At 37.9% G+C, this 576,716-nt stretch overlaps 2 protein-coding genes, 1 non-coding gene and 1 pseudogene across 10 annotated transcripts; all 4 read right to left on the minus strand.

The window, feature by feature from the left end:
* Nucleotides 1-5,423: 5,423 nt before the first annotated feature.
* On the minus strand, nt 5,424-75,224 carry AEBP2 (AE binding protein 2). Its single transcript, XM_039249017.1, has 9 exons — nt 74,172-75,224; nt 53,151-53,358; nt 44,682-44,789; nt 23,851-24,037; nt 19,768-19,892; nt 14,186-14,253; nt 11,132-11,245; nt 8,529-8,555; nt 5,424-7,978 (listed from the first exon to the last, which is right to left on the minus strand). The coding sequence occupies exons 1-9, from the start codon at nt 74,840-74,842 to the stop codon at nt 7,933-7,935; spliced, it is 1,554 nt and encodes a 517-aa protein (XP_039104948.1). The 5' UTR covers nt 74,843-75,224; the 3' UTR covers nt 5,424-7,932.
* Nucleotides 75,225-123,328: 48,104 nt separating this feature from the next.
* On the minus strand, nt 123,329-123,518 carry LOC120243019. The gene has a single exon (XR_005531202.1). It is a non-coding gene; the product is annotated as a U2 spliceosomal RNA (small nuclear RNA).
* Nucleotides 123,519-126,454: 2,936 nt separating this feature from the next.
* On the minus strand, nt 126,455-366,251 carry PLEKHA5 (pleckstrin homology domain containing A5). Of its 8 annotated transcripts, XM_039249011.1 has the most exons (31): nt 366,057-366,251; nt 365,824-365,903; nt 363,484-363,541; nt 221,393-221,476; nt 220,365-220,485; nt 217,147-217,251; nt 213,678-213,750; nt 207,677-207,777; nt 203,453-203,568; nt 199,245-199,712; nt 192,891-193,356; nt 189,141-189,224; nt 186,065-186,184; nt 185,203-185,256; nt 168,785-168,865; nt 163,063-163,098; nt 162,492-162,554; nt 160,972-161,052; nt 160,690-160,839; nt 150,754-150,855; nt 148,250-148,361; nt 146,425-146,471; nt 145,432-145,620; nt 144,518-144,635; nt 138,649-138,767; nt 135,280-135,489; nt 134,231-134,371; nt 133,386-133,510; nt 131,419-131,564; nt 129,397-129,502; nt 126,455-127,330 (listed from the first exon to the last, which is right to left on the minus strand). In XM_039249011.1, exons 1-30 carry the CDS (start codon nt 366,146-366,148, stop codon nt 129,408-129,410), a joined length of 3,837 nt encoding a protein of 1,278 aa, XP_039104942.1. In that variant the 5' UTR covers nt 366,149-366,251; the 3' UTR covers nt 126,455-127,330; nt 129,397-129,407. The 8 variants fall into 8 exon arrangements, with proteins under 8 accessions (XP_039104942.1, XP_039104935.1, XP_039104937.1 ...); XM_039249004.1 differs by lacking the exons at nt 163,063-163,098; nt 168,785-168,865; nt 185,203-185,256; nt 186,065-186,184; XM_039249006.1 differs by lacking the exons at nt 145,432-145,620; nt 163,063-163,098; nt 168,785-168,865; nt 185,203-185,256; nt 186,065-186,184.
* Nucleotides 366,252-437,060: 70,809 nt separating this feature from the next.
* On the minus strand, nt 437,061-437,767 carry LOC120243016 (annotated as a pseudogene).
* Between the last annotated feature and the right edge of the window lie 138,949 nt (nt 437,768-576,716).

Genomic DNA, 576,716 nt, shown 5'->3' on the forward strand with positions numbered 1-576,716 from the left:
TCCATATATATTACTTACCTGCATACTGCCTGTCATCGCCCATCCCCACACTTTTCAGTTCCATGAGATCAAGAATATTTTGTTCACTGCTGAACCCCTAGCATCTAGGCAGCACCTTGCACTTTGCAAATGCTCTAAGCATTTACATTCCATTAACCTTTTATTAAATTTGAAGGCTAACAGTTAACTTCATGACATCCCTAATATAACAGCAACAAATTTCTTTGCTAGAAATGCTTGCTCAAACATCTACAGTATAAAGAAATACCTAGACTTCTATCTTAAGCCACAGAAGTAATTTAAGAACTGACATAAACTATGATTAAAAGAGAACTCATTCAACACTGCCTAATCACATCCCAGAAGTCGTCTGTATTTATTTAGTAAATCTGTAATGATCTGAAGTCAGAAGAGTTCAGATAATTTTGTGCCCCCACTACCTGCTTAAAATGTGAACAGAAAATTTTTAAAAAGTTCAGTACCACTAGATCAGCAGAAAATGTAAATACATTTACAGTATTTATTGATTTCAAGATTATGCTGAGTGAAAGTCAAACACAACAGAGTATATACTGTATGGTTCTGTTTAAATTTTAGAAAATGCAAACCAATCTACATTGAGACTCAAGCTCAGCAGTTGCCTCGGCTGGGCTGTAAGAGGACAGAATACAATCATGCATGAGGAAACTTACGGGAGGTGATGGAAATGTTCTGTGTCTTAATTATTGATTTCAAGGTTAGGTGCGCATCTGCCAAGACTCACCTAATTGTACAATTAAGATTGATTGAAGGATAAAATACTTTTTGAAGTTAGTAAGATGAAAATGAGAGCTTTTTATTCCCCAAGAATAATCAGAAAGATGAAGGAACCTACGTAGATTTCTTTCAATGAGAAGACCATGTATCTCAAGTGGGTTTGAAAGGATAAGACATATAAATTGAGACTGTACTCTTCAAACCATGCTCATCAAAACAAGGACTATATAAATCCTCTCAAGTAATAATGGCATGTCATTTTATAAGTGAAAAAAAAAAACAAAAACAGGTATAGGGGGTTCAACTTCCCCCAAACCACAGTTTTCAGTTGAACTAAGAATCAAACACAGGCAATTTTCTTAACCCACTTTTCCACCTTAGACTAAATTTTTTTTTTTAATTTCTAGGAGAGAGAGAGAGAGACAGCGTGAGCAGGGGAGAGTCAGAGAGAGAGGGAGACACAGACTGTGAAATAGGCTCCAGGCTCTGAGCTGGCAGTCAGCACAGAGCCTGACGCGGGGCTCGAACCCATGAACCGCGAGATGATGACCTAAGCGAAAGTCGGACGTTTAACCGACTAAGCCACCCAGGCGCCCCATACCTTAGACTAAATTTAAAGGTTGATAATATCTAAGTATTAGTACAGTGCAAGGAAAAAAGCATTCACATCCAGTTTGTTGGCACCACCCTTTCAGAAAAACATTTCAGTAATAACAAAACTTAACAAGGATGCTGCTGTACTAACTACCTGACAATAAAACTGTAAGCAGTTTTAATCTCGATGTCAACCAATAAGAAATGACTAGGTTTTAGTGTGTCACACCTGACTGTAAAAAAGAGTAAGACCTATACAGATGTCTTGAGTAAAAGCCAAATCCTAGAACTGAGTGTATAACAATTTAAGAAGGAAACACAGAAGTTTGGGAAAGAATCATCAAAATATTTATCTGGAGACAAGGAAAAGTGAGGACTTTCACTTTTATCCTTACTTCCCATATTGTTAATTTCTTCATTTTGGCAAATATAATAACAGAAACTAAGATATATGTTTTAAAGACTATCAATGCTGAAGACAAACTGTGAATGAACTTTGACTGTTCTGAATTACATTTAATAAGAAAAGTAGATATTTTGGTTGATTTAGGGAAGAACATACAGTGGAAGAGACTCACAGAAACCTAACTAAGCTTTCTTACCTTCTATAAAGAATGACATTTACTACAATCTTTTAAGGGCCTTAATGTAGGTATTAAAAAGATATTCAGCTAACAAGAAAACAACCAATTAGCTTTCTTAATTTCTGAAATTCAAGAAGACATACCTGGGGATCTCCTGACCCAATCTTCGATAGTGCTGCAGAAGACGTTAATACAAAACTATCCACACTGGGTCCAGCTATTAAGAGTAAATATACTCATGTTTTACAATCTATTATTATTCCTTTGCTACATATTCTCCAAAAAAATTTTTAGAAAGAGGCCCAAAATGTAATAATCACATGCAAGAGCTATTAGGCATAAATAGATTCCTGAAATGGTTGTAATAAACATGTAAATCCTTGGCAATTCCATAATAAATGTGTAAGATATATCTTATAAGACATATGAATTCATAAGATTTTTCCTGAGCAGAAGCATATACATATTGAAGAGAAAAAAAGTTCCTGGGGCTGAGGGAGGGGCGCAAGGGGGTGGGTGCAGACAATGCTCTGGGACCACAACAAAACATTGAAATGAAGAAATTAAATGCTGGGTAACTCCTTCAAAATAGTGTTAACACTTAAATGTATTACTTATATCATAAATATAATTGAGGTCTTACTGTAATAAAAAAAATGGGGCTCCGCCAAAAACTAAATTGAGCATTTTTAACAAAATTAAATAAACCAAAAATGCTTACAACTAAATATGTGAAAATATAGCATCAGTAATCCTTCAATTGAGAATGTTTAGACAAAGTAGAATTCCCTTTATAGGTTTATAAATAAAAGTACATAGCATTAGCATAGCATGGTTTACACTGCTTCAACCCTACTGATGTTTTAAGGACATCATTCTCCACAAAGTATCTTACTATAACAAAGTATCTTACTATTACTCACCTATAATACTCTTTGAACAAATCCTTTATAGACTATTTTGTGCCAAGTATCATGCTAGGGACTGACTACGGCAGAAACACTGAAAACGACTTTACAATGGTATTGCAATTGTACATTTATTTCCTCTCTTACAATGTGAAAAAGTGTGGTGTAGTGAAAATACTGATGTAGAAAAATGTGGGTTGCCAACGGAATGGGAAAAGATAGTTGCAATGACATATCAGATAAAGGGTTGATATCCAGAATCTATAAGGAACTCACCAAACTCCACACCCGAAAAACAAACAACCCAGTGAAGAAATGGGCAGAAGATGTGAACAGACACTTCTCCAAAGAGGACATCCAGATGGCCAACAGACACATGAAACGATGCTCAGCATCCCTCATCAGGGAAATACAAATCAAAACCACACTGAGATACCACCTCACGCCAGTCAGAGTGGTTAAAATGAGCAAATCAGAGAACTCTAGATGCTGGCGAGGATGTGGAGAAACGGGCACCCTCCTACACTGTTGGTGGGAATGTAAACTGGTACAGCCCCTCTGGAAAACAGTGTGGAGGTTCCTCAGGAAATTAACACTAGAACTCCCCTATGACCCAGCAATAGCACTGCTAGGAATTTACCCAAGGGATACAGGAGTGCTGAGGCATAGGAGCACATGTACCCCAATGTTCATAGCAGCACTCTCCACGATAGCTAAAACATGGAAAGAGCCTAAGTGCCCATCCACGGACGAATGGATCAAGAAGATGTGGTTTATCTATACCACGGAATACGACATGGCAATGAGCAACAATGAAATCTGGCCATGTGTAGCAACACGGATGGACCTTGAGGGTGTTATGCTGAGTGAAATAAGTCAGGCAGAGAAGGACAAATATCATATGTTTGCATGTAGAGGAGGATTAGGAGGAACTTAACTGAGGAACAAGGGGGAAAAGAAGGGGGGAAATGGTGGGGGAAAGGGAGAGGCAAACCGTGAGAGACTCTTGAATGCTGACAAAAACTGAGGACTGATGGATGTGGGGGGGGAGGGGAGATGGGCATGGAGGAGGGCACTTATGGGGATGAGCATTGGGTATTATATGGAAACCAAATTGACAATAAACTATTTGTAAAAAAAAAAGAATAAAAAATATAAAAAATAAATGTTTAGAACTCCTAAAAAAAAAAGAAAAATGTGGGTTGCAATTCATGCCAATAAACACTTATGACTCCTTTTTATTTTCAGTGTAATAGAACTATGCGTTAATGTACCATGCAAAACGGATTCTGAAAAAACTGATTGGAGTATGTAAATACTAAAAAAACTTTACTTAAAAATAAGAATATAGCATTTCATAACATTTTTAAGGCTCTGAGGCTCATCAGAAATGACAAAATACTCTAACCTAAAAAGAAAAAAGAACTCTGCAGGCTGTTATTTATATTAAAGTTGTAGTGCTGGAATTATAAAACCTTCTACTGGGTCACAGATTTTTTAAGAATTAAAATAGAAAAACATGTAAGAAATTTTCTAACAAATTTTATCCTTTTAAGAAATAGTCTCTGGGGCGCCTGGGTGGCTTAGTCGGTTGAGCGTCCGACTTTCACTTAGGTCATGATCTCGCGGTTCGTGGGTTCGAGCCCCGCGTCGGGCTCTGTGCTGACTGCCAGCTCAGAGCCTGGAGCCTATTTCAGAGTCTGTGTCTCCCTCTCTCTCTGACCCTCCCCTGCTCACGCTGTCTCTCTCTCTCTCCTAGAAATAAATAAAAATATTTAAAAAAAAAAAAAAAAAAAAAGAAATAGTCTCTGATTTTCTTGAAAAATATTTTTAATTTTTAAAATGTACCATTTCCTCTCTCAAAAACCCAAAACATTCAGGGTGCGTGGCTGGCTCAGTCAGTGGAGCCAGCAACTCTTGATCTTGGGGTTGGGAGTTCAAGCTCCATATTGGCCATTACTTAAAAACAAAATCTTAAAAAAAAAAAAACCCAAAACATTCAAATAACATATATGCTTTAACTACCTTTCTAAAAGACTATTTATGTATGTTAACTTCTCCTTCTACGTCTACAACCCTAGGCTTTGTTTACAGGTAACTACCAGTTTTTCATACTGAGAATCTATCTAAACTAAAATTTGTGTCTACCTTTTAGAGAACTATGCAGAGGTATTAAAGGCTTAAAAAAACAAACAAACAAAACAAACTTTAACTATACAGAAAATAGTCTCCCAACTATTTTACAGACTCCAACCATGTTTTTCCATTTTAAATTTTGTCCGAATATCTAACACTTCTGTTGATCATATATTATTAAAACAGGAATTCAAATAGCAAACAAATAACAGATGTTTTAAATAACTGTGGCAAATTCTATCCTTTTAAAAGTACTTGCATATTTAAAACATTTTATTAAGGTGTTGAAAGGGAAAAAAAAGTTTTACAGTCAAAGATTTACTGACATGATTATCAATGCTTTCAATCAGAGTCAAACAAATCTTAAAATATGCATTGAGACTTCATTATTGTCCATCTTAATCTCCTTTCATCTGAAATTCAGAAGTCATGTGTCCACTTTAGGGAAGATTTATATATGAAAAAGTTTATTAGAAAAATAAACAACTTTAAATTTTACAATATTTTCCACTTCCAAAATTCTTATATATAAAGCAGATGTGCCTTACGGTTTAAACATAATCTGATTTACAAAATCTCATTTAGTCCTAAAGATACAAAAACACAAATGGTGAATGTTGGTAACTATTAGGAAGTTCAATGTATAATTTTGTTAAAAACACCATTTGTTGCAGGTACCTAATGCAGCAATATTTACTGAAAAGTATAAATGACTTTCACTGAAATTTACTGTACTTGATAATTACCCAAATTAACATTATCAAATCAAAACGTAGATTAAGTTGTGTGGTTTAGGTAAAATTTTTCCAAAACTTTTATCAGCCATACCAGGAACTGACAAATTTTTCCTTAAAAGGTCAGAAAGTAAATATTTGAGGTTTCCAGGCTGTAAGTTCACACTACTCAACTGTGCTACTACAGGGAGAAAGCAGGCAGAGACAATACGCACGTGAGTGGCTATCCCTGTGGGCTGCAGTTTGCCTGCTGCTGAACTGGACAACGGATTTTGAATAAGAGACTGATTATTTCAGGTGCCGTATTACAAATATGTCATATATGGGGGTTAGGAGGAACAATATAAATGAGTAAACATCACTAAATAAACTATTATGAGTTAAAAATTTCACTTATTTCCCAATCTTAATTGCATGTGTGTATATATACAAGTTATAAAACTACTTCAATTCTGTACTCTTTTTGGTGTGTTAATATCAGACCAAAGTCAGATAAGCAGCAAAGTACCATGAGTGATTGAGTACTCACAGGCTAGCTAGCTAATCAATAACCATGAAATTAGGTTTTGAAAATATTTCCACACAATGAAAAAAAAAATTTATTTGCTGTGCCCCTAAAGAAAATGAGATGTATACTTCAGATGTCGTTTTAAAAATTCAACTGAATTGTTACAATTTTGAAGCTAAATGTGATTTGCTTTGTTTTATTAGAAAAAATACTCAGGCAAGGTCTACAATCATCGGTCAATTAAGAATGACTTACAAGAACATGAGGCAATAAAATAAAAAATACAGGTACAAACTATATATCTGAAACACTTCTATTTGGCAATTTTATAACAAATCAAACTTTTAAAAGAACAAAGGAGATCGCAGATTACTTTGTAGATACAGAATAAAGCAATTGATGAAGTGCTTAAGCAAAAGAAAACAAAAAAACACACTGCTTTTCTTTTTAAAAAATAAAATCACATTTGCTACAGATCAAATGGATAATACCCTTATTAAACAACCATTCCAGAATGTCTTATAGTAGCAGTGCTTTTATTTGCACTTCATTTAATTTTATATGACTCATTTCATGTATATAGCTCTTTACCCCACTGTTAACGAATAAAGTCTCCCATAATTTTTATTATTTTTAAAATTTTTTAAAGTAAATGAGAAATGATTTATGTATCATGGAACCTTTCCCATTTTGGAACCAAAGGCTTAATTCTATATTTTTGTCTATTCTTTTCTTTAAAAAATTTAGTGTAAAAACTGCTGGTTTTTATATCACTGTAGTATAGTGAAAACTCCTCAATCAGGAGTATTTTCTGCAGTTTGACTGCATATAACCACATATACTTTACAATATGTCCTTCCAACAGTAAGGAAATAATTGATTTCACGGTCACTGTCAGAAATGAGTGCCATAATTCTATTATGGGTATAGGTCCTCCCTCAAAGACTTTCTGGAAGGATGTTCAATGTGTTTTGTTCTTATAGATATTAACAGTAGTACATAGTCCCTTAAGTCTGCAAAGACATTTATTGTTAAAGAAGGTGCTTTATTAACAATTCCTCTGGCAGCACTAGTGAATTACAATATCCTTCAATATTATTTCTACCCATAATATATACATTTAACTTTCATGCCTCTAGAAAAACATCTACAGTACATTTCATAATATAAAAATATATTACAAATCTGCTGAATTATTTACAAGCAATGTTCTATTATCTCTATGCAACATTTGTTTGATACAATACTAACAAGTTACACATATTTCCATTTCTGTAAGGTAAAAAAAATCCATATGGCTTCTTGCTTACCAAGCAAGAAAGTGATTTTATTTTCCTTTTCAAAACCAACTTTGGTGCATAAAGGATTCAGTTTGAAGATACTTTAAAAAAAAAAAAAAAAAAAAAAAATTTTTTTTTTTTTTATGTTAAGAAAAAACACCTCATAAACCAAAGGCGAAATTTCCTCAGAAAAAAAAAATTAGAGGCTTATATAGGTTAAAATGAAAATATGAGGATTATTCAAATAATTTGAAATAGAGGTTTTTCAAAAACCGTTAACAGATTAGTTATATAGGTAAATATTAACATACTGTACTCCATGAGAAAACCCTAGTCCTGAAAAGGGAGCCACCAGACATACTGCAACACTCTTTAACAGAAATTTTCAGCCCTAATTCGATAGACGAATTTTTAGTTGATTGCAAATGTCGTTCACTGTTTGCTTAAATACAAATTGAACACTTTTCTTATCAGAGTTCTGCAAAAGAACACAAATGGCAACCAATCACATCTATTTATCATAATTGAAAGGTAAATTATCTCTTGATAATTTTCATTGGCTAAATATTTCCTAATATGACTTCAAATCAATAGACACTGTCAAGACAAATATCCTTACAGTGCTTTTGGTATTTTTAAGGGCACATGTTGTAATTGTTTTTCTTTCCAATATAAACTACTGTAATTGCTAAAGGGGGAAAAAAAAAGCAGCTTAAAGCAGCAAGCATGCAAAGCCTTTAAGAAGCTGTTCCACTAAGTTGCCAGAAGAGTGTTTGCTCAGTCTCCCACAGTACCATTCCATGAAAATGTGGATATACAGTAATATATTAATATATTCCACAGAAGAGCCTACTTCATTCACAGAATGTTTACACTAAGCATAAATATTATTCTAAATACCGGATTTAAGAAAAAAAAAGGAAGGGGGTTATGACTCTAATGTGCAACTTTTACTAAACCCATTGTCAGTGACTAAGACTGCAGGTGTCCCCGCTTGTTTGCTTTTTATGTATTTATTTATTTTTTACCTCTTCAACCTCTTCTGCGGCATTGTTCTAGAAAAAAAGAGGGAATATTCTTTTATTCAACTGAATAAAAAATACATTAAATATTTCAAAAGAAACATTACAAACATTAATAAGATATAGGCAGTGTGATAATTACTGATCATTAAAATTTATTTCCAAAGCATTCATACATTAATGGATGCAAACTGTTATATAATATAGCTTTTTAATAATTCCTTTTTATGTCAGCTAATGTGATTCGAAAAAAGAATATCATGCCTAACACATGCATGTTAGCCAACTAGGACTTTCTTTAAAACTGATGTTTAAATCTTGAATAAACAGGTTTAGTTTCATTTTGAATATATATATAGAAGGTCTGTCATGCTTTCATTTTGAGATGTGTATAAGCTACAAAATATTTCTCTTAAAACAGGTTAGAATAATCGCTGTATTGTTTTTACCTAATTTCACAAGTTCTCCAAATCAAAATCCAGCCCTCGCTCACAGGTTTACACCACAGGAAATGTAGCCAGTTCTATTAATCTGTACCACTTTAAGAAAGATTCCATTCTAATTCCAGAATAGCAGAAGCACGAAGATTTAAACTCAAAATGAAATGTTAAGACTGGAGCGGGGGGGCAGTAATAAAGTTAAAGAAAATTAATTCCACAGGTGCATTTAATATCTTAAGAACATCTTCATTACCCAAGAATTAAATCAACTCAGAACTGCAGACTTAACACTTTCCGAAGCATACAATGCAATTCCTACACTCTTTTGGACAGTAGTTCTGCACCTCAATGGTTTTTTTTTTTTTTTTAAGTTATTTTCACAAAAATATATCTAAATTGCTTCCTATATACACAAAATAGCAAAAATAAGCTGGTCTGTGAAAAAGACCCTTAGAGTGGGGGAAGTAGAATGCAGGGCAGAAACACAAAAGTTAGTCTGAATCTTATAATTAAGATTCATGCCCCTTTGTCAACTCTCTGCCTAAAGGATGTTTACAACCAATTCTAATAGCAGGGTGGCTCTCCCCAAATATCACTCTTTTAGAATGCTAATTTTAATTACTCCCTTCAAAGAGTAAGCAGAAATAAACCCTAAATTAAGTACCAGTAAATAAAGAATATTCAATTATTTTTCTTATAAAGAAAAAGGTAAATCATGATTTTCCCACATTTTTGATAGTGGATGTCCCTCAATCTTCTCCCTTACAGTAATTTCACCATTTTTTATGCTACTTAATTTCTTGATAACACAGTTCCATCCCACAAAAAACAAGTTTTTGTTGTACTTATTATTAGCATCTGTACTAGAAGATGTTTAAAACAATTTGGGGAGTTGGGGCGCCTGGGTGGCTCAGTCAGTTAAGCATCTAACTCTTGATTTCAGCTCAGGTCATGATCTCATGGTCACTGGATAGAGCTCAGAGGTGAGCTCTGTGCTGGCAGTGTGGAGCCTGTTTGGGATTCTCTCTCCCTCTCTCTGCCCTCTCCTTCCTCTCAAGTTTAATAAACTTAAAAAATAGTAATTTGGGGAGAATAGGGAAAACTTAAGAATCTTGGTACTTCCACAGGGCAAGGTTCATTCATTATGTGAGAATTTCATTCTCAGAAGGTATTTTAAATTATAGAAATCCTATTATACTAAATAACCTTCCAAAAAGTTGAGTCATAGAATGAACAGAAATTTCAGATGTTTAACTGCTTCAGAATTTGGCACAGGACAGAATCTCTTTATGATAGCTAAAATTCACACTTGGGTATCAATTATTGTATCTTATTCAACCTATTCCTATGCAAAATACATATCAAGTTTTAAAACATAGAAAATTTGCTCATAAAGAGTGCCTTTTAAGTATTTTCCCCACTTTCTGAATCACCCTAGTATACATCATTTGGATGGAGGCAGTGTGGAGTTCAGTCATATCCTATCTGTGTAACTTTAGACAAGCTATTTAAATTCTTGCCTCAGTTTTCCAATCTGTAAAACAGAGATAGTAACACCTACTTCACAGGCTGCTGTGAGGATGAAGTGTATGTAAAGCACCTAGCAAAGTGACTCAGCACATAGTCAGAAATGTTGGTCTCTTCTCCTTCCCCCCCTATACCTTCATAAGCACAGCACACTAAAACAAAGGTCAGATCAGAAAATTATTAGCAATATGAATACTGAACTACCTCTTAAAAACAAACACAACAATATTTAAACTGCTCTAAAAAGTCTGGGTAGAGTAGAAGTTTAAAAAATTCATCATTTATGGTTATTTTAGGGCATTTGCAGCATACTTCCAGGTCCACAAAAGTCTGTTATTATAAAAAGAATTACATACTTAAACAAAAGGCACTTATTTTCAAAATAGTATGTACATTTCAATCTAAGCTATATAAAATACATCTGGAATTAAGTTGGCATACAAACTTTACTAGAATAATTATCCTTCTGGGTTCTACAATTTATAAACCTTTGTGATATAATTTTTATATACAAAGCTCTAGAAAGAAACTATGTTCATCCTGAAATTCAGGTCAAAATAAGTCCTAACCTTACATCTAAAATTTAAGGAAATTTAAGACTACGATTCAAAAATTAAAACATCAAATCAAGAATTAAATTACCTGTATATGTTTGGATCCAAAAGCAAGGCAGTATCTTTGGGTAGCTTTGATAAATGAACTACTTTAGTTTTTAATTGATGTCGTTCACTTTCATTCACCCACACGTCAGGCAGACTATGAATTAAAAAACAAGTCATCAATGAAATAGCATTAATTTTAAACTTACTCTATCATAGAACTTCACATTACCCAGACTTTTCTGCTAGTGTGACTGAGCCACAGAAGTTAACAAGTTTCTCAGAAGCCAAAGAAATAGCAATGAGATGCAGAGTCCCAGCTAAAAAAAGACAGTGAAATTTCAGGCATGAATTTGGGAATGAACTGGGAATTTTGGTGGCAAAGCTATATCCAAACTTAGAAACATATTATAAAACACTGCCTTGTCTTTTAGTTCACTGAATAAAAGTCATACTTGAGCATGACTTGATGGATAATTTGACAATGAATTTTTTTTTTATTGAGGTATAGCTGACATCCAACGTATATTAGTTTCAGGTATACAACATAGTAGCTCGACAATTCTAGACATTATTCTTTCACCATATCAAATTATTATAGTACTATTGACTATATTCCTTATAGCTAACACCAAGAAATAAGTAGACATTCCAGGAGATTAAACTCTACTTTAAAAATGGATGTGACCAAAATCCTGAATTCAAAGAAATTTAATTCTACTGAAAAATTCAAACAGAAGCAATTAGATTGATATCTGTACTGATCAACATCCAAAATACTAGAAATACAAAGATATTTGATACTTTAAACTATGTTTATAACCTTAATATAAAAAGAGCTCTTACAAATCAGTATGAAACAGCTGAATATTCACCAGGGAAGACAAAGGATACAAGCCAACAATTCATTAATGATAAAAACAGTTTAAAAATTATCTTATTTGTAATCAAAGAAATATAAAATGTAAGAATGATAACAGTCAGTGTTAATAACAAACCAGAGAGTAAGTTCTCTAATGTAGTAGGTAGGATTATTATTGGCACAAACTTTTAGGAAGACAATGCATATTGAAGCCCATTAACATTTTGCATAGTTTGTGTACTGATTGATCTTAATATCTCTTTAAGCGTAGAGAAAAATGGGAGGGCCTGGGGGGCTCAGTTGGTTAAGCATCCAACTTTGGCTCAGGTCATGATCTCTCCGTTTATGGGTTCGAGCCCCGCATCAGGTTCTGTGCTGACAGCTCAGAGCCTGAAGCCTGTTTCCAATTCTGTGTCTCCCTCTCCCTCTGCCCCTCCCTAGCTCACACTCTGCCTCTCTCTTCTCAAAAATAAAGAAACCGTTAAAAAAATTTTTTTTTTAAAAACAGTAGAGAAAAATGGGTAACTTTAGTGTTTTAGCAAAAAAGGGAGTTCATGAAATAAATTTTACACAGCCCATTTCAAAATATTTTACAGTAGCATTTCCACAAAATCTGGATGGGGGCATGTGAAAAATATGTTCTATATTAATGGAAGTTTGATAGTCACAGGATTTAAAAAAAGGCTAGATTTCTTTACCAATATACTGTGTATTGTAAACTCCCAAATCCCTTAATTCAGATCACATTAACATCTCCTTAAAATGAAATCTAAGAAACAATATTGTAGAAAAATATTAAGTAACAACGACAAATGTTAATCACATAGTATTACTTTCTGAAAACCTCAAGTATATACAATGAGGGTCCATTTATTTATTTATTCTATTCTTGGTATTTATTGATTTTATCCCAAACTTCTATGATATACTTTTATTACCTTTTCTAAATAGAAAAAATTTTTAATAAAAAGATAAAAGGAGGGGCACCTGGGTGGCTCAGTTGGATTAGCATCCAACTCTTGATTTTGGCTCAGATCATGATCTCACAGTGGGTGGGTTCGCGCCCCACATCGGGCTCTGCACTGCCAGTATGGAGCCTGCTTAGGACTCTTTCTCTCTCTCCCTCACTCTATGCTCTCTCCCCAAAATAAATAAATCAACATTTAAAAAAAAAAGATAAGAGGAAAATTAGACATGAAAAATCTAATTAAGGAAAATCAAGGCCATAAAAATATAATGCTTTTGGAAAACTAGCTAAATGATTTTTTTTTAATCCCTGTGAACTAGACAACGTTCAGAAACTTTTTAAACAAGTGATTCAAACAAAGGCATGGCTAAAGCTACTTGCATACTGCATGAGCATCATTTAAAAATCGTAAAAGCCACCTGGGTGGCTCAGTGGGTTAAGCGTCCAACTTCAGCTCAGGTCATGATCTCACAGTTCATGGGTTTAAGCCCTGCACTGGGCTCTGTGCTGACAGCTTAGAGCCTACCTAGAGCCTGCTTCAGATTCTGTGTCTCCCTCTCTCTCTAACCCTCCCCTGCTTGCTCGCTCTCACACACACACTCTCTCTCTCTCCCAAAAATAACAAACATTAAAAATTTTTTTTTAAAATATCATAAAAATAGAGGTGCCTGGGTGGCTCAGTCAGTTAAGTGTCCGACTTTGGGTCAGGTCATGATCTCAGGGTTCATGGGTTCGAGCCACATATGTGGAATCTATGCTGTCAGTACAGAGCCACTTCAGATCTTCTGTCCCCCTCTCTATCTGCCCCTTCTCCACACAAGTACACGTATACTCTCTGTCAAAAATAACATTAAAAAGAAAATAGGAGAACAAACTAAGGGTGGATGGGGGGGTGCGGGGGGATAGGTGATGGACACTGAGAGGGCACTTGTTTGGATGAGCACTGGGTGTTGTATGTAAGCTAATTTGACAATATATTATATTCTTGAAAAAAAAAAGAAAAGGAAAGGAAAAGAAGAGAGGCTCCTGAGTGGCTCAGTCAGTTAAGCATCTGACTTTGGCTCAGGTCATAATTTCACAGTTCAGGAGTTTGAGCCCGATGCCAGGTTCTGTGCTAAGAGCTCAGAACCTGAAGCCTGCTTTGGATTCTGTGTCTTCTCTCTCTGCCCTCTCCTGCTCACACTCTGTCTCTCTCAAAATTAAACATTAAAAAAATTTTTTTAAGAAATAAGAGAATCTATCAATTATACAGTATTTCAAATACTTACATGTCTTCAGGCATCCAATGAAGCAAAAGCTTTATCTTTCCAGAATCCTCTTTTCTCTTAGCTATTACCTAGTAATGATATAAAAGAGATCATAAAAATGATTTGTAAACATTATTTTAATGCATCAATAAAACCACTTTTGATTCTAATTAAGAATTTTTAAGTGTTCATATCCTGGAGCAGATATTACCACAATATTTTGTTCTGACCTGCTTTATAGTAGCTTCACCTTTGATCATATATTTTCACAGAGAAAAAAGGAGTTGAAGAAACTCTGTATGCCCAAATACTAATAACCATATTACCTTTATTAAGGGACTAAAAATGCTATTTATTCTACTATTAAAGTCTGAAGATTAGCTAGATTACCAATCAACAATCCATTATTAGTTTAAATATTTTTAAAGAATAAAACAATAAAGAAAAAATAACTGCAGAGATGGGAGAAGTCTGTAATTTATATCTAAGATATTTGTTGTCTGCTGGTTGGTTTGTGTTATTTTAAATGACAGACATATCAGCAGTTAGGTTCAATTGTAAGGAATCTACAGATCTAAGTTAAACAGTAGATCAATCTAAATAAAAAGACCTATATAACAGAAAGTGTAAAAAAGGCAATACACTGGTCATTCATTACTAGATTCTGAAAATTAATGTTTAAATAAACTAAAATGGTATTTTGTAACTCTTACAACTTCTATATTAGCAAAATTAGCACTTTAGTGTTCCCATAATCTAAATCTCAGTATTTTTAGCAACTTCAAGCTGCAAACAACTACCTCAAAATATATTGAAGTATATTAAAGTAAAAACAGCACTTTATACAAAAATAAAACAATAATTCCCATTATTTAAAAACCAATAGTTAAGTACTCTAATTCTGGACTTGATAATGAGATTAATTTCAAAGCCCAAAGACAAACCTGAGGATGCTGAAACAAAATACCTCTACAAAAAACATAAGATATAAAAACAATGGAAACCAACCAAGCACACCAAGTCTACTGACTAGTAACTAGGATTCTGCTGACCTCTTCTGGAGAAGGTCCGGAAGAAAATGTTTCAATTAAAGAAGTGAAAACAAATTAGGCAAACTGCATAACATAGTCCCACCTCACACATATATTTTTCTACAAACTGTTTCCTTATCTGTATGGCTAGTTCCTGTAACTGCTTATTTGTTTACTAGGATACTTAAAATTGTGGTAAGTATTGGCTATCGGACTGCTAAAAGAAGCAATTCTGTTAACACATATTGCCTCCATCAAAATCTTTCTAGTCATGGAACGGGGGAGAACCCGTCCACCTAATTCCTTTCTTTTCTATTATGTTCAATGAAGACCTTTTCCCAGACTGATGTCTCTTCCGTCCACTTTCCTCAGGAAAAAGCATTCCTCAAGATTACACTCTTATTTTTGTGGCTCTTCCTCGGTCAATGTACTCATGCCTTCCCAAGGTCTTCTGAGATGCAAATCATCCCTATTCCTTAGTTTTTATGGAAAAAAACCCTTGTCATACCTTGTATGACAAACATAGCTATATGTTCTTAAAATCCCTCAAATGTTTTCTACAGCTAAAAAACCTATTTTCATTTTCATAGATGAAAATAAATTAAAAATTTTCCAGACTCCTAATATCATCACCTTCACTTTTTGATCATGACTCTTCCTCCCATGGTGAACCTAAGGATTTCATCACAAGGAGCTGCTCTAATGAAAGCATGTGAATGTTGGTCCTTCATTTTTTAAAATACAACTGTACTCATCATTGTCACCACTATTCCCTAATATGTAGAGATACTTGCTAGTTACCAAGCCATTATTTCATCAGATTTATTGCCCTTTAAAATCAGTGAGAAGCCCCAAATCTCACTCCTCAGACTTCCTTATTTATACTTGGTTCCAATCTGATTCCTTTAAATACCACTAATATGATGAAAGCTTCCATATTTGTTATCTGTAGCCATACTTCTCTGGGCTCAAACTCTTACATCCATCTGCCTAAGTTAAAGAGGTAGGAGATTCTCTACTGAATGTATCAAAATTACAACTCTTGATACTCCCCTCTCCCCCAATCTGCTTTCCCCAAAGCCTCTATTAAATAGCCCAACTTCATTATTTTGCCCAGTTGCCTAGGCCAGAAACACTGTGGTCATCCCTTACTTTCAATACCAAACCTGACACCTGATCCATCCATAATGCTGGTCAGTACTCCTTTAAAAAGATATCCAGAGTCTAACCCTTCTCCACATCTAACCATTCTAAGCATCTCCACAGTTAAGTATTCTGGCCTTTTCTCACATGAGATTAAAAGGTTTGATCTCCCTTTCCCCCATCCTGACCTACATTCTGCTCTCAACAAAGAAACCCAAGTGAGCACATTAAAATCCACATGAGAGAAGAGTTCACCAGAGTAGGGGATGGAGGCAGAGATGGAACTACAAAATTACACTAGAAAACCTTTGACAGATGGGAATGTTCTGTATCTTAACTGTGGCGGTGGTAGAGGTTTCATAGGTAAGTACCATTGTCAAAATTCATAGAACTGTTTACTTTCAATGGGTAAAGTTTATATTTATTATACTTCAATAAAAATTATTATGAAAAAAATCACATCAGATCATGGCTACTCACATTTCTTCAATGGCTTCCCATCACACAAAGAATAAAAGCCATGGTTTTGGTCAAACAAGGTTCTCCCTGCTCCATGACTTAACGTTTACTTTCTCTGCCTTCCTGCATACTTGGCATATTTTCAAACATACTTGGTATATTCCCACTTTGCAATTTTATACTTGATTTTCCCTCTAGCGATGATGTTCATTCCCCTAATAACAATGTTCATACCCTCACTTTCTAAGGTTTTACAATTTTACTATTTCATTTTATTTATTATGTCTCTTCCACTAGACACATTTTATTGTTCTGATTTAACCAGTTTTGTTCCCTGCTATATCATTAGTACAAAGTAGGTACTCAGTATTTGAGTGAATGGACAAATGAGTACTAATACCACACTATGGGTCTGGTGACCACATCTTACTTATTGACATTTGAAAAAAAAAAAACAAACAATTATAGACCAAATCATAAACCTAACTTCAAGGAGGACTTCAACCATCAATGCTGAACAAGCCCCTGATCTGCTGAATGAACCCCAACAAAATTCTCAGTACAGCCACTTTAACTTTGGTCTTCACAAACTCTATTTTTCCTTTCAATCCCTTCATTCTTATTTAGGTAACTATATTTCCACCTTTTTTAATGTTTATTTTTGAGAGAGAGACAGAGTGAGCAGGGGAGGGTCAGAGAGAGAAGGAGACACAGGCTCCAGGCTCTAAGCTGTCAGCACAGAGCACAATGTGGGGCTTAAATCACGAACCATGAGATCATGACCTGAGCCAAAGTCAGATACTTAACGGCCAGAGACACTCAGCTGCCCCTCCAATGTTGGTTTTTTTTTTTTAATTCCATTTTCTTTAAAAGAGAATATGGTTCACCATTCCTCAAACCCATACTCACACGTCTCATGTGCTCCAATCTCAGGACTCTGGTTCCCTTGTTTTGTGTCTAATCTTCTACCTTTCTTGCCTTTAATTCTGGCAATCATAATCAAAATTGGGAATTTTTCATGGGAAATATACATAAAAGAAAAAGTAAAAATGCAATGCAACAAAACCTCAAGGTTATAGGAGATGCAAAAAATAGATACTCAAACCAGTAGAGAAATTGGTATCAGTACTGATCTTTTTGTATTTTATTCTTATGCATTCTGTTTGACCTAAAAACTAAAACCTAAATTTAGTAGATTTTATATTTCAACAGTCAAAATTAAACAATCTCTTTCTTCAGGGATTCAAACAAGGTCTGATCTAAAATTTACCTTGGGTGCCTGGGGGTCTCAATCGGTTAAGCCTCTGACTCTTGATTATGGCTCAGGTCATGATCTCATGGTTCATGAGATCAAGCCCTGCGCTTGATCTCCGTAAGGGCTCCACATTGTATGTGGGACCTGCTTGGGATTCTTTTTCTCCCTTTGTCTCTGTTCCTCTCTTCCCCACTCTCTCTCTCAAATAAATAAAATTTTTAAAAGCCACTTAAAAAAAATAAAGATGACTGCATAATAAAATGGCAAAGGGTATGGGAAAAAGAACAACTCTGTTACCTCCTAGCTAACCAAAAACAAAGTATTTATTGCTTTTTCAAATTTGGTTCTTTTCCTATATTGATAACAACATAGTTATTCAGCAAATAAATGGACTGTATACTATGTATCAGGAACAATTACAGAAATTTGGGATATGTCAGAGGTGCCTGGGTGGCTCAGTCAGTTAAGTGTCCGACTTTAGCTCAGGTCATGATCTCATGGTTCTTGGGTTCGAGCCCCACGTCAGGCTCTGTGCTGACAGCTAGCTCAGAGCCTGGACCCTGCTTCAGATTCTGTGTCTCCCTCTCTCTGATCCTCCCCTGCTCACACTGTCTCTCTCTCTTTCAGAAATAAATAAATGAACATTAAAAAGAAATTTGGGATATATCAGTAGAATAAATAAATAAAAATTCCATCCTTCAGAGCGCCTGGATGGCTCAGTTGGTTAAGACCCAATTCTTGGTTTGGCTCAGGTTGATCTCAATTTCCTGACTGCAAGCGCCATGTTGGGCTCTGTGCTGGCAGCATGAAGCCTGCTTGGGATTCTAGCTCCCTGCCCCTCCCCCACTCATGATATCTCTGTCTCTCTCAAAATAAATAAACTTAAAAATTAGTGGAAACTAATTTGACAATAAACTATTTGTAAAAAAAAAAAAAAAAAAAAAAAATTAAATTCTCTCCTTCACAAATCTTTAATTTGATGGCCATTATATTATTTCTGTTTAATATCATCTGTTTATGGGGCTGAGGGAAAAGCATGTAAGCACTCAGGATAGGAGTTAAAAGAAGTCTAATATTCTAATTTTACAAATGAGGAAACCAGAAAAGACACCTAATTATAAGATCAAAGCCTGATCTCCAAATACCTACAAGCCCAAATGTCACCCTAATATTCCTAAATAGCTCAAAGTAAAGGCTACAATATTCAACTGAACCATCAAAATGTTGAACTGTGGGAAAAATACAGTTGACTCCTGAGCAAACCAGAGGTTAGGGCCACCAACCACTCACCCAGTTGAAAACCCACATATAACTTTTGATTCCCCCAAAACTTAATAGCCTACTGTTGACCAGAAACCTTACCAATAACATAAACAGTTGATTAACACATGTTTTGTGCATTATATATATCATATACTACATTCTCCTAGTAAAATATTAAAATCATAAGAAAAAATAATTTACAGTACTTTACACTATGTTTACCAGAAAAAAATCTATATATAAGTTTAAACCCATGTTGCTTAAGAGTTAACTGTATTTGCTTTATAACCAACAATACAAGTAATTTTTAAAATACTGATAAAGCAGAGCTTTGAGATTTTGTTAAAATATATTTTCTTAGATTTTGAGTTTAGAAATATGATTGGTAAAGTCAAAATACATGTTCTTGCAAACCTACATAGATAATTTAAAAAACAACAACAAATACTTACAGTACTATGAAAAACAACACTGTGTCCCTTCCCTAAACTTTCTATATGAGCTGAGAGGTTAAAGCATATGGCTCGATGTCTTATCGCATCCAGTGTTTGTGCATCGAAGAAATCATGTGGTCGTGCTAAAAGTCAACACAAAAGAAGTAAAGAATATTTAGAATTTAGAAAAATGTAACAATCTGCCAAACAGCCAAATAGTCCATTTTCTATAAAAAATGTAGTAAGTAAGGATTAAGACAATTAGCAAGTAACTATCTGATGGTTAAATAAAAAATTTACTTTGCATTCAGAACATGGGGTCTAGCTGACAAGAATACACAAAAGCTAATGCGTGAATGTGGCTTAATTGTGCCGTTTGGTGTGTGAGGTTCTACTCTCAGACTTCATGATTCCACATTTCAGTTATCTTTTCCATATAATTTCATATTTTACTCCAGCATCTCGCCTGATCACTAGTTCTGCATTTTCAACAATCTGATGAGTGTCTCCAAATATCACCACACTGAGATCTAATTCACCACAGCCAAACAAATAAAATATGTCATGAATATTCTATATTAACATGTAATCAAAAATTTTCCAAATTTGGGGCACCTGGCTGGCTCAGTTGGAGGAACATATGACTCTTGATATCAAGGTCATGAGTTCAAGACCCACACTGGGTGTAGAGATTACCTTAATATAAATATACTTTAAAAAAACTGCAAATTTGACAAACTGGTTAATATTTTTTTGGAGTTTTTGACAATTATTTTCTTGACTGTAAATAACTCTTCCAACAACAATCTAAGAAAATTATGAACACATCCTTGAATGCCAAGGAGTCCCCCAAAATTCTTTTTAATTCCCAATTCTACCCGTTATTTGCTGTGCAATTAGGCAAACTGCTTAATCTACTTAGCCTGCTTCCTTATTTGTGAAATGAAGATAACAACAATTATAGTTTAGGAAAAAGAAATGCATGTGAAAAAATGCCTTCATAAGTCACAGTTTATATTAACAAAGTTTTATTACTTTTAAAAACAAACTCACAAACCTAGAGTAAGCAATCTTTTAGTGTAATCACAAAACTATACACTAAAGATTTACTTTGGGGGAGCCAGGGTGGCTCAGTAGGTTAAGCGTCCGACTTCGGCTCAGGTCATGATCTCACAGTTCATGGGTTCGAGCCCCACATCGGCTCTGTGCTGACAGCTAGCTCAGAGCCTGGTGCCTGCCTCAGATTCTGCATCTCCTTCTCTCTGACCCTCCCTTGCTCACGCTGTCTCTCTCTCTCTCTCTCACACAAATAAATAAAACATAAAAAATAAAAAGATTGAATTTGGTAAGAACATTTTTTTAATTTCTATTTTCATCCTGCTAGTGTTATTATAAACTGTGCTATTTTTATTCCTAATAAGAACATTGCTCACAAAAAGGAAAATGAATTTCTTATTTTGCAATTGTGGAGCTTACTAATACATGTAATTTTTCAAGATCATCTATAATAAGAATTACATTTTATTGACAATACAAGAAATGGCTTGATTTCCTGGTACAGCATATTCTGAATTACACGTATGCTGATTTCCCACACTATTCTGATTTACTACTATGTGAAGTGGATTTTTCCTCTACTAATCACGGAGTTCTCATCTATACAAACCCACCAGAGCTTATGTGAGTAAATGTTTTCACCAGTTGGCATACTCAATACAACAACCTTTTTTTTTTTTTTAAACTGGCTCTTTCATCAAAAGAAAATAAACAAAACAACATCAAGTAAGAAACCAGTAGAACCCACAAGACTGGGAATGCAACAGGAAAAAAACAGTAAGAAGAAAAATCTGACATTTATGAAATTAAAAAGTCATGATTTTACTTAACATTGAGAAACAAATCCCCTTCCTATTAGATTTGTGGCTACTGGGAGGAAAATAAAGTATACTCTATTATATCCATGCTCTCCAAATACGCTTTTTCCTGAGCAGGATAAGCACTTAGGAAAAACAGAAACTAAAATAATAGTCTCCAAAGCAGGTCTTGTCATGATCCATTAGGGTAAGGGAAGAACATAATATCACTACTTTTTTTCTTTCTATCTCAGTGTTTTTTTAATATACCCTTCTTGGTAACTGTTTCATAATGTGCATCAGCAGCATTACCTGTGTGTCCTGTGTAATAAGTACACATTGGGACTCGGTGCCCAAGTATTTTTTTTTTTTAACTGATGAGCTGTACAATCAAAAACCTCTAGAGACCACAAAAATAGAGATTCTATTTTCCTGTGGTTCAAAACTAAAGCTATTATCTGATTTATTTTTGCCTTTTAGGTATTATGGGTAGCCTCCCCAAGAACAGTGCTATAGTTATGTAAAAGAGTATCTTTATTCTTAGTAGATGCATTCGTAGAATACATGGTAATCAGGACAAACAAAGGATGTATATATAAGGAGATAAAGCAAACATGGCAGATTCTCTAAATGCAGGCTATACAAGTCTTTATTTGTACTCTTCTTTCCACTGTACTTTGAAGTATGTCAAAACAGAAAAGCTTTAAAATACATTTAAAAAATTGTATCAAACAGAAAATGACTTAAGCTGCAGTTCTACTGTTCATTACTGTACTTCTCTCCCAGTTAAGTGAAAATGACCTTTCTCAATTGCCTGAGGAAGGTACTAGCAAACTGATGATTTTCGTGCACTGCTATAGCTGAGCACATTTTAAAAGAAGGAAAGGACTGCAACAGCTAGCAACCCTGCCATTCAAATCTTAATAGTGACTGCTCACAATGAAAGCTCCTGAATCTTTTAAAGTTCATATACTCAGGATTATCCTTATTCTCCCCTCATAAGACAGGAAATGAAAAGATTTTTTTTCACCCACCACTTCTCTCCCCACCACTCTCCCTACACAGCCTGTTTACTAGTTAATACTGGAAATAACACTCTCAAGAGGCCATAAACTTAAGCAGGCACTAGTCCCTCCTTTGCTAAGAAAGAACTACATATTTAACTGACCATTCTCTTTAAAAGAACTAGCAAATTCCATAGATACTACAAAATAATATGAAAAAGTCAGCAAGTTTAAATGATTACTATGTATACATAAGATGAAAATAATAATGAAGCTTTTGAGTCAAACAGGTGGGAAAGTTATTCTCAATTTTGAATACCAGAATATATATTTAGTAATTTTCTGTGTGTGATTGTAAGTACATCACTATTCAAGTAAAAAAAAAACAGATGTCACTTATGTTTTTCTAAAAGGCAGTCAAAAGGAAAATGGATCCATAACCTAAATTCAATAGCAAACTTTGAAAAATAAACATTTATTTCAACAATAAGATACCTAAAAGAGAGTTTAGAAAAGTTTGTCACCCTTGGTTTGTTCATTTGTCCACTGTATCTTTGTATTAACAAAAAAAAATTTAACATTTTAGAGACAAGCCTTCTAGTCTGGATTAATGTCTTGAGTCTCTTCTATTCTCATCAAATCCCAGGAGAAAAGGTAAGGCACAATCTACTGTTTTCTTTCTAGTTCACACTTGTGGTGGACTCCCTTTCCAATAATAGCTTCCTTCACTCAATCCTATCTCTTCATTAAGGATGTACTGAATCAGGCAGCTGACACCATGAACCAGGCATCATGCCAGGCTCTGGAGTTTCAATGTCAATTCCTGCTCTGCGCATGTATAAGCCTTATTACCTAGGTTATATCCTAAATATTGAGGACACATTTAACATTCAAGTACATAGACACACACTACCAATAGTTTTGCTATTCATACATACCACTTTGGAGCAGATTGGTTACTTTTATTTCATTATTGCATTTAACATGTTCAAATTTTCTAAAATACCAACACTGTCATATTTTAAATTTTCTTATTTTAGAACAGAATCAAAGAAACCCTCAAAGTCTAACTACTAACACAAAACATACACGACTGAACTCTCACACTTAAACCCAAAGGTGTTTATTACTGTAACAAAAATACACAAGCAGAGTTAAAGAACAGTAAAATGTAAATCTGCATGAAAGCCCAAGATAGAAGCAAAAGCTATCTAATACATACAGATTTTTAGTAAGAAACTTACGTAATGAACGTCGTCTTTTGTTCTTTAATTTTCTCCTTTTGTTCATTCCAGCTTTAGATGGAGATTCTTCTTTGGCCTTTGGCTGGCTAGAAACTTTTGAGGAGTTCTGCTGACTGAAGTGTGTGGGTACATGGCGAGCGAGCCCTCCCTGAGAAGCAAAGCTGGCATTGCAGCCGCCAACCACACACTAAATAAAAATAAAAAAGGATGTCAGGGATGAGGTGCAGGGCACAAGTATAATGTGAATGAGTATTTTGTTATTTTCAGAAGTAAATCGGTAACACTATAGAACCATTCCAGATAGGAACTATGAGAGATTACTACATCCTTTCTTTTTATAAGGTACCCCAAAGAATATACATTAGGCAGTAGCAGAGCCGGAAAATAAAACTCTAGCGTCACGAATCTCATTTACTGCTCTTCCCACTATACGCAAGACAAAAATAGTGAGATCTTCTCCCCAGAAAAATCAGGTTTTGAACTAATCACTTCACTAAGAAAAACAACTAACTTGCTTTAAAAAAAATTTTTTTTAATGTATTTTGGGAGACAGAGAGCAAGAAGGGGAGGGGCAGAGAAAGAGGGAGACACAATTCGAAGTAGGCTCCAAGCTCTGAGCTGTCAGCACAGAGCCTGACGCAGGGCTCGAACCCACAGACTGTGAGATCATGACCTGAGCTGAAGTTGGATGCTTAACTGACTGAGCAACCCAGGCGCCTCCAATTAACTTGTTTTTAAATCAGAGAATTACATATCCTGACAATTACTTGGGACTCATAGATTTCTTTTTTAAGGTTTATTTATTTCAGAGAGAGACAGAGGGAGCAAGTGAGCATGAGCAGGGGAAGGGCAGAGAGGAAGAGAAAAGAATCCTAAGCAGGCTCTGTGCTGACAGATAGAGGTGCTCAAACTCATGGTGAGATCACGACCTCAGCTCAAATCTAGAGTTGGATGCTTAACTGACTGAGCCACCCAGGCACCCAGGGACTCCTAGATCTCTAAAATTATTTTTATCTTAACCATATATACTACTTCAATATCTTCAAGCGGCTTCCCTACTGTTCTACACTGTTCTAACAGGGAAGAAATACAGTGATAATGACTTTTAAATGATTAGATCCAGCTGGTTAGAGAAGACTTATGCTCAGGGTTGATCTTATCCAACTCTCTGTAAGTTCCATTAAATACTGCCTCTTTAGCCTTCTGCACTTGCAAGACTGAGAAAACTACCCAAGTCATCTGGCAGATCTGCTACTCCAAAAGCAAATGCAGAATGTTTAGATATCACCAAAATTATAATACACAAATTAGCTACAGTACAAAGTGTGTGACATCTAACAAATGAATGTTACTAATTAAAACAAAAGCCATTTTCAAAATGACCCCACAGCGTTCGAGCCCCGCGTCGGGCTCTGTGCTGACTGCCAGCTCAGAGCCTGGAGCCTGTTTCAATCTGTGACTCCCTCTCTCTCTGACCCTCCCCTGCTCACGCTGTCTCTCTCTCTCCTAGAAATAAATAAAACATTAAAAAAAAAAAAAAAAAACAAAATGACCCCACAGCAAAATCCATAACTAGATTTCCAGGGGATCTTCTATTAGTAACTAATCCAATTTACTTAGATTCTGACTTGACAACCAAACTCCAACCACACATATTCGTCATGTCAAAGACCAGATAAATCCATCATGTAATTCCTAGGTGGTTTAACGTACGTACAATAGAATTTATCTAGATAATACCACATAAAAACGTACATTATCTCCAGGCTCTTTCTTTTAATCGAGGCAACTTTACAATTTTAAACTTCTAAAAACACAATACAACTCTCTACTAGAGATCATTTCTTTAGTCACAAAGTCTCTCTAAATCCACCCAACTTAAGAAAAGCTCATCCCTTTGCAACTACGTGGAAGGAACTAGAGGGTATTACGCTAAGCAAAATTAGTTAGAGAAAGACAAATATCATATGACTTCACTCACGAGCAATTTAAGAAACTAAACAGATGAACATAAGGAAAGGGAAGCAAAAATAATATAACAACAGGGAAGGGGACAAAACATAAGATACTCTTAAATACAGAGAACAGGGTTGCTGGAGGGGTTGTCAGAGGGGGGATGGGCTAAAAGGGTAAGAGGCACTGAGGAATCTACTCCTGAAATCATTGTTGCACGATACGCTAACTAGCCTGGATGTAAAAAATAAATTAATTAAAAAAAAAAAGCTCATCCTCTTTTGAAGATACCCTCACACATTCAGACTGCTTATCTATACACTGTAATTAATCCTTTCTCCATGTATTTTAAAGGCAAGATCATACTTTTATGAACATATATACATATACATATATGTGTGTACATATATATATATCCAGAAACACCTTGTAAATCATGGCTATTTCTAAATATATCTGAAGAACTATTTTAAAGATTCTGATAAAACTGATGCTGGCTGAAACATTTCACAGCAAGCTCCTTAGGCAGTGCCATTCATAATTATTCTATTTATTCTAATACACAACACATCTTTTATGGGCTTAATGGCATCCAGCATTGCTAATAAAAATCTTTGCCCATTCTAAGGTGCACACTAAGAGGCAGAGGAATGATTCGAGGTTTTAGTTCAAATACTTATCTATTAAAAAAAAATTTTTTTTAAGGGTGAAGGGGGTGGTGTGGGGACCAGACTGGCTCAGTCAGTGGAGCGTCTGACTCTTGGTATTAGCTCAGGTCATGATCTCAGGGTCGTGAGATCAGCTGTGTCAGGCTCAAGCGTGGAGCCTACTTGGGGATTTTCTCTCTCTCCCCGTCCCCCATTTGCACACAGGAGCTCTCTCCCTCAAAATAAAATAAAAAATACTTACTCTATGTTCTATGTACTATGCAAGATGCCAGAGTATAAAGATGAATTAAGATACAGTTCCCACTCTGAAAGAGCTTACAATATGGTCAGTAAACATTTACTAAGACAATTTCAAAGAACTACAGTTAGGGTTAGAGACCAAGTGCTTTAGGAACCCTGAAGCAATTAGCCATATCCAGTGCTTGAAAATATTTCACTCAATTCTTTTAATAACTTTTTAAATATTTTTTCTTTTTTTTTTTAAGGTTTATTTATTTTTGAGAAAGACAGAGCATGAGCATGAGCATGGGGAGAGGCAGAGAGAGATGGAAACACAGAATCCAAAGTAGGCTCCAGGCTCTGAGCTGTCAGCACAGAGCCCAAGGCAGGGATTTAACTCATGAACTGTGACATGACCTGAGCTGACTGAGCCACCCAGGTGCCCCTTAAATGTTTATTTCTGAGAGAAAGAGAGAGAGAGAGAGAGAGACAGAGAGAGGGAGAGAGAGAGAGAGAAAGTTTGACAGAGTGCTCACAGGAGAGGGTCAGAGAGAGGGGGCCAGTGGATCCAAGGCAGGTTCTGTGCTGACAGCAGACAGCCCGAAGTGGGGCTCGAACTCAAGAACGTGAGAAGACGTCAGACAACCTACTGAGCCACCTAGGTGCTCCTTATTCAATTCTTATAATGATCTTATCAATAGTGTTGTCCTCAACCTGCATCAAGAAAGTTCAAGTACAGATTTTGACGATGAAAAGTTTATCAACTAATGGCTACTGAATTCTCAGAATTTAAATATCTTCTAGGGGGGCGCCTGGGTGGCTTAGTCGGTTAAGCGTCCGACTTTCGCTTAGGTCATGATCTCGTGGTTCGTGGGTTCGAGCCCCGCGTCGGGCTCTGTGCTGACTGCCAGCTCAGAGCCTGGAGCCTGTTTCAGTCTTGTGTCTCCCTCTCTCTCTGACCCTCCCCTGTTCACGCTGTCTCTCTCTCTCTCTCTCCTAGAAATAAATAAAACATTAAAAAAAATTTAAAAAAAAAAATATCTTCTAGGTATATTTTGAGTGCCAAGAAAAAATAATCTTTCCATCTCCTACTGATTATACCACACTGCCATAGGAGAACACTGTCCACCACAAAAGCCACTGGTCAAATGTTGCTACTTAATACTTTAAGATTACTATAACTAAGAAACAAAATTTTATTTAAATTAATTTTTATTAATTGAAGTCAAATTCATGTAACACACCACTTTAAAGTGTACAATGCAGGGGTTTTTAGTACATTCACAACACTGTATAACCATCAGCTGGCTCCGCATCCTTGCCAACACTTGTTATTTTCAGTTTATTTTATTAAAATCATCCCAGTATTAATAACTCACTGTGATTTTTATTTGCATTTCTGTAATAACTTTAATTTTTCTAAAAAGTAGTATCTTTTATTATTAACCATAAGACCAGCTTTTCCATTTTATTTTTCAATACCTGATAGTCAATTTCACTACTGAAAGACTTAACTATATCTGCAACAGCTTGCTATGTGATCTACCTCTCCAACTATAAATTTTGTGAACTCTAGATAAAGATCAAGTATTTAGCATCTTATCCAAGAGAAAGCTTATACGTAAAATTACCCTAATGGATTAGTTTTACACTGCCCAATACATTTTAAACATTAGACACCTATAGTTACTAAGCAGTTCAAATGTGGCTCTTCTTAAAAAATATCATAAGTATAAAATATACACTGAACTCTGAAGATTTAGTACCCAAAAAAGCAAAAACTTTCATTAATTTTGTATACTGCTAAGATTTGAAATATAAGAAGCTAAGCCAACGATACTGTTTATATTATTTTCACCTATTATTCAATTATTTTAATGAAGCACTGGAGAACTTAAAATAATATATTTGGTTCACACATATTTGTGTTATACAGTACTGCCACAGAATAAAGCCATACAGTATTTTTCTTTTCAATTTTAGAAGATTTCCTGTATTTCCTAACATCTACTTAAAAAAAATTAATGTTTATTTTTGAGACAGACAGAGCACAAGTGGGGAAGGGGCAGAGAGAGGGAGACACAGAATCAGAAGCAGGCTCCAGGCTCCGACCCATCAGCACAGAGCCCGATGCAGGGCTTGAACCCACGAACCACAGGATCATGAACTGAGCCAAAGTCAGCTGCTTAACTGACTGAGCCACTCAAGCACCCCTAACATCTATCTACTTTAAAAATATACATTAATTGTCTTTGGTGGCCCATGTGTCAGATACTTTAAGGAGTACAATATATGTAAGATAGCCTTTGTCTTGAAATTTCCAGTTTAATACTGGTTATTCAAACAAATTTGTTGGAAAAACTTCACATTTCGAATTTTAGAATAGCTACTTGAGTACAATTAAGGCAGAGATGACTGTAACAGTTTCAGATCCAAGTCCTCAGGTTTACATTCAGAAGGATCTTGTAATATAACTCCATTCAGGATAACCCTTAATTATAAGGGTACCAATATGGTAGCAGATTTATTTCGTCCCAGAATTGTTCAAGACTGCAACGAATAAGCCCTGAAAGTATCTAGAACTGAGTAAATATCACAAGTGTATTTTAATCAGTGGTGATTCATTGCTCTGGAAATGAATAATGAGAATTCTAGGAGAAAGTAGTTTTATCTTTGCTTTTAATCACTTATCAACAAAGAATCATAGCAAATCTAAAAAAGAAAACAAAAGTACAATGAGAGTTTAGAATGACAGAGTCCTTTATCAGAAATAAAGAAAAGAATCACACATTTTACTGAAACGCAAATTCTTTTACCCTAGAAGAAAAAATAATTTTAAGCATCTAATGAAAATCCCACTCATTATGTATATATGACAGAAAACTAGGTAAGAGACAAATCAGTTATTGCCTCAAATGGCCTTTCATTCTTCTCAACAAGAGCAATTCATGAAAGTGGTTTTAATGTTCAAATATTCATTTTTTTCCCCAACACATACAATGACCCTTGAATTCAAGCCATCACATTGATGTTCTGATTTCAACAATCAGGGGAAAATCTGGTTGTTGGATACCAAATGTTTTAAATGATCTATCTCCCAAAATCCACTGAAATACTCTATATATATTGACTACTACTGTGGTCAAGTAGCTGTTCTAAAATTTGACACATGGAATCACTGTTTTTGTTTTTCACCCCAAACATGTTCAAATGAAGCAATATTAATACTGTCTTATTCATATATTCCCAGAAGTGCTATGAAAATCTACCAGGGACTACTAAAACACCGAGGAGAAAACATCAGTTTCACAGAAGATATGGCAGTATTTATTAATAAAATAGGTAATCTAAAGGAAAATAAAAATTCCAGGTAGAAATGCTGGTTTCTTAGTTGTGACAAATGTACCACAGTAATATGAATGAGGTAAGCCTAAGGGAAAAAAACTAAGTGAAGGCAAGGCACATGGATACTCTGGACAATCTTTGCAACTTAACTTTTCTGTAAATCTAAAATATTTCCAAAATAAAAAGCTTTAAAAAATTCCAAATAGAAGGGCGCCTGGGTGGCTCAGTCAGTTAAGCATCCAGATTTGGCTCGGGTCATGATCTAGCGGTTCATGGGTTCCAACCCTGCATCCAGCTCTGTGCTGACGGCTCAAAGCCTGGAGCCTGCTTGGATTCTGTGTCTCCCTCTCTCTGCCCCTTCCCTGCTTGTGCTCTGGGGTCTGTCTCTCTCTCTCCCAAAAATAAATAAATATTAAAAAAAATTTTTTTAAAATACACTGAGGGTCAAATTGACAGGATTTGCTAATGCATTTATAGGAGTACCGGAAAAGTTAAGAGAGGTATATTAAACCCAGAGCCCTTGATGATCTTAATGTTTACCTAGTCTAGAAGAGAACCATGTTTGAAATGAAAAATCACAAGATTTTGTACATGTTTAGTTCAAAATAGGGGCACCCGGGTGGCTCATTTGGTTAAGTGTCCAACTTCAGCTCAGCTCATGATCTCATAGTTTGTGGGTTCGAGCCCCACGTCGGGCTCTGTGCTGAGAGCTCAGAGCCTGGAGCCTGCTTCGGATTCTATGTCTCCCTCTCTCTCTGTCCCTCCCCTGCTCTATCTCTCAGAAATAAATAAACGTTAAAAAAAGAATTTTTTTTTAATACTCTATTAGGGTTTCCTGGGTGGCTCAGTCGGTTGAGCATCCGACTTCAGCTCAGGTCTGGCTCAGGTCATGACCTCACGGTTCGTGGGTTCGAGCCCCATATCTGGCTCTGTGCTGACAGCTAGCTCAGAGCCTAGAGCCTGTTTCAGATTCTGTGTCTCCCTCTTTCTCTGATTTTCCCCTGCTCATGCTGTTTCTCTCTTTCAAAAATAAATAAAAACATTAAAAAAAATTTTTTTTAAATAATTCAATACTCTATTAGACATCCATGCCAAATATTCTATTCTGAAATCGAAGAGGAAATATTGTTAGAGCTAGAGATAAACATCTCTGAGTAATCAGAATATAAAAAGTATTTAATAGTATTTAAAACCAAAAGACGCCTAGGGTGCGAACTTTAAGAGAGCACTCTCCAACATTTAGAAGTCAGGTAAAGCAGAGATCAGCAAAGCTGATTAGACAGGAGCAACAATCAATAGCTTTGCAAATAGAGGTTGGAGGGATGAAGAATAGGCAAGTGTGGTATAAAAGAGGCCTAGAAAAGAAAGTTTACATTAATAAAAATAATATCCCAAATGCGACATGCACACAGTACACACAGCATAGCTTTTTCCCTCAAAGCTTTTTTCCCCCCTTCCAAAGACCACTAAACTGGCAGTCACATTTACCATAGAAATGTTGCTTAGTATACAGTACCCGATAAGGGAAATATCTTGTAGAGCTGTGTTCCTGAGGCCTAGGCAAACATCCAATCATCTGATTTAAATTTTTTTTTTTTAATGGGGTGCCTGGGTGGCTCAGTCAGTTAAGTGTCCAACTTCGGCTTACTTAGGTCATGGTCTCAAGGTTCGTAGGTTCGAGCCTCGTATCGGGCTCTGTGCTGACAGTGAGTTCAGAGCCTGGAGCCGGTTTCAGATTCAGTATCTCCCTCTCTGTCTGACCCTCCTCTGTTCATGCTGTCTCTCTCTCTCTCTCTCTCTCTCAGAAATTTAAAAAAAAAAAAAAAAAAAAAAACATTAAAAAATGAAAATTTATTTTTTTATTTTTTGAAAGAGAGGCAGAGCAAGCAGGAAGGGGCAGAGAGAAAGGGAGAGAGAAAATCCCAACCAGGCTCCACACTGTCAGCACAGAGCCCAATATGGGGCTTGAACTCACGATCCATGAGATGATGCCCTGAGCTGAAACCGAGTGATCCACCCAGGTGTCCCTCAATTTTTTAAAATACAGTAAAATGCCTGGCTGCGTGCCCCAGATTCTAATTTAATTGGTCACGAATGCAACTTTAGCACTAAGATTTGGACACCCAGTAGCACAGTTCATACAATAAAGGAAGAACTACTTGATTCTTACCCGCTTTCCAAATAATGAGATCCCTATCATTGTCCAATGGTGACCAACTAATTTTTCTTTTTGGGTTAAGAAAGGTAATCATTTTTTGTCTTCTGGCATCATGATGACCAATGCATTTATTATTCTTATTTATAGTCAAATAACTCCATGTTTGGTCAGCGGGAGCCTCCTAAAAGCACTGGCTGCCAAGGCTAGGGAGCTTCACATACACAGACATACAAAATGTCAAAGAAGAATTAAAGAGAGCAGAACAGGGTATTTAAAGCTTCATATTATTATAGAGAATATCTCTTAAAAATCAATCAAAAGATTCTTACAAATATATATATTTATGTTAAATATATATGAGGTGATAGATGAGTTAATTAACTAGATGGAGCGAATCCTTTCACAACTATATACACATATTAAATCACCATGGTGTATATAAATTTCTTACAATTTTATTTGCCAATTACACCTCAAAAAGCTGGGGGGTGAAAAAGCAACCAATTTAAAATTATCAGCATCGACTACCAATACAAAACAGGTCATAAAAGAACAAAAGAAGAAAATTATTTCATCATCCACCATAGTGAATACCAGTATCATTCACTATGTAACAAATTGCCTGAAACTGCCTGAATGCATAACTATGAGGATATCATAGGTTAAATCTGGTTTGATAAAAATGTTTTTATCACCAATACAGGCTAGGGTTTTGATTTCAAAACACCTAAAAAGAATGGCTATTTTATGCATCAAGCTTGAAAGAAAGTCTGAGTTTTTCAAGCACTACTCTAACACAAAGAGAAGTTATTCAAATATGTCAATATTACAAATGAAGTCAATCATGTTGAGCTACAGGAGACTATCTGCTGAGGAAAAGTTAAAACAAAGAAATTAACCCAAGATAAGTAAGTAACTATACTCTGTTCAAAGTAAACAGAAATACTGGAGTAGGGAAGAATTGTGTAAGGGAAGTAAAACTACATATCAAGCTTATCTCATAAGAAGTACAACTACACTGAGAAACAAACTGAGGACTGATGGATGGGGGGGGGAGATGGGCATGGAGGAGGGCACTTGTGAGGATGAACACTGGGTGTTATATGGAAACCAATTTGACAATAAATTATTTGTAAAAAAAAAAAATAAATGAAGTACAACTACATAATTTTGAACATATACAAATCTATCAAGACAAACCACTGCCCCATTAACAATAAAGGAAATCAAAACAATCACCAAACATGCTGTGTATAACTACTTTTTCTTTTCTTCAGTTAAGTAAAATAATGTATTTCTATATGTGGTGGCATTGAAGCCATTTAGCTATGATAAGCTTAACACCAGATAACTAACAAGAATCAAATGTAAATTGTAAAGAAAAAAAAAAAAGACAAAGAGAATAGTTTAAAATATTGCCATATTCTACTACTATAAACACATGTCATATTTTGTTTGCTTTTAAAGATTTTAAGTAATCTCTACACCCAACACGGGGCTTTAATTTACAACCTCAAGATCAAGCGTCCCACGCTCTACCAACTGAACCAGCCAGGCACCCCAACACATGTAATGTTTTCCAAACCTTTAAATGAAATGTTTCACTACATTTAACAAAATGGCAGCAGCAGGTCCCCTTCCCACAAAGTCTAAATGTATATATAAAGCAGAGGTATATATAACTGATAAAGTGAATGTGGGGGTGGGGGAATTTTATCTAGGAACAATAACTGTACTTTAATGATCAAAGATAAATATCATCAAACCCTTGCCAAAAAACCTGTTTTTGCATTTTAAAGGGTATGTTGATTTTACAAAACTAAAGTTTCATAAGCTAACACTAATATTTTCATATGATACTATTTTCTTGTCAGACATAAATAAGTTTAAGAAACATAAAACTAGGCTTAAACGGGGGCGGTGGAGGGCTCAGTCAGTTAAGTGTCTGACATTGGTTCAGGTCATAATCTCATGGTTCATGAGTTCGAGCCCCGCACTGGGCTCTGGGCTAACAGCTCAGAGCCTGGAGCCTGCTTCAGCTTCTGAGTCGCCTTCTCTCTCTCTGCCCCTCCCTCCCTCGCACCGTGCGAGCACTCTCTCTCAAAAATAAACATTTAAAAATAATAATAGTAATAAAAAAGTCCAGCCTTAAACCTAATGACACACCCACAACTTTCTTTTCTCATAACAAGTTGCGTAGGTCTTAATGACTTTTTTTAAATTTTTTTTATACTTTATTTATTTTTGAGACAGAGAGAGACAAAGCATGAGTGGAGGATGGGCAGAGAGAGAGAGGGGGAGACAAAGGTATCTGAAACAGGCTCCAAGCTCTTAGCTGTCCACACAGAACCTGATGCAGGGCTCAAAACCACAAGCAGTAAGATCATGACCTGAGCTGAAGTGGGATGCTTAACCGACTGAGCCACCCAGGCGACCCAATGACTTTCAGTTTCAAGCCTCTGCCACTACCAACACTACAATGGAGACCATTACCACTCAAATATTTAGAAAGTGGCCCCAGGAACCACATGAGCAAAAACAGATATATTCAATATTTAAAAATCTGTATTAGATGAGCATCAAAATAATAATAGTCACAATATACAAGCCAAGGAATAAAATAAGTACACAAGTCCAGGGGCACCTGGGCGACTCAGTCCGTTGGGCGTCCGACTTTGGCTCAGGTCATGATCTCACAGTTCATAGGTTCGAGCCCCATGTCACGCTCTGTGCTGCCAGCTTAGAGCCTGGAGCCTACTGCAAATCTGTGTCTCCCTCTCTCTCTGCCCCTCTCCCACTCATGCTCCATCTGTCTCTCTCAAAAATAAATACTGAAAAATTAAAAAAAAAAAAAAAAAGAACACAAGTCCATTCCTAAATAAACAGACATATAAAATAAAGAACAAAGAAAGCTCTATAAGTAGAATACTTATCAATAAATTTAGATTGGAAAACAAAACATACTCATTTTGTAACCCTTATATTAATAATTGATTCGGCTAAGGATCAATGGAAACTAAAACTAATTCCTTTTTTTTTTAATTTTTTTTTTAATGTTTTATTTATTTCTAGGAGAGAGAGACAGCGTGAGCAGGGGAGGGTCAGAGAGAGAGGGAGTCACAGACTGAAACAAGCTCCAGGCTCTGAGCTGGCAGTCAGCACAGAGCCCGACGCGGGGCTCGAACCCACGAACCGCAATATCACCTAAGCGAAAGTCGGACGCTTAACCAACTGAGCCACCCAGGTGCCCCAACTAAAACTAATTCCAATGGTTAGGTTGAAAGTCTCTCTACAAAATCACTTGTAAAGGGACAAAGAATAAGTTAACAGTGGAGAACTCGGCAATTTCCACTTTAATCAAGTGATCTAGGTAACATTACCTATGATGGAACAAACTGTCATCAAGTATCTTTTGAAGTGACAGTGAGAATTTTCTTGTATTTTCTCCAAAAATTTATAAACCCAATCTCATCATTACCAAAACACCAAACAACCCCAAACAGGGAATATACTGCAAAATAACAGGTTTATACTCTTCAAAAATGCAATACAGGATCCTCAACTGGATTCTAAGCAGAGGCNGGGGGACTGCTACAAAAGACATTACTAGGACAATTAGTAAACTTCAACAGCTAATAGCATCAATGTTAAATTTCTGGGTCTTAACAACTATTCTAAGTTCATGTAAAAGAATATCCTTGTTCTTAGGAAATATACACACTGAAGTTTTAGAGATTCTGCTCCTGTCAAATGTTTTATAAAAAAATGTGTGTGAGGGTAGGTAAGGAAGGAGAAATAAGGAGAGACGGGGGGAGGAAGGTAGACAGATGAAGAATGGATAATGGATAAATATAGGACAAAGGTAGTAAAAAGGTAAATGGTGAATCTTGAGTAAGGATATACATGAATTTATACATTCATGTGTGAGAGAGAAAACATTATGGAGGCTTTTCATCTTCTCTGCAAGTTGAAATTACTTCAAAACTAAGTTTTAAGGGGCACCTGGGTGGCTTAGTCGGTTAAGCGTCCGACTTTCACTTAGGCCATGATCTCGCGGTTTGTGGGTTCGAGCCCCGCGTCGGGCTCTGTGCTGACTGCCAGCTCAGAGCCTGGAGCCTGTTTCAGAGTCTGTGACTCCCTCTCCCTCTGACCCTCCCCTGCTCACGCTGTCTCTCTCTCTCTCTCCTAGAAATAAATTAAAAAATATATTAAAAAATAAAAAAATTAAAAAAACTTAAAAAAACTAAGTTTTAAAACTCTGCATTTTAGAAAAAAACACCATAGGGGCACCTGGATGGCTCAGTCGGCTAAGCGTCCAACTTCGGCTCAGGTCACGATCTCATGGTTCGTGGGTTAGAGCCCCACGTCGGGCTCTGTGCTGACAGCTAGCTCAGAGCCTGGAGCCTGCTTTGGATTCTGTGTCTCCCTCTCTCTCTGACCCTCCCCTGATCACGCTGTCTCTCTCTCAGAAATAAATTTTTTAAAAAAGTTAGAAAAAGCATCATAAAAAGTCAAGGAAAAAAGTCAAAATGAGAGAAATATTTAAACTCCTATCACAGCAAGGAAATGTTTTTCCTATTTTTAAGCAGGTTAACAAGATTTCCAACCTAAAAATACAAAAATAATACAAGAAAAATGGTAATGAAAATATACAGAAGCATATTTACATTGTATTCACATGTGTTTACATTTATATTGTGTATATTCTACATGTATATATGTAGAAATGTATGGTAATATCAATACACAGAAGCTTCCAGATGGTAGAACAATCGTTTATGATAAATGACAAGCTAGACCAAAATATCTGTTACATACAGCAAACATGTATATTTAATATTAAGCTTGGTATTTTTTTTTTATGAGAGACAGAGAGAGAACACAAGTGAGCAAGGGGCTGAGAGAGAGAGAAAAGCGAAAGAAGGCTTGAGTTTCACCCGACATGGGACTCAAACTCACAAACTGAGATCATGACCTGAGCCACAGTCAGATGCTTAATGACTGAGCCCAATATTAAGGTTTTTATAAATCAGAAAGAAAAAATCCATGGATGCCTGCAGTTGGCTAAGTGCCCGACTCTTGATTTCAGCTCAAGTCATGCCCCTCCCCCATTCATGCAAGCTCTATCTCTAAATAAATCAAAAATAGACAGACAGAGAGAAAGACAGAGACAGAGAAAGAGAGAGATAGATGGCCTGGGTGGCTCAGTCAGTTAAGCACGTGACTTCAGCTCAGGTCATGATCTCATGGTTGGTAGGTTCGAGCCCCGCATTGGGCCCTGTGCTGACAGTTCAGAGCCTGGAGCCTACTTCAGAATCTGTATCTCTTGCCCCTCCCCCTGCTCGCTCGCTCCCTCTCTCTCTCTCTCAAAAATAACCATTAAAATAAATAAATAAATAAATAAATAAATTGTAAGCTTATACATAGGTTCTGATCTAGTAACATAGCTTTTAGGATTTATATTAGCTTCCAAAAGCAGTTTATAGAAATATGTTAATTAATTACAGTTATTTATATTGGGGATAACCGTACAAAAAAGATCAAGAAAGAACTATTAAATATAATAAACTATCACATAGGAATATATAACCATTAAAAAGTAATAAATTTTTATTAATGTGAAACAATGTCCAATATAGAAGTGAAGAAGTAAGTTACATCTAAGTGCAAAATGATTCCATTTATTTCTTCACTTTGTACATGTTAAGAAACCAAACAGGTGCTAAAAAACAAACAGTGGTTTTCTATAGATGTTAAAGTTCTACTATCTTCTTCCTGAAGCTTTTCAGTATTAAAATTCTTTAATAGTACCAAGTATTACATTTATAACATGTGACAGAGTGGAAGAGCAAGCCACTACTAGGAATTCAGAAAAAACTTTGTTGGCTATGAAGTTCCAAAGTCTGTTATAGTCAGGCAAATTTGTGCTATACTAAGCCCTTCCTTTCCCTATTCTCCATCCCTTTTCTTTATTCAGATTTCATCCTAAAGAATTAAATATTTTTCGAAAAAACAGTACACATTCTAAAAAATTACTCATCAAGATGATTTTATCCATGTTAAAAACATTTTTTATTTTTATTCATTTTTTAAAATGTTTATTTTTGAGAGAGAGAAAAAGAGAGAGGGAGGACCTGGCTTTCAATTTTGGCTAAGGTCATGATCTCACAATTTGTAACATCGAAACCCAAGTGCGGCTGCTTAAAAATAACAGTGTGGAGAGCCTGCTTGGGATTCTCTCTCTCTCTGCCCTTCCCTTGCTTGCTCTCTCATAATAAATAAACTTTAAAAAAATAAAATAAGGGGTGTCTTGGTGGATCAGTTGATGAAGCTTCCAACTTCAGCTCAGGTCATGCATGATTTCACAGTTCATGGGTTCCAGCCCTGCATTGGGTTCTATGCTGACAGCTCAGAGTATGGAGCCTGCTTTGGATTTTGTGTCTCCCTTTCTCTGCCCCTCACTCACTCACACACTCAGTCTCAAATAAATAAATAAATAGTAAATATATAAATAGATAAAATGAGGGCAACAGCAATAATTCAGAGAATTATTTTAAGAATTAATTAAAATAGATAATGCAATAAAATATGTAGGTAATGTGCAAGGCACAAAATAGCATTATTAAAGCCTTTGCTAATCATGATTATTTCTGATTCTTACCTTCACCTTGTTCATTATACAACAAACACTAAAACATTCAATATAAAAAACTTTTTTTCTAATGTTTATTTTTGAGAGAGAGACACCGCACGAGCAAGGGAGGGTGAGAGAGAGAGGGAGACACAGAATCTTAAGCAGGCTCCAGGCTCTGTCTGAGCTGTCAGCACAGAGCTCGATGTGGGGCTTCAGCCTACCAAGCCACAAGATCATGACCTGAGCCAAAGTTGGACTCTCAAGTGATTGAGCCACCCAGGCATCCCAAAATGAAAAACTTTTGAAACCAATTGCTTATACATTTAATTTCTAGTAGTCCAGGCCCACCAGTCTACAGAAATAGTTCTAAAAACATTTCAGGTGTGCCTGGGTGTCTCAGTTGGTTAAGCATCCGACTTTTTTTTTTTTAATGTTTGTTTATTTTTGAGAGAGAAAGAGAATGCAAGCCAAAACAGGTGAAGGGCTGAGAGGAGACAGATTCCAAAGAGGGCTCCACGCTGACAGCAGGGAGCCTGATGTGGAGGGTGTGGGGCTCAAACTCATAAACTGAGATCAAGGTATCCAATTCTGGATTGCAGCTCAGGTCATGATCTCATGATTTGTGAGATCAAGCCCCATGTCAAGCTCTGCACTGACAGGGTGGAGCCTGCTTGGAATTCTCTCTCTCAAAACTAATAACTAAACTTCAAAAAAAATTTTTTTTGTAAGAAGCACTTGGGTGGCTCAGTCAGTTAGGTGTCCACCTTCGGCTAGGGTCATGATTTCGCAGTTGGTAGGTTCAGGCTTCACGCAGGGCTCTGTACTGACAGCTCAGAGCCTAAAGCCTACTGTATCGGATTCTGCCCCTCCCCTGCTTGTGCACTCTCTCTCTCTCCCACTCTCCCAAAATAAACTTAAAAAAATGTTTTAATATTTCAAATTCCCACAATAAAGTATATCACCTATATACATGAAACATATTACTCTCCCTAAATAGTCCACTCATTCTTTTATGCTTCCTTTTCTTTCTCCCAAAGGCACTTACTTCTGTAAGTAAATAGTGGTGATGGTTGCAGAACACTATATGAATACACTTTAAAAAAAACTATTGAACTTGGTAAACTTTATAGTATGGAAGTTTATTTAAATATATACCTGAAATGATCTCCCTATAACCATAAAACTCAGCTTTTCTGTAAGAGCTTCCTCATCTTCACATACTAAGGGTAGGCAAAAATTTTTTAAACAATACAAAAAGCACTAACTAGGGGCGCCTGGGTGGCTCAGTCACTTGGCGTCCAACTTCGGCTCAGGTCATGATCTCACAGCTCATGGGTTCGAGCCCCGCGTCGGGCTCTGTGCTGACAGCTCAGAGCCTGGAGCCTGCTTCAGAGTCTGTATCTCCCTCTCTCTCTGTCTCTCAGAAATAAATAAAACATTAAAAAAAATTTTTTTTAATCAAAAAGCACTAACTACAAAAAAAGTTCATAAATTAGGTTTCAACTGAAATTAACAACTATTTTTCAAAAGATCCCATTAGGAAACCAAACACAGACTGGAAGAAGGTATTCGTATATATCTGACAAAGAACTTATATTCAAACTATGTTAAAAATTTGTATAATCGGGGCGACTGGGCGGCTCAGTCGGGTAAGCCATCCAACTTTGGCTCAGGTCATGATCCCATGGTTTATGGGTTCAAATAGATACTTCCCCAAAATAGGAAAGTCAAATAGCCATAAGCACATGAAAATGTGCTCAACATCAATATTCATTAGGGAAATAAAAATCAAAGCCAAAGTGAAATACCATTTACATATCCACCAGAATGGCCAGAATTGAAAGAATGATAATATATGAGAGAAAGCAACTAAAAACTCTAAGTCACTGCTGGTGGAAATGTAAATGATATGATCAATTTGGAGAAGAGTTTGTTATTTCCAAAGCTTGAAATGCCCTATTCTGGGGTGCCTGTGTGGCTCAGTCACTTGAGCATCCTTTTCCTGATTTCAGCTTAGGTCATGATCTTGTGGTTCATGGGATCAAGCCTTGTGTTGGGCTCCTCACTGGCAGTGTAGTGCCTGCTTGGGATTCCTCATCTCCCTCTGTCTCTTAAAAATAAATAACCATTTAAAATGAAAAATAAATAAAGTGCTATGGCCAGAACTAAACCAGGATGGCAGAAATCACAATATGGCCTAGGGGGAAGAACAGAGGACAGGAGAATAGATTGAAAAGAACGTTAAGAAATTCTATTTTACTGAAAATATCACAGGTGCATACACACATATGAAACAAATCTTTAAACTATTGAATACTTAAGTGTACTTTAAACACTTTATTATACATTATAATTAAAAAGCATTTTTTGGAAGAAAAAGAAAGACTCACCTGAAACATCATCACCTCCTCCTGACCTTCTTTCTACAGCTGAGTCCCACTTACCTTTTACTACTCCTTCCCAATCCCTATTATAGTATATTTAATTCATGCCTAATCTATGTTTACATAGAACCTTTCATAGGTCACTATTAAAGCACATAAAACAGTTCATTACTTGAATCTATTTAGATCTTAGTCACCTCGCTTCTAAAGTGCCTTGCACATTGCCATGTACTATAGATATCAAAAAAATGCTTTCTGGATTTAAATGATTCCTATGAATTATAAACAATGCCTCACTAATCATACCTCTTAACTTTTGTCTTTTTTTTTTCAATTTCTTTTTTATTTTTTTTAAACATTATTTATTTTGAGGGAGAGAAAGACAGAGGAGGGGAGGGGCAGAGAGAGAGAGAGAGAGACAGACAGACAGACAGAACCTGACGCAGATCCAGGCTCTGAGCTGTCAGCACAGAGCCCGATGTGGGGCTTGAACTCACAAACTGCAAGATCATGACCTGAGCCGAAGTTGGACATTTAACCAACTGAGCTACCCAGGTGCCCCAACTTTTATCTTTTAAGGACAACTTCATTCCCTCTCTCCAATGAGAATCTTGTAAAAGGAGAATCAGGGAGAAAAATGCATTTGACAGGCTTTGAAATTAATCTGCACATCATAATCAACTAGGAGGATTACTGACTTAAAGAAAAACATATGGGGGCGCCTGGGTGGCTCAGTCGGTTAAGCATCCGACTTTGGCTCAGGTCATGATCTCACGGTTCGTGGGTTCGAGCCCCACGTTGGGCTCTGTGCTGACAGCCAGTTCAGAGCCTGGAGCCTGCTCCAGATTCTGTATCTCCCTCTCTCTCTCTGACCATCCCCTGCTCATGCGGTCTCTCTCACTCTCTCAGAAATAAATAAAACATTAAAAATTTAAAAAAAAAAAAAAGAAAAGAAAAACATATGGAGATACACACAGGGAGAAAGTACATGATTCTTTTGCTTTAACAACAATAATCTCTTATGTTTATTGGATACATACTGTATGGCTCTATGAGGTAACTATTCTTACCAGCTACATCTTAGGTAAGAAGTTTTAAACTGTCCCAGGTCATACACGTCCAGAACAGACCAGGGCCATGATCTATAGTATGACCACAGGAAAGACTAATATGTTAAAGTTATAAAACTCACATGCCAACAAAAAGCTCAATGAGACATTTATTTAAAAAGAATAAAAGAGGGGCTCTTGGCTGCCTCAGTCAGTAGAGCATAGGACTCTTGACCTCAGTGTCATGAGTTCAAGCCCCATGCTGGGCAGAGAGCTTGCTTAATATAAATAAATAAAATTTTAAAAATAAATAAAACTAAAAAGAAAGAAAAATAAACCCAAATACTTAAACATAAGAAAAGATGCCCAGGGGCACCAGGGTGGCTCAGTCGGTTAAGCGTCCGACTTTCGCTCAGGTCATGATCTCACAGCTTATGGGTTCAAGGGCCCCATCGGGCTCTGTGCCGACAGCTCAGAGCCTGGAGCCTGCTTTGGATTCTGTGTCTCCCTCTCTCTCTGCCCTTACCCTGCTCATGCTCTTTCTCTCAAAAATAAATAAACATAAAAAAATTAAAAAAAAAAAAAAAAAAGATGCCCAAACTTCCTCATAATGAAAGAGACACAAATTAAAACTACATTAGGATGGGCAAGAAAAAAAACTACACTAGGATGCAATTTCTCATCTATCAGACCAGCAAAATTCAAAAGTTAGAGAACACGTCCTTAGCATAGCTACTGAGAAGGCAGACGTTCTAACGATGATGAGGACACAAACCCTAAGGAGGGCAATTTGGCAAGATTTATCAAAATCACCAATGCTTATATAGCCTTTGATCCACCATTCATGTCATTTTGGGGAATTCTTCCTACATATATAATTATACATGTAGAAAATGACACATATGATACAAGATTTATCACTGCAGCACTATTTATAATAGCCAAAGACTAGAAATAACCCAGTTTGGTTAAATAAACGGAAAGAATATTCTCTTAAGAACAAATATAGAAAGATCTCTAGAATACAGGAAGCTTAAAAAGCAAGGTTTACATACATGCAACAAAGATGTTAACAGTGGGGGAAACCTGGCATAGGGTAAAAGGGAACTTTATAATCTTTATAAAACTATTGTAAATCTAAAACTGCTCTAAAATAGGGGCGCCTGGGTGGCTCAGTCGGTTAAGTGTCCAACTTCAGCTCAGGTCATGATCTCACGGTTCGTGGGTTCAAGCCCCACACTGGGCTCTGTGATGACAGGTAGCTCAGAGCCTGGAGCCTATATCAGATTCTGTATCTCCCTCTCTGTCACCCTCCCCTGCTCACACTGTCTGTCTCTGTCTCTCTCTCAGAAATAAATAAACCATTTAAAAAATTTTTAATAAAAAAATAAAAATAAATAAAACTGCTCTATAATAAAAACCTCATTAAAAAAAAATAAGGTACACGGGGCACCTGACTGCCACAGTCTGTAGAACATGCGACTTGTGACCTCACAGTTTTGAATACCACGCTGGGGTATAGAGATGACTTAAAAATAAAATCATTAAAAAAGACAAAAAAAACAAAAGAGATGCTTGGGTAGCTCAGTCGGTTAAGTATCCAACTTAATTTCAGCTCATGTCATGATCTCACAATTCGTGAGTTTGAGCGCTGCATACAACTCTACACTGACAGTGCAGAGACTGCTTGGGAATCTCTCTCTGATCCTCCCCGGCTTGTGCACGTGCATGTGTGCATACATAAGCTCTCCCCCCATGAATAAATAAATAAATAACTACATAAGTAATATTTTAAATAAAGAATTACTTAAAGTGCAGACAGTATATAATTTACTGGATTTTGTGTAAGAAAAAAGAATGAAACTACATATATTGGTTCATAAAAAAATACTAGAGGAATTCACTAGAAACTAGTAATAGTGGTTACATATTTGAGGAAGAGAGAATACGGAAAAAAAAAAGGGAGCAGGATTTTTCAATGTAAAATTACTTCCTTAAAAATTTTTTTTAACTTGGGGTGCCTGGGTAGCTCAGTCAGTTGAGTGTCCAACTTCAGCTCAGGTCAAGATCTCATTATTCGTGAGTTCCAGCCCCGTGTCAGCCTCTGTGCTGACAGCTCAGAGCCTGGAGCCTGCTATGGATTCTGTATCTCCTTCTCTCTCTGCCCCCTCCGCCTGCACAATTTTAAAAACATGCATTCAAACAGGTCTGCCCATTAGCTACGCTCAATCCACCCTCCACAGTGACTTTTTTCTGTTCTCCAAATTTTAAAAATTTGATTAAATTATCTTTACCTCCACTGATTTTTAAAATTCCATGTATCTACAGGAACATTTTTAAACATTGCTAGATGGGCAAAAGTATGCGCATTAAGAAATACATCAACTAAAAGTTAAACACAATTCACATGTACTTACTTACCTTAAAAGGTTTGTCTCCACTATGTGTCAGCATATGCCTCTGTAACCAACTCTGACTGGTTGACGGAGTGTTATATACTTTACAACCTTTCCATAAGCAAACAAATACCTGTTAAAAGAAGAGCCATAATAATTTTCATCACTTATTTCAACAGTTTTATTCTTTGTAAGTTTAAATAAACATGTTGCAAGACTTTAACTGACAAAAAGAGCCATTAATGTATGAGTCAATCAAAATGCTTAATGTTTAAGTTAAACTTCTGAACTACCAGTATAAAAGGCACAGTGTTAACTCTTTCCTCTTAAGGCTGCTGTCCAATTCCCTCAATGGGGACTGACAAACCAATCCCTAAGTGTCACTCAAAAGGAAATATACAAAATATCAACAATATACCCTTGGAACCAGAGCTACAGACCATTATTTTTATATTTACTACATGAGGGAACAAGCATTATTTATAGCAGAAAAATATAAAGGTATAAAGTAAAAATGAAAATAAGATAATCAAATATTAATTTCTGAAGATGAATGTCAAAAAATGAGTAAAGCAATTAAATTACCAAAGTAACTTTTCCTACTCTTGACTCCATATTCTCACATGTATACTAATTTATTTTTATAGTGTTCTAGTCATTAAAAACCATTTCCCATTATCTTGATTACGAAGCAAAATCTAATACAAAATGTTAAATTAATACAGTTGTAAAAGCAGTGGGCATAAGCTGCTTAACATCATGACAGATCCACATTCTTGGATTCAGGTAATTGAGTATGACTGGGTTTGAAAAATACCAATCTAACAACTAACAATCTAATCTTCATAAATTTCTTACTAGTGACATATCAAGTTTCTGACTTCCTTTCCATCAAACTGAACGTTTAAAATTGTTTACCAACATCAGTAAATGAAGTATGAATCTACTCTAGTTATAACCTTCAAAGAACCATTTATATAAAGGCTCTATTCTTTTTTAAGGGAAGAGCAATTGTAAACAGAGCCATACTCTTAAGACTAACATACTACATGTAGAACAGAATGAAGATACACGCAGAAATGAAGCATCAATCATTAAACAGTTTAAAATAAACTTTCTTAAAGCCTAAAAAAACTCAACAGCCTAAAATGACTGAATTTTTACTCAAAACCAAAGCCATTTTATATCAGATAGGTCTAACAAGGCAATACTCCTATTGCTGTTTGAGATGACTGTTTACAGAGTTCTCACATATCCTGATTCCACCAAAGACTGGTGGAATTTCTTTTAATTAAACAGACATAGAAATCAAATCATTTCCTCCCTGACCCTAGGGTATGTTTATAAAATGATTCTGGAAGTTCTCAGAATTAAAAGCTACTTTTTAAAATGAATCCCCCAAAAAAAGGAAAAAGTGGGGCGCCCGGGTGGCTTAGTCGGTTAAGCGTCCGACTTTCGCTCAGGTCATGATTATACAGTTCGTGGGTTCGAGCCCCGTGTTGGGCTCAGTGCTGAATGTCAGCTCAGAGCCTGGAGCCTGTTTCAGAGTCTGTGACTCTCTCTCTCTCTGACCCTCCCCTGCTCACGCTGTCTCTCTCTCTCCTAGAAATAAATAAAACATTAAAAAAAATTTTTTTTTTAAAAAAAGGAAAAAGTGTTTTTTAAACTACATTAATTATATTGTAGAAATTAATTCAATAATGTTTAATAATCACATACAGATGATCAGTAATGCTATCTATCAACTTCCTGACAACTTTGAGTCTTAAATATTCAAGCAATAAACAGGAATCAGAGATTGGTTTAAAACTATCTCACAAGCCATGTCACATAAAGAGAATGCCTTTAAGCAAGTAACTGGAAACAAAACTAACATCATTTATGTAATAATTTTTATAACAGTGAAGAATACTGTTGTCTTAACTCTCAAGTAACCTCTGTGCTGAGTTACTCTCAAACAAATTAAGATAAATATTCAAACACTGCCCCTAACATTAGCCAACCATTACATCTGAAAGAAACAATAATCTCTGACTTGCAGGGTTATTTCCTAGGAATAAACATAAATATGGAGACAATGGCAGACTGTAATTCCACCAGTTAATAGCTGTCATGATGAGTAGTTATGATCTAGACTCTAGATGGAATAATGTCTAGTAACACTATCAGGGCAACATCTTCAGGTTCAAAGAAAAACCATAACCTTTAACCTAATGAATTTTATAGAAAATGAAGTGTAAAAAGACCTAAGCTAACTATATTTAGCTATATTGGGGTGAATTATTTGGAAAATAATTCCTGGGGGTTGGAGGGAGGGGGAGAGAAAGCACAAAACTTGCACAAGGACAAAACAGGCACTAAAACTCCACAAGGATCCAGAAAAACCACAAAACTGTTTGTTAAAAGCAGAATTTCTTTCATTTATCTCGTAGGAGACCCTTTGATAAAAAGAGTTTGAAATCTGACAAAAGAGTCTTTCTTCAAACTTCAGAGTTTTTAGATGAACATTTGAAAAACATTCTCATAACTAATTTTTAGAAACTTTTTCATTGTAAAAATTATCCTTGAAAACCAAACACCATAGGCATCAAATCTAAAGAGAAAGAAATTATTCAAATATAAAATCTGCCGTGCTTCCTCTATACTACCTTAAAACGAATTAAGATCTAAAAACAAACCAAAAAAAAATGAATGAAGATCTAGCTATATTAATCAGAATACTGAGGCACATAGGTACATAGTGTAGTCTCTCCTGATAGGCAGACTTATATTAGGTTATTAGCTATAACAAAAAATAGCACAAAGTAAATGACCTGAATTCTATACAGAGCTTTCATTGCAGCTATGTAATCTTGGAAGAATCACTTCTTTAAGCCTCTATTTCCTTTTTCATCAAATAGACACTATGAGCACACATTTGCTAACTCCAAAATACAATGAAAATGCAAGATGATATATACACTCTAAGAAGAACTATTTAACAGAAAAATTGAGCTTCTTTAGACACTGGAGGTCCCTTTTCAAAATAACTGCCAACAAATAAATTTTTCTGCTAGGCTGTCAGGAAGGAAGGAAGGAAGGAAGGAAGGAAGGAAGGAAGGAAGGAAGGAAGGAAAGAAGGAAGGAAGGAAGGAAGGAAGGAAAGAAAGAGGGAGGGAGGGAGGGAGGGAGGGAGGGAGGGAGGGAGGGAGGGAGCGAGAGAGAGAAAGAAAGAAAGACAGACAGACAGACAGACAGACAGACAACACAGTTATTAAAAGAATATTTGTAGAGGTGGCTGGATGGCTTGGTCAGTTAAGCAATCAACTCTTGATTTCACCTCAGGGAACCCCACATCAAGTTCCATGCTGGGCATGTAGTCTGCTTCAGATTTTCTTGCACGCGCTCTCTCTCTCTCTCTCTCTCTCTCTCTCTCTCGCTCGCTCTCGCTCTCTCCCTCTCTCTCTCACACACACACAACCTCCCCCATCCCTCCCTGACTTATGCTCTCCCTCTCTCTCTCAAAAAAAAAAAAAAAAAAGAAATAAGAGTATTTTTGCATTACCAAAGATTCTTCAAATTTATGATAACCTAACTAAAGACAGAGAGGTCTAAAAATTTCGATTTTATAGGTTTGGGCTTTCTGTTGAGAAATCATTTAGAAATCCTTACTCATTTGGGGCACCTAGGTGACTCTGTTGGTTAAGTGTCCAACTTCAGCTCAGGTCATGATCTCGCAGTTCATGAGTTCAAGCCCCGCAAGGGCTCTGTGCTGACTGCTCAGAGCCTGGAGCCTGCTTCAGATTCTCTGTCTCCCTCTCTCTCTCTGCCCACCACCCCCCCCAACCAAAAATAAAAGAACATTAAATTAAAAAAAAAGAAATCCTTATTCGTGCAAACTGTCAATTTAAGGCAACTCCTCCAAAATGCCCAAAATGAAAAAGAGTGGTACAAACCTGGGAGCCAAGGGTAGTGTTAAATGTCCTTCACTTTCATTAATTTCTTTGACCAACTGTAGCAGTCTATTTTTCTGAATGTATTCAAGGCCTACACCTTTGACAGCTTGTGTGACAGTATAAAGATACATGCACTTACACTTATCTGGTCACTAACATTTCACACTAAACTGTGCAAATGATCCATCAAAATTTTCTGTAAGTAAACTATAAAATCTACTGCAAAAGAATACAATGTAACTTTGACAGAATTTAAGTATGCATAAGGAAAATTCAGTTAGTAGTTAGGGAAATTAAAACCAGCCAAATATATTCTAAATAGAGCCAGAAGGTAATGTAATTTACATGCAGGATTGGGAGAAGGGGCTGGTTTTACTAAGTAATTAGATTCCTTTTGCAGTAAAATGATACAAAAAGATTTTATAATAAAGCAAGAGATACACCATCTAAACTCAGGAACGGACTAGAGGACTTCATGGATCCCTTAAACTTTAATATTTCTCTTTTTTTAATGTTTTATTTTATTTTGGGGGGTAGAGGGGCAGAGACAGAGAGGGAAACACAGAATCTGAAGAGGGTCCAGGATCCGAGCTGTCAGCACAGAACCCAACATGAGGCTGGAACCCATGAATCGTGAAGTCATGACCTGGGTCAGTCAGATGCTTAACCGACTGAGCCACCCAGGCACCCCAAGCTTTAATATTTCTTAGAAAAAAACCAAGCTCACTCTTTTACAAAATGTGAACAGAAGAGAAATAAAACTATTTCTTACATGTATTTTACCTCTCATCAGTTTGCTCTTCCAAGATTTAAAATGACAGCTATCATTTTGTATCCTATTATTTTCAGCCACATTAAATCAACATTTTCAATTTTCTTTGTTAAAACATACTTAACAAAATAGGCAACAAAAATATTTAATATAGCACTCAAATTATAAGAATTAAACATTTTTCCTTTATTATAAAAGCTATGACCAATTTCATGTTGTGTTTAGGAGATATTAGATAGGCAATCAAAAACAAAGTGGCCTCCTAAGATGGACTTCAATTCCTAGTCGCATTCTAATTTAACCCTAAGTGTCTACTCATGTCATTTTATGTAACATATAAAGGTAACTGACCTTATTCAAGTCTTTGAATAATACCTTATCGTCCCTTCTCCCAAATCTCCCTTGGGCCCTCTCCCCTCAAACACACCAAAGGACATACACAAAACTGAACTTAATAAAATGACACATATAAAATAACTCGTGCATCAAGAAACACAAACAGATTTCTTCCTGGCAAATCTGTTTTTCTCAAGCAAGAAATAGCTAAGACACAAAGAACACAACACTAATGGATGTTATTAAACGACAGAAATCCTAGAAGACAAAGTTCTCTGCTTACCAAGACTTCAGTGTATATGAAGAGGACACTGGGATTTGAAATTTCATTAGTAAAATACCTCACTCTAGTTTCCAAAGTCCAATCACGCATGGAAGTATGGACCCACGAACACAATTCTATTATACCTAACAAAAAAAGGTTAATAATATTTTTTGCTTTTTAATATTTTAAATAGGAAAAAGTACTTTCACCTTCTTTAAAAGGTATATTCACTCACGCATGCTCTCAAAAATAAACATTTAAAAAAAAGAAAGAACATTGGGGCGCCTGGGTGGCTCAGTCGGTTAAGCAACTGACTTCACCTCAGGTCACAATCTTGCAGTTTTCTGAGTTTGAACCCTGCATCAGGCTCTGTGCTGACAGCTAGGACTCTAGAGCCTGCTTCGGATTCTGTCTCCCTCTCTCTCTGCTCCTCCTCCACTCGTACTGTCTCTCTCTCAAAAATATTTTTTTTAAAAGGTACTTTTTAAAAATTAAAGAAAAAAGGTACACTCACAATTTGGTTGAAGTGGTTAGCTTAACTTTTGAAATAGAAGAATTTACCCACTTTGATATATGAAAAAGTCAATGAAGACCCAAACTCTATTCTAATTTCAGCCTCCAAATATAATTACAGTCCATGTGACATGGAAATATAAAAAGCTTAGGGGAGGGGAAAGAAGTTCCTAGCTATTATATGATGGTTTTGTTTTCCCAGGGTGAAGATTAGACTGGGATGAGAAAAAGAACAGGAATTAATACAATATAGTATTCAGATCTTGGTAACATACTGCTCCAATAAAACTGTTATCTTTTAATAATTAGAAGCATAAAGTTCTCTAGAGTTACCAATTTTTTCCTCACTTGCTTCTGTTCCATTAAGACAGTCTAACACTTGAGGTAGAAAGAAGAAATCTAAACAAAAATTATGTTATGAAAATCAGCTTTTTTACACATATATGAGGTACCTAGAACAAAGTTACGAAGACAGAAAGTGGAACTGGGGTGCTGAGGAAAGGAAGGATTAGGGAGTTACTGTTGAATGGATACAGATTTCAGTTTGAGATATTGAAACAATTTTGTAGACACTGATGATGGTTGTACAACAGTGTGAATATACTCAACGCCAATGAACTGTACACTTAAAAACACTTAATTTTTTTAAAGTTCCCTTCAAAGGGGCCATAAAAAAAAAATGTTCCAACCAACATCCGCTCTATTTTAAACACAAAACCAGATCAAGATTTCCTATTATATAGTTGTACACAGTTTTCAAAATTTCATTCATACTTACATCGGTTTATAGACGAAAAGCTTAATCTATATACCAATGACTGGTAAGTAAAAATAATTTGAGCGTACTTTCTCTATTTTCTAACCTATGTAGTTTAGCTACTAATGTCCTTCAAAAATCAGGCCTTTCTGTGGTCAAAACCGCATTAAGCTTAAAATTAGCCAGAGAATGCTACTATTTGTAACAAAGTAATTTTATGAATAAGCATCTGAAAGATGACTGGATGGGGGGTGGGCGGGGGAGTTCATTTCAACAAGTTTATACTTATTGTAGAAATACCAAGACTTCATGCCTTGCTCTATGGTATCAGTAAGGTAAATACAGCTGCAGTGACTACATGACAAATTCAGTCTGCGCCTCCATTTTTTCTGCAGATCTTTAAAAGAGCTGAAAACATTCGTCATAAGGCTGTGTACAAACTCCTCAATGTGTAAGATCTAAGACTCAGAAATGTGAAATTCTCCCACACCTACTACAAGACACCCAGTAACCTTCTATACAGTTCATGATCCTATTATAGTTACTAAATCAAGTGACTAAAAAACACCATGCCATGGCTCAAAAAACTATTTTAGTGATATATACCAATGTCATCAAGCACTGGCTCACAAAAAAACCTCTATAATAACCAGGAAACCAACTTGATTAGGATAGTTCACACTAAAAATCTGATACATGTAAGAAGGGAGAATGACTATTACAAAAGTAACCTAACCACTGAGCTGGGTTGGGTTAGGTGATGAAAATACCATATGATGGGTATATTTCTGTAATACACTATCTGTTGTTTACCTAGACATCACAAAAATCAAATCTAGTAAGATAAATCTTTACTTATCAAATTTCAGTAATCAAAAAAATTGATGATACATTACAATATACTGTGACAATGGCAATTTCTTAAAAGATTTCAATGCACAAATACCACTGGTTAAAATCTAAGAGGTGCTTACGTGGTTGCATGTTTTTTAAAAAGATCAAAAATGCAATCTAACTATCAGTGCAGTCTTGGAAATAGCTTAAACCAAAATGATCCTAACCATTTTAGTATCAGTATATCCCAACAATGATGGCAAGCTAATAGGAAATATGTGGCCTAAGATTATCTGTACTTAACAAGGTGACATTCATTTCTGAAAAATGTGCTAAGTGTGGTAACTACTTAAGACAAACCTAGAAAAATACTGAAAAAATTGTAGCTTTATAATATTTGATCCATTACACTTTGAACTTTGAGTCACCTAATTTACTTAGCTCTTAAATCACTATCCAATAAAAACTGTATATACTGACACAATTAAATTTACTCCTAAAAAGGTACAGGTCAATACTCACTAACCAGTACTTCCTATCTAAGCCAGCCCTGTTAAGACTTGGGAAAAGATGATCAATTCTCATTCACAAATAATGACTGCAAGCTGTCATTTAACAGAACTGTTTATACTAATCCTGGTACCAATAGTATCTCCAGTTAACTTCAGCATCAGGGATAACTTAGGACCACTCTAACAAAAGAAATCCTAAGCAGTGCCAACTCTAAATGTCCTCAACTCAAAACATCAGAAAATTGGAAAACACTATATTAATTTATAATATTCCCACTATATTGTAGAAAGTCTAACATTATCACTGTATTTTGGAAAACTGAATTTCTTCTGATTATATTTAAGAAAGTCTAATCTCTTCTCAGAGCAAATTAAAATCCAACACATAGTATGTTCATTTGATTCTATCAAGTTATGTGGGAAATAAATGAAAGAAAAAAATTGGAAAAATAAAGCCAGTGTAAAAACGATCCGAAATTACTTTGAAAGAAAAAAAAAACCTAACTAGCAATTATAAATTAATAAAACTAATGAAAACAGGGAGTGAAAAAAAGAAATGACAAAACCAACCCCTCCTCGCTGACCATCTACATGTATGGAACGGATGTGATCTGCCAGATCTGGACTAGAGTTGAAGCAAGCCTGGCACTGGTCCCAACAACAATTATAGGCAATATTTTTGCTTGAAGAAGTAGTGCTTCCTTGTCCATTCATCATTGCTGGTGTTGAACGCCCACTGGAAATTGTGCTGTCTACATCCATTATAGTACTGCTTATGCTACAAAAGAAGAAAAAAGGCTGTGTTATTCCTAGAAATTCACTAACATGAATATGATCTTATACTTAAGATTACTACTTGACATTCTGCTCCATACAAAGTATACTAACCATATTTTCTGTTAGAAAATAACACTGCTTTGAAATTATTTAGTTGGCAATAAAGTGCAAATCAAGGCAAAAAAAAAAAAATGCTAGTACTTCAAAACCAGGTATGGGATAATTTAAGAAACTTTTGGCAGACATGAACTCAATACTATAACCTACAGAAGCAAACCAGACACACACACACAAACATACATACAGCTCACCACAATTCATACCTTCCAAAGCTCTAAGAAGCACAATAAAGTAACAGAGTACTAAGTTTCCAGCTATAAATAATTCAGAATCAAGAGTATCTTTACAGTTCTGCAAATCACTTGTTAATCAATAATCATTTCCTCTATTCACTAATCTGAGAATTACTCCTGTCATATCCTACTTCTCTCCATCTCAAAATAATTGGGAAATTGTGCAGTATTTTCCCTTCTAAATAAATAAGCAGGAGAAAACTGGGTGCAAAAGAAGTTTCTGTGATTTTACCAAAGTCCAAATAAAATGTCTTTTCCTGGCCCTCAATTTTTTGCTAATCTCTAGCCACAAAAAAGGACTGAAAAAGCCAATCTCTTTTACCTTTTATTCACTAAACAAAGTATAAAATATTAGTGATCCTTTTATTTACTAAGAAAATTACATACTAGCAGAAATAAAAGTAACAGAAGTAATTTTGAAAGCTCAAAATTTCTCATCTTAATAAACTGTAACACACTTTTGCCTTCCTTTCAAAAGCAATTCATTTAAGGGGACACCTGGCTGGCATAGTCAGTAAAGCATCTGACTCTTGATCTCGGGATGACAGGTTCAAGCCCCACACTGCATGTAGATATTACTTAAAAATAAAATCTTTTTTAAAAAACTGAAAGCAATTCATTAAAAAATTTTTTTCAATATCTTCCCAACAAAGAAACTACAGGGAAGTAACTTCAACCAGAGGGGTCAACAGTAAGAATGTCTGCACACTAAATTCATTGAAAGCTATTTATCTGCCTGCAATCTAAGTACGAATAAATTATGAAAATTATATTAACTTTTAAGGAGTCTGCTTCCCTACTCCCAAGTTTTTACTACAGAAAATTTCAAAGACACAGAAAAGTTATATAAGTCTGAACTTAATTTACATTTTGGGGACACCTGGCTGGCTCAGTCAGTAGAGCATGCCACTCTTGGTCTCACAGTCGTGAGTTCGAGCAGTAAATAAAATATTTTTTAAAAATTGTATCTTGTCCTATTCGCTATATGCAATTTGTTTTTCTCAATTATTTGCAAGTTGCAAACAGGATACTTCAACCGCAATCACTTCAGCGCATACCATCTAAAAATAAGAACACGCACCCATAATCACAACCTTATTTGCTCATACGTAAAAGTCAAACTAAATTTTAACTTATTAAAGTAAACTTAAAAATGGTTTGTGTCTGGGGTGCCTAGGTGGCTCAAACAGCTAAGTGTTTGACTCTCGATTTCAGTTCAGGTTGTGATCCCAGAGTTATGGGACTGAGCCCTCCATCAGGCTGCAAGCTGAGTGTGGAGCTTACTTGAGATTCTCCATCTCCCTCTGCCCCTCTCCTGCTCATGCTCTCTCTTGAAATAAACTTTAAGAAAGAAATGTGTGTGCCTAATATCCAATGCATCCATTTAAAAAAAAAAAAAAAGCTAGCAAAAATGTTTTTTAATAGGATGCTTCAGATATGAAAAATGTCTCAGATTTCCCTTTAAAGAATATTCACATACTTAAATTCATCTATCTACCAGCCAATATACATTCTAAATTTAAACTTTAAAACTTCATTCTAAACTGTAATCTCTGGGCACCTGGACAGTTCAATCCATACAGCATCCGACTCTTTACCTCAGGGTTGTGAGTGTGAGCCCCATTTTGGGTGCATATATGTAAGAAAATTTTTTTTGTAATCTCTATTAAACTCTCAAATGCAAATCAGCTTGATCATCTGAGTATTTATTCATACTTTTTTGCAGGAATAAATTTGAGTATGGCTTTTTTTCTATACAGAAACACGTATTTTTATCTGGGCCCTAGAAATTTCAAGTTTCATGAGGTCCTTAACCAAACAGTCACCTAATTTTCCTAGATTTCATAGATTTTAAAACATTTTAACTGTAAAGCTCATACTTTTATAAACCATACTAATTAACACCAAAGGCAAATAAAATATTAATAGTTTTAAGTGGACAACCAACCATACTCAAATTATAAACAATCTTAGGAAAAGAGATAAATCTCCGTGCCCTACTGCAATGCAAACTGTAAGGCATAGCAAAGTGTAACACACGCATGCACACACACATGAGAGTAATGCTCCAATTTCCACATCCATACTTAGGTTGGGGAGGGAGACAGACATAGACATGGCTATTCTCTCAAGACAAAACTTCTTTTGAAGGATACACAAAACACCATCCATGCTTTTTAGGAGGGGCAAACAGAGGGTCAGTAGGAGAGAAACTTTCACTATAAATACCATTTTGTATCATTTTTAACCACATATCTATACTGCTTTTACGGAAAAGTCCAAACTTAGTTGAAAATAAAACCAATTTTCCTTAAATTGAACAAAGAAAAGCCAAGAGACTCATAATAAATCCAACTAGCAACATATAGGCTATCTACATACTGCTTAATCTATTTTTGCTTACTAATTTGACTATAAAAGGGGAACCCTGTAAGTTCAAACATCCATAAACACTAAGCATGTAATCAGCCTATGTGCGATATCATTAAAACACAGTACTTCGTGTGATTACAGATCCTCATAAAAAGCCAGTAATACTGCTGATGTTAAAAGAACATGTACTGTGTCTATCACTGGCAACTGAGCTGCAAATGCAGAGGAGTGAAGAGGTGGTGAGGGACAGGTCCCATGCCCCAGAAGACTCAAGGGACCTTCACACGTGTGCAGCATACCAGAGCGCCTCCTGAAGCCTAGGAGGTCCAACTGGAGTCCTGCTGCATGGCCCCTCTTAGGCTCCCGCAGCTTCTAGGAAGTGTCCAAATCCTAAGCCTCCAGGCTCCCTTCTGGCCCTAGATCCACGCTGGAATCTGTGGTTTTCTCCACTCCTCAGACTGATAAAGGCAACAGTCCTGATGCAGGAGATCACCAGAGACAAGTCATAGTTAATTTTTTATTTTGAAAGAACACTGAGCTAGATACAGATCCCAGATAAAAGTGTCCTTCCTCCTATAATTGTAAGATACCAAGATGATCTGAACTAGAAGAGGACATTCCACCTGATCCTGTAATGTTCCTAGGACCCTACATATTAACATTTTTCACTCATTTAGTTCTCCTTCCCAATGAACACCTACTGATTCTGTAAAATGTGAACAAAAGCAGCCTAGTATTTGGAAGAAAACCTAAGCCAGGAAAAAGCACTCCTATTATTCAGATAGTTACAATAATCTAAAGCAGTGCTTCTCAAATTAATGTTATTAACGATCACCTGGGATCTTATTAAGTGCAGATCCGATTTAGTAGATTTTGAGGTAGGACCTGAAATATTTTATTTTCTTTTGAGACACTACTTGTTGATGCTACTGCTACAACATTTTAAGTAGCAAGCCTCTAAAAGATCTTATGGTATTATTTCCCAAGTAACACTGATCAGACTATCTAATGAAGTGTCTAATACTGCAGAATGATATTAACTAAAGCATACACAAAAACACAAACACATACACACACACACACCCTGTGACAACAAATAATCCCTAAGTTTCCAAAAAAAAAAAAAAAAAACCTACATATTGTTAGAAATTCAAATGCAATATTTAGGGAAGGACAGGAGGGATTTTCAACACAACAGCATTCCCTTTTCTCTCTCCCAGCACACCAGACATTTCTACTATACCATCTAGAGTAAACTTCATTGTTCTTATGAAAATTATTTCCTCTGGGAATTCAAGCACCAACTCATATGTATAAGAATAGACCCTTCTTTTGAGAACTCAAATTACTATTAAGCAAAACATCTGTGTGGTAGACATGACCACAGCCACAGGGCAGCCAAAGGACAGATTGCAAAATGACAAAATACAGGGAATAGAAGAAGCAATACATGGATGTTACATTATCAAAATGGAGGACAAGACCATGGTCTTAATGCAACAGAATAAGAAAAATTCACTTGCCCCATCTGCAAGTCAAATTTTCAAGACTAAGCAGCCAAAACAGAACAAGGAAAGTCCATATGAATATTGACATATATTTGTAAGATTCACAAACCCTACTTTGAATTTAAATTTACTTAAAATGTTATACTGTTCTTATTTTTATAAACTAATGTAAAGTTCTTGCAAAAAATAAATACTAATAAAATACCATTTTAATATGTGTCAGGCATTGGAATTCCACACAAAAACTCATTTGGGGAAAAAACTTCATCCACTACTCAATCTGTAAATTGTTTTTACACTGTTTATGTCCTCAACAACAGTCCTCAAAACTGTCAAACTACTAACTATGAAACGAATGATACTTTTAAATTAAAAAGTGAGAAAACAGGGGCGGCTGGCTGGCTCGGTCAGTAGAGCATGTAACTCATAATCTCAGGGTCCTGGTGGTGTGGGATCTACTTTAAAAAAAGGCTGGGGAACCTAGGTGGCTCAGTCGATTAGGTGTCGACTTTGGCTCAGGTCATGATCTCACGGTTCGTGGGTTAGAGGCCCGCGTCGGGCTCTGTGCTGACAGCTCAGAGACTGGAGCCTGCTTCAGATTCTGTGTCTCCCTCTGTCTCTCTCACCCTCCCCTGCTCACACTCTCTCTCTCTCAGAAATAAATAAAACATTAAAAAAATTTTTTAAGGTTAAAAAAGAAACAAAAAGTTAGAAAACATGGAGCCGTATTATATACAGATTAAGTGACATCAAGGATAAAAGGTATCATAAACTTAAACAATGTAGTAGGAAGGGGCACCTGGCTGGCTGAGGCAGTGGAGCCTGTGACTCTTGATCTGGGGATTATGAGTTCAAGCCCCACGCTAGGTATAGAGATTACGTTAAAAATAAAATATTAAAAAAAAAAGAATGTAGTAGGAAAAAAGGATGATCAAGGTATCTAACCACTTCTTTCAGGATCTGGAAGTTCGTGACTGAGGTTCCACGAAAGATCCTCCCTAACCTCTAAAGAAACAAAGACTGTTTTATTTTTATTATCTGATGAAAACTATAATGATCTTCACAAAGTCTTAGGTTCATAGCTTCTATATGAATTATTATATTCTATAATTCTCATTTTTAAAGAATGGAATATGGTCCTCCACAGGGACTGAAAAAAGTGGCATGAGATAAAAGGAAACAAAAATTCCACAGGTTTATAAGTTACAGTTAACAAGGCCAAATCAAGCATTATAAACTTAGCTTAACTTTGTAGTTGGTAATAAGCCTTGTGGAAAAAAGGATGCTGTACAGAGTTTCAAAGTATTTATCAAATTGTAGGTAAACATATCCACACATCAGGGATTCCTAATTCAATCATAGCTCAGGGTAAATTGTTATTTGTCTAACAGGTGAGTGATATTCCTTTCATCTATGAAATTGCCACTTACTACTAGAATGATTATGTCTCTTCCATACTTATAATCAAAATTATTAAAAGCTAAAATTCAAGAGTGCCAAGCACTTAAGTCTTCTTTAAAAGTATGAAGTTACATACCTAATATTATATGAATATTATATTAATAAAACACAACTTTAAGAGTGAAATTCTACTATTCCTTGCCTCCATTTGTTGTAACGGAAAATAATTTTGTGCCCTGCTCCTCATTCTAGGTACTGACAATGAGATCAAAAGCCAAAACTAAACCAGTTAAAAGAGACAGGCACTTCAAGAGGTATCTGGCTCCCTGAGTCAGAGGAATGTGTCACTCTTGGTCTCAGAGTCGTGATTTCGAATTCCACATTGGGTGCAGAGATTACTTAAATAAAAAAATCAAACAAACAAACAAAAAAGACAGAAACAGGCAATTCAAGAAAATTATGGAGGGGGCGCCTGGGTGGCTCAATCGGTTAGGCGTCTGACTTCGGCTCAGATCATCATCCTACAATTCGTGGGTTTGAGCCCCGCGTCGGGCTCTGTGCTGACAGCTAGCTCAGAGCCTGGAACCTGCTTCGGATTCTGTATCTCCCTCTCTCTGACCCTCCCCTGCTCATGCTGTCTTTTTCTCTCTCTCAGAAATAACTGAAACATAAGAGAAGAGAAGAGAAGAGAAGAGAAGAGAAGAGAAGAGAAGAGAAGAGAAGAGAAGAGAAGAGAAGAGAAGAGAAAAAGGAAAAGAAAGGAAAAGAAAGGAAAAGAAAGGAAAAGAAAAGAAAAGAAAAGAAAAGAAAGGAAAAGAAAGGAAAAGAAAAGAAAGGAAAAGAAAAGAAAGGAAAAGAAAAGAAAAGAGAAAAGAAAAGAAAAGAAAAGAAAAGAAAAGAAAAGAAAAGAAAAGAAAAGAAAAGAAAAGAAAGGAAAGGAAAAAATTATGGGAGCGCCTGAATGGCTCAGTCTTTTAAGCATCCGACTCTTGGTTTTGGATCAGGTCATGATCTCATGGTTCACGGGATCCAGCGTCACATCAGGCTCTGCCCTGCTTGGTATTCTTTCTCTCCCTCTCTACCCCTCTCCCCCTCACTCTCTCTCAAAATAAATAAACATTTTTTAAAAATTAAGAACTTCCTGCCTGTTACATTTTATGACTTTCTGTTAAGGAAAAAAGGGGATCACATAACTTACTATATTGAAATTTGTATCACAAAAATAAGGTAGTCTATTTAAATCTGACTTCCTATACTTAATCATAACTGCCAACACTTACCGAGTCTATTTCCCAAAGATAGCCATACCAAATAAAATTTCCACATCCTCTTCTTACAATATGGCATGGGGTGGGGATCAAGATTACCTCCCTTTGAATCTGAACAAGCCTGAGACTACTGCCAAAGTGACACTGCAAGACTTCCAGGACAAGGTCATAAAAGGTAATACTATAGCTTCCAGCTGACTCTCAGCACACACAGCTTGGAAGCCCAGAGCTACGGTGTTACTAAAAAAAAAAAAAAAAAATCTGGTTCCCCTGAAGCTGCCATGCAGAAGCGCTCTTATGAAAAATGTACAGAGAGCTAGAGACAGATACCAGGGAGTCCCCAGCACAGTTGTTTCAGTCTTAGCCCAGGCACTTCATGTGTGACAGATAATGTCAGTGGGTGAGTGAGTTTTCCGGTGACTGCAGTCCCCAGCCTTTATGCTGCTCTAAGCTGACCTCAAGTAGAGCAGGAATGATCTAACCATACCCAGCCCTGCTCAGATTTTAGATTTGTATGCAAAATGACTGTTTTAAGCCATTAAATGTTGGCATGCAGCCATAGTAACTAGAAGAATGCTGACATGTAGTAACTCATTTAATGTTTACAACAACCATATCAGGTAGGTGCCATAAGTAGTATCCTCATCTTAACAGATAAAACAGACTGAGGCACAGAATTATGTGACTTGCCCAAAGTCAGAAAATACAAAACACTAATGCCAAACTTAATTGCCAGACAAAGGAAAAATCTGAGTAAATCACTGATTTGAGAAATACTGAAATACAACCCATATATCAAAATAACTGACACTTGGTTTCACTTGGTGTATACACATAAGAAGTTGTTTCTCTGCTTTTGTACACCTACAGCACACACAAAAGATATTTAACAATTACATATAAGTTGGGGCGCCTGGGTGGCTTAGTCGGTTAAGCGTCCGACTTTCGCTTAGGTCATGATCTCGCGGTTCGTGGGTTCGAGCCCCGCGTCGGGCTCTGTGCTGACTGCCAGCTCAGAGCCTGGAGCCTGTTTCAGTCTGTGACTCCCTCTCTCTCTGACCCTCCCCTGCTCACGCTGTCTCTCTCTCTCTTCTCTCCTAGAAATAAATAAAACATTAAAAAAAAAAAAATTTTTAAAAAACAATTACATATAAGTTGACTCATTCAGGCAGGTAGATAGCTTTGCTAACAAGATAAACTATTAAATTTGATTCCTACAACTCAATTTGGTTCATTAAAAAAAAAAAAAAAGTAATTCAAGGTCACAGAAAGCAACCCTATCCTCAGGTAGAACCTGCCCCAAACTTAGCCCACTAAAACAGGAGCCTAACAATGTCAACATAAAATCCAACTCCAAATATTAACTTGTCTAGAGACAAAGGGAGGTCACTTTCATTTTCCTTTATCAAGAACAAGTAATAGACGCACCTGGGTGGCTCAGTCGGTTAAGCGTAAGACTTCGGCTCAGGTCATCATCTCATAGTTTCTGGGTTTGAGCCCCGCATCGGGCTCTTTGCTGACAGCTCAGAGCCTGGAGCCTGTTTCTGATTCTGTGTCTCCCTCTCTCTCTGCCCCTCCCCCCTCTGCACTCCGTCTTTCTCTCTCAAAAATAAACAGTAAAAAAATGTTTTTCAAAGAATAACAGATTATGAAACAGATTGTAAATGGGATTAAGGAATTTAGATCACATCAGATTTCTGTAAGGCTGCCTAGTTCTGTCTTCCAAACTGCTATGGTACCACAGCCTTTTAGATCTTTAAACTCAGAAGCAATTAGAAAAAACAAATTAGAAAAAAACAGCAATTAGATAAAAAAGAAAAGAAAAGAAAAAAGAAGTAAACACAAGTGCTTATTTTATTACATGTATTACATATGCTCAAGTCACATTTCCCTAAGGCCCTCCCTACCACCTAAGGTGGAAAGAATTCTGCTTCCGTATGATCTGGTTGATTTGTATTATGAATCACCTATAAGCCTATCAATTTTGAGTAAACTCCTAAATCTAGGCAGTATAGCGCCTTGCACACAGTAAATGCTCACATACTTTTACTGACAAATTTAAGTAGGATTTTTAAGGCAAGCAAAATATATGGCTTTGTCACACTGGGATAATCATAAAAATTAATTGGAGGCACACTAAAAATCATTAGCCAAAACCAAGATATTATTATTACTATTGTTACTGTAATTACAAGCTATTATCACTGTAATTTAAAAAGCTAAAATGGGTTTTTCTAATCAAGAAAAAGACTACTCTCCATCCCTACAATTATTTCTCTGAATAAAAACAAAAGATTTTTTCCCCAAGACCCAGCAGCATTCACTAAATTGGTCAAAAGGGACTTTATGCAACAGTGATGAAATATAGCCTATGGAAAACAAGTAGGTTGCATTCTTATATCACTACTGTGCACTGTACATGTAATTTTAAATTTCCTTCTCATTTCTAGTCTATTGCTCTTAAAGATTACTCCACCCACATTTTTCACACAGTTCAAAATCAGCAAGAAATTATCTTCAAAAACACAGTAATACTAGAAACATTCTATTTCAATTTCTATTACATTGTAAGGAGTTATCTTTTACTTTTTTTTATTTTACCTTCTTAAAAAGATTCCCAGGAAAATGTCTATATGCAAAGACAGTATATGTAAAAAAAAAAAAAAAAAAAAAATCTGCTATGAAGCAATCATTACTTGGTATGTTTTTTTGAAGTTAGTTTTAAATCATAAAAATTTTATCAGATGATTGAGTACACACATTTCTGACAAAAATGCCTACAGTAGTCCTCAACACCTCAAAAGACATGTTCCAATGACTGTCAACATGAATTTAAAGCACTAAAAAAATCCACAACTGATTCATCCACTCCCAGAACTTTAACATATTTATAAGTAATGACAAAAATTTTATAATTGAGAAATGAACTAGTAAATATATTTACTGAGAAATACAAATACCCTTTTAAAATCCCTGTTTTCTCTAACTAGTAACACTTCATATTTCTAGAATTTTGAAACATAAATGAAAACTTGAAAGACAGAGACTTTGAAAAGCTTAAAATTAAAGAAAATGCCAGTAAAGACTCTCTATTCCCTTAAAGACTGAATAACTGTAACACTTGAAAATCAACTTTTATATTTCCTAGTCTTAAAAGAGATACAGGCTAGGTATATAATAATTACAGATGAAAATGAGGCCCAGAAATGTAAATGAATTCAAGCACTTAAGTTATTCTTTGCAAAAGACAGAGGTTGAAATTTAGAACAGCCACTGACTTAATACTATTTTAATTAAACCTCCCTAGCCCAGGTTGGTTATGAGAGTCACTTAGGCAGTATAGTAGCTAAGACCACATCCAGAGCCAGGACAGCCTGCATTCTCAAGGAGCTGTGTAACTCTGGGCAAGTTATAATGCCGGTGCTTTCTCGCCTCATTAGCGGTTTGTGAGGATGCAGTGAACTGAACTTCATAAAATCCTTTCAATAAGCTCAAGAGTCTCAGTTTTGTAAGCTAAGTCGACAATCACAGTTTTCTCCTAAAATAATATATACATTTATTTTTTGTTGTTGTTGGGAAACAAAATATGGGAAGTCTACTTTCTAAATAATTCAAAAATCAAAAAATAAATAACTCAAAACTCATAGTTTTTCTCAAATACTGTTTCTACATATGCTGTTAAAAAGAATTGGGAGAAAGGATGCCTGGTGCCTCAGTAAGAAGCACATGCGACTTAATCTCGGAGTCATGAGTTCAAGCCCCACACTGGGTTTAGAGATCACTTAAATTAAAAAAATAAAAAGATTTGGGGGAAGACATAAGGCACAAAACAGTTCTCCTTCTTATCTCTTGCAATCATGATAGTGAGAAAAAAGAAATGTGTATCAAGTACATCCACATTCAGTTAAATTCAACCAATCATTGAGTTCTGAATATAGGCAGTGCAATAGGTGAATGAGTGCAGCTGGTAAGCAAAGAAGTATTAGAATAAATAGAACCAGATTTTAATTCTTAAAAAATGTTACAGCCTAGGCAAGACAAACACAAATGGGTATTTCAATACAACACCATAAATTACGGTGATTTTTGAACTCAGAAGAACCTATTTAAAGTATCTTTGAGATCCTGGATAAAGCAAAACCATGTTTGCAATATTTTGGGTTTGTCTAAAGGATAAAATAAGAGTATTGTGCCAAGTCTACATCTGAATCATCACATTTGAGCTCCAAATTATTTTATGTTGTTTAAACCCTCACTTTTAAGAAAAAGAATCAATCTGAAGTTCAAAGAAATGAAATAATTACAAGCAGTCTCTAGTGAAGCCAGTACTATAATTTCAATTCCTTATGTTCACCAGAGTTTTCTTTCCACATCTGTATGCATGAGAAAGGGAAGGATAAATGATTCTCTGAATTAAATAGAGCCCTAGGCCCTTTACATATTCCATCTCATTTAATCACAACACTAACATACTCTATTTTACAGGCAAGGAAACAACTTCTAAGACGTTAAATCATAATTCCTTCTAACTTAAGGTTCATGCTCTTTCACTACCCAATCATTCCTTTAGTTATTTTTAGTGCTGGGTATGTCTGGAAAAATAAGCAAGCTATTGTTCCAATAAAATCCTCAAGAAAAAAGCTTTTTACTCAGAAATAATAACAATATTTTTCTTACAGGCCACTCAGGAAATTAGTTTTTCTTTCCTTTGATTTAGTTTCCCAAGCATGAGTTTTCCAACTTCTACTCCAGCTCAAACCTCTTTAGTTCACACCTGTACTATTCCTACTACTTCCTAATTGGTCTCCCAGCTCCCAAAATTTCCTACCTTTGCCACATTTTCCTGTAACACAGGAGGTTTCATCATTCATCCAAAATCCATTTAAGAATACTTAAGGGGTACCTGGCTGCCTCAGTCAGTAGAGCATGTGACTCCTGATCTCAGGGTTATATACATTTGATCCAAGCTAGGTATAGAGATTACTTAAAAATAAAATCTTAGGGCACCTGGGTGACTCAATCAGTTGGGCATCTAACTCTTGATTTTGGCTCAGGTCATGATCCCAGGGTCAGGGGAACTGTTCAGGGTAGAGCCTACTTGGGATTCTCTCTCTCCCCCTCTGCTCCTCCCCCTAATCCCACCTCCCTCACACTCTCTCTCTAAAATAAAGTAAAATAGAAATATTTTTAATAAATAAAATCTTTTTAAAAATACCTAAAATAAACATCAGGCACTGTGCCAGGTGCTGTGAATAGAACTGATCAAGAGACACGATTCCTATTTTCTCAGGGAGCACACACTCTAGCAGGAGAGATAAATGGTAAATAATACCCAAATTGTTAACAAGGTCAATGAAAAACTTGGGAATGCTAGCAGTGTGTCTAACATAGAATCAGGAATAGTTTGCCTGAGAAAATGTTTGAGATAAGATCTGAATGCGACTAGGACAGACAAAGAATTTGGGGAGAGGAAAAAGAATCTGACTGACAAACCTATACTGACAAAATGCCCACATCTGCGTTTGGCATGCAAAATCCCACTTTAGCCATTCTTATTTCTTAGCTCCAGTGTGAATCCTCTGATCTAGGCAGAAAGCCTCCTGAACATGGTGGGCTCTTTCCTTTCTGTGTTTCATTTAGGCTTCCTAAAAATTTCTCATCACTCACCTAAAACTCAGCTCCCTCCCCACCAAAACTTTAATCATTGACTACAATACTCTCCAAATTTTATTTTAATGTACTGTGTCACAAACAATTTGCAGAAAAACTAGAAAACAATGGAATCATCTTTTTAGTCTTCTCATTAAAAACTAAATTTCTGGGGGCAACTGGCTGGCTCAGTCTGTAGAGCATGGGACTCTTAATCTCAAGGTAATGAATTCAAGCCCCACATTGGGCGCCGAAGGAAAGGAAGGGGAAGGGGAAGGGGAAGGGAAGAAAAAGAAAAAGAAAAAGAAGAGGGAAAAGAAAAAGAAAAAAAAAAAGAAAAAGAAAAAGAAAAAGAAAAAGAAAAAGAAAAAGAAAAAGAAAAAGAAAAAGAAAAAGAAAAAGGAGGTATCTGGGGAAGCACCATCACATTTCTTTCTTATCACTAAACAGAGCACCATGCTAACTACCAGAGTAAACGCTCAAAGTGCAATTTTGTTTAAAACACCCATCCATCCCTGTGATCCAGTCCCAAAATTGTCCATTTAGTTCTAAGGCAAAAATAACCACTATTTTCACAAATGCAAACTATTAGTCATAAAAATGAACTCAACCTGTGGTTAGATCACTGCAAATCCATTACCATTACTAGAAAGACTTTTACTAATAGGTCAGTAGCTTGTCTTACATATTAAAACCCATTAAAAAGTATTGAGGCCTTTTAGGTCAACCACTGAAAATATACATGTTAAAGAAAGCTGATTAAAATGCAGATTTTGTAATGAAATATTTGACCTGGCATATCCTTTTGCAAGTTTCTGCAGCACTCATTTACAGATACTTGCCACACATTTAACAGCTGGTCTAGCACTTTTTGGCATTCAGATCTTATACTGCTTCATAACAGATCATTACTAGCTATTTCCAGTTCATTTGTGCAGTCTGTCTCCCCCCCTCATGAGGTCAGGAGCTTTGTTTTACTCAGTGCTATGCACCCTGCAACAAAAATACTATCTGGCACATAATGGGGGGGTTCTATGTACACCTGTGGAATAAATGCCTATCATGCAATAAACAGTAAATTGTGTGCCAAATACTCTACATGTAATCCCCATAGCAATCTTACAGAAGAGTTAACCATCATTGTCCCCCTTTTGCAGATGAGAAACCTGGAGTAATAGTTAACTGTTAAATAACTTAAATAACTATCTCATAGTCACCAGTTTACGTGAGAGCCAGAATTCAAACCATACATTCTGACTCAAATCATAGACTTAAACCACTACTCCTCTTATACCTTCTCCCTCCTTAACTTTCAAAATTTCCGTTTAACTTTAATAAAATGTTAAGCATTTTTATACAATAAATCCTTCTTAACAATGATTTGGAAAAAACCGTCTGGTGACTATCCATTTCAGGTTTTCCATCCTCATATTCATTTATTTATAAAGTGCTTTTTATAAAATTCACAGTTTCCGAATTGTTCAATCACTCAATAAACCTTTATCATGAACCTCTGGACCTCCTCTAAACTGGCAGGGATTTTTTGTTTCTTTCTTTCTTTTTTTTTTTTTTTTTTTTTAAAGTAAACCCTACTCCCAACATGGGCCTTGAATTCACAACCCTGAGATCGAGTCATGTGTTCTACCAACTGAGTCAGCCAGGTGCCCCAAAATTCGTAGTTCTTAACTTAGACCAAACTATTTTTGAAAAGCTGATAGAAGTTGTTGACATTTTCTCAGAGACACGTAAAATTTTGCATATGACCTCAATGGCCTTACTGGAGTATTCTGACCCAAGAGCCTTAAATTTATCAATACCAAAATGCAATGATCCAACCAAAGGCACTAATTCCTAGTCCTCGGTTTATAGTCTCCTTTATTTATATAAATTCTATTGTTGCCATTTCAATTTAATTCTAATAACTGAATACTCACCACATCCAAGATACTGTGTTTAAACACCATAAAGATCTAAATGAGCTAAACCGTCCCAGCTCTCAAAAAATACCACTGTACAACAAAAAGGATGAAGCAAGCATTCAAATAGCATGGGTTCTTCAGAAAAGTTCACAAGACTCTACTATCTTCATGGTAAAACCTAAACTTTTTTCAGTTAAGAAACTAAGACTCAAGGATATTACTTTAAAAATCATAATATAGGTACTAATACAAAGATCTGAATTGTGTCGTTTAACTCAGATTACATGATCTTTATACTGAAGTATTCTACATCTCTCCACCTACAGAAGAGAACCATAAGCTGGGAGAGAAAAGAGAGACAAAAAAATACATTATGTGGGAACTAAAAGGAAAAAGAAATGAAAACCAGGAAAGGATTCATTGTGGCATTTTGATGGGTTTTAAAAAGTGGCCTTAGTGAAAAAATCTGGAAGAATTATTGTATAACAGGGTGTGAATGAAAAGAAAAATATGAAAAACTTATCTGCTAAATAAAAACACAGTAAGAATAAAACATAAGCAGGTATATTTAGGTCATAAAAAGACTTTGTGGTTTCTTCCTGCTCTCTCAGATCACCTACTCTGAGAGAAAATAGCTGCTGTCATGAGGACACACTAACAGATACGGGCTTGGTGAGTAACTGAAGCATCCTGCCTAGTGCTTCAATAAGTAAGCCATCTTGGAAACACATTTCTAGCCCCAGTCAAGCCTTCAGATGACCACAGTGCTGGCCAACATTTTCACTGCAACCTTATGAAACCTTGAGCCAGAAGCACCCAGTTAAGCCTATCCACTCTTCACTCCCAGAAACTACATGTGATAAGAAATTCTGTTCCTTCAAATATCATATGTTTGCACGTATAGGAGGATTAGGAGGAACTTGACGGAGGAACAAGGGGGAGAAGAAGGGGGGAAATGGTGGGGGAAAGGGAGAGGCAAACCATGAGAGACTCTTGAATGCTGACAAAAACTGAGGACTGATGGATGTGGGGGGAGGGGGGATGGGCATGGAGGAGGACACTTGTGGGGATGAGCACTGAGTGTTATGTGGTAACTAATTTGACAATAAACTATTTTAAAAAAAAAAAAAAAAGAAATTCTGTTCCTTGAAGTTGCTAAATTTGAGACAAATTTATTATACAGCAAGCAATGAACAGCTAATACAATTGGCAAGGTGTGAAATTTGACTTTGTTTACATTAGAGTCAATGAAATTTTGAGTTAGGAACTAGAGCAAAACCTACAACCTGGAATTAAAAGTCTCACAGCAATATGCAAGGTGGATAAAGTGAGAAGCATTTTTTCTTCCCATCTTCCACAATACACAGTAAAGAGTCCTGCACATAGTAAATGCCTGTTTCAGGTCAGTAAGTCAACTTACACACAGGATTCTCTAAATGACCCAACAGAATAGTCTTTATGTTTCTTAAAAGTAAAATGACCCCTTAGAATCTCTCCATAAATTCAATCCTGAAGTCTGTAGTTTTTGGCACAGAGCTACACCTTACCTTAACAGAGAGTTACAGGTTATCGATGAAAACTGAGAACTACTAAAAGCTCCTTTCCCTAAATTTAATCAAAATAAAAAGTAGCTTAAAGAATGACTGTAGAGCCTATAGAGAGCTACCTCAGAGTTGAAGAGGTAAATACTGAAAGGAGTTTACCATGGGGGCACCTGGGTAGCTCAGCTGGTTGAGCATCTGACTCTTGATTTTGGCTCAGGTCACAATCTCATGGTTCTTAAGATCAAGACCTTTGTGGGCCTCTGCACTGGCAGCATGGAGCCTACTTGAGATTCTCCTTCTCTGCCCCTCCCCCCCTCACATGCAACAAGCCCTCTCTCAAAACAAACATTTTTTTTTAAAAAGAGTCCATCATGAAGTATGAGTAAAAATTACATAAAAGTACTGTATTGCCTCAACCATACCGATTCTTAATAAATCTTGGTAATTTGGGGCACCTGGATAGCCCAGTCAGTTAAGCGTCCAACTTTGGCTCAGGTCATGATCTCACAGTTGGTGGGTTTGAGCCCCGCTTCGGGCTCTGTGCTGACAGCTCTGAGCCTGGAGCCTGCTTTGGATTCTGTCTCCTTCTCTCTCTCTCTCTCTCTCCCTCTCTGCCCCTCCCCCACTGGGTGCGCTCACTCTCACTCTCTCTCTCTTTCACAAATAAACACTAGGGGCACCTGGGTGGCTCAGTCGGCTGAGCGTCTGACTTTGGCTCACATCATAATCTCACAGTTTGTGGGTTTGAGCCCCACGTCAGGCTCTGTGCTGACAGCTCAGGGCCTGGACCCTGCTTCAGATTCTGTGTCTCCCTCTCTCTCTGCCCCTCCCCTGTTGCACTCTGTCTCTCTCTCTCTCTCTCCAAAATAAACATTAAAAATTTTTTTAAATAAATACTTGAAAATAAAAAAAAAAAAAACAAATCTTGGTAACTTTAGCAAGCAGTTTTCTGGCATAAACATGATTTGAAAGTTTAGCCTCAGAGCGCCCAGGTGGCTTAGTCGGTTAAGCGTCCGACTTTCGCTCAGGTCATGATCTCGCCGTTCGTGGGTTCGAGCCCCGCGTCGGGCTCTGTGCTGACTGCCAGCTCGGAGCCTGGAGCCTGTTTCGGTCTGTGACTCCCTCTCTCTCTGACCCTCCCCTGCTCACGCTGTCTCTCTCTCCTAGAAATAAATAAAACACTAAAAAAAATTATTAAAAAAAAAAGAAAGAAAGTTTAGCCTCTAGGGGTGCCTGGGTGGCTCAGTCAGTTAAGTGTCCAACTCTTAATTTCCGCTCAAGTCATGATATCATGGTTGGTCATGAGAGAGAGACAGAGAGAGCCACATCGGGCTCTGAGCTGACATTATGGAGCCTGCTTGGGATTCTCTCTTCCTCTCTTTTTGCCCCTCCCCACCGCATGCTCGGGCTATCTATTCAAAATAAATAAATGAATGAATGAATGACTGTTTAGCCTCTTAAATTATAAGAGCTTCCAAATCATACTACTGAGAAACTGGGCAATATAAGCCTATTTTGCCAGCATCGGAGCAATGTTAGTTAAACCTCAAAGTCTGCAACCCATAAGGTTGGGATTCCAAATTTTGACCTACAAAATGGTAAGGGCCTGGGGCCTTTCCTGATCACTAAGTTTCAAACTATATGCCCTTCCCTATCATCCCATCCTTACACATGCCCTTTCACTTGACATCTGGACTTACCCAGAAAGACTGATAAAAGTGGCCTAAAGTAGTCTTGGCTTTTTCAAAATAAGTCACGGCTTCTATTCTAGTTGAAAAATTCATATATAGAAATAAATACAAAAAGACAACCACAAAAAGTTATTATCAATTCACTTATACAGATAAGAAGGTAAGAATACTTTCAATGTATAATCTGATTCAATAACTAGAACTTGTCAAATAAAAAAACGTCAGAGACATTTTAAATTCTAAAATTCTATTTAATTAAACATTAATTAGCCTCTAAATTAACTTAAAAGGTGGTCAGTTTTTTAAGTGATAATTTTTTTAAAAGTACTTAAGCTTAGGTTCAAAGTAAAACTAGTTTTTAGTGGTCTTGCACAGTTCAATATTCCCCCTAAGAAAATAAATTACATTTCTTTTTCTAACTTTATCAAAATAAACACACTAATAATACACTTACTCTGGTTCTGAATAACTTTCTCTCAGGGAAAATAACCAGTTTTTGTACCAAGTGTCATTTATTCATTTTATAAATTAGTCACTTTTCACCACAACACTTACAGTACGTGTTTGTAGACTTACACCTTGAATCATAAGCTTTCATATCCAACTCTTTATACCTAAATGTTTCTTAAAAGAAGCACTTACAATTAAAAATACTTAAGATATTTCAACAAATTTTTAAGTATGCTAGATAAACTCAAAAGTATGACCTAATTTCAAAGTGAGAAAAAAACTGAATGGCATTCTAAAATAAACAGTAAATTCTAATGATAATAAAAGCATTTTGATAGGAATGCCTCAAGTTTTTTACAAGCACTCTAAACCACAATATCTTTCCATCAGTTACAAAAATATACACCTCCCACCATAAAATCAATTTATAAAATCCACACAGATTAGTGTAATCTGCAGGAGAGTTCATAAGAGCTATGATTCCTTCCCAAATTTAAAAGGACTCATAAAAAAAAAAAATTAAAGGCAACAAGGGGGCATTTCAGAATTAAGATTATCAAGACCACCATAACCAGCTTCACTAGTAAAGCTTTTTCATACAAGTGATAAATCTATTACCCTGAAACCGTAAAATGACTACGGAATTTTGTAGTCTCTTATGTTCAAGCATTAAGAAAAGCACGTATGTCTGATTATCAGGTGTGAACCTTATTTGGACTTGTGGCACTAGTATCTTACTCCTTACTCTGAAATATGATGTAAAAATCAGATATTCCAGTGAGTATCTTATAAATATGAAGTCAAAACTCCAATTCCTGAAATACTACTTGCCCAACCATCCAACCATCATCTCCTAAAGGAACGCAGTAGACAGATATTAAAATTTTTAAAAACTCCTGACACATTCACCTTGTTATTTAAGGTGAAGTATTTTAACTCTTGTGAAGTGGGAATAGCAGGGGACTTGAGAACCTTTATTCAGCTCCAGCTCTACCACTTCCATTCTATACTTACTGTTTTGAGTAAGACACTCAACTTGCTCCATCATCTGTTAAATGGAAATCAAAATAATACCTATCTTGCACCAGAGTTGCGTGAATGAGACGAATATTTAAACTGTGCAGTACTAAGCATGTGTGTGCGCCCGCACGCTACCTAAACGGAAGAACTACGGTAGATGCTAACTGTATAAACTGAGGTCAATTTTCAAATGTGTACTGGTACCAACGAAGGAGGATACAATAAAATGATAAATAACAGATACTTCATTGTGTGGTTCACATCAATTTTTAGTAGTCCTGAAGACATTCTCTCTCCTTCCTGCCATGCCTAGGTAGTTCGGTACAATTTCTGTAGTCTCTTTTAGCCCATCCAAGATGTTTTCTTCACTATATATGAAAGTAAATGTCAAACAGAGTCTAAAGCTGTATTTTCGTAATATTTAGAGCTTGGTATTCCTTATAACATTAAACATAAATCAAAACGGTCTTTTTATCAGTTACCACTCAGAATTCCTAGAGCTTTAGAATACCTATAACTTTTCAAGCCAAGTCAATATGGATTGTTAAAAATTCTGTTCATCAAAACATTAGTAGATGGTCAAAATACATGCTAATATACTTTAGAAGCAGAGCATACATGACATGGTTCTCTGTCTTTTAAAAAGTACATTAAAACCCAATTCGTTTCCAAGTGATCAAGAGTAATAACATTTCAAAGATACTAATACAATAAATTTTAATGTCTTCAAAAAGTGAAGCTTATTTTTGTTGGTATCTACGTTATTTCCAACAAGCTTTAAGAAAAGTTAACTTCTTCAGCGAACTCTCCAATACATGACTTTAAAAATTATCCTCTAAAATCATGGCATTCATGTTAAAGCATTACTATATAAAGATTATAAACCGCACACTTAATATTGTTACCTCCCAGACTGTATTTTATTACGATTCCAATAAATTTGATTCTGTAAAATTACTTGAAAGGACATCAATTCATTATTCCTTTTTACAGTAACGTATACTTGTTTTAAACTTCTCCCAGATTTGCTCACAAGTAGAAGTTACTAAAATCAGTTCGATCGTATTAAGGACTACACACGAGGAACTTTAGAAGCACTGACTTAATATTTAAAAATGACTAGCCTTTTCCCTATTAAGCAGCGAAAAGTGATAGTCGGGGTCTCCTGCCTGAACAAGGAAGTTCTGTTACATCCAGACGAGACCAGCCATGTTGGAAAACACTTGTCAATTATAGTTCTGACAAGTGTTCGCGAACACGGCTGGATGCAGCTAACCCTGTGCACGGAGGTGTGTACACCACGGCCCTCTGACGCCCTGCCAGCGGATCCGGGCCTGCTTTGAGGACTGTTTCCGAGTTAGAGCTGTCCTTAGGTTCGTCAAGAGTGCAGAGCCGAGGGGAAAGAGGGCGGGGCAAGGAGAGTTGGGGGGGAAACGGTTCGGGAGTTGGAAGCGGCTCTCCGCAGTGAGAGGGGCGCGGCGACCCGGACAGATTTCCGAGTTGAGAACCTGGGGGAGGGGCCGAAGATTTGGGGAACGGGGGGGGGGGGAATCTCAGCAGAAAGTCCCCTCGGCCCCCTCTGAGGGGCCCAGGAGGGCACAAGGAGGAAGGGAAGGGGAAACGGTGTGGCGCACTGACCTGTCCTCCGAGTCCATGCGGCTCAGGGGCTCCCCGTCCGACGACATCTCCAGGCTGCCTCGCCGGCCCCCGGAGGTCGCGCTGCTTCCGCCGCCCCCGGTCCCGTAACCCTCGTCGCCGCCGCTAGAGACGACGCTGCTGCTGCTGCTGCCGCCCCCGCCGCCGCCCTGGCTGCCCCGCGGTCCCTTGGGCTCCTCCAGGCCCTCCTTGCCGTCCCCATCCCCGCTGCTGCTGCTGGCGGCGCCGGGGCTCAGCGAGCGCGTCTCGTCGCTGCTGCTCCCGCCGCTGCTGCCCACCAGGCTCTCGGCGCTGCTCTCCTCCTCGGCCCCGCCGCTGCTGCTGCTCCCGTCCTCCTCCTCGTCGTCGTCGTCGTCGTCGTCCTCCCCGGCCTGGCTGGCGCTCTCGGGGCTCGGCTCCGACATCGTCTCCGCCTCGCCGCCCCCCACTCCGCCGCCGCCGCCGCCGCCGCCCCCACCGCCGCCGCCGCCGCCGTTCAGCAGCAGCACGGCCACCGCCTCGGCCTCGGCCTCCTCCTCCTCCTCCTCCTCTTCCTCCTCCTCCTCGGGGGGCTCAGCCCGGCCCCGCGCCGCCGGGCCAGGGCTGCCGGGGGGCAGAGGGCTCAGGCGAGAGAGCTCCTCCAGGTCGGCCATGTCGGTGATAGCGGCGGCCATGGCGGCGCCTGCTCCTCCTCCTCCTCCTCCTCCCCGCCGCCGCCGCCTCCCTCTCCCGACTCGAGCTCCCTCGCCCCCTCCCAAACGCCCCAAACTCCGCCGACGCCGCTGCAGAGCAGGAGGAGGGCCCGCGAGCTGCGTCAGCTTACACACGCGCTACGGAGCCCGCGCGGGGACAGGCGCGCGACTGCGCGCACTCACGCGGAGACGGCTGCGCGCCTGCGCGGCGGCACGAGGTAGCGCCTCCCCCGGGCCGCCGAGCCCGCGCCCGCGCCCGCGCCCCGCCCCGCCGAGTCCTCAAAGTTTCCTCGGGGCCTTCCCACGCCTTCCCCTTCCTCGCGGGCGCCGGGACACGCAGAACGAAAGCTTGAGTGCTAGCCGGGGATTTCAGCAGCCCTCTGAGTTCTCATGATAAAGTCATTCGTTCCGGGGATGTTTGGGGAGTGTCCCCTGTGTGCCGGCAATGAGCCAGGAATCGAACAAGTCCCTGGGCTTCTGAGAGGTGGCAATCTACGAGGTTTAAAATTTAAACGATTAAAATGAATAAAAATAAATAGTACAGTGCAAGGCGCTAAATCCAAACGCGCAGCAGAGAGCCACAGGTTTTAATCCAACCTTCGATGGAATACCCCCCCAAGAAATGGTGAAATCAGATTGAGAGCTAACGTGTCTTACGTTCAAGATCTTCAAACTTTTTAGCTCCTGAGTCTTGGAAAACAATTTTGTACGTCCTGAGTACAGTTTAAAAGTAAATCTGCATTTTTCTCCAGCTTGTTATAAATATTTTATAACCGTCACACTTTTAAATGTAGCCAGTGAACTCTAAACACTGCAGGGATTTAATACCCACCAATATCCACTTTTTAAAATCCAATTTCCTTTTATACTTTGGCAATTTCCATCCTTCCTTTATCTCTTTATCTTCTGGAACTCATAATTGCATTCTGCATCCCTTCCAGAATTTCATAATAATAAAAGATGTCATATTTGAACTGTTGTATTGATCATCTTATATTTGCTTGTAATAAAATGAAGTAAATTGACATTTAAGGGTTGTTTTTTAACTTCCTGTGATCATAAAACTCTGTCTTATTATTTCAACTGATCAAAACACATATTTTAAATACTTAAGTATTGAACAGAAAAGTTAAATTTTGTTGGAAATGCATCTTACAGAGATGGAACTCCTAGCACCAACTAGTCTGTTTTATTGGCGGATGAGTAATTACTAGAATGAGAACAAATTCAGCATCACTTCTATTCCAAGTTTTCAATTCCATGGATGCATGCATTGGGGAAACTTGTTTGCAAAAATGAGTAGATGAAAGTGAATGGAATTTTAGTAATGCCACTTGATTCTTTGCACCCTTTCAAGTTATATACCCAAAAAAAAAAACACATAAAGATCTAACAAAAAATACTTTTATATTTTATTAAATGTTTTATCTATTTTTGAGAGAGTACAAGCCGGGGAGGGGCAGAGAGAGGGGGACAGAGGATCTGAAATGGGCTTTGCTCTGAAATGGGCTCTAGCAGGGAACCTGATGTGGGGCTCGAACTCAGGAGCCTTGAGGCCATGACCTGAGCCAAAGTCAGATGCCTAAGGGACTGAGCCCCTCAGGTACCCCTAACAAAAAAATACTTTTAATGATCAGCTGACAGCTCTGATTAGTTTCTAAACGTCACTGAAAGCAAGTCACCAAAAACCACCCATTCTCATTTACCAGTCAATTGTTGCTTTTCTGATGTCCTGGAGATTTTTGTTCCCCCATCGCTCTCCCCCACCTGCGGGAGTATTGCACCTAGGTAAAATTTGGGATGGGGAAGAATTACGCCTTTCTTTTTTTAAAGTAGGGAAGCAGCAGCTGCGTTAAGGAAAGCTGGAAAGAACTTTATACTCTGACCCCAGGGGCATATTTTCAGGCAGATCACTTTTGGGGACAGCCACCTAAAGGAAGTGAGGATCTGAGAACTGATTGTGTTAAAAGAGTCTCCTGCTTATATGCATTTTGGAAAGTCTTCATAAATACCATGAGTACCCCAGTTTTGTATTGCTGCCTTAGGCCTTTGAACAGCTGTTATATGATCCCTATGTTACCTCAAGGGAAAGCAGAAGTTTTTAAAGTAATAGCACGGGGCATTATAGTTTACAAATACCTTTACACACATATACAATGCAAAATTGTATATGCAATGCAACCTTAAACATTTTAACCTCAAAGCCACTCTTTGAGACAGACAAGGAATATACTATCCTGCATTGTAAATTAAGTACTATCAGAGAGTTTAACTGAAAAGTGTATATTAAGTGTATGTGCCAGGCACTGTACTAAACCCTGGAAATTAGGGTTAACATTTAGCTGAGCTAATCAAGGAAAACTTCATGAAGGATGTAGGATTTGAACAAATCTGTATGGTAAGATATATAGCTACATGTAAGTTTAATTAATTTGAGCTGAATCTTGAAGAGTGACTAAAATAGAATTCTGTGTGAGGTGGAAATCTAGGACTGAGAAGTAATAACATGGAAATGCATAAAAATTTATTCATGACAGTGTTAATCAACCATGAGAAAGCAATCTAGAAAACTAAAAAAAAACTTAAAGATTAGATTGCATCAAATCTTGAATAAAAAAATTGACTTTGAAAGACAACTAGCATATACTGAGATTTGGTTTAAAAGGTGTGCTGATACAATTAAAGTTCTTTGGAAGCGTTGGCTAATGTATAGGAGATAGGAAGAAAAGTGTGAAGAGTGTGAAAGTGAATGGGAATTAAACACATGGAAATGGAAGTTATCAAAGCCACAAGTGAAGTCTTTAGCTATAGTATTTGTTGAACTTGTAGAAAACAATGAGCTATCTTGGAATTGGCTTTTTGGAGTAAAGTTCAGGTCCCACCCACTCCCAGAGAGGGGTTTTTTTGTTCTATATTTTTGCAAATTTTCTGAAAATTTAAAAGAATTGAATAATAAACCACTCTAGTGTATAGATTCATCAGTTGTTAACATTTTGCCACTTTTGCACAGGCTGTGTGTGCGCAGGCTGTGTCACAGTCCCTCCTCCTCTCTTTCTCTCTGTTTTAAAGTTTATATATTTATTTTAGAGAGAAAGTGAGGGACAGGGGAGGAGAGAGGGAGACAGAGTATCCCAAGCAAGCCCCATACTGTCAGCAGAGAGCCCAACGGAATTCAAACTCACAAACCATCAGATCATGACCTGAACCAAAATCAAGAGTTGGACACTTAACCAACTGAGCCACCCAGGTGCCCCTTCCTCTCTCTTCTTCACCCCTCCACTTTACCCCTCCGTCTCTCCTTCCCTCTACCTCCCTCTCTTCTCACCCCTACATCTACCCTCTCTCCCTTTCTCTCTCCATCCGGGTATAGCGGCAGACATCACTACTCTCCATGTATCTCCTTAAAACAAGGCCGCTCTCCTGCATAACTACAATGTCTAAGTGTCATTATCCCACTCACTGAGGTGTTTGGCTAGAGGCCAGACTTGTGGATGATGGAGTTCCTTCAGCTGGCATCAGGTGGGAGGCGGGATGGAACCCCCAGAAGCACTGTCTCCCACCCTGTGCACCTCCAGAAACTATTTGTTACTGCTCTGTAACTAGATAAGTACTGAAATTACCTTCTGGCAACTTTTATAACCACGTGACAGAGTAATTTTATGCCTACTGAATCTAATAATAAAAAATGGGCCTTATATCTTTGAGGTCATCAGTTTATTCTACTACTCTAGTAATTCACTTTTACTATATTTTGCAAAAGTATCAGTCCACTGAAAATTAAAAAAAAAAAAAATTGCTGGTCCTTGTGCAGATTGAAATCACTGTTCCACAGCTCCCTTCTTCCCGCCTGGAGAGTGTGTGGCTCTATGCATAATTAGAAGTTACCGAATAATACACCATTGCATAAGAACTATTTGGTTAGGAATAGTATTCAAACTCATCGACCACAGTACTAATGGGGTCAGGTTAGCAATAATTTGAATTTCCCCTGTTTTTCTACCTACCAAGCCTACTAACAAAGTGAGGACACTTTCTGGAGCCTCTGCGGTAGGAGATCTCTCCTATACTCACACACTCCTCTCTGGGTGACCTCTCCCCTGCTCTGCTCTTCCAGGCACTGCAGCCTCCATTCCAGGACCTGTGATTCAGGCAAAACAGCCAAAGCCACGGTGTAGCCTGCAGAAATGGAGATCACTGTGTCGACCTGCTTTAGGGGAACCCCGGAGCAGACTGCTTGTGCCCAATATCAGAGAAGGTTTTCATTGAAACAGCTCTTTATGTTTTTACTCACAGCTCTGTTTCTCTTAGGCACCGAGACATGCTTTCACAGGCCTTGGATTGGCGACAGATTTGAGTAACAGCTACCCCAAGCTGCATTTATTACTCCCCATCCAATGACTAAGTCTTTCTTATAGAGCTTCTCTGTCTCATTCTCTTCCATTAAATGAGTTCTGTTCTAGGAAGCAGTCTCAGCCCCCATGTCAGCAGGTTTCTTTCAGGCCTGCCTCACCACTTTGCCAGACATGCCCAGGCATGCTGGAACGCAGCGACAGACCCAGCTTAGAGTTAAGCTGAGATTCCTGCTACGCCACACGGGAGATACTTCTGAAAACGACAAACGACATTTCTCAAACACGCAGCTATCACACATTTCACACCTTTACAGGCTCCTCATTCTGCATGTAGATACTGCCATGGTGAGCAAGATCAATAGCAACATAATGACCTCATTCTCTGATTGACTTGGAGTCTAAAGAAAGTATACAAGGGGGTGCCTGGGTGCCCCAGTCAGTTAAGCATCACACTTCGGCTCAGGTCATGATCTCAAAGTTCATGGGTTCGTGTCCTGTGTTGAGCTCTGTGCTGACAGCTCAGAGCCTGGAGCCTGCTTTGGATTCTGTGTCTCTTTCTCGCTCTGTCCCTCCCCCAATCATTAAAAATTAAACATTAAACATTTTTTCAAAAAAAGAAAGTATACATGAAATGATAGAACGTCTTACAGAATGAAGGAATGATAGGATCGTAAAGCTGGAAAGAACTGGAAATCTGATAAAAATTTTTCCAACCTGTAGATTGTAATCCAACCAAAACACAAACCAAATAATGCTTATAGGTTTTCTATAGTCTTTTTTTTAAAGTTTATTTATTTTGAGAGAGAGAGAGAGAACTCACTCGGGGTGGTGGCAGAGAGAGAGGAAAACGAAGAACTCCAAGCAGGCTCTGTGCTGTCTGGAGTCCAACATGGGACTCAGTCTTACAAACCACAAGACCATGACCTGAGCCACATCAAGAGTCGGACACTTACCTACTGAGCCACCCAGGTGCCCTGTTGTTGCTGTTGATTTTTAAATTTTATAGTTACATATACATATACAGATTATAGTTAAAATTTGTCAGTGTATTTTGAGACATAACTGCTTTTGGCTGGCAAATTCTCACAATAAGGAGACCATATGCACGTCCGGTATTTTGAATAGCTCCTCATTTGGAATTTACTAAATACGCTTTCCTCTGAACTATCAGTGAATGGCTAGGTAACATGTGAAAGGTAAATAACGTAAACACCACATTTCTCATCCTTTTGTGTATTTTGCATCTGACTTGCTAACCAAACAAATTTTTTCAGTGTTCAAAATGCAAATTATTAAATTTGGATTTTCTGGGTTGGTTATCGTAGTATACAATTTACCAGACCATCTAATCTCTAAGAAGACAGGGAAAAATCTAAATTAAATATGTTGTGGGTAAAATATTTAAAAAAGCAAATCAGCAGTTTAGATAAATGACCTTGGCTTCAAGCCAAAACAAAAAAAAAAAGACATCCCACCCCTTCTTTTACTGAAGTCCATGGTATCTATTTTGACCACTAACCTTACTAATACACTTTTTTTCCCTTTGTTCTTCCCTTTCTCCCTTATTTTCTTACCTGCTTTGCTAGCTACTTTGTAGCCCTTTATACATCTTTTGGTAAATTATCTCAAATAATTTTGAGGCCAGCCAGTTGCCCCTCAAATTAATTTTTAAAAATTTTTTTTAATGTTTTATTTATTTTTAGGAGAGAGAGAGAGAGAGAGACAGCGTGAGCAGGGGAGGGTCAGAGAGAGAGGGAGTCACAGACTGAAACAAGCTCCAGGCTCTGAGCTGGCAGTCAGCACAGAGCCCGACGCGGGACTCGAACCCACGAACCGCAAGATCACAACCTAAGCGAAAGTCGGACGCTTAACCGACTAAGCCACTCAGGCGCCCCCCTCAAATTAATTTTTAAAGGTGTTTTGTAGGACCTGGGTGGTTCAGTCAGTTAAGCGTCCAACTCTTGATTTCTGCTCAGGTCATGATCTCGCGGTTCCTGAATTCGAGCCCCTAGTGCAGCTCCGTGCTGACAGCACAGCGCCTGCTTGGGATTCTCTCACACTCTCTCTCACTGCCCCTCTCCCACTAGTGCTCACATGCTCACTCTCCCTTTCAAAATAAATAAATAAACTTTAAGCAAATGAGTTTTGTGCAGTGTCTGGATGGCTCAGTCAGTTGAGCATCCAACTCTTGATTTGGGTTCAGTTCATGATCCCAGGGTCGTGGGACTGAGCCCTGCGTTGGTGTCGACTAAGTGTGGAGCCTGCTTGGGATTCTCTCTCTCTCTCCCTCTGTCACTCTCCTCTGTCCCACTCTCTTTGTCTAAAATGAAAACAAAAATAAGAAACTAACCTCCCAGCATCTCAAGATGCTGCAAGATTTGGCTCTGTGACGAAGTTCTGACTAATGAGCTGGAAGCAGAAGGATCACATCCTCCTACAGAAAGGTGTTTGCCCTCCCTTCTCTCACACTTTCTTGTGTCTTGTCCTTGGACAGGGGCATATACTTGAATAGGGGTGGGTGAGCCAGCCTCCACCATGCATACCAGAACCACACCCTAGGATAACAGAGCCACAAAAGAAGGGACCTGTGTCTCCAGGTGAGGATGAAGGAATCAGGGTATTATTTTACAATGCTATCCACTCCCATTGACTAATAACTCCGATTTTTTGTAGTGAGAAAGAAATCTTTTATAGTTTGCCTGTTCTAAACGAGCCAAATCAGGAGCACCCGGCTACATCAGTTGGTTAAGTGTCCGCCTCTTGATTTCGACTCAGGTCATGATCTCACAGTTTGTGAGATGAGTCCTGTGTCAAGCTCTGCGGTGACAACACAAGGACTCCTTGGGATTCTCTCTCTCCCTCTCTCTCTGCCCCTCCCCCTCCTTTCTCTCTTACTCTCTCAAAATGAATAAGTAAACGTCTTTTAAAAAATAAGGGGCACCTGGGTGACACAGTCAGTTAAACATCCTCTTGATCTCAGCTCAGGTCATGATCTCACAGTTTGTGAGTTCAAGCCCCATGTTGGGCTCTGCACTGAGGGTGCTAAGCCTGTTAGGGATTCTGTCTCTCCTTCTCTATGCCCCTCCCCTATCTATCCTTGCTCTCTCTAAATAAATAAATTAATAAATAAACATAATTTCTTTAGAAAATTAAAATTAAAAAAATTAAACCTTGCAACAATGTGGATGGAACTAGAGTGTATCATGCTAAACAAAATAAATCAGACAGAGAAAGACAAATATATGACTTCACTCATATGTGGAATTTAAGACACAAAACAGATGAACTTAAGGGAAGGGAAGCAAAAATAATATAAAAACAGGGAGGGGGACAAAACATGAGATTCTTAAGTACAGAGAACAAACTGAGGTGTGCTGGAGGGGTTATAGATGGAGGGGTGGGCAAAATGGGCCAGGGGCAATAAGGAGGACACTTGTTGGGATGAGCACTGGGTGTTGTATCTAGGGGATGAATCACTGGATTCTACTCCGGAAATCATTATTGCACTATATGCTAACTAACTTGGATGTAAATTAAAAATAAAAAAAATTAAACAAGCCAAACCAGTATCCTAATTAATGCAGGTGAAATGAACAAATAGATAGTGTTCTTAATTACTTCTAGTTTGGCACTGCCTAATGTTTGCTCATACAAACTCTTTAAAAATTAAACATTTAAAATTTTTAAAAATAATAGGGGTACCTGGCTGGCTCAATAGGTAGATCATTTAACTCTTTATCTCAGGTTGGTAAGTTCAAGCCCTATGTTGGATGTACAGATTACTAAAAAAAAAAAAAAGAGAGATATATACATACGTATGTATCATATATATATGTATATATGTATCATATATATATGTATATATACGTATGTATATATATATATATACATAATAAACAGTGGCACCTGAGTGGCTCAGTCAGTTATGCATCTGACTCTTTTTTTTTTTTTTTAATGTTTTATTTATTTCTAGGAGAGAGAGAGAGAGAGAGACAGCGCGAACAGGGGAGGGCCAGAGAGAGAGGGAGTCACAGACTGAAACAGGCTCCAGGCTCTGAGCTGGCAGTCAGCACAGAGCCCGACGCGGGGCTCGAACCCACGAACCGCGAGATCATGACCTAAGCGAAAATCGGACGCCTAACCGACTAAGCCACCCAGGCGCCCCAATGCATCTGACTCTTGATTTCAGGTCAGGTCATGCTCTCACAGTTTGTGAGTGTGAGTCCTATGTCAGGCTCTGTGCTGACAGTATGGAGCCCACCTGGGATTCTCTCTCTCTCTCTCTGCCCTTCACCCCTCTCAAAAAATAAAAATAAATCAATAAACAAACATTTAAGATAAACAAACAGGCAAAGAAACCATATTTCTTATTTCCCAGAAATCTGATATCCTCAAGAGTAAGGCCTTCCTTTTTCTGCACCTTCACCTATAAAATCATCTATATCTACACTCACTTTTCCTTCCCTGTGTAAGCTTAAGCACTCTACTGTGGCAAACTCTTAGGTGTCCTGAAAAAGGAGGGAAAATGACCATCCATATATATATGGTCTTTTTATCCCCTTCACCTTCTACCTGGCACTTGGCTCCTTGATGTTCCCTTACATTCAGTTATTTAACCTAATCAATATTTGGTTAACCCAAATAGTAGACTCTTTCGGGTAGAAAGCAGTAAATATAACAAAGAACTGTAAATATAACAAGTTGTGTAAGCAAGGTGAAATTGCAGCTTTCTTTGTCCTTGGAGGTGCTCTGATGACAGGTCGAATGAAAGATACACTCAAGACAAATACAAAAATAATTCAGGGGCAGGATTCTGTCCCCTATAGTTACCATCACAGAATCAGAAATCCCAATAGCTCAGTATAGGACAGCTTAGGACAACCATCATGAAGAATCCTTAAGATATCAGATAGCAAAACTTGCTATTCCTACAACATAAGGAAAGTCTCCTGACTATTGTAGACAATCCTTATACCTTGAGTGACTTTAATCTCACTGTCTTGAACATTCATCATGCTGTTTAACAAATCACTAGCTTCCCTAATATAAAACGCATTTCCAACATTCATTATGCCATTTACCAAGGCTTTATGGAGATCTTGGTAGTGAAAGAACACATTGGCAGCAATCACTGTAGTATGCCCCTTTCTGATGGAATGCTAGCTAAAGACTACTGACCTGAGATTTTTTTTTTTCTTAGCATACTAGTTGAGTCTATAGAATTAAACCTTACATTGTTGGCATATACTATCTGAAGTACAATATTTTGAACTGAATTATGGAAGCATTAACAGTTAATGTTAGTTCCATGACTGACTTCTCACCAAGAGAATGTGAACAGAGGTAATATGTACTACTTCCACCTAATTTGTTCTTGACTTCCTTTCCCATGTGCTAGAACAGGGTTGTACCATTGACCTAACTTCGACACGCAGTAATGGAAGCAATCCTATGGAAAGAATATGGGTCCCTGAGTAATTTCACCATCTAGAGCTGGCAGCCAGTCTACACGGACCAAACTACTACATGGTAGAGGAATAAACTTCTATTTTATTCAAGCTACTATATTTTAGAGTCTCCTTTTTTAAGTTTATTTATTTATTTTTTAGAGAGAGAGAGAACACAAGTGAGAGAGAGGGAGACACAGTGTCCGAAGCAGGCTCCAGGTTCCAGCAGTCAGCACAGAGCCCGACACACGGCTCGAACTCAGGAACTGTAAGATCATGACCTGAGCTGAAGTTGGACGCTTAACCAACTGAGCCATCCAGGCACCCTTTTTTCATCCAAATTTCTAAAAATATGAACTACACTTGCTTGTTCCACTTTCTTACCTCCCATATACTGTCTTTCTACTACAAAACGCTATCCATTCTCACATTTTTTAAGATGACTCCCAGTAAAACCATTAATTAAATCTAGAGGATACTCAGCTCTACACTTACAAACTTGCTATCACATTACAATGAAAATAAGTCTCAGGCCAGATTCCGCACTGTGCACATTGCTGCATTTTCTCCTCTGCTCCATCCTCCTTTTCCTTCCTCTCTTATTTCAACAATGCCACCCCTTCTAGATTGCTGGTATCTTTCATATTTTTCTCTTGATCTTCCTGTTTTTGAAATGTTAGTTCCCAAGTCTACATCCTTGACACATTCTCTTCTGGTTCTACAAAGTCTTCCTGTCAAATAACATCTGTCCTGCTGATCTGATCTCTGACAAGAACCTCCTGGATTCATTCATTCTTATTTTTGGAGAGCACTGATTCTTTCTTGAGGTAGAAGATCCTTGATTTATACTAACACCTATAAAACTGTATGCGCTTCTGTCTCAGTTTTCCCCAAGTATTCCAAATTGACTTCAGTCTATTTGGCCTTTCAGCAATTATCATGTTCTCCTAGTAAATGTCAATAGCATCCATTGATTGGACTAGATGATCTGAAGCTAGGCATGCCCTTCTCCCAACATTGATATCAGGTGATAGATTACAAGGAAAGCAAAACTTCATCACAATTATTCCAAATGCATAAACTTTTATTAGCAAGTGGGCAAAAAACTCATAAACATGTTCACATAAGGCTTCAGGAAATCCTCACTCTTTGTCCTCAGGCATGCCCACAAGCGTCTTGCGTGAGAGGCTCACTCTGAGGTGGCTGTAGCAATATCCAAAGAGCAGAGTCAGCCAACCTTCTATTCAGATCTGTCAGTTCATGCCTCCAGAAACTGAATAGAAGGCATTGGGCAGAGGTGGATAGCACACAATCAAATAGAACTTTGACCAAGAGGTAGTAGATTGCTGGGCTTCCCAGCAACCTCTTCACCATATATCGTATATGTTGAGTGTCTACTACATGTCAGGCACTGTTCTTAGCATTGAGTATATAGCTATGAATAAAGCCAATACATATCCCTGCTCTCATGAAACTTATGCTCTGGTCAGTTGCATTTTTGTGTCTCATTCACACAAGAGTGACAGGGCTGTGAAATCTTTCTAGCCAGCCATACATCTGGGGCATCATTTATTTCATCAATGAAAATGTATTTCTAAACTCCCTAATACTAATTAATGAACCTTTGGAAATAAATTTCAATACAGATCCTTGAAATGCTTAAATAGCCTCCTGGGGAGTATGGATCCCTGATTAGGGCACTTCAGATTATAACTAACCACCCCTAGAGTGTGAATTCCTAATAGGGCAACTCTAATGATAACTAACCTTCCCTAGAGTGTAGATAAAAGCTAATTTACACACAAGTACATTACACTGTTTATAATGAAGTATTTTAAAGTAAATTATAATAGAGGTAATATAACAACATGGCAAGAAGTATGGTTACACAGAGCTCCCAAGTTTCACATACAGCTTTTAAAATACTAAAAGATACCATCTCCCTTAGGACTTCTGGGTTCTCCTCGTGATCCAGCAACTACAGGCATATTGGACCATCCTAGAGTAACAGAGTTTACAATCACTCTGAACGGCCAGTTCCCATACCATTCCAACCATTGAATATGTTCAATACAGAATAGTATTCTTGCTCAAATCTTTAGCCATGAAGAAACTCACAGGACTCTCTGAATTTCAACTCCAAATACCTTGAGGAAAAAATAATAACTGTCCCAGTTTGGGCCCAAGATTCATGCCAAAATTGATTGGAATTGGTAAGGCCATAGGACCATTATACCTTGTTTGATGGGATGATGGAGATGTTTGCAGAAATTCTTAGGATATTATGACAAGTGTTTTGGATTGTTCCAGCATCAGGGTTTTGCCAGAAGAGTAAATCAAAAGGGGAAAGAACCAAAAGAGTTAAAGATATAAGCAGGAGAGTGAACAATGAAATTTAAGCTGGGAGAAAAGGAAGTAAAAACAGGATTTTATCAAGGTACCTGGCTGGATCAATTGGTAGAGCATGCAACTCTTGATCCCAGGGTTTTGAGTTTGAGCCTCATGTTGGGTGCATAGATTACTTAGAAAAGAACCAGAACTTTATTAAATTATTTGTAGTAGAGAATACCATTTATATCAGAAGAGATACTGGGGAGCCTGGGTGACTCAGCCGGTTAAGTGTCCAACTTCAGCTCAAGTCATGATCTCGCAGTTCATGAGTTTGAGCCCTGCATCAGGCTCTCCTGTCAGTGCTACAGAACCCACTTTGGATTCTCTGTCTCTCTCTGTCTCTGCCCCACTTGCACGTGCTCTCATTCTCTCTCTCTCAAAAAATAAACATTAAAAAAAAGAGAAAGATATCAATGTATACTTGATATGCTATCTGTTCTGGTCCAATTATATAAATATATATATGTAGTTCCACAGATGACCTGGTAGTGTTAATAACTGCTACTTTATTTTTTTTAAGTTTATTTATTGGGAAGGGGGGTTTCCCTGGGTAGCTCAGTTGTTCAAGCAGCTGACTCTTGATATTGGCTTAGGTCATGATCTCACAGTTCATGAGATCATGCCCAGTGTCAGGCTCTGTGCTGACTGTGTGGACCCTGCTTGGGATTCTCTCTCTCCCTCTTTCAGCCTCTCCCCTGCTCTAATGTGTTCATGCATGTGCTCTTTCTCTCTCAAAATAATTAAACAAAACTGAAGAGACAGCATATTTTCTCATATTACTTAAAATAGCGAATAGTTCAAAACTAGGAAACAGAAGCAATGAGCAAATATTGAAAACCTATTATGTGCAAGTTCTGTTCTTGCAAATTAATATGAGCAAATTTGGGTATGCACAACTTTTAGGTTCTTTTTGGTAGATACAAGTAGCCAAAAACTTTCTTTTCAAGTAAAAGCCAAGATTCTAGAGGGAAAATTGGGTCAGGCACTCAGATTCCTCCAATGTTTTTGACCAGAGACCCCTTGAAGGATTTAGCCTTGGGCATCATTGCTAAGGATATAGGCTATAAGACTCTTGGGATTTGTATACCCTACATAGCTAGGGCAGGGAGAGTCTCTGGAATATTTTTAGATAATCATACATCTTGAATATGTTTCATTTTGCCATTAAAAAAATTCTCATTTCCAACATTCATCATGTTGGTCAACAAGCCACAGTTTTTACCAGTAAAACCCATTTCTTACATTTAGCAGGCAAATTACAAAGAATCATTGTTGTTCAAGATACCAATAACAGAACCATTTGAAAAAACTACTGAATGCTAGAAAAACCACTACCCTGCACAGCAAATTCCTTTTTTTCTTTAGCTCTTCATTATTAACAGTTTTATACATATGAAAAGTACAGAGAATAGTATAATGAACACCCAAACACTCATCACCAAGATTTAATAACTCTTATAATTTCCTTATATTTGCTCAAGTACTAGATAGTTAATTATAGACATCATGACATTTCATCCTTAATTTCTTTAGTATGCACTTCTAACAACCTAAATACATTTCCCCATGATCACAGTTAATAAAATCAACAGTAATCCCCTAATATCCTCTAATGCTCAGTCTATACTCAGATTTCTACATTTGTCCCCAAAGTGTCTTTTACAGTTGATTTTTAAATACCAGGTCCAACGAGAATCTTGCCTTGCATTTGGTTCTTAGTGACTTGCGCCTTCTGGATCAGAATGCTGGCAGCCTCAGGTTATGGTTTAAGCCAAATGGTACACACATAACATCACAATGTACATGCTAAAATATCTAAAAATAATGACAGATCTCTCAATGACTTTACTGGATATTTTCATCAACATTATCTTATCTATTTCTTTCTTTTTAAATGTATATGTATTTTTAATGTTTTATTTATTTCTGAGAGAGAGAGAGAGAGACAGCGTGAGCAGGGGAAGGTCAGAGAGAGAGGGAGACACAGAATCTGAAGCAGGCTCCAGGCTCTGAGCTAGCTGTCAGCACAGAGCCCGACGCGGGGCTCAAACCCACAAACCGTGTGATCATGACCTGAGCTGAAGTCGGATGCCTAACCGACTGAGCCACCCAGGCACCCCATTGTATACATATTTTTAAGTAATCTCTACACCCAACGTGGGGCTCAAACTCAGGACCCCAAGATCAAGAGTCCCAGGCTCTATTGACTAAGCCATCCAGGCACTCCCTTATCTATCTTTTTCTCCGAAAGAGGAAGAAGGTTTCCAAGGGATTCAACCAGACTAACATGTATTCTCTATAGAAGAGACCTTTTTAATCAGTTTGGGAATTCTGAAGTTAAAAGCACAGAGGATTCCAACTCCACGCTTTGAGAAACTGACTCATAGTATAAATCACACGCTCTCAGGAATGACTCTAAAAGCACTCTGGAATCTGACCTCAAGCTACTTTTCTACAGTCTATTGCACCCATCAAGATCCCCTGAGCTCTTCAGTGTTTACTGACAAGGCCAGGATTAGGGTGAGGAGACATGCCTAAGACAGAAAACGGAAGGAGGAACTACTCCCATGTGCCACGCCTACACTTACATGACCTGAGAATAATATCTGATGAGATAGTAGTAGTAGTAATAATAATAACAATAATGATATTTATTAAGACTTCACTTGTGCCAGGCACTGTTCTAAGAACTTTACATGGATTAATTCATTTAATCCTCCCAACCCTATGAGGTTGGAATTTGTAAAATACCGCCTTAGAGATGCACAAAGCCCCTCTCATCAGAGCCCTGGGGCTAGTCTGGGTCTACAGGCAGAAGAGGAAATTCTCTCTTTATACACTCATCTTTCTTCCTAGTCCACGTGGCTATCTGGCTGCCTTGATGTTGTCTATCGGTGAGGCCATATACACTGTCTTGCCCAGAGGGTTTCCATGCTGAGATGGTGAGCTATATCCTCTCCCTTCACCAATCTCTAATACTGTGAATTCTTAGATTAGCTATACAGTTCTAAAATTTCTTCTTCTTTTAATGTTTATTTATTGGGGCACCTGGGTGGCTCAGTTAGTTACAGCTTGTGAGCACAAGCCCTGCATCAGGCTCTGTGCTTACAGCTCAGTGTGTCCCTCCCGGGTTTGCGCTCTGTCTCTCTCTCAAAAATAAAGTTAAAAAAAAATGTAATGTTTATTTTTGAGAGAGAGACAGACAGAGCATCAGCAGGGGAGGAGCAGAGAGACAGAGACAGAATCTGAAGCAGGCTCGAGGTTCTGAGCTGTCAGCACAGAGCCTGATTCAGGGCTCAAATTCACGAACCATGAGATCATGACCTGAGCCAAAGCTGGATGCTTAACCAACTGAGCCACCCAGGTGCCCCATCACACTGAAGCTAATAATGAACACTAGATCCTAAGATGATTTCCTTGTTTTGTGGCATATGAGAATAGATTTGTCTGTTTAGCAGACTTGAATACTTTCCCAAATCCAAAAGTCTAAGCTCCCCCCACAAAGATTTTTAATAGTTTGCTTCACCAGTTCTTTAGTTTATCTGTCAGCAAAATGGGTGTGTGTTTCACACTAATCTCTCTGGACGCTTTCAGGGAGCCTGCTAATTTGCTGCCATCCTGAGCTTCTTCTCTGCCATTGATATGGAAGTTAACTCTAGTTTAAGTAACAAAAGGTAGTTTACCCAAAACATACTATGCATTTTAGCAATTGTAAAGCCCTTAAATCTTCCCTCCCAGCCTGAAAAGCAGTTATCTGCATTTTTAGCTAGCTACATATTTTAGCATATCACTGACAGGTCTCTTCAAGCTCAAAGCCGTGACACATCTCACAGAAGCCTCCAGCCCCAGAATTCTTAGCTATCAAGATCCACATGGGCAGAAACACTACTGGAAATCTGGCAAACAGGTCACACGTTTGATAATTCAGTATTTTTATTTATTCAGCAAAATATGCACTGAACACCTACTATGTGCCAGGATTTGTAAGGTCTCTGGCAAAGAATTCAGAACTCTTGTTTTGGTTGGAGAAAGGGTAGATAAAGCCTAGAAACTGCAGAGCCGCAATTCCTAAAGGCACCAATAGGCTTTGGAGAGAGCAAGGCATCCTCATTGACTCTCTTGGCTAGAGAAAACCTCTGTAAAGGACCAGACACAAAGCAGGTTCTGTCTCAAATATTTGAATCTATTCCATCTATACCATTTGGCTGGCAGGAAGTCCCTGCTCTCTGTGGATTTACTAATGGGAGACACAAACCTCTGACATAATGAAGTGGCAGGAGGTGTGTTTTACTCCAGTTTCCCTTGAAGGGCAAGAATAGCAGCAAAAGTTTCCTCGGTTAATCCCATGGTGCACATTTCCGTGTGGGTGCACGTGCTGGTATGTGATCGTCTGTTAAATACAACAGGCTTCAGCTCAGCAAGAGAGAGTGAATTCATTCATTTATATTTTTAAACTCTGAAAAAAAAGGAGGCCTGAAGTTAGGACACTGGGCTTTATTTTATTTTATTTTATTTATTTTATTTTACTTTGGAGTGTGGGGCCCTATTTTAGAAAGAGACAGTCTGATCTCTTAGAAGAGGTATGCCTGTATTCTTTTCTTGCCCTGTTTGGCTCCATTCTTGCCCATAACTAACAACTACATGAACAGGCTACAGTCTGAAATCAGTTCCCTTGAGCACACTGAGCTACCTACGAATCTCAGGGGTGCTCTAGATTTTAGAAGGTTAAATCAGACAATGATTCAGAAAGTTTGCTTTTAAAGAGCAAGGCAATATAATTATTGCTGAGAAGAAAACTCTAATGTAGCCCAAAGATAATTAGCTACAAAACCTAAATTAGATGTAGTACTTGCTAAATTGACTTTCTGCAACTTAGGAAAAAAGATTCCTAAGCAAAGCTTACAATGTTCTAATGAAAAAAGCCGTCTACTAAGCCTGGTCTGATTGACTTGGTCAAATGGTATATAAATTAAATCCATCTGAAGAATCTGATCTCCAAATGGGATTTTCATTTCCATCAGACTGCAGTTTAAAAATGTACATGAAGTAAGAAAGTAAAATTATTTCCCCCCATGGCTGGTGAACTTGGCAAACCACGTGGAAAATGAGCCAGCTCTTCCCCTGCTGAACAAATCCATTCAAAATGATTTCATAGTTTTCCTTCCTCACCCTTTGGAATGTGGAAGCTATTTTCCAGTGGGTTTTTAAAAAAGAAAAAAGTCTGAATTTAACCCTTTGAAAGAAGATATTTATTCTCTTTTTGTTTTTGTTTTTCCAAGGGTATGTAGAATAAGGCAAGGGGGATTTTTTTTTTTTTTTTAGCACAAATGCTGTCGGCAGGAAGTTGACTCCATCTTATTTAATTAGGACCCATGGGAAATAGTTGTGTCTAATATAATGCAAAGTTCTATAATTGAACTAATGTGATTTTGCAGCCACCTGCCAGGGAAATACCAATGCAGGTAGATCAAATGATACAGGAAAAAGTTTTTTTGCTTTGGTGTTGCAAAATTAAATAAGCTAATTAAAAATCAGTAGTTGAAGATTGCTAGCTTTTGTAGTCAGGTTGGATTTGTTGTGGGGTATCTTTCTTCCTTGGCCTAATTTCCCCATATTTTATGCCAAACTCTGTTCCAGGCAAAAAAGATATATACATATTTGCTTATATACACAGAAAATACTTCTTTAGAAGAGAAATATGCAAAAAACCTTAATTTTTGCATTTTTTATATATTTTTTTTGTACTGCTAAAGTTAATTCACATTTTGGGACCCACAAAATGGAGGCTACACCACTTCCCAGATCATGTCACAAAATGAACCAAGTCAGGCTGCACTTACAGGAAACACCTGTCAAGAAATCCGAACATACACCACTCACGATCTTCTAGCTCAGTGTTAGCTAGCTTACCTTACTCTAGAAAATAGGACCTGCTAAACTTACAAGGAAATCCCAGACCTCTTAGCCCATCATACCCTGTCTCTGGGTTGCCTCTTCTAACACTTGCTTTATAAAACTTGCTCTTTCCCAAAATCCCTTGGGAAGAATGCTTCCCTGCTTGTGAGGCACTGTACTCCCACAATCCATAGATTATTTTCCCTTGAATAAAGCACATCAGATTTGGTACTAAATCGTTTATGTGTTGTCATTTGACACTATATACTCATTCACATTAATTCATTTGCATTAATCCAAATTGAAAAGGGTTTACGGTGCTGAGGAGCAAGAATATCCTGCCCCCTTCAAGGTCCTTCTGGCTGGACTAAGAATTAAATTGACCTGAGATAGATTAACACAAGAAAATCTAATTTAATAGCATACACGCGGGCACACACAAAGACAGAGAAATGAGGGATACGTGCTATCCTGAACTGAGGAGAAGAGGCGAGGGGTCTGGGACTTCCAAGGGAAGGAACGCAGTTCACGGGGCAATAAGAGGAACAGATGTCTGGTAATTAGATATTTGCCTTGCCATATAGATGGGTACTCAGAAGAATCTACCTTTGGTAATAATCATAATTCTGGGAAAGACCCCAGGTTTAGATTCTTCTGTGTAGTTAAAGGAGGGGCAAAATTTTCTGCTGAGTTCACAGGGTCTCAGTTACTCCAGCTCAGAATAGTCTTCATGTGAGGGGTGCCTGGGTGGCTCTGTTGGTTAAGCATCCAACTCTTGATTCCAGCTCAGGTCAGGATCTCACGGTTTGTGGGGTCAAGCCTCACATTGGGATTCTCTCTTTCCCCCTCTCTCTGCCCCTACTCTGCTCATGCTCTCTCTCAAAATAAGCAAATAAACTTAAAAACATTTTTTAAGAAAAAGAATAGTCTTCATGTCAAAATGGCCCATCTTAGGGCAGCCTGCCCTAGGCCCCTATAACAGGAAAAGTCTTTCCACCTCTCCCTCCTAGCTACCCAATTTTCCTTTTCAAAACCACCAATGTTGGGGCACCTGGGTGGCTTAGTTGGTAAAGCGTCTGACTTTCGCTTAGGTCATGATCTCGCGGTTCGTGGGTTCGAGCCCCGCGTCGGGCTCTGTGCTGACTGCCAGCTCAGACCCTGGAGCCTGTTTCGGTCTGTGACTCCCTCTCTCTCTGACCCTCCCCTGCTCACGCTGTCTCTCTCCTAGAAATAAATAAAACATTAAAAAAAAAAACCCGCCAAAGTTATAAGTTTGTTTTGACTTTGTTTTTGTTGCAGTGAGGTGTTTAACTCTTTCTGAGACATTTTATAGATATTTAAGTAGCTACACACACACACACACACACACACACACACACGCATTCCATAAACCCCAATCTTTATTTTTATACAGAGGCTAACATAGCAAAGTATTCATCTGTACCCTTTTTGTAACCCCCAACATGTATTTGACAAAGGAGCAAAGTCTGGAACAAGTGCATATCCATGTCTAAAAAATGAACCTAGATACAGACCTTACACCCTTCACAGAAATTAACTCAAAATGGACATACACAACTCAAAATGTAAACTGCAAAAGTATCACACTCTCAAAAGAGGATATAGGAGAAAAACTAGATGATCTTGGGTTTGACAATGACCTTTAGATACAGCACCAAAGGCTGGTCCATGAAAGAAATAGTTGCTAAGCTAGATTTCATTAAAATTAAAAACTCTGTTCTATAAAAGACATTGCCAAAAAGATAAGCCACAGACTGCAGAAAATATTTGCAAAGACACATCTGATAAATGACTGTTATCTAAAATATACAAAGAACTCTTAAAATCCAAGTGGCTATAATAAAAATATATTTGGTCTTTGTCCTCAGTTCCTTTTTTGTTTAAGTTTTATTTATATATTCAAGTAATCTCTACACCCAATGTGGGGCTCGAACTCATAACCCCAGGATCACGAGTTGCATGCTCCATCAATTGAGCCAGCCAGGCACCCCTCAATTTATACTCTTGTCCGCAAAATAAGAGTTTCTGTGTCTGTTTCTCACAACCTCACAACAGAGTGCTTATCAGATATTTGGATTTTTGCCAATCTGATGGGCTTAAAATGTTATCTCAGGTCAGTTTTTGAAACAATTTTTCTTCTGGGTAATTTATATTTCCTGCTCCTTTTTTTTAGATTTTAACTTTTTGGTGGTTAATCCATCTGGAATTAATTTTGGGGAGCAGTGTGAGAAAGAGATAACTATTTTTCCTTCCGAGGAAACATTGTCCACTCTTTCTTTATCCATTTGAAAGGCTCCTTCTTTCTGGATGCTGTTCTCTTTTGTGGCTCTATTTTATCATACCCAATACCGATATCTTTTTTTTAAGTTTATTTATTTATTTTCAGAGAGAAATATGGCGGGAGGGAGGAAGAGAGAGAGTGAGAGAGAGAGGGAAGGGTAGAAAGGGTGGAAGAGAGAGAATCACAAGCAGGTTCCGTGCTATAAGTGCAGAGCCCTATTCTGGGCTCGAACTCACAAACTGGGAGATTATGACCTGGGCCAAAACCTAGAGTCAGATGCAAAACCTAACCCAGGTGCCTCCCAATACCAATATGTTAATGGTTTTAACAACTATGGCACCAGACTATGCTTCTGTATCTAATAGGGCAAGACTTTACTTACTAATCTTTCTTCTCTAAAATTCTTTTTCTATTCCTCGTCATTTATTCTACCAAATGAATTTAAGAATCAGCTGGTCAATTTACATAAAGAATCTCTATGAGAAATGATTAGGATTTTCACTGAATTCATAGGCCGATTTCATGGGACAGCTGTATTTCAATTTAGGAATATGGCATATGTCTCCACGTACTTAAGCCTTCTTCTACTTCCTTCAGTAATGTTTTCTATTTCTTGTTTAATTTATTCCTAGGCACTTTTAGGGGTTTTGTTGCCATCATGGCAAAAGGGTTCTATCTATCTCATGAACCGTGAGATCATGACCTGAGATCATTTTTTTAAATTTAATTTTTTAAATGTAATCTCTACACCCAACGCAGAGCTTGAATTCAGAACCCTGAGATCATGAGTCACATGTCTTACTGACTGAGTCAGCCAGGAGCCCCTCAGATCTTTTTCTTACTACATTTTTTGAACTTTGGGGTGGTTATATCTATTGTGTAAGATAATCATTTTTTTAATATTAAAACTTTTTTTTTAATTTTTTAAAAATATTTTTATTTATTTCTAGGGGGAGAGAGAGAGAGACAGGATGAGCAGGGGAGAGTCAGAGACAGAGGGAGATACAAACTCTGAAATAGGCTCCAGGCTCTGAGCTGGCAGTCAGCACAGAGCCCGATGCGAGGCTTGAACCCACGAACCGCGAGATCATGACCTAAGCAAAAGTCAGACGCTTAACCAACTAAGCCACCCAGGCGCCCCTAATATTAAAACTTTTAATGAGATGTAGCATATATGTGGTGACTCTCTTTCAGAATGATTTATATTATTTTCCCTGAAGCAACACAAGATTTTTAAAAAATGTTTATTTATTTGGAGAGAGAGAGAGTGAGTGAGCTGGGGAGGAGTCAGAGAGAGAGAGAGTGAGAAAGAGTGTGCTGACAGCACAGAGCCTGAAGCAGGGCTCTATCTATCTCATGAACCATGAGATCATGACCTGAGTTGAAATCCAGAGTTGGAAGCTTAACTGGTTGAGCCACTCAGGCTCCCCAACACAAGATATTGAACAAGAATGGAACCTAACATTTATTAGGCAAGGAGAAGTACTATTTGCTGAATACCTACTATACTAGCAATAGCTAATATTTATTTAGTGCAACTATACGTCAGCCACTATTTCAAATGTTTTATATATTTTAATTCCTGACAACAATCTTGTGCAGGAGTTTTTATTATTTTTATTGTTTAGGTGTATAAACTAAGTCACAGACAAGTTAAGAAACCTGCTCAAAGTCACACAGCTAGAGAGTAGTGGAGCTAAGAAGAGTAAACACTTTGGCTTCAAAGGTCTTCTGCTTAATCATTAGGCCATACTCACCACTAGTTGCCAATTATTGAATTTTAAATGTATCATTTCATTTTTAATCTGTATAGCCCTATCAGATTAAAAACTATTAAACTCATTTTTACAGATGGGGCAATTTAAGCTAAGAGAAATTAAGGAACACATTCGGTCACATTGCAGTCCTGGGGTTACTGGTATTCCAAAGCCAACCTGCTTTTTGTCACTCTTTGCTACATCTCATTTTGTCTATAAAACTGCACTTTTATTTAGCCATTGATTTGATTTTTTAGTCAAAGGTAAATAAATCTTGCAATCAGAGCTTCAAATGGGGGCAGGGTAATCAGAGATACATATTAACACATATCATTTCAGTCAAAACAAATGACTTGATATTTTAGCTAGTCCATGAGGCTCTTCCACAGGTAAATTCATTTTTTTTCCTTGGACTTTTCGAAAATGGCACGGTGGGCCTTTCTCATTCTACAGTCTCAAAGAGCAGAGCTGGTACTCTCATGAAAAATAATTAGCCTTTTCTCTTCAGTATACTGTAAAATGCTATTAATTTAATAATTATCACTCATTTGGGCTAAAATGGCAAATAGTCATGATCTCTATACTTTCAGGAGCTTCTATTCTAATGGGGAGGCATATGTTAAGAAATAATCTATGAAGTGTGATCATTGCTCTGATGGGAAACACAAAGTGATTTGAGACCAACTTGTCTAGTCTTGGTGTGTGTTGGGGAAGGGTATCAAAGGCAATTCTTCAGGAAGAAAATTCGAGCCAAGATCTGAGGAATGGGTGATCAAGGAGGTATATTCAAGGAACTAAGAGGACTGGGTGGTGGGGGGGGGGCAGATCATTGATGAGCAAGAACAGCTCACATTAAGGTTGAAGAAGTAAGCGTGAATTACAGAGCATGAAGGGCTTTATGGCATTTTAAGGGATTTTGCATTATTGGTCCCAAATTAATGGGAACCCTTTGAAGAGTTTCATCAGTTTCTATTCACAACCCTTCTGACGACAAATGAGATTTTTTTTCTTCCTTTTTTTTTTTTTTTGATTTTTTTTCTTCCTGACACCAAATACGTGGTGTCTTTTCCAATACCACTTCAACTATCTGACACCAACTGAATATATAACAATTCATTTAGATTCTGACACTATCTACCTGGAGTTAGCATCAGATCCCACAGGCTAAAGGACTTCATCCCACAAGAGTGGGCTCCCACCTCAGACACCAATTACAAGTCTGCGCTACTCTTCCTTCTAACTGACCAGCTATAAACTGATGGTTCCCACAAACCCCTTCTCAGGCTTGGTAATTAGCTAGAATGACTCAGAGCTCAGGAAAAGGGTTTTGCTTATATTACTGGCTTCTTATAAAAGCTAGTACTCAGGGGTGCTGGCTGACTCTGTGGAGCATAAGACTCTTGATCTCGGGGTTGTGAGTTTGAGCCCCACACTGAGTGTAGGGATCACTAAAAAAAGTAAATAAAAACTTAAAAGAGTTAGAACCCAGACACAGCCAAATGGAAGAGATGCACAGGACAACATGCGGAAAGAACTTAAAGGTCCCCTACCCTCTGGGTGGGTGAGCCAAGCTTTTGGCACCTCCATGCGAGGTCATCAACCCAGGTTTCATTGTGCAGGCACAATTGATTAAATCACTTGGCATTGGTGACTGAACTCAATCTCTGGCCCATCTCCCCTCCCTCTCTTCCCTCCCTTCCCCATCGCCCCTCCCTGGAAGCTGAAGTGTGGAGCTGGAAGTTCCAACTCGAATCACAGGGTTTGGTCTTTCTGGTGAACAGCCTCCATCGTGGAGCTATCTAGGAGCCCCTGGCCACCAGTCACCTCAATAGCATACCAAACACGCTATCCTCACTCCAGAGATTCCAAGGGTTCTATGAGCTGTGTACTAGGAACTGGGGGCAAAGAGTAAACATGTATCTTTGATGGCACTGCAGGTTTTAAGTGGAAGGATATGCTCAGGTTTCCATTTTTGCAAATACCACTCTGCGGGTTGGAAAATGGATTGGGGGAGATAAATCAAAGTGAGTGTTGATGGAAGCTTGATCCAGGGGATGGAGGAAGAGATGGAGAGAAGAGCGTACACAAGGGATATGAAAGTGCAATAGCAGGATGGGGAGGTGGCTGGGATGTCAGAAGTGAAGCAGGAAGAGGCATGTCAGGGATAGCTCCTTGGGGTCTGTCTGTGCAGCTGGAAGGATCGTGACGAACGAATCATGAGGTAAGAGCTGAAGAACAACTATGTTTAGAGTGAAAGTGTGTCAATTCAGTGTTTAGCACAGTATATTAAAGGTCATTTTGAGATATTTGAGCGAAGATGTCAAACAAGCACCTCGAGATATTCATTTACAACAATGATATGCTTCCAGATAACTCTGGCTACAGATACTCATAATATCACCTAGGTACATAACATAAAGTGAGAAGAGCCAACGGCTGAAGCGTGGACTGATTACCTAGTTCGTGAATTTGACCGAACTGTCTTCTCTTCCAGGTTTATCATTTGGTCCCTGATAGGCACCGAATAAAATTTTTAAAATATTTTCTTTCTTTCTTTTTATTTTTAAAAAAGGTTTATTTTTTTTTTTATTTCGAGTGGTGATGGGGAGAGGAAGAGAGAGAGAGAATCTTAAGCATGCAGAGCTTGATCTCGTGACTCTGGGATCATGACCTGAGCCAAAATCAAGGTTCAACTAATTGAACCACCCAGACACCCCTTACAAATATTTTTTAATGTTTCTATTTTTGAGAGAAAGAGAGCATGAGTAGGGGAGGAGCAAAGAGAGAGAGACACACACACACACAGAACCCAAAGCAGGCTCCAGACCCTGAGCTATCAGCACAGAGCCTGATGCAGGGCTTGAACTCATGAACTGTAAATCATGACTTGAGCCAAAGTCAGACACTAAATGGACTGAGCCACCTAGGTGCCCCTAAAAATATTTTCAATGATTACTTGTACATCATCTAGGGCTGGTCATAAGAGCAAGTAAAATATCATTGACACACCTACCTCTCTTATTCATTCTCTGTTACACAATTTTTAGGCAGTGGAAAAGAAATGATGCTAGGAATCATTTATTTGGTGTTTAGTTGAAACACAGTAGTAGAAGAGAACCCTGACCTCTCTCTGACCACTAAATTTCAACGGACATTTCCTCTGGGAAAACCTTTCCTTGTCCTCTTCATCTCTTTTAAGGTTCCCAGCCCCCCCTCCCCCAGAGATGTTCCCAGGCCCAATTCCAGTGTGTGTGTGTGTGTGTGTGTGTGTGTGTGTGGCTTGACCCACCCCAACACCAAGCAATTCTTGGACAGCACCAAGGTACCCAAGAATTCAACTTAATTCTGACACTATCTACCTAGAAATAACATCAGATTCCACAGGTTAAGGGTTTACTCCTATGGGGTCCCCTGGCTGCCTCATTTGGTAGAGCATGCAACTCTTCTTGGGGCTATAAGTTCAAGCCCCATATTGGGTATGGAGATTACATAAAAATAAAATACTTAAAAAGGAAAAAAAAATTCAGTCCTACAAGACTGCCTTTCATCCCTACTTCAGTCACTACTCACAAACTCAAGACTGTTATCTGTACTTCTGAGAAACCAACTACAGACTGGGGGTTCTAACTACCTCCTCCTTAGGTTCAATTAACCTGCTAGAGCAGCTCACAGAACTCAGGGAAATACTTCAATTTACCAGTTTTTTAGAAAGGATATAATAAAGGATACAAATCAGTAGCCAGATGAGGGAAAGGCCCCTAACAAAGGAGCTCCCATCCTAGGGAGTCTGGGGCCCTACTTGGTGGCATGTTACAAGCATTCTGGTTCCCCAAGTATGGAAGCTCTCTGGGAAAAAAAAAAAAAAAAAGGAACCAAAACTGTCCTTTCATTTTTTTAGGAAGGCTTCATTCCACAGTCATGATTGACTAAGCCATTGGCCAATAGCAGTCTCTAGCCCTTCTCTCCCCAGAGCTCAGGGATAGGGTGGGACTGAAAGTTCCAACCCTCTAATCCTGGCAGCCCCCACACTTGGGTGGGATCCAAAAGTCACCTTGATTCATAAGAAGACGCTGATATTACCTTTATGGCTCTGGAGCATTTTCAGAAACTGTGGATGAAGACCAAATACAGCTGAGAACTATGTATTTGGTCATTTAAATCATTATATAATGCAACAACCTACAGAAGAAAATTCAATCTTTGGACCTCCTTATACTCAGGATATATTTCCACCATAGTGCCACCCATCATTCCAATAGAGCATTGAGCATTTCTTTGTTTATGGTCTGTCTCCCTATAAGACTGTGAGCTCCTTAAAGGCAGATACATTGTCTTAATCCATCTTTGTATTTACAGTACACTGTTAAGCATGCAGTAGGAAGTACTCAACACATTTTGAAATTAATACATTTTATCTTTAAAAAAAATTTTTTTTTAATGTTTTATTTATTTCTGAGAGAGAGAGAGAGACAGTGTGAGCAGGGGAGGGTCAGAGAAGGAGGGAGTCACAGACTCTGAAATAGTCTCCAGGCTCTGAGCTGGCTGTCAGCACAGAGCCCAATGCAGGGCTCGAACCCACAAGCTGTGAGATCACGACCTGAGCTGAAGTCGGATGCTTAACTGACTGAGCCACCCAGGTGCCTCATATTTTATCTTTTAGAGTAGTTTCAGGTTCACAGCAAAATGGAGCAGAAAGTATCAAATTCCCAGGTAATCCCTGCCCCCACACATGCAGCCTCCCACACTGTGGACGTCCTGCACCTGGGTGCTATACTTGGTATAACTGATGAAGCAACACTAACACATCATAATCATCCAAAGTCCATACTTCACATTAGAGTTCACTCATGGGAAATTGTAAGATTTTGGACAAATGTATAATGATATGTGCCCACCATTATACTGTCACACAGAATAGTTTCACTGCTCTGGAAATCCTCTGTGCTCTGTCTGTTCATCCCTCCCTTCTCCAACCCCTAGGAAACACTGATCTTTTAACTCTCTCCATACTTTTGCCGTTTCCAGAATGTCACGTGGTTGAAATCATACAATGTGTAGTCTTCTCACATTTGCTTCTTTCACTTAGTAATATGCATTTAAATTTCTTTCATATCTTCCCATAGCTCGATAGCTCACTTCTTTTTATCCTTAAGTGACACCCCATTGTTTAGATGTATCGCAGTTTATTTGTCCATCTAGCTACCGGGGGATATCTTGGTTGCTTACAAGTTTCGGCAATTATGAATAAAGCGACTACAAAAATCCATTTACAGCTTTTATGGACACAAGCTTTCAATGTATTCATGTAAATGTTGAGCAGTATGAGTGCTGGACTGTATGGTAAGAGTATGTTTAGTTTTGTAAGAAACTGACAAACTATCTTCCGAAGTGGCTGTACCACTTTGCATTCCTACTAACAATGAACGGGAACCCCTATTGCCCCACACCCTTGCCGGCACCATTACTCTTTGAATGACCAAAATACCTTAAAGGTATTTTTCCGTGTACATGGATGAATCGTATTTATTGGTAAGGTGATGTGAAGCAGCTCAGAGCTAATAATTACTTAGGGGTTCCCTTGTAAATGAACAGTAAATTCAAACTTCTAAAACTTTGTGAAATTAGATTTAGAAATAAAATATAGATTTATGTGGCTCCAATTAGTATGTAAAAATCCTCGTTATTATTTTTTTTAAAAGGTTTTATTTTTAGGGGTGACTGGGTGGCTCAGTCCGTTAAGCATCTGGCTTTGGTTCAGGTCATGGTCAAACTCATGGTGCATGAGTTTGAGCTCCGCATTGGGCTCTGCACTGATGATGCTGAGCCTGCTTGGAGTTCTCCCTCACTCTCGCTCCCGCTCTCGCTCTCGCTCTTGCTCTCTGCCCCTCCCCCACTCTCTCACTCAAAAAAAAAAAAAAGGATTTTATTTTTAAGTAATCCCTACACCCATTGCAGGGCTAAAACTCACAACCCTGAGATCACGAGTGATCACAAGTTGCCCGCTCTTCCTTCTGAGCCAGGCAGGTGCCCCAAAATACTCTTTATTCTTATAACAAGCATGACATTGGCAGATTAATAATAAGAAAGAACTAGGTTTTGAGTATACCTGCAGATTGATTAAAAAGTTAAAGGAACATTTTGGAAGTTTATTAATCATTGTTGATTAAAATAAATGACAGTGATTTGTTGCTCTATATCATTTGGGAAAAACAGGACATTAGGCCGCTAATCTTTGCCTATTTGTAAGATGAGCCCAAGCCATAAGTTATGTCTACAATGCTGTCCCTATTCACTTGAAATGCCCTTTAATATCCTACCAAGAAACCTCCTATTCAATTACTTAAGAACACTTAAACTTCATAAATTATGAGCTGTTTGAACAGGTTGATTCAATTAAGAGTATAGAAAAAACCCCATATAACTATTGTCATAAAATTCCTTAAAATTATGCAAAAGCCACATGATCTTCCCAAGGTAGGACTGAAACACAAACAGAGCTGTTTTCTTTCTACTGAGTGTTATTAAGCTTAATTGCTTCATTCTCGTGATTGCTTTTGAAAGAGAAGGAATCAATCAAGCTTTCACCAAAAGCGGATGCCATTGCATTATGTATGAGGTTGGCAAGGGAAGAGAGACCTGTGACCTAGAAGGAAATCAGGATCTAAAGCACTTACAAATGTGAGGCTCTCATGTGTCCAAGTCTCTTTTGTCAAGGGGCATGCTGTCTTTGAACATGAACTTCAACATTATTCACTGCATATAAGTTTCTCAAGTTTATTTTCTAAAATAGGGCAGTCCCTTGAATATGAAGATAATGCTACTGATACATTACAAAAATGTAAAGACACGTTTCCCCGGGAGTGTTGAAAAGGCCCTATCTACACTGCCTCTTCAAAGTCGCCTGGGAATTTACAGCATTCATTTTTGGGATGGCAAAGCGGGATTAGGAGTATTGATGCCGGAAGAAAATTATCCTCTGTTTTAATCTCCTGGCTCCTGGGGGCAAACCCTTGACCTCATTGGTACCATTGCACCCAAAAGGTGAGTGAATTGGCCTAGTTTCTTTTCTTTTTTTAAGTTTATTTGTTTGTTTGTTTTAAAGTTTATTTACTTAGCTTTGAGACAGAGACAGTGTGAGTGGGGCAGCACAGAGCCTGATGTGGGGCTTGAACTCAAGAAACCGAGAGATCACGACCTGAGCCGAAACCAAGAGTCAGATGCTTAACAGACTGAGCCACCCAGGCGCCCCTGTTTGTTCATTTTTAATTAATCTCTACACCCAACATGGGGCTCAAATTCACAATCCCAATATCAAGAGTTACATGCTGTACCAACTGAGCCAGCCAGGAGCCCCTGTATTCTTAATTTAAATGCGATTATTTCACATCTGAATGCTTTGAGATACTAGGGGTAGAAAAAAATCGTTGTCTTTTTCCCCTAACTTCTCAGTCTGTTTCCACATTAATTAGATGATTTCCTTGTTCCAAAAGCAAGTCACCCTGGAGCATTCACAGACATGGATTGACTGATTTAATTGAGATATACATAATATGTGTACATATATATTATATGCATAAAATATATATATCATTCACCGAAGTTTTTTTAATGCCTTTCTAAAAATAGTTTATTTTTGAGTAATCTCTATACCCAATGCGGGGCTCAAACTCACAACCCAAGATCAAGAGTTGCATGCTTTTCTGAATGAGCCAGCCAGGTGCACCTAACATCCACAGAGTTTTAAAATCAGGTTAGAACCCATTTACCAGCACACCTGGGTGACTCAGTCAGTTGCACATCCAACTCTTGATGTCAGTTCAAGTCATGATCTCATGGCTTGTGGGTTTTTTGTTTTGTTTTGTTTTGTTTGAATTAAAAAATTTTAAATGCTTATTAATTTTTGAAAGAGAGACAGAGTGCAAGTGGGGGAGGGGCAGACACACACACACACACACAGAAGCAGGCTCCAGGTTCTGCACTGTCAGCACAGAGCCCTATGTGGGGCTTGCACTCATGAGCTGTGAGATCATGACTCAAGCCGAAGTTGGACACTTAACGAACTGAGGGCTCATGGGTTTGAGCCTGCATCAGACTCTACGCTGACAGTGTGGAGCCTGCTTAAGATTCTCTCTCTCTCTCTCTCTCTCTCTCTCTCTCTCTCTCTCTCTCTTTCTCTGCCCTTCCCCCAGTTGTGTGCACTTTCTCTCCCTCAAATTCAATAAATAAGCTTTAAAAAAAATTAGCCCAAGTTACCTCCATCATAGTTCCAGAGCAGCTTCTTATTTTGAAAGCCTTCTCATTCAACCTGCCAGCAAGACCAGGATTCATTAACGTGTGAGTTGTTTGTCATGTTTGTTCAGCAGGCATCAGAAACAGCTGGCAAAGGTTTTTCTTAGGTGGAGATGAATCTCTGGAGGAAAAATTAGAATTTGGTGGAGAAAGCATCTTTTAATGGACTTTTCTCTAGAGAAATCACATTGTCTTCTTGCCTGACAGAGATTGGACTCTAATCATTATGGTTTCATTGAACCCTCCTATCATTAGCCAGCAACTTAAAATCCATTTTTCTATAAAAGAGGCATTTTTTCTTAGGCATCTAATTTCCCTTTTATTAAGAAAAATTTTAATGTACTAAATGGTTTTACGTGGAATGGACTTGCTGAATACATATCCCTTCTTTCCTAGCCTTGTTAGGGTAGAGAGGAGGCACAGGGAACTCACATTTTTCGAGAGCCTCCTTAGGGCCAGGCTCGGGAGCCGGTAATTTCCCAACTTCCTTTATACTTAGATGAGGAAACTCTGGGAGAAGCCAGCGTGTCTGAGTTCAGGCAGAGGATTGGGAAACCTCTAAACAGGGACTATAGTCTGGTTCGAGCTACTATCCTTGTTGAAGAACTGGTTCCTGGGGCGCCTGCATGGCTCAGTCTAAGTGTCCGACTTCAGCTCAGGTTATAATCTCATGGTTCGTGGGTTCGAGCCCTGCGTCAGGCTCTGTGCTGACTGCCAGCTCAGAGCCTGGAGCCTGTTTTCAGATTCTGTGTCTCCCTCTCTCTCTGACTCCCCTGCTCAAGCTGTCTCTCTCTCTCTCTCTCAGAAATAAAGACATTAAAAAAAAAGAAAGAACTGGACCCTGGTAGGAAAGGAGAAAAAGAGGCATCATTGTACAGCTAGAGCAGGTAGTATGGAAAAGTGATGCTGTTGTGGGTGTCCCCTTTGCTTGGGCAGCATTAAACAACACCTAGTACAGTTCCGGGAACATGGTGGGTCCACAGGGAGGTTTTTGGAACTAATTCTCATTAACATAATTTAAAGCATGTGTTTAATGTCAGCTGTCACCACTGCTGTAACAGATTTTGGTCATTTGAATCCATTAAAAAAAATTTTTTTTTAAAGTTTTATTTATTTCTAGGACAGAGAGAGAGAGAGAGAGAGGCAGGGGAGGGTCAGAGAGAGAGGGAGACACAGACTCTGAAACAGGCTCCAGGCTCTGAGCTGGCAGTCAGCACAGAGCCCGATGCGGGGCTCGAACCCACGAACCGCGAGATCATGACCTAAGCGAAAGTCGGACGCTTAACCGACTAAGCCACCCAGGCGCCCCCCATTAAAAAATTGTTAATGTTTATTCATTTTTGATAGAGAGAGATAGAGAACAAGCAGGGGAGGGGCAGGGAGAGAGGGAGACATGGAATCTGAAGCAGGCTCCAGGCTCCGAGCTGTCAGCACAGAGCCCGATGCGGAAATTGTGACCTGAGCCTTAAGTCTGAGGCTTAACCGACTAAGCCACCCAGGGGCCCCTCCGTGATTTTAAAGGGCTCTTTAGGGAGATTAGGTGCATCTGGATAATCTCTCTTTTCCATGTAATGTAACCTAATCACAGGTGGGAGGAGGCAGGTTTACCAGGGTTAAGGGGACCGTTGTTAGAATTCTGCCTCCCCAAAGTCTCAAAATATGTTCCTTTCTTAAAGGGTGGTAGAGAAGAGATCAGTTAGGCACACTTGAAGGGTGTCAGTTCCGTACTTCTTTTCAACCTTCCTGCTGTGAGGATTGGAAAAGGCAAGACTGATCACCCTGATGGCCTGGGTGCAATGCTCCAGCTGGGGCATGAAGAGGCTGGTGCACCCTACCCTCCCACCTGAATGCGTTGCTCTCTTAAAAGCAAGGGTCAGGCTTTCAGAGTGTGAATGTGTTTCTTGTTACTACTCTCTTTTCCTCTATCTGAGATCCCACATTTGTGCAGCCTTGGAGACAGGGAGATAATAACATTTGATTATTAAAAAGCCAGCAAACATTGGGGTGCCTGGGTGGCTCAGTCTGTTGAGTATCTGACTCTTAGTTTTGGCTCAGGTCATGGTCTCACAGTTCGTGGATTCGAGCCCTGCACTGAGCTCTGCACTGGCATTCTGGAACCTGCTTGGGATTGTCTCTGTCCCTCTCTCTTTCTCTGCCCCCCCATAAGTAAATAAACTTTATTTTTTTATTAAAAAATTTTTTTAATGTTTTTTATTTATTTCTGAGAGAGAGAGAGAGCATGAGCAGGGGAGGGTCAGAGAGAGGGAGACACAGAATCTGAAACAGGCTCCAGGCTCTGAGCTGGCAGTCAGCCAGAGCCTGATGTGGGCTCAAACCCACGAACTGCGAGATCATGACCTGAGCCGAAGTCAGACGCTTAGCTGACTGAGCCACCCAGGCACCCCCATTTTAACCATTTCAAAGTGTTCATTGCATGGCATTAAGCACATTTGTAACTTTCTAGTGTATAAACATCACCAGTATGAAGTTACAAATGTTTTCATCACCCAGATGGCAGTCCCTTACCAATTAAGTAGTCATTTCTTTTTTAAGTTTATTTGTTTATTGAGAGAGAGAGAGAATGTGAGGAGCCAGATGTGGGGCTCGAACTCACGAACTGTGAGATCACGATCTGAGTCAAAACGAAGAGTTGGACGCTTACCCGACTGAGCCACCCATGTGCCCCAAGTAGTCACTTCTTATATCCCCCCAGCCACTGGCAACAGCGTATCTGCTTTCAGTCTCTATGGGTTTGCCTACTGTGGACATCTCACACTGATGGAATCATATAATACATGGCCTTTTGTGTTTGACTTCTTTTGCTTCACATGTATATATATATATATATTTTTTTTTTTCCTAAGTAATCTCTACACCCAATGTGAGGCTTGAATTTACAATCCTGCGATCAAGACTCACATGCTCTACTGACTGAACCAGCCAGGTGCCCCACTCTGCATAAGCTGTGGTGAAGCAATAGTCTATTCCTTTTTATGGCTGAATAATATTCCATTGTAAGATATGCCACAGTTTGTTTATCCATCCATCCATTGATGGATATTTGGATTGTTTCAATCTTTTGGCTTTGTGAATAGTACCGCAATAAGCATTTGTGTACAGGTTTTTGTTTCAACATCTGTTCTCAATTCTTTGGATATATACCTGCAAATTAATTATTGGGGCACGTTTAACTTGTTGAGCAACTGCCAAACTCTTTTCCACAGAGGCTGCACCAGTTTATGTTCCCACCAACAATGTATGAGGGTTCCAATGGCTCCATAACTCTGTCTGGCTTTTGGTCCTGGCTATACCAGCTTACCAGTTGTTAAACCTTGGTAAGTCCTTAACTTCTCTGTGCCTCAGTTTTCTCTCCTCCATAAAGGATGCAAATCACAGTGCCTCCTTTACCAGGTGGTGTGAGGATTACACTCAAGTTAATAAGTAACATTTTGTTAATATATATGTAGGACAGTGTTTGGCACGAATTGATTGCACCATATGAAATTGCTGATTGTTAACTGGTGTACAGAAAAGGTAATTTTATATGATTCAACCTAGTAGCAAGCATTGTATAGCAGTTTGTTTTAATTAGGTAAGGGCCAGGTTAGCATAGTTCATCTTTTGTCTGAGACTACAGGCCCTCGTTAAGGGATTTCAAACAGAGCAGTGACATGATGACATATAGTAAATAGATTGAAAGTGAAAGGTTGTGACAAGGGGTGTGGGGAGAATTGAAGGAAAAAGAAAGAAATGAAAGGTAATTCTGCACGTGGTCAGTTTGGAGGCTGGTGCGGTAATCCAGGTAAGATACAACAGTGGCTGTGAGGATGAAATTAAGTAGGTGGAATCATGGGAGCTTTGGAAGGTAAAATGGACAGGAGGGTATACTGATCGGATGTGAGCATATGGTGCTTCTGTTGATTTGATCTCTTAAATGCAAACATTACTCAAACATCGTTAGTTTGCTCCATCTCTGTTATCACTCAGCAGTCCAAATTACCATCATCTCTCAAATGGCCGGCCGTAATGATCTCCTAATAGCCTTTCCATGTCAGTTATGATTTTCATTCCATGTTTTTCCTCCATTTCTTCCAATCCAATCTCCGTATTACAAAGTGGCACTAAGAAAGTACTTCGGGGGCACCTGGCTGGCTCAGTCAGTAGAGCATGTGACTCCAGATCTCAGGGTTGTAAGTTCAAGTCCCACTTTGGATGTAGAGATTACTCAAAAATAAAATCTTAAAAAAAAAAAAAAAAGAGGGGCACCTGGGTGGCTCAGTTGGTTAAGCGTCTGATTTCCGGTCAGGTCATGATCTCATGGTTCGTGGGTTCGAGTCCTGCGTTGGGCTCTGTGCTGACAACTCAGAGCCTGGAACTTGCTTTGGATTCTGCGTCTCCCTCTCTCTGCCTCTCCCCTGCTCACGCGTGCTCTCTCTGTCCCAAAAATGAATAAACTTAAAAGAAATTAGAAAAAAGAAAATACTTTAGATATAAAGGAAAAAGAATAATGTATATCCACATATCCAACTCATATATTTACAAAACAAAAATACATACGGCTGCATCCCTCTTGTAACCTTCCGCAGTCATATTTGCCTCCCCTCATTATGTCTGTAATTGAATGCTACAGATAGAGCTAACTGCTGGGAGCCGCACTGGCCTCTATGGATGGCAGTCACAGCAAGGAAATGGCAGTGTTTGCACAGCTACTGCCATGAGAAATGAAAACTGGTATCTCCTGCTACTACTGGCTCATGTTGTGCTGGTATTGACCAGGCCTCACAATATTCCATATCAGAACAATATTCTGAACACAGATACCTCATAAGGAAAAGCATATTCCTGCCTTTACAAGAGAGATTTTAGATGAAAGCTCTACGGATGATTGTCAAAAGGCTCTTCCTAAGGGCCTTGCAGATCCAAGACTTAGGGGGTTAAGAACACAAGAATTACAACTGAGCCTGGCCCCGAGACAAAGAGCCGATAAAGGCAGAACTTAAGTTAATACTTACACCTTCTCCTAATTGGTGATGTATGGCAGTCCCTTCCCAAAGGCCTACTTTCTGCAAACACCCTCCCTTACAGGTGGCTGGGATGAGGATAGATAAGAGTAGCTAAAGCATTACCCACAAACAAAAGGCTGACACTTTTAGGGCCTCCATGGTGTTCACACATTCAGCATCAAATAGGTTTCCACAAACAACTTATTAACCAACTCAAAAACATACATTTGAGAGTCAGACAGAATGACTCTTAGCCCATCTATACACTTAACCTATGACCTAACCTTAGCGTTATTAACTGAGAACAAATATGTATCCTGTCTTTTACTAAGAATACCCTAATTCTCTAGTTATAAGATTTACTTAACCTCACTATAATTGAAATAGTTCTGCAAGAATATATCTGTAAAACCTGCTTCTGTACACTTTCCAAAGCATCTTATCACAAAGAGCTATCCATTGTAAAAATTCCTTTTTCTGATGTCATGTTATCATTTAACCTATAAATAAAGACACCAAAACCGACAGGACAGAGATGCCTGCCTGGTGATCAGAAAGGATCTCGGGGCTCTCTCACTCTCTTTCGCCGACACCGTCCATCCTTCAGGAACCCCTGGACCTGTCGGAGCCGGTGCGGCCTCCGGCAGCTAACTATCAGGCTGATTTTAGTATTTACCATTTTCTCACCTCTTTATACTTTTACAACATTTACATGTGTCCATATATGTATGTGGATTTGTATACTTTTTGAATATTTTAATGCTTCCTGTGGAAGAAATCACATTGTATGTATTCTTCTGTCACTGCTCCCCACTCCCCTCCACACTTATCTCATTAGTGTGATGTTTTCATGCTGAAACATGCGTCCCGCCCAGTCCAGGGATTTTCAGTGTGGCGGAATCTTCATTGTACGAGTGCACCAAAATGACAGTTATCTATTCAAAAGGCAAATCCGATCATGTCAATCTTCTGCTTAAAATACCTCAGCAGTTTTCTATTGCTCTGAGGCTAAAGACTACAATCAGGCCTGGCTTCATTTCAAGCTCCTGAGCAACACCTCATCTTGGGCTCCTTGTCTTCTCCTAGTGACTAACTCCACTCATTCTTCAGACCTCAGCTCAAATTTACTTCCTTGAGAAAGTCTACGCCACCGTCTCCACCCCACCCGCCAGGTCACTTCTCTTATATGCTTTCATAACACAGCGATCTTTTCTTTACAGCACCTACCAGAACAATCACATGATTTTATGAACGCTTCCCAAACTGGAAGCTTGCAGAAGCCATATCTACTTCTGCTCATAATTACATCTGCAAGAGTCATGCAGAGTACTTGACTAAAACTTGAGATTTAGTAAGTGTTCAGTAAAACACTTACTAAATAGGGAAATAGGTATTGGAAGTCTTTTCCTGCCTAATGGGTGTGTTTATATCTATCTATCTATCTATCTATCTATTTTTTTTACAAATAGCTTATTGTCAAGTTGGTTTCCATATTACACCCAGTGCTCATCCTCACAAGTGCCCTCCTCCATGCCCATCTCCCCACTCCCCTTCCACACCCATCAGTCCTCAGTATATTTTTTAAATGTTTATTTAATTTTGAGTGAGAGGGAGTATGAGCAGGGAACGGCCAGAGACAGTATCCAAAGCAGGCTCCACGCTGTCAGCATAGAACCCAATACAGGGCTTGAACCTATGAACTGTGGGATCAGGAGCTGAACTGAAGTTGGATGCTTAACTGACTGAGCCACCCAGGAGCCCCTAGGAGGTATAGGTTTCCACTTCATTCTACTGAATTAAAACCTATTAAATGCTGTTAAAAGGAAAATTTCCACAATTTACTAATATATTAGGTTTTTATTCAGCAAGTCATAAATTTGGGCAGCATCCAATTTAGCAGATAGAAAGGGGGTCTTAAGAACCATAGAAGGTGATAGATTTTTATAGACCAAAGTTAGAAGAATAGGAAGTTACACTAGGCCCTAGTAGACTGGTTAAAGCAAGGCTACTTTTAGGGCCCCTGGCTGGTTCAGTCAGTGGAGCATGCGACTCTCAGGTTTTGAGTTCAAGCCTACCTCGGGTGTAGAGATTACCTAAAAATATAACCTTTAAAAAAAAAATCATGAATACTTTCCTTACCTGGTGTAAAGGAACCCTCAGCCCTGGGCTCAGTAACTGCCCAGCGGGCATGTGTTCCTTGGCTGACCCAGACCTTCCTCTCCTGGGAGAACTGAGCGGAGAAACTTAGTTAAATTTTGCTTTGCTGCTTTAGGGCTTAGCACGAGCAACTCCATCTTGGGCCTACTTAGTGTAGAATAACAAGTTAACAGTATGTAAATTAAGGATACACATACCAGAATTGAACTGAATTGAATGATGGGATATCTGGACTAGATACCCCCTCCCTCTGTAAACAACTAGAGAACTGGACAAAGTCTATGAAACAACTGTTTTCAGACATTGGACAACAAACAGTGCAGGCCTGTGATCCCTGAGAGAAGGGGAACAGATGAAGGCAGTCCTGCTCTGCCCTGGGGTGTTTTTCTGGCCGAGGTCACAGGGAGGGAGATCTTAAGCAGAGACAGCACTGGACTCAGAAGGAAAAAAGAAAACAGGACTAAAGAACAGATACGACAATAGGAAACCAACAGTAAAATGGTAGATTTAAATTCAACCATATTGATCATTATATTAAATGCTGGTAGTTAAAACATTCCAACCAGGATCCAGAGATTGTCACATCAAATATAAAAGCAAGGTCTGGGGTCCCCGGCTGGCTCTGTTGGTGAAGTGTGCAACTCTTGGTCTGGAAGTAGTGGGTTCCAGTCCCACGCTGGGTGGAGATTACTTAAAAATAAAATCTTAAAAACAAAAACGAAATAAGGTCCAACTATTGTGCTATCTATAAGAAATACACTTTATTTTTTATTCTTTTTTTTTTTTTAGAGAGAGAGAGCGTGAACCGGGGAGAGAGGCAAAGGGAAAGAGAATCTCAAGGAGGCTCCATGCTCAGCACAGAGCCTGATGTAGGGGTCATCCCATGACCTTGGGATCATGACCTGAGCTGAGATCAAGAGTCAGATACTCAACCAACTGAGCCACCCAGATGCCCATATTCATTTTTTAATGTAAGCTCTATGCCCCCAACATGGAGCTCAAACTCACAACTGTGATTTCAAGAGCCAGATGCTCCACTAGTTAAGCCAGGCAGGTGTCCCAAGAACTGTACTTTATTTATTTATTTGTTTATTTATTTATTTATTGTTTCATTTTGAGAGAGAGAGAGAGGAGGGGAGGGGCAGAGACAGAGGGAGACACAGAATCTGAAGTAGGTTCCAGGCTCTGTGCTGTCAGCACAGATCCCTACACAGGGCTCAGACTCAGGAGCTATGAGATCATGACCTGAGCCAAAGTCGGACACTTAACTGACTGAGCCACCCAGGCACTCAAAAATGCACTTTAAATATAAAGATATATAAAGGTCAAAAGTAAAAGGGTAGAGAATAAAAGCAGGCAAATATGAACTATAAAAAAAGGTGAAGTTGTTGTATTAATATCAGGCAAAGCTGACATCAGGACAAGAAATTTTACCAGAGTGAAAGAGTGATATTTCATAATGACAAAAAGTGATTTCATTGAAGGGCATCTGGCTGGCTCAGTTGGAAGAGCATGCAACTCTTGATCTTGGGGTCATGAGTTCAAGCCTCACATTAGGTGTGGAGATTATTAAAAAAAAAAAAAAAAACAACTTAAAAAAAGTGAATTCATTGAAAAGACACAGCAATTCTAAAATGCATGTGCCTAAAAACCAAAATTTCAAAATATGCTAAGCAAAACCTGACAGAGCCAAAAGGAGAAAGATCTAAAACCACAGTTTTAGTTGGAGATTTCAATATGGGTCTTCCAGGATTGATAAAACAAGAAGATAGAAAATCTCTAAAAACAAAGAAGATGTGAAACAATATTACCTCATCAAGTACACATGGAACAGTTACCAAGATAGATAGCAATCTAGACCATAAACTGAAGTCTCAATAAATCTAAAATGATTGGAAAACTACAGAATATTTTTTACTACAAGAGAATTAAGTTAGAAAGTAATCACAAAAGTTATACTGACCCCCTCCCCCACAAATATCTGGAACTTAAACAACATACTTTTTCATTTTCTCATTTTTATGTAAGCTCCATACCCACCATGGGGCTGGAGTCACATGTCTACTGACTGAGCCAGCCAAGTGCGCCAACAACACACTTTTTCATAACCATGGGTCAGAGAAGAAGTTGCAAAGGAAACGAGAGAATATTTTTAAATGAAAATGTATCAAACATACTCAATAAAATAAATAAACCTGTAATTAGATGGATTAAAAAAATAGTAATTTACAAATTATAAATATCAGGTATAAGATGGTCATCTCTAAACATGCTGAAGGTCTAACAAGTAAGTAGCATGAACAATTTCATGCCAATCAATGAAATGAGCAAATCCATTGAGGACATAAGTTACCAAAATTATCTCAAGAAGAAATAAAAATTTGAGTAGTCTTATATCTATTAATGAGATGGAATTTATTATTTTATTATTAATTTAAAAAACATTTTTTTTATGTTTTATTTATTTCTGAGAGAGACAGAGAGCGTGAGCAGGGGAGGGTCAGAGAGAGAAGGAGATACAGAATCTGAAACAGGCTCCAGACTCTGAGCTAGCTGTCAGCACAGAGCCTGACGTGGGGCTCGAACCCACGAACTGTGAGATCATGACCTAAGCCGAAGTCGGACGCTTAACTGACTGAGCCACCCAGGTGCCCCTATTATTAATTTTTTTGATGTTTATTTGTTTTTGAGAGAGAGAGTGTCTGTGTGGGGGAGGAGTAGAGAAAAAGAGAGACATAGAATCTGAAGCAGGCTCCAAGCTCCGAGCTCTCTGTCAACAGACAGCACGACATGGGGCTTGAACCATTAACTGTGAGATCATGACCTGAGACAAAGTTGGATGCTTAACCGACTGAGCCACCCAGATGCCCCAGATGGAATTTATATTTAAATATTTTTCCATAAAGCAAACTTCAGTCTCATACGGATTCACTGGTGAATTCCATGAAGCATTTAAGGAAGAAATGATACATCAGGTCTCTCAGGAGATAGAAGAAAGAATCCTTCCAATTCATTTTATGAAATCATTAAGCAGCAACACTAGACAAAGTCATTTTAAGATTAATCTTTCTCATGAAGGATGGACATAAAAATCCTTAACATTAGCAAACTGAATCCTGAAACAAATGTAAAGGACCTAGACTAGCCAAAACAAACTTGAAAATAAAGAACAAAAATGGAGTTCTTGGAGTATCTGATTTCAAGACACATTATAGTAATCCAGACAATGTGAGCCTCAGGAATTTATATTAAAACAAAACAAAATCTCCAGCGATTCTGTTGATCAACTAGGTTTAAGAAATACAGACAGTTTAGGAAACACAGCCAGGCACATTTTAAAGTTTTTTTTTTTTAATTAAATTTTATTTTTTTAGTAATCTGTACACCCAACATGAGGTTGAACTCACCACCCCGAGATCAGGAGCCACATGTTCTTCCAACTAAGCTAGCCAGGCACCCCAGGACCATTTTAAAATTTGATTTTAAACAGTGTATTCTTTGGGTTTAACCACTTTATGAAGCTGCTGAGCTTTATACTTGAGTGCCCTTGACCTTCATTATTCAACTTAGCCCTCGACCTGATCTATCTTCTTCTGGTCCCTGCTCCCTTCTGCCTCCAGTCCTCGTATTTATATCCTTAATATTGTTTCCAGATTTTTACCTTCCTTTTTCTTTTAGATTTCTTCTATGTTTGTAAAAGGAGGTAAAGGGACCATAGTTCATCTATTGTTTCCATAAAGTGTTTGTGTCGATTCTCCTTTTGGTTCATCTGCTGGAATCTTATGACAGTCGGTTATTGTCACTTTGAAAACAATCACAGACCTCCTGTACGTTTTTCAGAACTCTCTCGCCCAGATACTGTTAAGGTCAAAGCCTAGTGCCTCTTCAGACCTTCGGATTTGGGGACAAGATAGATTTATGCTATTATTTTTAAAAATAATTAAAAATTATTTATTTATTTATGTATTTATTTATTGAGAGAGAGAGAGAGAGAGAGAGAAAGCAAGACAGGGAGGGTCAGAAAGAAAAGAGACAGAATCCCAAGCAGTCTCTGCCCTGTTAGGGAAGAGCCCTACAGAGGGATCAAACTCACAAACTATAAGACCTGAGCCAAAACCAAGAGTTGGACGCTAAACCAAGAGTTGGACGCTCAACCAACCGAGCCACCCAGGTGCCCCCAAATAGGGCTACTTTTGATTTAAAAATGTAACTCTGCACATTGTCTACACAATGTCTTATGAGCCATCCATCAGCAATCAAATAAACCAAATCACTTGAAACTCCAAGGACAGCTTATGCTTTATGTTGCTCATCCTGAGATTTCCTTGGAGATGATACACTCACTAACTGCAATGAATCCCACTGGACCAATTCACAAATAACTTTCTGCTTAGCGTCCTCAGCCATGACTTCTTGTTGGCATACCGATCAGCTTTCCTGCAGACTCTGGTTCTTGGCGATTTTGAACTGAGCTTATTTATTCCTGCAGTAATTATCACCTGGCTTCATGTACAGAGCTTTGGTCAGGCAATGGGGGGTGTGCGGGGGTTTGTCCTCTTACAAGTAAAGTGAAATGTAGCAGATTGCAAGTCACAGTATTTTCCAAAATGACTTATTTATGGTTTTCTCTTTGTACTTGGCTTTGAGTCAATCTCGAGAAAGTTTTATGGCTAAGATTTGGAGGTCACTTGGGGGCACGAGGCCTCATCAAGTTGATTTTAATGGACTAGCTTATCTCCGGTTTCAGGTCCAACGAGAACTCAAAACTGGAAATTTATGATCTGTTCTTTATTCTAAAACGAAGACATGATTGCTTGCCAAAAAAATTCAGAGAATGTAGGTTCCTTAAAGGAGATCCAGGATTAACAATACCACGCGTGTTAGGTTTTCCTGTGAGTGTGGAGTATCCATGCATTTTTAGCAAAAGTGGATCTTGTGAAACATAGTACAATTTACCCTTATTACTAAATACACAGTGAGCAGGATTAACCACCTAATACGTGGCTGCATAGTATGGGTATTCTCTATTTAATCAATTCCCTAACAAGAACAACGACTACAACAACAAAATCAATTTCCTAAAGGTGAACATGTACGTACTGGGGTGTTTTTTGCAACTTGGCTCGTTCAACACTCCCTTCAACTCCCTTTCGCTGACATCTTCTATTCTAGAAGCTGGAAAGATAGACACTTGCTTTCCCAGATACCCTACAGGTCGGGTCGCCATATCTTTGGTCCTGGCCGACGAGACAGAAACAGAGCTGCTGATGACACTTCCTGGACTCCCGCTGCCCACGTGGCACGCCCGAGGCCACGTGGTCACTGCTGGCCGCATCATAGGAAGAGAGGGGCCCGGCTCCCTCACAGCCATGGGCTCCCCGCCCTTTGTTTATGGCAAGAGAGAAATGATTTAAACCCTTTACAAAGCAAACTATAAATGCCTCTGGGTACTCATTAGACTATTTCTTTAAGATATATCCCCAGAAGTAGCATTGCTGGGTCGGAGAGTATGCGTTCTCAGTGCTTTTGAAAGGTTGTTATCAACTGACACTCTCACCAACCTTGTATGAGTATATCCTCTTCCCGCGCTCTGCTACCTGGGCATTATCGCTTTTTTTAAAAAAAATTTTAAATGTTTTTATTTATTTCTAGGAGAGAGAGAGAGAGACAGCATGAGCAGGGGAGGGTCAGAGAGAGAGGGAGTCACAGACTCTGAAACAGGCTCCAGGCTCTGAGCTGGCTGTCAGCACAGAGCCCGACGCGGGGCTCGAACCCACGANAAAAAATAAATAAATAAACACATATGTCGAAATTTGCCTGATGCAAATGCATCTCTGTTTTCTCTCCAGTTTGAAAGTATAAATGTTAATGGTAAATAAATGCCCATTTAGGCTTTTATTTTTTTTTTTTAATTTTTTTTTAATGTTTTATTTATTTTTAGGAGAGAGAGAGAGACAGCGTGAGCAGAGAGAGTCAGAGAGAGAGGGAGTCACAGACTCTGAAACAGGCTCCAGGCTCTGAGCTGGCTGTCAGCACAGAGCCCGACGCGGGGCTCGAACCCACGAACTGCGAGATCATGACCTAAGCGAAAGTCAGACGCTTAACCGACTAAGCCACCCAGGCGCCCCCCCCTTTTTTTTTTAAAGCACAGCTTCATTGAGGAATGACTGATACCCAAAGAACTGGATACATTTAATATGTACACTCTGATGACTTTGGACACATTAACACCTGTGAAACCAGTGCCACTAAGTAAGAAAGATATCCAACACCTCCCAGGGTGTCCTTGTGTCCTTCATGGGTATTTTTGTGTGCGTGGTAGGAACACCTAATGTGAGGCCTACCCTTGACAGATTTTTTTTCCAGCTTAATTTTTGAAATTAAAAACATTTAAAAAAAAATTAGAGAGTGCATGACTGATGGAGAGGGCAGAGAGAGAGAGAGAGAGAATCCAAAGCAGGCTCCATGCTCAGCAGAGCCTTGTGTGGGACTCAAACCCACAAACTGTGAGATTACGACCTGAGCCAAAACCAGAAGTGTGACCTGAGCCGAAACCAAGAGGGTGATGCTCAACAGACTGAACCACTTGGGCACCCCCACTTCATTTACCCATTAAAAAAAATGTTTATTTATATTTGAGAGGTAGTGGGGAAGGGCTGAGAGAGGACAGAGGATCTGAAGTAGGCTCTGTACTGTCAGTGCAGACCCTGATGCGGGGCTTGAACTAATGAACCATGAGATCATGACCCAAGCTGAAGGTGGACACTTAACTCACTGAGACATCCAGGTGCCCCTCATTTACCCATTTTTAACTTCTGTTTTTTGTAATCACCCAGAGCTAAAGAGAAGAAGGAAGTTTGAGCTGGGCATGAGAGCTAGATTCAAAATTCAAATATACTTGGCAGATGGGAGGCAGGGCCAAAGGTGTGCATTGAAGCTGACACACAAGAAAAGGGAGCCTCAGCCTTTCTAGACCTTTGTATGTCTGAATGCTGCCTTTCCAAATCACTTGTCATGAATGATTGAGCCTGCAGGGCCCAAGAGGGACCTAAAAGCTCTGGATGGCACTCACAGACATTGGGGCTTTCAGTGCAAGGAGCAGATGGCAATGAATTGAGCAGTAACAGCAAGCATCTTCCTTGGGAAGATGGGCTCATACCTTCTATTTGCCTGCTGGATCTCACATGTTCAGCTGTGCCCTCGGGGTGGCTGACCTATATGGACGATACAGAGAGTTCTCAAACTTTTGGGTCTCATGATTTTCACATGCTTACTAACTACTGAGGACTCTAAATAGCTTGTTTTGTGGGTTATATCTATTCGTATTTACTGTAGTCATAATTAAAGCTAAGAAATGTTTAAAATATTTACTCATTCATCTATTTTTTTTCTTTTAAGTAGGCTCCACACCTAACGTGGGGCTCAGACTAATGACCCTGGAACTGTGGAACTGAGTAGCACAGCAGAAGCGTGCTGGGCCCACAATGACTCTGGGATCAAGAGTTGCACGCTCTATTGACTGAGCCAGCCAGATGCCCCTTTACTCATTCATCTAAAGTAATAGTAACAAGGGCGCCTGGATAGCTCAGTTGGTTAAGCGTACAACTTCAGCTCAAGTCATGATCTCGTGGTTTGTTAGAGCCCCACACTGGGATCCATGCTGACAATGTGGGAACCTGCTTGGGATTCTCTCGCTGTACCCCCCTCTCTCCGTCCCCCCTCCTGCTTTCTCTCTCTCTAAAATAAACTTAAAATAATGAATAACAGTAGTAATCTCACTGGGTGTTAACATAAATAACATCCTTTTTATCTTTTAAAATATTTATTTTATTTTTAAAACTTTTTTTGTGTTTTTAAGTAATCCCCACACCCAACATGGGACTCAAACCCACAACCCTGAGATCAAGAGTGATGTGCTTTACTGACTGAGATAGCCAGGCGCGACCAACATCCTTTTTAAATAAAAAAACATTGCCTTCCATTTTTGTAACTCTCCTCAAAATGTGGATTAACAGAAGACAGCTGGATTTTCACATCTCCTTCTGCATTCGATCAGTGGAAATATCACAGGTCAGACAGCCTTTGGGAAATTCCATTGTTCACTACTGAGAGAATAAAAGTGAAAAAGGCAAATAACATCTTAGTGCTATTGTGAAAATAGTTTCGACTTCAAGGATCCCCTGGAAAGGTCTTGAAAACCCCCAGGCATTCCCAGCTACACCCAATACAACTCTTGTGACCTCTGGATCTACTGGGTTCAGCCAATGGGAGCCCCAGGGAGAAACTGCAGTGATAAGTCGGTGCCCAGAACATTTATTCTCCTGGCTCTATCCCTGCAGGGTTGCCTACACCGAGGCTGGCTTTGTCTCTTGAAAAAAAAAAAAAAAAAAAAAAGAGTAAGGGCTTTTCTGACGTAACTCTCTTCTTTGGATTCCAGTTACTTCCCTCTCCCTTTGGGCCTTTGTGTGAAACGTCCAAGTTATTGCATTATTTTCCTTAGTTCTATGCTTTTACACACCTTTGTCAAAAAAAAAATCTCTTAATTTATTCCAATGCTCTATCACTACATATAAATGAAACAAAAATTCAATATACAACACAAAGACTTATTACATGTTAGTGGTTTTCCAAGGCTGGTCCCTGGAGCATAGCATTATCTGGGAACTTGCTGGAATTAGAATTCAAATTTTTGCACCACACCCTCAACTGACTAAATTCTAGGGATGGGGACCCAGCAATCTGTTTTCAGCAAGCCATTGGGGTGGGTTTAATATATGTAAATTGTGACCCAATCTGAAAACCCTGCTCAAACAAGAAAATTAGTAGTGCCCTGGTAAATTTAGAAACTATACAGTTAGATAAAGTTAGCCCTTGGATAATACAAGCTAATAGAAGCAAGCATTTAAATTGTCCCAGGAAGTGTTCTAAACACTTGACACATGTTAACTCATTTAGTCTTTATTTTATGTATTATTTATGTATTTATTGATTTATTTTTGAAAGAGAGTGAGAGAGAGAATGAGCTGGGAGGGGCAGAGAGAGAGGGAAAGAGAGAACCCCGAGCAGGATCAGTGCTGTTAGCACAAAGCCTGATGTGGGGCTTGAACCCACAAATTGTGAGATCGATCATGACCTGAGCCGAAACCAAGAGTCAGATGTTTAACCGACTGAGACACCCAGGCACTCCGCTCATTTACTCTTTATAACAATCTTAGTGTAATAATAACTATTAGACCAATTTTTGATTACGTGGAAAAAAACTAGGCATAGAGGGGATCAGTAGCTGGGCCAAAAGACACACAGTTAGTAAGCGAAAGAGCTAGGCTCCAATCCAGGCAATCCAGCGCCAGACTTTGTGCTCCCCTCTCCTACACAATGGGGCCTGCAGCAGTAAAAAGGGTCTGGAGGAACTCCAGTTTCCTAGCAACAGAGGTGGTGGAAGGTCCCTTCAGCCAACCCACCAATCTAGGGTCAACACGGTTTCCCAGCACTGGAGGAAAAGTGAGCCCCCTTTCTAGGAAGCTGCTGGAGTGAGTCTTCCCTCAAGTAGACTAGATAGGTTTCTCTGAACATAGCTAATAGAGAATGTAAGGGACTTGCCAGTAAGTTTGTGAGGCACTGAGCTTGTGAGAGACACAGCTCTGGGGTTCAATCCTATACTTAAATGTGTTGTCCCAGGCTTGAGTTACATGAAACTGTTGTGCTCTATTCCCTCACACCTCTGCCCCAGTCTTTCACCTTGTTTTAGCTTGCTTTTTCATTTTTATTTTAAAGTAAAAAAAAATTGATGTTACATTTAAAAGTTAAGCTAAAAAATTTAAAGTTTCTGGCTTTACGATACAAACCATATACTTCAAAGACTTATTTTCAACTTATGGATGAAGGATGTGATCCATTTTTCTGGAAGACTTCTGGGAAAACCTTCCAAATTGACCTAACAGAAAAATTTGTTTCTGCATTAAGTCAATTTGTTCCTCATACACATAGTTGTTCAAAATTGTTCAACAGTGAGTTTCTCTGCCATGTGCTAAATCTATATAAAGCCTTTAGATGGTTAAAGTGATCACGTATGCATGAATCAATACACTTAACAATATTTTAAATGGTCAGATAGTCTAGGACTGCCTTCTTCAAATCAGTACACAGAAACATTTCAAGGGTATGTGGGCAAGGATGCCTTCAATGGACTAGGTACCCAGAACATTCCCTTCCACATGAACTCCTGCCTCAAACATAACATCCCTCAGCCTCCTGAGATCAAGGCACTCCTTTCCAACATGTTAGCTCCATTCTCCCTTACGCATGAAAACCTTACTTCTCTGAATCTTACTTTTTACTCTTTAGGGTGTAAAATCCTCTAGGGTAGTGAAAAGTGAATGACAACAATATCCTAATTTGTTGTGATCAAGTATGTTCAAGGAAGTACAATGGAAATGGAAGTTCAAGGAGAAAAATGAATGATGTAACATCGCCTATTTAAACAAAAGTTTGTGGGGTTCCTGGCTGGCTCAGTGCATATAGCATGTGACTCTTGATCTCAGGGTGGTGAGTTTGAGCCCTATGTTGGGCATAGTGATTATTTAAAAAGAAATATTAAAAATAAATCTTGGGGCGCCTGGGTGGCTCAGTCGGTTGAACGTCCGACTTCGGCTCAGGTCATGGTCACACGGTTCATGGGTTCAAGCCCTGCATCGGACTCTGTGCTGACAGCTAGCTCAAGAGTCTGGAGCCTGCTTCGTATTCTGTATCTCCCTCTCTCTGACCCTCCCCTGCTCATGTGTCTCTCTCTCTCAGAAATAAATTAAAAAAAAATCTTGTTTGCATCTTTTATTTATTTATTGAATCTTTTTTTTTTTTTTTTTTTTAAGCCCCCTGAGGGAGCGCACCATGCCTAAAGTACTGCAATACCAGGTCGATGCCTGGGGTGGATAGGGCAAGCTCCTATTCCATCCCCCTGCTCCAAAAATCCACTTAATATATTGCTCTCGGATAGACGACGTCTCATATATTAAACTGATGTGAATAGATACTATGCTTGATCTTAACCAAAGGGCCAAGAAATGATTAATCTTTCTTTCTTTCTTTTTTTTTTTAAAGTAAGCTCTATGCCCAGGGTGGGACTCCAGTTCACGACCCCGAGATCAAGAGTCATGCTCTACTGAGTGAGCTCCGGGTGCTCCCTTGTTTGCATCTCTTAAAAATGAATAATGAGGGGTGCCTGGGTGGCTCAGTTGGTTAAGCATCCAACTTCGGCTCAGATCATGATTTCGTGGTTTTTGAGTTCAAGCCCCACATCGGGCTCTATGCTGACAGCTCAGAGCCGGGAGCCTGCTTCAGATTCTCTTTCCCTCTCTCTCTGTCCCTCCCCCACTCACTCTCTGTCTCTGTCTCTGAAAAATGAATAAACATTAAAAACAAATGGATGATGAAGGGTGCCTGGGTGGCTAGGTCAGTTGAGCATCCGCTCAGGTCATGATCCCAGGGTTGTGGGATCAAGTCCCGTTTCGGGCTCTGTGCTGAGGGGAGCCTGCTTGAGATTCTCTCTCCCCTTCTCCCCCCTCCCTTGCTTGCACTTGTTCTTTAAAATAAAAAAAAAAAAAAAAGGATGATGAAACTATCAAAAGTTATTTAGATTCTGTTGGACACATTTAAAAAACCAATTTAACAGTTTTTTATTTTACAAAGCCAAATTTACAGTATGCTAAAAATCCCATCCTCTTTTCAACTTCAACTTTGGAAAAGTTGAGTTTAAAATGTGCAAAGGGAAACATAATTTTTTAAAAATACTTTTGTGGATATGCAAATAAGTTTGTAGATTGCTTGTTTATGGCTGTTTAATTTCTGACCACCATGGAAGTAAGACTGTCAGCCTTCTGTATATTGGGGGGCAGGGGATGTGATATCTGAGTAACCATCCCAACCGGGCACACACTAAGCTTTGGAACTTGCTTCCATGCTGGAAAGGTGGTGCCCATGACGACTCCCCACTTGGAGTAGGGATTTTTCTGGCTTGTCTGTCCTCCTTACTGAGCCTATGTACCCCCTGGGCTCTCTGCACACCCCTCCAGTAAGACGCAGGAGTTGAGTAAGGTAGGCTTTAGGTGAGAAAGAAAGTGTTGATCTAGTTCATAGTTTTGGAGGAGAGTCCCTTTTGCTATTTCCTGTTACAAGTACCTTTGCTGACCTATTGTTTGCAAGTACCTGATTTTCATCTGGCTTTCTGAGATGTTACAAGAGTTACAAGTACGCTGCACTGCTTTTTCTAAACTCCCTCGGCTTCCTGGTACTCCAGTATGGGACATTTTTTTTCTTGAAACAGCTCAAAAAACGTGTTTCATAAAGCCAAAGGGACACCACACACACACCCCCCAATCAAACATAAAAAGCCTCACCAAAAATACCCCAAGGGAAAAACCAAGAATAACAGTAACTCAAGCCACTGACAAAAGATCTGGCGCCATAACCATTTCATGACTGGAGAGAAAAAATCATCTTTTGCCTATTTCCTTTGGAAGACTTTGGTGTGATGTCTTTCGATAAAGGTGGGATGTGTAAACATGTTTACATGGATACAGAGCTGAAAACACTTTCCTTCCATCTTAACTGCTCTTCTCATTCACCTTCTACAATACAGACTGTATCTATTTGCATTTCATTTCGTGTGTTTCTGTCTGGAGCGGGTGAATTTTTATACATCTGCATTTTGAATTAAATTTAAATCCTCTTTACCATAGCATGGGAAAAAAAAAAAAAAGACTGACCGGTGCCAATTTAGTTTCAGCCATTTCATATAGAAATCCAAAAGCATCAAATTTCCTTGTACTCTGGGAACAATATGTAGCATGAACAAAAGGTTATAGAGGGAAGAAAATGTAATTGATTCTGAAGAGCGTGAACATCTGCAAAGAATGTATTGTAAAGGAAAATGATCTCTGCGGGTCCTACTCCTGATGATGAAACAGTTTCTAGTTCCCCGTGTCAGAGGAATAACCCTCTGATATACACATGCCCCTCCAGGCCCGATGCACTGAGTGGAGGCTGCGGATGCTTGAAGCTAGTTTCCATAACACAGAAACAAATAGAAAGAAGTGTGCAAGACTTCAGGAAACGAAACCTGCCCGGTGGTGTTGAGCTGATGGCCTCAGAGGAAGAGTGAAAAAAGAAAACTATATTCTGGTCCAAATTCTGTCATTAAATATAATGGGATTGTGGCCAAGTCAATAATTTATCTCCCTGAGCCTCAAGGTCCTCAAACTCTCACATGGGAGAGCCAGACTGGGTGGCAGAAGTCTTTTTATGATGTTATCTACAGTGATAAGATTGATAGACTACTGTTTCATCCAGAAGTCCCTTTAGTCTCAGACTTTCCATTTTATTTATCTATTTATTTTTCATTCGTTTATATAATTAAAAAAAAATGGTTATTTATTTTTGAGACAGAGACAGACACAGAGAGGCACAGAATCTGAAACAGGCTCCAAGCTCCAAGCCATCAGCACAGAGCCTGACATGGGGCTCAAATCCATGAACCATGAGATCATGACCCGAGCCAAAGTTGATGCCCAACTCACTGAGCCACCCAGGTGCCCCTATATTTTTTTTTAAAAGATTTTATTTTTCTCAGGTAATCTCTACACCCAAGCCCACGTGGGGCTTGAACTCATGACCCCAAGATCAAGAGCTGCATGCTCCACTGATTGAGCCAGCCAGGTGCCTCCTAGACTTCCATTTTATTTTTTTTTTAGTTTTTTTAATGTTTGTTTATTTTTGAGACTGAGACACACACACACACACACACGCGGAGCATGAGCGGGGTAGGGGAAGAGACAGAGGGAAACACAGAAGTAGGCTCCAAGCTCTGAGCTGTCAGCACAGAGCCCAACATGGTCTCAAACTCATGAACCATGAAATCATGACCTGAGCCAAAATTGGACACTTAACCGACTGAGCCCCCCAGGCACTCCCATTTTAGATGGAGAGAGCAAAAAATTCTAACACGAGTGATTTAAGAACATCAACATTTATTTAACATGATAAAAAAGAAATGAGATATGAACATTTGCATTTAAACAATAGTAAGTAGCCTTTAATACTTACATGTGCTCATTGTATAATATATACACAATGAACATAATTACATTTGTACACAAACTAAGTACTGGATTTGAAAACCTGCTTATTGCTGTACACATCTATCTCAATGAAGTATAAGCCCAGTACTTCAAAATACCTACATTTTAAATCGTATCTTTAAGAAACAGGAAGCGTTAACATTTGTGTTTAAGCTGACAAGAGTGTGGCAGTAACTGCTGACATTGCAACCTGACTGGGAAATAATAGTAGCAGAAAACAGGACATTCTTCACTTAGCAATAATAAAATGGCACATTTTAAATATATATATAAAATTTTTACAAATCAAGTGTGAAACAAAGCATTGCAGTAGCCAAAAATGGGAAAGGAAAAAAAAAAAAGGAAAACAAATTTCTTCATTGGAAATAATAACTAAATTTACGTACTAAAAAGCAAAAAGAAATATAAATCCACCTAAATTTTAGAAACATCAAAATCTGGAAATCAGCAACTGAGTGAGCTCTGGCTGTAGACCGCACGTTAAGAAAGCACCTTTACTCATGTGCTCTGATATCATAGCAGCAAGCTGGTGTCAGAACAACAACCTTAGGATTATGGAGTGTACATATGAGCCATTAAAGCTGTTTGGAATAAACATTTTCCAGAAGTGATAAAATGATGCTCTGTGGACAAAAGCATCAGAACTATGAATTTCATAGATTTAAAATATACTGTACAATATCTTCTCACATTGCTGAAGGTCCACGTCCTTAGCTCTGAACAGTTTTGACAGAAGTCAGTATAGCTGAAAAATAAAGACAGGGAAAATAAAGACAGGGAAAATACTTTGACACCCGCGAAGTTAACGAGTCGCCACTTCCTAAAGTAACTGAGGCCAATGTTCTAGAATGACAGAGCTAAGAAGCATGGCCAGGAAAATCCTAAAATATAATACAACGGAAGGACGTTTTCTTGTCATTTCATAGGTTTAATTCACGAAGCAAAGGATGCAATTAAATAACAATTCGGAGTTTAAAACAGTACCCAAATTTGTGGCTGAATCCCAAAGATCAACAAAATGGGCAAAGACCTGCATAACTTTGCTAAAATATCTAACAATCTTTTAAGCTGTCTGCACAGCAGTGTCATTTGTAAACTTTCCCAAAGTCCTGCTAAAACTGCTAGGTCAGCAACATGACAGACACTCAATGAGAAGACATAAAATAATACAAGTCTGAGGGCTACTCGTCATTCTGGCCGCGTGTCGGAGGACGAGGAGACACCCGCAAAAAACTGGACCCCATTCCAGGCTACAATGCGCCTGGCTCTTAGAGTGAAAGTAAAACAAAACAAAATCCAATAATAATTTAAGAAACCTGGAAATGTACTTGAGTTTTAACTGTAAATATTCTTTATTGTCAGACAACATACTTTATTACCAATGGTCTGTGTACAAAGAACCGTAACCTGTTTATTGAACCAAAGATAATGAGAGTGGACTTTAATTTACATTTCTCCACGAGGATGGACAGAGGCCATCTATCAACTCTGTCACAGGAGGAATCACATGAGCATGCTGCTATCCCTATTCTGGTGGTATTCTGTCACTAGTGGCAACTGTCACTTCAGAACATACGAAGTTAAAACTTGAAACGCATGAATAGCAGAGGCAAGACGTAGGGAAGACCGGAAGATACAGGTGACAAGCAGGTTTGTCAGTCCAAAAAGGATGTGCATCCTGCATAAATACCAACTGACGGCAAACAAAGCCCTCTCTTAGGCTCTAGGGAGACATCGTCTCAAACAGAAGTTACAAATATGCCAAGACAGTAAGTCCTGGATGAAACAAAGGACAAAGATTATGCTGCTACAAAAAGGTATGAACAGAAGTGGATTCTATCTAGAAAATAAGCACCACTGGATGAACTTAGTCAAGTTGGTGTTTGAACTGATTTACTTTGAGAATCTAAAAGTCAAAGACTATGTTAGCAACAATGCCTGTACAGTCTGTGTGTTTCTGCTGGTAGACCTACTACACACAACGTTACTAGACCTGATAGCTACTGAGGAACAAATGCAGAGAAAGGCACACATAGCTCCGTATCTCAAAGCTTTTCTGAAAAGTCAAAAGAAAAAAAAAAAAAAAACCAAAAAACACACAACCCAAAGAATGTGTTTACAAGTACAAAAGGCAAGTAAAATTTAGCAATCGTTTATAAAAGTGTTACCAGTAGGACCTTCGGAAATTACTGCCACTTCCAAAACTGTGGTCGGGGGCACAATGTTTGAGCAAGGTTCCCTCCTTCCCCCCGCATCCACCCACAGCTTTTTTAGTAGCTACTTATCTTACTTAAACAAAGTTAATTATTTAGAAATAGTTTCTGATAGATCTTAAAGACTGTAATATTGCTTGTAGTTGGCTGTACCACAAACACTTCGTTGTCCTTTTAAAATAACGAAAAAACTCCCAATGCGATGGACAGGTCGCATGAACTGTAAAAAACATTACTTGATCAACACGTAATAGCTTCAACAGAACTCTCAGAGCCGACTACGGAAAGAAATGCCGAGTGGGAGCACAGTGCACAAGACTGCAGGCTTGTCTTGGCGCAGGCCATGCCTTCCCCGGTTGGCTGTTTTTATGGGCGATGAAATAAGAGACAGAGAAAATGCTGTCACACAGCAAATCAGTGGAAGGGCTGATGGAGATCTGAGTGAGTGGCCGTGGCTCAAATACACGGCCTCTTTGCTAACAATCTCTAATGCACGGCCCAGATTTAAGCTCAGTTTTGTTCACCAAACCAACAAATGAGTACAACTCAAGTTAAAAACTCTGGAGTGGAAGCACGGACGCAAACAGAACAGACGTACTTTTTCTGAGACTACACACACATGAAATGGGATCCTTCCGTGAGCTGCGGCTGGGAGGCCGGAACTGGCGATGCCGAGGACTCGGGAGACGGGGACGGACTTTTCACTAAAACACACCAAGAGAACGCAAGAAGGTACAGATGTTTAGGACACACTCGGAGAAGGAAATTCTGACCCTGTGATCCCGTAAAATAAGAACACGTTTCAGGAAGGAATTAATAGTTGTATTTGGGTTCTGCTGTTTTCTAAATTGGCAACTGCTTATTTAGCATGAACTATTTCTTGAAGATTGTTAAAAAGTTCTTTTTTCTTATATACCTTAGACATTGTATACAATGTTATATGTCAATTATGCCTCAATAAAATTAGAAAAAAATTGTGTGGTTTTTTTTTTTGCTTTGAGGTTAATTTTTAGGTATCTATCAGGGAATCACTCTGGTTGGGTTGGTCAGTCTATTTCTCTCTCTCTCTCTCTCCCCCTCTCTCATCTATCTACCTAAATACCTATCAAGTAAGCTCTGTGCCCAACGTGGGGCTTGAACTCATAACCCTGAGATCGAGGGTTGCATGCCCTACTGACTGAGCCAGCCAGGCACTCCTGGGTCTCATTAAGAGACTTTCCAGTTCCATGCAGCTAAAGACTATGAAGTTTATTTGTTCATTTGTTTATTTATTTCTGAGAGAGTGAGAGAGAGACAGCGTGAGCAGGGGAGGGTCAGAGAGAGAGGGAGACACAATTTGAACCAGGCTTCAGGCTCTGAGCTAGCTGTCAGCACAGAGCCCGACGTGGGGCTCGAACCCACAAACCGTGAGATTATGACCTGAGCTGAAGTCAAACGTTTAACTGACTGAGCCACCCAGACGCCCCAGAGTATGAACAGTTTAAATATTGTGATTTTAATACACCTACACACTTCATGCAGATGTGCCAAAATAGTAACAGGAAGTGGTCAGTGACAACTAAAAACAAACAAACAAAAAAAAGCCTTATAAGCGACAGAGGCTACAGACAGTGCTTAATATTGGTTACGAGGAAACATGACTCATAATATAAATTTGCATGTTACATGCATATAAGATACAGAAAATACTCTGTCAGAATCCAGTGCTCCTCCCAAGAACAGTCCCAAATAACTGAATGTTACTGTATTTGCCCTTCTGGAAAATGATGGGGGAGGAAGGTGAAGGGAGGGAGGATTCAGAATGCTTTTTTTCAGGGGCACCTGTGTGGGTCAGTCAGTTAAGCATCTTGATTTTGGGTCAGGTCACGATCTCACTGGTTTGGGAGTTTAAGCCCTGTGGGGGGTTCTGTGCTGACAGGAAGGACTCTGCTTGGGATTCTCTTTCTCTCTCTCTCTCTCTCTCTGCCCCTCCCTCCCTCACTCTCTCTCAAAACAGAGAAATAAACATTAAAAACCAAGAACGGATGTTTTGCTTATGGACTAGGAGAAGCAAGGCTGATAATATGCAGGAGCGGTATGATCCCTCCTCCACCCCTTGCCAAACATCATTAAGAAAAAAAAGAGAAAAACAAATCTGTGAAGATTCCAAAAAAAAAAAAAAATTAAACGTGGCACAGAAATTTTTATTTTTTGACATACTATGGATCACGATCTTCTCTCAAGGAAACTTCCAGCTATAGATTATAGCAGGCGCGGGAGGAAACAAGCTGATTTTACTGGTTTAGATATTAAATCTTGCACAGTTCCCAAAGTGGTAAGTTTGTGAATACTGAGAATCCAGCTTCAGAGAAACAGGTACATTTTCCATGTATTAAAAGATCTTATTAGAAAAAATTTGTAGTTTATGTGTTAAGGTTGAGATGAAGGGTGGGGGAGAGAGAGAGAAAGAGAGATTCCCAAGCCAGGACAGACCCTGTGGATCTAGCTGGGTAGGCAGGGATCCCCTTTCCTTCCTTTCCAGCGACTTCCTTCCTGAAGGTGCATTAAGGAAGGATAAGGTATGAACTGAGAAATTCACAGGAAGCACCAGTGAGAACAGTATGAAATATGTAACATCTACCTGTCGTCGTTTGATTTCCTCTAGAAGCCTCAGGAGTTTGTTCACAAGAAGCAATAGTTTCTTCCTGCTCATGAATGTCGTCCTTTGTATTTTCTTCAGGGTGGCTTTCCGCTTTATGATTTGGGATCTGGGTCTCATCCTGAGGGCTAATGAAAATAGATATTTTAAAGTTTGTTATTACAGAATGCAATTTACAAAATTCAGCAAATTTTCCAACTTACTGTTACGGAAAATTTTAACCATACATAAGAGATGTCATCATCTCCATCTTTAGTAACTGCTAACATTTTGCTTGTAATTAATCTCTTTTCTTCTCACCCCCTTATAGAAATTTTAAACATAAAAAAATTAGAGCAAATAATATATGAAACCTGTACACTCAGGTTCAGTGATGATCCATGTTTTATCAATCTTGTTGCATATATACTCCCAGCTTCCTACTCCCCAAATTATTTTAAAGTAGATTCCAGATAGATCATTCAATCTGTAAGCACTTTAGTTTGTATTTATAATACTTAAATGTCATCGCATATCTAGTCAGTGCTCAAATTTCCTTTATTGCCTCATTATATCAATTTTAGAGTTATCTGTTTCAAGACGATCCAAAGTCCACATTTGTATTTGCCTGACAACTCTCTTAAGCTTTAATCTGAAATACCCCACAACACACATCCTTTTTATTCTTTGCCACTTATCTGTGAAAGGATGTGCTTCATCCATTCTACAAAGTCTACCACATTCTGTATTTTGATTATTTTATTCCTCTTATTTTTTATAAACTGATATAATTTTGAGGCTCAATCAGATTTAGGTTTTGGGGAGGAAAGGGCAAATAGTAGATCAGCAGGTGGAGTTTGTGCCCTACTGCATTCCCAGGTGCTTTTCTTTACGTTAAAAATGATCAGTGAGTTCAAGGGTTATCAGCCAGACCCACTCACTATAAAGTTCCTGCTCAGATTTTCAGCTAACAGCTTTCCCAGCCATTAAGAAATATTATCTAAATCTCTTATTTCTTTAGGGTTAGCAAAGCAGTGATAGTCTAAGTGTCTCATTTCTTATTGAATAAAATTCTTCTAAAGAAAAATATTCCCTCAAAACTTTTTAGTTGCAATTTGTTTGGGAAAGGCAAAAAAAGACTTGATTCTTTGCCTTTATGTACCAGGTTCTGGAATAAGAAGTCCAGTCCCTAGTGTCTTCCAAAGTGGGCAATAAATTATTTTTTGTTGTTGCTGGATCATTATAAACTCATGAATTTTTATAATATACTACATGTGTTTTAATCTATGCCTATTAACAAAAGTTTTTCTTCTTATAATCTATAACCAACAGTTTTTCAAACTCAATCTTGTTACTCACTGAACAGATAAAGGCATTCCAAATAACATTAAATCACAGCATTTCTCGCTTCTAGCACTGGTAACTTTTCTAACTGATGGTAAGATTGAGGGTATGCACATAAGAGAGCTAGTTAACAAATGCAGCAAAAATATAAAAAGCAAATCACTATAATTTTTGGAACACATCAAATAACTTAGATATCTCTAAGTCTCTAGGCATGTTTTAAAAAGGTATTTATTGAATTCCTAGGTGTGAAGCATAGTGTTAAGTGCTATACTTGTATTTTCTTATTTAATCATTGTAACACATTTGTGAGATAGATGCTATTATCATCCTCATTTTTACAAGTAAGGAACCTGCAGTTTAGGAAGGTTATGTAAATTGCTCAAAAGAGTGTGAGTGCGGGAGAGGCAGAGAGACAGGGAGACACAGAATCCAAAAGCAGACTCCGAGCTGTCAGCACAGAGCCCAATGCAGGGCTTGAACCCACGGATGGCTAGATCATGACCTGAGCCGAAATCAGATGCCCAACTGACTGAGCCACCCAGGTGCTCCCAATGTTCACCATTCCTAAGTAGTTACAGAATTTTGGGAATGATTCCTTTGTTGTTTTCCCTATAACTTATTACCTGAATGACGCATCCTCAGACATCTTCTCTTTGTTTCTCTCTTTATCTATCACTTCCTCAGAATTTACTCCATTTGGTTCAGGTTTGAAAAGTGTTTTGGAAAAAATGTCCTCAGTTTTTTTCAACTATAGAAGAAGAAGAAAAATGATTGAAAAAAAATGTGTATTAAAAAATTAGACCTTGTCAAACAGTTACTGAAATACATATTCAGATTCAAGTATATTAAAAATCTTAACATTCTTTTTTTAAAAAAGTGTTTTATTTATTGATTTTGAGAATGAGAGGGAGAGAACACCAGCAGGGGAGGGGCAGAGAAGGGGAAAGAGAGAGAGAGAGAGAAAGAGAGAGAAGAGGAATCCCAAGCAGGCTTTGCCCTATGAAGCACAGAGACTGACAAGGAGTTTGAACTCAAGAACAAAGAGTTGGACATTTAACTGACTGAGCCACCCAGACATCTCTAAAAATATTAACACCCTTGGAAACCAACTTGACAATAAACTATTAAAAAAATAAAAATAAATATTAACACCCTTTACTACTGGAAGCAAAAAGTTATTTGCCTAAAGGGCTGATGCACATTGCTAATAGATAGCTGTTCTGCGATATAAGATTCCTTAATTGGGGTTAACAATAATTTATTCTAGCCTTGATTAAGTTTTAAATTTTCAATTAACCCATTTTTTGATCTGCTGAATACATCACTCAAATTAAACAAAACCTATCATTTCACTTAGATGTACCATCTCTGTGATAAAATGAAACATAACTATCTTCAACCTTACCACTTGATCTGATCTTCAAAAATCTACCCCTTTGGAATATCTGTTCGGAAGTAACCTCTTTACCTCTTTGCTGAAATCTGTATCTTGAGGTTCAGCTTCCTTTAGTCGAACAATTTCTGCTGCAGGAGTTTCATGGTTTGGCTTTATATCATTTTCACTAATGACAGTATCCAGTTCCTTCATGTTATCATCCCTTTTTCGAGTCTGTCCAAAAGACATATAGCAGAGATTCATACTATGTATAGTTTTTAGATACCATCTGTTATTTTGGAGAAAAAGAAAAGGCTGATCTTCACTAACAAGGAGGTTCTCTTATGAAAACCAATAGGAAAAAAAATATATACATATATATCAGTATTCCACACATTTTTTTTCTCATCTCTTTTAATCATCCATTTTGTAATTTGTAGAATGTGTAATTTCGACTGTTAATCTGCTGAGTCGTTACTAGCAATGCCTGGCTGCTCTTGATCAGATGGAATGGGGATTTCTAGAAGACAGGGAAACACCTTCAGCTGGTACACATTTACTAACAGGGACAGAGGCCCCTGAAAAGGTTCGCCCAGCTGCTGTCTCTGTATTTACGGATCAGGGTAACCAACAAATAATCAGCAATGAAACGGTGTCACTTTGCAAGGATGGAGTTGGGATGTGAGGAACAGTAGACTTACAACTTCTATTGAGAAACTCTCTCTTACTACAATTTAGGTCATGTTAAATTAGGACATAGAATTATGCACATTTTATTGGAGGGGGAACTGGGGACTATCTTGGTAACCTGCACGGCATTTTACATTTGCTGTAAACACTTTTATCTTAGTATCTCTGTGAAGCAGACAGGGTAGCTGTGTCATCTGAATTATGGCAGAGAAGAGAAGAGAAGGCCACAACTGGTACAAGGATGTCCAACAAGAGAGCTCTGGTTTTTTTGAACCCAGGGCCATTTCCATTTTACTGAGCTGTTTGGGCTTATTATTATGGGAATTAAGTAAGATCAAATAACTATCCATACTGCAACCTCATTTGAAAACCCATCCATAATGTAACTCCATGACCCTGATTCAAGTGATACTACATTTACACACAAGAGTGATTAAAGGAAATTGATGTACCTGAGTAATCCTGAATGGATTATCCCTTAAACCTGAGGGACTCTGTAAGGGTGACTGGTCTAAAGCACCAATAACATTTAATCCTTTTTTCTTTTCCCTCAAGCATGCTTGTTGATGTCTCCTTATTCTTTCCATCTGCTCTTCCACAGTCATCCTCGGTCGGGTACTTTCAGCCAAACACAGCTGTTCCACTGCACTTCTTGGTCTTTCCTTTAAATTAAAAATAGACACACGAATATATAAATACAGAATAACTTCTGAAAAGTATGTCGGGATGAACAATGTTCTAAAAGGCATTTGTTTTGTTCTCAAAATCAGAAGTAGAGATTTGAATGTTAATTTAGTTAACACCAGAAAGGCAAACTGTTCACTGGTAATTGGTGATGCATAGTCAACGAAACAGGAAACTGTATAAAACTCGAACCAGGAGAAAACATGGTGCACAGCTTCTAAATAGAAGATTTTATTTTTTTAAAGTTTATTTATTTATTTTGAGAGAGCAGGAGCAGGGGAGGGGCAGAGAGAGAGAGAGAAGCCCAAGCAGCTCTCTGCTGACAGACTGACAGTGTGGAGCCCAAAGTGGGGCTCCATCTCAGGAACCGTGAGATCATGACCTGAGCTGAAATCAAGAGTCAGATGCTTAACTCACTAAGCCATCCAGATGCTCCCCTCCTTTTAAAATTTTTTTTCTAAAGTTTTATTTTTTAGTAATCTCTATACCTAATGTGGGGCTCAAACTTATAACTCCAAGATCAAAAGTTGCATGCTCTACCAACTGAGACAGCCGGGTACCCCAAGATATATTTTAATGAAAATGTAATTTAAAAAAAAAAATTTTTTTTTTAAGTTTATTTATTTGTTTAGAGAGAGAGAGAGAGAAAACCAACGGGGGAGGTACAGACAGAGAGAGGGAGACAGAGAATCTGAAGCAGGCTCTGTGCTGCCACCAGTGAGCCCAATATGGGGCTAGCTCACAAACCATGAGATCATGACCTGAGTTGAAGGCGGATGCTTAACTAACTAAGCCATCCAGGTATTCCAAAATATAATGTTTTAAGTCACATATTTACTATGAAAAGGCTGAGCAGAGAAAACATCCTCAATTTATGATCAACAGGAGGATGTAAAAATATTCGTCACGTTAAACAACCTATTCTCACTTTCTTATAAAGATATAAAAAAATAATTAGCATTAAATGGCAAATAAGAACCTCAATTTTGGTCATAAGCAAATTTTAGCTTATTTTATGTAATAGAAAATTTAAAGATTGAACATATTCTAGAATCTGTGGCATAGAATCCATAGGTTTCTTTGTGTCCCATGGTTTGAGTTAGCGGGAACGGAAACACTGGTGAAGGTGCTTGCTTTTGAAAAAACCAAGGTCAAAGGTCAGAGATAAGCATTTCCGCGAGGAAGCAATATGTCAGGCAAACCCGATAAGATCCTTTTCTCTCTTAAGCAATCTGGAAAATGCCTGCAGGGCAGGAGGGACAGCTCTAGAACCATTTTCTATTGTACAGAATAAATACCTTAAAGAGCTCAAGAAAAAACTAAAAGAGGAAAAATGAAAAGCCTTAATGTGCAGAAGTGATGGTGATTCTCATTTATATGTAAGATAAAACACATTAGCTTTGGAAAGAAAAAAACAACAAAACACCAAACAAAAAAAAAAAAAACAAAAAAAACCCTGAAAAAAGTAAATTCTAAATACAGACTGGGAATTGGCTACTGTAGCCATCCCTTTCCTTTTATTTTTATTTTGGATTTTACTAAAGTTTCTTATTTTATCCTTTTATTTTTAGTAACAACAAACATATAGTCTCCCTGGCTTTGTACGTTTATGCAAAAATGTATGAAACATCCAAAAACACTGCAACTTTCTTCTCCAAATTGTCATACAGTAAAAACTTGTTTTTATTTCTTTATTTGTTAAGTTAAAAAAAATTTGTTTTGAAAGAGAGAGCAGGAGAAAGAGACGTGGGGGGGCGAGGGGGGGGAGGAGGGAAAATCAGTGGGGGAGGGGCAGAGGGAGACACAGAATCCAAAGCAGGCTTTAGGCTCTGAGCTGTCAGCACAGAGCCCAATGTGGGGCTCGAATCACAAACCGTGAGACCGTGACCTGAGCCAATGCTGAACCCTTAACTAACTCAACCATTCAGGTGCCCCTGTAAAAATCTGTTTTTCAAAGCCAGATATTGTTAATTTTTAGATTTTTTTCTCTAACGATAACTGGCATAGAGTATCTCATTACAGTTTTAGTTATTAGTATTTTAAAAATTATTATGGAGTGAACAATTATCATATATTTGTGACTTACTATTATATATTTTTCCATAGATAAACTCAAAAATAACTTACATATATTCATTCCTCATATATTAAGAAACTTGTCTATTATATTCCAAGTATTTTGACAAGTATTCTGACACTGATACTGCTTATAAAGGTCTTTCTTGTACCAATATTATATAGCTGTAGTCTTCTATACTCCCTCCCCTTGTAATTGGTGATGTAGAAGTCTTTCTTGTACTATTTAAGATAATTACATAGTAAAAGAAAAAGAAAATACACTTTCCATCTGTAAAAAATATCTCTGAACACAGAATAGTATTATACAACCATGACTACTAATAGCTATTCATTTATTTTTATTCTACAATAATTATCTTTCTAGGTCTTTATAATTTTGTACTCTTTAATCTTATCATTTGTAGTACTTTTCATTCTTTTCGTATAGTTTAAAATTCAAATTACCCATACCAAATACGTACAGAATTTATAAAGATGAAAAGTAAAAGTTCTTTTGCAGCCCAAATTTCTGAGACTACTTGGTGAAAATGGCTTAAGTACCCTGATAACCTTCCCAATATGACCAAGATTAGACTAGTTTATAGTCAGTTTGAATTAAATGGATCTCAGATAAATATGCAAAATATAGAAGCTATTTTCCCAGTCCCAATTCACATTCTCAGAGTTACTAGAAGAATGGCAAATTCCAAATCTACCAAACTTGAGGCTGGCTTGGAAACCTATTACCTTGGATGACCACAGGGCATGTCTATCACTCTCGTTAAGGAAGGAAATTCTTAGAAGTATCAAGAGATGTAATATGGGGCAGCTATCTGCAAACAGATTCCACAGACTGTGGACTAAGACCCCATGTCAAAGCTGACCAAAACAAACGTAGATTAGGTACTGAGTAGGTCTGACCTTTTAGACGCTAATTTTCTTAAAGGAATGAAAAAAAATAAGATTACTAAGTTTTCCTTAGAGTATGTAAACAAAATGTTGGTCAACACTAAAAAAGGAATTACAAACAATAAATAGGCCTTAAGAATTCTTTTAGAGATTAACTTTTAATTAAATACCGTTCTTGAATCCATCATCTTCTTAGTTTTCCTTAAAGTTACATAGGAGGCTATTGTTGAAGATTCAGGTGTTGGTGATTTGGTTCTTGGAGGAACTACTCCAACGGGAAAATGGGAACCTAAAAATAGAAACACTGGTAAGTTCTTCGAAACAGGTCTCACACAACATTGCTTTCTTTTGACATACTCAATTTCTAATTAAAATTTTTTTTTTTGTTTTGTTTTAGAGAGAGAGCAAGAGAATGTGTGTGTGCGGGGGAGAGGGGCAGAGGGAGAGGAATCTTAATGGGAGCCCAACTCAGGGCTTGATCCCATGACCCCGGAATCAGGACCTTAGTGAAATCAAGAGTTGGATGCTCAATCAACTGAGCCACCCAGGCGTCCCTAACACTCAATTTCTGCAGCTTTTAAAATTTATTTTCACTTGTTTATTGTTTTAAAGATTTTAATTTTAAGTAACCTCTACACCCAACATGGGGCTTGAACTTACAACCCCGAGATCAATAGTGGCATTCTCTACCGACTGAGCCACGTGCTCCAAAAGGCAAATTTATCATTTAAAAGGAGCTAGGGAAAATGTAGTAGCCTTCCATTAGGTACTCTATCTAAAGTTCTACATACCTTTTTAAATTAATAAATTTAATTATAAAATCAGTAATAAGCAATGGATCAGACATCTTCACAACAACCAACCTTCTAAAGAAAAGAAGGTAAATGAAGTGCATGTTTGCATTAATTTATTTCCTCAACTCTATATAGCTCATCGCCAGCGTGGCTGGGCCTTTTTCTGCTGTAGCCTTCTTTCCATTCACAGTATTTCCAGAGGTTAAAAAGGACCTTAATCCTCTCACATATTACAGATCAGGAAAGGCATGGCCCAGAAAGGTTAAGTGATCTACCTAAATGCCCTTAATTTCCATTTGGTCTGTTTTCAACCACACTCTACTATCTCAAGAGACTCCACTAACACTGTTAACAATAGTTAACTGAAGGGGCGCCTGAGTGGCTTAGTCGGTTAAGCGTCTGACTTTCGCTTAGGTCATGATCTCTTGGTTCGTGGGTTCGAGCCCCGCGTCGGGCTCTGTGCTGACTGCCAGCTCAGAGCCTGGAGCCTGTTTCAGTCTGTGTCTCCCTCTCTCTCTGACCCTCCCCTGCTCACGCTGTCTCTCTCTCTCTCTCCTAGAAATAAATAAAACATAAAAAAAATTAAAAAAAAAAAACAAAAGTTAACTGAAGGTAATCACCGTCACTTTCTCTTGTATTTTCAAAAATTTCGAAAATGAACACACACCATAGAAAGCAAAACATACAACATAAAATCACTGACCCAATAACAATAAAAGCTAAAAGTAAGTTAACACATAAAATGTATACAGTTATACCACATTCATTTTGTTTAAGTAAAATATACATTCACTATTACCCACTGCAGACACTAGTAAAAGAACAAATTATTAAAATCTCAATGGCTTACTTAAAAAACACAAAACAAAACAAAAACATACCACCCTCTTTGAGCTCACTTAAAGTTACATCAACTAAGTAGAAAAAAGAAGTCTAGTTTCTCCCCCAGACACAAATGTACATCATTCACTTGTCATTCAGAGCCCCTTTGATTCATACACCAGACAACCTGTAGCTTAGGTTTTAATACTGTGTACGAACTGTGTGAGTACTGTAAGGCTGTATATTTCAGAATGTGAAGTGCTGAGCTGATACACAATATAGGTAATATTGCAGTTCAAACTAAGAGAAAGCCTCTATTATCCCAGTTAGTGATCCAGTTTTAAAAGTTCTACTTTAAGTCATGTGGCACAGATTACACCATAATTGAGCTGTGTATTTCAGACAGTTTATTCAGGTGAGAGTTTATGATTGATCATAAGTTAAAAAAGAAAACAAAACAAAACTCCTAGGGATGCCTAGCTGACTTAGTCAGTAGAGCATATAACTCTTGATCTCAGGGTCATGAGTTCAAGCCCCACTAAGTGATCTCTTTAGAGATCGCTAAAAATAAAAATAAAAATCAGGGGCACCTTGGTGGCTCAATCGCTTAAGTGTCCCACTTTGGCTCAGGTCATGATCTCACAGTTCATGAGTTGGAGCCCTGCATTGGGGTCTCTGCTGTCAGCACAGAGCCCACTTTGGATCCTCTGTCCCCTCCTCTCTCAAAAATAAACATTAAAAAAAAAAACAACAACCACACAATAGAATTATTGAAAAAAATTAAAAAACAAACTACAAAACTGTTGTTCTATCTTATACCACCATCAGAATTGAGTGAGAGATCCAACTGTTCTATGTCCTGACAAACCCTTGGTAATTAGCCTTAAATTTAGCGATTCCAGAAGGTGTGAATTTTGATTTTAATTTGCATCAACACTACATTTATGCTTGATCAGTTATAAACTTTTTCATATACTTGTAGACCTTATTTGTTAAGTGTCTAAGTCTTTTGCCTACTTTTTTACTGGGTTGTGTTTATTACTGATTTGTATGAGTTGTTTATATATTCTGAATACAAAGCCTTTGTCAGGTATATATACTGATGGTATTTTATCATATACTAATGGACTGAAGTTTTCAATTTTGTTGAAATCCAATTAATCTCAGTGTTCACTGAGAGTACAGCCTTCGGTGGGTTCCAGCTTTCCTTGAGGAGGTGTCCTATCAGATTCTTAATCTGCTCAGGTTCTGAGCCTGGTCCTGTCACAATGCACTTTAGTGCTCCACTTAACCTACTGGATCCCTCCTGTTATAAACTGAATTACGACTTTCTAAAATTCATGTGAAGTCCTAACCTGTGATGTGACTATATCTGGAGATAGAGCATGTAAGTAGGTAATTAAGGTTAAATGAGATCATAAAGGCAGGCCCCTTATCCGACAGGATTAGTAACCTCCTAAAAAGAGACATCAGAGAGCTTGCATGTGCATTCTCTTTGCTTGTACTGAGAGGAAAGGCCTGGGGGCGGTGCAGCAAGAGGCAGTGTCTGCAAGCCAGGAATAAAGTCCTTCCCTGAAACCAAACCCAGCTGGACCCTGATCTTGGACTTCTAGCCTCCAGAACTGTGAAAAAAAATTTCTGTTGTTTAAGCCAGGCTATGATATTTTGTTATAGCAGCCTGAGCAAACTAATACACTACTCTTCACATAAGGTGAGTGCCTCTTTCTTCACTTTTCCTCAACTTGTTGAAGATTCTCAAAAAAATTCAAAATGGCATCACTCAGCAATTAGAATCACTTTCTAGAGAAACAGGAGGATGGGGCAGGGCATCTAGTTAGCTCTATTGCCAAAACATTTGTTTTAGGTTAGTATTTCCTGTGTATTTATAATAATATGCACCACTGGGGCACCCGGGTGGCTAGGTTGATTAAGCATCAGACTCTTGAATTTGGCTCAGGCCATGATCTCACGGTTCATGATCTGGCCTTGCATCAGGCTCCACACGGACAGCATGGAGCCTGCTTCAGATTTTCTCTCTCCCTTGCTATCTGCCCTTCCCCTGCATGTGCTCTCTCTCTCTCTCAAAATAGATAAATAGAAACATTTAAAAAAAAAATGCACCACTATGATAAAGGGTAAGACAATGACTGTTTAACTTACATCTGTATATGAAAAGGTAAAGTTGATAAAGACTTTCAATAAGGAAAAGTAATCATTTGGATGAGAATAAGAAAGAAATATAAATATTATGTTCTCGGGATGCCTGGAGGGCTCAGTCAGTTGAGTGTCCAACTTTGGCTGAGGTCATGATCTCACTGGTTCGTGGGTTTGAGCCCCGTGGTGGACTTTGTGCTGACAGTGTGGAGTCTGTTTTGGATTCTTTATCCACCCCCACTCCCCACCCCTTTCCCACTCGCATTCTCTCTCTCTCTCTCTCTCAAAAATACACATTAAAAAACAAAAAAATATTCCCTAAATCCTGACATTGGAAAACTTAAAAAATATTCCAATTATGGAAATAGCTAAGTGAACATTACCACTTAGTGTTTTCTTTAAAAGATTAAAAAAAATCAGTCTGGTGGGTAATGATCAGTAATAATTTTTCTGAAAAATTTACATTTACAGAGATATCTGCTTTATATCTGTGTAGGTACAGTTGATGTTTGAACAACATGGGGGTTACAGACGCTGACCCTCTGTGCAGCTGAAAATCTGCATGTAATTTTTTTGTTGTTAAGTACTCTCTAAGCCCAAAGTGGGGCTTGAACTCACGACTCCAAGATTAAGAGTCACATACTCTACACACTGAGCCAGCCTGGTATCCCTATATATAATTTTTGATTCCTCAAAATGTTAGCTACTAACAGCCTACTATTGACCAGACAATTAACACATTATTTTGTATGGCTATTACATATATTTTGTACGGTATTATTTTGTGTTATATACTGTATCCTTACAATAATGTAAGCTAGAAAAAAGAAAACTGTATTAAGGAAACCATATGGAAAATGCATTTATAGAACTGTACTGCATTTATTGAAAAAACAATCTACATTTAAGTAGACCCTCATAGTTCAAATCTATGTTGTTCAGGTCAACTGTATGTGAACACACACACACACATACACACTTTTTGGTGAACTGTTTACACATTCTCCTATATAACCATAATTTCACTTACTGTTGATAATTTCCAGAACATTTTTAATTTCCACAATTGTCACAAGAATGTCTTTAGAGACTTAAAGTTCTATTATTATTATTATTAAGAAAGAATATATATATATTTATATATATATTTATATATTTATATATTTATATATATATATATATATTTATATATTTATATATATATTTATATATATACTTATATATATATACTTATATATATACTTATATATATTTATATATATATTTATATATATATATATTTATATATATATTTTAGAGGGAGAGAGAGTGTAAGCTAGGTGTGGTGGGTGGGGAAGGCGGGGGAACAGGCTCAAACAACTGAGCCACCCAGGCGCCCTGATTGAGACTTTTTTTAAACAACAATCCAATCAAGGTTGAAGTATTACACTGTATCTGGCCTTTTCTATCTTTTTAATCTTGAATAGTGCCCCCTCTATCCTTTTTCTTTACAACAGTGAATAATAACCAGTACTAAAAAAAAAAATCAGGGGTGCCTGACTGGCTCAGTTGGGAGAGTGTGCAACTCTTGATCTCAGGGTTGAACTCACAACTCCAACGCTGGGTGTTGAGATTACTAATAAATAAATAAATAAAATAAACATAAAATAAATACATAATACATAAATATATACAAAATAATACAAAATATATACAAAAATAAATAGTTTCTGGTAAAAATACAATGAAAAACTCGAATACACCCAGTAAGAGTAGTAAGTATTATTTTGTGGAATTTGTTTGTTGGTTTATTTCTTTGTTAAGTAAACTCTAGGCCCAACTCAGGGCTCCAACTCACGACCCCCAGATCAAATGTCACATGTCCTAGTGACTGAGTCAGCCAGATGTCTCTAAGCACTTAATCTTTTATGTACAATTTTGAAACAGAAACACTTAAAACCTCCCTCTCCCCAAATCTCCGGAAATGGAAAACTTTTCAAAAGTTTGGCATATGAAGCTTTTTAGTCTTTATCCCACTTAGAATGAATATTCCAGAAATAAAAGAGGATGCTGCCTCATGCCGAACTGAAATGACACGTTATGTATGGTTTATGTATGGGTCAGTTACCTTCCTAATACCGGAAGCCTCTGAATTCAGAATATCATCAGACTCCAAAGGTTTCAGATAAGGGATTGTGGATTTGTCTACGTATTGGGCCAACATGTAAACTGAGTTTATAGCTAAAATGTCTGGAAAACACAGGAGATAAGATATATCCTGAATGCTGACCTTTAACAGAAGTTTCCATTTCTGAAACAGGTTCTGATTTTTCTTCTCCATTAGACTCATCAACTTCTGCCACTGTTGTTAATTCTGGTTCACTCTTGTAGAGTCTATAATCCGGACCCTTGAAAAGATGATGTGCAATTAAAAAAAAAAAATTGCTACAAGTTTCTTTTAAAATGCTTACCTCTAAAGACTCAGATCAAACCCTGAAAGCTAAAAGTCTCAGCCAGCTATCTTGGGGACAGAGCACAACTGACATAGAGGTTATAACTGATATGGTCTTCAAATTAAGAATATTCCTCTTAGGGACAAAGTCATTAGAACATTTTTTATCATAGTAAACCTGAGGTCTGAAAATAATTATATCATATTAACTCAATTAGTCCTATTCCTTACCCTCCTACTTGTCTTCTAGCTTACCACATTTTACATTTCTTTAACCCCAAACCTCTTATTTTCAGCCTCCATGGGTAATGAATATTTCTCCTTGGCAATGTCCACATCCTCTAAGTTTTCTTAAATGGAACGCCCACATCCTAACCCTTTTATCATGCCTAGTAACAATCTTTTTCATTCTTGCTTCTTTCTGATTTAAATATATAATTGTACCTTTAATATCCTGAAATGGTATATTTAAAATAAGACTTCTTAGACAAATGCAAAGTAAGCACTTTACAAAAACATTAGAAATACAAAATTATGAAGTATTAAATTGTAAAATTAAGAAATGAGAATGGTAAAACCAAAACAGGAAAAACACAGATAATAAGTTTACATATAAATAAAAAAAAAAACAAAAAAAGCACTGGCTCAAAGTGGGGTTATAATAAAAAAGAAAGACTGAGTGTAAAATAAGTTATCAAAAATGAGAGGGCATGTACATGATTGATTATTCTGTGGCTATTGAAGCCACTTACACAGTGAGATCCATTTCTTGGATATCCTTGAACTTGATGAATCTTCTTTTCTTCAGGCAGATGGACTGGGCCCCTGCTATAACAGAGCAAGGAGCTGCTATCACTGGGCAGAGGGGGGGTAATGGGAGGCTGCTCTGTAAAGTCATAGGACCGAGGAAGTGGAGGCCGAGGTGGGACTACTTCCTCTTCCTAAAGATTGTAGAATAGTCACCTTATTTAGATAAGCATATTGAATTAAGTATATCTAAATTCTTTGCAATGGTAAGTTAACTTAAAAAAATCACTTTAAGATAATTAAAGGGACACTGCCAAGCCAAAAGTCAGTTTCATATTGAAAAGTAAAATAATGTTTATGATAGCCAGTAACTGGGTCTTAAATATGGTTTTATCTAACTTTTTTCCCTGTAATATTCAGGTTAGCTTTAGTTGAAGCTCAGAATCAAAACAGATGTATGACTCCTGTGTTTCACTTTAAAAATAAAAGAAAATAATTTAAAAATCTTACTGCCTATTTGTTTTTGCAATTTTTAAGAAAAAAATAAAGAAATATTTCTTTTTGATTGGTTTTAATATAAAATTCAAAACCACAAATGCTTTCAATTAGGTTGACAGTATCTCTTTGTAGTTGTAATTTCTTTATGGTATACATGACACACAGAGAACTTATCCATCAATCATCTTATAAATTTTACCAAGAATAAGAAACAATGATAAATATTCAAATTACTTATATTAGAAAAAGTATGACAATGTTAAAGTTCTAACATAAATGCAAAGTAGTGATTCTATTAGTTTATTTATTTTTGCATTGAGGGAAGAAAAATTGTATCTGTTAGAAGTACCAAATTACTGAATCAGTGAAATTTCAAGATTAAAACAGCAACTTAAATATATTTAGGAAACATTTTTGTTATGAAGAGAAGACAATAAAATTCCAATTCATGATTCATACATTTAAAATAATTTAGAGTTAGACAAACAATCCAAACTTACCTCGTTTTTGTACTTAACTGTTGAGAAAGGCTTTGATCCTGCCATACCTATTAAAAAAATTATAAAATGTGACTACTTACTCTCAACATATCTTTTAAGTCTACATAAAAAAGGAATAATTTCATTTATTTTATTTATTTATTTTTTAAAGTTCTTATTTTTAAGTAGTCTCTATAGCAGACATAGGGCTTGAGCTAACAAATCCCACAATCAAGAGTCACATACTCTACAGACTCAGCCAGCCAGGCGCCCCCATTTCACTTATTTTAAAAAGCCTTCAGTTCTAATCCCTCATTTATTAATGTTTTCAGAATTTGAAGCCAGTTACATTAAAAAAATACAAGTTAAAATATCTAGTTTATTTTTATTTTTTGTTTATTAAGTATTTGCTTTTGTTTTTTTATTTTTGAAAGACAGAGAGCATGAGCGGGGAAGGACAGAAGATCCAAAATGGGCTCCAGGCTGACAGTAGTAAGTCTGATGTGGGGACTGAACTCATGAATGTGGGGCTTGAATTCATGGACTATGGGATCATGACCTGAACTGAAGGTCATATTCATTCGACTAAGCCACCCATGTGCCCTTAAGTTTATTTTTGAGAGAGAGGGAGAAGGAAGTGGTGGAGGGGCAGATAGAAAGAGGGAAAGAATCCCAAGCAGTCTCCTTGCTGTCAACGTGGAGCCTGATGCAGGGCTGGAGCCCACAAACTATGAGATCATAAGTCAAACCTGAGCCAAAATCAAGAGTCAGACACTTAACTGACTGAGCCATCCAGGTGCCCCTAAATCTAATTTATTTTTATTTATTTATTTATTTTTTTATTTCTAGGAGAGAGAGACAGCATGAACAGGGGAGGGTCAGAGAGAGAGGGAGTCACAGACTGAAACAGGCTCCAGGCTCCGAGCTGGCAGTCAGCACAGAGCCCGATGCGGGGCTCGAACCCACAAACCGCGAGATCATGACCTAAGCGAAAGTCTGAAAGTCGGACGCTTAACTGACTAAGCCACCCAGGCGCCCCCCCTAAATCTAGTTTAAATAAGGGTATAGGGAAAAGAGTTTTCTGAAGTACTACTGATGTAAATATAATCCAGTACAATTTTTTAAGAGGGCAATCTGGCAGTTCCTATCAAGTATCGAAGATGTGTGCTCATTTCCCACTTCTTCTAATCCCTAAGCACTAGCATGTATGTTTAGTCATATACAGAAGAATGCTCATTACAGCAAGGCTTATGAAAGAAAAAAAAAACCAACTCAAAAACTGGAAACAAACTACATGTCCATCAACACAGAAATAATATTATAATACATTATAATAATAATTATACATTATAATTCATCTATACAATGAATTCTTACACAGCTATTACTGCATTCTACCATTAAGGAGAAACAAACCAAATTGTTGAAAGATAAGTATAGTATGATTCCATTTTTTGTTGTGGGGGAAAAATTCCTAAAAGCAAAACATTTTGTATATAATTAAACACATAAAACAGTAATTTATTTTTGTTGTCGGTGAGGTTGACAGAACTTTTGCTTTTTACTTTCCAAACTTGTGTAATGATTCAATGTTGTAAGAGTGCCTATTTTCTGATGTGAAAAATCCATTAACAAAGAAACCTAATTCTATGTTTCATTCCATTTATTTAAGAAAAAATTTATTTATTTTAAAGAAATCTCTACAACCGAGGGGCTCAAACTCGCAACCCTGAGATCAAGAGTTGTATGCTCTTCCGAATGAGCCAGCCAGATGGCTCTGTGTCACTCCATTTAGAATTAATATTTATGGTCAATTGCTGCGGAATAAAATATAAAGCTACTTTACCTGTTTCTGTAGTGCCCCTTTGCTGTTTGTGTTTACTCAGTCCTTCCATGACATCCTGAATTCTCCAAAGTTCTTTCTGAATCTGTGCACGCTGAATTCCGGCTGATTCGGTCTATCAGTAAAAAGAGACCACATACAGGAAAAAATAAAGTTGTAAACTACAATAATTATATATTTTTTAAAAATGAGAATTACAGTAGATTAAGTTTTGAGGATACTTAATATGATCTATGTGACTCTTCCAATTTTGTGACTTCTGTGGCAAAGATAATAAAACCGAGAAAAAAATTCAATTTCTCAGACTTAAGTGCATTATTTCACATCTCTTCAATAAGCTTTGCCTTGCATTACTGCTGATCACGAGGGACTAAAAAATGGAAAACAAAAACCAATATAGAAACTCACTAAACCCAAATTTAAAAAAATATATTTTTAAGGGAGAAGAAAAAAGAAATGGTAAGTATACTAATTTCTTAAGTTCTAGAAATTCTAGAAAATAAGATCATATTGGTCTTATCATTAGTCTTACTGAAATAAGATTCTAACAGAATGCTATGACTTTTATTGATACTTTGGATACAAAGAATTATGATTTTTGGAATGTAAATTTATTTTTTTTAAAAAAGGGCAATGAAGTACAAACTGTCACATTAACCAATAACATTTTTATTCACTGAATATCAGTTTTTGACAAATGTAGATATTAGAATGAAATCAATATATTTTATCAGTAAGCTAAAAAAGTCCTCCGAGGGGTGAAAACATGCTTTCAAAATCTATAAACATGAAGACTATGTACTAATGCTACTTCAAAAAGGCACTACATAACCTTCGTTATCCAGTTTTCTAAGCTACATGGCTGGAAGCATCCAAGTAAAATAAGGAAATATTCACACAAGACCCAAACACCATGATAACTCAGAGATGTGAATACTGACATAGACTTCTAGGGAATGAATTTCAGTTATAAAAACTAGATGTGTGCACATGTTCTATATAGAATATATATAGATTTTTGCAATAATTAAAAAAATATATAGAAAAAGTATACAATGAAAGTCTCATTTTTGTATTATTTCTCACTTATCTGATTACTGGTGTAAACAATATTCAAACACTTGTTACAATCTGAGTTTTACTTTCTATAGATTAAAGCTAGTCATATTTTCCATCCATTTTTCTAATGAATTGCTTCTCCAAACCAAAAAGAAAATTCCTTGCAGATGTAAATAGTAACTTTTGTTGAGTTAGTGGTCAACAATACTTCTCCCCGGTATGTCATCTTTTTAAGTTTTTGTTGCCTTCATTGTTTTCTTACTTATTACTTTAAAAAAACATAAGTTCTATGCTCAACGTGGGGCTTGAACTCACAACCTTGAGATCAAGAGTTACTTACTCTACTGACTGAGCTAGGCGGGTGCTCCGCTTACTTACTTATCAGTATGTTTTATGTGTCTGATGCTATTTTAAGTGCTTCAAAAATATCAACATACTTAGCCATTACAATAACCCAGTAAAGGTAGGCACTATTATGACCAATTTACATAGGGTTACAAGCATGAAGTGACTTTTACTGCCTTCTTAAACATATATTATCTCCACTTCTTAGTGTTCTTTGAGACAGGTATTATTGTTCCATTTTATAGGCAAGAAAATTAACACTTGGAACTTGATTCCAGATCTGACTGTTCATGCTAAATGGTGATGCATCTTCCCCTATTCAATAATGTATCAAAAGTCTATAGGCTAATTACAATTTGATAAGAAAGAGAAATTTATTTTTTATTATTATTTTTAATATTTTATTTATTTCTGAGAGAGAGACAGCATGAGCAGGGGAGGGTCAGAGGGAGAGGGAGATACAGAATCTGAAACAGGCTCTAGGCTCTGAGCTTGCTGTCAGCACAGAGCCCGACGCGGAGCTCGAACCCACAAACTGAGATCATGACCTGAGCCGAAGTCAGAAGCTTAACCAACTGAGCCACCCAGGCGCCCCAAGAAAGAGAAATTTAATATAGAATGGATTAGAATACATTTTTATTTTTTGATTTTTGAGTAATCTCTACACCCAATATTGGGGCTTGAATTTATAACCCTGAGATCAAGAGTTGTATGCTCTTCTGACTGAACCAGCCAGGTGCCCCAGCTTAAATTTTATATAATATAAATTACCCTTTATTGAATAAGTCCACGTAATTCAACACTTTATTTATTTATTTATTTATTTTAATTCAACACTTTAATACTAACTTCCATATAGTTAGCTAGGAACACAAAATATGACAGTGATCACACCATGTACCCAACAGAATAAAGAACTTTTAAACAATGAGAGATGGGCTACTGTGTGGGATAATAAGAATCCTATTATTAGAAATATTAAAACCTAGGTCTTAGGTGGCCAGTAGTGTAAAAACTGTTCAGGGCATGCATGAATCTCACAAGGTGTTTTGGGGTGAGTCAAAACCAGTTGAGACAATGCAAAAAACCATTCACTTCTGTACCTGAACTTCACCAAGGCGATCTAGCTGTTCTTGCATCTGGTTCCTGGTAACAGTCACATCATATTCTAACTTATCATACTCTCTCCATGCTCGTTCCAGTTCCTAAAATCAAAGAGCTGTCATTACTTTAAAGGGGAAAATGTGCTCTTATATTGTTATCACTGCAATGACACGCTTTCTAGATTTTAGAAAATTGTGTAAGTTTATACTGGGTGAATAAAAACTTTCGTAATTCATTTTCCTTTCCTATAATTCATTTTCCCTTTACTTTCCTGTTTTAAAGCACTTTCTTAACTGCCCTGACTAAAATTTCTCCATAAGTAAAAATACTACATAGGTTGTATTTTAGCATGTTGGATTTTCACTAATACCAGAAGCCTAACAAAACTTTACCTGGAATAAATTTACAGTAATGTAATTAGGTTAGCTGAATTAGAAAACTAATTAGAAACCTAATTCACTAAACAACTCAGTGAATTCTGCCCTCAGAGACTCAATATATATGCTACCCACCTCTTCTTTTCTCCTTTGGAAAAAAAAAATCACCCCAACTCTAAAATCACAGAGAGGTTTTTCATATTTGGTCTTTAACCACTCGTCATCTAATGAATATGGAATGATTCTACAAATGGTCAAAAATACACCATCATTTCACTGTTTCAGAACTCTATTCTATGGGAGTACACGTATTCTTCTACGAGCTGTAATTACTCCTCAGACATTTCAGAGTGGTATGAAGTCAACAAATTGATAAAGTAAGACAGGGGCTTTGATCAGTTTTATCATTAGTGTCGAGTGTGATGTTAGCAAATGTAACACAACCAACAAATACATGCTGAATGCTGTTGTGCAATGAATTAATAACTCTGCTCTAAGAACCGTTCATTAACAGAGATTTCTTGCCCTGAACTGTGCTGAATGAAGCCGCCCTGAGAAATGTCAGTTTAACAACAGGAAAGATCTTGGGATAAGGCAAGAGGAGGCTGAGTGTGGAGGAAAAGGTACTTAAAATAATCTTAACAGTTTTTCTTAAATGTTTATTTGAGTGAGAGTGTGCGCATGAATGGGAGAGGGGCAGAGAGAGAAGAAGACAGAGAATCCCAAGCAGGCTCCATGCTCAGCATAGAACCCAATGAGGGACTTGATCTCACAACTGAGAGATCACGACCTGAGCCAAAATCAAGAGTCGAGAGCTTAACCGACTGAGCCACTCAGGTGTCCCAACAGGACTTTTTAAATTGAAGAATAGTTGACACATGATACACAATAATCTTAACAGTTTGTTTTTTTTGTTTAAAAATTTTTATGTCTTTATTTTGAGAGAGAGACAGAGAGTGAGTGGGGGAGGGGCAGAGAGAGAGGGAGACACAGAATCTGAAGCAGGTTCCAGGCTCTGAGCTGTTAGCACAGAGCCCGATGCGAGGCTCAAACCCATGGAGATCGTGACCTGAAGAGATCATGAAATCATGAGCTGAAGTCGGACGCTTAACCGACTGAGCCATCCAGGCGCTCCTAATCTTAACAGCTTGTTTGTAAAGGTTCTCTTAAAGAGTTATTTTACTTTTCATTCTGTGCAACTAGCTTAAAATTACTTTTTAAAACATAGGTAATGGAAAGTTATTCAAGGTATACATTTCTAAAAATTAAAATGAGTGTTAAAATATGGCCATTTGGAATAATTGCTTCTTGAATATAAGATTTTCCTTAAGCAGGTTTTACAATGAATTATATTTTTTTAAAACGTAAAGATAAACCACTGGAGATTTTCTTTTAAAGGTTTATTTTGAGAGAGAGAGAGTAACTGTGCAAGCAGGGAAGGAATATATATAGAGAGAACCCCAAGCAGGCTCTGTGCTGACAGCACAGAGCCTGATGTGGGGCTCGATCTCATGAACTGTGAGATCATGACCTGAGTTGAAATCAAGAGTTAGATGCTTAACCAATTGAGCCACCCAAGTGGCCCACCACTGGAGATTTTTTATCATCTCTTTTAACTGACTTCACAATTAATAAAAATTTTAAAAGGCAAAGTGATAAAGGACTAACAATTTTTATGTCATCTACATTGTGTAAAGATTAGTCTCCTTACTTGGCTTCAACATTTACTTGAATAAATAAGGATATTATTCTTCTTTAATAAAATTTGCCTCTAACATCTTCTAATTTGTGTACATCACAAAAATTACAAATTTAAATGGTGGGCTTTAAAGGCTTTAGGGAGGGTAAAATGAAGATGACAGACCCAATAGCCGACCAGTAATTAAGTACAGATGGCACTGCCAGGCTAACACCTGACCTCTCTTGTAGAAAAGCCAGTTTCAGGGTGGATCCAAAGGCTATAGAGGCATCTACATGTCAGAAGATTTTAGGATGGTAAGAATCCTTGTCTTTCTCATGGAAACACATAATCTAGAGCTAGGGAATGAGAACCAGAAATTATTTTCAGGGTAAAGAAACACAATATACTTTCAATTTTTCTAGGCTGGAAAGTGCACTCTAACATATGGCCAAGTCCCATAATCCTCCTGGGCTTATCTGCTTCCACCTTCACCTCTGGGCTCCTCAAACATGATTATACATGGGCAGAACACAAATCAGTAGGGAACGGCAAAGAAAGGGGCAGCATTGGCAAAACATCAGTTTCTCCCAATACCTGGCTGAGCATTTCATTAAAGAATTAAAAAAAATTTTTTTTATGTCTTTATTTTGAGAGACAGAGAGAGAGAGTGGGGGAGGGGCAGAGAGAGAGGGAGACACAGAATCTGAAGCAGGCTCCAGGCTCTGAGCTGTCAGCACAGAGCCCAACGCAGGGCTCAAATCCACGGATTGTGAGATCATGACCTGAGTCGAAGTCGGACACCTAACTGACTGAGCCACCCAGGCGCCCCTTCATTAAAGAATTTAATGGATTACACAAGTACCATGTTGAAAATCTTTAAACATGACCTTACAGGTTTTTTTGATCAAGAAGATAATATACAAGTATGACAAGGCAATTAAAAGGGGTAATGACTTTTAAATATACAATTATCTAAAAATCACAAGCATTTAAGTCAGGAAAAAGTGCTTTTGATAAAAATGTGGAGAGTTTCATGCTATATACAGTTAAAAGAATGAATGAAATTTTGCAATCTACAAACCATATGGATGACTCTCACCATGTTAAAAGAAGCCAAAGAGTATATACTATATGATTTCATCCGTTTAGAGTTCAAACATAAGCAAAAAGCTAACATACAGTTTAAAAGTCAGGTAGTGGTGTTCCAGGGAAGAGTCACTGGTCACGGAGCTTCTGGAATGCTAGTAAAATTCAGTGTCTTGATATGGATGTCAGCCAAATCTATGCACATGGATTGTGTACATGGATTATATGTCTGATAATATGTTATACTCTAACAAAGGCAAAAAGGAAAAAAGTATGTGCATATGTAAGATTGTTACAGGGATGGCAGAAGACGTCTCAAGAATTTGACTTGGTCTAACTTCAGGATGGGGAACAGAGTAACTTTTAATCGTGGTGACTTCTTTATACTGAGATGAGACCTGGCCATTATGGGGGGAAAAAACCTTCAAGTAGGTCTGTAACACTGAGATGCAATGAAATGTCAGGCTACCAAAAATGAGGATTTTAATATTTAAAATGGAACTATAGTGATTACATATTTTGATCTTTATTAAGAAAGTGATAGGACCAATGATTCATTTCCAAGTTTTTAATGTAATTAGATCTTTCTTTTTTCTTTTTTTTTTTTTAAGATTTGATTTTTAAGTAATCTCTCTACACCCAACATGGGGCTTGGATCAAACTCCTAACCCCGAGATCAAGAGTCGCATGCCCTACTGACTGAGCCAGCCAGGCACCCCACCTTTTCTTTTCTAGAATCAACCATAACTTATAACCAAATCCACCTGTGGGAACAGTTACACAATATGCTATTACAAATAAATGTGTTATCTTTATTTATAACCTTTAACTTGTACCTGTAGTTTCTCTTCTAATCTCCTTGAAATAAAACTATACTCCATCTGAAAGAATTAGTTATTGTTTACTGTACAAATTTGAGATGTAATATATTTATATAATTATAAATGTAGAAAAGCTAGTATGTAGGGCAAGAAAAAGAAAGAAATACCTATTATTGTGCTACACTTTTGTTAGCATTTTCATGGATTTTATTTTAACCTTTTTCAGACATACACAATGTTCAAATACACACCAAAGTAGGGCCCACTCCAAATTCAACAGTTATGGGTACAGAGCCCATCTGGTTTCATCTATAGTACTCATATTCTACTATCTTTGTGGGCTTATTTGATTTTATTTAAATTTTTTTTAATGTTTAGTTTTGAGAGAGAGAGAGAGAGGGAGAGAGAGAGAGAGAGACAGGGTGCAAGTTGGGAAGGGGCAGAGAGAGAGGGAGACACAGAATCCAAAGCAGGGTCCAGGCTCTGAACTGTCAGCAGAGTCCAATGTGGGGATTGAACTCACAAACTGTGAGATCATGATCTCAGCTGAAATTGGACACTTAACCAACTCAGCCACCCAGGCGCCCCTGTGGGATTATTTTAAAGCAAACACCAAGCATCATATCATCTATAAATACTTCAGCATGTATTTCTAAAGAAAAGAAAGCAAAATGGAAAAAAAAAAAAACACCATGGAAATTCTTACTTTTAAAATCATTAATATGCATTCCTTAGAAAATTTTCCCCTGTTCTCCTCTCTATTCCCTTACTACTTATTTAAAAGCACTTTTTAAAATGTTTATTTATTTTTGAGAAACAGAGAGAGTGCAAGTGGGGGAGCAACAGAGAGAGATTAAGACACAGAATCTGAAGCAGGCTCCAGGCTCTGAGCTGTCAGCACAGAGCCTTACGTGGGGCTTGAACCCATGAACTGTGAGATCATGACCTGAGCCAAAGTCAGACTGAGCCACCCAGGATCCTCTCTATTCCCTTGCTACTTATATGGGGACGAGATTGGGTCACTTACTCTGCAGAATTTCTTGTATTCTACTTTTTGCTAACTGAATTCCTGTGGGATTCCTTTGCATGCTTTTCCATTTGCTTTATTTCTTATAAACTTGTAGTTCTGAGGCTTGCTGACATTTGGATATGATTTTTTATTAAAAATAGCTTGCAATTGTTGTTGGGCACTGTCTTCTGTACTAAATCAGGAGGTATATCACATCTGCCTACCTCTTTTAGGGGGGATGTTGTAATTATAAAATAGCCAAGTATTTAGAAATTATTTCAAAATCTTTCAAAATGTATTCCATGCCAATTCATAGATATTGATGAAACTACTGCAAAAAATTACATTTTACTATAGCCATGATTCTCAGAAACTCTTTATTACATTGAGAATGAGTATATTAAGATATTTAATGTGTAACCTTCTCCCCAAGGCAGTTCATTTGTCCGGCTTTCTTGCCCCTGTAAGTTTATGATCCTAAACTCTAGCATATCCACTGGAGTCCAGTATATCCACTGGAGTCTAAAATCTGTTTACTCAAGGTCCTCTTGCTAGAATCCAGCTTAGAATACAAATCAGTTCAAATGGAGTCTATACGTATTGTTTATTCACTGTAATCCTGGGCAATCTGTCTCAGTTTTCCATTTTTAACATAGTAATAGTACCATTTCAAGGGATAATGGGGATTAAGTACATGTAAAGCCCTTAGTCTGGCACCTAATAATTGTTCCAAAAATATTCATGATTATTATTATTACTTCATATAATGGTATGATTTCATAGTGGGTAAATGCATAAACCACCAGCATTATTTAGCATAAATGGGGAGGCCTCTATACCTCTCTTATGATGTCTGAAATTCCAATTTTAGAGTTTTGAGTAAGATGATCTAAATTTGATCCCAAGTACCAGAAACTACAAGTTATGTGACTACATAGGTAGTGAGGTAGATTAGAAGGTACAGAAGCCCTAGAATTAAAAAGTCCTTGATTTAGGTGTTGTTTCTTTCCTTATTAGTTATATCATCTATGCCAAGTCATTTAGCCTCCATGGGCCTCAGTTTATCTGTACAGTGAAGATAATGAAAATGAAAATAAACTGAGATAATAATTATATTTATTTTGCATATGATTTTCTTAAAGATCAAACCAGATAACAGGTGGGAAACACAGAATAACAAATATATTTTGCTGCCATTATTGGATGATTACAAAATATTTGGTTCCTTGAACTGCTAGGTAGAGTAATTGAAGCACCTGTTGAACTGATAAAACCTAAGAATATTTCTCTTCCATTTGGAGGCCTAATGTAAATTCTTCAAGAGAGGTGACTGCAGTGGATGTTTATGGAACTCCACACCATATCCCTTCTGTCCACTTAATTTCAAGGAACCGCATTAAGTTCCATGCCTGCTAGTGTCCATGGCAAGCAAGCTAAGGCAGTTTGGAAGTATGGGTGAATGAGGGACACTGGGGCAACTTCAGCCAGTGAGTGATACACACCCTGGCCTCCCAGACTTGGGTAGAAAATTCTGAGGCATTCTGCTCATTTCTTCAAATAGTCCCCAGTGGCCTACAATGGGAACCAGCTTGGTAGTGAAACCTCCATAGGGCTGTCTCCCTCTGTCTCATTCTGTACACTCTCTCACTTCTGCTTCCAGCAAAGATCCCAAAAGAAGATGGTGATGGTGACACATTGCAAGATTTCAAGTGTACCTGATTGCTATAACAACCTTTGCTACTAATCAGGCTTAGGTAAAAAGAAGTAGAACCAAGGTGAGAACACAGAGGCACTAGGTGCTTACAGTACGTAAGTTTGTTGGATGGGGCTTACGGAAAGAAGATACGATATCAAGAATTTAATGAAACACCACAAGAACACCGCTTTACATGCTTGCCTTGTGTTAATCCTAGTTTTATTTACCCAAATGGCCAACCAGGTGAGGAGAAGACGTTCTCAGAATCAAAGCTTTCATCTCTGGAGGCATTAATTTTATACCTCTTGTATCTTTTATATATCATGGCTTGGATTTGAACCAATGACCTCAATCAACTGCAAAAGAATCAGAAGAATCCTTTGGGATTCTGCTAGCACAAATGTAATTCAATTTTAAATCTAATCAACATCCACCCAGTGTCAACCATATGCCCAATATGATGTCAGGCATCATTTGTAGTCTTGAGCTGTAAGTATGAACAAGTTTACCAAGATAGAACTAACATTGATTGTATTCTGTGTAGTAAGACATGTCTTGGAAGAACATATTGAGGGTTTGTAATGACCAACGAATAATGCTAAAGACAAAGAAAAAGAAACCTGGAAAGTGATTACATGGCATAACAACCAAAAAAAAAAAAAAAGGGATAATCAAACATAATAATTTTCTATTAAAACACTTTTAACAAAACTTCCATCAGAGTTAGAGTTAATCTTGGGATAAAGCAAACTGTGAGCCTCTGATCAAATTTAAGTTACTTAACCCATTTGTTAAGGAGGAAAAAAAAAGAACAATTCAATTGAATACTATACATCCTCAAAATTTTCTAAAACAGATACCAAATCATGAAACAGTTCCTAACTACATTTTGATTCAACTCAGGTTGCCATAGAGATAGTGAGTTTTTCATTCGGTTGGCATTGACAGCTTAGCCCCATTCCCCCTTTCTAATGTCATATTCTTGATCCTCTATTCCAGTCAGTTACTTGTATTTCTTGTAGAAGAACATGTCTCCTACATTCTTATCTTGGTGTCATGGTTCAAGGTGTTTCATCCTGTATGGACCTCTCGTTACTGCCCTTCCTACGCAATCCTACCCACCATGGGTTAACTAAGGGACTACTTCCTAGTAGACCGCATTTAGGTGCCACTATTTCCTTTGTGACTATGTTATAAAAGTCTATGTAGATTTAAGTCTTCAGAGATTCTGCTTAGAAGACCTGGGACTGAGTTCTAGGCACAGCATTGATTAGCTCTGTAACACTGGGTAAGTCATCTGGTTCAATCATCAAAATGTTAACACACATCCTACAGTGCTGGATGCTAGTGCTACACAGATGAATGAGCTAGAGTCTGATATCAAGGAGTTCACAACTGAAAGGATATTAAATTCTTTTTCATTTCTTCTTGAGAGTGTGTATGAAAGAGGGGAGGGGCAGAGAAATAATCTCAACCAGGCTCCTGCACTGTCAGCACGGAGCCTGATGAGGGGCTTGATCACACGACCTGTGAGACCATGACGTGAGCTGAAACGAAGATTCGGATGCTTAACCGACTGAGCACCCAGGTGCCCTGAAAGGGTCTATGAACCTTACAGTGTAATAGAATCAAATGAAATAATGGAAACAACAGTATTTAAAAATAGGAATGGTATATTAAATATAAGGCATTTAAGAATCACAAAAAGTATGCTTTGATTTATTTCCAATCATGGTAGATTCCTTTAAAACTTGCTCATGTTTGGAATATGAATTCAGTGTTTAGAACTGAAGCCATGTTGAAATTCTGGTATCTTGTCAGTTTGGAAAGACCTCTCTTAGTTAAGCTATAACTGTTTAACTGTTTGTGGACCTTTTTTTTTTTTTTTAATGTTTATTTTATTTTTGAGAGAGAGAGAGCATGAGTGGGGGTGGAGAGGTACGGAGAAAGAAGGAGACAGGGAATCCAGAGCAGGTGCTATGCTGATACAGAGAGCCCAGTGTGGGGCTTGAATTCACCAACCATGAAATCATGACCTGAGCTGAAGTCAGACACTTAACAGACTGAGTCATACAGGTGTCCCTGTCTGTGGACCTTCTTAAAAGGTAGCGGCTCCCTGCCTGAAGTTATAGACAAGGGTATATTAGCAGTTTTCTATAACTGGTAGCTTCTGCTAGGATTTTTCTTTCAAAAGGCTGCTTGGGTAGGAGTTCTTACTAGGTTTACAGATAACTATCAGAAGATCTAACACAAACTGTTTAAACTCAAAATAGTCCATTTATAAACTCTAAAATTTTAGATTTGATAATTCCAAGAGATTCTTTATAAACTGACACGACTATGGGTTAAAAGGTCCTAATTATATTTCCTACTCAAATCTATTATCAAAGCTGAGACCACACCGTAGCTATGATAGTGTCAATGGCTTCCTGGAAGCATTTCTCAGGGGCCTTTTATTGACATGGTTGGTTAAAGGAATCCAATTACCATCTTCCCAAATTATTCTAACTCCCTAAAATCTATGAATTATTTTTTTTTTAAAGATTTTATTTTTAATTAATCTCTACATCCAACATGGGGCTCAAACTCACAACCCTAAGATCAAGAGTCACATGCTCTATTGACTCAGCTACTCAGGTGCCCTGAAATACTTATTTTCTTAATGTAATAAATATTAACATATTTAAGGGTTTTCATTTGAATAATACACAAATAGGAGTATTTATCTCCCTTGTAAAACAACTATTTCACAAGGAAGAGAATGCTCACTCTAAGAGAAAGAATTACATTTATTTTGCATCAGAAAACAAATCACCCTTTTATTACTAATAACAAATTAATTTCTTGTTATAGTAAAGAACAATCCTAAAGACAGTCTAATTACACAGAAACATAAACAGAAGTCAGGCAGAGAAGGACAAATATCCTATGTTTGCACGTATAGGAGGATTAGGAGGAACTTAACTGAGGACCATGGGGGAGAAGAAGGAGGGAAATGGTGGGGGAGAGGGAGAGAGGCAAACCATGAGAGACTCTTGAATGCTGAGAAACAAACTGAAGACTGATGGGTGTGGGGGGGAGAGGGGTGATGGGCATGGAGGAGGGCACTTGTGGGGATGAGCACTGGGTGTTATATGGAAACCAATTTGACAATAAACTATCTGTAAAAACAAAACAAAAAAAAACAACAACAGAAAAACAGAAAAAAAAAAAAAGAACTGCATAAAATGTCAGTGACCCTTACTAGAAGAAATCTGTTACTTACAGCAGTGGCTCGAGAGAGTTCTCTACACGTACTAAGCAGTCCATTTTGTAAATCGTCCCTCTGTAACACCACGGTCTGAATGGCTGCCGGGTTATCTGCATTCATTTCTATCTCTTGGCTGGCTGATAGCAAAGCTTGCTCAAGCGTGTACTATTATAATAAAAAGAATTATACTTAATGTTCTGCATCATCGAATTAATTCTTTTTACTTTAGTTATCAGTGTCCTGATGATAACTACATAAGGTAACATCAATTGTAGATAATAAACATAATTGTCCTACTTTCTCCTTGTGCAGTTGCTGAAGTTTCTCTTCTAGAGCATGTACCACTTTATCTTGTTCACATAACCGGCTTAACTTGGCCTAGGTTAGAAGAGAAAATCCACTGTTAGCAAATTTTTATTTTTCCTGTAGTTGGAGGTAGGTGTAATAAGAAAACACATTTAAAACAGCCATAGAATACCTAATTAGGCCAATCTTTATTTCAATCAATAAAATAAAAATTAAAATAGCTTTTAAAGGCACAATGCTTAACAAACATGCATATGAAGTGAAGAAGCATTTCAACCATACTATTTAACCTACACAATTCAAAATATTCATAGTAATCAAGCAGTCTCATAACTTTAAACAAAAGATTGCTTCTAATGCAATAATACAAATAAAAATTTGCTAAATGGAGGAAAAAAATCACTTGTGATAGTTTAAATGTTTTGAATTCTTGGTATTACCCCAATTCCTAATTATGAAAATATCAGAGGGTACTCCATTAAAATTTCAATACTAAAATAAACCAGTTCTCCAGATGTCTGAGATAAACTGCAAATATGCCTCAAACCTTATTATATAATGACAAGCAAGTAATTGGAGATTTCAGTTTCTCTGCCATGGATCTGTTAAAGTAACTACCTTATCTTTATTAGATGACAAAACTCAAGCTATACCAAATGCCATATATTGAAATGAGAAGGTATAACTCAATGGAATAAAACCAGGGGACATGAGGGAAGAATGAGATACTGTAAAAGTAAATAAAGAATGAATGGCAGGTCAGCCAATCTAATTATTAACTGTATTAATTGTATTTTAGATACAATTAAAAAAGAAGACTAAAATTTAAAAAGAAGCAGTTACAGAATTTCTAGAGACTGATAACCTTCTCTAGAAGACAAAGACAATTTTACTTTGTCTCCAGTTCTCCATACATTTTTTTTGGATCAGCAATAGTCTTTTACTTAAGAAAATTTTTTTATTTTAGAGATAGAGAACATGTACATGCTCAAGAGGGAGGGAGGGAGGGAGGGGAGAGGGAGAGGGAGAGAGGGGGAGAGAGAGGGGGGGGAGAGAGGGGGGGAGAGAGAGAGAGAGGGGGGAGAGAGAGGGTGGGGGGAGAGAGAGAGAGAGAGAGAGAGAGAGAGAGAGAGAGAGAGAGAGAGAGAATATCCCAAATAGGCTCTACACTCACTGTGGAGCCTGACCTGGGCTTGATCCCATGACCCCGGGACCACACCTGAACCCAAATCAAGAGGTTCTCAACCAACTGAGGCACCCAGGTGCCCACAGTCTTTTACTTTCATTTAAGTTATTTTTCCTAAATTCAATTATGGGGAGGGGGGATAGTTACGAATAGAGGAGTGATGATATAATTTAATCTAAGTATAAAAGAAAAAATGCTAATTTATTTGATGTCATTTTGGTGGGCAAGGGAGAAAGAGTAAGTTTTTTGTCATGCTTATTTCCAATGTTTTGGCAGAGAATATAACAGAATACTCATAATACATATAGAGCATACTAACACTTACATCAATATCCACTTCTTCAGGTCTGTATTTGTATAATGTGCCTCTACATTCATCTTGTGACAGCTATAGGGGAAAATGTCAGGTAGCAAGTTTAAAAATAATATTTAAAAAACATATTTAGCCTATAGTTAACATTTTAGATTTATATAATAACAAAAATGGGATTTTAATGATTCTTATACTTTAAGAAGTTTAATTCAAACACAGATCATTACAAAAGCAGAAAAATATTTAACAGTGATACAATATGTAAGATACATAAAAATGATGTTAACTTAAGCTTGTCAAACAAAATAATAAGTTGGTCAAATAAATTATACAGAACCTTACATTTTCCATTTGCAAGACACACATTATTTTAATGTAAAATTGACAAATACAATCATAGCAACTGTATTGAATCAAATATTCAAACTAGGCATATTTCAGCAGCCAGAACCATCCTTCACGGTATACACATAATCACACAACTGTGTATGTGTACACTCAATGCCAACACACCTCAGTACAACTTTATTAACAAAACCTGTAACATACTGTATACATATACATAATATATAAACACACATACACAATATAGACTTATCTTGTTCTTCTGTCTTAAGAACTAAAAGATAATGGGGGAAAAGGATGGGTTTAATTGAAAAAAGGAAACTCATTCAAAACCTCATAAAACTGAAAGCCTATGTTATAAACTATGAATAGTCAAACTGCATAAAAAGTTTATATGTGTTCTTTGATACCGTTTTTTTTTTTATTACACTATTAAGAAATGATTGTTCAGTACACTTAAACATCCTTTCTTCAAGCTCCTTCCCAATATCTTTTGGTTAAACAAATCTTCATTTTTGCTTGTATTGTATCAAGATTTCAAAAGCCATCCTAGTCAGTTATACCACAGATCACATCAGAGCCTCTGCAAGCGATATTTCACTCTCTCCCTGGTCTTTTGCCTTTATATTGACTGCTAGACAGTAACAAAAATATAATTGGGAAAACTTACTTGGGCTCATCACATATTTACTAACTGGCACACTTTTTCTCAAAGTGGGGACGGGAATAATGTATCCCCACTATATTCCAGATTGGAAAATTAAACTTCATCTAAACACATACAAATGCATAAAAATGTGTAAGTTTTAAATATATATGTCCACTTGGTAAAAAACTGCTTGCCAGTTACATCTTTAGAAGGAAACTTAATTTAAAAGCAGGTAACTTTGAATGGATCTAGAAGTGTAGTATTAGGAGGTTAAAATTTTAAGCATTACAAACATACAATAATAAATCCTGGATTGATGTGTTTCATTTCAAGACATTACTTTCACATCCTCATGCAAATGAATCTGTGACTATTTAAGGGTATGCAGTGATTACTAAACAACAAAACTTTCATAGAAATGAGTTATCACATGAAAAATGAATTTAATGAGAAAAGTCAGAATACTTGTGCAGTATTTTCAAATAAAGATAATTGAATATGTCATAAGAAGTATCAATTTTTATTCTAAATTAAAGCACCTAGATTCAAGAAAATAATTTGTACTTTTACCTGAAAAAAAGTAATGCAAAGAAAGTTTTAAAATGATAAAAAAAAATGTAGGACAATGCCAAAATTAAATTCTCCCATTTATAAGAAATTACAGAGATGCAAAGCCTTGTCACTAAATGTCCAAATATACTTTACTTAATATTTAAAGTTAAATGCAAAACAGCTTTACTAAACCATGGAATGTAAAGTTTGAATGTAACTAGTACATAGTGTGACATCTAGATTAAAATATGAAAATTGTATCCTATATCCCAGGGTCAATAGAAGGACTAATATTTTTAAATGGAAATTTAGCAATCTAGAATAAAAATTTAGGGTATTGGTATACTATTTTTATTTATGGACTCTTACTGCTTCTTCATTTTCACATCAGTTGGCAAAGTAAAAAATGTGTACTGTGTTGTTAAGAGTTCAAGAGTGATATATCCTTTTTTTTCCAAACATTTTTAAAAAATGCTTATTTATTTTTGAGAGAGAAAGACAGTGTGCACACAGGGGAGGGACAGAGAGAGGGAGAAACACAGAATCTGAAGCAGGATCCAGGTTCTGAGCTGTCAGCACAGAGCCTGATGTGGGGTTCGAAATCACAGACAGTGATATCATGACCTGAGCTGAGGTCGAGCACCTACCTGACTGAGCACCCAGGTGCCGCAAGACTGATTATCTTTAGAGCCATATAAATATATTACATAAGTTAGATTTACTTTATCATTATTTTTAGTACCACTGAAAAATTCATTAAAACCTTTTATCAAGTTATTCAATAAAAATGCTTATTATTAGACACTAACAAAATTTTAAAATAATCAGTCTTGTACTATACATTGCTTTTACGTATTAGAAAAATAAGAAAATATGATTATTCTTTAAAACATTAACTTTTAAGCATGGCTTATTTTCCATTACTGAGAATAATTACTGAGGCTTTTCTTAAGAAAAGATGGATATAGTTTATTGAAAGTACTTCTACCTGGAATTAAAGGAGTTTGCTAGTTAGTCCTCACTGTGAAAATCTTACTAAAGAAAAAAGTAATTTCATGAATATTCTCATTAAGTTCTCTATAAAATCATGTTTCACTTTTTATCATTTTTCAAATGCGTCTTTAGCTTAAGAAAAAAGTGTTATAGATTTGAATACCTTTTTTCTGAAGTACCTGAGCAATACTAGAAAAGCACATGAAAAGAGGTTATAGAGAATTTATAAGGGTTAGCAGTGCTCAAGCTTCAATCTGAGAAGTGTATTATACAGACATATATATCTATAAAGATGTGCTATATTTAGAAAGTGAGAATTTTCATAATAAAATATCTAATAATCTTTTAAAAACCTGGCTTGGCATTAAGTTAATACAAAATTACTTTTGTTAATCAAAATTCAATTTCTATGGTATTCCTTTTAAGTAAGTGACTATATATATTTTATTATTTTAAAACAATTTTATAGTGTATTTATTTTTGAGACAGAGACAGAGCGTGAGTTGGAGGAGGGGCAGAGAGAGAGAGAGGGAGAGGGAGACACAGAATCTGAAGCAGACCCCAGGCTCTGAGCTGTCCGCACAGAACCTGATGCAGGGCTCGAACCCACAAGCTGCGAGATCATGACCTGAGCCGAAACTTGGATGCTTAACTGACTGAGCCACTCAGGTGCCCCCATATATATATATTTTTTTAAAGCTAATGAATATATATAAATCCCGAAAGGGTTTTTTGGAGAAATATTTGATAGAACTTGACATTTTTTAAGGGCTCAAAAATAGTCACAGGACTGTAGGTATTTATTTGCTAATATTAGTCTGTACTTTTCAAAACCATTATTTATCAGGTGCTTAATTTCATGGATGTTAATTTTTATAAAAACTCTAGTACAAAAATTAGTTGTGAAAGGCAGGAGAATGCAGGAGATTCATAAATGCAGACGATTTTTCAACACCATGAGCACTGATTTAGCATCTTTTAAATTCAGTTTTAGATCCTTTTTATATTACCAATTTTAAGAAAATTACTTAATAGGTAATTTTTCAGGTGTCTCCTTTCTTCTAAGAAAATGTGAACTTAAAGGTTCTCCTAAGAGAAAATCTAAATGGCTATGATTTAGAATAATCGGTCACAAAACATCATATTGCCAATATATTTTCAGTTGTATTTCAGGAAACTATTAACACAGCATTGTGATGCAATGTCAGGGAAGCACATTGTTAGAGTATACAATAGACACTTTCATAAAGATTTCCTATGGGTAGTAACACAGTAAGGGAAATCTGGAGAAAAATTAAGGTTTAATATCAATTTATGCAAATTAATAAACAATTTTAGAAACGTGTCTGAAAGTCACTTTCTTTTTTTTCCATTTTTTAAGAAAATGCTTATTTTGAGAGAGAGAGAAAGAACGAGCTGGGTAGGAGCAGAGAGAGAGGGACAGAGAATCCCAAGCAGGCTCTGTGCTGACCTGGGGCTTGATTCTACAAACTGTGAGATCATGACCTGGGCTGAAATTAAGAGTTGGATGTTCAACTGACTGAGCCATCCAGGTGTCCCTCTTTCATATTTTTAAATATATATATATATTTTTGAAAGACAGACCATGTGCATGCACACACACAGGGTCGGGGGCAGAGAGACAGAGAGAGAGAGAGAATCCCAAGCAGGCTCTGTGCTTGGGCTTGATCTCATGAGCTGTGAGATCATGACCTGAGCTGAAATCAAGAGCTAGATGCTGAATTGACTGAGTCACCCAGGTGCCCCTGAAGGTCATTTTCATCCACCAGTGGTGCCCTATAACAATTAAGTATTTCATTAGTGGTTTAAAAAAAAAAAAAAAGAACTCTATAAAGATACCCGCAACTTGATAGGACTGAGTCAACACTGATTCCCTGGTAAGCAGCAGCCTATCTCATGCCTAGGAATGGCTGCGGATGGTAGATATTCAGATCTTTCAGTTTTATACAAATTTAGTTTTTTCTTTCAAGTATTAATACATTTATACAAGTGTATTGTTCTGGTCAGTGATGCTAGTATATAAAACCACTCTCACATACCTCTACACTTTTGAAAAACTCCCAATTAGAACGTTTAGTGCAACTGAGTAATTTCAATCAGCAATGATTTCTGCATCATCAACCCTGATTACTGATCAATATAAAAAAGAAAACCCCCAACCAAATCAAGCTAAAAACATGCAAAACATGAAAATATAACTTAATAGCTTTGATTCTTACCAATATAAATATGATAAAGTGACAGCGTCAGACACTGAAAAAGGTATTAATTCCAGAACAAAGGGTAAGGTTCTGAGCAGTGGCATTTTGAAATGAAGTGTCAAGGTTCTTTAATCTGGTTACTTTAAAAAAATCAAATATTTTTTCTTTTTTTTAACTTTTATTTTTCATTAAAAATTTTAAGTTTATTTATTCATTTCAAGAGAGAGAGTGAGTGAGTTGAGGAGGGGCAGAGAGAGAGAGAGAGAGAGAGAGAGTCCTAAGCAGGCTTTGTACTGTCAGCACAGAGCCTGATGCAGGGCTCGAACTAATGAAATCTCAAATCATGACCTGAGCGGAAACCAAGAGTCAGACACTTAACCTACTGCGCCACCCAGGTGCCCCAGAAAGATTTTATTTTCTTTTGAGAAGTAAAGCTGCTTAACTTTAAATATTTAATACGTTGTTTCTTTATTGACAGAACTAATAAAAACTGTGTAACATTAAATGTTTTGAAAACTGCTCAGAAACAGGAGTCACCCTCCTACCAACTTTCAGTCTCCCAGCTACCAGGCCCATGGATGCTGATCCCTCGGTGACTGAAGCAAACCAGAAGCCTTTAAGGCCAGTGAGCTCAAGGTGCTTCTTTTCACTAGGTGCTTTTTACATATTTTAATCAAAATACATTCATTTTTCATGTTTGTTAATTTTATTCTTCTGTATGAATTTTAAAGTATTATAACAGGTCAGAGGCCACAGTAATTTGAAGGTGTTGAAGTGGAAGAAGCTGATGTTGCAAAACACAGAGCTAAGAACATTTAGACCATGAGACACAAAAAAATTGGATAGGAATGTATAAAATGACTTCTTTTGCAGATCTGCAGATTACCAAGGTCCTAAATTAAAGCCAGCCAGCTCCACGGCACATATTTTGAGTTAGGGAAAAGAATGAGGTAAGATGAGGCATATGATGGCATAAGAATGGCAAGAATACAGGGAGAAGATATCCATCCCCAGTACGTTAGGAAGTGGCTATCTTTAGGTCTTACTACACCACACTACAGAGACTAGATTTAAATAACTCTCATACAAATACAATCTATTCCTGAAACAGTGGGGGGTGGGGTCAGGGTGGATTGGGGGGGGGCCCTAAAGGAAAAAAAAAAACAAACTTTTTAAAGTTTTCCCTAGGAATCAGTTATAATGCTTTTAGAGTAAATCGAAATTAATGGCAGTCTAGTAACAAATTTGCAAATGTACTGCAGACCTCCAAGTATGTATCAATCAAATACTCTGCACAACAACTTCAGGAATATGGCACACTTAATATCCAACAGCAAAATGTTCAGCAAAGCCATGCTAAGAATACTGCAGCGTCTTAAAAAGCATGGATGAATTGCGTATTTCCAAAGAGACATAAACAAAAACAAAAAAAAAATGAAGTAAGAAAACACTAATGTTATGAGTAACTCTGAGGATAAACCAAAACTGTCACTGAGGGATTTTGCAGATGATAAAGCAGTATCATTCACTGTCCAAGACCTTACTTGCTGGTACAGTTGGGGTCTTAGCGCCGAGTTCTCAATCATTGTGTGAACCATGGTGATAATAGGTTCATTTTCTTTCATCTATTTCAAATCAGGAGGAGCATACAGCAAACATCAGTTTACAGCACAGCTAGATTTGAAAGACGACACTGTAAATATAGCCTCTACTTTAATATCTTCCTAATAGTGCAGTTGTTTACATTTTATCCCAAGGTTGCACAGATTTAACTTACATAAACCATTTCAAGCAAGTTATTAATGCTGTTAAGATACTTCCAAATCTATAAAAAAGCTTAGTAATTGCAATATTGCTACAACGAGGTTTTACTTTATGAATACAATCATACAGTCAATGCATATTCTTACATATACTAGAAGAGGTGATAAAGCAGCATGTCTTATTCAAAGAATAAACTAAAGGGTGACAACCTACTTAAAGGGAGAAATGGCATGATTTGATAGATTATTTAGTAAAAAAGCTTAAAACCTTATTCAGCTCTTTGTAATGTTAATTGGAAAAATATTAGTTCTCTACAAATATTAAAGTCTTATAATAATCAGCATATCTTATCATTTAGATAATCACATATTACATTAATGTTAATTTCCAAAGACATCTGTAATACACCGTTTTGGATTTTCTCACAGTACAACATCACATGTAGAATTATTTCAAGGACATGCAACCTGAAATCTATTTGGCAAAGATTCAAAGTATCTCCTTAGCTCCTAAAAAGGCTGAAACAGTATTTCACATTTCCAGCTATGTGGTACTTAATTACTGCCTGCAGAAAAATATTTGTTTTAGTATGCTCTGGACTCAATAGCTAAAGCACTCAAAAGAGAATCGTCATGACAGAGAGATGAAGTTTGTACGTTTGCAAACAGCCAAGTCTGTTTATAATTGTAATTTGTAATGTACAGTTTACATACTTTTCATCCTGCATATTATAGAAAATAAGCATTTTTATCATGGTTCACAAATGCTACTTTACTGGCTTAAATCTACATAAAGGTTTACTAATCTTAAGATTAATACATAGTGTAAATAAAAATATAAAGCCTGAAAACTGTGTATCTAGACAATTTTATTTTCAGCCTAGTTACCAATGTTTCACGTCAATAAAATCTGTTTTGTCAAATAAGAAACTAGTGACTGGTTTAACTTTTTTTTCTAAAGATTTATTCAAGCTAAATAATTCAAGCTAAATAGATTTTTAAAAATCTAAATTTTTAGATCTAAAAATCTAAATTTTTAAACATCTGTATTATCAGTTAGACTCAAGCTTCTTTTTCTTCCCTGCAATGCTATCCCAGAGGGATGTGTTGATATGCAGTTTAGAACAAATCTTTTACATTGTTGGAAAGTAACTTATAAACAAGTACAGATATATATTTTTTCTTCAGGAGAAAAATATTTTTATTATAGAAATTTAAGACCTTTATGTGTTTTCAAGTGCCGTCTATATTTTATAGGAATGTTAATTATTTTATCTTAATCAAATGTTGATCTTGGAATAAATTGTTACTGCTTTTTGTTTTGGCTTACATTTGATTGTATGGATACGTATTCATATAACACAAGTAAGCTTAAGTCTCTATTTCTAATTTTAATGTTGAAAGCAATCTCATCATTACTATTTTTCAACAGCATGCCTGGAAATTAGTCAAAAGAATACTAGATTCAGATTTTTGTGTGTGTGTGTGGTGGGTGGAGGTCAGGACCATGAATGGTTTAAGAAATAATGGAGATCAGATAGTACCCAAATGTAAAAGATACTCAAGGTCAAACTGAAATTGCCCACTGAGTCTTAGAAACCTGGCACGATAAATGGGCCTCTGTGTCCAATGAGTAGGTCAACAGGGCTCACATGTTGAGCTTCAATATAGTACAGATGACTGATAATGTTCATATTTTAAGCCTGGCAAATTTACTTGAAGGGACAAAATGGTTTCTGTAGAAGGATAATCAAGTCTGATTTATTGAGTGCATTACTTTGAGAGGGTAAATATGTATGTATATACAGGGAGGCCATATCTGTGATTTAAAAATGTCTGTTTAACTTATATGTCAAAGCTTATTAAATGTTGAGTCACTGAGAAGGGTGCTTTGCAAGAAGAAACTAGCTTAGGAACAAAAAAACTAAAGGTAAGAATAATACTTAAAACATACAAACTGCAGAGTGTTTCAGAGATCATTTCTGAAACTATTTTTCATTATGAAAAATGTCAAACATACATATCAAATCCTAGAATATTAAAATTAGAAGTCATTTCTAGAAACTGACAATTAAAAAAAAATTTTTTTTTAAAAATATTATTTATTTATTTCTAGGAGAGAGAGAGACAGTGTGAGCAGGGGAGGGTCAGAGAGAGAGGGAGACACAGACTCTGAAATAGGCTCCAGGCAGTCAGCACAGAGCCCGACGCGGGGCTCAAACCCATGAACCGCGAGATCATGACCTAAGCGAAAGTCGGACGCTCAACCGACTAAGCCACCCAGGCGCCCCTAGAAACTGACAATTTAGTACAACAAAGGTATAAAAATGTTAGCAGCAATTATTTTGTTTGTTAATTTCAGAGAGAGAGAGCAGGAGCAAGGGAGGGGGGAGAGGAGAAGAGCGAGAGAGAGAGAATCTCAAAGCAGGCTGTATGCTCAGCACAGTGCCTGGTGTGGAGCCTGATCCCATAACCCTGGGATCATGATCTGAGCCGAAATCAAGAGTTGGACACTCAACTGCATGAGTTACCCAGGAGCCCCAGCTGCAATGATTTTGAATTGTGGGGTTGTGGATGATTATCCTTTTCTTTCTTCGTACTTTCTTTTAATGTTTATTTATTTTATTTAAGAGGGGTTGGAGGGGCAGAGAGAGAATCCCAAGCAGGCTCCTCACTGTCAGCGCAGAGCCTGACATGAGGCTTGATCCCACGAACTGTGAGATCAGGACCTGAGCCGAAACCAAGAGTCGGACACTCAACTGACTGAGCTCTTCAGGCACCCTTTTCCTTTCTCTATACTTCTCTGCATTTCCCAAGTTTCCTTCAGAGTAGATACTGCTTTTCTTTCTTTCTTTTTTAATTTTTTTTTAACATTTATTTATTTTTGAGAGAGAGAAAGACAAAGTGCGAGCCAAGGAGAGACAGAGTGAGAGGGAGACATAGAATCTGAAGCAGAGCTCGAACTCATGAACTGTGAGATCGTGACCTGAGATGAAGTCGGATGCTTAGATGACTGAGCCACACAGGCAACCCTGATATTGTTTTTCTGATTAAAAAGGATATTAAAGAGTCAAGGATAAATATATATAAAGGTGAAATAAACAAAATTAATGGGACAACCATATCCTCTGGCAAATACCCTTTGGTAATACAAGGAAACTAAGAAAAATTTTAGCACCATGTGTTCATATCATGTTCAAGGCTGAGAGTTAAGGTGGAAGAAACTGATTGGAGTCATCGAGTGTAGTGAGGTCCTGATCTAGAAAAGTATTCTTATAAATGTTTAGTCTATTTTAGCAATCTGTATCCACAGCAGAAATTAGGAAAAATGTTAACTAATTAAAAAAAGTAAGCTACTCAATATATTTGTAAATACATGTAACTAACTACCTTGTAATACCTCCCCCCTCTTTTTATTACTACTTCAGAAATCAAAATTCAGGTTTAGGCCAGGGGTTTTTAACCCACACTCAAACCACTTGCAGAACTTGAAAAGAATATAGACACTTTGATTCCCAGATAATTTTAATGGGCAACTTCAGAAACTCTGATAGAGACAATATCATTAAAACATAATGGTTACAGATTGGTCTAAAGATTATGTTGGCAGAAATACCTATGTTGCTCTCAAAGAATTAAAGTAAAATATAACTTGGTAACATAGAATGTCCTTCAGCTCACATACTCCTTGGGATCCCATTTTACTAACAGTAATCCCATAATTACCCAAGAGATGGGATAAGACTATTTATGGAAAGGCAGAAGAAGCAGGATCATTTCAGAATTCCCTAGGGCACCACACCTACCTAATCAAGAGCTGTTTGGATGGCTGAGTTAAAAATGATCCTCAAAGGTGAGTGGTCCTACATGTGGTGGCTCTACCCCTGCATGTGACGTGGTGTGTGACAGATGAAGACAATTGAACTCAATAATCAGGATCCAATATGGTGAGAGTTTGGTCCTTATGAAACAATTTCAGTGATCTGACTGAACTTTCACTGTTTCCAGATTTACTGAATTGGAAATATTCGATCTGCTTTATCTCCAAATATATCCTAAAAATAGGCTAGTGGTTCCTTTCACTAAAACACTTCCGAAATACTCTATATTTTAATACTTAGAAGACTTGTTTCCGTGACTTACACTGAAATAGCACATTCTATCTGGCTTTGGCCATGTAAATTTTATAACAGCTTTTCAATTAAAGTAGTAAATTATGACCTAAAAAAGTACCTAATGTTCCACGAGTAAGTTGGAATTTCACGCTCAAGTTCTTAAAAAAAAAAAAAAAAAAATCCACCAATTCTTTTTTGTTTCAAGTACAAGGATCTTGGACACTATTAGGATAGTGGTGTTAATAGCTGATGTATTTTGTTTTAAAGAAGCAGAGCAAGATAGAGACTGGTACGTGGAAGATGTTTAATGATTCACTTGAAAATGAGTTAGATAAACACTCTGCTTCTAAGTATTTTAATTCCTTGAAGTAACAGGTAATGTAAGTTTATGTTTCAGCTAATTGATAAATTATAAAGCTATTAATAATGAGACACATTATTTTACAATAATAAAAATGAGAATACTTAATCCAGACATTATACTATTTTTATATCTTCAGCAATAAATAAGAAAACAAACGTGGAATTTCTTGGAAATACATTTAGGTATATATTGCCAATGTATTTCTGTTTACAACAATAACACAAGTTTTTACTTGACATTTTAAAGTCCAAATGTTTAGAAAAACTACCTGGAAAGTCTGGTACTTAATTCCAGCCTGTTTCTCAGTTTTGAGGTCTGCTGAGCAAATAGTATCCTTTGATGTTACTCTCAGAAATAACTTAAAAACCCATCACCAAAAAGCTTCTTCAACACCATTCTGTGTATCTGTATGATACTTACTAGGCTCTTGAGCAGAACGTGCCACCTGACACCTGTGGGCCGGGACTGGAATACAGGTGTGTGGAGACAAGGGCCGCCACAGTCCTCCCCGGGCCTCCCCTGCTGCCGATGGTGCCTCACCCAGTTCCCACCAAGGCGCTGTACAAGCACCATCACTTTCTATGTGTGCCATATATAAAAAAGGTTAGAAAGCACTATGAGAGTGTTTTTATTTCAGAAAAAACCGGACTTTACTTCTTTCTTTGGTGTCTCCTGTGATTATTTATCTCAATAGTTCTCAAACTTGACTGAAAAATAAAATTATCTATGGACATTTAAAAACATATGAAGGGCTGGGTGCTGGCAATTCTGACTGGGGACTAGGGCAAAGAGGGCCCTGAGTATTGTACTTTTTTTCTTTCTAAAGATCCACTGGTAGTTCTGACAGGAGATCAGGCTTGAGAACTATCTTGGCACTAATTCAAGTAATTAAGGACTAATTCAACTGTCCCCAATAAGGATTTTTTCAAGGTCCTGATGAGATGGTATTAAATGTTAATCAAGATATATATGCAAATATCAAAAGATGAAAAATTCCAAACTAATTATCTGAATAAAGTGCTGCAACTGCATTAAAATATTATCTTTTCTTTGTATGAGATACAGCATTAACATATACACCTCCCTTAAAAAATCCAACGAGTCCCATGCTTGTAACACTGGTGGACTCAGCATAATCATGGAGGACCTGGGGTGTCAGGAGTCCAATTTCCAATTGCATTCTTCTATTTGTCTAGCAACTCCTAACTATCTCTTTCAAAGTCTCTATCTGTATAGAGATTAGACCAGCATATTAGAATATGCAGAATAGGATATTCTAAATCATGAGATGAATGCTCCTGAATAATTCCGGGGGTAAGCAGCAAGAAAGAGAAAGAGAAAGATTAATTCTTGAATCCTCCTGTAAGTTTTAAGTAGTGGCTTAATTGGTCTTTAAAAAATGTATATCATAAATCATCCAGAATAGTGTTGTCCAATAGGCCTTTCTGTGATGATGAAAATGTTCTATATTAGTATAGTCCAATAATACTGTAGACATGTAGCTCTTCAGCTCTTTAAATGAGGCTAGTATGACAATTTTACTTTTATAAAAAAGTAACTAACTTAAATGTAAACTTAAATAGTCACATATGGCTAGTGGCTATTATATTAGACAGTCAGTTTAGAAATTCTAGACAAGTAAATTTAGTATAATTTTTCCCCCCTGATCTAGGTCTTATTTCCAGAAGGGGAAAACATCTGCTCAAGCTCTGGCTTGTAATTGAGTTTGAGTCTAAATGCTGTGCCAACAGCTTCCTCCTTTTTTGGATGATTCCTATCTACCCACAGAGCTTTTGTCCGGATATCCAATAAGAAGACCCATTTCAGCTGTCATTTTCCATTTAAATGGAAAATGGACTTTTCCCGAGTTCTTAATGACTTCTTAGGAAAAGAATTTTTAAGTTGAGAATCTGTCTTAACAATAGCAAAAACCCCTGATGGCCTAATCACTGAAGAATTCATTTCTCAAGAATGTCCTCCTGCGTCTAGATCAATAAACTCTTAAGAAGTGTGGCAAGACTAAAACGGTAAAGAATTTGACATGCCTAGGGTGAAGCTTTGAGGAATGCAGGCAGTCTTTGTAAACAGGTCATTTAGATAATGACAATGTAAATGCCCTCCACTCTCATTCTAGCAACATCTGAAAGTCCAAGAACCTGAGATTGAAGGGTATGACTACCTATTGAAACTACTCTTTGTTTAACAGGGAGCAGGGAAATTTGAAGTGACTTTTTAAATAGAGGAATGTAAATAAGTCTCTTTAGAACTGATGGGGCAAAGTACTGAGGTCTGTTACTGTGAAAATTTTAAAGCAATCTGAATAAACTGTCTATGCTATATATGTTTTCTAAAAGTAAAACTTGGGAAAAATATTACTATTATATTCAGAAGAATCAATGGTTCTTTGAAAGATGCAGCTAGACAATATACTATTTTCTCTTTTTCTTCAAGGGAGAAAGATTAAAAACAAAAGGAATAACGAATGGGGACACCAACATAGGAGTCAAACGTATCTGACATTCCCTTAAAAGAAAGAGCACACGCATTTCTAAACTGGCTGATGCAGTAAGTACTGGCTTCCGGGTTATTGATAAGGTCCATTTATTGAGGAACATTATAAAAATACCCTGAGCCCAGCAGAATGAAAGGAGAGTAATCTCTACACTCACAACCTTACTTAAATTGCTAAATTTTCAGAGCCCTCATTTTGAGATATATACACCTCTGGAATATTTTGAAGAAAACTTTGAAGAAAGTCTCAGCTAATGTCTTTCCAAATAATTGATTTATATAATTTACTCACATTGAGTTTCAACTCTTTATACCTAAGGTCTTTTAAGTTTTTATTTAACTAAAATCCTTTTGCCTACAGGATCTTTACAGATCTGACTTTTACATCAGTGGCTTAAACTATTTCCCTTGTTTAACTATGCTTAATCACTGTTCCTTTGGCTTCAAGGAATATACTATTATCTGATGCTACCATCTTTATTCCCGGCATTCAAAGGCAACCAGAGATATTAAAAGAACTCAAAATCAATCTTGCAAAAATGCCTTTATTGTGGATATAATGTTTGATATGGTTATATTTTTCTTTTCTTTGCATGCATTTTAAAACCATTTTAAAGGGACAAACATTCCAAAAATGAAAATGCAATACCTCTGTTAGTAAAAAAGGTATTTGTTTTGGCTGTGGGTAAATCTACTCCAAAATATATTTGAGCTTTAAATCAAAGTTAAAATATCTTCTGGATACAAGGATCTGGATTTTATTAATAGCAATTGTATATTCTGGGTTGCAATTGGTGCTGAGTAGCAGATTTCCTACCATTAATTTAAAGATTTATCAGCTTATGTTTTAACTGCATAATCATACTGTTAGGTCAATCTTAAAAATGTTTTTGGCATTTATGCTCAACTTTATTTCCTTCCTGGGCTTTGAAAATAATTAAAGAATCTACTTTGTAAGCACTAACTTCCTGCCTTACACTGACTGAGGTCGATAAATCTCTGCTGAAGGAATGTTCCGAAAAAAGGAATAAAAATAAGAAGCAAAAGCTATAGTCACTGGGCTACAAAAATATTTGCTTTTATAAATACAGAAGCAAACTGTATGTAAATAGTTCACATTTTAGGGGGGTGGGGAAATTGTTTTCATTTTCCTATTTAGGAAAATAAAAGAACAACTCCACTAATTTTCAAGGAAGTCAAATAGATTTAAAAAAAAAAAAGGAAAGAAAAGAAAATTCATTAATACAATGTATTCATCCTAGCTTTGTGATTTTGGACAAGTCATCAAAGCTGGCTTATGGGGACAAAGGTAAATGGCCCACATGCTACAGAGGCTTACATAGAAGAAGTCAAGTGGGATAGCGTATGTGCCAGTGCTCTGGAAGCTGTGGAGTGTTACTTAGGCTGTTAGGATGGACAGGTACTGGACAGGTACACAGTGTAGAGAATGGGACTGCTTTTAAAGTATTTGAGAAACAGTAAGTTGCTGGCAGAAAAAAAAAGGGATGATAGGGTAGGAAGGATTTCACAGTTTGAGGAGGTGGTGAAGATAGGGCTTGAATGATAAACCAAAAGGAGACCCTCATTTTGTGGCAAAAATTTTGTGAAATTTCTGGAATGAGCCAAAGACATAATGTGATAGGTGTATTTATTACTGGCAAGATTTTGTGATTAAATGGTAACCAGGAGCTTAATATATACAGGGTCTTAATGATGGCCTCTATAATCCTGACTAAATACCATGAAGATATTATGTATTCAGTTAAGTAATCTACAGAAGTTCGTGATTTTCCTGTTTTCAGTAAAACTGTTCTTAAAATACTTTAAATTCGAGTTTCAAAGTATTTTAAACTTTAATATGTGGTGGTGTTGGACAGATGAAATATGAGGAGAATGTAATATAACTCCAGGAAGCTGTCTGACTTAATTTTTCCCTTTTTGTAGATCTGTGTAATTTCCACCCTTGGAGTGGTGGATTCACTCCTTGGATCCTTCTAGGTAGGCTGCCACTTGTTTTTCTTTTCATCCACCAGGCAATCAGACTGCCATAGGCTGGTGTCATGCTCTCCTAGCCACAGCTGGAGGAGGAGACTGGCTCTCACTTTTTCTTTTCCCTTGAGGGTTCAAACCAGTTCTGGGTCTAAGCAAACAGCTAAAGTAAAGGTCCTGATACTTCTCAAAGTCCAATGATCTCTTTCCCAAGGATGATGTGCTCAATAAATATTACATCATTGACGTTAAAGGTGAGCAGTATTTTGAATTAACTTTGCTTTTAGCTTTTTGATCAGAGAACTGTGGGATAAAATGACAATCCCAAATTTGGACATGTTGGGCATGTAATGAACTAAAGGCAGAATGTCCAAGTGCAGATTTTCATAAGCAACTACAAACACATAACTGGAACCGTAGAGAGGCAACCCTTGGTCAGAGGAGGATGGAAGCCAGTACAAATGCTTCCTTCTGCTGGTCAGCTGGGCAATTGTGCAGGTTTCTTTCATCAACAAGTAGCATTTCGAGGGGGCCCCGCTTGCCTATGGCAGTGATAATATACTCCCTCCTTCCTTGCTCAGCTCTTTACCTTGGTATCACTGCTCAAAGTTAACTTCCTGAGAACAAGCCCACATCAAGGGCACATCACAATATCTGTTTCCTGAGAGAAACCCCAGGGCTAGAGATGAAGAACAACTAAGAGACAACTAGTAAAATGATGTGTGGATGAATGCTCAGTTGAGAGAACACTAAAAATCAGAGAACTTCCCCTATAAAGGTTGAGATGAATGAAAACAGCAAAAAGGGATAGATTAATTACTAGTAAGAAATTGGAAAATCATGATAAAAATGTGTAGGCGGTGAATAGGCCAAGAGATCAGAGTTATCACCTATAAAATAAGTCCTTCCAAATTTTTAATGATAATCTACCCACTCTCTATTTATTTTAGCCTTCTTACAGTTCTGCCATTATGATGTCAAATACTGCCTCAGAACTTCTGGGTATCATCCCCCTCTCCCCACTATTTCTGTGATTAAATATGCAGAGGAAGGGAGAGAGAGAAAAAGAATGAGGTGTGATGGAGAGAAAGGATCACTCTTATTTTATTTTTATTTTTTAAATGTTTTTTATTTATTTCTAGGAGAGAGAGAGAGAGAGACAGCGTGAGCAGGGGAGGGTCAGAGAGAGAGGGAGACACAGAATCTGAAACAGGCTCCAGGCTCTGAGCTGGCAGTCAGCACAGAGCCCAACGCGGGGCTCGAACCCACGAACCGCGAGATCAAGACCAAAGCGAAAGTCGGACGCTTAACCGACTAAGCCACCCAGGCGCCCCAAGAAAGGATCACTCTTAATAATAGCAAGGCATTAAAAAAAACACAGATATTCTAAACCATGTAACTAGTTACTAAATATTAAAGTAACATACTTTCAATTTCCTAGTTTCCTTAGTTTGCTTTTGCCAGATGCCTATTCTACATCCCCTAGAAACATTATCTCAATCATCCCTAAAAATAGAAGCTCCAGGACCCCTTAAAATATTAGAGAAAATGGGATCTTTGCTTAATAGCTCCACAGACCAGAAGTTGCTGAATTGACAAGAACAATGAAAGCCATCAAGAATCTCTTCAATCACCTTGTTAGCATTTCTTCCCTTCTAGGGAAGCTGCCTTTCAAGAACACACAAAGAACAGAATGCAAAAAAAGTTCTCTTGGATTTTTACCTTGAATGGTTTTGGTACCAATTACATACATTCAGTTAATTGTTTCTTTTTACATTTCCCTTGGCATAAGCATGTTTAAAAGTGGTCAGAGTCTGTGTCTGTATAGTTTTGTTCACTATTGTTTGTTGAAAGGATATATAAAGCATACTGATAAGGAACGTCCACAGCAGCCAATGGGAATATCGGACTTCTTCCAAACATCATTAGTTTTAGTGCACAGTCCATAAAATATTCATATTTATAAAAAGAATTATATCATGAAATCTCAGAGCTACTACAAAATCTTTGCAAAAATTAGAAGATTTAGCTTACTCTTCAAGATGTTTTAAAAGTTAGCATTCAAACAAAATGATTTTGTCTTCCCCACTAGCATTTGATAATAGTAAAAAAAAAATGTACGAGAAGACATAGGATGTGGCTATTGACTGTTGCAACTCTTAAACATTTTTTAACAAATGTTTACTTATTAAAATTTTTAAAAAAAGTTTATTCATTTTTGAGAGACAGAGCATGAGCAGGAGAGGGGCAGACAGAGAGAGGGAGACAGAATCGAAAGCAGGCTCCAGGCTCTGAGCTATCAGTCAGCACAGCGCCCTATGTGGGGCTCGAACCCGTGAACCGCGAGATTGAATTTGCATGCTTAACCCAGTGAACCACCCAGGCGACCCCAAAAAATGCTTACTTATTTTTGAGAGAGACAGAAAGAGTGCACTCAAGCACATGTGAGCGGTGGGGAAGAACAGAGAGAGAGAATCTCAAGGAGGCTCTGTGCTGTCAACACGGAGCCTGACGTAGGGCTGGATGTAATAAACTGTGAAATCATAACCTGAGCTGAATTCAAGAGTTGGATGCTTAACCAACTGAGCCACCCAGGCGTCCCTTAAACATTTCCATACAACCAAGAACACCATAGGTATGCTTGGGCTGTATTTTTCTTTTATTATACTATGGCAAACTGGTTTGTCAGGAGAGATTTCCAGTTTTTCCAAAAGAATTTGAGTATAATAAGATCCTTTAGCTATCTGATGTTAAAGTACATACTATTTGATGTTATATTCAGAAACAATTTAAGTATGTTCTAGCAGTAGGGAGACAGCTCTAACTGGGTAAATCAACTTCATTAATTACTGGAACAGAGGCATATTCTTTTCACAAAAAACTTTTGCGTACATGGGAAAGAGGCAGTCTGCAACCTAAGCGTGGCTGAGATATGTCTCTTCTTTTCCCGTTCTCAAGGAAATGTTTCTGATGCAATTAACTATGATGACTCTTGGAGAGGGTTAAAGGCAGAATGTCATAATCTTTTTTTTTTTAATATTTTTATTTATTTCTAGGAGAGAGAGAGAGAGAGAGAGAGAGGGAGCGCGTGAGCAGGGGAGGGTCAGAGAGAGAGGGAGACACAAACTCTGAAATAGGCTCCAGGCTCTGAGCTGGCAGTCAGCACAGAGCCCGACGTGGGGCTCGAACCCATGAACCGCGAGATCATGACCTAAGTGAAAGTCGGACGCTTAACTGACTAAGCCACCCAGGCACCCCCAAAATGTCATAATCTTAAGGGCATTCAATGGTACAATTTTTATATTTAGAAGATGAAAAAATAAAATAACTGCTGCAGTACCTGTGCAAGTAGAGCTTAGATGTTTAAAAGTCAAACTCCATTTACTATAGCAAGTTTTTTTTTTTTTAAACTGTAGCTAGTATTCTTAAAGAAGGAGGTTAGCTACTGGAGTGCTAGAATAAAATCAGGGAGTGATGAGCAGTGGTTGTGGAAAGGGTAGGTATATGCTTCGTTTACCCACAAGAGGGCAGCACACTGACAAAGGCTTGTGAAACATGGCTCCAAGTTTCTTGAACCTTCTATCCATGTCCTCTTACTTATTTCCTAGTCCCAGTGCCTAGCATCTCATTTTCTGTTATCATTGCCTACATGGAAAGCTGGCAGAGGGTTTTAGGAAGAAAGGAAAGGGAGCATCATCTAAATTTTCTTGTAATTGCTTTTTACTCACTAATAGGTAAAGTTACAAAAAGCAGGTAAGGAAGAAACAAATGGAGGGAGGAGCTAAAACAGAGGAGGGGCATATGGATAAAGGGATGGAAACGCTCTCATTTCCCCATTCCTATTAATCTTCCCTTCATGACTGACCAAAAAAAGTTAGGTATTCATTCATTTTCTAAATAGAACCTGGACGAGGTAAGGAAGTACATCCAGTTAGGATTAATGTACATTCACAGGTTACCTTAAAATTCACAAATTTAGGTGAATTTTAAGTGGAAATTAAAATTAAAGTGAGAAATCTAGGTGAGTCTTAATAAACATGGCCTGTGAACAGTCTACTAATTGGGCTGTAAAAGCACAAGCAAATGATAACAGTGTACTTCAAAATGAAACAAAAAGCAGAAGAAAACTCTACCATATAATTAGAATGGCTTTTGCTATTTTTAAAAACACTTCAGGGCAGAACTCATCCTCAAAATGTGGCTGCTTCGAAGCCAAATTATACTGCTCAAGCTATGGGGACCAGAAGTCGAATTTTTGGACTGACTGTATAATATGTAGGTCTTCAGAATTTCAGGATAAAAACTTCATTTTTATTTTTCATTTGTAATAAGCATTCTGATATCAGAAATCAATTTACCTCTGAAACTCAGAGACCACACCTGGTTCTCTTTTCATGGACAGTGATAGCAATTAAGAGAATTTCAATCAGTTAAGAACTTTCATTTGACTAATGCAGGAGACAGGCTGCATTTTGTTGCTGGCCTTAAGTTATTCTAATGACGTATTTGAGCTAGGAGAATACATGTTGAAAGTGAGTATTAATTAGGATGTTCATTTGATAGGATACACAGTATAAAATGTGACCAGAGCCTTTTCTTTTGACTTTCAGATTTTAAAATCTAGCTTCCAATTTGTAGTTTTAAAAAACTGGTCAATCAATTTATATATCAGGCAACTAATAATGCCTATAAAAACAGACTTGGTAATCTAAAATAAGTTACTGGCAGTATCAAGCTTAAAAGCTGGAAATGTGTGTGTGTGTGTTTTTTTTTTTTAAAGCTAGAAGTGTTTGAGCTTAACACAAAAACATTCATTAAAACTGAAAATGATCAAGATTTCTTTTTCTGTAACTTAGTAACTTTACTGCTGATATAAACTATAGAACAGTGTAAAAGTAAATTTTTCATTTACATTAAATATAATTATTTGGAAACATAAGGAATTTTGATTTATTTAAAAAGGGATTTTTCTTTAGGAAACCTTAAGGATCTATACATTTAGGCATATCTGAATTTCTGGGCAAAGCTTCCATCTTGTTTCTTTGCTTCTATATATTGTCTATTTATTGTCTAAAAATGGCCCTGTTTTTTTCCATCAAAAATTGTTTTATTTTGATCATGCGAATGAGCATTCAAACAATTACGGAAATTCTTTACATTACCAAGATTTTAAAATTGGACTAATATAATTTTATTTCAAGATCTAATGTAAGAAAAAGGCAATTACTAGAAAACCTCTGCTGACATGTAGAGGGAACAGAGAGCATCAATTAAAAGCTGAGATTTTTGGAGGCTACCTAAAGGACACCACCAGCCTGGTCCTTTCTAATAGCAAAGGCTCAGTGGCGTGCACTTCAAGAGTACCAAGGGGAACAGAAACTTCAATCGGATCTGGGTCACTGCAGTAAAGGGAAGAAACAGAGCTCAACCTGGGAAAGGGAGTTGAGGAGAAGCATCAACTTTGAAACATTGTGGTGTTTTCAGTATATTTACCTGTCTTTTCCTAGGATTTCTTTTTTTAAGTCTGTCTATTTATTTTGAGAGAGGGAGAGCATGCATGTGTGAGCAGGGGAGGGGCAGAGAGGGGGTCAGAGAATTCCAAGCAGGCTCCGTGCCCACAGTGCTGAAGCTCAGTGGGGAACCGTAAGATCATGACCTGAGGTGAAGTCAAAAGCTGGATTCTTAACTAACTGAGGTACCCAGGCACCCCCCTGCTAGGGTTTTCCTCCCCCAATTTTATTTATTTATTTAAGTAACCTCTATCCTCAAAGTGGGGCTTGAACTCTCAACCCAAGAGTTGCATGCTCTGCCCACTGAGCCAGCCAGCAAGCCCCGGGATTTTTCTAAAACTCTAAGTCTCTGTAATTCTAGTTTTGATTTACTGAGGTAAGTAATAAATTACAGTGAACCGCTAGGTTTATTTCCAGAGTTACTATATGACTTTAGATTCACATTTATATCATTGTTTTTTAAACCTAATTTTTATAATATCCCATTATTTTGCAGAACTATTGCTAGCTTTATGGACAAAAGAGATTTATGAAAGTTATTTACCAGTGCATCTTAGAAACTTTGTTGGCAGTGTGGCATTTTGAGGTAAGACTTCGGGTCTTTATTAGATTACTTTCCAAGTGTAAATGTACACCGTGGTTAAATTTCAATAGCATCAGTCTCTGGAGTGAAGACTGGAATTTGAACTTATGAAATGCTGATTTCTAAAGCATTCCAACTGGCAAAATTATAATGAAAACATGTTGTGGGAAAATATATATATTAAAAAAAGTAAATTTCTTTTAAAAATTAAAAAAAAATGATTGAACAGCTTTCAAAGGGTTATCCTAATGCAAAATCCCTCTTTAAAAAGAACTAATTTTAAAGCTGTACCTCATTATTTTGTTTTAAGCAGGCAAATATAAATACGTAAGCATTTGTCTTACGACATTATCCACAGTAACGTCTTTCATTTGGTAAAATGCTCAAGTCTGAATTATTTTGAAACAGCTAAACAAGTTATAGCTTAATTTATATAGATAAAAAATGCATTCACTGGAAGAAATCCAATGTTCAAGAACATATCAAAAGTTTGCATCAAATTAAAATTAAATATTAATAGAGAATTTCATAAAAACTAAAATATGGAAATATCAGTCCCTGTTCATGAACTGGCATTCACCGTAACCATCCACACTCACTACTACCGCTGAGGAAATGGCAGCAACTATAGGCCACTGTAAAAATGATTCTACAGAGCTTAGCAAAGACCAACACCAGGAGGAGGTGGCTGAACAAGGACTGGAGCTATAGCATTAAAAACGATCACCATACTTTACACCCATAGTGAAATTACCTCCTGAGAGCACACCACACCGCCCCCTCTTGGTCTTCCAACAAGGTATTCACAGCTAGGTACCTAGTTCTTTAATTAGGTCAACCCCAAGCAGAGATAAACCTTACTGAGTGGGAGTTTTCTTGGGATAAGAAAAGGGAAGTCTGGAGGATTCAGGCTCCCAATTTTCCAGCGACCCAGCATTTGCATTGCTCCTAACAGTCATGACTGTCCTTTCTACTGGTTTATTTTGGCATTACTGAATTCACCCTGTTAGGAATTCCTTATTCTGTCACTTATAAAAGTCATGCTATTAGCTCTAAATAACTTGGAAAACTGTGCTATATTTCAAAAGTTTTATTAGGTACTGTAATAAAAATTCTACAAATCCCACCTGATGATCCAAATATATGGTGTTCCTTTGAAGATGATGTGAAAGAATTTCATTCTAGTAGGCACCAATCAAGAAACAAAGGAATAGAGAAAGAGGGTGTAGAATTCATGAAAAGGTCAATTTTGAAATAAGAAAAACAGGTAGTTTATCATAACCCACTATATCACAGTACACAACTTTCATATACATGCTTCCCTATAAACTGTACAGATGACATATTAAATTATTAAAAATTACACTTAGTTTTGTAAGAAATTAAGTAGACATGCACAGAAGCTAAAATATTAAGCAGAAAAATCCTTCCAACAGCTTTAGCAGATTCAATATTAGAAGTTTTACAGGTTAATACTTTTCTGTGACATAGTACTACTACTTCTTTGGATGTTTGTCATATAACCAGAGGCTATTAAACCCTTTGAGAAATGTTTGCATGGGTTCATTCTTTTAGTCAAGAACAAAAGAAATATCTTAATCTCTGACATTTATAAGGCAGTATTATTAGTTATAACCAATTTTCAACTTAGTACTTTCTAGGAAATTATAGGACTTTTCAATGATCTGTTTTATCAGCCATGGAAGCTACAGTATATGGTAAATGAAGTCTGTATGCGTTTCCTTCCTCACGACCAAAAGTTGGTGAGTGAGCGGGTTGGAAAGCCAAGAAGAAATTCATCCTATCCATATTTCCCTTTAGTAACATAAAAATAAGTGAATTCTCAAAGGGTCAATAGGAGATTATAATGTCGCAGCAATGACTGTATGGGCTCATGCTCGACACCAACGACACCGATCAAACTGATTAACGAATGGCTCCAGGTGAGTGGTAATGGCAGACGACACATAAAGAGTCTTCATAGCTGACCTTTGGGCTGTGGGCCTCAAGTTTCAGCTGCATGAGCTGTGCTAACGTGTGCTCCCGGACACTACTCAGTTCGGCCTGCTGCCGTCTCAGCTTTATTAGCAGCAGCGTAAGCTCCTCTGGCTGAAGGAGTACAATTTAAGAATCCAAACAGTGGAAAACAGATTAATTGTTGTCTTAAGTGACAGATATTAAACCAAGATTTCTTGGCAAGTTTCCTCTTATGGTTGACATCAAACATAGTGCCTAGGCACTATGATGATAGGTCCTACATAAATGCATAGATATCTAGAGAAATAGAAGGAACAGTGTTACTTTAAAAGATACAGCAAAACAACAGTATATTAAGGCATTTTCTCAGAATTCATGAGAGAATACTTAAATGTTAAATATAAAAAAGTACAATGCCAAAAAAACCACTGTAAGGTTTGTACATAAGAGCTATTAAAAAATAATCATTAAAAGACATTTTTAAGTGATGCCTAAGATTTTACAGCAATAGAACAATACCTGCATGTCCAACATTCTATTTTAGAGAATAGAAAGTAAAAAAAAACATTAAAACTCATGTAGAACTTGGATGATACTTTCATATCATTAAACTCAGTACCCGGGATCTATTAATTGCTTCCCAGTTATATTTTTAAATGTCACTGCTACTGCGTTCACAGGATATTTTAAATGACAAAAAAATCAGTTTTTATTTTTTAAGGGGGGTAAAAGAAAAAAAAAAAAGACTGTATTTAGTACCAACAGAGAGGTTCCATGAGTACATAAACCCTGCTCCCACACTCTGGCTCCTGACTGGTTACTATGATCAACAAGAGGAAGCAATTTTCAATGGTAGATATAATTCCTTAAGAGGCCAATCTGACATATTGTTCTTCGTTAGAAATACAGTAAGGTATGGTTATTGGCAGTCTCATAGGCCATAAAATATTATTTGGTATTTCTATGAGCTTTGTTACGATTAAAAACTACAGATGGGCTAGAGGGAGATTCTCATCACTTCAGAGCTACACTATGGTCTTAAGACTTCCAGGCCAGACAATGTCCCTGAGATGGATTTATCTTGCCTATAACACAGTATTACACCAGCTCTCTTCTGTTCTATTCATCTGCCATCTGTCTTTACATTCTATACAATTTTTTAAGGGACAGAAATAATCTTTAACTGTAATTTGAAATTATATGAAAATTTATTGCCTTTAGGCTTACTTAGAAGGGAGCCAGAGTTACTATGGGATTAAAGAGTAAAAGAATGTGTGTGTGTGTGATGTAAAGAAGACATTTCCCCACAGGCGGAGAATCGCCGCTTTTGCTCTGATGCCAGCCACGCCTGGTGACCGCATGACTATGGGAGAGTCATGTATTATGACCACCATATGAAGTTCTTGAGGTCTTGCCAAGTAGAGGGTAGGGTGGTGTAAGGGATTCAGATAGTCTAAGACCCAGAATGATATTTTTAAGAAATATCAAAATAAGGAATCTTGAAACTCTGGTTTATCATTTACTGAGTTAAAAAGATAGAGATTTTTCAAAAGGATGATAGATTCCAGGAAGTTTGCTACATATTTAAATTTTGAGGCAAAATAGAAAGAGGCACATTTTTGACCCACACAAAAGGTGGTTAAGTATATTTTATCTCAACTATCCACTAGAGGGAGCAAGGCAGAAGATAAAAATTCCTAAAACGATTCTTAGCATTATCTTATGATAAATGTCTGTTTCTTGGCAGATTACCAATCTAATATTTACAAATTACAACATTTAAAAGTTTTCAGCTTTACTCAAGCAATATTTATAACCTTTAATGAGTAAGCCGGAAATAGTTTAAAGCCAGGACACCTTTCTCATAACTTAGCATGTAAAAGATCCAGAAATGAAATAAAATGTCTGCAAAACACTTAAGATGAATTTGTTTTGATTCCTGCAGGAAGAGAATTTTAAGTGAACAAATACACAGATCCTCAAATCACATCTTCACAGGAACTGAGACTACCTACTGATATTAATGCAAAGATAAAACAATGCCATTAAAATAAAATGAAGTAGTGAAAGTCATCTTTTCTATTTAATGTGAAGAAAAATAGTGTCCTGGTAATAGAACTCCTTCCCAATTTGAACATAATACTGACAATGAAATGGTAATGGTAAGTACGTGCCTGCACCTAGTATTTATAGTCTCTGCATAAATATGTAAATCATTTTTCCCATCTAAAGTAGTTACTCTATGCAAAAATTCATGGGAGAAACTGCTTTTTTTATTTTTTAAAGTTTACTTATTAGAGAGAGAGACAGCACGCACAGGAGAGTCACGGAGAGAGGGAGAGAGAGAATCTCAAGCAGGCTCCACGCTGTCAGCACAGAGCCTGATGTGGGGCTCGATCTCACAAACCACGAGATCAGGACCTTAGCAGAAATCAAGAGTTGGATGCTTAACTGACTGAGTCACCCAAGTGCCCCCCAGGAGGGACTATTCTTAATAGGACCATGGTGTGACTACACACGGTTGCTTGCTGGATTTGTTCCACTAGACAACTACTCCAACTTCTGTTTTAAGAATTAGGGAATCGGGACACATGGGTGGCTCAGTTGGTTGAGCATCCAACTCTTTAATTTCGGCTTGGGTCATGATCTCATGGTTCATGGGTTTGAGGACCTGTATGGGACTCTGCCTTGACAGCACGGGGCCTTCTTGGGATTCTCTCTCTCTGCCTCTTCCCCACTTGTGCACTCTCTCTCTTTTTCTCTCTCAAAATAAATAAACCTAACGAAAAAAAATGAGGGAATCAACATCCAATGAAGTAAAGAAACTCACGTAGGTTATACAATAAACCCTGAAAATATAATCTTATATTCAGGCAATCAGACATTTAGGGAGATGTCTCCAGTCAGATGGTGGAATGGCTTCATGATCCCAAATTCTTCTGATGAGCTCTCTTCCACAAAAGTAGCAACAGTTTTTCTTTTGGAGGAACCTCTCTGAAATTCAAACTTAAAAGCTATGTCAGATATGTGCTATCAGGTGTAGCACATAAATAAAACATGACAGGATAAATAAAAATACTGAACTCACCGTTTTGCCTTGGAGGCTCTGGGGACTAACAGACTGTAAAGTCAGGCCAGCTGGCATTGACCTCCTGTCAGGCACATAGACATGCTAGGAAAATGAAAGTACAATTCTGTCGTCAATGTCAATGATGAGAAATCTTAAATTTACATTATAAAATATCACTTAAATTTGTTATTAGTGCTAATGAAAGTAGATATTAAAAGTTGGTTGCAAAGTGTTACCTGAAACTGTATCAATGAACTTTTCATACTGTTACATTAACAACTATTAGTTCATAGGCATACCTAGAAGACACTGTGAGTTCAGTTCCTGACTACTACAATTAAGTGAATTATGCAATAAAGTGAGCCAAATAAACTTTTTGGTTTCCAAGTGCATGTTCAAGTTACATTTGCACTATGCTGCTATTAAGTGTGCAATAACATTATGTCTTAAAAAAAGTACCTTAATTAAAAGGTACTTTACTGCAAAAAAATTCTTTTTTTTAAAAATTTTTTTAGCATTTATTCAGTTTTGAGAGACAGAGAATGAGTGGGAATGGGGCAGAGAGAGACACACAGAATCTGAAACAGGCTGAGCCATCAGCACAGAGCCTGATGTGGGGCTTGAACCCACAAACTGTGAGATCATGACCTGAGCTGAAGTCGGATGCTTAACCGACTGAGCCACCCAGGCGTCCCCCAAAAATTCTAATCATCATCTGAGCCTTCAGTGAATTGTAATCACTGATCACAGATCTCCGTAACAAATAGAACAGTAAAAGAATGGTTTGAAATAATGTGAGAATTACCAAAATGTGACAGAGACATAAGTGAGCAAATCCAGTGGAAAAAATGGTGCCGACAGACTTCCATGACACAGAGTAGGTGCAAACCTTAACTTTGTAAAAAATGAGGTATGTACAGAGTGCAATAAACCGAAGCACCTGAGAATGAGGTATGCCAGTGTTTATGCTTTCAATGAATTTTTTACCCATCTCTGATTTTGGAATATCAAACACTGGTCATGTGGAAAGTGCTGGTTCAATGAGTTCTGCAGATGTTGACACATATCCGTCAGTGTACAATACAGTAACACACATTTGTTAATACTACCACTGATCTTTAAGCACCAGAAAGCTATCAAGCTCACAGTGGCAGACAGAAGATTTCCAAAATTCTAATTTTTGCTTGAAAGCTCACATTTGTCATCAGTGACAAATACTGTTGGTTGTTTTCCTGGAAGTGACAGGATAACATTTCACTGTGAGAAGTGTCTGTCAGATACCGAGTGTGAACAACCGTAGTTTGTCTGTCATTCATTCTTTCAAGTAAAAATGGTGTTTCAGGAAAAAAAGAGCTAGTTCAGCTTGCAACTCAATCACACAAATCTTCTTTTCTGAGTCAACCCTGATATTAGCAGTTTGATACGCAAGAGAAATGCTTTAAGCACATTTCTCATTTCATCACACCCACACACGAAAATGATATATAATGAAAGGTCAAAATTGAATAAAATTATCTTTCATTGCTTCATCAAAGGGATTTTTAAGCGAAACTGCTTCCTTTATTTTTGTTGCCATTATGTGGCAGGGAAGCATCACAATGACCACGGTAGAGTTGGAGCTGCCTCCAATTCATGCTAACATGCCAGTACCCACGCTGCTTTTGCACTCTTAGAAAATGGTAACACAATGAATAATGTCTCATTATTGCCATTATAAAAATGGTTTTGAGCTTACAGACTCCCTGAAAGGGACATGGGAACTCCTCAGGGGTCCATGGACATACTTGGGGAACCAATGATCACATCGAGGAAAATGGCAGAACAGTTTGAAAGAAAATTGTGGCAATGTTAAAGAAGTTTTCTGGGAAGAGGAGTAGACAACTAGTTGATTAGGAATTAGAGAGCATACATTCATTTTATATTTGTTGTAGAAACAGATGATAGGGGCGCCTGGGTGGCTCAGTCGGTTGGGTGTCCAGCTTTGGCTTAGGTCATGATCTCACAGTTTATGGGTTCAAACCCTGCATGGGCTCTCTGCTGACAGCCTGGAGCCTGCTTTGGGTTCTGTGTCTCCCCCTCTCTCTGTCCCTCCCCTATCTGTGCTCTACTCTGTCTCTCTCTCTCAAAAATAAACATTTAAAAAAAAAAAACAGATACAGATGATAAATTTAGGCTAAAAATGATAAAAGTACTAATTACCAGGAGAACACTTTTCAAACAACCACACACTAATGATCAGATCAGATTTCTCTTAAATATTGTTACTATTTTCCAAAGATGATTTATTCATTGGATGTACAAAGTGACAAAATACTGAACTTTGTTATGACAGAATTCAAAGTGAGCCTTTTTTGGTGAGGCAAACTAAAGCTTCCTCCAAGAAGGAAAATTTCTGATAGACTTATTCATTTCTAACCAATGCTTATTTATGGAAAGCATATATTTTATTTATATCAAATATATACTTTATACGATGTTATAACTGAAGGAGTCAGTTTGTCAGAAGGATAAGGAAAAGTACATTTTAAAGTGGTATAAAGTAAGAAATTCTTTAGAATTAAAAAGAAAATGACAGAAAAATTCCTCTTCATTTTACTTCACTAAACACTGCCTGCATACAGGCTGAATGATCAAAGCATGTGCTTTGGTATGATAAAAAGCTACCCAACACAAAACACTCTCAATTAACTCCAAATAATCTACTAAGCAATGCTTAAGCCAACTTCATGTACAAATTAAAACATGATCTCTATGTAAATCTTAAAAGTATATATGCTAGTAGGCACTCTTATTCTAATATTAACTCAGGTACATAAGGAGGTATTTCAATAAGCCATATATGCAGCTGGTCAGAAGAAGAGACTAGCATTTTTCTTAAAAAAATTTATTTTGAGAGAGAGCAAGAGCAAGAATGAGTGAGCGAGTGGGGAGAGGGGTAAAGAGAGGGAGAGAGAATCCCAAGCAGGCTCTGCACTGTCAGTGGAGAGTCTGATGTGGGGTTCGATCTCATGATCTCATGACCCACAAAATCATGACCTAAGCTGATATCAAGAGTCAGACACCTAACCAACTGAGCTACCCAGGTGCCCTGAGGTTAGCACTTTTATCTTAGCAAAGAGCTGGATGAATCTCACGCAAGAATAAAGGTATACTGGAAGAGGACAGGTATAGAATTTTCAAGTGTGTGAAGAGCCAATCAAAATGCAAGTGGTCTTAACCTACATGGAAATTTGATGACACAGGCTATGGAGCACAGAAGAATGCATAACACATCGGCTCAAAATAACTATTCCTGTGCTCTTAAAAGACGACATGTTGCCAGCGTAGGCTTTTATATGTGAGACTCTGGTACTGCAGATTATTCTTTTTAAATTTTGATTTAAAAAAAAGACATTTATGGTTTTTTAAAAAGTTCATTTATTTTTTGAGAGAGAATGAATGCATGGGGGAGGGACAGAGAGAGAGAGAGAGAGAGAGAGAGAGAGAGAGAGAGAGAGAATCCCAAGTAGGCTCCTCACTCTCACCACAGAGATCGATGTGGGGCTCAGACTCCCAAACTGGGAGATCATGACCTGAGCTGAAACCAAGAACTGGATGCTTAAATAACTGAGCCACCCAGGTGTCCCATATTCTTAATTTTTAAAGCAAAGGAGCTGCCTTGCCTACCTATTTTCTTGTCTCTCCCAGTAAGAAAAAAGAACAGGTGGACAGAAATAAAACACAACATCCAGAAAGTAGTAGTTAACACAAGATTAGTGGGCATGTTACCTTAGGGTGATGGGCCCTGTGCCTGCGGTCTACAGTCACATCTCCTCTCTGAATTGGTGAAGACACTTCCGATCTGTATGTTCGTTGAGGGGAGTATCCCTGATAAGCAGCTATGGACCCATGGGAAGGTGATGTGGGAATAGAGTGCATTGTCTGATCAGAAATATTAACCATGGTCTTAGGACTGGTCAAAGCCGCGTGACGAGGGAGGGTGCTCTGCTTATTATAGAACTGACGCTGCTGCCACTCATAAAGCTGCCACATCGTGTCATCTCTCATTGATCTCCGTTTCTCCTCTGCTCCAAGTGCTACTGGTTTGTCCCGAGTGGAAGGGGTTACACTGCAGATACTTTCCGGCCGGGTCTTGCTATTTCTGGGGAGTGTTCTATAACCTTCTGGATAGCGGGCCATAACCGGGGCTCTGTGGCTTGGCATATTTCTTGGTAATGTTTGGTATGAAATTACTCTAAAATAAAAAAAAATTGAAATGTAAAAATGAAGAAGAGAGTTGTTTTCCAGATTCTAAATTAGAGTAATTTTTTTCCTTCTGGTAAGTAAAATATATCTTGAGACTTACTTTTAAAAGCTGATCAAAATATTACACAGGGTATAAAATATTAATGAACAGATTTTAACTTTTTTATGAAATTCAATGTGACGACTTTACTACATTAAGTAAAAAGCATCTTTGTGATTTACATAAAAGACTGTTAATTCCACACAATGTACAGTTTGGTTAAAAAAAAAGGAAAAATACTTATTTGTAAGACTATCTATGATCTAATCTTAAGTGTGTCTCCATATCTTATTTGTTTTTATGCAACACACTCCTAGACTCTTTTCATACAGGTAAGTCGTATTTCTGTGTAGGATGGAATACTGAAGGATTTGAGTTGTCCTACAGAGCATGAAGACAGGAAATGACACTGCAGGTGTCTGTGACTCCTCTATTATATCGTTTCCTTCAAAAAGCGGGACTATTTCTGGGAAGAAGTGCATCAGTACATTTGTGGTTTGAAAACCCCCCTTGATATCTTTTCTTAGTTTGAAAAATAAAAATGACTTGAAGCTAAAGCTCAAAATTTAACTAAAGGCAAAATACTTAAACCTGATAATATTCAGATATACAACTGCAAATCTCAGGAGTTTTACATGTTTCTAGCTTGGAAATGAATATTCCACCTTGGTATAAGCTTTGTGGGAGGCTTTTTAAAGCAATCTAAAAATTCCTCTTGTATATTAAGCATCTAAAATAAAGTTCTTCTAAAATGCTATATTTTTGGATATGGATACATAAGACATATTACTAAGCACAATTTATTTCAGTTTCCTAAAATTAAGAGAATAAAGTAGAATTTTAGTTTACAATTTTGAAAAAAGACTGTGGTAAAAACACTGTTTTAACTATCCTTTGCTAACCTCATGCTAGGTTGGATACATTAGGAAAAAGTTTCTTAAAAAGTTACCATTTGTGTTCCCCCATTATCTTCAGAGGTAGGAATAAGGTGTAATTACAATTCAAATTCTAAATGTGAACACAACCTTTTTAGTAACAATAACCACAATAAAATCTAGATTTAAAAGATCAATATTAATCATAAGTATTCATGTTGGTAGCATCTACACTGGGCATAAATCTATATTCTAATATAAAATGTAATTGAATAAACTAAATGTGGGGAAGTTGGGACCTCATACACCCAGGTTTTCTGACCTCTTCTTTCAACATTAACACGTTTCTTCTGTGCACTGTTATTTGCAACATAAAGTACAGTTTGGAACTGTGCATGCATGATTGCACACTATTTTGCTGCCTCCTACTGGGTGTTAAAATGTCAAAAGAAGTGGTGATCACATAGAACAGAAAGGGCAGAAGACTTAATGTATAAGTGACCTGACCACACTCTTTCACCATCTGGGAATCTGATAAGCTGGATGTCAGAGCTGTCTGACCTAAAGACTACTATCAGTGACAATGTGTAAACACTACTGTATTGTAGTAATTTCATTGTGATTAGGTGTAATGAATTGGGTGCATTTGAGCTAAGAGGGATGGTGATAATAAAAATCCCTGCATAATCTGTGCCTACTAGGGCAGTAAAATTATGTTACCTACCAGAGGAAGTCTCAAGTTAAATATCCTTTTTTTGTGGCTTAAAGCACCCATAGATGTGATAAAGCTGTGAAAAATATGACAAAACAGTAAAGTGGGAAAAAGCAGTTGATCACAAGTCAGGAAGGCCAAGATTCTTGCTCTCCTACTTATGTGCAAGGAGACCTTGGATGAACTACATTTTCTGGGACTCAGAGAATGTTAGAGAGTGGTGTTTTTTGGGTTTTTTTGGTGGTGGTGTGTGTTTTGAGGACAGGATAGGAAAAACCCAAGAGCTCATACTCCTTTTAATTTTTTTTTTCTTTTTTAAAGTGATCACTGTATCCAATGTGAGGCTCATACTCATGACCCCAAGCTCAAGAATCACAGGCTCTTCCAACAGAGTCAGCCAGGTGCTCCTCTTGAGTCTTTCAACATGTGGGTTAAAGGTAAGAGTTAGTGAGCCTGCTAGGAATGGCATGTAGTCTCTTACTTCCTTAAGTAGGCCTTTTTCATTATGCCAATGATTCCCAGACTTCTGGATTGAATAAAAAAGTAAAATAATCCTTCTGTTAAAAAAATGTTTCCCTAAACCATGAAAATTATTTTAAAACCTTTACTCTTTAGTTGTAATAATTTAATTAAAAATAAAGATACACCCCATATCAGAAAGGACATAATCTTAAAATGCTACTAGAGTCTTTCATATGCTATACCCAAATCTGGCAAACTGCAACTTTTGGAGATTTGGTTTTCTCATCAATGATACGATGTGATCATAAAGCCATCGTACAGTTCTAAACTCCGTGTCTTATTATATATTTGAAATATTTCCAGTTTCTTCAACCACCCCCCCTAAACTAAATTTCCTTCATCATTCATGCTGGTTGTTCTTCAGCTTTTCAATGTCTTTACTTACAACAAGCTTGCGTACAACCGAACATGCCCCCCCTCCCCCAGCAGGAACTACTGCAGGGGGTTACCCACCTGATGCCTTTGGATCTGGGGTGAAGGAGAAAGGTACTCAGTACTCTGATATAACCAGTATAAAGGTTGTTCTATTCTTTGCTGCTTTCTTGCCACAAATACTTCCTTTTTTCCCCCCCTGCTGGGTCTCCCTTCCAACCCTACCTTCTCTGTTAACAACAAAGGTAGGAACTGGAACAAGTCCAGAGTTGGCAACCCCACAGCTATCTGCTAGGAAGAAAGTCAGTCACAGAAATAGATACTATCCTAGAACTTCTGTCCTACTACTAAAGCAATTTACCCCAATACACCCTGATTTCATCATTCACAAATTCAAGAACTATTATAGAGACCTTAATATGCAAAAGGCTCTGTACTAAGCAATGAACTATATATCACAGAAGCATATACTGAAAATATAAATGTTAACTTTATATCTAGTTTGAAAATATGGGAAAAAAACTATTTCTAAACATATAAGGAACGGACATATGTTGTTACTCTAAAACACAATAAAAACTGCCCATAAACTAGTATTTACGTTCCAGCTCAGAAAATCTATTGCACCAAAAACCTCCATCAGCACTCTGAAGCATTCACAATATGTAAGCTGGACCCTCCTGTGGACATGTATATTAAACATGAGCCGTTAACCTATCATATGATCATTCACAGTATGCTATTTCCCTACTGAGCTTGGCTAATTAATGACTACAATGTTTAAAAGGCTCTTCTGCCATCTTTGGAAGCACTTTTGAAGAATTTTAATAAAAAGTTAGGTTATTTTCAAGTAAATTTATTTTTACCGCATATACTTTCTAGCATTTTGAGACCTGTTTTTCAAAAACTAGTTTCCTTCAGTGGTTTCCCCAAAGAAATTCAAATTAAGCAAAGTGTGATTTACTTTTAAGTGAAAGCTTAAGAAATGAACACTGTAAGCTCCTTCATCAGGTTTGGTGCTCCATTCACTAGCAGCTGCCTGTCAAACACCATGAAAACCCTGTTCCTGTGATTCTGCCATGCAGAACAATGGATTAAGGCACCATGCATCTTAACAGTGCCTGCCACTCAAAAGAAACTTTTAAGTTCTGTTCACAGATGCGGGGATCTACTATTTGACTAAATATTAAGCCCCTTTTCTTTCTAACAGAACTTTAATAATAAAAGCAAGCGTTTCATAAAGTTTTACAAAATGAATTGTACTACGAATAACCCTTATGTTTCTTTCCACCAATAAAAATTATTTCATTATAAAACATCCCAACTATTTTTTAAATATGAAGTTCATATTATAATGTAGGTGATATATCTCAGTGACTCAAAGTAGACTCTAGCCAGTGAATCCAAAGTTGGAGGGGCAAGGTGGAGAAAATCCTAGCTCAAAATAACCGTCAGAAGCTGGAGGTCTGCATTCAAAAGAAAAAAGTCACACAGAAAGCCTTTATGTGTGCTAATTATATCCATCAAGAGACCCAAAAGTTCTTGGAAACTATTATTTATGCTCAACAATTTAAAAAAAATCCTAACTTCCAGATGTTTGTCAAACGACTGTAATTATACAGTTTCAACTGTAAGAAAGTATAGAATCATTGAGGAAAAGTGATTTCACTAAGAAGCGAGGTTTAATTTGCTGGGTGGAGATTCAGCAAATTTTCTGGCTGGGATTTTTATTATCGTTTCCCTGAAAATGGTTACCTTAGGTACTACCAAACATCCTTTCATTTTTTTCCCCCCAGAACTAACTCTGGCTTTCCTTCTGTCTAATCAAACTTTATTTTTGAAATGGGAAATCTTCTCACAATTCTCCCTTGGGAAAATCAGAAAAGTGAGTAGTCAGGGTGGGGAAGAAAATGGAAGTGAACACATTGCAGGAGTGTTCTGTAGTTGCTGGCTGAGATAACAAAAGATGAGGCCAAGTGTACCCAGGCCTTTGAGCTGCTCCTGAAAGGAGACAGACTTTGGCGGACAGCTGCAGACATCAGCTGTGACAACTGAGCAAAATGGAAGAACATTCCTATACCTCGGAAGTTTCACAGTGAAGTTACTCTTCACTTAGCCAAAACATCATTAAAGTCATTGTTTTTTGGTTTTCTACTTACTAAGAGTCACAATAACTCTTCAGGTAATTTTTCTGTCCACAAGCATGTTCAAGTCTTTTTTAAGTTCTGCATCACCATGTTCTGGTCTAATGACATAACAGTTTCTCATTGGTAGGTGCTTGCTTTTCTTCCATCTCCTCTGGCCTTTATTTTTCATCTCCTTTGCTGGCCCCCCAATTCTTTCTCCCTTAAATGTAAATGTTCTTTCAGGTTTTCCTGTGGAATCTTTATCTAGCTTCCAGCTGAATGAATTTATCTATTTTCATCCTTACCTTTAAGTGCTTTTGATATAATGATGATGCCCCAAAACTTATTTCAAGTCCAGATTTCTCTTTGGAGCTACAGACTACATACAGGCCACCTCAAAGTAAGCCTGTCCAATCAGTCATTACTTTCTCTCTTCCCAAATCCTTTCAAAGTGGTAAAAGGCATCAGGCAATCCTTGACGACCAGAGTCCTAAAAGCAGGTGTCACTCTTGATTTTCCCCTATCACTCAAACTAGACTGAGGGAGACTAGTTTGCAATCAAGCACATCCAAGCACTCAACTAGTCTTGTCAATCATACCTTAAATACATCCCCTCCCTCTCATCATTTCACTTAGTCCAATAGCTTTTGAGCTTTCTCTAATCTGTTCTCCCGATTCTGCAGCAGATCTTTCTGAAATACCAAATCTGAAAACATCTCTTCTGGCTTATGTCTCCAGCCTTGGTTCTCATGCATCATCACAGAGGTTGTACGTAAGCCATACTGGACGTCTCTGGATTCCTGTTTCAGCCCCATCAACTCTGCAGTTTTGTGTATCTAAGCCACGATCAGCCTGCCACCCTTAACAACTCAGCTTGTATTTCCTTTCCTGCAGAACAGTTTTCCTAAGAACACTTAGGCTGTGTTGACTGTCCCTGAAACCTGTTCTTATAGGCACCCTGTTCGTCCTTCATTTTGTCACAGTGTATTGCACTAGTTTATCTAACTTTCCCCTCTACTAGTCAAGGACTTCTGTGAGAAATGTGGACAGAACAATGGGAGATGGAGAAAAAACACTTATGTCTGATTACCATGAAGAAAAAACAAATGTTTATAATGTCTAAAACACAATTTGAACTAATACTTTTCAATAGGTGTCTCAGAAACCAATCTTTACCAACATAGTATGAAAAAAATCTGGTTTCAGGACACGCTATGACAAGACACTTACCCCCTGGTTTCTTCTTCATGACCTCTCCCTTTCTGGATTTTAATCCACTGTTCCAACTGTTGCATGGAGTTTGTCCTCTGCATGACTCGATCAGCCTCTGTATGTAAGGGCCCGGTATTTGGGTGATTTCCACCACGAAGATCTGCCAAGCTGACATTGATGGTTTTGTTCTCAGAACCATTCACATTGACTGGCCTATAGTGTCCAGCCTGAGCTGGGCATGTCAACCCGGTCTCATATTCAGATGGCAGAGAATTCAACTTCACGCTGTTAATTTTTGTTAAAGGTCTATCTTGACCATCCTTCTGAAATCCATATTTTTCAGCTTCCAATGCCTTTTTTTCTTCATTTTTGCTTATTTCCTTGTTTTTCTGGTTATTTTGGACCTCTGGTTTAATAAGCACTCTGTGGTTGGGAAAGATATTGATTTCCTTAGTTGGTGCGTTTTCAGATGTAACCTTGTCCACTCTGAAATCAGAGAAGAAAAACATAGTAAATCAGATGAAATAATCCACGTGTTATTTCTTGGACTCAGTCTAGGAAAAATGTAAAATTACCTTTGACTTTATGGAAAAACCTGAAAGGGTCACAGAAAACAAGTCTGTACAAATCCTCAATGTTGTGATATGAAAATTCAAGCACAACACCAAAATGCATAAATAGAAATGTGGGAGGGGAAGAAAACCTATGTTGTATATAGCACTGGAGGATAAAAAGTGATGAGTGTCCCCATTAGAAATCTGGAAATAAAGCAAATTAAGATTGCCCTTTGACAGTAAAATCACAAACCCCACACACGTAAAGGACCGCGGCAGCTGGTCATCTGAAACAGACAATGTGGCTTGCAGCCAAGGAGGGTTAACTCATCTTGAGACAAAAAGAAATCTGGTTTGCGGAAATGGCTGCACCAAGAAATTACGGTCTGATGCTGTCGAAGATCTGAACCATATGAATGACTAACTCTCTGTTTGTACTCAAGAGGACCTGACTTTTGGTGAACAGCTCTCAGAGTCAGCCTGCTGTAGCTCTACGGCTTACTAGCTGTGTTTCTGGACAAGATGCAGAAATTCACTGTGGGGATAACTGTAGCACCAAGGCTGTGAGATTGTGTGAGGATCAGATGAATATTTCAGCGGCTGCCACAGACTTGATTGCTATTACCATTCTATCTCACCAAGAAATTTTCGATTAGAATCTGACATCCCATGTCCATCTCCCCACTGGAAGAATATGCTGCTTAACAGTATATGGCTGGGGCACCGGACAGTTTTATTGCTCACCATTCCAGTTGTTATATCTAGGTCTTTCTGAAGAGAGTCAGCTTCTCTGAAACCAATCACTTCCAGACTCTGACAAGACCAAGTTGAGTGTCTGAACCTGCATGAAATTGCCAAGATCATGCCATGCTAGGAGGCCTTTCAGGAACTGGCCAACCTTCTACATTTCAATATATAATAATGTTCCTATCAGATCCCAACTGTGGTATTGCGGCCAGTTTTGGTGATGAGTAGGAAATACATAACCCATACATATACGGCTATAGACAGAGTTTAGAATATGATTAGAGAGGGTAAAAAAGAAAAGAAATGTGACTGGCTACTTTTCCTAGAGTAAATTTATGAACTATCCAAATATGCAGGTTGGATATAATTCAGAGCTTCTAGATTGGAAGCAATATTAGACCCCGGGAAAGTTTACTAAGATACGCCATGGAGCTTGTTTCTCTTAAAAGATAAAACTGTGAGAAGACTCACACTAAAAGCACACTGACCCTTACTAAATTCTAGGGGTGACAGGATGAGTTTAACATTGAATATTAAAAGCTGAGAATAATTTTTAGACTCAGGTACCTCTACTTTATCTAAAGCTATTATTTTAAATTAGAAGAGCATTGCCTTTTTTTGTATTCATTTTTCCGAAGACTTTTCATTTAAGACATGTAACAAAAAAGAACTATATATATTGACTTCTCAAATAGAACAAATGAATTTAGAAGAAATGAACTATCTAGTTAAAAGCTGACTGTTTCATCTCTTAGGTGATATGCTCTTATAAATATTTGTAAGTATTCTGGCCATACAGGAAAGAGAGCCCATTACCTTAACACCAAGCACACAAAATCTCCCTCTACTTATGAAATATTTTAATAATTAGGTCCTTCAGTTTGAAATATTAAGGCCAATGAGGCAGGACAAAAATGCCCACAGCTAGCATTAGAATAAAGAATATAATCTCTACAGGATAATGGTGGTTGATGTCAGGCTGGGCACAAAGGTGGTCTTCAATAATGTCTGGCTTGGGGTGCCTGTGTGGTTCAGTTGGTTAGGTATCAGAGTTTGACTCAGGTTGTGATCTTGTGGTTTCTGGGTATGAGCCCTGCTTTGGGCTCTCTGCTGTCAGCACAGAGCCTGCTTGGGATTCTCTGCCCTTCCCTGCTCATGCTCTCTCTCAAAAATAAGCATTAAAAAAAATAATTTCTGGCTGAGTAAATTATATCAATACAACCTGCTAAACATTGTTACAGGCACATAATCAACTAATAGGTTGCCAGAAGTCCAATCAAAATATTAACTATTATTTTTATCACCCTAAATTATGAGTAATTATCAGTTTTTAGAGCGGAAAATACAAGAAAAGAAACGGAAGTTGACATTCTGAGATAAGGACAACATACTTTATGAGATTATCTGGAAATCAAATATGTAAATTGTGATTTCTTTATTGTAAGTAATTCCTTGAAAATTTTTCTCTGAGGTTAGAATTATCTTAATATTTTTAATTAATTCTTTTCACCTATACATTTTCCCCACCTATCAGTACTAAGCACCTCATTTTTATGTTCATTTGGGTAATTTTTTTTAAGTGAGTGCTACACCATTCCTGGGGCTTGAACTCACAACACTGGGATCAAGAGTCCCACGCTTCGCTGATGGAGCCAGCCAGGCAACCCCCAATCAGGAAATTTTTAGACAAGAGATTCCAAGAGCAAATTTTCCTTTTATTAGCTTAAAATGTATAATATGCAAATGGTTGAATTTTTTTTTTAAATAGGTGTCCTAGAATTTAATACTGGGCCTTCCTTTCTTTTCTCTTCTGTTTCCTAGCTGTCACTATTAGTGATTGGTTAAGTTGATTTGGACTTGATATTAAAAAAAAAACAAAAAAACACCACAAATATATATATAACATCAACTTCAGTCTTTTAACCAACAAATCAAAAGACTTCACTAATGTGTTCACTAACCCTCCCCCATCACCAAAACTAAAGATTTATATTATAACAGTTCCCTAATTCTCTGAGAAGAGAGAAAAAGAGAATAAACTTCCAAGTAAGCATCTTCCTTGTATGAGATATATGCTCAATTGTAACTGACTGGAAAAAACTTAATTGTGTCACAGATCCTTCTTCAAATTATAGGGATATAATTTTTTTTAAAGCACATTATTCAACTGCTATTTAAGTAGTTTTACAAAGAGATTTCCTCTCACTACTTTTTCATATAGTTGATTATTAAAACAATTCAGATGTTCAAAAAGAAAAATAATCACAGATCAATTTTAACAGTACATATTTATACTCTCAAGGATTCTGAATACTGAAGTTTCAAAGGAAAGAAGTTTCAAAAGAAAGAAGATGGTAGACAGATTTAGAAATGCTCTAAATGTTTGCTGCGTTATTTTCTGGAGATATTCATCATAAAACCATCAGAATTAACCAGGAAATGCTGAAGAAATGAAACTCATCAAAATTTTTTATTTCTATTTATTAAACTTCAAATACATACAACAGTATAAAAACACAATAAAATTAGCTTCATGAATATAAATTCTCTTCTAAGATTCAGGCTTTGAAACAGTCTTGTGTAGTTTGAAGATAACAATTAAAAATGTACTTACCGGAAATTAAAGGTAATTCTGTAAGAAGAAAGAATATTCAGTTTGAATATTAGGATTCTGGATTCACCTCAGTACACTGATAGGTGAAAATGAATAAAGAAGAAATGTGGAATAATAATGCAGGTGGTATCTCAAATTAACTAAAGGTGTATTAATTTAAGACAGAACATGAATTAATCCTTGCTTTCTGAGGAAGAAATGATTTCATATCATGACTAATAAAATGATATGCACTATGATAACAATATACTTGCAGGGCATGGAATAAAATGTAAGTGGAAATCACCGTTATTTTCCCTACAAGCCTTTACCTTTTCACAGGTTCTGTCTGTACTAGGGCAGCATCTAACATGGCTTTCATCCACAACTCCATTTCCTTTCCTGTATCAGTGCAGAAATAATAGGTCCGCATGTTTGGATGGGCTGCCTGATTGAAAATGATAGGATCATTTTAAAGAGATACATGGGATCTGTAAAGGAAAAAGAAAGAAAGTTAAGTAGTTCCTACATAGATCATTACTATCAACTTTCAAAGACAGCAAGACATGTCTTACACACAGTTACAGAAATGAGGGACTTAAGAAAAACAGAATTCAATCTTGCACCTTGTCATGCCTCTTTGCTGTCCGTGTTCCATGCACACTTCCCTAGCAATTTCCATTTACTAATTCATACCTTTTATTCAAGAATGTTCCATAAAAATAGAACTACCAAACAAAAGAGCAAATCCACTTCTTATTTAAAGAAGAAAACACTACTTCAAAGAGATATATGCACTCCCGCTGCAGCATTATTTATAATAGCCAAATACGGAAGCACCCTAAGTGTCCAGTGACAGATGAATAGATAAAGCAGATGTAGTAGACAAAGAAAGACAGACAGACACACACTGGACTATAAGCTATAAAAAAGAAAATGAAATCTTGTGACAATGAAATCATGGAGAGACCTGGAGGCTATTATGTCAAGTGTTAGAAGTCTGACAGAGAAAGGCAAATAATTGTATGATTATGCTTATATGTGGAGCCTCAAAAACAAAACAAATGGACAAATGTAACAAAAAAGAAAGAGATTCAAAGATATAAGCAACAAACTTCTGGTTACCAGAGGCAGGAGGGATTAGAGGGTAGGTGAGATAGTTGAAGAGGACTAAGAGGTATCAAATTCCAGGTACAAAATAAGTCAGTCATGGGGATATAACATACAGCAAAGGGAATACAGCCAGTAATACTTGTAATAGCTTTGTATGTGACATATGGTAACTAGTCTTATGGGGATCATTTCACAATGCCAAAAATATCAAATCACTATGATATACACCTGAAAGTACTGTATGTCGATTATACTTTGAATAAAAAAAGAATGTTCCAGAACAACCAGCAACAGAATTAATATAAATATACATGTCCTAGCATTTCCCCTTTGTGTTAGCAATTCCTTTATTCTTCAAAAGGTGCTGCTGTTAAGGCATTTTGCTTAATTCTTACAGACACCTACACACAAACATAAAAGGTTTACAAATGATTCAAAATACTATTTCCCTTTAGCTTTTCACCTCAAGGCTCAGAGTTAAAATGTAAATGTTTGAGCTGAGAAAGACGTATGTAACTAGTAAGTGGGTTATTATTTCTTTTTAATGTTTATTTATCTATTTTGAGCGACACAGAGGGAGGGCATGGGGGGGAGGGGCAGAGAGAGGGAGAGAGAATCCCAAGCAGGCTCTGCACTGTCAGCACAAAGCCCGGTGGAAGGCTTGATCTCATCAACTGTGAGATCATGACCCGAGCTGAAATCAAGAGTCAGAAGTTTAGCCGACTGAGCTACCTAGGTACTCGGCTGTTTTTTTTTTTTTTTTTTAAGTTTCCTTATTTATTTTGTGAGAGTGTGAGTGAGTCAGGGAGGGGAAGAGAGAATCCTAAGCAGGCTCCACTGTCAGCACTCGGAGACTGACAGGGGGCTCAAACTCACTAATCATGAGATCATGACCTGAGCGATAATCAAGAGTCGGATGCTTAACTGACTAAGCCACCCAGGTGCTTTTATTTTTATAGCGGTTCAATCTGCCTGTTTTTGAGAAATGAAGTAAAGGAGTCAATCAGGAATTTGTATCCAACATATGAGCACTGAGTGCTCAGCTTAATGCGCGGGCTGACAAAACAAAGAAGGACCGCAGCAGTAGCTATATCAAAGTAGAAAAAAGGCTGAGGCAGAGAATTCTGTGGAGGAAACATTCTTAATTTCCATGTAAAAAAATGCCTGTGACAGTTTCTTATCACATACTGAAGAATAAAGAAAAACAAAGACTATTTCAGCATACAGTTAGGAAAAAGAAAGAGAACTAAGTATGTAGTTAGTCTGCTAATAAATATTAAATATTAATATTAAATAAATATTAAAAAATGAGAGGAATAAATCTGGAGCCACACACTTTACTCCAAATCTCGACTATCTGCTTTATTTAACAATATTAGCTTCCTCAAAAATTTTTTCAGAGGGGCGCCCGGGTGGCTCAGTCGGGTAGGCGTCCGACTTCAGCTCCGGTCATGATCTCGTGGTTTGTGAGTTCAAGCCCTGCGTTGGGCTCTGTGCTGACAACTCAGAGCTTGGAGCCTGTTTCAGATTCTATGTCTCCCTCTCTCTCTGCTCCTACCCCACTCTCATTCTGTCTCTCACTCTCTCAAAAAAATTTTTTTTCAGGAAGAATCAAGAAGAGAGAAATAAATTCAATGAACACAGTAATCCAAAGAACTACAACCACCAAATCTGGACTGGTGAGAGATATAAAACTAGCCACAGAAACAATTTAAAAGAAATAGCTCAAATGGTACATGTTGTTAAAATGATTAAAGCTACCACATAGTGTCACTGCACTGCTTTAGCAGAGTGTTGGAGAAATGAATGAAAAAACACTGTCCATATTTGTGATCAATGGAAGGAAGACTGGGCCAGTGCTAAGAAGATCCAGGTACAGCCATGATTCTTATGCTAACAAATCACACCCACGCTTGCCAACTGTCAAATGGAAAAATTTACTAGGTGACCATCAAGTTTGCTACCTAGCTTTAAGTCCCACAATTGTCCATGAAGTTTCTACTCACCACTGTCACAAGCAGTAGCCTCAATGTCCAAAGGTGCTCATAAATTCAAAGGAAACAACATTGCAAAAAAGAGAATTTGAGAAATTACTATCCTTGTAACAGATAAAATAATTAATATCAAATCAAGTAATTATAGAGAAAATATACTTAACATACATGGTCACTGTTATTGCTATTTTAACATTCTAATATATAAGAGTCCAAGAACCCAGCAACAAGTCCTACAAAGAGTACAAATTCAATGAACTTTTGCCAAATTGATGAGCAAATAAGAAAATTGAATTCATGATCCAATAAGAGTATCATGTGGTTTTCCATGTGAAAGTAACTTTATAAAGTTATTATTTTAAGTTACCAGAATTTGTTATAGCATCTTAAAATATTTGTTTTTCTGGTTCACACTTAATAAAATTTACTGAAATTCATGCCATTCCCGTCTTACCACAGTGTTTGCTCAGACATTACCTTCTCATTAAGGCCATCCACCCACCCCCAATACACTATTAACTTTCCCGTTCTTTTTTTTCATAGCTAATAATGCAACATATCAATTAACAAAAGTTGTGAATCAACCACAGTCCTGGGCACTCTTTAAAAGAATGGATGGGAATGAAAAATGGAATAAATTCTATAATGGTGTGAACATTTTCATGGTTAATGTGTTACACTTATTTTTCCCCTTTCCCTTAAAACAAAATGTTTACATCAAAACCTTTGGAGTTCTTAATTTAAGACTGGCTTAAAAAACAGGTGACCTCTGAAATTTCAGACCTCTGAATTTTTATAAAGCAAGAAATGCAGTATGGTTTCTGAAAACAAAAATAACCAAATTATCATTAAAGTAGCATTTTAGTTAGGTATTTCACAAACCAGCATATGGTTATTATTAGTCAGAGGAGGTGGGCTCAAGTCTGCTTGGATTTAAAAACAGTTTTTAATGTCTCAACTTCGATATTACCTCAAATGTACCTGATGCTCATGATGTACTCAGACCCAAGGACATCTTTGCAAATATTCTCTAAGATCATAAATGTACATACATTATGTTAAACAAAAACCAGTTGTTATCCCTTATAGTACTCTTCCTCCAGGCTTATGAAACATTTCAAACATACAGTAACCTTTAAAGAATTGTACAGTGACCACCAGGACATCTACAGCTGTAATTACCAATTATCAGCTTTTTCATATATTTGCTTTATCTAGAACCATTCTGAAGTCTAAAGACACTCGGCCCTTGGATATTTGAGAATATGCTTCCTAATTAAAGGGGACATTCCTCCTACTCAACCCTAAGACTATTAACTAACATATTTTAAATATAAAAATGACCATCACGAAAATACGTTTTTGTAATAATGTATGGGCGAATATCAATTTTTTTCTATCAGTGCAAGATTCAAATACAGAATCAAAAAAGTAGGACTATTTCCTTACCTTAAAAGCATATTTGCGGTTAATGTGATCCTCAGAGGTAAGCATGGCTATCTGAAAACTAGGTAATAGAATGCTTCCCAGGATACCCTCTTCTTTCTCATCTAAGACACAATTGAATGTGTGATTAGAATTTTAAATGTTCTCATGAAGCAGAATAACTTTTCTCAAAATTTATTGACCAAATCAAAAGGTTCTTACATATAAATGAACTGTATTCATGTGCTGTTTAGATAGTTCTTTGTAACGTTTCAAAGACAATATTAAATAGTGGAAGCATATATACTTCTTCATCTTCAATAAGCTTCCCTATCCTAACCAAATCAGAAATGGGTCTCACACATCAGACAAATGTCAATTAGACATAAAAACAGCATACATTTGTTTAGTATATATCCCATATTCTACAAAACCCTTTGACATGTGATTCATTGAAAATATTTTAGCACATAGGTAACGACATGGAAGCTTTACAAAATTAATTCAACCACATTTCTGGTAGGATTTAAATCCCCAAAGCTGACTTGCTCACTCTTCAATGTGGCTCAAATGTGTCATTATAAAGCCTTCCTCGACTGCCTTATTTTTTAGCTGCTTCCCGTCCAAACCCATCCCAGAGCCCTCTTCTCTTTCTGCAACTTCATCCATCCCCCCCCAAACCTTTGACACACTGTTTTATTATTTATTTATCAACTCTCCCCTCACTAGAATGTCAACTCCAGGAAGACATTTAGAATGACAGGAGGAGATACTAAAAAAGTTTGAGTAAATGAGTATATATATAAGTACATATTTTGAACTATGCTGTAAAAATTATATGATTTTTAAAACATATAATCATGGTCAGCTTTTACCAGTCATTCTGATACACCACAAACTTATGGAAATAAATTACAGGCCTACAAGGCAGGTGCATAAAATATACCCAGGAAAAAAACAAAATATTAACCTTGGCACACTACAGATTCACATTATTAGCTTGCTGCTTGTGGGCAGAGATGTTTATAAAACTCGAAATATATATATATATATAGTTCATTGTCAGAAATCCATAAGGCAAGTTAATAAAGCTGTACATTAGGCTGATGAACTCAGCAATGAGAAAAACCAGAAACAAGAAATAAGCCTTTTTATTATGCTTGTCATGCTTTTTATTATCCTAAACTTAACAAGGAATTTTATTTATTTTCCCCTCATTTCTAAAATATAGGTAAACTTCCACAGGGAAGAAAGTTGCATTAAACTGAGATTATTTCTGTAGCTTTTTTAATAACACAACAATCCTGCTCTTACTATACTTGCTCATTCATGTTCAGTTCACTAATACAAGAAAGAACACAAGTGCAGATTTAGTCTAAAAGGTTAAAAAGAGGCAGAGAGCAGTCATCAATTACAGAGAATATGACAATTTAAAACAATGAGTCACATTCCAATTTAAAATCCAATTTTGTTTATATAAAGCATACAATCAGAAAAAGCTCATGAAGCCATCTTTATTAAAATCATCTTTACCAAATAATAAATTCTCTTATGTTGCATTACTGGAAACTGTGACTTTCCCTGAAGTTATTTCAGAATATGCACAGGCACTATAGCTCAGGGCAGCTTTTCTGGGTCGTCATGAACGGTTTCCCAGATGGACACTAAGCAGCTACGAGGGCAAGTTATCGATGCAGGGCGTTTCAGCTTCATGAGCTACAAATCTGAGAACACAGGGCTTAGCGCAAAGGATTATTGTGAGGGTTACATGAGCTAACACATGAAGAACTCAATAATGCACTCACCCCATTTTAAGTGTTCAATAAATACTGGCCTTATCATATTATTGCATATATAAAAATCTTGATCTTCTGTCAAACGACTGTCCTAAGAGTTCTTTACATGTTCCCAATCACGGCAGTCTTCTGTTTGGTTCTGTCAACACTGACCTACTGTGTTTTACCCAGAGGGCTTCCTATACTGGCAAGCAAAGGTTGGGTACTGAGTGATATCTGTAGAATAAATGAACTCTCTGGGAAGGTTCAGCTGGGCCTTTTTTAAGTAGCAGCCCAACTTTCTCTGTTCCATTTTAGTCCCTTCCCTTCTCTGACACAGGTAATGTCCCTTCTCTGGTCCCAAGAACACTCCCCAAAAAACCTCTTGCACATTAATCTCCGTCTCAGAGCTTACTGCTTGGGGAATAAAACCTGGTACGGGTATCACAAGAGTCTCAACACTGACTGCATTCAAGTAACATTTTAAACATTTATTCATTGTTTTTTTAAAGACAGTACAAGTTGGGGAGAGACAGAGAGAGAGAGGGAGACACAGAATCTGAAGCAGGCTCCAGGTTCTGAGCTGTCAGCACAGAACCCAATGCGGGGTTCGAACCCATGGACCACCTGAGCCGAAGTTGGACGCTTAACTGACTGAGTCACCCAGGTGCCCCTCAAGTAACATTTTAGAGTCCTCACTTCTACTTCAGCTTTAAAGACATTTGGGTTAAAGACAAAAAATACATGTAATTACAACTGGGTATGTAACTTACAGACTGGAATATTATTACTAATTATCATTACCTAGAATAATTCAATACTTTGTTAACTGGTCTCTTGGCTTCTCGTTCAAGTGCTAGGGTCATTTTTCTAAAATGTACATTTGATCCTGTTGTTATTTTCACATTAAAGATAAAGTTAAAACTCATTAGGATGGCAAACAGATGCCTTTTGTGCCTTGAAACACTTGTTAGCCTTTGCTCCTGCCATGCCATTAGGCATAACCTTCATTCCAGCAACACAAGTCCCATGTGTCATTTTACAAATACGTCATGCTCACTCATGCTTTAAACATGCTAAGTTCATCCTTCTTTCCCAATTCTTTCCTTGTACTCCTGGTCAACACTCATTCAACATAACTGGACACTATGACATTCTTTCTTAGACTCCTTTAGCTAATCTGTGAGCTCCATGAAGAGGTAAGTTTATATTGTTCATTTCTGTATCCTACTACCTAATAATATATCTGGTGCATCAAAAGTGCTCCCTGCTATCATCTTAGTCTAAGCCACCATCACTTCTACCTAATAATTCCTAACTAGTCCCCGCTTCTTTCCTTTCCTTCCCTTCCTTCCTTCCTTCCCTTCCTTCCCTTCCTTTCCTTCCTTCCTTTCCTCCTTCCCTCATAATCCATTCTCTGATAGCAGCTTGAGTAAGCTTTCCATAGGGTAAGTCAAAGCATATCACCCTTACACTTAAAAACATCCAATTGTTTCCTAATGGCTTTTACAGTAGAACTGAAATTTTAGTAGGGTCTGACACTGGTGCAATCTCCCTTCCTCCCACCTCCCTCCCTGCTGCTGGCCTTCCAGCTGGGGAAGCTGGTTTCCTTGGGCTTTCCTACCTTCTTCGAGCCTTTGCACTCTTGCTACTCCTGCCTACAAAACACTGCTCACTCTGGCTCTTTATTATTTAGAGCTTGCTATCTAAAATGTCTGCGGAGAGGACAGATCCAGAGAAACTTTCATCCATGCCTGTCTTTCATACAGTGATCTTATTTTCCTAAAAGTACTTGTCATGATACTGTTTATTTATTTGAATTTACTGTCTCCTTGACTTTTCTAGAATGTAAGCTTCATGAGAACTTTCTTCTATTATTTTGACAGGACCTGCTCAATAAATATTTGTTGAATGAATTAAGTTCCAAGATAAGTCCTTTCTGTAGACTGACTATAAATAGAGAAATCTAAGTCCTCTTTCATAATATGCCTGATACTTTGCAAAGAACAGTGGGAAATTGAGCTTCCATCTGGTACTGGCTGCTAACCTGTTGAAAAAAATACTAAATCACCTATTTTCCATCTTACTTTCCGTATTGTGAAATGTGGACTGATTTGTCAAAAACTTCTGACAGTGCACTGTGTATGTCAGTATACCAGACACTTGGAAGGATGCAGAAGAAATGAGTGGGGATGCTGCGTCCAGCACATCAGAGATTCATGAAAGGAAAAATCCTGTGGTTAAGAGAAGTAATCCTGGTTATGACACGTGCCAGTTGTGAGGCCTCAAGCAAACAGTATGACCTCTCTGCCCCAAGATTTCCCACCTTGGAAGGGATGAAAGAGATCACCTATGCTACATGCTCAGCATATTGTAAATGCTCAAAAAAAAAAAACGCCAGGTATTACGACCATCTTACTAAAATCTGGTTATTTCTACTTCAAATCTGACATTTCCTATTGATAAAATAGTGGAAGTGTATAATATCATAATACTCATTTCCAACTATCTGAAGAGCAGAAGTGAGTAAATGATACTTCTTTCTCTTCTATATTTTCTTCTTTTTTTTACATCATTTCTGTCTAGGGAACCATACTAAAATTAACAAGTGTATTGAATGTAAAATGCATATAGTTAATAATAATATGTAATCTCATATTCAACATGGCTTCTGAAGTCAACATTTACACTTTTAAAATCAGATTAGAAGTTTTTCTCTTTTAATAAAAGTGGTAGGCAGCACCTTTCCATGAGTAACAACAGCAAATTACAAGGAACTCTGTGTTCTTTTTGTTGTAAATTAACATAAAGGAATTTTGTATGTATGAGAAGTGGTAATAAACATTTTCTTATTCTCATTTAAAGCTCTAAAAACACCATAAATAAACTGAAAAGAAGAGGGAAGTACAAACTATAAGTTAAGAAATAATGCCTAACTTATTTATATATAACTCTTGACTTTCTGAAAGACTAGGAAAGCCTTTAAGAAAATTATAGAGTAAGGTTGGCACTAAAACTAAAGATAATACCACAATTGCTGCCTGACCAACATCTCTATGACAAAATGAAATTTTATTGGTTTTGTTAATTCTGACTCAGCAGTACTTCGCAACCACAGTTTGCAGTGAGGGAAAAACAGACGAATATAATTCTAGTAATTTCTAATTTTGAAGGTTAATATGCATTATATTGCTTCAATAGATGACCACAGAATTTTGTCACACTTTTGTTCACGTAATCACAAAGTAAATTTTAAAATTGTTAATCAGTTCTAAAATCCTGTTTTGTCTTGTGATATACTTATCTAGAAAAGATATAAATTATTCAACATGCTTTGGCAATCTAATTCTTTAATGACTGATTCCAACCAGACTTTAAAGTAGGAAAGAAAGAGCTGCTGTTCACATTCATGATTTTATACTATAGTTGAAGTAAATTTCTATGGAGAGCGCACCCTATATAAACTTTTCATGGTTGGGTACCAACTGTGTGGTATCTAACAGATCCACATGGCACACGAGGAGAGACTTCTCTGGACTTTGTGCTAAAAATGTACTAATCAGTAACTTACTAAAAAGAAAACATGTTTAAAAAAGGAGCTTATGGCACCTACATAGGAGAAATGAAGACCTCCATACCTAACATAATACCTTTGTTTCTTCTCCATCAACATTAACAGATGGGTATGTATCATTTCCACAACTTTCTCCATGTTTCAGGGAGTCTGTCATAGTCTTAAAAAAGGGGGGTGTGGTGGGTGGGATATAAATAAATATATTTTTTGTATTAAAAAAAAAAATCACCAATACAGCAGAGTAGTCTCTGATACTCTAAAGACATGTGCCGGGGAGAACTGAGCATTCAACGATTCAATAGCCAGATCTAACAAAGCTGACACATAAAAACCTTATCAGACTAATGACTTTTATCTATTAGCTAATGAATTCAAGGTTAACATTACAGAGTGAAGAGTCATACACTTTTTACATAAAACAAATCAGATTAACACAAACTACAGGGATTGGACCAAACTCAGACTAATCTGCACGAAGCACTATATTGTCTTCAGTCATAATGTCGATTACTCAGTATTACATATCAATGAAGAAAAGGTGTTCTTGATACTGTTTGTTGATAATAAAACAGCCAAAAGATTGTATTGTTTTTTTCTTTCAAAAAGTATCCGCTACTTAAACATATCTTATTGCCATTATGAAATAATATACTAAGACAGTTTATAGTAAACTCACCTCTATAATAAAAAAGGCAGAGGTCAGAAAGCACGAACCAGCGTTTCTTCCACAGCTTCATGCCGGTACTGTCCTATATTAAATCAGCAGATTAAAGGATTTTTTTTTTCACTTCAGAAAATTCAAATTCATTTCTGATATATTTATTTAAAATAAGCTTTTATTTATTTATTAAAAAAATTTTTTAATGTTTGAGAGAGAGAGAGAGAGAGAGAGAGAGAGTGAGTGTGTGTGTGAGTAGGGGCAGATACAGAATCTGAGTCAGGCTCCAGGCTCTGAGCTGTCAGCACAAAGTATAATGTGGGGCTCAAACTCACCAGCCATAAGATTATGACCTGAGCTGAAGTCGAACGCTTAACTGACTAAGCCATCCCAGCACCCCTAAAATAAGCTTTTAAAAAAAAATGTAGAAATCTAATTACAAAGCAAAAATATGAAGGTAGTTTTCAAGGGACTTGTATCACCTTAAGATATTCCCAAGTACACAGGTGTCTGAAGAGGAATACCATCACATAAAATATACTGTTGAAGCAAGTTGATTTAGCTTCATATTTGTAAGCATTCTGAAATTACTTTTTTGAACATACATGTCTGCTAACATGAGGATAATGTAACCATGCAGCATTGTGTGCATTCTGGTAGACTAGATTTAATAAATATGTTAATCTCCAACAGGAAGAAAAATATGTGATTTGAAATTATCCCAAAGGTAATGCGACCTAAAATGATTGTGAATGAAGGAAACTTAGCATACAAATACATTTCATAAACACTTTTTTCTTACATATACAACTGGGGTTTCACTCATCTTGCAAAAAAGAGTGCTTCTTTGGCAGCTTTTTCTTAGTAATTCAGTTAATAAAAATACCAAGCTCAAACAAAATTACAATTTTAATAAAAATTACCTCCCTACATGCAATAAAGCAAAACTGCAAGAGTAAATGAAACACACACACTGCAAGAGTAAATGAAACACACACACACAGAGGCAAAAAAGAGGTCATTTTGGATGTGCATTAACATTCTTTATTTTTAGTCGTAACCATCTAAAAATGACTTTAGAACTAAAGAAATTATATAGATAAAAATCTTAAAGGATTTGTCCTTAAAATTGACAGCTACATCAAAGAACCAAAAAAAATTTTTTAATGGTATATGGTATTTTCAATGTCCTAATAATATCCTATAATACAAATAATTTAAAAGTTTAGACTTTTATGTATTTTTTTATTTTAGAGAGAGCGAGTATGCATGCACGCATGTGTCAGCGTGGGAGGGGGCAGAGGAAAAGAGAGAGAGAGAATTTTAAGCAGGCTCCATGCTCAGCAAGGAGCCCAATGCGAGGCATGATCCCACGAAGCTGGGATCCAAGAGCCAAAATCAAGAGTCGAATGTTCAACCAACAGAGCCAACCAGGAGTCCCCAAAAGTTTAGACTTACTCTGCAAACAAACACTCTGTATAAGTCACACAGCTATTAAAAAATACACACTCATGGTAGAGCAACTGGTTGTTAACACTTCTGCAATACAAATCAACCCAGGGATCAAGGAATAAGAACAAGTGGGGCGCCTGGGTGGCTTAGTCGGTTAAGCGTCCGACTTTCGCTTAGGTCATGATCTCGCAGTTCGTGGGTTTGAGCCCCGCATCAGGCTCTCTGCTGACTGCCAGTTCAGAGCCTGGAGCCTGTTTCAGAGTCTGTATCTCCCTCTCTCTCTGACCCTCCCCTGCTCACGGTGTCTGTCTCTCTCTCTCCTAGAAATAAATAAAAAAATATTAAAAAAAAAAAAAAAGAAAAGAAATAAGAACAAGTATCATTTAAAAGAAATTCCGTATTGTCTATTAGGCTCAATGTTACACTCAGCTATTTGAATATAATTTGGGCTTCTCAGTAAGACTAGTTAAAGAAATCTTTCAGCATGGATAAGTTTAAATGCCAGATGGTTAAAATATAGATGATTTTTTTTTAATGTTTGAGAGTGAGAACGCATGTGTGCAAGTGAGCCGGGGAAGGGCAGAGGGAAAGGGAGGGAGGGAGGACAAGAGTGACAGAGAGAGAGAGAGAGAGAGAGAGAGAGAGAGAATCCCAAGCAGGCTCCACGCTGTCAGCGCAGAGGCTGATGTGGGGCTCAACCTCATGAATTGTGAGATCATGGCCTGAGACGAAATCAAGAAATCAAGAGGTGGATATTCAACTGACTGAGCCACTCAGGTGTCCCTAGGTTTGTTTTTGTTTTTTTTTTAGTAGATGATTTTTAAATAAAAATTAAAAGTTGGCATTCAAGGTACATACTCAATCAACTCAGCTAGACACTGGCAAAACTAATTTGCTTGAATGATTGGGAATTCGTGGGATTTTAAGATGGCCCTCTCTCAATAACATATTTAGTTGCCACCTTAACTTTCAGATGGAACAATGTCTAATGAATGTATCATGTATATACATGTATAATCAGAGACAGAATAAGGTAGATGAAGGTTGAATGTATCATCTCAGTTATCTGGTGGTCACTTGGAAACCCAGCTGCAAACCAGAAAGTAAAAAAAAGAAAACTGCCTATAAGCAGTGAAAAGAGACGTCAGAAAGTCCAATTACATGCGTCCTTACTAATTCCCAAAGTAACGGTAAGGTTCCAAAAAGGCTTAGTTATCAAGTTTTCCAAACAATAAACAATATACACCCCAACTTATCAGAGTGTCTGAGAGAGAGCCATACTTAAGCAAACAAACAAGAAAAAAGAAAGAAAAAGAAAAAAAGAGGGGCGCCTTAGTTAAGCGTCTGTCTTTGGCTCAGGTCATAATCTCACAGCTCAAGGGTTCGAGCGCTGCACTGGGGTCTGTGCTGACAGCTAGCTCAGAGCCTGGAGCCTGCTTCGGATTCTGTGTCTCCCTCTCTCTCTGACCCTCCCCTGCTCACGCGGTCTCTCTCTCAGAAATAAATAAATAAATAAATAAATAAATAAATAAATAAAGAGGAAGAAGGAAAAAAGAAAAAGAATAAATACACAAGAGAGTAGTCTTGAGAACCTAAAAGCAAAAATCTGAGAAAATTAGAAAAATCTCAATTCTGATCAGATTTCTCTAAGTGGAGAAGTATATAATTGTACATTTCTCTAATGATCTTTAAATGAATAGAAAAATGAGTACCTCTGTATGTTTTTTTCTCATTTAAACAAATATTTCTGCTGTGATAATTTTAGTATAGTATTCCTAACATTTTCATATAGCATATATTTAATTTCAAATCTAGAAATATCTATAACAAACACACACAATCTGTGTTCTAAGTAACATCCATTACTTTTTCTTTCTTTACTGTTCTCATAACATTCTTCAGTGGGAATAAAAAGAATCTGGATGACTAATTCTACAGTTCCTTCTCCATTTTATATAATTGTCCTATGTACATTGAGCTGAAAAGGTCTTCTGATTCCATCTTTCTTTCACATCAAATAGAACACAAAAAATACCTGTTTATATAGCCAACCTCGCCTGACCACAGGTGCATTAGGATTTCTTTTAATTGAATTTGATCTCTTTCCAAAATTGTGAACTTTTTTTGAAGACCGTGAAGTCTAAAGAGAAAAAAGAAAAACAGAACATATGTTAATAATGCGTAGGTATTTCTATTTCTTTTTCATAATTTTATATCTCCAGATTTCTCTGAAACATGCAGGACTTAAATCTTTTCAGATGAATTATAACAATTCTGCTTTTGAGGATTTACTTGTTTCCAGTGTAGGAATTCTACTCAAAGAAATTTTCCTCAGGATTACAAAGAATCACAAGTTTTACAATCTGTCCTTTAAAACTGGGATATACAATTTTTAAAAAGGCATAATGTGTGGCACTGTTTTGTCCTAGCTGCTATGTAAATTGAACAAACCTTGGGTAAAAATGAACAAATCGTTAAGAATAAATGAAATATAGAACTTTTTGCTTTATATCTGATTTAACGATGTTTCAATTACAAGTGTCAAGTGTCAAGAGAAATACTTGGATATAAAATATAAAACATACCACATCAAGTCAACAGAAGACTAGAAGGATATGCTTAATGTCATGTACTGTTTTCTCCTTTTATGGGCAACTCTGAACTTGAATGATACCAGATAGATGGTGTTTACTGTATTTTTAAAAGTATACATAAAAGATATGTAATATCTGAATATCATAAAAGATATTCAAAAGATACAATCTTTTGAAATACTGCTATATTTAGTATGAAGATTTATTTTGGCAGGAATGGTAGTGGTAACCAACAAACAAAAACAAGCTGAATCTGAGTTCTCTATAAAGGTAAGTAATATCAAATTATCTCTTATTTTTTAACCTCTCTAGAATCTAGCACATTTCATTAGAATTTTGTTTTTTGAAGCTTATATTAGTACATAACAGAATGTTAAGACCCAATATCAACCACATTTTCCCCAAAGTATGTTTTATTAATAAATTTCAATTTACTTTTGAATAGGTAATGTTTAAAGACCGTACAAAACTCAAATGGCCCAAAAAGATACCCTGGGACTGGCTGTCTACTTCCTGCCTCTGGGCTCCAGCATCCAAACAAATCCGTGAGGCAACCAATGTCAACTGTGTGTATATGTGCACTTACTCATCTAAGATAACTGTTTTCATAAGTATGGAATATCTTCTTTTCCTCAAATGATGACATATACAATACCTACTCTTCTGTTCCACTATTTCTTAGAGCTTACTACATAAAGAAAATGCCACATTGTTGTCGATGTACTGTGCAAATACTTTTTAATCTTTGCAAATTAGATATGTGAAAAATGGTGTCCTTTATTGTTTTCATTAGCATTTTTAATATTATAAATGAGTTTGAACATCGTTTTCACATATTTAACAGTAAAATTCCATTTTATGGGAAGAGATTTTTACATTATTTGCCCATTTAAAAAGTAGGTTGTAAGCCTTTTCCTTATTAATTCATAAAACTTCTTTGATTATAAAGGAATTATTCTGAATTATTATATGAATTGCAGAGATTATGCATTCATGATAATTATCTAAGGTTCAATCTCTCCCTTATTTTCTACTTTGATTTCTGGGTTTTATGTCATGTTTAGAAAGCCCATCTGCATTCTGAGTTTTGTTTTTTTTTAAACCTTCCATTGTTCTTCGTGGTGCTTTTTATAGTTTTGTTTTTAACATTTCAACACCCAACCCATCTGGAAAATTTTCAGTGTAAAGATCCAACTTTCTTTCCAAATAATGACTTGATGGCCCTCAGTCTACATATCATTTCTTCGGATTTTGATTAAAATATATTAATGAGGCATGACAACGCTCAGTTATCTTACTAGCATTTTATTTTGTACAAGAATTAGAAAATATTTACATTTAGAAATTTACATTAACTTGTAATACTCTACAAAATTTCATTTTAAAATCAAAATCAAAAATGTTACAACAGGGAATTTAAAATAGATAATTACCTATTATCCATTTCTTTATAATAATCCTAATTTACTATTATCACTGTTCTATTATAAGATACATTATTTTTTAATAAAGATTATTCTTTTATTATCTCTTGATTTTTCTTTCTATCGATTAATTTAGGAACTGAGAAGCAACCTTAAGGCAAACTATTTATTCAGATTTAGTAGCGTATTTTCCAAGAGTTTGATAAACTTTTCATATTAAAATTCTAAGTTTAAAATATTAACACTGTAGTTTAAAGTATAAGAAACAATACCCCAAGTGGTTTGCTCAGACGAGCATAAAAAAGACTCTTTATCTCAGGTCATGAGTTCCAGCCCCATGAGTTCCAGCCCCATGTGGGGTGTAGAGATTGCTTAAATAACTTAAAAAAAAAAAAAAATAAGAGTAGTAACTACAAATTTTTATAGACACAAAGTATGGGACCCTAGATTAAATGATTAACATTTTTCTTTGTGAGTATAAAGAAAATCCATCCTCCTCTATTTCCATATGACTATGGCACTTTTTATATAATAGATTCTAAATATGTTAGAATCATCCAGCACACTGGCATCGGGTTTGCCTTTAGCAGAACAGGGTTCTACATTTCTTTTTAAAAAGTTTGTCTGCTCAATCTAGGCATATGTAACCATCAGAAAATGGGATTTCTCTGTCATTATAACCTTCATTTTTAAAACTTCACTTGAGGGGCACCTGGGTGGCTCAGTCGGCTAAGCGTCCGACTTCAGCTCAGGTCACGATCTCATGGTTTGTGGGTTCGAGCCCCGCACCAGGCTCTGTGCTGACAGCTAGCTCAGAGCCTGGAGCCTGTTTCGGATCCTGTGTCGCCCTCTCTCTCTGACCCTCCCCTGCTCATGCTGTCTCTCTCTCAGAAATAAATAAAACATTAAAAAAAATTTAAACAAATTTAAAAAATTAAACTTCACTTGACTCAATAAATTGCCATTTTCTCATATAAACATCCATTATATTTGTAATATTATTCAAAACTGAGCCCTATAATATTTTTTAAAAACTCATTAAATTATTAAAATATAATCTTAATATTTTATATTCCACATCATTGCGTAAGTCAATTATTACAAATGTAATTAGGCTCATGCAATAATAAAAATGAAATAATTATTCTATAATTCTAAGTCCATTAAGACTAATAGTAATAGATGCTACCAATTATACCAGGTATCAGTAATTAACAGGAAGCAAAATAACTTACTCTGCCCACAGGGCTCATTGGATGCACCGCATAATCTGAAGTCATATTATAGTTAGAAGCTTCATTTATCATGCTTATAGGTCGTTCCTTCTTTTCTTCAGATGTCATGGTTGCAACGGTCCTGAAAATATGTCAGAATGCTAAAACTTGCTGTGTATGTTAACTGCTTTACAATAAAGTTTCCCTAGAGATTACAGTGTGTGCCACTTTTTCAAAACAGTTGGATACTAGTTAGAGCTTAATAAACTCTAGAGTCAGAGCTTAATGTTTATAACTGTTTTAAATATAATTAGCATTTCTAAGCACAGAATAGGCTGAAATCATGTTTATTTTAAGGAGCATTATTAGAGATATGCTACTTGGTCATCTAACTGGAAAATTAAAACTTCAGTTAAAAGATGAGCTATTCTATTTGAAAACAATAATAATTATATCAAAAGCTATTTTTTGTGAACAGATTTATAGCACATAAAATACTTTCACAAATATCTCATTTGATGCTTACAATAATCCTAAGAAATGGTAATTACCACTATCTCTGATATAAGGATGAGAAAACTGAGCTCAAATTAGTTTAATAATCTGATGAAGTTTATAGTTTCTCTGACCTTAAATTCTGGACTCTTGAGCTTACTATCTGTGTTTGTACTAACAACTTCTGAGATCACTTACATTTTTCATCAAAGAAAGTTTTAAGTTATGTTCCTATACCATCTATAGTAAATAGATGGGTTTCCATTATACCTGACTGCAAATATCCAGACAAGAAACTGTTAAATCATAATATATTAAAATGTGGATAAGTGCAGGGGTTCCTGGGTGGCTGGTTAAGTGTCCCAGTCTTAACTGTTGATTTTGACTTAAGTCATGATAGTGTAAAGCCTGCTTAGGATTCTGTCTCTCTCCTTTCTCTGCCCCTCCTCTTGCTCACAGTCGCTCTCAAAATAAACTTATAAAAATATATATGGTTAACAGCAATCTTAATGCTAACGCCATTTAAAAAGAAGGCATTCCATGAAACTACTTACTGTTCATTCACTACAAAAATACAATTGTCCTGTGATGGCTGTCCTGTGACTGGATGTTTACACGTTACTTTCCTTTCATTATGGCTAAAAGAAAAGAGAAGAAGAGAAAATGCATGTACTTCTATTATCACAAATGTTCTTCTAATATTCTGGTAGCAAAATAGTGATTTCTTTATTATAACATTAGTGAATAAAAGAGATGAAATTCAAACTCCCAGGTGATGAAATTTCCAAATACACCCTTTCTCCTACCTACCATGTGCACATACACATATACATGTGAATGCTACTACAGTTTTACTGTATAGTTAAATGCACCTCCCACCTCCCAAGCCTGACCTCAATTCTCTCTTCTCACTGTTTTATAAAAAAGTTAAGTTGATTTGGCTCCACAATCACTGCACTTTACATTTGATAGATGTGACACAAAGAATGAGTATCTGCCTATTTCCATTGTTTTGTATCCTTATTTAGGCACATTATACAGAAGTAACGCCAAATTCATATATGGAAAAAATTTAACAGTACTACTAATGAGTACTATTAAAAAACAGTACCATAGGAAGAGCAATATTTTATGATGTCTTTGTTTTACTAAAGAATCTTCATATAAGTAATGAGATTGATTTTTATGATACTTGAAGAAAGTATGTAATAGAAAAATGGAATCTGAAGGAGAAAACAAAAACCTCAGATGTACAAACAATAAACAGAAAAAAAGAAAAATCTACTTGTTATGTTTGCTGAGAAAAAAATTGCTTTGAATTAAGGACGGCTATTTCTTGGACACTAAAGACCTTTGCCTAAGAAATACTATTCTTTTTAGGCTGAATGATAAAATTAGGTCTCCTGCTGTCTTCTTGAAATGAGAAGAAAAAAAATTCCTAACCTATTTATCTAAACGAAAAATACTGGATGCCAAAAAAAGAGTATTTTAAACTAATAAATAACATATATTATCATTCGTAAATTAATTTTTTCCCCTTTGGGTCACATACTATAAGGCAAGATCTATAAGGAAAATCTATCATTTACTTTTCTTACAGAGAAAAATTTCAAGATGCTGTAACTGAATACTGCTTTGTTAATCTTATAAGATTATTAAATGTGCTCTGTATTTTGGGAAGTCTATAATCACAAGCCACAAACTTTCTGGCAAATTTTAGGTATTTAAATTCCTTTTCCATATCCTAACTTTTATTAATATTGCTTTTATTGGTAATGTAGTACTTGAAACAATATCCATTAAATAAAACTAAAACCACAAGAAAAAGGTATAGATACATATCGACTATTGTGGGGGTAGAATGATTGATTGAATACAATGTGTTCCTATTATTCCTTTAGATAACTGGTCTAACAAGCACATCGGACTACTAAATCAGCAGCTTTTTGTGCTGGTTTTGTTTTTATACAATAGAGATTAAGATTTGGTGGGTTTAAATATTTATTTGGAGGGATATTTTCACTACATAAAAAGTATGTGAGTAGGGTGTCTTGACTCAGTCAGTTAAGTGTCTAACTCTGGCTACAGTCATGATCTTACAGTTCATGAGTCTGAGCCCCACATCGGTATATGTGCTGATGGCTCAGAGCCTGGAGCCTGCTTCAGATTCTGTGTCTTCCTCTCTGCCCCTCCCCTGCTCGTACTTTCTCTCTCTCAAAAATAAATAAACAATAAAAAAAAATTTTAAAGTACATGAGTTCAGTGGTAGAAACTTAAGGTCTCATGTGGGATAGCAGTTTATGTAATAGCAGTAAACTGGTAACAGAATAACTAAGAAAGTATAGCCTCTGCAGGTAAGTGGAAAATTCTGAAGTACTCAGATGTGATGAGCACCATGAATGCGTCGAGGTATATAAATTGTAATGTTTAACAGAATAAAATAAGTGTGGAGGAAAAGGGTGGGGGGAAAGTAATCAAGGATAGGGATTAGGATACCTTAATGATAAAAAAAAAAAATGGAGGATAGCATCTTTTGTTTTCTTAAACCTTTTTTTGGAAGCATTAAAATGCCAGAGGTGGTTGAGTGGTAGATAGAACAGAAATGTACAAATCTTTTCCATAAAAACCCAATACTGCAAAAAGAAAGCAAACAAGCCCTGATATATTGCATTATTTCCCCAGGCTATGTCATCTGGCCCAGGAGGAATACAGCGGACTCCAATCCCAAAATTCTGAAAGCTCTAAATTGTAACAACATGTCTCTGCAACAGTTATCTGGCTGAGAGACTACTGTGACACCCTGAGTACTGAACGGATGTGGGTACCCATCAGACAAAGACAGAAAGAAATGGGGACACCTAAATAACAAATGGTTAAAAAAGAGCACACTCTTTTCCCTAGAAGTGGATGCTGTTTTGAATGAAATTGATGTTTTTATTATCCAAGTACTTTTCAAAGAGCACAATGTCTTAAACAGTAAAACTAAATAAAAATCTTACTGTTCTAGCTTAAAAGACCAGTGACTAAAATCAATATGAAATACGAATATATTTATGTTCTTCTTTTATTTCTTCAAAGCATCCAATGTATTTTTTTAACTTAATGTTGATATTATATGGACACAAAATTCCTAAGTCTACAAGAACACTAACACAAAAGTCTTTTACAGGCATATTTTAGAGATACTGAAGGTTTCATTCCAGATCACTGAAATAAGGTGAATTTTGCCATAAAGTGAGAAATGAGTTTTCTGGTTTCCTAGTGCATATAAAAGTTATGTTTACATTAAGTATACAAAAACATTATGTCTAAAAAAACAATGTACATATCTTAACTTAAAATGCTTTACTGCTAAAAGATGCTATTTATCATCTAAGCTTTTAATGAGTCACAGTCACTGATCACAGATCACCGTAAGAAATGAATAATGAAAAAGTTTGAAATAATTGCAAGAATTACCAAAATGTGATAGAGATGGGAAGTGGGCAACTGCTGTTGGAAAAACAGTAACAGATTAATACAACCAGGGTTACCACAAACCTTCATTTGTGGAAAACTCACTATATGCGAAGTGCAATACAGAAATGCAATAAAATGATAGGACCATAATATTTTTTAATGAAAGAAATAACCTTTCTCATTACATAAGCATAACTGTAATATAAAATAAATAAGTCCTCTCAACTATTGGGACCTCATCAAAATAAAAAGCTTCTGCACAGCAAAGGAAACAATCAGCAAAACTAGAAGGCAACCAATGGAATGGGAGAAGATATTTGCAAATGACATATCAGATAAAGGGTTAGTATCCAAATTCTATAAAGAACTTATCAAACTCAACACCCAAAAAACAAATAATCTAGTAAAGAAATGAGCAAAAGACATGAATTGACACTTCTCTAAAGAAGACATCCAGATGGCTAACAGACACATGAAAAAATGCTCAACATCACTCAACAGGGAAATACAAATCAAAACCACAATGAGATACCACCTCACATCAGTGAGAATGGCTAACATTAAAAACTGAAGCAACAATAAATGTTGGCAAGGATGTGGAGAAAGGGGATCTCTTTTGCACTGCTGGTGGGAATGCAAACTGGTGTAGCCACTCTGGAGTACGGAGGTTCCTCAAAAAATTAAAAAAAAAAACTATCCTATGACCCAGCAACTGCACTACTAGGTATTTATCCAAGGGATACAGGTGTGCTGTTTCAAAGGGGACACATGCAGCCCAATGTTTATAGCAGTGCTATCTCGACAATCGCCAAAGTATGGAAAGAGCCCAAATGTCCATCGACAGATGAATGGATAAAGAAGGTGTGGCATATATATATACAATGAAGTATTACCCGGCAATTAAAAAGAATGAAATCTTGCCATTTGCAACAACATGGACGGAACTGGAGAGTATTATGCTAAGTGAAATTAGTCAGAAAAAGACAAATATCATATGACTTAACTTATATGAAGAATTTAAGATACAAAACAGATGAACATAAGGGAAGGGAACCAAAAATAATATAAAAACAGGGAGGGGGACAAAACATAAGAGACTCAAAGAGAACAAATTGAGAGTTGCTGAAGGGGTTGTGGGTGAGGGGTAGGTAGGGGGTGGGTTACATGGGTAAGGGGCATTAAGGAAAACACTTGTTGGGATAAGCACTGTACATAGGGAATGAATCACTGGAATCTAGTCCTGAAATCATTATTGCATTATAAGCTAACTAACTTGGATATAAATTTAAAAAACAAATAAATGAATTAATTAATTTTAAAAAGTCCTCTCAAATGCTTATTCATTTGTTCTGTCTTATACAATATTCCTAAAATCTGACTCCTGAAAACTAATTTAAACAGCATAATTATCAAACAGAAAAATCAGTAACATTTTCTAATTATTTCATTAAAAACAAATTATAATTGGGGTGCCTGGATGACTCAGTCAGTTAAGCATCTGACTTCGGCTCAGGTCATGATCTTACGGTTAGTAAATTCAAGCCCCATGTTGGGCTCTGTGCTGACAGCATGGATCCTAAAGTCTGCTTAAAGTTCTGTGTCTCCCTCTTTTCTCTCTCTGTCCCCCCCGCCACTCACACTCTGTCTTTCTCTCAAAAATAAATAAACATTAAAAAAAAATTTTTAAATCTTAACTGTTCAAATGTGTTAATTTCCTATCACCTGACAGGACTGTCAATCCTTTCTGCTCCTGGGCAAATATGTTTTTATATACATTTTTATATATTTAAAATTTTATTTTAAATTTCAAAAGCATTCTTTATTTTGGCAGTTACACTTTGTATACTAATATTGCATTTTAAGGCATTTGTAGTGGAAAGGGTACACATAATTTTGAAATTATACACAGAAACTAAAAATACGAGTTAAATGAATACTGAGTGCCAGTAAGTGAAAGCACTGTAAACTAAATCCAAATGGGTCTTTAAAAATCTCCACCATTCTGTTAATGTGTAGAATTCAGACAGTAATCCGTATATACCAACTGGGCACTGTGGGAGGTGGCTGGCCCGCTGTTTCAGTATGAAGTCAGGCCACGGTCTGCTTAGGACCAGGAAGGACGGAAGGGAAGACAGTGATTCTCAGCCTTTCCTCAATTCTACTAAAGTCTGTCCCTTGCATTGTTTACAAAGCGTATGTTTTCATCCTACATCTGCTATCCTTTTGTTGCCCACAAGTTGTTTTCTTTTATGGAAGGGCCTCAAAATTCGGATCAGGAATACTATCCGTTCTGTTGTAACACTGGAGAAGTGGATTCTCCAATGTGATTCATATGTTAGGGAACACTCTGAATATCAGTCACAAAAATTCCACAATTGTGTCTGCATGCTCTTGTCTGTGATCCTGTCCTGTCTGTGTGCACAAGAGCACATCAATCATACGACTGCACAACCTCAAACATCTGCCAACCACTTTAGTTCACTGCCTAGTGTATGCAACACGCTCATTCACATGTAGTGATACAACTTTCTAATTTCTGATTCCCCTACTTCCAAAACTTCCCAAAACTCACAAGTTAAAACTGCCCCAGTGTCCACTTCCACACACAAACTGTGGGTCTTTTTCAAGGCAAGTTGTATCTGTAGTATTTTTGTGTTTCTTAACCATTTAACAGTAAAATTGTGCAACCACTTTTACTAGTTTTATATCGTTGTTTTAGTGTCATTAATGGAAGCTTTTGAGTGGTCTTCTAATAAAGTCCTTTTCCACAAAAGCCCCATTTTCATTAGCTGATTTTGCACAGTGAGGTGATTTTTAGGAACATACATGTTGTGTTACAGTAAAATTGACTGTATCACTTAGTTCCAAACTAACATGCACCTGTGCTGCTAAAAACACATTCTGATGCTTTAATAGATAAGATGCCATTTTAAAAATCCTTGCCAGAGATTTTATGCTCTTCATGAATGAAAAGGAAGTACTGGAAAGGTATGATGTTACATAAATTTGTGTTTCTAGAGGGATCCTTATAAAAAAGGGATAAAATTCAGGTCTTCATATAAAATATTCTTAAGATCACAGAACAAACTAATTCCCATCTTGTCTTTGAACTCTTTGTGGCATAGCTTAAGTCCTAACCTTAAAACATGTGACACCCAGTATTTACCTACTCATACTTTTTGGATTCTGTGATGTTTTATTTTTTAAGACTTATTTTATTTTTTAAAATAAATTATTTATTTATTTTGAGAGAGAGAAAGAGAGAGATAGAGAGAGAAAGAGAAGGAATCCCAAGGAGGCGCTGCACTGTCAGCACGGAGCCCAAAGCAGGGCTCAATTTCACGAACCGTGAGATCATGACCTAAGTTGAAATCAAGAACTGGACGCTTAAGCACTTGAGCAACCCATGCACCCCTTAAAGGTTTTATTTTTTAGTAATCTCTACACTCAACATAGGGGCTCTAACCCACAACTCCAATATCAAGAGTCAGCATGCTGCATCCACACCGACTGAGCCACCAGCAGTCCCTGTCTGTGATGTTTTAATGCCTAAGTCTAGACCAGTGGATCTCAGCTGGGAGTAATTTTATTTCCCAGGGGACATGTGGAAATGTCTGGTAATATTTCTGTCACAACTGTAATATCCCAGTCACAACTGGGACTGGTATCTAGTGGGTAGAGGCCAGGATGCTGCTAAATGTCTTACAATGCAGAGGAAAGATTTCCACAGGAAAAAAGCATGGAGCCCAAAATGTCAATAGTGTGAGGTTATATAAGCCTATGCTAGAACACCATAGCCCTCTAACAATTAACTCTGCTGAATAAGCCACATTTATTTTTTCCTTTGTGTTTCTGTAATTCTTTAGAGACAACAGAGGCAGCAGGAAATAATGGCAATAGAGAGCACAGGTTCTGTTACCAGACCACCTAGGCTTGAATCCCAGCTCCCCAACTCATTAGCTAGATCTAAATTACTTTAACTTTCTATGCCTCAGTTTCCTTTACTTAGTACCAGTAGCTGTATCACAGGTTGGTTATTTTTTCAGAGCTGCTCTAGGCATCGGGGACAGCAGTGAACAAAACAAAAAATCTTTGCCCTCGTGACACTTACGTTCTAGTGGAGATGATTATGAGGATTAAAAGGGTGAGCAGTATCAACATGGCCTGGGACAGAGTAAGTCCTCCATAGCTGCTGGCTTGTATTTATTGTGAACAGCAGGATTTTCAGCATGTCGTTGTCATTAAATTACCAGTCAGTCAACTGTTTATGTTAAAAGTTTAAAACAGTACCCACCTAGTGGTCCCCCTCACCCAGTTTTCCGCTTTCTGTGTTTCTGTTACCCATGGGTCAACTGCAGTGATGATCGTTCTGAACTATCCCCAGAAGGTCACTGGTACCCTAATGCTGTGTCATAATACCTGTGTTAATCGCTTCACTTCATCTCATCACACAGGCATTGTATCATCTCACATCATCAAAAGAACAAGCGTGAGTACAGTATGAAATATTTTAGAGATCATATTCATGTAACTTTTACTACAGTAGACTCTAATTGTTCTATTTTATTATTAGTTATTGTTGTTGAGCTCTGACTGTGTGTAATTTATAAATTAAGCTTTACCATAGGTATGCATGTGTAGGAAAAAACATAGTATTATATAGGATTTGGTACTATTTGTGCTTTCAGGCATCCACTGGGGGATCTTAGAATGTATCCTCTGCAGATAAGGGGCTACTATACTCAGTATTTATTGTAAAAGAATAAAGTTGTAATCTCTCTTGGTTTTCATGCTTCTGGTAAAGATACCTACCCCTAATACGTCAAAAAGACAGAAGAGAAAAGTAATTCTAATATACAAGTTCCAAAGAAAGATTAGCTGTGTTTTTACACTAGCAAAGGCAGGATGTGAGAAGATTCTTAAATAGTGACAAGCAACACTTAAAAAAGAAAAAAATTGACTCAGCGATTCTGGAGAGTTCAGGATCAAAGAAAATAGGGCATATTCACTAGCTCAATCTGAAGATCATGCTCTATCAGGAGCCCAGATAAAAAGGCTGAATCAATTCCATTTTCAGGAAAATATCAAGAAATCGACAAGCAGCAACATAAATTACTTGCTTTTTGGCATTATACCTTCTTCACTGTTTATTACCAGACATGTAATCATTTACTAACCTAGAAGAATAATGCAAGACCTGCTTATTTAGAGCCTCTACAGAACTACTTCCTTCAATAATAATTTAGTTTTAAAAGATCTTAAGGTGAATAAATCAGTGTGTATAAAATGTTATGTTTCTATCAAATTATATAAATAACAAATTAAAAATGACATGTCTGCTGGAGATGGAATATACTTATTACTCTACATTATTCCTTTTCAAATCTTGTATTTATGAACCAAATAATGCATCATGTAGGTAACTGTAGTAGAAAATCTGGGTGAAGCTGTATCATTGTAAGCAGTACTGAGCTTTCTAGCAGCCTGCACGAACAGGAACAAGAAAAGCTGATAAACTACATTACTTCTTATAGCCTCGTTGTGGAAACAGAGCAATTCACTGGGATTGAGTCAAATCTCAGTGACAGGTGCTTTTTATATGAAGAATAATTTAAATTATACGGCAGCACACTGAAGACAAAAGAGGCTGGTATTTGTGTCCCTTTCCAGGGTCATTGGAGCAAGGCATTTTTGTGTTGAGTTCACATTGCTCGTCTTCCCTCAGCAGAAGACTTATAAGGGAAGATGCCAATGACATTGCTGAAGAAACACCTCCCTTCATACACTTAGTAGATGCATAAAATGCACAAAATTGCACATTTCATATACATTTCATAAAATTATGGGTTTAGAAAGAGAGGAAAAAAAGATTTACAAATTGGATTGTCTGTGTTGCTATTAGGTTATAAAAGTTCTTTATATATTTGGGGTATTAACTCCTTAGCATATATATGATTTGCAAATATTTCCTCCCACCTGGTAGACTGTCATTTTTTTTTTTAAAAAGTTTATTTATTTATTTATTTTTGAGATAGAGAGTGAGCAAGGGAGGGTGAGGGAGGGAGACAGAGAGAGAGAAGGAGAGAGGGAATCCCAAGCAGGCTTGGCATCATCAGTGCAGAACCCGACGCGGGGCTCAAACCCATAAACTGTGAGATTGTGACCTGAGTCGAAACCAAAAGTCAAACACTCAACTGACTGAGCCACTCAAGCACCCCATTAGATTGCCTTTTCATTTTGTTGTGCAAAACCTTTTCAGTTTGATTTAGTCCCACTATTTTTGCTGTTGTTCCCAGAATTTTTTTTTTAATGTTTTGGCCAACTAATAGCAATGTTCTGGATATTTCTTAGTATTGCAATTTTCTCCTATGGGAATACTTGTGTGTGTGTGTGTGTGTGTGTGTGTGTGTTTTAATGCTTTTGTTTCATGCGTAATTTCAATGACTGCTTAATACATAAAATCCATTGTTTTTCAATTTAAGAAATATCAAAATTGCTATTAACATTGTCAATAGCAACCAATATAATTCTTGAGTAATGATATATTAGACAAAGCAAGCTTGAGTAGTGTTTTATGTGTGAAGATTTATCCACTGTGCACAAAAAGTATGTGGTTTTAAAAAAACCGTTCCAGAGAAGAGATCTTAGTTGTCTCTTACTAAACTCAGATGCAAACCTGTTTGTGTGATTTGCTCTGAATCATGTGTTTCCCTTATGGGGAAGAAAGAAGGATTTAATTTAGTATAAGAAAAATAGGATACCATAGTGGTTTGGCAGCGAAACCAGTATCATGACTTGGACATTTACAAGGGCCCAACCCATAAAAGGTGCCACATATTCACAATGTTGTTAGAAGGGAGCAGGGTGGAAGAGGTGTGGGAACTATGGAGGCGATTTATTTCTCAAATTAGGCTGAAAACTATAGAGCAAACAGCTCATGTGTATCTTTATGACTTTTTAGTATCCTTCCACTTAACACAAAACAGAGTATTGTACATTCTCAATTTGTCCTTGGTTTCGGTACCCTATCAGACAATACCACTCTCCAGATTATTTTAAAATTGAAGAACCTTTATCACTACAAATCATATAGCCTTATCACTTTGAGATACAAACAGTCACATATTAGGTTCTGAAAACATGTTTGCAGCTGTGACTTAGTTACTAAATCAACTGGTCCTATGGTAGCGCAGAGTAATTTTTAAAATACGGTTCCATGTTAAGTTTGTTAATGTTTTATACAGATAACTATTTTAATTTCTTTTTCTTTTAATAAAAAGGAGAAAATGCTATGTTGAAATCTGACTACCACAATGACTATGTCTGCAATTTTTAAACTGAAAATATGCTGGCGTGGAAAACTGTGCCCACAGTTAAAGGCAATGTTAGAAGAACAAAAGAAAAACACTAGAAGTGCCCTGCTTTTTCTTGAGAGACTCAATTCCTGAACCGTATGTGAAGAAATAACCACTGAGTTAGCAGTCTAAAAGATTGTAATTTTTTTTTTTTTTGCAAAACATGAAAAGTATATGTTTCCTTTCCCCGCATTTCATTCTAAATGCCATTTGCCTTTAACTTAAGAACTAACTGCTTCCAGACATCCTGCTCAAACCTCAGTGATTCATTTACCCACCATCTCCTTAAGGTCTTAACCCTTTATCTTCCGCTCTCCTTTCTCCTCTCATCATTTAGAAAGTGGATCATCTCCTATTTCTTGGGGGTTAAAAAGAAAGGATTTCTTAGGTGTGACTACCTCGCTGATCCTCACTCCCAGCAGTAAGTACTAAAATCAGCAAGGGGACCATCGCTACCACTTGGGCAGGACAGTGAGTGCTGCTCACACATTCAGCTGTCACACCCACGCTTAAAACATGACAATCGATCCTCACATAAACCCTCTGAGGTATGACTGTCTTCATAATGCATAAACTGAGGCTCAGAGCATTCACAAAGCTGTCATGAGTCACACAGCGACAAGGTAGGGAAGAGGCGGCCCCAAGGCCAGAGCTGTGTCCTTTTCAGATCCCCAACTTTATTTTTTGTTTATTTATTTTTAAAATTTTTTTTATTTATTATTTCTAGGAGAGAGAAAGAGTGAGCAGGGGAGGGTCAGAGAGAGAGGGAGTCACAGACTGAAACAGGCTCCAGGCTCTGAGCTGGCAGTCAGTACAGAGCCCGACGCGGGGCTCGAACCCACGAACCGCGAGATCATGACCTAAGCGAAAGTTGGACACTTCACCGACAGAGTCACCCAGGCGCCCCACAGATCCCCAACTTTAAACAGCTACCACTGCCTGGACTCTTATCCAGCCAATGAGACTTTTCAGTTCTGCCCTGTATCTTCTCCATTTCTGTCCAGTGGTACTAAAACACAACACAACACTGTACTTTCATCAGAGGTCCTTCCCTTCTTCCACAGACCAGGGACACACAGCCTCCCTCACCACTCCTCGTCTCATCTCCTTCTGCCTTACTGCCTAGCATCACCCCAAGACTACATCTATCTGAAGCACAATAATGAAACCTTTCCCAGTTCCAATTTAATTTTAGACTTCCTATCTCTTTTCATCTTCCTATTCTCTTAAGGCTTCACAATCATTTTCCACTCTTGGATGCTCAGACAAAATTATCACAGCATAATCATAAACATTGCCGCACATTTTCTCATTACAGGTACCAAAAAATTTAAGTGCAAATAACTGTAAAGCATGGGTTTTACAAAAATACCCTATAGGAACTGAGTATCTTATTTTTCCCAGTAGGAAAATAGGAACATGATGCAATGCTGCACAAGTACAAAGGTGAAAGCATTATTATCAACTAGGAACAATAAAGAAAAAAATTAAAAATTAAAAATATTAGGCTCACGTACAAATTCATCTGTTTGGTTCTGGGTTATTTGCAGATAATTTCTAATCTACCTTTTCAACAAAACCTTAAATAAAACCAACATGTTCATTTACAATCTATAAATACTTTTGAATAGATTTAAATAATTTTGGAAGTAATGCCAAGAATGATTCAATTAACTCCGTGCCAGTTATAAACAAAATGTGCCTATTACATTAATAATTGCCACATATCTGAGTGTTATTGAACGGTTACATTTTAGATCACTTGATAAAATACATTATAAGCAAAATTATACCTAAAATAATTGATAATTCTTTCACTTGTAAGTCATCTGAGTGACTTTAAATGGCAAGGTTAAATGGCACTTAATGGTTAGAACAGAAATAGGATTCTTCGAATGTATGCACTAACCCACCAAAGTAATTTCCTGTCAAACATTCAAGAATCAGGTGACATTTCTGGTTGTCACCCAGAAATCACCCCAGAGAAAACACAACTAAAGACATCTCCATCACTGCCCTTGTTTACACCTTTATCTCCCCAAGACTCTGTTAACAGAATTCAAATTCACCTCATTTTAACTAGGTTCTCTCCCATTTAGATCACCCTCCTCACTGAGCCTGAAATTCTTTTTGTAAAATGGGAACCAAAACTCAAACAACAATAATAAACCCTATTAAATAGGGCTTTTGAAAGAATAAAGTACTTGGTAGCACAAATATACATTACCTGGACCTGATGAAGTTCTCACTAGATAGTAGCCAAACTTGAAATGTGCTAGGAGGGAGTTCTTGAAAAGTAAAATGATGTCACTTCCTTGCTTTACAAAGTTGCTAGCTCTCTGCTCTTTTTTTCTTTTTTTGAAAAATGTTTATTTCTGAGAGATAGGCAGAGACAGAGAGACAGAGAGAGACAGTGCATGCGTGCACTTGAATGCATGCAGGGGAGGAGCAGGGAGACAGTATCTGAAGCAGGCTTTGTACTGACAGCAGAGAGCCCTATATAGGGCTTGAACCCAGAACCACAAGATCATGACCTGCACTGAAGCCAGATGCTTAACTGAGCCACCCAAGATCTCTTCTCTACTCTGTCTTAAATGCGAAGTACAATGGTTTATATAGGACCATAATTCAATGAATGAGGAACCTGATAATTTGACTTAAGGTTAAAGTTTACTGTTGAATGATCTATACAAAAAGCAACTGTAAAACCACATATGGGAACAAAAATGATCACAGGTTATATTATAGTAGTTTAAAAGAATACTTATATGAAAAATTAGAGCCACTTGTATAAAAAAGTTTTATTTACAGAAGTCTAATGGAGTTTTAAAATAAAACTAAGCAAAGCTCCAACTCAGAAACATCACAGTAGTCAGAATATTCTTGGGGCGCCTGAATGGCTCAGTCAGTTAGGCATCTAACTCTAAATCTTGGCTTAGGTCATAATCTCCCGGTTATGAGATTGAGCCCCATGTTGGGCTCAGTGCTGACAGTGCAGAGCCTGCCTGGGTATTTTCTCTCTCTTTCTCTGCTCCTCCCCAACTCCTGTGTGTTCTCTCTCAAAATAAATGAATAAACTATTTTAAAAAATTTTTTAATGTTTTATTTTTTTGACAGAGTGCGAGTGGGGAAGGGGCAGAGAGAGAGAGGGAGACACAGAATCCAAAGCAGGTTCCAGGCTCCAAGCTGTCAGCACAAAGCCCAACTCTGCTGAGATCTCACGAACTGTGAGATCATGACCTGAGCCGAAGTTGGACGTTTAACTGACTGAGTCACCGAGGTGCCCCAATAAACTTAATAAAAAAAAAAAAAGAATGAATATTCTTAGCATTTAAATGTAATGTGGCATTCAATGCCATACTCAATATATATAAACACAGAATTGCATTAATTCAGACAACTCTACTACTCGCTAACGAATGCTAGTTACTAATGTCTTATTGTAACATGCATTATGTAGAAGTTTTACTATCATTGGTAAGGAAGCAAACAACAAATTAGAAAAAGTTGAATTTAAGCACTAGCTCTTCTGTGTGTGGTTATATACCACTTTAAAAAGTTAACCTAATTCTAGGGTCACATGGGTGGCTCACTTGGTTGAGCGTGAGACTTTGTCTCAGGTCATGATCTCGTGGTTGATGACTTCAAGCTCTGCTTCGGGCTCTGTGCTAACAGCTCAGAGCCTGGAGCCTGCTTCGGATTCTGTGTCTCACTCTCTCTCTGCCCCTCTGCAACTCATGTTCTCTTTCTCTCTGTCTCAAAAAGAAATATAAACATTAAAAAAAAGAAGTTAACCTAATTCTAACCTGCAAATAAAGAACCACATGATTTCAAAAAAGATTCAGTTATTTTACTGGAGGTGAAACATTTTTCCCAATAGTCAAACTGACAGAATAGCTCAATTCAAACAGGAAAAAAAAAAAAATCAGTAGTCACTGAATTTTACTCTTCTTCACTGTACAGTGTTTCATCATTTTAATACTGCAAGAGCTTTATCTGAAAAATCACCTCACAAACAAAAAGGTAGTTACTACTATGAAGGCAAATGATACTTCTATGAAACAAATTTTATAAACAAACACACAAAAAAGATAGCTTTTCTTTCAAAACAGCTATATTTTTGTGTAACTTAAATATGTCATTCAATACGACACAGGCACTAGTGACATACCTTTAATGATACTATAAATAAACAAACAGGAAGAGTAATATAACCATAATTAAAATACAAAGGGGAGGCCAGTTAGGGATTGATCTTGCTTAGGAAGGGGAAGAGCAGGGAAGATGTCACAGAAGTGGCTGCCGTTTGAATTGAACCTCAGGATCAAGCAAGAGTAGTTAGTCAGATGTGGTGAGAGTGTAGCACAGACTGAAAAGGGGGATACAGCAATGGGGCAGAAAATCTAGTATTTGAGTAACAACATACTTACACATAAAACATTTACTATATAAGTTTTGAAGCAATGTATTTCCTCCACTCCTAGGAGCAAATATATTTTATATAACTCTGAAAAGGTTCAATGCACTTGTGATGCACACAGCACTTAATTAGGCTCCCTTTAGTCAACAAATCATTATCCCTGAGTACTGAGAATTTTCTCACGTACAGATGAGGTGGGATAGAAATCTGACCCAGAATATCAGGGTAAGGCCCACTTCCTACAGCAGACATGGATAAACTGGAGCCACCAATGAAATCCAGTGACCACTGCTGGCCATGGACACAGCAGGTACTATACTCCAGAGATTCAGTTCCTTCTAACAAAGTACAGGTCACAGTACCCTACTAGTTGGTTTGCTAATGAGTAGGTTTTCATTATCACAGTGAAAATGAAATCTCTCCAATACAAAGATCATGGGAGTCTCCTCATTCATTTAACATGCTTAATCAATTCACTTGCTCATGGTCAAATATTTATTAGGCATCGATTATGTGCAAGATTTTGTACTGTATGCCCCTAGAAAACAAATATACAGTTTAAGACTATTAGTAACTTAAAGAATATGATTTCATCTGAGTTTTACTAAGCTAAATTTCAAATTTAAAGAATGGCACAATTATATTTTCTATCAGGCTTCAATACTGGTTGAAAGAGTTCCTTAAAGTATACCTATTCATTAGAAAACAGACAAGTGCTTTATTCTCTACTGCTTTGGACTTCAGTAAAACTTTTTAGTCAATTTCAGGTTACTTGCCCCTGCAGCTCAGCTCATCTTCCCCAGCCCCGCTTCTTTTTGGCCAGAGTTAATTTCCTGTTAATACAAAGAAGTTCAAGTAACTTCCCTTCACTTCAACTTTAGCAGCTTTTAGGCCAATGACCTCTGATGTCATAACGCCTCAAAAACATCTTTGTTTAACATGTATACTGAATATATTACAATTCATTGTGACTACAGTAACTTTATGATTAAGTTTAAAATACAGGCTCTTTTAAAACTATGTTAAAATATTTTACATGGATTCAAGATAAAACTTCAAAGAGAATAAAAATATTCATGAGTTCTCCATATACTTAAATTTTCTGGTTTGGGAAAAAGCCAACTCAAGGGAAAAACTGTGAATCTTGAATTAAGGCCGTCAAGTCAAATAAAATGAACATGAGCCCCTACTTCCATATTTCTATGCTTCAAAATATAGAAGTATAATGTACTAGGAGTCATACATGAGGTAGTTATTGCAAATTCCTCAAATCTGATATTTCTGCACATTCACATATAAAAAGATGACTTAGATAATTTCCTTTCAATACTTATGTAATTCACACAAAAAATGTGTATGAGGCGCCTTACTGTTTCAGAAAATTGATGTGAAAATATTTAAAATGTTAAGAATTTCCATATTGCCCTTGCTTCAACTAGACTTAAAAACAGACAGTGCCTGTTCTTTAAGAGTAAATTTTGAGAATTCTAAAAAACCTTGAAATCACAAGGCTGCTAATAAACCCACATAAAAAGAATTATACCAAAAACGGCAAGATATAAAAGACTTTAAAGGCTTCAGGCTGTACTATATAAATAGTATGAAATTAAAATAACATTATTTATCTCCTCACAGTGGAGAAGAAAGTTATAAGCAAAGTAGCTACAAACAAAAAAGTCTTGCTCAGTCTAATCTACTCCTTAAATTAATGGTTTCAAAACAACTAAATCAAAATACATAGTGAAATGCAAAGAAACATGAATACTGTTAGTAAGAAATAAATCTTTAGAGGCATGTTGCCCAGCCTTTAAAGCCAATTGCAGTAGTAACTTTATTTCTTTAAATGCCATATTGTCTATAATAATCTCCTACCATTATATTGCTTTCAAATTTTAGGTTAATGAAGATTCCTGTTTTGAATCACATTACTGAAACAGCCCAAATAATCGAAAACTTAAATAAATATAAGCAGCTTCAACAAGCTGTTATTAGTTAAGTTAGTATTAAAATACATTCTAATAGAAACATTATGTAATGAATATTGTTAACATCTCTACAGGAATTTCTGAGAATTATTCATTTAGTTCTCTTTAAGGGGGAAAATATATATATACTTCTCTTCCAAGTAAGTTAAAAAATAGACAAGATAAATTTAAAAATTTTAATGAAAATCATAGGGCTTTAAAGCAATATGCAACTACTATACATTTATGTGGCTTAAAGTTAAGGAGAGACTAAGGAAGATTACATTTTAAAATGCCCAAGACATTTGAAAATCTAATCATGTACAGTATTCACATTTTTACAAAAACACAACACTTTGGTTATAGAAATATTTATAATATGTCAATTTTTTGCACTGAGCACCGTGCCTGGCACTAAGGCTACAAAGATTATTTACCACAGTAAACTGAGAAAAAAGTCCTAATGCTCATTTAGCCATAACTTATTTATTATTCATACATAGACGTAACAAGAATTACTCACCAGTCTTCATCAAAATCACATTTGTGAACAGACATTCAACTACAGGCAAAAAAGGATACTAGAATAAAAATCAGACTCAACTCCTTTTGTCTTTGAGCTGCTCCCAAATGAGCACTGTGGGGACTAAGCACTAAAGAAATGCACTGTGGCTGTCAGGCTGGTCTGCCACTCTGCAAGTCTGACACCAGACTGACGTCACACACCAACATGTCATTGCAGCCACAAATTCAGGCAGCTTCTCCAGGAAGATCTGTTGTGATTATGCATGCCTTCCAGCCATAAGAGTGAAATATGATTTCAATTCTCTTTAAAGTTGGCATACAGCATAGCGTAAAGTATCAGCATATATGGTTGCAAACAGCTCTTGAAGAAAACATTCCGTGAGTAATTTTAAATAACCTTAGCTCAAAATAAATAGACATTTCCTGTTAAAACTGTAAGCATACCAATTTAAACGACTCCTCTAAAACCATTTTTTGTTGTTTCCAAAGTTGATACATACTTATTTCAAAAATCCAAGCAATAAAAGGCATAAAGAAAGCTAAAATTACCTGGTGTTCCACTACCCAGAAATGATAATAGCTGCTTAGATTTATTGATCATTTACTGTGTCAATCACTTTACAAACTCATCTGGGCCTCATAACCCAACAATAGAAGTTCTTCATTTTACTAAAGAATGTTGAGACCCAGACTAGCTATGGAATAGTGCTATTAAGCGACAGAGCAGGATTCAAACCCAGATAAGGGTGTCTCTATTGCTTTTGTATTTGATCACTAAATTATATTGTCTAGCAGCCAGGATACCAGTTGTTTACATTCTGGTAGACCAGAGTTTGTCTATGTATACATGTTTCAACAAAAGAAAATCAAACTATGTGTTGTCTGCAACCTGCTTTTTTCATCCAAAAATATGCCGTGGACAGTTTCCCATGTCATTAAATATACTCTTAACTTTTCCTTTTTTGATGGTCATCCATCATAATTATGTAAACCTGATTCCTACTGAACACTTTATTATTAATTATTATTATACACAGTTCTGTAACTGTCCAGACATCTTCGTGTTTAGCTGCACAGGATAATTCTTAGAAGTGGGTAAACAGGTCAAATCATGTGCATACTTCCAACATATACATGCTTTGTCCTCCAAAAAGGGGTATCAATTTGTATTTGTATCTCAATGCATTTGGTTTCTCCTTTCCCCACAAACTGGGTATTGACAATTACTTTTCTTTTTTACAAACCTAATAGAAAATACATGCCATCCCAAAGCTCTAATTATGTGTGAGTGCCTGTGTTTTAACTACAAGTGAGGTCAAGTCTTTGTATGTCCATCCTCACAGGAAGTGGTCCAGCTTCATGGCCATTAGCACCTGGCCCTGGAGTCAGAGACAGTAGTCAAGCTCTTTTCCCTCAACAGTTCTCTGGGCACAGGCAAATTACTTCTCCACACCTCCATTTGCTTATATAGAAATACAGGTAACAATTTAATCTTCATGGGATTTTTATGAGAAATGTCTGAGGAAAATCGTTCTAAGAATTGAAATGGTGCTTACCATAAAGTTAAGTGTTTAATTAAGTGTTATCTCATATTTAAGGGCCAATCACATTTGTTCTGCATTTCATACCCTTTGCCCAAAATGGGGATTTCTTAATGGAGTACATGAACAAACCATTTTATAAAACATGTTGTAAATACCGTGTTAGAATGGTAATGACATAAAAACATTCAGTGACCTCAGTGTGAGTTGTCTTACAACTAAATCTAGCATGTAACGTAACTGGTGCTGAAAACACTCCTTTCATATGAAACTGCTACAGCAAAAATTAAAAATAGCATCTCAAGTTGAGAAAACAAAATTGTTTCATCATGTAGCTTGAAATATAGACAAGCAAGCCAACACAGTTTGCTATAACCAGAAGGGTTTGCATATGTTTTAGAAAAGTAGTGATTCATGATCTTTCCCATTTTTTCAAAGTGAAGGTTTTGCTGGTCTCAATTAAATTTAAACTTTTCACACAAAGAAAGAAAACAAAACCCATTCTTGAAAACATCAAAGCCAACCACTTTTCTCACAGTTCTAAAAGTTCCAGAGCCCCTTTTAAATAGTAACAACCTACAAACAAAATATATGGAGATTGAAATATATTAAACTTATTACAGCTCTATTCCCAAACCAAACTGACCTTCCATTATATAACGAAGTCTTCAGCTATTCTCATTATCAGGCTACTTGTTAACAAATGATCTCTAGAAATACTAAGAAGGAAATTTTATATTATTCTAGCAGATTTGGTTTAGGTGTATTCATGGTTGTGTATGCTATAAAATTGTCGTACAAAATGGCAGACATTTCTGTAATATGTTTGTAGAATCACAGTGGCATGGTGGTTCTGCATATGGCTGCCAGGGAGAAAACGCTAACAGTGCAGCAGCAGAGATCTGTCAAGATTCTGGAAGATTAACAAGAATACTGAGAGCTACCAAATCGACCAAGTGTTTGGTTTATGAAGTTACCATCACCCTGCGCAACTTCTCTAGAACCTGGGAGGCTCAGGCCTCCCCCTCACCCCCTCACAGCTTACAGAAGGACTTCCACAGGGATAAAGAGGGAATAAGGTCCCTCCTCTTAAGGCCATTACAGCTTGGAACTGACAGTTTAATAGGGAAAAAGAGAGCTGTAAACAGATCATTATAACATAACCTGATTTGCAGAGCACAGAAGAGGAAGTGGCTGAATGCCTGGGGGAATCTAGAAAAGGCTTAACAAAGTAAATGACAGCCGGCCGAACTATTTCAAGAGATTTCAGTTAGCGGTAGCAGTAGTTGTAAAAGTACAAATTTAAGATTAATCTAAATTTTACACTGGTGCCTAATTAACAGAGAAACTATTCATTTAAGGGGAAAAAAATGCATACCAAAAAGGCAATTCTCCCAAATGCCTTATAAGATTCTGTCCTGCTTTTCCTAAATGTCATTGATAGCTAGTTTAGCTTTCTCATTTGTGCTCAAACCACATTTCAGAAAAGGAAGCTGAAGCAGACTGTGGATATATGCCCACTACTATGTCAGAGCTAATAAACTTTAAATCAGTAGGAAATCTTACATCTCAATTAATTCTGATTCCCATTTCATGCGTCTCTATGTTATACGGCCTGGTTCATAAAAAGCTACAGAAGAAAGTCCAATGAGGGCTTTGAAAACATTCAGCCCCAAATAATGTGTTTCAGTGTATTCTTTAGGGATGTTTGTGAGAGCAACTAAAGATTCAATTGTGATGACTCTAATTTTTCATTTCTTTTAACTTTACTTCTCAGTGGCATTTAAAACTCTTGACTACTCAGTTCTTGGAAATGCCACCCTTGATCTTAACTTATGTAACCTGGTTCCCAGCTGATGTGAGAACAAAGGCAAAAGAAAAAAATTAAATTTCCTTACAATTTACAGCTTATTGACAAGTCCTTGACACAGGCAGAATGACCTTCCTCTAGGAGCTCAACTGCATTGATGTTAATACTTTGCTAAGGGCAAAAGGTAACCTTAGCTTAACATTAGCCCAACCTCCAGGATCCTGTAAGTCTCCTTTAACATATAGAATTTCTTTGGAAACTTCTTTTATCTCTACCATCACCCCCCCCCCCCCCCCCCCCCCCGCCCCAAGATAATGTTAGCAATCATCCTCTAAGCAAAAGGCCCATTTATACACATCTAAGAGTCTCATGACTAAGGTCTTATTAGACAGTAGCAAATGACAATTTCCTAACAGCTAGCCCCTTAAGGTACCGGAAAACTTACTTTCAAATTCCTTAGGGACTTAATACTATCCCTAACCCCCTCCCAACATGAAAGTATATAATCAGTCACTGCTCACAACCCCAGTGCACCTCTTTCTGCCCATGCGTCCTGTCCCCATGCTTCAAAAAACCCATGCTTTTTGCAAAGACGCCTCAAGAATTCTTTCTTGACCATCCACTCTTGAACGCTAACATTTTCACATCACCAGCCTTCACTTTGCAAAACAAGCTTAATTTCAAACCACTCAAACCAGCACACAACTGTCTCCATAATCTGGCACCAATTTACTCATCACAAACACCCAAAGGAGAAGTCCTCTTAATGGGTGAGAAACAATTCAACTAATCTCTTTTTCCATACACTGTCCAATAGTGCTAAGTAACAGCAAGCACTAAAATGTTCCATCAGTTGACTACTGATTTTATCTCTTCGGTCAATAATGCAAATCTTTCAAATCAGAACAATACTAGGACAATGAGAAGACCACAAGTGCTTGTTTCTGATATGTGTTTTTTCCAACACCACTAAGCATTTAACTCAATTCTGACACCATGTACATGGAGACGTGTTAGAACCGACAGGTTAAGGGCTCTGTCACACAAGACTGCCTTCACTTTAGGTAACGATCTTTATTTTGTTTGTTTATTTATTTACTTTGAGAGAAAGAGAGAACATGACTGGGGAGAGGGGCTGAAGAAGAGGGAGAGACAATCTTAAGCAGGCTGCACAGAGCTCAACACGAAGCTGGATCTCATGACCTGAGCCAAAATCAAGAGTCAGATGCTTAACTAACTGAGCCACCTAGGTGCCCCTAGATAACCATCTTTTTTTTTTTTTCAAGTTTTTTAAAAATTTATTTAGAGAGAGATAGAGAGCAAGTGGGGGAGGGGCAGAGAGATAGAGACAGAATCCCAAGCAGGCTCCAAGCTGTCAGCACAGAGCCCAATGTGGAGCTCAAACTGACAAACTGTGAGATCATGACCTGAGTTGAAGTGGGATGCTTACCTGAGTGAACACCCCCCAAATATATTTCTTACATATATCACAATATTCAAACAGTTACAAAAAGGTAAAGTAAGAATACCAACAACCTCCTTTTTCTTTCTCCCAAATTTGCCAATTCATTTACCTTGGCACCATGCCATATCTTCATGACCTACAGAGAAACACCAAAGTAGCACTAATTACAAAAGTAGATTAAAATTCGCAAACACAGAGGATCTCTCTCAAATATCCTTATAAGCTTCTGTTAAAAGGTAGTTGTAACCAGGTAGAGAGTGAATCAACTCACAGAAATTAAACACTCACACCCACAGATAGCCTGAGAGATAACCCGGGCCCACAACTTCTTGTAAACACTAACTTATCATCATTGAACACTGAAAATTAGTAATGGGAATCCTCACTAAAATGGAGTCAGGAGGTTTTGGCACTGGGCACCGTGTCCTACTGTTACTAAACCATCTATCATAGCCGCTAACTCAGGATTTGAAAGGGTGAGCCCTTGTGCACTGTGTGGCTAACTGCTCTGTTCCGGGGATCCTGAGGAGGCTGAACAAATTGAAAGCATGGCTCCTGGGTTTGCCAACACTGTTGCTGAACAAACTCGAACAAAGCCACTGCAAGAGAAGGCAATAGTTCACAAGATGAGTGCTTGAAAAAGAGAAAGGGAGAAATTTGTTTTAGGTTCTGGCAGCCAGGGAACATGGCAGGCTCAAGCCTTAACAACCAACCTCTGCTGGCAAGACGGACACCTAGAGTTTTATAAGGAAAAGGGTGGGGGCAAGAGTACATGCAAGACAGTAGGCAGGGGACCTGTGATCATGGGGCGGGGGGGAGTGGTGTCGGTGTGTGTTCAGCCTGTGATCAAGGGCAGGGAAAGGGATGTGCTGAGTGTGGTCTTCTAGGCATTCTGTTGCTATCAGAACTTTTCTGGTCTGTTGGCTGTAATGTTACGGTCATTGCAATATGTCTTCGTCAATGCAGCAAGAAATGTGTGACCAAAAAAACAGAACAATAAGAAAAAAGGGTTTCAGTTAGAGCATATGTTAAGTGGTCTTGTCTATTTCTGGTTTTATCTGTTAGAGTCTACAGTTGGAGCAAGATGGCTCACTGACACAACCACTGTTGGGAGCTGTTTCTGAACTCACTAAGTTGAGAAAAACTTCCTGTGAGGTTAAGGCAAGTTGCACGGACTCTTATGGTCAGATGGCGAATATCCACCCCCCACTCAATTGTTTCTGCTTGTGCATCGCCCCCCAAGGCACCTTGCTGATTGGTATTCTGAGTGAAAGACCTGTTTTTCTTAATACCTCCCATTAAACAGTAAACAGGCTATTGACTCCTGCTCACAAAGAACTAACTTTTGCCTTTACTATATGCTAATGCCACTTCTGGGCTGTTCTCCATACACCTATGCATGTCAGGGTTCTGGAAAGTTTTTACTGATAAAAGAATTTATCATCAGAATGCCACTTCTGTGCCGTCCCTCAAACACTAAATCATAAAATAAAGTTGAGTCTCAGACAGTGCGTAGAAGCCTGGCTGGTGACCAGAAAGAATCTAGTGCCTCTCTCATCCCTCCCTCGCTGACACCGTCCATCCTTCAGGGACCCCTGGACCCTGCCGGAGCAGGGCTCAGGCAACCACTCCTGGTCAACTTCATACCCAACAGAAATAGATGGAGTTGACCTTGCAAGTAAACACTACTCTACTATTCCAGTTGAGAAAGAGAGGCTTTCTTTATTTCCCTCCACTAACTCCAACAGCTCAAACAATGAAAAGCCACTATGCTTCCAACTCCTAGGTTGTTCCAATTGATTTTAGTTTATAACACCCTTCCTAACAAAGCATACCTCTCCTTTGTTGCCCGGTTTTTCTGTAGCTTGTTTGTCCTAGATTGCAATTTTCTTTTATTCCGAAATAAACCCAGGTTTTACTGGTAAAATAACTGGCAGTTTTTTTTTAATATTAACAGCACTGACATTAGTATTCCCAAATTACTACCTAAGAAATGGTCAAGGGCTGCTCTATGTTATCTTGGTTTTCTATTAGAACTAAAATTTCACAACACTGCAAATTCTTGGAAAAATTGGAAGAGCTGAGTGATTTAAGAATCAAATTAATCCATAAACACCTGCTTAGGAAGGGACCAATTATCCTTTTTACCACTAGGATCTTCTTCCCCACGGAGTGGTAGCTACTGAAATATACTTGCTAACAGGACTCAGAGCCTTCTAATTGGAAAATATCCAGTTTTTAGGTCATTGATTAACAAGTTTGGTCCTTGAAAGTCAGTTTAATAAGGTGATGACTTAGCCATTTTATACTCTCTTTTGTTTATTCCTTCTAATCTTTTCTAATTTCTTTCCACTTTTTGTGTAGGATTGATAGCCACAGCTTCCCCCTTCTGAACTGTCATAACTTGTATATCTCATCAATTTATAGGATTTAGGTCCAGCTCAAATGTTGCATCCTTAGAGAGGTTTCCCTGAATCTCCCTCATTAAGGTAGTGCCAGTAATACGTATCTGAAACAATTAGCATAACCAATAAAATATGCAATCATGCATATTTACATCTCAAAAAGTCTGCCAATAGGGATGTACATAAACTATTTTCCACAATAAACAGAAAGTATATACCCATGGAGAGTGGACAAACTCTAGTTAGTTCATTTATACAGGCAAATACAAACTAAAGCTAAAGAATTTAAAAGGCAACAATGATATGGCCATTAAAACTGATCATCTTTATTCTCTTTTCCTATTATCACGTGACATACCAACTTCTCAGCTAAAAGTGAGATTTCTGGTTATATTTATTTATTTATTTAAAAAAATTTTTTTAAGGTTTTTTTTTTTTTTATTTATTTCTAGGAGAGAGAGAGACAGCGTGAGCAGGGGAGGGTCAGAAAGAGAGGGAGTCACAGACTGAAACAGGCTCCAGGCTCTGAGCCGGCAGTCAGCACAGAGCCCGACACGGGGCCCGAACCCACGAACCGCGAGATCACGACCTAAGCGAAAGTCAGACGGATGCTTAACCGACTAAGCCACCCAGGCGCCCCTTCTGGTTATATTTATATGTCCTTTGATATCTGAACTCATCTCTGGGTGCTTGAAGACAATTTCACTTCATAGGAAAAAAAATCGGATTTTGAGTGGTGAATCTTTTAATGGGCTCTGGAATCTTTAACTATGTTTTCACCTTAACCATTACAACCTGGAAAAATTCCAAATCAAAGTATATGTGTGTAGGAAACAAATAATGCAAACTTTCAATTTACTAATTTTGTACTTAAGTGTGCAATGGTAACTAGCAGGAAATTTGATTTGGAAGTACTTGTGGTTTATGAAAGATAATTTGAAATTCTAGCACAATAAAGAAATTCAGACTTAAGAACATGTTGATGATTATGAAATAATAAATCAACAACCAAGTTATAAAAGCAAGAAAATAAATATAAATTTAGCTAACCTTTAGTGTCATTGCCTAGGTTCTACCTTCCACTTTGGATGAATATACATTTTTTGAATGGTAGTTTGTAACTTATATTCTATCTACATACCTATTGATTTTCATTCTGAAATTGTGAATTCTAACTGGTTTTCTACAGAGCCTGATTTACTAACAAAGCATCTAGTATGCAAGTAACTAAGTCAATTCTACACTTGTACCATCTGCCTGGAAGACACATAGTCTGTTTTTGATGCAAGAATAAAATCAAACATATGACAGTGTTACCAGTTTCATCATCATCAAAAAATAGCCTCAAAGAAACTATTATTAGGGTTTTTGTGAAAATAGAGGAAATCTCATTTAAAACGTCAGAAAGCCCTGAAGGGGGAGCTCTCACGCACAACCACTCACATCCCTAACAGGAGAAGCTTACTTAAAAAAATGTTTTTACTGTTTTATTTATTTTTGAGAGAGACAGAGTATGAGTGGGGGAGGGGCAGAGAGAGAGAGAGGGAGACACAGACTCTGAAGCAGTTTCCAGGCTCTCAGCTGTCAGCACAGAGCCTGATGTGGGGCTTGAACCCACCTACAGTGAGATCATGACCCCGAACCCATCTGATGCTTAACTGACTGAGCCATTCAGGCACCCTAGAGGCAGCATACTTTACATACTCCAGCAGGAGGAAGAATTTCTCCTTGCCCAACAACTGCTCAGCCAATGAGGAACTGCCACACTCAGCCAGTAGAAGCTGTCACCCCCGGGAACTCTTTGAAACAGCCCCTCCTGGATGTCTCCTTTCTTTCATACAAGCAAGTCCTTCTTTGTTCTCCACACTTGCTTGTTTGCCATAGTCAGCTTGTCTCAAATTACAATCTTTCCCCAAATAAACTCATTTTGCTGGTAAAATAGCAGGTTTTGTTTTTTTTTTTAATAGTCCACAAATGCTTTCTGTGTTAGTTTGACTTACCCAGTAAGAAACTCCTGTTTACTCTCTTGACAGAAGGCAAGAAAACATGCACGTTTTTTAAGTTTTACTACTGTGGAACAGGACAGAATACATCATGGAGACTCAGCCAGACATGAGATACTAAGAAATACTTTATATCTACAACTAACTCAATGAAAGTAAGTGACTTCCTGGGTTGTCCCTTTGTCATCATGAGATTGATTACACTGAAAAAGGACTTTACCTCCATTTTTACCTCAGTCAGTACTTTCTAACTGATTAAGTTTTCTTATCTTTGAACTCCAGCAAAAGACCGGATGTCCAAAGCATCTTGTGATAGGAAATGAAATTACCCCCTCAAGTAATAACTCCCCAGACAGCCAACAAGACCCCACATGACTGATCTGAAGACCATGATCGACCTGACCTTTACTGCCCGGCTCTGTACCCACTGACCTTTGTTCCATACTTTCCATACTTATATAAACCAGTAAGTATTTTCAGTACTTCAGAGGCAGTTTGAGACATTAGTGCCCTGTCTTCCTGGTGTTGGCCTCACTGAAATAAATTCCTCTCATGTTTCTCCACTACACTACAGGTCTCTGGGCCTTTGGATTTTGTCAGCAGCAATGGCCAAACCTGCTATATTTGAAGACAGGTGCTCTTCTTGCACCTGTGAGCCCCAGTTACAACATAACAAACACAATCAGGTGGTCTTATGGCAATAATCCCTACCAAGACCATTTGCTTATCAAGGCCAAGTTTTATTGAGGTGTGAGCATGTTCCCTTAAGACCAAAAACAAAACTGGTTTTAACTTGCCAAACTTCTACACTTACATTTTTGGCACAGGCGAGAGAATTTCCCTCTCTCTCTCTCTCTCTCTCTCTCATTTATCTATCTTAAGAAAGAGAGAGTGTGCACACATGCAGAAGAAAGAGAGAGGGGCAGATGGGGAGAGAGAATCTTAAGCACGCTCCAACATGGAGCCCAACATAGGGTTCAATCCCATAACCGTTGGGATCGTGACTTGAGCTGAAATCAAGAGCCAGACACTCAACTGTCTGAGGCACCCAGATGCCCCAATTTCTGTTTTAAATCTCATTTGTACAAATTCGTTGGTCCACAAGATTTTTCTTTTAAATCAAAACACTTTATTTTGCAAGTTTACTAGAAATGTTACATGTTTGCTGTTCAGTGTTAAAAAGAAAAATCAAGCAAACAAACCTGGGTTGAGATCTAATTTCCTTGCCATCTGTTAATACATTTTTTAATTCAGTCAACAAATATTTATTGAGGATAGTGTTTCTTCTGTAGAAACACTAGCTCCTGTGGAAAATGAACAAAAGAAATGTCCAAACTAGTTATTGGTAAATAAGTACATAATTAAAATACAATTAAGAATATGAGATGCTACAGCATAAATGAATTCTGAAACCAGAAAGCCTAAGTCAGAATCTTGGATCAGGCCTTAGGAAAACTTCTGTACCTCTATGTGCCTCAGTTATTTCTAAAATGGGTAAGACAACAGTATCTTCCTCATAGAATTTTTATGAGGATTAAATGAATTCAAATGTTTTTTTTTTTTTTATTTATTTCTAGGAGAGAGAGAGACAGCATGAGCAGGGGAGGGTCAGAGAGAGAGGGAGTCACAGACTGAAACAGGCTCCAGGCTCTGAGCTGGCAGTCAGCACAGAGCCCGACGCGGGGCTCGAACCCACGAAGCACGAGATCATGACCTAAGCGAAAGTCGGATGCTTAACCGACTAAGCCACCCAGGCGCCCCGAGGATTAAATGAATTCAAACATTAAACCCTTACAACAGTATTTGACATATAGTTAGAGTTCATTAAATAATAACTGTTATTGTTCTGAAAGACATGTAGACCAAAATATCTGAGGTAAGTGTAAATAGCCTGTGAGCATGAACCCCCAAAGAATGGATAGGATCTGGACAATATAAAATAGGAAGATCATGATGAAAAAATATTATGGTAAAAATGAGATGACTGTTTGACTTCGTTATAATGCAGTGGTTTACAAAGGTAGGTAGGGAGCAGGGGTGAAGGTTGTGAACATTGACAAAGGAGCTTGGGTGTTACCTGACAGGCCATGGAGAGCTACCAGAGAGAAGGGTCATGATCAACGGAGATTAACCAGCAAAGTTTTATAAGTGACATAGAGGGCTAATGAGTTTTCACAAATGCTGTCGAGAAACTTGATTTTCCCTCATAGCAGTTTTGCTTACTACAAAACAGGACTTCTACTAACAACCTCATCATTACAAATAAAAGCACTAAAGCTGGGATCTAAACAGATTTCCACTGTCTGGAAATGAACTGAATGAGTAAGCAAATGAATATGAAAGAAAATAAGATTTGATTCTAACTTGAAAACAGGCTTGACTCAGTTCATATTACTGTTTAGATTTTTTAAAAAATACTTTTTGAGAGAGAGACAGAGAGAGAGAAGGAGGGAGGAAGGGAGGGAGAGAGAAAGAGCGTGTGTGCGCAGGGGAATAGATAAAGGGAGAAAGAGAATCCCAAGCAGGCTTTGTGCTGTCAGCATGAGCCTGATGTGGGGCTCCATCTCATGAACTGTGAGATCATGACTTGAATTGAATTTAAGAGTTGGATGCTTAACCAACTGAGCCACCCAGACACCCCTAGATTATGAATGAAAACTTGGCAAGGAACACTCAATATGGCCAACCTTTGCCAACTGCTGATGTGAGACACTGGCCACTGCCACACACACTGCCCACTCTCCCCTTCCTGCTCAGTCCTGCTCAGGATAGCAATGCCTCCAACTAAAGAACTCTGTTTCCAGGCTTCTCTTGCAACTAGGTGTTAATGAGGTGTGCCCAGAGAGATATAAAGAAGAATGTCTTGTGGGGCCCCTGGAAAGGATGCTTAGAGGAAGTTGACTCAGCTAGGAAATACATGCTCTTGCTCTTCTGATCTTATTTCTTTTGGACAGAAGGACAGCCAGTGTGGTCCATGAAGTAGTCCTGACAAAAGAAGTCTCATGTTAGGATGGTACAACAGGAAGATAGATCTCGGGCCCCGATTCTAATCTTAGAAGGCCTATCTCTCAGACTGTTCTACTTGAGAAGATGAAGTACTCTGTGTTTAAACCACTCTCTGGTCACTCTCGTTAGAGCCCAACATATTTTCCAACTAAACAGTGCTGGTTACTAGATGCTCTTAGTCCAACTAACTACAAGTAGTTAGTATAACCACAATGTCTCTAAATTCAGGGGTGTATGTCACTCATTCACACTTACTAGATAATACTATAAGCAGTCATTCAAGAAAGGGTCCTCCAGGGTGAAAAAGCTGCGGGGATGGGGTCTGAGACCTGCTGGCACCCACTGTCCTCGCTCTGGGGAGGAAGCAGGTCTGAGATCATGAGGCCAAAGAGCAGTGAGAGGCAGCAAACATCCTGCCCAGTTAAGGGTCATTGCTTCTCAACCTGACTGCCACTCCCCAGCCCAACTGCACCCAGGCTTTCCATAGAGTTTTGATATATAAGCCATTTAATCTCTCCTTTTGCCTAAAAGTTTGAGTTTGATGTATATAACCAAAGAGTCCCGAGTAAGACAATGTATTTAGGTACACAAAATAAAAAAGGAATAAAACAAAAAAAATCCCTTTTCTCTAAATATAAACTATTATAAATTATATATCTACTTAAAGCTGCTAAATGAATAGTGCAGAGAACAAAGAACAAATTGAAGAACAGTACTTTCACATATACTGCATGTCCTTGATGGTCAACATTTTAGTATTAATTTAGCTGCTGAAATGTGAAATTCAAGCACTTTCTTACTACCAGCAAATAAAAGTAACAGTACTCAGAGTTCCAAAGCACTGAGAAATTTAGACATTTGCCCTAGGGTCAGTGGTTACTAAACTCACAAACTGGTTGTCTCAGAATCATGCGAGAACTGGCTGAAAATACACATTACTGAGCCAAACCTCAGGAGGTTCTGATTCAGCAGGTTTGGTTTGGGCATTGTGTTCTAAGCCACAAAACTACTTTCAGGCGAAAAGAGGCCCTGAGGAGCTGATAGGTATATGTGAACAAAACTAGTGAATATTTCTACCTGTTTCTTCCCTCAGACAAGCCACATCTTTAGTTAACATTTACATGATGAACTACGTAATTACCTCAAATGTAAAGAGTTTAAATGTCTTAGCTTTTTTCTACCTCCAAAGTCTACAGTTTCACATGTAAAAACTATGAAGTATATTAGCAGGTTTTTTTCACATTTTAATCACAATACTTCTCATCTTTCTTGGGTTGGAGTCAGGATGCTTTCAGTAACAGAATGCCCAATTTAAAAAAAATGGCTCAGATAATGAAGACTTTAGCATCTCACAAGACAAAAGGGCAGTCTCTGGTCTAATTCAGAAACTCAATAATGCCTCCACAATTCTCTTACTTCTCCCTGTCGTGGGCCCACAACCGCCACTGTAGCTCCAAGCATCATGTTCTTACAGTAAAGGAGGAAACAACTTCCTATCTTAGATGCCTTTTTTTTTCCTTAAGAAAATGAAGAAAACTTTCACAGAATTTCTTCAGCCTAAACCAATCACTGGCATAGAGAATAGGATTAACTCCCTAAGAAGAATAATCATTTCTACTCTAAGGCTTAGGAGGCTAACCTTTCCAAAGCACATGGAAGAAAAAACCATTAGAACAAAATCTGGACTCTTCCCAATAGGAAGAAAGTTGGGGGGAAGCGTGGAGAGCAACAGCACTTTGTTAGGCACAACAGTGATCCGCCACATTCGGTGACATAACTAATAAACCGTATTTAAAATGATCAAAATGTAATTCAGCATGGAGATACCAGCTCAGTGCATTAAGTGACTGGAAAATATGACAATGAGCAACAAAAGGAAGATTAAGCTGCCCAAACTTTGAATCCTGCACAACAGAAAAAGAAACAAAAGATGTACCTCACTGGAAACCGGAAGGATATAACCCACTTCCTTATGCAGTATAACTGCTGTCAGTCAAAGGGCGCCTGGGTGGCTCAGTAAGCCGAGCATCTGACTTCGAGCATCTGACTCCGGCTCAGGTCATGATCTCACTGTTCACGAGTTCGAGCCCCGTGTGAGGCTCTGTGCTGACGGCTCAGAGCCTGGAGCCTGCTTTGCATTCTGTGTCCCCCTCTCTCTCTCTGCCTGCCCCCTGCTTGTGCTCATGCTAGCGCTCTCTCTCTCTCAAAAAGAAATATTTAAAAAAATTACTGTCAATTAAAAAAGCATCTTGAAAATTACTATTCAGGAATGTCCTCCTACACTAATCTGTGTATCCATTACTCTCTGATTTCTAAATCAGAGAAATATTTCAAAATGTTACATATTAGATTTAAAAGACAAAACAAAAAATAGGTACTTTAATTTAAATAACAGCATATGCAGTTTTTAAACACTGTTCTTAAAAATTCTGTTCAGATGCCAGATGATCAATGGCATAACAAAATAACACCAGCTTTAGAGATGGACCATTTTCATAGACTTCCTTTGAAAATCTTCACGAAACCATATACACTAATGTTATCCAAAAATAAAAAATCTTGATTGTTCAGAATTTAGTCTGGAAGCCCCGGAGTCAGTTCAGGATCCCAGCATAAATATTCAGTGTTGGCAATAACGTAAAATAGCACAGCCGCTATAAAAAATAGTTTAGAGATTCCTCATAAAGTTAAACACAGAATTACCACGTGACCTAGCAACTAAACTCTTAGGTATATATCCCCAAAGAACTGAAGATAGGTATTCAAACAAATACCTGTAGACAAATATTGCTAGGAGCACTGTTCACAATAGCCAAAAGGTGGAAACACCCAGAAGTGCACCAATGAGTGAATGAGTGAACAAAATGCAGCATGTACGTACAATTTATTCAGCCATTAAAAAAAGCGTTGATAGATGTTACCAACACAGATGAACCTCAAAACCATTATGCTTAAGTGGAAGAAGGCAAACACAAAAGTTCATATACTATATGACTCCTTTTAGAAGAAATACTCAAAACAGGTAAATCCACAGTAACAGCAGATTAGCGGCTGCCAGGAGCTGAGGGGAAAGGGGGAAACGGGGAGCGAGAGCTTAATGGACACAGGGTTTGCTTTTGTGATGATGAAACTATTTTGGATCTAGGCAGTGGTTGCCCAACCACTGCAAATGTATTAAATGCCACTGAACTGTATGCCTTAAAATGGCTAATTTTATGCTATATGAGCTTTATAGCAATTAAAAAAATAACTGATGCATCTGTAATATGAATTATGTACAGATCTGAAGACGTGCATTGGAATTTGTTCCATTCTGGTCGACAGTATTCCGACTTGCTGTAATACAGTATAGTCTTCTACAATTCTTCTGAGTGGACATAATCTGGGATCTTCTTCATTCCACCCGCATTCTAATATTTAAAATGGAAGTCTACATCCTGAAGCTCAGATTAATTCCCACACTACATATGGAACTGCCCACATAGCTAGTTCAGGAGAAGGATAAGTCAAAGGGCATTCTGATCTGGTTCACGGTTATAGGGATCTTGAGGGAGTTCCTTGGTAGTTTACAGTTTAGGACCCTCTGACATCACCTTATAAGACTGTTTTTGCTTCTCACAAGAAGAATGGGGTAAACAAATGGTTTACCACTGCTGTTGTTTTAAATTAAGGGTCTACAAGGATCAGAGGGTCCTTCCCAGAAGGCAGACCATATAGTTTAATGTAACAACAGAAAAGAACAAGCAACCCTTGCAATTTCATTTTAAAGCTCCACAAATTCCATTATTAAAACTCCATTTTTATCTACAAATTTTATTTGTTTACGAATGTTTTGGAGGTGATAAGGAAGGTGTGCACTGGCCAGAATTTCTGCTCTGAGAAAAGGAACAAAAGGAGAGCATACTTCCAAGGGGGCTGGCTGGAGCTGTGGGAAACGCACCAGGCACCTCTGCATCATCTTTCCACAAAGGTGGAGCAAACACATGTAGTTCTGGGGCCCTGAGGTATTTAGATATTGCAATCCTCACTCTTAGGAAAGCAGACTGGAATTGGTAGTACAGGCAAGTGCCAGGTAGTAGCTTGGCATTTCATATTGTGTGGATGAAGGGATTACAAACACTTTTATCAGTGGTCCCTTACGGTCTTTAAATTGCCGTAGCATTGTAGTTGATGGAGAAGAAACCTCAATTTTGACAGATCCTAATACATTTATAAAGATAAAACATACACAGTTCACAAGGTAATGGCATAAATTTTACTCTCAGAATGTGTGTATTTTAAAGCCATATACTTTTGAAGGATTATCATATTTAGTTTGTTAGAATACTCACTGATAATTATGAAAATGCTTTAAGTGGAAACAGTTACTGAGGTATTGTCTACAACTCCATAAGTCAGTCATATTTCCTTAGGAGTATTTCATAAAACTATAAATCTAAAGAGCATGTAAGTTTAAATTTCTGCAATGAATTCTTTAAAAAGAATTCATATGGTATTATCCTGTTATAAAGGTAGGCATTTTCCTTGGGATGATATTTTACCAAGAAATCAGTTTAAATATAGACAACTGGCTTGTCTACCAAATAAGAGCACCACCATCCACTGACAACATAGCCAAGTGAGGAAGGAGCTAATAGTAGAATTTTGTTCAGAAAAGCCTTTCCATTAAATGTTCTGTCTACTTCTGGCAGAGAAGGACAAATATCGTATGTTTGCACGTATAGGAGGATTAGGAGGAACTTAACTGAGGAACAAGGGGGAGAAGAAGGGGGGAAATGGTNTATCGTATGTTTGCACGTATAGGAGGATTAGGAGGAACTTAACTGAGGAACAAGGGGGAGAAGAAGGGGGGAAATGGTGGGGGAAAGGGAGAGAGGCAAACCATGAGAGACTCTTGAATGCTGACAAAAACTGAGGCCTGATGGATGTGGGGGGGGAGGGGGGACGGGCATGGAGGAGGGCACTTGTTGGGTAGAGCACTGAGTGTTATGTGGAAACTAATTTGACAATAAACTATTTGTAAAAAAATAAATAAATAAATAAAAATTAAAAAATAAATAAATAAAAAATAAATGTTCTGTCTACTTCTGCCATGTCAAAATATCACATGTACTAGTAACAGTATTTACTTTATATTAAAAAAGCAACTTAAGTAGCTTCATCCTAAACAGTATATGCAAAGTTACAGGTTTTATCCACTAGATGTATTTTCCAACATTCAACATATAATAAAATGTGAAAATATTCATTCACATATTACCTGGTTACACTGTAAACAACTTTAAAATTCTTCAATATAAAGAACAGAAAAGGACAGTTGGTTAATATTTTAAATACCCTATCAGCTATCCACATTCAAGGCAACTAAGACCATCACACAAACACTTCAAATGTCACTATCTAAATCTGGATCAGAGGGTTTATTAGGGTAAGGGAAGTTGGACCTATTTTCTCATGGTGAAATGAGTGATATTCAAAGTATGTGGGCTGCTAGAAGGTCCTTACATAAACAGGAAACACAAATTTGGCTAACCTATAGCCAAACACTTTTGGACTAGTGCCCCATTATAAAATTTCATTTGGTTCTTTGTTTCTCTCAGTGAAGGGCACAGCTTGCTGAATTCATTAAGTTGGGTGATCTTTCTGTCAGAATATTGTTATATTTGGAGTAAACCTTTCAAGTTAAGGTGTTTGTTGGAACACTTAAAAAGGACACAGAGTAGGGGCGCCTGGGTGGCTTAGTTGGTTAGGCGTCCGACTTTCACTTAGGTCATGAGGTTCGAGGGTTCGAGCCCCGCGTCGGGCTCTGTGCTGACTGCCAGCTCGGAGCCTGGAGCCTATTTCAGAGTCTGTATCTCCCTCTCTCTCTGGCCCTCCCCTGCTCACGCTGTCCCTCTGTCTCTCTGTCTCTCCTAGAAATAAATAAAAATATTAAAAAAAAAAAAAGGACACAGAGTAGAGACTTTACTATTCTTAGAGAAAGACTTGTGTGTATGTATGTGCATATATAATGTTTTATTTATTTTTGAGAGAGAGGGAGGGAGGCAGAATGGGAGAGGGGCAGAGAGAGGGGGACAGAGGATCCAAAGCAGGCTCCAAGCTGCCAGCAGAGAGCCCGATGTGGGGCTTGATGAAATCAAGACCTGAGCCGAACTTGGACGCTCAACCGACTGAGCCACTCAGGCACCATGGGACTATACTATTCTTACCGGAATAGGTTAAATAATTGTTTTTATATCTACTTGCTAACAGTGTGTGTGGCAGAATTCAGTGCAGGACTTGTTTTCATCACTAACATATCTGGGAGTGAGGCTGTGGGCAAAGAAACATACATGGGTCAGATCTACCTGCAGCTGTCAGAGGCTTACTTACCAAAAGAATTAGAAAAGGCAAACACCTGAACTGGCTTATCTCAGCTCCCAATATGCCTAAAAATTATTTTATATACTACCAATGACACAGGTACCAAGCTTTGAGAAATGAGAAATTAAACATTAGGTAAAAAAAAAAAAAAAAAGCAACTATTAACTCTAACAAAACAAACAACTATGGCTGTAGATTGAAAGTTTCCAATTTCCTAGATGAGTTGCTGGTATTCCAAAGTAGTAGTATATCACCTCACAAGAAGAACTACTATACCTTGAGCACCCTCTTTCATTTATTCTAAGAAGCACTTAAAACATTGTTTCAATAGTCCTGAAATTGGGAGCTTGTCACATCTCATGGCATTTTAGGATCACCGTCCAGTTGTAATACTCGCATTACCTGTATGCTCAAATGCTGGAACCACAGTGTGTCCATCAACACCTTGAAATAAAGTCCAAGAGACAAAAAGTGGAACACACTTTTACCCCTAGGGTCCGATGGTTGTGGGGCGGGGGCACTCAGCAACAGTTTGGATGCAGGAATCAAAACTAGGTTTGGGCCACCTAACTGACAAGCTATCTACATAGCATCATAGATGTGATAGACTAATTGAAGAAAAAAAATTAAAGAAAAAACTTCAATCACATCGTTTCCCCAGTAAACAAACAAATATTTATCTAATAACGTCATTTGGATTATATGAACTGATCCACTGAACTAAAATTTAGGCCAAAGCAATCTGGCAGCTATGCCCCCAAACCATGGTGTTTGATCAAGTGCATGGCATTGGAGGGTAAGCAGAGGCTTCCCTGACCCTGCCATATTACACTTGACCCAACTGTACATATTTATAGTATCTGCTTGGCTTGGTTCCGGTAGGCAATGGAGCTTGTCATTCCCTAGAATTAAAGTTACTAAAAGAAAACCTAAGGTGCTTATATTTCAAAAATATTTACATATACTTCTGGGTCTGAATCAAACATATATTCTCTCCGGAACTGATTACCACACCTCCCTTATTTATGTATTATTAATTCATTGTCTTTTTGTTAGAAGCCATTTCAAATTCTTCAAGGGAAGAGAGTCTGGTTATGAATAAATGGAAGTTTCTAGGACCCGAGCCATTTCTTCACTCATTCACTGTCTCAATCAACAATTACTAAGTGTGCCCAGCAACCAAGAGCAGGTGGAGTGTGTAAGGTGTGTGCATGTATAAATGTACTAGGTACTACAGCTGGGAATAAAATAATCAAATAGGCACTGTGTTCATTATCAAGACATTTCTATCAAAATTTTTATAAAGTATAAAAATATTGGTGTACATAACAAATAAACTATAGGCACTAGTTAGGAAATGAACACAAATATGCCTAAACCCAGTTCATCTGTAACTCTGAAGGATAAAAAAAAAAAAAAATGTAGCTTTGAGCATGTTTGTACATTATAATCTCATAGAAAGCTGAACAGATTAAAAATATTTTTTCCTGGGGCACCTGGGTGGCTTAAGTCGGTTAAGCGTCCGACTTTCGCTTAGGTCATGATCTCGCGGTTCGTGGGTTCGAGCCCCGCGTCGGGCTCTGTGCTGACTGCCAGCTTGGAGCCTGGAGCCTATTTCGGAGTCTGTGACTCCCTCTCTCTCTGACCCTCCCCTGCTCACGCTGTCTCTCTCTCTCTCCTAGAAATAAATAAAAATTAAAAAAAATATATTTTTTCCTAACTAAAGTCCATAGTTTATATGTATTCTCTTAGTTTTTACCTAATGTCCTTTTTCTGTTTCAGGATCTCAACCTGGGTACCACATTATATTAGTCATCTTGCCTTTAGGCAGGCTCCTCTTGGCTGTGACAGTTTTTCAGAGTTCCTGTGTTTTTGATGACCTCACTAGAATGAAGTATTTACACACACACGGTCTTCTGTCTTCAGTCTTATAGACTCCACTCATTTCCAAAGTTATGTAGTTCATTATCTTTTTTGCCCCATCCCCTCCGAGTAAGGTTGTATCATACATGTATAGATTCTTTTGTCACAGTCTGCATTCTATACTGGGGTCCTCTGATCTCCTAAATGATTTCTTAAATTTACATACAGTCTGGTTTCACTTGTTCTATAAAGTCCAGTTCTGACAAATGCATAGTGCCATATAACCACAATTATAGTACCACACAGAATAGCTTCATCAGCCTAAAAATCCCCCATGCCTCACCTCTTCAACTCTTCTTTTCCCCCAAGTCCCTTATCTTTATATTGACTCTGCAGTTTTACCTTTTCCAGAGTGTCCATGAGAATCATAGACTACGTAGAATTTTCAGACTGCCTTCTTTCATAGTCACTTAAGATTCACCTCTTTTTGTGGCTTGACCATTTCTTTTTACTGCTGAAAATTATTCCATTACATGGATGTACTACAGTTTGTTTATCATTCATCTATTAAAGGATATCATCTTAGCTGCCTCCAGTTTGAGCAATTATGAAAAAAGCTGCAGTAAACATTCATGTGCGGGTTTTTGTGTGGACATAAGTTTTCAACTCATTTGAGTAAATACCATGGAGCATGATTACAGGATCATATGGCAAGACTACGTTTAGCTTTATAATAATAGACTGCCATAACTATCTTCCAATTTTGCATTCCCACAGGCAGTGCATGAGACTTCCTGTTGCTCCACAACACTGCAAGCAAAAAGTATTGTCAGTTATCTGGATTTTAGCTATTCTAATAAGTGCATCATAGTATCTCACTGTTAATTTAATTTGCAATTCCCCAATGACAAATGCTTTCAAGTGTCTTCTCATATGCTTATCGGCCATCTGTGTATTTTCTTCAGTAAGGTGTCTGTTCAGATCTTTTGCTCCTATTTTAATTGGGTTGTTTTCTTGTTGAGTAAAGACATTTTAAATGAAGGAATTATGTTTTTGTTCAGATTTACATAATTTACTAGAGAATAGTTTATAAATCAATCTCATCATCTCATCTAGGACAGCAAAAGTGGAATCAATAGCAAACTACTTTAGTCTTTGATTTTCTTTTTAAAAGCAACATACAGAAATGAATCAGCCCAAGTGTCACAATCTCATATGGAGAAACAATTAAAGAAATTAAGGCACATTCACAGAAACAGCACATTAAAAAGCTTCTAATGTACTCACTATAAATTTTGACCACATTTCGGCTTTACTGAAGATTGAGTGGTACTGTTTTTTGTTTTTGTTTTCGAGATAGCAAGAGAGACCAAGTGCAAGCAGGGGAGAGGGAGAAAGAGAGAGGTAGAGAGAGAAGGGGGAGAGTGGGAGAGGAAGGGAGGAAGAAAGAGAGAGAGAGAGAGAGAGAGACAGGAGAGAGAATAGAGAATATGAGAGAATCTTGAGCCTATGGTGGGGCTGGGTCCCATAACCCTGAAGTCATGACCTGAGCCAAAATCAAGAGCCAGACATTCAACAACAGCATCCCAAGTTGTACTGTTTAAAATATGAGCCATGTAAATGACACAGAGTATTCCACTGTCAGTGCTGTGGCAAACATCTATGTTTCATTTTCATACTTTAGTCAAACCTAATGATATAGACTGCAAGTCAGTTAACTGATAACTTTCCTCAACTAATTTTGGGCATTTTATTTGGAGATGTGGCTAATAATAATTTAAAGGAAACTGATTTCTTATTTTCTGTAGAAATTATAACTGCATTCAATGAGTAGATGTGATGGAAACATTCAACCAAAGGTTTTAAAAAAAAATCAACTTGGGGTGCCTGGGTGGCTCAGTCGGTTGAGTGTCTGACTTCCGCTCAGGTCATGATCTCATGGTTCGTGGGTTGAAGCCCTGCATTGGTCTCTGTGCTGACAGCTCAGAGCTGGAGCCTGCTTCAGATTCCATATCTCTCTCTTTCTCTGACCCTCCCCTGCTCACTCTCTCTCTCTCACTCAGAAATAAATAAAAACATTAAAAAAATCAACTGGAGTTTCTTTGACTTTCTCTGGGTGAATTTTGTTTTTAAGAGGAAAAAACTCCACAAACTTTGGCAAATGTATGCATTAACTGATACTCTACAGTGTGTCTGACACAACCAGAAAGAAAAGTGCTTCCACGAGTCCCATTTTTTAAATGACTCCTCCTTTCATTTCCACCAAAACCTATTACATAAAGTCTTGTATCAAACACCTTTCCTCCTGAAAAATCCATAAGGAAAAAATTCAATTAAAGTCTAAAATAAAAACAATCTAACTGTATTTTTAAAATAAAGGGATATGTAAAATGTTACAGTAGTAACTAGTACCTAGCTTTTTAAATAATAGGTAAAGCATTCATTATATAGTAAATTAGTCTTTCCTTCTAAATTATGATCCCCAATTCATAGTAGGAAATTTAAAAGGAGAAACAGAAGTAATCTGTAGCAACACATATCCAAATGATTCACAAATCCTTTATAGTTGTTTCTAATAACAAAACAAAGCATGTGTACACACCTGCCCCCAATCAACAACAAAGTATAAAAATAAATGTGGCCCTACAGGATTAAAAATAGAAGTATAACTGACAGATCCGTTGTTAAGAGGAGTGACTGGATTAACTGTGAAAATACAATTATATTTTGAAGTATTTTGTATTATAGCTCACTACACAGATAGTGTAGTTTCTTTTAAAATGAGTATTTATCAGTGCTTTTTAAAAGTATTTCTTCTATATAGAAGAAAACAGAACAAAGGAGGCCAATGATTCCAATGCCTAGGATAACCTGTTGACATACAAAAACAAGTAAATTTGATAGTTCAAAAGCTCAGTTAGGCAGAGTGTGAAAAGTGAAATGCATTTAAACCCTGACCAATCGAAGCAACCTCTGTTATCAATCTGCTTCAGATATACAAATTACTGATATCCCTTCCTCCCTTTCACTATAGCAAAATCAATCATACAACTTTAGACTTATTTTTTTACAGAGAAAATAGTTTATTTTACACTGAAACATTTCTATTCTATAGCATTTTTGGACAGTGCTGCTAACATCATGAATTTTTAAATATAAAAGAATAGATTCTCTCTTGTTCTTGTTGGGTCTAATGAAATTAAGGTATCTTTAAATATCATCAGTAGTGTACAAACTTGTAGTGAGTAGTGAATAAGCCATACATATCTAATGCATGGTATAAGGAATATATGCAGTAATGTTGTACTATAATAGAACTGTGGCAAATCTCACTACATTGGCAATCACATTACAATATATAAATATATCAAAGTAACATGCTGTGCACCTTAAACTTATACAATGTTACAGAGTAAATTTATTTCATTAAAAAAAGAAATTAAGGTTCTTTTCCCATTCGAGAATAAAACATACTTACTTTGGTGGCTAGTACCTCAATCCTTATCTCATAGTATTCTTGAGAACTAGATTAAATAGTTGGTATTATTAAAAGGCCCATCATTCTCCCTAACTTTTTTAACTTGCAAAGGAAGGTTAAGAGCTGGAATTTAGGTTAAAAAAATTCAGTTTTATTATACGACACTGCAGGAGTACAAATTTTGAGTAAAAATTCCTGGTAACCTCTGTTACAGGTATCTTTGGAGCTGTATCTCTAATACCTCTCAAACCATACTACCTGACAATCCCATTCCTCTGTAATTCATGTCTCCAACTCCCAGAAAAGCTACTTTTCTAGTAGTCTCAAGTCTCTCAATAGATGAATAGAAAGATGATCTTTCTTATTTACTGAGATCACGGAAGTCATCTGACACATGTCCTCTCAATTACTACCCTTACCACCTGTGGTAGTAAGCCTCCCCACATCTACTCATTGGGTAGATGGCACCCAATGATCGCAAGCCAGAACCATCTGGCTGACCTAAGACATATTCCTGATCCACAAAAATGTTTGCTGTTGTTTTCAGCACTACATTTTGCTATGATTTGTTATGCAGTAATAGATTAAGTTAATGTAATCCACTATATTTCCCTATCAGCTTGCAAAATTTAAGTCTTTCTCCAATGTAAAAAGCACATTTCCTTCAGTCGTTTTACCTTTCTCCTTCTACCAAACTTTTCTAGAGTCAACCCCAACCATGCTACTAAAACTTTCTCAAAGGTCAAGTGATATTCTCCTAATTGCTACATCAATGGTCTTGGCTTCCATGACACTGAATTCTCCTTAGTTCTGACCCAGGCTCTGTGCAGTCATTTTCTCACTTTCTTCATGTGCTATATTTGTATTCATACCCTTTAAACACAGGCATTTCTCCAAGATTCTGATTTGAAACCCCACTTTTCCCCAAATAGGTGTGATAGCAACAATACAACAACCAAAATATACTTAACACTACTGTGCTAGGCCTTATGCCAACCTCTTTACATATCTCATATGCCATCCCATATATGTTTACACTTTCCATTATAACCCTTGCCAAAGTGTGTTCTACAGTTTGGGTAATCCACCACGTGAGTGAAGCTTTCTTTCCCTTTCCAGGAGTAAACCACATTCCAAATGCCTTATTCTTTTGTTTTACCATCATCTTCCCAATTTTAGAACCACGTTTGATATACAGTAGGTATTTACAGAGTACACGGTAGGATACTTGTTGCGTTAATGATGGGGAAACTCACACATATCTCTATATGAGACAGGCTGGGCTGCAATAAAAAATAAGACTACTGGGGGCAACTGGGTGGCTCAGTCAGTTAAGCATCTGACTCTGGGTTTTGGCTCAGGTCATGATCTCATGGTTTGTGGGTTTGATCCCTGTACCGGGCTCTGCACGGATGGCATGGGTTCTCTCTGTCTCCTTCTCTCTGTCTCTTCCCTGCTCACAATCTCTCTCTCAAAAATTAATAAATACACTTTAGGAAAAAAAATTACTAGCTTACAGCTACAACTAGTATAATAGGTAATTCAACCTGCTTGTTCCATTTTTTTGTTTTTTGTTTTTAAATTTTTTAATGTTTATTTTTGAGAGAGAAAGAGACAGAGAGTGAGTAGAGGAGGGGCAGAGAGAGAGGGAGACACAGAATCTGAAGAAGGCTGCAGGCTCCAAAGGTATCAGCACGGAGTCCATCTCAGGACTTGAACCTACAAACCATGAGATCATGACCTGAGCCAAAGTTGGACAAGTACCAACTAAGCCACCTAGGCACCCCTGCTTGTTGCATTTCTAAAGCCTATGTCCGTTTGATGTGTATTATTAAGTACCAACGTTTCAAAAGTTGCCCAACACTTCTACACAAAAAACTTCACAATACTAGTAAAATTTCTTAAGAAATAGAGAAATATACCAAGGCATATGAAAAACCCAGTATTGCAAAGATGCGAGTTATCTCCAGTCAATCTACAGATTTAGTTCAACCCCAATAAAAATTCCAGCAAGACTTCTTGTGGAAATTAAAAGGGACTCAAAAACTTATCTGGAAATGTAAAGGACCAAAGGAGAATAACAATCTCTAAAATGATGACCCGACAACAGCGCCCTGGTGAGGATGTAGAACAGTCAGAACTTTCTCACAATGCTTTTGGAAGCCTAAATTCATACAACACTCTGAAACAATGTTTGGCAGTATTTTCTGAAGTTGAACATACACATACCCTGTGATTCAGCAATTCTCTTCTTCAAAATAAATTCAAAGAAAGGTGTAAATATGAGCACTAAAAGACCTGCAAGAATGTTAACAGCAACATTATCTACAATAGTTAAAAACTGGAAATAATCCAAATGTCCCTGTACAGAAGAGTAGATAAAATGAACAGTGCCGTGTTTATACGGTGGAACACTACACAGTAATGAAAATGAAGAAACTCCTTCTACATGCAACATGAATGAATCTCAAAAGACGCTAATAAGTAAAACAAGCCAGATACTGGATTGCACTGTATCATATTTCATGATACCTTGAATTTGCTAAAAAACAAATACCACTATATCTTTGGTGTTAGAAGTTAAAATAGAGGAACTTTTATGGCAAAGGAGTGGAGGCAGTGATTGGGTGGAGACATCTAGTGGTCTTTTAGGATATAAGCCATATTCTATTTCCTGAGTAGTGGTGCAAAAGTATGTTCCCTTTGTGACGCTTTTTCAAGTTATAGACTTAAAATACATGTATTTAAACATCTACTGTATTTCAAAGCAACTGAGGCATTTAAAGGGAGCAATATTCAGGGAAGACCATATAAACCTGGAGTCCCTGATAATTTTTTAAACCAGCAATCATAATACTGAAGATGCAGGATTCTTTGAGAGAAAACACACCTACTATTATTTAATTCTCACAATCCTTTATTTATGGACTATATAGTAAGTTTAAAAATCACAATTATAGTGTTGAATCATACGCCATTGCCATTTTTTGTAGGTCAAGAGCAGCCATAGATAGCCAATACTGCTTTAAGATGGTTTCACTGGTATGGCTGTAAAAACCCAATCAAAATAATCCCACCAGGAGTTACATGTAATAATAGTATTGAGGAAAGTAGTCCTGGAGGACAATTTCTGGGTTAGAAGCATTGATAAGAGCCCAAATTAGGATTAATATTTTAAAAGGTAACAGTTGCAGTAGCCAATTGGCAGTTGATCTAGAAAACCAGAGTCCTATCTGCACACAAATATGCCATGTCCCACCTTTAACTCCTTCCTGTTCTAGAAGCGGTACGGGGGCCACAGCCATCCAGTCAGTAAATCCATTAGGCAGTCTAAGCTCTGCCCTTTTAGTTTGGACCCTTTAAGAATTACCTCTATTAAGATGTGCTCAATGCTACTCTCTTAGCTTTTTTAAAGGCAGCTGTAATGGAAAGATACTAGAAGTCTGCCTGGTTAGCTGCAAAAATTTTGTACAGAATTGTTTATTACACCACTTACTGTTCCTAAATAAAACCTCACAGGAGAAATACTTTTCAAAGGAAAACCATCTTTTGGATGAACTGACAGGCATCTCCTTTCTGACAGCAAGGTAACATATTTCCCATTTACACTGAGAAACAGCAAAACCAAAGTCCACCTGCGGCAATTCTATGACTGATGTTTAGCAAATGTGCATTTTATTATTTTCCTTATTGATAATGCTGCTTTATCTTTTGTTGGATGGTTCCTAGAAAAAAACAACAGGAGTAAATCCAGTTCATACCAAACTCCATATTCTGTTAAGTTTTTCTAACCTATTTTATTGATAAGTTGGGGACTCATTGTTAAATTATTTTACCTTTGAAGATACAAATTTAGTAAAAAAAAAAAAAAATAACAACAAACTCAGCACCTCTCTGAGCTATAGTGAGATCTGCTAGATGAACTCAGCTCTTGAACACCTATTGGTTAGAACAGATTTCTTTAAACTTGATTAATGAGATTTCTTTAAAAGTGCTAAATAAATTTTTAAAAGGGGTCTCAGGGACTAGGATTGGGTCCTTTACATGGCTTATCATGACATTTTTCAGAAGGATATGAATATATGGTTTCAAATACAAAAATGCTTTAAATTTTTAAAAAATCTAACTTGAAGTAGAGTAAGTCGATACTGTTAAAGCAAACTACTTACATGCACCCCCTTCCCCTGGCTAAAATCTAGGCTATTAACATATCAGAGTCCATATTACCCTGGCCATCGCTGTATGCTAGAGAGCACTAAACACTCAAAAAATAGATATTCAATGTCTGAAGTCTGTTAGAGCTTCTGTATTATTTATAACTCATAACATATTTTTTATATTTCACATTAAAAATACTTTTGGCTAACCTAAACAAGCTTAAACTAACAGGGATTCCAAGTACTGCAAAAGAAGGAATCGTTTTCAGTAAGCAAATACATTCTAGAGAGGGGGGGGAAAGAAAGAAACATGCTTGCTTTCAGATGAAAACCAGCATCTGCCCATACAGATTGATGTGATCAACAACTCCCGGGCTCCAACTTCAGACAGGCTCTTAACACTACTTGGCAGGCAACCTTTTAATTTACTTTCATTCTCCCTTCAGCAGCTATTCTCAAATTTTTCCACTCTTCTTAAGCCACCTATCCAATCCCTCTGGGGCCCCCAAGTAATCTTTAGTTTTGTTGCCCTATAGCTCAAATCTTAACTGTAGTTAACGCCTATTCTCACTTCTTCCTTTAAGTCTTCAGAAGAGGAGGTCACCTCTCTGTTCCGTATCTCTGATCAGTTTTCTTCCCAACTACCCTGGGACTGTGTTCTAACAACTGGTTCCTCTCTTTCTTGCGTCTTCCCCTCCTCTCTCCTGATTCCTATTTAACAGCTAAAAAAATATGCTTTTAGTCATCCCCATTCTTTGTTGCATCTAGTCAGTGAACTTCTCATTTCTTTCCTGAACAAAAGACTAGTTCATACTGGTTGTGAGCACCTGCTCCAGCCTTGTTCACTCCTCCACTGACTGTAATCTTACTTATATCCTTCCTCACCCCTCAGTGAAGGTGGCTGATGTCTTCTTATTGAGCGAACGTGTAGTTCTTGACACAGTTAACACTCCGCCTGGTTTTCTTAATCTCACTCCTCTAGTTCTCTCATGCTAACCATTTCTTCTAGGTCTCCTCTGTCCACCACCTAGACACTGGGTTTCCTTTAAGGGTCTATCTTCAATCCCCGTTCATTTGCACCCTCCATACTTAAGCAATTTAATCCACTCCTTATTTAATGACACCTGTTATAATCAAATAACAATATTCCTGTTTTAATTAAACTTCTACATTCCAATCCATATCTGTTGCCCTGATGTTTTTTCTTGCTCCACAAGACCCTGTATCTCATTTCTGCTCTCTGAACAAAAGGAATCAGCCCACATTTCAAACTCAAAATGTCCAAACCTCTTTATTCCTAATTAAACCTATTTCTCTCTTAAATTTCTCATCTCAAATATAATCCAAATGCTGAAGTGTGGTCCTTCCCCTCTCATTTGCTAACCTCTATCCCAGCTGATCAAACCCTAAGATTCTGCTTCCTTAATTTCCATAGCATCTACCTTCTCTCCCTTTGTGTTGCCATAGTTTAAAATTTTTGTCCCATTTTCAGTCATACCATTTCAAACATCAAGGAATCCATGCCCAGTCTCCTCCACCTCCAAATGATCCTCTATACTGCTGCAGTTTTACCTAATACACAGGTTTATCTTACTCTCCTCCCCTATTAAACCCTTAAGTGTCCCATCAATGCCTATGGGACTGTCTGTCACTCCTTGGCATGGCTCATAATGCTTTTCTGATCTACTTTCCTCATCTGTCTAAGCTTCCTTCCCCCAAGCACCTCACAACTAATACTCTAATATCACTGAAGTATGTAACTGTTCCCTGAAGAGATCTAGACGACTTTGGTCTTCTCATTCAATTTACAGTGCTACCCATAACCCCACCCCGGTTTTCTGCTTAGCAGATTCTTCATCATCCTTCTTCAAAATCCCACACAGCTGTCATCTGCTCTGGGAAGCCATCCACACTCTCACATCATTGGGCAGGAATAATCACTTCCTTCTATGTGCTCCCTCACACTGTGCACACATCTCTTACAGTCCTCAGCACTTACTCCAGAGGGGTCAGTCATCCATCTTTAGAATGTGTTAATGTTCTTATGTTTATTAATTTGACAGAAATTATCTCTTTCTAGGACCTATTCCCCTCTGCTGGGTGGGTTAGGAGCTGTCTGAGGCTCACAAGGATCTAGCACAGGAACTGGAATATCAAAAACACAGCATCAGGGCACTTGGGTGACTCAGTCAGTTAAGCACCTGACTCTAGGTTTTGGCTCAGATCATCATCTCATGGTTTGTGAGGTGGAGCCCTGCATTGGGCTCTGTGTTGATGGCACGGAGACTGCTTGGGATTTTCTCTCTCTCTCTCTCTCTCTCTCTCTCTGCCCCTCCTCTGCTCATGTGCACACATACTCTCTCTCTAAAAATAAATAAACTTGAAAAAAATAAATAAAAATTTAAAAAAAACACAGGGTCTTTCAGGTTAGAGATAATAAAAACAATACTGGAAGTACGCAAATGTGAGTTTAAATACTGGGTCTGCTACTTTACAAGCTCTGTGAACTTGAAACAAAGAACCATTCTCAACATGTTTTCCTCTTTCTGAAACAGGGATAATAATACCCTTCCCATAGACAGCTGTGAGCATCATATCAGAAAACAGGCACTCGATAACTAACACAGTATATGTAATGTTTGGTGAATTTTGAATATTTTGGTCATGTAAGCAACTTAATTCAAAAGTCATTTCAAAAATTATAAATATTTAAAATTAAAGCTAAACATGCAAGCGCAGATTAATTTTTTTAAAAGCTACCTAAAGGTAGTATTTTAACAGAATTCTACATTCTATTAAAATTCTACATTTTTATTAAAACCAAACTTGAATTTTTTTAAAACCTACCTAAAGGTAGTATTTTAACAGAATTCTACATTCTATTAAAATTCTACATTTTTATTAAAACCAAACTTGAATTTTCTTTCTGACTTTGGTTGATGGCTGCTCCATGCTTAAAATCTTTATAATCAAAAGAAGCACAAGATCTCTAATTTAATCTATTTCCTCAAACTCAACATGACTGGGTTTCAATTGCTTCTTCTACCTCACTGTTGAGTAATTCCATACTTAAAAAAAAATTAAAATGGAAGTGACTGGGGGCACCTGGGTGGCTCAGTCGGTTAAGCGTCTGACTTCAAGTCATGATCTCATGGTTCGTGGGTTCAAGCCCCGTGTCAGGCTCTGTGCTGACAGTTATCTCAGAGCCTGGACCCTGTTTCGGATTCTGTGTCTCCCTCTCTCTCGGACCTTCCCCTGTTCACGCTGTCTCTATCTCTCTCTCAAAAATAAATAAAACATTTAAAAATTAAAAAAAAAAAAAAAAGGAAGTAACTGAAAGACACACTAAGTTAACAAGCATTAAAAACTTTGGGGAATAAACCAAAAACAATCTAGATATGAAAATGTCATCTGAAGTTAAGACAGCTATTACTCCAGTAGTATCAGGTTGAAGCTGAGCACATAAAAATTAAGAGCCAATGGGGCACCAGGGTTGCTCAGTAGGTTAAGCATCTGACTTCGGCTCAGGTCATGATCTCACGGTTCGTGGGTTCGAGGCCCTAGTCGGGCTCTGTGCTGACAGCTCAGAGCCTGGAGCCTGTTTCCAATTCTGTGTCTCCCTCTCTCTCTGATCCTCCCCTGCTCACCCTGTCTCTCTCAGAAATAAATAAAACATTAAAAAATTTTAAAAAGAAATAAAGAGCCACCAAAATATCAGTATTACAACAGTAGGGTCATGAATAATCTTTGCGTCCCTTTTACTTGTTCATGTTCTGTAACATTTTCTACAATAAGTATGTTTCACGTTTTACCATAAAAATTTTAAAAAACATGTTTGAAAATGCTCAAAATAAACTGTCAGGTGAAAAAGCAGAATTATAACACTGTATATTCCATATGCTCTCAATTACAGAAGAAAATGTGTACACATGGGATACACATAATGCGGGAGAAAAACGAGAAGGCAATACGCAAAAAATGTATGGTTCTCTGGCGAAATTACCAATAGTTTTTATGGCCTTATTTATAGTTTTCTGTATTTTCCAATTTCTTTATAATAATCTAGTGCAGTTTAAAAATAACTGCTGTTTTGATTCACATACCATAAAACTCAACCATTTAAAGTGTATAATTCAATTGGTTTTGGTATATTCACAAAATTGTAAAACCATCACCACAATTTTAAAACATTTTCACCACCCTAAAAGAAAACCAGCACCCATATCAGTCACTCCGTATTACCTCCAGCCTCTAGCGACCTCCAGTCTATGTTCTGTCACTGTAGGTTTGCCTATTCTGGATATTTCATATAAGTGAAACCACAGATTATGTGGTTCCCTTTACTTTACATAATGTTTTCAAGGTGCATTCATGTTGTAGCATGTATCAGCACTTCATTTCTTTGTCACCAAGTGATATTCCATTGCACAGATAGAATGCATTTTATTTATCCATTTTTGAGTTGGCTGTCATTTGAGTTGCTTCCACTTTTTGGCTATAAGGAAAAATGCAGCTATGAATATTCACACACATGTTCTGTGTATACACACATCTGCAAATCTGTTGGGTATGTACCTAGGAGTGGAAATGCCTGCTCATTTGGTAACCTAATGTTTATCTGTTTCCCAAAGCAGCTGCTACAGAATTTTTACATTCCTGGCAGCAGTGGAGGAGAGCTGTAATTTTTCCGTATCATTGCCAACATGTGTTATTGCCCATCTTTTTGATTGTAGCCATCTTAGTGGGTTTCAAGTGATAGTTTATTATGAATTTGATTTGCATTTCTCTGATGGTTAATGACGTTTAGCATCTTTCAAGTACTTATTCTTCTTAGGCAAAGTGTTTGTTCAGATCTTTGTTTTTAAATTGGGTTGTGTTTTTATTATTGAGTTATAGAAGTTTTCAAAAATATATTCTTGTCACAAGTCTCTTATCAAGTATGTGATCTGCAAAATGTTTTGTATTATATCTATGAAGACAAAAAGACTCCATCTCTTCCGAAAATTCAATTAGCAAACACTATGGTCATGGGATATATAACATGGCAATGACAATTATTAAACAACTTAAAATACAGGCAGCATTTCATAATTTTCTACTTAATCCTTGTATGGATTTATTAATAATAGGCCTGTTTCTCAGGTCAGGAATTGAAGGTCTGTAGAGGTAAGCTGATTTATCCAAAGTCTCTCCTGACTTCACTGTTTTTGTATTACTATTTTTCTATTCTTTATCTTTCTTATTTGTTTTAAATTAATGTTACCCTTCTATTTTGTTTTCAAATTTGTAAGCAAACTGTGTCTTGAATCCTTTTTAGAATAAACCAGGTATACTTACACAGAAAGTTTTAAAAAATTTTATTTTTGAAAGACAGCATGTGAGCAGAGGAGGGGCAGAGAGAGATGGAGACACAGAATCTGAAGTAGGCTCCAGGCTCTGAGCTGTCAGCACAGAGCCGGGACGTGGGGCTCAAACCCATGAACCATGAGATCATGACCTGAGCCTGAGTCAGACACTTTAACTGACTGAGCCACCCAGGTGCCCCTACACAGATATTTCTTTGAGACTCATAATGAACTAGGATTAATGATACCCACTACTCTGGGTATCTGTGACAGATATTTCTCTACTGTGAGATTATTCATACGCTCTCTGAGAGTGGGACAGGTCTGACAGAGGACGGTGCAGCCTGACAGAGATTCTTGAGGACTGACCTGCCGGTAGATGAATGACCCCAATGAACCCAGCTCTGTGGGGTTCTGTTATTTCCAATTTTAGTATATGTGCTGCCGAAGCGAGCACAAGGGGGTTCTATTATTTCCTATGACTACTGTAATTACCACAACACTGGTGGCTCAAAACAACAGAAATTAATTCTCTCTCAGTTCCGAAGGCTAGAAATTCGGGCTGCGATCCGTTTCACTGGATCAAAATCAAGGTGTAGGCAAGGCCACAATCCCTCAAGAAGCTCTAGAGGGGAACCGGTTCCTTGCCTCTTCTAGCATCTGGGGGCTGCTGGCATATTCCTTGGTTCGTGGTTCTGTCACTCCACCTTTGCCTCTGGAGTCACAGTGCCTTTTCTTCTCATTAACCACAATCTACCCCCCTGCCACTCCTACTGCCCATGAAAACCCTTGTGATGGTATTTAGTCCTGGCCCCCAGGACCCAGGATGATCTCCCCATCTCAAGGTCCTTAACTTAATGACATCTGCAAAGTCTTTGTCACAAAAGGTCACCTTCCAGGTTCCAGGGAATAGGACATTATCAGTACACACTGGGGAGTGTGTGTGTGTTGGGTGGGAAGTAGTCCTTACAAAACCCAAGAACAAAGTGTCAAGGTCAACTCTCCACTATCTTCGTTTCTTTATATTCATAGTCTACTTGATTCAGATACAAAAATTGCTCCCACAGCAGCTATATTCTCTCCTAGCCCTGACACTATTCCCAAATATTGCTAAAAGTCACCATCTTAGTTACCTGATCAAGATTATGCAGCTTCAATTACTGTTAAAAACAATTTCATACAGAAGAAAACACTCTCTAGATTCAAATTTGTTATGACCAAAGAGTTATAGGAGGAAAAAAAAGAAACTGAACAATAAACTGCTTTCTCTTAAAATTATTTACAAATCTATGCTATAAATCTAACATTTAGGAGGAATTAGGTATTAATATATCACTCCTCACCTACCTAAAAGTAATCAAAATTTGCAATACAGTAATGATTCACATACAGTGCAAGTTTTGAAATGTATTGGCAATTTCTTTTCTTTTATGCTAGATGGTGAGTATATGGGCATTCTTAATTCATATCCTTTGTATGTCCATAATATTTATACATTATTTTACAATTTTTGAGTATTAAAAAAGAAAAAGTATACAATGATATCCTCCTCCATGAGCCCTTAAAAGCACCCCATGTGCTAAGCTCCAGATAAATGTCTGAAACTACATCAGGAACTCTATCATATGCCATTGTTAAAATCTACAAACTGGTCAACTCCTTGGTTATGAAGAAAATCTCGCTTCCTTCTTAATTCTTTAGGGAAGTAGAGAAAAGGTAGTGAAAATGAGAAAGCCTAACCAGGAAAGAGATACAGATATATGCTGATTAAGTTGCCCATCCCCATATGCTTTGCCCTATAATTTCTACTTGTTTATACAGACAGATTTCTGTGCTATTTACCAAGATGAAGTTATCCATCTCCCAGATGGATTTTGCTGGTTAGATGTTAACTGCTGCAATTCTCCTTTTCTTGCCACAAGCAACTTGTCCTCAAAGGAAAGATATGTTTCTGAAATACTGATAAAATCGCTTTTAGTAGACAAATCATACTTTCTCATTGACTTAAGCTGTAATTTCGGAGATTTATTCTTAAGGAAAAAGTATAGCTCCAAGGAAAATTTATGCTTATATCCAAAACATACTTTCCTGCCGAGAGACAGGGAAAAAAAATTCCATCATAGTTCATCTGAACTGGGAAAAACCCCAAACTTTTGTGCTAGACAGCAGGCAAGCTACGCACCAGACATTAAAGTAGACCAGAAGAAGGTCCTGGTTCCTTAATCCTAAACCTCTTCCACTGGAAACTGTCCATGCTAAACGATGGCTAAGGGGGAAGTTCCATCTGTATTAAGTAAGTCATAGATCCTGTGCTCTAGAATTGTGGTTTGTGGTTTTCCATCTTTATAAAGTAGATTTTAGACTTCGACTTCAAAATGTCAGTGATAAAAATCACAGAATATTTGTAGGATTTTACTAAGATATGTATTTTTCATTAAAGAGTCCCTAAACTGCATCTTTAATGTCTAGTCCTTTACACTGGAGTATATATGGCTTACTAAAGCATCAAAATACTGATTCTACAGTAAGCTTACTTAACAAGGAACATGGTCTCTCTCCATTCTCAGAGACCAAACAAGACCCACACTGAATCTGCTGAGGATCCTAGGGTCAAGCAACCAACCCATCTGGTTCCTAAGTGGCTCAGAATAGGACTCCCCCAGCCTCATATCTGTTAATATGTACACCTTCCCTTCTAAGAATAAATAATGATTTGAGAACATGCATAGTCATTAGATTACAGCAAGGAAAAGCACAGTTTAAATTAGGTTTCATATTTAACAGAGGTACCAGAAGAGAAGCCTCCCAGCTGATAATTAATCAAACTGTCCATTTTTCAAAATAAAATTAAAACAAAAAACCCCTTAAAACAAACAAGTGGGTGGGCCGGGGAGCAGCCAACAGATATTTTACTTTCAGAGAAATCTGATGTGTTTCACTGAAGAGGCAGAAGGATTCAGACTCAAGTAAACTAAGAGAATGATGGCCATTCTTTAACATCCTGGGCAGCATTCAGGATCATGGAGAAGAAACAACACAGCCTGAGGGAAGAGAAAAAGTTAACAAATCCAGTTCAAGACCAGCCAGCTGAGGAGTTGCTGAGGAGAAATCATTCTGAAGTTATTATGGTAAACTGTAATTCAAACCGTATTAAGGCTTAACCCTTGCAAGGAAAATTTGTGTCAATTCAGCAAGAAGAATATGCCAAAGTTAGTCACTCAAAGGAAACAAAGGCATTCTAAAAACTGCAGAACCTGAGGTGGCTTGTTTGCGTTCTAATATTAAGCTTAACATGAGTAGGAGGAAGCTATTTCTGTCTGAAAATGACGTAAGGCTACTGTTGTTATTGTCTCTGTTCTTATTTTAACTTTTATTCTGACCTGTGGCCTTTACTTTTTATTACTCAGGCTGATGAATGACCTCTGAGGAAAGCTAGGGGACACGAAACTGAAAATGTTTAGAGTAAGCTAGGCAGGACTGAGCCTGTGCATGTGGCTTACTGGAAGAATCCTATGTGATAGATGCCGGCAAAGATCTGGATATGTAAGTTCAGGAGTGATGTGGAGGAACAGCAAAACAAACCAAAGAAACAGAGATCCCAGGGGCGCCTGGGTGGCTCAGTTGGTTAAGCAACCGACTTTAGCTCAGGTCATGATCTTATGGCTCGTGGGTTCGAGCCCCGCATCAGGCTCTGTGCTGACAGCTCAGAGCCTGAAGCCTATTTCAGATTCTGTATCTCCCCCTCTCTCTGACCCTCCCCTGCTCACACTGTCTCTCTCTCTCTCTCTCTCTCTCAGAAATAAAGCATTTAAAAAAAAAAAAAGAGAGAGAGAGAAACAGAGATCCCAAACCCTGATTGCTAGACTAAATGCATAAGCTATAAATGCAAGAGAAGACTTGATAAAAGGTTGCTGAGAAGAATCTAGATGAGAAACAAGTCAGGAATGACAACCAAGAGACTGTGGATTCAGGTTCAAAACAACCTGAAATGGAGTGGGAATCAGGCAACATCAACAAAACACTGAGGAAATTACAGACTGAGGTTAAACTAACATGAATTTGCTGAGTGTTTCGTGGCCATCTATTAATGGCCTAATTAAAGAGATAAGTTATGTCAAGTTAGGGTAATGGATTATATATATACACACAGACACACATTCACACACACACACACACACACTTCTGATGTACCTATCTTAAATCATTGACACCCCTGAGATCTCATTAGTGTAGTTTTATATCAAGCCAGCTAACTGATCTTGAATTTGCCAAAAAGCCAGTTTAAGAAAAAATGCATTAGAGAGAAGCTAATGTACAAGGGCCATGGTCCCAATGACACAATATTTGAGGTATCTTTCCAATGCCAACCTACGCACCCGTTTGCTGAACAATCTTGCTATGTAAGGGCTACCACAGGCCAGATTTCACCAAATTTTCAACGGATGAGCCGCAGAGTCCCAGAGTTTGGGGGTATAAGTAATTATAAACGTCTATCAAGGTCAGTAAAGAATTATTTACAGCTCAAAAGAAAAAAGCCCCTGTCAATTTATATTATAAGCTCATATATGGAGATTACATTACGGAGTCTAATAATTTTAATGTGTTTCTTAAGCAATAATAGTATGGGAAGGGTTTTGTTTTTAAAGAACAGCTATCTTCACAAAGGTAGAGAACACAGAAACAAAATGCAAGCTCTAAAATAGTGTTATTCATTGATATGGACTGAAAACCATGAAAGAGAAAAACATTTAATTCAATAAACATTTAGTGCCAGTTGTGTGCCAGGCATGTTTTGGTTTCCAATAATTTAAGAGTGCATATTTCACTAAAAGTGATGTTATTTATAATAACATTGCTTTATAGTAATATGAACAAATTTCAGGTAATTTTGTTTAGCCAAAATGTTCATCACTTTTGTCTACCAGGTCAAACATAGCTGAAAGATATAGGTATTTAGCAATGATTCTTATAAAAATTGGCTCAACAAGTTGAGTCTCTTTCAACATTTTATCATGTACACATTCCAGTTTTAAAAATAAATTATATAAAGATATTCCAAGTATATTATTCTTTTATAAATCAGCATTCTTCTGTGGGTCTGGTATTTAAAACAGGATAAGTAGTAAGAAAAAATTTTAATACAGAACAAACAATTGTTTGAAAGAGAAATTAAGGAGACATCAAACACTTTGTAAGTGACACATGCTAGGCTCTTTATATAAAGTTAAATTTTCATAATCTAAAAGGAAAATATTGGCATTTCTGTGTACTATTGAAAACGCAAAACAGAGAAAAGAAGACACTTGCCTAGAATCACAAAAGGCAAAGCTAGATTAGAACCGTGGCCCACCAGATAATAAATACTACTCAGTTACCATTACAAACCATATTTTAAAAATTAATTTGTTTCTCCATAGGAGTAATCTAGGAGTAACTTTAAGGGAATGGATGAAATCTTTTGAGAATTATCAAAATCTTTACTTCACCTTACTTGCCCCCCCCCCCCCAACAACCACTTCACACATGTTTGTTCACTGCGTATACTTTCAGGCTTTGAGGCTTTCAAAAATGTAAGTTCAGCTTATATCATTAGTACTATCCCCAAATCTAATCATACCTTTTATATCCCATTTACACTATATTTTTAAGATTATTCTTCTAAATGTAAAATGAGAAAAGAACTGAGGGAATTTTCTGAAGGACAAAAGCAAACTCATAATTCTTCTTTCACTTCCCCAGGTATTTCAAATATAAGGGTTCAAATTCAGAATTATTTAAATGCTGGGTAATTGTTGATCATACATTAATTTTTCTTTTCAAAAATAAATATTTCAAAGAAAACGAAGTTCTAGAATAAAGTTCTGAACAAGATGTTAAAGGCAAAGAAGTTCTGCCATAAAAAAGCCAGTATGGCCCATTATTCTTAGACTTACTTGACCATGGGACCCCTTTTCAGAGAAGACCACTTGGGATCTTTAAGCACTACTGAGCTTCATAAAAGTTAGGGAAAGAAGTTATCCTTAAATGGTAGATGTTAAGTTAAATAAATTAGAAGATGAACTTAATGATTTGGAAATGAACAAAACATACAGGTATGTGCTTAATCTGCAGAAACCCTGGTCATCAGTCACTCTTCTTCTCATATTTCCCTCCTTTCACTCTCCCAGTATTTCTCCATATTCTTCTTTTCTATAAAAATTTTTAAATGTTTATGTATTTTTGAGAGAGAGAGACAGAGCACAAGCGCGGGAGGGGCACAGAGACAGGGAGACAGAATCCAAAGCAGGCTCCGGGCTCTGAGCTTGGTCAGCACAGAGCCCGATGTGGGGCTGGCTGGAACCCATGAACCATGAGATCATGACCTGAGCCGAAGTCAGATGTTTAACAGACTGAGCCACACAGGCGGCTCTCCATATTCTTCTTTAACAGACTTCAACAGATAATCGATTTACCTTCTATTGAAGATCTATGTAGGTCTATGATTAGAGGCAAATGGGACTAAATACGTAAGAGAAAACTGTAAAGCACCATTAGGCATGAAAATTTCATGATTATTCACAGACTAAGTATGTATTAGTAAATTAGTTTCAAAGACCACAGAAGACTTATAAAAGCAACACTTGTTTGTTTCCCCATAGTAGCTATCTGGGAATGACTTATAGCCCTCGTGAATCTTTGCAATAGTCCAAGAAATAATCTTATTACCTTAGAAATCTTAAAGGAACCTCCTATAATCACCATGATAAAGTACTATACTAAAAATAGGTGGAAATACACAGTGTGCATGCTGCCCAAGGTCACACAAGTGAGTCAGTATGTAAAAGTGGGAAGAGACATCTCGAGGATTGCCACTTAGTCCTCATCTCTAACTGCTAACCCTCCCTTTCCATGAACATACAAGCTTAAGTGTACACCCACCTCCTTCACATGTGCCAATCCTGGAAAATGGCATAGTGGGGGCAGTTCACAAAATAAAAGATATTTCAGGAAAGCATCACATAATTGCCTGGCATTTGAAGGCACTGAGCCTTTAGTATTCTCTTCCTATTCCTCCCACCCCTCGCATCGTTTTTCTAGAACTCTTTAAAACACCTCTATACCTCAAATTCCCTACCTGACATTTACATTTACTAATGAACATGATTTTCCCCCAAGGAAATAAATATGGTAATTTTATCCCTTTTCTTCATATCTTTAAAAAAACAATAATTTATCTCATGGCAAAGTATGCAATCTTAATTTCCAGAATACTCTATAGATTTGGCTGCCAAGTTTATCTATGATAAATATAAATCAAAATCATGTTCAATATGAAGTAATAATTTATAGACTTTAAATATCATGATACTATGAGAACATAACATAGGAAAATGCACAAAAACTTCCCTCTGTAACTTCATGGTAACACATGAGCACTTGGTAACAGAAACAAGTACAAAACATTTCCTAGCAATAACTATAACATGAGCTCAAGGGAAGTAAGAAGAGCCCAAAATGGCAAAACTATTATTATATGCCAAACACTTCTGTAGCTACTTTAAGAACTAAAAACAGAACGGTTTCTAAATATGAATACTAAATAACTATAACATATTTCACTAAGTGTTGTCAATTTCATTTTATTTTAGAGTACTGTAAGTGACCAATTCGATTATAAAGACAACTTATTTTTGAATCATCTATATGACAATATGTACATATACTGTAACATATCCTCTCATTTTCTTTCAAGAATTCTTGCTTTAACACTAAATGAAGTCTTATCCACTACTTTTTCTTTTTAAGATACAGTACAGAAACGTGAAAGCAAAAATTATAATTTCATCAAAATACACGAACCAAAATGCTAAACTAGTCCAAGCAGACAAATCCTGAGCTCCTTCAGCACACAATTCTGCCAGCATTATTCAGCACCAGTGAGCAAATGAAATTTGTGGGGAACACGAAGGAGTATCATCATAGCAATTTATGGACTTGTCGCCTCAGAAATGTACTGAAAATATTTCAGAAGAGTGAGGTTTGGACAGCAGAAACAATTTTCTCCCAATCTCAGCTAAGTTACTTGCTACATAAAGCTTCAGCTTTGTACAATGCAAGCAGCAGATAAAAGTAAAGACACAGCCTTCCTAGGAATAACCAAATAGAATAAAACAGCTAATTAACTCACCAAACAGCCTTTTGCTAAAAACCTGCTTTCTTCTCTGTCTTAGGCTTCTAGTTTCCAAAGACAAATCACATGCCTTCAGACAGAATGATGACACAAGGGCACACCGTGAGCTCTTTTCTGCTCTTCCCACTAGAAGAAAACTGAACCACACTGCAGTCTCCAAGAGTAAGTACTTCCTACGAGCATGCTCGGTATCTAATTTAAATGACTTGGTATTTCATCTCAGCATGTGATGGCCTACTTCCAAACAAACCCAGAGAGCTGCAAATTCAATCGAAGATCATTAACTGCAATAAACTAAACGGAACTGCCAAATGATAATTGATTTGTTTTTGACTTCATGATTTTTGTGGTTCATTTAACCTGATGTGACTGGAAGTAATTATTTCTATATATATATTTTTTTTTAAACAAGTCCTTAGGCTTCAGTATTTCATTAACTATGTCAACATAGGTATCTCCCAAAATACTGAAATGGACTGGAAATATCAAGACAGGCAGGGTGTGATTCCAAAAAGTAAATGTGACCACTGATTAGGCAAACTATAAACCATTCCCATTTCACTTTTTAACCCCTTATTCTATACTCTTGGCTACTCACCAAATAAAACAATCTGCAAAGTATCTAGTAGTATTTTAATTTTGCCTTTGGAAATATTAGTAAAGATCAATGAACTGAAATGTTCATGATCTTTATTAAACATGTCTGCTATCTTCAAAATATAGCAGTAAAGATTTTTCTCATCTATAGAGTATATATTACATAACAGAGTATATGCTTATATAACAACAGACCTTACCTAAATGTTGATAAAGCTATACAGGACTAATATTTTCTTTTTGCATTTTTAACAGTTTTTACAAAAATCACACACACACACACACACACACACACACACACACAGCTTGCATATGTATGCTTGATTTGCCTGGTTTGCTGAGTAAGTTGCTGTAAAGGCCATATAATTTTGCATGATGGAAACATGGTCAAGATGCTCACTTTGGCCACTTAAATCTTCCAGAAAAAAAAAAAAAATCTAGCACAGCAGACATAACCCCACCAAAAGCAAGCAGAAAATTCTTAGGAATCTACTCATTTTCACCTTGAAAATGGGAAGTGTTCATACACTTGATACATACCAAGCTTGGGACTGCAAACCACAGGCAGAGTGGAGCTAACCCATCTTTAACTGTGTCCATATACTACTAAATATCCTTTCTTCACAACTATTCTTGGTTACTTCTCATTTCCCCATCATTAAATACCTAGCTACCTCAATACAAATGTCTCATTAAAAAAAAAATTTTTTTTAAACGTTTATTTAGTTTTGAGAGAGAGAGAGACAGAGTATGAGGGAGGGGGGGAGTGAGGGAGACATAGATTCTACATCAGCACAGAACCTGATGTAGGGCATGAACTCATGAACTGTGAGATCATGACCTGAGCTGAAGTTGGATGCTTAACTGAGCCACTCAGGCACCCTACAAAATGAGACCATTCTATAAATAGTAGCCTTGCTTCCCCTTCCCTCCTGACCCCAAATTAATCTGGAAGACCTGGGAAAGTAAGAAGGCACAGGAAACACATTCCAGGGGAGCAACGAAGATAAGGCCCTTCACAGATGGTGAGACAAGATCATTAAAAGATTCAGAGAAGTTATTTTAAAAATGTTAAAAAAAGAATACCGACAACTATTTATGAAAACACACCTGGCTCCAAAACCTCCCCCCTCCCCCCCCAAAAAATGTTAAGTTCAAAGAAAGCTACCAACACATCATTTTCTTTAGCTTTCTATCAAAGCAACTCATTCCTATTGCCAACGAGAGTTAGGTAGGTTTAATTGTAAGGTCTATTGGCAATGTATGCTACACAAGTATCTTCTCTCTAAAGAAAAAGCCCAGGAAAAGGAGCACAGAATAAAAGCAAATACGAAGAATCATACAAAGTATCACAAAGTGTCAACATGCATATGTTTTGTGTATTAAGTCTAATAAATTTTGTGTACAGTATGTGTCAGGGGGATGATTCTGTAAAAAGAGCTTTTAGAAAACTATGATTTCTGAAGGAGAAAAAAAGTTCTTCACTAAAACAAACAAATCTACTTCTTTTTTTTTGGTGCCATAAGTAAATTTTTATCTTATTAAAAGAAAAAACTGTTCTTTTATTACTAGTATTTTTTTTATATCTAATTTATTGTCAAGCCAGCTAACATACAGTGTATACAGTGTGCTCTTGACTTCGGGAGTAGATTCCCGTGATTCATCACTTACATGAAACACCCAGTGCTCAGCCCACCAAATGCTCTCCTCAATGCCCATCTTCTGTTTTCCCTGTCCCTTGCCCCCCCCCTTTTCCACCCTCTGTTTCTTCTCTGTATTTAAGTCTCTTTTGGTTTGCCTCCCTCTCTGTAACAAATCTATTTCTCATCTGTAAATATTTATTAAAACCATGTTACATATGAGGCCCGGTGCACGGCAATGCACAGTGGAAACAAAAACAAGGACTATCTCTGCCTTCAAAGGAGCTTGTAGAGGACGAGGCAAGAATACATGACACTAATACAAAATGATCACAGTAAAAGACAGAGACGCCTTGCTGTACTGGGGAGTTCAGTGGGAAGAGAGACAGCATTCTGATGAGGGAAATTTAGAGGTTTTGGGAGGGGTGACCTTTTTGAAATGCCCTAGATGAACACGGAGGATTTGGTCCAGAAAGATGATGCAGGGAAGAGGAAACAGCCAGATTGGAGGCCGAGAAGCAGAGGAGGAAAGGACTGGGAACTGGTGGCACTGGGGTGAGTGCTGGGAAATGTAGACTGTCAAAACTGGGAAGAGAGAAAGAGAGAAGAGACGCTAATATTCAGGGGTGGGATCTGGAAGCCGACATCAAGAAATGCTTTATACCCTGCATAATGGAGGAGCTAGGATCATGTGCTAAACAGCTGAATGAAGGAGGTAACTTTGGAAAGACAGGCAGATAAAAAAAATAGGTAAAAGAGGCATTAATTCCAGCCCATTGACAGAGCACATCCATTTTTTAATTCATGTTTTGAATTCTTCCATATCACTTAATAGCTCTTTAACCTGAATTTTCTCCTTCCTATACATTCAACTTTAGCACTGTGATTTAAAATTGAGGTACTCTTGTAATTACATTTACCTTTACTCTTAATTAGAGGTCCTACCTTTTTAAAATCTTCATCTCTTATGGGGTGCCTGGGTGGCTGAGTTGGTTACACGTTTGACTTCAGCTCAGGTCATGATCTCAAGGTTCCTGAGTTTGAGCCCTGAGTCAGGCTCTGTGCTTTGGATTCTTTGTCTCCCTCTCTCTCTGCCCTTCCCAGCCCCTCATTTTCTCTCCCTCTCAAAAATAAATAAACATTAAAAAATTTTTTAAAAATATCTTTTCTCTTATCCTTTTTGTTTTGTTAATGTTTATTTACTTATTTATTTTCAAAGTACATTTGTACACACACGTGGGGGAGAGGCAGAGAGATAGAGATAGAAAGAGAGAGAGAGAGAGAGAGAGAGAGAGAGAATCCCAAGCAGGCTCCCCGCTGTCAGCACAGAGACCAGTGCAGGGCTCAATCTCACGAACGATGAGATCATTCACCTGAGCTGAAATCAGGAGTCGGATGCTTAAATGACTGAGCCACTCAGGCACCCCTCACTACTCATTCTTTAATTTACTTGCTTAACCTTTCTCTACCAACAAAACTTGGTAAAATGTTTCCCAAATATTACTCTGATAAGAATGAGTGAATTTGTAAAAATTCAACAAAAGATATAATCTATCTCTATGACAAGTGAGTAACCTCTAAGGACTTTGCACAGTTCTGGTACAGTGCTATGCAGACAGACACGGGAGGAGGGATGGATCTCTTTATGACTAAACACACTTGCCATTCGTTGGACAGTGAAGCACAGGGAGGGAATGGGAGGAGGAAGGAGGGAAGGGGGAGAATGCAAGGGAGCATGAGAACCTTCTATTGCAACCTGCCATCATTTTGGTTTTTACCATACTTCATATCAGAATCATTTATGTAGCTAAAAAACTCAGGCACAACCATTCAGGATCCAGAAGTCTCTCAATCTGACCAGTTGGTGTGGGGCCAGGCATTATGAAGAAGCTCTCTACACGATTTTGAGGTTCCTCTGTTTGAGGAGCCACTGTTTGAGGCACTCGCTAGTGTGCAGGGAGACATGGAGACATAAACAGTCACGAAGGACTGACGCTACACAGCTTGTTGGTAAAAGATTCCTGTTTGTTTTCTTACTGCTTTCTCACTCAGAAATCTTCAGATGGTATTTAAGAAAGGGAAAGGACTTTGCTTTTTAAAAAAACTTCAGTCTTAATGTATGAAATTAGCAATTTTTTCAAATATATATATAGAAAAAAGTGATCCTCAGAAGCATCCAATGACAAAGAAATAATAACAGGAAGAGCCCCTAGAAAATGTGGGGCATATATTTGCAAGAATCGTGGGCAAAGAAATATATTTTCCATAATAATTTGTTGTTGGAAAAAGCTAAGTTAAATTTTAAAACATATTTCATAAAATATACTTAAATATCCTAGTGACTTTCACTGCAGTGATAAGCCCTTTGCATCTACTTACCATGTGGCAAGATAATGAATAGACTTAATTATACATTATTTTGGCATTCAAACAGTCTTGTGTGTTAGACAATGCTTAGGCTATAAGAAAATCTCTCATGCTTTCCTAGAAAAACAAAAGCAAACACAAAACAATTTTGCTTCTGAAGCAAGAGAAGAATATTTTTTCAATACTGTATTGTGTACATGAAAAGAGAAAATGAGGATGGGGCAGGACTATTTTCTGCTTTCTACTAAGAGACAGAGCAATAAGGATTTTTTGATGCCTCTTTTCCAAAATCAGAACAATCATATTCCCCCCCCCACATTTTTCTTAAGGATATTCTTAACCAGTTAGTTAAAATATTGAGTATTACAGAAATTTGTAACTCTTAAAAAACAGTTTGTTCCCTTTTGGTCATTTATTCATTCGGTATATAAATACTTATCAAGCATCAATTCTATCAGACACTGTAGTACACATTAGGGAAATGTTTTCAGTGGTGCAAAAGTTACAAAGAGCTTATATTCTTATTAGGGAAAAAAACTCAATAAACAACATATAAGATAGAGGGAAAGGGTTATTACGCAAAGAACTAAGACAGGCTGAGTGACCGAGTGAATGGATGGTCAAGAGAAGTCCTAAGCGGGCAACATGTCCGCACCATCTTACACAGTGGCAGAAAAGAGGAAAAAGAAGTCCAGATACAGTGGACTTCTAGTCTAACAGTAGACAATTAGTCTAAAGGCTTTAAGGTTAGCATATCCAGGGAGAAGAAGGAAGGCCTCAGTGTCCACAGTGTGGTGGGGATGAGGCGAAAACAGTTAAGAGATGAGGTATGAGAGGCACCAGGTCAAGTAGTGTTGGATTTATAAGCCAAAAAAGGGACTTTGGATTTTACTGTTAAGTGCTATGGAAAGCCACTGTAAGGCTGTGGTAATAAGATCTGCTTTACATCTTTACATTTTACAGAAGTTGCCTCTGGCTACAGTGTGGAGAATGGATTGTAATGGGTCAGGAGTAGAAGCAGGGGAAAGGCTGAGAGGCTGCTGCTGTTGTTTGGGTGAGAGATGATAGTGGCACAGATGATTTGGGACACTTTCTGAAAAGAGGAAGAGTCCACAGAGTCCTGATAGATTAAAGGGGAAGGTAGGGTCAGTGAAGAAAAGAGAGAAATTTAAGGATGGCTATAAGGTCTTTTTGTTTTCTGATTATGTCTATTAGACACTATGTGGAGAGGTCAGTGAGTAGGGGCATGCAAGACAGCCTAGATATCCAGGATGGTGATGCAGATTTATGGATGACTGGCGTGCAATGTGCAAAGAGCCTTGGCAGTGAATGAGATGACTTAAAAGAACACGGGATAGATGCTATGCTTTCATCAATCAACGATGCCTACTATGTGTCAGGCTCTATGCTGGGTGTTTGGTTTATCTATGGAAACAAAATCTAGATCCTTGCCCTCATGGAGTGTATACTCTATCAGAGGAGACAAACATAATAAATAAGTAAACTATGTAATATGATAGAAAGGATAAATGCTATGGAAAAAAGAAAAACTCAGGGGTGTGGCTAGGATAACAGGGGTCAGGGTACGTCTCATTCAAAAGATGGGATGTGAGCAAAAAGCTGAGCAGAGAGGGAAAGGTCAGTGCTAGGAACCTGAGGCAGGAATAATAAGATTTTCCAAAGTAAATTTCACTGGCATATTTGAAAAATGGCAGAGAGACCAGAATGGGTGCAGCAAAAGAAAAAGAACAGCCAGAAAAACAGCAAGAATCCCAGAAGGGCATGATGTCATAGAAGCCAAGGGGGAAAAGGTGTCAAAGACTCACTATGCTGAATGTTGCCAGGAAATTGAGTAAGATGAGAAGAAAGAGGTTCCTAATGTTGGAAGAGCAAAGTGGTCAGTAGACAAGAGATCCATTGCTGCAGAAAGGCAGGGAAGGAGGTATATTTGGCAAGGGATGCATTCATTTCTAAAGGTAATGAGACAAGCTGGCTCTCAGGACTTGACCGAATTCTTGATTTGTTGTAGCCAACAAACAAGGATTTAAATTTTTTTTTTTAAATGTTTTATTTATTTCTAGGAGAGAGAGAGACAGCGTGAGCAGGGGAGGGTCAGAGAGAGAGGGAGACACAGACTGAAACAGGCTCCAGCCTCTGAGCTGGCAGTCAGCACAGAGCCTGACGCGGGGCTCGAACCCACGAACCGCAGTATCATGACCTAAGCGAAAGTCAGACGCTTAACCAACTAAGCCACCCAGGCGCCCCAAGGATTTAAATTTTTAATAGTCAATATTATCAATCAATTCTGGCATCCAAAAAGCCCATTCTGCTTATTTTCTCACTCCATTAATTATAAACCACCCAAAAATTACTACTCTAAATGATTTTCTAAAAATAAAGAAAAAGAAAGAAAGAAAGAAAGACAATCACAGACAGAAGAAAAGCTAAAAGCTAAAAACTCCTAAGCCAGAGCAGCAACTTCAGCAGCAACATGATACCAAGTACCATTTGTTGAGCAACACCCCAGGTACTGTGGATATGTGACTGATCTTTCTTTTGCACAAGAACACTGTCAGATAGGCTTTACTATTCACACTATACATGTGGAAAGGTGAAAACAGACAGCTATTTCGGGCTGCAGGGCTAGGAAACTGAAGGAAGGGATAAGAAAGAATGCATATTTCTTCTGCTCTGCCACATGGCATCTCCCTTGTATTCATACTCCTAAAACAAGAGGGCAGATGGGTAGGTTTTCTTCTTTGCTTCGTTGGACACTCTTGCTAGCCAGATGAGGTGATTTTTATTCTTTGCAGTCCTACTATACCCAGTAACACTGTTGGACTAACAAACAGAAAACTTCCTCAATTTTTGTCTCCTTCCTCTCTCCTTCCATCTATCCATCCGTCCCTTCGGTTGTGTAGTAAATACTACTACATACAAGTAGATACTTCATACTAATGCATTTTAGAGAAGTTAGTTTTCAAAAATAACAATAGTACCTTCCAAAATAAGTATCACTGGTGTATAAAAAGAATACTTTACCAATATGTCAACAATGGTGGCAGATTTTGTACTTTATTTAAATAAGTTACTAAATCGCTACCAGGAATTAAATTAGGTTAGATATCTTAATGCTCTTTTAGAAAAACTACTTCCTGACAATTCATTGTCAAATTTTTTCACTTTATATATATATGTATATATATAAAACCACATAGAAGACTTATAGTCTAATGACCTATGAAGAATCAAGTCATTTAAAATTTTTTTAATGTTTATTCAATTTTAAGACAGAGAGAGCAGGAGTGGGGGAGGCGCAGAGAGAGAGAAGGAGATACAGAATCTGAAGCAGACTCCAGGCTCTGAGCTGTCAGCACAGATCTCAAACCCACAAACTGCGAGATCATGACCTGAATCGAAGACGGCTGCTTAACCGACTGAGCCACCCAGGTGCCCCATCAACGTAAGTCGTTTTTATGTGATAATTTAAAACTTCTGATGGAGATGGCTCATCCTTAAAATTTCTTAAATTATCACTGACATATAAATTATAATCTGCTGATAACTGAGAAAAGAATAGATTTTCAAGGAGTTTAAGAAAGGATCACAAGAACTCATGATACAGAGACAAAACCTTATTCAAGAAATCAGACTCAAAATATCATTAAGGTCATGGAAAGAGCATAACAACCACTGCTTTTTAAAAATTATCTAGAGTAATGATAGATAAACTTCAATCACCCCAATTACTGTGGGTAAGGCAGGCACCAGATGCTCATTAGGCTGTTATATAAACAGCAACAAAGAAAACACAATGCCAAAAGTCAAGAGAATAATCAACAGGAATCACTGCATAACTTAAAGTTTCTGTATTGTGGACCATGTCACCCAGCTGTTAAAAATAGTAAGGCAGAAAGAAATATATATCCTGCCATGGAAGATATCTATGATCCATACATATATATATATATGTATGTATATAATCTTGGGTAAAAGAAGCAAGAGAACAGTAAATGTTAACAGTATTGATAAAGGCTACTTTCATTTTTTATACTCTTGTGCTAAATTGTTTTTGATAGCATGTATTAGTTATGTAATTAACATTTTTAAAAAAAGAAAGGAAATGGGAAAGGGGAGAAGAGGTGGGAGGAAGAGAAAAGAAAATGAACTTGGAACAAGATGACAGATTTATGGGTTGGCAATGTGATATGAAGACATCTGGAGTGAGATGTCCCCAGATTTAAGTCCTAGTCCTGGTACTGAATTTGGACAAGTTAAACTCTCTAAGGTTCAGTTTACTCATACATTGAATGAGGATAACACTATTTCTTATCCTATGGAGTTATGGAGAGCAGTAAATGAGCCACTTTTTGAAATTTGCCTAGTACAGAGCCTGAAATAGTGTAAGTGCCTAATAAATGGTAGCTACTGCTGTTTTCTAAAATTAAAATGCTAAAACAACTTCACATCTAAATCATTTCCTTGTATATAATAATTTTAATGTATATTCTATTTGGCATAAATTTTTCCCACTAGTTTAGAAAAGCAGTCCACAAAGACAATTCAGTAGGACAATTTATGCTACTGGTACTATTAGAACTATATTTCACCTGGGATTTCCTAGTCCACCTGCACATGAGTGCCACCTTGCTCATATAGCCCTGAGCAAGCCCTAAGCTTTGGGCTTCTTATTTGGAAATTTCATTTTTAAATTTGTCTGCAGCATAGCATTATGCGTATCTCTTTAAGTCATTGTGCAGAAGGGTAGAAAATGGATATTACTCATGGGGTATATTCTCAAGTCTATACTTTCATGTTTAAAAAAAAGAAAAAAGCAAAAAAGCAAAACTCTCACCATAAACCAGAACTGATTTCAAAGTAAGTAATAAAATTCCTAACTTCTAATTCAGATTAGGAATAGATTAAAATTTTTAGATTGGTTTTTCACACTAACCTAATTCAATCAACATAATGTTCACATTTGCTTTTCAACTGCTGGCTTCATGTGTTCCCACATGGGCCCTATTCAGAGCTCATGAATTTTCTTAATAAGCAGTCTTGCCTAATGAAGCATTATTCTTGTGAATCGTACAATATTCTGTCCCTCCCTCTTCTAATTAATAAGACTTTTCTTCTAAAAAAAATTACAATATTGTATGCATTGCATTTTTTTGGTTTTATGTTTACATGCTACTGTCTGCAGATTTATGCATCTCATCAACACTTCAAAACCGAATCTTACATTTTAAAAGTCTAAAGTCTAGAGCAGGGTCAATAAACTTATTCTTCAAAGGGCAGTAAATATTTTAGGCTTTGTGTACAGTATCACACAATTGCCTCTGCTATTGCAGTGAGAAAGCAATAACAGACAATATGGAAACAGACGAATGTGGCTGTGTTCCAATAAAACTTTATTTACAAAAGCAGGCAGCATGCTGGATTCAGTCCACAGGCCCCTGTTGCCAAACCCTAATCTAGGATATCAATTAACTGGAATGTTCTGACAGTCTTCTAAAAGTTTAGGAACACACCCCTCTATCCAGTTGGTTTAACAGATTATTTTACTTTTTAATGATTAGTATTTACCATTAGCATTTACCACTTTTACAGCGAATAAATAATTTTCTACTCATATTCATTTCATTTAGGGTCCTTCCAGTATTTAACTAATTTTTCATAGTTCTGTACTTAGCTAACTAAATGTCAATGTCTCTGAAAATGATTTACAAAATTCACAAATAAAACAAGCATTTTACGTTTACTTTTTCTTCGTTAAAAATTCCCACGAGTTTAGAAAAGTATGTTTTAACAATAACCACAAAGCCAATCCGGTAGGATAATATATACTGGCAGTACTATTAAAAATATATTTCACCTGGGATTTCCTAGTCCATCTGCACATGAGTGCCTAGGTCCTTGTCCTTGTTCACACAGCCCTGAACCCTAAACTTCGTTATTAATAGAGATATCCATCTAAGGTATTATAGCTAGTCTCTAAGACACCCTCCAAGGATGCTCACCTCCAGGGGTTCCCACCCTTGCAGTCCCCTGCACTACAGCTTCTGTCTTGGTCTCTTAGTGGCTCACTCTGGACAAAGCCAGGTCTTGAGGGCTGCACAACCCTGTGGAGAGGCCTGCACGGAGAGAAACCAGCTAGCCAGCCCCACCTTGCCAGCCATGAGATCCTCCAGCCGAACCTTTCAAGCTTTCGGAGACTGAAGCCCCATGCACTACGGAGCGAAAGCTTCATAAGTCACCCTGAGACAGAACTGCCCAACCAAGCAGCTCCAGAATTCCCGCACCACAGGAACTGTGATAATAAATGACTACTGTACGAAGCCTGGGGGTGACAGGAGATCAACTCCTTATCTGTTTAGATGATAATTCAGCTTATTTTGTGTGCCTTAATGAATATTTTGGTTCATGGCAGCTGCGGTTGATAAACAAGCATCTCCTATCTTGCAATGAGATGAGTTCAGGGGACAAGACTGGTATTACCAACAATCAATTAGGCTGCATAGCAGTGATGGCTACTATGCTGTTTGTTCAACATTAACTTGATGCTTGCTGTGTGGAAAGCAGTGTGTCAGGGTATAAAGATTGTCTGCTGTCTCCACACTGCCACATGCCCCACTAGAACAGTCACATGCAAAAACAGATCCTTACTTCGCCTCCATTGGTGCCCATGTAAATCTCACTGATGCACAGGACAGTATTTTTAAACCATGGTCTAACCAATTAGAAGATAATGAAATGTAGTTAATGATATGCTTTCTACTACCTCTTTTAAATAATGAAACAAAAAAGAGAAGATACATGTAATAAAGGGAAAGTATTTTTTTATTTCAGTTTTACAGAAAAAAAGTATTTGTTAAGTGGCTAATACATCATGTAATAATATATATTTCTTACTGTGGATTGTGGTCAAGAAAGTTTGAAACCAGTGACATAAAATACCGAATGTTAACATCCTTAGGAACTAATGAGTCACCATGTTCTGAGTTCCCACCCATTATGTTCTTCTTTTCTGACTTCTCTTCTGCTTGCCTATTAAACACCTGGGCTTCACCACTCACTTTGTTTTCATGTTGAGATTTTAAAGCCCCTGTGGAAACTGGCTCTGGACCAGTTATTCCCGCCCCCCGCCCCCCCCATCCTCAGGCTTGCCCATTTTGAGAATAGAGAAGTCCCTTCTTCTTGGGGATAACCCTTTTAAAACACACTAGTGGCTGTCTCAAAATAGTGAGGCAAGTAATGAGAGGAAGATCATATAGGGAACTTGAAAGGACCCTGAGATCATTGAAATTTCTAACTAAATGAATCATATTTACTTCTCCAACATTCTAGAAATAATTAGATACGCTGGGCTTACAAGGTGGGTTTTAACTCTATAATCCCTCAGAAACAATGATATTTTCCACTAGTGGACTTTCAGATTGTTATGACTTATACACAGTATATAAGGTTCTACATTTTTAAGACAACGGGTGCAGACATACGGAAGTATGGTGAGTCCAAGAAAGAGTCCAGCTCTTTCCTCTATAGTGCCTGACACAGGCTTTGGTGTAAAATGATAAATGAGCGAGGGGCACCTGGGTGGCTCAGTTCCATCTGCTCACACTGTCTGTCTCATTCTCAAAAAGTATACATTAACAACATAAATAAAAATAAATGTTTAAAATGATAGCTGAGGTGTGCCTGGATGGCTCAGTTGGTTGAGCGTCCGACTTCGGCTCAGGTCAGGATCTCACGGCTCGTGGGCTCTAGCCCCACGTCGGGCTCTGTGCTGACAGCTCAGAGCCTGGAGCTGGTTTCAGATACTGTGTCCCCTCTCTCTCTGACCCTCCCCTGCTCACGCTGTCTCTCTCTATCTCAGAAATAAATAAAAAATAAATAAAATAAAATAAAATAAAATGAAATGCTAACTGAACAAATATTTTTAAAAAGACATTTTCGGAAATTAAAAAAAAAATCCAATCAAGTGATTATTTACTTATTTATAATGTTTCAAGAGAAAGGCACTGTTATCAGTAAGGAACTTTTTGTAGCTTTAAACCATTTATTTCTACCACTGAAAATATAAATACTAATAAACAGAGCTAAACATTTCTTTGAACTGATAGGAGGATTTCAAGATTACTCCAAAATGAGTCAGAATAAGCAAAAAAGGTCAGAGTGATGATTCTATTGTGCATTGATGGCCTTCTTTCTACCAAAAAGGCACAATGAAGCTTAAGAGAAGCTATGGGAAAGATGATACTAAGACTCAGCAGATTAATACCTTCTAAAAAACTAGCTACAAGGAGGAAATGGGGAATCAACATGCTGTAGCCAGACCTCAACATTTAATAAGGAAATGGACTGATGGCTTTGGAAAAGCAAGTAATCAAATTCCTCTAGAATGAGATCAAGAAATGAAGGGGGTGGGGTGGGACATTAAATCACAAATAGCTCTAATGAAAATAAAAAATTCTGGCTTTTTCCAAAGTTCTTTTCCTAAGCCACATTCCGAGTTTTATTAATTATTCAAAAAGCGGTTGTTTTCCATGTCAATGAAATTCTTAGCACAGTTAGGTCATCCTCATCCTATCTCTGGTCTAAACAAGACCTAAGAACGTGTCCGACAGTCTGTCCTTTGTCCTAAACTGGAGAATGTGTTGGCATTTGTCAAATCTACTTTCTAATCCACTCCAAATTCCAGGCTAGTACGCCCAAATGCCTGCCTGCAATCTCTACTAGGTTTTCCCACAATCATTTCAAACTCACCCTACCAGGAAACAAATCTCCTTTGACCTCCACGTTTCAATCCGCAACTCTCCTCTAACTTGCCACCTTGTCCAGCTCCCAAAAAGAATAAACCATTTCTCTCATTTCAAAATATGGAGCTTCCAACCCAGCTGCCTCAGTCACAAAGCTGGAAATAATCCTTTGCATGTAATCCACCAGATGCTGTGTGCTTGGCCTCCAGAATCTTTCCCCCAATTAATCTACTTTCCTAGATCTCTGCTGCCGCTCCCTTAATTCATGCAGCAGCTTTTCCCACTTGGACAAATGCAATAGCTTCTTAACTATTCTTCTTCTATTTAAGTCTCGCATCATTTAGTTCTCCACCGGGCATCCAGAGTCATACACAAAATGTCACTCTCCTAGTTAAAACCTTCAGCTTCCCACAGCCTCTGAAACCAGGCTAGAAGGCCCTGCAGGGTGGCCGCTGGCCCTGCTCCAGCTGCAAATGGGAGGCTCCCACCTCACTCACTTCTCCAGGGAATCCAGCTGCTTTCAGACTCTGTGCGTCTTTACAGCCTACGTGGCTCTTCCCCAGCAAACTAACTCCCTCTCCTTATCTGTCAGGTCTCTCAGCTTAAGTATTTAAAAATATACTTTATATTGGGACGCCTGGGTGGCTCAGTTGATTGAGCATACGACCTCGGCTCGGGTCATGATCTCACAGTTCGTGAGTTCAAGCCCTACATCAGGCTCTGTGCTGACAGCTTGGAGCCTGGAGCCCAAAGCCTGCTTTGGATTCTGTGTCTCCCTCTGTCTCTGCCCCTCCCCCACTCTCTTTCTATCACTCACACTCTCTCTCTTCTATATTTACCTGTGTAGTTATTAGTTCATCTCTCCTCGGTGCTGACAGGTGTTCAGCTGACAGGGACAGTGCCTATTTTGTTCAACACTGACCCCCGAAGCTATCAGAGGCTTTGGTGTATAACAGAAGTCCAATAAATATTCGTTCAGCAAAAGGAGTTTCCTTTAAATTTATGTCACCACTATGATTACATAATGCCTTTATATGTAAAATTTTATATAAAACTTTTATTCAATATTCACAGGATAAGAAATGAATAAACTCATAATAAGAGAATACAGTCAGTGAAAAATAATCTCAACATATAAAGTATTACAAATCTATCCACTTGCCTTCTGGGATTACGTTAATTTAAAAAGTCAAATCTGCTAAGGCCTTAAAGATAAACAAACCTTACAGGCTTTTACAGTTATGCCAGGGAAACACTTACTCCAGGATAGCTATTACCAGAAGCATCAATAAACTGCAGAGCCAGAAACATAATTTCTAATGATTTGTTCCCTAAATGGTACTGAAATGATCAGATGAAAAAAAGATCAATACAATTTTAATATTTTAAATTGTTTATATCCTCCTATATTTTTCTTTATTATACATTGACAATGTTGGAAGTATCATTGTTATATTTTCAAAATGAACATACTAACCTGAAAACAGATGTGACTTACAAAAAGTATGTATTAAGACAAAAAACAGAGGAGGAAAATAACTTGGGGGAATGTAGCTGAGAGGAGTGACTTCACTTTTCCTTACTCATTTTATTTCAGAGTCCTGATGTTCTTAATATTAAAGTGAAATTCTGCTTTAAACACTTTACTCTCAGTTCTGTTCATATCTTTTCTTACAAACCTAGCAATTTTTAAACCTGCATATGCATGAAGTGGCCACTTTCTCCTTACCACTCAATCAACTCTATTATTCCCATTATTCATCATGACATTGATGAGAGTAACAGTGTCCGGTTGTAGACCCAAAACGGCGCTCACTGCTCAAATTTAAAATATGTAAGTAATTTGACAAAGAAATCTCTGAAAAGCAGGCAGTAATTTCTATAAAACTTGGCCACCCATCACTAAGCATTCTCTCTGCAGAAGTATTTCTCACCAATGAATGGCACAGAAACATAAATAAACAGACATTAAAAAAATTAAAATGTCCCAGTCTCACTTTTATAAAAGCATGTTCTCATAAAACTCATTTCTGTTACCATTCTTGTCCTATTTCCCATTTAAAAGTAGCACCTTGGGAACACAGAGTGTATCGCCATTCTCCCAGGGGAATAAAGAATGGAATATTAAAGTGAAGGTAAGTTGGTCTGATTTTTCAACCCCAGATTTCACTCTAAAATACTTCCATTTGAATATTTACTTGTGTCTTCTTCACACAGGTCCGAAGCCATTGACAGATGCTTACAACAGGGCTATAATACATGGTGCCAGCATACAAGGTGGTCCCCAGTGATTCTCACCTCCTGGTACTCAGGCCCTTATGCAGATCTCTTGCACACGAAACAAACCCGATTGTTATAAACAGGACATTGCAGAAATGACAAAAGCTTGACTTCTAAGGACAGGTCACTGAAAACACTGGCTCCCCTCCTGCTCTCTCTTGAAGCACTCACTCTGGGTAAAGCCAACCAGGATCAACTTGGAAGCAGATCCACCAGCCCCAGGGAAGCCTTCGGGTGACCGTAGCCCTAACCAACATCTTGACCACAATCTCACAAATGACTCTGAGCCACAAGCGCCCAGCCAAGTCACTTCCATAATTCCTGATCCAGAAACTCTGATATTAAATGTCTGTTGTTTGAAGGTTAAGTTTTGAGGCAATTTGTTAGATAGTAAGAGATGAAAACATAGTACTTCCTCATTTTTCATCTATGATGGACAGACTACAACCAATTTGAAGCTCAGCAGGCCTAGAAATGTTATATGTAGATGGGAAAACACTTTGTAACCTAAACATGGCATCCCAAAAGTCATGAAAGCATGCTTTTGAAATTCCATTTACAAGACCTCAAAAATGTTAACTATTTTTACCAAAGCCCAGAATGCTACCACACAAGACAGGGACTGATAAAGACTGCTATACAGAAGATGCTTATTACATGCTTGATAAATCAGAGGACCAATAAATGATACAGGAATAAAAGAAACAAATGATACCAAGGCTAGCAAGATTCACAGCACACTTTATTACTTGTTTGCAATGTTTCTTTCAACCACCAGAGGGCAGGAACAGCACATTGTTCTTCTTTGGCCTCTACAACTTTATACATAAAGCATTTACTAGGAATAAAATAAAAATTCTCCACAAATGAAGGAAAAGAGAAAGGGAGGATGCTTGTTAATAAATGGGAAGAAAGTAAGTCTTACTAAGATGCCCAAAAAAGCCTCCTGGAGTGTAAACGGAGTTAGAATAGAGGACGTCATATATTAATTATTAATTGGTACTAATTCATTTATTTCATAATTCAACACTAACTCATTAAGGGTATTCTGGAAGGGAATAAAGCAAAAAAGCACAGAGGCTGAGAACATCAGGCCAGTTTCAAGGCACATATGACCAGAGCACAGGGAATGTGGACTGGGATTCAAACTCAAGATAGTTTTTACTCTTGCTCCTTTTGTCCTACCTAATTAGAAATTAGCTGGTATTTTTCTTTCCTGAAATGTCTGTTTCCAGGAAACAGTAAATTTATTATGTTAAATTCAGGCACATTCTCACAGTATCCACAGGTAATTATAACTCAACTTTTTTGTTCTGCATAACCAAAACAAGCATGACTGTGTACCTCGCAGGAGCTACATCCAAAGCAGGTACGGTGCCCAGAAAGAAATAATCACCCTCTCTGTGGCCAGCCTCATTAACTCATACCTATTAGGTGACCACAGATGCCACAATGCTCTGAAATCTTATTATCAGAGCAAGTACTTTCCAACTGCCCTATTATTTTTAATGCTGCCTTGCAACAAATTGTTATTGAATTGTATTTTTAAATATCCATCATTTTGTATCGAATTGAAAGCTTACTCCTAATAACAAAATTAACAAAATAATTTTCACTTTTCTACAAGTTACTTAAGTTAGCCGGAGTCAGGGATGATTTCATATTTGTATTTTATGAGTCCTTTGGCGAATTACGTTGCTTTTACGGTTCATGGTCTGATTCCTAGATCTAAGAATTATGGTTGGCAAGAATATTTATAAGTGGAGAGAGACAGATAATGAATAAAACGGAATCCCAACATTTCACAAAAGATATCCTTGCTGAAAAAAGCTGAAGGAGATAAATGGGTTAACTCTTGATTAATCTAAAAGGCATTAATAATAACATCACATCCACTCAACTACAATAAATAATAAGATGCTATATGTATATAATAAAGATCAAATTGTCCCAAGAATGACCATTAATTAGTGATAACAATATTGGATCTGGACTTACAGAGAAAATCTTGTTGGTACTAATGTCGAGCAGAATAAAGCAGAGGAATTTAATTTTGTTCAGTGGGCCTCTACAGATCTATAACGCCCTGAACCTTTGCATACTTTAAAATACATGAGCACATAGGCATTCTTTAGGAGAATGAAACTCTTCTTTCACCCTAAAATGACAGAAAATCAAATTCAAAATAGCTTAAGCAAAAGAAGGGAATTCACTGAGTCAAATGATTGAAAAATCCAGAAGTAGATCCAGTGACTCAACTCATAAGAAAGGTGTGTATCTGCCTCACCTCCTTCCCTCCCTCAGTCTCAGAGATACTCATCTCGTAGGGCAGCTCTAGGCTTTCACCTTTACAGCTTCAATTCAACAGAAGAGATTCTCTTCCTCCAGAGCTTAAGGAAAGTCCCAGGATCAAGTCTCACTGGCCCAGTCACATCACGCGCACACCCGTGAGGTCAGGTCTCCAACAAATACTCACCCCTAAGACCAGGCCTGACAGCGAGGAAGGTGTTTCTATCCAAGGAAAATATGGGTTAGATTCTCAGAAGAAAGAAAGAATGATGGGCAGGGAACAAAATAAATGTAAGTCATCTATGCACTTTCACAGAGGTCCCTGAATGCTTCTCTGGAGTTAAGAACCAGTATAAAAAAGGCTTAAGGAACGAAGAGGTACATCTCTCACATGTTACCTTACACTGAAAACTGCACCACACTGCTCATAATTAAGTAACTGATACCCTAATCAAATCTGGTGCCTCACTTGGCTTTGTCAGTTTAGAAGCACTGCACTTCCTTCCACTGACTCCATATTTATCTTTTCTTGAAGTCCTGTTCTGTCTTCTGATTTGGCTTCCAGGATGTACATGACTCAGGTTCTATGAACTCTCTGACTTTTTCAGGCATTCATTCCCCAGTGCCCTCCCCTCTTTTTCTATCTCATTCTATCACTACTCTATCTTACCTGTCATTTTACTTCAAAGACTCTCAAGTATTCATCTCCAGACCAAAAAACAAACAAACAAAAAATCTTCCACATATCTAAAAACCAAGTATATTCCCTCAAAAGCCCAGGTGCCACACCCCAAATATTCAAAACAAACATCTTGTCTCTGACAAAACCAGCCCTTCCTCCCTCTCAGTTATCTATCTGAGAAATAACCTGTTCACTTGTGCTTCGAGATTCAGCTCAGACATGACATCTCCTAGGAAGCCTTCCCTCCAGGCTCGGCTAACTGCCCACTGTCACAGTGCTCACACCATTTCAGTGTGATGCCTGGTTCACTTCCCGAGTTCTTACACTAGAACTCATACTCAGTAGCAAGGACACAGCTGAGTCTTACATCTGTATCCAATATGCTGAGTCAAGCGGCTGGCACATAAAAGGCTCCCAATGAATGTTTAATGGAAAAGGGGGGAAAACTTAATTCTCATTAAAGATCTAGAAGCTTAAAATATTCACTACTTGCTAAAAAGGACTGTCAGGAAAGAAGATCTGTTTGATTAACCATATGAACAGACTGTGTCTTGGTAACACAAGGTCTAGCCAACAAGACTGCTACCAAAATTAATAAAATGCAAGTCAGGGACCAGAATTAAAGTGAAAAATCACCACTCTTCTCTTTTCCTTTTTCTTAGCAAGCCCCGAGGTTAAAAAATAAATAAATAACGATGGTAGACATTAAACACTAGGAAACTCTTCTTTCTCTCCAACGGACTGAAAACAACCCTCCATCAACAGGCACCGGACGTGCTTGCTCTTGAGACCTTAGTGCTGTTCTTCCAGGGATCAAGCGTGCCCGCGGCTATTCCTCCACACACCAAGAGATGGCGTTTTGAGACAGAGGTGACTGGGAACGACTCGATCCTTTTAGGCAAAAGCCTTTGCTTCTGGGTGATATTCCTCCTAACTTTAAAGGGTCTTGAATCCTTATGACCTGAATTTGGGCCTGAGAATTCATTTTTATCCACTACTTTCTAGGACAATGATCACGTTACTTAATGTCTCAATTAAGAGATTAGCGACTAATTAATCTGAATGTTTAAATTTCCACGTCTTTAAGAGGGGAATTAAAAAGCTGCCCTACACAGTTGTCAACGAGAGGACATGAAGGAGAAGGAAAGGCACCTGCAGAACGGGCTGGCTCTTAAAAGAGAGGTTATGACGACAGTGGTTACAGCTGCTCCCTGGCGTTAATAAAGGACACGAAGGTTTGCTGGCTCACTGACCTCAGACATCTTCCAGATCACTTAATACCAACCTTCTTTAACCTGCTCCAGGCAGGTATTATTTAAACTCCTCTTGTTATACATATATTTTTAAAAAAATAATTCATTCCTTCTCATGAGTCCGAAAGCTGTGTCAAATTTTACACATGCTCTGATCTCGTACTTACTGGTTCCCTCCTTGAATTTCCTTCACTTTAGTCAAGTTTTGATACCATATTGTCATTACCGTTTTTAAGACTTTTTTTTTTTTTTCCTAGGAGAGAGAGAGAGACAGCGTGAGCAGGGGAGGGTCAGAGAGAGAGGGAGTCACAGACTGAAACAGGCTCCAGGCTCTGAGCTGGCAGTCAGCACAGAGCCCGACGTGGGGCTCGAACCCACGAACTGCGAGATCATGACCCAAGCAAAAGTCGTACACTTAACCGACTAAGCCACCTAGGCGCCCTGCGTTTTTAAGACTTTAATAAGCAACAGTTGGTTCTCTGTTTCACTGTTATGCACAAACTTAACATAAACCTCGACCTCAATTATTCTGTCTTTGGTTTTCTCCTTAAGATTACTCACATCGACACCACTTAGCTGCAGTTTATACTGTTTTTAGGACCATTACCCATAACATTGGAAACCTTGGGCTATTCAACCTAGCCTGAGACAGCAATCACTACAGATAAAAAAGTTAAACATACCTCATCTCTGATATTTTATTTATAGGTGCCAGATTGCTGCCCTTTCTATTTATTTATGTACTTGGGGTTCTGTCGGTTTGAAGACAAAATATTTCTGATATTTTATTTCCTTTCCATACTTCTGAATGACTTTAGTGGAGATGCAAAGTGACACTGATTCACTATCAAGTGGGCATTACAAGTCAGGTAAGGAGGAGAGTCCAGTCAATGCCACTTCATCTTGCTATGATAAAATGGAGTACTAAAATTAGATTAAAAGTAAATTTCAACTTCAATTATTAATGATGAGCAAAACCACAAAACACACTGACATTTACTTTCTTAAAATTACTTTGTTGAACAGAAATTTTGTCATCTAAGTTTCCATATATAGAAACTTTGCAAGAAACTGAAGCCTTTCCTTTTGGGGAAAGATCAACCTATAAGAATAAACACAATCAAAACATTAAAAATGTCAAAACTATTTCTCTCACTGGCAATAACAACAGAAAGTAAGTAACAGCTTGGATGGGGAAAAACAAATCTGCTTCACAGCTCAAACTCCAGAAATGTAAAGAAAAAGTGCCCTCATCTGGCCAAACAAAAAACTTAACATTCTAGGCGAACACACTAACTCTAGCCCGAGCATAATTTTCAAGGCTTTAACTTGTATAGAAACAAATCTGAAGGTTTAAAAGAAACAAGCAGCAAATCCAACAGTATAACCTTTTTTGCTGTCTTCTACAAATATAACTATTTGCTATTTAACCATAAAATATAAAGCAAATTATACAATATATAGTCTTTTCCCAACCAGATATATAAGAAATATAGTAGGAAGAACATATATTGTTACCAGTCCTCTTAGTCTGTAAATCATTAATTATAAGATGGCATGAATAACCATATATTCTAATAACAAGGCTGATTTATGAATGTCATATGCTATTATCTGGAAAAAATATCTACGTAAAACTTTTCAAGAATTTTTCTTCCTGCATACTTTTAAAAATGAATGTGCCATTTAAAGCTAAATATTGGTAAATCACTTATATTCCCAGCTGACATCTCTGCCAAACAGACCCAGTGGAGCCTTGACTGGAAATACAATTTTCTGCAGCGCTGTGACACTAATGTTACAATTGAAGCGCAAGGGATGAGTAATCCTACCATTAACAGTAATGATGATGAGGCAATACTAATATTAGAAATCACTCAAAAGTTAGCTATTTGCCAGGCCCTGTAGGAGGTAGGCAGAATGCCCCTCTGCCTCTAAGAAGTCCATGTCCTAATTCTCAGAACCTGTGATTATGTTACCTTACTACCTCACGTGGCAAAAAGGACTTTGCAAAGGTGGTTAAAATGGGGGGAAATAAGGTAGACTGTTTGCATTACCTGGGCGGCCTGATGTAGTAACAAGGGCCCTTATAAAAGTAGAAGAGGGAGGCAGGGGAGATGTAACTATGGAAAAAGGGATGGAGGTGCCACATTGCTGGCTTTGAAGATAGAGAACGGAGGTCATGAACGAAAGATATGAACAGCCTCTAGAAGCTGCAAAAGCAACCAAATGGATTCTACCCTAAGAGCCTTTGGAAAGGGACATAGCACTGTGACCACCCTGACTTTAGCCCAGTGAGTCCTGGGCCAGGCACCTGACCTACAGAACTGCAAGGTAATGAATCTGTGTTGCTGTAAGCCACAAAGTTTATGGTAATTTAACAGCAGTGACAGAAAACTAATAGACTGTGCTAAACTCAGTTACTCCTCACACTAGTGAGACAGATACTAATGGACTTGGACTTGGGCGTATCCATGTGCTACCACTGTCATGCAAGGATGATGCCCACCTCTTGTATCACTGCCTTCAACCCGTAAACACGACACCATTGTGCTTTGGTACTCAAAGTGTTCAACTAATTTCTCCTATCCTCATACTCAAGGAGGTATCTCCTTGTATCTTCCAGTTACTGCTTTTTGAAACTATTTACCCCTTTATTCTCCTTGTTCAACCAACCTTTGCATCATTGTATCTTCTTCATCTAAATTAAAAATTTTTTTTAACATTTATTCATTTCTGAGAGACAGAAGAGACAGAGTGTGAGCAGGGGAGGGGCAGAGAGAGAAGGAGACACAGAATCCGAAGCAGGGCTCCAGGCTCTGAGCTGTCAGCACAGAGCCTGACGTGGTGCTCAAACTCACGAACCGTGAGATCACGACCTGAGCCGAAGTCAAATGCTTAACGGACTGAGCCACGCAAGTGCCCCTCATTGTATCTTCTATGTACCTTCTACTTTCCACATCCACTGGGCCATGCTGAAGTAGAACAAATCACTTGAATAAAAATATTATTCTAACTCACTCCCTATTATCAGTTCCAGTCATGTAACGTCTGACACGAAAGCTTTCAATAGCTTTCCAGTATATAATCAAGTAAAACCTTTCTTTTAGGAGTATGACTTCAGGAATCCTTTAGGAATTTCAAAAGGATCCCATCTTATATTTCCATCTTCTACTATTGCTTCGCACATACTACAAGATACATCCAAATATAGTCTGCAGGACTATATTTTGGCACCATCTCACTTCTACATCCTTTGTTGTGCTGTGATGTTTATCTAGAATGTGTGTCTATCAAAAGCCATACTTGCCCCTTAAAAATAGCACAGCACACCAGCCACAAAGCCCTATACCATTTTGTTTATACCACTCATTAGTCCCTACCTTGTCCAGTCCCATTTGGCTTCAGACACTAACGACCCAGTTAGGCTAAAGGAAGTGGTATACCATTGTTGTCTCTTAGGTTAGACAACCTGGGTCCAAATCCAAGCACTACCACTTTCTAGCTTTGTGATCTGGGCCAATTATTTCACTTCATTGCTCTAGGTTTCTCTACCTGGAAAATGGAAAAAATAATACTACCCTCTTTATATGGTCATTTCAAGAATTAAATAGATAACTACATACAGCTGGCATATAGATTCTTGATTTTTACTACAGCTCTGCTAGAGAAGTACCTTGCTCCTTCAATCTCAGTCCACTTGACTAAATGGCTGGTAGACACATAATGTATTGTTACCTTCCCTTCTCCCAGAGGACTGGATCTTGTGATCCGCCCCACAGGGTCCAGCTACTCCTCTGCTTCCACCAGACGGATCCCAATCCCCAATCCCCAGTACTACAATATGGAAATCAGCATGAGCCAGTACCTCCTTTCACCACCTTTCCCCCTTTCCCTCCTGATCAATCCCTCCGCGCCCAGAGCAGACACTTAGCATATCTTCTTAAGCACAGATTTCTATCAGTTTAGGTACTGTGACTTTAATAACTGACTGCCTAGTTCTGGAGATGAGTTAGTCCTTGTAGCACTGGCTTCTCCAGCAAGCCTCTTCTCCTATTACTGCATCAATGAAAAGGTCAACCTGCTGTTATTGCTGTTATTGGTATATGTCTTACTCACCTACACAATTATAGGTTTCTTGAGAGCAAAGGCTATGGAATAATAATCTTTGAATTTCCCAGACCTAAACACATTTTTATTTTTGATTAAGCTGACAGATCAAATGAGTCACATGTGACTCACAGCTGAGTACCAATCAGTAAAAATAGCTTTTTGTTTATCACCCCTTCCCCAACCACTGGTACTAAAATACAAACACAAATTTATCTTTGCTTATAATTATAATGAGTTTTATTTTTTTAATTATTTAAAATTGTTAATTTTTTTTTTTAATTTTAGAGAGAGCGCGCACAGGAACAAGGGAGAGGGGCAGAAGGTGGGAGAGAATTTCAAGCCCGGCATAGGGCTCAATTCCATGACCTTGGGATCATGACCTGAGCCGCAATCAAGCATCAGATGCCTAACCAACTAAGCCACCCAGGTGGCCTTATAATGAGTTTTTAAATGACTGATACCATATAGTTTCCTCAGGCTTTTGTGACATATCTTTACATTACCTTGCTTTAATTATCTTAATGTACTAAAGTGTGTTCCGTACAAAGCTTCTTGAAATTATTTTAAAATTCCATAATATGGGCACATTAGTGCTTTTCAGTAACACCTCTTATTAGACTAAATTAGTATACCTTAAGCTTTCAGAGCCTATACTTCAACACTGTGAACCTGTGCTGCATTCAACAAGAGACTTCAAATATTTTTTAAAAAGTAACAGATACTGTTCTGCTTCATTTATTCACATGCTTCTCCTTTAATTTGAACTTGGTGCTAAATTTAACTTGCTTGATACTCTTAAGTCAAATTCAAGTCTAATTCATGCCAATATTGGTCTGTGGCTATTAAATATTCCACCATCTTCTTCTATTTTGTTATGTGTACTTCAGGCCATCTCAAGTAAATGATGAAATTTTCCTAGAGAGGGAGGTATTCGCTTTAATCTGACATTTCCCAAAGTATTAAGGAAGTAAAATTGGTTTGGTTTTTTTTACGGTTACTACTAGACACCTACAAGATTTAACTACCTGCCTTTCCATGTGAATTATATAAAACTTTAGAGCAGTGACTCAGAACCCTGACTGTACACTATAAATCTGTGGAGATCTTTAAAAATAGATCAGTAGGCCTCATGTTAGTGGGCCCTGATTTGGTCAGTCTCTGGTGAGCCCAAGTTTGAATGTTGTTGCTGATGATTTGAGGACCCACAGTGAATAAGAAGTACAGCCCCAGGAATCTTTCCTTCCTTGAAAAGAAAATGTTGTATGTCAAAGTTAATATATAAGACATATGTAGATACAGATTTAAAATATGTATGTGTTGGGGCACCTAGGGTTAAGTGTTTGACTTTGGCTCAGGTCATGATGTCACCACTCGTGAGTTTGAGCCCCACGTTGGACTCTGCTAACAGCTCAGCAACGAGCCTGGAACCTGCTTCAGATTCTATGTCTCTCTCTCTCTCTCTGCCCCTCTCCTGTTCATGCTCTGTCTCTGTCTCTCTCAAAAGCAAATAAACATTAAAAAAAATTTTTTTTAAATATGTGTCATTTATAGTTAATCACCTAATTGAAATAACTTACATAACTAACAAAATAAATTCTCTTAATTTGAGAGAGAGAGAGAGAGGTGGAGAGAGACGTGGGAGGGGAGAGAGAGGGGGAAGGAGGGGAGGAGGGAGAGGGAACAAATCTAGAGCAATCTTCATGTTCAGCACAGAGCCAGATTCAGGGCTTGATCCCACAACCCTGGGATCATGACCCTGGAGCCAAAATCAAGAGTCACATGCTCCACTTACTGAGCCACCCAGGCACCCCACTAACATATTTGAAATCATCATTGTGCTGCTTACGTCTTTGAAAATATAATTGCAACAATCACTGGCAATTCTTCCCCCAAATGATCAGTCCTTATCTTGGTGATTTTCTAAAATAATCTTTCAGATATAAATTTTTTTGCACATCAAAAGTAATAACAGAATATATTCTAAATACCTTTAAATCCTCAGTATCTGGCCAAATCGTTCCCTATCTGCTTGCTGTCATTTAAAGTTCACTTTCTGGATTAGTTTACAAAACAAATCCCTTGTGTTTTATTATTTTTTGCATGTGGAGCACCCCAGATTTAATGCCTTAACCCTGAGAATGACTCCCCACTCTGGGCTGATGGAGGAGTTTTCTGCTGGGCCTGCAAAACAGTCTTGAGAATGAAAATGCCCTTGATGGCTGTCAAATGACCTAGTCTTTCAGAGTAAAATTTAAATCCCAATGGTGATTTAAAGTCTATATTCAGCTGTTAAGCCCTTTTGGACTCAAACAGCAGACACACATAATAAATCTTAAAGCTGACAGTTTGAGATTTGCTTACTACCTCTGGTACTTCTAAGCTCTAAAAAAAAAAAAAAAAAAAAAAAAAAATCACTGGCATAACTGCACTCTGATACAAAGCCTAAAACCAAGTATAACATCAACTATAGGGGGGAAGAAGGAGGCTCTGAAAGACTTTTGCTTAAATACATGCTATATTTTCATATAAATTTATCAAGGTACATTCTACCTCATTTGAATTATATTTTTCTGTATCTCCTGTAAAAAAAAAGAGAATACTATTCTGTTACAAATAAGAGGCTGAATTTCAACTCCCCTGAAATTAACTTGCCTGTTAGTACTTCAACAAGCCCATCCCTCCCCTATCCACCAGGGAAAAACCTGTATCCTGAAAATCTATATTTAACTAACACTTCATTCGTTTGCAATTCCAATTGTTTTCCAGATTACCCTCCAGTCCTTAGCAGCTGCATAAATTTGTAAAATTGTGATCACAGTTGTGTATCAGGATTGTTTCTTCAGTTTCAATATAAATATTGTTAAGCAGAGCCCTTTACCAATATATATAGGGAAAGGAAAAGCATTCAAGAACAATTATACAAAACAGTCCATTTCACATCTTAAAAAATTTTATCCAAAAAACTCATTTCCCAGTGCCAAGGAATTAAATGTCCTCCTTTTAAAATGCAATGTAATCATCAGAGTCCTAAGAATTTCTGAAGGAGGCAATATGTGCCTGTAATTAAAAATTTCCCTCCTCCTAAGTATTTGGTTTCTATTCCAAATAAGATATGTAAGATATATGCAGATTTCTAGATTTCAACTAGATTAACATGTACCACCAGTCACTATGAATAATTTTGCCTTTTTCCCTTTTTAAAAAAACAATTAATGGACATCACCACGTTTTAGACCATACCTCCTCCACAGAGATGAAGAAACTAATACCCAGTCAGACAGATGCCACGTGATTCTGCAATTACCACCTTCTGCCCCAGATGTGGCTACATCAGCCCCCAACCCCTCTACCTCCCCAAAGAGAAGTGAGCAGTCTCCAAAAGCTACTGATCGTTACCATACCACCTTTGTACAACATCAGCAAACCTGACTTCATTACATGGATTTTGTAACTTCAATCATGAAAATTAAGAATAAAATTAACTACCCACTTGGAGAATGTGCTTAAGCATTCTACCACATGTCACGCTTCATGGAAACTACACTGTCGCAATCTGTCTCTGCAGGTCCCAATTTCCTCGTTTTTTTTTTATAAAATTGAGTATGCTGGCCCAGAGTTAAATAATCCCCAAATATGTTACTGTCTTCAATTAACGATGGGATCCAGTTTGACGTTTCAGCTACTTCTGCTGCCATGACTTGGGAATAATGACTTCTGAACAAAATGTAATGTACAAGTAAACACCAAACCAATTTCTGTTATACTTTTATAAATATGTGGTTTGCTAGCAGTGCTTCCTCAACTCTCTTTATGTCACAGGCACATAAAGTAAATGGTAAGACTTGGCAGCACACTGCAGACTGCCAGAGGTGGACTGGGAGTCCTCTATGGCTCCTGAAACCTCATCGTGAACACCAGTTACGGACGCTGCGTGCTAGAGTGGGAGAGGATGACAGACTCAACCACTATAATGAACGACTTGCTTACTTTCAAACAGAGCCTGTATTTCTAGGGGTAACTCACAAAGCTATGCAATTAGTCACACACAAACTGATCACCAGCACTGGCTAACTCACCGAAAATTAACAATGGAGGCAAAATATTCCTACTACCGGAAAAAGAAATCAAGCATTTTTGGGTAGGGAAATCCTTATTAATTATTCTTAGAATTACAAATATGCCTATAAATTACAATTATAGACATCTATGAATGTTACAGCATAGGTCTGATTATTTTAAACTATAAACCAGAAATGAGATATGGAAGGAATCGTCACTTAGGCATCCCAGAGCTCAAACAGGATCCTGGTCCACTCTTTAAAATCATTACTGTGGATTATTTAAACATTATTACCAAAGAACAAGGTAGAACTTCTTCCTGAGAAACATTACGGGGCTCTGAGTGTATAGATTGGTTGGAGTGGGAGATGAAGGGCCTGGACACTGAGATTTCAAAACAAGGCTGATCGATCTACAGGCCAAGTGTCTAATTCCCCTTACCCATAGTTTCCTTTTCTATCACACAAGAGCCAATACCAACTTCCTTATTGGGTTTCTCTAAGGATTAGAGATAATATAAGAAACTTGCTTTCTACCAAGCATATCTGGTACTCAAATACACTCAAAAAGCATTACTTAGCCATTGGTACTATTTTGTATGCTTTATTGTTTACTTAACTATAACTTAAATATCTTTTTACAAGTACCTTCTCATCTCATGGTTTAGTCAAGAGGAGTCAAGTGCTGGACATTTGTATTACATTCATTATCTACTAATATGAAAACTTTTTATTTCCTTAGCATCTAAATCCAGAAATGGAACTACAGAGTCAAAGAATATGATTACCTTTATGGCTTTTGGTAAACATATTTCTTAGAGATCTACCTACCTAAATGAAGACTGAGGTGTAGAAATGAGTTGGGTAGAGTCGGATTGATATTGAAATTCTGCTAGTTCAATCTCAATCACTTTAGGTCTGAGGACTAATCATTCTTTTTTAAAAGAGAAATTAAATTATAAAGAAATCAAGAACAAGCTTTTCAAAATTATTTAAAATAAGGGAAGATTTCCTTAAACCTAAGTTACAAAGCAAAATCATTTTAACAATGAACACACCTTATTGTTTTAAAAATTTTAAACGAAAACAACATATATACATAGAGTGTGTGTGTAACTTTCTTCACAAAATACAGAAAGACTTAAAGTGAAAAGTCTCCTCTGTTCCATCTTAGATATTTCTTATCAAAACTCAATAAAATCCGGAAGTCACTAACATTTTCATGTGTATCCTACTAGAATCTTTACATAGAAAAAGCACAAACTCTAAAACTTGATTTTTTTCCTCTTAGTAAATCTTGGTTTTAACACATACAGATCTATTGTTACATACACTCATTATTTTCTACTGTTCTCTAATTTATATAACTAGTTCATTATAAAATGATACTTGAGTGATTATCAGTTTTTACTGCATTTCGTGTGTGTATAAAACAAAACTTCAGCAACCATCCTGTACACACATCACTATAAAACAGATGAAAAGTCAACCTCATATTAATCAATACTATGGTATTTGTAGGACAAGGTTACAGGTATAGAACTGATGAGTCAGAACGGTATGAGCATTTTATATTTCACTACTGTCACCTTATATTCCTACCAGTACTAAAAGAGAGTGACTATTTCCCTCTACCCTCACTAATGGGAGGTGTTACCACACTCGAAACTTAGCCAACCTGATAAGCAAATATGGTATCTCATTTTAGCTGGCTTTTTTAAAAAAGTGTCTTTCTGTATTTCCTTTAGTGTGAGCTGACTTTCCTTGTTCCCATCTTCTATTCATTTTCTACTAGCTTGCTCATCATTTTCTCACTGGGAATCAAATACTTTTATTCAATTTAATGTTTTTATTTAAAATTTTTGAATTCCATTCATATTTGATCTCAAATGTTAACTTCAGGGGCACCAGGGTGGCTCAGTCAGTTAAGCATCCGATCCTTGATTCTGGCTCAGGTCATGACCTCAAGGTTCATGGGTTTGAGCCCTGCATTGCTTGGGATTCTGTCTCCCTCTCTCTCTGCCTCTCACTCTCCCCAACTTGCTGTCTCTCTCTCAAAATAAAACATTTAAAAAAAATAAAGTTTCATTTTATTATTTATCAAATAATTATATTTATCAAATGTTAATAATTAAATTATAATCAATTTAAATATTTAAAAATAATGATAAAATGCAATTAGGGATTTTGACATTAATCTCCATATACTCTGTATAATCCTGGCACATCTTTTCCATTATTCTTTTTTTTATTCTTTTCCCACCCTTTGCTTTAATTTTTTCCTTAAATTTTTAAATCTGAGTATAGCTGACACAATGTTACATTAGTTTCAGGTGTACAACATACTGATTCAACATCTCTGTACATTATGCTATGCTGACCACAAGCGTAGCTACTATCTGTCAACATATAACCCTATTACAAGATCACTGACTATAGGGAATCAAATACTTTTAAATGCTACATGTTTGACATTACTCAATAAAATTGACAAAAAGAAATCTGAAAACTGACTGTAGTTCCTTATTATCTGAATTGCTTAAAAATACTTTCACTCCCTCTTGTCCAAAAGAGATGACTGCATATAGATTTGTTTTTACATGTATAAATTACTGTAAAGATTGATAAATATGGAAGAAGTAAACAAGAATATAGCGTCATGCAGGTAAAAGGTTAAGAGACCAGGGTCATCTAATTTTGGTCTCAACTCTGCCACAATGAGTGGCTGAGTGATCCATCAAAATATTAGCTCTTCAAATGATAAAATGAAAAAGTTGGACAAAATGATCCCTAAGATTGCTTCCTGGAATAAATCCCATGAGGGATTTATTGAATCCTGTTGAAACCTAAGAGGTTTCAACATTTTTCTTAGGACTATGAAACACCTAGAGTAGGACATAATCACATAACTTGATTATTATACTGTAAAAAAATGAATGATAAATATAATCAAAAAGTGTATTTTTTAAAAATAAAACTAAATGATAATAGAGCAAGATTATCAATGTGGTAATATCCAAGTTTCTTTAAACATTTGACTTTTCTAAGTCCTCAATATATTAGGAACTTGGGAACACATACATATATAATGCTTGTACTAAAAACATTAACTATTGCCTTCATTATGATTTTCTGATAATCGTTTTATAAGTAGTTTAGTAGGAATGAAATATAAACCTAATTAAGGGCCCACTGCTATTAAAGGCTTATTTTTGCTGGAATAATAATACCATGCCACTTATTGGCATTTACGATATTTCAATTTTTCAACTCTTGCTTTGTTTATTTTTTATTTATTTTGAGGGAGGGAGGGGGAGAAAGAACAGGAACCAGTGGGGGAGGGGCAAAGAAAGGGGGGGGTGTCAAAGGATTCAAACGTGCAGACAGCAGTGAGTCCAATGCAGGCTCAAACTCACAAATTGTGAGATCATAACCTGGTCGCTTAATCAACTGAGCCACCAGGTGTCCCTCAACTCTGGCTTTAAACGTAAATCAAATTAGACTTATATTCAAGTTTACACCCCTGAGCTCCCACCCATGAAATCAACTGAGCTTTCTGATCAAGTCTTCATGTTTACATTCATGAAATTATAAAACCAAATCACCTTTCTCCCATTTGAGGAATTATTTCAGGGCCATGGTGCCTACGCTTATTCATTTTATACTTCTAAAAAACGGGTTTAAGAAAAAACTGTCTCAAACACAAATTTTATGTAGGCGAAAAATCATTGCTATAGCAACAGTAGCTTTAGTTTATGAGAACCGAAAGGTGAAAAATTCACATTTCCAACACTTGGAACTTAACTATTTGATTTTTGATGGCTGAGAGCATAGGGTGGTAACTCCTGACCTTTCAGCGCTACTATCATGAACTGGATATAAGACGTGGCCAAACTCAAAGCCTTTATATACACAGTGCTCTCTTTAATGATCCGGTTAATTAATAGAAGTCAAACATGACACTTTAGGCCACATCCCCCCGGCTGTTCTGCTCTTCTGACTCCCTGTGTTCCAGACAACCAAAGGGCTTCTGGGACAGTGACAGCCTCCAATGGTGAGTGATTCGTGCATCTCTGAGGTCTTCCTGCTAAAAGAACAACAGCAGCAGCAACAAATATACCACTAGCACCATGCCGTTGCTTTGTTCAGAGAAAATCAAGCGCTGGTCCCAGAAGAACCACCATCTTAACTGTGGCTGGTTCCAAGTACACAACACGATCATTTCCTTAACTGTTCTGATGGGCAGAAATTAAACACTAGCAACAAGAAGAAATTAAAAGAGTATTTTTCCATACACAGATGGCAAAATTTGTGAGTATGAGTATATGTGTACAAGAGAAGCAAATGAGGAACAATTTTGAAATACTTTTTCCCATTCTAACACCTAGATGCAAAACATAACCCTGGCAGAAGGGAAGGATCACCACCACTAACTTAACCCAAAAGCACACGACCCACTGAATACGGTCGAGTAATACAAGGTTCATGTAATTCTGTAATAATGCTTTCCGGGTTCTGCCCTTTACCAGTTGCATGACTATGACCAATTTATCTAAGCCTCAGGTCTCTCATCTGAAAATGTGCTATCTTATAGTTTGTTATAAAGACCAAATAAGTTAATATAAATAAAGTATGGAGAACTGTCAGTGGCACATGGTAAACACTTCATCAAGGAACAGTTACCTTCATTGTTCAGTTTTGAGTCATTCTAATAGGGATGCAGTGGTACCTACCTGGGTTTTAATGCATGTCTCAAGACTAGTGATGATGTTGAGGATCTTTTTATTGTATTTATTTATAATCTGAGTTATCGGCTTTCTTGGTGAAGTGACTTTTCAAACCTTTACCCCATTGGATGCTTTGTCTTCTTATTGCTGAGTTTCAAGAGTTCTTTATGTTATTTGGATACAATTTATTTGTCAGATAAATGATGTGCAAATATTCTCTCCCATTCAGTTGCTTGTCTTTTCCTTCCGTAAGTTCTTCACAGAGCAAAAAGTTTTTAACTTTCATCAAGTTCAATTTATTTTTTTTTTTTCTTTTTGTGGATTATGCTTTTGGTGTCCTAAGAAATTTCTGCCTAACTCAAGATCACAAAGATTACTTCCTGTTTCCTTCTATAAGATTTATAGTTTTAAATTTAGTTCTAACATCCATTTCGAGGGGTTTTTTTTGTTTTGTTTTGTTTTGCCTTGCTTTGGTTTTTTGTTTTTTGGTTTTTTTTTTGTTTTTTTTAAGTAAGCTCCACATCAACGCAGGGCTTGAACTCATAACCCCAAGATCAAGAGTTGCATTCTACTGACCAAGCCACCCAGATGCCCAGATCTAGAAGTAGATCTTTTGTTGTTGTTGTTTTTAAAATTTTTAAAAAAGTAATCTCTACACCCAGTGTGGGGCTCGAACTCACATTGCAAAGATCAAGATCGCATGCTCCGCCAACTGAACCAGTCAGGTGCCCTGAGTTTTGAGTTTTATGCAAAGTACAAAAGTACTCTCTTTTTTGCATGGGAATGTCCAACTGTACCAGAACTTATTTGTTAAAAAGATAACCTCTCTCCATTTCAATACCTTTTTACCTTTGTGTTGAAAACAAACTACCTACCATGTATGGTACGAGCCCATTTCTAGATTCTATTTTGTCACAATCCACCCCCTCCCAAACCAAGGCCTGACTATCCTTTCTCTTATGCCACACTATCTTGATTGCTATGGCTTTACAGTGAACCTTGAAATTGGGCAGTATGAGTCTTCCTATTTTGTTCTTCTTTTTAAAATACTCGGGCTACTCTGTAAATAAACATATATAAATATAAATTCACATAAAATTTAGAAGAGCTAACCAAGCTTTCTTAAGCAGCATAAATTTATACTTGTATGCAGCTATTCGTACAGGGTGTTGTTGAACTCACAGCTAATACCATGTCTCTTCATCATTACATTAAAGTTCTTTTTAGTGTTTTATTTATTTTTGAGAGATAGAGACAGTATGAGCAGGGGAGGGTCAGAGAGAGAGGGAGACACAGAATCCGAAATAGGCTCCAGGCTCTGAGCTAGCTGTCAGCACAGAGCCCGACGCAGGGCTCGAACCCATGAGCCATGAGATCATGACCCGAGCCAAAGTCGGACGCTTAACCGACTGAGCCACCCAGGCACCCCACTTCATCATTACAGTGAAAGAAACACTAAAATCTTCCCAGAGGTAGATGAAGGAGCTGATGATCTCCATGTTTCTCAAACGGTGACAGAATTTAAATGCTCATTCCTGAAGTTGATTTCTTCTTAACAATCTCAGTCTTTTGGGGGATAATTTGACATCACAGTCCTCAGCTATAAATAAAGTTATTTTTCTCCAGCATGTCCCCCTGTAAGTCAAGCCAGGCTGTTTGGGGTTTCTCTCTGGAGTGGGGGAAGGGAAAGCCTAGGAAAAATATCTCTATCTCTATTCTAGTTACTAGTCTCATTTTACATCTCAAATTACAGAAAAATTTTCACTTGATTAAATTTTTATGAGCTTCTTGCAACTGCCTTGTTAGCCCAAAGCCAAAGACATTGATCAGAAAGCAGCAATAGTAACAGACTCTTAACTATAAACAAGAATCTTAACTGTGGTTTTGTAAAGTGTATGTATAGGCTGGGCCAGTCATCCTCCCAAGCAATTTAACTACCTCTCAGCCAGTGAGTAATTCAAGCTGCCTTTCCTGCTCATTTTAAACTGAATTATGTAAGGAAAGACAACCAAGCTTCAAAAATTACATTGACTCCAGAAAGAAGGGATGATAAATTACTTATAAAATCATTACAGGGAGATTTCAATTACATTTCGTGCAGAAAGTTACTGATCTGCATTAACTGGGTTTAAAAGCCCAACAACAAAACCCTAGATAATCACAGCCACAGATGTTGCCCATTCCCTTTACAGTTTGTTTACTGAAGGAGTAGGCTCTGTAAACACACACAACTGAAAAATCAAAAAACACAAAAGAAAACCATTAAGTTACTCATTTACTAACTTAACCCCTATAAATACAAAACATGCCATCTCTGGCAGATCAGACAGGCTAGCCATCTTCCCATATTGCACTTCAGAGGTTAAGAACAAACCTTAGGCAGTGTTATTCCATTTCTGACCTGATTTTCCCACAATTTAATTAAGCTAAAGACAAAGAGAAAAATGCTGTCATTCGAATCTTCTGATTTGCTACCTCACTAGTCTGTTTCATGCAATTAAAAGGGTTTTTTTGTTTTTCTTAATTTTATTATTTATTTTGAGAGAGCGAGCGGGGGAGGGGCAGAGAGAGAGGATGAGAGAGAATCGCAAGCAGGCTCCATACTCAGCACAGAGCCTGATGCAGAGCTCGATTCAATGACTACGAGATCATGGCCTGAGCCAAAACCAAGAATCTGACGCTTAACGGACTGAGCCATCCAGGTACCTCAAAGTTTTTATGTCACTCATTCCTAAGCTTTCAACTCTTCTATTCAGGAACAAAATACTTATAGAAACGTTAATACCCAGGTACAGGTATGGTACTGGGTTTATTTTTTTAATTTAAGGAAGAAAAAAGAAACATTCCAGATTAGCCAGCTACAAAAGGGTTTTTTTTTTTGGATCGTATAGCAAAGATCACACACTTGACTTTTACCAATAAATGAAAAGAGGCAAGGGGGGGAGTTCACTGGGATCAGGGTTTCTATCTGATCCTATTTCATATTACCTTAATGCAGGGTTGATACATAGGCTACTTTCTAAACTGATTCACTCAGGACTAGAGGTTGCCAGGGAACTCTACAATAGATAGAATACACAGAATTATAAATTCATAAATGCTGATAAAGTATTAATTTTACATATTTTTTCTTTACATATAATGCTTAATATTCATTTTTTACCACACACCACTGAGTGAGGAATGAGAAGATTGTAACAGAAACAATTTACAAAAAAAGAGCAGGCTTTTGGGGGGCATGCTAAAAATGGCAGATGCTATGCATGTGTAGGGGCAAAGGGTATATGGAAAATCTCCACCTTCCTCTTAATTTTGCTGTGAACCTAAAATTGTTCTAAAAAATAGTCTTTTAGAAAGAGTTATGCAACATAAGAAATAGAAGTACAAGTTATCAGTAATGGCCCAGAAAGATGCTCAGCCTAAGCTTTGTCTAAAAGACTGAACCCCAATGAAATCTTGACCCGATTTCTACTCAGGCTCATTCCCAGGAGCCACTGGTAGCTCTGTAGGATGCAGAAGACAAAGTCTAGGAAGACCTGAATTGTATCAACACATGTAAGATCACCAACAAACTCACTAATGAGTTCTTCAAACGAGTTCTGGATTTATACATTTTATTTCTCACTTTAATGTTTATGAAATTGGGTTCATCTTAGATTCAATGCATGCATTTTATGTACTAGTGAATCCATTTGCTTTTCCCTACAAAAGTTTATATTTAAACCCCCTGCAGATCTTTTAAAGCACCTCAGAAGACAATAAGAAGCTCAAGTCTACCACTGCTGGTCAGAGATAGCCATTCAGCACTGTCATACAAGTCACTGCGTAAAGGATGCATAAAGGCCAGAAGCTGCTGGTCCCTCCCAGGACCCGGCAGAGAGGGAAGGTTCTGATTCCCTTTAAAGTGATATCAGCAGAAACCAAGTAGGCAAGTGACACTAACTTCATCTATGGGGGCTTTAGTTTACAACCATCCTTTTCTTTTCTTTTTATACTTGATAATGTTTAAACAGACCTTTACTGAGGTCCAAAGAAAACTGAAAATTGTGACAATCTTTAAATAGCTATTTAGTGAGATCCAAAGATAAAACTGAAAATTAATTTAAGTCAGACTCCTGGGTCTAAACTAGCTGTACAACATTAGCAAAGCTGCTAAACCATTATTGATAACTCAATTCTTCTTTAAGGGTAAAAACAAGAGAAACATGACATATGCTTTCTAGAACTACTACCAGCATAAAATAAATCAAGCCATTTGTTTTATCTTTCATAAATTAATTAAAAAATAATGACTGCATCTTATTATTCACATATCTACTATGTGCCAGGAACTCAAAGTATATTACTTTAATCCTCTATGGCAGCTATTAATCTCGCATTACAGAAAAAGAAACAGAAACTCAAAGGAGTTATATGGTTAGAATCAGGTCTGGGATTCAAAGATCTTTCTGCTTTACCAAGTTGCCTCCTGAACACTAACTTACCATTTTACCATCCTTCATTTACCTTTAACTGAGTTTCCATTTAGAACACATTCCTATAAGAAATCTCAGTATTTGGTATTATCCACTACTAATTTACTCTTTCCCTCATTTGAAGAGCTCTTTCTTACTGATGTTGTTGCCTGTAATACAGCATTATGAAAATCAGAATGTGTCCATATGCATGGGCTTGAAGGTGTGTGTATGGGGGAAGAGGAATGCATGGGGAGATGAAGAATTTTAGGTAAATTTAATATTCAAATAACAGAAAAGATATTGGTATCAAATTTTTATTTCTCCCACCCAAAAGAAACGATTTTACAGCTATTTCTCTGTAAATCACTGCAATAAACTGCCTTCAGCTCAGAGTCATGTGGTTTCCACAAACGTCCTTGCCACAGTTGATTTGTTTCATCTATAGCATAAATAAGGTATAATTCACTTTAGCTGTACAAGCTCTGAAGTTTATTTTGTATTAAAATAGCCCATTTACACATAAAAGGAGAATATTCTTCCCCCACCAACAGAATCCAAATACACGATTTCAATGAAAAGTAAGTCTCAAAAAACGTTACATCAGCCAAGGAGAATAATGAAGCAAATGGCAACCAGGAGATGGTTCCTTCTGTTCATCTAAAACAGCTTATATCCTGAAACCAATCTAAAGGATGTCTCTATTCAAAACACAGCTTTATGGATTGACACTATGGTTCAAAGTAATCAAGAACTCCTCCAGCGGTTGGATGGGGTGGAGACAAATTGAAACTTTCAACTAGAAAGAACTAGTATGAAGTAGTAGTCTCTCCATAAAACTGTAGAGTGGACAGTTTTAGAAGAGAAGAGTAACACAGACTGCAGTGAAATACGGAATTAATAATGAACACAAAGAACCCATGCTACCACGGATGCCTTACAGTAGAATGATGACCAGGAAATCTCCAGCTATCCAAAGACAGATAAAGGCCATTTCAAGAGTTATGTCATTTTCTCCAACAGTACTCAGCTTTCCTGAATAGGGAAGTTGATCCAGGGTTGGGAGTTTTTCTGGGGTTAACAAAATGGAAATGTGTGTGTGTGTGTGTGTGTGTGTGTGTGTGTGTGTGTACATATATATATGTATATATATGGAAATCAAAGCTCTGTGGAGTTCAGAAATCAAAAGAACATGTAGTAGACATTAGTTGGGGAGGCTCACCAATCTCACGATTCTCCTGACACCTAAAGGAGCCCCCCAAAACAGTGCTTATTAAGCTGAAGAATGAGAAACTGCTTTTTCTTGAGGCAAAGACCATCCAACTAACAATTTAATATGGCTCGATCTACTACAGATGGCTCTATCCTCCGATCCATCAAGCAAATCAGATTCTCTCTCCTGGGAATTTGACACTTGAGTAACAACATGGTCACAGCTGTGTCATCCTGATGAAAGCACTCTAGGGAAGGTTCAGAAGCTCTCAATGCTCAAGGCCCTAGATTCTTGCTCTGTGCAAAATTTAGCTGTGCTGCAATTCCTTCAAGACTGCAAGCTCCCCAAGAATACTTGGAATAAGGAATTTTAGCAAATAATTTCTTTTGATGAAGTTTGGCTTAGTTTCTGTCCCTGCAACCAAAGGAATTAACAAACACTGTGAGCCTGGGAGGTCAGACAGGTGGTTCCACCAGATCCTTGAATTACCAGTCCAATACACAACTTTTTTGTTCTGTTGTTCACAAAACCTGAGCATGATTGCTGATTAAGCAAAGTACATCAAGAAAGGAAGGAAGGTTTCCTTTTTTTTATTTTCAGAAGCCCTATAATTGCTGCAAACATACAGACTTGCTCAAAGCATATTCTGTAAACTGAGAGAAAATTATATTAATAAAACATCTATCAGGATTCAAGGATTTTGGTTATTTTTAATAGCAACTTTAATAGTCACACATGTTATATAAATTTAGATATAAAGTGTTCATTAAAAAAAAAAAAACCCAGTACCTGAAGTTACCACAATCTTAATTCCCACTGTAAAGAATCTATTTCAGCTTCAATTCGGCACTCAGCTGGGCAGGTATACTCACTCCCTTGTGACACAGTATGAGAAGGCACAAAAAGCACAGAATATATAGAGTCAAATGGAGCCTCATGTAAATTAGATGGTAAACCTCTTAACTGGGGACCAGCTAGGAATATGGAGAGGATTTTCCAAATATAAAAGCATATCATATCCTCTGAGCCAATAAAAAGGATTTACTTCACCTTCTCCATGATATAAGTGCTCAATGCTTAGTGAAGCTGCCTTTTGTTTGAAGCAATGTGGCTCTCAATGGCCCAGAGGACTGATACTTTTTACCTTGCTCCATTGTAATCACTAATTATTAAGGATATTTTAAAGCACTTGGCAAGAGTTTGATATATATTCACACAATCCTATATACTAAACAACAATACAAAAGTAATGCTATTGGCACAACTAACCAACAATTTGACAAAAAATAAGTTCTATATGCAAAACAATTTCTCAATGGACTAAAAATCTAAATATGAAGAATAAAAACATGAACACATAGAAGGAAATATGGCTATTTTTAAAATCTAAGGGTAACTTCATGTATTACACCAAATGCAGAAATCAAAAAAGGAAAGGACTGATCAGTTTCACTACAATACAAAAATGTGTTTGAACATTTAAAAATGACAGTCAAAATACAAATGAAAAACTTATTCAAAAACAGTAAGAAAATGATTAATATGCCAAACAAAAATGGACATTGAAGGCAATTGGAGAACAATATAGGAATGTGTTATCAAAACCTTAAAATGGGGGTCTGGGTGGCTTAGTTGATGGAGTGCCCAACTATAGATGTCTGCTCAGGTAATGACTGCACAGTTGATGGGTTCCAGCCCCGTGTCGGCCTCTGCACTGACAGCGTGGAGCCTGCTTGGGATTCATTTTCATTCTCTTTCTCTCTCTGTCTCTACCTCTCCCACTCTCAAAATAAATAAATAACTTTTTAAAAAAACTTTAAAATGGGCTTACTTTTTGACCCATCAAATTCTATTTTTAATAATTTACTTTACAAAAACAATTTTCTTACCAGGTATATTCACTTTACAAAAAACCTAAAACAAACAAAACCACCAACATTAGCATGTTAAATTATAATTCATCCCATCTGTTCAATGAAGTAATGTACTGTCATTAAAAAACAGAAAGAGATCCATATTCACGGACATGAAAAGATAGTTACCATGTACTAAGATGGTGGGAGGGGAAAAAAAACCCAGATTATGAAACAGCAAAAATAATGTGCACAAACAAGGCCTGCTATCAAAGTACATTTTTTCTGGGCACAAAGGTAGACTATACTTCCCTCTCGTATCTTTACCCATAACACACACACACTTTGCTGTGCCTTGTGATTATGTTCTTTCTCTGCAACAGAATGCAAGTGGGGTATAACCTTGGACCTACAGGTTGAAGATGTCAGACACAACCCGGGCCCGAGTTGCTGCAGGAATGCAGAGTGGAAACAGGCCCCCACGCAGATCCCAACCTGGAATATCGGCCCCGGACTGCTGTGTGTGAGAGAAAAATAAACACTTGCTGTGTTTGTGCCATTTTACTTTGGGTCTGTATTCTGTAGCTTAGCCTACCTACCCTAACAGAGCAGAATATCAGCAGTTTCACTTTTTTATGAAATTTATATGCACATATAAATATTTTTGGAGGTCTGGAAAGCTATGCATCAAAACTTGTCTTTATGATATCTAACCCTACTGTTTTGCTGCATGCAACTGTGAACCATTCCTGTTGCTATACAGTATTTCACTATGTGCCCATGCCACAACTTACTTATCGACAACTGATGGGCACTTGGGTGGTTCCATAGTTTTTTGCTATTATTACACAACTACTCCATGAACACTCTTGTATATGTCTTTTGATGCACATATATTGAAACTACCGTCGGGTACTAACCTAAGAGAGGAATTACTGAGTCACAGGATATGAGGTGTTCAGCGTTAGCAGATACAAATAGTGGGGCGCCTGGGTGGCTTAGTCGGTTAAGCGTCCGACTTTCGCTTAGGTCATGATCTCGCGGTTCGTGGGTTCGAGCCCCGCGTCGGGCACTGTGCTGACTGCCAGCTCGGAGCCTGGAGCCTGTTTCAGTCTGTGACTCCCTCTCTCTCTGACCCTCCCCTGCTCACGCTGTCTCTCTCTCTCTCTCTCCTAGAAATAAATAAAACATTAAAAAAAAAAAAAAAACAACAAATAGTATTCCACAGTGAGGGCACCAATTTGCAGTCCCACCAACAGCACATGAGAATTCCAACTGTTCTATTCCTCATCAACACTTTGGTATTCTTTCACAGTTGTCATTCTAGTACTAAACACTTTTAATTATTCTCAACATAAAACACCTTATTATCTAAAATTAAAGACCTTTAGTTAAGGGGCGCCTGGGTGGCTCACCATCCCACTTTGGCCCAGGTCATGATCTCACGGTTCATGAGTTTGAGGCCTGCACTGGACTCCACACTGGTGGTGCAGAGCCTGCTTGGGATTTTCGCTCTCTCCTCTCTGCCCCTCCCCCAATTCTTGGGTACTCATTCACGCTCTCTTTCTCTGTCTCTCTCAAAATAAATAAATAAATTTTTAAAAAAAGTTTAAATACAGTGTACCTCTACAGTGGAAGTATGTGATCTCAAAACTATATGTATTTTGTAAAATGTGTTCTTAATGATTTACATAAAGTCTAGAAAACAGTAAAAGAAAATGGGCGGCAACTTTGTAAAAGGCAATAGTTATAGACATTTGAAACCTGACCTTCCTTTCTTCCATTCTCTTGATGGCTGTAATTCTCTTGGAACACTGAGGTCAGAGTTCTTGGGCTAGGGTTCCGTTTCCATGACATACTGTGCAGTGTGACCTTGAGCTCTAACCTCTCTCACCTGCCACTTCTGACCTTTGACTAAAGGAAGGGCTTTAAAAGCTTGGATTCCAGGGCACTTGGGTGGCTCAGTGGGTTAGGCGTCTGACTTTGGCTCAGGTCATGATCTCACTGTTCGTGGGTTCAAGCCCCGCGTTGGGCTCTGTTCTGACAGCTCAGAGTCTGAAGCCTGCTTTATATTCTGTGTCTCCCTCTCTACCTATCCCTCCCCTGCTCATGCTCTGTGTCTCTTTCTCAGAAATGAATAAACGTTTAAAAAAATTATTTAAAAGCTTGGATTAAAAGCTTGGATTCTAGTGGTAAACTACCTGAGTTCATACCCAGCTCTGCAATTTCAGAAATCTCTCTGGGCCTCATCCTAGTCTCTAAGTAGAAAACTTCGAAGTTTCAACACCTCATGAAACTGAACGAGAAATAAGTGGAAGTATGCAAGCAGAACACTCAGAACAGTGTCTGACACATAGGTGTTTGCTACCATCCCTGCTGCTGCTGCTCCGGTCACCACTGCCCCAACCACCATGAGTCTCATTATCTAACAGAAAAAAGACCAAAGAAACAAAACCAATGATGAAATCATCAGAAGGCACAGTAACAGTCGGACTCAGTTCTTCCTAGCTTATTCTCTGAGACTGACAGTCGATTATCTGAGACAAAGTGGCCACAAAGCTAGAGGTCTCAAGTACCCTTCACTTTCACATACTTCCGAGTAGATTCAGGGTCCTTCGCAAGGCAAATGGAAAGACAAGCTTCCATCATGCAAATCCCAAATACAAAGCACAAAGATGGTGAAATATGGGCACCATTTTATAACTGAAAATGCACTAAAATGACATTTGCAATAGCTTAATGGATTTTCCTACACCCATTCAGGCCTGTCTACTCTCTTCTCACAGGATGAGTTTTTCAAACAGAAATGGGATCTTAGAATCCTGCTTTGAGGATAAACACCAACATCTTTCACATGGCCTTCATGGTCCTGGCTTGGAATGACCCCGTAACCTACTTCTCCTGCCTCGGCTTCCTTCAGACTTCGCTGTCTACACACTCCAGACACAGAGGCCTTCCCTGAGTTCTGCGAACCCACCATGCTTCCTCTCTCCATGGGGCTTTTTGGCAACTATTTCCAATGCCTGCAAAGACCTGCCTTTCCCTCTTTGCCTGAGTAATTCCCACTTATCTTATTGATCTCAGTTCAGTCCACTCCCCACAGACTGGTCTTATGACACTGCATCTCTCTTCACTAAGCTTATCACAGTTGTAATTTACAGTGACTTGTGTGACAGCCGATTTAAGGACTGTCTACCTCATTAAAATGATGATTCCATGAGGACATCTGTGTTTGCTCAGCACTGTAACCCCAGTGAAGGATACACACACTTCCTAGTGCAATGTACAGGCTCAATAAACATCTTCTGGTTGACTGAATGAATAAAATGAATGGAAGAAATGGAATAAAAACCTGGAGTAACACAAGTCAAACCAACAGGGAAATGATAGGATTTCAAAAACCTTTCAGCAAACTAAGAACCACAAAAAAATTATCTCAGCATCATGGACGGAATCTGCCCAGTAGCCATGTTTCCAAAGCAGAAAGGAAACGAAGCCTTCGAAGGCTTGGAGAGTCTTCCGTAAGCATGAAGACAACACTGAAGTCCAAACTTCTTTCTGTACAGTTTCCCAAGTTAAATGACGTACTGCATCTGTTGCCGGTTTTATCCATTTTATAAGTACGCTACATTCAGTTCATCCCTTTTGAAAGGCACATTCTTTTTAGCTCTCCTTGGTTCCTGGAAGAATTTGACATCAAATTACTGTTCCAAGGCTACCCTGAAGAATGCTTTCATCACTGATCTATATGCAAAGTGTGGATCGCAAAATGAGAAAAAATCCTAAATAGAGGTAACAACTGGGTAAGCAATGAGGTGGGAAAGGTAGGGCTTGGGTGTGTGAAAAGTATCACTTTATTAATCAATACAGAGAGTAGGTATTATCTGCCTGGATAAATCTATGCTACAACTTCTTTTACTTTTTATTTTTTGGTAGTGGACAAATAATATATAGAAGAGAAACTGTAAAGTCAATGGCTTATTTGACAAATCTGCTCATTCCATTTAAAAGCAATATAAAGCGAACCGCACATTAACAGGCAAGAGTCATGAAGAGTGACAAATCAAAGGTCAAATGTTTCACAAAATGAGAAAAAAAAAAAAAACAAGTTTACACTGCTATGGTCACTACTACTTTCAAAAAGAAGCAAAGAAAAACAATATAGTTTGTTTTTTAAAAAGTTCAGTTCACCATTATCTACATTAATAATAGCTATAAACATGGAAGCTTGATACTTAACTATTGAAGTGCAGAGGCTACAGAAATCATGATCTGGAATGTGTCTGGGACAGCTGACAGCCTTTGTATAGGCAAAGAAAGTCAAGCTCCTGGATCACAGCTCCTAGTCAGCTGAGGTAAAATAGGACCAGTGTGAGATGTGGCACACCATTTGAGGGATGATACTCAGTAATGCATGAAACAGTAAACACAAATACAATGATCCTACCCCAGAAAAGATGGCCAGACACTCAAGGGAAATAGAGAGGCAAAAGCAGAGATAATGATGTAACACAGTTATCTTCTGCCATGTGGATATAAAACGTTAGGTACAAGACACTGAGTACCACGATGTGTTTGTGTAACTGCAATAGGTTTCAATGAGGTCAATAACACAAGGAGTAAGCTAGATAAAATTAAGTCAAGTGTTAAATTTAGGTTAAATTCTCTTCAACCCTGATCTAATTTGGAACTTTTTTTCTTTTATGTTTTAGCATTAGAAAAGAATGGTTACTATTTTTTATTTTTGAGCCCACACATAATTTATTTTAGAAAAAGGAACATAGGAGAGACTGCATAGTGTTGCACTGAGAATAAGGATTCTGAATCCAATGCTACCACTTATCATCTAGGTGACCTTTAGACAATCACAGATCTCTTTGTGCTTTAGTTTCCTCCTATATAATGTCAAAAACAATCATACCTACTTCATAATTACAAGGATTAAATGAATTAATATTTATAAAAGTAAAAATACCTGGAACATGGTATGCCTTTTATAAGTATCTGTTAAATATTTTAGCTTAATTACATTAAGTAGATTTATAAAATTTCATGTCATAAAACACATGAAAGAGTTTAAGTATATATTTTAAGAGGCCTAACTGTTCATACCTCACAATAAATTCTATTAAAAGTGCCCATCTTTTACTGATTCAACTTTAAAAGGAATAGCAGCAAAAAAGCTATCACTTACCGAGTACTTACTCTGTACTGTAATACACACTTTATGCTACCTAGCCCTTACAACAATCCTATAAATGTTATTATCCCCTTTGACAGGTGAGGAAACAGATTCCAAGAGGTTAAAAGACTTGCCCAAAGATACAACTAATCTCGTTAAAGCTCGAATTGAAATCCAAGTCTTCTGATTCCAGAGTCTGTCTTCCTAATCTCAAAATACCTTGTTTCTAAAACTAGCTTTGTCATCTACTGAGTTCCATGGTCTTTAAGTACTTAGCTTAGACATAAGTAGACTTTAAAGAGTTAGATCATCTTAATAAAAACTAGGTTTTTAAATAGCAGGTGTTACAGACCTTCTGATAAGCACATAGTAGTTTCACATCTCGTAACTACTTCCAAAATCAAAGTCACAATTGAAAAAATGATTGTGCTGAAAGTATCACAACACAAAGCTGAAAATGCTGCGTATCATAATTTCAGAATACTACTTCTGAAAGGGTCGAAAGGAATTATTTTATTTACTTACTTTTTAATTAACTTTTATTTTATTGGGGGAAAGGAGTAAGATGAGGAGACCTGGGATGTAGACATCTGTGTCCATGCACAATAAATTTCGAATCCCCAAATGCCTGTGGACCTTCTATGACCACTTCACCATATGAAAAGCTAGTGCAGCCCCCTTGCTTCAATATGATGCAGAAGCCTCTGCCTTGCAAGGCAGCAGGATAAGCAGGACCTCCTGGGTGGTTTCTGCTAAATAACTGAGGAGGAGTCCTTCTGTCTTGGCTAGATATTAATTTAACTGGTGTCAATACAAAGCAAAAAGTTGAGACTTAAAATGAAAATATTTGAATCACACTTTTACATTAATTGGGCCATTCATGAAAGTAAAGTGTGCCAATAATTATAATGGGGACATTAAGTGTAATTGCCAATATTCCATTCCTGTTTAAAGGAAGTAAGGAAGAGTGTGAGGAACAATGCAGAAGACAATAAGCCTCCAGTATCCAGGGCGTGGAATCATCTCTGGTATTTTGGTGTATAATGGGGCAGCCATGTTTGGATTTACACTAGATCATCCTGGTTAACCACTTGGTCAGGATGAAATAAGGTTTCTTAGTTAAATCTAACTTCCTAATCTATGAAGAGTTAGATCTAGCACATGCACGTACCAATGTTATAAGATTCTATCACACTGCCTCCAAAGTTAACTTTCAACAAATCTTCGCTACTGACAAGTTATTAAATCTTCCACACTTCCATATATTTTACAATGAAACCACAGTTAAATAATGGTACTTGGGACAATACTAATTACTTTCCCTTTTGTGAATCCTCTTTAATATAGCTCAAAGTACAACCATGATGTAAGTATATCCCCTAAAGTGGTTTGTGTGTTTGAATAGTTTGACCAAAACGTACAGAAGTTTTAGAGAATAAAAGACATTACAAGCCACTTGTAGGAAGTTCCCCAAAGTAGATTCTGCACAGAACCTGCCCAGTCTTGGTTCCAGGACAGGCAAAACAGGTATTACAGGTTTCTAGTTTATACTCTTTTCTATACTCTGTATTTCAAACCTCATCTCTGAATGTCAAAGATTCTATCACTACCAATTTAAAACTGATTAAGGATGTGGGTGAACTAAACACTGTCCGAAGATCTATAAAAATGATGTCTAGGATGCTAAATAAAACATTCCTATCCAGAAATAAGATTTTTCTGATCCAAGATTTACTCTATGAATTGAAAGGAAACTAGGGTTGAACAAAAAAAAAATGTGGCACTCATATCTTCTGTGTCTAATTAAAACTACCAATGTTTGTTTGGGGTGCCTGGGTGGCTCAGTGGGCTGAGCATCCAATTCTTGATTTCAGCGCAGGTTGTGGTCCCAGGGTCGTGGGATCAGCCCCATTTCAGGAGGAAGCGTGGAGTCTGATTAAGATTTCCTCTCTCCCCACTCCCTCAGGAAAGAAAGGAAAAAAAAAAAAGATTTTTCTCTCCCTCCCTCATGCCCCTCCTCTCCAGGTGGTGTTCTCCCTCTCTCTCTCTCTCTCTCTCTCTAACAAAAAACACAACACAAAACAATGTATGCAGAGCATCAGGCACGGACCATAGTGCACAGATGGAAGACTGACTTAAATAGTGTGAAATGGTTTGAGTTCCTTACGAAGCAACTTACAGTATACTGAATAAGAAAACCAAACCTCACATGATACTTCTCTAAAGATCCATTTGTGGGAACATCTTCTCCTCCATCAAGAGAAGAATTTTTCAGTAATTCCAAAATTGTAACTTTTAAGGTGTTCTGCACAATCTGAGTGGGAGGTGTTTCCCAAAGACCGGGATCTTCATGGAGGACAGAGCAAGGTGGTATGGGCTGAGGGTTTTGGAGGGTTGGGGATGGTTGGTGGTTGTTTTTAAAGAGTAGAGGGGAAAAGGAGGGGTGCTGCAGTGGAGAGAAGGGAGAATGTGTTTACTTGGGAATACTTCAACTTACCTGACATCCCATTAAGAATGAGTTTGAAGGTGGAGAGAAAGAGCTGGAGATAAAAAGTTAGGAGGTATGGATAGTGGCTAAGGATTATTGTAAGAAATAGTGGCTAAGGATTATTGTAAGAAAACAAGATCCCTCAGCACTCAGGGAGAGAGTGCATCAAGAGGAAAGACATATGAAGGATATAAGCAACAGATGCCAGCAGTATTTAAGGTTGACCGAGTTGTACTCAGGGAAGCATAAAGAGATCCAAATAAGAACTATGCTCAGCCAGGCAACAAAGGAGATTTTAGATTTTAAGCAGTGGGAAGGGCCATCGAGGAAGAAAGATAACAGCCATACTGAAAAGACGAATGAATCTAGCTACTGAAAATAATGAGAAGAGGTGGAAGCAATATCAAAAACGGGACGAAGGGATGCCTTTTCAGAAAGGCGGAGGCTTGAGCAAGTTTTCCGATGTGAAGAAATTTAACAAAAGGGAAAAGGGTGATCATTTTAAGCAACATCCTAAGGTGATTTGGGGTGGTTGGGGGACCAACAGCAGAGGTGGAAGAAGAGTTTCTCTTGGAAGAAAAAAAAAGTCACTCCTTTAAAAGAGGGAGAAGGGGCGCCTGGGTGGCTCAGTCAGTTGAGCATCCGACTTCGGCTGAGGTCATGATCTCACGGTTTGTGGGTTCGAGCCCTGTGTCAGGCTCTCTGCTGACAGCTAGCTCAGAGCCTGGAGACTGTTTCAGACTCTGTGTCTCCTTCTCTCCCTGACCCTCCCCTGTTCATGCTGTCTCTCTCTCTCTCTCTCAGAAATAAATAAAACATAAAAAAAAAAAAAAATTAAAAAAAAAAACAGGGAGAAAAGGGGTACCTAGATGGCCACTGAGTTAAGGGTATGACTCTTGAATTCAGCTCAGGTCATGATCATTTGGTCATGAGACTGAGCCCTGAGTGGGGGCTCCATGGTATACTTGGAGCTGCTTAAAATTCTCTCTCCTTCTCTCTCTGCCCCTCTTCCACTCATGTGCACTGGTGAGCACTTTCAAATAAATAAATAAAACAGACTGGAAATAAAATCAGGATAAAACTATCTCAGTTTGAGTGGTGAAAGAAAAAAGTTGGAGAAAGAAAGTTCTTATCAGGCAACCTCACTTTTTTCTAGAGAGTAGGAACAGGGTCGGTGGATGATAAGAGACCACTTAAGGGTCCCTGGGTATTACTGGAGACCCAGATGAGACTTGGAAATTGGAGATTTTTAATGGCCCCAATGGCAGAGTTATTTTATTTTTCTAAAGAGAGAAGAACAGATAGGTGGGTAGCCCACAATGAAAAACTTGAGAGTAGGAAACATGAACAAGAAGTCAACTGCTGTTTTCCAGAGGGCACTGAAACTCACTAGCAAAACCCAGCAGAGATTACATTTCCAGGCACAGAGCCTCCACCTCAGACAGTGCAGCGGAAAGGTCAAAGAAAGTGGATTCAAATTATGGGACCTGGTTAACTAGCTATGATGTCAGTCAAACTGCGTTTTTTTTCATTTTCTCACTTGCTAACAAAGGTTTGGGGGGATTGTCTACGTTTATAAAGTTATTCTGAGTATTAAAGGAGGTGTTCTATGAAAAGACCCAGAGTATTGTTTCTGACACTTTGTAGGCACTAAATAAATATTAAGGCTCTTTTTTCTCCTGTACAAAATGAGGATATTAGGCGAGACAGAGTCCCATCCCACTGCACAACTGTTTCTAGATTTATTTATGTTGGCCACACCTCACACTCCTTGAATTTTGTGAGTTTCATCTCCAACACCAAAACTAATAATGATACCATCTTATATTTGTAAGGTGCTTTTGCAGTTTTAAAAGCATTTACTTCCAATTACCTCATTCATTAGTCCTGACAACAGCCCTCTGAGGTAGAAAGAATAGTTAACTGCCATCAATTTGTGTACAGGAAACTTGAGAGGCAGGGGGATTAAATGACTTGTCCCTAGGTCAATTCACTGTTCATTTAGTTATCTTTGTTCTGTAAAGTTGCTGAAGTTCATTAAAAAGAAAGACAACCTGTCCTTGTATAGAAAATAGGCTCCCTTTGCTTTTATTTTTATAAAGCTAACTTACTTCTGATTTCATTTACATCTTATTTTACACTGTGCTTTAATTTGCCAATCATTTCACATGTCTTTCTAAAAAAGCACAAGTTAAATGCTATCTATAAATAAGAGAAGATATTTAAAATCGAATATAGTATACAAAAGTACCTCAATTGGTGCCTGCTAACCCCCGCATTTCTAAGATTTTCCCTGCATTCTGTATATACACTTATATTTATTTCATAATTTTTAGATGAAAATGGCCACTAATTTGCTTTATCCCCTCCATGAAAGTAGTATCCCAAGGAACCAGGGAAAGAGTACAGGGATCTTGGGATGGTATTCAGAAAATCCATTAAGTTAGATGGAAGAAAAATTATTCTCTATCTTCACAGATCTCTAACTGAAATTTAGCATTTCCTTCAATTATGAATGCAGAGAAGTCACACTTACATTAGCAGCACTTCTCAATTTTATCACCAATAGAATTCGGATATTTTCTATCATGTTATTGCGAGTATCTTGAAATATCATTTACACATCACCACTTCAAAATTACCAGTTATTAAACTCACTTCTAGACTTTATGTGTTAATAAAGATGCAGATATTGCCATATCACCAATTTGTTTTAAAATTACCATCTCTATATTTCAGTTTAATTGGTCTGCTTTGCAATTATAAATATGTACGTGAATATCATAAATAAAACAGGTTAAGAACTTCTGTTTCAAAGGACGGTTAAGACCTTGCCAAGGCGCCTGGGTGGCTCAGTCGGCTGAGTGTCTGACTTCGGCTCATGGTTGGTGAGTTCAAGTCCCCTATCAGGCGTACCGCTGTCAGTGCAGAGCCTATGTCAGATCCTCTGTCCTGCCTCCTCCTCCAGTGTCACTCCCCTGCTCATGCTCCTTCTCTCAAAAATAAAAAAATAAAAAAAAGACCCTGCAGAACTTCCCTCTTGGTCCTCTACTTCAAGAGACTTCCTCTTCTCCAATTTTGCCTTCCTTCCTCCCTCTTCCATCCTGCATGGTTTCAAGTACAAGGAACTCAGAAAGAGAAAGGTTTGTGGGAAAGCAAAACAAGTAAAAGGTAAGGCTAAGTCTGAATCCCTTTTCCTCCCTCTCTCCTCAGATATGGGCACAATGATTATTATTTATATCTACAGCTTCTAAATTCATTCTCTTTCCTAAACTCTGAAGTGTCCTTTGTTGCTCTTTATTCCTTAAGCCCTAACACCCAACATTAGTGATAAAATGGCTGGGGTAGTCAGAGTACCCTTATGAAATAGTAGCTTTTTAACATCCAAAGACCTATAACCTATGTGGCTTACACAACTGATGGAACATGGTCTCCCAAAAAAAGAGAAGATAGCCAGGATGGGGTGAGGGTGATTGGGGAAGGAAGGCGGACCACAGAAAGGGTTTTCATTTCTCATCTTCCTAGCAACTGGAAGGAAAGAAGGAATGAATAAGGAAAGCACATACACACATATTCACACTCGTAGAAACTACCACATGGGCTGTGAAATTGCTTTTGGAAAAGCAGAAGAGGCGAGACTGAGTCCCTACTGGAAGTGAGCCAGGAAGAAAAGATGCACTGGCTGAGAGAACAGTGAAAATGGAGGACATGTTGGTTAGTTCTTAGTAGAGGAGTCAGCCACATACCTAGGTCAAGACTACAGGGTGTCCAAACAGGAAGTCCAGGTTTGTTCGTATGTATATGGCTCTTCTCCCCAACTTCCACACACCCAGAACAAAACTTTCAATGTAGTATTTACATTATTAGAGGTGTCGCGGCCACAAGAGCCTATGCAGAAGCTGAGAAGAGAGGTCTCCGTCACATTTGCTTAAAAAGTGAAGGGGAAGCACAAAAGTCCTTACAAAATTACAACAGAGGGATGTATCTGTCCAAAGAAATACTGCAAATGAATTTTCACCTTCTAGTACTATCAGTACTATACATCCTGAGCTGGTGGTTTGAGGACAAATCTACTTCCATGATACTGTTTCTGTGGGAAAACATACAAGTTCTAAACAAATGATTTATCTAAAGCCTCAGCAGGACTCCTGACTGAGAATTACTTATATTAATTACCCTCCGAAGTACCAAATAACAAATCTAACAGAAAATTAAGAAGTAAAAGTTTAAGAAAGGATGACAACATTGAGACAGTGGTAAATATCTTTTAAAAAGTGATACTTTGATATTCTATACAAAACGTTAGTTGATTACACTTTAAATTGTTAAAAACTTGGATACGCATAGCTGAAGTCAGGTTTGAATTCAGTGTATCAATTTAACAATATTTTTTAAACACACACAAATGGGCTATTCTCTATGGTATTCCCCATAAAAACATTTTTTTCTAAGTTTACTTATTTTGAGTGAGAGAGAGCATGCATAAGTCAGGGAGGGACAGAGAGAGAGGGAGTCAGTCTCAGGCAGGCTCTACACTGTCATCATGAAGCCCAATGTGGAGCTCGAACTCACAAACTGTAAGATCATGACCTGAGCCAAAACCGAGAGCCAGATGCTTAACTGACTGAACCATCCGGGAGTCCCAAAAACATTTTTCAAGTAAATGCCTTCTTTTCCTTTGTCATTAATAAAACACATTCTCAATTAACCAGAAAAGCAATATATGAATAGTATTTACATGATACAACAAAATACTATTCTTTTAAAAGCTAAAGCAAAAATTTTGTAGTTGTAAAGCATAGGAAAATAAAACCATTTTTTGCCTCTCATGTATTAGTAAAAATTAGTTTAAAAACACATTTTGTTATTCTAGCAATTAATGTTCACATAAGAATATTTAAAACTCAAGTTAATATAGTAACATCCTACTGCTCCCTGAAAATACTGGGATGAAATGACACATTTTAAAACTACAAACACTTAAAGAAAATGAAAAAGCCTGCTGCATTTTTCCAAAGTAATTGTGAATGTTGACCCTTCTAACTAAATTGTACCTTGTCTCATTACACTGTTTAGTTTTTACATCCCCTATAATTTCAAGTATTATTTCATCACTACCCTGATAATATAATACTTGGAATGAAATTTCTATCTGAATTTGTTATAAGGTCCACATTCTTACAAGATGAAATGTTCAAATGCTTTGTTCTTTAGCTAAAGTCACAAAGCGATTCCTTTGACAAGGAATAAATATATTGATATCCTAAAACTGAACGGCTGGACTAGAAAGTGTGTAGAAAGACTTCCTTTTAGTTTTGGTTCCTTTAAATATTAAAACATTACGGGAAAAAATTGTCTTCAAGGAAATAAGCTGAAGGGATGAATTTCTTCAAGCAATTCCATGTTTAAGAAAAATCTATTTTACCTATAAATAACCTATTTTCTTTGCCTACTTGCCTCAACAGAAAACATTTTCCCCAAAAGTGTTCAATGTAACACTCTTACATGGAAGAAGGATTAAAATTAAGTATAAACCCATCTCCTATGAAAGAATAATGTAGTAAACTAGTGGTCACCATTTTAAAATCACCTAAGAAAATGCTGACAGAAAAAAAAAAGCAGGGCTTGCCTGAACAGAGTTGGAACTCAATATTTGTTGACGAAAGGAATTTAGTGTTGAGAACTTTCTGGTAGGAATAAAATGAAAGTTGGAATAGCAACTTGTCCCTCTCAGATTACTTAAGTATATGTTCTGTAATAAGAAAAAAACATTAAACTAAGGCAAATATAAAATGATTCCATTTTATATTAAAATAAACTTGTATTTCAACATAAATACAAAGCAATTGCTAAAGCAATAAACCTAATTATGAACTTCCTGCCTTTTCCCCAAAATGATTGCATCATAGTACATTTGCTTTTCAAAAGTTAAATGATTTCTGATTCACATTAGATGACTAATAAGGGTTTTTGGGCCATTCACTTAAATGAGTGTATACACAAAGCTATATTATGGGAACAAAAGTAAGACTACTTGATGGTCCCAGAAAAATCTACTCCTTCTGTTTTGAAAACGGATATCTAATTTGAATAATTGAGATTATTTTTCTTTCCTTTGCCCTGAAGGAAAGAACATTCTCAGTTCCCGTTTTGTAGCTGGCACCCGTAAACTCAATCTTGGTTAATTTCCAAAAGCACATATGTTATAGTAAATCCTCTTTCAATACCAAAAAGTTTTTGCTCCTAGAAATTATTTTACTGGCATACACTCAACATATCAGTATCCCTATACCTGCTAATCCTGGGGAAGCAAGAGTGGTCACGTAAAGGTTCCATTTTAAATCTATAAAAGGTTGAATTATTACTTTAAGTAAGATCCTATCTGCAAAATTTGAGAGTTTAAAATAGTAGCTCTCAATCTACTGAGATTGTGCACATGAGAATCACAGTGAGACAGGGGTATTGACTGTATGTTTTAATATGTGGCAAACTATTAAACCTATTAGCTCTTAATTCATAAAGGATTTTCTTATAAATGAGATAACACTTCAGTCTTTAAAAAGACACAGAAACATATTTTAGCCAATTCAGATGGAAGTCTTCTGACATTCACTGAAGTGTTTTTTTCTAGTAAAAAAAAAAAAAAGTCATCAACTCAAAATGAGCTATGAGAGAATTTGCTTTTTCTTCTTTTAAACAAATGGAGGTAGGGGCGCCTGGGTGGCTTAGTCGGTTAAGGGTCTGACTTTCGCTCAGGTCATGATCTCGCGGTTTGTGGGTTCGAGCCCCGCGTCGGGCTCTGTGCTGACTGCCAGCTCAGAGCCTGGAGCCTGTTTCAGTCTGTGACTCCCTCTCTCTCTGACCCTCCCCTGCTCACGCAGTCTCTCTCTCTCTCTCCTAGAAATAAATAAAACATTAAAAAGAAAAAAAAAAAAAACAAATGGAGGTAAAGCTGAAGAGTGAAGAAAATATTTAAGTTTTCCTACTCTCCTCCTTTAGGGAATGTTCTGCACACTTCTAATATAAATATTAATATTTCCCTGCTAAGAAGGAACTTGAACTTCTAAAAACTTAAATAGGTTAAAAAAAAAAACCCAAAAAACCCAAAAAACCCAGACATTTCATAAGACTAGTGTTTCTATAATAAACCCTCTGATTTAAATGAAAACAAAAGCTTTCCTGCTTTCTTTCATAAATGTGCACTATTATTAATACTATTCTTACTATTGGTTTTATTTAATATTTTAGTATTTGAGTAGCAAAAAAATTACTTCTTAGAATAGTAATATTATAAAACTTTTGTGTTCCCCATTCCCCTTCAAATTAAAGTTTCATTTTAAAACACCTTACTATAAAGTGTCAAGTTTAAAATTCATACTCACTAACCCAGTAATTCTATAACTGTGAACCTATTTGAAGAATATGTTTTTAGGAATTTATGTTCAAGGATGTTTTTTATATAATTAAATTATTTTAACAAAATGGATTAGAGAAACTAACCACTGAAAGTAGGAAACTAACGAACATATTACGATATATAGCTACACAATATACAGTCATTATAAGAAACTGTCACCCGTGGTTGGATAAAGAAGGGGGTGAACAGGTAGGGAAGAGAGTCGAGGAACTTTTCAGTCCTTACACTCTTCATACTTTTTTTTTTTTTTTTTTTTTGAGAGAGAGAGAGACAGAGGGACAGAGTGTGAGCAGGGGAGGAGCAGAGAGAGGGAGACTCAGAATCCGAAGCTGGTTCCAGGCTCTGAGCTGTCAGCACAGAACCTGACGTGGGGCCTGAACTCACAGACTGCAAGATCATGACCTGAGCCGAAGTCAGATGCCTACCCAACTGAGCCACCCAGGTGCCCCTCTTCATACTTTTTTAAACTTTCTGGCCAAACTACAAAAGGGTAGGTAGATTATATATGACCACAACTACATGAAAATGAGTAATGATGAAATTGTGGGTAAATTTATTTCAAAAAATATTTTAACATTATGTGTAGATCACTGTTTTAACTGAAAAAGACAAGGCAATTTTTCTAAGCCTAAATGCCCAGTCTGCTTCTTTGGAAATCCAGATTTTAAGTAAAGGAATAAAGAATAAAATTGAATGCACAGCTGTTTGCTTCTAGGAATACACACAGGCGGAAATAAACAGAGAGAGGCTAATGTCTGTGAGATTGGGCTAACTACTTCATTCCCAGCTGTGTTTTAATTTGTATTACTAAACAGTAACAAACCCCATTTTATGATCGTCAGAAGCTGAGAATTTCCATTTGTACCCAGCAAAAGTTAAAGGCACACTAGAAAATACTTGGACTGTTAGACTCAGTAATTTATTATCTGGTCTATGTTCTAATTTGTACAGCATCAGTTGGATTATTCCGTTGTTAACTCTAATTTAATGGCATTTAAAATCAGAGATGCCTGAGCACTTACAAGTGGCTTAAAATATAAGAAAGATGGGTAAGTTAAAAACCATACCCTGTTTTCCATGGTAAGATAATTAGGTCAATAATAAAGCAAGCCAGTATAGAGTGAGGTCAGTTTATGCCACTGGATCATAACGACAAACAGCCTGTTCTCTACCCTTCAAAAACTTTACAAGATCTCTATGACAGCCACAGAAACCAGTAAAGAAGGGCTATGTTCAGATGGAAGTGAGGCATCTCACTATGGAATACTTTGGAAGGTGAATGTCTTTATCATTATAGCTACTTTACACACTAGTTTTGGTTTTGTTTTCTTACAAACTGAGAACTATAAAGTCCATGAAAGCCCATAACTTTTAAGAAATCAAGAGGGGGGCATTCAAAAATTTACCGAAAACCAGATATTTTTTAAACCATCAATTTTTTAAGGCCATCAGCATAAGATGACTACCTTTATAAGGACGCTGGTTGTAAGAAAATATATGAATTTCCAGCTTAATCTTAGGTTCATGAGCTGCATTAGCTGAAATAGAATTTTTTTTTTTAACGTTTCTATTATTGAGAGACAGAGAAAGACAGAGCATGAGCATGGGAGGGGCAGAGAGAGGGGAAGACACAGAATCTGAAGGAGGCTCCAGGCTCTGAGCTGTCAGCACAGAGCCCGACGAGGGGCTTGAACCTACAAACCGTGATATCATAACCTGAGCCGAACTCCGAGGCTTAAAAAACTGAGCCACTCAGGAGCCCCATTGTTTTGTTTTATTTTGTTTTAAAGCTGGTTGTAAAGACACAATATTGGTTACTTAAAATGATTAATTTATTCCATAGTTGAGTACTACTCCTATCTTCTATTATCTCCTTCTGAATTGGTGACTTTTAAATAATCTGATCCTCTACTATTTGTACTATAGATGAAAATTTTACTGTAAATTTACCAAAACTTAGCTCAATTGCTATAAGATCTTTTAGGGTAGAATGCAGACCCACAATTGCCAACCTACCCCAAGTCTGAATCCTAGCTCTGCCGATTTTCTAAGGCTTAGGTTCCTTGTTTGTAAAGAGAGGAAATGCTTACATAGTGGCAGGTACATGAAATGCTGAACAACTGATGGGGAGGTCTAAATGGTATATGTGGTCAGTGACAAAATGCATCCAAAATACTGAGCTGAGTGTCTGGAACATAGCTATGTGCTCCACAAACACCAGACAGTACATAAAATAAGTAGACAAAAACTTAAAAATAACAAATAAAAGTAGTTTCTAATTCAAATAACTGTCTTCTCAAAATCTTAAAAAAAAAAAGCCCTATTACCATGTTATCCCCTAGCGTTTAGCATTATATCTAGCAAATAACAGATTATATAAATATTTTTACATTCCTAAATAATGACTATCAAAATCAATTATGAAGTTCTAAGAATAATGGTTTGTAGATCTTGCCTGTTTCATCTTTACAGCCCACTGCCTGACAGATACTCAGTTAATTTCATATTTTCTCATTGGATTAAAAAATAAATTTATTTAAACTTTTCAAACTCTTTTTTTTAAGTTTATTTATTTATTTATTGTGAGAGAGAGTGAGTGAGCAAGCAGGACAGGGGCAGAGACAGAGGGAGAGAAAGAATCCCAAGTAGGCTCTGTACACTCTCAGCACAGAGCCCAATGTGAGATCTCATAAACTGTGAGATCATGGCCTGAGCCAAAATCAGGAATCAGGTGTGCCAAATTTTTTAAGCTTTTGATTTGTAATTTTAAACTCACTGCAAAGGGTTTTGTGTTTGGACTATAACATACACAACGGTAAGGGCCAGGTCTGTCTGATTCATTACCATTTTGCAAAAGACAGTCAATATTTAACATATATTGGGGGCTCAAATGTTTGAATAAATGTATGAATTTTTTCATGTTCTATAGAAAGAGTGAAACAAAACCGTAATTCCTAACCAGAGTTCATATCAAACAAATGCATGAAAAGACTATAATGAAAATATTACTGCTGGTTAGCTGTACTTTAATAAGAAAGTCTTGGCTTGGTATACGTCAACTGTATCTCAATAAAGCTAGAAAAAAGAAAAGGAAGTGACAAGTAAAATATGCTGATCATTACGGTAAGGGACCAACAGCAAGCAGTGTTACCATTTTGGATGACAGAAATATTTACTTTAAATGGAATACTGATTTTTTGTGTGCTTTCTTACTAAAACATAAAATTCAGTGTCATATATAGTTTCACCACTAAACCTGAGAAACTCTACACAACCAACTTTCTACACTGCTCTATAAAATAAAAAGCTCCCAATTACTTCTTCTTCTGTTTCACAGAAGTTGCAATGACTGGCTTGGTTCTAGTCCCTAAGGGGGGTAGTAGCAGTGGCAGAGAACCAAAGCAAGAAAATGCTCCTATCTAACCTTTTTGATTCCTCTGCCAATTAAAGAATACACTCCAGGGGAGGCCCCTGCAATACTAACTTTGAGAGATAATTACTGATACAGGAAGCTTCAAAAAGGAAGACTGTAAAATGGAAACTACTTTCTAATACAAATAGTTGTCTCAAAAAAGCAAACAAAAATAACACGTAGATGATAACAATTACCTTCTCTGTACAACCGGGTCTATCTAAGCAAACTTAAAGAAAAGGACCATTCATTCAATGCACACTTTTCAGGAAAGTCCCTGAAGGTAAACAAGATGTTCAATCAGAGATGAGTTACTTTCAGAGAGTCATATGAGTTGTTTCAGGGGTTATTAGGATATTTGGATCAGTAATGTGTTACCATGCTCAGTTTCACAGAAGCCAGAAGTTGTTACTGTTTTCTCCCATGTGTTGCATTCACTATGAAGATTATGAGAAAGTAATTCTATCTCTCATAGAATCTTGTCACCTAAATGAAGACCTTTGCAATCCTGAGCACAGAAGACACAAATTCTAGACAGATTAATATTATATGCCCAACAGAAGATATGAACAGACACTTCTCCAAAGAGGACATCCAGATGGCCAACAGACACATGAAACAATGCTCAGCATCCCTCCTCATCAGGGAAATACAAATCAAAACCACACTGAGATACCAGATCACGCTGGTCAGAGTGACTAAAATGAGCAAATCAGAGGACTCTAGATGCTGGCGGGGATGTGGAGAAACGGGCACCCTCCGACACTGTTGGTGGGAATGTAAACTGGTGCAGCCCCTCTGGAAAACAGTGTGGAGGTTCCTCAAAAAATTAACAATAGAACTCCCCTATTACCCAGGAATAGCACTGCTAGGAATTTCAAGAGATACAGGAGTGCTGACGCATAGGGGCACATGTACCCCAATGTTCATAGCAGCACTCTCAACAATAGCCAGATCATGGAAAGAGCCTAAGTGTCCATCAACTGACAAATGGGTCAAGAAGATGTGGTTTAGCTACACAACGGAACACAACATGGCAATGAGAAAGAATGAAATCTGGCCATGTGTAGCCACATGGATGGAACTCGAGGATGTTATGCTGAGCGAAATAAGTCAGGAAGAGAAGGACAGATACCATATGTTTGCATGTATAGGTGGATTAGGAGGAACTTAACGGAGGACCATGGGGAGGAGAAGGGGGAAAAATAGTTGGGGAGAGGGAGGGAGGCAAACCATGAGAGACTCTTGAATACTGAGAACAAACTGAGGGTTGATGGGGTGGGGGGAGGGGAAAGGGGGTGAAGGGCATGGAGGAGGGCACTTGTGGGGATGAACATGGGGTGTTATTCAGAAACCAACTTGACAATAAACTATTAAAAAAAAATATATACATATATATACACATTATATGCCCAAGATTACGATTCACATCTTTAAACTCTTATCTTCTTTTGCAGAAGAAAATACATTCCATTTGATTCTAAGTCACATTTAAAGTCCTGATATAGGTGATTCTGAAGCTTGTTTAAAAATCTATAGATCATATTAAAAACTGTTCCAGATCAGGAAGATGTCCGACTAAAGGCTAACAGAGTAACACACAAACAGGGCCTGAAGAAAAACCAAGATTTTGGGACTTCATAGGAAAGACTTGCTTTCTCCCATGCCTGCCAGGCCCTCTCTTACTAGATAGAGTTAGGTTCATTATTCAGAAGCATCTAATAAAAGCGTTTTTATTTAATCTCATGATCAAAACAAGTTTGGGACTATAGGGATTTCCTTCTTGCCAGGTAATGTAGCTGATATTATAAAAACACATCTCAGTTACTTTACACAGAGCTTGTGAGGTCTTCCCAGTATGTGACAATGAGCTTTCAGATAAAAACTAAGAGTTCAGACATATATGTTTAAATAATCTATTTAAAGATAGGCAACTGAAGGAAACTGTCAGTGCCACTTTATTCCACCTACACACCCCCAGTAGAATTCCTTCCTTCTTTTCTGGCTCTTCCTTACTGTTTCTCATCCCCTTGCTTCATCTTCCTCCCTAAGCCTCAGTCCTGCCTCTATGAACCCAGAGGTTTAGTCCAATACTGACACTGAAAGAGGTTTCTCACTTTTTCTTTTTTCTTTTTTTGATTTTAAAGAGAGTGTGTGTGAGCGTGGGAGAAAGGCAAAGGGAACGAGAGAATCTTCAGCAGGCTCCACACTACATGCAGAGTACAATGCGGGACTCAATCCCAGGATTCTCAGATTGTGACCTGAGCCAAAGTCAGGAGTCAGAAATGCAAAAGGCTGGACCACCCAGATGCCCCAGAAGTTTCTCACTCTTATCACGCGCTGACTTAACATCAGGGCAAAGCCTGCAATTTCTCTGTACTCACAAGATACAGACCTTAATTACAGAAGGCACTCAGTGTTAGACAGCTAAGGTCTTGATAAAAAATGACATTTTAAGTCAACAGAAAGCTAATATAAATATCAGACTATTAGTAAGAGATTCTAGTTAAGTTTAAAAAACACACAGATCATTCTGCTCCCATCAATGAATACAAACAACAACAAAGCGAAAAGCATTTAATCAGCATATTTAACTATGCCAACCACACAAAAAACAATCACTAATCTTCTGTGGAATTACTTCTTCCAAAATTATGCAGACCTGTTTGCAGGCATTTTCTCTAATAACTTCTTACTGAATTTGTGGTACATGCTGAACAGGTCTCTTATAAGTCAACTACTAACGTGAAAATTTATTGTCTACTGCTATCTAAATATTTGAGGTCTATACAATGTAAGAGTATAGATTATCTTCTTAAAGAAACAAAAAGAGAATGAAGCATAAAATAGGAAAGCACAAAAATACACCATAGACAATTTTAAATATACCAGTGATCACAAGAAATATAAGTTGACTAATTTTCTAAATGAAAAAAAAAATTTCAAACTAGATAATAATCTGTATACTATTTAAAAGAGATATACAAAAGATAGATGGATAAACAAAGGTGTTCTTTTCTTTTTTAACAATAAAAGAGTAGAAAGTTATATTAGGCAAGTACTAGATAAAAGAAAGCTGGAATGATTTATTAAAATCAGACAAAATAGGCAAGGCCTTGAGTATAAAGGGAGATCAAAGTCTCTTTCTAATGATAAATCTCTTTCTAATGATAAAATGCTGAATTAATTCTGATGACACATTCTGCACTTTTTCAAATATTAAAGGGGGCGCCTGGGTGGCTCAGTCAGTTAACCATCCAACTTCAGCTCAAGTCATGATCTCATGGTTCATGAGTTTGAGCCCTGTGTCGGGCTCTGTGCTGACAGCTCAGAGCCTGAAGCCTGCTTCAGATTCAGTGTCTCTTTCTCTCGTGGTCCCTCCCTTGCTCATGCTGTGTCTCTCAAACATAAATAAACATTAAAATTTTTTTTTAATTCAAAAGACATAACTTCATAGAGAAAATGAAAAATCACCATAACAACAAAAAATTATAACCCTCCCCCAAATTATAACAATACCTTCCTCAGTAACTAATTCCAATCCCATGTAAATAAACTCTCAGAACATAAAAAAGTGGAATATCCTCCAATCCACATTTTGGGGCAAGAATAACCTTGATATTAAAGGCAGACAATGACAGTACAAGAGAAAGAAATTATATGGTAATTTCATTTATTACCATAAATGTCAAAGTCCTAAACAAAATATCAACAAACCCAGTAGAGCAATGTATAAAATAGAAAGTACATCATGACCAAGACAGGTTTATCCAAGAATGCAAGGTTGGTTTACCATTAACAAGTGTATTACATAATTCACAGCAATCCACTAAATTAGCAAATTTAAGAAGTCATTTCAAAAATAAAGAAAATTTTACAAAGACATTTCAATGGATGTAGAAATATATTCAATAAAATTCAATACTCACTCACTCATTATATTAAAGCTCTTAGCCAAGTGGACTAGCAGAGAATTTTCTTACCTTGGAAGGGACACCTTCTTTCATTAAATATTATTCTTATTTATTATTGGTACAGTCAGAAGCAGTTACTTTTAAGTCAGAAAGGTAATTGCTTCTATTTATCACTGTACAAGACAGAAGTACTAGCCAGCAATACAAAGAAATGCAGGAACTAAAATGGAAAAAAATAAGAAGGACTGGAAAGAGGGAAAAATCCCTATCATAAGCTATAGAAGACTGCTAAAAATTACACTAAAATTAAGAATTATGTTCATTAAAAGAGCCCTTAAAGAAAATTAAGGCAAGTTACAAACTTGAAGAACAGATTTGCAAAAGATGATTATCCATAATTAATAAGTATAAAAATTATAAATACCCTAAGAAAAGATGCCAAGTAAAGCAAGCATATATATATATACACACACACCTATATATAGGTATATCACAGAGGAAGAGATACTAATACACTATGGACCTATATATAGGTATATCACAGAGAAAGAGATACTAATACACTATGGACCTAATAAAAGGTGCTAAATTTTATTAATCTGGAAAATCCAAAGTAAAAGCCACAATAAGAATATATCTAACACCAGATTGTGAAAAACGTGCAACCAGGCAATATCAAGTGCTGACAAAGATATAAAACAACAAGAAAGATCCCATCTACTGCTGGAGGAAGCTTAATAGTACAGTCACTTCAGAAAATAAAAGTATTCAAAAGTTGAAATGCACCTACCTTACAACCTCAATTATACTTCTACTTCTAGAAAATCTCATGCACATGCACATCAGGAGACATACAATAATGTTCACATAATAGCCATAAAATAGGAGGCAAATGTTCACTAATGGTAAATGGTTAAACTGTAGTATAATCATACAGTAAGATACTATAGTCATCAAATTAAACCACATCAACTTTGGATATATCTCCTCAAAAAACTGTGTTGAACAAAATTAACAAATCACACAAGAATAACTTCACCACTGTGAAGTTAAAAAAGAAGAAAAAGCAACAGGGGAAATTAAACCATGTGTTGTACATGGACTCAGACATATGTGGTAAAATTTAAGAAAACCATGAGAATGTTATAAACACAAATCAAGATGGTGGCTGTCTCCGAGGTGGGGACACAGAAGACACAGGGATGGGATCAAGGAGGGGAAAGTGGCAGCTTCAAAGATCCAAGACATGATCTATATCTAAAGCTGAGTATCATGTGCATAAGTATTATGTGTGTATTATCTGACAAATATTCATTTGGCATGTATTAAGTTTTTTGTAATGAAATAAAACACATACCTAAAAAAAGCTTGGGGCTCCTGGGTGGCTCAGTTGGTTAAGCGTCCGACTTTGGCTAAGGTCATGATCTCACAGTTCGTGGGTTCAAGCCCCGCATCGGGCTCTGTGCTGACTGCCAGCTCAGAGCCTGGAGCCTGTCTTAGGATTCTGTGTCTACCTCTCTCTCTGACCCTCCCCCGCTTGTGCGTGCTCTCTTTCTCTCTCTCTAAAAATAAATAAAAAAACAACATAAAAAAAGGCTTAAAAATTCTTAGCATCAGATTTAAGTAGAAGTAAAATAACTGATCTAGCAAAATACATAATTGTAGTTAGACTATTACTAACTGCACACAACAAACTAGATGAGCAGTTAAATGACATCGATTTTAACCTGCCTTGCTTCTTTCAATGGCAAAGGGTTAAAGGCAACAAAGTAATTACTATTAATTATGTTAAACAGTCCCTATTTATAAGCTTATAATCAAATACCTTTCCTAAAATTATTTCTTAGTGGTTCCAGGAATTTATAAAATCTTCCACTGTTGTCATTCCTACTTTGTTTTCTATTAGGTAACTTTGTGGTTTAAAGATTTTGAAATTTTGCTCTGGTTCACCATACAATTTGAACTTCCAAAGTGACTAAGAGCAAAAAGAAGAGATTAAATATTTACATTTAGAACATCTACTTCTGCTAATACCAATACAAAAAATTTATGACCAAAAAATAGAAAATACTAATTTGAAAATCCTGATCTCTGGATTTTAGTAGATAAACAGTACTACATAAATTAATAAATCACTGCCCTCTAGTATTTGCATATATCATTCATGTTTCACGTTTTTAAATACATTTGAAAAATATAATTTCTTATTTAAAAAGATTTTTAAGACATTCTGAAAAACCTACAACGAAAAGACTGCAACTATTTAATGAGTATATGTCTGCTTAGTATGTAAGCTCCTAAAAGTTCAAAATATGTCTACCTAAATCCCATTCACAGAGGCAGGGGCCAGAAATTCCTGGGCGGACCATCACCCTGGGTCAATGAAAAATGGCCTCTGTTCATTAGTCCCAGGATCACTTTTGTCAGACTCTCCTGAAACTAAATCCATCAAGCCCTTTGAAGCACAGGTCCATACCATCCCCATTCCCTTCTCAACCCATCCCCTGACCAAGCATTAGCCCTACAAGGTTTTGTTCCTCCTGTCCCTGACTTAGCCTCCACTCCACCTTTACTCTGTAAACTAAACTACCTACTACCTATGGAAGTGATGCTCCCTAATTAGAATACTTCCCTGTACCCTCAACCTTTTCTCAAAGCAATACCCCAATATGCTGGCTGTCAAGGGCTTTCCCCTGAGGACATCAGCTGTACCGCTGCACACTCTCAAAACAGCAGCTGTTCAGTTCCTACCCCAAAGGTCCTTCAACCACCTGAGCCATTCATTCATGCCCATTACCTGGCATCAACACAGCCCCTAACTTCCCAGAATGCATGTTTAACTACTTTCCCTCTGTGGATTCTCTGGTCTTGAGGGAATCTCTATTCCAGTCCACCAGATTCTTACTCAACCTTCTTCCTTCCCAGCCTGAAGTCCAAGGATTTAACATTTCAACAAATTTATCACACCCTAAATTCTCCTGCTCATCTGCCTTCCATTGCGTTCATGAAAAACACTCTCTGGTGCCAACTATTTATTTTCTCTGAGCTCTAACTGCCCATGAGCCTCCCTCAGGACTGCATAAATACTTAATGAGTGTCTGAGTGTCTACAATGTACCAGAGACAAAGCGTCTAACACTCTTATCACAAAATTTTCATTAAGACCATTCAACAAATGGGGCAGTTGGGTGGCTCAGTCGGTTGAGTGTCTGACTTTGGCTCAGGTCATAATCTCACGGTTCATGGGTTTGAGCCCTGCATCGGGCTTGCTGCTGTCAGTGTGGAGCCCACGTGGATCCTCTGCCCACCCCCACCCCTCCCTATTCTCTCTCGAAAAAAAAAAATAAACAGTAAAAAAAAAAAACAAACCTGTTCACCAAATATTTACTGAGCATCTCCTAAGAAGAGAAAGCCACTATCTTAAGCTCATTATCAGTAGTGAACAGGTCAGAAGAGGTTACTGCTCTTCCAAAGCTTACATCCTAGTGGGGGGAAGACAAACCACAAAAAAAGTAAATGACAAGAACTTGAGCCAGTGCTAGGTGCCATGAGGAAAATAAAACATGTTAACAGGACAGCAAGTGCCTGATCAGTTTTAGGTAGGGGCAGGATAGAGGAGGGAAGGTCTTCTATTTGAAAGAAACACACTGAAACCTATAATATCTTCTCCACCACAACTCTATGCAACAAAAGCACTAGGGCCCACTCTGAACCTTAAACAGACATAGCCCCAGGGAGATTACCAAACCAACTAAACACATCATCAAAAGAAAAAAAAAAAAGTAACCCTACTTTACAGGAGCTAGGAACTAACAGATTTAATAAAGAAGAGAATCTCACACACATCCATTTAATGTTCTATATAATGAAAGAAGTACATGATCAGCAGTGTGGCCATGATCAAGTGTAATCCCTTATTTGAGACTAAGAAACCATAAACTTCAGCAATTTTTTTGACATGTGTGCTATATGCACTACAGAAACGTTCCAGTTCTCTCCTCCCACCCTCCCCTACCCCCATATCCACAACCTCTGTCATGTGAGTTTCTAACTGCTCCCTCAAAAGATGGGTGTCTCTTTCTCCACTCCTTGAATCTGAGCTGGACGTGTGACTTTCTTTGGCCAGAAGAAAGCAGTGGAAGTGACGTTCTCCCAGGACTGAGCCCAGGCCTCAAGAAACCTAAAACACTTCTGCTTGCTCACGTGGAATTTGCCTTCATCACAAGAGCAAGCCTGGACAAGGCTCCTGGGGGATGAGCGATCATGTGAAAGACAGTCCAGTCATTCCCACCATCCCAGACAAGGGCCATCCTAGACCAGCCAAGATCAGCAACTTTCCTACCTGACCCACAGCTAATCTGAAGACATGAGCAAACCCAACAGAAACTAGATGAATTACCAGCCAACACAGGGATGTGTGCAAAATAACACACAGTCACTGTTTTAAGCCACTGAATTTTTAAATGGTTTGCTATACAGCAGTAACTGATAACAGCAAGATTAATTAAACACTATTTGATTCAGATAATCTATTACATTTCTATTTTCATACTTTTGAGGAATTACAGCCAAAAATTATTAAATATTTTAATTTTAGGATTTTCTGCCATGAGGCTTTAAAAGTAAGCTAGGCAAGAGCTTTTATATACAGAACGGATTTAAAACCTCATCAAAGGATTTTATTTCTCCCACCAATAAAACTGCTTGTTTTCAATTAGTGTTTTTTGGGAGTTGTTTTGTTTTATTTTTGTTTTTTGGGAGGGGAGAGGGTTGCAGCTCCACTGAGAAAGGAATAGCAGCTGAACTGAAAATCACTCATATTAGAATAGCAGGGCTGACTTGAGACTGTAAATTTCTGGATTATTAACTAAAGGTTCAAAATGACCTGAAAGTTCTCAGTAAAAGAAAAAAATAAGTAGTTGATTTCTTTGTCCTTTTATCATTCTTTTCTAAAATACAGAAATTTCTCAGTGTGAATGGTTTCTGAGCAATGCATCTATTGTTCAGTAAGGATTTCATTTCTCGTTTGCCCACTGTCTCTTACCTCCTCCGACTAAGTTTTGGAAAATAGATATAGTGAGATACGTTCCACCCCGACCCCCTTCCCATGCATCTGGGTAAGCATAAAAGGTTTAGTGACCTGAAATGGACGAGGCCGTCCTGCTTTCTACCCTGTGGGGTTGTTCTGAGAATCCAATGAGAGCGAGGGAGAGGAGAGTGTTTAGAAGGAAGGTGACCTCTCCTGGCTCACCGCCCACAGTTCTCAGTCCCAGCCTACTTCAGTCACTCCTGGTCATGGCGTGGCCTGTGCCGGTCAGCATTACGTGCCTGGGAGCGCCTGTTTTCCAGCACCTTTGCTGAGCCTGAGTATTAATACATTTTAAATATTTCAAACCTATATATTTGCACAGCTGTGATCTCAACTTTTTAATCCCTTTTTATTAATGACAAGGGTTTCGGTTCTTCTCCATCCTTCATATACCCTCTTCTACAGATAATTTATTCTACGGCTACATTCATTTTTCCAAAAAAAATTATAAAATATATTTTTTTAAAACAGCAACATCTACCTTCAAAGTGCCTTTTCATAGTAACTCCTGGGCATACTATATTATATATTGCCTTTAGCATTCTCTCCTTTCAATTCAGTTCCACTTGCCTACAGAGGAGTCCCTAATGTTATGATGCCTTAAACTCTTCATTACCCTGGAGAATATATTCAAGCCAGGTTATCTGCAGCCCTGGACAAGAGTTACTTTACTCTTTAAAGCAAGTCTTTCTTAGTGGCACCAAGCAATTCAGAAATAAACTGATTTCTAATTCCTTTCTTTTATTATTTCTTTAAAGTTTTATTTATTTCTGAGAGAGACAGAGAGAGACAGCATGAGCAGAGGAGGGTCAGAAAGAGAGGGAGACACAGAATCTGAAGCAGGCTCCAGGCTCTGAGCTAGCTGTCAGCACAGAGCCCAGTGCAGGGCTCGAACCCATGAACCGTGAGATCATGATCTGAGCCAAAGTGGGACGCTTAACTGACTGAGCCACCCAGGCACCCCTGATTTCTAATTCGTAAATCACAGGGCTTTCTTAGGTAGAAAGCAGCATTTTAAATACCAAATATAGTGATGTGCCTGGGTGGCTCAGTCTGCTAAGTGTCTGATTTCGGCTCAGGTCATGATCCCATGGTTGGTAAGTTAGAGCCCCACATCAGGCTCTCTGCTGTCAGTGCAAAGCCCACTTCAGAACTTTTCCCTGTGTCTCTCTGTCCATTCCCCTCCTTCTCTCTCAAAAAACTGAAGAAACATTTTAAAAAATTAAATTAAAAAAAACCCAAACATGTATATTACTGAATATATACTACACTATCACTAACACTTGCTATTGCACACAACAGTCACAAAGTGTTAGTGAAGTTCCTACTTCAAGAGGTCTAAAATCTACATGGGATAAAGCCTTAAAGCAATGTTTCTGAACCATGAGTAGGCTTGACTCTTAAGTTGTTTTCCAGCATAAATAACATTGGAACGAATTATTTTTTTACTCAATGTAATGAACTTGCAAAACAAATACTCATGTGAATTAAAATCTGAAAAATACACAGGTATTTCATACCTACACCATGTTTTACAGTCTGTTTATATAAATTAACTCATAACACTGTAAGCTTATATAATAGGCAAGAAGAAACTGGTATGTAACAGGATTAAGACATGTTCTCAAAGTGATATGGTTAATAGAAGTAGTCGGGCCAATGTCTGACCCATGGCTACTTTCTACTTTACTAGATTACTCAGTGCCCATAGACTTACCAATTATGCACACTGTGATACAGAGATAATAGCGTATTCCTCTTGGCAAATCTAAATGGCTGATAAAGGGCCTAAATCACAGTTCTGAACTCATGGTTTTCTAGGTGGATGCACACAAGACTATCCATTGTGCTGTGGGAAACCATATTTAGCACTCGTATGTACATGAATTGTTAAATCATGAAAAAATAAGAAAAAGTAAGCTTTACTAATATGTAAGCCATGAAATGACAGCAATACATGTACATAATTTATAAATACACATACAATGGGGGAGTATAATCAAAAACTTTTTACCTGTAGGGTTACAAAACCAATAATACTTTGGAGATCTCTACTAAGCTAACTGGCTCAGGCATCGAAAATACAAATCTATGACAGAAGAGAAAACAGAAAATATATGGAAGAGACAATTCACAGAAGACATTCAAACTGCCAACAAATAGAAAAAAAGATGCCAAGCAGAGCTAAAACCAGTAACATGCAAATTCAAAGATACCATTTCTGTCCATTAGATTAGCCAAAACTTAAGTCTGGGAATACCAAGTGCTGGCAAGAATACAAGAGAGGATAACTCCAAACACTGCCTGGCTCAAGGATAAAATGGTAAAGATTTTTTGGAAGACAGCTGGACTCAGTGTAAACCACAAATAGTAAAACCATTAATCTGAAGGTGACAATCAAATGGTTCCAATCCAACTCCAATTCCCAAACGAATTCAGGAACTGAATGCACTGTGATCTGGGGCTTTCTGATTCATTATGCAGTCCGTTTTGTACAATGGGTCGTTTTTATCACTTTTCTATTCTCTTCTCTTTTTTTTTTTGTCACTCCATGGTCTTAGTGAGAAATAATGTTTTCCATTAATCTTATAAATATGCATTTTAATAATGTCAATATTTTTAGACCCCATGTATGGCGGATAGCAGGATTTTACTATATTTACCAAAAGCTAAAATACACATATGGCAAACATTTTCTAAAAATATTTGCAAATGACCACAAAATTTATGTATGTTCACTATACACTTTTAGAAATTGGAAAAAAAAAATTTGGACCCATATGTCCAACAATATGGGTATGGCGAAATAATCAAAGCATATTTTGTAGCTACTGAAACTGACTTATAACTACTAATATGAAAAGACAGAAGATATTAAATAAAAACTATATTCAGCATAATCGCATTTTTAAGTACAATCTTAATTTTGTTTACACACACACATGCACGTGAATGCAAAGAAAAGACAATATAGTATGAAATAATCGTATTTTTAAGTCTCCCTTTGAATGCAGTGTTATAGTGCCTACTCAAAAATACTGCCACTGATAATTACATGTTTAAATCACAAGAGTTGATCCAAAGGTCAAGTTGACAACTCAGTCAAGCACTTAAAACTCTCTCCACATAAACACACATGCAAATGTGAGACTATGTATATAATACACATGCATGGGTGAGACTATCATTGATATCTTATTCTACACCAACTATATTAATTGTCAGCATGAAAACAGGATGAACAAAAGCTTAAGACTCATTGGACTCAAGTACTCAAATATTTTTAAACTATTTGGGCTTATATACAAGCTCATGAATTGCTTTCATTTTGTAGGTTTGTGGTTTTATGATATACGTTCACAGACATTAAAGAATGGTAAATACAACCAGTATACCCACCTCCTCATTTAAGCCCTTACAAACATCACTAGCTCATCACAATATGCTTTCCTACTGATCCAGAAGCTGGCCTCCAAATTGTTCTGAATACAGTGCTCTAAAACTGCTATTGCTAAGCAATTAGAGTTGCAACTTATATACCATCTCTAGTATTCACAGGCTTGTATAGGCCTCTCCCACTTTTGATTTTGGCCTTAGTTTGTGACTTGCTTTGACCAACGGGACATGAGCAAATATAATGTAAGCAAAGGACTTGTAAGTGCTTTGTGCACTAGGGTTTGTCCACTTGGAATGTTCCCCTTTAGAAGCCTGCTGCCATGTTATAAAGAAAACTGTAGACAGACCATAAAGTGATGAGAGGCTATGAGGCAAGAGACACTGGATATTCCAGCCGCAGCCAACTTCCAGCTGAATGTATCTACATGAATACTCAGTTATACTACAAAGAACAACAGAGGAATGGCCTAGCTGAGCCCAGTCAACCCAAAGAAAGGGAAGAAACTATAAATCATTATTGTTTTAAAACACTAAGATTTGGAGTAGTCGATTATGTGACAACACGTAACTGGAAGACTAATCCCTGTTCTAAACCATCTGCAGCACTAACAATCCATGTAGATTCTCTACCAGTTACCTTTACCTGTCCAACCAAGAGTGTCTATTGCAGGCATGGAGAAATGGGGGCACTCTGAAATACTCTCATATACTGCAAGAGAGAACATAAATGTGTAAAATCTTCTAGAGAGCAATTTGGCAAAATGTTAAGGTACTGAACCTTTTAAAAAGGTCATGTCCTTTCCAAATAATTCCAAGTCTAGGAAATATATATGCATTATAAGAATGTTACATAGAACTTTCTCACAGCAAAAAAGTAGAAAACATAGCCATCTAAAAATAGAGAAATGTTTAAACAATTATATGTTTACAAGAGAGAACATCACAGTTATTTAAAAATCTTCTAACGAATACATAACATAGGAACACACAATATAACTAATGAAAATAGTATTCAACACAATATTAGCAATAAGACCCAAAACTTAAAAAAAATATGTATGTATGTATGCATGTGTACTGAAATATTAACACATTTTCTTGGCACAACAGGATTGGGTGATTTTTTATTTTCTCCATAATCTTTAGTATTTTCCAAATGTTTTTATAACAAAAATCTGTAACTTCTATAATCAGGAAAAAAAAACATTTTAAAAAAGGTTGGGAAGTTCTGACTTCCTCACTCTGCCCTTCCCCTGCTGGCGCACACTCGCATGCACATGTTCTCTCTCTCTAAAATGAACATGAAAAAAAGTTTAAAAACACGGGTTGAGAGAAAAGCACACACATTAAGTACAGAGTCTTACTTGATTTGGAATCATTCTCTGATCATTCTTTAGTGAATTATTTTATTTTTTGAGAGAGTGCATGCATGTGAGCAAGAAAGGAGAGGGAGAAAATCTTAAGCAGGCTCCATACCCAGCGCAGAGCCGCACAAGAGGCTCCATCTCCAGACTGTGAGATCATGACCTGAGCCAAAATGAGATTTGGACACCCAACCGACTGAGCAACCCAGGGACCCCTAGTGAATTATTTTAAATGGCATCATTATTACAATGCATCTATATTCTGGGAGAAAACAAATTTTTCAAAATAAATGAAGAACAGCAGCGCCTGGGTAGCTCAGTTGGTTGAGCATCCGTCTTCAGCTTGGATCATGATCTCGCGGGTTGTGGGTTTGAGCCCCACACTGGGCTCTGGGCTGATGGCTTAGAGCCTGGAGCCTGCTTCAGATTCTCTCAGTCTCTCCCTGCCCCTCCCCCACGCGCTTGCGCGTGCTCTCTCTCACTCAAATATAAATAAACATTAAAAAAGTTAAAAAAAATAAATGCAGTACAAAAGATTAATTTTCAACAGATTAAAAAAAACTGACTAAATTTAACATGCTACTTTCCCTCTATCATTGTTTTGTACTATGAAGCTGAGCAAGGAATTCATTTCAAGACTCTGCTCTAGTGTTCTACTTCACTGTGTTTTAAATTTTAGTTTGAACAGCTTTATAAATATTTAATAAAATGGGTATTATATGCACCTTCAACCAAGTTTAGCAAAAGCTGCTGGAATGAACTCAGTGTGAAGACTAAAACTATTTTTCATCTCAGAGGCGAATTCTTTTTTTAAGACCATGCCTATCTAAAAAAATAATGTGTAAAGAATCTCTTTTGGAAATGATAAGAAACAGGAGGCATGTAGCAAGTTTTGGTAGCATTACTCAAGCACTGATACTATTTGGCAATTAGTGTCAGAATCGGTCAGTAACTTCAGAAGAACCTGAGGGCATCACTGGCCTACACAGCAGGGTGGAGTTTTGATCACACTGGGGGTCTACTGCTACTTGTACTAAATCAAAGTTGATTTCCTCCATCTCCTTTGCTCTCGACAGCCAGTGTAAGATTGATTTCTACAGTTTCTTCCTCAGAATTCAACACTTCCACTCCATTCTCCCAGGTCTAGGCCTGACCCATCCTGCTTTCCTTCTCAATACTCACTCTGCAAGGTACTGTACAAAGCTTCCTTAAAGATCAGTGATACTATCACCTCTTGGAATTCGGCAGATGTTCAGGTTCACCATCTTCCCAGCCCTGAGCACTCTGTACTATATTATAAGGGAGGAGCAGCAGATCTCTGATCTTGTAGTCTTTCACACCCTTGTTTCCTATGGTGAACTGAACCTTTCTCTCCAATCACATGGTTTCTGGAAGGCTTGCCAAGTAATTTTGGCTGCAGCCAAGGACAGAAAATTGCTGATGTCCAGAGGGTCAGTCTTTGCTGTGATTCAAGGTGGTCAAAGTCCTGTCCAAGACTGTTCTGAGTATGAAAAAGAAGCCTTCCCTTTCGGACTTAAAAACTAAAAGGGTATTATCTGGGGTTCAAGCATAATTTTTCTGATTAAATGGAAAGAAGCTTTTGAAAGTGAAAAAGATAAGAGCCCTGAAGAACTCATTTGTATCACTCCTGGAATTAATGAGGAAAAACCATTTTGTTTTGGCTTATACCATTGGCTTTGGGTCACTGACATTTGCCACAATAAAAATTCTGACTGGATGACAAGTAAGAAGCAGAAAAATGCCCTGGGATGTTCAGATTTTGGTAAAAACTTTCATTTTTTATAATCTGCACTAGGTCTTCATTTCAAACATCTAACTGCCTATTATGTGGCAGGTGCGGAAAACATAAAGATTATCACGACTTCAAAGAATTAAGTGTTTCTGAAGTCGCTGGCCACTTTAGAGAATAATTCCCCAACAGCTCAGAGGCTACTCCTAAGTGGCCACACAGTTCCCCAGCTGGATCTAAAACTTCTATCACCTGTACCTCATGAGTACTACTTCCTATTTCTCTCAGGTTTCTATAGGACCCACTGATTTCAGAGTGTTAAAGACTGGTCTACATTCGCTTTACTCATGTTATTCACAACGGTATAGACTTCAGGGTCTCCCTTGCGCTCTAGAAGCCACAGCAACGCGATGTGAAAGTTCCTAAATGGAAATGTCATGGGCAGTGGTAAGGTCTGGATTTCAGCTGTCTCCCGAGAGGACTCTCAGATCCCTGCATTCTCTTGGCTTACGCATGGGATCAGGCCTCTAAGAAGATCCTCTCTGCCTCACAAAGAATCACATACACCAAACTTGAGAAACAGAGGATTTACTAATTCATACTGGATAGATAAACGTCACATGGAGAGAATATTTAAATTTCACATGGAGGCAAATTTTAAGGTTTCTGAATAAGCATGGAGTTAAGTTGGCTGTCATCAAAATTCATTCAGTCAACAATGAGAAAAGCTTAGGTTGAGGGACTAAAAAGACAGCAACGAACAAGACTGCTTCTCATGAATCTTACCTACCATACATCCACAGGGTGACCAAGCAGGCATTTAAAATTCTAACATGTACTTTTTAAATATATTGTTTCTGAAATAAGGACGGAATGGTTTCTTCAATATGGTCATGGCGCTCCCTTTCCCCCAGAAAAGCTGCTATTAAATTAACAGTAACTGATAATCAGGCAGCTTGAAAGAAACGCAGTAATTACACATTCAATATTTAAGCATAATCTTGTTAAATGCTAAGAAGGAAGACTATACGGAGAAAATCTGATGGGGAACAGAACTTACTCTGGAAGGGCTCTGTGAGCTCTCCCAAATCTCCTCACGCAGCAGAGTGACTCTTTCAGAAGGTAAAGCCGGATCATGTGCTTGCTCTACTCAGCCTGCAGTGGTTCCCTATTTCCCTAAGTAACAGCCAATTACACCAACCAATGAGGCCCTAAAGAGTCCAAGCCATTACTTCCTTGGTTTCAGCGTTCTTCCCACACTCATTCTTCATCATTCCTCTCCTGATGGCCAGACCCTGTCCTATTTTTGTCTTATAGCATTTTCACATTATCACGTACTCTAAAACTGACTTATTTACCCATGCTTACTTTGTCTGACGTTCTGTCTCCCACCCCCACCCAGCTCCCCAGAAGGATAGTATTCTGGTCTATTTTGTTTAGTGATCACTAAGACACATTTAGGAGCTTAAAATGTGTTGAAGAGCATCGCAAGAAAGAACGTATCCATGAACAAGTGACTGGAAGACCCTGTCACTGGGACTAAACTAATAATCAAAACGAGCTGCTGAAGTCTTGCTCTCTACTATAGCATGGAGGGTAACCCTCCGCAGTTTTCCTCCTTCTACTCAAGTTCTATGCCACACCAATCCACCACCCCAAGTCTTCAGAAGGGGCAAAACCTCCACGTTACAGTCCAGTCTCAAGCCCAAGATGCTATCTTATTCTTCATTTTTCAGATGATCTTGTGCTGCTTTGTTCTGATCCACTCTGAGAATTTCACTGCTGAACTTCCGGAGGCAGGCTTATTTCTCTCATTTGTGAGAAACTCCTCTTCCAGTAACCCTCATATCGGGCCAAGTCCACTCCATGTATCTGGTCAAAGCATGATGTACACTTCACAGAATGTATCACCATCTACAAGTACATATTTGTGATTATTTTATTATGCCCTCTCCCACAAAATAACTGTATGCTCCTTACAAGCAAGGTCCATGTCTGTCCTTCACAAAGCCTACAGCATCTGGCACACAGTAAATACCCAGGGAGTATTTGTTGAATGAACAACTGGATAGATGTCTATGACATTTCCGGCTTGGATTTATACACATATATAGCTTACTAGGTAGCTGGAATAGGGGTTTTTGGGGAGAGAGGGTTGTGTTTCTTGTCTGTGAAGGAGAAATAGAAGATAATGTTGGGAATTCTTTGGAAAAGCCAATTTTGGCCACCTAAAATGCTATGTCCTCTCAAGCAGCTAAAAGACCAAACCATGATTAACACTTCCACCGAGAGCTTCCCCCCACCACCTACTCCCTTATTCCAGTCAGGGGTACGAATCATTCTTGTAGCCACTCAGACACAAAGCGCTTGAGTGGCTTCTGACCTCTTTCTCTAGCCTCCGAGCTCAGCAAGAGTCCTAGAGCATGTCAACTCCTCTTTAATATCTTTGATCGATGGCCTTCCTCCTTTCCATTCCTGCTACTACTAACTTGGTTTAAGCAACTAACTCACAGATTATTACAGCAACAGATCCAAAACTTGGTCTCCTTGATTCCAGGTTTGCCCCTTTCTAATCCATCTGCCAATATTAAATCTCCCTTAAAACCTTCATTCTACACTATTAATGCTATACCAAAAAATACCTGCCATGGCAAGCTAGAAAATAAAAATCTCAGCCTGCCATTCAAAGACCGGACACAATACAGCTCCATACAGTATCCTGGCATGTTAATTAACACCACTTATCAGCATGGTAGTTATCATTAGACATCACACACATTATACATGGTTCCCACTCTCATGAATTTACCCTATCAGTCATTTATATCAACCCATCTGAATTCCATCCATACCCTCAGGTCTATATGTAACTTTTCACATTTGACCCCAATTTATACATATCTATTATAGAAAAATTAAAAAGTCACAGGAAGGGTGCATTTATCAACAAATGCTAAGAAACACTTTATCTATCACAGACAAATAAAGGTGGCTATACAGGGATGTATACATCTGGTCAGAGTCCAGGGCCTCCAATTCTCACTCCTCTAACTAACTTTGTATTTTTCTACTCTCCCTGTCTTTTCCCTTCCTAAAGATACACCAGACTTTTGAGAAAAAGAAAAAACAAAGAAATCTACCCACATTAAGGGAACCCCAAAAGGGTTCTCAAAATGCACCTGAGTTATGAGGAAGCCTCTTAATCTGTCCTAATTAACTCCTTCAAAGACTGGAAGCCAACATTATTAACATCAACACCACTTTTAGAGACTGACTGGATGCTAGGGATTAACTACCCACAGAAACTATAAAGACACACTGAGCAGGCCTGGTCCTGGGGCTAAAAAGGAGGAGAATGGGATTCCACGATAAAATTCATTAAGACTGGAAGTCTGGTGTCCCAATCTTGGAACTCTAAATGCATTTCGTCACTGAAACTTTCCTAATTGTGGAAACAGAACACTCTACTTTTCCTTTAAGACGGAACTATTTTAATTTTTTTAAAATGTTTATTTTGAGAGAGCGAGCACTCACACACAAGTGGGGGAGGGGCAGAGAAAGAGAGAGAGAGAGAGAGAGAGAGAGAGAGAGAGAGAGGAGCCCAAGTAGGCTTTATGCTGTCAGCACAGGGCTCAATGCAGGGCTCGATACCATGACTGTGAGATCATGACCTAAGCCGAAATCAAGAGTCAGAAGTTCAACCAACTGAGCACTCAGGTCTCCCAGGAGATATTAGTTTTAAATTACAGGTTTATTCCACCTTTTGTTTTAACGTCTGTTCTACTACTAGAGTATAGGCTCCAGGAAGGCAGGGTCTCCCCACTGTATTACAGAACACTGGAACAGTGCCTAGCAGTTACTAAGTGTGCCTGAGTGAATATAAATGAATGACCAAATTGCAACACCCTGTCAATATAATACTAGTCACAAGTTCTCGGGGGGTTGAACAAACTTTTACTTGTAGGTTGGCCTACTAACCTAACTACTGTGCTTGTTGAAATGATACCTCTAGCCCCAAGCAACCCACTTATGGAGAAATATATATTATAGGGCCTGTTTATTATACTGGTCAGTATTTTTAGTATTTAGAGGGGCTTTAGCCCAGAGATCTTTGAATGCCAGTGACTAGTAGTGAGGCTATGTGACCTGCAATACACCTTTAACCTCTTTAAGCTTCAGTTTCATCATCTGAAAAAAAAAGGAAAGAGAACAGTAAAAGGCCACTGTGGAGATTAAATTCATCTAACAGTATGCTGAAGGACCTAGCACTAAGTCCAGGTTTTCCCCACTACCTCCTTCTTTCAACCCATTTCCTATATTACAGACTCCCTGAAGGTTGAAACCATTGTTCATAGTTGTGTTGTACCTAATGGAATATCATAAACTGCTTCACACACGTAAGAATCACATATTAGAATCCAAAACTCTGTTATGAATATAAAAAATATAATGCCCATAAACTATTCTGAGGCATTATATTGCTATATCCAATCATATTATAGTATTAACATACCCAACAATTTCAAATATCAATTTAAATATCAAATAGATAGTAATATATTCTAAGATTCTTGGTGGCAGTTATGTTACATTCCCTACTTTTGCTCATAGTTCGAACTGTGATAATCTACGAAGAAACATGATTTCTCCCTCTCACTCACAACCTTAAATGGCGATGTCAAACTAGAATTCCCTTCATTGCAGGTTAGTTTGAAATTCTAAGCACACATTAGATCCAGCCATTGCAGATACTGAAATGAAACTTCATTAGTCAAAAGTCAAATACTGCTCTATTTGCGTATCCAAGAAAAAGTTCATTTTTTAGAACTTAAAATTTTAAGTCAAGAAAAAAAAGCAATAAGAAAATACAACCTCACAAAGTTTACACGCTACTTTATTACCCTGCAAAGACATTTTATGATCCCCAAATCTACCACATAAGACAATGACCTTTAAATAATCAGAACAAAGTTTCTCACTCTTCAGGAGCATTGTTTTAAGATTTATTTGGCACTTGAAGTTAACCATCTTAAAGCTTTGAAGCACAAAGGAATAGTCAATGACACATCCATTTTAAGCTACCATGACCTGTCATTACGGAGTCATCAAGCAATATTTTCAAGGAGTAAGCAGAAACCTTTATAACTTTCAAATATATAAGATTATCTTCTGTACTTCATAAACTAAGTTATTTAGATATCTAAAGCTACACTTCATAAGTTACAAAATTCACTGTTAATTTTCTGCATTCTTCCTAATGATAAATAAAATGAATTAAGTGTTAAAAAGCAATATGGAAACTCAATAATCAAATTCAAACACTGTATATATGTATTTATTATACACACACGTGATAATTTTGAAGCTGCCTAGCTTAAGATATACAGAAAAAAACACTTTTCTCAGAAAAAAATTATTTACCTTTATGATATTTTCAATCATTAACATTTTTATGGCCAAATGGATTTAAAGTAAAATACATTCTCTATATTATATATTCTTTTATCTAACTGTAAACTTTTATTAAAGAACCAATTTCAAAAATTATATTAAGTAAACTGATGACCCAATTCAAATCTATACAACTCTTAATCCTGATCAGGTCCTTTGTTGACATTAGCACCATTAACTGTTCCCATGCAGCTCTCCAGGGAAGATATGTACACAACAAAACACACAATGCAGCAACAGAAAGAAAGCACACACCACTCTGGCACTACACACTTCACGCTCATCTGCAGTTATCTGCACAAAGTTTAAGGGAGAGACTAAAATAGTTGGCATGATAGGAAAGCTAAGTAGCTTTCCATATTTCCCACATCATCTCTTCTTGGCCTTTTTAGTTCATCATTTTGTAGACAATTGCGAATTCCCAAAGTATTATAAAATCTGAAGAATTTTAAAAAACGGGATGGAATTTAGAAGTTGTCATTTGTAGCCCACCTAATTTAAAGGCATGAAGACTACACTCGAGAGTTTTCAAAAAGGTCCAGACACAGCCTAGCTCTTACAACTTACCTCCATTCCAGTCCTCTTTCCCCTTACCATCCCTAGAGATGCAACGGTCACTACCTAACTATTATTCAGAATTAAATGTTTTGGCAACGTGCCATTTTTAACAACCACTAACATTTGTTCAGAACAGAAATAATCTGAGGGTCGAATGTACCTTACTTGGGAAGAAAAGTAGAAACAACTCAGGTACTTTAGGCCTTTCTTCTTGCTAAGGGAGCCTCCCAGGAATACTTGATTAGGAACACCAAGAGGGTCAACTTGTCTTTGATTGACCTATCTTCCCTCTTCCCATGAGAACAAAAACCACCCTGTTCACTATCACTATCACACCTTTTCTTATAATTTGATCAATAACCTCCTTTCTTCATCTAAGAAAGAACCAACAATGAGAAATATTATCCACCAATATTAATCACACTTTGCTATTCAGAGTCCTATCCTTTCTTCTCTCAACATTCTAAATATAGTTCACATTCCTGCTGTTTCTCATCTTGCCGTCTCTGCCAACTAGAAGTTCCAAAGGCATGTTTCTGTTGTTTTATTATGTGGTGTGACAAGGGAAACAGTAATTCTTCTGACTACTTCCATGATTAAAATGAGATTCAGACATGACAATATATGTGAAAGCACTTCGTGAATTGCAAAATTTATGAGAAAAGTAATGCCCCATCATGTGAAAATGATAAAGTATCCCTAATTGCTCGTAACAAGACAAGTAAGCAAAAAGTTTCTAGGAAATTACTGCCTACATCAGTGATTTAACTATCTTAAATTAGTCTGATATATCTAGAAAGGGAAAGTAGTAGCACCTAACATTCGGCAAATCATGTACTTGCCGATGATCATTTTATTTCAAAGAAGTTCAATGAATGATGTAGTTCTGTAAACATACTCAACTTTAGAACAAATTATTTCCATAGTATAAATTTATTACTACTTTCTGACACAATTATTGGTTGTCTATTAATGCTACATGATTAAAACCCACTAGCTTAAAAATGTCTTCAGAACTAAAGTAAAATTATTACAGTTTTCTTAATATTGTCCTCATTTTCCCGAGAAACTTATTTGGGCATGACACTCAACTAAGATTCTAATTTGTTTAAGTCAACATAAAAGAAAATCTAATCAAAATGGCTAGTAGAACAAAAAAAAAAAATTCTTTCTAACAGCTCAGTTCTGGATTAAAACATATTCAGCCCACACAGAATCACATTTTGTACTGCTGAATAAACGTTCATCTAAGAATGTACATATTCACAGAAATGAAAATATTATTGAGAATTACACTGGTACTCCTATTCTTGTAAGATCAGCTAGACTTACTGTACAGTAAAAAAATATATTGGATAAAAATAAATGAACTCCATCAACAGAAAACTTTCTTCAGAAATATCAATACTACATCTAAAACAGGAGCATCCTTTTCATGGCAATACACACTCACTTTAATTCAGGATGAATATAGTCACTAGAAAAATACTTGTGACTCTGCACTTATGCCTTTATTTTAGAATATAGTCACTAGAAAAATACTTGTGACTCTGCACTTATGCCTTTATTTTATAGACCATCTAATAATGTATAGTACAATCTCCAAATAAAAGATATGATAAAAAAAATCCAGAAAAGAACCACATCATGAAATCCTCCATTCTTATAACTGAGTTCTGCTTTCTCTATTTCTATATTCAAATGCAAGCATTCCGAATACCTATAAATATCCCTTGACATTTTACATAAATATCAGTCTGAAAAAATTTTAAACCACACAAGTTAATTATAATTTAACATAAGTACGGTGTGATCTTAAAAATATTACTTAGTAGGGGCACCTGGGTGGCTCAGTTGCTTAAGTGTCTGACTTCGGTTCAGGTCATGATCTCACAGTTTGCAAGTTCAAGCCTTATGTCGGGCTCTGTGCTGACAGCTAAGAGCCTGGAGCTTGCTTCAGATTCTCCATCTCCCTCTCTGCCCCTCCCTCGTTCACACTCTCACACGAGCGGTCTCTCTCTCAAAAATAAATAAACATTTAAAAAATCTTTTTTTTAAAAATATCACTTAGTAAAAAACCTTACTGGGCCCAATGAAATAAACGTGACTTTAGCTAGGTATCCATTATGATTAATAAACTCTTGATATCTCAACCAAGTCTTATATTTTAAGCATTCTCTTTCCAGCCTCAGTTCCTTAAAATTAAACAAAAAAATTTAAAACAAAAAAACCAAGCTCTTAAGTAAACAGTTTCTAATTTAAAACGAAGATAAAAACCACCTTTATTTTCCCCTTGGGGAGTAAAAAGCTTTCTGACATACGGTTAACCCTGAAGCCCTGTATTTGTCCCCAAATACTACCAACTGAATGAACACTAAACAGAAATTAGCTCAATGTTCTACAGAATTAAAAGCTAGGGCTGACTGGTTATCTCTCCTTGATAAGTTCTAGTGAAAGCCTTTTACTGAATCACAAGCAACCATAAAACATCTGTATTTTTAAAACCCTGATATATTTAAATAAACTGAGGCAAATTACAATGCTCCAACAGACGCTTGTGAAATAATCAGTATTTATTTGTTTGTTTTTACTTTCAGCTCTGTCATTGTTCATCCAGCTGTGACCTAGCCTCACATCCCTTTTGCTTCTTACTAACAACTCTGGTCAACATACACATGAACAGAATTCACTTTAAAAGAAAAAAAAAGCAACATGCTAATGACAAAATATTATCATGTTCTATCACCCAGGAATTTATACAGAAGCACGAAAAATGGACTTGTGGCCATAAATGATCTAATTTCCAAGTGAATGAATGTTTAGGCAAATAACTTAAGAAAACTGAGTGTTATCTTTTCTCTCAAAATTACAACACATTAAAAGATAAAGTCAGTATTATATGACAGACCTTAAGAAAAATCATGATTCTATCTGGAGATAGAACTATTCAATTGAAGATTAAATATAACATTTAAATTACTAAGGAAAAAAATCACAATTAAAAAACTCACTTTATATAGTATCTTGCACCTTCAAAAGTATATGCTTCTTCCCAGCCAGTAGGCAAATCTAAAAAACATACATTTCACAATTAGTATTACTTCAATGGGACAGCAGAATAAGTTTCAATCCATTTTAATTATTCATTTTCATGATCAGCTATTTTCATTTACTCAGAGTCTTAAAAAAATGCTGGACTGGTAACAATACTTGCAGTCAACATAGTATCATTTTTGGCAAAATGGCAATTCAAATTCAAAGCCACCAGGAAAGTATGAACAATATTAGAGATTATCTTACGTGATTATACACCTTAATGATCAAAGTGAAAAGGAACAACTCTTTGGCATCCCAAAAAAGCCTTCTAATCCTACCTAAAATACCCATGAAGGTTGGCCAAAAAAAAAAAAAAAAAAAAAAACCCTCTGCATAAAAGGCAACACCTGCTTCTTCTCACTGTGTCTATTTAAGACCGTCCTTTTCAGCTACATAACTAAATCCATCCAGAAAGTGTCACTGATGAGAAAGAACTTCCTAAGTACTTAATTAGGGGGAAAGAACTCTGATAACACATACTTAAAACATGTGTGTTTCTACAGACTTGACTTAAAGAGATGTGAAGTTGCAAGTAATAAACCTGGGAACAATTCAGGTGAATGAATGATGGTAATTTTATGTGCCACACACTACAAATGACAAGTGGCTTGGATTTAACCATAATCTCTCTGAAATAAAGACCAATGATGTGTGCACAAACCCACACAGTCAAAGCAAAGGAAACCAAACCAGAAATCATGATCGTGTCTTAGAAATTAACACCAAGTCACACAAAAGAATACAATTTTTCTGTAGCGTGAATGTTATCAAATCTGTGCAGGTAATTAGGATACAAATTCATATTACACACAGCCAAAATAAGTATGAAATAATTCCACAGGATGATTAGGCTAAATAATTAGACCATATTGTCTTTTGTGAAATAAACTTATTATCCATATCGCAAAGAGGCCACCAGAGCTGATATTATGTACGCAGAATACCGAAAGGTATACTGAAGTCAAAGACTGCAGCGGGGAGCATAGAAATATGATCGTGTATTAGTCAGAAATGCCTTAAAAATGTAACCTCATCATGCTTGTTACACCAGCTTTCCCTTTCCTCCTCCACCTTTTTGCAGATTTGGGTATTACTCACTTAACTCCAGAACTGAATAGAAAAGGCAGGCTTGTTCAATATCCTGGCAACTCTAAGGGACTCCCAGAATCTCAGAGTTGGAGAGAAAGTATCCCAGAGGGCTAAAGGACTGCTGAAGCCGGCCTCACCTTCGACCCAAACAATTCTCAAGCCTTTCCAACCTCCAGAGACAGAGGGAGGCCAGGAAGAGAACACATGTTACACTTCAAAGACAAACAAGTTTCACGAATGTAAACAAAGAATGGCAAAAGAAAGCCAGACCAGCGCTGAAGCTACAATCAACCCTTCTCCAGTTCAGCTCCTATGTAGCATTCAAACAAGCCGGCCAAGGCCCGGGCCAAGCCGACCCTCCCCCAGTGAGGGCACAAATGCCCACAGGCGGGACAGCCCACCCGCCGCCTCCTGGCGGTCGGTGCAACCTCCGCGCTGCTGCCGGGGACTTTGAATCCCGCCGGCCAGCAACTGCAGCTTGCAAATGCCTGCTCCGGCTCCGGCTGCTGCTCCACGCGTTTCCTGAGCCGTTCGCTGTCACACGGAGGATCGCAGCACCCCCAAACTCCTCTCCTCCTCCATCAGTCACCTGCCCACGAGTCCCACCGAGGAGGAGGAGGAAGCCGCGCGACTCGAGGCGGCCGTCCCACGAGCAGGGAGGGGATGTGGACACTATCACCCCGGCGCACGACCGCCAGGGTCCCGGGCTGCAGGGGGGGNGGGGGGGGGACTGGGGAAGGACTTCCTAAAGGGTGAAAGAGGGTGAGATCAGGGGTCGGGGGTGGTGGTGGGAGGATTCAGGAGTGGCTTCGGGAGGAAAAACTCAGGTTCCCAGATTCCTGGGAAAGGGGGCTCGGCCTCCTGGGGGAGGGGGGTGTGGGGGACGTCCAGGTTGGGATCGGGGAGAGGGCCCAGGAAGAGGGCGCCGTCTCCAAGTGGCGATGAAAGGCTGAGAGAGAAGCGTCCAGAGACCCGAGAGAAGTCCCGCGGCTGGGCCCCCGCCGGCCCCTCTACCTGCGGCCGCCCCCCGCCGGCCTCCGCCCCACCTCGCCGCCTCCCGGGGACGGCGGCCGGGGGCAGGTTGCGGGGAGGCGGGCGGCCAGGGCTCTGCCGCCTCCTCCCGGCGGAGCCCAACTCCGCTCAGGCCCAGCCGGGCTCGGCGTTACCTGTGCTCTGCCGCCGGTGTCCGGTGACCACGGCCTCGCCGGTGACGGGGTGCAGCCAGGTGGTGCTCTTCGCCTCCTCGCTGCAGGGGTGAGACAGGGGGCAGAGACCCCGCGTAAGTGGGGGCGCCCGGGGAGCCGAGGGGTCTGAAGCGGCGCAGACCCGGCTCCTGCTTCCCCTCCCGCCGCCAGCCCCCCGCACCCTCCGGGGCCCCGCGCCGTCCCCTGCTCTTTACTTGATGAAGAAGACTCGGCCGCCCCTGGTGATCCCGTAAGTCCAGGACCGGGGCAGGGAGCAGATCCACTCCAGGTTCAGATCCGCCGCCATGTCTGATCCCCAGCCGCCGCCGCCGCCGCCTTCTCCTGCCGCCGCCTCGGCTGCCGAGGGAGGAGGGAGCGAAGGGAGCGCGGAGCGAGCGCGGCCGAAGCGCGCCTCCCCGGCCCGGCGCGCCCCCGCGCGCGCCCTACCCCCGCGGGCGGCGCCCGCCCCGCCGCCCCGGCTGGGTCGCGCCCGCGTCGCCGCCCCTCCGCATCCTCCGCGGCCGCCGCTCGGCCGCCCCGCCGCGCGCTCGGGGGATGGGCGGGTGGCGCCGCGCCCCGCGGCCAGACCCCTCCCTCGCGTCCCTCGCGCGCTCCCCCCTCTCCGCCCGGGCGAAGGTTCCGGGATCGATTAAAAAAAAAAAAAAAAAAGAAAGAAAGAAAGAAAAAAAAACCCACAACAACGCGTCCTGCCCCCAGGGCTTTGCCCGGAGGCTTCCCAGCCTAGAGCGCGAGTCAAAGGGAGCGTCATCCCTGCGCCCCAGATTGCTCTCTCTTTAAAACAACAGGAACACTGGCTGAGCTTTGTATTGGATGGATATCAGAGATTTTTCAAAAAAAAAAAAAATATATATATATCGCTTTAAAATAGAAAGCTGTTTTATTAAAGCACACGGAAGGCTTTTCCTGTTTGTGTTTTGTGTGCCAGATATCAAAGGTTTGATGAGTTACTCTGGGCCCATGAAATAGGAGTAGACTCTGACTTGACAAAACAAGTTTGCTTCTTCCTAGGCCCCTTGAATCATATAATGTTTTATAAAATGAAACCTTGACTATTCTCCTATGGGAAAAAAAAAAAAGATTCGCTTATTATCAGTCTGGATTTCCACCTTCCCCTATTTTCCCATAGATTACAATCGTAGCCAACTTTTATAGAGTCCTTGCGACGGTGTTCATTTTTAAATCCCCGCAACAACCCTATGGATGCTATCATAATTCCCATTTTACAGACATGAAAAATTGTTTAGAGAAACAGAATAACTTTCCCAAGGTCACAGTAGTAAATGACAAAGCCTGGTTTCAAACTGGCTCTAGCATTTAAACAGTTTTATCTGTATAACCACATTGCTGTATTTAAGTCTTGCTTTCTCTGTAGCCCACCCCCTTTTTTGTTCTTTGAACAAATGAAGGACAGATTTCACTGCAACTGAGAACCCCTAACACCACCTGGGAGTACTTGCCTCTGGTTGTCTCTGGTCCTCTGCTACACTGGAAACTGCTTATGCATCTTTGCAGCAAGATGACTCATTCCAACCGGATACATAGTTCAATAATAATAGTACTATTTAATATTCCTCTAACACCTTTTCTGACCAGTTTTGGGTGCCTCTGAAGCATTATCTTATTTATCTTTCCAGTAGCTCAAAGTAGCAAACCATCTCTTTCTTCATTTAAGGAAACTAAGGCACAGAAAGGGTAAATGACCTTGGCCAAAGCCATACCCATCTCGTCAGATGGGGCCTGGATGAGAATGCAGTTTCATTGGACATTTTCTCTTATACTCTAATTCCCCAAGGCCAGTCTGTCTTTGGAGAAAAGAAGTCGACAATTACTGCTATAATTTTCCTGTCCATCTGCATACACAGGGAAAAAAATAACATCACTTTAATGTTTTCTCTCTTTGGTCCCTTTGCATTCTCCTTTTCCATTTTGCTTCTTATTACTTCTTGACATCTTATCTCCTGCCCAGTCTCTGGAAAAAGTGACTTTTTTTTTAAATCAATGAATAACTAGCAGGAAATGTTCCACATTACCATCAGTGGTCACTGGTTATTACATAACAAGAAAATCAAGAGCTATTAAATTCATATTGTGCTATCTTACAAATTAAAAAATCTAAAGTGAACCTTTCTAATACCATTATAACTTTAGAAATCTACTGTTAGTCCAGCTATATTTGACTTTTTGACTGTGTTAAGAAGTCTTTAAGTTGGCCATCTGCTGTATGAGGATTCCTTTTAGCTGTGAATCTTTGATTTTACAAGATTCATTAGTGCAAGGCATATTTCAAAAAGATAGAAATTCACTCAATAAAAATGTGTATCTTAAGAAATCACATTCACAATACTTAAATAGAAACCTAAAATCTTAAGCATAATTCTATTATATATCCCTAAATTTAGGAAAGTAGTAAAATGAAAAAAAAAACCCATATATATATGTATATATGTATATATATGTATATATGTATATGTGTATATATGTATGTACACACATACATATATGCAAAATGAGGCGTGCTTCTGATTTTGGGAAATGATAGCCCTCATACCTTCCAGGAGCCAATAAAAGCAGCTTCATACATTAGACTGTTGGGTTCTCTGGATAATTTTCATCTTTAATGAGTAAAATAGTATTTTTCTAAAAATTGTCCTTGAATGCTCTTTGTCTGAAACGTTATTGCCTCCTGGTCTGCTTTGCCTTTTGGTTGTATGCACATGTGTGTCTCCTTCACTGCAGGAACCTGGGAGTCATGTCTTCGCCATCACTGAATCCTTCCCAGCCTTGACTGGTACTCAAACAGTTATTGAATTTCATTTTCTCCCAGGGCCTCTACCTCCCAATAGAGTTATTTCCCAATAACCTAACTCCTTTTATCACCCTGTACCTCTTCAATAACTGACTCAGACCTTAACTCATATCTAACCTCTGCTTTTTATTGCATTTTTTCCATATTTCCAACCTATGAGACTATGCAAGTTCTCATGTCATGATCTAACTTGTTGAGGAGTATTATCCTATGGCCATTACAGCCTTTCTGGAAAAAAAGGAAGCTTCAAAAGCACTGAGCATTAAAAATAAACATCACTCCATTCATACATAGAGGACGATCCTAGTCCTAAAGGGCTTCCAGGTCAAATATAAGAGAGAAATACACATAATGATAAGAAAAACTTAAATGAAAGTTTCTTAAAATATGTGAAACATAGAAGAACAAGGTGACATCTTGGAAAACAGCAAATCAATACCCCCCACTTTTTAATAAATGGGAATGAAAAATGGATACACTCTGGAGAGTACAGAGATTCTTGAGAGAAAAATATTCTTTTGCTACCATTAATGTGTATTTATATACATTAATATTTATTAAAATCTACCAACAAAGTTTTATAACTTTGACTAGGTCGTCTCTCCGAACATATCTGTGTTACTGTAGATGATTTGTTACATTATTAGTACACAAAATTAAGGATATTGTAAACAGTTCCTTTAATGAGTCATCTGTAGAGTGTTCTAGATCATGAAAAGTTATAAGTAAGGGCAAAATAGAGGACCCAATGGGCTTAGTGGAAATCTAGGCAGAAAGGATGGCAACTGTGGGTCTAAGACAGGAAGAAAAATAGTTGGAAGTTGATTTAATGGAGATTTTTATTTTCTGTTAAGGAATAAATTGATAGGAGAGTTATGGATAAAAATGATTTCACTCATTCATTCAACAACCGTATGTAGGCTTCCTGTTATATATGCTGTGCCAGCCAGTCTGCTGGGTCAGAGAGATTAAAAGACTTGTCCTGCTTTGGGCAGCTTAGAAAGGGAAGTGGAGATGTAAATATTTAGGTGCATTGTAGAAGCAGCATCTCTATATCCTCATCATAGAGAGAAACGTCTGTAACAGTTGTTTTCCAAAGAAGTGTCCCGTGAACTGCTTAAGGCCTATCTCAAACGACAGTCTTCTAATGTTGAAGAGTTTGGAGAACTCTTCCATTATGAACAGGGTAATTGAAAGAAGTATGTAGCAAGCAGCGTTAACTACCCTACTGCTGGCCAATCCCTCTACTACACCGGGGGTTCTAGACTAAGCTGGTATCTGCCTGGAGGCTTGGAAAGACGCCTGAAAGGGAGTTCAAAAATGTCTTCAAGGAGCTTACGTTTGAACCTCTGGTCTTGTTCAAATTAAACACCACTTCCTTTACTCCAGTCAGCAAAGCTTCAATCATCTACTTCTCTCTTCGCTGTAAAAGAGAAAGACCAAAATTCAAATGGCGGAGAATTAGGAAAGGAAGTATGTTCAAATGCAGGGGGCAGGACTGAGTGAGTCAGCAGTCTGGTTGAATTTCATGCCTGGCTCTGCCATTAATTAGCTGTATGACTTTGAAGAAATCATTTAACCTCCACCCCTTTTAGACCTCTGAATCCTCATCTGTAAGGTAAGAGCGTCGGTCTTTTTAAGACATGCTCTTAAGACATAGAGTGCAAAGACATGGGTAGGATACCAGCTTCTAAAACTGCTTAGTCGTTTCTGCCGCCCAGAGGGTTGTTAATAGAGAAGGTTGGAAGAGCAATTAAGAAAGTTCTTTCACACACAGTATCCTATTTAACTTGTGCAAATGGCTCTGTAACACTGACATTATTAACGTGTTATGGACAGGAGAATGGGCTCCATGAAGACACTGTATATAATACAGCCGTTAAGTGGAAGACTTAGGGTTTGAACCAGGTCTTTAGGATATTAGATTTCAAATTCTGTGCACAAGGTAGTCCGTCTCCCAAGCTTCGTTCCTTGGGTCCTCTGGTTCCTTACTGCCAGCCACTCTCCTACCTACTCAGCTAATGTCCGCCCTCACCACCTCACAGCACCTGCTCTTCTGCGTCACCATTGTCCCCCTGCCGGCTACCAAGTCTAGCGGATGCTTTCAGTCTCGAGCTTTCTTGACTTCCCAGCTGTAGTCACGTGTCACCACTTCTATTCCTTGAAACTTTCTACTTTTGGGTCTCATGACACCACTTCCTTGAAGCTCTCCTGCTCTTGCTGTAGACCATCTGCAGCATGGTCCCCAGGGAAGCTTACTTAATTATTGATTCCTGAGACTCTCTCCAGACTCATTCAACCAGAACCTCTGAGCACTAGACCGAGGAATCTGCATCCAACAAGCACTTTGGGGATTTCTTATGTACAGTAACTTCTGAGAACTATTCCCAGTACGATAAAATTCCCAAATCTGTATTTCCAGTCTAGAACGCTCTCCTGAGTTCTAGACCATATACCAAATTTCTTTGTAGACATGTTCCTCCTGGAATATTCTTTCTGGATGTTCCTCACACATGTCAAACTCTGCATTCCAAAACAAGTCCCTTTTGCTCCAGACGTGCACCACGCCAATGTCGTCCCCTCCTACATGGTACCAACATCCAACCAGATAGCCACATCAGGTTTTCCAAACCATCCTCCCACAAACAGTTGGTTAACAAATTCTCTTAATTGTCTATTAAATATATCACAAAGTTATTTCTCTTCCTCATTTCCTGTATTCTAATATAAGCATTCACCACTGCTACCAGAACGATCTTTTTAAAAATGCAAATCTGATTATGTTCCTTTCTTGCATAAAATCTTCTCATGGCTCAAAAAACTTAGAGGATGAAATGCAAAGCTCGTTGCCTGGTTTTGGAAGTTCTTCTTGATCCCAGCCCTGCCCACTTGCCTGTTAGCCATATGGAGTGGCCTACTGTTCTCCGAACAAACCAGGCTCTTTCAAGTGTCTGTACATGCTACTCCCTCTCTCTAGAATGCCCTCTTCTCTGTTTACCTAACAAACTCCTACTTATGTTGAAATTCTTAGCTCAAAAGTTATTTCCATTAAGAAACCAGCCCTTCTTCCTTCAGGGCAAATCTACTTCCTCCTTCTACCATTCATGCTCCCATATCTTCTCTACTGAAATATTATTATAATCTGCATCTCTTTCTCCTCCCTAAACTCCGTAAATGAAAACATTTTATTTATTTCTCTTTATCACCTCACTTTCAATAAATGTTATTTACATGAATGAATAATAGTACTGACATTTACATAGTGCCCTATATTTCACTCCATATTTGATATTTATTTCTGTTTGTATTACAGCAACTTGCCAGTGAGTCATGTTTCTATCCTTTCTTAGATTTAACATTCCCTTTAGCTTTTTATAGACCATCCCATATAGAAGAAGAAAAAAATGGCATAAACCCAAGAGCGGCATAGCAGTGTATGAAAATAGCTGCCTTCTATAGAGCTGTCTACCTGGCTTAAAGAATACTGATTTGTAGTTATATTGAGTGAGATATTGAAGGACAGGTAGGATTCCGCATTATATTTAACATGTTAAAGGGATCTATGGAGCCATCTTTCGAATGTATTTTTCCTAGAAAAATATTGATAAAAATAATATGCAGTATTTATAAAAATCACATACTATAGCTACATGAATTGGGGAAAAAAGACATAAGCTATAACAGACAAGGTATAAACATACCATAATCACAATTATGTATATAGCCGTAAGTGATAAAGGTTATCAGATCTCTTGCCCGAAGCCCGAGGAATAAATGCAAAGATAAAGGGGAACCCTTTACTCCTTCAGTGTTGGTGTTTTACATAGTGTGCCAGTACTCTGAACAATTCTTCTTTAATGCTTTAAGTTGCTATCTGCTTAAAATGTTTTTCTCCCATATGATAATTCATATCTTTTTATAAAAAATTATGTACACACAAGTGTATACGTATATATTTTATTTTCAACCAATTTTTCTGTTTCCAATTTCTTAGTTTTCAATTGTTTATTTCAGTTCCATACAGAATTAAATAGTAATCTCAGATGGAGTATCTGCAGTTAACTGTAATATATCACATAGCTCAAATTAAGGAAAATGTAGTGTGAATGCAAATTTTTGTATCATCATAGGCACTGCCTTGTATATATATCGTTAGTATTCAACAAATGCTTAGCAATGGAACGGATCATAAAATAACAGTGTACAGTGCTAGGGGAAAAACTGGAGGCTTTTTAACAAAGCTCTTCTGTTTTGGATACATTTTTCTTAAAATCAAGCGGTTATAAATTCAGAAGTATCTCATCAGTTGAATTTCTGATCTGAAGAACATGCATGTTTGACCTAGGAAGATTTTTAAAAATATATGAATAACTACAATGGGAAATTAATAGGTTTAAAATAAAAAAGGGCTAAAAAATATAAATGATATCTGCTTAAATTCTCTCTTTCTACATGGTGGTGTGTGGGTAACCGAGGGAAGAGGAGATACTGAACTGGAGCACATTATGATGAAAGCCTTGCTGTCCACTGGCAGCCTGTCCCACTACAACCGTGTGAACATCAGAACCTAGAAAACAACACTGTTCATCAGAGTCATGTGTGTTACTCTATTTCCAGATGTGTCATTCTGTGCCTGACTTGACCGTTTCTTTTTTTTTTAATCTGGTTATTATTTAGTTTGAGAGAGAGAGAGACAGACAGATACACACACATACACACACACACACACACACACACACACACACAGCACAGAGGGGAAGGGGCAGAGAGAGAGAGAGAGAGAGGGAAACACAGAATCCGAAGCAGGCTCCAGGCTCTGAGCTGTCAGCACAGAGCCAACACGGGCCTCAAATCCACGAATTGTGAGATCAAAACCTGAACCCAAGTTGGACACTCAACAGACTGAGCCACCCAGGTGCCCCTCTTTTTTTTTTTTTAATTTTATTTATTTATTTTGAGAGAGAGAGAGAGAGAGAAAGGGAGAGAGTGCACAAGTGGGAGAGGAACAGCAGAGAGAGAGGGGAGAGAGAGAGACTCCCAAGCAGGCTCCACACCATCAGCTCAGAGCCCAAAGAGGGGCTTGAACTCATGAACTGTGAGATCATGATCTGAGCTGAAGTTGATGCTTAACCTACTGAGCCACCCAGGTGCTCCCCAACTTGATCATTTCTATCAAAGAGATAGAATTAGCTATTTGTTTTTTACTAGACCATTTTTTAAAGTTTTTTTGTTGTTGTTAATCTTGACCACAGGGTAATTTTCAGATTTTAATTCGTCATAACATTCATCATCAGCAAAATGCAATTAATTGTGTTTGTCAGCAATATTGAACATGCTCAGAAAATCAGTTGCTATTCTAAATATTGATGAAAATTAAAAAATCGCTTGTGTTCACAAGCAAAAAAAATAGTGCTAAATATTTTAATAGCTGGAGAAATTTTTCTTTCTATACTATTGTGTGCTCTATAGTAACTAATCTTTATTACCCTTGATTAAAGATTCTTTATCTGCAGTTTATTTATTCATCCAGCTTAGGTAATAGATACTTTTCAAGAATCTAGTATATATCATACACTAGGCTAGGGATACTGGGGACACAAAGAAATACAAATTCAGGTCTGAGTCTTCGGGCATTGCAGTCAACCTGGGGTAGAAAGGAGTAAAGGAAAGATAAACACACAAATAATATATCAGTAATAAATGGGTTGATACATACTGCACAAGATGGAAGATAAAAGCTTGTAGAAAGGGCATCCATTCTGCAACCATGAGGAGAGGTGATCAGGGAGGCCTTCCTGGAGAAAGAGGTACCTGAGTTACTATTGTTAATTAATTTTATCTCTACAAGGATTTCTTGAAATTGATAAATTATACCTTAGGCTGATTCTGCCCTTCTTCCTCCCTCCTCCAGCTCTGTTAAGGTACTAGGTACAAGGGGTCCAGGGCCATGCATGGCAGAAATTATTTACCCCTTATTTCTTCTCCTTTATTGGATCCCACCCCAGACCTCACCCCACTGATTTTTTTTTTTCTTCTGGATGCTTGGATGCTTGAGATAAAGATGCATTGGGGCACCTGAGTGGCTCAGTTGATTAAGCGTCCCATTCTTGATTTTTGGCAAAGGTCATAATCTCACGGTTCATGAGTTCAAGCCCCACATCGAGGTCTATGCTGACAGTGTGGAGCCTGGTTGAGATTCTCCCTCTCTCTCTCTCTCCCTTCCTCTCTACCCTTCCCCCACTAGCTATCTCATAATAAATAAATTTAAAGATGTATTTCCCAGGCACAATTTTATCTACAATTTTTTTTATAGTTCCTTAAATTCATTTTTGAAACAGAGAGAGACAGAGTATGAGCGGGGGAGGGGCAGAGAGCAAGGGAGGCACAGAATCCAAAACAGCTCCTGCAGGCCCGGAGCTGCCTGCACAGAACCCGATGCGGGGCTCGAACCCACGAACCGCGAGATCATGACCTGAACAGATGTTGGACGCTTAACCCACTGAGCCACCCAGGCACCCCAGCACCCTTTTATCTAGATGTGAGCCCTTGGGTTGGGCTTTGGTGAGTGGCATATAAACAGAGAAATGCATGGCAGATTATGGGAAATGTCCTTAAAAGATGATTGATAAATACTTGGTCCTGCTTCTCTCCCTCTTCCTCAGCCCCCTGCCTGGAATATGGACGAAATGGCTGTAGCTCTTTGTTGGATGAAGAAGACAAAGGCCCACCCTAGGGATGGCAGAGCAGACATCTGGATGTAACCTAGGTCCCTAAGGATTCCAGGCAGCGGAGTCAACATAACTGCTCTGAACGTACAAGCGGAGGTGTAATCAAATTGTCTTGATTAAGCTAATGCTGTCTTATGGGGGAAGGGATCTTCTGTTACTCTGGATAAACCTAATCTTACTTATCTAATGTATCACGTCTATCTTATCTAACAGCACTTAGGACATGTTGGGTGCTCAATAATTTTTTAAATGTATGAATCTCCAAACACATCAAAATTTCATACATAAAATTTGCCTCATGCCTCAGTAACTCCTGATTATTCTTTCAGATGAGCCAGCTTTTCTCATCACTTACCTTATTATTTACTGAGAATAGGGCAGGCCCTAACAGACTCTTTAACTCATTCTGATAATTAGACTATTAATTTCTTTAAAATTAAAAAGACTTTTAAAAAATCTTTTTTGAAGCTTGTTTATTTATTTTGAGAGAGAGAGAAGATGACTTGGGGAGGAACAGAGAGAGAGGAAGAGAGAGGGAGATGGAGAGAATCCCAAACAGGCTCCACACTGTCATCATGAAGCCTGATGCAGAGCTCAAACCCATGAACCCCAAGATCATGACCTGAGCTGAAGTCGATGCTTAACATACTGGGCCACCCAGGCTCCCCTAATTTCTTTGACGTTTTAATTTGAACTACAATAGTCAAAAGTTAGTTAACCTTCCAAATATCCATACTACTTGACCTCTTTATAGACTATATATTGCCAGTATGCTATATCATCGCAAACAAAAGGCAAAATTGACAGACAGAAAACTTGAACCATTAGGTATCACTGCCAACCGTGCACTGATGGGCATGTGTTGTGTTGTGTTTATGTCCTGTCTACCTAGCTCTCAGGGAGAGGCTCAGAATACTAACCATCAGTTTTATCAAAATTCTCCCCAAAACACGGTCTGTGACAAAGTTCTACTTATTACAGGCAAGACAAAGTTGTCAAAAAGATTTATGTCATATAGGTTGTTCTACATATAATGAAGTCTGAAGAGTAATCATTTTAGAAAACATTAAAAAAACTTTCAAATTGTTCCAGTCCATTACTTGGTAGTGCATTTTTATTAAACATTCTGAGATGCAGCAAAGAGCACTGTCTCAGAGATCTAAGCTTTGTACAGCTTTGATGCAGGTTATTGTCACTTTCCATCTCTCTGTAAAATGGCGGAACGTTTACCCACCACAGTTCATTATGTGTGTTGAAACAGATAACATCTTGAAATAGCTTGAACTGCTCAGATATAAATGTTTTAAAATAAAGATGGCATTTTCCTAGAGTAGAGAAGAAAGAAAGGTAATTTAAATTAGTAGTAATTTGCATGCTGTTCCTATCTCTGGGCAGCTTGCTGTGATTTTTCCTCTATAGTCCGTCACTTATTTTCAAAATGATTATTCAAAAATAAAACTAGAGCAGCAGTTGATTCCTTCTGGAATAGTTGCATGTAAGAATTGTCCTCTATGAAATTATACTTAATTTGGCAATGGGGAACAGGTGCTTCTAAAGACAGTTGAAAGGAGGAAAGGAAGGAAAGGAAGAAGGAAGACAGGGAGAAAGAGAAAGGAGCCACACTATCCAAGATTCTGATTATCTACAAGTTAATGCTTAGAAGCTCAAATTGATTTTTCTTTTTTTTTTAAATTTTTTTTAATGTTTTATTTATTTCTAGGAGAGAGAGAGAGAGACAGCGTGAGCAGGGGAGGGTCAGAGAGAGAGGGAGTCACAGACTCTGAAACAGGCTCCAGGCTCTGAGCTGGCAGCCAGCACAGAGCCCGACGCGGGGCTCGAACCCACGAACCGTGAGATCATGACCTAAGCGAAAGTCGGACGCTTAACCGACTAAGCCACCCAGGCGCCCCTCAAATTGATTTTTCTTTTTTTTCTGCTCAACACCCTCATTATAGAAAATTGTATTGGATAATGTTTTTTCTTTTTTTACCAGAAGATCTTTCATCAGAAGTAACTTTCTTGGGGCACCTGGCTGGCTCAGTCGGCAGAGCATGTGACTCTTGATCTCAAGGTCATGAGTTTGAGCCTCATATTGGGGGTAGGGATTACTTTAAAAAAGAAGAAGAAACTTTTTCTTTTCCTACCCCTTCATACTTAAAAGTTATTGCTTGCAATGCTGCAGGAGTACATATTATCTAGTGCAATGCAGAATCACAAAGGAGAGCACAAAGGAGGCCACTGGTGGAGATAGGTTAGAGCAAAGGGCTGAATGATTCACAGAACGAAGGAACTTCATCAAGCAATAAGAATGGATCTCAAAATTGTCCCAAGATATTTGTGTTCCTAAATAGTAGTCTCCTGCATTGTATTCAGGAAAAACTCCTCCAATCAGAATTGCTAGGACTTGAACGAACCTCATGTTCTTTATCTTGTCTTACAGATGAGGAAGGAGAGGCAGGAACAGCTCCATAATTTCTGGGGCCCAGCAGAAAATGAAAATGTTGGGCTTCTTTTTTAAAAAATCATTAGACATTTCAAGATGGCGTCAATAAACCAATCAGAGCATACCTCTGAGGGCAGGGCGCAGGTTGCATGTCCAGGAAGCAGTCGTGAGAAGAGGTCACCAAGGGTAAATTATTTGCTGAAGGTGATGAAACTTCTTGGGAACAAAACTAACCTCCTGATTCCTTGTATAGTTTTTCTTTTTTAAATCTGCATCTGATTATTTTTCTGTATTCACTTCATGTTTAGCTCAGAATAGTACTTTTTATTCATTCATTCTTTAATAAGTATTTCTTGAACACAGACTGTGTGACAGGCACTATATTAATCATTGAAGAAACAATTCTAAGACAGTTCCTTTCCTTAAGTACTACTTTAACCTGGGCACAGAAAAAGGATGTCAGAGAGAAAAATCCATTTCTACAGAGGTTGTAGGGAAGGTAGAACTCTCATATACTATCAGTGAGAGTTAAATAGGTTAATTTCTTTTTTAACTTTTTTTAATGTTTTTTTTTTTAATTTATTTCTGAGAGAGAGAGAGAGAGAGAGAGAGAGCAGGGGAGGGTCAGAGAGAGAGGGAGAACAGAATCCGAAGCAGGCTCCAGGCTCTGAGCTAGCTGTCAGCGCAGAGCCCAATGCGGGACTCGAACCCACAAACCACGAGATCATGACCTGAGCCTAAGTCAGAGGCTTAACCAACTGAGCCATCCAGGTGCCCCTAAATAGGTTAATTTTTTGGAGGGCAACTTGGCCAGATAAGAAAAATGTATTAAAATGGGTATACCCTTTGGCCCAGAAAGAACACTTACTAGAGGTATGCCTAGGTGGCTCAGTTGGTTAAGTGTCAGCTTCAGTTCAGATCATGATCTCATGGTTTGTGAGTTCGAGTCCCACATCGGAAAAAATTAATGGTTTAATGTCACATGTAAAAGTTCACAATAGACTAACCCAAATGTCTATCATTAACTTAGGTGAATTGAAATATTCCCCTTGTAGTTGAAAGAATTCTTACAGATCATATGATATAATCTTCCAACTAAAGTAGAAATTGACTTTGTTATCCCTGAAAAGTGATCTAAACTGACTGAATTTACAGGTAGAATATTTTTATTCATAAAATACAGGTTCTTACCTACATTACAACAAAGAAAAGCCACTTTGGAATCAGAGCACCAATATTCTAGAACTACACTTGAACATTTAGGTAGAATTATGCACGGTAAAGGAAGGAATTGGTATGTTACTAAATAGATGTTCTCTAAAAAATCCATCCAAATTGAATAGTTGCTTTTGGTCACTATACCTTTTATTTAGTGTGTGTTTAGTGTCACCATTCACCAGAGACTTTGCTTTTAAATGCATGGCTAAGAAAATGAAGAATACTTCACCCAGAGAGCTCTCATAGGGGTTGATCTACCAGATCTAACCATAAAAATACCTGGGATACTGGCTTCACTCAGATCCTCACTTGGCAATTTCTTTTTATATTTGTAATATTATGGGTAAAAACTTTGTTTCTGTAATCATTACATTGTATATAGTGAAAAGGCAACTTTAAAAAAACGTAATATGAACTAAAAAAACCAGAAACACACATAAATAATCAATAGTTTGGTGCCATTTTTAAATCTCAATTTTGCAAGAAAGAAAATATATATAAAAATGTGTAGAGGATCATGAGAAAATGTGAATAGTAATTATTTCTGGGGGAAAAGCTTATGGTAAAATTTCAGAATGACAAAATGATTTCTAAGAGGACAATTCCTGTAGAGCAATGCTGAATGCAGCGCTCTATGAGAAAGAAATTGGATGCATCATAAGAGCATGCTGCCTGAAAGGGGCTATTGCATCAAATTTGGCCATCCCTTACTCTAAAATCCCATTTTGTTTTGTTTCGTTTTTGTTTATTTTCTGCCTGTAAATACCACTTAAATGTTCTACACTAGTGGATCTTAACATTTTTTTTTAACTTCAAAATATGTCATTGATAATTGTTATGCTTTTAGTGTCCACGTTGACTGGGATACACACGTGCGTGCGTGCACGCCCGCGCGCACAGACACACACACACACACACACTTTGATTCCTTGTCATTGTACTTGCTCTGCACCCCAGATTTCCAAGACAAATGGTTTTAGGAATTACTGTTCTATATCTTTTTGCATTTGATACATAAACCTGGTTTAGTACACTGGGTAATGACAAAGACAGTAGTAAAATTACTTTTCCTTAAAATTGACAGCTGCCAAAACAGCCACAAAAGCCTATGTTTTATAGCTTGGAACATACTTTCTTTTCTAGAAAGTATTCCAAAAATATTTGTTCACCATTGGTCTTCTGGAAATTCTTTAAAACCCACAATTTCTATCGGGTTCCCTGTAACCACCAATTTGACCAACTTTGTTACAATGCAGTCAGATTGAGTTTGTTAGTTAAGAATTATATCTACGTTAGTTTCCTCTCTCCTCCATTTTCCCTGCACCTGCCAAAACACAAAACAAGCAACAACTACACGTCCTTTCTTTGCATCACAGCGTCTTTCTTCTCCTCCTCTCCTCACTTCCCAGCTGCCAGAGCTTAGGATCCTGTGTGGTGTCGTGTAGTTCCACTTTTTCTCCCATCCACCTCATTCCTGACACCTCTTCAGCACCAGCATAATCCTAACAGCTACTGGGGATTTTGCCACATCCCTCTTTCTAAAATATGAATCTAGAGAACAGAGAAGAGAAGAAATTTACTTTACAGGTGAGTCTTTGTTTATTTCAAGAGGTTACAGATCATAGCAAAATCATTAAAATTAATATGACTTTTCAACGTAAAAGAATTAACCCAAGGGGAAACGTTTCAAGGGCAAATAATGCTCAGAGAGTGGGGCAAAGATGGCCAGTAGAAAAAGGTCCTTTCGAGAGTGAAATCCATCCAACAGTATGAAAACCCTCCCAAACCTTGTGTTTATTTCAGATCTCATTATTGATAGATTTTTAGAATTGAGTGACGTTGGAAAGATTTTTAACAACCAAGTAGCCTATGTGACAATGTTAACTAACGCAATAAGTAAAGACTATAACAAAAATTCTATAGTAAGTAAATGAAACATTGAAGATATAGATATTCAAAGAAATGATTCATTTTGCCTTATCCTTGGGTAGGTAAGAATAAAGGAAAAGAATAATAGTCATCAAAAGGGAAAAAGGGAGAGAAGGCATCAAGGACACTGGGTAGGATGCCAACTTAAGAAAATGACATTGGGGAAAGATTTTGCATTGATCCATGGTTGAAGCTGGGAGGAAGGGGAGAAAGAGAGGCAAATAGATTTTTATTGTCTTTTTAATTTTCTGAATGTGATGCTATGTGATTATAGCAATTTCCTCATACCACATCTTAAGAATGTTCTTTAGGGGCACCTGGCTGGTTCAGTTGGTTAAGCAGCCAACTTCAGCTCGGGTCCCAATCTCCTAATTCTTGGGTTCGAGCCCTGCATCAGGCTCTGTGCTGACAGCTCAGAGCCTGGGGCCTGTTTCGGATTCTGTGTCTCCCTCTCTCTCTGACCCTCCCCTGCCCATGCTGTCTCTCTCTCTCTCTCAGAAATAAATAAAACATTAAAAATAAATAAACAAAAAAAATTTTTTTAAATAATGTTCCTCAGCCCTAAATACTGTGGAGAAATTGCTTTTTCTTATAAGATAATTATGATTAAGATTCCTTGGGTGCCTGGTGGATCAGTCAGTTGAACATCCCACTTCACTTCAGGTCATGATCTCATGGGTCATGAGTTCAAGCCCCACATGGGGCTCTCTGCTGTCAGCATAGAGCCCTTTTGGGATCCTAGGTTCCCCTCTCTCTGCCCCTCCCCCACTAGTGCTCACACACTCTCTCTCTCTCTTTCTCTCTCTCTCAAAAATAAATAAACGTAAAAGAACAAAATGAGATCCTTGCTAAATTTTACATATCCTTAATATGAACTATAGTGTAGACTAGCAAAACTCAGACCTTGTTAACTTAGCAATTAAGAAAAGTATTCAGTCAGAGCACTTAGGTGTCTCAGTAGGTTTAGCATCTGACTTTGGCTCAGGTCATAATCTCATGGTTCATCAGTCAGGGCCCTGCATCGAGCTCTCTGCTGTCAGTACAGAGCCTCCTTCAGATGTTCTGTACCCCTCTCTCTCCCTCTCTCTTTCTGCTCCTCCCCTACTCATGCTTTCTCTTTCTCTCTCTCAAAAATAAGTAAAGAGTACAAAAAGAATGTTCAGTAACATAAAAAATAAAAACACTGGTTCCTCAAAAAGTTAAACCTAGAATTACTAAATGATCTAGCAATTCCTCTTCTAGGTATATAAACAAAAGAACTGAAAGCAGGGATTCAAACAGATACTCTATACCAGTGTTCTTGGCAACATTATTCACAGTTGCCGAAAGGTAGAAATAACCCAAATCCGTCCAACAGATGAATGGATTAAAATAATTGTGCCATATACATACAATGGGATATTGTTCGGCCTAAAAAAGAATGAAATTCTGATTCATGCTACAACACAGGTGAACTTTGACAATGATGCCAAGCCCAAAAAAAGCCAGATAAAAGAACAAATATTTTATGATTCCATTGATACAAGGTACCTAAAATATGCAAATTCAGAGAGACAGGAAGTATATTAGAGGTTACCAGGGGCTAGTGGAAGAAGGGAATGAAGAGTTATTGTTTAATAAGTACAGAGTTTCTGTTTGGGATGATGAAGAAAGTTTGGAAACGTATAGCAATGAAGGCTGCACAACCTGGGAAATGAACTTAATGCCACTGAGTTGCACACTTAAAGAACGGTTAAAATAGTAAATTTTATGTTATGTATATTCTACCACAATAAAAATGTATTAAAAAGTAAAAATTAAAATGCTGACCATATTTCACACCACAGAAATTTTTGAAAGAGGCCATAGCTTCATACCAGAAATGAGTCCTGTTTTTGAATGTACATTATATTTAATCTATCAAAGCATATGATTCAATTTTAGCTTGGGTATTTTTCAAACTTTGAGATTATTTTGTTCTTCAAAGTTTTCAGCAATCAGGGCCAGACTCCAGACTACTGAACACATTGCATAGGAAAGATGCTTCATGCTATTAACTAAACAAAACTAAACAGAGTCCTTAACAAGTTAATGTTAAGTAAAAAACAAACAAGCAAACAAAAACCCCACTGTATGGTTTGCTGCCTTTCTCAAATGTAAATGGTTACAAACCTTTCATCATCTCCCTGACCCAACGTTCCTTGAGACACAGTTTTGGGGAATACTGCCAACCAGTCACCTACATGGTGTAACTTCCCTCACAATTGGTTGATTCACTTATTCCCTTGTCATACTTTCATGATTTTATTCTTTATTTGTGGATCAATTTAACACATTTATTGGGTACCAACATTGTGCCAATAAGTATGTTAGGTGCTAATCAGTGTCCTTGGTGAACTTTGTACATCTAGGTGTGACTAATCTAAAATATCCTCTGGTTAGCATTCTCAGTTATCCCCCTGAGTCTCTCCAATTAAAGACTTGCCCAGTTTTGTGTAGATCCATCTAACTTTATTATATGGAATAGATGGAAGAAGAGTATCTTCCCAATTGGGACTGGTCAATGTCTAGGATGTGGGATGAAGATCTTCACCTTTACTCTCAAGTGGTGGGGAGCCTGCTTTCTCTTCCAACTCCAGTTTCACACCACAGGACCATCTATACCTCACTTCTCTACTTTGCATTTAAGTTGAGCTGGGATTTCAGAGTCAGAAACCTGGGATGCACTGTTCTTTGGACTCTTTTCCTTTGCAATCTTATTTTCTCAGGGGAGGAATCTCCTTGGAACCATGTGCCAGACACTTACTTGTTTATTCATCAAAATATATACTGAGTATCTTCCAGTAGCTGTATTTTGCTTGGTACTATGGATAAAAGAGGGAAAAAATTTGTTTCTTGACTAGAAAAACTAAACACATACAAATCTAACAAAAATGCAATAGTGTAAGTGATGTACTATTAACATCAGCTGAGGTAGAGCAATTCCAAATATCTGTAGAATATTCATTATGTATCTGACATTGTTTGAAGTGCTTTACATGCATTATTAGCTTGCTATGTATCCAAAAACAAACTTATGACGTAGTAACTCATATTACCCCCATTTTATAGATAAAGGAAGAGGTTCAGAGCTACACAACTAATAAGTGGCAGATCTGAGATTTGAACACAAGCAGTTTGACTTCAGAGTTGGTTATTAATCACTATTCTATGATGCTGCTTTAGTGTTAGTATAAGGCAGTAGAGGAGAGGCCTCACGTAGTACGAGGCCTCACGTAGTACTTGAAATGAGTCTTAATGGGTAAGTCACACTTCATTCAGCACCAGGTAGAGGTATGTATGTGTTGAGGTGAGCAGAGAGGGCAGAGAGGGCAGAGGAGAAGGGATTATTGAACATACAGTTGTATAAATTGTGCACAAGAAAATGGGGGGAGAGGCTGGAATCTATACCCCCTCTGCTCACTGAGCTATGCACCCTGGAGTGCATTTGCTCCCACCTGAAGAGGGTACAGTTTGCATGAAGATACTGTTCTTTCTATTCTGCATGAAGAAACTCTTCTATATAGTGTTCTTTCTATCCAGTTTCTAGGAGTAGTTTTGTGAGACAGATCAACTATAGATTCAAATTTAAACTATAGAAGCTTGATGGTAAAGACTCTGTGCTTATTTTTTGATTCTTGTCTCATAATTCCAGCCCTCAGATATTAAGTGTTATCAGAGCTGCCTCCTTATCATAACTGGTCCTGTCTGCCCTTCAAATTACCTCTGTTCCAAAAGTAATTCTTCCTCTTCCCTAGCCCAAAGAATATGTCCACATTTTAAAGTACATCTAGGAACCAATTGCTTCTTTCATAGTTCACATTGAAGTGTGAGAGACAGATAATCTGCCCTAAACCTCTAAAAAGAGATCACTTACTAATAGAAAGAACATGCAATTAGTACGGTTTCAGGTGGGAGTGGGCAGATGTTCTTGGCTAGAGGGAACAATTTGATAACTTATGAGTAAATAAGTAAAATTAAGAGGTCTCTATCCACCTGTGTTCTGTTTAGGTTCAAGAATCTTACAGTAACATTTACTCTTCTTACCTGGCCTTCCCACGCAATGGACTCTAGAAATACACTACCAAGTGAATTTCCACTACCATTACCAAGATTATTTCTTGTCCTTCCTTTAGGCCCATGGTCAACTTGGTTTCTTTGTTCTTTTGGGAATTGAGCTTTTGCTCAGTTGACAACTGTCCCTTGTCCCAGATCCACCCCAGAAAAAATCATCTCCAGCCCAAGGAACAGTTCCAGCTTGGATAGACTGAACTTGACCAAGATGTTGTTTTTGGACATTCAGCATGATGCTATGACCCCGATCTATTAACTAATATTGTTTAATATAAACTCCACATTATGTAGGGTTGTTACTCATAGCAAGCTGAGAAATGTCCTGTTGCCTTTCCTCTCTTAAGGTCTCTTTTCAAAAATGCAAATAATCCAGGTGTGAATAGCACGTTTGACTAATTTACACTGAGGTGTAGGTGATTTTTTTTTTACGGCCTTTTTTCCTCAGGAAGCACTTAGGCAGAAAGGTTAGCAAATGGAGAAGGGAAGACATGGAGAGAGAAATGGAAGAGGGAGAATAAGCCTAATTGAAACTGATAATACCTAAAGACTTCATAATTCAGCCATTTCATAATTTTTACTTTTGGTACAACATTTAAAATGTTTTTAAGTTTATTTATTTATTTTTGAGAGAGACAGAGACAGTGTAAGTGGAGGAGGGACAGAGAAAAAGAGGGAGAGAGGGAATCCCAAGTAGGCTGTGCGCTGTCAGTCTACACCTGATGTGGGGCTTGAACCCATGAAACCAAGAGATCATGACCTGAGCCAAAAGCAAGAATTGGTCGCTTAAATGACTGAGCCACCCAGGTGCCCTGGGGATGGCATTTTAGAAGTGAATTAAATGAGTTTACACTTTAACTGATATGCATAAGGAAACCAAGAAGGCCTACTCTGAATCCCAGGTTTCCAAATATAGAATTTTTATAAGTATTGATATTTCACGGTATTTATTACAGAGAGGCAAACTTTTCCACTCTTGACAATAAGAGACAAGTTTTCCTACTCTTGTAAATAAGAAATAAGTTTTCCATTCACATATCTCATGGACTCTTAATTCTTTAAAGTTTGTGAAATAATAAAAACTTCCCCTCAAATGTGACAATATTATACATGCCTTGGGACATGTTTGATATAAGAGACAGATTTCCTCTAAGCAATCTAAAGAAAAGAAGGATCTCTTATAAAGAGGCAAGGTATGTCATAGAACCCAAGGACAGGAAACACAGCCAGTTCTCCCATGAGACTGGAATTGAGGACTGTAACGTTCTCACTGACCAAGGCAACTCTTGGTATATTTTTTCTTTCCTTCAATCTCATCTCCTCCCCCACTGCGCGTTCACCTCAGTCTTTAATTTTTCTTATCTTTGTGTTTCTACTCTCTTTTTACAGAGCAGTGTTCTTTGCTTATACATGGTTCATCATATAGGGTTGCCAGAGTAAGCAAATAAAAAAAAAAAAAAAAGCATTATAGGATGCCTATCCTTTACTTGGCAACCCTAACATCATGCCCAGCCAATCCATTGCCCTCATTTCCTGGGTCTTCCTGACCCATAACCAGAGCTAATTTACAGGAGTTTCTCTGTCCTCATCCAAAATTCAGTAGGGAGAATCTCATTAGTTCAGCTTGGGCCAGTGGCCAGCCCTCATGGGTAAAGCAGCCAGAGGGCCCATCTCTATAGGTGTGATGCACTGGAAGAATAAAAGGTAAGTACTGATGAGTCAACCCCAAATGTTATCTACTAAATATAAATTTAGGCTATAAGTACATCTTGCTATACATAATGAAGTTACTGTCGAAAATTTCTTGAATTCATAGACCAAGTTCTATTGGTTTTTGTATCTCCTGGTGTCTGGCATCTGATATTTCATACATATGAGTTAAACAAGGAATATTTCATAAATTTTCCTATTTCTCTATTAACTTGAATATCTATAAAGACAGAGCAACTTTCCAGAAGTGGTGTTTGAAGTTACTAGTATTGCTTTAAATTGATAGTACGAATAGTAGGGGATCAAATGAAGAATGATATTGACCTAATGTAAAAAAGAGTTGGGGCGCCTGGGTGGCTCATTTGGCTAAGCATCTGACTTTGGCTCAGGTCATGATCTCTTGGTCCATGAATTCAAGCCCCATGTCGGGCTCTGTGCTGACAGCCTGGAGCCTGCTTCAGATTCTGTCTCTTTCTCTGCCCCTCCCCTACTCACACCTCTGTCTCTGTCTCTGTCTCTCTCTCTCTCTCAAAAGTAAATAAACATTAAAAAGTTTTTTTTTTAATGTAGAAAAGAGTCACTGAAAAGCTTCAGAGCACTGAAAAGCTACCAAATCTTTTCAAAGTACATAAACTACCCCAAGAAGGTTAATGTATTAGTCAATCACTAAGAGGAGATTAATCTATTAAAATTTCAGATTGAAATTTTTTCTCTCAGTAAACAATAAAAAACAACCCTCTTATAATGGATGTGCTCATTTATTTTCTTGCTTCTCTCTGGCCACTAATACTCTTTACATGGTGATTTACTCTAGTTTTTCAGGTTGTTTTATGCAAATAGTAGCTAGTGACTTTTAATCTATTACCTATCACTTATGCGATGCTAACGACATAGGGAATAAGTCATCTATATTATCAACATCTACAGCACTGATGGATAAAAGTCATGGTACCATCAACCTACCCAGGGTTATAATGTTATAGAAAGCAGAATGAGGAGGGGAGGAAACTGAACCTGGGTCACATGACCTGGGCTTGATGACACCTGGCCTTGGTTTAACTCCTGGCTCTCCTTTTTGTTTACTGTGATGCCTTGGGCAAGTTTCATAACCTCTGTAAGTCTCAATTTTTTTAAAAGCAAGGATTAATATGCCTGCCCTGGCCACCTGCCAGGGTTGTTAATCAAATGAGACAATGTATGTGAAAGTGTTTGTAAACTATAAAATGCTTCACACACATAAGTTTCTTCTTATCGCTGTTGTCTAATAAGAGAATTTTATAAATCATGTTAACATTGATGCAAAAATACCATTGTTATATTGATGACCACTGTGAACTAGAGGTAGAGGCTCTCACAAGTAGAATTTTTCAAAGAAAAATAATGTTCCTGAAAGGAATATTACTTTACATACCATTTTTAAAGACAAGCCATTCTTATTGATTATTATTGTTTTTTAAGTTTATTTATTTTGAGAGAGAGTGTATGTGTGAGCAGGAGAGAGGCAGAGAGAGAGGGAGAGAGAGAATCTCAAGTAGGATCCGCACTGTCAGCGCAAAACTCCACATGGGGCTCAATACCATGAACTTTGAGATCATGACCTGAGTCGAAATCAAGAGTCGGATGCTTAACTGACTGAGCCACCTAGGCACCCTTATTATTGTTTTTAATGTATAATACAAGATAAACAGAAGACACACTAGGCTTGGGGACAATATGAGCCATAACCAAAGATATTTGAGTAAAAAAGCCCTCATGGTGGCCACATCATTAAAGGTAGGAATCTTTGATCCTCCCTATTGGATTCCACGCTGTCCACTGTCTCATCCCTTGTTCTTATCCTGCTGGAATCCCCTGAGAGATGGAAGAACATAGCTATCAGTGTGTCCCGTGCCCTCCATAGAGACTTTAGTATCAGTATCTATTCTCTTCTCATTTCCTTTTCCTCTTTTTAAGCCCCACCATTTGGTGAAAATGAGAAATAGCCTCTCTGACAAAATGGTGGGAGCCTTGTGGGAAAGCAAAGTTTTCTCTGCTGTAGAAATCTCCTTTCTTCTAGAAATGAGTTTGTAACTTACTGATATTGCCGATGGCAATTTTCAGCCCGTAACTGGGACTCAGTAAACACAGGTGCCCAATAAATGATAATTGAATGGATAAATTGATTGATTATATCTTGGTTGAATTAGTATATTCTCAAGAAGAGAAATAAATATCTGCTTGTTAATTAATCCATTTAACTATATAAAAATGGTATCACAGAGACTTTAACCTTGAAATTGCCTATGGATGGAATTCCCTAAGATAAAGTAGCTGTGGAACTATATACTATTATATCAAACTCTTGTGACTTGCCTTGTTTGGGAGCATTTGTAAATATCCATTTTGAATATTGATAAAGCAACGTCCATATACCCTCTTTTGCATTAATGATTTTATTAGTTTCTATTATTTAAAATTTTTAAGTCAGTTGAATTCATGTCTAAACAAACTTAATTGGATTTCAAGTCTATGCTGTTAACTTGAAAATGATTAACATCCACAGAGGAAAAAAACAAGCAGGCTATTTCCAGGCAAGTTTTATGTTTACAAGTTGTAGAAAGATTGCTTATTTTAACCAGTGAGATTGATCTAGGGTGATGAACTTCTAAGAAAAGATGGACTATGGCCAGTTTGACCTAGAGACAGAAAATGAGTTCTGAAAACAAAATATAGGCAGGATAGAGTTGCACTGAGGAGCAGATTTTAATATGGGATTTAAGTCCTGGTTATTATTCTATTTCTTTTGTTAGTTTCAGATTCTGTAGTTGAAACATTTCAGCTAGTTAGTATATCAGGCTTGCTCATATACTTATTACAGAGTCTGTCATTGCTTATCATTCCATGACGTTTTATTTGTTGCATGCTGTTGTTCACCGTCACCATCCAGGCTTCTAGAATTCTGTCCTTTGTTTATAGTGTTGGTTTTCTGCTCTTATGGCTGAAAAAATTATCTCCACTTTGTTGCTTTTCTTTGTGACTTGTCTCTTGCTTAGGTCCCAAGTTTCTGCCTAACTGGTTGGAGGAATACTTCTGGGCTTGCCACTGTAATTTGTTTAATCAGGTCCAGGTCATGGGAACAGAGCAGTGATTCTGAGAATGATTTGCCCTCAGCTGAGGTCTGGCCACCCCAGAGAATAGACTCAACATTATGGGAGCCACAGCATCCTGTCTCAAAGCAGGAGGCATGTAGCCCTGAGAAATCATTCTGGGAAAAAAATCTAGAAATTAACCTGAAAACAGGAGACTGTAGTGAATAGACTGGAATAAAATATCTGCCATGCTTGAATGGCAATTGCAGCGGTCATATACCTTGGCTCAACTGTCTTGCCATAATTAAAACGAACATAATATTTCTTTTTGCTTCTTCGTAAGTGATTATATTTACATATCAGTTAAACTTTTCCTTTTGGATGCCAACAAAACGTTTTCTGTAAAATTTTACTAAAGTGAGTTTTGGATTGTAATTATTAATTCATTTATCAAAACAATATTTCTAACAGAGAAATAGAAACAATCTCTAAAAGAAATGGCAACCAATCTTAGATTATAATAAGGGAAACATTTTGACATTCTCCAAAGAAGACTCTGGTATTAAAGATACAGACAAAACATTAGAATAATGGTACAGTAACATAATAGCTCTATCTTCATGTTTGCCCACATGTACAATAGACGTAGTGATTACATAAATGTCTTCTGCCTCCCATACTTCAATACGCCACCGAGGTTACGTAAAATTACATTTAAGAAGCTCTGCTGTTCCTTTGAAACAGGAAGAAAAAAATGTCCCATTGACAGTAATTAAAGATTCTTTTTTTTATCCACAAACTGTTTTCTTAAAGAATGACTTGCTCACCCCAAAAGGATTTGGGGGACAATAAAGCTTAATTACTTAAAATTACTGTGGACCATACAAAAAACAACAACAACAACAACAACAACAACCAAACTGTTGACATATGGTTATTTGGATGTTACAATTTTAAATATGCTTGCTCATTTTCAGCTCAAAATACTATTAAGATAAACTTTGCCATATGCATGGGATTCTTAATGACTGACTTTATGATTGTTGCAAACCCAGCCAGAACATAATATTTGGAAAATCTGTTCTTTATTGGGAAATACTAGTCAAGGGTAGGGGGTTGGTGTTGTAAGAAATGAGGTTCTCATAACATTCTCGTGCAAGCTCAGTGACCAAAGGAAAAAGAATTCTTTCGTGTTCTTATCATGTTTGTGCAACATTAAAAAAGATTACTGCTCTAAAAATTGTGCAATAGAAAGTAGTCATAGTTAGAGCTTTATAAGATTACAATACATGGGACACAGATGTCATTTAATTATGTACCGATTTACCTGTTTAGACGTGTCTTTGTTGTCCCTGGCTGTTCATCAGAAGTTCAGGTATAATTGCAATTAAGATTTTAAGAACTTGGAAATATACATCGAAAGCATTTGTATAATTACTTCTTTTTGATAAAAATAGAGCAATAGGTTTGTTTTGGAGTTAGAGACATGAGTATAAAATAAATGGCATTTCTTGAGATTATGCTTCGAATGTGTTCATTCTTAGCTGAAGAAAAGAAACTAACTTGGTCAGTAAACCTCTATTTTTTCCCCACTACTGCTAAAATTTAAAATATATCAGGTGATCAAGTTTTATCACAAATGTTAAGTATGTGAACTGTCCGTTGGCGTAAGGGTTGCACATAAACTGTCTGGCATAATTTAGAACGTGATAAACTTGTTGAAATAGTATCCAGAGTTTTTGCTCTCATTTTATAGGTAAAACCACCTCTCCTCCTTCAACTTTTACTGAAATGGTTAAGTTTTCTAATATTGGTGTACTTCCAGTACACAAAGAAAGCAAATAAGATAATTGGATACTATTTCTGTATTGCAGAAACAACCAGAATTCAAAATGAGGGCAGAGAAACTTCTAGGAGTCTTCTCTCTGACTAAACCTACCACACCCATCACAAGAGGACAAAGTTCAATCCATGGATAAGCACAAGCTGCCCTTAAAGCGGTGGCTCACAGGTTTTTTTTGATCAAAGTGGATCTTTGCCAACAATATTCCACATTCTCCATTCCATTCTTCTCTGTAATAAGTAGTGCTTTTCTGAAGTTTACTTCTTAAGTGGTTCATTAACTAGTCCTTTACTTGCTGAATACCTTCCAAAGCTACCAATGGTTTAGTGCTCCATGAATACAACAAATACGTTGGCTCTCAGAAATTGTCCAATTAGCTTCATGGTGATAAGACAGTGCTTAAATGTTAAGAACAGGGAGAAACACAAGTCTTAAAGCTGCATACAAAAGGAAACAAATCATACAGAAATAGTTATGCTTACAAAAAAAAGAGCTCTTGATACAGTGGAGGTAATCTAGGACCGTAGATAATAATAGTTGTAAATTGCTAATAGGCGGAAGAGGAAATAAAGTGTTCTAAACCACCAAGAATTCTTACCTGCAGCTGCTTCACAAATGGGAGAAGCTGAATTTGTTTTAGGGTACTATCCTTCTTTGTCTCTGAAGGACTTCTATTTCATGAGTTAGATATTTGCAAATTAAGTAAATACTATTTCTTTTAGTTGAATATTTGTAAATGAAGTATCCACTACTATTAGTGGGGAAGCCATCCCTAAATCTACTGAATCCTTTCGTGGAGGGGGGTGCTATATAGCTATCAGAAGATACGTTGATGATGTGATCTGGTTCTGCTTTTCTAGCTGAGTCTGAGACAGGGGATGGGGACACAGTACTTGGGAAAGAAAAGAGATGAAAAAGGGAACTTTTGGCTAGCGGAGATTAAGTGGATTCTGTAAACACCCAAGCAGGGTGGGGCCCCAAAAAGGGTTCATTAGGTAATTCCCTGTGAAAAGGTATGCCGATAAACCCTAGGTTCTAGGATGAACATTTCAATTTTCATATTTTTCTTTTTTTTATCATTCCTTTTAGCTTCTTTGAGCCTTGGGAAAGTATCCTAAAATGTGTTAGCTGTGTTTGCTGAATTCAAGGTGGCAGGGAGTGGAAAATCCATTTCTCTGTTTTGGGGAAATCTGTGTCTATACGGTGAGAAGTTAAGGAGCCTGGAGAGTTCCAGCCAGAGGTGATCAGTAAAGAACTCTAAAGTGGCAGCCCAGAAGGCGGTGACACAAAACTCCCAGGATAGATTTGTGAAAGGTGAGAGTACTCACTGCGCCTCTTCATAAAGTAATTCTGAGGGAGGAACCAGACTCCCTGCATTCCCTTCTTATTTAGATATTAAAGAGAAGAGTGACATTGAAAGCCTAGAGACATGGTGTTATATAATTCATGTCACAAGTATATAAGAACTGAAATGCAATGTCACACTGACGTGCTAGCATCTGGCAGTAAAGTAATAAGATTGTATCAGCTGATTCCAGAACAATTTGGAAAGTAAAGATAGAAAGCTTTAAATATCAAAGCCTGGTATCGCTCCATGAAATATGATACCTTTACTATTGTATAGGGGCATATACAAAAAATACATAAGCACACAAGGAGAAAAACTTTAAATCCATGTAAATAAAACGTATATAATAGGCCTACCATTCACTCATTATGCTAGGAAATGCAAATAAGTTAGAAAACATAACCTTGCCCTTGAGAAGTTTACCATTAGATAGTCTAATCTGCATTATAAATAGAGGGACACATATGAGAGATCAAAGGAAGTATGTGCAGAAATCCATACCTTTCTTCCCAGACAGGACACACTTTCCTAGACAGCAATGACCACAAGTCTTAGAATGTGGTGACTACTTTCAGACCTGATGTGGGATCAGGAAGCAGAGAGACCAGCGACAGTTCTACAGAATAAATGTCTAGGGATCTAGGTGGGATGCCCCTGGGCCTTCTGCTGCTGGCCAGAATGCAGCAGAGGGGACGCACCAGGGCACCGAGTGGGGCTGTGAGCTGCAGAAGTCCAAAGAAGGAACTCTAGAACCACACTACCTGCCTTCTAACTTAGGCAAGTTCCTTCACCAGTCCAAATGCTTTTCCTCAAGAAGTCACTGTACTTTCAATTACAGTAATCAATTTAGATGAATCACTAAAGGGGTGCTGTTTTAAGACTTGATCTGGGTCTTTCCTCCTGGTTCTTAGATGAGGTCTTACGTGGTGATGCTGCAGTCTACCCCTGAGCTATAACTTCTAACGTGATGGTGATGATTCTGGATGGCAATTGGTTTCTACCTGCTCTGGATTTATTTGGGAAGTAAAAATTAGTCTTGGCTAAAAGCAATGGAATTATATCAAGGTGGATTCCTTCCCCTACAATTGAAGTTAGTTCTGTGACATTCCAGATTTAGGCTACATATGGGCTCCGGGAGCATCTCCAGGGTGATTAGCTGCAAGCACACTGGTTACAGACTACCGGTGCCATTAGAAGAGTTTCTATAGTCACCATGGTTTTTCTGCCACAGCCTCCCACCTGGTGACTTGGCAGTCTCACAGAGTGAAGGAAACAGTGACTGAGGACAAGCCAACAGACATTTCTCTGCCGACTGGTATAATACAGAACCTGTGTCGTCTTTGCTAATTGGGAAGCTCTATAGATACTGGTGTTAACACCACCCTTAATTGCAGTGTTCTATAAAACTAACTGAATGCCCTTGAGACTCTAAACTACCTTTTTATAAAAAATGATTTTTCATTTAAAATCGTAACATATACATTTAATTTCCTTCTTTTGAAAAGAAAACATGCTATGGTGGTAACATCGGTTTGCACTACATTTACTTTGCCTAACAATAGCTTTTCTGTATGTACAGGACTTCTCTGAGCAGACGTTCAGAAATAACCTAAAGCCCTGGAAAGGAAAGCTAGGAGAAAGAGGGATGATAATAGAATCAAGAACAAACAGACAAACAATTCTACACAGGAACGAGCTACCACGGCACATATAAATAGTACACTGCAGACACATTTCTAAAAGTATAGTTCTTGGGGGGCCTGGATGGCTTAATGGGTTAAGCATCTGACTTTGGCTCTGGTCATGATCTCTTGGTTCATGAGCTCGAGCCCCATGTCAGGCTCTGAGCGGACAGTTTAGAACCTGGAGCATTCTTTGGATTCTGTGTGTCTCTCTCTCTGCCCCTCCTTCTCTCACTTGTGCTCTCTCTCTCTCTCTCAAAAAAAAAAAAAAAAGTATAGTTCTCATACACATAGAGTATCTCAGGTTACAATTTTAGGTACTATACAAATATTCAATATGCCATTGTTTAAATTTTGTTGAAGATAACACTATCCTTAGTTTTATAGATGGATACTATAAACCAAGAATTTAGAAAAATAACTTATTGCAAGAAAGCAAGCCAGAACTCCCCACTCATGATTCCTGCCATAGTCGGTAAGACAAGTAGCTTAAAAAGTTCAGACTGTCTGAAACCTTCCCTCTAGAATCTTAATTGTAACACTTCTTAATGTCTGGAAGTCCTGTGGGCTGAGTCTCTTTCTCCTTCGTGGAGGTTTTCTTGGCCTGCATAAGGAAAACTGTGTCCACGTAGCAAACTGCAGCAGTCTGCATCCTGTGGTTGAACCCACTCTTGCTAAAATGTACCAGTCTGGCACATTTGTTTATAATCCTAACATTGGTGACTCCTGTCCTCCTTTGCAAGGCTCATTGGTCCTTGTACTGTGGTTCCAGTGGTCCAAGAGGTGTTTGTTAGAAGCTACACCTAAGTAGAGCACCCCCCCAACCCCCCACAACCCCTAACTCTTACTGAAACAGCGGCTCATTTGGGGCAAAACTGCCGTAAACTGTAGTCACCGCTCTGCATGATCAAACCACAAAACTTCATGTTCAAGCTGTAGCAAAACCATCTGACCATCTCTTAAATCAGCTTGGCTAACATAAGCCTCTACAGACCACTGAGGTCAAAATGTCCTACCATATACTAATGTCTAAAGCCCCAAGTCACCTATCTGGACCCCATCAAAAGTTACTCCTGTGTATATATCTTTTCCCCCCTCTAATTTCACTTCTTTTATTTCTCAGTGTTAGCAGCCAATTCATCAAATTCGGGGGTCTTTGTGAAGGTCCACCAAATAGAGTCTACCTTCCCCTTCTGGACTCTGAACAAACCAAGAAATAAAGCAAAAGAATAAGAGAGGCGAAATGCCCAAACATCACCATTAATACCATAAAGCCTTAATTCAAGAACCGAATGGACTTCCTCATTCTAAATCCCACGATGAAAGTCACCGTAATGCTGGGCCCCACACAGTGTTTTAATTCGGCACATTTAATGGCAATGAAGGGAGGTTCTCCTCAGCAGTATCAGGTTAGTCCTATTGTGTTGCACTATTTCATAATTCAAAGAAATCTTTTTTTGTCCAGTAATCTGGAATTCAGTAGGAATTCCACAGTAGCCCTGTGGAAGAAATAAATCACTGGGATCTGTCCTTCACCTTTCTTATGAAGTTTAGGGTGTAACAACTGCCTTCTGCTAATTACAGAAGCTGTTTCTTTTTTCCAGAAACACTGGTTAGGTCTGTTCTAAATCAGCAGCCAATCAGCTTAGCTACCTCTAGTAAACACAGGCTCTGTGCTGCTGCAGACCTGCTTAGGCTTCTGGATGCAGTTGAATGACACTTTAGCCTGGAAGATCTGGTTTTTATGGTTGCCATTTTTGTTGTAGTAGTGGTTATTGTTGCTATTGCTGGTGGTGTGCTTCTATTTGTAGGTAGGACCGTGAGGGGGGAAGAATTTTATGGGGAATATCCTTAAAAAAAATAATGAGAACAGGCTACTGTCATAGACGTGTGCCTTTGGCTAGCCAACGTGAAAAAATTTAAATGTATTGGCTGAAGGTTTATTGGGAAAGCAAGGAACGAACAAAATATTGGAGGAAAACAATACTCAGAAGAATCGATAGGGAAAAACAAATGTCTAACACTGAGTGTAATTTGCTAAGAAAATGTGACCTAATCTTTTCTAAATGGAGGGAAAACAAAGCTAAGAAAGAGCAGAGATTTAGAAGTATGGTATCATATTTAAGAAAAGAGTCGGCAAACAATAAGGGAATAAAAAAGCAGTGTTCATCTTACATGAATGCTGAATTAGATTTTTTTTTCCACGGTGAAAGACCTAAGGGATTTTGCACAACTGTGTAATTTAAAAAGACAGATTTTTTTTTACTTGCAAAAAAATTATGGTAGAGGTTTTAAAGCTCATTATTATTTATTTTGATTTTCAGTGAAGGAAGACTTTTCTATCCAGATGTAAGCCTTTATCTCAAGAGAAGTCATAGTAATTCACAATCAATAATTATACCTAATAATAGAAAAACATATGGTTAAACTACATGCAGTTAATTTATAATATGTTCCTTTAAAAACTGGAGTTGATTCTGGAATTACAATAGGACTATAAAGGAAAAGAGAGGAAGAAATAAATTTTCCAAGTTGAAACTCATCAAAATTTTCATCTCCATTGATAACGCTTTTGCAAAGAATTACTTTTAGAAAATTACTGGCAGCTTAAATTAATGTTTGAGTGTGGGAATTCAGTCATTATACAATTTCACATTTTTGACTTTTCAAAAAACACGGTCACTACAAAGTCTGAATTATCTGTGGGAAATAAATGATATGCAATTGAAATTCTTTATAGATTACCAAAACTAACATTTTTAGTCTTCTTCCCTGATATCTTTTTAAAAATTAATAATTAGAAAAAAACCCCAATTATAATAACTATTTCTCTCACTGTAGGGCTATGATAAAATTAAAAGAGATAATATAGCATTGACCTAAGTGTTTTCCTAAGATTAATAATGTTTTAAACATTGTGGTTAAATCAATAAGGAAACTCTAGATTAGATAAAATTAAACAGGTCTTTCTCTTTAAAATATTGCAGAGATTTTAATATGCAAAAATAGATATCCAAGAATATCCAGGAGGTAAACATATTTCCCAATGGGTTTTATTTGATTACAGAATATTTATTCTCAGACTATCTCTCAAGGCGAGGACCATGCACAGTATGTAGTTGTTGTTATTTTTATTGAGACATCTGTGAACAAGAAAAAAGGGGTCTGGATAACATGCAAGCTAGATAATCAACATCAAGTGTGGTACTCCTTGGCGCCACTTATCAATATCCAATCCTTCTCTCCTTCCTGGCATATGGAAAACTGAACTTTCTAGGCAACGAATTTTGTGGAAGGTACTGTGAGTCATTTCTAGCTGGAGCATATATATACCAAAGCAAACTCTTTAGGGCTCTCTTTTTCTTGACCACAACTCTTGGCTGTTCAAAAGGTAGCTACTTGTCAGCCTGGGTCCCCTAATCAGGAGAGCAGAAAGTGGAACAGAGGACAGAGGAGCAGAACCTTCAGCTGACTCTCAATGGACACAAAGCAAAAGCAAGAAAAAAAAGTCTTCGTTGTTTTAAACTGCTGACATTTGGGGTTGTTATCATAGCCGAACTTAATTTATACTGACAACTATGCTAATTGATCAAGAGTAAATTGTATTTTTAAAGCCAGGCAAAATCTTCACTGTTTAGTAGAAGGAAAACTAGGTCAGAGCTTAGTCAGTGGTTAGACAGGCCAGAGCAGAGAAAGCAAGGATCCAGAAAAGGGCCAGATCCACCAAGTTGGCATTGGTCATCAAGGGAGGTGGTAGCTGTAGAATAAGCCCCAGGAAAGTCATTAAACTGAGTCTTAGTCAGGGAGACTTAGGGGTTGCCAAGAAGGCTCATCATGACCTGTGTTTAGGGACGGGCCCCAAAACGAGGGTTGGTCATAAAGAAAAAAAAGAGAGCCTATTAATTAGAACAATGCTTGACCATTGTCCAAGATGATTAGATGATTATTAAATATTGCCTAACTAGGGATAGCTTTAATTTTGGGGCTTAGAGTAGGGCCGAATCTATAGATAAAAAATAAACGGCTCATAATTAGTAGAAGAGTAACAGAAAGAAGCCAAATGAGTTACTAAAGTGAAAGATTTTGTGAATGGGTATAGGAAATGGAAGAACAGTTTTTTTGAAATAGTACTAGAAAAAAAAAACGAGGTTCTTTTTGTTTTTCTACCTGTTAACTCTCTGAGGTGGAAAATATGTGGTTATCACATGGTCATGATTCTTTCTTAAATTTAGGATATTTGGTAGAATAGCCTGGGTCGAGATCCCTTCATGGACTGCTAATTGCACTTGTGGCGCCTTTTGTGAACTCGGGCAAACCTGACGGACCGGGGTCATCTATGGCCCGTGTATTGGTTTGCTAGGGTTGCCATAAGAAAGAACTACAAACAAGGTGGCTTACACACCAGAACTGTATTGTCTTAGTTTTGGAGGGTAGAAATTTGAAATCAAGGTGTTACAAGGTTGGTTCTTTCCAAGGTCCATGAGGAAGTATCTGATCCATGCCTCTCCCCTCCCTCCCAGTGGTTTGCTGGCCATCTTTGACATTCCTTGGTTTGTAGAAATATCACCCCAGACTCTGCCTTCATCGTTACATGACATTTTCCTTGTGTATGTGTGTCTGCCTCCAAATTTGCCTTTTTAAAAAAATATTTACTTTTTGAGAAAGAGCATGTATGAGTAGGGGGAGAGGCAGAGAGACAGGGAGAGAAAGAATCCCAAGCAGGCTCCCATACTGTCAGTGCAGAGCCTGATGTGGGGCTTGATCTTATGAACTGTGAGATCATGATCTGAGCCAAAATTAAGAGTTTGGATGCTTAACTGACTGAGCCACCCAGGTGTCCCTAAAGTTCCCAGTTATATTGAATTAGGAGCCCACCCTACTAGGGTACTAGGGTACTAATAACATCTGTAATGGCCCTACTTCTGAATAAGGTCACATGCTGTGGTTCTGGGGATTAGGACTTTAACGTGACTTGTGGGGGACATAATTAAACTCGTAACAGCACCAATCAAAGGAGAAAGAAGATTGTTTTTCCCACCATACCTGCTCATTCCCCCCTTTTTTTCTCATTTGCATGGCTTTTTACAGCAGCATTTACATGCCTTTTTTCATTTCCTAGATCATGAGTTTTTTAAGGTCAAAGACTACACTATTTTAATCTGTCCGGCTCCTGGCACAGACTATCACAAAGTAGCATAGTCATATCTCCCCTGAACTAGTGACAAGAGCCTTATAATTATGTTGCCTGCTTCCTCTACTTTTGGTTTATCCATTCTGATTCATCTTGCATAAAACTGTCCCCTCATTAAAGAATGATCCTCACCAAATTCACATTCACCCTTCAAATCAGCACTACCATCTCGAATGCCTTCTGTGACATTCCTGGGCAAAGTTAGGTAGCTAATTCCTCTTTACTCCCATATAACATTGTGCATACCTATGGTAAGCATTAGACACTCAATAAATGCTTGAATGAGTATTTAAATTAATTAAATGTATGATTTGTAAGGCAAATCCCATAGTAATTCTTGAAAATTTTAGGGAATATTTTTCTATTTCTGTTTGCACTGCTGAATTAAATGGGTCATACTTTAGAATTAGTCTTCTTATACCTACAGTCCTATTAAAAATGTATTTTTAAAATTGAGATATAATTGACATATCCTGTATCACCTTTAACTCTGAAGAACTACCCCTAAATTTCAAAGAATGTAATTAACAAACAAATGCCATTCACAATACAACTTACGACTTTTTATCAAAGCAAAAAACAAAACAAAACTGTAGGGTCTTCAAATCTTCTTTCATATAAAGATTGGGGTTCATAAAGCAGCTAAAAGAATACTGTACCAGGGGCTTCTGGGTGGCTCAGTCGGTTAAGCATCCGACTTCAGCTCAGGTCATGATCTCATAGTTCGTGAGTTTGAGCCCTGCATTGGGCTCTGTGCTGACAGCTCAGAGCCTGGAGCCTCCTTCAGATTCTGTCTCCCTCTCTCTCTGAACCTCCCCCATGGTTTCTCTCTCTCTCTCTCTCTCAAAAATAAACAAAAAAAGAATACTGTACCATCATTAGTATAACTACCCAGAAATGCCTTTAGCACCACTTGACAAATCAGAAGACTTCATCTCTAAAAGAAGGTCCTGGAATGTACACTCCTTAACAATCTAGGCCATGATGGCCAAGTATCAAGTCTCTGGGTAGGGCACATGAAACGTGGTAGATGGCAATCAGGTTGACAGGGTGGATTAGGACAGTAAGTGGAGCAATTCAAGGATGTGCTGAGAGCAGTTTGAAAAGCTCCATGGCATCATCATTAGGGACGAGTAGGAAACTATTGTTGCTTAGTATATTTTGGGTTTGGAAGTATCTCCTCCATAAGAAAATGCTAACAGCCAAGTCCAGAAACAGCCAAACCTTCCACCCTCCATCTGCCATCCAGTCTAATATCATCATTCCTCATGAACCCTTCTCCATTTGTGTCCCCATCTTTAATTTCCTTTCATTTTCCTTTGGTGCATTTCAATCTGACTTCCATCACCACAATGCAAGTAAAGCTATTTTTCTTCTTTTTTCTTTTTAAAAAAAATATTTACTCACATGTTTTACTAGTTAGCTATTCCATGAATGCTTTTTTCTTTTTTATTGTAAAAAAAACACATGAAAAAATCCCCACATAACACAAAATCTATCCTCTTACATTTTTAAGTGTACAGTATTGTTAACTATATGCACATTGCTGTTCAGCAGATCTCTAGAACTTTTTCATGTTGCATGACTGAAACTATGTCCACTGAACAGCAGCTGCTCATTTCCCCCTCCCTCCAGGCCCTGGTAACCACCATTCTACTTTCTGAAGCAATTTTTCTTTCTTTAAAAAAATTTTTTAATGTTTATTTATTTTTGAGAGAGAGAGACAGTGTGAGTGGGGGAGGGGCAAAGTGATGGAGACACAGAATCCGAAGCAGGCTCCAGGCTCTGAGCTGTCAGCACAGAGCCTGACGTGGGGCTCAAACTCATAGACTGAGAGATCCTGACCTGAGCCGAAGTTGGGCGCTTAACTGACTGAGCCACCCAGGCGTCCCTGAAGCTATTTTTCTGGGTCACTGCTGACCTTTTAAGTGCAAAAACCTATGATACTTTTCTGTCTTTATCTTACCAGATCTTCTGCTACATTTCACACCTATAATGAAACCTTTCTTCCCTGAAACTTTTTGTATTTCAGTTTTCCTTGTATTTTCTTTCCATTCTCCACTTCAATCATGGGCTGCCATCTTTTTACTCATACAATAAATGTTGGTGGCCTTACAGGACCCAGTGGTCTTCTCACTCTCACTCTCTAATCCTCTCCTTTTGTGTTATATCAACACTGATTTCTGTTATTATACCTGCTCATGACTCCTCCAAAGCCTTGGGGCTGTAATTCCTCAAGGTCATCTATCTGAAGGTCCCATATGCACCTCAAACTCAACCTGTCTAAAATTACACTCCATTCCCCTCAAGTGGTGACTCTAACAGTCTTAAGGTAACTCACACCACAGGCTGGAGAATCATGTAGGACCACTCCATTTTTGCTCTCCACATCGGATCATTCACCGAATTCTACTGATTTTGATTTCTAAGCTTTTCTTGAATTTGTTTGCACCTCTCTATGTGCATCACTTAGTTCAACATTCATCCTCTCTGATCTGAAATTCTGGAAAGATTTGCAATCCCTCCCACTGTTTCTAGTTTTATTTTCTTAAAGAGTCCTCCACAGAGCAGCCAGTTATTTAAGTAAAACACAAGTCCGAATACGTTGTCCCCTATTGGTGACTTGATCCCCACCTGGGGATTGTCGAGTCTTGGGCAACCAGAGTATCCAAGGTAGATTCATGAGCTAAGGAAAAGCTACTAGCAATTTCAATAGTTTAGAAATCTGTACAACTGTATTGGTATGGACCCGCCACAGTATTCTGATTCCTATCTGGACTTTAACTCTTGCCCTGCCAGCTCAACCCCCACCTGGCTAACTTCTTTCATTCTTCAAAATTAGCTCAGATGTCTATTCCTCCAGGATGTCCTTCTTGTCACCTCCCCTAAATACCTTGTCCCTATGCTTCGTAAATAGATCTATGCTTCCTACACTCCTTGTAGACAGTGACCATGTCACAAAGCCATGTTGCACAGAACTTGATATGTACTTGCATGATGAAGGTTATTGCGAAGGGGATGGTTGGTGCCTGGGAAGATGTGGGACCTAGATAGGTAATTATTTATTTATTTTTTAATTTATTTTTTATTTTTTATTTATTTCTAGGAGAGAGAGAGAGAGCGTGAGTAGGGGAGAGTCAGAGAGAGAGGGAGTCACAGACTGAAACAGGCTTCAGGCTCTGAGCTGGCAGTCAGCACAGAGCCCGACGCGGGGCCCGAACCCATGAACCGCGAGATCATGACCTAAGCGAAAGTCAGACGCTTAACCGACTAAGCCACCCAGGCGCCCCTGTAATTATTTATTTTCACTTGGACGCTTCCTATTACAATTTTTACACAGGTGAAATCAGGTCAAAGCGTTTATATATCGGAAAACAAAGAGAAGGAAGAAAGACATCAAGGACATCTCGAGGCATGTGGTTATGAGGGGTTGAGGGGCAAATCCACATCTTTGCTTTAGGAGACAGAGAGCTGGAGTAATAGGGCCCTTAAAATGTGTATAAGCTTTTAGTGTCTTTTGCATTTGATGACAGGGCCACATCTTTCTTCCCATCAAATTGAATCCTGATTTATTGCCTTATGGGAGGATTGTGAGTGAATGTCTAGGTGCTGTCAGGGACTGTCCTATTTTTAAGAAGAGTTGAATTCTGCATTAGAGCTCTTGAGTAAAGATCTTAGTATCCAGTATGTATAGTAGATATTTGTTTATTGATTTATTTCCTGGTTCATTCTGTAGAAGATTTGAGGCTAATTATAATAAGAATACATATAATAAAATAATAGTAGTATATGAACAGAAATAGAAAGACTAAAGAAATAATACAATATGCAAATCATGAAGGCCAATACAGTTGTTTCACTCATTCATTTAATTACTGACTCTTCCTTTCATCTGCCAAATATTTAGTGGATACCTACCATTCCTAGCTGTATACTGGATCCATATTTAGCTTTGAGTTTCTTGGGAAGCCCAGTCAACAGGGAGGTATGATTAATTACATAATCCTTATTATTAGATAGGGGGAAATGTATAGTTTCCTCTAGGAAAATAAAGCTTTCTCTGGTACTAAATTCTGAAAAGACCAAGAGCTTCTATGGTATGAGACATAGTAGACAATGAGTCAAAAGACAATGTCATCTACAACTTACAGTAGTGGATTTATATGTTCTGATATGTAACCAGATAGAGGGGGTTCTTTGAGTAGGTTCTAAATACATCAGATACTCATATGCATATAACACCCATATATACCTAACCTAATACATTTAATAGTAGTTTAGAGGAGAGAGTAGCAGGCTTGGAATAAGGAGATCTGGAATCTTGTCCCTGGCACACTAGTAATTGAATAAATTACTGCCGTTTATGCCTTAAACCATAAATCAATCATCACCAGTATACTATCCCATTTCCTGCAATGTTATTATGAGACTTAAACAGGGGTATATGTGCAAAATGCTTTATTAATTGCAAATTGCAATACCAATGTTATTTCTTTGAAATTAAGAGCGCTTTGATGGTAAAAACTATATCTTGTTTATTTTCCGGCTCCAATATCCCATCTTCTCACCATGGTCAAAGATAAGCAACATGAGTTTGTCAGTAAAGTAGAAAAACAGGATAGGGCAGGGGGCAGAACAAAATCCTGCCTCATGCCCCTGGAGATTACTTGACTATTCCAATTTCATTAAATTATTAAAATTTCAGGTTTGTGAGTACCAAAGCAACTTGTCTGTCTATAGAATCTGTCTATAGGTGGGGTGCCTGGGGTGGCTCAGTTGGATAAGCACCCAACTTCAGCTCCGGTCATGACCTCACGGTTCATGGGTTTGAGATCCATGTCAGGCTCTGTGCTGACAGCTAGCTGAGAGCCTGGAGTCTGTTTCAGATTCTGTGTCTCCCTGTCTCTCTGACTCTCCCCTGCTCACGCTCTCTCCCTTCCTCCCTCTCTCTCTCTCTCTGTCTCTGTCTCTCTCTCAGAAATAAATAAAACATAAAAAAAAAAAAAGAATCTGTGTATAGGTAATAAAATGGATCAAAGAAAGGCAAGCCTTGCACTTGGGTTGGAAGGTGTCTTCGGGCCGGTAGAGGGCCATGCCATTCAACAAGGGACTTACTCAGCTTGAGGTCTGCTTTCCCCTCATGTAAAAACGGAAATGAGAAAACCCAGTGTTTAGTTTGACTAGCAAGCTGAAATAAAGGGTTTAAAAACAGTGGAGTTTTTTCCGCATACAGAACAAAAAAATACTTATTGTAGAAAGCTTGGACTATATATTAAAGAAGAACATTAAAATTACCCAGAATTTGAGTATGTGGAGGTAGTAATTTTTAACATTTTAATGGTTATCTTCTAGTTGTGTTTTTGTTTTCAATGCAAGAATGAGTGCGTGCACAAATTTGACATCCTAGTATAGATGCTATTTTGTAACCCTTTGTCTCAGTGTGCCTAAAGATTCTTTTTTTGTTGTTTGTAATTTTTCAAACTTTATTTGGAAAGAGAGAGAGAGAGCACGAGTGGGGTAGAGGCAGAGAGGGAGAGAGAATCCCAAGCAGGTTCAGTGCTGTCAGCGCAGAGCCCAGTGCAGGGTGTGAACTCACAAACTGTGAAATCATGACCTGAGCTGAAACCATAGTCGGCCACTTAACCAACTGACCCCGCCCAAGAGCCCCCTAAATATTCTTTTATAATGGCTCCCAAACACTTCAATTAAATCAACAATATTTTTTGCCAAGATCTACCAAGCACTTGCTGTATACTAGAGCTAAATATATTTTAAATGCTCATTTAATCCTCACAGTAACTCAGCAAGTTTAACATTAGGAAGTGGAGGCTTAGAAAATTTAAATAACTTTCTCATTGTCACACAGCTAGTATGTAACTTGAACCCAGATTTCTATCAATCCAACTACTAAGATCTTAGTCGCAGTTGACTACTAGCTCATATGTGGACATAATATAGTATATTTACCAGTTTTGTATTCTTGGACATTTAGGTAATTGCTAATTTGATTATATGAAAACACACACTGTGATTAACATCTTTATAGGGAAATTTATACACATGGAGATTATTTCACTAAGTTAAATTGCTAGCAGTAATATAGCTCAAAGGGACTGCAAAATTTTATTTCATTATTTAAATTTTTTAAATGTTTATTTATTTTTGTGAGAGAGAGAGAGCACAAGTGGAGGAGGGACAGAGAGACAGGGAGACACAGAATCTGAAGCAGGCTCCAGGCTCTGAGCTGTCAGCACAAAGCCCAATGTGGAGCTCAAACCCATGAACTGTGAGATCATGACCTCAGCTGAAGTCAGACACTCAACTGACTGAGCCACCCAGGCACCCTGGAACTGCACAATTTTAAAAAGACTTTTAAAAATAATTATTGCTTAATTGCCCTCTAGAAATATTGAAAATAGCTACAGTACCAAGTTTCCTAAAATCTCCTCAACTCTAGATATTTCCTTTTTTTTCAAGTTTTTGTCATAAGGTTTTTGCTATGCTCAGGAAGGTAAGAATTCTATATTTTTGAGGGAGTGGAAGATGGTCCCTTTTGAAAATTTGTCCAAGTAGATCTTTATGACATCCACCTGGATTGTATCTGAGGAATTCAATCAATAAATAGTTTGGTGAAACCTGGAAATCAGAATAGACTTTGAAAATTTACGTTAGCAAGAGCTCTTCACCCTGATTCATTTAAGAGCTTAAAGCAAATGGAAACTAAAAGGAGGATTTACTTTGTGTTGGCCTGAGGGGTATATTAATGGTAATGAATCTTCTTTGTGATATATTACCTTACATACACCTATACAACTTGAGTAATTTTTCAATGTCGTTTTTAGTTCTGGGAGATGTGAATTATGGTGTTATGTTTGATCTTAACAAAACTTCTCTTTCCAAACTTCTTTAGATATTTGAGGTCAAAGGAGAGGAGAGCCAATGTTAGATAAAAATTAGAGCTAACGGGCAGTAAGTCTAGTAAGAAAATGACATGGGAGTTTCTTGACCTGGATTTTTGCCCCAGCTCCTTAATCCTTGGGCAAGCTTCTTAGCCTCTTTTGGCTATGTTGTCTACTTATAAAATATGTTTTGACCAAGGTAGTGATTTTTAGACTGCTACAGACATTCTGAGAAAATTTGATTTATATTTCAAAATGTATTTTTTACTATTAAAAATTTAACTGGTACAAACTAAGGTTGTTAAATCCCAAATTTTAACATATTTGAGATCATCCATACGTTGTCACATCAACTTCTTTTTTGGTGTTAACCCTGGAATAAAACTTCCTGTGCTTATATTTGACTGTCTTATAAACATGTCATTGACTAAGAAGAATATAGTTACTCTCGAAAGTCCTTCAAATTTCCTGCAAATTTTAGCCCTGGTTCTCTCTCATGAGATTACACAATTGAATACATAGGCTGCCGTCAAAGAAATGACAAGCTAGCAGTACACACATGTGCCTGGCCAGCTTCCATTCACCATGAAATCACCAGTGGTATTGTCCAGAGTGGCTGCTTTCCACATCTCTTTTCAATAATGCACTTGGCAGTATGTTTAAATGCTTACTTTTCACTTTGAATGCTTGTTACTTGATCTTTTTGATAAAGTTGTTATATGCTTGGGTGCTTTGTGTTTAACTTTTAAACACACACACACACACACACACACACACACACACACACACCCCGCACACATTTTAGGTGAGGTGGAATAATTCACACTGCAACTAGAAATGGCTTGCTGATTAAAAAGCAGGGCATTTAAAAAGCAAATGTGCAGATGGAAATGATAATATTGATCAGGCCCACATTTGAGATAGGCGTGCTGTATTGATTAGGCTCAGAATAAAACAAGTCATACTATAAAGTACTAAATGTATCTCCAGATTTTATCGATCAAACTGACAGCACTATGCAAAATGAAAGCAATATGCAGAAAATTCTCTTCAAAGTCACTATGATACAAGTTTATATTTGTTTGGCACTTCTGGGTTCCCCATGAATTATAACTACAGGTTAAAGTGCCAGTAAAAAAAAATGAAAACTTAAAAGCGCTGGTTTTGTTTGTTTGTTTGTTTACCATTATTTATCATTGGGATTTACCTTTGTGCAATAAAAATGCTTAAATCTTCAATGTGATATATGTAATGAGATTTTGCAAGATTCTTCTCTGTTCTATGACAAGTTTCAACACTATTTGGAAATAAAATTTTGTGAATGTAGGCAGAAGGATTCCAGGTTCTTTCAGTATTGAAGAGCTCCTCAAAGCAAGAGGTGGTATCTATTTTTCCACTCCTTGAATCTGAACTTGCCTTGTCACTTGGTTAGACTAATAGAATGCTGCCTTGGAGCTCTTGCCTCTCCCTCTAAGAATGCTCTGGCCACCATGTAAGGAAGCCTAGCTAGCTACTGAATGATGAGAAAGAACAGCACCAAAACCCAAGACATGAGTGAGCCCACCTTAGACTTTCTGGCCCCTGGCAAGTCATGTGATCGATGCAACCAGAGGAGTGACCAGACAAAACTAGCAGAAGAATGGACCAGTTAATTCATAGAATTGTAAAAAAAAGAAATAATTGTCTTTTTGAGCCACTAATCTTTGGAATGGTTTGTTATACAGCAACAAATAACTGATACAACACAGTAACAAATATGGGATTAGAACAGTAACATTATCTGATAACACAATCTAAAGAGGACTAAAGAATACATCCATTGGATTTGATGTATTAGCAAGGAAGCTGAGATTATATGAATTCTTTACAGTTCAGCTGATCATATTGCAAATACTATGGATCTCAGTAGTTTGTTTGAGGTTTGTTCTGACATGCATATATGAAGAAGATGTAATGCTCTGTCAAACACATGATTCATAGGAATCAGAAAGAAATGATAAGAGTTAAAAGCAGTTTTCAAATATGATGAATGTAGGAATGTCTTCAATAACTGTAAGAACAATCATAGGGGCAAAAAAGAAGCAAAGGATTGGTGACTTAGGGAAAAGTTGTTGCCAGAATGTACTTAGTCATCATATGTTGTGTAAGGCAAGCACTAGCTTTTAAGAAGATTCTACCATCTTTGCACACAGTGCTAGTGCCATACGAATCTCAATTTTATTAAAGCTTACATTTTAAATTGCAGGATGTTCAGGATTATTTGTAATGACATGGGTAGTAACTTAAACTTGAATAAGCTCATGTTAGTTTGTGAATTCAAGATCCCAGTGAATTATAGCTACAGACTGAAATGTCCATAAAGAAATGGAAACAAAATTTAGACTCAATATGTAAAACAACATAAATCCGATTATTTTGAGAAGTCAAAGAAATATTGGACAAAATTGTTCTTTAAGTATCTGGAGTTTTAAAAAAGCCATTGAAACATGTCATAATTTTTTTCAATGTTCATTTATCTTTGAGGGAGAGAGACAAGAGCTTGAGCAGGGCAGAGAGAGAGGGAGACACAGAATCTGAAGCAGGCTGATGCGGGGCTTGAAATCATAAACTGTGAGATCATGGCCTGGGTCGAAGTGGGACCCTTAACCAACTGCACCACCCAGGCACCATGAAACATGTCATAATTTAACAATATATGTTTAAAAATCATTTTTCCTGTAAGCAATGGCAGCCTGAAAAAACTATTCATTGATTTTCACATTGAACATTTGCCAATGGAGAAATGTTTGTAGATATTATTAAACATTGAGACTTCACTTTTCTTTCAAATGTCTTGATTGGTTTTCCTGAATGTGGTAGCTGTTTCTCAAGGGGCCACCATCAATTCTTTCACCTCTTTGTATGAACATGCCATTCTTCCATTGAGAGGTAGAGTCCATTCTTCCCTCTGCTTGAACTTGGGCAGGTCTTAGTAACTTATTTGATCAATAGAACATATTGGAAGGGATATTCTAAAATTCTGAAACCAGGCCACGAGAAGGCTTGCAGCTTCTTCCTAGCCTTCTTAGAATGCTCACTCTTGGCTCCCTGAGCTACCATGCAAGAAGCTTGGCTACCTTGCTGGAGTGACCACATGGAGAGACCCCGAGTCTGTATGGAGAGAGGAAAGGGTGCCCACCAAAGCATCAGACCTGTGAGTGAAGCAACTTTGGTTACTCCAGACAAGGTCCTCTATTAGCTTAGTACCAATGAAGAATGACTCCACTTAATGCCACATAGAGCAGAATCAAGCATCCATGTTCTGCCTGAATTCTGGACTCACAGGAATTGTTGTGACATTTTTTAAAGCCACTAAATTTTAAGATAGTTTACTGTATTGTAAAAGATACTTAGAACATTGACTAATAATCTGAGATGACAAGATAAGCTATTAGAAAATTGTTACCACTTCAATCATTTATCTTGTGAATCAAGCAATTGATTTAAAGGGAGAATACAAAATACAGAAATAAATTGAGCATCATGTCTGATTTAAGACCACAACTAAAGGCAGTAACCTCCAATTTTAATATCTTTGCACTTGCAAAAATGGTTTCACCGTTTTCATTGGCTGTTTTTAAAATACATATTATGGGGCGCTGGGTGGCTTAGTCGGTTAAGCGTCCAACTTTCGCTTAGGTCATGATCTCGCAGTTCGTGGGTTCGAGCCCCACGTCGGGCTCTGTGTTGACTGCCAGCTCAGAGCCTGGAGCCTGTTTCAGAGTCTGTGACTCCCTCTCTCTCTGACCCTCCCCTGCTCACGCTGTCTTTCTCTCTCTCTCCTAGAAATAAAGCATTAAAAAATTAAAAAGTAAATAAAATAAAATACATATTATAAATTTAAGAATAAACTTTTGTAGGGCGCCTGGGTGGTTCAGTCTGTTAAGCAACTGACTTAGGCTCAGGTCATGATTTCATGGTTTATGGGTTTGAGCCCCATGTCAGACTCAGTTTTGACAGTGTGTAGCCTGCATAAGATTCTCTTTCTCTCCCTCTCTTTTTGTCTCTGTCTGTCTGTCTCTCTCTTCCTCTCACAAAATAGTTAAATAAACTTCAAAAAAACCTCAATAAACTTTTGCTTGTATAATGCCACTTTTATCTCTTGGGGATCTAATAATATTTTACTAAGAATACGTGATCTAGGAAATAATTTCTGAATTTAAAAATGTTTGAAAACCAGTAGACAAATACTCTTAGTGTCCCTTTTTAGTTCTAATATTTATAAAATATGTCACAGTGGGCATGATGGATTTGAGCCATAATCTCTTTTCGTCAAGGATATCAAAAAAATTCCCCCTGGTGTTTGGACAGGAGGTTTTTCTTAAAACAAGAAAGCAGAGTTTCTTACAAACAGCACCTTCCTGAATAGTGGTTAAACGACTTCCATTTTATATGCTTATATAGGTGTTCTATATCTCAGGCTGCAGATCAAAGTATGTTAAGAATCGTACCTTTATTTTTCAATCACTCCATTCAATTTCTTTTTGCACACCCATTCCTTCAGCAGAGGAGAAACTTAACTCTGCTTCATGTGGTTGGTTTTCCTATATCTCTCTCTACTTCCCTTCTCCTTGGGTTGCATTTAAGCCATAGATGGCTCACTTGGGTCTAAGCACTCAGGGCTGAAGAGGACATTTGATCACACATGCATCTTCAAGGCATCCATTGCCCCCTCCTGTCCCCATTCCAAATACATTCTTCGTTTCTGCCTGAATAAGGTTTTCAGGTTGGGCAGGGCACTCCGCTACATCCACACTGTTCTAGGGCCTGGAGAATCATACTACTGCTCCCATGTCACGCTAGAATTTGTAAAGCTCTGTGAGGCTAAGACCTTCTCGTGCCAACTCTTAGGGGCCTATTCATATAGTTGGACTCCAGTCTCCTTTGCTCTAAGATCCCAATGACTTATCTGGGAGTTTTGCTGTCTCATTAGAGTTTGGTTGTAGGAAACCAAGCTCTAGGTCCTGATTACCCCCATCTCCCCATGTGATAGTCAGAGGCCTTATGCGGGGGGGGGGGGGGAAGCCTTGCTCTTGCTCTGTTTTTTCCTAAATTGTTCTTATGTCACAAGTCCTTACTAGTCCTTACCTTTCTAGGTTCGTGGTGTCCTAAGTGTGTCAATATTTTTCATGGCATCTTGGGGCGCCTGGGTGGCTTAGTTGGTTAAGCGTCCGACTTTCGCTTAGGTCATGATCTCACGGTTCGTGGGTTCAAGCCCCGCGTCGGGCTCTGTGCTGACTGCCAGCTCGGAGCCTGGAGCCTGTTTCGGTCTGTGACTCCCTCTCTCTCTGACCCTCCCCTGCTCACGCTGTCTCTCTCCTAGAAATAAATAAAAAAAAAACATTAAAAAAATATTTTTCATGGCATCTTAAGGCCTAAGTAAACAAGTGAATAACAAGCAAACAAATAAAGCACTAAAAACCTAATGATTCCATCTTTCATTTTTTAAATTAATTAACTAATTAATTTTTAAAAAGTTTTTTATTTATTGAGAGAGAGAGAAAGAGGTAGAGAGAGAGGGAGACAGAGGATCCAGAGTGGGCTCTGTGCTGATAGCAGAGAGCTCGATGTGGAACTTGAACTCAGGGAACCATGAGATCAGGACCTGAGCCGAAGTTGGATGCTTAACCAACCAAGCCACCCACGTGCCCCGTGGTTCCATTTTTTAAATAGCTAGGTTCAAACGAGAAGTTAATACTAGCAGCTTGTGCACCGATAGCTCAAAAATTTAAAGAAGCCACAACAGTCTTGTAATTGACCATGGCACTTAAGGAACTGTTCACATAGGCTACTGAAATACAAAATCCAAGGAAACTCCCTCTTTGCTGTTATATGCCTTCATACTCACAGAAGCTCAGAAAGACATACCTGTTTGATTGGCAGTAGTGAGTAGTAGAACAGGACACAATGGGGGGGAAAAAGCCATGAAAATAAGTAAGTTCAGTCAGGAAATCACAGCCATTATAAATAGTATTGGAACAATAGACTTATTGTAGGAGAGGGAAGGAGCTTGGGGAAGTGAAGTTTTGAAAGGACGAAATGAGAAGAATTGATAGAGAGGACGCTTGGGCAGCTCAGTTAGATAAGCCTCTGACCTTGGCTCGGGTCATGATCTCATGGTAGCTTCTGAGTTTGAGCCCCATTTCAGGCTCGTTTCTGACAGGTTGGAGCCTGGGGATTGTTTCAGATTCTGTGTCTCCCTCTCTTTGACCCTCTCTTGCTTGTCTTCTCTCTCTTTCTCTCTCTCTCCCTCTCTCTCTCTCTCTCTCCCTTTCTCTCTCTCTCTCTCTCTCAAAAATAAACATTAAAAAAATAATTAAGAGAAGAGTCTATAGAGAGTCACTAACCAATCTATCATGTGGGCTATGAGAAGCCGGGTGCACAGGTCACTCTGTGAACTCACAGAGAGGCTGATGGAAAACTGTTAGCCATATGGGGCCATAGCCATGTGTCTGGAGCCACTGTTGGTAAAGCAGTACCCTAGAGGAAAAATATGTTCACATCTGTGCAGTGACAGTAGAGGGGAGAGCTTTACTTAGGAAGATCAGGAGAAGACAGCCAACTCAGACATCCAAGCAAATAGCTTCCAAAGAGAAGAAGGACAACATAGGATTCCGGGGGCTGGAAAGTTTTACAGACAGAATAATAAAACTAAGAAAGCTCTCTTGAGAAGTATTAGCTATCTTGCAATAATTTGAACTTCTTTTATTGCCATTACCTGTAGTAAAGTAGCCGTTAATATTCTCAAGAAGAATGATTGTCACGTCAGTTGCTAAGAATGAGGGAAATCAGGAATAAATGGTGTGAGAAGACAGACTCCTGTTTCTAAGTTCATAAATACAAGAGGAAATCTTCAAAAGCTCTGGTGGTCACAGCAAAGGCAGTTGGTAACTTTATTGCCACATTTCCAGACAAACTGGGTCTATGAGTTCTATTCAGAACTGTCGCAGTTGTAAAAGCCAATAGACATAGAAAGATTACCCTTCCACATAACTCAATTCTGACCTTAATTACACGGGCATAGTATAGTGAAAATAGGAATTAAGGATTCATATCTATAAGTCACTTTACTGGTACTAGAAGGTTGCTTTGGGGGTGGTTATAAACGATAGTCTGCAGTTCTCAATGAATATAATCTTGACAAATTTGAACGGAGTCTGCAGAAGATATTCATTAGTCAACTAATGCTAGGTAACAACAATCAGAGACTCTAGGGGCATAAAACAACAAGCATTTATTTCTTGTTTGCCCATGTGTGTGTCAGCTGGAGCTCAGCTGCCCCAAGTCTGGCTGAGGGCTGGGCTTAGGCCTCTTCCATGAGTATTCATTTTAGAGCCTGGGTTAAAGAGGTAATGGCTATAGACTGGAAGTTCTTCTCATGGCAGTTGGAAGGAATGCAAGAGGGTAAGGCCAGCCATACAGGCACACTTCAAGTCTTTGTGCAAGTCATGTATGCTGACATCTCATTGGTCAAAGCGAGTCACATGGCCAAATCCGACACGGAGACGTATGGAAGTATATTCCTCCAACAGAAAGGAGAGGAGTGAATATTTCCTTAGCAACAATCTAATCTCACATGTTTTACATATTGTTTTCTATTATTCCTCAAATTCTAAATTACTTAAGTTCCAATTCAATTTGAAGTGATAAAAGCCTCTAAATAAGAGTAGCTTAAACAACAGGGAATTTTATTCTGTACATGTAAATTAAGTCTACAGGAAAACAATCTAAAGTGGCATGGGACCTTCAAAATCGTCAGGAACCCAGGGCTTTCTCTCTAGCTTCATTCTAAATTCCGGGCCACCTTCTGATCCAAGATAGCTTGTCAAGTTTCAGCCATCAAGTCTGCCTTCCAGACAGCTAGATGGAGAATGGGATGAAGAAAGTTTCATCAGAGGTCACACAAAATTCTTTTGCTCCCATCTTATTGGCCAGAAATATTTTGCATAATTATACTAGCCAGGAAAGATGAAATGTATACTTTATAGTTAGAAGTCTCCAGTTGGCCATGTTTCCTGTGCAAAAATAATGGTTTTTAAGATGTTAATATACTGAAGAACAGCTGTTGATGTAAACACTTGGTAGCCTTCACCAGGAAATTCCAAAGAAACTGTTTGCATTCTCAGCACTATTAAGCCTGTGCATGAGATATTGCATGTCTTAGAATAAAAATGATTGTTAACAGATAAAAGCTATTGATATCATTCTTTAATTTTTTGAATTATTTTTAGTTATAGCTGGCAAGCTGCCAAAAAGAAAAAGGTAGAGGAAATGACATTAAAAAAATTTTTTTTAAACATTTATTTATTTTTGAGAGACAGAGAACAAACAGGGGAGGGGCAGAGAGAGGAGGGAGACCCAGAATCTGAGCTGTCAGTACAGAGCCCAATGAGGGGCTCAAACTCATGAACCACAAGATTCTGACCTGAGCCAAAGTCGGACGTTTAACCAACTGAGCCACGCAGGTGCCCCAGGAATGTTTTTTAGCACGTATGTTTATTCTCAGCATCCTTCCAGGTCGCTCCTTAAAATGAATTCCAGGGAAGACTCAGACTTCATATTTTCACTGTAGTAGGTTAATGCCAGTGCATGAGTGCTTGAGAGATTTCAGAAAAGAGAACATTTCCTGCCATGAATAAATAGTTGAGATTTGAATTAGCCCATGGACATTGATGGATCACTGCTTTTTATCATAATCATTAGCCTGTAATCCAAGTTACCCATGACCTGGTCCCAGTATACCTTCCGAGGGCTATCTCACATGACTCTTTTTCAGGTATCTTTATAAAATTTATGACATGGTGCAAAATGTCAAGTATTATATATGACTTTCTCAAACAAACTAGATCAATCGTGCCACCCAAATATATTCTGTATCTTGCCTTTTTTTTCTTTGCCTATGCCCTATGCTTGAGCCACTTTAGCAGAGTGACCCCCATCGTATCTACTATAACCTTATGCATTCATTTAAGACTTAACGCAAAAATCTATATTCTTTTTTTTTTTTTTTAAATGTTTTATTTATTTCTAGGAGAGAGAGAGAGACAGCGTGAGCAGGGGAGGGTCAGAGAGAGAGGGAGTCACAGACTGAAACAGGCTCCAGGCTCTGAGCTGGCAGTCAGCACAGAGCCCGACGCGGGGCTCGAACCCACGAACCGCGAGACCATGACCTAAGCGAAAGTCGGACGCTTAACCGACTAAGCCACCCAGGCGCCCCCAAAAATCTATATTCTTATAAAGGCCTCTCTAGACTCCACAATCAGATGTGACGTCTCTCTAAACCCCACGTAACTGTATATCATATGCATTCTCCCTTTTATAAATTTACAATTAATATCCACTGAACACCCACTGGTGTCACTGTACTAGGTTTCGTTCATAGCATTTATAGTCTAGTGAAAGGCATTAATCAAGTAGTATTTTCTTATGTATATACCACAACCTATTTCACATTATACTTCCATTGTTCATCTTGCTTACCTTTACAAGCACCAGAAAGATACTTGCAAAACAGTGTCTTCTTATCTGTATATCTTTTGATATCTAGTACTATGCTTGCATTGTTAGTCAATGTTCAGCAAAAATATTTGATGAGTGAATATTCTTGGTGTGTTTCATTTACTGCTTCCCCCTTCCCTCAAGCGAGGCAAGTCAAAGGAGGTATGTCATCATTAAGTTAACTGTTGTGGAAAAAATTCATTCAAAACTGAAGCACACATTTTAAAACATATATATGTATCTTCATACTACAGGTGTGAGGATGGGGAAAAATCAACAAGATGAAAATTTAGCATTTGCCCTAGAAATGGAAAGTGTCCCAGTGAAAGACTGAATTTCAAGAGGTTGAGTATCAGGTGTCCAGTGTCCAGACTTGCAAAAATCACTTGGATAAAAGCAAATCTCTGTCTAATCTTTTTTTTTTTTAATTTTTATTTATTTCTAGGAGAGAGAGAGAGACAGCGTGAGCAGAGGAGGGTCAGAGAGAGAGGGAGATATAGAATCCGAAATAGGCTCCAGGCTCTGAGCTGGCAGTCAGCACAGAGCCCGACGCGGGGCTCGAACCCACGAACCGCGAGATCATGACCTAATCGAAAGTCGGACGCTTAACCGACTAAGCCACCCAGGCGCCCCTCTGTCTAATCTTTGTATTGCCTTCTGTGATGAAAAGAAAGAGTAAACCATGAAGAAGTGATATTCAGACATTTCTGAAAATATTTGCATCATGCTGCAGTCACTGTATAATAGTACGTTTTCTGGGTCAGCAGCCTTTTCCTTGTTTCCTATTTATTCAGGCTTCAGATCTGTGGCGTGGATCATAATTAGGAATCTGGTCATTCTTTCCTCAACTCGGATTCAATTAGCCATATGTTACAGGCAACAAACACAGTAGCTGTCAAACTTCAGCAATTACCAAGGGAAAAAGAATGTAGTGGGGTCAAAACTGTGGACTTACAGAAAGCTCTTGAAGTAGAGGTGACTCCTCATTATAAAGCATTAATCAGAATTTTGTCTGGTCATTCATCAGCCATCTCCATGGACCACTTTGAAAATAGCAGCCTCTCATTCGCAAGGGACCGAAGTGTGAAGCAAAGGTATCAGAAAATGGAATGGGTAAATAAGCAATTCTGTTTACATTCTTCATCTCAACAATGAAGAAAAATCAATAGGCTTACAGAATATGGCAATTGTACTTTTAAATGAAGACTCTCTAGAAGGTAGGTTTTTGTTTGTTTGTTTGTTTTAACTCATAAGGGCTGTTTCCCAACAAGTGATTTCCTTGCTGTGGAACTTTTTATGCACAGTTAGGGCTGCCCTGGGTCAGCCCCACAGGAGGAGAGCCTTGGCATGGTGGGTCACTGTGAAATGCTTTTTACTTGGGAAAGGTGGAATTAAATTTACGCATTTGAAATTGAAAACTGTGTTAGTTCGGAACTTTTCTTCTCTGTTACATGCTGATTTGTTAGAGAAGAAGGTTCGAAATCCTGGGACTAGAGAACAGGTAAAAAAGTAGTTAAAAGAACATGAGTATTGGGGCGCCTGGGTGGCTTAGTCGGTTAAGCGTCCGACTTTCGCTTAGGTCATGATCTCGCGGTTCGTGGGTTCGAGCCCCGCGTCGGGCTCTGTGCTGACTGCCAGCTCAGAGCCTGGAGCCTATTTCAGAGTCTGTATCTCCCTCTCTCTCTGACCCTCCCCTGCTCATGCTGTCTCTCTCTCTCCTAGAAATAAATAAAAATATTAAAAAAAAAAAAAAAGAACATGAGTATTGAAGCATGTGGTTCTTGAGGAGAAACTCACATAATTAGGTAGGCTTTGTGAAGAAATCTACCACTTAAAAAAAAAACCTATTTAATTTTTGGCTAACCTACCCATTCACGCTTTTCTCTGAGGAAGAAGGAACTAAGTTAGAATACGGCCACACTCCATTTAAAATAACATTTATTCAACAGCAGGTCTGCCTCCTAGGCTTACTCCCTCACAGAAAAGTCCTATTATAAATCCCACTAATTTTCCCATGAATTCTACAAAGAGTGTTTCTTTGTGGTGGGTTTGAGTATTTTATCCACTATAATTTAAACGTCTCAAACAATGTCGCTTCAAATCTTTTCCCCGGAGGCCGCTCTGGTCTGGAAAATATCTTCATTAAGAGATTTCTCTAGTATTTAACCTGGAATTTTAAAATTCTGTTTTATCTGCCATCAGACACATGTCTTTTTTGCCCCAGCCTTGATCCTGAACTTTATCCAAGGAGTTGGTATGTTCTAGTGCGAGAAAGGTGGTTCATTTTTTCTTCATAAAATAAGTGACTTTTAGCTCAATGGTCCTGAGCAATTCCCATTTGATTTCTTCTGCTCCAGGTATGTCTACAGGGACTAGTTTTGAGATTTTTGTAAAGGAAGGTTGAGATTTGGTTGGGGGAGGGTGAAGTCCACTGGAGAGGATTTTTAAATATAGTTTTTATTTTTTCATATCAAATCAAGATTAAAAATTTTTTTTATGTTTATTTATTTTTGAGAGACAGAGACAGAGTGCAAGCAGGGGAGGGGCAAAGAGATAGGGAGACACAAAATCCAAAGCAGGCTCCAGGCTCTGAGCTCTCAGCACAGAGCCTGATGCGGGGCTTGAACCCACAAGTTGTCGAGTTCATTGCCTGAGCTGAAGTCAGATGCTCAACAGACTGAGCCACCCAGGCACCCCAAGATTTTTTGTTTTTTAATATCCGGCGGTTAAACTTTACTCTGGTAGAATGGAAATTGAGGATAGCAACAAATCTACAAAAATATAGATGCGACCTTTCAGATTTTTTTCTCTTTAAGAAAAAACAACTGGGAAAGCATTTTGCTAAGAATTTAGAGCACAGATTTCTGACCCTTTAAAGAACTTATACCAAAACACTTGAGCTTTAAGCATGTCTACTTTAATTTTAATAACAAAATTAGAATGACAAGGGAGTCAAGGGTTGTCAAAGCCAATACATTAAATGCTTATCAAGGAGAGTGGGCTTCTCTGTGGAGATAATTCACTCAGCTCCATCACTCCCTCCTGTGATGGGGGCTCCAGGGGTGAGGATCTTTGCTGCTGGCTCTCTCATTGGTTTTAAGTGTGTCAGTACACACTGACAGTTCTACTACAGAAGGCAGAGCACACTCCAACAGATGTCCTAGAAGGTCCATAGATGGTGCAGCAGAAGAGAATGTTTTTTCTACCAGGAGAGTTTAATTAAAACTACATGTGATCTGAAATGGATGCTGTTCCTTCTCTTCTGACAATCTTTGTAATGTGCCATTATAAAAAGAGTAACTTTTTTTTATTTTTTTATTTTTTTACAAATAGTTTATTGTCAAATTAGTTTCCACATAACACTCAGTGCTCATCCCCACAAGTGTCCTCCTCCATGCCCATCCCCCCGCCCCCCCACATCCATCAGTCCTCAGTTTTTGTCAGCATTCAAGAGTCTCTCATGGTTTGCCTCTCTCCCTTTCCCCCACCATTTCCCCCCTTCTTCTCCCCCTTGTTCCTCCATCAAGTTCCTCCTAATCCTCCTATACGTGCAAACATATGATATTTGTCCTTCTCTGCCTGACTTATTTCGCTCAGCATAACACCCTCAAGGTCCATCCATGTTGCTACACATGGCCAGATTTCATTGTTTCTCATTGCCATGTAGGATTCCATGGTATAGATAAACCACATCTTCTTGATCCATTCATCTGTTGATGGACACTTAGGCTCTTTCCATGTTTTAGCTATTGTGGAGAGTGCTGCTATGAACATTGGGGTACACGTGCTCCTATGCCTCAGCATTTCTGTATCCCTTGGGTAAATTCCTAGCAGTGCTATTGCTGGGTCATAGGGGAGTTCTATTGTTAGTTTCCTGAGGAACCTCCACACTGTTTTCCAGAGGGGCTGTACCAGTTTACATTCCCACCAACAGTGTAGGAGGGTGCCCGTTTCTCCACATCCTCGCCAGCATCCCTTCATTTAAATCAGTGAGATGATAGCATCAGTGAGGATTGCTGTGTGGGCTTTAATAAAAGATTATTCCAGGCACACTTCAAAGGCCAGGGCTAAACTTAACAGGTCATTGCAAGTATCAGCGTCATTGGACATCACCAACTGGTTCATGTGGAAGGTTTCTTTTCAGTTTTGGAATTTAAAACATACACAAGGAAACCTTGCCATTTGCAACAGCATGGATGGATCCTGAAGGCATTATATAAATGAAATAAGTCAGACCAAGAGAGACAAATCCCATATGATCTCACTTACATGTGGAATCTAAAGAGAAAATAACAAAAAAAAACCCAACTCATAGATTCAGAGAATAAATTGGTAATTGCCAGAATTGAGGGTGGCGTGTGGGAAGGTAAGCAAAATGGGTGAAGGAGGTCAAAAGGTATAAACTTCTAGTTATAAGATAAACAAGTTGCGGGATATAATGTACAGGATGGTGACTATAGTGAATAATACTGTATTGTATATTTAAAGGTTGCTAATGGGGTGCCTGGCTGGCTGAGTCGGTAGAGGACATGACTCTTGATCTTGGGGTCATGAGTTCAAGCCTCGCATTGGGCATAGAGATTAGATCTTAAAGGTTCTCATCACAAGAAAAAAAACTTGTAACTATGTGTGGTAATGGATGTTAACTAATCTTATGGTGGTACTCATCTCGCAATATAAATATACATCAAAACATAATGTTGTACACACCTAAAATTAATACAATGTTCTATGTTAGTTAGATCTCAATTAAAAACAAAAAGAATCACCCAAACCCCTATTATTACTAAATTAATAGAGATATAACTTGAAAAAAAATAAAACATATACAAAAATTTATGAAACAAAAATGTGTGGCCTAATAATGTATCTTAAAACAAACCCTAATGTAACCACCACCCAGATCAAGAAACAAAATCTTGGCAGCACTTCCAAAGCCCCTGTCCTATCTCCTCCATCACCCCTTGCCTACAATGGTAATTACGTCCTGTCTTACTTTATAGTCTCAATGTATCTCCAAACTCCATGGTTTGCTGTTTTGAATTTTATGGTAAATTAAGTCCTACAGTATGAATATTTGCATGACGGGCTCCTTTTGCTAACGTATTTGTGAAATTTATCCAGGATTTGATTGGATTGTAGCTATAGTTTGTTCATTTTCCTCTTTCATAATCTTCCACTGTATAAATATATCTACAGGTTATTTATCCATTTTACTCTTAATGTACATTTGGATATTTCCAGTTTGAGGCAAAAACAAATAATACTATTAAGAACACACTTCTACCTATCTGCTGGTTCATATGTGCACATGTTGCAGTTCTATCTGGTCCTAGGAGTGGAAGTATTACGTGCTAGCATGTGCTTATATTTTACTCTATAGATAGAATCAGACCTTTTCTAAAGGGTTGTCTTGATTTTCTTGCCAAATAGTAGGGAAAGAGAATTCTTGCTGCTCTATACTTGACTTCATGATTAGTATTATCAATCTTTTAAATTTTAGTCATATTGATAGGCTTCTGATTAAAGGAAAGCTCTTTCTCTATTCACAGCATTTCTGATACCAAATGTATGAGTTTTTCACAAGAAGAAATTCTCTAATTCTCTGTGGACAACAACTGGATGTTGTACAATTAAATTCAATTCTGACACTAACTACCTGGAGTCAATTCAGATCTTACAGCTTAAGGGCTCAGATGCACAAGACTGCCCCCACCTCAGATGCCAACTCCAAGTAGTGAGTCCCAGGTTATTCACTTCCGTCTGACTTGGCTACAGATTGGAGGCTCCCACAACCCCTTGCTCAGGCTTGATAATTTGTTATAATGGCTCACAGAACCCAGGGAAACAGTTTAATGCAAAAGGACACAAATCAACAATTCAATGAAGAGCTATAGCACTTCCATGTGTCCACCATCCTGGAAATTCTTCAAACCTTGTTTAGAGTTCTTATGGACATTTCATTACACAGGCAGAGTTGATGGATCATTGGCCACTGATGATTAGTTCAATCTCCAGTCTCATACCCAGCCCCCCCGCCCTCGACGTTGGCAGGACTAAAAGCTCTGATTCTTTAATCATGTCTTGATCTTTCCAGGGACCAGCTCCTATCCTGAAGCTATCTAGGGACCCTAGTCACTAGTTATCTCATGAGCGTACGAAGTTACTCTGGAGATCCCGAGGGTCTTAGAAATTCTTACGTCAGGAACAAAGATCTTAGAACATATATAAAAAAGATGTTCTTCTCATTTCTATCATTTAAGGAATAAGAAGGGTTTTAGGAGCTCTGTGTTGAAATTGGGGACAGAGGCCAAATAAATACTTCTTATTATGCCATAGTAATGCTATCCCATTTTTGGTTGGCTCACATTTCTTCTGAGTTTATATTAACTTATGAGTTGAATACCTTATATATTCATTGGCTATTTGGATATAATCTTTTGTTGAAATCTCTTGCCCATTTTCCTATTTGGTTGCCAGGCTTTTCCTTCCTTCTCCTTAGTCTTCTTGATTTGCAGGATTGTTTATGTGTGTCAAAATATTCTCTCACATTCTGTGGCTTACTTTTGACTCTCTTAGAAGTGTCCTGATGAACTTAATATAGTAACATTTATAAATATTTCTCTCATGATTATGTTTTTGGTGTCTTGCTTGTAAAGTCTTTTCTTATTCTAGGTCATGAAGATATTGTATCTTATCTTCTAGAAACATCTAAGTTTTGTTTTACATATTTAAATGTGTAATCTAGGGTTGCCTGTGTGGCTCAGTAGGTTAAGCATCCGACTTGGCTCAGGTTGTGATCTCATGGCTTGTGGGTTCAAGCCCCATGTTGGGCTCTGTGCTGACAGCTCAGAGCCTGGAGCCTACTTCAGATTCTGTGTCTCTTTTTCTCTCTGTCCCTCCCCTGCTTGCGTGTTCTCTCTCTCTCTCAAGAATAAATACAAATAATTTTTTTAAAAATCTTGTTTAAGACTGTTCATTTCTGGTATCAAGAAATGCATTTGAGTACATCTGGAGCTTTTGAAAGATAAAAGAATATTCTTCATGAACTGGGGTAGGAAATGAAATGCTTTTGTGTATTTTACATACCAACCTTGTTGAACTCTCTTGTTAATGCTAATTACCTGTAGTTATTTTGGAATTTCTTTTTTCCCTGGATTTACTGAGATATAATTGACATATAAGGTGTCATATATACAAGGTAAATTTAAGGCATACATCATGATGATTTGATATATGTATATATTACAAAATGATTAGCGTAGTAAGGTTAGTTAACACATTCATCACCTCACATGGTTACAATTTTTATGTGTGTTGAGAATTTTTAACATTTACTCTCTCTTACTGATTCTCGGATATACAATATGCTATTGTTATTGTAGTCACCATGCTGTACATTACAATCCCAGAACTTATTTATCCTATAACTGGAAGTTTGTACCCTTTGACCACCTTCACCCATTTCCCCTCTGCCTCTGGCAACCATCAATCTATTCTCTTTGAGTTTGGTTTTTTAGATTCCATATGTAAATGAGATCATACATTATTTGTCTTTCTCTGTCTGACTTATTTCACGTAGCATAATGCCTTCACCTTTATAGGCATTGTCATAAACAACAGGATTTCCTTCATTTTTATGGCTGAATGGTATTTTATATATACATATAAATATGTATCACAACATACATACATATGTCACATTACTTTATTCATTTATCCTTTGATTGACACTTAGGTTATTTCCATGTCTTACCTATTATAAATAATACTGCAATGAATGTAGGGGTGTACATGTCTCTTTGAGACAGTGATTTCATTTTCTTCAGATATATACCCAGAAATGGAATTTGCTGGATCATATAATAGTTCTATTTTTAATTTTTTGAGAAATCTTCATACTGTTTTCCACAGTGACTATACCAATTTAGATTCCTTTTCTGGAATTTCTACAAACACATACACATATCATCTGTGAATATTGAAAGTTTTCTTTCTTATTTCTTCCTTTTCCTCTTTCCTCAATCTTTTTCTCTTTCTCCATTTTTTTTTTTTTCTTTCTCCTATATTAGCTGTGTTGCCTTTCTGCACTGGCTGGTACCTTCTGTTCTTTGTTGAATGAGAATGGCGATGGCAGACATATTTGCCTTCCATGGCTCAGTAGGAAAGCCTTCACCATTTCACCACTAAGCCTAATGCTTTTAATGCTTGCTATATGTGTCCTATTGATACTTTTTTTGAAATAAGAAAATTTCATTTTTTCCCAGTTTGATTAGAATTTTTAATATGAATAGATGGTGAATTTTGTCACAGTATTTTCTCTGTTTATTAAGACAGTCATATGATTTTTCTCTTTTGTTCTACTAGTGTGATAAATTACATTGATTGACTTTAAATGTTTAATCAATCTTGCATTCTTGGAATAAACCAAAATTTTTATATTTTGTATTTCAATTTGTTGGCATTTTGTTTCGGATTTTTCAATCTGTGTTCTAGGTGATACTGCCTTGAAAATTTTCTTTCTCATAATGTTTTTGTCATGTTTTGATATCAAGGCTATGTGCTCCCTCAAAAATGATGGGAAATAAATAATCCTTCATTTACTGTTCTCAGGAAAAGTCTGATTAAATGTTTGGTAGAATTCACCACGAAAGCCATCTGTGCCTGTCGTTTTTCTCTGTGGGAAAGAATTAAATTAAGAATCCAGTCACTTTAGTAGTTATAAAACAATCTAGATTTTCTATTCTTGTTAGTTTTGATAATGTGTTTCTATATATGCCATTTAAAATTTTAAGTTTATTAGTGTAACGTGTTTCAGGGGTGCCTGAGTGAATCAGTAGGCAGAGCATCCAACTTTGAATCAGGTCATGATTTCATGATCTGTGGGTCAGAGCCCGATGTCAGACTCTGTGCTGACAGCTCAGAGCCTGGAGCCTGCTTCAGATTCTGTGTCTCCCTCTCTCTCTGCCCCTCCCCTTGTGCTCTGTCTCTCAAAAAATGAATAAACATTTAAAAATTTGAAAAATATATATACGCAAGATATGTATGAGGTGGGATGCCCGAGTGTCTCAGTCAGTTTAGATTCTGACTTTGGCTCAGGTCATCATCTCACAATTTATGAGTTTGAGCCCCACATTGGGCTCTATGCAGCTCAGAGCCTGGAGCCTGCTTTGGATTCTGTGTTTGCCTCTCATTCCATCCCTCCCCTGTTCATTCCCTCTCTCTCTCTCTCATAAATGAATAAACATTAAATGATATGTTTGATGAAAACTATATAATTCTGATCAAATAAATGAATTAAATAAGTGAAAAAGTATTCCATGTTCATGAATAGGAAGACTCAATATTGCCAAGTTGTCAGTTCTTCCCAACGTGATCTAGAGATCTAACACAATTCCAGTCACTATGACAGCAAGTTATTTTGTGGACATCAACAAACTGGTCCCAAAGTTTATATGCAGAGACAAAAGGTCCCAAATAGCCAATAAAATATTGCAATGTGCCATGCAAAAAAAAAAAAAAAAATCTAGACACAGATCTTATAGTTTCACAAAATTAACTCAAAATGGATCATAGACTTAAATGCAAAACACAAAACTATATAGCTCCTAGAAAATAACACAGGAGAAAACTCCTAGAAGAAAACATAGGAGAAAATCCACGATTCAGATCCTGAATATGTAATGATGATTTACATGTAACACCAGAGGCATGATCTATTAAAGAAATAATTGATCAGCTAGATTTTATTAAAATTAATGCTTCTTGCAATCCCTATCAAGATAACACCAGCATTCTTCACAGAGCTAAAATAAACAATCCTAAAATTTGTATGGGACCAGAAAAGACCCCAAATAGCCAAAGCAATCTTGAAAAAGAAACCAAAGCAGCAGGCATCACAAACCCAGATTTCAAGATGTATTACAAAACTGTAATCATCAAGACAGTATGGTACTGGCACAAGAATAGACACTCGGATCAATGAAACATAATAGGTAACCCAAAAATGGACCCACAAATGTATAGCCAACTAATATTTGACAAAGCAGGAAAAAATATCCAATGGAATAAAGACAGTCTCTTCAGCAAGTGGTGCTGGGAAAACTGGACAACGTCATGCAGAAAAATAAACCTGGACCACTTTCTTACACCACACACAAAAATAAACTCAAAATGGATGAAAGACCTAAATGGGAGACAGGAAGCCATCAAAAGCCTCAAGGAAAAAGCAGGCAAGAACCTCTCTGACCTCAGTCACAGCAATGTCTCATTCAACACATCTCCAGAGGCAAGGGAAACAAAAGGAAAATGAACCACTGGGACCTCATCAAAATAAAATTCTTCTGCACAGCGAAGGAAATAATCAGCAACACTAAAAGGCAACCAATGGAATTGGAGAAGATATTTGCAAACAACATATCAGATAAAGGGTTAGTATCCAAAATCTATAAAGAACTTATCAAACTCAACAACCAAAAAACAAATAATCCAATGAAGAAATGGGCAAAAGACATGAACAGACATTTCTCCAAAGAAGACGTCCAGGTGGCCAACAGACACATGAAACGATGCTCAGCGTTACTCATTATCAGGGAAATACAAATCAAAACCACACTGAGATACCACCTCACACCTATCAGATTGGCTAAAATTAACAACTCAGGCAACAACAGATGTTGGTGAGAATGTGGAGAAAGAGGATCTCTTTTGCACTGCTGGTGGGAATGCAAACTAGTGCAGCCACTCTGGAAAAGAGTATGGAGGTTCCTCAAAAAATCAAAACTGGAATTACCCTACCAGCCAGCAATTGCCCTACTAGGTATTTATCCAAGTGATACAGGGATGCTGTTTTGAAGGGGCACATGCACCCCAATGTTCATAGCAGCACCACTGACCATAGCCAAAGTATGGAAAGGGCCCGAATGTCCATCGATGGATGAGTGGATAAAGAAGATGTGTATACACACACACACACACACACACACACACAATGGAGTATTACTCAGCAATCAAAAAGAATGAAATCTTGCCATTTGCAACTACATGGATGGAACTAGAAGATATGCTAAGCAAAATTAATCAGAGAAAGACAAATATATGACTGCATTCATATGAGGACTTTAAGATACAAAACAGACAAACTAAGGGAAGGGAAGCAAAAATAATATAAAAGTTAGGAAGAGGACAAAAAAAGAGACCCTTAAATATGGAGAACAAATACAGGGTTGCTGGAGGGGTTGTGGGAGGAGGGATGGGATAAATGGATAAGGGACATTATCTACTCTTGAAATCATTGTTGCACTATATGCTAACTAACTTGTATGTAAATTTAAAAATAAATACATTAATTAAAAATAAAATATAATAATAAAAATAAAAAATAAAAATATAAAAAATATTTTAAAAAATAAAGTTAATTAAAAGAATAAAATTAAAAACTTCTCTATAAAATATACTGTTAAGAAAATGAGAAGACCAGGATGCCTGGGTGGCCCAGCTGGTTAAGCGACTGACTCCTGATTTTAGTTCCAGTCATAATCTCATGGTTCATGAGATCGAGCCCTGCATTGGGCTCCACCTGACAGCATGCAGCCTGCTGGGGATTCTCTCTCTTCCTCTCCCTCTGTCTCTCCCCCACTGTGCTCTCTCTTTTGTAAAAAATAAGTACACTAAAAAAAAATAAAATAAAATGAGAAGGTAAACTGGGAGAAAATACTTGCAAAAGACACATCTGATAAAGTACTGTTATCCAAAATATCAAAGTACCTTTGAAACTCAACAATAAGAAAAAAAAAACAGGTTAAAAAAATGGGCAAAATGCCTGAAAGAAGACCTCATCAAAGAAGATATATAAATGGGAACTAAGCATGTGAAAAGATGCTCTACATCATATATCACAAGGGAAATGCAAATGAAATCAGTGAGATACCACTACACACCTGTTAGTGTGACTAAAATAAACATACAAACACCAAATACTTGAGAGGATGTGGAAATAAGAACTCTCATTCATTGCTGGTAGGAATGAAAAATGATACAGACACTTTGGTGGTTTCTTACAAAGCTAAACATACTCTTACCATGATCTAACAATCATGCTCCTTAGTATTATCCAAAGGAATGGGAAATATACGTCCCCACAAAGCCCTGCACATGGATGTGTATAAGCAGCTTTATCCAGAACTGGCAAAACTTGGAAGGAACTAAAATGTCTTTCAGTAGGTTCATGAGTAAACAAATAATGGGATGTTATTTAGTATTAGAAAGAAAGTAGTGGGGCGCCTGGGTGGCTCAGTGGGTTAAGCGTCTGACTTTGGCTCAGGTCATGATCTCACAGTCCATGGGTTCAAGCCCCATGTTGGGCTCTGTGCTGACAGCTCAGAGCCTGGAGCCTGCTTCAGATTCTGTGTCTCCCTCTGTCTCTGCCCCTCCCCCACTCGCTCTCTGTCTCTGTCTCTCAAAATAAAATAGAGACATAAAAATTTTTTTTTAAATTTTAAATAAAAAGAAAGTAGCTAAAAGCCATAAAAAGACACGGAGAATCTTAAATACATATTACTAATTGAAAGAAGCCAATCTAAAAAGCCTGCATCATGAGTGATTCCAACTATATGACATTCTGGAAAAGGCAAAACTATGGAAAAGTAAAATGATCAGTGGTTGTCAGGATTGGGGGAGTGGGGCAGAATAAATAGGCTGAGTACAGAGGATAGATCTTTTTTATTGTATCTACACTAGATGATGGATGGTAACTAAACTTACAGCAGTAATCATTTCACAATATATGTAAATCAAATCATCATGCTGCACTGTACACCTTAATCTTATATAGTGATATATGTCAACAATTTCTCAATGAAACTGAAAAAAAAATAGAGGGAGACTTTATTTTGCCTTTAAGTGTCAGAGGAAAGAGACTGTATCTAAGCCATTTACAGATTTTTGAATGGCATTTTTCTTACCTAAATTCAAGCTGGTAGCAATCACAAGCAATTAAGGAAGATTTTGATTTAAGGCTTTACACCATATTTTGATACCCTTAAGCAAAATAAATTATCTTAACCATTTAATCTTTAACATTCCATTTTAATAATTTTTCTACCATCCTATTTCACTTTTCTCAAGAAATAAAGGGAGTCAACTTTTATAAACAAAAATAATGAATGAGGGCTTGTTTATTATCCTTATGTGAAAATACTCATGCTAGATTTTCCTTTGTGTTCTTCTGAACACTGACCTTTGAAATGAAAATAACCAATGGAGAAACAAAAGTCTAAGTCTTGCCTCAGAACTGGCTCAGTGCCAGAGGGATATGTGTTCTAATTTTTACCTTAAAGAGTGGCTGCAGTGTGATTCTGGTTTGGCAGGTGGAGATGTTAAGATTCAGGACCCATTCAGCTGTGGCAGAATTTCAGGGGGAGTTATTTAACACAACGTGGGATGAAGCCAACTACAGAAGGGTTTGGTGGGACAAACCAAGAAATGTTTTCTTAACTGTAGAGAACCAGAGAATTCTGGTTAACAGCGGGACAGTGTGGGGAGAGTGGGTAAAATAGGTGATGGTGATTAAGAGCACACTTACCATGATGAGCACTGAGTAACATATAGGACTCTTGTATCACTATGTCGTACATCTGAAACTAATATAACAGTGTTAACTGTAGGAGAATTTTTAAAAATTTAATTAAAAATTTAAAAAAAGAGGAGGGTTTAGTGGAAAGGTCAGCAAAAGAGGGGTCCTGCAGGCTTTATACAATACACAAACACTCATCCAATGGACAGAAGTCCACTTGGCCTCAACTCATGCCCTACCTAATAACAACCGAATCCACAGTATCTGCGGTGACTTGTTGGTGACTGAACTATTTGTTTTTATTTCCCTCAATAGGACCTCATCTTCCGATCCTCTCCTCAGCTGGTACTAAACATTCAGAAAAAGGCAGTTCCCAGCTGGGTGGGGCGCTGGTGTCCTTATTTGACAGGAGAGGTATCTATTACATGACTTGTTCTTATCCCTGCTCAACTACTTACATGTAGTGAGGTCATAGATAAATTACTTTATCTGTCTTTGCTTTTTTTTTCTATATCTGTAATCTGAAGATAATAGAATTGTATCACCTTCTTATACACTTTAGTGACACACCTGTGAAGACAAATTGAGGCTGAATTGCAATGTGTCTGCCAAGTCCCAAGAGGTCGGAATAAAGGCTATGTATAAATAAAAATGTATTACGAATGCTTGGATATTAACAAAGGCTTTTATGTTTTACCCTCATGACACTCTAGAGAACCATAACTATTGAATATCAAACAGATTTCCCTGCCACCCAAATATTTCCCACACTCTCTAATTAATCCCTAGGAAATAACCACGAAGGAGATAAAATCTGTCTGTGTCCCCTGATCCCCTTTTCCTCCTCCCAATAGTGCATCTGTGCAACCACTGCAAATGGGTTCAGGGCTTTCATGGACTTTCTGCCACTATTACAACATGCTCCCAGTCAAGGATTTCATGAATGGGTCCATTGAGGTAGAAGCAACTGACAGACCGAGTGTGTTATCTTTCAGTATTTTTAAATTTTGAGATAGTACACAGTCTTTAACCAGATGGATTAATCTAAAATGGGATTTTCAGATTTCAATTTGAGTATGGGTGGGGAGACTCTGTGTTACTTGTTTTTCTGTTTTCTGATGGTGGTATGGGTGAGAGAAGGAGGAGACAGCAAGCTGGAGGTTCTAAACCCTTACTACATTGGTACAGGTATTTAAAAATAACTCCAGCATTAACCACTTTCTATATCATCAGCCTTATCTATATGTTATCAAATGCACCCTTTTACAGATGAGACTCCTGAAGCTGGCTGAGGTCACACACCTAGGGAAAAAGCTGAACTGAGCTCAATTTTGAACTCAAGCTTCTTTGACTCCAAAGTGCTTTTCTTCTCACATATATTAATGAAACAATTCACAATTATATAGAACTGCCTCTAGGATTAACTTTTTACTCAGCTCTTTTTGTTTCATCTACCTTAGTCAAGCACACATCTTTTCTTTTCATATTTCATTGTTATAAAATTTTTCACATTTACACTTTTTTTTACAAATAGTTTATTGTCAAATTAGTTTCCACATAACACCCAGTGCTCTTCCCCACAAGTGCCCTCCTCCATGCCCATCCCCCCTCCCCCCCACACATCCATCAGTCCTCAGTTTTTGTCAGCATTCAAGAGTCTCTCATGGTTTGCCTCTCTCCCTCTCCCCCACCATTTCCCCCCTTCTTCTCTCCCATGGTCCTCCGTTAAGTTCCTCCTAATCCTCCTATACGTGCAAACATATGATATTTGTCCTTCTCTGCCTGACTTATTTCGCTCAGCATAACACCCTTAAGGTCCATCCACGCTGCTACACATGGCCAGCTTTCATTCCTTCTCATTGCCATGTAGTATTCCACGGTATAGATAAACCACATCTTCTTGATCCATTCATCAGTTGATGGACACTTAGGCTCTTTCCATGTTTTAGCTATTGTTGAGAGTGCTGCTATGAACATTGGGGTACATGTGCTCCATGCATCAGCATTTCTGTATCCCTTGGGTAAATTCCTAGCAGAAGCACACATCTTTTGAAGCTAACAGGTCTCCACGTCTTCCCTGGCTCTGTAATTCTTGCCACTAAAATAGAGGTGCATATATTCAGCATATTCTCCAGAAATAATTATGTTGTGGTGAAATGTCATCAATAGATCTTTGGTATCTTCCAAATGCTATTCAGAATTTCATCATATTGAATGATGAATGTCTTTTAATTAACAATCAGGAAAAAAGTTAACAATGTAATAATATGTTTATGTATGACTCGATTTGAAGGCCTTTTCTTTATCAGCAATTTCTCTGACATGTGTGCAGCCTTCTCCTGAATCTCTCTTTGCTTCAATTATAATATATTCTTTTAGTTCTCTTGCTCCTTTTTCAGTGAAGAATATTTTATATTTTTATATTTTGCTGGCTTTTCTTTCTCTTTAACATGTATGTCTCCCAGAGCTCTTATAAAAACTGTTATGTTTTTCTTTCCCAATACTCCTTAAGCATTTGCAATCTTTACATTGGCTTTCATTTCTTTTCAGCATGAAGCTTGGTTCAGGCAATTTAGGCTTGAGTTTCCATCCATTCCTCCAACCCCCTTGCTTTTCTATATATTTAATGCTTCTCTCTCTCACACACATATCACACATATATCCCATTCAATCCAAGCTCTTTGTTGCCCACAGTATGGTAAATTACCATATTACAGAATACACAATCCTCGACGTTTTTTTCTATAATATTAGAAAAATTTAAAGTGATAGAGACATATATCAAAGGTAAATTTACAATAAAATTAGTGATACATAGTGAAGCGTATTAGTAAAATTAATAACCAATATTAACCAAGTAGAGTCCTCAAACTTTGTCTATCAGTGTACCATTTTGTTTTCTTATGTGATCTTCTCTCATCCATGGGCTTGTCTCTACTCATTCACGGGTCTTTGCTCACTGCCATGTCATGACTCAGCTGTCTGTCAATGAAAGTATTAATTTGGACCACTGATGACATACATGTCTTCTTGTTACATCCACTCACTCCAGTGTCATTACTCTGATCATTTGGTCTTTTATCCAGAACTCTCCCTAACCTAGCAAAATTTTTAAATGTTTCAGGTTTCACAATATGTCAAGTTAAAAAAAAAACCTTATTTTATCTATTAATATCCTCTTCACTAACTCTGTCCTAAAGTGTAGGGACAGGCTCTCACATCAGTAACAGCACCTTTTCCTTTTAAAATCTGGCTACCATTTCTCCAGAACATACTGAAAGTATTTAAAAGAGAAAATAGTCTAAAAATGTTTCTTTACAAGTTGTAAAGTCTATTTCTTTATATAGTAGAGAAACACCCTATCGAATTTTCCTCTCACATGTATTTCCATTGAAATCAGAAATAGTTTACAAATTACCTTTCGAAGATTCACTTCTATCTCTAGGGCATTCTATCAATTTCTTTAGCTGTGCTCAATAGAAACTGACTGCTGTTATCTTAAACAAAATAGAGTTTATTTAAGACTATGGTGGCAAGGATGAGGATGGATAGGTGCTTGTACATGTAGGGATAACAGACTAGGAGGCTGTGAGGTCAGGCTTGGGGACAGAGAGGAGCAAAGGGTGCTTGAGAGGACCAGGAAGTAGGAAGGAGAGCAACCACCCATCGTGAAAGACGCCTGCCTGGTCAGCTCACCTCTTCTCTTTTGTTGCCACTGAAACAAAATAATCTCTACAATAATTTCTTCATTCTTGCATCACTCACTCAAAATTCATAGCTCAGGAGAGAGATCCTGGATGGCTGAGGTTGTTATACGTCCAAACTCTGGGTCTTCCAGAAAAAAGGCCTGGGTCCCTTAGCCTCCAAAGACAGACAATTGACCTTCTACCATGGATGAGGTACTTTCCTAAGAGAAAATCAGCGGGAACCTAGCTGGCTCAGTTGGTTGAGTATTTAACTCTTGATATCAGGGTTGTGAGTTTGAACTCTGTGATACATGTAGTTTACTTAAAATAAATAAACAAAATCTTATAATAAAAAGACAGAAAAGAAAATCAGGGGAAGGTGAATGGATTGGGCAGCCATTGAAGACCAATGTCCATAAAGGAACTAGTATTTTGGATTGAGCTGCTCATCTTTTGAAATGTTATAGGGACATGCCAAATAATATCCATTGTGTAATTATTTAGAAATAATTCTAAATAACTGGTTCCAAATATGTCTTCCTAATAAGAATTTACAATGGTAAACACATACAAGTAATTCCCAAACAGGCATAAGAGATGGTCTTGGATGTAGAGCTGCTGTTGAAATGTTGTGGGAAAGGAGGAGAGAAGAGAAGGAATCAAAATGAATGGGAATAAAGACAAGAGAGGCTATGTGGACAAGAACTATGAATGTGTCAGCATTTACAGGTCATCTGCAAGTCTGTTAGTTGTGGAGACTGGAGTTGATTGTCAAACCCTTCAGGGAGCCTCTTTCTTTTCTATTCAACTTTCTTTCTGTACTCTAACAGGTAGACTTTTCTGCATATTGAATCAAACATTTGAGTAGGTGGAAAAAACCACACATTTTACTATCCACTTTTCTCTTCAGCAATTTCTCTCCCTGTTTTATGCATGGTGCTCATGGGTTACAGTAGTAATAAAGATTCATTTTTCAAGAGGGAGCATCAAAATTAAGAGACTTGTAAAACTATTCAGCATCCATCATTCTTCTTATAATTAGGCTGAGGGCAAGATAAAGTATATGTATTTCTAACATCCTTTTTGATTTCCTTTTTTTTTTTTTTGCAGATGACAAGGAAGATTGGGCTGTTCATTGTCTAATTTGACAAGCTGAATATTGTCAGGCAGATGTCTTCATTAAGTCTGTGAAGGAAAGGGGAAGAGCATCAAAGGGGAAAAAGTAGAGTTTTCCTTCAGGTACTGTGGAAAGGGGGTCATATATCTTGCAGGATGATCCATGAATACAAGGGTAGATTACAGTATTTGGGGTGAAATGGTAAATTGCTTTAGTATTAAAAACACCTTTGACAAACATTTGTTGGGTCCTGACACGCCATTTGGTAGTCTTGAGTTATGCAGTGTTATGATCCACTTCAGGACTCAGTAACAATTTAAACAGATTTTAATTTTAAGTATTTAGGTCATGAACCATAGCAGAGAGGTACAGGACAATCCAGTGAGGTTAATCAAAGGTAAGGAAGACTGAAAATGAGCTGGAGTAACATACCCACCTATAGCAAGGCTTGATATACATGATATCTATCAGTTGTTTCTGTCAGTAGTATCTATCTAATTTCAATCTTGTCCATTCCAAGTTCCTTACTAACTACCCAAACGTGCATCCTTTGGCCGTTTACTACTCTTCATTTCCCTTCTTCTACTCCCAATTGGAAGGTTAAAATAATCTTCCATCTATAATTTCTTAGATTTTCTTCTTTTTTATGTTCTTAAAATCTTGCCAAATACCCACTCTCAGAATTTATTCTTACTTTTGATTCTTTGGTTCTTTTTTTTTTTTTTTACAAATAGTTTATTGTCAAATTAGTTTCTACATAACACTCAGTGCTCATCCCCAAAGTGCCCTCCTCCATGCCCATCCCCCCCTCCCCCCCACATCCATCAGTCCTCAGTTTTTGTCAGCATTCAAGAGTCTCTCATGGTTTGCCTCTCTCCCTTTCCCCCACCATTTCCGCCCTTCTTCTCCCCCTTGTTCCTCCGTCAAGTTCCTCCTAATCCTCCTATACGTCCACTTTGAGTGTGGTTTTTACTTAAGTATAACAACTTAATTAATTTCTATCCCTTACTCCAAGAAAATAATTGAAAAATATTCAAACTCAGTGAGCAAATTCTTTGTACAGTCTAATGTGACAATATTCACATCAATACTAAAAACTGGGCACAGAAGTGATCAAATATCTTTGGTTCTTTTTAAGTGATCTCATATCCTCACCTTGGTCATATTGTAATTTTTTTTAAGCAGCAAAGACTCCCTACAATTTCTGAGGCAACTTTATGTAAAGACAACTAGGTTACCTCAGCAGGATAATGTGAGAAAATGGCATCACAGCAAGAAGCTTGTATTGTGCTAGCTAAGTACCAGGAATGACCAGTAGTATACCATCAGGGGCTGGAGACTAAACAATAGTGGCAGCTATTTTGGACAAATTCCTGCTCTATTAATTCAGTTATATATTGTGGTAACTACTATGCATCCTTAACAATAAACTGCAGGTAATCAGATTATGCCTCTCAATCATCATGATAATGGGAAACGACATTATAAGAGCAGCAAATATAAAATGACATGTACTCTGAGTAACCCAAGAACGAGGATTAGGAAATAGTGCTTCCAGGAAGAGCCATTTTTCTTTTCTTTCCTCCTATCCTCTACCTTTTAAAATTAGTGTTTCCTTCCCAAACCACTAGGAAAATGCCTACTATACATTTTAGCACCAGAACTGATCCTTCTTCCCCTCCTCAGGCAGTACATATCTTGAGATATGAAGTAGAGAAAAGAGCATGACACTTTGGATGTTAACAGGGAGTATTGTCACATTTAAAATTAACTGCTGGAGGGTCACCTGGGTGGCTCAGTTGGTTGTGCATCTGACCTTGGCTCAGGTCATGTGATCTCATAGTTCATGAGTTCAAGCCCCGCACAGGGCTCTGTGCTGACAGCTCGGAGCCTGGAGCCTGCTTTGAGTTCTGTGTCTTCCTCTCTCTTTGCTCCTCCCCCACTCAAGCTCAGTCTCTCTCCCTCTCAAAAATGAATAAACATTAAAAAAAATTTTTTTTAATAAATAATAAAATTAACTAATGGGGTAAGGATAAGGGAAGGAAACAATGGACAATGACAAGTCACTTTAAAACAAAGCACATAGGGGTGCCTGGGTGGCTCAGTTAGTTGAGAATCTGCCTGTTCATTTCAGGTTAAGTCATGATCTTGCAATTGGTGAGACAGAGCCCCACATCTGACCCTGCAGTGACAACATGGAGCCTACTCGGTATTCTCTCTCCCTGCCCATCCTCAACTTGCACACACATGCTCTCTCTTGCTTTCAAATCAAATAATTTTTAAAAACAAAACACATAAAAGTATGGAACAAAGTAAATTTTTTTTTTTTTCTGTTCAGGAAGCATTTTATTGATGCTCCAAGTTTAGGAATTTTCACGGACAGAAAATCAATACTTTCAGGAAATCTCCCGCATGGCCCTGCTCAGCTTCTGAACCCTGGTCTTTGTAGACATATCAGCGTATTTCTCTCCAATACGGACAATCATTCCACCCATGATGGACGGATCAGTCTTAATCTCCAGTTTCAAAACCTGGCTTTACTTAGGAAGCTCTTCAGGACCGTTTTTAATTCAGCAAGAGTGGGTTCATCTAAAGGGGACGCAGTGGTCACCGTGCAAGGAACCTCTCCACGGTGGACGCTCATCATGGTTGAAAAGGCAGAAACGACTCCAGGGGTGTTGTTCAAGCGACCATTTTCAGCAAGCAAGTTGATGAGGTTACACGTGAGGGGAGAGAACCTCTCCTTTACTGTAATGTCATTTAGGCTTTTCACTTTCACGGAACGCTTTACATAGGGATTCATAATGGAAGCGGCCATTTTGGGTTCCCTCAGGATTTGTGCTACTCTCAACAATTCCTTTTCTACTTGTTCCAGTTTATTCTGTTTAGATGCAGCCGAATAAAGGGCAGTGGCATAGCGACCTTCGATACCATATATCTGAACAGGTGGCCTCGCGAGCTTGGCAAATGGCCTGACCACAGATGTACTAAAGCTTTGCACCTGCCGGGTGAGCCCGGACACCGCAGGGACCGCCATCTTCTCCGGAACAAAGTAAATTTAATGTAAATGTTTTCATTTAAAAATTACTTCTAATATGTCAGTAAATGTTTACTAATTTATAGATGTCAAACAAAAGATTAAAGATAATGCAGTTACTGGGGGGCCTGGGGGGCTCAATCGACTGAGTGCCCAACTTGAGCTCAGATCATGATCTTGTAGTCTGTGAGTTCAAGCCCCACATCATGCTCTGTGTTGACAGCTCAGAGCCTGGAGCCTGCTTCAGATTCTTTGTCGCCCCCTTTCTCTGCTCCTTCCCCACTCACACTCTGTCTTTCTCCCAAAAATAAACAAACATAAAATTTTTTAAAATAAATAAACATTAAAAAATTTAAAAACAATATGCAATTACTGTATTAATGGACACAATCAACAAGAATTTAATGTCTACATGCCAGATATTGTTCTAGTTGCCTGGGAAAACACAGCAGTGACAAAGTAAAATTCTTGTTCTTATGGAAATTTTATGCTAGTGGTGGTGAGAACATAGACGCAGTAACTAAATAGTAAATATACAATATGTTAGTTGGTGAGGAGTGCTCTGGAGAAAAGTTAACCAGGGTAGTGTGAGTGGAATGGTGGCTGCAGGGAGGAGCTGGCTGTTTTATATACTTTATCGAAAAGAATCCCCAGTGAGGGCTCAGGGGGAAAACAATCCTCAGTGAGAAGGTAGCATTTGAGCAGAGATGGGAAGGAAGTAAAGAAGTTGCCTGTGTGGATATATGGGCAAAGACTGTTGAGGCAGAGGAAACAGGGAGCACAAAATCTCCAAGAAAGGAGCACGCCTGGTGTGTATGAGGGAAAGCAAGGACATCATGAGATTGGACCTGAGTAATAACAGTTGTAAGAGATGAAATCAGATCGGTGCATGGATGTGGTGGGCAGCTCAGATCACTAGGTAATCACAGACATAGCACTTTGAAAAATCACTTGGCTGCTATTTTGAGAATACTACTGCTGTGACTGGAGACAGGGCAGAAATAGGGAGATCGGTTAGAGGATGTCTTAGATCAGGCTGCTATAACTGCTATAAGTAAGTGGTTTATAATAACGGAAATGTATGTCATAGTTTGGGAGGCTGGAAGTCTGAGATGAGGGTGCCAGCATGGTCAGGTTCTGGTGAGGGTTCTCCTCTGGGTTGTAGACTACTGCTATCTCAGTGTAATCCCAAATGGCAGAAAGAGGGAGAGAGAGCTCTTTGGAGTCTCTTTTATAAGAGCACTATTCTCATTCATGAGGACTCCATCCTCATGACCGAATTACTTCCCAAAGGTCCCACATCCAGGTACCATGATAGGGAAAGTTAAGATTCCAACATATGAATTTTGGGGGACACAAACATTTAGTTGGCTTCAGGAGGGATTATATTAAATCTACAGATGATGTGACTTAGAGTAGATTTTGTTTCATTTTAGGTATTGGGAAGTGGTTGGCTGTTACAAATAAAACTTCTATGAAAATTTATGGATAAGTCTTTGTATGGTCATATGTTTACATTTCTCCTGGGTAAATAACTTGGAGTGGAATGGCCAGGTCACATGATAAGGGTATATTTAACATTTTAAGACTGCCAAACTGTCTTCCAAAGTGATTGGTCCATTTTACATTCCTACCAGTTGTCTATGAGACTTCTAGTTGTCCCATTCCATTGCTAACACATTTTATACTCAATTGTAGCCACTCTAGTACATATGTAGTAGTATCTCATTATGGTTTTCATTGGCGTTTCTTTAATAACTAGTGATGTTGAGTGTCTTTTCATGTGTTCATTTGCCACCTCCATTTCTTCTTTGGTGAAGTGTCAGTTCAAATCATTTGCCTACTTTTAAAAATTGTATTGTTTGATTTCTTATTGTTGAGTTTTGAAAGTTCTTTATATAATCTGGATGCAAATCCTTTATTAAACACATTATTTCAAACATAGGAGTTGCAAATACTTTCTCCCTGTGTGTTTCCTGTCCTTTTATTATCTTAATACATCTTTTTTAGGAGCTGAAGTTCTTAATTTTAAAAGAAAAGTTAAAAATATTGGGGTCCATTATTCAAGCTGGGGTCACATGTTGCCCTTAGTTTTTATGTATCTTCGGTCTCATTTAATCTGGAAAAGATCTTTAGTCTGCTTTTGCTTTTCATATCCTTGACATATTTGAAGAATACAGGCCAGTTATTTTTGTAGAATGGTTCTCACTCTGGGTTTGTTTGATGTTTCTTCATGATTAGTTTGAAGTCTTTTGGCAAGAATACCACAAAAGTGATGTTGCATACTTCTCAGTGCACCGTATCATGAGGCACATGATACTGACTTGTCTTTATACCACTGATATTAACTTTGATCACTTGGTTAAAGGTTTCTCTGTTGTAAAGTTTGTTTTTCTTCTTCTTTTTTTTAATGTTTATTTATTTTTGAGAGAGAGACAGAGTGTGAGCGGGGCGGGGGGGGGAAGAGAGACACAGAATCTGAGGCAGGCTCCAGGATCCAAGCTCGTTAGTGCAGAGCCTGATGTGGGGCTCAAACTCACAAACAGTGAGATCATGACCTGAGCCAAAGTCGGATGCTTAACTGACCGAGCCACCCAAGTGCTCCTGTTTTTCTATTTTTAATCAACACATTTTGGGGGGAGGTAATATTTTGTAAGAATATGTAGATCTCGTCACCCATTAGTTTAAGTGTTCATTGACGATTTTTGCCCAAATCAATTATTATGATGTTTTTCATATAAAGCCTTCTCTATCCCTCATTCATTCATTCATTCACTCCTTCACTTATTCATTCCTATGCTTCCTATGTCAGTATGAATTCATGGATTCTTATTTCTTTCAATAGGTTTTAGTCTGTTACTATAATTACTTTCTTGTTGAAAATGTAGCAGATTTGGACAGGTAAGAACCTTTTCAAATAGGTTCTTATGCTTTTTTGACATCCTCACTAATTTTGAACCTCTTTTTTATGGTGGCATGATAAGATGATTGAGGTTCCTCTTATATTTTCTCTGCTTCAGGCTGGAATCAGCCATTTCTCCAAGGAGCATTGATTTCTTTTAATAGAAAAAGTGGTTAGAAGCCAAAATGTGGGCATTAATTGTTCTTATTGTGATTGGGAACTGATTACTTCCAGGCTTTCTCAGCAAACAGTGCTAAGAAATATTCTTATTATATTAAAAATCATATGTTCAGTTCTTTCCTTTTAGAATGAAGGTATAGTGTTAAAATGCCATGATCAAAAGTGGCTTGAATAGCCCTTCCTGACTCTCTCCCCCACTCTCCCACCTCAAGTATGGTTATGATTTTCTTTTGAATTTAAGAATATAATTGTTATTGTATTCTTTAGATAATAATAATAATACTTTGTATTCCTTTTAAGGGAGAAAATATATAATTATTTTATTAATATTTTGAAGTAACATCGTTCAAAAGTCAAAGTCATAAAAATGATAAACTTAGAGAAGTATTACTCTAGTCCTTTAACTATGTTCTTAGCTTTCTTAAAACCTTCTCACAAAACTATGCCCTCCACCTGCTCATTTCTACTTTTTAGCCTTGTGTATAATTTTTCAAACTCCAGGCTCAAGTCAAATACTGTTTCCTTAGGGAAATCTTCTCCCTCTAAGCATCCCCCAACTCTAACATCCCCGCCAAAAGAACTGGATCTTCCTGTTATTAAATCCTCCAAACATTTTCTTCATGGCACTGATCACAGTTTGCTGTTATAATAAATATTTATTTCTTTGAATCATGGCTACGTGGCTCACCATGCTTCAGATTTCATGTATAGCAAATATTTTTTGAAGTAATGAATGTACAACAGGAAAAAAATTAAAGTTTAGGCTACTATGTAGTATCAAAATTAAATACAATTAAATAGGTGGCCACTTTAGATAATTCATAGTTATTTTAGCTTTATTTACAAATTCATGCATCTTTGTGTTTTTGGTCCAACTATAAAAATTTAATATAAGTATCAATCTGGCCTTGGATAACTGAAAGTAGTTGTATTGGCAAATACAATCTTATGCTTTTCAACTAACAAAATTATAGAAAAGGAAGATTTTCTTTGAGGAGGGGGCACAAGTGAGGGGGAGAGAGAAAGAAAAGTGGGGCTCACCCAGGGCTCATGTTTTGCCCAAAGTAGGGCTCATGGTCACTTAAAGTCAGGGGCTTGAGCTCACCAGATATAGGAGTTGAACTTGAGTTTCATAGTGACATGCGTACACCATTACAGTATCATATAGAGTAGTTACATTGCCCTAAAAATCCTTTGTGCCCTGCCTAGTTATCACTTACTTCCTCCAAACCCCTGGAAACCACCAATCTTTTTATTGTCTCCATACTTTTAGTTTATCCGGATTATCATATAGTTGGAGTCACAGTAGAAAGTCTTTCAGGTTGGCCTCTTTCACTTAGTTCTGTATATTTAAGTCTGTGTTTTCATGGCCTGGTAGCTCCTTGCTTTTTAGCACTGAATAATATTCCATTGTCTGGATGTATGACAGCATATTATTCATTCACCTACTGAATGAAGGACGTTTTGGTTGCTTCCACATTTGCCAATTCTGAATATAGCTGCTATAAATATCCATGTGCAGGTTTTCTGTGGACACAAATTTTCAACTTTCTGGGGAAGATACTAAGAAACACAATTGCTAGATTGTGTGGTAAGACAATGTTTAATTTTGTAAGAAACCACAAAACTGTTTTTCCAAAATGGCTGTACCATTTTGCTTTCCCACCAGCAATGAATAAGGGTTCCTGTTCCTTCATGTTCTCACCAGCATTTGGTGTTGTCAGTGTTTTGGATTTTGGCCATTCTAATAGGTATATAGTGGTATTTCATTGCTGTTTTAATTTGCATGCCCTTGATGACATACAAGGTGGAGCATATTTTCTTTTTTTCTTTTTAGAGTTTATTTTGAGACAAATGCATGTGTACCATGCACATGAGAGGGGGAAGGGCAGAGAGGGAGAGAATCTCAAGCAGGCTCCATGCTGTCAGCAGGAAACCTGATGTGGGGCTCAATCCCACAAACCATAATATTCTGACCTGAGCCAAAATCAAGAATCTGACATTTAACCAGACTGATCCAGCCAGCCACCCCGAAGCATCTTTTTATATGTTTATTTGCCATCTGTATATCTTTTTGGTGAGGTCTCTGTTCAGGCCTTTTGCCCACTTCTTAATCTGGTTTTTGGTTTTCTTACTGGTGAGTTTTAAGAGTTCTTTATGTATTTTGGCTAACAGTCCTTTATCAGATATGTCTTTAGCAAACATTTTCTCCCAGTCTGCAGCTTGTCTTCCTATCCTCATGACAGTGTCTTTCATAGAGCAGAGTGTTTAATTTTGATGAAGTCCAGCTTATAAATTATTTTTCACGGACCATGCCTTTGGAACTATATCTAAAAAGTCATCACAAAATTCAAGGTTATCTTAAGTCTATAGGATCTATACTAATGTACCCTCTTTCATTTCTGATAATAATTTGAGTTCCCTCTCTCTTTTTGTTAGCCTTGTTAGAGGCTTACTCTTTTGAGTAAGAGGCTGACTTTTTCTAAAAAAAAAAAAAAAAACAACCCAGCTTTTGGTTTCATTGATTTTCTGTATTGATTTCGTGTTTTCAATTTCATTGATTTCTGCTCTGATTTTTATTTCTTTTTTCTTGCTTACTTTTGATTTGATTTGCTCTGCTTTAGTTTCTTAAAGAAACTTTGACAACGGATTTTAGATCTTTTCTTTTTCCTAATATATGCATTCAATGCTATAAGTTTTCCTCTTTGTACTGCTTTTACTGAATCCACAAATTTTAATAAGTTTTATTTTCATTTAGTTGAGAATACTTTTTAATTTTTCTTGAGATATCTTCTTTGACCAATGAATATTTAGAATTGTGTTTAATCCCCTTGTATTTTGAGATTTCCCCAGCTATCTCTGTGTTATTGCCTCTGAATTTAAGTCCACTGTGGTCTGAGAGCAAACATTTTGTGATTTACATTTTTAAAAATTTGTTAAGATGCATCTTATGGCTCAGAAGTTGTCTATGTTGGTGAATGTGTCAGACATTAATTTAGGGAAATTCTCACTCATTACTGCTTAAAATTGCTTCTGCTTTTTTCTCAGTTTCCTTCTAGTATTCCTATTATGCATACCTTTCACCTTTTTTAACTATCTCAGTTCTTGGATATTTTGTTCTTTTTTTTTTTTTTTCCAGTCTTTTCCTCTTTGCATTTCAGTTTTGGAATCTTCTACTGTCTTATCCTCAAGCTCAGAGATTCTTTCTTCAACCGTGTCCAGTCTACATATTCTTCATATCTGTCATTCTTCATATTCTTCACATCTGTTACAGTGTTTTTGATCTCAAGCATTTCTTTTTGATTATGTCTTAGAACATCCATCTCCCGGCTTACATTATCCATGTGTTCTTATATGTTGCCCACTTCTTTTGTTAAAGCCTTTAGCATGTTAATTTTAGTTATTGCAATTCTTGGCCTGATCATTCTAACATTCCTCCCATATCTGACTCTGGTTCTGATACTGTTCAGGCTCTTCAAACTGTGTTTGTTTACTTTTTAGTAAGCTTTGAAAGTTTTTGTTGAAATGTAAACATGATGTACTTAGTAAAAGGAACTGCAGTAATTAGACCTTCAGTAATGTAGTAATAAGGTGCCCGGAGAGGGGAAGCCCTGTTTGATCCTATGATTAGGGCTCAGCCTGTGCCCTTGGACTGTGAGGTTCACCACTACTTCTCAGTAGTGGAACAGGATGGGCTTGAGGGGGCTGCAGTTGTGTATTTCCCTTCCCTCAGGTCAGGTAGGATTTGATAAAACTCTAGTAGGTTAGTCTCTGGTGAGGTACTTTCTCTTGGGGGCAGACTTTGTTAAAAAAGCATACCCTGGGGATGCCTGGGTGGCTCAGTTGATTAAGCGTCTGACTCTTGATTTCTGCTCAGGTCATGATCTCATGGTTCATGAGTTCAAGCCTCGTGTTGGCCTCTGCACTGGTGGTGCAGAGCCTGCTGCGGATTCTCTCTCTCCTATCTTTCTTTCTCCCTCTACCCTGCTTGCTCTCTTTCAAAATAAATAAGTAAATATAAAAAACAAAACAAAATAACAGAATACCCCTTGCATATTTCAAATGGTTCCTTTTCCCTTTTCCCTGCAGGAAGCACGAGGGGACTTTCCTGACATTCACTGTTGAGATTCTGGTACAACTCCTGGCGATGAAACTCACAAAAGTGTGTATACCCTCCCCCTAATGGGTCTTGCAGAGATTTTAACTCTCAGATTTATCCACAGTGAAACTTCAGGAATTTGTCAATTACAATTCAGGTTTTCTTCTTGTTCCTGTGAAGGTCTGTGCTTGAGGTTTTTGCTTTATTGGGTTGTGATTCTCTGTATCTGCCTGTTTGTTTTTCCAGTTTGGGAGATATCAGTTTGCCCTGTGATCTCGTTTCTCTGATGAATGTAAGAAGAGTTGCTGACTTTTTTCAGATTGTTTAGCTTTTTACCTGTTGTTCAGATGGAGTGGCAACTTGTAAGCTGCATTGTGCTAGAAACTGGAAGCCTCACTGCTCTGTTTTAAATGATCAATAAGATTAGAGAACAAAGCAACTATACACTGTGAAGGTAATGGAGGCTTTTCCTTGCTTGCATTCCAAGCCCCTGAGAATGATCCAAGCAATGCATTCACATGGTCAGATGATGTGTAAAATTTGCAAACTTTTATCTATAATTGTTTAAGACTCCTGTCTCCCCACATTCTCCCTCACATTTCCTCTGGTGTCCGGCATTTTGGGAATGCAGTAATGACAGTCACTTCTCTATATAATTAGCCATCCCTTTGAAAGAACTGCTTCCAGGAAACTTCTGCTGCCCACCTGGCATTATGACACAAAGATGCAGATCAGAAATTATATTTTGATATGCATATGTCCTATAGCTCCAGGCACTGCAGTATGTGGACAGTGGAAGAGGAAAAGTTTTTAAAAATAGGAAGCCAGAAGCCAGTTTGTAGCAAATACTTCTAAACATCAGAAGTGTAGAATTATAACCAGAGCATCTACTTCTCATTATTGCCTCATCAAAATGGTTGCCCTCTCCTGTCAGGAACATACTTGCTAATGTAGAGCATACAATTATAAATGCATCATATTTTTTCCTTTTTTGGATGAGAATCACACAAAATAAAATTTATCCAAGAATTCCTGTGTTTGTAGGTCACAATCTTTAGAAAAATTACAGAGAATAAGCCTCTTGACATAGTGCTTACTGCATTTCAATATGTCAGATCACTTCTTAGAGTATCTGACATGTCTTGTCCTTAGAACGTTGTTCAGTTCCAGATGAAATCGTACACAAAATTGCCAACAGTGCAGGACATAGACAGAAAAAAATAAGTGCTTGGATGGCAAAATACCTACATGTATTCATCAACTTAGTCAATGTAGTATAAGAGTAACTTGATTATGCTTCATGTAGCTCTGTATAAGGTAGCAACAATTTAAAACTATATTTTAATTCCCCTTATGTTACAATTAATTTTGCATATATTTTCCAGAATAGAAGGAAACAGAATTTATTAGAGAGGTTTATCAAGCAATTAATAAAGTATTATGCTATTTTTCTGTACTGTGTATTTCTGTATTTGCGGAGTATATATTTTCTGTATTTTGCATTTTCTCTTTCCACACATGTATTTGCTTTTGTTTCTAATTTTATATTTGTAGTTTTGTGTTCTTTTCCTTAAAGTGTGTCCCTTTAGTCCAGAAAATATCTAGCACCACAAAAACTTAATCTTCCTTTGTTTTGATGAACTAAAAATGTTTCTGTCCTACGAAAGTCAGGTGTTTCCTGTTATCATAAAGATAATTAAGCATACAAATACATGTTGCCCTTCATCAACGATGTGCTCCAATATTTATGAGGTACTTGCTCAGCTTTCATTTGTGTGTATATATTTGGATTACGAATTCACAGAAACTGGGTCAATGGAGAACTTTTAAACACCACCCTCCGCCTTCAGAGACGGGTCTTCTTGAAGGTAGGCAGCATGCAGTGAAAGATGTGTCAGAGACTTAAGCCAGCTCAGAATAACAGAAGGAGATAGAGCTGGATGGAGAACTATATTTATTTATTTATTTTTTGATTGTTTAAATTTTTTTTCTTTTCCTTTTTTTTTACAAATAGTTTATTGTCAAATTAGTTTCCACATAACACCCAGTGCTCATCCCCACAAGTGTCCTCCTCCATGCCCATCCCCCCACCCCCCACATCCATCAGTCCTCAGTTTTTGTCAGCATTCAAGAGTCTCTCATGGTTTGCCTCTCTCCCTTTCCCCCACCATTTCCGCCCTTCTTCTCCCCCTTGTTCCTCCGTCAAGTTCCTCCTAATCCTCCTATACGTGCAAACATATGATATTTGTCCTTCTCTGCCTGACTTATTTCGCTCAGCATAACACCCTCAAGGTCCATCCATGTTGCTACACATGGCCAGATTTCATTGTTTGGAGAACTATATTTAAAAAAAAAATGAACATAGCTAGATTCTACTGTTGGTATTGGTGTTAAAAGTGTAGCGAGAGATATCAAGATGCCTAGGAATTACCTACTGAATACAAAGAAACGAAAAAAATCACTGAGCTGAAGTTTGAGAAGTGATGAGACCCAGAAGCTAAGCATCTATGTAAAAAAATAAAGAAAAGAAAAGAAAGAAAAAGAAACAAGTAGAAAGAAAGCCTAAGGGATAGAAGACAAAAGATCAACGGAATGAAGGGTGTACCGTCAAGTAGGAAGCCCTCTTGGAAATAATTTGAAAAGAACATTGGTTCCCTTCTGACAATTTTGATATGAGAAGTCCAAGCCTCTGCTACTTGTTTTTGTCTGGCCTCAGGTTTCGGTGTCCCTTCTACGGGGCTCACATATCTAGTGAGCAGAACATTGTTCTTCCATAATTCCCACAGAGGCTTTGCCATTGGATCTCTTTGAGGCTCTCACTCACCTTTCCTTTTGGGGCTTATTTATTTCTGCTTAAGGAGATCTGGGAACTGCAGTTTGCCACTGGCGGCTCAAGTGTCTGAAGCTTTTTGATGTTTTCATCATGGCAGAAAAATTCAACGAATCTACAGATTATGAAATACGTGTTACGAGAGTGCATGGCAGAAAAGATAAGGAAAATCCCCAATTTGAGGACGGGTACCAGGTGCTGACACAGGCAGTTAGTAGCATGGTTGGCACCTGCAAAACAGTGTCAAAGGCGATTCAATGGAAACACCTGAAGCCTCACCATTCACTCTCGTGCGTCATATCACTATTCCCTCTATCTTAAAAGACGAAAGACTCTTCAGAATTTTGAGAAGCAATAGGTTAACAATAAAGTATGAAACGAGTTCATCAAAAAAAAATTACAAATTCTGAGCTGCGTTAAGAAATAAAGGGTCAGTACTTTAGCAAAACATCCCAAAGTCTCTGCACAACAAATTACCTCCTCTGGAGAGCTGTAATCATATGACCCTGCTGAGTGTCACCAGATGCTTGTTTTGAAAATATTTTGCATTTCTTAGATGAAGGGCACGCTTTAACACTCCCGATTACAATAACACAGGCTTACATTTCAGCTACTTCAATTCACATCAATCTCACAACTTGGCAGAAACATTTTTCACCCAGTCTGTGTTTGTTCTGGTCACACTGAGAATTTTGTTTTTAGAAAAAGGTGTTTAAAACAGAACCACAACCACAGATTAAAAAAAAAACAAAAGTTATCTTGAAACTTATGAATGGTTTTCATATTTCAGTCTTAGGAAATAAATGGTAGTTGATTTCTATGAACGTTCTACCTTGCCTGAATTGGAAAAGGAGAAAAGGACCCAAAAGAAATAGAAATAGAACTTAGCAAACTCAGAGAAAACTTTTCTCACTCTTTCCTTTCAGGGGTAAAGAAAGTGTAAGGGTGAAGAACTATTTGTTGTTTTCTGCTGGGACTGTGTTTCACATTATGATGTAAAATTTTGCTCTTGTGTTTAAAGGCCTCTCCATAAAGAAAGAAAGAAAGAAAAAACCCTGAATACCCAGAAATCTTATTAAATCTAACAGCACACCTGCTGCAGATTAAATGCCAGTAGCTCCTTGACTCATACCGCTTCTTTTCACATCCCAATATCTTTTTTCACCGAGGTGTATCATTTTTTACTGCAGGAATCCGGAGAAACATCGGAGTTAGACATGCAGGCCAGTTAAAAGCAAACAAACCTTAACACTTCAACATTTTTGAGAAAACATTTGAGCTTGCAAAGCTTATGATACTCGTTGCCATAAAACACGATCGTGATTCTTCTGATAATAATGCACAGCAGTGCCTCCGCTACCCCACCACGGTACTTGGAAATTCTTAAAAAAATAATAATAATAAATCTTACCTTGCTATCTCATGCGAATAAGAAATAAGAAAGCTCTCTTCTGCCAAAGGGAAGATCTTCCTGATAGACACCTCACCACTGTAAGCTACTTATTGTAGTTTACTTCTATAGTCCCAGACCCTTAGGGAGGCCCTTTAGGAGGGCGAGGGAGGGTTCGGATGAGGATCTCCACTGAAGGGAGAGCTGAGTGAGGGAATCCACAGCCTAGGCAGAGGCAGCTGGGAGAGAAGAGCCCTATTTGGGAAGTCAGTGTTATCCTCCAGGGCAAGTGGGTGAGGCAATCTAGTGTGTGGTAAACAACTGCAGAATTTAGGGACCCTTCCCCCCTCACCCTGTGAAGCTCGGCAGGGGTCAGAGGCAGGATGTAGGAACAGGCATTTGAGTAGCAAATGAGGAAAAAGAGAAAACCCTGAAACAGTAGCTGGCACGTGGCCGAGGCCAACACAGCTGTGGTCAAGGAGGCTGTGGCCTATCGGCAGGAGACATGCTAGACACAGGTCATCACACTTAGCAGCGCCATACATTTTAGGCCCTGCTGCCTAGCTGTCTGAGCCCATGTGTGAGTCTATATGCAATCTGGTCTGCTTGCAGTTGTTGCCAGAACTCAAGTGATTGAGTTCTGCCATTGAGACATTTAAGGAAGTGTCTGACAAGAGCCACTTACATGGTTTCCCTAAATCCACTTCTGTCCCATTCCGGTCTATTTTTAACTGAGAAGTTGCAGGAGTCCTTAAAAATGTATCTGATAATTTCACCTTCCGCTTAAATTCCATCCAAGGTGTTCCTTGGGCCTTTAGGCGAAAACCCAACCTCAGCAAGGCCTACAGATCTGAACATCTAGCCATTCTCCCTGTTGATTTCTGCCCTCCAGCCACAATGGCTTTTTCCCAGCTTCCACACGCCTGCTTTACTCCGCTTATTCTTCTGCCTGAATTTCGCTTCCCTGTTGATTAGCAGAAGCAGCCTCTTGTCCTTAGACTCACAAGCCAAAAGTCACCTCCTAGCAGAGGTGGGGTAAGTGAGGAACCCGGTTCTAGCCTCTCTTGTAGCTTTTCTTTCATATTCAAAGCACTTACCACAATAGCCATCAAATAATTAAGTGCCTAGAAGTGCCTGGGTGGCTCAGTCATTTGAGTGCCTGACTCTTGATTTCAGCTCAGATAGTGATCTTACAGTAGGGGGATCAGCCCTGCCTCGGGCTCTGCACCTAGCCCAGGGGCTGCTTGGGATTCTCTCTCCTTCTCTCTCTCTGTCTCTCCCCCATTCTTTCTCTCTCAAAATAAATAAGTAAACATTAATGTTTGTTAGTGTTATTATTATTTTAACCATTATTTATTTTGAAGGAGAGAGTGCACAAACGGGGAGGGGCAGAGACAGAGAGAGAGAAAAAAATCCCAAGCAGACTCCATGCTGCTCACACAGAGCCCCATGTGAGGCTGGATCATGCACACTGAGATCACCAGTGAGCTGAAATCAAGAATGAGATGTTTGGAGCACCTGGGTGGTTCAGTCAGTTAATCTTGACTTTGGCTCAGGTCATGATCTCACAGTTCATGGGTTCTAGCTCCACATCAGCCTCTCTGCTGACAGCTCGAAGCCTGGAGCCTGCTTTGGATTCTGTCTCTCTCTCTCTCTCTCTCTCTCTCTCTCTCTCTCTCTCTGGTCCTCCCCTGCTCATACTCTCTTTCACTCTCAAAAATAAATATTTAAAAAAAATTTTTTTTAAAGAGTCAGATACTTAACCTTCTGAGCCATCTAGGGGCCCCCCGCAAACTTTTAAAAAAATAAACAAACATTTAAAAAAATTAATTGTGTAAATAATTGTTCACTTTTTGTTTTCCTGGCTGGCCGAAAGCTCTATTAGATTAAGACCACATCTGTGTTGTATTCCACTTTGCCTACCTATCATACGACCTTTTGCAAAGTAGGTGTTTGGTGAACAGTTACTGAATGACTGGATACACAAGATTATCTCATCGTCATTATGTCTTAAGTCATGATACAGTCAGTATCCTATTTCACCTGTTTACAAGGCCAGCCCACTGCAAGGGGTGGTCTTAGTAAAACATCATATCACATGATATTACATCAACTAGTAAAGCATAACAATACCTATTGATGGATTGCTTTATACACTGCTAAATCCATTTCTTTGTTTCTCTTTTTTTAGAGTTGGAAAAAATATCACTTACAGAAAAGGAAAGACAAAAGAGACAACAAAATACCACGTCACTCTTCTGGAATTGATAAGTGAAATGAATACTCGGCATTGGTGACATTGACTAAATCTAATGCAGTTTTCCATAAAATCACATCAGTCCATGAACCATAGTACTCTCAACAGTGTAGAAGCTTTGGAATGTTGCAAGAGGCCTTTATCTCAACTCTGTGGTAGTGCATTGGAGTTAAAGCGAAGCAAATCAATCCACCATGGAGGCAGGGCAGAGTGTGTAGTTTCCTGCCTGCTATGTCCAGTCAAACAGTCAGAAATCGCTATGTATGTAGTAGGAATGGTAAGTGGCTGTTTATCCAGTTTCCAAAATGTCTCTAGAATCTGTTCCCTCTTCCTACTTCTGTTCATACTCTTAACTATCACTACCTTGCCTTGGACCCCATTATGGGCTATTTTAACAGTCTAACTAATTGGTTTCCTGCCTTTCATGTCTCCTTTCTCTAATCTTTCCTCCTGTCCTGCAGCCAGAATCGGGGTTCTGAAATGTAAATATGGTCATTTAACTTCCCTAACTCAAAAATTTTCTGACTTGTAGTTGCTTATATGAGCAATTTTAAAACTTAAAAATAAGAGCCGGCTTCTACTTTCAAATTAAAAATATAAAGGAGATCTATAAAAGATACAAAGTGGAGTGGAGTAGGGAGGAAGGGGCCAGAGCTTTGGCCTTTGACCCACCCTGTGCTCCCATTATGGTGCCTCTTTGGGAGCTGTGGGCCCATTGGATGCCCTGGTTGGCCTCAAAAATGCCAATCTCTTCAGAAAAGCATTCATGCGATTTCATCACCTGACCACACATTTTCCTTCTAGCGTAACACCTTGCTAGTCCACTTGTATACTTTCTAGGCCCTGGACTTGTCATTCTCCAATCCTCCATGCTTTTTCATTCATTTTCGCCTTGGCATATGCTGTTAGTGCTGACTGGAAAGGCCATTCTCTGCTGGTGAAATTTAAGACCCAGTTTGAATGTCATCTCTTCTGAAGGCTTTTCAGACTTCCCCAGTAAGAACTGGGATCGCTCCTTCCCCAGTACTGGCTTGGTACTTAGCCCCATCACAGAACTTAGCACATCATATTGTCTATCTCCTTATTTGATGGAAGAAAATATTTTATTCATCTTGGTGAAACTAGTGCTTTTCTAACACAATGTCTGGTTTATAGTTAGTTGTTTGCTGAATGCAAGATGATTCTATTCCCTTTCCCAGGAAGTAAAATTCCTAGGGGATGGATTCAATGTAACTTTTTCCTCACTACCTCTTCCCTTCCTATGCAGTATGGACTGCTTTAGACTGAATGTTTGTGTCCTTCCAAACTCATATGTTGAAGTCTTAACCTCGCAATGTGATGGTATTTAGAAGTAGGAGGCAGTTAGGTCATAAGGGTTGAGCACTATCCCCCACCCTCCACTGAATGGGATTAGTACCCTCATAAGAAGAGATGTGATGGATATGATCTTTCTTTACCATGTGAGGATACAGGAGACGGTGGCTGGCTGCAGGCTCTTGCCAGATACCAAATCTGCTGGCACCTTGATCTTGGATTTCCCAGTCTCCTTTGAGAAATAGATGTTGTTATTTACCCATCCAATTTATGGTATTTGTTATAGAAGCTCAAGCTGACTAGGATACATATCTACATACTTAAGATGCTGCCTTTCTTTTCTCTCTGCTTTGCATAGACATGAATGTCTCTCTCTTGGACTTTGAGCCAGACTTTGGATCACTAAGAAGAGCCTAGGGATGCAACGGGGTCACTCTTAAATGTAATAGAGGAGAAAATGTAACAGTGGTGTCAAGCCTAAAAATGAAAGATCTTGAAGAGAAAAATTGAGAGAGACACAGCATTGTTCTTTCTTATGTGGCATATAGTGAATACAAATTTCTCAGAATCTAAACTTCAGATATACAAGAAAGAAAAAATTTTTAGATTTTTTTCCCCTAATTTCCAATTTACTATTTAGTTAGAGACCCTATTCTCCCTGAGAGCAGTAACCACAATTTCAGTAAATTCCTGGCAAACTCAATCACTGCAAGTTAAAAAAAATTTTTTTTGATGTTTATTTATTTTTGAGAGAGAGAAGGAGAGACAGAGCACGAGTGAGGGAAGGGGCAGAGAAGGAGACATAGAATCCAAAGCAGGATCCAGGCTCTGAGCTGTCAGCACAGAGCCCAACATGGGGGTTGAACCCTTGAACTGTGAGATCATGCCCTGAGCCAAAGTCAGATGCTTAACTGACTGAGCCACCCAGGTGCCCCTCATTACAAGTTTTAACTCAGATGATTCCTCGGTTGTGTTTAAGTAGCCTCATGGCTCCAGGGGATGAAAGAGCATCTGGGTCTCAGACAGCAGTTGTTCATGCTGTTATTTGCTGTAATCATCATGTATGGTTTCCAGATGTAGTCACCACTTTACAGTAGTTTCCATCGAGATGTTCCTGTTCCTATGAACCCCCAGCTGTATGGTCTGAGGTTCTTTATGCTGCCCTGTTCCCTTATCATGAGTACAAAATTCTTTCAGGCATCTTCACTCTCTGTCAACCAACCCTGGACCTTTTGTGGGGGTTGTTGTGAACCTAAGCCGGTTTGGGCTTATACAGCTTTAGATTATTTTAGGAAATAATAGTAACCACCACAAAAGCAATTTACTTTCCATAAATTATGCCACAAGTACAGACCTTATTAAAAGAATATTTATTAGCAAGCAGGCTTAAAAATATTTATACAAACTATAAGATTGATGAAGTCCCAACTCTCTGTTCTTTTGGAGTGTTCTGACTACCTCTTTGCATGAAATATTATTGGAAGCTGATAGAACAATATCCAGAGGCAGAATCCTGTGCTCTTAGAGTGAGCATCAGGCAGCAAGGAGTTCTCTGGCTCAAAGACTGCACACAGGTTCATTTGTGGGTCAAGCCTCAGACCATTTCCTTATGGGTACAAGTGACAGGCCTGGGTAGATTTTCATATTCTGTTAATTAAACAACATATCTCGAGTTCCTCTCATTTCCACAGTGAGACCCTATTTTCTAACATTAGTTATGCTAATTAGAAAAGCTTCTGGTATTTATGGAGATATGGATAGTAAAAGACGTATATTCATATTGGCTGGAGAGTGGGCTTCCTGATTTGCATGCTAACCGGCTGCTCCTAGGATTTTAACTCCTGGATTTGGGTAGTCTCTTAGTCAGTTTGGGCTACTGTAACAAAAGTGCCATAGATTAGGTGTCTTAAACAGCAAATATTTATTCACACCATTCTGAGAGCTGGGAAGTCCAAGTTGAAGGCGCCAAAAGATTCAGTGTCTGGTGAGAAACTTCTAGATAGATGACTTCCTGTTGCATCCTCCCATGATAGAAAGCAGAAAGAAAGAGCCGGGCGAGAGCTCTTTCTCTTCTTAGATGGACACTAATTCCATCATGGAAGTTCTACCCTCATCATCTAATTACCTCCCAGAGTCCCCCCCACCTTTAAATACCACATTAGGGCTTCAACATATGAATTTTGGGAAGACAAACAATCAGTCCCCACCTGGAAAATAACTGGACCTTAAATTGTAACTTAAACTAACAAGTCTATAATATTACATTGGTTATGCTAAAGGATTTTATATTTGTCCCCTTTGTGCTCTGCCATAGTAACTATCCTTTTCGGCAATGGTGGACCTGTGTTAAATTGCCTGGGTTGGAGTGGAAGGTAGAGTGTGATGGAGTAAGGGTATGTGGATTAGTACCTCAAAATACTATTTTACCTTGTGAGTGTCCTTTGCTTTCTTGAGAAGAAACGTAGAAGTCTATTTTCTCATAAACCATCAGCAGGAGGTAGATAAACCTTTTGGATAAATGTTAACATTTTTCTCTATGACAAGGAAAGCCTACTGACGAGTTGGGTAAGAGAAATTTAAACTGACCTGATCTAATTTAGAAAATAAATCTTGGAGATTTTCCTTTCTTAACATAATGTAGTCTATCCTCGTTTTAATTAATCATTACACCACAGAAGTTTGCCTTTTCTAATTAACACGTAAAAAGGCAGTGATTATAAAGAACCTTGAAACATCTTAATTCTTAAGTATGTAAACCATGGATAGATGAAAAATAATTTTAAGAAACTCAATAGTAAGTATCTGGCACACAGTAGGGCCCCACTAAACATTTGTTTTCGAATGAATGGATAAATGAAAGTCTGATACTAAAAGAACTCAAGTCTGTGGATATTAAAACACAGGCAAAGGCCTGGCAACCTTTTGCACACTAGAAACTTGTAGATGATTGAGAGACTTTGTTTCTGTGGAAGTTTCTCTTCTGTGGAAGAGAAAACAACACTCTGCCAAAATCTGATAGAAGAATTAGGATAAAGCATCTCCAGTGACTCGCTCTGATCTGTCCCTTTGAACTTGAAGCTGAGTCTCAGGGTCTGAGGCATTTTGATGGGCACTGAGACCTGTTATGGAGACAAGAGGTGAAGCATCAAGAAGGCTTTGTCCTGCTTTGAATGCCAGAACACAGAGTAAGGCAGAAATTGCCTGTCAAAAGAAATTTAGTGTGGCACCTGGGTGGCTCAGTTGGTTAATGTCCCACTCTTTTTTTTTTTTTTTTTTTTAAGTTTATTCACTTCCTTTGAGAGAGACAGAGCACATGAGCAGGGGAAGGGGCAGAGAGAGAGGGAGAGAGAGAATCCCAAGCAGATTCCACACTGCCAGTGTAGAACCTGATGTGGGGCTCAAACCCATGAACCATGAGATCATGACCTGAGCCAAAGTCAAGAGCCGGGCACTTAACCCTCTGTGCCACTCAGGCACTGCATCTTCCCACTCTTGATTTTGGCTCAGGTCATGATCTCAGGATTGTTAACTCAGGATCGTGAGATGGAGCACCGTTTAGAGCCCCTTGTTGGACTCCACGCTGGGAGTGGAGCAGACTTAAGACTCTCTCTCTCCCTCTGCCCCAACCCTGGGGGCTTATGTGCCATCTTTCTCAGAAAAAAAGAAGAGGAAGAGGAAGAAGAGGAAAAGAAGAAATTTGGAAGCATTCACTAAACTGTGACTCCTATGGTGGAGTAATCTATTTTTTTAACTTGACTTTCCTTTTGTTTTTTCGTTTTGTTTCATCAAACTAATGCTGGAATAATATTAAAAGATGAAATAATTTTATAAGGCTTGTAACAATAAGAAAAGTCCCTCTCTTCTCTCTCTCTCTCTCTTCCAAAGGAGCAATGAATTTTTTAAAAAAGATTTTATTATTTTTTAAAGAATGTTTATTTATTTACTTTAAGAGAAACAGTTCTGCTGTTCTGTCCGCACAGAGCCCTACATGGGGCTCGAGCTCTTGGACCATGAACTCATGACCAGACCTGAAATTAAAAGCCAGATGCTTAACTGACTGAGCCACCCAGCAACCCCTAAAAGATTTTATTTATTTATTTATTTATTTATTTACTTATTTATTTATTTTTAAATTTACATCCAAGTTAGTTAGCAGATAGTGCAACAATGATTTCAGGAGTAAATTCCTTAACGTTCCTTACCCATTCAGCCCATTCCCCTTCCCACACAACTCCAGCAACCGGAGCTGTTGTGTTCTCTATATTTAAGAGTCTCTTATATTTTGTTCCCCTCCCTGTTTTTATGCTATTTTTGCTTTTCTTCCCTATGTTCATCTCTTTTATGTCTTAAATTTCTCATATGAATGAAGTCATATGATATTCGTCTTTCTCTGACTAATTTCGCTTATCATAATATCCTCTAGTTCCATCCATGTAGTTGCAAATGGGAAGATTCCATTCTTTTTGATTGCCCAGTAATACTCCATTGTGTATGTGTGTATATATATATATATATATATATACACATAATATATATGTACACATACATCATATATATATATATATATATATATATATATATATACACACACACACCACATCTTCTTTATTCATCCATCAATGGACATTTGGGCTTCTTTTCACTATTGTTGAAAGTGCTGCTATAAACATTGGGATGCATGTGCCCCTTTGAAACAGCACACCTGTGTCTGTTGGATAAATACCTAGTAATGCAATTGCTAGGTCATAGGGTAATTCTATTTTCAGTTTTTTGAGGAACCTCCATACTGTTTTCCAAAGTGGCTGCACTAGTCTGGATTCCCACCAGTAGTGCAAAAGAGATCTTCCTTCTTCGCATCCTTGTCAACACCTGTTGTTGCCTGAGTTATTAATGTTAGCTGTTCTGAAAGACATGATATTGTGGTTTTGATTTATATTTCCCTGATGATGAGTGATGTAGAGCATTTTTTCATGTGTCTGTTGGCCATCTGGATGTCTTCTTTGGAGAAACATCTGTTCATGTCTTCTGCCCATTTCTTCACTGGATTATTTGTTTTTTGGGTGTTGAGTTTGATAAGTTCTTTACAGATATTGGATATTCACCCTTTATCTGATATGTCATTTGCAAGTATCTTCTCCCATTCCATAGGTTGTGTTTTAGTTTTGCTGATTGTTTCCTTTGCTATGCAGAAGCTTTTTATTTTGATGAGGTTCCAATGGTTCATTTTTTCTTTGTTTCCTTTGCCTCTGGAGATGTGTTCAATAATAAGTTGCTGTGGCCGAGGTCAAAGAGGTTTTTGCCTGCTTTCTTCTCTAAGCTTTTGATGGTTTTCTGTCTTACATTTAGATCTTTCATCTGTTTTGAGTTTATTTTTGTGTATGGTGTAAGAGATTTTATTAAGTAGTCTCTACACCCACTATGGGGCTCAAACTTACAACCCTGAGACTAAGACTCACATGTTCCATCAACTGAGCCAGCTAGGTACACCCAAAATATTTTATTTTTATTTTTTTAAGTAATCTCTACACTCAACTTGGAGCTTAAACACACAACCTTGAGATTAAGAGTTGCATGTTCTACCAAGTGAGCCAGCCAGGTAAGGGGCAACCAATTTTAACGTTTTTAGTATTACCATGCTTATTTGTTATTTCCAAATTTTTCAATTTCAGGCATTATCTATTAACTTCTTACCCCTCTGCTCCTCTCCCATGTTGTCTTTGTAAGAGAGGAAATATAATTTTCCCTCTACCCTTGTGAGTTCTTGGCTGAGACCCCTTAAATAAAAGGAGAGGAGAAGTGACTTTTAGGAAAGATGAATGGGTCATTAGAAGATCAGATAATAGGTACGATAGTGTGTGACAGTGTTTGTCTGGGTCGGGGTGGTGTCCATCTGTCATCTCCTCTCCTATGGTGATAGTCAATCTTCCCTGGTTGATGAAACTCCCCAAGAAAGTTACTTATAACAATTGAGTTACGTTTAAAGGATCTGTCAGCAAATAAAGGGAGCTCAGAGAGAACCTTTCCTTGCATTAGTTGTTTTTACTTTTTTTTTTTTTGAGAGAGAGAGAGAGAGAGAGAAAGAGGGAAGGGGTTCACCTTTATCAGGACTTCAGCTCACCCAATGTGAGACTCTGACTCAAGAACTGTGAGATCATGACCTAAGCCAAAGTCAGATTAATGACTGAGCATCCCAGCTGCCCTTGCATTAGCTGTTTTTCAAGTGCCCACAGCTCAAAATAATTAATATATGGCAATGGCATATTTTGGGGTGGCATGTATCATCATATAATTCTTTGTCAAACCATTATTCAGTATTCATTCTCATTGGACTATGTAAATATTAGTTCCATCATGTAGTATGGTTACATTTCTTTTCTGGTTCTTTTTTTTTTTTTCCTCCTTGGACTATTTGCCTCAGTTTTGTTTGTTTGGTTGTTTGGCTTTCTATGTATTCATCCCCTATCTTCCGCAGAGTTACAAATCTCTCACTGTATTTATTTTTTTATTTTTTTTTTTTTTACAAATAGTTTATTGTCAAATTAGTTTCTACATAGCACTCAGTGCTCATCCCCAAAGTGCCCTCCTACATGCCCATCCACCCCTCCCCCCCACATCCATCAGTCCTCAGTTTTTGTCAGCATTCAAGAGTCTCTCATGGTTTGCCTCTCTCCCTTTCCCCCACCATTTCCCCCCTTCTTCTCCCGCTTGTTCCTCCGTCAAGTTCCTCCTAATCCTCCTATACGTGCAAACATATGATATTTGTCCTTCTCTGCCTGACTTATTTCGCTCAGCATAACACCCTCAAGGTCCATCCATGTTGCTACACATGGCCAGATTTCATTGTTTCTCATTGCCATGTAGGATTCCATGGAATAGATAAACCACATCTTCTTGATCCATTCATCTGTTGATGGACACTTAGGCTCTTTCCATGTTTTAGCTATTGTGGAGAGTGCTGCTATGAACATTGGGGTACATGTGCTCCTAAGCCTCAGCATTTCTGTATCCCTTGGGTAAATTCCTAGCAGTGCTATTGCTGGGTCATAAGGGAGTTCTATTGTTAGTTTCCTGAGGAACCTCCACACTGTTTTCCAGAGGGGCTGTACCAGTTTACATTCCCACCAACAGTGTAGGAGGGTGCCCGTTTCTCCACATCCTCGCCAGCATCTAGAGTTCTCTGATTTGCTCATTTTAGCCACTCTGACTGGCTCTCTCACTGTATTTAAACACATCAGGCATTTACTTGGTTTCATTGTTTCTTGGTGCATGCAGAGTGTGTTGCAAATGAGAGTATCACTTGGTTTGAATCCTGGCTGCACCACTGATTAGTGGAGATCTTCCCTCAGTTTCCTCATCTATAAAAATTGAGAACTGATAAGGTCTACTTCATAAGGTTGTTAAGATAATGACTTAAGCATTAATACATAGAAAGCGTTCAGAACAATGACAGACACACTGTGAGTGATCATTTGTAATATCCATCTTGTAGCCTTGTACTTCTGTTGGACTATTCTGGTCTCCTTTTTCTTGGTTCATTCCTTGTTCTGGAGAAGCATGTCCACTGGTAAAGTGTTTCTCAAACTTTAGCTTGTATCCAAAGAGCTTGTTAGAACATAAACTGTAGTGTGAGGTCTCAGAATTTGAATTTCTAAACAAGTGTCCCAGTGATTCTCTGACACTTTCCTGAGAAAAGAACATTTAGGAGATAAAACTTCTGAGACTTTACTTATCTTTTTTTCTTAATGTTTATTTATTTTTGAGAAAGAGAGAGAAAGCATAAGCAGGGGAGAGGCAGAGATGGGGGGGACAGAAGATCCAAAGCAGGCTCTGTGCTGACAGCAGAGAATTAGAACTTAGAACTTAGAATTAACTTAGAATTCTAAGTTGCAAATTATTTTCTTTTGGAATTTTGACTCCACTGTAGCTTTCAGAACTGTTAATCAGCCAATACTGTTTTCATTCCTGATCACTTTGTATGTGATCTGCTTTTTCTCTCTGGAAGCTTTTAGGACTTATTATTATTATTATTATTATTATTTCTGATATCCTGAAGTTTTTCTATAACGTGCCTTGGTTTGTGTATGTGTATTTTATTTGTGTTGGGTGATCACTGGGCTCCTGGGCTCCTTCAATCTGAGAAGTTACCTCTTTTAGTTCTGGGAACTTTCTCGGTGTTTTCTCTTTGACAATTTCCATTCATCCATCCAGGACTGTGGAACAGTCCTGGAACTTTCTTGCTGATTTTCTTTTTCTCAACTTCTTTATATATATTTTTTAACTTATCGGTGGTTTTATTTCCTTTTGGGCAATTTCAAGTTTATCTTTTTAACACTTTTACTCATATTTTATTTCTACCATATTTTAATTCTAGGAGTACTTCTTTTCTAAGTAATACTTTTAAGAAAGCATCCTGTTTTTATTTCATGGATTTGTAATAGTTTTCTCTCTCTACCTGAGGATACTAGAGTTTTGTTTATGATATTATCTTTTGCTTCTTGTGTTCTATGCCATCCACTTTTCCTTTTTCCTATTTTGGCCTCAACTTTCATATTAAAAACCTTCATCATGCCCAATGATCCTTGCCTCTCTTTTTATATTTAATAGTAAGGGACTAGAAAGATGATTGAAAGCTCTGTGTGTGCCCATGGGGCTTCTTAAGTGCTGGCTTCATTGTTGGATGATTAGGAACAAACCTGGCTCTTTCTAGAGGGAATCTTTAGCTGTCAGCATCTGTGGGTCCTTTTTCTCTTGGGTTGGTCGGTTTCTCTCAAGAGTGATTCTCTTATCTCTTGTTTGAGGTTTATAGTCCAGGCTGCCAGATTCTGGGAACAAATGGGAAAAAGGCATTGAAGTCTTTGCCATGCAGACTGGAGATTTTTCACTTAATCCTGGTTTTCATCCTGGCACACATCTCCTGCCTCCATTTCTGCCTGTTGTCAAGTTCATATTCCCTTTGATTCAATTTCACCAAAGACAAAACCTCCAGTCTTCTGCTGGAGTTAGTGACAGGTAGGCGCCTAGTTGCAGGAGCTGGGGAGTTGATATAGAGATCAACTAATTAAATTAGAGATTTAATTGATTTTTATATCAGACTTTCAAAAAATAGTCCCACTTTCACTCCACTTAAACTCCACTCCCTTGTCTTCCAGAGGTGCTCTGCTTCTCCAATTGCTGAGCCCTTCTGGGGTTTGGTGGGAAAATTCATTTCCTCAAATTTCTGTCTTCCTTTGGTTTGTCATTTAGCCATCTCTCGTAGTTCTCAAAACTCTGTCACTATTTCTCTCTGTGGTCATTTCTCATGTATTCTTGTTCTTAAGTATTTATAGATTTTGTTAGGTAGGGAGGCAAAGAAGTATAGTTAACAAATTTTTCTGTGTTTTCAAAATAGATTGAGAAATATATGTATCCTTACACATGAAATCTGATCAATGAAATACCTCTGTAACTGTAATCGTTCTTGGAGGAACCAGTGATAAAATATGCAGTAAGAAAAGAAAATGTGAAGTGGTGAATATAGGTACCAGGAAGCAGAAGAAACTTGGGCTTACTACAGAGAAAGAAAAAAAATTAAGAGAAAAATGTATGCTTAAGAGCTAATTGGTTGGTTTATTTTGTATACCACCTACTTGTTCAAACGAAAAATTTTTAATTCATCCTTAAAAGGCCCTCTTTGGGGCACCTGGGTGGCTCAGTCGGCTAAGTGTCCGACTTCGGCTCAGGTCATGATCTCATGGTTCATGGGTTCGAGCCCCGCGTCGGGCTCTGTGCTGACAGCTAGCTCAGAGCCTGGAGCCTGTTTCGGATTCTGTGTCTCCCTCTCTTTCTGACCCTCCCCCGCTCACACTGTCTCTATCTCTCTCTCAAAAATAAATAAACCATTTTAAAAATTTAAAAAAAATAAAATGCCCCCATTTTCATTTCATATTCAACTTTTCCCTAAATTTGATTTATTTTTCTCTGTCTTCATTGCTCTGAAGCAAGTCCAGACCCTTTACCATCTCTTACATATACTAAAAACCTCTATAAACCAATAGCTTCTGTGATGGTTAATTTTATGTGTTAACTTGGCTGGGCCACAAGGTGCTCAAATATTTGGTCAAACATTATTCTAGATGTTTCTGGGAAGGTGTTTTGGATGAGACTACCATTTAAATGACTGGATTTTGAGTAGAACAGATTCCCCTCCATAATGTGGGTGGGCCTCATACAATCAGTTGAAGGCCTGGGTATACAAAAACTGGCCTCCCTGTGAGGCAAACCATAAGTGACTCTTAAGTACTGAGAACAAACTGAGGGTTGATGAGGGGTGAGGGAGAGGGGAAAGTGGGTGATGGGCATTGAGGAGGGCACTTGTAGGGATGAGGACTGGGTGTTGTATGGAAACCAATTTGACTATAAATTATATTAAAACAAAGCAAAACAAAACAAAACTAGCCTCCGCTAAGCCAAGAGAAAACTTTCAGCAAACTGCTTTGGACTTTGACTGCAACACTGAAGGACTTCCTGGTGCCACAGCAGGCAGCCTTTGGACTAGAACTGAGGCATCAGCTCTCCTGAGTCTCTAGCCTATCAATCCAACCTGCAGATTTTAGACTTGTTATCTTCCATAATTATGTGAACCAGTTCCTTAAAATAAGCCTCTTTTTATAAAGTACACACCTCCCATTGGTTCTGTTTCTCTGGAGAACCCTAATATACAACCTGGTTCTGGACTTTAATTTCATCCTTATTCTTATCCATTCTCCAAATTGCAATATTCAAGTGTCTTTTAAAACTCAAATAGGGTATTTTCACTTAGGTGTTTAAAAGATCTTCAGCCTCTTCTCTAGAAGACAACCCTTTTCAAAGCTCTAAGCTATATTTCCAACTTTATCCCCAGCCTCTCGTTGGTGAAACACACGATGGCCTTTCCTCCTCTGTTCTTTTGAATGCATGATTTCTTTTAGAAATGTCCTCCCTCTTTTGGATCTGGAAAATTGTTCTTCTTTTTAATTTTTTAATGTCTATTCTTTAATTTTTGAGACAGAGAGAGCAGGGGATTGGGGGGGGAGAGGTGGGGCAGAGAGAGAGGGAGACACAGAGTCAGAAGCAGGATCCAGGCTCTGAGTTGTCAGCATAAAGCGTGATGTGGGGCTCAAACTCATGGGCCATGAGATCATACCCTTTAGCCAAAGTAGGATGCCTAACCAACTGAGCCACCCAGGCGCCTCCAAAATTGATCTTCTTTTGAGTCCCAGCCCATGTGTCACTCATATGAAGTGCCAGTAAGTCCTTTTCTCTTTCCCAGTCAAGTTAAGGGCTTCTTTTTCTAGCTCCACAAGACCTCTCCCACAGCAAATGTGCAAAGAAATGCAATCAAAATCAATCATATTGCATTGGGATTATTTATGTTTCTCTTTCTCGTTAGAATCCAAGATTCTAAGAAGGCTAGTACATAGGAGGTATGCCATGACCATTTATTTAGTTACTATTACTAGAACTGTACCTGAGATTCCTTCAGCATTTTTTAATTATAGCTGGAAGGTGAATGAAAAAGAATATGAAGTGAATTCACTGCAATTGAACTGAAAACTTTTCTAAGTTTTGAAATTTTATTTAAATCAAAGTTAGTTATTGAACTGAAATTTTAATTCTGTATATCACAGTTGACATGATAAAGGTGAATACTGTTCTATAATTTCTGGTATAATTATTCCCCTTCCTGCCCTCAGGTGGGGGAGGGGGCTGCTCTCATTAGGTCCCACCTTTTTGTTTTTACTCCTGACTTCATATTCTAATTGTTGTAGTGTTCTCATAGTTTCTATTGTAGGGAAGCCTCCACCTTTTTGGAAATTGATAGTTCATAAATAATGAATAGCCTGAGCCAGCATATTGCTTACGTTCCCAAGAGACTTTTCTAGTTGGTTTTTGAGTTTGTGAGACTTTATTTTTTTAAGTTGATTTTTTTAATGTTTATTCATTTTTGAGAGAGAGGCAGGGAGTGGGGAGGGGCAGAGACAGAGAGGGAGACACAGAATCAAAACAGGCTCCAGGCTCTGAGCTGTCAGCACAGAGCCCGATATGGAGCTGGAACTCGGGAACAGTGAGATAATGACCTGAGCTGAAGTTGGACGCTCAACTGGGACTTTAAATAATGTTAAAAAAAAAATGAAGCACAAGAAAAATATCAAACATGAAGGGGGTGTAAATGAACTGCTACTTCCTTCTGTCTTTCCCAGAGCCTGTCTCCTCATGACAGAGACACACCCTTAGGACTCTGGAAGTTGGAATATTATCAGCCAGGCTCTTGAAGTTATCCCTCATTTGGCCCCAGTTTTCACAGTGAGAACTGAGCTGATCTCCAGCTTCAGAGTTCCAAGAACATGGATGCTTACCTTGGCCTCCGTGCGTTTTATCTGATTTTGGTTTCCAGCACAGACGGGTTTCCTTCCACCTCAGAGGTTTTCCCTTTAGAACTCTTCTTCCTGACCTCACAAAGTCGCTTCTTTGTTGACTTCCCTGATTTTTTTTTGTCAGTTGACTTTTTTTTCCCTTCAAATTCAAGTTAAAGTTTCAGCCTTTTGTGACTCAGTTCTTAGGGCAGCAGCTGTGCAAACGAGGCCTTTTCTTTGCTGCTAGTGGCTGAGCCTAGAAAAGAAGGGGAGAAGCTGTCAACTTCTCTATTAAAGCAGATCCTCCGTTGTTTATTTTAGGGAACCACTCCCTCTTTTTTAATGCTTGATATTTTTATTTTCTTTTAAAGTTCTTCTGGGGTTATTAGATTCCGTGAGTTTCAAGATTCTCCCTTAATCCCACCATCTTCCTCCTAATCTTTTCAAAATTTTGTTATGGAGTCACAGATTCACCTGAGGAACCAGGAATGAATGTCAATTTACAGCAGGGCACTTCCACAGAATAATTCTTTTGTGTGGGGATTCTAAAACCTTTTTCTTTACTAATAGGTATGCGGGGATAAAGCTTTTCTCTTAAGACAAGGCTGAATGGGAAGCAATACAAGGAACCTAACACAGCAACAGTGCAGCAACAAAAAAAGATTTCTTTTTATAGTTTCCAGAAAAACAAAGTCCACGCTTCCGGAAGAATATTGGAGTCTTGTTATTTTACATCTGCTGTGGTCAGAGTTGATAGCAGCCAGTTTCTCTCCCCAACTCGAGTTGTACAATAAGTATTTCTATTCAGTAACATCCTGAGAAACAATGAAAAGCAGCCTCATGGCTGGGAGAATAATCATCCAAGGAAACTTGACATTTAGTATGTTTTTGAGTAATTATTCCTCTAAAATAAAGCATGCAGGGGCGCCTGGGTGGCTTGGTCGGTTAAGCGTCCGACTTTCGCTTAGGTCACGATCTCGCGGTTCGTGGGTTCGAGCCCCGCGTCGGGCTCTGTGCTGACTGCCAGCTCGGAGCCTGGAGCCTGTTTCAGTCCGTGATTCCCTCTCTCTCTGACCCTCCCCCGCTCACGCTGTCTCTCTCTCTCCTAGGAAAAAAAAAAAAAAAACATTAAAAAATAAATAAATAAAATAAAATGAAACATGCAGTAAACGTTTGGATTCAAGCTTTTTATTCTTCCCCACCCTGACTCTGACATTCCCAGTCAGGCTGGTATCAGTTCACGAACTACTTCCCTCGGTATCAGTTTTTCCTGCAAACTGACATTTAAGTCCTTATTTAGAGAAAGAAAAGCAATCAACTTCATGTGACACCTTGTAAATGGTAATTTTATTGGATGTAAGTGAAATTGGTAAATAGCTTCATGTCCCTTTTATTGTTATGGACTCTAGATGCTGAGAAAGGGATTGTTTTGGTCAGAACTTTGTAAATCTTTTCTTTCTCCTACTTAAAGGGAGACTCAATAGGCGGGGAAACAAAAGCCCTGTAGGTGGCCCCATGCAGAGACCCAGCCGAATGGAGATCAACATGCAGAAATAGCCCAATAATGCTATGGAGGTGGCCGTGATGAGGAAGGGGGTGTTTTGGAAGATCAAGCATAAGGATGCAGCTGTTTTCTGGAGAGGTATTGGCCATTCTCCAAAAAAAGGAAGAGAAGGCAAAGTTTACATATGATAAAAAGTTCATGTATATTATAAAAATTTGCTACTTTCCCTCAGAATCACACCAGTGTCATGAGGTAGAATAAACATTGCCTTTTATTCGTGTAAAATAAGATAATTATTACCCTCTATGGGGTATTTACTATGTGCCTAGTACAATGCCAAGCACAATATGTGTGCATTATCTGACTTAATCTTGACCATTAATATTAGTTTCATTTTATAAGGGAGAAAATGATCTCTGAAGTTAGGAAACTTGTCCCGTGGGGTACAATGAATTAAAAGTGTATGCATCCCTTTGACATATTCTGTAGATTGAAACACTTCTTTATATGGACTCAATTATTTAGCAATCAATCTTGTATTCACTTCATTTAAGAACCAGTTGTTTGAGAGCATTTTATTTTTAAATGTTTATTTATTTTTAAGAGAAGGAGAGAGAGAGAGAGCACAAGTAGGGGAGGAGCAGAGAGAGGGAGACACAGAATCTGAAGCAGGTTCCAGGCTCTGACCTGTCAGCAAAGACCCTGACGCAGGGCTTGAATACACAAACCCTGAGATCATGACCTGAGCCAAAGCTGGATGTTTAATGGACTGAGCCACCCACATGCCCAGAGAGCAGACATTTTAAACTAAAGCATACATGAAATCCTTGTTATAGGCCAACCATTCTTTCAATGTAATAATTGTATATCGTATGTCTATTCTGTCATGCTCTGTTAAAACAGGTGCTGGCGATATAGCAGTTAATGATAGTGGATCAATTGTAAATAGAGCTGCATAATTACTGCACTATGCACACTACACTGACCTTTGACTTTGTAAACTTGTTTTTTTGAACAACGCATACAAGGGATCTTCAAATTGTCCTCTGATCAATTGCATTTCATATTACCTTCCAAACCCAGAATGGATAAAGGTCTTGACATGTAAGGTAGGTGTTGGGATACATCTAACCAATAATGCCCACATTTCCATAAGAAGATATTTTGTTTAGTATTAGCCCATAAAGTAAGAATATGGGAAAGTGGTTCCTTTTAAAAATGGAAAGTGTTATCTATTAATCGCCTTAATAGGAACTGCTTGTTAATCTTCTCTGTTGAGAATTTTCAAAAGCAGGTAAGTACTTATTTAGTAGCATATTTGATCTAATGATGGTAAATTTTTGTTTTATATTGTAGTGATAAGTAAGATGTTAAGCTTGAATGTAAAGGACAAAGTTTTGATGAATTTTTTACAGTTTTGCCAGTGCCTTTTTCCTTTGTTGATACCAGCATACAAAAAAGATGACCTTTTCTAAGTGATGGTTTGCATTTGTGAGAACCACAAGATCTTTTGGAAGTGAGATTGTTTTTAATATGCAAGAGATTTTTGAATTACTGCAGAGTGCAAAGCTTGGAACAGAAAGAAGTTCTTAATTGATAATGTACCCAGTAGGGAGCTTATGCATTTAGGTATAACATTTCAGAAGCCAGTAGGAGAAGGGGAGGGCGGGGATGGAGGTGGGAGTGGGGGTGGGTTGGGAGAGGAAAGAATGCTTTTGACACTCTGAGTACTTAGGTGAAAAATGATGCCATATATTTGGTTGTATGTCTCTTCCTGAACCTGTTTTTAAAAAGGGAACAATAGACAATAAAAAATTTGGAAGAATATCACAACATATTAAAGTCACACATAAAATACCAAGAAGATGCAGAAAATTAAAACCACAAAGCCTTATTTCTTGCTAGGACAGATACCTTCTCTAAAATATATTTGAAAATCATCAAGAACTCAACAGAGACAGTGAATTCAATGATCCGGTGAATCAAAGAGGCTGCAGTGATTACTTTTAACTAATTCTTTGTTTAGATTAAATTGAACAAACAGCCTTCCTAAGCAGTTTTGATATTGGACTATTTTTTTCAGTAGAGGAACACAGACTAATCGATAACTCTTATTTAAGTTATTAGGACTGCTTGAGAAATTTACATAATTAAAGGAAAGACCTCCGGAATTTGAAGAGCTGTGCCACTAACAATAGCCACACATGTAATTGTTTGTTTAACAAAGTACACCACATGGGTGCATTACAGTGTCTGCCATAAATCAATACATATTTGGTAGTCATTGGTTAGTTCTTTTAAACATTCCTGGCTAAACTTCCATATCTTCCTATGACAACATTTCCAATAAAGAAGGCTATTACTGACTTAAAGGCCATTTAGACCATTTTGCCATTTTTGCAACTTTTTAAGAGCCCCAGTAATACCCCAAACAAATACATGTATTCATGTACATTATTTAATCAGAAATAAGTGCATTTTCCTTTATTTATGTTCCAATGCTAGGAGAATAGAACGTTTTTAAGTCATGTTAGGAACTGAAGCAGAATTCTTTTCTGGTATGACACAGGAAAAGAAAAAGAGTAAAATTGAGCTTTTGATGCTTCAGGCATTCATAGATTGAGAATATGAGTACTTGCTGCTATAAGGGAGCTCTGCATTTAATATTATCTCTCATTTTTGAAGGTGGTGCTTACAGGTTGATCATGATGCCAAAAACATATAAAAACTTTCTTGTTTTCAGGGACTATTTGTTTCCATTAGGGTACTAGCTATAAATTGGAGACTTCACAATAAATAGATGCAGACTAGAAGATAAGTTATTTCTCTCTTTGCTAATTGTCCCAAGTCAGGCGAGCTGACCAGAGCAAGTAGACAGCTGTGATTCACTAAGTCATGCAGGGACCCAGGTTCCTCCCATCTCGGGATTATACCTTCCCTTAGGGTGGCTGATCACCACCATGCCTGCGCTCCAACCTTTAGGAGGTGAAAGATGAAGTACAGGTCAAGCTGATTCCTCTTAAGGTTATGACAATGTTGAACTTAACCTGAGCCCTGTGATCTTGGAAAACAGCAATGATTAAAAAACACCCCCCACCCCAAATCTTTGTGTTCCGGGAGACAGCTTTTGGCAGAGAACCACCCTTGTAGGTAAGAGTCAAGGAGGCCCCTCTCATTTACATATGACAAGACCAGACACAGACCCTTCAGATCACCATTCTTTGCTTCCCAAATGACTAGCTGAACTGTTTTGTCTCCACTGATCAATGGGAACAAGATGTTCATCAGCCAAACTTTGGTTAAGATGTTCTCTGTCCCCAGGGCTCCTGAACTTTGGCCTGCCCTCAGCCTGAGGCAGTATACAGCCTCTCCTTAAGGGTCTCTCTCAGAAAATAGGCTGGCTGCAGGGCAAAACATTCTTTGACCTATTATCTGACCTTGACAGTCTGGTTTCCCTACACACAGTTCTTTCTAGACTTCTTTACTCCTCTCTGTGGAAGTAGCCCATGTTGCCGAACACTTACAGATCTCATGGTCAGAGTGTCCTCCTGTTACAATCTTCCTCCTGAACTCTTTGCAATAATTGTTTTGAAAAGAGTCTAGATTTGTTTTTAATCTGACATATATGAACCAAAAGTTCCATTGGTTGGAACCTGGCTGCAAAGAAGGCAGGGAAGTGCAGTGTCTAGCCGAACAGCTAAACCCAGCTAAAACTCAGAGGTCCTGTTATTACAAGGAAGGAGGAGATAATAGATATTAAAGGACAATTCCCAATATCTGCCATGCTCTTCATAAAGTCAGCTACAATTGGTAGTTCTACAATCTCTTCTCTCAGGCTGTCTGGTACTTTTGCTCAAAATAGATGACCCAGAATCTAGCTGTCATGTGCCACCTTGGTTTTCCCTCAGTTTTGCTGAACTACTCTGCTATGTTTCTGAAAATGTGTCAAGATGATCTTCCTTCCAGGCAAAATGCTTCTCCAATTCACCCTAGGACTTAACCTAATCCTACTTTGGAAAATGTATTTTTGTGGAAAGAGAAAACTTTAGCAGGACCATTGTGTATGATTGTACAGGTTGAACTACCTATCATGCCGTCTTTAGAAATGGATGATATATAATCCTGGCTGTCAGTTACTAGCTGAGGACCGCTAAGCATAGAATATAACCTCATGAGGATTTGTTTCCTTATCAAAAAATCAAGAATATTGAAGACCTGCCTTGTAGAACTATTGCAATAATTAGAGATAAAATTCATAAAGCATCTAGTATAGTGCCTAGCCTTGGCATATGCTCAAAAAATGGTGGATGCCATGTTAACTATTGGATAAAGCTTTGCTTTGGAATTCTCCGATCACATCTTGTCTTCCAGATGCTTCCTCATTTCTCTTGCTCGTCTTAGTCTGGTTCCATGTCCACATCTCGTCTTTGCCAGGCAACATACAGTGCTGTCTTCAGTGGTTTGTTCTTCTTCTTCTCTGCTATTAGAAAATTGCCTGTGTTTCACTGCTTTAAGGATTAGTTTTCTGACTTTAGACATAGAATTTCCTTTAAAAAAGTAATTCTGGGACTACAACAGATAGGACAACTTGGATCTTTGGTTGTTTCAAACTGTAGCATGCTGAGCTATTGGACATTGAAACTACCTTGTGATATCTTCTCAACTATTCTCCTCTTATCTATTTTCTGCACATATGAATTGCACTGCTTTCCCTTGTTGAGAAACATCCCACAAAGATGTTTAAATAGCCAGAATAAATTATGTACCTTGGAAGGCATTTTGATAGGACATGAATCAAGTGGTGATTTAGATTAGCTACAGAATCTACTCCTTGACAGGGAGATCCATAAAGTCACTCACACTCTTTTGTGGCAGAATGCACCTGCATTCTTATTTCAGGTATATATGGTTTTTAAGTTCAGATTTTCAAGTCATACTGTGTGCTTCCTTAGATATTCTTTTGGCATAAATCTTTAGAAGCTTTGGGGAGTCTGGATGGCTCAGTTGGTTAGGCGTCTGACTTTGGCTCAGGTTTTGACCTTATGGTTTGTGAATTTGAGCCCCGTGTTGGGCTCTGTGCCTGCAGCTCTGAGCCTGGAGCCTGCTTCTGATTATGTGTGTCTCTCTCTCACTCTGTCCCTCCCCTGTTCCCACTCTGTCTCTCTCTCAAAAATAAACATTAAAAAAATTTTAATAGAAGCTTTAAAGTCGTGGCAGTGGATTAGTTATTTTTCTGAGAATAATCTTTAATCTTTGAGTTCTTACCAAATTCAGGCTTAATCATTATGCAACCAAGTATTCCATACCATCTGTTGGTGTTGTTTATATGAGAATGAAAGTAAGCACATAAGAATTTGAAACAAACAAACAAAAAATCACCTTGGAAAAATTATTATAAGTTAGGTAGGGAGTCCTTGAAGCTTTCAGGTTAAGGCAAAAAGCAAATTTCTTATAGGGGAGGCTCTGTAATTTTTGCTGCATTAAATGGGATTAAAACTAAACTTCATGTATTTCCGGCATCTTAGCTTGGTGCTAAAGAGGAAAGTTTTCCTGATGATGAAGGATTTTTACCTTTCCCTAAGTCTTTCTGCAGGATTTGAGGAATAGAGACATAGATGGGGGAATGTGTTGTAAGTTTCTGAAAAAGTTGCTAGAGAATATTTAAACAATTGTAAGAAAATATTTAGCGGTAATATCTAAAAGTATTACTCTGCCATATCTTCTTTTGGGGAGTCTACAGGCTACAGTTATGAATCAACAGGAAGAAATTCATGTCACCACAACATCTCCCTCCACAAGACAGTACCATGGTAAGAGTTGACTTTACCATTTTTGTAATATATTTCAAATTCTTTCTCTCTTGTACCCTTGCCATTAAGTGCAAGTCACCATCACCTTCTTCCTGGATTATTACAATAGCATCCAAACTTCTCTATCCATTTCTTTTACATTTTTCCAAGTTGTTACATGATAGCCCAAGTAATAGTCTTCATTTTTTAAAAAAAAAAAATTGTTTTAATTATTAATTTACCATCTGTTGACAACTTTTTTTAATGTTTTTTTTAATTATTTATTTTTGAGAGAGAGAGCATGAGCAGGGGAATGGCAGAGAGAGAAAAAAAGAGAGAGAGAGAAAGAGGATCTAAAAAGGGCTCTGCACCGACAGCAGTGAGCCAATGTGGGGCTCAAACCTGACCATGATCATGGTCATGAGCCAACTGAGCCCTCCAAGTAATTTTCTAAAAGTAGAAATTAAGGACTCCTGGGTGAATCAGTTAATTAAGCATTCACTTTGGTTCACGTCATGATCTCCTGGTCGGTGAGTTCCAGCCCCACGTGGGGCTCTGTGCTGTCAGCTCAGAGCCTGGAGGCTGCTTCAGATTCTGTGTTTCCCTCTCTGCCCTTCCCCAGCTCACACACTCTCTCCCTCAAAAATAAATAAACATAAAAAAATAAAGTTATGCCACTCTCCTTAAAACTCTTCAATAGTTTCCTATTGCACTGAGAGTAAAATCCAAACTTCTTCTCATGCCCTACAAGATTCTGCATTTTCTGTCTTCTGAAGAACTGTCAGCCTTATCACTGCTTCTTACTGAGTATCCTCCAGACCCCAAGGCCTTCTTCACTGTTGTAAATTTGCCAAGAAGCTTTCTGCTCTGTGTCTGTTTCCTGTCTTCTTCCACTTGTCGTCGCACATTTTTCTCACCCGCCAGATTGCAGTTTAAAGAATGATCGCCTCCAGGAAGCCTTCTCTGATTACCCTATCTAAAGTAGGTCCTTCTTTCTCTGGTGTTCTGTATCACAGCACCTTGGCTTCTTTTTAGGCTTTGTCACAATTTGTGACTTAAAGTCCATGGCCGTTAAACCACTATGCTCTCCTGATGTCTATACATCCTGAAAATGATTAGTAAGAATATAAAGCGAACAAAACTACCGAGAAGTAAGGAGCAATAGTGGTAACAGTACTTTGTTTCAAATGTATAAGACATTGATGGATGAAATTACCGGAGGCTATTTTATAAAGCCGACTGGAATCCAGCCCTTGCGCGGTCCAAAGGGCCTACAGAGGAAGGAGACAATGGAGAGTATGTGTGCGGTGGTTGATGGGAGCAGCGCCCTCGGCGGCGGAGGTGATGGAGGAGACTCGGAGAAGCCTCTGACTCAGCTTGCTCTGCTACTGGAGGGGGGACAGTGGCTATCCCAAAAACCGTGAAGGCCGCTTTGAATGAAGCAGAGGTAAAATCAGGTTTTCAGTTTTACTTTTGAGGAAAGTAGTGGTAATGTTTACATTACAAATGTCTGTAGCCTCTGTGGAGAAAATGCCCTTTCAAGCCATTTGAAAATGTTGTTCTGGTGATGCAATGGAGCAGCTGTAGAATAGATTTTTAAAGGGAAAACCAAATCCAAGTCCTAATGTTTCCAGCCTGGCTTAGCAGTCTAATTTATTGCTCTTTGAAAACCTGGAGGGGTTCTCGGGGAGATAGAAAATGTGAAATCATGGAGAGTTTGCTCTGGCCTTTGGGTATCCATTGGGTCGAATATTCTAATACACAATCAAATGAAAGCCTGAAGAGCCCTTCTCAGTTTATCTATATCAAAATAGCAACTTTAGAGGTTTGTTTTTTGTTTTGTTTTTGGTTTTTTGTTTTTAAAGAATTACTGTTGTGCCTGAATCGTGAGTCCCCTGAGACCCCTAAGGAGCCGTCACCGATGCAAGTACGTAAGGGTCTTTATTACAAGCTCGAGCAGGGGCTCACCCATCTACCGGCACAGTGGCGCGAAGTGAAGCCCCGAACAATAGCGAGTAAGGTTTTTATGGGGTAAGGGATGGGGGTGTTACAGTGCACACGTTGTACGTATAGCATCATCACATAGGCTCCAATTACAATTGTAAAGCACACCTGGTAACAATTCTGACCATTCAGTATCCGAGAGGCGTCCGTTACTTTTGGCGGGACCCAATCATGACCTTTGAGAATCCTTTGAAAATGACCAATTATGAGGTGAGCTCAAAGGGCCTACGTGGGGTTTAGGCAAGTGGTGAGTGATTGGCTAGTTTGTACAGAGTAACTACCTGAAGTTCCCAGCCCTGACTCAGACCACAGGAATGTTACATATTTCTTTTGATTGGCTGATCCGAGGGTGGTTTCAGCTGAAGCTTTTCCTGGAACTGGGGCTACGTGCAGCCTGAGGTTGCTCTTAATGGAGGACTTAATTTCAGGCTCCTCATCACAAACTTAGTAAACAGCAGGAAGTTTTGTTTGAGCACAAGGTCAAGGTACTTAAAATTATACTTTCCATGTATCTCTAAAAATCTCAGGAAAAAATATCATTGTTTTGGTCAATCATTTGATTATTTGCTTTTAAACTCCATTTATTACATTAAGGCCCAGAATGCTTTGTACAGAAGCACACATTGCAATTAAATTTACTTTAACACCTCCTGTTAGGTGTTTATTTGCAGACAGAAATAGGATATTTCAGATACTGATTGGACTGATTAATGGCGCTCATCAGGAAGAACCAGGGGATCATAATTAAACACCAAAACTGCATGGTCTGTTGGTTTTATGTTGTGTAAATTATGCATGAGGTTGGCATTTATATTTCATGGGAAAATTATAATGCTGTTTCCTCAATGTATTTTCCACATAACGAATACGTGTGTAAATGTGAATATGAATTTACAGCCTCTGATGTACTACCTTTTTTTTAAATTAGTAAAACTTTCAAACAAAGATTCAGTAGTCTCAGCTTAAGAACACAAAGGCCCCCACTGCTCTCTATCCTCTATTGGTCCTTACAAAATAACCAAACTATTTAACAGAAGAATCAATTTAGACACTGTTACCTTTTGTATCAATTGTGGATTTCACAGACTACAAGGAGACACCCCAAAGTCAGGTAAAAAATAGCTTTTGGTGTGCAATAGAGATGATAACTTTTTGATTTTTTTCAGGTAAAGGTATGGAAAAACCATCATCTCTATTATATCTTGAAAAACTAGGAAGGGCATAATCATAAAATTCAAAATTAAATGAATCTGTCTTTATTAAGAAATCTCTATATTGTCCTTGTTTTTGTTACAGCACTTCCAAGCACTAATATTTATTATTCACAGCATGGCACCAACCTGTGAAACAACTTTTGGGAATTATTGCATCATGGGTCAGCAACCTTAACTTACTAGTAGCATTTGCACATTGTTGGCAATTGGTAACACAGGGCCATAGCACTAGCCTCTCAGGTTATGGGTTCTAGGCTAGCTATTAAGAAAAACATGGTAAGCCTATCTCTTAGTTTCTGTTATATGACCTTCTAGCTTACTGACCAGGCATGAGACACAGCAACCTTCTTCCAGCCTGTAGAATGTTCACATCCTTTCCTGGTTCAGAGTCCCATACTGTTGTTCTTGTCCACACTGATCTCTCCAGCATTCTTCATCTGGTTAGTACCACCTTATCCCTTAGGACTCAGTTTAAATATTTATCAGAGAAACTATCCCAGACCACACATCACAGTTAGGTTTCCTTGTTAGGTATTCTCCCAAAACCTGTAGCTTTCCTCTAATGAACTTAAAAAAAATCTTTTTTTATTGTCTATTTGTTTTTGAGAGAGAAACAGAGTGTGAACAGGGGAGGGGCAAAGAGACAGGGAGACACAGAGTCTGTAGCAGGCTCCAGGCTCTGAGCTGTCAGCACAGAGGCCGACGCAGGATTTCAACTCACAGACTGCGAGATCATGACCTGAGCTAAAGTCTGACGTTTAACTGACTGAGCCATCCAGGCGCCCCACCCTCTGATGCACTCAGTACAATTAACAGACTGTAAGATCCCTAAAGGTATAGTGCGGCCATCTGCATATCTTTGTTTTCTCACTACGCCGCAGCTTGTCATATAGCTGATGCTCCAGAGACATTTCATGAATGATAACACAATGATAACAATTACTTTTACTATTCACTGAGTGTAGACTTTGTTTCAGGTACTTTGTATGTAATCATTGTCTCTAATCTTTACAATAAGCTCGGGAGGCAGTTCTTTCTGTAGTTATTATATGGATAAAGAAACAGAGATCCACGGGTTTGGTCTTTTGTGCATGGTTGCCCAGCTAGTAAACAGCAGAGCCAGAGTTTTATCCCAAATATGTCCTGTTTTAGAGCTTTATGATCTTGGCTTCATAGAGCTAAGGTATCCTTTTGGTGAAGAACAAGGAATTATTGATACACAGAATAAGTTACTTTATAAATTTTCAACTAGTTATTATATAAAAGCAGTTATAGGTTGCTTTGGTTATCTGTTGCTGCATTAAAAATATAACTGAAGCCCTTAATGTCTTAGAACAGCAGCAGTCATTTATTGGCTTATAATTCTGCATTTGGAGCAGGGTTTGATAGGATTGTTTTTTCTGCTTCACATGGCATCAGTTCTGGTGTCTTAACTGTGGCTGAAGGACGCAGGTCCGAGAAAGCTTCCTCCTATGGTGGCAGGTTGACAGTGGCTGGGAACTCAATTGGAGCTGTGATCCAAGGTCTTGATGGTCCTCCATGTGGCCTCTCTGTGGGACTAGGTCGGGCTTCTCAGGACATGGTCACTGCATTCTGAGAGGGAGTCTCCTAAGAGCAAGCATTCCGAGAGGATACCTCCACATGCAAGCCTCTTGCCTATGAGCCTGCTCTTGGCCAAAGCTAGTCAAATAGCCAGTCTCAAAGTGAAGGTCAGAGGGGGCTGTGCAAGGAGCCATGGTTTGCTGTGGCACTAAAGAAACAGTCTATTACACTGCTATTTAATGAAGAATGGTAAGGACAATGATCTTTTGGTCTCATCTGTTTTTAGTCTTTGTTTCTAAAAATGTGAAGTGATGGCTACTCATAGTCATTTCCCGAATGACTACTCTTCTGAGTAAATGCACAATCATCTCTGTATTAGTCAGGATAGGCTAGATGTCTAGCAGGAGTAACAACCCCGAATAATTATCAGTGCAACACAAGCTTATTTCTTGCTTTTGCTGCATTCCCAGGGCAAGACAGAAAGGAGGCTCTGCTCATTATAGTTCCTTAGTGACATGAGCTGATGAAAGATTGATCTTTACAAGTACCTTCACAATTACCTGAGCAAAAGGGAGAGAATGTGGTGAGTCATGCACTGGCCTTTAAAGCTGGCATATGTCACTTTCTGTCACATTTTAATGGCCAAAGTAAGTCATGTGGCCACACATAATTTCAGACAGAGTGAGGAATTACGATCCTCTTTATGCTCAAAAGGGGGATAGCTAGACATATTTGGTGAACAGCACTGTTATGGGTTGAATTTTGTACCCCCCAAATTCTCATGTTGAAACCATAACCCGCAATATCTCAGAATATGACCTTATTTGGACATAAGGTTAATGCAGATAATTAGTTAAGATGATGCCACATTGGGAGTAGAGTGGATCCCTAGTCTATCATGATTTGTTTTCTTATAAAAAGGGGAAATTTGAACACAAACACACACAGGGAGAAAACTAGGTGAAAGTGAAGGCAGAGATCAAGGTGAACCAACAGGAGCCAAAGAACATCAGATTTCTGACAAGCCACCAGAAGCTGAAAGAAAGAACAGGGAACAGATTTGTCCTTCACAGCCCCAGGAGGAACCCAATTCTGCAGATTCCTTGATCTACTCGTAGCCTCCAGAACTGTTAGACAGTATCGTTCTGTTTTTCAAAGCCTCTCAGTTTTTGATACTTTGTTACAAGAGCCATAGGAAACTAATACAAGCACTAATGATTACCATAATGGCTAACATCTCTTCTATTTTCCTTTTATAATACTAATTCACTCATGAGTTTTCCCTTCTGTTCGCCTCCTCTACACACTGTGTAGTTGTGTGTGAACAACCTATTTTTCCAGTTCAAGACTTTAAAGTCGTTGGGAACTCCTGTTTCTCTTTTGCTTCTAATTAGAGCCAATTTCTGAAAATATTCCCTCACAATATTGCTTGCTTATTTTTCTTTCTTTTCTAGTCTAAGCCTCCTTGTGTCTTGCATAGCAGAGTGATAAGTCTCAAATTCATTTCTTTGACTCAAGTCATGTCCTGCTTCTATTTACATCACATGCAGTTTTCAGGATAGCCTCCTCTGAACACTAATGTAATTTCTCTACCTGTTTAACATGCCCTGTTATTACCTACTCTAGCTTTTGCATCTCTGGACTTATTACCACATAGCCTCTCTTCCTCTCTAACTTCTTTCTCAGTTTTCATTATGATTAGCTCTCATCTGTCTAATGCAGCCGAATACACCTGATGGTTGCCCATTAGTATACTCATGTTTGTGATTTTACCTCAGTGCTTTTGTCTGACATTTTCTACATGGAATGTTCACCCCAGTAATTCATGTCTTTCTTTCCTGATTATCTCAGAAATCACCTCCCCAGGAAAACTTAATGGATAGCACCAACCACACTACTCTTGACATTTTCAGTGGTTATTTAGTTTACATTATAATTATTCTAATTTTGATCAAGACATTGTGCTAAATAGTCTATATGAATTATTTAGTAGAATTCTCTTGCCTCTGTGATAGTATTATTCATATTTTTAGATACAGTTTCAGTGAGATTAAAACCCATTGAATTTTTATATGACTAGTGAGAATCATTATGACTTAAAATATCCCTTTAAGTATAATTTACATAAAACAAATACACCAATTTTAACAGTACAATTTGATGAGCTTTGAAGTATGTGCATGAGTGTTTATATTCCCTATAATCATCACACTGAACAAGATAGAGAATATTTCCATAGCCCCCAAAACCTTTCTCATAACGCTTCACAGTCAGTTTTCTATCCCCAGGCTCAATGATCTGACTTCTGTCACTATAGATTAGTTTTGCTTATTCTAGAACTTCATATACATGGAAACTAATAGAGTATATTCACTTTGGTTTTCACTCAACTTTATGGTTTTAAGATTCATTCATGTTGTGTATATGTATTAGTGGTTCTTTCCTTTCAATGTTGAGTAATATTGCATTGTATGGATATAACATTATTTCTCTACCATTCGCCTGTTGATAGTCTTTGGTTTCCATTTTTTCACTATTTTGAACACAGCTGGTATGAACATTTTTATAGAGGTTTTGGTGTTTATGTTCTTTTTTTTCCATGGGAAAACATCTAGGAGTAAGAAATTCTGGGTCATATATAAGTATACATTTAACTGATTAAGAAATTACCTAACTAGGGGCATCTGGGTGGCTCGGCTGGGTAAGTGTCCAACTCTTGATTTCAGCTCAGGTCATGATCTCACGGTTCATGGGATGGAGCCCTGCTGATAGCACAGAGCCTGCTTGGGCTTCTCTCTCTCTCTCTGTCTCTCCACCCCTCCCTGACACATGCTTGCATGCTCTCCCTTTCTCTCAATATAAAGAAATAAAAACTTTAAAAAAACTGGCTATTTTTCAAGGTGGTCGTACCATTTCACATTCCTACTAATAGTATAACAAAGTTCTGGTTGTTTCCTATCCTTGTTAACATTTGGTATTGTCAGTCTTTTTAATTTTAGCTGTCATGTAGTGAGTATGTAGTGATATATCTCATTATAGTTTTATTTTTCATTTCCCTGATGACTAATGATGTGGGGAATTGTTTCATGTGCTTTTGGACCATTTCTATATCTTTTGAGAAGTTTCTGTTTAAATATTTCTGTTTAAATATTATCATTAAAAAAGAGTGAACTATTTTAATTTTGTTGAAGTCTAATTTATTTATTTATTTTCCTCTGTTGTGTCTTGTCTCAGAAAAATTTACCTTCCTCAGTGTCATAAAGAGATCTAGTAAATTGTGTCTTTCAAGAAATGTGTTGATTTTATCTAAGTTTTCTAATTAGTATAAGTTTGCTTAGAATACCTTCTTAATATTGTCAAGAACTGGGAAGAGCTGAGATTTTACTTGGCAGTTAATGAATTTGCCTGTTACAGTTTCATGGATACTGGCAAAAGACACATGACGCTTGAGTCAGAGAAGAAAGACAGTTTATTATTCACAGCAATAGCAGTAATTATAGTATTAGCATTTCTTCTTCCCCAAACTCTAGTTCCCATAGGGTGATATGATGAAGGCCAAATGATACCTGCACATGCAGTGGGTTATATTACCGAAATAAACACTAAGTTTAAGGAAGCCAAAATTTTTTCATGAGTGGCAATCGTACCTGCCCTTTGTTCTAGTGGGAGTCAGTATCTGTATCTTTTAGGGCTGTAAGCAAGCCTGATAACACTATCAGAATCTTCTTTAAAGAGTCCCTTAATTAGCATGAAGTGTGCTAATTTAATATATTTAATATGTACTCAGCATTTGTCAGCCACTGATCTTAGCACTTTGTAAGCATCAACTCATTTAACTTAATGATGCAACAAGGTAGGCATAATTAGCATCTCTATTTCACTGATGAGGAAAAAGAGGCAGAGAATTTGAACAACTTGCTCAAGGTTATGTGCCTAGTAGTAAATTGCACAGCCAGATTTGAACCCAGATAATCTGACTCCAAAGCATGCATTCCCTATCATTGTATCATTTCTGCTAGAAATAATTTTTTGTCAGTGAAATAAGTATTATGTTTATTGATTAAAAATAATATGCAACAGATGTATAAATGTTACATAACAATATTACATCATAATGTTATATATTAATAAGAATTTCAGAGCCCATCAGCCTAAAAGTCTTTGAAAAAGCACTCAGGCCAAGGATTCCATTTGGTTCAGCATTCTGTCACTTAATGGAAGATTCTGTTGTCTGATCCAAGTAGAAGATTAGCTGATTCTGTTGCTAAAATATTTTCACCTCTACCACGGCTGCAAGATACATGTTTTGAGTCCCTAAAAGACTTTAAGAAGTTCAGATGGTATGTCATTTTTAGTGACTGCCCACTAATAAAAATTTGTATGTGTCACAATATTTGGTCTGAGATTTGCTTTCATTATAACATCCTACCTATTAATTGGACTGCAGATAGAATTCTCATCAACTGTTAATTGCCAGATATTACAGACATCTACCAAAAAAACCCAGAGAATTTTGGAAATCTTAATTGCCTTGGGTCAATTAGCGATGCCAGGCTTGTCTGACTCCAAAGATGTCTGCTTTTGTTCTGATATAACTGGGTTGTAATTCTCCATTCTGGTCTCCCTTTAGAAAAAGACAACTCATTTGTTTTTGAAAAGGTGATGCAAAAACGTGGCAAAAATTTTCAGTTGGCAAAAATTTCAAATTGTACAAGTGGCAAATAATGAAAGAAGATGTCTTGCCCTCTCCTATCTTATAGTCTTCCTCTGCAGAGGAGACCACTGTCATTATGTATCCTAGAATCAACTAGATAACAAAAGAAATATATGAGCTAAGATGGCCTCTTAACTGGGAATTCTTAATTAAATAATTCTTTATTATACTTTATGTGTGATTTCATATTCCCAAATAAATTTTGAGTTCATTAACGGGAGATACATGTTTCTTTCCTTCTTTTTAAAAATTTTCCATACAGCTTAATGTAGTTTCTCAACAAGAAAACTCTCAATAAATACATACTTCTTTTTTCTATTTGGATAGGATAAATAATCAAAGGAGGAGAGCAAATGGTTAACTCTGATTAAAAAGGACAATGATTTACCCACTTATGACTACATACCAAATATCCCCAAATTTTAAAGTCCATGTTAGCTTACAAGTTTATTTTGTTAGCTAGTTGATTTCCCGTCTGCACAATCCCTAAAACTCCCCTGTCATTCCTGTGGTTCACATGTGTTCATAACATCCCTCTCATGCTATTCCATGTAAGTGTCCTTGTTAAGAGCTGCTGGTCGCAAGCTGCTTTTGAGCAGCCTCTGTGGGAATGCTGCTTCTCTAGTTACGGTGCTCCCAAAGCTGCAAAATCTCCAAACTGCCAAACACTACTGGATTCCTCTCCATTTTTACTAGCACATTGGAGTCTTGCTGGGTTATTTGCAGAAACGATGCAATGGCTTTTCCCTGTCTCTGTCTTGTCACCAATCTCGTGAAATTTCTTGGCAAAAAAGCCACTTCAGGCTTTCTCTGTAGCCCTTTTCCCTGATACTTCAGACTGAGTCCTTAGGTCAAGCTGTAGAATGGACTGGAAACTGTCCTCTGCATTTGTTCTTCTCTGGACCCATGAATCCACATATCAGACTGTTCTTTTCTGTCCTCGTTTTCCATCTGGCTCCTACAAATGGATACTGAAGCAGGGTAGGGTAGGGGTAGTGTTGCCAACCAAACACACCAATGTCAGTTATGTAGCATTTATTCTACTTATTTAATGGAAGTACAGAACATGGTTTACCAAAATGTCGGGCAAAATATAAGCCTTCACATCCTTTTGATGACATTTACAACTCTATATTTTGGGGTATCTCTATAACATCAGCATTTCTCATAATTTTTTCAAGTGGAGAATCTTTGAGCACTGGATTATAAATAACTGTGTTTTGGTAGCTCACATAATAAGTATTATGCTGAAATCAATGGAGACACAGTCTGAATACTGATTTGATAGAAATGCTTCATTGATTTTACTAGAGCTGAGCCAAATTCATTAACAGCCTCAATTCATTAGGAGGCACTATTAATTCAAGGGAAATAAAAAAAAGATTAAATTCTTTTATTGTGTTTTATAAAGCATTACACATTAATCAGAATTTAGTATATTTGGTTTTAAGACTCCTGCCATTTCATCTATGAATCTTTACAGAGGACACAGTTATTATTATTAATATTTGCTTACCAAATATTTATTTGTGCTAGTCACTGTGTTGAGTTTTGTGCAACTGTATGAATTGCAGAATTTTTAAAAAACGTTTATTTATTCATTTATTTATTTATTTTTAAGGAGGGGAGCAAAAGTGGGAGAGAGGCGGGGGTGGGGGGGAGACAGAATCTGAAGTAGGCCTCAGGCTCTGAGCTGTCAGCCCAGAGCCCTACACGGGGCTCTAACCCATGAACCATGAGATCATGACTGAGCCAAAGTCAGATGCTTAAGAGAGTGATCCACCCAGGTGCCCCAGCAGGATGGGTTTTTAAAATCCTCACCCTTTCACAGGCAAAGTGCTTACCCTCTTATTCCAACCGAGAATAAGAGAAAATACAAAAAATGGACAAAGAGAAAAATTCTTTAGAACAATGCATCAGAATTCTGCAGTCAGATGACAATGCTGCTTCTGGTTCTAGTCAGAGTGAGGCGGTCCTCCTTTGTTCCTCTTTCTGCACAGAAAACGCAGGCTAAGGGGATGTACAAGTGGAATTAGAGAGGAGAGGTGAGTGGATGAGGAATTATGGAAGGAAGAGAGAAAGGGAGAAGGAGACAGGAAAGAGACTTCTTGACCTTCCTCTGAGCTGGACTCAACAGGGACTGTCTGTGACTCCAGGGAAATGTAAAGGGCTCTTTCCACCATCTCTAGAAACTGGGTTTATCTCTGCCCTTCCCTCAATAACGTTTATTTTTGGGGCACTGTGCTTATAAGCTTAGGTAATGCTAAGGGATCTTGGGGTCTTTAGAGCCCTCACAATCTCCGTCAGAATCCCAAAGCCACTCAAGCAACCTAAGTGAAAACAGTGTGCTAACCATGCAAATGCTACTTCCAAAAGGCTCTCATGTCCTCCCTGCCCCCACAGCCAGATTTGTAAACCGTTCTTTACAGAAATTCTAGAACCTACCACTTCCTACCCTTCTAGCACTTAATGGTACCACTAAAAGATTAAACTGTATGAATAAAACAGTCTCCTGTTTTCTTGGAACATACAATTAAAAAAAAAAAGGACTTTGGGGGTGCCTGGCTGGCTCAGTCAGTAGAGCATTCGACTCTTGATCTCAGGGTTGTGAGTTTGAGCTCCACGTTGGGGGGTGAGCCTGCTTAAAAAGAAAAAAAAAAAAAACGACTTTTCACAAATAACTAAGATAAAATCAGAAGATAACCCTTGTTAACTACCATGATATGGTTGGTGTTGAAAAAGATGGCAGATATTTGGAAGATGTTGCTAGTTTGACTGATTTGAAGTATGGGTCAGGGCAAAGGAAGAATTAAAACAACTCTGAAATTTTTCAGGTTGATCTGAAAGTTAGTGGCATTGTTAATAGAACTAGGTCACGTGGGGTTGGTGTCTGGGGGGTGAATAAGAGGATCTCCATTAGGGAAATGTTCAGTTGAAGGAGTGAAGGGACAGACTGGTGGAGATATAGGGTACACATCTGAATGTTTGGGTCTGGAGATTGGAAGGGTTGGGAGCCTAGAGGCATAGATTTGGTGTCACTGGATATGAGTGAAAACTGAAGGTCTGGTAGGGTTGTGTGTGGTATTATAAAGAGAGCAGAGAAGGGGCTGACCATTGAAACATGTTTAGCGGGTTAGGGGGTGAAGAACAGAAACAGAAAAGAATAACAAGGAAGAGGGAAGGGATTGACTGCGTGAAATCTGGCTGAGAAATTAAAGAGGATGAATGCTGAGTAAGTTCCATTAGACTTGATAAGGAGGCTATTGGTGTTGGAAGAATGGGATAGAAAAATGGTGTGTTGGATTAAGGAGTGATGAATAGAAAGACCGTAGAAGCAGTGAGAGCAAATTTCAAAGGACCATTGCAAGAACAGATACCTTGCTTGAATGAAAATATTTAAAAGTTTGTATTATATACATTTCAAAGCTCACCAATGGTGAGCAAGATGATTAAAATATTTATAGATGCTACAAAACCATTATTCAAAAGGTTTTCAGGTGTGGTGAAACAATAATTTGTCAATCGGAAGACAGTTGGTGTCAGAATTTTTTTCTGTGGAGAGAAAGGCTAAATAATCTCTATAAAGTCAAGTAGTGATCAATATATGAGGAACATTTTTTTAAAATCAGACAATGGTGCCTTTATCCTGTATGTTCCTTATCTAAATTGCTTTGAGATCTCAAAGGTATGTTTTATGCCTTTAGGGGAAAGTAATATTATATTATTTTATAGGAGGGATAAAAAGGTACTTTTGATTTCTAGTTCCTTAATTCAAATTCAGTTAACTACATTGCCCGTTTTCCACTATTATATTTTAGAGAGTAGGTTTTCAAGGTCTTAATACTTATTAAGAAATAGGCCTTGGTGTAAATGAGGTTTTTTTTCCCAATACCTTATATTTCTGGAAACAATTACAAGACTAATGTAAAGGGAACTTAATTAAAAAAGGAAAAAAAGTTCTAAACGTTTAGCTGCTCTTCTGTGTCTTCAAGTTGAATTGCAAATATAACTTGATGAGAAGAATCTAATTTGTCATAATTACTTAGAAGACACTGAACATAGCTCTAGGAAAAATATAAACTAATTTAAAACATAGGAATACATATGAACCTTGTGCATAGGGAGTCTTGATTTTAGTGAACTAGTTTTGGTGTTTTAAAAATTCTTGTCCTGAGTCTTCAGTGCTGCAATCAAGAGCATAGAATTGCAGAGGGCAGGGCTATTTTTCTAGACAGACATCACATGAAGAGAAAATCTAGCTGGAAACAGTCTGAGAATTCTTTAAGAAAAATTTAAAGCAAAAATAGTCTCACTCTTGAACTTTTAACACATAAGAAAGCTATAGTACTCATCTTAATTTTTTTTTTCTCTGAGGAATAATCCCAAGTACTGAATAGATATGAAAAGTGTCATTCCCCATGAATACACAATGTACAATCTACAGAATTTTGAGGATTCTAAACTAGGAGACATTTGCGCATAGATGACAGATATCTTAAAATAGTAATCACTTAATTATTTTTACAGGGAGGTGAGAATTGGCTTTCTCTTCCAATATGGTACACTGGGGCAGGAAACATTCAGTAAGGGCATCCGATAGTTGGGTTTTGTCCCAATTGTTCTCTTTACTACAGTGTGACCTGGTAAGATTCTTTTTTGACCATTAGTTTCTGCATGTAAAAAATGAGGAAATACGTACCTCACAGGATTGTTAGGAAGGTTAAATGAGACAACAGATATATGACTTTTGACTCAAAGATTACCTCCATATTTTTCCCTTCACATATAAAATCGACTTACCAAGCTATTAGGTGGAACCATATGAAACTGCTGATATTCAACATTTTTGACCCATCAAAATGACAATTTCATGTAATCCAATCTAATAATCCTATTCAACTGTAAAGTCTAACTCAGATCCTAATATCCAATGTGAGATTGAGCTGGCTTACCCCCCGGACACAAAGCTGCCACATTGCTTGTACCATTTATTTATTTGGACACTGTGTACTATTTTGTGTTGGTGGCAATATTTTTATATGAATGTATATTGTTTTCTCAACTATTTTGTATATTCCTTGAGGGTGTTCATTGTCCATTCTGCATTGTGGTACTTGGCATAATGCATTCCATGTAATATTTACTGGGTAAATTTTTTCATCATGCTAATAATAATAAATAATTCATACTTATTGAGTTGACTGCTCTGAGGATAAAAAATTTATACTATGCTTTCTTTCAGCATTTAACCTTTTCATCCATGTGTCAAACATCAACGAAGGAAATTTCTTTGGTTTTGAGGAATCTTCTAATGATAACATATGTAATGTTAATGCTGTCTTCAGTACACAAAAATGATTGCTACCAATGAATAGTTCAGCATGAGTCTTAGACTGTTGTCCCACTAAAGGTTCTAGAGTTCCAGTCATCATTATGTTCTCTCTTTATGTTCCACTTAGTTAGAGAGCTAGGGAAATTAGGATGTTAGCCAAGGTGAGATGGAGCAAAGTTAAATTAATTAGCCCATGTGTGGATTGATTCCTTGTTCTTGGTATGATTTATATTGTACTTTAATCAACAAACAAATACAAGCACCAAATAAAGCTTAATTTAGAAATAAAAATGAACTTTTTCTTGGTGATTCCAATCTCCTATTTTTAGCAAGAAATAGGGAAGAAGAATCAGGGTTGTTGTATGTCCCAGAAGGCTAGAGCTGGTAGAAAGTTTCTTTTTTTTTAATTTATTTTATTTATGTTAATGTTTTTTTATTTCTGAGAGAGAGAGAGAGAGATACAGCGTGAACAGGGGAGGGTTAGAAAGAGAGGGAGATACAGAATCTGAAGCAGGCTCCAGGCTCAGAGCTAGCTATCAGCACAGAGCCCGACGCAGGGCTCAAACCCGTGAACCATGAGATCATGATCTGAGCCTAAGTCAGACGCTTAACCAACTGAGCCACCCAGGTGCCCCAGAAAGGTTCTTATACAGAGTTGGGTTTGATAAAACTGGGAAGTATGCACAAATCAAGATCTGAGCTCTGGGTTAAAAGAAAGGGTCTAAGTGAGTCATCAAAATGAACAGGGCTTAAGCTAGGGCACTACCGAAGTTTGAGGGGTCAATAAATCACATTCTTCTACTCTGGATTAAACTGATTTAATAAGTAATTATGAATTTGAAATGTACCATGTGCCCAAGGCCAAAGTAGCTTCCTGCTCTTTCTCCTAGTGAATCAGACCGACTTGGACTAGTGCAGGCAGAACAGCTGGACACTTGCATGGCAACCCCTGTACTCCATGGAGTAGAGACCTGAAGCCTGAGAACAGGCTGATTATAAGAGAACAAGAAGCAGAGAGGAGGATAAACCACCTACTTAGAATAACTCTTTAGTCTTGAGCTACTAGTCAGCTCCCTTTTCTTTCTATGTGGAGAAGCTGGTGAGAAGTAAAGAGAAAGGAAGAAGTTTCTCCTTAAAATTCAGTCAAGATAACAGAGCCTAGTTTTGAGGCTGGCAAAGCTTCACAGCTAGGGAGAGAACACTTTCCGTCAAATCCCCCCACCCCAGCAGGAATGAATTGGAAGGACTGAGGAGAGAAAAAATGTCAAACTGGCAAGCAGACTGGACAAATGCCAGAGAAGGGGCTCAGCTCAAACAGTATTTACGGACTTCCTGAAGAATGAATGTGGTTAGTTGGCCTCATAAGAGGCTGAGACAAAGCAGATGCCACAAGTGTATTGAATTTTCACTTTATTTTTTCACCATCCTCTTATGGATAATGTCCTCAGTCTTCTGCTTCTGATTGTGATGGAGTTATTGCTACAAGTCTAGTCTCATGCCATAAACAACCATGAAACCAGACAAGATATATGAGGCAATGTTCTTCAGGTTTTAGATAATGGGCAATGCAAGATTTTGATCCCTGAAAAAAGGAACACTTATAAGATGAACCCCATGATTTACCTGGATGTCTTCCTGGGAAACATTTGTGAATCATAGCATGGGATGTGGAATTCACAGTGCTTATGCTTTGCTGAAGAGACAGTGATTAGAATTCAAGATAGCAGAAGCAGTTGGGATATGTGGGTACTGGAGAGGAAAAGGCTGTGCAGAGGAGGAACCTCAGAAGTCTGTATGGAGGTTTCCCACCAGTCTTTCCTTGGCCACATATCTGCCCTGTGACACTACTCAAGGCTTACACACAGAGCTGAGGCTTGTGGCTATCAGGTTGAGAGCAGAATAGAGATATTACAGCTTGAACAATGTTGGGGATGTTGGAATTCCAGCTTAGCCATAGTGGAGAAATATAGTTAACATATCACTAATATTTGACAAAATCCAGCTAAGAGAGCAGAAAGTTCTCTAAGGACCAATTCCTAGAGTAAAGCCTACGGTACACCTGGTATAGCAAGGCCAAACATCACACCTTGACAAGATCCACAGCAGAGATGGAGTTTGGAAGTTGAATTCTGCCAACTAAGGGATGCTTGGAAAACATCCTGTTCTTTCCTTGGATCCTTCCTAACAAGCATAAAACCAAGAATATAAGGTTTTCATACAAAGCTCAAAGTAATTATCAAGTAATTCAGCTGCCTACAAAAACAAGTCAGCTCTTCAAAGAAAACAGAATTCAGAATCTTTATAGTGATTCATCCACAATATGCAGTGTAGAAAAACGTAATTAAAAACTTAAAAAAAAAAAAAAAACCTGGAAAATGTGGCCTATAATCAAGAAAAAAGTTTAATAAAAGCCAACTCCAAGATGGTTCATGTGTTAAATTTAGCCAACAAAGACTATAAATCAGCTATCATGGATATGTTCAAAGAATGAAAGGAAAACATGATAGGATCTCTCAGGATCTCTTGGAAGAGAATTTTAAGCTATATAAAAGAACTAAATAGAAATTTTAGAACTTAAAACTAATTTTTCAATGAAAAATTTACTGGATAGTCTTAACAGCAGATTGGAAATGACACAAAAAAGTTTAAAATCTTTAAAATGAAAATTCACCCAAATCAGCTCTTGGATCTAAATGTCCTCAACATCTTATGCTGAAAACTTTGGAATCACTTTGGAGAAAATTTACCCCTTTATTAGTTGTACTCAAGCAGTCACCAGGACCTATGGATCTTTTCTTCAAAATATTTTTCATATGAGCTCTTTTCTTCTCATTTCTATTTCTACTTCCCTAATTAGAGGGTGCCATCCTCTTGTGCCCAGAGTACAGGTACAGATGGATTTCCAATACATCTAGTCTTATTCACTGCTGTAATTGTTCATTCAGTCAACAAACATAAACCACCTACTCTCTTTCTGATACATATCTCTATTCTGTTCTGAATTCTTTTATAGTTCCAATTTTCCATCAATAGGAAGCGAAATTCTTCTGTATGGATTTCAGGGTCCACTATAATAATTTCTTCTGTTTTCCATTAGCTTTCCCAATAATATTTCTACTTGTTATAGACACCATAGTAGCCTTTTGGCTACCCAACAATAGAACTCTCTTCTTATCTATGGGGAAGTCTTATGAAGCAGAGCTGTCTCTGTGTTGTATAAGCTGAAGATGCCACATAATCACTTTTCCTGGCTTCTTTGCAGTTCCATCATATGTTATAGCACATGATATAGACTCTCTCTTTTGGATATACTTCTCCCAGGCTTTGGGTCATAAGGTAGAGACAAGTGCCTTGACAGAATGCGTAGTGATGTCAACAGTGTCAATATCTACCCACTTCCCAGAAGCATCAGTGACAGTATATGGGGTCAGCAATGCAAACTGAGGTGTCTGTATCCATCAATGGCTGCAGAGGAATCTCCTAGACCAGACTTGCATTGCAGTTTTGCCTAGCTAAGTCTTGTATTACAGTTTTGGTCATTGACCTTGGCTGCTTAGCCTCTACAACTGCCTCTATGTTTCTTCCGGAGATTTTGTGAGTTATCTGCATCCTTCTATTAGTGAGGGATGTTTTCTAATGCACACATTTAAGAATTCTGACTGGGGGCACCTGGGTGGCTCAGTCAGTTAGGCGTCCGACCAGCACAGGTCATGATCTCACAGCTTGTGGGTTCAAGCCCCGTGTCAGGCTCTGTGCTGACAGCTCAGAGCCTGGAACCTGCTTTGGAGTCTGTGTAGCCCCCTCTCTCTGTCCCTCCCTGCTCACACTCTCTCTCTCTCAAAAATAAATAAACACAAAAAAAAAAAAAGGATTCTGACTGAATAGATGCATATATACTCTACCTTAAAAAGGTCAACCTTCCCATCCCAAGAGCATGCCACACTTGTCCTGGACTGGCAGCCTCACCAGGGCCATTCTAATCAAGAGGATTCCCCCATTTTCCATGCCTTTATTCAAACTCTGCATAGAATCTTCAGGTTCCACTGCTTCAAAGAGGTTTCTACTGATTTTTCTAGACCTTAATAATCATCCTTTCCTCTATACTTTACACCTTAACACTGGGTTATATACAGTTTTCTGTTCACTAATTTTAAACATATTAACTTTCTTCCTGGAAGTAGAGTGTACATTTACTAAAGAGATTACAATGCATACCCTAGATGCCTGGCTCCCACACCTTGCTTAGCACTGTATTCAGAACATTCTACTTATTGACCATCTGGTAAAAAGAGCATGAATTTCATGAAAGACTGCTTTTATTTAGGATTTCATGAGCCGTGATAATATCCTCGATAGTGTTAAAACATGATAGCCTTTGTGTGGGAAGATAACACTACTGACTGGTTGAAACCATTTGACGTGAGCTCTTTCAGTCTCTTTCCTTTCCATTTTAATATTTTCTTAAGGCTAATCTTTCTTCTCATTATTCCTGCCTTAGAGGAAGGAATGTGACTCTTTCTACCTTGACCCTCTTCCAGCTCTTTTGAAATCTTATTCTATTAATCTTTTCCCCTCATATTCTTTCTGTCTTGGGACTGATTCCCCATACTAAAACAACAACAAAAGCTCTCACAATCTATTTCTCTCTTCTCTTACCTTCAAAGTTGCTGAATTCTTTCTTTTTCATGACTAGATTTACCAACATAGTGATCTTGCTGAATACCTCATTTTTTCCCCTTCCTACCACTTCTCAGCACCTTGAAAGACAAACTTTTTATTCACTGCTAGTAGTGAAGCTGCTTTCTTGATGGTTACCCAAAATCCTGTTCTATCAGGATGAACTCGATCTTAGCAAAAATCTCAGCCTTAAAGTTTTGCTTCTCCCTCATGCTACACAGATGATCATTGCAATATTGTGGGTGGGCTGGGCTATAAGAGATGCAGGCTGATGAAGAGGTTCATACCTTGAACATTGCAAGTTGTTTTGGCAAAAGAAAAGAGAATTCTACAAGGTTTTGCAATAGCAAATTACATTTTCTGGCCTGGAAATGTGACATGTCAGTTTTGCTCAAACTCATTGGACAGATCTAGTCACATGGCCTTATCTAACTAAAGAAATCAGTTAAGAAAGTACAAACCCATCATGTGCCTAGAATAGAAATATATTTAGTGAACTGCCAGATCTCTTTATTATCAAATCAAACAGATTTTTCTCTCCATTCTCCTTTATTTTTCCACAGCATTTGATATTATTGACTTATTCCTTCTTACAGCTTAACAGCCTGCTGTATGAATCCAGGTAAGTGTTTCACCAGTACCTCAAATTCAGTACAGTTGATCCCTGAGTGACAGGGTAGGGTATTAGTAGTTAAGTTTTGGAGGAGTCTAGAGTAATATGTGTGTTTTTGACTGTGTGGGGTCCTTAACTCCTGTGTTGTTCAAGGGTCAACTGTATACACAAACACAAATCCTACTGGCCACTTTCAACCGTTTCATTTCTATTCTTTATTACTCTTTATGGAAACCACCATTTTCCCTATCATTGGATTTTGAATTGTCCTATATTTTTAATTTCCTTCAATAGCTTCTTCCATCTAATCCACTGCCAAATCTTGGGTATTTCCATTTTCCTAGCATTTCCTGAATCTGTTTCCATTCTTACTGAGGTCTTGAATATAAGCTATCAAGAAAGCCTCAGTTTGGTTGCTTTTATCCAGATGCCCTGTCTCTAATATGTCACATGCCTCTACCAGGTTAGTTCCTCAGAATTCTAATCAGGTGGTTGCTGTATGCTAAGAAAATATTCTAAGAATTCCATGTTTCTTAGAAGAGAAAGTTATAATTATCTGTTTAGTATTCAAGGCCCTCTATTATCTAGTTTTGATCTTCCTAGAATTTTCTCTCAAATTTTCCTGTAAATTAAAAACCAGATTTCATTTTTCCCATAAAGTCACTTTTGATCACACTAGCTGAACATGGACTCTCTGTCTTTTGTAAGACCCTGAAGTTTTTCAAATTTCATAATACTTATTACACATCTTATTATATTTACTAATTCTTCTTATATTCTTCTTCTACTTATATTGTGGCTTCTGTTTTATATGTCTCAACCTTACTATTAGACTTTATTTCTTTGTTGGGCAGGATGTCTCCAGAGACTGGATACCAGATTGTAAACTGATCTACTCACCTTAGTTTTCTTCTTACCTGCCGTATTACATTATACACTGAAGATACAGGATATTTATTTCTGAATGAATGACCCACCAATTTTCCTTTTTTTTTGTGAGCAATGGTGGTGACTTGCCTTGAGCTACCCACATTCTGTTTCTTAATATTTCCTAGAGCTCACTGGCATGTTTTTTACATGACTGGCTGGGTTTAAGAGTTTAACCTGTACCTGTGGAATGGCGGTTTTGCCTAAGTGAAGTTAGTTGGCTCATGCAGAGATTGAATCCACACCATGGCCTCATTAGCACCATGCTCTAATCAGTTGAACTTTCTAGCTCAATGCTATAAAATATCCACAAAAGACAGAAATAAAGAGTGTTTAAACCTAACTCACACTTTTTCCTGTTTACTATGGCAGAGGTGAAAATTCTTTGCCCATTAAGCTTGGACAACTGGTTTAAATTGAATAGTGGAAGTAATGAACACAATTTTGAATGAATAAATAAATTTAGTCAGAATAGGCTAATTAAAAGCAATGGAGCAGATGGAGTCTTTGAAATATGTAAGAAAGAGAGTGTCATGTGATGTTTCTTACTTTGCCCACTCCTGAAAAATGCTAGAAAACTAACTAATCAGTGGAGCTTTCAGAATTTTGAAGAAACATGCCTCAATATCAAAAAGTGATCCAGTGCAGCAAGGTACTTCTTTAAAGCCTCAACTTTCTAGCTTTTTTTTTTTTTTTTTTTTAATTTTATTTCTAGGAGAGAGAGAGAGAGAGAGAGACAACTTGAGCAGGGGAGGGTCAGAGAGAGAGAGGGAGTGACAGACTCTGAAACAGGCTCAAGGCTCTGAGCTGGCAGTCAGCACAGAGCCCGATGTGGGGCTCGAACCCACGAGCCGCGAGATCATGACCTAAGCGGAAGTCGGACGCTTAACCGACTAAGCCACCGAGGCGCCCCTCAACTTTCTAGCTTTCTGTTCGAGCAAGAAAGCAGCTTCTGCTTGGTCATGCCGGGTTGGGGCCAATCCTGAGCCACAACTATGAAGAGCAGCTTTGAGGGGATTCTTTGCAGTACTAATATGGCGATGCTTTAAAGTTAACACTCCGGGTTAGGAAAGGTACCTGTTGGGGGGCGGGGGGCGGGGGTGGGGTGGGGAGGGGGGCACAGTTGACTATTCATAACCTATTTTCTTGTCCATTCATGGCAGAAAGTCCAGGGCAGTAAAAGGACATTTGAAGGTCACAACTAACCTCTGAATAAAAGGGTAGGAGCCCACGTAAGGGACCATGCACCTGGGGTCTGAGTTGAATGGATTAAAAAACCCTACTATTATCTGCCTGTTACCTATTTCAAACTGTATATCATAGTCCTAAAACAGCTCGTTAGCTAATATCCTAAGTTGAAATTTTGAATATTTAGCGTGGATACATTAGTTTGCTTATTTGTATGTCACCTTGTTACAGATTTAGGGTGGAATTGGGAATACATGTCTAAATATGGTAAGCATTAATTTTGCTTTAAGATAGTAATTGCTAGTTTTCCTCTCACGTACTTGAAAGATTTGAGAATTGACGTGTTTGAAGTAATTTTCTTCTGAATATGGAGCTCTAAGGGCAGCATCACTATCTCTGAAGTATGAACTTGTGTATTTGAGGGCCCTTTTAACAGGTCTGAGAGGTTTGTGATAGGAAAATGTTCATTAAGCCCAGGCCTAGGGGGAAAAGGTCAGTCTAAGTTATTCAGGGAAAACATTTAAAAGGGATCATGCAGTCGTAGGGAAAAAAAATAATTGGCAGAAAATTTTTAAAGAGAAGAATGAAGTTTTGGTAAAGAATGTGAAATATAGCAAGGAAGATGAGTCTTTCCTTATTTCCTATGATGAGCAGTTTAAATAACTAAGAACAGTTTGATAATCACACTGCTTCAAATGTAATTTCTTTTTTATTAGTTTATTTTTCCTGATTGTGAAAGCAATCGATGTACATTGCAGAAAGATGAGAAGTCCCTAACATAATTTCAAATAAAGTGCTGAAGCCGTCTTAAGAGGAAAATGAAATCAGACACAAGTTAATAAATTTTAATACTGTATCCTTCATAGGAAGTGTTCCAAAAGAGTATTAGGAAAGAATCACAGTTGGACCTCAACAGACCTTCCTTCCTGAAATCGTTGCTGACTAGTATTGATTCAGTTTAGAAGTGGGGAATAACAACAACAGCAGGTAGTTGGGCAGGAGAACTAATTTGTGGACATCAGTGTTCTGTCTTCAGGTGATTCTGCCAAGAACCTCTTTCTTCTGGTTTCCACTGCTCTGGACTGCTCCTTCCAGGCTGAGGCAAGCAGAGCTCCGCTTTCACAGCAGCCACCCCTGTTAAAGAGACTGCAGAGTCATCCACTTTGTGGACACTTCAATGTTCTCTTTCAAAAGAATCAAGCAGTCATTGCTTTCACAGTTGGACCTGTTGCTCTATAACCACAAAACAGTAAGCTTTTCTTCTGAGCTATGCTATTTGATTGACCAATTTTATTTTTAAATCTACCCAGTGGACTAGATGCTGTAAAGAAGCACCAAAGCATTTTCTATCTGATAGACACATGTATACACTAATAAGCTACGTAGCAATGTGATATAATGAACAACTCTTATTTTCATTGAACTGTAAGTAGTGAGGAGTCATATAAAAGGCTAGGAATCAGGCTGAGGATTTTTTTTAATACTACATTTTTAGGACTCTATAGATATTTTGTTGAAGTCTTTCTCTCTGAGGCTTAATCTAATTATGAGTTAATTGAGACTAAAATGATGCTCAGTCTAAGAGGGCTTACAGCAAAAGGCTTTGCCCAAACGGTATATTGAAAATACCGCATTTTGAAAAACAGTATTTTTCACTGAAAATAGCGAGGTCTTTGTCTTTTCTTTTTTCAGATTTCACTTCTAAATTGCAGGGAAGCACTGTTAACATACCTGTATTTGCAGTGAGTTGTTATAGCTCAGTGTCAGAAGAGTAAGATAAAATAAGAGTAATAGTTCTTGGATAACAAGTGCAAATGAATGAGTTTATTACCTAATGAATGTTGTTGAAGAGAATGTCAGGAGTGGATTGTTTCTGTGACTTTAAAGGTAATTCATCATTGAGGTGCTTTCAAGAAGTGTAACTATGACTTCTTTGTTTTGTTATCAAAATAAAACCAAAATATGCAGGTGCAATACAGTAAGTAGTTAGACTTTGCTTTCTCTTATAAATGAGAGGAGTTTCTGAATATTTTCTCCTTTCTTTTAAGGTAGCTTTTATATTTGGAGGTTTAGAATACAGCATTCTTGTGATGAAGTAGAAATGATTTACGTGACAAAAATGTTGATTCTGGAGTAATTCTGTTAACAAGACTTCCACAGAATCAGAAACTCTTGAACTAGCACTCAGGCCCTGCTATGATCTAAATGTCATTAAGCCAACCCTAGAGTACACCTTAAGGGGCTGAGCCAGATGGAGTTGATGATTTACCCTCTTCTAAATAAACAGGGAGCAAATACCATCATTTGACGTGGGAACCAAGAATGGTCAGAGTCTCATCATAGATCCAGTTTGTAATTACCTTCCAGCTCTTTGCATTAAGAAAGAAACTTTGCTGTTTTTTGTTTACTTAAGTGGCTGGCTTTCTGTTTATAGAAGTCCAAGTTTTAAAGCCATAGGTAATATCTGGCTAAAATTTATTTGGATAAAAAACAATAGGTGTATATAATGAATAATCTGTTATGGTATAAACAAGGTAATTTGTGTCTGATGATTAGCTCCCAAATTGGTTTTTATAAATGTAGTAATAGAGAGTAAATGGAGAATGTTAAACATAAACAATCACACAAAACAACAAAGACAGAAACAATTAAGCATCCATAAAACAGAGAGCAAGCAGGTCTGAGGGTAATAAGCCACAGAGCAATGGCTTATAGCATAGTTATCAAATGCTTATATTTTTCAAGTTTCTAGTGAGAACTGTCTCACTTTAAAACAGCTAAAAAAATCTGACTGAAATGTACAGAAAAGGTGATACTATGCAATTAGCAATTAGCATATGGTCTACTCTGATGGCAAACTTTTCAATGGCCTTGCAAGGTCTACTCTTGTAAAATCAAGTCCAAACTACCTTGCATAACCAAAAAGGCTCTTGGCCTCTGCCTTATGATTCTGGACTCCTCTCTTCCAGTCTCCTCCCTCAGACCTCCAAATCTCCTCCCTCAGATTTGTCTCTTTGTCTAGCTAAATCCTACATAGTCCTTAAGAATCATTTCAGGAATTTATTCTCTTGGGAAATGTTCTATTGTCTTTTTGCAAATATGGCAGTATTCAGCCATAGTGGTTATTTTTTTTTCTTCAAATAGTTTATTGTCAAATTAGTTTCCACATAACACTCAGTGCTCATCCCCACAAGTGACCTCCTCCATGCCCATCCCCCCACCCCCCCACATCCATCAGTCCTCAGTTTTTGTCAGCATTCAAGAGTCTCTCATGGTTTGCCTCTCTCCCTTTCCCCCACCATTTCGCCCCTTCTTCTCCCCCTTGTTCCTCCATCAAGTTCCTCCTAATCCTCCTATACGTGCAAACATATGATATTTGTCCTTCTCTGCCTGACTTATTTCACTCAGCATAACACCCTCAAGGTCCATCCATGTTGCTACACATGGCCAGATTTCATTGTTTCTCATTGCCATGTAGTATTCCATGGTATAGATAAACCACATCTTCTTGATCCATTCATTCGTAGATGGACACTTAGGCTCTTTCCATGTTTTAGCTATTGTGGAGAGTGCTGCTATGAACATTGGGGTACATGTGCTCCTATGCATCAGCATTTCTGTATCCCTCGGATAAATTCCTAGCAGTGCTATTGCTGGGTCAAACGGGAGTTCTATTGTTAGTTTCAGCCATAGTGGTTATTATTAACATTTCTGTATGGTAGCTACATTATGTTGGACTCATAAAATGCTTCATTATTCCTCTGCAGTCAGCTAGAGAGTTAAGGTTACAACTCTATGCACACAGTTTTCTGGTATTTCATTCTTTGAATGGAGCCATTAGAGAAAGAATTAGAGAACAGGACAGCTCTGAACAACTTTTGTTAAATATGTAGTCCAAAGGAGATTTGGGGGGTAGGATAAGGCAAAGTCACCATCATTTTAAAGTTTCTTTTAGAGTAGTATATCAGAAAATTTACTAATCCAGCTTTTTTTCTCAGTAATCTCTCCAGTTCTTACGAAAACTTGACTAGAGAGGTGATGGACTGCTAGGTTATGGGGTTTTCTTCCCCTCAAAATGGAGTATTTAACTTTTTGATCTCATTTTTTCCTTCCTTTCCTTTTGGGAATACATAGGCCTATTTCCGTAGATTATCTTCTCAATGTCAGTGTTAAAACATTTTTCTAATATTGCCAAATTCTTCTTAAACTCCTAGTAGAAGAGCCTGATGCATACATGGTTTCTATTGTACCCATAAGGCTCAGGTAAGAAAGGAAGTCTAGACTGCTGCTTTAATATTCACTCAGTAGTTCAGGAGGCAAAGACATCTCCATATCAGTCTCATCTGCTTTTAGCTATTTAGCTACAGCCTTTAACAGCACTAAAAAACAAAACATTGATTTCCCGCCCCCCACCCCTTGATTTTGGGAGGGGTTGGGAGATGCAGGAGGCAGGGAGTAAGTGGACCTTTTGAATCAAGTTCAATCAGCGAAGACTTTCAGGAAGCAAGCCTTTCCTGCATGCTTTTATATCTTCTTTTATAATATTCCAATACTCTGTCTTAAAGGGAGAGGGAGCAATGATTTGAAACTGTGAAAGTTGCATGGGAAGCTAGTTGAAGGGGCCAAAAAGAAAAGCACAGACTTCTTTTCTTTGTTGACCTTTAACACTGTAAAAAATGACAGTAATATAATAGATTATATTTATAGGGCCAGCTCTTTCCAAAGCAGTTTGCCTCATATTATCTCATGTGATCTTCACAGGAAGGTTAGGGCAATCTATGTGATACATTTCATGAGACAAAGTAAGACATTTTAATGCTTATGTTTTCCCAAACACAAAAGTAAAATTCTAAGGTTCTTTCCAGTTCAAAGATGCATACATCTATAAAAATACTATTAAAGTGTGATTCATTTTGAGTTGTCTCCAAACATAATTTTTAAAAAAGTTTTTATTAAATTTTTTTTTTTAAATTTAAGTAATCTCTGTCTCATCTGGGGCTCGAACATATAATGTGGAGATCAAGAGTAGTATGCTCTTCCTACTGAGCCAGCCAGGATCCCCTCCAAAACAATTTTTATTTTCTTAATAGCAGTTTATTAACATATCATAATATTTACGCTTTTAAGTTATATAGTTCAATGGTGGTCAGTAAACTCACAAAGTTATGCAACTACCACTACTGTCTAATTTTAGAATGCATTCATCACCCCTTGAAAAGAAACACTTAACCCATTAGCAGTCTTTCCACATTCCCTCCTTTCCCCAACTCCTGGAAACCAATAATCTACTTTCCGTCTCTATGGATGTGACTGTTCTGGACATTTCATATGAATGAAATCATATAACTTGTGGCCTTACGTGTCTGACTTCTTTCACGTAGTATGAAATTTCAAGGTTTATCCATGTTGTAGCATGTTTGAATACTTCATTTCTTGTCATGGCTGAATAATATTCCATTATATGTATACCATATTTTGTTTATCCATTTATCATTCAACTGACATTTGGGTTGTTTTCACTTTTTGTCCATTATGGATAATGCTGTTATGAATATTCATATACAGCCTTTGGTTTGGACACCTGTTTTAATTCTCTTATCACTTAGGAGTAGAACTCCAGGCTTCATATGGTATCTCTATGTTTAACTTTCTGAGGAAGAGACAAACTGTATTCCAAAGTGGCTAAACCATTTTATATTCCCATCAATAGCCTCTGAGATTCCAATTTCTCCATATTTTTATCAACACTTGATATTGCCTATTCCAGCAATTTTATGTACCAGAGTAGATGTGTAGTGGTATCTCATTGTGATTTTGATTTGCTGATTTGATTTGTTCATTTTCATTGTTCATTTCCTTTATAGATAATGATGTTGAACATCTTTTTCTTGAGCTTATTGGCCATTTGTGTATCTTCTTTGGAGAAATGTCTATTCAGAACCTTTGCATATTTTTAAATTGTTCTTTCTTTAATCTTTTTATTATTGAGTTGTAAGTGTTCTTTATATATCCCATATCCAAGTCCCTGATCAGATATATGATTTATAAATAATTTCTCCCATTCTGTAGGTTGTCTTTTAGTTTTCTTGATGGTGTCCGTTGAAGCACAAAAGTTTTTAATTTTGATAAGGTCCCATTTTTCTATATTTTATTCTGTCAGTTGTACTTTTGGTGTCATATCTAAGAAACCATTACCTAATCCAATGTCACAGATTTAGTCCTATGCTTTTTTCTAAGAGTTGTATAGTAGTAACTTCTATATTTGGGTCTTTGATCCATTTTGCATTAATTTTTGTATATGGTATGAGGTAAGACTCCAGTTTTATTCTGTTGCATGTGGCTATCCAGTTGTCTCGGTACTATTTGTTGAAAAGACTATTTTTTCCTTATTGAGTTGTCTTGGCAGCCTTGTTGAAATTGAATGACCGTAAGTGTGAAGGTTTATTTCTAGACTCTTTAGTTTTATTCTATTGATCTATATGTCTATCCTTATGCCAGTAGACAATTTATAACTTGCCATCTTAGAGATTTCTTTATCATCTTTGTTCAATATCAATTTTGCTATCTTCTGTGAGAAGTATTTTTTTTTACAACTCTATATTAAGGAAACAGAATCATGAAAGAAAATTATTTATACAATACTTTATGATTTTTCTCATACATCAATTACTTCAACAAAATGATCAAAATACAGGGGAGTGTTGTTAGGGAAGGAGCATAAGTCTAAAAGTAAATCTCTCAAAATGTTTATTTTTTTCTCCTAAGAGTTTAAAAACTATCATAAAGTTTACAGTTATTAAAAGTGTATCTTATGTCACTTGTCTGAAAATATACATTTCCTGGAAATAAAAAATATCCCTAGACAGTTTTTTTGGTGGGTGTGTTTTCGAAGAACTTAAAATTCTAACAAATAATGACATATTCGAAGACTTATTATCCTTAAGAAGCTGAAGCAGATGCTTTGTAAAAAAATTTGTAGAAAACTATGATCTCATAGTAGGACTAGAAATTTTGTTTTACTTTATTTCTTAGCTACACATTAAGAACTTAGTGGTTACTACGTACTGTGTGACTAAGGCTTGAGATCATTTTTGCTTTGGGGTCTTAGGCACTAGCATGGGGAAACTGTTGGTTTATATCTGTGATGGTTTATTTTGAAATGCTTCCCTACCAATATATACTATATATTATAAGGAAAATTTGTGAAAAACTTTAACATGGGTAAAATTTGTGTTAAATATTTGCTGCTATCATAGCAGTCTGTTTAGAATCTATCATTTTCCACCTTAGAACTTCATTTCCCATCCATGCATCCAACTAACTTATTTATTCAGTGCCTTCTATGTACTAAGCACAGTGGTTCTGGGTCTTGATGATGCAAGCAATGAATAAAATAGAAAGAAGCCCTGTTCCCTTGGAGCTCACATTCTGGTGGGCAAGGACTTAAAACAAAGTAAGATACACATATAAACTACCTAAATATGTTAGGCCCTTTTTGGAGACTGTTCTGTTGTTACCCATTTTGGCAAAGGTCCTCAGACTTCTGCAGAAAATTACTTTAAAATTTTTAAGAAAAATTTGGCTTTTCAAAACTTTTTTTTTTTTTTTTGCGTTTTGAAACCCTGTTTTGACACATTGGAAAATGTGTTACTCATCTTTTAATAAAACTGGATGACTGTAGACTGGACCTCAACTTTTTTTTTTTTTTTTCCTTAAACTAAAAAGTCTGCCAATTTAAAAGACTCAGAGCCTTTTGGGGACAATTTGAATTCAGCTTTGAGGGTAACTGCTCCTGTGTTTTGGGAAAATCTCTTGACAAGTCTTTTAGATATGCAAATAAAAGGCTTCTTTTGCAAGTTGTTCTTTTTTCCTCTTCTCTTATAGTTGGGGAAGGCCTAAAGGTGGTGCAGTAACTGGAAACAGATGTTTCAGTTGGAGATGGTGAGAGTTCTGTAGCCAGGGACATTGAGAGTATCCTTATGTTTTCTTTAGAGAATTTTCCCCCTCTAAATGTAGACCCCAGTGTCTCTGAAAACTATTGTTTGTTCTCGTGGGGATTGTGTATGTACTCTCTCATGCTGTTCAAGCATTTGCCGAAGATTAGAGGGGAGACACATGGGATAGCAAAGATGCAACTGGGCAACTCAAACAGAGAGAGGGAACCCTAAAAATGATTTAACTGAGGTGGTTAAAGTTTATTATTCTAGACTGTTTTGTTGAAGCCCCACAAAGAGTGTTATTAAAAAATCAAATAACCTAGACTAATGCGCAATTATTGAATTATGATGGATTATACTATTATAACTCCAATGAGTTGGAGATGGTATATCCTTATAAATTACTGAGAAGTAATTCAGGGGCAGAGAAGTACAGGTTCTTGGAGGCAAATTTCAGATTTCTACTCTCTCTGAGTTAAACAACAGTTTTGCCTAGACTATGGGGTACAGACAGAGATCCTGAACCTCTCCTGTGGTGGAGGGGGTGAGTTGGCCTCTGTTACCTGGAAAAATTATGAGAGCCAGACAAGGGATTCTGAAGTTGAGTTTGTATTTTTAGGTTCTAAAAAAAGTGACCACTTCAAGTAGCAGTTTAAACTACTCTTTCCTTGGTTGGTCTCTTAGTGATACTAACTTTCTGTTAGAAATGTTGGTCTGGTTTTGAGCTGTGGAACATTGGGGACAGGACTGTCCTGTGCTTTGGAAGGAGGGATGGAAGTATGGTAGTCACAGCGCAGGAGGGGTGGAACTAGCAGAGGAGACTTCTCCTGAAGGAATTGGCACCTATAGTTATCAAGAATGTGGTGAGAATTTAATTTTTGAAACTAAGACTGGTGGGAGTCCGAGCTATTTTTATTTGACATTAAGAAATGTGATCTTCTTTTGGTGTTCTAAGTTTATAAGATCTATGACATATTTACTTGTGAAACAAACATTTATTGGACTCCTAACATGTGCCAGGTACTGTTGTATGTGTTTGGAATATATCCACGAACAAATCAGACAAAAATGGCCAGCTTCATGGAACATACATTGTGGTGTGGGAAGATAGACAATAAATGAGTAAATGATGTAGTATGTTGGAAGATGGTAAGTGCTATGAGGAAAAGTCAGAGCAGGTAAAGTAAGGGGATCAGGAATGTGGGGGTGAGGCATTGTTGATTGTTGCCATATTAAACAGAGTAGTCAGGGTTGGCCTTGTTGAGGCCAAACTTGAAGGGGGTGAGTAAATCAGCAATGTGGGTCTCTAGAAGAAGAATGTTTCCTGCAGAAGGAATAGCCAGTGCCCTGAATTGGGTTTGGTAAGCTGAATAATGGCCCCACCAAGTATTTTTATGTCTTAATGCCTAGAACTTGTGAATATTACCTTCTATGCAAAGGGGACCTTGCCAATGAGATAAGGGTCTTGAGATGGAGAGATTATTTGGATTATTCAAATAAACACAGTATAATCACAACTCTCCTTATAAGAAAAATACAAGAACAATCAAAAGTCAGAGAAGATGTAATGATGGAAGCAGGATTGGAGTAATACAATTTGAAGATGGAGTGAAGAAACATATGTGGCCCCTAGAAGCTGCAAAAGGCAGAAAATAGATTATTCCCTCAGAGCTTCCAGAAGGAACCACCCCAGGTGACACCTTGGCTTTTGCCCAGTGGAATTGATTTAGGACTTCTGGCCTCTAGACTGTAAGGGAATAAATTTGTGTTGTTTTAAGCCACTAAGTTTGCAGTAATTTGTTATAATGGCAGTTGGAGATTAATGCAGTGTGAATGTGCCTACATTTGTTCATGCAACAGAAAGGCCAGTATGACTGGAGGGAGAGGCGGTAGTAGAAAAGGTCAGAGAGATAAAAAGATTGGGGAGGCTCTCAGGAATCCAGCTGAGACTTTTGTGCAGGTGGGTGAGTGATCTGACTTTTACAATGGACTGTGTGTATGTGTGTGTATTGGGAGAAGCTTGGGGGAGCCTAGGGCAGTAGAAGGGAGATCAATTGAGGAGCCTAGTACAGTAGTCAGTAGAGAGATCAGACGAAGGAGGTAACAGGAGAGGTGGTAAGAACTACTTTAACGATAAAGCCAACAGTATGTCTTGAGAGGTTTGATGTGAGATAGGAGAGAAGGAGGAGTCCAGGATGGATCCAAGATATTTGGCCTGAACAACTGGAAGGATAGAATCACCAGTCGACTACACTGAAGAAGAACACAGGTAGAATATGGATCTAAAGTTTTGGTGTGTATTAGATATCCAAGCGGAAATGTTGAGTAGACAGTCAGATATGTAGGTTGGAGTTCAAAAGATGGCCTGGGATGTTGATACAGATTTGGGAGTTGTTGACAATATACATGCTATTTAAGCTATGGGATTGGGTAAAATCATTGATGGGTGATTGCAGACAGAGAAGACTAAAGCCTTGATACTCCAGTGTTCAGAAGTCTGGGAGAAGTAGGGACTGGCAAAGAAGACAGAGAAGAGCAACCAGTGAGAAAGGAAAAGAAAACAGTTGTTGTTCAAGTGACAATGAATTCCGGTATTTTAAAAGGACAAAACACATCATTCCGCAGCCCCAAGAAAGAGGTCACTACTAAGACACGGTTTTCACTGGGTCTCTCGTTTCTGCACATTTTGTGAGCAGAGGCACTGACAGTTCTTATCCCAGACTGTCTTTGTAAGGATATTTGTACAGTGAACAGCCTTGGAAGATAGAGATAGTGTCTCCCTCTGGAGCAGAGAACAGGTTTGCTTACTGTCCAGTTTAATAAGGATAATGCCTCCTTCCAGAACAAAGTTCAGGCTAGTTTGCTTACTTGACACTAAAAAAGATTGGGGATTGCTAATCTTGAGTTTCCTCAGCTGTGACACAAACCCCTCAGAGCCTCTCTGGATAGCCCTTGAGGGTCCAGGGGTGGAAGGGGAACTGACACAAATAAGAAGCTCCTGTTCCTTGCTGTGCTGTGAGTAACAAGGTCCTGTGTCTCTGACCCAGGAGTCTTCAGGCTTCTGCCAGCATGACACTGTCGCAGGCTAACTTGTTACCTTGTAAGTAGGGTAGAGCCTCAGGCCCTTCATAGCTCTTGACAGTCACAATTCTCCAATTACCTGGATGTCTTGATAATTATCCTGTTGCACATGAAAATAATAAAACACTAAACTCTTTGCACATTAACAATTCTAGAGGACAACCTATCTTTTGTAATTTTAATTTTATTTTAGAGAGTGAGCGACTGGGAGTGGGGTAGAGGGGGCAGAGGGAGAGAGGGAGAATCTTTTCTTTTTTAATTTTTAAAACGTTTACATCCAAGTTAGCATATAGTACAACAGTGATTTCAAGAGTAGATTCCTTAGTGCCCCTTACCCATTTAACCTATCTCCCCTTCCCACAACCCCTCTAATAACTGTTTGTTCTCCATATTTAAGAGTTTCTTATGTTTTTGTCCCCCCCCCCGTTTTTATATTATTTTTGCTTCCCTTCCCTTATGTTCATCTGTTTTGTATCTTAAAGTCCTCATGAGTGACGTCATATGACATTTGTCTTTCTATGACTGACTAATTTCGCTTAGCATGATACCCTCTAGTTCCATCCATGTAGTTGCAAATGGCAAGATTTCATTCTTTTTGATTGCCAAGTAATATGCCATTTTATATACATATATACCATATCTTCTTAATCCATTCATCTGTTGATGGACATTTGGGCTCTTTCCATACTTTGGCTATTGTTGAAAGTGCTGCTATAAACATTGGGGTGTATGTGTCCCTTTGAAACAGCACACCTGTATCTGTTGGATAAATACCTAGTAGTGTAATTGCTGGGTCATAGGATAGTTCTATTTTTGATTTTTTGAGGAATCTCCATATTGTTTTCCAGAGTGACTGTACCAGTTTGCATTCCCACAGCGGTGCAAAAGAGATCCTAAAAATTTTAATATTTATTTATTTTTGAGACACAGAGAGAGAGAGAGAGAGAGAGAGAGGGAGAGAATGAGTGGGGGAGGGGCAGAGAGACAGGGAGACACAGAATTCAAAGCAGGCTCCAGGTTCTGAACTGTCAGCACAGAGCCTGATGCGGGGCTCAAATCCACAAACTGAGATCATGAACTGAGCCGAAGTCAGAGGCTTAACCAATTGAGCCACCCAGGCACCCTCCAGAGAGGGAGAATCTTAAGCAGGCTCCATGCTCAGCACAGAGCCCAAAGCGAGGCTAGATCCCATGACTCTGGGATCATGACCTGAGCTGAAATCAAGAGTCAGATGCTCAACGGACTGAGCCCTAAGGGATAACCTTTCTAAAATTGATCGCATATCTTCCCATTTTCTCAAAGAGAAAAACTCTGATATAATCTATGATGTATGATTGGGCCCTGAAGGCCTACTGAGCAATGTAGAGTTGCAGGGTCTACCCCTGTGATTCTATAACTGTCCTTTATGAATGAATTACCTGATGTGCTTTGCCACATCTCAAAGATTCTGACACGGGGCTAGGGACTTTACCTTTTAAACAAATCCCCGGGTGATTCTAATGTAAATGCTCAGGATCACTTTGAGAACCTCTGCTCTATGTAAAATGGCTCTGGACTAGTAAGAGTTTAACCTCTTTTGACTGCATTTCATAGTTGCCTGTCCTCTTCCCTCACTATACATTGCAAATTATTTTTTATTAACAGTGTGACTACCTCAAGCAGTTTCTCACTCCTGCTTCACATTTTCTTTGCTGTAAGGAACACAATAGCCCATCTTGCTAAAGTTGTGTCTAAACAGAGTGAAAAGCTGTAAGTGAAGAACAGAGTTGCTTTCCAGGTGAAACACTGGAAACTCTTTGGTGCAAAGCTTTTGTAACTAGATTGGAACTGTTTCGTCTTTTTAATTTACTTTTTTGATTATCAGCTGTGTTTCAGAGAGTCAATGTTGCCATAAGTGCTCTCTGATAATTGAATTTACTGATTCTAGTTCTTTCTCAGAAAGGATTTGAAGTAGCTTTTACCATATTTACTGATAGTCGATGGAATTTACTAATAACAATACTTTCCATAAAGAATTTAAAGTAGCTTTTGCAATTAAATTTTTGTAATGTTTATTTATTTATTTTGAGAGAGAGGGGGAGAGAGACCAGGGAAGGGGCAGAGAGAGAAAGAGAGAGATAGAATCCCAAGCAGGCTGTACACTGTCAGCACAGAGCCTGACATGGGGCTCGATCTCATAAACTGCTAGATCATGACCTGAGCCTAAATCAAGTTGGATGCTTAACGGACTGAGCCACCCAGGTGCCTGAGCTTTTACGATGTTAATAAAAATATAATAAAGTAGAGACTGAAATAGGACTGTGGAAAAATGATGAATGTAAAATGGTGCTATATAGGTTACTTATTGCCACATTGAACTTCATATTTTGAGATTCCTGGTAGTCAATGCAAAGGTGGAAATAGGACACGTTACAGTTTCTTCTTATTTAAAAGCAAGAAACACAAGCCTTAAAAAAGATAAACTTTTTCCTGGCAGGATTTTCTGGAATAAATTTTGCTCAAGGGGATTTTCTTTATAGGAGGCATTGGGTGATAGGTTCTATAATCTACCCAACCACTTTTTAAACAGCAAAATGAAAAGGCAGATTTCTTTTGACTTCCTTATAGTAACATTTCATGGAAGCTAAAAGCATCGTTAAAGCATAACTCCGTCAAAGCAATGCCTTGAGGTGCTGAACTCCTGTGGGTCACATATATATTATTTTTGTAATTTAACAAAGTGAGGTATAACTATGTTTAATTTTTGCAGGAAAAAAATTCTTGCAGAAAAAAATGTACACATTTATCTTCCAGGACAAATGGCTGATGTAACATTTCTCAATGAGAGAATTTAACTATGACATAGAATGTACCTACCACTCTGACTCACTCACTGAGTTCACACATCCCACACTATGTTGCTTTTCTTACATATAGATCTGAAAATACTGTATATGGATCTTGCTGGTTGTGGCTTTTGTTTTTTAGATTGTTGTTCTGCTCACCACATTGATTAAAAGCTGCTTACTTTTTAAATGCAAGCCTGAAAACTTGAGGGTACTCTTGCCCTGTTATCATTTGTGCTTGTGCTGTGTGTTTTGAACATGTCATTCACCACATAATCCTCTGAGGCACTGCATAAAAATTACCACCTTGACTATAAGACATTATGTTAGCCAACTGTGACTAAAAATGGTGTTTAGATACTAGCTGTCAGCATGGTTTGAAACTCCCCCCTAAAGATGGAAATTGCAACAACAGCAAAAAAAACAAAAAACAAAAAACAAAACAAAACAAAAAAAACCCCGAACACACTTCTAAACACAATGAATACTAAAGAAACAATGGCTGCCAATATCAATCAAAGCAGAGCAATTGTAGAAAGGGATGGACCAGCAAATAGAAATTTGCTGTAAAGTAGGCACTTAGCTTTGTAAGTATCCACCTTATGTTAGAAACAGACATGTTACACAGTGCTTTATGATGTTATTACAGCAAGATAAAAATTTCTGCTAGTTTCAGGTTTTTACTTGTGTGGATAGAGATAACCTCCTCTGTATATAGTAAACATCTTTGTTATTGTTGTTGAATGAATTTTTCCTTCTACTTTCTTATATTCTCTCAAACCAACTTCTTAGGACTTAGAGGTCCTTTCTCAGCTAGAATAACATTTGTGTTTAATTGGAAGGCCAGCATAAAATATCTCCCATCTCTATTTGAGCAAGTTTTTCTGTGTTATCTCGATATGCTTTTTACCATTCACCAGCAAGGAGCATAGCAACCAAGATAATTATATAAACACCCTATGTAAAAATATTCTATTTAAATCTGTAATTACATAATAACATAATATAGTAAGCTATATTTTCAGATCTCGTCTCAAAGAGAGCCTGTAAAACTCATATAGAGATACGTGCTCTGGGACATAGAGGAATCTGAAGACAAGAAGAGATTTTAAATTTGAAAACAAGGTTAAAGTAGTCTGTTTTTCAGGTTTCTCATTTGGTGCCTTAAATATTAAGATGTTACAGCAATAAAAACAAATAATTGCCACCTCTCAAGAAAATTTTATTTTTGATAAAAATTAATAATGATAATCTGAATCAAACAGTTAATATGCATTCTTGTCATAAATTCTTACCCTCTGAGTGAGCAGTTTAGATACCAGAACACATGACTACACATTGAAGAACCTTTTGGGGTTCTGTCGTGGTGGCTAAAGAGGGGATTTAACAGTGGTGGTAATCATGGCTTCCTGTAGCTAAACACATCCTCCATCCCAGTGCTCGCTAATTCTTGCAAGCCAGGACAACTGGTAAACCGGCCCTGTAGGGCAGAGAAAAGGGAAAATCAAAGTAATTAATAAGATAAACAAAATGGTTTTGTAGGTGACTATGATTAAGTGATAGAAAAAAGCCAATATAACAGGTAGAAAGTGAATCTGCTTTTTTCTGTTTAGTTTTTGGGATTTATTGATCCTATTATTAGTTTGTGGTTTATGAGCTGAGAAAAAGGGCAAGTTAAAAAAAAAAAAAAAAAGGGAAAGAAACAAAAGAAAAGCCCTAACCATGACTCAGGAAGAGTAATGAATGACTCAACTTGATTTGCCTTCTTTTGACAGCTTGATATTAACTTTGTTTTTCCTGTTGGCTTTGCCTGAAAGTAAATAAGAGCTCTTTAAAGCCAAATTATATTTTAAAATAAGTAAGGCTATTATTTGTTGAGCATTAGTATGTCTTTTTAATGGTGGTAACATCTTAAATTATCTTAAAATTCTATTTGGCCAAAGTTTTCTATTGTTGCTTTGTCACCTTTACTAAAAACTAAGACAAATATTTAATTTAAAAAAAGCTTCATTTCTTTTGAATGAGAAGGAGAGAGAGAGACAGAGAGAGAGAGAGAGCATGCTTGAGAAGGTGGGGGACAGAGAGAGATGGAGGGAGAAAGAATCCCAAAGTAGGTTCCATGCTGTCAGCAGAGAGCCTGAGCCTGATATGGGGCTCTATCTCATGAACCTGAGCTGAAATCAAAAGTTGGACACTCAACAGACTGAATCACCCAAGTGCCCTACTAAAAAAAATACTTTAAAAGCTACTATGTAAAAATAAAACACTAAATGGATATCCAATAAGGGGTTAGTGTCCAAAATATATAAAGAACTTATAAAACTCAACACCCCAAAAACCAAATAATCCAATTAAAAATTGGCAAGGGGCATCTGGGTGGCTCAGTCCATTGAGCATCTGACTTTGGCTCAGGTCATGATCTCACAGTTCATCAGTTCAAGCCCCATGTCAGGCTGTGCTGACAGCTCAGAAATTGGAACCTGCTTCAGATTCTGTGACCCTTTCCCCGTCTCACTGTATCTCTCTCTCTCTGAAAAACAAATAAACATTAAAAAATGTTTTTAAAAAGTGGGCAGAAATAGGCATTTTTCCAAAGAAGACATACAGATGGTCAACAGACACGTGAAAAGATGCTCAACATCATTTATTATCAGGGAAATGCAAATCAAAAGCACAATGAGATATCATCTCACACCTGTCAGAATGGCTAAAATAAAAAACTCAAGAAACAACAAGCATTAGTGAGGATGTGGAGAAAAAGGAACACTTGTGTACTGTTGGTGGGAATGCAAACTGGTGCCGCCACTGTAGAAAACAGTATGGAGGGTCTTCAAAAAGTTAAAAGTAGAACTACCATATGATCCAGTAATTACACTACTGGGTATTTAACCAATGAATACAAAAACACTAATTCAAAAGCATATATCCACCCCTATGTTTATTATAGCATTATATACAACAGCCAAACTATGGAAGCAGCCTAAGTGTCCATCAGTAAATGAATGGATAAAGTAGAGGTGGTATATATAGTGGAATATTATTCAGCCATAGAAGTAATCAAATTTTGCCATTTGTAACAACATGGATGATGGATGGATCTAGAATACACTGCTAAGCAAAATAAGCCAGTCAGAGAAAGACAAATACCATATGATTTCACTCACATGTGGAATTTAAGAAACAAAACAGAGGGGAAAAAAATAGACAAAACCATAAAGAGACTTAACTATAGAGAAAAAACAGATGATTACCAGAGGAGAGGTGGGTTGGAGAATGGGTGAAATAGATGAAAGGGATTAAGAATACACTTATCTGGGGGTACCTGGGTGGCACAACTGGTTAAGTATCCAACTCTTGATTTCAGCTCAGGACATGGTCTCAACAGTTCATGGGTTCAAGCCCATGTTGGGATTTGTGCTGACAGCATGGAACCTGCTTGGGATTCTCTCTCTCCCCCTATTTCTGCCCCTCTTCCACTTCATTTACTTGCTCTCTCTCTCAAAAATAAATTCATTTTTTAAGAAAAGATACACTTATCTGGATGAGAGATATATGGAACTGTTGAATCACTATATTATATACCTGAAACTAATATAACACTGTATGTTAACTACATTGGAATTAAAAAAAAAAATAAGGCCCTAAGTGAAAGTGTTCATTCCATTCTATTATCACTATAGGTTGGGCATTCTATCGCATACTCTTTCAATATTATAGATTAACAAAATTGAGAGCAAGTGGATTTGAGGATTCACTTAAAGTCATGTATGTTAAATACATTGTGGGGATTCATACCCAGATTTGTCTAAATGCGAAAGTTAAATCCAGGTTTACCTAATTGCAAGACTAGTGTTCTTTGCATGAGTTTCCTAAATAATGAGCTCACACAGCTTTAGTTTGATTGATTATATTGGCATCAGCTAAGCAGAAGGACTTTCACCACAGAGCACTTATAAAAATAAAAGAAGTCAAAGAGACCTATTTCATCAGACATGTTCAGAAGAAAACAGATTTACTCCAGAGAAAAGTTCAGAGGGTTCAAAAGTTCAAAGACCCATAGGAAGGAGGCTTTTCTTCAAAAGAAAGGATTTTAGGACAAATGTTGCTGTAGGGCAGTGTTTCCTAAATTTACCTCACTACTCACTTGTGATGCTTGTTAAAAGATACAGATTGTTAGCCCTCTCTTTTAGAGAATCTGATTCAATAGGCTTCACGTGGTAGGACCATCAAACATGTATTTTAACGAGAACTCCTCCACCCAGGTTGTTTTTTGATCAGGCAAGTTTAGGAAACATTGCTTAAAAAGGATGGATCAATATTCTGAACTTCCAAAATTTATCACAGATATGTATTTTAAATATTGGAAGGAGTATAACAAAAAAATCAGTCAGGAGATTTTGTTTGGAGGTGTCTGAGAACAGCAGGCTATGTGAAAAAAAGAAATCAGAGTAAATGGGATTCAAGTAAAATGAAAGATGGCACACACATGTTATTAAGAACCTTCCTGAATGCATGTGACCGAAGACTAGCTCATACTTGTTTAAGCAAAAGGGACTGTGTGTGTGTGTGTGTGTGTGTGTGTGTGTGGTTTACTGGCTAACAAATACTGCAAAGACCCAGAGACTTAAAATTAATGTGCAGATTCCTTTTTTAATTGCTGTTTCATTCTCAGGGAAGGCTGTGATTGGCCAGGTAGTTACCTGCCCGCCTCTGTGGTGGGTTGTGGAGGGTGACTGACAGTCAATATGCACCCTAGGGGAGGAGAAGCAGGATTCTTCAAAGCAAAGCAGAGAGATGTAACAGAAGGGCATGGGGAAGGGGATTTAGGGATGGGGAATTTAAAAAACCAAACTATGATATGAGGTACTCTCATACACTGTCATTATTTTCCCTTTATTTTGCACCATATTTAAGAATTCGTGTAAATTGTGATATGAATCATTTGAAGTATTGTAAATGAATTAAGTATTGTAATTAAAAATGTATATGTAACCCTGAGGCAGATCCTAGCTCAAATTAACCATGCTCCTCACTTTTCCACTACGGTTGAATGGAGAAAGGACATGTCTTCTGGGCCGACTAACAAGCTTCTTCGCGGCTTGCCCAGCTCCCAGGTAATGAGTACATCTTATTTCATTTCCTTTTACATCCAACTCTTCCCTAAAGTACCTGTTTGAAGTGATAAGTTATCTTTGGAAATGACTTATTTCCCAAATTGAAAGTATCAGTTTTGTTAGTTTTCTAGTGATATTTCCAAATAAAAATTCTGAGATTTCTTTGCCTGTGCCTTAGCCTCCTTCCCAAAAAAGATTTCATTCTCAATAATTTCAATGATAAAGCAATATAATGATGTTTATACACATTTTACTGAAAGTGGTAAAGACTTTAAAGTATTTTTAGCAGTTTAAAAATAGTGGTTATGTTGGCAGCTTTTAAAGCAAAATGTCCTTTAAGATCAAGGACAAAAGAGACAATAAAAGAGAAACCATTCATTCAACAAACCTTAAATAAAAAAGCCTACCATGTGGCTCATTACAGTAAGTACTTTGGTAGTCTTGGTATTATTTGTCATCTAGGATAAGATGAAGTGTTTCTGGAAGATTAGTTCTCTAAGTCTCTCAGAAATCTGATGCATAACAGCTATTTCTGCTCAGTAACATTTGGAGATTCACGGGATTATTGCCATCACCAGGAACATAGGTCAGCAACGTTGGTCATTGGCTTTCCTTCCTTACCCCCTGTTCCTGTTCCTTCTGGTGGGCTCCCTGCACACCCCATGTCCTGAGTGCTGTCCCTCTGGGGTTTCAAAAGACCTCACTACTGGCTCCCTGCCCAGCTCTGCCCTCTCAGAGTGTCTCTTACCCATTTTTACCAGATATAATGAGTTTACGTTTGTGTTAAGATGGTATTATGATTAGCAACACACTAACACTTGAATCCTGCGAGGCTTCAGCCATTTGTTTTCTTCAAGTTCACAAGGAATATGCAAAGATTGTGAAAGAAAGTGAGGAAATGCTCAACTCACTGTGCTAAATGTGGAGAATGGGGTGAGTGAGGTTAGACTTGGAGACTCAGGCTAGAAGACTCAGGAGCATTCTCCTCCTTCAAGCTAAATTAGAACCTTGAATCTTACTGCTGTTTTATTTAACAGCATTGAACATACTCATCAGTTCTAAGAAGATGGAGACAGAGAGAGGCAGGTTGCAAGAGAGTTGGTAGGTGTCTCTGGTTTCCCAGGAGGCTCTGGCTTGGCTGTCTTGTGGGATAGCAAATCCTTAAATGTGTCTCTAAAATGTGCCTCCCTTCCAAGAGCACATTTTAGAGATGGTTGTGAATAAGGAGCTTCTTCTAAAAACCATGAATTTTTCTGTACTAGCTTTTCCGTTACACTGTGCACAAACTGGTAAAGTAGATTAGACCTAATTTCTGAAATGCTGGCTCTAAGCATATATGTAGCACTCTTAGATAAGGCATTGGGGTATAGTGCAGAGAGGAGGAAGCTAGAAGGCAGGTGTTGTATTCTAGTTGCCCTTCTGTTAGTGCCACTCAACTTTAGGCAATTAAATCCTCTGAACCTCAGTTACCTGATTTGTTGTTGTTGTTGTTTTATTTTTTATAGTTTACTTATTTATTTTAAAAAAATCTTAATTTTTTTTTATTTATTTCTAGGAGAGAGAGAGAGACAGCGTGAGCAGGGGAGGGTCAGAGAGAGAGAGAGGGAGTCACAGACTCTGAAACAGGCTCCAGGCTCTGAGCCGGCAGTCAGCACACAGCCCGACGCGGGGCTCGAACCCATGAATCGCAAGATCACGACCTAAACGAAAGACGGACGCTTAACCAACTAAGCCACCCAGGCACCCCTATAGTTTATTTATTTTTGAGACAGAACATGAGTGGGGGAGGTTCAGAGAGAGAGGGAGACACAGAATCTGAAACAGGCTCCAGGCTCTGAGCTGTCAGCACAGAGCCCAATGCAGGGCTCAAACCCACAAACTGTGAGATCATGACCAGAGCCGAAGTCGGACGCTTAACCAACTGAACCACCCAGGCACCCTCTCAGTTACCTGATTTGTAATCTCTGGATATTACTACTTTAGATATTTTCTTTTTTTTTTTTCTTTTTAAATTTATTTTGAGAGAGAGAGAACATGTGTGAACGAGTGAGTGAGGGAGGAGCAGAGAGAGAGAGAGAAAGAGAGAATCCCAAGCAGGATCTACACCATCAGCACAGAACCCTACTCAGGGCCCTAACTCACAAATTGTGAGATCATGACCTGAGCTAGTTTAGAAAAAAGTTATTTCCCCTAGTTTAGAAAAAAGTTATTTTCAATTGCTGACCTGAGCTGAAACCAAGTCAGAGGCTTAATGGACTGAGCCGCCCAGATGCCCCACCTTAGATATTTTCTGAAGACAAGATAAGTTCAAAAGAGTGAAAATAAAGGTGGAGGCCCCCTGTGCTTCTAAGATTTCAGAACAGGTCACCCTGAGAGACTTGCTTGCATTTAAGTCTCCGGGTCTCTTGGGAAAACAGATGTAAAGAGCTTGCCCATTGGAGAGTAGGATGGAGGTGGCCTAACAAGAAGGAAGGACTGTGGCAATGTCTAATGGCAGTGTCTCTAGTGCAGAAAGCTGCACAGAAGGGCCAAGGTGCTCAGTGTCTGACTCCAGGAGCCGAATTGTTTTTGACAATGAGGAAGAGTTTCTCAGCACATAAATTACAAATAAATGAGGGACAGTAGAGTAAATTCTTTCCCGATTGAAAGTTCACTTGATATAAAATTCTAGAATATGTAAATCCATTTCTGAATATCTTCTTGTTAACCTTGAGCATTTGTTGGGGTCATGGAGAGTTGAGAGCTCCTGCTCATAAAATTGTTTAATACTTGAAGAAAGGAAGGTTGCAGAAGAAATAAAATTATCTCTAAGAATGAACCCTTGCAATGAAAGATCATGACTCATTTCTAGTAAGTAATGGGTTGATTATACAGCTGAGAAGGACAGATGTGTCCTCACTAATATGCTGCAACCCATGCTCCTTGGGTCTCCCTTGTCTACATACACATGGTGTCATACTAGAGGTCATACCCATGTCTCTCTGGCTTTTGCTTCCACCTGGCTATGTACAGCTCTTTGGTGCTGCTTCATGAACTTGTTTCTGGCTATATGCAGCCCATGTTTCATTTGTGCTTAAGAGCAATTCTATTGGCTAAAGATGATGCCAAATCTGCTATGTTCTCTCTCTCTCTGGCCCTTTTGGTCATTGTGACCATCTGGGGATCACTGTTGTCTGGCTGCTGTGGCTGGAATCCGTGCTCCAGGCATGGTCAGTGGAAGTCACTCAGTGCTCCCAAAGGGCCACTTCGGAAGTCTCCAAGCAGCAGCGTTAGAAGTCCAGGGAGGCTTCTGTAAGAGGTCATATCATTACTTAGCATTCCTCGTTAGCTGGATGCCAAATGCAATGTGGGACCTCTGCCCTATGATTTTCAGAATCTCTCAGTCAGCTTGGCCTGCAGTCTGTCTCCATAAAACAGCTCAGCATGAGTCCCTGATGCTGGACATGGGAATCCAATAGGCGACAGACTGCAGATGGTACGCTCTGTTCTTCTACTTCCCCCCTCCCTCCACCTCTTCTGTATGTGTCTTTTCTCCCCCCAGGTAAACTAATTCTTGCAAATAGATGCTTATTGTCCACCTGCCCCCATTCCTTATATATATGCCTTGACCAGTAAAACTCTAGAGTTTGGGACCCCTGCTATGCTCACTTAGTGTGTTTCATTGCTACATTCATTCATGTATTTTTTAGAGTTGCCAGATAAAATACAGGATGCCCAGTTAAATTTGAATTTTGGATCCATAGTGAATAATGTGTAAAGTATAACTATGTCCTGAGTATTGCATGGGACAGAGTTACACTAAAAAATCATTTGTTGTTTATCTGAAATTCAAATTGAAATAGGCATTCCATATTTTTATTCACTAAATGTGGCAACACTAGCCCTTCTTACTTTGTTTTCATGATTATGAAATCTTTAAGAAGCTGGATGTTTGTCCTGAGGACCCTATTTTTTTTTTAAATGTTTATTTATTTTTGAGAGAGAGAGGCAGAGAGAGAGGGAGACACAGAATCTGAAGCGGGCTCCATGCTCTGACCTGTTAGCATAGAGCCCGACGTGGGGCTTGAACTCATGAACCTCGAGACCATGACCTGGGCCAAAGTTGGACGCTTAACCGACTGAACCACCCAGGTGCCCCGGATCCTATTTTTTTCTAGAAGGTTTTCTTTAAACAAAAATGCATCTACAGAGGCTTTCAGAAACCTAAGATCAGAAGTTGGAGAGTTGGCTGTCATAATCAAATTCTTCTCCAAACTTGAGTACTCTGCCTTCGAAAGTAGGGAACAGCCATCAGAAAGGCAGAGAGGGAGGAAGACACGCAAACATGCTGAGAATAGGGGGTCTGACTTCCCACAGGGAAAGGAAGTGATCTGAGGAGCATGGGGATCTTGGGCATTTTCCAACAGAAGGAATCACAAGCCCCCAGGATTATTACTTATGCCCTTGGTTATTGCTCAAAACAGGTGGAGCCTGTATAAGAAAGCGTTTACCCAAAGTAGGATCTTAAGAGAGCAAGAAACCCATGAGCAGACTGACCTAGCCCTTCTGATGTTAACAGTTATATCTCCTGAGTTTTAATATTCTGTGTTGAAAATTCTGAACTAAGACACTGTCGATTTATACAAAATGACAGAAAATACTTTTCCCTTAGGGAGACATAAAAATAGAAATAGTGCCTTGAAAACTTTAACCTTAGAAATATAGTCTCTATTGATCTGAATTGCTAATACAAAAATATTGTGTTTTTATTTTTAAATCTATATGTCTCTGCCTTAAAATTTTCATAAATATTGTAGCAGAATATTAACTTTCATTATTTATGAATCTGTTGAACTTTGCAAGGATTTGCTGACAGTTAAAAGATTACAATTTTAAGGATAGTTCATTTTACATCATAAATAACCTAAAAGGTCACTTAGCATCCTACAATAACATCTAAAGACAGCAGATATTGAGAGTAAGTATTAGAAGGTAGGAGAGTTGACAATTACTTTTAAAAAGGTCCATCGATTTTTTTTTTAAAGTTGGAAATAAAAAATATAAAATTCAATCATGGTTAATATGTATAGCAAAGTGGTTGTTTTAGTTTATGCCTTTTCTGAAATTCTTGTTGTTCTGGTAGTATTTTCCCTTTTCAAGCATGTTGGTTTGTACTTTGTGGCAGTGTATTACAGGCTAGTCAGTTCGAACAAAAAGACTCAAAATTAAAGTCGTTAAGGGGTGCCTGTGTGGCCCAGTCAGTTGAGCGTCTGACTTCACCTGAGGTCATAATCTCACGGTTCATGGGTTTGAGCCCTGCATGGGGCTCTGTGATGACAGCTTGGACATCGGACCTGGCAGCCTGGAGCCTGCTTCAGATTCTGTGTCTCCCTCTCTCTCTGCTCCTCCCTCACTTGCACTCTGTCTCTCTCTCTCTCAAAAATAAATAAAAAACCCCTAAAAAAATAAAGTGACTAAGAAAACCCTTAAAATGGCTTAAACAAAATAGAAGCTCCTTTCTCTCTCTCTTAAACATACACAGACACACACACCTAAATGTGTGTGGAAGGCAGGCAGCTTTCATTTTCTCAACCTACAGCCTCCAACGCGTGGGTCATGATGGCTGCTTCTCCCAGCCATTGGAAAAGGGCAAAGGAACCAAGAGAATTGAGTTCAGATATGTTGAGAGTAAGGCTCAGGAGTGGCACACATTATTTTTGCTGACATTCCTCTGACTGGGACTTAACCAAAAGGTCACAAGTAGCCACAAAGAACACTGGGAAATATCCGGGACCATCTCAAAGTGCTGTTTTCTGATTTAGTTAATTAAGAGGTGTTGACAAGCAACAGTTTCTTTAGGCAAAAACCATTTTTTGGTGTCTTTCATTTTTCAATAAAACTTTTATCTCGATTAACTTTCATTTAAGATAATAAAATTAAGGGCACCTGGGTAGCTCAGTTGGTTAAGTGTCTGACTCTTGATCTTGGCTCAGGTCGGATCTCACAGTTCATGGGTTCTAGCCCCTCATTGACCTCTGCTCTGACAGAGCCTTCTTGGGATTCTCTTTCTCTCCCTCTCTCTTGGCCCCTCCCCTGCTTCTTTCTGTATCTTTCTCAAAAATAAATAAAAATAAACTTAACAAAAAGATTATAAAATTATCAGGGAGCCTGGGTGGTTCAGTCATCAGGCATCTGACTTTGGCTCAGGTCATGATCTCATGGTTGATGAGCTCAAGCCCTATATCTGGTGAGCCCTACTTCTCTCTCTTTCTCTGTCCCTCCTGGGATTCTCTCTGTCTCTCTGTCTCTCTCTCTCTCTCTGCCCCTTGCTCCCTTATGCCCCTCCCCCCCAGCAACAACAACAAATTTATCTTATTATGTAACATTATCAATAGACTCTGTTCATCAGGATATTTTTGTAATGATAATGAACTTCATGCAGGATGTGTCTAACCAAGTATAATTGTTACTATATAAGAAAAATAAGTTACTTTCTAGGTTTCGTCCTAGATGGAGGGTTTTACATAGGCTTCTATTGGATTTACAATTTAATGCAATACTTCCTTTTTTTCAGAAGACTGGTATACTAAAAGTGGTTTTCAAATATTATGCCAACTAAAGAATTTGTTTTGACTTTCTGTTCTAGAAACACTTAGAGAGACTTGATGGAAACAATTTCTCTAATGAACTACTATTTCTTTCTATGCTGCTTAATTATATAATTTGGTTCGTTTCATAAATATTTGGTTATTTGATGACATTTAGGCTACATTGCTGAATGTGGTGATAAATATGAAGAGTTCTTGGTACCTATGGAAGCTGGTTGACAAGGTGCTACCCAGACCACTGAACAGGGCCTGCCATCCAATTGGTTAGAGCCCAGGTGGTTCAGGAGAATTATGAACAAGGACTTAGACTTCCTTGCTTCTATGAAAATAAGAATCACCCAGGGCACCTATTAAATATTTAACATTCTCAGCTCCTCACCTACAGATTCTGATTCAGTGGTTTCAGGTAGGGCTTGGGAATTTGCATGTTTAGCAAGTACCCCAGGTAATTCTTCCCTTCAGAGAAGTTAGGAAATAAGGCATAAAGAGAGACCCTGCACTAGAGGCTAAAGATGGCATCTTCCATCGGGTGGGTGGGCTTTAAGTGATAGACAGGGAAGGCTGCCAGTCACTGCTCAGAGGCTTCCTAGGTTCTTCCTTTGCCATGAAAGAGAGGGGTTGAAGGGACCAATTGTCCAGTGTGTACACTTTGAAAAGCACACCTTTGTTTTTTGCCCGTGGGTTGAAAGATGGCATATAAATGTTTTCTCTCTGGTCGCAGACTCATATCTAATGAAAGCTACTTTCACCTGAGAGGAAATAGTTTCATGACCATGGATGCTGCCCTAGCTGCCCTTCTTTGTGTTCCAGTCCCGAAGAAGAATTGACAGTACATAGTGATGATGACTATATAAAAATCATAGATTACCCTGTTACCAGTGATGGCTATTTTATTTTTTAATCATTCTTTAATCTCTCAATTCTTGGTACCCAGAATATTTTCCTTTTCTTCTTTTTATCACCAATAGAAGCAGGAAAAGTAATGGCCTGTGTACAAGTATCCCTTGCTTTTCAAAAGTTTGAATTACACCACCTTGCTTTTACAAAGCATCTATATCAGTACCTGTTTTTGTCAACCAAGAGAAATCGAAAGAAGATCTTCACTTTTACAAAACAAAAAAGGCAAAGAATGAAAATAGCATTCAGTGTTTGCTTTGCAGCAGCCCTTATAGAGGCAATATGTACCTAGAGCAGTGAGAGTGGCACTGCAAAGTCCCTTCCCTGGGAACCACATGCAGCATCTCAGCATTGAGCTACCCCAGCTTTGACCTGTGTCTGTGGGCATCTGTGTTTTATCTCCATTTATTTTGTGCATCTGTTAGCAAGATGTGTTTTAAGGTATCAGAAAACCCTAAGGGGAATATTTTTTGGGGTCTGGGAACACAAAAAAAGATTTTCCATGTAAATTGATTCATAATTGCTTCTTTGCTTTATGCTATTTCTGCTTACAAAACGTTTCATGGGAACACTGTACTTTGGGAAAGCAGGGGAAATCTGTATTGAAACTCTTAGCCTTTTTCTGGGCTTTGAATAGTTCAAGCTAGAGCCCATACATAACTGCATAAAAATAGACAAGGCCTTTGAGAAGCAGACATGTGAAGACTATTTTTATTAAACATCGGAAGTGACAAACTCTCCTTCTAAGATTCTGGATTTTTGATCACCAAAATGAGACACTATGTAGACTCTCATTTTACATAGGGGTTATTACATAAGGATTTCCACATTTTTTTTTGTCAAGTTCCAGTGCATCTATGTTCCTCTTCATTTGGGATAGCTATGTATTTTCTAGTTAATTCTAAGTGGAATTGTATAACTGTACCATGAATAAAGAGCCTTGGGTCAACAGTGAGAGATTAAAAAAAAATTTTTTTTTAATTTATTTCTGAGAGAGAGACAGCATGAGCAGGGGAGAGTCAGAGAGAGAGGGAGACACAGAATCCAAAACGGCCTCCAGTTTCTGAGCTAGCTGTCAGCACAGAGCCCGACACGGGGCTGGAACCCGTGAGCCGTGAGATCATGACCGGAGCCGAAGTAGGACGCTTAACTGACTGAGCCACCCAGGTGCCCCAATAGTGAGAAATTTTTAAAAAGTAGCATGCTTTAGTAATGGTTTCTGTTTACTCTGAATAATTAGTAGGTAAGATAATTCTTTTCTGGTATGGGGTAATAAGTGACCCTAAAAGTACACCTTTATTTTTAGAATGTATGCTTGAGGCAACCCCATTGGGGCAGGTTCTGTTTAGTGTAGGGTAAGTACCAAGTTGACATGATGTAATAGCTCACTAAATGTCAGGAGGCACTGGAAGAGTAATTTTGAAAGCCCCTTATAGTCCCAAACAAGCACTCATATATAGTAAAAGACTAGAAACAGCAAATATGCTTTTACAAACTGCAAAATGAATAATACGTTTCATGGATGCAGGGGCCATACCTATCTTGTTGATTTCTGTATCCCTAGTTCCTGATACCTAATTGATGCTTAATAAAAATATCTTGCACAAATCAAGAATGAATATGCATTCTCGTTATAATAGAAGGTCATATGTAAAGACTGTCCTTAAAGCAGTGCTGGAAGAGTCCTGTTTTGAAATTCCTTTAGAGACCTTCTTGACCCACTTTCTGGAGCACTGAACATTAGCATCATTCATAGTAATGATGATGACATATTTTCTGGGGAAATAGTAGCAATTTAGTAAGTACAGAGAAGAAGTCTTTCTTTCCTCTCTGCCATTCCTAAAATATGACTTTGTTCTCACTTATTTCTACTGTAAATTGAAGAGAAAGGAATAATAGAATTATAGGATCTCACACGTTCAAAAGAATCCTGATGGTTTTCTAGTAGTCGGACCATCTCTTTAATGCCAGAGAAACTTTTCCAATCCACCAAGCTGCTGGGCTGACATTTATTTGTTTCAGGGATTGAAAGCAGCTTCCTATATCTTGAGGTGAATCATTCTCATCTTGTATGGCTCACATTGTTCAATAGATTATCCCCCAACTGAGCTGAAAATGGTTTCTAAGTTCTACCTATTAGGACCATTCAGAACATGTCATTTTTCTTCCATATGGCCAACCTTTACATATTTGCTGACAACATTCACACCCTCTCTTGAATCATTTAATCATATTAATGGTAGGTGCCATTTGTAATAATCCAGGTCCCCTAGTAAGCACTTTTCTGGCATCATTTCATTTAACCCTCATGATAAACCTGAATGTTAGTTACCACTATGATCTTTGTGTCACAGATAAAAACCTTGAGGCTTAGAGAGGTTAAGTAATTGGCTAATAGAATTAGAAAGCTACAGAACTGAGACTTGATCATGTTCATATTGGGGTTTGATTTCAGGTTTACTTTACAATGAATTTCCCATTGTTTGTTTAAGAAGTTCAAGTTGCTCTCTGTTCTTGGTGGTTAAAATTGGCCTAACAAATATACTCACTATTCTGCTTTTTGCAGCTTCCAGCTTCCTTTTGCATTTGGAAAAAAGGCCAATTTTTTTGTTTCCTGTCTCCGGCCTCACAGCCCCTTCCTTTTCCTCTAGATTCTTAAAGGTCACTGAACATGGTTTGAACTACTTCTGATGGGAATGCACCATGTCTACAAAGCAGAACAAGTAAATTCCTACTGTGCCAGACAGTGTTTCAGACGTAGCACACAACCACTATTCTATCTACCCCTTCTTTCACAAAATACAAAACAATTGTTTCCCCACAGGGAAAGGGAGGCTAGGTGGCAAGATGAGAGAAGGAATATTTCTTTTGAGTTTTATTCTCTCATATGAATACATTTCTTTGTGGTTTAGAAACCTGGGAAAGACTTATGAGATAGTCTATTTTCTGAGCAAATTTTGGTCTTTATATGGCTATTGTTTGAGTATTTTACCATTCTGTGTTGACTCACTAGGGACAGATCATCCCCATATTTTATCAGAGATAGCAGAATACTCCACCTGACTATTATTATATCAATGGAGAAAGATCCAAGAGCACAGGAAAGAAAAGTGACCCTAGAGGTAGGGAAAGAGGAAACATATTTAACCAAAGATGTAAAAAAAATCAAACATACACATACACTCTGCAATTATATCTTTAAAAGAGTGTGTGATTCCAAACATCTGTAATTTGCCTTTCTCCAGGTTTTTCCAGCTTGGTCAGAAATGAAATAATAGAGCTATCTTAAGAGTAATTCCCTAGTTCTTATCCATTCAAATCCATTCCTGGTGTATATCATGCAAACTCAGATTCAGGTCCTCCCTCCTTTCACATGATGTCCACTTCATTTCCTTATTTTCTACATTGGTTGCTCTCAGTGGTATCTGATGCTGAGGTCCAGACTGCCCACCAAGCGAGATGAGGTGTACTGGCCATTGCTACTGGGTGCCATTGCCTGACATCCAGAGAACTCATGTTGCTCCAGGTTACTGGAGTCACTCCACCACTCCCTTGCTGGGTCTCAAAACACAACACAACACCGTTTGTGAATTTTTTTAAATGTTTACTTATTTTTGAGATAGAGGCACACACAGTCTCACATAGTGTGAGTGGGGGAGGGGCAGAGAGAGAGGGAGACACAGAACCCAAAGCAGGTTCCAGGCTGCGAGCTGTCAGCACAGAGTCTGATGTGGGGCTTGAACTCATGGACAAAGAGACCTGAGCTGATGTTGGACGCTTACTTGACTGAGCCACCCAGGCACCCCTACATAACACAGTTTAGACTCAAGCTTTGGCAGCCCCCCACTACTACAGAGCATTATTAAAAAGGCAAAAGGCAAAAAAAAAAAAAAAAAAAAGCCTATTGAGATTTAGCCAACTCTCATTACTGCAGTGAGGATCAGGCTCATTTGTGTATTGATTATGATTCTCCAGTTGTTGTCACCTAATCATTCATCTGCTTATTATCAATATCACTTTCACCAGTGAGTTAGCATGGTCAGGAGAAGATATTGGAAATGTAATCAATTTTATTAGCAAATTTTGTGACATGTTTGACAAAGAAAAATCCTAAAAATTTAGTACTGGCTACAAAGAGATTGCAAGATTTTTTTTTCATTGGCTTTGCTTATCTATGCCCTTCCAATCATGCACTACCCCAAATAATTGGAAATATACCACATATGCATAGCCATGTCAGTACACAGCATGATGACACACTGTGAAATGGCAGATTTAGACAATGACGTTAGGTTGGTCTAAAACAGCACGATAAAATCAGATAGCTGAAAACAAATTTGAAAACAAAAAGATAAAGTTACTGAACAAAACAGAATGTAAAATTGCTTTGGAAATATAACAGAAAGAAATCCATGTGTTTAATATTCAGTGTACAGACCTATAAAAAGTCAATTAAAGGTTTAAAAATTTCAGTGCTGATCCATCCAGATTTCATGTTTTCTTTAGCCCTGGTGCAGAAATGAATATTTTTAGTAATAATCCTTTACTTATGAGATCCCTTAGGCCTCATGGTCACGAGTGAGAGTCTGTGTCAGTCTAGTGAAAAGAAGTGTTGGATGTATTATAATACTTCTCCAGATCTGAGGGATGCAGTATACAAATAGATCACAGCCAGTACAGTTGACATAATTATTTTCAGTACAAACAACTATGGACTTTTTCTACCATGGTTTGTTTGCAGCCTCCTGAAATCGTAACCTGTATTTTTATTAATTTTTTTACCCCTCCCAAAGGAAAAAAAAGAAGAAGTTAAATGGTAAGGAACTGATGTGATAAAGATGGCATGAAAATAAGAGTGTTTTGAATTCCAAAATTCTCTGCAGCAAACAGCACTTCACTGGGAAGATGCATGCAAAATGATTTCAACTCTGATTTTTGGTTGTCTACAAAAAACTAAAATAATTTGATTCTGTTACTCCTCCCTTCCCCTTAAAGGGGGAGAGGGAGGGGCTGCTGATTATTTAACATGGTCGATTCCATCCAGGCAAAGAAAGCAGAGCCTGAATGCTCTGGTCCCTTCCTGGGGATGTGGTGGGGCAGGCAGGGAAAGTCCAAACAGTTAACACCCTTGAAAATTCACCTCTGCTGGGGCGCCTGGGTGGCTTAGTCGGTTATGCGTCCGACTTTCGCTTAGGTCATGATCTCGCGGTTCGTGGGTTCGAGGCTCTGTGCTGACTGACAGCTCGGAGCCTGGAGCCTGTTTCAGTCTGTGACTCCCTCTCTCTCTGACCCTCCCCTGCTCACGCTGTCTCTCTCTCTCTCTCTCTCTCCTAGAAATAACAAAAAAAACAAAAAAAAAAATTCACCTCTGCTGTCCCTTTCTCTGCCTCTCCTGACCATGTGCCAGGGCAGAAAAGGGGACAGGAGTGGCTCTGCTAAATTCTGACTTCTCAAAATTCAAATGTGATTACCCATGATTTCCAAATCCACAGAGCCCTGTGTTTACCCTAGTTTGTTGCCTCTCCAGCATTCTAGGATAAAGGAGAGGGACAGCTATGCCACTTGAAGTCATCCTGTGATACTGGGATGTAAAGAAGACTGGACAGGCTTCTGAGCAGTACTTATGTAGCCATCTCTCAGTAAATGGATAGTGGATAGCAGTAATTATTTTAAAGAGAGGAAGAAGGTAGTGGGCTTAGAAGGAGACCACTGTGGGATTGTGAGGGATGGAGGGAGCCATCAGGGAATTCTACAGTATTTGGAAAGGGGCACCTGGGTGGTTCAGTCGGTTGAGCACCTAACTTTGGCTTAGGTCATGATCTCACAACTCGTACTTTCGAGTTCCATGCCGGACTCTGTGCTGACAGCTTGGAGCCTGGAGACTGCTTCGGATTCTATGTCTCCCTTTCTCTCTACCACTCTTCAGCTCATGCTCTGCTGTGCTCTCTCCCTCAAAAATAAATAATCATCAACAACAACAAAAACATGTTTTAATTTAAATATTTAGAAAGACATGGGGAAGCATCTTTATGCACTTTTTTTTTCAGGCAAAAGAACTGAGATTCATGGAGGCTAGATTTTATCAAGGCTTCAGAAAAATAGGATTGAATATTTATGGCCAGGCCTAGATGCTGTGATAGCAGGTGCCAGCCCTTCTATCTACAGTCTGGGCTACAGACAGGAATGAGCGCTGGCCAGTGTGGAGAGCGTTGGGTGTTTCAGCATGCCTTGTGGCCAAGAATCTTCTTAAGAGCCTTGATAGACTTCTATCAAGCCTCCAATCAGGGTACTATCCTGAGGCTAGATCTTATCCACACAGTATGCTCACTACTACTCAGAGGTTTAATTTCAGAACAGAATAGAAGGAAGCTTTTCAAGTTTCAATTCCAATTTGCATTAGTGCACTCCTATAGATAGATGCCTGTGGCGGGCATATCTTGGAGAGCAGAGAAGGCCACCTCCCAAGCAGTAAGATAACTGCCTTTCTGCATTCTCTTTCCCTAGTTCCCCAGGCGAGATTGAGAGTGAGGTGGTGGTATAGGCAGAAAAAATAATTTTTTTTTTTTTTTTTTTTTTTTTTTTAAAAAATAAAAATTTTATATAAATTAATTAATTATTTATATAATTAAAAGAGTTCCTAGAGCAAACTAAAGCCCTGGTAGTAACTCAATCATCCTTGAATTATATGAGACCATTACAGTTGTGTCTGTCGTGCTGAGATTACAAACCTCCAGGGCATCGACTAGGTCTTCTTTTCTGTTTTATATAATACCAAACCCAAGACTGGCCCTTAAGAAATCACAAATACAAACAAAAATGAATATGATTTCATATAAATGTCATCTCAACTACAATATATTAAAAAGGAAAATCCTAGTCAAATCTGTAAGTGAATTTGAGATTGAAACAGAAAAAGAAAACATCTTTTATTTTAAATTTATGTGACATTCCAGTGGAATACTGCTTGGTTGAGTATAAAATGTGGTAATAGTTTTCTAGAATGTGACCAACACCCATCAGTTGACACCTGAGTCGAATAAGTTTTAAAAACCTGTAGCTTCCTACATAGTACTACTGGTATCCACTCCTTCTTATTTAAAAAGTAACCAACCATAGTCACCTAATTCTTGAATTCTACTGTCTGGTATGTGCAGAAATTCATAAACATTTTAAATTTCCCAATAGGATGATTTAGTATATTGGAATTTACAACTATTTGTTCCATTCATCTATTTATTCATTTCTATATGAAACTGGTTTTCTTTCTACATCATATTATGACATAAAGTCTTTCCCAGGACACAATACTTTACAGCATAGTAAGGTAGAGGCAGTTTTTTCCCTCATGCTTGCTTTTCAGGTTGTGTCTGAAGCTCTGGAGCTTCTCGTGGCTTTAGGGTCATTGGATAGGTTCCAAAGCAATCTAAATGGTAGTACTTGCCCCAATCACCCTTTATTCCTCACATTTGACTGTCTCAATGTTGTTAATTTTCCATAAAGACAGTTACCCAGTCCCTTTCTATCCTGAATCTGCTTGGTTACTCCTTCTGTTTCTTTTGCTTGACTTTTTTTTGTTTGTTTGTTTTAAGTAAACTCTACCTCAAATGTAAGGCTCAAACTCACCATCCTGAGATCAAGAGTCACATGCTCTACTGACTGGGCTGTCCAGATGCCCTTTTTCATCCTATGCCCAACTGGAGTCATTCGTGAAATCTTTTCTAAATGTTTCATAAATGCCTATGCTTGAGAGCAAATCTATTTTAGCCACAGCAATTTCCCACCATGATGCTAAACTTCCTCTGGCCTTGGCCAGTATGTGAGCCTTTACCCATTTCTTGATGAGCTTAAGACTCCATTCACCTTGGATGAACTTGAGTAGTCAGTTCTGATGCATGCCTCTCATTCAGCCAAAGCCACATATATCAGAGTGGACATTCGTATAGTTCTGAGAGCAGTATTTGGTTTGCAGTAAGTGCTATATAATTGCTAAATACATAAATCAGTAAATTATGCCCTATATGTGCTTGGTGTCCTGGACTAGGCTTTGGTTTACTTGTACTCCTTTCCACCTTTATTAAGACCCTTGTTATGGGCCCTAGTCAGTGGTGTGCTGGAGCTGGCTTGCACTGGCTTACATTTACTTGGTAAAATTTCAAGAGTTTTGTGAGCTGGTTGTTAAACAGCCATAATTAAAAATTAAATTATATAAACTTGTAATTAAATAACATTTAAAAAAAACAGAGTAATACATACTCAAAACTTATCACTTCCTAATGACCTTCCTACATTTTAATATTATCTCTGTGTTGAGGTTATTTATGACTATTATATCTATACCATAGGTTGCTCAGAGCTACAGGGTAGCTCATGGCAATGGCTTCTTCTATGACTGTCTTTTTTCAATGGAGAGAAAGGGAAGCCTCACGCTGTTTTATATGTTACCTTACGTGAGAAATGGTCTTCCAACTAATTCCACTGAAATCTTTTCCTTTTAGAAATATTGTTTAATATAGTATACAAAGAGTACAGAAACGTAACTATATAATTTAGTAATTAAGTTTTGGTAAATACCCATGAAACCACTCCCCAGGTAAGGGAATAAAACATGATTAGCACCTCAGAAATCCCTAGGCACCTCCCCCCAGATGGAGGAAACCACTCCCCTGACTTAATCTTTTGCTTATCTTTCTTTATAGTTTTGTTACTTTTCCCCATATAACTCCTCATCATAGTTTATTTCTGATTTAGAATTTTTTTAGGTTTATTAATTTATTTTGAGAAAGAGATAGTGTGAGTAGGGGAGGGACAGAGAGAGAGAGGGAGAGAGAAAAATCCTAAGCAGGCTCTGCACTGTCAGCACAGAGCCCCATGTGGGGCTTGAACCCACGAACCATGAGATCATGACCTGAGCTGAAATCAAGAGTTGGAAGCTCCGCTGACTAAGTCACCTAGGCACACTGGATTGAAAATTTTATACCATTGAAATAATATAGTATATATATGTGTGTAGCTTTTTTTCCTCTTCAATATTATTGGTTTGTGCTTCAGACATTTGTCATTTTTGTTAAAACATTAATGCTTGAATTCTTGTGATAAGCAGGCAGTTGGTCAATTTTAATTAACTTCTCCCAGGAACTAGAGGTGAAATTCAACTGAAGTGGTGAAAAGGGGGACCTACTGCATTCCAGGTGCTTCTAGGCCCTAACTGCCCTCAGACTCCTTCCATTTTCTGCTCTTAAAGCCACCCACCAGAGCTAATGCACTCAGCCATTCTGTGCAATGGCCACATTACCGACATATTTGCTCTCCCCTCCTCTCTCTTGTGCTCTCAGAACCAAAGTTCTACAGAGGTATAGACCCCACAGCAATCTTCTAAGGGAAACACCAGACTGGTGGCAGTTGGCTGTAACCTGGGAAGCCCAGGTAGGCACTTGGCATCTACTTGGCAGACAGGGATGCTTCCCTCTTACCCTGTGTTGGGGGCCAGGTTTGCTCTGGTTGGGGTGTATGTAGGGATGGAAGTGGTATGTCAGAACCATGGTGGATAGCTGGCAAGCTGATCAGTGCCAGAGTGGCTTCCTTGTGGTGTCAATTCTGAACTCCTTGGGGCCAGGCAGAGGGCACAACAAGGCAAAAGCCAGCCTTCTGAAGTCCTTGAAAAGAATCTGTGTGTAGGAAGAGGGAATCTGGGGAGCTGATGTGCATAGGTACTTATTAATCAAAAAGAATTCCTCCTTTAATACTAGAGTAGAGTTCTGGAGTATTCCAGGAATAACTTCTGCATTGAGGAAAGCTTACAGAGTTCCCCAGGGAATTACTGGGGCAGCTTCAGGAATGTTGACATATTGCATAGCACTCAAAGGAGTTGTGGCCATGGCCTTTACCAATGATTAAGGAAGTAACTGGGTGTTTTAGCATTGCTTCAACTATACTTGTGTGCAGTAGCCAAATACCAGCCTTGGGTATGTGTATATGGGGGTGGGGGGGCAGAGTCCCTGTTCTTTAAGGACACTTAATTCTTCCTTCTGGCTTTCAGAAATGCACAGATCTCACTTACTGTGGAGTAAAAAAATTAAAACAAGACTTACTTGACTATTACAGTTTCTAGCTACCATTTTATTTTTCTGTCATTGTTTCCAGCAAAACTTCTCAGATGAAAGATTTATACCAATGGCCTTAATTTTCTTACCATAAGCACCCTTCTTAATGCCCTCTAATCCAGTTATTTTCCCAGAATCAAGAAGACACTGAAACTAAGAATGAGCTATCTCAGGAATGGAGCTACTAGAGAGAAAGGAGGAGCTGCTGGTAGTTACAGGTATGATTGCTGAAGTAGAGACAAAGTAAGACAAATGGAGAGCCCATTCAGGAACTCCAACAAACATCCAATAGGAGCTCCAAAAATGGAGAATTGGATCAAAAGAAGAGATGGGGGAGGCGGGAAGGATTTTTTTCCTCAAAATAGTCAGTTTACATGAGTGTTCACATTGAAAGGGCCTATGAAATGCCATAATAGTAGTTTCTGAATAATAGTTTCTAACATCTTACATAAACTATATCCCTGATAAATTTTAGGAAATGATAAACAAAAAGAAGACTCTAAAAATTATTCATAGAAAAACTGCTTACTGACAACAGAAAAGGAAATACATTGATTTCAGGTTTTCTATCAATAGGACTAAATGCAAGAGGATAATGGTTCAATAAGTTCTGAAAGGAAACACTTTATTCTAGAATTCTGTATCCAGTCGTATTCCAGACGTTTCTGGAAAAGCAAGGAGTCCAAAACTTTTTTCTCTCATTTACTTTTTCTGAAACATTTATTTGAGGATGTGTCAAAAAAGTGAAAACAAATCCAAGAGAAAAAAGAATATATAATCCAACAAACATTCAAACTAATCTAGTAACAGGAAAAAAATCCTAGGATAATTCAAATTATAACATGAAGCCCAAGATTCCAGAAGAAATGTCCTTAAGAAGAAAGTGAACAATACTATATTTCATCATCAAGAACTTATATCATTTTATGGATAATATTATGATTTGTCTTAACTGATGACAAGAAAGACAATTAGCTCTGGAAAAAAGAACTTTTAAAAAAATATAATCCAAATGTTAAGCAAACAAAAATGGGATGTTTTTGAGAAATAAATTTAAGTAAAGTGCATTTGCTTGACCTTGAGGGTTAGAACATTTTCTTTCCACATGGGTTTGGCTGAGATTAGGGGTTGGTTAAGAAGTTTACACATGATATGGAAAATGGAAACAGAAGCCATTCTTCAAAACCAGGAAATGGCCATAATCTATCTGTGCCCTTAGGTGAAAGAAGCTTCACTAGGACTGATTTAACCAGGTGGCTTTTTTAGGAGTGAAAAGCATTTTTTGGAATTGCCCATTATTTACCTGTTTAAAAGGTACATTCCCTTTCTACATTAGAAGAGATATGTCCCACTATAGTCAATCATTTGAGTACTGTTTTTATTCTCTGCATGAGAATGTTGTGACTATGTAATCAGTGGCAGCATTTAAATAATTCAGCTTATTGTGAGTTTCACAGTTCTCTGTGAGAATAAAAGTTAAAACATAATAGCAATATTAAAAAAAAAAGAAGTTTACACGTGATAACACTAGAAGGTACAGTACTCAAACATTAGTATCTTCTGCATTATCCCTGCCCCAACTCCTATACTTCTAGCTTTTGGCAAAACTTGTGTTTTGAACATGCATATAAACTTCCCAGGTATATAAATGAGTTTTCAATCATTTACAACAATTGTTAAATTTCCATTTGAAAAGGGAAATTGGAGATTGGCCGGATATGTAATCAAATGATTACATTGAGGTGTCTCCAAAGTTCTAAAGCAAAAATAATATGTAGAGAGAAAAAAAATCTTTTTGGTGGGGATTTTTTAATGTTCTGAATACCTTAAAGGAATAATGTTGTAACTGGAAATACAATATTAGAACACAAGTACCTGTTCTTTTTAAAGGAAAAGCAGTATATCATAACAGACCAAAGTGATACATTTATGATTGCTTTACTTTTTTTTCCTTTCTTTACAGCAAAGCATATATTCCCACTGCTCTGCTGCTGTAGACATTTCAAGGAGATTGGTGTGTTTCAATAGGTTTCCTGTCCTTCCTTCAAAAGAAGCAGAGTGTATGAAAAATCCTAGGCAGATCATTAAAATTGTAATAATACCTCGATGCGGAAGATGAAAGAGGAAAACTCTGCCTCTTTCTGGATTTATTTTTAGTACCCAGTGATGTGTTTTTTGTATGGTACTTGGATCAGGTCATTCCAGAAGGAGAGGATCACATTAACATTGGTGTTTGTGGTGAGGTAGAATATTATTTAGTGGGACTACAGCCTTTGAAACATAGATGGAAATGAATGGAGATGATCCTGCATCAAATCCCATTTATTGAAACCAGCTATTTTGGCCAGTGATGTGCCTGACAATTCAATGTAAACTCATCTCTTTTTAAGCAATTTATTGCCCAATTTCAGATAGCAATCTATTGCTTGATGCATGCCAGACCACATGCAAAGTATCCATCAGACTCGCTCGAGAGTCTTAGAGTCATAATTTGTTTGCTTCCACATAATACAGCCCTAATCTTCCCTCAGATTTTTCTAAAAATGCAAAGTCAATAAGGATAGATATCCTATCTGCTAATGAGAGGTAGCTCAGTTATTGATGGCTTTGTTACTTCAAGTGAATCTTAAAGCTGCTGCGCCTTCTCTTTGCTTCTGCCTGACTTTCCAGTTCTCCCATTTCATTAGAGCCTCTGCAGAGTGGGATTTGACGAATTCAGAGGTGTCAAAATGAAGGCAAGCTAGTTTTCATATCGGGAGCTTGGGGAAAAGTTTGAGGAGGAAGTTGTAGAAAATATCTAGAAACTAGAAATTTGCATTCCATTTCATCCACGATTGGCAATGGATGATTAGCTTTGAATGTTCATGTAAGAACAGTATTTCACAATGACCATAAATTAAAAAAAAAAAACAACACAAATCATGCTACTCAAAAATGTTAATAGACAATGTTCTTTTTTCTAACTTTGTGATTTTGGGCAAGACACCTGACTCACTTGGCTTTATTCTCATTCACAAAAATAGCAGCTGTTTCCTTGGGTGGTAGGGAAGATGAACTGAGATAAGTTATAAAAAACATGTTTAAAATGGTAACTGTGCATATGAAATATAAATACAGTGTTACATATTATATGATTTAAATATTTACATGATTAGAGTAACATAAATGTATGACCTTTTAAATAAACAAAAAGGTGCTGAATCTTTCTGTTGTTAGATTTTAATTTAAAGACTTGTTAAATGTTCCAAGTTTCACATCTAAGCAATTTAATATCTCAGTAGAAGATAAGTTTCACCAGATTTCTTTCTAGAATGGCAGCATACAGTGCTAAGGCTGCTTTAATTTCATTTCCCTTTCTCTTTTCTGTTCATCTCAATAACCAATCCTTGCTCTTCTTCCCCTATTGACAGACACGCGCTGCAGGTCTTGGCTGTCGAGACTTGACGTCCATCACAAATTTGTGCAACTAAATTTTGCTCTCAGGAATGCCAGTTTTCTTTAATCTAAAAATACTAGATTTCAATTAAACACTTTTTTATAATCAACATTGCTATTCATAGAAAATGATGTCTGAAAAATATAAAATGTTCCTTAGCTAAAATATTGCATGTGTAAAGCTTCAAAGCACATGACTGTATATCTATAGTAACACATTTTTTGAAGACTTTTATTTTTAGAATCAATTTCACTAGATTGTTTTCTTGATCAGGCACAATATTATTATTTGTGCACTGTTCCCTTCTTTTATAATTTCAATTAGAATTATGTTAGTCATTATTATTTTGCTTTCCATGTGTCTTAATATCTCCATGTTTTGCAACTCTGTCCTCTCTGCTTCAGTCTGAGTAATTTGTGTGTGGGTCTCTGTGTGTACTAGTCATTAATTCTCTGCTCAGCTGTGTTTTATTTTCAATTTAGCCCATTGAGCTTTTGATCTCAGTGTTGTTTCCTTTCTTTAAGTTTTATTGCAACTATGTCTGTCATTCTTAGCAATTTCTGTTTGATAGATGATCGCTGATTTTATCTATTTCCTTAATCACTTTGTATGTAGTTCTGCATTTTATAGCCATATTTGTAATCCCTTTAGCCCTCGGATCTCTTATTTCCTCTCTTTCTTCCAGTCAATAGTGGCTTGCTTTCAAGTGTCTTTGGCCTCAAATATTGTGGGTTTCATGCTTAATCCTTCGTGCCTAAGGTGAAACTCTGAGAAACTGTTCTGTAGAGGATTTCCATTTTTTTTTTTTTTTTTTAAGATTTAACTTTTTAAAAAGTAATCTCTACACCCAACATGGGGCTTGAGTTTACAAGAGATTAACAGTTGCATGCTTTACCAGCTGTGCCAGCCAGGTGCCACAAGGATTTCCTTTTTTTTTTTTTTTTTTTTTTCTGCTGATGGTACCCTCACTCCAACCTGGGACTACCTAGGTTCTGCATGTGAGATCCAGTCCTTGTTTCAAGACTCATATTGATCCAAGGCTGGCTTAAGTCTGAGCTTCCAGACAGTGCTGAGACTCTAGAGCTGTCCTTCAGGACCTAAGCTCCTGGATATCTGCTAGCAATCCTAGCCCCCGTGATTTTTTAAAGTATGTCCTTAGGAAACATTCCTATCCCTATGAGGTTAGCAATATTTTAAATAGTATGTTATTTTCTTTTTCTTTTTTTTTTAAGTTTATTTATTTTGAGAGAGAGAGACAGAGCGAGTGGGGTAGGCGCAGAGAGAGGAGGGGAGAGAGAGTCACAAGCAGGCTCTGAGTTGTCAGCACAGAGCCCAAAGTGGGGCTTGAACCCATGAACCATGAGATCATGACCTGAGCTGAAACCAAGCTGGTCGCTTAACTGACTGAGCCATTCAGGTGTCCCTAAATGGTATATTATTTTCAAACTTCAGTTGTTCTGTGGAGGGATTAGTCATGGTGTTGGAAGCAGACATCTGTTAAAACTAATACACTTCACAGGCAACCTGAGCATGCTTTGCCTTATCATTTGTGAGTGTTTAGTTGTTGTTTGGGTGAGTACTTGTTAGATAAAGGACTTCTATTTATCTATCCATCTAGCATCTAATTGTTTTACTAAAGTTTTAAATGATAATATTATCTAAACCTGGAACAAAGTCATTTTAAAAGTAAACATATATTCAATATTTCATTATTTTGCTTCATTACTTACATAGATTCTTTTGTATATACCAAGTATATAATTTATCTAAAAAATGGGTACATAGGATCAAAAGTAGATGTAAGAAAATCTGTTGTCAGGATGCCTGGCTTGGTTGGTGAAGTATCTGACTCCTGATTTTGGCTCAGGTCATGATCTCATGGTTCATGAGTTTGAATCCCACATAAGGAAGATTGTTGGATGAAACTGAGTACCATACAAAGGCTTAAACTACATCTATAAAAAAGGAAATAAAAAAGGTATTATTTCCAAGCCACTCAAGAAACTGAGCTAATCTAAGGCCAAAGTGAGGGGGATGGAGGAGTGTCCTCAGATACAGTCTAGGGCTGATGTGGCTGAATACACAGTACATCTCCTTCCAGGAATCAAGCCAGCTTATATCAAATGGCAGTTTGAAAACTTCAGTAAAACTACTAAAGTATTTAAATTTGAAAATTTATAGTATCATCGGTTCCTATAAAACAATCATCTCCCTAATCTTTTAAAATAAAAATCTTTCTATTGAAATGAACTTTTCTATTATGCTCAGTAATTACTCTGCTATGCTGCAGGGTGGAACAGACTCATATTCTCGGAAACCTGCTTTTTATTTTTAAGTATGTAAAAATTCCAAGGAAATCCAAAATGAAATTCCAATAAAAAGAGAAGTTTCATAATCGAGTAGTCTAAATTTTACAGTTTTTCTTTCACCCAAAACAAGTTGTCAAAACATATGGAGGTTTTAGTTCATGAGAAGGATTTAGTTCATGGAGCAACTTACAGGAAGTAGTCTTTCTACTACTGGAAATAGTCCAGTAGTGCTGATTCCGAATCTGTAACTGGTTTTTAAATTTTAATGGATTGAACTTTTATTTGATAATAATAGTCATATAATGAGCATGTGCTAGATCCCAAGGAATTCCAAAGCAAATAAGACACAGGTCCTCTGTCTTTCAATTGTTTACAGTCCAGCAAATTATAAAGAAGTAATGAAGTTGCCAATTGTATGACACATGAAGGACAAGAAGGGGCTGTGTGGTTTGTATTTGTGCCTTTGACAAGATAGGTCCCAGTTAATAAACATACATGTACATATGTATTTATAAAGCTTACACTTTAATAAAGTGTGAAGGAATATACAAAAAAGATTAACTGAATGGTTATTTCTGGGGGTAGGATTAAGTGTAAATTTTACTTTCTCTTTTGTCTCTTTATTATTATTTTTTTTAATGTTTTATTTATTTCCTGAGAGAGACAGCGTGAGCAAGGGAGGGTCAGAGAGAGAGGAGATAACATAAGCAGAAGCAGGCTCCAGGTTTCAAGCTAGCTGTCAGTGCAGAGCCCGACGCGGGCTCGAATCCATGAAACATGAGATCATGACCTGAGCCGAAGTCGGACGCCTAACCGACTGAGCCACCCAGGCGCCCTGTCTCTTTTGTCTCTTTAAAACATATGTTTTGTAATAAATGTAAATTACATGTTAATAATCATTATCATTGTAATGTTTAAGTATTCAACAAGAAATGACAATGACCCTTTTAGGTAGGGATTAAAGCACTTATTTAACTTTTTAAAGTTTATTTATTTATGTTAAGAGACCATGAGACTCAAAAAGCTAAGATGGCAGAACAACAAAATTCTTGGCTTCTCTTGTGCCTGAAGTGCGGCTACAAGTACCACCGCAAGTCTCTCCTCTTTATCTTAGTGTACAGACTATCAAGTGCTTCATAGTTTGAATTCTAGGGGAAACTGGATATAATTTCATTTGGGTTTCATTCTTTTTGCTAGTTCCTCTATTCATTTTTTGTTTGTTTGTTTTGTTTTTGCTTTGGTTTAAGTTTTTTTCTTTTTCTCCTTTCTTTTTCTTGGATTCAGAAAGAGAAACATTTATTCTTATTTTCCTCATTTAAAAAAGTTAAAATTCTTTTTGTTATGTGTTTAATTTTTTTTAAATTTTTAAATTCTATTTCACTTTCTTCATGTCATTTTATTGTATTTCATTGTATATATTTTTTAAATTTTTAAACTTTTTCTTACCTTTTTTCTTTATTTTATTTTTTCTCTATTCTATCAAGTTTCTTTCAACAACCAGACTAAAACATACCTAGGGTCTAGCTTCCTTTGTTTGACTTTTTGTGTTGTTTTAAATTTTTATTTTTAATTTAATTTTATTAATTATTTTTCTTTCTCGAAAATGACAAAACAGAGGAACTCACCCCAAAAGAAAGAAAAGGAAGAAATGGCATCCAGGGGCTTTATAATCAACAGAGATAAAAGCAAGATGCCAGAACTAGGATTTAGAGGCACAACAATAAGAATTCTAGCAGAGGTAGAAAGAATCAGAGAATCCCTTTCTGTGGAGATAAAAGAAGTAAAATCTAGTCAGAATGAAATTAAAAATGTTATAACTGAGATGCAATCTTGAATGGATGCCAGAGTGCAAGGATGGACAAAGCAGAGCAGGGAATCACTGATGTAGAAGAAAAAATTATGAAGAATAATGAAGCAGAAGAAAAGAGAGAAACTAAGGCAAAAATGCAAGATACAAGAATTAGAAAACTTAGTGACTTATTAAAAAGGAATAACATCTGAATCATAGGAGTTCCAGAAAATGAAAAGAGAGAAAAATGAGTTGAAGGTTTATGTGAGGAAATTGTAGTGGAAAACTTTCCTAATCTGGGGAAAGGAACAGACATCAAAATCCAAGAAGCACAGAGAACTCTCAACAAGGCCATATCATAGTCAAATTCACAAAATGCATAGACAGGGAACAACATCTTTAACCTACACAGGAAGACAGATCAGGTTCAAAGCAGACCTATCCACAGAAGCTTGGTAGTCCATAAAGGCAGAATATATTCAACGTACCAAATCAGAAAAATATACAGCCAAGAGTTCTTTACTGAGCAAGGCTGTCATTCAAAATAGGAGAGAGAGAGTTTCCAATACAAACAAAAACTAAAGGAGTTCATGACCACTAAACAAGCCCTGCAAGAAATTTTAAGGGGGACTCTCTGAGTAAAGAAAAGATGAAACAAAAGAAAAAATATCAAAAGTAACAAAGACTACAAAGGACTAGAAAACATCACCAGAAACTCCAACTCTACAGGCCACACAATGGTAATAAATTCATATCTTTCAGGCCTCATTCTAAATGTCGGTGGACTAAATGCGCCAACCAAAAGACATAGGGTATCAGAATGGATAAGAAAATATGATCCATCTATATGCTGTTTACAAGAGACCCATTTTAGATCTAAAGACATGTTCAAATTGAAAGTAAGAGGATGAAGAACCTCTGTCATGCTAATGGTCACCAAAAGAAAGCTGGAGAAGCCATACTTTTATCAGACAAACTAGATTTTAAAATAAAGACCATAACAAGAGATGAAGAAGGGCCTTATATCATTAGTAAGTGGTCTATCCACCAAGAAGAGCTAACACTTGTAAACATTTATGCCCCAAATGTGTAAGAACCCAAATATATAAATCAATTGATCACAAACATAAAGAAACTCCTTGATGATAATACCATAATAGTAGGGGATTTCAACATCCCACTGGCAGCAATGGACAGATCATCAAAGCAGAAAGTCAACAAGGAAATATGGCTTTGAATGACATACTAGATCAGATGGACTTAACAGGTATATTCAGAATATTTCATTCTAAAGCAGCAGAATACACATTCTTCTCAAGTGCACATTCTCCAGAATAGATCATATACTGAGACACAAATCAGTCTTCAACAAGTATAAAAAGATGGAGATCATACCATGCATACTCTGAGACCACAATGCTATGAAAGTTGAAATCAACCACAAGAAAAAATTTGGAAAGACCATGAATACTTGGAGATTAAAGATCATTCTACCAAAAAATGAAGGGTTAACCAAGAAATTAAAGGAAATTAAAAAGTACATGGAAGCCAATGAAAATTATAACATGACAACCCAAGTCCTCTGGGATACAGCAAAGGAAGTCATAAAAGGGAAGTATATAGCAACCTGGGCCTTCCTAAAGAAGGAAGAAAGGTCTCAGATACACAACCTAACCTTACCCCCTTAAAGGGCAAATAAAGCCGAAAGCCAGCAGAAGAAGGGAAATAACAAAGATTAGAGCTGAAATCAATGATACTGAAATTAAAAAAAAAAAAAATACCACCAGAATACATCAATGAAACCAGGAGCTGGTTCTTTGAAAGAGTTAACAAAATTGATAAACCCCTAGCCAGATTGATCAAAAGAAAAACAAAAGGACCCAAATAAATAAAATCAAGAATGAAAGGGGAAAAATCACAACCAATACCCTTAACGCACTGTCTTTTAAATTGTGGCCTTAACATAGATTGGATGCTTCTTGCTATCGATACAATGGAGAATAAGTTATAGTTCTACTTTCATTGATCCTAGTTGCCCAGCAGACAAAGCAATTAACAATTACAAGCTGGGAAAGTATTGGACTGTAATAGAAAATGTACAGGAGTGTCTGGGTGGCTCAGTCAAACACCTGACTCTTGATTTCAGCGCAGGCCATGATCTTCCAGTCTGTGGAATTGAGCCCCATATTGGGCTCCTCACTGATAGCACAGAGCCTGCTTGGGATTCTCTCTCTCTCTCTCTCTCTCTCTCTCTCTCTTTCTCTCTCTCTCCCTGTCTCTCCCTCTTTCTCTCTCCCTCTCTCTCCCTCTTTCTCTCTCTCTCTCTCNCTCTCTCTCTCTCTCTTTCTCTCTCTCTCCCTGTCTCTCCCTCTTTCTCTCTCCCTCTCTCTCCCTCTTTCTCTCTCTCTCTCTCTCTCCCTCTTTCTCTCTCTCTCTGCCTTTCCCCTGCTTGTGCTGTGTGTCTCTCTCTCTTTCAAAATAAGTAAATAAACATTTAAAAAGTACAGATTTTATGGGAGTTAATAACAATGGCAACAGTTATTAAAAAATGTAATCTTCACAATGACTCTTAAGAATGCGTAACTATTCCCTCCTCCGCTTTTTTTATATATGAGGAAACCAAGATTTACAGAGATTGAAGTAACTTGTTCAGGATTAACAAGTTTATGTACCCAGTTGTCATCAGATCTGCAGCCTATTTTCCGAATGATTTGGCTCAAGGGTAGTGTTGATGTGTGTTGGTGTGTACCTGTACCTCTCTCTATATATGTATTATCAGTGTGTCAGACTATTAACTGCTTATTGTACTTTTCTTTCAAATTTACTAAGGGACTAAAGATCTCCAAAATTGAAAGAAAGGGTACACAACATGTAAGAGGGATTCAAATCAGATCTAATACCAAATGCACATACTTAACCACTCGGCTACAGCCATCTTGTTGTAGGTGGTCTCCTCATTCTCAAGGCACAATTATAATTTTATATGGGGAAACAGGAACAACATATACAGAAAAATGTTTTATTATTGAGGCCTCTGTCAGAACTGCTTTCACTGAGTTGGATTTTTGAGTTACAATCACAGCTTTCATTAAGAAACTCTTACACAGGGGCGCCTGGGTGTCTCAGTCATTTGAGCATCCGACTCCGGCTCAGGTCATGATCTCATGGTTCGTGGATTTGAGCCCTCTGAGCTGTCACATAGAGCTTGGAGCCTGCTTTGAATTCTGTCTCCTTCTCCTTCTGCCCCTCCCCCACTCGTTCTCTGTCTCTCTGCTTCTGTTTCTCAAAAAATGAATAAACATTAAAAAAATTTTAAAAAGTAACTCTTACATAAATCACTGTCAGTAAACTTATTACAGAAAATGCCTTGTCTGCCACATCCCTCAGGGACCCTCGTGTGGGGGACAGGAACTTTTCTCCTCTTTGCAAAGTGTGACACCTCTCACGTATCTTTGCCCCTCACTTGGAGGAATGAATAAATCAGATTGGTGATTTGGGAGGGAAGAACTGGGCAAGGGGTAGCTCATTCTCTTCCTCTCCTTTTTGGAAGTCAGTCTATCAACAAAATATGCCCTCAATTGCCTTCTGCTATTTTGGAAGCTGAGTGGTAAAGGGGCAGGCCATGCTATCATTGGAGGCCACTGGGCCAGGACTGGCTGGGAAAGTCTACCCAATCCTGGGTTCAGTTTTTAAGCTCACTTGTCTACAGATGTAAGTCACATGGTTAAGCATCAGCTCTATCAGTGATAATGTTGTTATTTTATCTTCATATGTTGTTATTTTATCTTCATTGCCTTAGCCTTTGCTCCTTTCTAATTTCTCAGTTGCTACAAAGTCCGAGTGGAAAGAAGGTTGCTATTTATTGAGCCTCTTCAATCCTCTATCAACGGCAACGTTCATAATTTGGACATTAAGAGCTCTGGAATGTATGTCTCCCTTTTCATTTTCTTCATCATATTGTTCACAGTCAAATTTTTACTGAATCAGAACATTTATATATGCTTTTATAGTCTCCCTATCTGTGTTTTATTCTTCCCTGATATTGTATTTGTATTTTAATTTGTATTTTCTGTGCTTCCGATTTTTAAAAATTTACAATGAACTATTTTGTTGTATGTGTGCTCTATATGCCACCCTAAATATTTCTATGGAAGTAGGCAAAGCTTAAATCACATATTTCCATGATGTACTGACAAGCCTAAGAGACTGGCTGCATAGAGAAAAGGAAGGGGAGAAGTGAATTGGAAGTGATTCAAAATCTCATGTAAAACACTATAAAAAGATGGTATCACTATGAGACGTCACCATCTCACTGACAGCAGGTGATAGTTTTCAAATGAACAAGGGACATCTGAGTGAAGTACCCAGCAGACAGGGCAAAGCTCAGGACGAGTGGAGACAAATGGGAAAATGAGAACACATTGCTAAAGAATGGATGCGAGGGTGGACACACACACACACACACCACACACAGGACACATTTATACTCATTCCTTGGGGGAATCTCCATGTTGGTAGAAAGAAAAAGAAAGGAAGACTGGAGAATAAAATGAGAGAATCAGACAAAAGAGGAGGAGAAAGTAATGTTGCCAAAACCATGGGAAGGAGCAGGTAGTAGACATGTAAATACTGCATGTTTTGACAACTGCAAAAGAAAGTTTTAGGAGAGTGATGATTTTGAGCCCACAACTAGGCAACAATTTCTTTGAAACATTTATTTTAGCATTTGTTAATTGGTCTACCCCGTCCAAAAATATTTATACAGGGCCCAGTATAATACTATATAACTTAGGCTTTGTGCATAATAGGCACTAAATGCAGAATTCGGTGGATGAATCTCGGTAGCTGGGGTGGTTTTCCCCACGAGGCTCTCCTCTAAATTGGAAGGTTGACTGTGAGTGTACAGTTTGGGGGTGGGTGTGTCAGCTGGAGTGTGTGAGCAGGAGGTATGTAGCCACGCTGGCCCCTCTCCTGCGATTAAATAAGAAGCAACCAATTCTATGGTATCCACATCTACACTAAGAACCCTGTCCTTTCCAGGCATATTGTTCAATTTGTTTAGCAAGAATTTGTTTGATTTCAGTCTGGGGGAAAATGCTGCTGCTACCAGTCGCTTTGCACACGCAGGAGTGGAAGCTAGTGGGGGTGAGGGTAGGGCTGACAGGCACAGCTGCTCTGTAGATGGTCCTTTGAGTGATCAGCTGTTTTTTGCCTACTTCCCACTCTCAATCCTGAGTTTGGAGCTTTTCTGGAGCTGGGCTGGTAGGAATGGCTTCCACTTCCACTGCAGCCTTCTCCTCTGCACATTCTTGCTGGCAGCCTGTCTTCCCACGTTCTCTTATTCCATCTGCACAATTCTACCTGCTTTCTATTTTCTAGAAATCATTCAAATCCTTGCTCTGGTAATGCCATTCCTTCCTCTTGAGGTTGCTATAAATGTATTCTGTTCTTAATTTTTTGCAGTATTTGTTATTTCAGTTGGATCTTTGCAGGAGGGGGTTATCAATGTACATGTTCAGTCTGCCATCTAGAACTGCAAGTCAATTCTCAAGTTAAAAATAAATCTCCAGGACCTTCACTTGTTATTTTTTTCCTTGTGAACATTTGAAATATCTATTTCCCAAACTGAATTTATAATGATCAGTTAATTATGATGAAAAACATTTCCCCTAAAAATTTATTACTTTTAAGGGTTAAAGTGTCTGATCAGCAAAAGTAAACTATGGCGTCAAACTGAATTGGTACAAAAGACAAGACATTTTTTTTATTTAAAAGAATTTTTAATGTTTATTTTTGAGAGGGAGAGACGGAGCACAAGTGGGGAAGGGACAGAAAGAGAGGCTCCAGGCTCTGAGCACTTGCACAGAGCCCAATGCAAACTGGTAAGTTAGTGCAATTGCAGTGGTGCAGGTGAGAGATGATGGTGACATGACTAGAAAATGGACGTGGACACTGAAAGAGATAGATGAGATATTGAGATAGATTGAATTGATAGAACTTAGTGATGGTTGTGGTGGGTTGAGGAAGGGGAGTTATCACAGATGACTTCTAAGTTTCTTATTTGGGCAACTGGTGAGATTGAAGTGCCACTTATTGAGAAGGATAGAGAATAAAGATGAATTTTGGGGACACAAATTTAGAGTTCAGCTTCTAATTTTTACTTGGAAGAGACAAAGAGGCCCAGGTAGAAATATCAAGAAGGCAGATGGTTATGTGGATCTGGACTCAGAAAGGAGATCTTGGCTGGAGACGTAAATATAGGACCTGTCATCACATAGATGTTATTTAAGACAACAGGGATAGAGGATATCGGTGGGGGGGGGGGGGGGAAGAGGAAGGCCCAAGACTAAGCCCTGAAGACCTCAACATCCAGAGGTTGGGGATAGAAGAGGAGAAGATGCTCTGAGAATTTGAAAAGAGGCAGAGAGGTAGGAAAAACAAACAAACAAACAAACAAACCCAAAACAGGTGAATCAATGTCGAGGTTCCCAAGAGAACAGAGTATTTTAAGAAGGGAGAAAAAAATGGTACTTGCCCCTCTTGCAATATTCTTAAGAAATCTTCTAAATCCAGGGACCCATATGACCTTTTTCTTGTAAAAGTTAAAGATGAGGTGAAATCACATTCTAACACCAGGGACAGAAATTCTGGGGGTGGAGCTGGGCAAGTGGGGAGATGGTCTTGGTGGTGTGTGTATGCCAGCTTAGCATACTTACGAAGATGAGCTTCTAAAATATTGTGCTGGTTTTTTACATATGGTTTGTTAGATCAGCATTGTGACCAAAGATCACTTTTGTAGTTCTGCAAGTGTGAAAGAAAATGTTGGGTTGAATCTTATGATATTGTCATTTGTTTGCTAAAAAATGGTCAAACATATTGTTCAACCTGATACTTAATAATGTGACTTGCAGTTTATTCTAGAAGCAGCTCCTTGTTGTTGTTCAAATAGTCTCAGTTACTGTGAACGATGTTGCATTAACTTGCACTAAGTTTAATTTTACTTTGTAGCACTGAACATTTTATTTGAATTTTTATCTTCTTTTGTACTTTCTTTGTTAAATGGTTCAGACAGCTCTAAGGAAGGAACTGAATCCAGAATATAGTGAACAGTTTTCGTGTTTTACATGTTCTCCTCTATGACTTTACATATATCTAGGATACAGTTATGTGTTTCATAGAAACTCATCTTGTTTTTCAGAGTTATTTTCTAGTTTTTTCTTAAGGAATGAAAGAAGCAGCTCCCAAAGATTCCTGTGACTATCTTGAAGGATACTAGATATCTTTTTATTACTCTTCTTAGGCCAAATGATCTTCAGCTATGTTATCAGGAATTCATAAGGGAGCAAATTTCCAGTACTTAATAGTGGTCTACTAAAAGGTTTTCATTCTTTTCTTTTTTTTTTTTTTAATTTTAATGTTTATTTATTTTTGAGAGAGGGAGAGAGAGGGAGAGAGAGAGAGAGAGAGAGAGAGACAGCATGAGTGGAGGAGAGGGAGAGAGACACACACATAGAAATCTGAAACAGGCTCCAGGGTCTGAACTATCAACACAGAGCCTGATGAGGGGCTTGAACTCACAAGCTGTGAGGTCGTGACCTGAGCTGAAGTTGGATCCTTAACTGACTGAGCCACCCAGGAGCCCCTAAAAGGTCTTCACTCTTGAGCAGAATAAGCATTCATGTAGTTTAATTTATCTTTAAACTGAACTGAGACTGAAATTGTTTTTTGGCTGCCAGGTTAGTAATTTTTGAAAATTGTGAATAGAATCAATGCTCGTTAAGACTAGGTATTTTATATATGGATGTGTATGTGAGAAAAAAAGAATTTACCATTTTGTTATTGATGTAAATAAGTAAGTGATATTCTAAGTCACAAAGTTTGAGCTATTTTTACTTGTGGGCACATGCTTTAAATGTGAAATTTGAAAACTTTAAATGTGAAATTTGAAAGCTTATTGAGAAATAAATTTAAATTGAAGTTGGCAAGGACCTATTAGTTCCTTGCATCTAATATAGACAACACATTTGGAAAAAAACATAGATTTAGCATTCACAATCTAGGTACTCTGAAATGATACACACAGTTGCACTTTCTTGAGATTGTGCATGTAGTATCTTTCAGAAGATTAGGAAAACAGAGAAAAGAATAAAGGAAATCAAAACCCCTTGTACTTTTGCTACCAAGAAAATAGCCCTATTATTCTGTGGTGTGTTTTTCTACATATATGACAACGTGATGATTTAGACTCTCCTTATTTATTTAGTTTTGTCTTTGCTTTGCTGCAAATGAAAGATAGTATAGAGCTATTTCTTCTTATCTTCTGGAAGGGGTTGAAGATGCAACTTTCCTTACATTCAAGAAAAGTGTGTTCTTAATTGTTAAAGATATGGATTGTGGGTTTAATGGAGCTTCTGAGTCATTACAAAAGATAAGAGGAGTGTAAGTTTTGAAGAGGAATGGAGTGTCACTGAAGAAAGCCTGAAGGGAACAGATAAACTGGGGGAACATGTGACGTGGGGTGGTGAGAAGTGAGGATGAGTACGAGATGTATGTGTTAGGATGGGAAATTTTGTTCAAGAAAGGAGAGGACTTAATTTCTGGGAAGTGTCAGATGAGTGGACCTGACAAAGAGATGCTGTAAAGGGCATTATTTACCTTTCCAGGACATGTCATGCACCTGAGTGCACATGGATAACAGCCTCTCCTAGCCTCCCAGAGCTCCCAGCAAGTGCTGGAGAAGCTTTTCTCTCTTTCCAGTAGGGCCAGAGAAGGGTTTGTTCTGTTTGTATTTAGCATCTAACTCATTGCACAGCAGGACCGATCTTATTCTTGCCACAAGACATTGCTCTCTGTCCCTGTTTGGGTGTCCCATGTGGACATCTCTCCAACAATGGCCTGGGAGTCTTCTTTGGTTTGGGTTCTTCTAGAAGTAAATCCTGATATTAATATCAGAATAAAAGAAATTTATTTGAGGATGATTCTAGGAAAACTGGTAAGAAAGTGGGAAGGTGAAATAGGGGAAAGATAACAGCCAATAAAGGGCAAAAATTTCAAAAATGAAGCAAGTTACGTCTGGATAATGGAAATTATTGAGGAACTCTAGGAAGCTGTGTAGAACACATACCTGAGTTATCACCTCCAATGTAAAAGGGACTGGGACATTAGTGCCCCAATTCCTTTTAGTCATTGGTTGCCGATCCTGGGGGTAGATATTAATTCTCTGACACTTCAGATTTGTCTTGTATGTGGACAGAGAGATTCTGGCCACGAGGGAGAGCCACTGGACAGTTGGAGTCAGCTTCAGGCACTACACTGGTGAAGTCTGAGGATGTACGTGTGGGGCACCAGCAACATTCACTATAGTCTGCCTCTTGTACCACCCAGACCAGTCATGCTTCATGATTAGTTCATTCCATCCTGTCATTGATTCTTCAATGTGGTGGCTAGCCATAAATTCTAAACAACAACAAAAAAGTCGATAGATGCCTTGAACTCCAAACATAACATTGTCTTTGTCTGTATTAAGTAGAAAAAATTCTGTGTCCCCATGAGAGTCAGTCACTCTTGCCAGAATACTAATTCTTTTTGTCTTTTGGTCTCCCAGCATAAATGATAAAAATGACTGGAAGGCAGTCATAGTTATAGGTTTAGTTGTCTCTTACTTTGTCCTTTGCTGTGTTTTCCTTCACACACAAACTAGGATTTCTAGTCCAGTTGACCTTCAAGTTACAAGAGAAGAAAGCAAAAACTCTTTAAATAATTTTACTGGGACCAGTAGTAAGAAGGGCCACTCTTAGTCTCATCTTTTGGTACCCTAACTATTGAAATGGAGCAGCAGGTAATGGTCATTGGTTGAAAGTATATATTGCACCCCAACCTCTAGGGTATCAGGTCTTAGCTGTCACCTCTGCTGTGCCTTTAAATTGCTGTTCAAACACCATAAAGGCCAACAACTTTTGGCATGAAGTGTATGGTAGGACCAGCGGGTCTCATGGACATGTAATCAGTGACATATCTCTTTCACGATGAAGTTCCTAGGCAATGGTTTGTAGGATCTCCTTACAACAAATTAGACACTTTGTGAGCTCCTCAATCATGGTGTTGGCTGAGGCACTGCAAGAAGGGAAGGCAAATTCATCCCTGGAGTATGTATCCATTTTAGTGAAGATCAGTTTCTGGCCCCAGCAAAATAGAAGTCCAATGTAATCAACTGCCATCAAGCAATTGATTGGTTTCCTCAAAAGATGATACTATATAGAAGTTTTGACCTGTTGTGGACAGGTGGGACATTTAGCAGTGGCAGTAGATTTCGCAGTGGCAGTAGCTTGGTCAGCTTTCGTGATATGGAACCCATCATGTTGGTTTCATGTAGTCTCCATTCTTGCCACATGGCTAGTTCATTTGTGGACCCACTGTATAAGCACTGAGATAGTTGGTGACAGATTTTGATCTCCATTGGCTAAGTCATTCTATACACCTAAGTTTATATATATAAACGTTTATATATATATATGTATATATATATATATATATAAAAGAAATCTGCATGCTTATGTGCCACTTCTGGTAAGTATAGTCACCATCTGCCACAAAAATGTGCTATTACCATCTTATTGATGGTATAGTCTTTATGATGTACTTTTCATCTCTGTGACTTATTTATTTTATGACTGGACTTCTGTACCTCTTAATCCTCTCCAATCTTCCAATCTGGCTCCTTCCTAGCCTATGCTATCTGCCAATGCCTTGAGAATCCAAATATACCTTACCTCAGTCCACTCGCTTTCTCTTTCCACACCTAACTAATAACTAGGTATATTGACTGAACTTTTGCTCCTGGGAAAATTCTCCCCCAGCATTATCTTTTATTTAGGATTACCCTTCATTTGGGCCATAGTGCAATAGCTGCCCATTTTCTGCTTAAACTAACAAATGTAGCTGATCCATTTATGAACAAAGCCCAGGATTTTTCTTCCTTCACCAGCTGATCATGGGAGACCCTCCCTGAAGCCAAAGATAAAATAAAGATAGGTGACAGGGGGTGTCTTTTCATATAACTTACTCTGATTTCTGGATCTACTGGAGTCCAATCCAGAATATTCTGCTTTTGTTATATAATGAACTGTGACTACACTCACTTGAACTTGTGATTTGGAGAGTTAGACCATGCTCAGCTCAAGATAGGCAACTTGGGTTGCATATTCACTTGATATACTATGGCTAGGAATCCAGTGTCTATGAAGGTCCAGAAGCATGCTAGAAGCTACTTTTTGGAGAGTGAATAGTTCTCTGCTGTAAAGTTCTTTTGTCTTGCTTCAGGATTCAAGAGGTTAGCACTGTAAATCTTAAGTCTTGCCAGAGACTCTACCATAGCTCCATGGGATCTACAAGGAGAGTGCCCCCATATTAAATGGTTTTTTTTTCCACTTGGGGCACTTGGTGCCTCAGTTAATTGAGTGTCTGACTCTTGATTTCAATTCATGATCTCATAATTTGTGGGTTTGAGCCCTGTGTCCACACTGACGCCAGAGAGCCTGCTTGGGATTCTCTCTCTTTTTCACTCTCTGCCACCCCCTCTCACACATGCTCCCTCTCAAAATAAATAAACTTAAAAAATGCTTTTTCTTTACTCAGTATTATATTCCATCACCTTTGGTTCAGTACCATCAAGATCCATTCCCAGGCATGTTCTTCTAGTTCTTGCCAAGTAGCAGATCTTATAGTTCTTTTGATAAATAGCCCCTTTCCCCAGTAGCAGGGACCCCAGGTTTGATTATGATGAAACTTGACCCTGTTATTGGCCTGAAAGCAATCAGGGGAGGTGTGGACAAATCTTAAGGAGGCAAATATTATCTTATGAAACATCTGTGCCATGGGTGAGGATTTTGCATGATCTGAAGACAAGCAAAGGATTCTTCTTAACAGGAGGATCGGGCAATTTCTGCCAGCCCAGAGGTTTAGAGGAACCTGATATTCAAATTTCTCAAGTGCATCTAATCAGATGTTCCTGTTCCAGTTTTTGAATTTCATTCCTTCTATATCCAGGGTCTTCTCTAGACTCTGGGTTTCTGAATTCAGTTTTTCATAGTAATGGCCAATCTCGCATTTAGGTTCTGTGACTGATATTCACCAATTGACCTTCCAGCTGCAAGGGTTAAGTGTCTCTAAAGCCTATCATGGAGGTCTTCTTTTCGTTTTCACAGACGGGCTGACCTGAGCCAGGAAATATCCCTCCTTTAGTGCATAATGACATTTAAACACCAACCAACTAACAAACAAACCTCACAAATTATCTCTCAAATTCTTATGATATCTCTAAAATTCTATGCATGTTGCATAAGCTACTGCATCCTCTTCCACCTTAATCTCATCCTAACTTACCAGAGTTAAGAGTCTTCATAATTATGATGCCAGAGGTAACTATAAGTTATCACTTCCTACAACTGACCATCATCCAATTCCAGAATCTATTATAAGAATCTGCTTTCTAGAACCATTCCAGTTGCCAGGTGTCCCAGCATATGCCAGGGTTTCCATAGAAGCATATCCTGAGATGAAGATTTGGTACAATATTAGGGGGGTGATCTTAGGAAACCCCACCCATGCTTGACTTGTTAACCCAATTAGCTTTATGGGTAACTAGAGTTTAATTCTGAGACCACAAGGAGTCAATAGGGAACATGTTTCTCAAAGTTATGGGAGAAGTCAGAGAGCTGGGTTATTTATATGACTACTCTGGGCTGTCATTGGTTAATGCTGGTAGGAATGGAAGGTGCTATCAGGCACATCCAACTTGTTCTAGGTGCACACAGCACAGACTCTGAATTCCAGAGAAAGCTCCAAGGCAGGAGGAAGTCAAGCAATGTACTGTATATTTGTTAAGACCTGAGGAAATAGAGTGGGTACTGACAGTTTTTGCTCCAGGACCCTGGAGACTAACTCTGCAGAGGACGCTGTTTATTGACTTGTGGATCACATATGTACTCTGAGGGTGTCTGAATTCAACATGTTTGAGATCCCCAAGCTGGAACACGGCTAGGTGTTTTACCTATACGTGATACAGGTATGTTTTTACACCTCCCTCCCCCCCGCCCCTCCACTTAATATTATGTAAGGAGAGAGCACCTGAGTGGCTCAGTCAGGTAAACGTCTGACTCTTAATTTTGGCTCAGGTCATGATCTCATGATTCATGAATTCAAACCCCATGTTGGGCTCTGCGCTGACAGTGTGGAGCCTACTTAAAATTCTCTCTCTCTCCCTCTCTCTCTCTCTCTGCCCCTCCCTTGCTCTCTCTTTCTCAAAAAGAAAAAACTAAAAAATATTATATAGGGAGTATAGCCATATTAAATGAAGTATTATTAAAAATGTTTTTTAGGTGCCAGGAGCAGTTTCATCTTCAAATTAGGAGGAAAGATATATTCCTTTATTGATAATTTTAGGAACTTGAAAAACATTACAAAATGTTGATAAACATCTTTTTTATGGCTATCTATGGATAGTTTTGAATCTGCAGACTTATGCACCCCATATTTTTAAAAATGCAAAATGCAAATGGAAGTCTGGATTTAATATGTATGTACGTACTCCATTATTGAGGAGTGTTCACTTTACCGCCCTGCTTGCTGCTGCACCATCTGTGTGAGTGCTCCTGATAGACAAATTACTTCCCATCCTGGGCCTCCATCACTTGTATGGAGTAGTGCTTAAGAAATAATTGCTTTGGGGATCTCAAAGTACTCAGACCTAATGAAATCTTCTGGCACCTTCTGAAGCAGTCACAGGGTTTGTGACTGAGGTACCAAAGGACTGATTTAAAGCTTTGTAGGAAGTAAAAATGCATGACCAGGGCAGGACACAGATGCAAGCTGAGCTTTGTGACACCCAACACCATCAACCTATTTATAGATTCCTTCCATGGGCATAATTGGACGTTCCTAGTTTCTTGTATGTGGAGATGGCATGGGGTAGGGTTTTCGAGTAACAGTGGACAAGGTGAGGGAACCCTCTAGGGAAAATAGCACGTGGCATATGTGACATGGGAGACCTTTATAAACTTGATTCCCTGAAAGAATAGGCCAAGAAAAGGGCACCTCATAATGTACATGAAGCAGCCTCGCATGTGCATACGGTGTGCCCTGAAGGAGCTCAGAGGGGCTCAAAAGCATAAAGTGACTGTTTAATACAGGCTTTGTGACTCTTCCCTATCCCTGGTTCTTGCATGGCATTTCAAGCACGTTTCATCATTTTAAAGTTATCTTTTCAATAACTTAGTGTTTTAAGTAACATCAGTGTTTTAGCACTAAAATCCCAGTTTCGTCGAGTAATCACATGACTCCAGTGTAGTCCATTGTTGTACAAAAATAAAGAATAAACCAATGTTCTTCAAATTAATTTTCTCAGATCAAGCCTGTGTCAGGCATATAAGGCTGCAGTGGGAGAGGCGGCTATGGTCAACTTCTTGCTCTTGTTGATATATTTTCTTCCCCCTGTGAAAGCTCCTTCCTCTGACCCCTCCAGAGCTGGCCCAGTCAGGAAGCAGCTCAGGAGGAGAGGGGCTGTTTTATGAAGCATGTGCAGGTGCAGTCTGGGGATGTGTCCGTTGGGATTTTGTGCATGTGTGGTTGCTGGTTCTTTCTCTCCTCCAGCTGTGGCTCTCTTCCCTGTGGCTCCCAGGATGTGGGAATGCCTCTCTTCCAGATGGAAGTAACAAATCCCCCCTGCCCTGGGGCTCTGGGTATATTGTACTAGGTAGACCCCTTCTACTTGTTGAGGCCTCTGTCCTTCCAAGTAGTCTAGGGTCAACTTTCTTTAAAAATTACCACAAATCTGCTTCCTATAGCGGAGTCCACATCTAGTCTCCAGAGAGACCCACATCTTTGCTGCATCAGTAGCAATGCAGCTCACTCCCCGTACAATCCTCTCTCTTCAAGCAATCACCTTCTTCAGTTTTACTTGATGGTAATAAGTTTTTATTTCTCAGAGTTGGGGGGACACGTGTCAGACTTTTCTAGAAACTCTTCTCATTTGGCTTGAGGAAATGAAGACCCATACCCCTCCTCATTACTAAGGAAAGGAAAGAAGAGATGCCATGGTAGCCCAACAGTTTGCTCCGAAGGAAACATTTTCTCTGGTGTCTTCACTCTATAAACCCTTGAGGGAGCTAGGCTAACAGTGACAGACTGGTTTTATGGTTCATAGTATGCCCTACATTTACTCGTCTTCTAGACTCTCGCTTGAGGATTGGGGTACTACTTGGCACTTACGTTGTTCTTGGTCTTTGGGAACTGAGCTGAAACTGAGGTAAGTCTAATTTGAGGTACCAGTAATCTGAGGTAAGTCAACCACCCCATTTCCTGTGCTTCAGAGTCAGATGGGCACAGGTTTGAGTGCAGACTCTCTTGCATTTACCTGACCAAACTTGGGCACATAGCTTAATTTCTTGCAGCTTCAGTTCTTACTTTTGTACAACGTGAAAAACAATGCTTCTCATGAGGGGAAATGCACAGTGCATCGGCTCAACATAGGGGGCTCATAGGTGTTGACAATGATGATCATGGTGGCTTGATTCCTTTAGGTTCCTGAGTAACTTCCTGCCTCCACCTGTAACAAACTAAAGCTGCAGTCATTGATTAGACCCCTTGCCTACAATTATCCCCCCAGCTCTCCACTTTTGGAGTGGTGGAAATGCCACAGTAATGGCAGGATGGTACTCCTAAGCATCTTCATCCCTCAATGGAATCTTTGGAAGAGATGAAAACAAGTAGGACATGGTCATGGTCTTTTATTCTTTTCTCTAGTTCCTGTCATATGTCTATTAGCACTGAAGTGTTGGAGGAGTCAGCTCTACTGTCTCCTCCCCCTGGTCATCCATTCTATCTCCAGCCTCCGTTACCCATCAGGAAGGGTGTTCAAGGAAACCCAGGCTGGTGGCAGAGTGCCATGCACTCTCAGCTTGCAGGGAAATTTGATGTGGCAGCTCTAACTTATTGTCCTTGTGGCTACCCTGCATATGCCAGAGAAAAGAGCTTTGTAAATAAGTGTGAGGAGCTTGATAGCAAAAATTTCAGATTGCACTGCAGTGCTTCTAACACCATTATAGGGCGCTGATTTAGTATTGGCTCACAGAAATGAAGGCTACCTTGAGTACTGAATTACCATGTCCCCAGGGCAATCTTTGGCATTCTACCCAGGCTGCTAACCAAGTCCTCCATGCTTCATTTATGGGATCTGACACTATCACAGACTCCAGCAATATAGCTGCAGGCTCTAGTAAACTCCTAAATTAAAAGTCAACCCAGTCAAGGATATTTTGATGTCCAGGGATTTGTATGCAGCTCTCATTAGGATTTGTACCCAAGTAACTTCTGACTTGTTGTAATGAATGCAGAGCCTTCTATCTGTGTTTTTGCACAGACATTTTCAAAGCTGAGATGAGATTTTCATGTAGGTCAATCACTCTAAGAATGCTTCATTTTTGTGCAAGAGGCATATTACATATGTAAGGCATTCGTCTGCAGAAAGCGTAAAAATACTCTACTGAAAATAAACTATTCTTTTTGGTTTTGAGCTGTATATTTTATATTCTAACAGAGTCCACCTAACATGCAGCCATTGAAGAAAAGGGAGAGGGCAGATCTGTTAATGAAGCAGTCATGGATAAAATTGAGGTTGCCAGAGAGGGCTTTTTTCATGGATCTAGATGGTTCATAGATTAGGTGGTTGATCAGAAGCTCCCATGTAATTGCAGTAGTACTTTGGTAACAAAAATTGGTGGTATGCCAACCTGTTGACAAGATTTTTAAAAATAATATATTCTTCAGAGCATTGCAACCAACTACAATTTTTATTGGTTCATTTTTTCACCCTCTCCCATGACATGCAATTTAGATTGGAGTATTGTCCCAGTTACTCAGCGGTGATGTGTAATCAATGTGCTCAGCGGCCACTCAGTCATGTGTGAGAAAACCGCATTTAGAGGTTTGGTCTTACAACATTCGGTCAGCTAGCAGCTTAGAGAAATGATAAAAAGAAAAGAGAAAGGCAACAACAAAAATAGAAGCAGACCTTCTGGAGCTTTTGTTTTTTTGTTGGCATTTTATGTATAAGAGAAGAATAACATATAGAAGAATAACATATTCTTCTCTTATATGGTGTCGTCCTTAGAAAAGGTAGGTGGTTTAGAAAACATAACTTATCAGGAGTTCTATTGTTTAAATTCTGATTCATAGAGGAGACAAGTTATTTTTAAAAAATCTTCTCCCCTACTGCAAATTATGGCATATGATTAAAAAAATTCTAGTTGTAACATAAAATCACAAACTGCTAATTAAGAGTGCTAATTAAGAGTCTCAACATCAGGATAGACGTTGAACTATAAACCAGAGGACTGGAAGGAATCTCGGAGAACATCTTTTTCTTATCTTTGTTCCCATTCTGTCAAAGAGAACACAGAGACTTTAAGAGATGTGGTAGCTGTCCCAGTTCACAAGGTGCAAGGTGACAGACCATCACCTCATGCTGTGGCTTTCTGATTCATTTCATCCAATGGTAGAATTTCTGAACTGTGAGAAGTCAGTATGGAAATAGTTTTGAGATCAAAGCAGGATGAAGAGAGGGACACTGTTTCTCAAAGTACTTGCACAGCATTGAGCAAAATAGCTAAGGAAACCTTCTAAAAGAACAATGGTGAGGGTAGAGGAAGGGAGGTATATATACTTGCCATTATGTATAGCTGTGTTTATCTATCATGTACCTATCTATCTGTTTCAATGTTTTTAAGCATATTTCCCTGTCAATAATAGTAAAAGTGTTGAGATAAACTGAATGTCCACCAATAGGTGATGAATTAAGTAGATCATGGCACAAACATGAAATAGGATATAATACAGCTGTGAAGAAAACTATGAAGTAGCTCTTTGTGTACTGATGTAGATAAACCTTTAAGAAATATTATGACAGATAAAAAGCAGAGTTCAGAATATTGTGTGTAGTTGGTACCTTTTTTCCTTTTTCATAGATCACCATGGAGTGGGGGAGAATATATATCTGTATTTACTTGCTTATGCATAAAAAACTTTAGAATTACTGATAAGAAAGTAATTATAGTGGTTTTATGTGATAGATGGCAGGGGGTGAGGAACTGGTGTGGGGAGGGAGGGAAGGGAATAGGAAGAAAAGTTTTCACTATAAGAAACAGGGAAGGACGCATGGTTGGCTCAGTAGGTTAAGTGTCCAGCTCTTGATATTGGCTCAGGTCATGATCTCATGGTTTGTGAAATCTAAGCCTGGTGTTGAGCCCCTCGGTGGCAGCATGGAGCCTGGTTGGGATTCTCTCTCTCCCTCTCTGTCTTCCCCTCCCCTGCTCATGTGTGCACTTTCTCTCTCTCTCAAAACAAACAAACAAACATTTAAAAAGTTTTAAAAAAGGAACAAGGAATGTATTACCTTTTCAAATAATTAAATGTCAAAAAGAAATATTAGAAGGAAAAAAAATACCACTGACCTTCTGCATGAGTCAGGGTTCCAACAGAGGAACAGAACTGTAGACTACATATACAGAGTTTTATTGCAAGGAACTGGCTGTGGGAGCTAGTTAGGCAGGTGTGTAATCTGTGGATCAGGATGTCAGGAAGAGCTGGTTGGAAACTCTCTGACAGGGGCTGATGCTGCAGAATTTCTTCTCCTTCAGGGAAACCTCAGTTCTGCTCTCCTTACCTTTCAACTGATTGTATCAAGCCCACCCAGATGATGGAAGATAATCTTCTTTATTTAAAGTCAACTGATTGTAGATGTTAACCATATCTACAAGACACCTTCACAGTGATACCTAGATTAGCATTTGATTGAAGAACAGGGAACTAGAACCTGGCCAAGTTGACACATAAAACTAACCATCATACTTCTACCTCTGAGATCTAGTTTGGGATCAAAGAATTGGCAAGGTCTGAGCATATATTAAATGTGACCGGAAAAAAAAAAAAAAAAAAAAAGCATTGCTTTTCTTGGACTTTCTAGGATAACCCTGGGTCAGATATGTTTTATCAAGATGCTATTGATGCTATTGATTCTAAGACACACCAATATTTTTTGTGCCACCAACAAAGGAAAAAAATGCCACCAGTTAAACTGACTTGCTGTTGGCTGATTGCACAACACACTTTCAGTGATGTTAAAATAATAAAACTATATGTATATTTGAATTCATGAAAATATACCCTACTCTGCATTCTTTAGACCATGTGCAGCTAGATCAATGTGTCAGAACAGTATGTTTCAATTTTGATTTAGAAAATATAATCATATTATGCATAACACATGTTTTATATTACACATCTTGCACATAACACTGTCTGGCTTAAGATCTAAAAATTAGCCCTGTCTAGAATCTACAGAAGTGTCTTCCAAGGTGAGTTGGGGTTGAGAGGCTTTTCAGATGGAGAGTGGAGAGTGACAAGAGAGTCCTTCCTGCTCTCGCTCCTCCACACCCACCCTTAAGCCGGCAGGCTGACAAGAGCAGTCTGTGGGCATTGTTTGTCTCATGCAGAGAATAATTCTAGCTGATCACTGGCACACTGGCTTTTCCCACTTCCTTTTCTTCCTCTTTAACATTCAGATACTGTGGGGAGAGGCCAGTAAGAAACATTTCACATGCTGACCCTCCTTGTGCTGCTTTGAGGCTATTGTATATACCTGTAAAAGATTGCTTTTATCTCATGATAACTACAGCAATGTACAATTTTCATTCAATAATTTTGGAAGAATACTATCTCCTACTTTAGTTTAACTTTAGGACACAGGATGACAAAGCTTTCCAATTTAAAGAAAAAAGTTGGGTGCTGTGATTGTAGCCAGTGAGAAAAGAAATGACATCTGGAATGCAGATGAATTGTCATTATTGGCCAAAGTGACCCACAAGCTTCAAGGAAGTGAGTGGCCAGTTTGCTTCATTTTGCCATGGCCAAATTTTCACTTTCATACAAATTGAAGCTCTTACATGCAGCAAATGTTTGAATATTATTTCATTGAACGTAGCCTTCTGTTTGTAGAAAACTGGTTCTGATTCCTGTCTTAAAGGAGCCAGAAAGGTGTATCAGAACCATGCGTTGTTTGCTATAACTCACTAATCTTGCTGTACTCTTTGTTACTATATTTTATGAAATCCACAAAGAAATCTTGTTTTGGGGCTCAACAGAGCAAAAATGGTGCTGACTGCCTTTAACACTTGGTTGGTGTGAATACAGATCTCTAAAAAGATCAACCCAGTTTTGTTCAAACTGGCAGTAAAAATATAAAAAAGGATAAAATGCAAAAGCAGCGGAATCACTTAAGTTACTTTTATTTCTAAAGCTCTACGTAATGATTTAGGATATACGTATGCTGTTTAAAAAGATGGCAACATAAGCTTTTTGTGCTTTGAAATTTGCCTCTTTCTTTATTGGTTTTCTTTTATGGAAAAGCAAACTATAAACAATTTTAATGCTAAGTTTCCTCCCTGATTTGTTAACCACTAGAGGTATTATTGTAGATACAATGTTAAAAGAAGGAAATAAAATCCTGTAAGAAACATTAATAAGTACACTTAAACACTGAGTGCTTCTGAGAACAGCTGTTAATATCTATTGTGTTGAAAACCCACTTAAAATGTACAGGTATATACAATAGTCTCAAAGCAGTTCAAGGAGCCTTTTTTGTCTAACGTACAACTCATCTGAATGCATAAAGACCTGTACCTCAAAAATTTATTTTATATGAAAGGCATTTGGAAAAAAAAGAGTAAAAAATAATGGCTAAGGGTCCAAGTTTCTCCCATATAAAAGAGGAAAAAATCATTTAGAAGAGAACCTAGGAGCTGATGAACTTTGGCAGCTTTTCATTATTTTTGACAAAATCCTCCCATGATGCCTCTGATGCTATTGTGAAATCTTATTTTAACTCCTATCTTCGAAAATATGGCTCTGGAATGTGCATAGTATAGGAGATAAAATCATGAGTGGGCTCTTTAAAGTGCACTGTGACTTGAAAAGGCAGAGCACTTATTTGATGGAGACATTTAGTGAGCATCTTCTATGTATAAGACTTGACTTTGGCCTGTACAAGATGCAAACATGAATAAGGCACAGTTCCTGCCCTTGTAAGGTTTATAGAAGAGAAAAGAGAGAAAACTGTAAAAATAATTATTCAATGTGCTGAAAATAAGTTATACAAATGAAAGCAGTGGGTGTAATACTTCCTTATGAATTCAGCTCCTTCTTCTTTTCAGACTTGAAAGCTGGTCACAAACCTAATCTCACTTTCCCCTCTCATACTGTGAATGTAATGTTCTTTGTTTTGCAGTTCTCCGTTTGTAGACTCTGAATTCCAAGTAACACTTGCTTATTTCTTCCAGTTTCCAGCAGTGCTTTGAGAACAAATGGGTGGACTTCTAATTAAATGAATGTGTGAGAAAGGATCTTCTTCATATCTTCCTACTTAAGGGATTCTTTTCAACAAAAGCTAACAGTGCTATCTTCTTCTCTCATAAGAATTGATGCCAAATCTTGCATCAGTTACCATCTGACTCCTTTCCGTAGTTGTAGAGACCACATTAGGTTTTGAATCTAGGGTTCCTTTAAAAAATATAAAATGTAGAGAAAAGATGGGTAACTGGTTCCTCTCAATTAATTTATTAGGAATGATTCAGCTAGTTTCTGTTACCCATTAATGGAGTCAGACCCAAGATAGTGGTGTCAGTCTGAAGCCTTTGGGAATGTTGTTGTGGTGAAGGCAGGGGAGGGAGGAGAGTGGGCAGGCACCCACAGAGCATCACAGGGAGAGTACAGATTCTGGGGTGGGACAGACAGGATTTGAAGCTTGCCCAGTTCGTTGTGCATCTTGGACACTTAAGTTCTTTGGGCCTAGTTTCCTGATCTATGTAAAACTGGTTTAAAACCTACCATTGCTGAAATTGTTAAACGGCACAACACATGATGTAGCATGGGTTACTTATGTGTTCATGGAATCTGGTATATAGTGAGTACTCAATAAATGCTCATTCCTCTCCTAGGCCAGAGGGAGCAGGCTAGAAAGAAAAATGGTAAATAAAATGCTAAGGGGAAAAGGAAGGAAGAATGAGAGATGGAGTCTACTGTGTGACTGGAGGTGGCCCTGATTTTGAGTATTTATTCACTATGGAGATCTGGTATTATCTAAGAAAATAATTACTCTTTTTCCAAGATTGTAGGTAGGTGAATGGAAAGACCACTGGATTGGGGTTTAGGAGAGTTGGGTTGTAGGATCAACTCCCTCTGGGCAAATCCCTAAACTTCACTAGGACTCCATTCCACCATTTATTATATGAAGATTTCATTTAGATGATCTCTTCCAGTCTTACGATCCTTGATGAAGTTTTAGGATGAAAATAAATATGAACCAGCTTAATGTATTTCATCTAAATCTAATCTTTTATTTTTTTTATTTATTTTTTTTATCCTCATAGATTCAGTTGCATTTTATTTATTTATTTATTTATTTATTTATTTATTTATTTATTTTTTACAAATAGTTTATTGTCAAATTAGTTTCCACATAACACTCAGTGCTCATCCCCACAAGTGTCCTCCTCCATGCCCATCTCCCCTCCCCCCCACATCCATCAGTCCTCAGTTTTTGTCAGCATTCAAGAGTCTCTCATGGTTTGTCTCTCTCTCTTTCCCCCACCATTTCCGCCCTTCTTCTCCCCCTTGTTCCTCCGTCAAGTTCCTCCTAATCCTCCTATACGTGCAAACATATATTTGTCCTTCTCTGCCTGACTTATTTCACTCAGCATAACACCCTCAAGGTCCATCCATGTTGCTACACATGGCCAGATTTCATTCTTTCTCATTGCCATGTAGGATTCCATGGTATAGATAAACCACATCTTCTTGATCCATTCATCTGTTGATGGACACTTAGGCTCTTTCCATGTTTTAGCTATTGTGGAGAGTGCTGCTATGAACATTGGGGTACATGTGCTCCTATGCCTCAGCATTTCTGTATCCCTTGGGTAAATTCCTAGCAGTGCTATTGCTGGGTCATAGGGGAGTTCTATTGTTAGTTTCCTGAGGAACCTCCACACTGTTTTCCAGAGGGGCTGTACCAGTTTACATTCCCACCAACAGTGTAGGAGGGTGCCCGTTTCTCCACATCCTCGCCAGCATCTAGAGTTCTCTGATTTGCTCATTTTAGCCACTCTGACTGGCGTGAGGTGGTATCTCAGTGTGGTTTTGATTTGTATTTCCCTGATGAGGAGGGATGCTGAGCATCGTTTCATGTGTCTGTTGGCCATCTGGATGTCCTCTTTGGAGAAGTGTCTGTTCATATCTTCTGCCCATTTCTTCACTGGGCTGTTTGTTTTTCGGGCGTGTAGTTTGGTGAGTTCCTTATAGATTCCTAAATCTAATCTTTTAAAAGTCAAGAAAAAGTTTGAGGAAATTTTATTTAAAAAGAGACTATTTGCAGTGGTGCAGTGTTAATATTATAAAAACAGTGAGCAGTTACAATCCCTAGGTCTGAAGCTGGCGTGGGGGATACAAAAAAAGAGTCCTGTAAAGACCTCTTTGAGAAGAATAGGACCTTGGGGCAAGGACACAGCAATTGTTACTTGTATTCTAATCCAACTGGAAGCTTTAGGATGAAAGAACTTAACAATATAGGCCCTACCAGTTAGGTCTTGGGATGGGGAGCAGGGTGGTAGGAAGGAGAGTAGATATGGAGGGGAAATGGAAGACATCTGGCATAGATCTAGATTTGGACTGGAATCTTAAATGAGCCTTTGTTTTGTAACAGTAGAGGAAATCCCAAGACACTGCCACTACAATTGGCTTGTATTTCTGTAGAACTTGTAACAGACGGTCTTCACAAGGCAGAGGCCCTTGATGTGTCAATATGTCACTTCTCTCCACTCTGAACACACTCTATCTATCCTAATTTAGCTCTAGCAAGAGCCCTGAAATGTTTAGAGTATCAGACAGGTCTGAAACACATAATCATTAGTCTGATCCATGAGCCAACAATATATAAAATATATCTAGCTATTAGAGGAAGGATATGGAGCCTGTCAGATTGCACCGAGAGTTCTACTCAAATTGTACTAGGAACTAAAGAGGGAAGGTATTTTGCCTCTAGCAAAGTAAGTTTTATTCTGATGTCTTCTATCCTCACAGCCCTTTTGGTTGCCTTTGGGGAAAATAAATAATTATTAATAATTGAGGGTTGTCAATGTACAAAACATTGTTTGTGGTTCACACATGAGGTGAGATGAAAATGATGTCAGTTTCTTTTTTTTAATGTTTTATTTATTTTGAGAGAGAGAGAGAGAGAGAGAGTGTGTGTAAGCAGGAGAGAGTCAGAGAGAGAGGGAGATACAGACTCTGAAGCAGTCTCCAGGCTCTGAGCTGGCTGTAAGCACAGAGCCTGATGCAGGGCTCGAACCCACAAACCATGAGATCATGACCTGAGCCAAAGTCAGACGCTTAACCGACTGAGCCACCCAGGTACCCCGATGCCAGTTTCTTCTAACTTGTAGGAGTGGGGCCAATAAGACTGTTTGTGAGGTTTTTTTCTTATAAAGTGAAACATTTGGAAAGATAAGAAGACAAGTTTACTGCCCTTCACTCTGGGAAAGAGGGTAAAAGAAAAATTTACATAGAGAGAGAGTCCAGTGGGCTTTTCAAAAAGAAGGGGTATGAGAACTTTTCTTTCAGATATTTGAAATTAGGGAAATGGGTCTTCAAGCTTTGTTATCAAGAAAAAGTGGGTTGAGTAGGGGAGTAGTGTCCCCCCAAATCCCTGTCTTCTGAAACCTCAAAATGTATGATCTTATTTGGAAGTAAGTCTTTGTAGGTGTAATTAGTTAAGATGAGGTCATGCTTATCTCATGGGTGGGCCCAAAGACCACTGACTGGTGTCCTTATAAGAAGAGAACTCACAGGGATACACAGAATGAAGGAAACATGTGAAGATGCAGGTAGAGATGGAGTTATGTAGCTACAAGCTAAGGGATGCTAAAAACCAGAGAATTTTTCCCTCACAGACTCCAGAAGGAACCAATCCTAGCAACACACTGATTTTATATTTCTGGTCTTCTGAACCATTAGAGAATAAATTTCTGTTGTTTTAAGCTACCTAGTTTTTAGTAATTTGTTATGGCGGCCCTAGGAAACTAATATAAACCTGAAGGTCTTGGGAAGGAGCTTAGGGAGGGATGTGTGTCTGTGGTAGATGGATTAGTGCCTAGGAACCTAAGTAAGACTCTGAGGAAGGATTAGCTACAACAGAGTCACCTGGGAGCTCAAGATTGAGACATCTGTTGTCCTGGGTAGAAATTGGAGCCAGCAAAGCCATTACTGAGGCTGAAGCATCCATCAGGAGCACAGGAATAGTCTTTGTTGATACACTGAGCAGCAGAAACTGGGTCCATGGATTGATTGGTAGCTCCACCTTTCTCTCTCTCTCTCTCTCTCTCTTCCCCTCGCCCCCCCCCCCCCGACTAACCTAGATTTGACCTTTTCAAACTAAATAAGTCCTCAGAATTCTTGAACTATTTGGCCTTGGGGGTGGGTTAAGGGTCACAAGGGAGCTACAGAACATCCTATTAATAAAAGCCCCTGGATGCTTGAGTTATTACTTCTAAATGAAAAAAAACCTGGTCAATGTGTTTATCCTGAGTTGGTGAAGCTGGCTCTATTGCTTATGCCATTGTAACTAATGGGTTAGGTTAGATGTAGTTGTTATCTTTAAACAGGTTTGAAAACTGAAACTTGGAGAAATTACGAAACTTGCTTACTGTCACACAGTCTAGATTTAAATTCAAGTCTGAATTAAGTGCCTGTACTTTTAATGGTTATAGATCCCTTTTCCTAGATCCACTGGGAAGCTACTGGGTTTCCATCATCTCACATGGAAAATGTATCCACTGGCTGGGGGGTGTGGGGGTGTCTGTATCCTGAGCCAGAAACAAAAGTCTGAATGTGGTCATGGAAACCAGGAAGGGCTGAATGGAGCTAGAAACCAGACGTGGAGGGCACCAGACTGAACCGGGGCCTCAGCCATCGTGACAAATTGAAACCATAGTGGGGGTTGGATGGGTGAATCTGGATGTAGCAGCCAGCTAGCAAACATGGCTCAAACAAGACTGGGTTGTCATGGAAACAGAGACAGATCCAAAGGCCAGAACCTGGAATCTAAGCCAGGTCAGAGCAAGACAGTGACTGAAGCCACTGCCAGAGCAACAGGGGTGCACACATGGGTCCTCAGGCACACAGATTTCCTCTGAATGCCTGCCTGCTGCTCTGCCTGGTTTTGGTTTCTGCTTGCTGCTGGGCAGAGCTCTCTGGCCCTAGCTTGCCTTAAAGGTACTCTCATTCTTCTGACAGGTAAAAGCCCTTCTAGCATCTCTTTTTAAATGGTTTCCTAGCCCCCTTCTTGAATACTTCAATGACAAGTTTCCAAGGTAATGAGTCTATCTCTAAACAGTTTAACTATGAGAAAGTGTTTTCTTATACAGTACTAAAACTTGATCCTGAATCAACAGAGTGTTTTCTCTTCCTCCTGGGTGTCAGCCCCTAGATGTTTGTTCACAGAGACTGTCTGGAGGAATTTTCAAATTCTCAAAGTTGAAAGAGCAGAAATTCTAATTCACTATGTCTGAGACAGAGCCAGAGAATCTGCATTTAGAAAGACTCCCAAGGTGTTTCCAACATGCAGCTAGAGTTGTAAACCACTCATTTAACTTCCTTCATTAATTCCTGTTGATTCCTCCCTCGCTCCCTCCCTTCTTCCCTTCCTTCCTCCCTCCCTTCCTCCCTATTGGTTCAGGCCTCTGAACCCTTCACCTGCTTGCTGTCTTGGTGTAATCTCTCAGCATTGTTTATGTGCACTAGCCCAAAGACTTCCCAATGGTCATTCCATCTCCCGTCTTTCATCCTTTTTTTTTTTTGTAAGTTTATTTATTTTTGAGAGAGTATAAGTAGGGGAGGGGCAGGTAGAAGGGGACAGAGGATCTGAAGTTGGCTCTTCACTGACTGCAGTGAGCCAATGTGGGTCTTGAACTCATGAACCACGAGGTCATGGCCTGAGCTGAAGTCAGATACTCAACCACCCTAGTGCCCCCCGAGTCTTTCACCTTTTGAATCCACCCTTCTCAAGGTTGCCAAAGTGATCTTTTAAAACTGTACATATGAGCATGGCCTATCATGTGTCACATCCTCTGCTCACTCTTCACTGCAATAATAAACAGAATATAATAAAATAGACAACCAGTGGTGTATCAGGCCTTTGGCATTTAGGCCTTTGCCTGCCTTTCTTCCATCCTGTGCCCTGGTCATGTCACATCACTTGAGATTCTCTGATGCTTCCTACTTTCTCAGTATTGTACCTTTTTATTTTTCCTTCAGCCAAGAATGTTCTTTCCTTGCCTGATTAATTTCCTATTTCTTCTACACTCAACTTTGGCTTGGCCCTCACAGATAAGCTCTTTGAAACTCTCCTGCACCACACAATTTTGACTTGGCTATTTGGGCAATTTTTACCTTGGGATGGATCATTTTGATTTCAGGAACATTTTTATACCATCCTTTATTTGATTTGTGTTCACTTTGATGGAGTCTAAAAAAGAAAAAAAAAATCAACTATTGACTTAAAGTCCCAAAGAATTACTAGAGCATTTATTCTTACTCCTTTATTGACCTTTACAAGCACTGCTGACCCTCTCCTCTGGGGATAAGGAGGGGACGTGGTTCAGGGATGGGGTGAGGATGAGAGTGAGGAGGAGCAGAGTCAGAGATGGAGGATGATGGGCCCCTGATAGAATGCAGATTAGGGTCAGAGGCTCCTGCTGATGTAAGAATGTGACTTTTGTCACAACTATTTTAATATACTTATTTCTAGTTAGCCCTGTGTTATAAGTTGAACTGTCCTCACCTTTCAAAAGGTATTGCAGTATCAACCTCAGTACCTGTAAATGCAACCTTATTTGGAAACAGAATCTTAATCATGAGGCTGTTAGGGTGTGCCGTAATCCAGTATGACTGCATCCTTATATAAAAAAAGGGGGATTTGGCTACAGAGATAGACATACACAGAAGAAAGGTAGAACAAACAGCACATGAAGAGGAAGGCAGAGATCTATGAGACAAAGAGTGCCAAAGATTGCCTGAAAACCACCAGAAAGTGGAATGGAGGCACAGGAAGATTTTCCCTTTCAGGCCTCAGAGGAAATATCTTGATCTTGAACTTGTAGCCTCTAGCACTGAGAGACACTGAGTTGTATAAGCTGCCCAGTTTGTGGTACTTCATGATAGCAGCCCTGGCAAACTAATACGTCATGTAAAGCAATTGTGTCAAGAAGGCCTGGTCAAAATGTCCTATCTTAAGGTGAGTCGTCTGTCCTCTGAATTCCCAGAACATTATTATTCTACATGTTAATGGACTGAAATGTGTCTATGTTGGGCACAGAACCATTAGCTCTCTAAGGTCTTGCTTTTTATCGTATGTTTTTAGTACATATTGTATTGAGTCTAGATAATTTAGGAATAAGCCGACCACAGGGCCTGAAGATGCTTAGTTTGACAAGGTTGAGCAGCTGCCCTGACTGTCACTGTGCTACCTTTGTTCTGGTTTCCAGGCCATATGCTTTCCATTATACAGTGAAGAGGTCTAGCAAATTCACTTGTAGAGTTTCCTCTTCAGGCTCAATTTCCTCTGTTCCCTACATGCACCGGTTGTCAAAGCTCTTATTACACTGGTCACTCTCCTCTGTATAGACTTGATCTTGAATAGGGGCATCTAAACAGCACACTCTTCCATCACCATCACCTTCCTTGATACAGACCCTAAACTGGTATTAATGTTGCTTAAGTCTGTTGACACATTCTGGCTTATTATGGATGGAACCTAATTCCTGTGCAATGCTTTTTCAACACAGAAAGTTGACCCAACTCCCCCAAACTCTCTTCAATTTCTGCAAGTTTTGCACTCACATATGCTCACTTTTTAAACTATCTTTGTTAAATTTTACTCCAGTTTTCCTTCATATTCTGTTTTATTACGATAATTTTATATCTCAATGTGCTGTCTTAATTATATTAGCTTTCTTATTCAGTTTTGGGGCATCTGAAAATACGGTAAGAGTTTTGTTTATGTTTTCAAATCACTGCTAAAAATGTTGAACAGTTGGATGTTTACCCAGCACACAATAGCTGGGTAATCATCAACTTCCTGTTTTATTTTTTTCTGTGTAGTCTTGGCCCCCCTCAGCACAGAGCTAGAAAGCAGAACAAAGCCTTTCAGTGTGATGCCAGGCAAGCAGCTATTTGCACATACTTGGGTACTTGATAGTGAGATTTACATGAGTTACAGATTTCTTCACACAGATGATTGTCCGATCTCAGCTGGGTGTGTCTGGCATGAGCCTCCCTCTTGCCCAACTGTTCTAATGGCTCTTGGCAGGGCGATGGCTCTCCATTATCAAATTTTCTGCTTGTAGAGAAATTGGCCTAACCTGTCCATTTGTGTTTTTTACTTCGTTTAAAATCCTGTTGAGGATGATTTTATTATTTTTTTATTAAAATTTTTTAAATGTTTATTTACTTTTTGAGGGAGAGAGAGAGAGAGAGACAGAGCCAGGGAGGGGCAGAGAGCGAGGGATACACAGAATTTGAACCAGGTTCCAAGCTCCAGTTTGTTATGACAGTACAGAGCCCATTGTGGGGCTCCCACAGACTGTGAGATTATGACCTGAGCCAAAGTAGGATGCTTAACCAGCTGACCCACCCAGGTGCCCCCCAAAATCCTGTTGAGGATGATTTTAAATAGTAATTTGGCCAATGTCAGCTATTCCCAAACCCTGCCATCATCTCAGGTGCCAACTGGTAGGTAGGTCATTTAGTTACCTTGGGATACAATACAGCAAAGAGTGGGACCTGTGGAGTTTGTTTTGGCTCCCATTTCAGCTCTGTTAGTTGACTGTGTGGCCCTAGCTAAGTTATTTAACCTCTCTGAGTTTCAATGTTTTCATCTGTGAAAAGAGGAGATTAATACCTGTTATTATTAATGAGTATTAAATTAAATTAATTTATGGTCAGTGCCTACCACAGAGACTGGCACTAGTAGGCATTTTAGCGACATCATCATCATCACCATTTATACCTTTTAAAAACACTAAGACTAAGGGGACTATGTGTGAAATACTTCAATTGTACTAATGCTTGCTAATATAAGAGCTTAAGGACCTTATCAGTCTGCATGAACATGGGCCTTACAGAAATTATTTCAGACATCTAAGGAATGCCTCCTAATAAATTGAATGGTTCATCTAATTACCCAACTCCTTTCACACTAAGCAGAATTGGTTCACTTTTCCTAGTGTGCCTTAGAGACCTGTGAATGCCCTAAAAGGGGTAATCTCAACAGAAATCAGTCTGAAATTCCTAAAGCTGAAGCTTAAAAAGAATAAAAGAACCCTAAAAAGTCCTCAGAAGAATAAAGACTAATTCTGATGAGATCTATCACGCACTATTAACGACATAGGAATGATTTCTTGACATCTGTACATTTGACCAACACACCCATGTAAGGATAGTAAAGAAATTGTTCTTCCATGGGATTGACTTTATGGTCCAGTTTTTCCTTGTTTCATTCTGCCCACTTGCCTTTACTCCTTTTATTTTGTTCTCTTGAAAAGCAGTCTTGTCTTTTTGTTTTTTGCTTTTGTTAGATTAAGGACGAATGGCAGTATAGGTTAGTAAATACTTATTTGTCCTGTGATGTGAGAATCACTATAATCATGACTGAAATCAATCATCAAAACTTCAGTGTTCAGTTGAGTAAGATTTTATTGTATACCTGTTAATATGCAGATGCTGTACCAGGGCCTCTAGGGGACTTGAGGATTATCAAGTGTTGGTTCCTGTCCTCAAAACAATTAGAAGTGAAGAGGGACAATTCCAGCAGAAATTGCCTGAGTAAAGGCACCTGGGAGGTCACAGGGATTTGCAACATGCTCAGAGAATAGCACTAGAGGAAATAATTTGTTTTGGGGGAAGAGGAAGTTGGAAGAGGATGGCCAGGGCCTGACTGTGAGGGCTTGATGGTAATTATTTTGCACGCTATTTTCTGTTTGATAATTGATCTAATATACCAAGTGTCAGCTTTCATTGAATGAAACACTGAAATAGTGGGCCTCAAATGAGATGGAATCAATGTTAAATAGCTTTTTGTATGTGTATCTATTAGTTTTCTCTGTGTTAAATTTTGTTTGTCTGACATATCACTATGTATTAATTAGTAATGAAAGCACTCAAAAACTTCTAATGAAAGCTCCACAGATTGACAACTCAAAAGTCAGACACTTCTTTGTCTCTAAATTTTAACTGTTTTCCCCCTCTGTACCATCTGTTACACATCTTCAAATCTTCAACGAACTCAAAATAGTTGGACTATGTCCCATTTTTTCAGTTGGATGGGATTGAGAAGTTGATTGTGACCATGGAAATTGAATAAGAACAACATTAAGCCCTGATTTTAGGACTAATATTTAGCATTTGGTAGTCACTAAGAATACCAGAGATGGCTAGTCCATAGGCAAAATGAAACCTTGATTAAAAATCAAACTAAATGTGAAACTTTTAGAGAGAACATGGTAGACGGTTGATTCCAAGGTCCAGCCTGCAGCATCTTTAATCACTCAGATGTTTGTTCACTTCTCTTTCTTTTCCTGGAGATGGTGCTCCCTGGTTCTCTGGGTTCTCTAGCACTTTGTATAGGCCCCTGGTAGCTTTCAGTAGTTTGTGTTCACACATCATGTATTACATTAGGTCTTTCAGAGCTCACACCATCATATCTGCAGGATCCCTCTGTTGATCTCGATTTTCCCCCCTTTTCTCTCAAGTCAGACAAAAATGTATGGTGAGATACAGAATGAACTCTCTTTCTCTAATGGTGTTCATAAACCTGGTCCAAATCCATAAGCTTTCCTTTTACTGATGACCATAGATTTTTAACTATAAACTCTAGTATATATGAACTGACACAGTTTTTTCTCCCTTTTAGTCAACTTAAATCTGCCTTTGAGCTCCCATCTTGTTGATGCTGGCAACAAATTTAATCTTTAGCATCATCTGCTCTCTACTTCACCAGATTGTACAGAATTCTGAGGTATTTTAAGCTGCATCAAAATATCAAGGTAGCTTCTATCTTACTGATAACCTCTGTGATGCCTATTGTTCATGATCATTCCAAGTCTAGCAACTGTGCTGCTTTTGTTTCAAATGTGAGGACATGGAAATCATGACTTTTAGCTAGGGCTCAGCATCCCTGACTGACTACATAGTAGTGGCTTGAGCTACCTTCTCAAATTACTGCTACAGAGCAGGGCTATTCTTGGGACAGGTGCACTTCTGTTATCTGTATGCTTCTCTTTTTTTTTTTTTTTTTAATTTTTAATGTTTTATTTATTTCTAGGAGAGAGAGAGAGACAGCTTGAGCAGGGGAGGGTCAGAGAGAGGGAGTCACAGACTGAAACAGGCTCCAGGCTCTGAGCTGGCAGTCAGCACAGAGCCCGACGCGGGGCTCGAACCCACGAACCGCGAGATCATGACCTAAGTGAAAGTCGGACGCTTAACCGACTAAGCCACCCAGGTGCCCCTGTATGCTTCTCTTAAGTCTGCTCTCAAGTCATGGGTCTTTTTCCTCCCTATCCTCCAAGACACTGGAATAGTATTTCCAATGAAATCAGTCTTTTGCTGACTTTGAAACATTTGAATCAGAACAACAAAACATTTGAATCAGGGAATTCCAAGGCTCTGGCTGTCTGTTCAGTAACATGGAAAGAAAATGAAAGAAAGGACTAAAATAATTAAATATCAGTAAATTACCCTGTTTGATTGTCATTGAAGGCAGTAGGATTCTTTAAAAAAATTTTTTTAAGTTTATTTATTTATTTTTAGAGGTGGGGAGAGGCAGAAAGAGAAGGAGAGAGAGAAAATCCCAAGCAGGCTCTGCACTGCCAGCATGGAGCTCCATGTGGGGCTCAAACCCATGAAACCATGGGATCATGACCTGAGCTGAAACCAAGAGTCAGACGCTTAACTGACCGAGCCAACTAGATGCCCCAAAGGAAGTAGGATTCTCAGTGAGATCTATGTTCTCTCCTAAGATTTTTTCTCTGGGTTCTGTTACCTTCAATATTTTTCATACATCTTAGGTATTTTTAACATTTTAAAGCTGCTCTAGAACTCTACTAAAAACATTGTTGTTGTCATTTCTCTGCCTGAATATCTTTAACTTTTTTTGAACAATCATAATTGCACTATAATAGTATAACTCCTCTGTTATGTGTGTGTGTGTGTATGTGCAATGTATTACTTAGAAAGAAAACAATTTTACATTAGTTGATCATAAACACATGGAGTCCAGAGGATGGGGGTGGGGTATGAACAAAGATTTCTGTACTTCTTTCCTTATCCTGTTGAGTTGCCACTTCAGAATTATTCTTACTTGGGTTTCTGAAAAAATTTCCCCTCCCCAGTCTCCTCTATCCTACACAGGTCCCAGCTCTGCTTATGCACAGAGAAGTCAAGGTCATGATCGTCTTTGTTCTGGACTGGAATGACTGCCAACAATTCTTATTCCTGTGGTACTTATTAGGGTTGTTTCGTCTCAGTACTGGCATAAGGTAGGATCACACTTCTTTAACAACTTTGTAGCTAGGCATGGCCATGTGACTTGCTTTGGCCAATAGAATGTGAGCTGAAGTGATACATGTCACTTTACTGGCTGGTGCCTGGTTCTTGCTGCCCTACTCCACACTGTAATTCATCAAGGAAGGCTATGTTAAGGTAGACCTCTCCTTCACATCATCTTTGAATATCTGCAGTGAGAAGAATTCCAGTGTTGGTTCACATGGCACATATTGGTGGGAAGGATTGAGAAACATATGTTCTGTGTTTAACCACTGATGTTTTGGGGTTGATTTTTACTAAGCATAACCTAGCCCATGCTGACTGACAGTCCTCTTTAGGAGCAGATGAGCTATTTCAGATTTTTTTTGGAATGAAGCATCTAAATGATACAAAATAAATATCTTTGTCTTACTAATATCCACCAATTCTTTGACTTTTTTTTTAAAGCTTATGATGTCTCTGCCTCTTTCTTTGGTCTTCTAAAGATCCTTTTTATCTGAGAAAGTGTAGATAAAATGAAAGGAAGAGATGGAGTCGGGTAGACAATTCCTTTGTGCCACAATTCATTTGGCACTGGGAGTCTCCATTTTTTCACAGTTTCATATTTCTTAAATGATCCACACATAACAAACACCTCATACTTCACTTTTTTCTTTTTTTGCTAAGCTATTTGATTGTTCTGAGATTGGAAACTTCAGGAATTCCAGTGGTCCAAGAGCAAAAAGGCAAGATAGCATTTTTCCATACTGATGTGGTTGCTCTGTCTGTGTTAAACACAAAACCTTTAGGTCTTGCACAGGTGTACACTCAGATGCTTTTCATTCATCCTCATAAAATGATTATCAATGGCTTATTGTGTACTAGGGATATTCCTAATTATAATCAATGATGGTTGCTCTGAGTAGAAATTGCAAGGATGTATAAAGGCATACATGAAGAAGAACTGATCTATTTGGGGGCATCAGAGGGTCATTTGTGAGGAATTGACATTTATGTTGAGAGCTGAAAGAGGAGTTACAGTTGGCCAGGAAGATGATGGGAAGGTATTGGGAGCCCAGTAATTTCTACTTACTCAGTAGCTTTTGTAAGGAGGCTGGAGGAGTCATGAAACATTAAAAAAGAAAAAGAAGACTCGTGTAAGCTGGAGCACAGTTAGTGAACGGTGTATGATGAGACTGAACAAGTAACCTAGGCAAGACTTTATAGAGCCTCATAGGCTGTGTTGAAGATTTGGTTACTTAATTTTTTTTTATTTATATTATTTTATTTTATCTATATATCTGTATCTGTGTCTAATCCATAGCTATATCTAATCTATATATCTATATCTATCTCCCTATCTCTGTCTATATCTATATATTGATCTATAGTCCAAGTTTTTATAAGCCTGAGGACAAATGTAAGAAAAAGTATGTTTATATGTGGATAGGTAGTATAGTTTACAGGGGAAGTCTACTAGTTCATTCATTTATTTTTCCAGTTTTATGGAACTATAATTGACATATAACATTGTATACCTTTAAGGTATACAACATGAGGAATTGATAGATGTATATTTTGTGAAATGATCACCACAACAAATTTAGTTAACATCCATTACCTCACATTGTTAGAAAAATTGTTTTCTTAATTTCAATGAGAACTTTTAAGATCTACTATTTTAGGAAGTTTCAAATATACAATACAGTATTGTTAAGTATAGCTAGGTCACCAGTTTATATTGAAATATATTGCCCAGGACTCATACAAACTCTCCTTGATTTTTGATAGCAGCTGAATCATATTTTAAAATAGTCCGAACTCAACCTCTGAGCTTTTATGGTAGGAAGCAATTCCGTATTGTCAGGAAGCTGAATTGAATGCCCTATAGATCATTTCCACATATGACTTCCCGTTTTACAAAACAAATCCATATTCATTCCAATGATTTCCCCTTCATTCTTTTCAAACTCCCAAGCAGAAAAGATTAGATTCAAGTTTCCTCTCATAAATTACACAGTTTTAACGCAGTGAATTTGCATAAGCCCCCAGCACTAAACTTCCTACTACTTGAAAAAATATAGCATTTATGTATCACATTATCTATTCATAGATTTTCAAATTATAAATTATCGAGCTTTTTATAGGATATAACTATGAGAAAGATCAGCTTCCATCCTCACAGCAAAGATAGAGACAGAGGTGTGGGCTACTTAATGAGCCTAGGATCCATGAATCAGAGCCCAGAAAGGATCAGGAGAGGTGAAGAATAAGGTAGAATCCCAGAGGAGCCGAATTTAAAACAGAACTTTGCAAGAGTGTCTTGTGATGAGGACTTGGTGTTAAGCGGAAGCACCAAGCCATTAGCCCGTGTTCACCCCATAGTTAGCTGATATTTGATTGTCGGAATTGGTGACAAACTCTTTTAAGGGACTCCGGGGACCCTTGACTGGAGATTGGATGTCGGACTCAGGGGCGTTTAGTCGCATGTGCCCTGCCACAGTGAAGACTTAAGTTTACAATCCCCATTCTCTACCTTTGACTTTATTGCACTTCACTCCATTGACCATCAAGTGTTCTCATTCCTCTCCTCCTGTGCTTATCATTTCCTCCATTCAATTTAAATTAATGGCCTTATTTTCTTTATACTATCAATTTTCTTCTTCTGAAGTCACGTCTTTTTTTGTCCTCTAAGCAGTGAGTAGAGTAAATCCTTCTTGGATTTACTCTAATTCTTTCTCCTTCAAAAAGCCTGTTATGACTGTTATTCAGTCCCCCCCACCTTCTCCCACCTGCCCTCTTTCTCTGAAGATCTATTGTTCATATAATCAACATCACTAAATTTCATGCCTTACTGTTTTCTCTCTCTCTTTGTTTTTATGAGTCTTGTTGCATCTCTTCAGTGAGCTATAAGGTTCCTTAAGACAGGGGCCATGTCCCATACTTTTTTCGCTTGAACAGGCTTCAGCGGGGCATAAAGCAGGTACTAAAAACCTGTTGACTAATTATATTGCTTTCTCTTTTCTTCCTGTCAAGACTGTGCATTATTATTTGAAGTTTTTAGTTTAGCTGCTATGGGAATAATTTCACTGTAACAGCATAGGTCTTGCCAAATACATTAAAATAAAATACTATGCAAATATAAATCTCCTAGTAATATAGCAAATGAATTCTACATTTTATAGATCACCAGTTTCCCAAGTATTCATTGCACTTCTGTAAAAATCACACCATTTACTAAAATAATAATAAAAAATATATTTCCAGATATGGGTGATTTTCATGTCTATTTTAACAGAGCAGGTTAAGAGCACTTATATAATTTAAGTAGAGAAATATCTTAGGTTTACAAAAAAATGTGACTTAAAAAAAGAAGTCTGAAAAAGATAAACCCTTATTTCTGTAAGATATTTAGGTTTTAATGTATTATGATTTATTCACAATGATTATTATATTAATAAGGATTCTTATTATCTGTTTCAACATTTACAGTAATTCTTTCCAGCTTATATATATATATATTTTTACAAATAGTTTGTCAAATTAGTTTCCACATAACACTCAGTGCTCATTCCCACAAGTGTCCTCCTCCATGCCCGTCCCCCCTCCCCCCCACATCCATCAGTCTTCAGTTTTTGTCAGCATTCAAGAGTCTCTCATGGTTTGCCTCTCTCCCTTTCCCCCACCATTTCCGCCCCCCTTCTCCCCTTTGTTCCTCAGTTAAGTTCCTCCTAATCCTCCTATATGTGCAAACATATGGTATTTGTCCTTCTCTGCCTGACTTATTTCACTCAGCATAACACCCTCAAGGTCCCTCCATGTTGCTACACATGGCCAGATTTCATTGTTTCTCATTGCCATGTAGGATTCCATGGTATAGATAAACCACATCTTCTTGATCCATTCATCTGTTGATGGACACTTAGGCTCTTTCCATGTTTTAGCTATTGTGGAGAGTGCTGCTATGAACATTGGGGTACATGTGCTCCTATGCATCAGCATTTCTGTATCCCTTGGGTAAATTCCTAGCAGTGCTATTGCCGGGTCATAGGAGAGTTCTAGTGTTAGTTTCCTAAGGAACCTCCACACTGTTTTCCAGAGGGGCTGTACCAGTTTACATTCCCACCAACAGTGCAGGAGGGTGCCCGTTTCTCCACATCCTCGCCAGCATCTAGAGTTCTCTGATTTGCTCATTTTAGCCACTCTGACTGGCGTGAGGTGGTATCTCAGTGTGGTTTTGATTTGTATTTCCCTGATGAGGAGGGATGCTGAGCATCGTTTCATGTGTCTGTTGGCCATCTGGATGTCCTCTTTGGAGAAGTGTCTGTTCATGTCTTCTGCCCATTTCTT

Source organism: Hyaena hyaena, unplaced genomic scaffold, assembly GCF_003009895.1.
Source record: "Hyaena hyaena isolate Hyena2069 unplaced genomic scaffold, ASM300989v1 scaffold_326, whole genome shotgun sequence".
Lineage (NCBI taxonomy): Eukaryota > Metazoa > Chordata > Mammalia > Carnivora > Hyaenidae > Hyaena > Hyaena hyaena.

Coding starts and splice junctions, on each gene's coding strand:
- AEBP2 (XM_039249017.1), bottom strand. CDS start 74,842: ATGGCCGCCGCTATCACCGACATGGCCGACCTGGAGGAGCTCTCTCGC. Junction 14,254..19,767: donor GTGTTGTTTTTCATAGTACT/GTAAGTATTTGT, acceptor TATCATTACTAG/GTAATAGCTAAGAGAAAAGA. Junction 7,979..8,528: donor CCGCAGAAGAGGTTGAAGAG/GTAAAAAATAAA, acceptor GTTCTTTTGCAG/AACTCTGATAAGAAAAGTGT.
- PLEKHA5 (XM_039249011.1), bottom strand. CDS start 366,148: ATGGCGGCGGATCTGAACCTGGAGTGGATCTGCTCCCTGCCCCGGTCC. Junction 185,257..186,064: donor TTGAGGCCCACAGCCCAAAG/GTCAGCTATGAA, acceptor GGTGCCTACTAG/AATGAAATTCTTTCACATCA. Junction 133,511..134,230: donor ATACAGATTTCAGCAAAGAG/GTAAAGAGGTTA, acceptor CTTCTTCTATAG/TTGAAAAAAACTGAGGACAT.